This window comes from Phlebotomus papatasi, chromosome 1 (genome assembly GCF_024763615.1).
Source record: "Phlebotomus papatasi isolate M1 chromosome 1, Ppap_2.1, whole genome shotgun sequence".
NCBI classification, from domain to species: domain Eukaryota; kingdom Metazoa; phylum Arthropoda; class Insecta; order Diptera; family Psychodidae; genus Phlebotomus; species Phlebotomus papatasi.
Window position 1 is genome coordinate 61,072,895 of NC_077222.1, and position 576,716 is coordinate 61,649,610.

General features: G+C 33.4%; 15 protein-coding genes across 29 annotated transcripts; 11 read left to right on the plus strand and 4 right to left on the minus strand.

Moving 5' to 3' along the window:
- The first annotated feature begins 15,852 nt into the window (after positions 1–15,852).
- On the plus strand, positions 15,853–18,247 carry LOC129809578 (paired box protein Pax-3). The gene is made up of 4 exons (XM_055859518.1): positions 15,853–16,734; positions 17,196–17,331; positions 17,392–17,801; positions 17,874–18,247. The coding sequence occupies exons 1-4, from the start codon at positions 16,079–16,081 to the stop codon at positions 18,106–18,108; spliced, it is 1,437 nt and encodes a 478-aa protein (XP_055715493.1). The 5' UTR covers positions 15,853–16,078; the 3' UTR covers positions 18,109–18,247.
- A 4,777-nt stretch (positions 18,248–23,024) lies between these two features.
- LOC129809579 (uncharacterized) lies at positions 23,025–56,993 on the minus strand. 7 transcript variants are annotated; one of them, XM_055859521.1, is made up of 9 exons: positions 56,593–56,993; positions 56,377–56,527; positions 55,834–56,294; positions 46,420–47,365; positions 39,672–40,444; positions 32,677–32,762; positions 24,728–24,876; positions 23,317–23,689; positions 23,025–23,243 (listed from the first exon to the last, which is right to left on the minus strand). In XM_055859521.1, coding segments are annotated over exons 1-9 (3,087 nt in total). In that variant the 5' UTR covers positions 56,740–56,993; the 3' UTR covers positions 23,025–23,242. The 7 variants fall into 7 exon arrangements, with proteins under 7 accessions (XP_055715496.1, XP_055715497.1, XP_055715495.1 ...); XM_055859522.1 differs by having other exon boundaries at positions 24,728–24,870; positions 56,593–56,938; XM_055859520.1 differs by having other exon boundaries at positions 24,728–24,870; positions 39,672–40,468; positions 56,593–56,938.
- Positions 56,987–58,011, plus strand: LOC129809582 (DNA repair protein complementing XP-A cells homolog). Its single transcript, XM_055859527.1, has 2 exons — positions 56,987–57,208; positions 57,270–58,011. The coding sequence occupies exons 1-2, from the start codon at positions 57,087–57,089 to the stop codon at positions 57,961–57,963; spliced, it is 816 nt and encodes a 271-aa protein (XP_055715502.1). The 5' UTR covers positions 56,987–57,086; the 3' UTR covers positions 57,964–58,011.
- A 146-nt stretch (positions 58,012–58,157) lies between these two features.
- LOC129809580 (organic cation transporter protein) lies at positions 58,158–73,200 on the plus strand. The gene is made up of 14 exons (XM_055859526.1): positions 58,158–58,440; positions 68,562–68,725; positions 68,799–69,060; positions 69,158–69,199; positions 69,273–69,337; positions 69,401–69,474; positions 69,573–69,653; positions 69,729–69,897; positions 71,446–71,584; positions 71,653–71,901; positions 71,965–72,058; positions 72,248–72,348; positions 72,416–72,496; positions 72,573–73,200. Exons 2-14 carry the CDS (start codon positions 68,583–68,585, stop codon positions 72,756–72,758), a joined length of 1,686 nt encoding a protein of 561 aa, XP_055715501.1. The 5' UTR covers positions 58,158–58,440; positions 68,562–68,582; the 3' UTR covers positions 72,759–73,200.
- A 16,958-nt stretch (positions 73,201–90,158) lies between these two features.
- LOC129809584 (aquaporin-11) lies at positions 90,159–98,825 on the plus strand. 2 transcript variants are annotated; one of them, XM_055859530.1, is made up of 6 exons: positions 90,159–90,801; positions 91,111–91,328; positions 91,397–91,599; positions 91,660–91,731; positions 98,247–98,385; positions 98,462–98,825. In XM_055859530.1, the coding sequence occupies exons 2-6, from the start codon at positions 91,154–91,156 to the stop codon at positions 98,659–98,661; spliced, it is 789 nt and encodes a 262-aa protein (XP_055715505.1). In that variant the 5' UTR covers positions 90,159–90,801; positions 91,111–91,153; the 3' UTR covers positions 98,662–98,825. The 2 variants fall into 2 exon arrangements, with proteins under 2 accessions (XP_055715505.1, XP_055715504.1); XM_055859529.1 differs by having other exon boundaries at positions 90,175–90,801; positions 98,444–98,825.
- Positions 98,826–98,875: 50 nt separating this feature from the next.
- LOC129809583 (medium-chain specific acyl-CoA dehydrogenase, mitochondrial-like) lies at positions 98,876–104,745 on the plus strand. The gene is made up of 4 exons (XM_055859528.1): positions 98,876–99,424; positions 99,650–100,003; positions 100,066–100,189; positions 103,911–104,745. Exons 1-4 carry the CDS (start codon positions 99,407–99,409, stop codon positions 104,675–104,677), a joined length of 1,263 nt encoding a protein of 420 aa, XP_055715503.1. The 5' UTR covers positions 98,876–99,406; the 3' UTR covers positions 104,678–104,745.
- Positions 104,746–110,184: 5,439 nt separating this feature from the next.
- LOC129809585 (protein Son) lies at positions 110,185–119,745 on the minus strand. Of its 3 annotated transcripts, XM_055859532.1 has the most exons (9): positions 119,051–119,744; positions 118,589–118,992; positions 118,141–118,522; positions 111,945–112,241; positions 111,774–111,887; positions 111,575–111,688; positions 110,696–110,863; positions 110,448–110,627; positions 110,185–110,332 (listed from the first exon to the last, which is right to left on the minus strand). In XM_055859532.1, exons 1-9 carry the CDS (start codon positions 119,588–119,590, stop codon positions 110,222–110,224), a joined length of 2,310 nt encoding a protein of 769 aa, XP_055715507.1. In that variant the 5' UTR covers positions 119,591–119,744; the 3' UTR covers positions 110,185–110,221. The 3 variants fall into 3 exon arrangements, with proteins under 3 accessions (XP_055715507.1, XP_055715509.1, XP_055715508.1); XM_055859534.1 differs by lacking the exons at positions 110,185–110,332; positions 110,448–110,627 and adding an exon at positions 111,056–111,137 and having other exon boundaries at positions 110,800–110,863; positions 119,051–119,745; XM_055859533.1 differs by lacking the exons at positions 110,185–110,332; positions 110,448–110,627; positions 110,696–110,863 and adding an exon at positions 111,070–111,324 and having other exon boundaries at positions 119,051–119,745.
- Positions 119,746–125,750: 6,005 nt separating this feature from the next.
- LOC129809586 (mitogen-activated protein kinase kinase kinase 11-like) lies at positions 125,751–170,173 on the plus strand. The gene is made up of 9 exons (XM_055859535.1): positions 125,751–126,758; positions 139,301–139,463; positions 139,548–139,714; positions 145,212–145,387; positions 145,961–146,158; positions 146,256–146,406; positions 154,107–154,304; positions 159,393–159,732; positions 164,969–170,173. Exons 1-9 carry the CDS (start codon positions 125,999–126,001, stop codon positions 166,014–166,016), a joined length of 3,201 nt encoding a protein of 1,066 aa, XP_055715510.1. The 5' UTR covers positions 125,751–125,998; the 3' UTR covers positions 166,017–170,173.
- Positions 170,174–182,207: 12,034 nt separating this feature from the next.
- Positions 182,208–183,294, plus strand: LOC129809587 (breast cancer metastasis-suppressor 1-like protein). The gene is made up of 3 exons (XM_055859536.1): positions 182,208–182,545; positions 182,612–182,856; positions 182,922–183,294. The coding sequence occupies exons 1-3, from the start codon at positions 182,338–182,340 to the stop codon at positions 183,186–183,188; spliced, it is 720 nt and encodes a 239-aa protein (XP_055715511.1). The 5' UTR covers positions 182,208–182,337; the 3' UTR covers positions 183,189–183,294.
- A 12,035-nt stretch (positions 183,295–195,329) lies between these two features.
- LOC129809589 (probable 39S ribosomal protein L49, mitochondrial) lies at positions 195,330–196,502 on the minus strand. The gene is made up of 2 exons (XM_055859539.1): positions 196,360–196,502; positions 195,330–195,895 (listed from the first exon to the last, which is right to left on the minus strand). The coding sequence occupies exons 1-2, from the start codon at positions 196,468–196,470 to the stop codon at positions 195,416–195,418; spliced, it is 591 nt and encodes a 196-aa protein (XP_055715514.1). The 5' UTR covers positions 196,471–196,502; the 3' UTR covers positions 195,330–195,415.
- On the plus strand, positions 195,828–239,338 carry LOC129809588 (uncharacterized). 4 transcript variants are annotated; one of them, XR_008752653.1, is made up of 7 exons: positions 197,035–197,320; positions 221,030–223,762; positions 223,840–223,912; positions 224,194–224,406; positions 228,701–229,125; positions 229,211–231,446; positions 238,113–239,338. XR_008752653.1 is itself a non-coding variant. In XM_055859537.1 (6 exons), the coding sequence occupies exons 2-6, from the start codon at positions 221,168–221,170 to the stop codon at positions 231,356–231,358; spliced, it is 5,454 nt and encodes a 1,817-aa protein (XP_055715512.1). In that variant the 5' UTR covers positions 195,828–196,118; positions 221,030–221,167; the 3' UTR covers positions 231,359–231,648. The 4 variants fall into 4 exon arrangements, 2 of the variants coding, with proteins under 2 accessions (XP_055715512.1, XP_055715513.1); XR_008752654.1 differs by having other exon boundaries at positions 229,220–231,446; XM_055859537.1 differs by lacking the exons at positions 197,035–197,320; positions 238,113–239,338 and adding an exon at positions 195,828–196,118 and having other exon boundaries at positions 229,211–231,648.
- A 3,021-nt stretch (positions 239,339–242,359) lies between these two features.
- LOC129809590 (ATP-binding cassette sub-family B member 10, mitochondrial) lies at positions 242,360–249,519 on the plus strand. The gene is made up of 4 exons (XM_055859540.1): positions 242,360–242,875; positions 242,938–243,141; positions 243,203–244,131; positions 248,874–249,519. Exons 1-4 carry the CDS (start codon positions 242,614–242,616, stop codon positions 249,438–249,440), a joined length of 1,962 nt encoding a protein of 653 aa, XP_055715515.1. The 5' UTR covers positions 242,360–242,613; the 3' UTR covers positions 249,441–249,519.
- A 5,510-nt stretch (positions 249,520–255,029) lies between these two features.
- On the minus strand, positions 255,030–285,071 carry LOC129809591 (uncharacterized). 3 transcript variants are annotated; one of them, XM_055859542.1, is made up of 5 exons: positions 284,759–285,071; positions 275,154–275,578; positions 272,885–273,092; positions 261,977–262,534; positions 255,030–256,155 (listed from the first exon to the last, which is right to left on the minus strand). In XM_055859542.1, the coding sequence occupies exons 2-5, from the start codon at positions 275,403–275,405 to the stop codon at positions 255,398–255,400; spliced, it is 1,776 nt and encodes a 591-aa protein (XP_055715517.1). In that variant the 5' UTR covers positions 275,406–275,578; positions 284,759–285,071; the 3' UTR covers positions 255,030–255,397. The 3 variants fall into 3 exon arrangements, with proteins under 3 accessions (XP_055715517.1, XP_055715516.1, XP_055715518.1); XM_055859541.1 differs by lacking the exon at positions 284,759–285,071 and adding an exon at positions 279,890–280,227; XM_055859543.1 differs by lacking the exon at positions 284,759–285,071 and adding an exon at positions 275,649–275,738.
- An 11,619-nt stretch (positions 285,072–296,690) lies between these two features.
- Positions 296,691–395,844, plus strand: LOC129809592 (potassium voltage-gated channel protein eag). The gene is made up of 16 exons (XM_055859544.1): positions 296,691–296,977; positions 327,491–327,611; positions 338,854–338,966; positions 356,528–356,766; positions 356,852–356,995; positions 360,044–360,140; positions 369,143–369,297; positions 372,537–372,728; positions 372,887–373,045; positions 375,961–376,033; positions 380,023–380,222; positions 380,303–380,453; positions 385,564–385,873; positions 385,960–386,161; positions 386,225–386,503; positions 393,931–395,844. The coding sequence occupies exons 1-16, from the start codon at positions 296,899–296,901 to the stop codon at positions 394,726–394,728; spliced, it is 3,312 nt and encodes a 1,103-aa protein (XP_055715519.1). The 5' UTR covers positions 296,691–296,898; the 3' UTR covers positions 394,729–395,844.
- Positions 395,845–464,649: 68,805 nt separating this feature from the next.
- Positions 464,650–465,636, plus strand: LOC129809593 (farnesol dehydrogenase-like). Its single transcript, XM_055859545.1, has 2 exons — positions 464,650–464,783; positions 464,847–465,636. Exons 1-2 carry the CDS (start codon positions 464,735–464,737, stop codon positions 465,548–465,550), a joined length of 753 nt encoding a protein of 250 aa, XP_055715520.1. The 5' UTR covers positions 464,650–464,734; the 3' UTR covers positions 465,551–465,636.
- Positions 465,637–576,716: the final 111,080 nt, after the last annotated feature.

Consider the following 576,716-nt stretch of genomic DNA (forward strand, 5'->3'; position numbering starts at 1 on the left):
TAGGCCCATCTATTTACATTGGTTGTGAGAACTAAAAGGAATTAGTGACCAATATTAGTTGGGATAATGATTTCATTTAATTAACACAAGCAAATATAATTGTATGAAAGCATTATGAAATAATTGCCGCAACTTATCCACGTAAATATTGTCTTATATTCTCACTACTAATAAATTTATTATGAGTATAATGTTTTAAGAATATAAGAACTATTTTAAATAGATTTGATAATAATCGCCCGAACAACTAATTTTCATTAGTAATCACGTCTAAACTTTTCTAAGAGTGCACCTTCATTCTCATAGTTCCTTACCCTTCGGGAATTTTTCCAATATCTTTTTCACGTTATCTCGTTTGTCGAACCTACATTTTTTGTTATTCTTTTGCATTGTATAATCTCTAGAGTACGTAAAATCTAAAAGTTCATGGAAATTCGAGGAATAAAAAAGGTGGCCGAAATTGCAAGCTGGCCGGAATTTGACACACTTACCCTATTCCACCCCTCTGATTTTTCCTCAAAAGAATTTTTTCAGCATGCTTTTTAAGAAAAGAATTTCATAATAATTTCGGTTTTGGCGATAGGATGAATAAATGATGAGTAATCATGTTATATTTGCTATAATTTATCGACAAATATTCCAAATCCTCTCATTTTTTTGGTTACTTGCACTAATTCAAGTATTTTTTTATGATGCCGACTAGTAATAAAATAAGAATTCTTCACATTTTTATTTGCCAAAGATGCATTTATGTATTTTAGAGGTAACCTGAAGGTACAGTCAAGGTGGCAAATTCAAATCAAGATAAGAGCTTTTTCAGTCAAATAAAAAAAATACAGCAAAAAAAAAACAAGGAATTTCAATTCAAACTTTTGTGGCTTTATAAATAGTTCAAGAACAAATGAAGGTATGAAAAACATATTTAAAACTACCATTAGAATCTAACCCTTATTTAACTATCGAGCTAATTTCACTTTCTGTTGCATCTTAAATAGCGAAATTATTTAAAGTTCTATTTCAAAATATTTCAAGAAAAAGTTTAATTTTCATATCGTAAGAACTTTTTGCAAAATGGAAAATTTATGTAATTTTAAAGTTTAATTTAAAGGCATATACCTACACAGTATATCGTGAAGATCCGAGCATCAGATGTAATCATTTCGCATTAGGGGGGATCCCGAGTACAGGAAAAACCAAAAAATGTGTGGTCTACCGTATTATAAAGCGGGAACTGTGTGTATCAACGCACACAGATCACTGTGATATAAAGCAGGTTTACCCGCCTTGGGGTTAAGCCAGCTTCAGACCTAAGACTTAACATATAACTTAACTGCTCTAATTTCTTATCAATCACGATTATTGATAAAATTTTACTTAGAATGGGATTATCAAGGATGAAAAACCTATTAAAAAGCGTTAAAATTTCTCGCTATTTAAGATTTTGAGACCTTCGGGAACTGGGCTAAACCGCTAGTCTGAAGACCACTTTAAGATAGAACAGAAGAATTGGGGAGTGCATAATGGGCCCAAATAAGTGGCCTGGGTGCAGCGGTTCCGAAAGGAATATAACCAACCCATAGACAAATCTTAATCTTAATCAGTCGATTAAGATCTCTATCCCTATCGATCTCAATAGCTTTGCCAATATTCTTTTTTCTCAATACCTCAATTGTACCTACAAGTTTTACAGGGACATGAGTCCACAAATAAATCAATAAATAAAAATGTTAATAAGAAGAATTATTAAAAAAAAGTCATAAAGGAAATAAATGCAATCAATTTCGATTTCAAACCACGACAAAAAAAACCTTCAAAATGTTATAAAATTTGAATATTCCAAATGAATGTTAATTTGATTTTTCGAGAAGTATAAAAACTGCATATTTTGCAAAATCTAAGCTAATTAACTAAAATTTAAAGACAAGAGCATGTGACATCTTTATTATATATATTATTTTTGAATTTACATTGCAATTTGTCTTTGACTTATCATATACCACAAAAATTTATAAAACTCATGGTAAAAGTACTAAAATGCCAAAATTCATCTGAATAAACTTATTCCGGAGAAAAATAAAGTTAGGGGAGAGCGGGGAGGTTTGGGACACTTTTCGTGTTTTGACTTTCAGACACTATTCCAAAAAACCACGATAGTGTATTACAATTTTATGCGGTCTATAGGATACTTATGGGTATTGACTTTATAAAAAGTACTCGATAGAACTTGGAAAACAACTGAGTTTTCTTGGAAGAGATAAAACATTTTACTTGACGCTTTGTCCCAAACCTCCCCGATGTGGGGCAGTATGGGACGCAAAAGGGGATGTTTGGGACGCGTTTTTTCTCGCATAATTTGTATTACTGGAACACGTTAATTAATTTAAAATATCAGATTAAAAATATTTCTGATAGAAATAAAAATGTTTTTTATTTACACTAAGAAATTAATATCAATTTTATTTGTACAGTAGAGTCATTTATTGTCAATCAATTTTTAAAGTATTTTCTTCTTATTTTTCATCTACCTTTCTTTTCTTTTTTTATTCCAAATATTGCAATCATGATTATCAAATTCCTCAGGCGAGCAGATTTTCTTGCAACTCTTAGTTTTGAACTCATTGATGGATTCCTGTCTGATTTTACGACAACTGCATTGTACCTGTTTTCTCATTATTTCTCTGAATTAGCTCTTGCCTTTTCTGGAGAATTTGCTCGAGAAATTTTCGAAAAAAATAGTTTTTAACTAGATTGGGCAGAGATCGAATATCCTCTGAGAAGGAATTATTGATTCCCAAGACAATGATGGTTTAATTGTCCCTGTAGGTAGAGAAATCTGCTTGACTGATGAACTTTGCACATGAGGGAGATTTTCAGTAGAAACTGGGCATTACTCTTCATTTTGACAATAAACAATTGCATACCACCTACAATCTTGTCGAAAATCAACTTCCCATTCATCCCCTTTCAGGTGTCCCAAACATCCCCACGTGTAGTTTTGGTATTTAAAACCTTTATGTAAAAAACAAGAGCGTATAATCTATGAAACTTTTATAAAAATATGTTCCCATATTACACTGCTACCTGATCAAATAATTAAGTTTTGATTATATATCGCTGATATAAAATACAAAGAGGAAAACTGAGACGTCAAAATATACGATTTTTATCAATTTTTTAAAAAAATGTTCAAAGAATTAAAACAATAAAACTGAGGATATTTATTCTTTTAGTCAAGATACATCTTAATATTGCTTACGATAGAGTAGTGATTAAATCCCATTTATTTCAAAATTTAATGAAAAAATCGCCTTGTCCCACACTACCCCTGTCCCAAACCTCCCCGGTCTCCCCTATTCATCATTGATAAAATATTGTTAATTTTCAAAGTATTCCAAAATTCTGCAATAAAACAAAATTGAGACAGGTTACATTCAAATTTCAAATCAAAAAATCTCAAATTATTCTGTGCCTTTTTATAACGTATATTTATTAATATTTATCTTTGAAAAATAATCTACAAATTAATATCCAATAGTAAAATAAGTATAAATTTTTAGATTTTCTAATTAAAAAAATTGCATAAATAAGGTATTTATGAGTAGTCCAAATGGATGTACAGTGCAATTGTAATTATGCATAAATTCTGCAATAAATATGCATAAATTTGAATGTCTGATCGGAAAATGTATTAATTACAACGACTGTTCGGTTGAAATACTTTCTCATCTCATTTATTTATAAAGAAGCAGATGAAAATACTTGAATCCTGTAGGCCCATTCCATTGAACTGCTTTGTGAATATTGGTAAAATAAGTTTATGATCGTCTTTTTTTTGCATCACTTCCGTCACAGATTTCCGCCGATCGTGTGCAAATGTGGATAGATCAAATAAAATGCTGTTTGAAATATTTTTTTGACCATCTTTCTGCAATTTGGAACATTTTTCTGAATAATGAATAAAAAAAATGTGTTCTAATAAAAATAAAATTTCTTATCCCTCCAGAAAAATATCTTTAGTGATTTATCATCGTGGCAAATGTTGTGGACAAAGAGTCAAAAAGTTCGTCAATAGGAATTGTCCATTTGTGTATTTTTTTTCACAGTCTCTCCAACGCTCATTTTTCATAATGTCTCATATAATGCGAGATATTACCAGATATTTAGAATTGAAAGCAAATACAACACTGTACATATTTATTAAATATGTACTGTCTGTTCTATGTATCATACAGCGTTTGTATGTAAAATTTTTCCATTCAAGCAGTGATCCTTAATTGACTTCAATTGGGTTTAATTGTTTAATAGCCCCTCTGCGGGCTGAGGCATTGCTTGTTTGGTGACTTTCTGGTGTACGCCGTGGCATATTTTGTCCATGTTGCTCTCGTCATACTCAATCCCCCGTTTCACCATCAGCACCATCCCAGATCGAGTGGCGAGAGAGAGCACCTCATTGTCAAGTGAATAAAATTCACATCCCAAGATGATCGCAACGCACTCAAAACACTCACAGTACATAACAACAAATTCACACAGCCCACGGGTATAATTCTGTGTTAGCCCCTCTTTTGAGGGGACCAGGAGGGTTGCCTGGAGGATGGAATCTCTCACTCTGTGTCTCCCTTGAAGCACATGACAGAGTTTCTCTGATGCTGATCTCTCTGGTGAAGAAGTCCCAGTACAAGGCGAAGAGTATCAAGGGGGAGATGGGGGAGTGAAATGATGGCAGCAAAAGTTCACAGAAGCACCAAACAGTCGCCTCTTCGGTGCGACTTTCAATTTAAATATGCGCAAGCATACACTGAATTAGATGAATGGTCACACAGCATAATAAATAATTTGATTACAATTTAAATGGAGAAATGAAAAAAATGGAAAGCTTTTTTGTTGACACACAATATTCTCCGTCATTATCTCGCTGGAATTAATTTTATTACGATGTTATCTACCAACATCCGAAATTTTTAAAATTTCCCTGACAACTTATTTTGGTTTAGCAAGATGTCCTTATTAGCAGTGTAAAATATACAAAAATAATATTATGCAATTTAATATAAAATTCTTTCCTTGTTTTAACGATTGAATTAATTAAATAGTACGTTGGTTTAGATATTTTTAGAAATTTAGAATCTGATAACAGTTAAACAATTTAATATAATAAATTATGAATTAAACTTCTTGAATTGCATTTCTAGTGTATAGATAATTAGAAAAATAAATTATTTGTATTTTTATAAATTCTTAACAAATTTTTAAAAATAGTTTTTCTTTATTATCAGACTTTTATTTTATTTTTAGAAAGTTATTCAAAATGTGCTCGGATCTCGTGGTGTAATTTGTAAGATCGTTAAGAGGAAGTGCGACAATTTTGAATATTGACTGAGCCATAACATAATGTAATTTAACTTCTCAATCTGTTTGTGTAGCTGAATTATATCACGATAATGCTCAATTTTATTTAAAATTAGGTGAATACTCCCAATTTCAAAACTGCCCCTCATTCAAAGGTGACCCTCTTCCACCTAATCTTCAAATAGACTCAGATCGATCCTGGAGAATATTTAGCTTGTAAAATAAAGCGATAAGCAATCAGCACAATAGGTATATAACACGCAGAAAATTTTGGATAGGAGTAAGTGGGGCACCTTTGAAAGTGGGATACTTTTGAAATTGAGATTTTTCTCCTAGTTTAAATCGAATTGAGCCATATCATATTGTAATTTAGCTTCTGAATTTGTGTGTGCAACTAAATTATATCACGATGAGCCTCAATTTTACTTTAAAATAGGTGAAAAATCCCAATTTCAAAGGTACCCCACTTTCAAAGGTGCCCCACTTCCCCCTAATGGTTTAGATATTCTTTTCATAAATTTCTCTTACCTAATCCTTTTCTGCTAAATTTTAAAGTTAAATATTCTTGAGGATCATCCTGAGTCCATTAGGGCTTTTAACTTTCGGGCAGACAGCTCCATGACTTAACTCTCGTATATTAGTTGTGAGTTCGTACACTAAGAGGAATCCGAAAAAGTCAAAATAACATTCCAGAAAAGTTAATTTTACCCTGCAGTATTGATCCTAAATCGGTGTAAATATTACCCTTTTTAGGTGTATTATGGGATAAAGTTACCCCTTTTCATGTTAATCTTATCCTTAAAAAGGTGTAAAATTAACATTAAAAAATGTTGATATATTTTTACACCTAAAAAGTGTTAAAGTTACGAGGAAAAAAAGTTAATCGCACCCTCTTTTTTTCTCAGTGTAGTTCTGCCCGATACAAAGAACTGAGTGACTTGTGGAAGGGAATGTTTTAGCATGTTATTAAATTTTAATTCAAAAACATAGGTATCTCTTATGATTAATATTAACCTTAAATTTGGATTATGAGAATAAACTTCAAGGAAATATTTTCCCAATCGAATAGAGAAATTTGCAATTAATAAAAAAATAAAAGAGGCAGGTTTCATTCATGGTGTGTAATTAAGTTATTAATATTTTCATTTTTATTTTTTACTGAACAACAGGAAATAAGGTGGTCTATTGATAATGAGGAAAAGAGTCACCAGAAATTTTTCTTTGGTTAATAAGATCTAATAATATGATTATATCACTGTATAAGAACAGTTTTCGATATATTTGCCACAAAGAATATTCTGAAATTTCAGAGCTCAATTACGGGGAAGTGGGGCACCTTTGAAAGTGGGGCACCTGAAACTGAGCTATATCATAATGTAAATTAGTTTCTCAATCTGTTCGTGCAGCTAAATTATATCATGATAAGGCTCAATTTTATTTAAAAATAGGTGAAAAATCCCAATTTTAAAGGTGCCCCACTTTCAAAGGTGCCCCACTACCCCCTATTGCGAAACCTTTTTCACCTGAGAAGCTATAAAAAGTTTATGTTAGATTAGGTGGTGCAAGCACCGATGTTTAAAAAATCTTTTATACATAATTTAATTGAAAGATTCAAAATATGCACCATAATATTATATTCTTTTCGGTATAGGGGCGACCGGGGTAGAATTAGCCCGGGTAGAATTGAATTAATTTTTCTCGTTTACCTTAAAATGTACATTGAGCAAAGTTTTTTTTTTAAATGAAAGTGGGAACGCATCTCTATTTCCTAAATATTTATAAGTCTGATCCTCTGATCCTACAATTTAGAAACATTTTTATAAAGTGGGTATAAAATTGTAATTTTAATGTACAGTTTTTGGCCCTGCATTTAGTTTTCTGAATTTTTAGTCAAGATATCATAGTTTTACCTCATTTCTAGTTTAATAAAGTTAATAAAGAGATATTTTTCACTTCGATAAAAATTATCTACTTTTTCATATAATATGATAAACACTGAAACAGCGGCAGATGTAGCGGCTCTTCCGTGGCAGGATGGATGTCATTTGGATTTGGATGATCATTTGGATGTGTGTTACTGACATAAGTGTTACTGACATATTTAGCATTAGGGGAAAGTGCCCTGCCCATGCTTGATACCATTGGAAGCTTCGTAATGACTAAATTTTTCCTATGTTTTTTTAATAAACGTGACTCCGCAATATATTTTAAAAACTGGCCACTTTCCCATAGTTTTTAAAATATGGTTGCGATGAGTCACATATATATTGTGAAACATAGAAAATTTAGTCATTACGAAGCTTCCAATGGTATCAAGCATGGGCACTTTCCCCTTGTGGGCATCAATGTATCAAGTGAAACAATACTTGTTTTACCCAGTTTAAAATTTCGACTGGAAAACTGGTGGCAATAGTAAACCCAAAAATAGCTATATCTATCCTGGCCGGGGTACTTGTAGGCAATGTATCATAATTTTCATTATCCTTTCATGAAAAAAGTCAAGGATTTTAGAACTTTGATCTACACGGTTTTATACCGCTATTATCCTAATGCTACTTGTGAACACACAAAAACATTAGACAACACTTATCATTTTTTTCACAAATTATGTGCGAAGAAAAAGCTTCTTTTGCTGGCTAAATCTACCCCAGTCTCCCCTACATCGTATTTCATTTTTGTACCTTGTTATTTATTTACTTACGTAATTAATTATTATATTATTCATTTTGCATGAGTCTTTAATTCTTTCGTCTCTTTTGGGACTCTGAGTACCCAAAGCGGCATATGAATATTCTGTGAAAAACAATCACTCAAAAAAATCCACGGTTAAATGGGTATGTAAAACAGGGTTTGTCTATCAAACTGATGCCAAACCCTGTTTCAACCTAAACGTGGCAAGGTTTGATGTACTAGTATTTTTTAAACCCTGTTTCAACCAAACCCTGAAAAGGTAGAAAGTCAAATCCTGTTATGGATATTGATTAACCTTGCCGTCAGTAAACCTTGGCAGGAATGAAGACCAATCCTCGACACGATTATATTTTAAACCCTGTTTTCGTCAAACCCTGGCAAGAGTAAACCATAATCCTTGTCAGGGGTATATTTTAAAACCTTTTTCTCAGTAAACCTTGGCAAGAATGAAGACCAATCCTCGGCATGTTTATACCTTAAACCCTGTTCCGTCAAACCCTGGAAGGAGTATGGCTTAACCCGTAACACGGGTTACACTCAATCCTTGTTTCCATCAACCCCTGGCAAGCGGAAAAACAACCCTTGTCATGAGTTTATTCAAATCTCGTCTCTTTCAACCCCTGGATGACTATTTTCAACCCTTGTTAAGATTAAAATCAAATTTGCTTGGAAAATAATTAAATAAAACTAGAAATTCTTATTATAATATTTTGCATCACTAAGGAAATAAAAAGTAACGGCTAGAATAAAAAGTTTATACTTTAGTCGTTATTTTCTTATTTTCTCAGTGAAGAAAAATATTATAAAATGAATTTCTAAGCCTTATTTAATTGTTTTACATGTAAATTTGACTTAAATTCTAACAAAGATTGAAAAATGATTTCCAAGAAGTTTACTTAAGTGAGATTTGAATATCTCATATACATACATCAGTGTAGAAGTATAAAAAAAATTATAATTAGGTTAAGTAAACATTTAGAATTTATTATAATAAAATGGTACTTGTTTCTCTAACAATATATCATTATAATTCCTTATTTTACTATTAAATAATTACAATTTAACACAAATATAAGAATTTATAACTCCTATAGTTATTTCATTACTTTAAACTTTATTATATTATTATTTTTTAAGGTATCGTAAAAATATCTGTTATTTAAAGCTTTTTTAAACAATGTTGGCAAAAACTAGGGAGTAAATTTTACAACAGCATGAGAAAAGTGTTTTTCAAAATAATTAAGCCAAAACTTTAAAAAAAAATCCATCAAGAAAAATTGACAGTATTTGTTTACCTATATTCTTTTTCAATATTTAATCTTATCTCAATGAATAATAAATAAATATATCTAGATTACCTTAACAGCTTTATGGCGTCTACACACTAGTAGAATTTTTTTTAAATGCCTTTTTAAAAAAATTCTGACGTTTCTACCTATAAAGATATGGGAAATTTGCTTTAAAAAGGCATTTTTAAAAATTTTTTTTTGCAGTATTGCAACTTTAAATAAAATATATACAGTAGAGTCTCGCTATAAGCCATCGCTCTATAGTCCACAATTTATCGACCGTTGATTTCAAAACACTGATTTTAAGTTAGGTTATGTTTTTTAGTATGCAACATGCATAATTATTTTAATATTTTTGGCAAACTTTATTAAGTAGTTGTGATAATTGTGATCCACAATGAAGAGAGCAAGGACAAGTACCACAATCGCAAAGAAAGTGGAAGCCGTCGAGCAATTTCAATACTAAAAATCGTTGATAATTTTAAAAAATTACATGGACTATAGTGCGACCCAAGTGTCAAATTTGAACCAAATATGGACTATAGCGAGACTCTACTGTACATATTCTTTGATAACAAAGTACAACATGTGAAGAATATTTTCTCATCTCAAAGCTTGAAGCCAGTGAGAAACTTTAGGATAGAGCCTTTACAAATTTATTTAAAGCCAATTGAGAAGCATCAACTTTAAAGCTCTTTTAAAAATCTCAATTTGTGAGATTTATATGCAAAATTTTTCGAAAACTAATGCATCAATTTCATCGAAAATTTGCATACTTCTAGAGTTGATTGTTTAAAACTTAAACAAGGATTTGTTTTTTTTCCTTGGTCATACCTTATTTTGCACGGCGAAATGTAGTGTAAAATACGCCATTTTTTTCTTGTAAAAAATGCTATTGAAAACAAATTTCATCTTTTTAAACTTTCGTTGAAATATAAGTTTTACTCAACTGCTAACAGCAAATATTTAGTTTTCTGACTTCAGAGAAAAATTATGTGAGTTATGTCTCCGAAAATCATTTTAAAAGATCAGCCTCTTAAAATTTGTAAATGAAAATTTTAGAAAAAATTGTTCTAATGTTGTACTTTTATGTTTCAGAGTTGGATTTGAAGAAATATTCTTTATTATATTTAAAAAAAAAATTAAAGAGGGCATATTTTATGGTTTCTGAAACCTACGTAATTCCTTAAGCTTAAATTAATCAATCCTGCTTCAGCCTGCATCACTTCAAAAGATGTGTAAGGTTAGGACGGTGGCAATTATTTTATTTTGCACTTTCCACTGCTCCCTGGTGTGCTTCTGCTCTCTTCTCTTGAACTTTTTAGAATTTCCGTGTTTCAGTATGATCCTCTCGTTCGAACTTCTGCAAATCTGGAGTTCCGACATCTAAGAAAAAATGGTAACATAAACTAAAATTACAAAATTTATCTTAACCGTTTAGACATGTAGATAGATAGATAGATGTTTATTCATTAGCAATAAATGAGGCTAAATACCGTGGAAAATAGAAGACGTATAAAACGGTTAACTCGAGATTTAAAAAAAAAAGTTAAAACGTAATCTTGACACAGTTTAAAATTCAAAAGTCTTTAGAATATTTTGTGGTGAACAGCATTTCACAGTTTTTTCACTAAAATCACGAGAAATTTTATTGATTTTTTTTTGAAAATAAAGATAAAGATAAGAAAATAATAATTTTTAAAAGTTCGTGAAAATCCCGTTAAAAATACAGAAAACGCCGCACTTGAACTTTGGATGCGCACACTTTGCACCAATACTAACCGTGGCAAGGATGAAAATCAACCCTTGAGAGATTAAAACAGGGTCAAGGTTAAAACAGGGGTAAAATCCTAATCTTGACACGGTTTAAAATTTAGGCGTACGGAAAATCCTCAGTGAACAGCATTTTCACGCTTTTTCCACAAACACCTTCAAGAATTTCACCGATATTTTTTATGAAAATTAATTTCTCACTGTTTATTTAGGCATTGATGGTGGAAAATTGGGATAAATTCTGTGAAAACTTGAGGAAACGCCGCACAATGGCTTTAGACGCGCACACATTGAACCAATACTAACCGTGGCAAGGATGAAAATCAACCCTTGAGAGATTAAAACACGGTTAACTCAAGGTTAAAACAGGGGTAAAATCCTAATCTTGACAGGGTTTAAAATTTAGGCGTGCGGACAATCCTCAGTTAACAGCATTTTCACGCTTTTTCCACTAAAATCTTCAAGAATTTCACCGGGATTTTTTTAGAAAATATATTGCTCACCATTTATTTACACATTTACGGTAAAATTGACCCTAAATTCAGTGAAAATCTCATGAAAAAGAGAGAAAACTCCGAACTTTGATTCATGACGCGCACGTTTGGTTACAAACTTGAAAAGAAAATTAAACACCACTTACCACAGATCTTTTCACAATTTACTCTTCTTCTATGTCGCTGATATGTCCCTGGGTGGTCACTGGGGGCTCATATTGAGCCCCAATCCCCGAAATGTCAACGCGAATGCCTCCATTCTTTGAGGCACACTGAACACTAAACACCATTTTTCTCTTACTGATTCCACTTGACAAGTTTACACGAGAAACCCTTAAATGCATTATGAATCTCGCCATGATAGAAATTTAAAACCATTCAAACCTTGCGCAAGATTTAAACCGATGTGCTAAGGTTAATAGTGAAATCCTTCACTAAAAAAAGGAGTTAAAATTGCTGAAACAGGGTTAACTCATGTTTACAGTTTAAAACCTTTTTAAAATTAAACCGTGACTAACCCTGTTTATAGTCGATTTTAAACCTTGCCTCAAATAAGCTCTTTTCTGAGTGATGTTTTTTAATTATTCAGAACTGATAAAAATCCTATTCTTGTGGATAATTACAAACTATAAGAATGTATAAATGTAAGATATTTTTTGTAGGATTTCAATTAATTCCTGAGCTTAGATATTTTTGATTAAAAAAAATTGTAAAATTGGCTTGCAGCATATGCTGCGGTCCGGAAAGGGTTAAGGGGGGAGCTCAAATTAGGAGACTAAAACTTAACTGTTTTTCGCTGTTTTTTTATTTTATTTTATTTATTTTTGTTTTTGAAGAAGAAAACACGCAAGCTTCATGGAATATTTGGTATATAATATATTTATTTTATATATATTTAAGGAGCTTAAATCAGTTTTTTAGAAAAAATATATTGACGGACCGATGAAGTTCATTGGAATTGGAACGCCTCGTTACAGCACTCTCATAATTGACGGATAATCTGCGGCTCGTAAATCTTGTGTGAAAAGGTAATCTAAAAAAATCAACTTCAATAAATGAATAACTTAGTTAAACAAAGGAAGATTGAAGAAAATCGCCAAACCAGATATTCTTTAGTGGTTTAAAGAAATGTATATTTTAGCAAAAAATATTGATTTTTAAGCGGTCTTCAGACTAGAGGTTTAGCCCAGTTCCCTAAGGTCTCAAAATCTTCAATAGCGAGCTATTGCATTAGTTTTTGAGAAACTAATAGGTCCATTTATCTTTAACTATCCAATCCTAAATTAAATTTTTCCAAAGGTCGTGATTGATAAGAAATTAAAGCAGTAAAGCCATATTGCTAAGCCTTAGGTCTGAAGCCCGTATTAGGTTCAACTAGAAGAGAATTTAATTTTGAAGAGAATAATCATTTTAATTGGTCCCTAAGTTTTTCTTTGCTATTTTTCCCGCCAATTCGACAAAAACCGTAAAATTAAAAATTTAGAAATGGAGAAAAAGCTTCTGAAAGTCTGAGTTAGAGCGTTTGCAAATGTGCGCAGCGCTCCTTTACTTACGTATGTATCTTCAAAAATTCTTCGAATTTGCATCTAAAATTTTTAAAGTATATATTCTTTGATACTTTTTCTATCAATTTTTAGAAATAACTAATAAAACGACTTCTTGTGACCTTGTATTTCAAGCATTTTCCTTATTGGTCACAGTCTTTTGCACAATATGACGGATATATCCAAGTCCTTTATAATCTTAATGAGCTTGGGACCTAGAAATGAAGAAGGCATTAACTCTTTCCGGACCGCAGCATATGCTGCAAGCTAGGATGATTAACTAACGGATGGAGCATTTTACTTTAGAAATGGTATATTTTTTCTTGAATTCTTTATAATTTTTAAGTATTAGATCCCACAAAAATAAATATAACACGAAATGGTAGGCACATGTACAGAGAATATATTTTTATTGAATTTATAATGTTACTGGTGTTACAAATAGAAAATTTGTTAGAAAAATTCAAAAAATTGCGAATTTTATGTCTTTTTCATATAGGTTTTAGGAACTGTTATCCTCGTGCAATCATTATAAATTTTGTGCCAGTAACATAACACTAGATACTCTTTCATTTGGTAAAAGTTTTAAAATGATTGCATTTCGTTTTATACTAAAACTAAAAAATCACTTAAGAAAAAATATACCATATTTTTGTACGGAAAATGTATGAGAATACTACGCCCTGGCTGCAAGCCAATTTCATCATTTTTTAATCAAAAATATCTGCGCTCAGGAATTAATTGAGGTCCTACAAAAAATATCATACATCGGATTTTTATCAGTTCTGAATAATTAAAAAACATTGTTTTTCACTGAAAATTCATATGCTGCTTTAGGTACTTAGAGTCCTTAAAGAGACGAAAGAGTTAAAGTAAGGGCAGAATCACATTGACAGTAAAATGCTCACCGTCACCGTCAAAGCCCTCACCGTATTTCGTTGATTTACGCATTTTCATTGCAATTTTTACGCAAATTTTCCATTACCATATTACCTTGTCTCATACTCGGTGGCATTAGGTGAAAATAGTATAAGAAAATTGAATAAATAAAGCGAAAATGCTATAAACGGTAAGCAAAAAAAAATGGAAGGATTTTTTTGCCACAGTTTTTGCGTACAGTTTTTTTTTGCTCACCGTTTATCGCATTTTCGTTTTATTTCTTCAATTTTCTTATACTATTTTCACCTAATGCCACCGAGTATGAGATAATGTAACACAGTAATTGAGAATTTGCGTAAAAATCACAATGAAAATGCGTAAATCAACGAAATACGGTGAGGGCTTTGACGGTGACGGTGAGCATTTTACTGTCAATCCGACTTTTCAGTTTAAAAAAAATTAGACGTATTAAATAGCAATAAAATATTTTGAGGATAATCTTTGAGAGATCAGCCATTCGCAATTGTTATATTTTTTTATGAAACGCATTTAAGAAAAAAATTTTATTAAGAGAACTTTAATATTTTATTTTTATTTGTAGATTTTCAAGAAATTGCAGTTATAATTTTAATCTCACACAGGTACGTTCGAACAAGTGATTGTATTCTTATGCGGTTTTTAATTTAATTTTATTTTCAATGGGGTGATACTTTTACTATTAAAGAATGTTTCCAGGATGATAGAAATGAAATAAAAACATTTAATGATAATAAAAGTAATTTTAATAAAATGAGATAAAGAAACCTAAATTTTCATCAAATAATAAAGATAATTTCAGTATGTTTAAACAACTATCATAAGTATATCATCTCTTAATCCCCTATACAAATACAAGAAAAAACACATTAGGAATAAGAATCGTTCAAACAATATCAAATTCATCCTATAACCGTGAGATATTGCTACCCTTCCATCTTCCAATGTCTCAGTCTCTCTTTGATGTACCTATACTGAGGAAACCCCTGTTGAGTTAATGTTGATCCCTCACCAAGGCTATGACCTTTTTCCCATTAAATTCACCGAGCCTCTGTAGCATTGAAAATAAACACTGCCGGACTATTAAGTCAGGATGCATAACTCACAAATAATTGAGTGCAGTGAATTTCCCGCACATTTTTCAACTCCTCCCGATACTCTAATGAATTTTTACTGGTACCAGAGGAGACTGTAAAATTTCACGCAGATCGAGGAGAAAGATGAGGGTTGAGGTTTCTGTGGCATTGAGGCACTTTCATGGTTTGGCACGCGGGATTCTGGGTGAGACCCCTATGTTGCCAAAAGTGACTTGAACCCTCACGCACTGCACTGCGGTGTTGGGGTGGATTTGTGTTTCTCCTGCGGAGGATTCTCTGACTTTCTCAACTGCATGCCAACACGTGACCCTTATGTGAACTTATGGCGATTTTGGAGTTTTTGGGAATGTCGGGAGGTGAATGGATGGGCCGTGTAGCGTGTCGAGAATGTGGGCCCTTTTCTTCACCCGCTTTTTGTTTTCTGGAATGAAAAAGAAACTAGACTATATAATGCATTTTTGGATGAAACATTTTCCCAACTCCTGTGCAATAGTGGTTCACAGTGTTGATCACTGTGGTGCCTGAGAAAAAAAGCTGTGTATGGCAGGCACATAATGGCTCGGGGTCCAGCAGACTCCGCCTCGTTGCAAACACCAGGGCGACTTCCAGGGCTGATGGCGGGCAAGGAATTGAAACCCTCGCGCCATTGGTTAACAGAGGCGGAGATACAAATTGGCCTTAATTGGGTATAAATACTTTGGATTTTTAGAATGTGCCATCAATAGTGTGGAAGAAGTTTGTGTTCTATGTACCGTGCAGAGTGTCTCCTGCAAGTGACTTGGACAGTACCCCAGCAGTGACAGGGAGTGATTATGAAATTATGTAATTAATAATTGTTAATTCATCAATTGAGTGCTTAGTTGGTTTGATTGTTGTGATTCCCGCGTGATCAATTAGTTGGACAGAAGACGTGATTGTGTGATGAAATGGAAGCCTCAGGATTCGATGAGCATATTTTCAGTGAATTTCCCGATACACTCACACCCATAGGCAAACCCCTTCAGGATCAATCCCAACTCATTCAACCAGCAACAACTTCAGTGCAAGCAATGCTGGGACAATTGGATCCACAAATTCCAGGACATCATACGCCAGAAATGGCAGGACAGCAGCGTCTACCCGAAGTACATAGTTTATTTCCCGGCGGATCCGCCAAAATGGATCACTATAAGAATATTGAGTACTCTAGCACTAAGCTAGGTTCCTACTCGCCCAATGGCAAAAGTACAGACTACACCAATGGCAAAATGGATTCCTATTCTCCAGGCAGTAAGATTGAATTTCTCTCCAACGGCAAAATGAATTATTCCCCAAATTCAGATATGGAATACACCACTAAAATTGACTACGAGATGAACATGTTCCAGCAACCCCAGCCCATAGATTCCACTATGAGGCAACACAATGGATTGCAGTGCATGAAGAGGAAGTCAGAAGAGGGATCAAGTCCCAATTCTACAAGTAGTGCTTCAATTACCGTTCAAGGAGCAGGGAATGGCAATGGGTCTGAACCCTCAGCCACATCTAAAAAGAACGAGAAGAAGAAGTCCGATCCCAATGGGATCAAGAAGAAAAAAACAAGGTAAAGGACCCTTAGAAAAATCTCTTTTGTTCAATATAAGCAATCTAACATAAAATCAGAAGATATTGCTCAATAACCCTAAAATTGGACCCCACTGTGAAAATGACCCTGGATGCTCGAAAGGATTTGGGGCAAAGATTGACGGAATAGTTTGCCATTTTTTTCAGAGATAAAGCTAATTTGAATAGAGATACACATCAATTAAGCATTTCTCTTCAACAATTAACTTTATTTATTGCTAAGACTCTATCTTTCACTGAAATAATTAATGATCCTCCTACGTGCTTCCGTCGTTTTCATGTGGGTTGCCTTACTCGCGAACTTTGCAGACGAATTTAATTTACACTACCTAAAATACTACATAAAACTGCTCTTGAACTGAGAAGACTATGAAACATTGATTATGAAACTATTCTAAGATGTAGAGATCTTCAAAATACAATTTAATTCGTATTTTGCAGGACGACCTTTACGGCGTACCAATTGGAGGAGCTTGAAAGAGCTTTCGAAAGAGCTCCGTATCCCGATGTATTTGCACGGGAAGAACTGGCTTTAAAACTAAACTTAAGTGAATCACGGGTCCAAGTATGGTTTCAGGTAGGTCCTAAATTTAGAGCCTTAACCCTTTCCAAGTCTTAATCGTAGTTCCGTTTCTAGAATCGACGAGCAAAGTGGCGCAAAAGAGAACCGCCAAGAAAGACTGGTTATATAGGTTCTAACAGTCCTTCGGCACCGCTTACCAATCTAGGGGCACCTTTCCCTACATTTGCCCAAACCCCCGCCGCTGTGAATTCACCCGGAAGCGTAGACAGTTGGACAAGCTACCAATCACCGTATGAGCTGAGCTCGCATTTCAACATATTGTCACCAGCTTCGAGTCCCTACGGTTCCTTCTCCGGTCAATATGGCTCCTACGTCCACGACAGTCAACTCTTCCCCGTCCGACAGCATTTTGACTACGGTAGTCCACCCCGGGGTAGCGGCGGAGAACTCGACGACGGCCAACAGAAAAGCAATCACTATGTCACAATAGACGACAAATACGAAACCCATTGTCCTACAAATGGGTAAGTTTGACTGATTATCTCTTGGGAACAAAGGGATTTCTTTCTAACTTGGCTCCCTTATTCTACCAATAGGGTGCCCAATGGAAAGTACATCGAGACGGAAAATAAATTTATCCACACCATGGGAACTCTGGATGAATCCAAGTACAATGTCAATTGCCAAATGGAGGAGAATGAGATGAAGCCCCAGTACTCCAGCAATACAACACTAATTGGTTGCCATCCGGATGACAATGCCACGATCAGCATCAACAAGTCCGAGGACACCATTACTCAGAGCTTTGTCTTGCCATCCTTCCTGCATTAGCACCACACAAAATGCTCCCCCTCATTGTACATTGCAGAAAATTTTTACAAACATGGATACGCATTGCAATACTCTTAGATGAAAATTGTCGTTTTTACATAATATCTCTAAGGATAATTAAATCAATTAGGACCTAAAATAATTTTGGTTTTATCTGTGGAAAGGTTTGAAACAATTCGGCTCTACAACCATTAGGTATCGCATTAATCATAAACTATTGTCTATCTAGGAGAAAGAGTTCTCCCTTCGAACGTTCATGTCTTCGAATAATGTGAATTTCTTGTGTTTTTCGTAATAGATTTACACTAAATTATCAACAATTGATGGTGAGCCAACTAATATTTATTATAAATGTGTAAGTCTCTGAGGAAAATTAAAAGAAAATTCATATTATTCGAAGGCATGAACGCTCGAAAGGAGAGTACTTTCCCCTACCTATCGTACCTACCTATCCAACCATTGATCTGAAACTTTTATCACTTACCATTAAAAGTCCAAAAAAATTTTCAAACAGTATTCCAGGCCATCAAGATAAAACAAAAGATGTGATAACAGGGGATAGTGAAAAGTATTTCAGTTCTAAAGATTCTACAATAGAAAAAGGTAATTCGTTTGCGGTAAAACAAATCTTAAAATACTGCAGATGAAAAAGGTTTTGGAAGAATTGGAAAAGTTCAATAGTTAAGCGATAAAATTGGAATGACGCAAGAGTTGCAGAAGTAAAACCTTAATCTGGTTACCATTACCAAAGAAAAACTGAAGTTTGGAAAGAAAAGATTTATACATTGGACACGAGTGAAAATTCTGTATTGGAAGGATCATGATTTTGCGCATTTACAGGTTTGTTTTTATACGCTTAATTTTCTGGATTAACACTCCGTAGCGGGTTGTATTTTACTGATTGTCTATGGATATCCGGTGAGATAGTTATCAACATAAGTTATCGGTGAGATAGTTAGTTCGGCCCAAAGAATATGAAGCAATTCTGCAACGGGATCCTTGCTTAATTGTTACCGTACATTACATGTTGCACTTGCTATCATCGGTATGCTGACGAACCCATATCTATTTTGTTCTAAACAGATTATGAAAGATCTTTTAAAACACATTTTTTTTATTAAAATATCGCATAAAAGAAATGACTACAATTTAGCTTAGTGTTGTTTTTTAAGTATCTTCAACGGGTCCCGGTCAAAATCCCGAACGCCAAAATCCCGAAAGCCAAAATCCCGAATAGGCCAAAATCCCGAAAGCCAAAATCCCGAATTCTTAAAAGTGTCACAGCTACTCCTACGATAGTACTTGCGCTTGTTGGAGGCAAAGGGAAATCTTCTGTGTCTTGGGAAATTATTCTAAGCATTTTCCTTCATCTAATTTCATCCCTATCAGGATTTTGAAAATTCGGGATTTTGGCTTTCGGGATTTTGGCCTTTTCGGGATTTTGGCGTTCGGGATTTTGGCTTTCGGGATTTTGGCTGCCACCGATCTTCAACACCTTACCGGTTTTGTCAATCGATTTTTGACTATGATTTTCTAAAAAGTAAATTAAATTGTAAAGAATTTGAAATTTTGAAAATTCCATCACTAGTTTTAACTGCTGGAACTCCAAGAGAGAGCAGTTTTCACAATCTTTAATAGTACAAAGCACCTCTTTCGTGCTTTACAGTTTGACTTATCAGAGCTTTAAAAATTTTGTTTTCCCATTTCTGTTTATTTTTTAATAAACTATTTAAAGCAAGGGTGTGCAAAAACCGTTTAAAACCGAATAAACGTCAAAATAAGTTTGCTGAGGTACCGTTTTGACCATTGACGTACAAGTTTCATTTGACGTTTGTTCGATTTCAAACGGTTCTTGCACACTTCTGATTTAAAGTTCTGAAGGCAAAAACCGCAAAAACTGATGAAATGTGTTCAAAACAGTATTAAAAAATCCCTGAGACAATTTTATCTCTTTTCATTGGTCTTTACACAATGAACACAGATAGATAAAGAAAGATAATGCTACTTTCAAACAAGTTTTTTTATCAATGGAAAAAATGGGATAAAAATTATATTTTCGATATTTTTTACGTAAAACATTCAAATACGGTTTTGAAAGACTTCAGGCACATTTCCAAAAAAAAACGTTTAGTTTTTTCTAGAAATTTTCGTTAAAAAAAGCAGTTATAAAATTAATTGGACAATTTTATAGATTTTCAAAAGGCCGTAGATAGATTATCAAAATCTGTTAAAAATTAAATGTTATGACGATTTTTGTCAATCAGACTTTGCAAAAGTTTATCCGAAACAGAATAATATTTATCAAATTTAAATGATTTTGTTTCTCAAAAAAGTTGTCCCTTATTTGTTAGGAAATCTATTAGACTTTTTTTGTTTTTCTATCACTTTATTGTTCTCAGCATTCTCAGTAAAAAAAGTAATTAGGAAGAAGTTCTTCTCAAGTTCTTGCAAGAATGAGTCAGAATTTTTAATCAAATTTAAATGATTATTTCGATCGAAAGGGACACCCTCTTTGCTTCACAAGACCTTTAAGATAATTTTGTAATTTTTGCCATAAATTCCCTATCATCAAAAATACTTGTAAAGTAATGTTATTACGTGTTTTGCTGAAAAACCTTGAAATTCAATCATTTTTTCTGATCGAAAAGGAAGCTTGAAAGAAAGTTGTCTTAATGTGTCCTAGAATTTACTTAGCTTTTTTTAATCTATTCCTCGATCATCAAAATCGGTTAAAAATTGAAAGTGGACCTTTTTACGTAACGCCTCACAAATATTTGAGAAGGGCTCCTCAAGATCTTTTTTATTAAGTTTAGTGATTATTTTAATCCAAACAAGGCTCTCTTCGTGTCAGAAAACTAATTAGGGGAGTTGTCCCAAATTTCAGCATAGTAGCATGCAAGCACCAAAGTCGTAAGTTTGAAATGTAATAAATTAATACAAATTTTAAATCTTTTGTTACTGCTTTTTAACCCTTTAAGGACGAGAGGGTCAAAAATCTGGAGTAAGAAAAAATCACTTTTTCTGACTTTTTTTAGGGCAAAACACAACTTTAGATAACCGTAGGAAAAATTTCATTTTTGGGTCACCGGTGACCCAATCGTCCTTAAAAGGTTAAGGAGAGTTTCTTGGAACTTTGTAGATAGTTTATCGTCCTTGTTTTCTCTAAAATTAATTTATTACGCTAAAAATTAATTAAAAATATAGAGACGAATTTGACTATTATTGTGGACACCTTGCTTGTAATTCTGGACACTTTACTTGTAATTTTGGACATCTTATCCATTGCAGTAAGTTGACCATTCTTGTCCATTTCAAGAGCCCAACTTACCAAGTATTCTTTTTGTTCATGTGAGTAGGATATGCAAGAGGGGTTATCGCGTAACGCCACCTAAGTATAAGTAAGATATCCCAAAAGTCCCGCAAATTTTCCAGTCTTTCTTTATCTTTTTGGAGCTCTTTTAATGCTTTTTGCACTGAATCTTGCAAAAATATCAAAATATCATGCAAATCTCACTCGAGAAGTCTAATGAACAGATCACTATTAATATGAATTAACATAGTATTTAATAAATATTTAAAATTATCACAAAAATATCCAAGAAACATTATTACACTTCACGAAAGCTAAATAAGACTGACGTTAAACACAAAATTCAGTAATTTTTCTCGTAAGGAACTGCTACTTACTTTGGAACTATTGAAAGGATATTTCAACAGAGCAATATTAGTTAAAATCGCATTCAAAAAAATGGACGTATATATTGAATATTAATATCTTCTGAAATTAATAAATGTAGAAATTGAATAAACTATATAATAAATTCGAAGAAAATTCCATAATTTTCATTGATTTATAGTGTCCAATTTTACCCTTAAAATGTCCAAAGTTGTAAGCTGTCCTAAATTTCAACCTCTACTTCTTCACTGAGAGAAATCCGAAAAAGTTAAAATAACATTCCGGAAAAGTTAATTTTACCCTACAGTATTGATCCAAAATCGGTGTAAATATTACCCTTTTTAGGTGTATTGGGGGTTAAAGTAACCCTTAAAAAGGTGTAAAATTAACATAAAAATATGTTGATATATTTTTACACCTAAAAAGTGTTAAAGTTATGAGGAAAAAAGTTAATCGCACCCTCTTTTTTTCTCAGTTTTAAAATGAATAAAAAAAATATAGGCATTGCTTTGAGTAATATTTCGGTCATCTTGATTCTTATAATTTCTTGCCCTTCGGGAACTTATCTGAGGATTTTTGCACATTATCTTGTTCGTACAAACGATATTTCTTGTTTTTTTTTTTGCATTGTACAATTTTTGAGAATGAAAAAAAACTAAAAATTTTTTTGAGGAAGAAAAAGAAGTGGCCGAAATTGCAAGCTGTACGAAATTTCGTACAGGTCCCCTAATTAATTTGATTTGCATTCTAACAAATTCTTAATTCTCAATAAATGTTAAAAATTAGTTTTTAACCGATTTTTAAATATTGCAAATACACTAGACTCTCACTCAATCGGCTCTTTTTCAATCGGGCGACAAATTTTGTTGACAATTTTCACGTTTAATTATGAAGCTAATTCGCTCAAATTCACTGTAGTTCTTCCTATTTTATCGTGATTCTTTATAATTGAGCGCTTTTTGTGGAATTTACAAAGGCTTTGACGCTCAATTCTATCGCTAAACCGGATGACATTTTGCCCCATATTCCAGATTGAGAGAGAGTCTACTGTATGTTTTCTAAATACTTTTTCGGATAATTTCTGTTAAACTTTAATCGTCTGCCTGCGTCAACTTTTAAGTCGATTTTATTAGGAGTCTTAGAATCAGTAACTTTCACTTTTCAGAGAAATAGAAAACGATGGAAAAAGACAAGATGGTTGGAGCAATTCTATCAGGATTGTCGGATCAGTGAAAGAAAATTTGTTCAATAACTTATTGAATTCCTTATTTTTATTCATTTCAATATTATTTTTTTCACTCTATCATTCATAAAACACAACTATTTACAGTAACTTTGAGTATATGAATAGATGAAACTCACAAAATGCCAATATTTCTATTGGATTTTTCTCACAAGAGATACACTATTTCCTGGACATTGCTTCCGTCCACTTGACATCGAAACTTATGTCCTTCCTCTGCAAACAGGTAAATACCAAAAAGAATTTCCCAACGAACAAAAAAAAAGTCAAATGATTTTGAGGTACTCACCATTGACTTCTGAATCTCGGTGGATAGCCCCCATAGTTGCCGGATCTATTGAAAACTCCTGGATGTGGAGGTGGTGGAATCATAGCACCACGCTCCATCATGGGTGCATTGGGATCTTGTCCCATATACCGCCTCATATTTGGCCGAAATTCATTTCTCATCGGCATCTGCGGTGGCCCATAATTCTCATCATTCTTCCCTTGACCTCCACCGCCAAAATCACTATTCTTGTCCATCATATATCTCTGTTGCTGGGCCTGTTGCTGTGACAGATAATTCCCACTGGAATAACCCATCTGCTCAGGTTGTCCTTCAGCATTCATTAGCATCGGCACTTTATTCACCGTTTTGCCATTATCCATTTTGCTCTCATCTATATTCAATGGACGGGAAATCACAAAAGATCAATTAGGGCGTGATTTTATCCCATATAATATATATTTAGACTGAGAGAAAAAAAAACATATGACTACATAATATCCATGAACTGCTTCAATGTCAAAAGGAGTAACTCTGATACATATTTTAAATTGTAAAAAAAAATACATTTAGAATCTTAAAATAGAATATCCGGTGAAATAAGATTCCTTGTTTCTTCAGCTCTGATCTCTGAAAATAAAGATTTTATTTTTCGCATAACCCTTAAAACTAATATAAATTAAGCAAAACATGTGCTCAATAGAGCTGCAATATATTTTTCTTTTTTTTTATTATCATTAGCGGTGATTAAGAAAATTCTGGTGTAAAACCTGAAAGGAAAACATTAAAAAAAAGTCACCTTATTTTAATACTTACATTCATCGGGTGAATGATATATATTTTTATTTTTTTTAGTAACATCATAGCAATAGATTATTCTATTTCCATTTTTTTTTCTAAAATATTGCTATGACTGTAAATATATTTAAATATGTAATTTCTATTCTTGAATAGTAAAAGTTTTTTAATAATATTTATTCTTCAAAAACTGTATTCAAGAAAAGAATTTTCTGATTACTAATTTGAAATTAGGTTTTAAAAACTTTCTTTTTGTTTTTCATTTATTATTTTTATCTATTTTATATGAAAATATACCTGAAAGAAAAGGTATCTCATAAAATAATGTTTGTATGTAATAAGCGATATTTTGTAGGTTTTTAAAAAAAAATAAACAAACAAAAATTAAAACTCCAAAGATTATAATGCAATTTTCTTTTTAAATCATTTATACACCAGATTCCTTTTAAAAATCCCGATGTGCATCAGTCCACCTCATCGCCAGGATCGTCTTTGTCTTTGGATAGTATTCTTTTGCAATATACTTACGTCATCGTTGATCACAATTTTTATTTTTTTTTTGCGATCAATTTCGTATATCATATTACATAGAAAATATTTCACTAAAAATGCGTCCTTATATGATATACGATACCTGTAGCATAAGTTGATGCTGATGCATTTGTTGTGGAAGGTGATCCGGACGTATTATTCGTGCTCCCATTGCCACTTGATGTTGTCGTTTCCGGACACCCTGTTTTTTGTGTTTCTCGAACGTTTACTATAAAATCTCCACAACTATTTCTGATTAGAAGGTATAAACATTTCATTAATTATATTAAAGAGAATTATTTCAATTCATCAAAAATTTAAAAATATAAATATATGATTTTTTTTTAGGATAATTTAATTTTCTTTCTGTTTGCTCTCTTTCTCTCTCTTTTTTTTGCAATAAAATTACGATTGTTTTTTTTTAATACAAAAATTATGTAAGTAAAGAAAAAAATAACCAAAAAATAGGCAACTGAAAAAGAATTGATCTGTTAGTAAAATGTATGGTAAAACTTCATTGCACAATAAAATTGTTTCATTTTAGCAGTATAACTATTGTTGGTCTTAATATTAACCTAATGCCTTTCTTTCCCTCTTCCCAATCTTATTATTTACAAATTAATTTAATTTTTTTACTCAATATTTTACGCTCTTTTTTAAAGTACTCTGTCTATCGATTATCTATCATTAATCGGTTTTTCTTTTTCCTTACAAAATTAATCCTTATCAACACAGAGAAATCCGGAAAAGTTAAAATAACATTCCGGAAAAGTTAATTTTACCCTGCAGTATTGATCCAAAATCGGTGTAAATATTACCCTTTTTAGGTGTATTAGAGGTTAAATTTGGCAAAAAACAAACGAGCAGTAAAAAATTCAAAATGAGCAGTAGAATATCTAATTATGGTCAGTAAAAAACTTAAATCTTTACAAAAATGGGTCTAATTTATATATTTAACATTTAAAATTGTTGCAGATAGAATGAAAATCTCTTTATTTTCCCTTTGCCAAAATTTGAACGATAATATCATTCTTTCAAGTTTTTTTGTTACTGTTTAATTTTAACTTTTTACTGTTCATTTATACAATGCCGTTAAAGTTACCCTTTTCATGTTCATTTTACCCTTAGAAAGGTGTAAAATTAACATTAAAAAATGTTGATATATTTTTACACTTAAGAAGTGTTAAAGTTCTGAGGAAAAAAAGTTAATCGCACCCTCTTTTTTTCTCAGTGAAGATTCTTATGTACGTATACGATTTTTTGATTTTTTTATTCTAAGTATTTTTTTAAAAATATAATAGAATTTTGTTTTTTAGGGTGGAAATAAGTATAATTCCACTCAATAATTTGAGCGCTAGGGTATTTATTTTTGACCAAATTTAGGTTAGTATCTTTTAATAATTTCATTTTTAACTATAATTAGTAAATTAAGTTCCATTTTCTAAAGTTTTGCATAAATTTTTACCGAATTATCGAAGGAAAAATGTTTGACAAACAAAAATAAGAGAAAAATTAAAGTCTTACTGGGGATGGATCTTACACTGAGAGAAATCCGAAAAAGTTAAAATAACATTCCGAAAATGTTAATTTTACCCTGCAGTATTGATCCGAAATCGGTGTAAATAATACCCTTTTTAGGTGTATTAAGGGTTAAAGTTATCTTTTTTTCATGTTAATTTTACCCATTTTACCCTTAAAAAGGTGTAAAATTAACATTAAAAAATGTTGATATATTTTTACACCTAAAAAGTGTTAATGTTATGAGGAAAAAATGTTAATCGCACCCTCTTTTTTTTCTCAGTGTAGGAACTAAGAAAAATGACTAGGTTCTATCAGAAAATTGTCAAATTTGTCAATATATCCACCATACATGCTTCTTAATGTACCCCAAGGCTCAAAACTTTCAGTTGTTAGAGGCCAAAAGAGCTTTTTGCCTCTAACAGCGTTGCTTTTCAGTAGAAAAAAGAACTTTTCCACCGAAATTTGATTGTAAAATTATGCTTGCTGTTTAGTCTGGTTATGTCCTGATGCTTTTGTCTCAAAATAGCATTAGTAAGAGACCTTGGGTCATCGTCGCATAAAAACTAAAAATTAATTCAAAAAAGGCTTTTAACAGTTTAATCAACATGACATGTTTTACGCTATTTTAAAGCTTCAAAGTTATTTTTTTTTGCACAAAAATGAATGATCGATCTTGTTTTCATTGATTGAAATATCGATTTTTTTATGTTGGCATGAAAGGACGTTATGGTCCACGTACGAATTTTTTTCGACATTTCTTTTTTTTTTGTTGAGTTTCTTTAAGGATTAATGGGTGGAATTATACTTATTTCCACCACTGTATGTTACACAAATATCAACGGTTCTATTTTATACTATTTTATTATTATTTTTTTTAATGACAACACTTCAGGAGAGTTTTTTAATGATTAGGAATTTGCATGGTGTTTAAGTATTCACTTTATTTTTTTTTCTTTTTCACAAAAATACCTCATTTACCTGAATTTCTAACGACTATCAAATTTAGAGTAACTTTACCAAATTTCGGCCAGCTTACAATTTCGGACACTTCTTTTATTCCTCAAAATTCCATGAATTTTTAGTTTTTGCATACTCTAGAGATTATACAATGCAAAAAAAATAAAAATGTCACTTCAACGAACGAGATGATGTGAAAAAGACTGGAAAAATTCTAGAAAAGCAAGGAATACTATGAGAAGCAAGTTGGCCGAAATATTACCCAAAACTATGTATATATTTTTATTCATTTTAAAATGTATTGAGAATGATTTTAGAGCAAACAAAGACGATAAATAATCTACAAGGTTCCAAGCAGCATTTCTTAAAAAAAGTAACAAAAAAAATCAATTTGTATTAAAAATATTACATTTCAAACTTAAGACTTTGGCGCTTGCATGCAACTATGCCGAAATTTGATAGAGGTACGCTACATAAGTTTAGTTAGAATCAACTTTCCAGCACCCGAATTTTTCTGGAATTACAAATATTCAAATCTAGAAAACTAGAAAACTCACTTTTCTAGTTCCTATTACCTCCTTCGTGAAGTGTTGTGCTGTTCTGTTACTGTTATTTTATTACTATTATGATTATTATACATCTCAAGAATATAGAATATCTTATAAAACCACACTGAATGAATTAAGAATAGTATAAAATAGAGCCGTCGAAGTGTTTATCTCAATCTATGGGATTTTTTAATAAACAAATTAATCATTATTCCATCAATCCTGAGATAAAAAAATCCTGAAATGTCCTCATAATTAGATTTAAAAAATAAAGCTTAAAAAAAAATTTAAAAGCTCAATTTTGGGACAGTTATTATAAGATTATTAAGTTTTATTGTAAAATCCTGAAAGTTCTAAAATATATGACAGAATTAAACAAAAATATCGATTCTTTCATACAAATTTATCTTTAAAAACGGCTATTTAAAATTTTATTTCAGAATTAATGTGAATTTTCTATAACCCACTTTCTATTCACTAAAGAAATTCATTAAATCACAAAGGAGAGAGCGGGGATATATGGGACAAGATAGCTGTATTTTGGACCATAGCGAATTTTTCAATAAAAATATAAAAAAAAATAAAATTATACCATCAAGTATTTATAGTCGTCATTGCTATATTTCTTAGCTAGAACGACTAGAACACTGCATAGGGTAAGTGCTCATAATTTGGGACAGCTTGTAATTTTGGACACTTGGAGGGTAAAGTTAAAATTAAAATTGATTTATTAATACTTCAGTGAGAGATATTCTATACGAGCAATGGTAATGACAGAAGAAGCAAAGAAAAGCATTACCTCTACGAACGAAATGCTGTACAAAAAGCCTTTAAAAAAATCCGGAAGAGCAAGAGAATACGGGAATATGCGCAAATTTTAATATAAAACTCAGCTCTCTTCAATAAATTTTTTGGAAGCTTCTTTAACTCCGTGAGACTCTTCTTAAGATTCTTGCTTAAGACATTCCATTCCATAGATCCTTCTCGAAAACAGGAGGAGAACTTGGTAAATTGGGTTTTTGATTACCTGTCCAAAACTAAAGCAGTGTCCGGAATTACATGCACGATCTTCAAAATTGCACTCAAATCAATGTGTATATTTTTATTCATTTTTAAAGTATTAATTTTAGAGGAAAAAAGACGATTTTAAAGGTTCCAAACAACACTCCTGATAAATATTGTACCTCAAACTTTGCACATTTGTGTTTAGACAAAGCAATCCCAAATATTGAGCATTTATCTTAACCTCCGATTTATTTTTTAGATTTTACAAATCATTTTTGTAAAATTGACAAAAATAATGAGTTTTTAATTCCTCGGTTTGCTTTTTTTCATTATTAACCATAAAGAATTAGTATTTTGCTATTTTAGTAACTTAGTGAGTACTTTGGAAAATATTTTCATAAAATTTGCAAATTTGATAGTTTCTTGATTCTCTGGAACAATGCATCGAACTCCAAAATTGTTTAAAGTATCCTTAAAACCCCGCTCTCCCCTAACCATAGTCATATTAATATTGTGTTTCAATTAAACCTTCTAAAGCTTTTTTTTATTTAAGCAAACTCAATAATTAAGTTTAATTATTTATTAAATTCTTATGCGTAATTTAATAAATTAACCTTTTGTCATAATATTTACTTAAATATTTATTTGTATTATCCGTTCCTATAAGCTTGCAAAAAGGTTACGTTCATAAATAAAGTTCAACTATTTTGCTGATATCTTATTGTTTTGAGTATGATCTGCAGTTGTAAATGGCAAACAATAACTTTTGTTTTATAAACATGTTTTTGATAATATTTCTGTGAGAAGACGATGATTATGACTAGATTTCATTCACTCCTCGCCGATAATATTAAACACAATATTTATTAAACAAAAGTTATTGTGCGTTCCTTTTTAACTTCCATGCACTATCTTAACTATTCCAAATATTTTCATTTATTTATATTTTTTACTCATATGTCTAAATTGTCACTGTCATTTTTAAATTTGTATGCTAAGTTGGATAAATAAAATAATAAGGTTAAATCCGCGTACGTAACCTTCTTCATTTCAGCGATTGTCTGGTTATAAGCATAAATTTAGACACTTTAAATTAAACAGACAATTTATACAGTTATTAAGTAGTATTTTGTCTGATTACGTTTGTGAAATCGCCTTTTGGTTAAAGAATAGGGGGAGGATAGGGCAGTATTACGCACCTGAAGTACTTTCCCAAGTACTTCAATCCCAGTCACTTTCTCTTGAGTATTGCAAATTTGAATATATATAGCACATACGTCAGATTAAATGCTCGAACTCCATGAGAAAGCAGATTCCACAATCCAATTTTTTACAACTCCTCACCGTTTTGGTTTCCAAAGAGAACGGTAAGAAATATCGATTTCCGGTCTTTGGTGACCCCTCCACGAGTCAACATTCTCTAACGAACTAACTTATCCAAAGTACACCCTACCCCTCCAAAACCGTGATCCACTCCCCAAAACCGTGATTTTTTGACTTTGAAAATTGGTCTAGACAATTTCGTTCATTTTTGAATATGTTTTGGATGTAGTCCAGTTGAACATTTGTCCGTAATAATTATTCAAGATGGCGATCAAGGTCTTTCAAGGTTAAAGGTCAACCACTGAACTTGGTCAATTTCAGATTTTTTTGAAAGGTTATGAAATTTCAAACCCCCCTACAACGGTCACAATTGGAAATTAAACGTGAAAGTAAGAAATCAAAATAAAATTCAAATAGTAAGAGATATTGACTTCCCATCTTCGAGGACCCTCCTAAAATTACATAGCGAAATTAATCACTTTCTTCCCACTCCGCCTTCATTCTTTGCTATACTTCTAAAAAAAATACGTTAAAATCAGGTTTTTCTAACTTTTCTCAAAATTGGCTCAAACCTTTCAATGATTTTCGAAAATATGATTTTAGAAAAATCTAGAGAAAATTTTAGAAATACGATTTGGTCAATTAAGGTAAAATGAGGTATTTTGAAACCATTTACAATTTAGGACATTTGAGATTTACTCATTATTTTAGAGATTGAAAAGGAAAAAAAATGCTGTTCCTGTTCTTCTTAATCGTCTTTTTCTTCTATTTAGCGGTCTTTGTTTTCTCTTTGCTCATCTGAAACAATGAGAAAATCTCAAATGTCCCAAATTGTAAATGGTTCCAAATTACATCATTTTACCCTAATTAATTTAAATATTATTGATTTTTTTTTTAAATATCCTCTTCTTGAACAGTTTTCAACTTCAAGATGGTTTAATGGTGATTTATAGATAAATATAAATCGACATTAATCTTATATGCATATAAAAACCTTGCGAAAAAAAAATATAAGGTAGAGCTCCTTCTCGGGAGTTCGAGCAGCTCGCAAAACCTCGGACACTTTGCCACCCCTTTATCCCAAAATTTTATAGTTTTGAAAGTCTTGCATACGCGAACTGCCCCATCATCCCCTAGTGCATCATTTTGTAATTTTAATTGTTCACTAGTTTTTTCCCTGTCTTGTTCATTAAATCAAATTTAAAATTTAGGCCTACAATCCGCATTAAGTTAGACTTTATCAATAATCGAGAAACTTAAAAATTTCACATTAAACAATTATTATTTTGACTTAACTTGCCAAACTCTTTTGTAGGTTTTTTTACTGTTAAGCATTAAAAGTAGTAGTATCAAGTATCAGTGTTAGTATCTTATTTTCTTCTAAGAATTTCAATTGTTCAGCAGAAAATCTTTATTGTATTTGATTTTTTTTTAATTATTGTACTTTATGAATGTTCTCCTTTAAAAAAAAACTAATACTTCAATTTTTTTTCTAATAATAAATCTAAAGTACATAATAATCAGTGAATTATTTAGCCTATCGTGAGAAAATGTTTGTCAGTTTTCCAATAGAAAAAATCTAATTTATAAAATAAAAATTGCTGATATGATTAAAAATATTTTCCTAATTTATTTCATCAAATTTCCCTTTATGCATTAGTTTATTTTGTTTATTTTTCTAGTTCCTTTGCATAACAAGTTTTCGTGGCTTATAGTAATAAAATGCCAAATGACCCATTAAATATTCTAAAAAGACCATGAAAGTTCGCGGTCTACTCATAATCATGGCTCAAGGCAACAATAACATTGCTTTTTCACTCCATTTTTGCACATTCAACAAGAAGACAACACTTTAAAACAAAAATTGTACTGTATCCACAAATATTATCATTTTGTCACATTAAAAAAAAAGAAAAGATTCACAATGTCTCTCCATCAACAGAAAGAAAAGAAGAAACATAATAAAAGAAAAATCTCAAAATTAGTATCACAGCAAACATTCAAAGACAACATTCACCCTTTGCATACTTTAGTTCATTTATACTCTCTTCTGCAACGATGAATTTTACCCATTTTTTTTCTTTTACAGAAATTCATTTTGCTGGAAAAATTTGTATTATCGATTATATTTATTTTAGTTTGCTTCCTTTTTCACTTTCACCCCACCATTTACTCCAAAAATTGAGGACACAGAAATTGGTCTTTCTGCCTTAAGCGCACCATATTGAGAACATATAATTTTTTTCCTCATTTTCTCTTTTGCAAATAGCACTTCTCATTAATCATTCACTCATTCGGGCACAAAGGAAATTTTGTATGAAGAAAAATTCTCACTTTTTTTCTTGGAAGGTTCTAAATTCTCACCAAACTCATTTCTTTTTTTTTAATATTTAATTCTTTAAAAAAATAATCTTTTTTATTATTTTTCCTTTTTTTTGTTGAAACTATGCCTTAATATCTAATAAATTATTAGAAAATTATCTCTCTTTTTTTTGAGACTTTTTATCACACAGAACTTTTAAAATCTCATTATTTTTCACATTGTCATTCATAAAAGCCCACTCAACAGGACGTTTTTCACACATTTTCTTTTGTGTTATCATCATTATGCAATTCACATAAATGAAAAAAATGGTCAACACATTTTTTTTTAATTATAAGAAAATTGGCTTGAGAAAGGAACAACTAAATCACATACCCCATTCCAATTCTTGGTGAAGTTGAAACACTTCCAGGCTCATCTTCATGTTTTCGCTTCATGCCAATTCTTGGCATTTGTCCCATCTGCAAAGAGAAACGTACTCTCATTAAAACTAATTTGTTTACAGAGCTATTTTGTTGTACATTTCTATGTTTTTTTTTTCGTGTCCTAATAATATGGGATTGTTCCCCTTTCCAATCAATCTGCCTCTAAAGACAAGATGTTCAATAGTGCTCCAATAAATTTTTTTTACATCTATTTTTATCGCAATTGTAGGATTTCTAAATAAATCACACGAATCAACATTCAATTGAAAATAATCTAAATTTTGTCATTTTTGAAAATTAAGTTCAGTGAGGCAAAAGAACTCTGCTGCTCTGCATTTTCACACACTCTTAATGCAAAATTGTACAATGTGATTATTTTTGTCCTAAAAATAGACAAGTTAAGTAATGGGAAAATATGACTGCTCAATGTAGAAAATTCAAGCAGCTGTGCTATTTAGAAAGGGGAGTGCAAAAAGCCGGTAAGTGTATTCTTTACAATAAATAATCACAATGTTCATGGATTATTTATTAAAAAAGAACGGTAAGTATTGATTAATAAATTATAGAAAATATATTTCCTATAATTTATGCATTTAGTGGTAGTTGCTAGAATAATTTCCATGAGCTAAACACAATTGCGTTGTCCGTTTTAAGATATTCCAAAGAGTCCTACTTTAAAATGGAACTAGGCCTTAGCATGATATAATTTAGCTCCACAAACCAATTTTAAAACTAAATTGAAGTTTGATGACGCTCACTCTCATTGAAAAATACGAGAAAAAAGTCGAAAAAAAACCCCAATTCAAAGGAATCGCACTTTCCCCTAGCATTAATGATAATTCGGGATTAAAAGAAACAGAAGGCACGGAGTAAGTATGTACTTGGCAGATATGTCTCTAGTTCTCCTTTTATGCATTTTCTATGGCAGCTAAAATTCTTTTTCTTGCTAAAATTAAAAACAGCTTTTGGAAAACGGCTTAACCCTTTAAGAACGATTGGCTTACCGGTGACTCAAAAATGAACTTTTTCCTACGGACATCTAAAGTTGTGTCTTGCACTCAAAAGTCAGAAAAAATAATTTTTTTCCGACCCCCATTTTTTGACCCTCTCGTCCTTAAAGGGTTAGAAAGCACATTTTTCATTGAGTTAGAGAAAAATGATCTGCTATAAAGTTACTACGAAAGCCCGTAATTTTCCCATTCACAAAAATTAGAGTTTGATTTTTCGATAGTGTCTTGGCTAAAAGTTAAATGGAACTCTATTTCGAATTTTCAAACAAAACTTTTTAACGAAATTGGGAAATTTATGAAATTATCATGCTAAAAAGCTTCTGAAAATTCATTCGGTGATTTCAATGGGAGTTACAATGGGCCATGAATATTATAATCCTAATTGCTTTATTTTTTCCTACAACAAAATCAAGACTAACAAATTCTGACACTCGAGACACTTCAAAATTCGAACAGGAAGTACCTACTTAAGTCACTATGCGGATGAAACAATAAGTATTTTTTTGACTTTCGAAACCGATCTTTGAATGTCTTTCCTCTTAGGTAAACTTCAGCTGTGACTGCTTAGAATTTAGTGCTCACAGCCACTGTTTGATGCTTTAGACGTGTCTCTGTTAAAAGTTAAATAGCACTTTATTTGTATAAACGTCGTGAATTCGAAGAATTCAAACTGAATTTTTACACTAAGTTAAGGAAAAATTATGAAGTATTACACTAAGAATAAGAAGCTATCAAAGGAGCTGACTCAGTGATTATAATGTCCAGCGCACAATAACTTTTGTTTGTAAACATGTTTTCAAAATTTCTTATGATAATAAGCGAGATGACTAGATCTAGATCTCACTCACTCTCATTGAAATGTCAAAAACATGTTTACTAAACAAAAGTTATTGTGCGTTGGACATAAAGAGATTTAATAATATGACAGTAATAATATTTATAAGCGTCGCTACCGTCGCTACATTGATTATCTTCACAACGCTCACAACAAAGCGAAATCTGACACATGTATTTCCGCCGTTTGGGTTTGGAAGGTGATCACCAATTCTGAGACGGCGGCGATCGATCGACTTGGTTGGTTATTGTAAAGACACTTAATGGGAAATAAAAACAAGAAATTTAATTAATGTTGACACTCGCGAGGCACTTCGATATTCGAACAGGAAAAAAATCAACCCTCACTCAGATGAAACGAGAAGTAAAAATGCCGGTACTTTGATTTTCGAAACCGATCTTCGAATTTCTTTTCTCCTTTGGAAAGTCCGGCCGGCTGTTAGTGCTCGAAATAACCAAAAAGTGCTGCAAATTACTTAAGTTTGACAAAGTCGACTTTCAGAATGTGATTTGAATCAAAAATCATATTTCCCTTCGAGATAGGAAAAATATATTTGACAAAGTTATAGAACAGTAAATTTCTACAAGAACGTGATATTTAGCAATCTCTTGAGTATTTAATGAGCTTGTAAAAAATAAAATACACGTTATGTCAGAATTCACTTTAGGGTTTCATATTTATTTCGACTTCTTATCTCATAAAGAATCATATTTTGGTAAATTTTGGAATTTATAGAAACTTCAAAAAGGATTATTTCTGAAGGACGTGGTGTAAAATATGTCAATATAGTATTTTTTTGGAAATTTTTTTTGGTCTTTTTAACCCACGTAACCCCACCCCTTAAATTAAATGTCAAAACAGCGACACTTTCAAAGGTTTCCCAGTGACACTCTCATTTTTATCAGTGTCAACTTTAATTTTTATTAAAATAAATAATTATTTTGAAAAGAAATATTGTATCTAAGCGCGCGCCAGCCTCAACTGCGACTATTAATATTTTTAGCCACGCCCCTGTAATAGCAGTACCCAACTTATTTTTTGTTCTGTTGTTATTTTTTCGATTTAATCGGGATCCTACAAAATACCTACATTAGGACATCTTTATGGTTCGTTATCATCCATTATATGATTTTTATCGATTTTACATAATTAAAAAAATGTTATTCTCTAAATAGGGTAAGTGTGCCAAATTTCGGCATAGTTGCATGCAAGCGTCAAAGTCTCGAGTTTGAAATGTAATATTGTAAATACAAATTGATTTTTTTATTCTTTTTTTTCTGAAAGAGTGTTGCTGGGAACCTTGTAAAGAGTTTATCGTCTTTATTTACTCTAGAATTATTCTTAATACATTTTAAAATAAATAAAAATATAGAGATAGCTTTGGTGCCCTATTTCGGCCACCTTCATTCTCATAGTTCCTTGCCCTTCGGGAATTATTCCAATGTCTTTTTCACGTCATCTTGTTTGTCGAAGCTACATTTTTTGTTATTCTTTTGCATTGTATAATCTCTAGAGTACGTAAAATCTAAAAGTTCATGGAAATTCGAGGAACAAAAAAGGTGGCCGAAATTGCAAGCTGGCCGGAATTTGGCACACTTACCCTATCCATATTTTGCTTTCACAGAATAAAATATTTTGTAAAAATGTTCGTAAATGTTTGTGAATTCCTATGGGGGAGTTACAAAATGCTCGTGAATCGTATAACCCACAAACATGTTCGTGAAAGTTTGTACTTTTTTCCCAAACATTGTTCGTAACATGATCACCTGACGAACATTTTTTGTACTTTTACAAACATTTGTTCGTAAATGTTCGTAAACACACAAAAAATGTTCGTGAAATTTTGTCATTTGTTTGTAAATGTTTGTTTTCCTGTCGAACATTTTACGAACATTTACGAACAAATGACAAAATTTTACGAACATTTTTTGTGTGTTTACAAACATTTACGAACAAATGTTTGTAAAAGTACAAAAAATGTTCGTCAAATGATCATGTTACGAACAATGTTTGTGAAAAATGTACAAACTTTTACGAACTTGTTTTTAGGTTATACGATTCACGAGCATTTCGTAACTCCCCCATAGGAATTCATAAACATTTACGAACATTTTTACAAAATATTTTTTTCTGTGTTGGATAATCAGAGTCCTAAAAGCCGAAAAAGTTAACGAATAGAATCATATAAGTCCTGGGTACATCCAGAATTGAGATTTGAAATTTTTGACGTTATGAAAGACAAACAATCTTTTTGAAAATAAAGTATCTGAATTAGCTAAAAAGCGCCTGCTGTGGTTAATCCACGAACTTGCAATGTTACGAAAAGTCTTAAAAGAATTTAAAAAAAAAACTTGTCCAAATGTTCGCATTTGCCCAAATCAGTCAATAAATCTGATTTATTCTACAATTTCAGAAAACAGACAAAAACTGTTTAATTCATTGGCTTGGAATTCCCATAAATGTACATGCATTAAGATTACAGACAGGATATAAAAGCGTTGGATGGACGGTTTGTTCATTACATTATCCTCTCTAAAACATTAAATAGAGACAAGAAACGGTTCGATCTTAGTTTTTTTATGTATGTATTATTATTTATCATTATTAAACTTTCAAGGCTTTGTTAATATCGCCTTTGGTTTTGAGTGCTTAATGAATTTTGTGTATTTTTTAAGACTTAAGTGTGTATGTAGAATTTTGATTATTTTTATGTATTTTTTAAATACCAAAATATAATTTTCACTCATTCAGGCTATAAGAAACTGCTTGAATGTCCTGGTAAAAAGTATGGAAGCACTAAACATTCAAAGTTATTCTTGATAATTTTCAAAAGAAAAATATAAAAAATACAATCTACAGTGGGTGTCAAAAGTTTGTTACGGCTTGTATTTTCAGGAAACCAAGTGGAAAAAAAGATAGAAAAAAATACTTTTTAAAATTTTTCCTTTTGCAAATTAGTTGCCTGTCATCCGTAGATCTTGTATATGTATTTTATAAATTATTATAAATCTTATTTCATATGAAAAATAATTGTTTGCCAAATGTTGATTATTTTTTTGCGTCAAAAGTTTGTTACGTCAATTGGAAAAGTACCTCAAAAAGATGAAATGCGTGCGACTAACATCTTTTAATCCAGTTATATTTTAAAGTTATGTCATTTAATAAGAAAATAGTACATTCACACATTTTTAAAATTTTCAATGGTCAATATATGCATATAAACAAAATGATAAATAATAAGAAATAAAATGTTTTTTTGTTAATTTAAAATTTAGGCCAAAATAGCAAGTTACAAAAACTTAAAAGAAGATAAATTGTTCAGAAACACTCCCGGAATGAATCTGCGTCATAAATTTTCGGTATGGATGGAAAATCTCTACAGGATGCACATAAAATAGCCAAAATTCATTGTGATAAAATATAAGTACATGTGGAAAATGCTACTGGCCAGACCCAGGGTTTGACTCAGAAGGTTTATAACTGCATTGTAAGTATCTCTGATAGTGACCCCATGATATCTGTTCCAAAAATTCAGAGTCAGTTGGTTATCGAAGGCATACAGGTCGCTACTGTTACAAAAGTCAATATGAAATTCCAAAAGATCGTGAGAATGTTTGACTGGTCCTTAAAATTTCACGGGTAGGCAAGACTAATGTGGTTAAAATGTTGCAAATTAACTTTTTAACGTGTTTTAAGTAGAAATACAACTTTTTAGTCATATTGGACTTGCTTACCCATGAAATCCCGTAAGTCAGTCAACCATTCTCGACATTTTTTTCAATTTCATCTTGATTTTTGTAATAGTAGCGACCTGTATGCCTTCGGTAATCAACTGACTCTGAATTTATGGAACAGATATCATGGGGTCACTATCAGAGATACTTACAATACAGTTATAAACCATCTGAATCAAACCCTGGGTCTGGCCAGTAGTGTTTTCCACATATACTTATATTTTATCAACATAAATTTTAACGATTTTATGTACATCCTGTAGGGATTTTCTATCCATACCGAAAATTTATGACGCAGATTCATTCCGGGAGTGTTTCTGAACAATTTCTCTTCTTTTAAATTTTTGTAACTTGCTATTTTGGCCTAAATTTTAAATTAAGAAAAAAACATTTTATTTCTTATTATTTATCATTTTGTTTATATGCATATATTGACCATTGAAAATTTTAAAAATGTGTGAATGTACTATTTTCTTATCAAATGACATAACTTTAAAATATAACTGCATTAAAAGAAGTTAGTTGCACGCATTTCATCTTTTTGAGGTACTTTTCCAATTGACGTAACAAACTTTTGACGCAAAAAAAATAATCAACATTTGGTAAACAATTATTTTTCATATGAAATAAGATTTATAATAATTTATAAAATACATATATAAGATCTACGGATGACAGGCAACTAATTTGCAAAAGGAAAAATTTTAAAAAGTATTTTTTTCTGTCTTTTTTTCCACCTGGTTTCCCAAACATACAAGCCGTAACAAACTTTTGACACCCACTGTATAAAATCAATAAACCATTTTTTTCAGATATAAAACGCTACTTTATCCTTTAGACCTTTTTTAAAAATTGTAGAATTATTTATCATTTTTTCAAGCATTTGCATAATTTTTTTTATTTGCTTTTCCAACCCCTAACAATAATGCTTTAATTATAAAATTAATTATTCAACCTTTATTGATCCAAGGTTTAATTTATTAAGAATATTAAAGCAAACTTACTTAGAAAATGACCTAGAATTTTTTATAATTTATTTTCAGCAAAAAATAAAGAAGAGATTCCCTGTTATAAAACTATCGGTAGTATAGTTTAATTTATGGTTACTTTAAAAAAAATAAAAACTTTGTAAAGAGAAAGAACTGTAATCTGGTTTCCACATCTCTTGCTAAAATAAATATTTCAAACTTTCACAAAATTCCCAACAATTTTTCCCCACCTCCAGCGAACCCTCCCAGCAAATGTGCCAAGAGGAAGCAACTCGAAAACGTGAGCAATATATACATGTGTGTGACGTATTTAGCATAAAAAATCAATTATCATGAAATGGAGTGACGACAAATGGGAAAATGAAACGCTCAATTACCTGTTTCTGTGCATTTTCCGGTGAAAAGCAAGCATTCTGCGGGGAATTATTCTTCCCACCGCCGCCGGCCCCACCTTTAGGTCCCTTCTCCATTGGCGGGCAGTCAAATGGCCCCTGATGCATCACACTAACCCTCTGCTGAAGGCTATTGGGTATCGTGTGCACTTCACCAAATTGCGGTGGTGGTCCACTTTCTGGCATCGGTTGCTGCTGCTGCTGCGGCTGCGGCTGAGGCTGCGGTGGCGGCTGAAACTGAACTTGCATCCCTGGAGCTGGAGGAAGTGTCGTGATGATGGAATTATGCTGGGAGGCCACTTCTGTATTTGGTGCACTGATAATCTGATTGCCCACAATGATCTCACTGGCGGGATTTCGAATCTGATGCGAAATCTGTACATTCTGCAACTGATTAGCCTGGGTGATGTGATGAATCTGACTTGGAGGTGGCTGCCACGAATGATTGAGCACAACATGATGCTGCGTGGGAGCCGTAACAGTGGGCACATGGATTGACTGCTGTGGCGGTGGCTGAATCTGATGTATAGACACCGGAGTGGCATTGTAATTCTCCTGCTGAGACGGTGCCGTAGTCAAATATGTATTGCCAATGATCTGATGAATTCCCGGTGGTGGAATTGACATTATTGGTGGTGGTGCCTGAATTATGGGAATTGATGTCATAGCCACAGTATTCTGCTGAACAGGTGGCCTCCCACAGAAAGAATTTATTGTTACCGGAGGTCCATCAACACCATTCTTGTTGATTGCATTGTCTGTGAAGAAAGTAAATGTCGTCGCTTCACCGTAAAAATCAGTAATAAATCGAATTTATATTTATAGCACTTGACATTAATTTAGGGTAAATGTCCTAATTCAAAACTATTTCCAGACGCTTTAACTTTGACAGAAGATTCAACACATTAAGTTCATATTTTTTCTGAAGAGAATTACATAAATTTGCTCCTTGACTCTTCTAGAATGTTACTGCTTAATGAAAATTCTTTAGGTATAATTTAAAAACTTCTTAAATACAAGAAAAATACACGAGTGTAAAATGCTTCAATTGGAAACATATTAATCCAAATGGAGACAACGGAAGGTTTCTAATTGGAGACAGACAGTGTAAGTGCAACCGCGACGAAAGGCTTCCAAAACCTTGTTAAGTTGCTCCTGAGTGCAGGATTTGTTCTTATTCCTGGTCTTTTCTCCTTTCTCATCTAAAACAATAAGAAAATCTCTACAAAAATTTATTTCCGGAGTTTCCTATTGAAGTATTTGCAGACACTTCAGAAAAACCTTTTTTTGTTCACGAAATAGATAATTATTTCATTTGAAAACTTCACGTACCGTTAACAATAAAGATTAGCACTTAATTTAACTAAAATTAGCCAGAAATATGACATAAATGTTAAACAAAACGAATAAACAACAGTCACTTTATTGTGTTTTTCATTGGAAAACATGGTCGATCTATGAAAAATTCAATGGTAAAAAGGTACACTTTTAATTTTTCTGAGAAATTAACAAATTAAAATTTGTGAATATGAATGGATTTTTGCTTTATTTGGAGCAAAATTAACTAAATAATGAAACTGTGGTATAGAAAATATATAAAAATAGTAATTTAGTACTGTATTTACCATGAAAACTGTGATGTTTCCATTTGGAGTAGCGAAAAATTTCCATTTGAAGAAGGTTTTGAATTAGTTTAATTTACCCTAAATGAAAATGTTTATGACTTTTAAGTCTGATGTGATAAAAAGAGTTGATTTTTAACTGTTTTACTACTTATTTAACGATATTACGGGCAGTCAGATAAAAATTTGGATTAATTTACAGTTTCGAAGTGAGACCTAAAACTGGGACAGAAAAAAAAAAACAAAATAAGAACCAAGACACATACCGAATAGTGGCACATATATCTCTTAACACTGCAATGCAATGTAATTATGACTTTCTAATTCCGTTTATAATGAAATTACCTCATTTTATTCTGTTTTTTGCACTATCGTTTGAGATTAAAAAAACCGACTGAGACCGATTTTTTGCCATATTTTCGCGAATAAAACTATATCACTATTTCAAAATGACGTCTGGGTCAATTAAAGCCATTCGAAGCTAGACACCAAACGGTTAGAGATATCAACTTGGGGTCTTCAAAGGACCCTCTGTAACTCGACATCTACTTTATTACCACGACCTCTTTTTCCCCGTGCCTTACCTTCCTTTCCTCTTAAAAACATATTTAACAAAATTGGTAAAAGAAAACAAAAGGGTTGATTGGTTCTATTCCTTACACTCAGTAATAACCTTTCGGATATGAGAGCTCTCTCTGGTTGATGTTTATACTTCTACTTGAACTTATTCGAAAGTATATTAGAGAGAACCTGAGAGAGAACTTATTGGAAAATCCGTTCCAAATTCGAAATTGATAGAAGTGTCAAAAAAGAATACCGAAGATTTGAAATGGAAGCAATGGAAGAATAGACACCGCTTAAACGGCGAATATGTGAACTTGTATATTTGTCTTCCGGTCGATTTTCGAATATAGACTTGGCTTAACTTTGTCTCTTCGAAAGGTTATTACTGAAAAGAGCCATTGGCTCAGTAATAACCTATTAGTGCTTCAGTAAATAACCTTTCGAAGAGCCAAGTTACTCCAAATCTAAGCTAAACCTATTCTAACTTCACAAGTCTAAAATGGAAGTTCACATATTCGTCGCTTTAGGTCTGGCAGTTCTTCAAATTCGAATTTTTGAAAGCCTACTTTTGAGTGGAGGATGGTAGAAGGAGCACCAATTTCACTAAAGTAAATGTCTTTTCCTTTAAATTTTCGAACTTCAACCGAGGAGAGCTCTCTAAACGAAAAGGTTATTACTTAACGTAAGGATTCAGGTCTCATCAAGTTCTTATTCTGCTCAAAAAAAAACTGATTTGTTTGCATCTTTCTCTTCAACTTTTCAACCTTTGCTAAAAATTTCGCAGATGCGTAAAAAGAAATAAGATAAAAAAAATTGTTGAAAAACTTGGTAGGAGAGACCGGGGTTCTTTTAGCCAACGAATGAGGCTTTTTTTTCGCGCATGATTTGGGAAAAAATGATAAGGGTTGTCTAATGTTTTTGTGTTTCATAGCATTAGGATATTGGCTATGAAACCGTGTTGTCCACAGCTCTAAAATCCTTGACTTTTTCTAGAGAGGATAATGCAAAAAGTATGACACATTGGCTACACGTGCCCCGGCCTGGGCAGATATAGCCGCTTTCGGGGTACTAATTGCCACCAGTTTTCCAGACGAAATTTTAAACTGGAGATACCAAATATTGTTTCGTTTGATACACTGAAGCCCACTAATGCTAAATATGTCACTATCACTTATAGAGGAAAAGGCTTTAGCCAACTTTTTTATGAAATTTTTGTAATTGAGGCAAAATTAATGCAAACATTCTGAAAAAATCTATTTCTCAAGTTCCTCATACAAATGGCAATATTGCTTGGAATATAAATAGTACTTTTTCATCTAACAATTATCCATGTATTAGTGAAAAATCATTAATAGTTTTATCCCGCCACGGAAGAGTGGCTACATCTTCCCCGAGGGTTGTTTCAGTGTTTATCATCTTATAAGGTAAAGTATCCTCTATTCGACCGCCTCTCTATTCGACCACCCTAGGTTCCTCAGGTCGACCAGACGAAATATTTGTTCAAATTATTTACATTTGCAATAATATTTGGCAAATAGTTTAACATCATAGGATCAGTTATTTCATAATTAATACAAATCAGTGAAAATATCACAGAAATTGACCATAGAACACTGAAAAAAGCACTTTTACGAAGTGTTAAAAGTATTTCTTAAATAAAAATTCGCAATTTTTCATCAATTTATATAGCATTCTTATTGATATTCTTGTTTTCTTAAGGAATTATTTCAATTATTATTCTTATAGATTACTTGAGAATTCAAATTTTGAGTCTAATCGCAAGTTGAGGACTTTATCTTTATTCTGTGCAAAAATTTTAGTTCTACGATTAAGTTAAACATTAAATTTAAGGTCTTAAAATTGAAAGTGCATTTCAAATATAATGTTCCTCAATTCGACCTGTCGACGAATCATAGGAAGTGGAGCTTTTTCAGTTAAATGTTTTACTACTTCTGAATAAATTCATAAAACTGAGTTTTCCTATTTTATATTAATGATTGACTTAATTTTAAGCGTTATTCATGAAGTGTTAGAAAGCCAAAGTTAAATGCATGACTTTATAGTTTTGTGTTTTATTTAATTTCTTAGAAAAAATGGGTGGTCGAGTAGAGGAACCCCAGGCGGTCGAGTAAAGGCACTCTGATATCAGAGTGGTCGAGTAGAGGAACACATCGCATTTATAAAACAGTTTAATTTTTTTGTAATTTAAAATTATATTATGTCTAAATGAAGTTCACCATAAGATAGATAAGGATCTATTCTATAGTTTTAGATAAAAACCCTATCTAAAAAGACAAATTATAACTGTTTTTTCATAAGTTTTTCACAAAACACCTCCTTAAGTGGTCGACATAGGGTCCTTTACCTTATAAAAAAGGAGATAATTATTATCCAAGTGATAAATATCTCTTAATTAACTTTATTAGACCAGAAACAACAGTAAAACAGTAAAACAGAGAAAAATCCACTGTCTATTTCTACCCCTGGCTAATTGTACCCCGGTCTCCCCTAGTCTGATTTTATGGAAATTGTCTGGGCCGTTTGGGCTCATCTAGCAAGTTTTAATATCAAGTACTACAAATTTTTAATAAAAAAAACCTATCTTTCGTGTAACAAAATGAGAGCTATTATATATTGTTCACTTTCTAGCGCATCATTTATTTTTACTTTTTTGGTCATGGTTAACTTATTTTAACGATTTAAAATTGCATGCAGAATATTTGCAATATATAATATTCTTCAAGTTTTTTGTAGGGGAGACTGGGGCAAAAGTCACAAAACGAATATTTTACTTTTTTTTACAAGCTACTCGAGCGCTTCAAAAATTTCTAATTAGCGAAGTTTTATAGGAAATTTACCGCTCTACAACTTTGTAAAAGTAATTTTGTGACTATTCTCAAAAATGCTGGGGCAAAAAGTACCACACATTGGGTATTATCATATTTTGATTCGCTTCATTACAGGCTTCCGTAAATTTCAAAAAATACCGAGAGGACATATATTTTCCTAGAAAATTTATTCATCTACACCTTTGTAAAACACCGTTTTCTCTGCGAGAAAAGTGAGAAAACGAGAAAAGCGCTTTTCAAGCTATTTTAGAAAAAAAAAAACACACAAAAGACTGCAAATCGTTTGACCAATGCAAATGACGTTTCTTTTCGCCGTGAGACATCAGAAATTGCTTCGCTTTTTGTTACATTTTGCTCTATACCTTTTGTTACTTTTTACCCCAAGTGGCCATTTTTTTATAAAAGGATCTGTGGAGAAAAGAACCTTTGTGAAATTCTAAAATAGATAGCAGATTCGTATTCAAAGAATCCAAATTATTTAGAAAATATTCACCAGTGCAACAATTTTGGAAAATAAGTAGGTAATAATTGTTATCTTCTGCAAGGAAATATTTCAAAAATAGCGCTAAAAATTTCGATATTTTTTTTATTTTCTAAATTCTTTGTTCGAATTCTAAGAAACTTACGACATTGAAGAAGGTCTATGGAGGCTAACTATAGAAAAAAATTTGAGCCGCTATCTTTTTTTACCTTAGAAGATATTGAATTTCGAATTTTTCGATTTGTGACTTTTTGCTCCAGTCTCTCCTACTTTCTTTTATATACTTATAACTTTACATATAAAAAATATTTTGTATTTTTAAAATAAATAGAGAAGTTTTTTTTTCAAGTCATCAAAAAACCTGCAACCCCTTATGCCCAGCGCACAATAACTTTTGTTTGTAAACATGTTTTCAACATTTCTAATGAGAATGAGCGAGATGACTAGATCTAGATCTCATTCACTCTCACAGAAATGTCAAAAACATGTTTACTAAACAAAAGTTATTGTGCGTTGAGCATTATGCCCAACGCACAATAACTTTTGTTGGTAAACATGTTTTTGACATTTCAGTGAGAGGGAGTGAGATCTAAATCTAGTCATCTCGCTCACTCTTATAGGCAGTTCCGAAAACATGTTTACAAAACAAATGTTATTGTGCGTTGGACATTATGCCCAACGTACAATAACTTTTATTTAGTAAACATGTTTTTGACATTTCAATGAGTGAGTGAGTTCTAGATGTAGCCATGTCGCTCATTCTCATGGGAAATTCTAAAAACATGTTTACAAACAAAAGTTATTGTGCGCTGGTCATTAAACTTAATGACTAGCGCACAATAGCTTTTGTTTGTAAACATGTTTTCAAAATTTCCTATGAGAGAGAGAGCGAGATGACTAGATCTAGATCTCATTCACTCTCATCGAAATGTCAAAAACATGTTTACTGAACAAAAGTTATTGTGCGTTGGGCATAACACGTGATATTTTTTTCTTGAAAAACAATTCATTTTGATTATTTTTTAAAAATTAAAATTCCACCCTTACGAAGCTTATGTTAAACTACAAATATGTAAATATTTATTAGATTATTGTTTGTCTCAAGGGGCATATTTCACTATGCAATGCACCATGAATTATTCAAATAAGGACATGAGTTATTGAAATACAAAATGTAGTCAATGAAAATATGAATGAATTAGCATAAATTGACTCACCATTAATTGCCCTATCTAGTTTATTTTGGTCGTATTCAGGACTTTTCGATTCAAATTTCCTCTCCTCCATGGGCATCCCTCCAATCCCACTTGTTTCTGGGGGCTTGGCATTCGGACCAGCGAACCCAGCAATCTCCTGATGCGTCTGCGGCGGCGGCAATTGCGTAGAAAACACCACATTTGGTTGATTGGGTGCCGGCTGTGTCGTTCCGGCTTGCTGAACAATATTCGGGGGTGGTACAACATACGCCGTGTTCCCCTGCAGTGTAATGTACTGCTGACTTGGCCGTATCTGCTGAAATTGCTCAATGGGCTGTGGTGTAGGATTCTGATGGATAATCCTCTGAATCTGTGGCTGTATCTGCGGCTGTGGCTGATAGATATGCTGAATGGTGACATGACCCTGTTGCTGTGTCGTCTCATTCTGCTGCAGTTGCGTCTGCAACTGTGGCTGCTGCTGAATGTACTGGTACTGATAGTTATTGGGAGGCGCCTGATTGAGAATTATTTGCGATGGCGGCGGTTGCTGCTGCAATTGAATATTGGGCGGCGGCTGTGAGAACACCGGCATCGGTGGTGCTGCTTGTACTTGCACCAGAGAGCCCGATTTAAGTGGGATATGCACTCCCGGCGGTGGCAGATTGATGCTGGTCAGTGTGGGTGGATTTGTCTGCACCTGCTGCTGAATCATCACATTCCCATTGGGATGCAGCTGAATGGGCACAGAGTGTTGGATGATGGAGTGCTGGGGGGTTGATTGAATAGTGGGAGTTGGTGCTGGATTTTGAGGTGCTTGGTACTGTGGCGGCGGAACAATTTGTGACGCCGGCTGTGCCAAACTTTGCTGCTGAAGCACCGTAGGCCCCTGAATCACAGGCGGTGGCACGGCAATTATGGGCGGCGGAATGCCCATTTGAACAATCTGTTGCGGAGTGTAGATTTGTTGCTGAAAGCAAATACCCTAATTTATCAATTCCTATCTCGAAAGGATCTTTGTAGGGTAAATGTCCTAATTCAAAACAATTTTCAGACGCTTTAACTTTGACAGAAGATTCAACATATTAAGTTCATATTTTTTCTGAAGGGAATTACGTAAATTTACTCCTTGACTCTTGTAGAATGTTACTGTTTAGTGAAAATTCTTTATATATAATTTGAAATTTTCTTAAATACAAGAAAAATACGCGAGTGTAAAATGCTTCTATTCGAAACATATTAATCCAAATGGAGACAAGGGAAAGTGTCTAATTGGAGACAAACAGTGTAAGTGAAACCGCGACGAAAGGCTTCCAAAACCTTGTTGAGTTGCTCTTGAGTGGAGGATTTATTCTTATTCCTGGCCTTTTCTCCTTTCCCATCTAAAACAATAGGTAAATCTCTAAAAAAAAGAAAATCATATTTCCAGAGTTTCCTATTGAAGCATTTGCAGACACTTCACGACATAGGTAATTATTTCATTTGAAAACTTTACGTACCGTTAGCAATAAAGGTTAGCACTTAATTTAACTAAATTTATCCAGAAATATGACATCAAATGTTAACCAAAACGAATAAACAACAATCACCTCATTGTGTTTTTCATTGGAAAACATGGTCGATCAATGAAAAATTCGATGGAGAAAAGGTACACTTTTAATTTTTTCTGAGAAATTAACACATTAAAATTTGTGAATGTGAATGGATTTTCGCTTTATTTCGAGCAAAATTAACTAAATCATAAAACTGTGGTATAGAAAATATATAAAAATAGTAATTTAGTACTGTATTTACCATGAAAACTGTGATGTTTCCATTTGGAGTAGCGAAAAATTTCCATTTGGAGCAGGTTTTGAATTAGCTTAATTTACCCTAAATGGGAAAAAACGAAGAAAAGAATGTGCCAAAATAAAAAAAAAGTTTTTCATTAAAAAAATAAATAATTTCCCAATCGCTCCAGACTATTCTAGGCAGAAACTAAAAGGAATATTTTCTTTGCACTTTTGTGAATTCAACCCTTTCGTGGGACATCCCAAAAGAATCATAACACTATGCAACACGATTTTTAGCACACGGATCGCACATGGTACGTTTGATAGGGTCGAGTCTCCTGATCAAGAATCTGTTTTTGGTTTTGTTCCTAGACGTCTCAATTTTTGTTAATTATTTTTTTATATTTTCTCTGCTTTGCCTTATATTATCCGTTATATCGCGAGTTCTAGTAAACATAAATTAATAAGTTTAGGTCCGTTAAAAAGGTAATTAGTTGTGCTTCAACTTTGTAATGTACTTGATTTTTGTAGAAAAATTCCTTGGGTGCGAAAAAATCAAGTCTATCTAAAAATTCTCAAAAAAAAACACCTTAGAGGAGCATTTTAAAAAATCATATAAATTAAACTAAACTAAATATCAATGTACTCTCTTCAGCACACAATAGATACCACTTAGGACTACATTTCGTTAATAGATGACATCCTGATCCGATTCCTCTAAATACCTAATTTTTTTATTTTAGCCATTTTTTAAAAATACGACATCTCTAGCTTAGTGCAAATTTTTCCAAAAAATATTATTTTCTGGACATATGGATGATGATATCGACTTCAAATGTTCTCACTATCCTCCGTAAGTTGATCTAAGGACTCCAAATGACACTAAAATTTCCTCTACATGAATTTTCTTATCCTCCAGAAACCATTCTTTTGGGAATATCTGAAGAACTAAACAATCGATGACTTTCAGTTTAGGATATGTTTTAGAGACCGTCCTATCGGACTTTTCACCCATACATCTCACACACTCCCTAAACTCCCTAAAACATATCCTAAACTGAAAGTCATCGATTGTTTAGTTCTTCAGATATTCCCAAAAGAATGGTTTCTGGAGGATAAGAAAATTCATGAAAAGGAAATTTTAGTGTCATTTGGAGTCCTTAGATCAACTTACGGAGGATAGTGAGAACATTTGAAGTCGATATCATCATCCATATGTCCAGAAAATAATATTTTTTGGAAAAATTTGCACTAAGCTAGAGATGTCGTATTTTTAAAAAATGGCTAAAATAAAAAAATTAGGTATTTAGAGAAATCGGATCAGGATGTCATCTATTAACGAAATGTAGTCCTAAGTGGTATCTATTGTGTGCTGAAGAGAGTAGGGGAGACCGGGGAGGTTTGGGACAGGGGTAGTGTGGGACAAGGCGATTTTTTCAATTAATTTTTGAAATAAATGGGATTTAACTATTACTGTATCGTAGGCAATATTAAGATGTATCTTGACTAAAAGAATGGATATCCTCAGTTTTATTGTTTTAATTCTATAAACATTTTTTAAAAAAATGATAAAAATCGTATATTTTGACGTCTCGGTTTTCCTCTTTGTATTTTATATCAGGGATATATAATCAAAACTTTTTTATCTCATTAGGTAGCAGTGTAATCTGGGAACATATTTTTATAAAAGTTTCAGAGATTATACGCTCTTGTTTTTTACATAAAGGTTTTAAATACCAAAACTACACGTGGGGATGTTTGGGACACCTGAAAGGGGATGAATGGGACATTAATTTTCGACAAGATTGTAGGTGGTATGCAATTGTTTATTGTCAAAATGAAGAGTAATGTCCAGTTTCTACTGGAAATCTCCCTCTTGTGCAAAGTTTATCATTGCAGCAGATTTCTCTAACTACAGGGACAATTAAACCATCATTGCCTTGGGAATCAATAATTCCTTCTCAGAGGATATTCGATCTTTGCCCAATCTAGTTAAAAACTATTTTTTTCGAAAATTTCTCGAACAAGTTCTCCAGAAAAGGCAAGGCGAGAGATAATTCAGAGAAATAATGAGAAAACAGGTACAATGCAGTTGTCGTAAAATCAAACAGGAATCCATCAATGAGTTCAAAACTAAGAGTGCAAGAAAATCTATTCGCGTGAGAAATTTGATAATCGTGAATGCAATATTTAGAATAAAAAAAGAAAAGAAAGGTAGATGGAAAATAAGAAGAAAATACTTTAAATAATTGATTGACAATAAATGACTCTACTGTACAAATTAAATTGATATTAATTTCTAAGTGTAAATAAAAGATGAAACATTTTTATTTCTATCAGAAATATTTTTAATCTGGTATTTAAAATTAATTAACGTGTTCCAGTGATACAAATTATGCGAGAAAAAACGCGTCCCAAACATCACCTTTTGCGTCCCATACTGCCCCACATCGGGGAGGTTTGGGACAAAGCGTCAAGTAAAATGTTTTATCTTCTCCAAGAAAACTCAGTTGTTTTCCAAGTTCTATCGAGTACTTTTTATAAAGTCAATACCCATAAGTATCCTATAGACCGCATAAAATTGTAATACACTATCGTGGTTTTTTGGAATAGTATCTCAAAGTCAAAACATGAAAAAGTGTCCCAAACCTCCCCGGTCTCCCCTACATTGATATTTAGTTTAGTTTAATTTATATGATTTTTTAAAATGCTCCTCTATAAGGTATTTTTTTTGAGAATTTTTAGATAGACTTGATTTTTTCGCACCCAAGGAATTTTTCTACAAAAATCAAGTATACATTACAAAGTTGAAGCACAACTAATTACCTTTCCAACGGACCTAAACTTATTAATTTATATTCACTAGAACTCGCGATATAACGGATAATATAAGGCAAAGCAGAGAAAATATAAAAAAAAATAATTAACAAAAATTGAGACGTCTAGGAACAAAACCAAAAACAGATTCTTGATCAGGAGACTCGACCCTATCAAACGTACCATGTGCGATCCGTGTGCCAAAAAAAAGTTGTCAATTTGTTACATAGTGTAATGATCCTAATCTAACTTTTTTTATGCTGGTATTGATTATTGAATTCTCGTCTAATAATGAAAGCGTGTATCATTGAATTAAGGGGATTCCCCTAATAGCAAGGACAAAAAAATCGATATACTTTTTATTCCTTCTTAACCCTTTAAGGACGACTGGAACACCGGTGTCCCAAAAAAAATCCCTACAACCTTTTAAAGTTGTGTTTTCCTGTAAAAAGTCAGAAAGTGAGTTTTATAACCCTCAATTTTTGACCCTCTCATTCTTAACACTAAACCTGCCAAGCCCGGTCAAATTGACCTTTTGGACATATTTCAAATACTCCCTCCGTTTCAAAATAAGTCGTACGTTTGGGAAAAATTCTTGTTCCAAAATAAGTCATACGTTTGGGAAAAATTGGGATTAAGGGAAAGTTTGTTGGTAAATGTTTTGTGTATCAACAATTATCTCTTGTAAATAACTATTGCTAATGTCCAGTACTAAAATTGGGGTCCAGTCTTGATGGTATGTTGAGGAACGAATGTCTTAAAAAAGTATTATTTTTGGCGTTGTATTTTCAATGTAAAATGGGTGCAGAATGGTGAGAGATACAGACTTGGGACCTTCTGGGGACCCCCCCATAAGTTGATCATGGGACCATTAATATGACCTTTATTTTGTGCCCACCCTCCCCTTCCCCTCCAAAATCATGTTTTTTGGGATTGCTCGAAAACACGTCGTGCGATTTCTTTTTTCCAATTCTGGATATGTTTTAGAGAAACATATAAATGGTCCCAGGGTCAATTTATGGGGGGTCCGCTGAACGTCCCAATTCCCTATCTCTCACCATTTTGCACCCAGATATTCGAACACATAAAAAAGGATGTTCTTTTTATTGCTTATTATTCAAAATTTGAGCAATAAAAAATATCATATCGGTAATAACAGTTGATTTCTACTTATGCATACTAAAAATTTAAAACAAATTCTAGCCTGTAATGTTAATCACAGTCCATCTTGTAGTGATTAACTATCTACCGGAGCTCTTTAAAAAAAAACGCGAAAAATGGGCAAATTCAACATATCGATTCCTCAACTTACCATCGTGATAAGATCTCCATATTATCCCTGAACATGGAGGATAGTTCATACACAAAATATTTGCAAATAACAAAAACATTCTATGAAACCATTCCTTAATCCCTAATTTTTCGCCAAACGTACGACTTATTTCGGAACGGAGGGAGTATTTACGTAGACTTAAACGTTCAATTGGCACTGCCTAAGTGCATGACTTTTCTTAATATGTCCCATGTGATATATTTTTGAGTATTTGTTTTTTATTTTGTTTTGTCTTTTTCGAGAAACTTTTTTCATGTGCTCTACCTACCTACCGCGACCGGTCAATTTGACCGATTTGACATAGGTAATCACAGACTATATACTATAACCTACTTTCAGTCTTGGATATTTTAGAGAGGCCACTAGAGTCCATTTCATCCATTTACATCAAAGACAACCAACCCCCCTTTCCCCCAGATAATAAAAAATCGGGCAGAAGAATAGAATTTCTTCTGATTTATATTTTGACCGAAGTAATAGAGCTAGCCATTTAGAATATTCTAACAACCTCCCCCCTCCCCCCGAAAGTTAATGCAAGGAATCTAAATACTAAATACCATATATATTTTCTTCTCATCCCACTCCTTCACCTCCAGAAACTACTCTGTTGGAAATATCTCAAAAACTAATTCATCGATTCCTTTCATTTTTGGAAATGTTTTAGAGGTAGTCACGGCGGACATTTCGTCCTTAGGCACCAATTCTCTCCGAAAATTCCTTCAGAGTTTTTTCAAGGTCAGTGGTCAAGTAGTACTTAGGAATCAAATCAATGCTTAGGAAATTGGATTTTCGACGGATTTCGACAATATTTCATTCATTTTGAGAGATCTAGAAATTTTGTATAAGCCTAAAGCACTTTTCTTCACTTTTAGAATGTTATAGAGATAGAACAACTAAAATAGTTTAAAAGTACTGACCTTGAAAACTGCAAGAAAGAATTTTTGGGTAGTATTGGTGCCTAAGGACGAAATGTCCGCCTTGACTACCTCTAAAACATTTCCAAAAATGAAAGGAATCGATGAATTAGTTTTTGAAATATTTCCAAAACAGTAGTTTCTGGAGGTGAAGGAGTAAGATGAGAAGAAAATATAGGTATATGGTATTTGGATTCCTTACATTAACTTTTAGGGGGGTTGTCAGAACATTTTAAGTGGCTAGTTTTAGGTCAAAAAATAAATTAGAAGAAATTCTACCATTCTGCCCGATTTTTTACCATCTGGGGGAAGGAGGGGTTGGTTGTCTTTGCTGTAAATGGATGAAATGGACTCTAGGAGCCTCTGTAAAACATCCAAGACTGAAAGGAGGTTATAGTATTGTCTCTGATAACATTTATCAGTACCGGTCAATTTGACCGGGTATGGTAGGACTAGGTGTAGGGGAAATGCTCATAATTTTGTCCAGTTTCTTATTTTGGACACTTTGAGGATAACATTGGACACTAAAAATAAATTGATTAAAATGATGGATTTTTATTCCAATATTTGATGAATAATGAATTCTATTTAAATATTTGTTCTTTTTGGAAGATTTTAACACTAAATACGTTAAAATTTGAATATGATTTGAGTTGAAATTGTTTTGTTGAAAATTCAGTGTGAGCAATTGCTTACGAGAAATATGACAGAACTTCGTGGCTTACTTCAGTCTTATTTAGTTTTGGTGAAGTACTAACAAAGTTTGTTCGCTGTTTTTGAGTGATATTATTGAATATTCATTGAATATTGTGTTGATTCACGTTACTGATGATTTGTACATTTGACCTGAAGTGAGATTTGCCTTGTGAATTATATTTTTCGTGTGAAAAATGGGAAATTTTTTAAGACATTCACCAGTGAGGTGATGATTCTTATTTTGGACAGGTGTTTTTCTCACGAAATTTCGTGAAGTTTTAGCTTTTGTGATGACTAGGTTGGACAAATGCCTGGAGAAACAAAGGAGCATCATCTCTACGAAAGAGATGTAGCGAGAAATGCCTTGAAAGGCTCCCGGAAAGGGCAGGGAATGAGCGAATCCGCACGTACTTGGAGTACCGAAGTCAACTCACTTTAATGAATGATATGGAAAGTTTCCGGGCTTCTTGTGACATTCTACGTTTCCCTTACATGAACAGGAAGAGGACTTGGTAAGATTGGTTCATCAAATGAAGAACAATGGGCATCCTATTGAGGCAGATTAGCTGTCCAAATTTACAGCCAAGTTGGACAAATTAATAAACAAGATGTCCAAAATAAGAGCCAAGGTCACCTCTACTTATCAATTCATTTTTAAACGTATTAAAACTAATTTTAATAAAAATAAGACGATAAATAGCTTGCTAAGTTTCTAAACAACCCTTCTGAAAAGAGAGTAACAAGAAATGTCAATTAGTATTGAAAATATCGCACTTCAAACTTGGAACTTCGATGCTTATAAGCAGACTGTCCAAAATTATAAGCACTTCCCCTATAAAAATCTCGGTAGATTTAGTGTTAAATAAGGTCTTTGTCCAAGTGTATAAATTAAGTCCTTAATAAGTACTTATTGAATACTTGATTGAGGAATTTTTGAGTGTTAGTAGTTCATACGGCGATAAAAAATGAAAACTGGGATAGAGAATGCGATCTCGCTACAAATTGACATAAATTTTATGACAATGAAATGAGTTCGTGATTTTAATAATACAAATATTATAAAAAAAAAGTTTTTAACTAAAAATGTTTAGTCAAGTCTTTAATTAGATACTTAGTGATTTTTTTGTCCTTAATACAAATTACTTAATTAAGGACTTTTACAAAGGCCTTAATCAAATACTTAGTATTAAGGCTGGGTCATTTTATTTTATTTTCGTATTCGTCACAAAGCACAGACGCTTGTCTCATTTTCATACAATTTTTAAGTGGTTAGAGATGTTCTAAAAAGCACTCCAAAATTAAGACATTCGGTTAAGAACCTATTAAATACTTAATTAATAAGTACTGACTGTGTCAGGCGGGATGTCCATAATTTTCGCTACAGATTTTCCTTTCAATTTTATCGAGCCAATTTTGCAAAATATCTTCCGAAAGAATTTGTTTTATTTATTTTTTAAATAAAATATATTTCTGGTTTTTTTCGGGTTTTTTTTCAGATTGGAATTAGTTAAAAAAAAAATAAAATATCAAAAAATAGTCATCAATCACTGAGAGAAATCCGAAAAAGTTAAAATAACATTCCGGAAATGTTAATTTTACTCTGCATTATTGATTCAAAATCGGTGAAAACATTACCCTTTTTAGGTGTATTAGAGGTTAAAGTTACCCTTTTCGTGTTCATTTTACCCTTAGAAAGGTGTAAAATTACCATTAAAAATGTTGATATATTTTTACACCTAAAAAGTGTTAAAGTTCTGAGGAAAAAAAGTTAATCGCACCCCCTTTTTTTCTCAGTGATCTAATTCGTATCTAATTGATTTCAATGGGGCGCTGAACAGTCTGAGTTCGCTACTCATAAAAAAGACAGGAATGGTCAGAGGGATCAGAGAGTGAAGAAGGAACTTACCTCTGAAGACTGTGTCACTGTGGATTGCGCATGGTACTGAATATTTGTCGCTGGAGGATTCATCTGTTGGAATTGAATCAGTTCCTGCTGCAGGGTCTCAATCAGATTCTTGGCCAGCTGTCGAGCTGCCTGAAGTCCCTCCGGACGTAAATGCTCGATGTACAAATGCAGAGGCTCTGGTGACTCCTGGCCAAACTGTGGATCCAGAAACATCGAGCCCCTGCCCCTCAGAGTGGCCATAGCACCCGTCTCATTGCGGATATAGTGCAAATTTGCACCACCCACCCCAATCAGCCGGCCACGGAGATCAAAGGCCGGCGGAGCGTGCTCCAGGCCAATCATAATCTTTTCCACGCACGTATTTGACGGAGGCATGGGCTGATTGCCAGCCCCAAATTTGGGCATTCGCTGATGGTGTGGCCCCTCCATCTGGATGATCTGTGAAATCTTCTGCACAGCCACTGGAAGAATGGGGAAGGAAACACAGGACAAAATTGCAGAGAGCACTTCCGGAAGTGATTTCAGGGACAAATTTTGACTCACAGTCTAATGAATGTTTCGAGTGGGCTTGAATATAGAGATATAGTGGTCGCTCATGAATTTTACCACTGTTCTTCTCAGCCGGAGCAATGTATCGGCCACGGGTGGAGATTGACGCGCCCGAATTCTGTGATATCTCGTCCTGCGTCTGTCCCTGCAAGCGACGATTTTTTTTTGTGACGACCCTGTGCCCCACCTCCAAATGCCAAACCCACTCACCTTGGTCAGAAGATTCCTCGCCACTACTGGGGCATCATTGATCACGATCTCCTTGGTGACGAGATCTTTACATGATTTGGGGTAGGGGGTGACTGTTGGGGCCAGGACATTGCGATTTCTGTTCACACCTTGAAGCCTCTGCGGCATGGAATACCCGCGTCCGAACACCTCCACTTCACCGTCACGCACTTCCACACCACTTTAGTACACACTGGGCGTCCAATTGAAGCCCTCAGAATTGATATTTTTCGCGAAAATTGCAATTTTTTGCAGCGCCTGTGAATTTTTTTAACAAAAATTTTGACAAACGAAACGCCAAAATGGTGTTTTTTCCCACAAGGGTTGCCAGGTGCCAGGACATTGTGGAGACTCTCCAAAAACCTCACATCGGGTACACCCAAATATTACTTTCCAAAACCTTCCAGTGTGACTGAAACTCTCGTGTTGTGCAAAATTTTGCAATTTCCCCCCAAAAATTTGTATCTTTTATTGAAATGTCGCAAGAATCTAGTAATAGTGATGGTCTTACCGATGCACAGAAAGCAAGAATAGATCGAAATCGTCAGAAGGCACTGTATCTTAAGAATGCAAAGCTCGTAGCTCATCCCTATGCAAAGTAGGAAAAATACCGGGACTTTTTTTTATGATTGCTATAAGTTTTTATTAATTAATTTTAGGTCTGTCGAGGAAGGGGAGAAGAGCATTATCAAGATTCAGGGAAGTCGCTTCGTGGACAGTGGCGGTGGCTTCTTGATAGAGGAGGAAATTGCTAAGCCTGGAGAGAAATCAAATGCTCAAGGAACATCGGAGGAGATTATTGATGATGCCATTGATCTCCCAATAACCTACGATGAATGCATGGAATGTGCAGATAAATTTGCAGAATCCTACCTTATGAATCACTTCAACTATCCTGTGTGTGATAATTGCCGGGATAGCGATGATAAACATTCCCTGATCACAAAAACGGACGCAAAGAAGGAATATCTGCTGCAGGATTGTGATCTGGAGAAGCGAGAACCACCACTGAAGTACATCGTGCGGAAAAATCCCCACAATGTCCGCTGGGGCGAGATGAAGCTCTATCTGCATGTGCAGATTGAGAAGAGAGCTCTGGAAGTATGGGGCAGTGAAGAAAGACTCAGGGAGGAGCATGAATTGCGAGATGAAAAGCGTGAAAAGTCCAAGATCAAAAAATACAATAAACAGATGAAGCAACTGAGAATGGACATGAGGAGTAGTCTCTATGATAAGACTTCTGCAGCTTCCCATACTCACAACTTTGGTCCGGAAACCTACAATGAGGATGATGATACTTACACTCACACCTGTCTCACCTGCAAATACACGGAAACCTTCGAGAAGATGTAACTCCTGAAAAGATTTTTTTTTATGCTAAGCATGCTTTTGGCGCAAAAATTGTTTCATTTTTTTCATAATTTTTCTCAATAAAAATCTGATTTGAAAAAATTGGCGGTTTTGGAGACTGGAAGTTCTTGCCATTATATTGGAATTGGATGTATCTGTTGGAAGTTGAGACATTTCCTTGGGAAATCCATTTGGAAAGCCAAGTAATGTAGTTGCTGGTGCACATCCAGTCAGCTGCGTGCAAATGAAATTTTTGTACGTAGAAAAAGTGAGGTGATGCTTTTCTTGTGTTTATCTCTACATTTATGTACGCGAGAGTCGCGGCAGAGACGAGATACTCTTCCTAATCAGTGGACCTATAGACAGCAACAACTTCTGCCACAATTCAGTGTACTGGAGGAGTGTCTCGCGTGAGGGGATTTATTGGATTTATCGCGGGTTTATCAGCTCTCCGGATTGGCCAAAAATCGTTCGATTCGGGTAAGTGTTTTTTTTTCACTCTTTTGGATTTTTTTTGCCGGATGACCCAAAAAATGAAATGTTCTAATCTTCGATCAGTGGACTCTTAAATTTCCCGCAGTTAAAAATATCACACTTCCCTGTGGAGACACAGCCACACGCTCGCGTGATGTTGGAAAATTGCATAATTAATCCTGGCGTGTGCTATTCATTTATTGTTAATGAGATGCAATTGATTCCTGCGATGCACGACTTTGTAAATCACTGTAGATCAATAGATAATACCATCTGCAGCAAGGCATACGTTGCATTGTGCTTACGCAGATGCCGCAGATGCATAATATTGCATTTCCCATTTCCCGCCAAAGCGTCGAGGTCACAATGAAAATGATCCGGAAAAAATCATAAGCGCGGGAATGACTCAATTTTCATTCTTCTCCCCAGAACCACGAGTATGCCTTTTCATTGTGTCATTAGGTGATAATGATTTTTCTGCCTGTTGACAAATATCATCCCATAAACTGATTCTCAATGCTACTTCTCTGTGGCTAAGTGCTAAATTGTGGATTTATTCTTGATTACTTTCTCTGGTCTTTTGTGGTTTTGCAAATCTCACACATTCCACAGAAATTTTCAAGGGGGCTAATTAGTCAAGTCAACTCTGCTTTCTCACTCAGAGAAACATTTTCTTTGAGAACGGGTTTTCTTGCTTCAATGACTTCTTCCTGCACTTCCTGGTCACAACGACAACCCTTAATATAAAATTAAATTGGCCGATAGATAAGGGGCCCGATGACTTAAACGCTCATTTTAATGCTCGAACTCAAAGACAAATCATTCAATCTCCTCTTTTTCAACTTGTCACTGCGGTTTAGAACTTTAAAACATTAATAGATATTAACTTCCGATTTTCGCCGACCCCCCATAAAAATGTAATCTTTAATTGTTGGAGCCAATTTTAAGAAAAATTAGAGAAATCTCATTTTTAACATATTATAGGGAGATAGCAAGTCGGAAGGATTCAAACGGAAGTCGATATGTCCTACCATTTATCACCGATTGTGACCGATGCAGTCGGGTTCAGAATTAAAAGATCTTTCAAAAAAATCCAAATTTGACGAAATCGTTGAAAAAACGTCCTCCAAGTTGGTATTGGTAGACCTTTAATCTTGAGTAATCCAAGATGGCGAATTAACGGGTGTTAGGTGTTTAACCCTTTAAGGACGATTGGAACACCGGTGTCCCATAAAGAAAATTATTTTTCCTGACTTACCTAAAGTTATTTTTTCCTTATGTTTGTACGTAATTGCAAAGTAGAAGGTTGAAGGAATTTAGGATATTTTTTGCAAGTCTCTAGCTATTTGCTATACAGTAAATTTTTAAGCTAAAAAATGATGAATTTTTAAATTCTCATTTTGAAAATTAATTTTAGTTATTTTTTATACTTCCAATTTTTTTAAGCAAAACCCTCTTGGAAAAAGAAACTACAATACTCAAATGTAATATTTTTCATTAGAGTGAAAATTATCATTCATTGGTATTGTCAGAAAAATTACTTAAATTTTTAGGCTATTTTTGTCCCTATCGTTTATAGAGGTAAAAAATACACCGAATCAGACTCTGTTACACTTTCCGAAGTTAGATGTAAGACTTATCATTGATTGTATTTCTCAGTTTAATTTTTAAAAGCTTTGTAAAAAATACACCGAATCAGACTCTGTTGGATTTTCTAAGGCTAGATGTAAGGCTTTTTACTGATTTAGTCTATCGGTTTTATTTTTATTGCGTATTTTCGATCCGCAGAAACTGTCTCGTCGTTAAAGGGTTAAGGACGAAATGTTCAGCTGAACTAACTACAAAACATACCCGAAATCGCTAGGGTCAATTTTGAGATAGGGTAAATGTCCTAATTCAAAACCATTTTCAGACGCTTTAACTTTGACAGAAGATTCAACACATTAAGTTCATATTTTTTTCTGAAAAAAAAAGTTGTTGGGCAAAGGCAATGCATATTTATTACGTTATATTACAGTAAAAATGTATTTTTCTAAACATTCAGTTGTTTGCACCGGACGGGACTCGAACTCACATCTTTGAGAGTCGAGTCAGAGATCTTATTCGCCCAAAATTAACGGTCTTGCGTCTTGCCTAATGCGCCTATTTTGCATTGGAATAGCACCATAATTCAATAACACAAATCAGACATTTAAACGCATATCAGCGACAATTAAATTGTATGTTTTAGACATCACCCAGGCGGACATTTCGCCCTTATACGACAATACCGTTGAATCATTCCCAATGACGGTTTTTCAAGGTCAAAAGTTAAAAAGAAACTACAGAGCCCATTTACCAAGCGAATTTGGTCATGCTTGGACTCATTGGAAAGGTCTTGGAATTTCCTATAAAACTGAACCAGTTCCAATCGGTTTTGAACCGGTAATAAACCAGTTCGTAGCCGATAACTATAATTTTTATCCGAAACTCAATTCTATTTACTTTTAACCCATTCAGTCAATGTACCAGAACTACTTGAGATAGAATGTTCATATTTTGGGATTAGTTTCCTACAGATTAGTAGATGAATTTTTAGAAAAGAAAAAAATTTTATCTCATATGGGGGCGCGGGGGGAGCCTCTGTCAAACACACGTCTTAACGGTCACTGAATTTAAATTCTGTGCATTAATTCATTACAAACTCTATTGCTTTAGATAGAGTGGCTATCCAAGAACACCAATTGACAACCAGCATTCAAATCAGGAAATAGGAAAGAGGCCAATTTTAACAAATTCGACGAGATGTAGCATTTCCCGTCCGCCATTTTGAGCAAAAATTTTGCATGACCTTCCATGAAGCAAGAAAATAATAACAAAATGTATTTTCATCTCTGTCGGACTATTTTTCCCAAGTAATTGAATAACTAACGTTACTAAAAATCCATTCCCGACAGCAATTCGGATAAAAATTGCCCAGAAATAAATCATCAAAAATCACTCAATTTGCGTATGATGTATAATACCATGGTAAGGAATGGGTTAAAATAATTTTGGAGGATCTTTTGAATGATTTATGAATCGGTTCAAATCTGTTAAGAACAGGTGAATGATAATGCGAAAGTACTTTTGAGGTATAACATGTCAAGAGTTCGAGCATTTCGCAAAGCCTGGGACGCTTTGTCACCCCTTTTTTTTTCGAGAAAACATGGAAAAATCAAATTAAATCGAATGGACATCTTTTGACCTTTAATTTTCTACAGTCCTTCGTTCACTTGAAATTTGAAATAGTCTGATATCGTCGGTTCCGAAGAAGACTATTGTAAGTCCAAAATGTAAACTTTACAGGAAAGAGGTTTAAAGTTTGACAGCTAAAATTTATTTTCATTAATTTCACTGCAATTAGTATACTTTCAGCTTTTAAAACTATTTCATCATACTTACGCATTGAATATCTTCAAGTTAACACTACTTTTAAATTAATTATAGCAAAATTGTGGGCAAAAAACTCAATAATAGGGCACGCTGATTTTAAGTTTTTTTCTTGTAACTTTTGCAAGAATATCTTAATCAACATAAAATTTTGTGGGGATATAGATCTAAGGTTTCTGCATCTAATGATACCATCTTTTTTTTTTTAGTAGACTTACAATAGTCTTCTTCGGAACCGACGATATAGAGTCGTCGGTATGTGCTAATTTCTTTCCTACTAGTCTGCATTTATTCTTACCACTTCTGGTATTTTCTTAGTGTAATAGTATGTAATTAATGTTACGAAGGTTGATTTTATATATTTCTGTATTACTAATTATTTTTAAAGTTGCTAAACGAATTGTTTTGATTACAAAATTCTATCGAAGTTTATTAGTAGGATCGTAAATGCAATTTTAATAGAGTTGGTTCTACGGCTTTCGGTGACTTCATGGAAAACAAATTTACTACTTGAATTCAATATCATGGTTGAGAATCATTTTTCAATGTAATCATTTATTGCCTATCTGTAATCCCTGGTAACTCAAAAAGCCGAGGATTTCATTTTAAAATACACATAAGAAATGCTCCAGAAAATAAGGTTAATAATATTATTTATTTAAAATTAAATAGAAAATGTTTATGCCTAATATTAAAACTTGTGGTAGTCTTCAAAGCCTAATAATAAATTAATTCTTAAATTATTTTATAATGATTTTGAGAACATTTTTTTAAATTTTATCACATTTATTATAAAACTTTTTTTTATATATAAACTCAAAATTTTTTAACAGCATATTAATATAAATCACTGGTTTTTTAGGGAAAACTTTAATCACAGGAACAGACATCTTCATTATTTCGTTCCTAATTTTTCGCAGGTTATAATAAAAATATTCCTAGAATTTTGAATAAAAATTCCGTTTTTGAATTACGAAAAGATTCTCTGTTTCAAAATAATTCAAGTGTCTCTCCGACATAAAAAGAAATATCAAAATCTCACTAATCTTCAAGTGGATTAAAGATTTTGGATATTGTAAATCTTCTAAAATTCAACAATGTCGTGATAAGCAACTCTCAGAGCAATGTTCTCAGGTGATCCAAGATTAAAAAGTACCAAGTGCGTTATCAGGAAATCTTGAAATTTTGATAGGCTAGGACTAGAGCCTCGGAGTGGTGGAGGAGAGAGTTAGTCGATCATACGATCCCATTGAATATGGTCTGATTCAGGAGGGGTAGTGATTAATCAATATTCCCTAGAAAGCCATTTCATTGGTTGAAGTTTTAAGTGAATCACGAAAGAGAGAAGACGTGGTAAAAGACGTTTGCAAAGGTCTGCAAATTACTGCAGTTGGATCGTTAAGTAGGACTATTCCCCAATTTAAGGAAAAAAATCTTGAGTTTACTACCTCATTTTTGCTATTTAAAAAAAAAATAAAGAAAAATTAAAATAATTGGATTTTCTAATAAAAACTTTTTCCTTGGTATGGTATTACCATTATGTAATTGACAATAATATTTTTATGCAAATATTGCTATTTAATTACTTGTACAACGCTATTGTTTTAAGTGATTTTATTATCTTGATATGTTTGAATGGCATTTTGAAGATGAAAAAATGTTTTGAATAAGCTATCTACTTATGGGGTTGGTTTGTGCGTTTGAGACGGGTTGATTTTGTAGAGTGTTGTATGTTAAGTTAATCCCTCTGTTTATGGCCTAAGAACAGTTGCAAAGCGTTCTTTTGCCATTTGATAAGTGAAAATGAAGTTTTTGGTAAAATATGTAATTCAATCTTTTAATTATTTTACGTGTTAATTTAATTTGAGTTTATACTTTTTTGTAATAATTTTTGTAATCTAATAATTCTACTGTAGGGGAAAGTACTCTCCCTTCAAACGTTCATGCCTTCGAATAATATGAATTTTCTTTTAGTTTTCCTAAGACACTTACACATTTCTATTAAATATTAGTTGCCTTATCATCAATTGTTGATAATTCCGTGATAATTTAATGTAAATCTATTACGAAAAACAAAAGAAATTCGCATTATTCGAAGGCATGAATGTTCGAAGGGAGAGCTCTTCCCCCTATGTTTTTCTCTTATTTCCCAAAGCAAAAATTCTATTTTGTTGTATTGACTACAGTTTAAAGTACAGGGTTTTTGTTTTGGAAAATAAGAGAAAAATTGAAATATTCAAAGGCTGTAGCATTCAAAGGCAAGCCACTTTCCAGTACAATTTTTTTAAAGTTCTTATAAAATTTATTATGTGAGATCATCCTAGATTGTCAAACATCGAAATTAGGCAGAGAGTAAATAAATACATCTGCAGTAAAAGAAGAGATTTCCCAGACGAACATTTCGTCCATATACGAAAATACCGTTAAATCGGTTAAATGGGTTAAATTATTCTTAATAACGGTTTTTCAAGATCAGAAATTAAAAAGGCCCTATAGAGCGCATTTCTCAACCGAATGCTATCATATTTCGGCTCGTTGAAAAGGTCTTGAATTTTCTGACAAGCATGAGCTAATTTCAAGTTTTATCCGATAATCAATTATATTACTCCTAAGGTATTTAAGGAAATGTTTTCAGTAATTTATAAATCGGTTCAAATCGGTTGTGAACCGGTTATTAACCAATAAGTAATTTTTGTCCGAAAATCAATTTTATTACTTTTAAATTTTTTTTGTGGGATTTTTTTTGAGTAATTTGTGATTCGGCTCAAATCGGTTTAGAATAGTTAATCAGTATATGGTTAGGATGGTTTGCCATCACTTTTTACCTCTGTCGCGCTATTTTTATTTCACGTTTTTAAAGAATTGAAAGAAATAACAATCCTTTGCAGAAAACAACATTTTCCGAAATCGTCTAATTTGCTTATATGTATATGTCATAGAATGGTCACAAAAGGGTTAATGAATAAACTCCTGACTTTGCATACTATTACATTAACTGCTCAAAGTTCTAAAGAATAAAAATGTTATAAAGGCAAAATTTTACAATGTTGAGGAACACTTAAACTTAATTTTCAGTTGCAAAAATTTAATATGTTGACATATAAATATGAAATTCTATTAATTAAATGTTTATTTAATTCTTCAAAGACAAACATCGGATTCACTTCCTACTGATTTTTCGTCAAATACATATTTGTGGCCACGAAAAGATTATATACCACATATTATTTTCTCAATGTACCTTTTGCTAACAACAATATATCGTTATTTTATTGCTCGATAAAATCCATATTTAACACTTAATAATTGATATTTTATTGATAATTTTTATCAATTTTCTGCCTAATATGAAGAAATGCTGAAGCCTCTATATGTATTGTGAAATAATCTCATTCGTCATTGAAACTGGATTATTTCATTTTCAGATTTGAGGAAAAACATTATAAACATTTTGGAAAATAACATTAAAATACTTTTCACATTTGTGAGGATTTTATTCAAAATTTTGGCATATTTAAGTAAACCGCTTTCGTTTCACCGATGATCAGCCGACGATTTACTTCAAAATGATAAATTTTGACGACAAAGTTTTACATTTTGATGATTTTGAATAAAATCGCTCTCAATTCTTCAATGATCAGCCGACGGACGGTTTACTTCAAAATGCAAAACCTTGCAAAAATCGTAACAACCGCATTCGGCTCACCGATGATTGACATTGAACTACGATTTTCTTACAAATAACAAATTTTAGCGAGAACTTTGACGACAAAAATTTAGCATTTTGAATTGGATCGCTTTTGCCTCTCCGATCAGGTCATGTTAAGCTGACGCTTTACTTCAAAATGCGACATTTTGACAAAGATTTTTATGTCAAATTTGGCATTTAGAATTAAATCGCTTTGATTCATCGATAATCAACCGGAAATTATCTTCAGAGTCAGTACTTTTGGTCCCCCTTATGCTTTTATGGCCTTGTAAAGTGTGATTTTTCTCAAATTTGAATGAATTGTTATATAAAGATACTTTGAAGCAATATTTATTTATATATTCCGGATACAATTCGAAAATTTTAGTGAATCACATTGAAAAAATTGCATTTCCCCTAATTATGCTTGTTTCAGCGCTTTTGGCCACTTGTTTTAAAATTAATTTTAATTAATTAAAAGATGTAATAGTTCGTTAGAATATTAGAATAGAACTATGCTGCCAAAAGTGTTTACATGGCCATAGGGCAGACTCTACCATTGATCGCTTTCGATACACCGATGATTAACATACGCTTAGTTCATAATGGTGTCTACACACTAGAAGCAATTTACGTCAAAAATTAGCTTTTTTAAAAAGTTTTGACGTTTCTTAACATAATTAGAGGGGAAATTTTCATTAATGGTGTCTACACATTAGAAGCAATTTTCGTAAAAAATTACCTTTTTAAAAAAAAAAATCTGACGTTTCTGCCTACAATGATAGGGAAAATTTTCTTTAAAAAGGCATTTTTTAAATAAATTGCTCCTAGTGTGTAGAGGCCTTAAAAAAGCAGTTTTTTTTTAATTGTTTCTAGTGTGTAGACGTCTTAATACTAAATTTGAGCAAGGATATTGACGCTAAAATTCGGCATTTTGAATTAAATCCCTTTCAATTTACCGAAGATTAGTCGACGTTGTACTTCAAAATGCAAAATAAAGGCCTCTACACATTGGAAGGAATTTAAGTCAAAAATTGCATTTTTGAAGGAAATTGTCTGTACAGGTAGGTGAAAACGTCAAAATTCTGTCAAAAATGCAATTTTTGACGAAAATTATTCCCAATGTATAGAGGTCTTAATGTGAATTTTGTTGTCAAAATTTGGAATTTTGAGTTTAATCATTTTTGATTTAGCTTGCATTTTACTTCAAAATGCTAAATGTGACGTAATTTATATCTGAATAGGGTAAATGTCCTAATTCAAAACCATTTCCAGGTGCTTTAACTTTGACAGAAGATTCAACACATTAAGAGCAGAATCACATTGACAGTAAAATGCTCACCGTCACCGTCAAATCCCTCACCGTATTTCGTTGATTTACGCATTTTCATTGCAATTCTTACGCAAATTTTCCATTACGATATTACCTTGTCTCATACTCGGTGGCACTAGGTGAAAATAATATAAGAAAATTGAATAAATTAAAGCGAAAATGCGATAAACGGTAAGCAAAAAAAACTGTTGGATTTTTTTGCTACAGTTTCTCGTACAGTTTTTTTGCTCACCGTTTATCGCATTTTCGTTTTATTTCTTCAATTTTCTTATATTATTTTCACCTAGTGCCACCGAGTATGAGATAATGTAACACGGTAATTGAGAATTTGCTTAAAAATTACAATGAAAATGCGTAAATCAACGAAATACGGTGAGGGCTTTGACGGTGACGGTGAGCATTTTACTGTCAATGTGATTCTGCCCTAAGTTCATATTTTTTTTTGAAGAGAATTAAATAAATTTGCTCCTTGACTCTTCTACAATGTTACTGTTTCGTGAAAATTCTTTAGATATAATTTGAAAACTTCTTAAATACAAGAAAAATACGCGAGTGTAAAATGCTTCTACTGGAAATAAATTAATCCAAATGGAGACACGGAAAATATTATAATTGGAGACAAACAGTGCAAGTGAAACCGTGACGAACGGCTTCCAAAACCTTGTTGAGTTGCTCCTGAGTGCAGGATTTGGAAAATCTCTCCAAAAAATCATATTTCCGGGCTTTCCTATTGAAGCATTTGCAGACACTTCAGAAAAACCCTATTTGTTCACGAAATATGTAATTATTTCATTTTAAAACTTCACGTACCGTTATAGCCTCTACACATTGAGAGCAGTTTTCGTCAAATATTGCTTTTTTGAAAGAGATTCTCTGCATTGCTGTAGGTGGAAATGTCAAAATTCTGTCAAAAATACAATTTTTGACAAAAATTGTTCCCAATGTGTAGAGGTCTTTAACAATAAAGATTAGCACTTAATTTACCTAAAATTAGCCAGAAATATGACATAAATGTTAAACAAAACGAATAAACAACAATCACCTCATTGTGTTTTTCATTGGAAAACATGGTCAATAAATGAAAAATTCGATGGTGAAAAGGTACACTTTTAATTTTTCTGAGAAATCAACAAATTAAAATTTGTGAATGTGAATGGATTTTCGCTTTATTTGGAGCAAAATTAACTAAATAATGAAACTGAGGTATAGAAAATATATAAAAATAGGAATTTAGTTCTGTATTTATCATGAAAACAATGACGTTTCCATTTGGAGTAGCGAAAAATTTCCATTTGAAGCAGGTTTTGAATTAGCTTAATTTACCCAATGTAAAAACTATAATATTTAAGAATTATTAGATTTATGAAGAATATTCAAGTCTAATTAATCGGAATGAATACTTTTAATTGAACCATCGTGCTAATACTAAAATAACTCAAATTAGTGGAAGCAAAAGAAAATATACCTATTTGTCTTTCAAAATTGATATCTCGTGCAATTATCTACTGATTGAGAAATGTGGGTTCCTATTATTATTATCTGTTATCACTGCAATAGGAAAAAAAAACAGATAATTTCTGGCGGACTTTATTCTTTTTTTAGATTGTAATTTCTCACTCAAAATTTTATTACAATGATGACTAGCACTTTACTTCACCCATATTTTTTTTTTGTTTGTTTATATCATCACTAAAGATACTTCCCTAAGACTCCAAGATGGATTTTGATCGAGTTTTGGATGAAATTGGGGAATTTGGCAAATTTCAACTGACCAATTACCTGTTGATTTGTCTTCCTGTCTTTTTTGGTGCTGCCAACAGTTTATCATATGTATTTACAGCCGGTGTTCCCAATTACAGGTAAATTGGAGCTATAGAACTTTTTTTTTGTTTGGAAAGCGGTAATATTTCACTGGGTGTTTATTTTGCTCAGGTGCTTTGTGCCCAATTGTGATGATCCGCATCAGCCAAATTACGATGAATCTTGGATGCATTATGCTGTGCCAGGAAAAACGGATTCAAATGGAATTTTTACACCTGAACAGTGCAAAATTTTTATTCAGAACAATATGACTATGAGTAGGGGATATTCTGTACCGACTTTTGAGGAATGTTCTCCTGAGATGTTCACGAGTAAAGAGGATGAGTGCAGTAGATGGGTTTTTGACAAATCGGAAAAGACAATAGTAGAAGAAGTAAGTACGAAAATGACTCATCTTTAGATAATCTTTCAGAAATTCTAACAATTTATGCCTTTTCATTACTTTGTCGATTATCTGATGGTGATACCAGTGGTCTATCACATGTATGTCAAATCATTGGAAATTAAGTCTGGTGAGATATTTTCTTCCGTAATTGTGACGTGATAAACATGTGCCAATTTTTTTGTTGATATTTTTACTTTTAGGTCGGTACAATGCACTTCCTGGGAATTGTATCAGGCTCATTTATCTTTGGCGTTTTAGCTGATAGGTATTTTAGTTTTAAATAAATAAAATTCTATCAAATTCCCTCTAAAATTCTTGTTTTTTCCAGATACGGACGCAAAATTGTGCTTATTCTCAGTATTTTATTCATGTCTATCACGGGAATTGGTCAGGCATTATCAGGTTAGATATCAAGAAATCTTTCAATTGAACTAAATTGTGGAATTTTTTATATCTTGTAAATTCTAAAGACATCCAGTAATTCTTCTATTGTTGAATAGGTGATTACATTACATTTATCGTGTTTGCCTACCTCAATGCTGTTGGGACTTCGGGTGTCTATCCACTGGCATTCATTCTTGGTGGGTAAATTGAATTATTCATACTTTAATTTGCAGCACGCTTCTGAATTTGATACAATCATCCTGTTTGTTTAGGCGTCGAGATGGTCGGTAGGAGTAAGCGAGAGATGTCAGGGAATGTCCTAAATTATTTCTATGCATTGGGAGAGGCTGCTGTAGGACTTGTGGCCTGGTTGAGTGGGAATTGGGTAACAGTTCAATTGGCTGTTTCAGCACCACCACTCCTCTTTGCTCTCTACTACTGGTAAGTATGCAAAAATGATTATTTGTTTATTTAGAAAATCCGACTGCTAAAAGACAAATAGGGTTGAAGCACCACATCATGCCATTGCTTTTATGAAAATAGTAAATTTTGAATAGTAAATCAGTTAATTTAATAATAATAATAATAAATAATCAGTTTATTCCATTTTAGTCAGAAAATCTCACAATTTTTAATGGGAACTATTTTTATTCACACTGAATTGAACAATCTGATTCATATTTTAGTATTTTTAAGCATGAAACATTTATTATTTAAATTTTTATTATCTATTTACAATGTTTAAATTTTACTGATTTGTTTATTCCAAAAAACTACACTCTTCCGAAGCCATAAAAGATGTTACAGATCAAGATAGATGTTTTTTTATTATATAATTTTCTCTTATTATGTTTACGGCTGCTGCCGACTTACTATGCAACTGGGCCCTTGAGGAAAAAGCATAGAATTTGGTTTGTTAAAATAGCAATCCGTGAGAGATATAATAGACCAGACCAGACTATAAAGATCTCTAAGCTATCCCAGAATTTAATCTTTTGCCTAATCTACTACCCCATGACCGATTGTGACTATTTCGTAAGTTTTGGAAAGGTCGTTGCTAAACCTAACAAATTGGTCCAAATCGACAAGGTATTCTTTGATATGTTTCTGCACTTTAATGTGGAAAGACCAATTGATATATAAATACAAATGAATATTTAATATAATATTTGAGAAGTACGACTTTTATACACAATCCCAACCATATCATACTTGAGCTGTGCGTATTTTCAGCACAATTTTAATTTAATATTTTGAAGTATGTTTTTATTTCAACTCGAAATTTTGAAAGAATATAAGGGCAAAATGCGTTTTAGGAGCCAAGAGGAGCGCCAAGAAAGCTGTGCAAGAAATTAGGCGCCCCCAAAAAGCACCTGAAGGAATTTAAAGTGTCGTTTTTTATTTCAACACGAAATCTTGCAAAAATATAAGGGCAAAATGCTTTTTGAGAGCTTTATGGGCGCTAAGAAAGCCTTTAGAACAATTGGAGACCCCAGGAAGTCAGGGAATTAAAAAAGCTTTTTCTTTGCTTTAACGCGAAATTTTGATAGATAAGGACAAAATGCATTTTAAACTAGGATCACAAAACTAGAGGAGCGCCCTAGAAAGTCTCGTGAAGAAATTAAAAGTTTTTTTTTATTTATTTCAACGCGAAATTTTGCAGAATTATAAGGACAAAAGGCATTGTAAGAACTAGAGTGGTACTCCAGAAAGACTCCGGAGTCTATTTTATTAAAATCTCGCGCCCTCGGCGTACCGCCCCTCCCGCACCCCCTTAGGTACGCTACTTCTCTTATGACAAAGTCAATACTTTATCTAATTAAATTTTAGAATATGCAGACTTCTTTTTTCACTAACAAATATAAAATTTGCAATAAAAGAAAAGCGACAAATTGTAGGTGCAAACACGTAACCCTTTGTCAGTCGGATAAAGAGAAAATACATGATTGTTATCATCACGCACTTTTAATTAATAATACTGCCTAATAGGATTGTTCCGGAGTCGGTGAGATGGCTCCTTGCCAAGAAGCACACGCACAAAGCGGGTAGAATCATCAAGAGAGCGGCGAAAGTCAATGGAGTGGTTCTTTCAGACTCAATTCTTGCCACTTTTGTGGACAATGAAGATGTATGAGAGGTCTAATGGGGTGCTAAAATGATCAATTTCAACTTAAAGATTCTGTACTTTTGTTAAAGGGAATGAGTGATTCGAAAGAGGGCATGGTAGGACAGTCGGAAAAACCTCCATCTCAAATTGCAGTGATGAAGGAGGCATTAAAGTCAAAGACCCTCATGATAAGATTTGTCATTCTCATTTACAATTGGATCACCAATGCTTTTGTCTACTACGGATTGTCACTGAACTCCACGAGTCTCAGTGGGAACAAATATTTGAATTATGCCCTCGTCTGCCTCATCGAAATCCCCGGATATACTCTTGCTTGGGTAAATGATCGTTTTTGGAAAGAAAGATGGTGGATATTCTTTAATTGATTTATTTCACTGCAGATTGCAATGAATAAGATTGGTAGAAGATGGTCACTGGGACTTTCCCTGCTACTCTGTGCAGTGACGTGCTGTACTGGGGCATTTATCGATGCAGGTAAATAATATTTTATCTGTTGAACTCTCTCTCTCTGATCTTTAAAAATGCTTAATTAACTTATTTTGCTTCACTAACACTTACGCTCTTAAGTTGATGGGGAAGGTAATTAAAAATAAAATATTGTTTTTTGTGTTTAAAATTTCCGGGTATTTTGCGTCAATATACTAACATTAGTCTTTTTCACAGATCTCATATGGGCTGTTGTGTCACTATTCCTTGTTGGAAAACTAGGAATAACAATATCCTTTTCAGTTCTCTACACTTACAGTGCAGAAATGATTCCTACGGTAAAAAAAAACGTTTCAAAGAGTTTTGTGTCCATGTTTTCTTAATTTCTAATCAATTTCCCCTTAGGTTATTCGAAGTGCAGGAGTTGGCGCTTTGTCTACAATGGCAAGATTTGGCGCTATGATGGCTCCTTTCGTTCCTCTTCTTGTGAGTCTTTTTTCTCATGAAAAAATTCAATTGCTATCCTATTTTACTTACATCCAATTTTTTTCTTTAATCAAAGGGTCTCTATGTCAAACCACTACCCTTAATACTCTTCGGGATTCTTTCATTATTCGGAGGAATCACGGCGTTCTTATTCCCAGAAACCCTGAAGAAAAAGCTACCGGATACCGTGGAAGAAGCAGAAAATTTAGGTAAGACAGACAATGATATTGAGCTACAATCGTCATCTTTTAAGGAGAGTTGATTTTTTAAAATCGAGTAGATTTTTTTAAAGGTCAATTGATAAGACATATCAATGGTATATTTTTATATAACATTATTTTTTTGTTGAGAAATTTATAGCTATATCATGAGCTAAAGATTTGTGAGACTTTGAATTATAATGACGGATTTTTAATTTGGCTAATTTTTTTACACTAAAACTTGTTCATGCTAATATAAATGATTTTGCTATCTCGCAAACATTAATTTGATATTAAAAGGCAAACAAACAAATAATGGAGTTTGTTTGCATTCTCAAGACCTAATATTTATATAGAAGCAATTGTTTGAAAAATCCAAATAATATTTATTGCAAATTGTGTAAATATTTAGAGAGAAATGAAAAATATACCCTTCAATGTATATTCAGTTAATATTCCACCAAGACAGACCAAATAAAAGCCGAATTTATCTACTCAGCAAAACTATAGAGATGTATTATAACTAATAAGAACAATTTCAATTATTGCCATAATTTTAGAAGATAGATTTTTTTTACTACATTTTCAGTTTGTAGATCAAATTTTTTTTAACTAATAGAATTAAGTACCTGTCCTGTAAGGATTACTCACAATGTGGTGACCCCAATTGAGGCCACCTTGTTGCCTCTGGATCCAGTTGATGTTGTTTCACAAATACACTATTTTTTTGAGTTGAAACACTTTTATTAAGGAAGATTATTACACTGCCCAATGGCATGGGCCACGTTTACACAGTGACTGAACCAACCTCTTGAATCTAGCTACCCTTTTTATACTAAAATCCTCCACTCTTACCCTAATTCTATTCGACATTATTTCCCGTGGGAAGGTGTCCAATTAGTGATTCAGGACGAACCTCTAGATAACGATCGTCTGGAGACGATCGTTAAGTGCCTTCCAATTATCCACTTTCGCTATCTCTAGAGTTTTCTCCAACACTTTCTATATCCTTAAGAAAGGGGATGCTTAATTGAGATGACCGAGGACCACACACCTTTTCGATCTTTGTTATCTTTGTCCCTATTTCTTTTCGGGCTGTTATGGCTTTCTTGGCGCGAGCTCTTATTTTACGACCGTCTCGAAGAGAAAGTAATCTTAAGAACTTGTCACCATAGATCACCTATTTTACGAGCTCTTCAGGAATAGAGGGTGCCTTTGTCTGCCTAATAAGCCAACAAATGCACCCCTTTTTTTCTTCTTGGTCCTCATATCTTGCCCATCGTGATTTTATGACCTTTTTGAGATCACCTGCCTTTTCTCTAATGAGCGTGATGTGTTTATTACCCTGAAGGGGTACTAATGAATTCAAGGGGTTATTTTATCTCTGGGCTACAAATTCCTTGAGGACCAATTTCCCAGAGAACTTTCTCATGATACTGAACATGATCTATCATGTCTCTTCTTGAACGAGCGTGCATGATCTCGCGTAAATACGGGACAATGGTTGTGATGCAGAAATGAGTCACAACATTCCTTTCCCCTGAGAAAAAGGAAGCTTATGGGGGTGATAGGAAATAATGTCGATTACATAATGGTAATGTGATATTCTTAAAACTAACAATGTTTTTTGAAAAGAAGATTAGCTTACAATTTTTAGTATCATTTGTTTTTTTTCTGGAATATCCTTTTTTTTTAATTCTGTTTTTATGTTAAGATATATTTCAAGTTACATTATTTATTTTTGAAAATGCAAGAATTAATCAACTTTTGCAAGACATATTGATAGACTGCGTGAACATTAGAGGTTGGGTATATGTTTTACATGAATTTATTCTTAAACTAATTTGGCTGATTATATTTAACCTGTTTTAAATTTTTTGAATTCACTATTGAATTATTAAATTCTATAAGGCTGGAGTTGAGATTGTTGGACAAAACTAAGAGGGCTACTCTAAAGAGCCTCGCTGTGGGATTAACTGCTAACTCAATTATGAAATCTAAAATATATCTCTGTTGGATATAATTTCTATCAAATAGTTTTTTGAATAAGGTTGTAAAGATCAATATTGTTTTTATCGTAATGATTTTGATGATGCTGATATTAATAAATATATTAAGTTTTCATTACAATATGTTAGGGTCCCAGAGGACCTCCTTCCCCCTTATGGAAGAATGATCCTCATTCTTAAATATATACTATTAAAGTATACATCGTTTTATTGTAATTTTTTTTTATGTAAAACTTTTTTTTTATATTATTATTGTTTTTATTTATGTCTTTTAAAATATTTTAAAATATATATTTGATTTATTTTATTTTTTTCTATGGTAATTCATTTTCAGTTTCGAGGTTTTCGTAGTGTAGTTATTATTTTCCTTTCTTATTTGTCTTGTGCGTATTGTATCTGAGTTAGAGCAATGTGATTTCACCTTTTAGTAATGTCTTCTTTAAGTATGTAGTGGATTCTTAATGATAAAAAACAAATAATAATAATAATAATGCTAACGCAATATTCCATAAAGGAACTATACACAGTAAAATTTTTTACCCTTTTTACCATGACTTTCATTGCAAATTTTACATTAAATATGTAATCATGTCTACTGAAACACATTTACGTAATTTGAACACATTTGACTGAAAACTGTGTAATTTGTACACATATTGACCGAAAACTGTGTAATTTTCAGATTACGCATTTTACTGAAATACATATTCGAGTAACTCTACAAGAACAATCGTAGTAAAGAAAAAACAAACTAACGATTATCGTTGTAATCTGTTTCTGATTTTACTGTGCAGACTTTTGCGCAAAAGCATTTTGAAAATAAGCAATAATGTTCTTTTCTTATGTGGGGTTGCCAATCCCATACCCTATAGAATCAAGTACAGTAGAGTTCACTGAATGTAATACGAGCTTCAGACCTAAGGCTTAGATATATGGCTTAGCTGTTTAATTTCTTATTACTCACGACTTTTTGGAAAAATGTAACTGAGGATTGGACTAATAAAGATAAGTTACCTATTAGGTTTTCAAACACCAATACAATTGTACGTTATTTAGGTCCTGAGACTTTTGGGAATTGGGCTAAACCTCTAGTCTGAAGACCGCTTAATTCGAATACCTTTAACGCCAGAGAATTCTTGGTGACGTAATCGACATCCGAATTCGGACACTTTCATTATAGAGCTAGAAGCCCTATTACTTGATTCATTGAGTGTCCTGTGAATTCTTATTTTCTAATTCAGAATTTCATTATAAAAATTATGAATGTTTCCTGTCATCATCTGTCAATTTCCCACTTTTTTTTTGTATACTGTTATCTGAGGGATATTTGTATTCTCACAGAAAACTCTGGAAAAACGTAATACGAGACTTAAAGTGTCATATATCACGTTTTGTCCTCCTTAGTTTTTTTTTTAAAGGCATATATATGCATATATTTATGTTCATAAATATCTATTACATATATATAAAATGAGGGCCTGAATGTCCTTTGACCTCCATGGTAGCCCTCGGGCAACACGATACTATACTATCTCGCCACCTCACACACTGACTAAAAGTCAAATGGCGGTGCCCTATATTATCCCGTCACTTCACACTGACTAAAAGTCAAATGACGGGGCCTTTTAACACGCCATTTCTCACACTGACTTAATCGTCAAATGGCGGTTTCTTACATTATCATGCCGACTGAAACTGACTGTTATCAGTTCGCATCGTCCAGGAGAATGTACTCACCCAGCGAGCACCAAATGCTAAGCTTTTTCAAATCAGCTGAAAACATATATTTTTTCAGCTGAGCTCTGCTGACCTCGAAGTTACACTAGCGATCGCAGTGGCAATTAGTCAAAGTTATTCTTTTTCCCCAATCGAGTGAGAGACTTTAATGCACTTGGTTTTTGTCTTTGCTGAGTTGAGTAGAAGCTAAGGTTAACCTTTTCCATTATTACAATTTTATGATTCTTACAATAACCACATTTGATATTAAAAAATAAAGCAAAAAATTTAAAATTCACAAAAATTTTAAAAAATCATATTTATAATATATTTTGAATAATATGTATTCTTAAACCTTTTCCGACCAATAAATTTAATTTTTTTATCTAATTTTATCAAAAAAATATTGTGAATTCATTTATAAAAAAATATACTACACCTAAATTAAAATTGCATTGCCAAGAATTCTTGTCCGCTGTGATTTTAGAAAATTAATAACCCAAGAAATTCTTGGGAATTCTCAAGATATTTTGATATTTAATGAATTCTAAATTCGAGAAATATTGAAAAAACTTCGGAACCTCATGGAAATACCAAGAAGATCAAGAACATATAGAATTTAGAGCCTCTATCATTTTTATTTATTGGTATACATAGTCTACTCAAAATTATTTGAAATGATTTCCAACGAATTAGCATATTTTTCTGTCTTTAAAGGTATTTAAAAACTCTCTTCTAAAAAATATAAATGCATATCATTTTAATTTAAAAAATGAATCATCAAATTGAATATTTTTTTCATTTAAAAAAGAATACGTACAGTATTAAAAAAACGACAATTCTTGGTTTGTTATTTTACCACGATAATAAAAGTAGTTTTTTGCGTAAAAATGCGCTTTAGAAAATTTATAATCGAAAATTTATAAATAGAAAAATGCAGCATATACATTATGCATATGCATCGTGCACGGATCATACATTTATTTCACTTGTAAAATATAAAACATTTTATAACATAAAAAAATATATATTTTCCGCATTTGCCGCAACAAACAAAAGCGCTTTTATGTAAATTTTTCAACTTAAATTGTGATAAAACAATTATATTTTATTTTGTAGTATCCATAGAAATTTTTTTGTAGTATTTTTAAAAGGCATTATTGAACTCATTAACTCTTTCCGGACCGCAGCATATACTGTAAGCCAATTTCACTTTTTTTTTAAATCAAAAATATCTTTTCTCAGAAATTAATGGAGGTCCTACAAAAAAATATTTTACATTTAGACATCCTTATAGTTTGTAATCATTCACAAGAATAGGATTTTTATCAGTTCTGAATAATTAAAAAAAAAAAACATTGTTTTCCACAAAGTATTCATATGCTGCTTTGTGTACTCAGAGTCCCAAAAGAGGCGAAAGAGTTAAGTGGGGGAGTCACAACTTTTAAATGGATTTTTTTAAATGCATCTGCAACTTTATTTACCATAAAAAAGTTAAAAAAGTAGAAAAATCCTGTTTCAAGATCAATTACAATAGTTGTGACCGACTGTGAGCATAATACATCAATGGCTGTTCCAGGAAAGATGCCCATATTTAATTGCGAAAATTGAGGAAAATATGCTTTTTGCAAAAGAAAAAACATATTTTTCATAAATAATGAATAATTTTATAACCCCCGACTGAATATTTGCTCAGAAAAAAATATTTTTTTTCTCGGGAAAATAATGACGCAATTCCCTAAAAAGTGCAACATTTTTGGTCGGGAGTATGTTTAATACTCTTATTTGACCATTCTCTATAGGCAGCATACCGCAGCATAATTCCTATAATAATATAAGTAATAAAAATCGTGATTATAATATCCCCCAAGTTGATAAATAATTTCAGGGGAAATTCCAAGTCCATTTTGACATTTTGAGAGAAAAAGAAAAAAAATGAAAGAGAAAATTTGCTGCTAAATGCTTTCTGGCGCCATCTACCGGCAGTATTTAGTTCTGCCATCATCCACTGCGAGCGCTAAACAGTGCCATTTTTATGTATTTGCTTAGCACTTTTTGTTCGAGAGCTGCTGATTGGCCAGCAGACCGATTCAGCAAAAAAATGCTGAAAATCCTATTTTATTCTGCTAACTGTGCTCGCTGGGCAGCAGGAATATTTGACTTCGAATTTTGACAGGAAAGTCTTTTGACATTCTTATCAAGTAATTTCAAGATTTCCTCAAGTTTTCTTTAGATTTATAGCCTCAATTCATTTCGTAATTTTGCATTTTTTTTTTTTTTAATTTCTTCTTGAAAATTCCTCTACTATTACTTGCTAGGAAATTTCTTCTCATAGTTTCAATTTTTTGATAATTCAGTTTCTTTATATGTTATTTTTTGAAAAATAATTGAGTTTTAAAGTGTAATAAGTATGTGAAATGTTATAAGTTGGTAATATTCTGTTACCAAAAATACGAAGCAATTAAAATTATATTGTAAATTTTCCAATTTTATTTTCTTTTTACCAATTTAATATTTTTTGTCGTTCTTGTTTCTAAAATCTTTTAATGAACGAGGTACATTAAATATATCCTTGAATTTTCAATATGATAGTTGAAGTGGTGGGAGATTTTCTCGAAATATACCATTGGTATTTGATCTATTTGTTGAATTGGATAGTTATTTAAAAATTGAGTTTTAAATGGATCAGTTATTAAATCTCTCTGAAATAATAATTCGTTTTAAATTTAAAATCGTTTTCAATATTTTGCGTATTTCCATTTATTGGGTTTTAGATAACCCTGCTAATAATAATATCAGAATCCTTTTTGAATAAAGATAAGAATAAAACTAAATTTTTTTTTGTTGAATATATATTTTTTTAAATCCTTTGACGTTAATCATTTAATAGCAATATTGACTTTAGATTGAACTAAATAATTTTATTTTCTGGCACAGCTAAAGCAATAGAGGGAAGAAAATGATAAGAAACGAATATGTAGTTTGGTCGCTAATGGATTATTCTGCGCATCTTACGCAGTGTGTAATACACACTCTTCCAAATTAAAATGGCAGTGTATACGCACTAATTTATAATAAACTTAAATACGCAAATAGTTTGGAAGAACAATAAATTTTAGAGATTGAATTGTATAAAAAAAGTTGATATAATTATGTCCTTAGCGAAAGACATTCTCAGAAAATTTGTTTTGTTATAAGATTTCATAAATTATCTTTTAGAATACCTTAACTGATTCCTTCGTTCAGAATTTTTAATTAAATCATTAGGAGTTTTATCCATAGTATTATTTTCTTTGCGTCGAAATTACCGTTTACGAATTTCAAAATTGTTTTTCAAATTAATTTTTTTTTGTAGGTGATGGAGACTTCTTTCTGTATTTGTTTGAGAATGTGTGTGTGTTTATCAAACGGTTTTTGTAGAAAGGAAGTATTTTCAAAATTAAACTAAATTTCCTTCAGCTTATCAATTACCCATGTAACTAAAATTTTATAAGATTTTATTAATTTGAAATAGTTTGTCGTTTAATTGAAATTTTCGATTGATTTAAAATATTTTTTTAATTTGTTTTTATCAAATTTGAATGTAATTGCTTCTTAGTTAGTTTTGTTCCTCTAAAAGGTTCTTATCAAATGTATTTGTAAAAGTATTCAATTCATTAGGATATGTTTCTGAATATTAGAAACAATTATTTTCAATTCACCATTAATCTTCTTTTTTTTTATATAATATATTTATTTTTGTGATATTTTAGGAATACACTTTTATGTGTTTGCTTTTCTCATTTCCTAAAAATATTTGATAAGATTCTTTTATGAGTTTCAAGAGTTTGAATTAATTTAACGGATTTTTTTTTTTATTTTATTTTATTTATTTAAGTATTGATTTATTTACCTTTTTTAAGAGAAATTGTTGGTCGTACACGGATACAATTGCTATTAGTTGAAATAAACTATAATGTCCCGTTTTACTATCATAATATAACTAATATCCAATTAGTAAAATATGCTCATTTCTATAAAAATAATTGAATGATCATTAACACCATTAACACGTATTAAATAATCTTTTTTTTTAGTGGAAATGTTCTTGTACTTTTATTTAGAGAATTTGCTTTTAATACGGATGGACAAATAAGATTCATATAGAATTTAATAAATTTGCAGCTAATTCGTTATATGTATCCGTGTAATAAAAATTGATAAGACTAGTGCCATTTCCACATTTTTTTATTAAATTTATGAATGTTTTTTTTTTAATTGTTTTTTTTTTTAATAAAGTTTTTGAGTCGTTCTTTTACTCTTTAATATTAATAATATGTTCCCAGCTGACAAGGGCACATATTTAAAGGAATATTTTTATTAATTTGATTTAATGATGAATGAAAATAATCGTCTTCAAAAATTACTGGTGATTTTGTCCACAACCAGGTTTTCCCGCACGGGTTTTCATATTTCATATAGGCATCTCCTATTTTTATGGCAGAGTTATTGTCATTAAGATTAGATGGTTGTTGAAAGAAATTTCTCTGAGTGTTTTTTCGAGACATTTTGTTAGAGTTTGATAGGAGATATGGTTGATTATTGCAAGAAGGGTTTGGAGAAAAGATTGAATAATTCTGATTGTTCTGGTTGTTTCTAACATTTGAATGAAAATTATATTGATTGGGATTCCCAAATATATTCGGAGTAAAATTACGATCGTTATCAATATTATTTAGAATTTTAAGATGGGAATGGGATTCATTAATTTCAATATTTTCTGTATTATGCGCGAAAAATCTTTGATATGGAATATTATTTATTTCGTTTCCATTTACCACATAACCCGCTCTTCTGAGACGATTTTCAGTTAAAATGATTACGTTCTCCAAATTTTCATGTTTTTCGGCGCGAATTAATACTCTTATTTCTGGATCTGGTATCGCACGGGTGAATGATTCAATTGCTATAGTAATCAGAGATTGTTTAATATTTTCGGGGACAAGATATTGCCCGAACTCAGATTCATACGCTTTTGTTGCTAAATCAAGACATTCCTGAATTCTTTTTCCAAATTCTTTAAAACTCTCTTTTGTCTCTTTTTGACAAGTATAAAGATTTTCCCTAGCTTCGTCCACACCAATAATATTTTTGTGCACTTCACTCATTACATATTGTTTAAAATTTTTATAATTTGACAATGCATCAGAGTTACAGATCCTTTCAAAAATTTCAACACTTATTTTGCTCAAAAGGAGTGAAGTAAAATATTCATCTAATTTAGGATCATTCTTAATTTTATATAAATTGTAAATTAAATCTGCGACGGTAAAAAATAATTTGATGCACTTACAAGTTAATTCAGGAAGTGAGGCTACTCTCTGGTCCAAGCTGATAAAGTGGGGTTTTTGAGGGGTAGTTACCATTTCGTTCTCCATCTTCATTATGAAATCTGGTGGGTGTAGAATAGAACTTATCTTCTGTGGAATATCTTGTTGATCTCTCTCAGTTTCTTCCCCAGAACTTTGGAGTGCGTTTAGGATATCTTCTTCTTCCGGCGAAGATGATTCAGATCGATGATTATTGTTGTCTGCTGTATCAATTTTCGTAATGTAAGGTTTGATTGGAGTGCGAAACATTGTTTTTTTTTTTATCTCCTCAGCGGGGAATGTTGGAGAGTATTTCTCTCTGGCTGCCTCTTGACAATAGGGAAGTGAAGTACCGACGGTCTCTCCTCCTCTGGAGTTTCTTGGCACGATTTCTCGTTTTTTCTCTCAATTGACGCGTTCTCACACACAACCTCCCGGTTTCGTAGTTCCAGGATTCGAGATTCATTGGACATCTATCTGCCCGCGAATTCCGACCTCAGGTTGTTTTCCTGGTGATGGTTATTGGCTTCAGACAATGACTGGTCAAACTTCTGGATCCTCTGCTGAATTTCTGCGTTGATTTGATTCACTCCAGGATTAATTTTCGTTCCCGGGCGAAAACACCAAATGTGGTGACCCCAATTGAGGCCACCTTGTTGCCTCTGGATCCAGTTGATGTTGTTTCACAAATACACTATTTTTTTGAGTTGAAACACTTTTATTAAGGAAGATTATTACACTGCCCAATGGCATGGGCCACGTTTACACAGTGACTGAACCAACCTCTTGAATCTAGCTACCCTTTTTATACTAAAATCCTCCACTCTTACCCTAATTCTATTCGACATTATTTCCCGTGGGAAGGTGTCCAATTAGTGATTCAGGACGAACCTCTAGATAACGATCGTCTGGAGACGATCGTTAAGTGCCTTCCAATTATCCACTTTCGCTATCTCTAGAGTTTTCTCCAACACTTTCTATATCCTTAAGAAAGGGGATGCTTAATTGAGATGACCGAGGACCACACACCTTTTCGATCTTTGTTATCTTTGTCCCTATTTCTTTTCGGGCTGTTATGGCTTTCTTGGCGCGAGCTCTTATTTTACGACCGTCTCGAAGAGAAAGTAATCTTAAGAACTTGTCACCATAGATCACCTATTTTACGAGCTCTTCAGGAATAGAGGGTGCCTTTGTCTGCCTAATAAGCCAACAAATGCACCCCTTTTTTTCTTCTTGGTCCTCATATCTTGCCCATCGTGATTTTATGACCTTTTTGAGATCACCTGCCTTTTCTCTAATGAGCGTGATGTGTTTATTACCCTGAAGGGGTACTAATGAATTCAAGGGGTTATTTTATCTCTGGGCTACAAATTCCTTGAGGACCAATTTCCCAGAGAACTTTCTCATGATACTGAACATGATCTATCATGTCTCTTCTTGAACGAGCGTGCATGATCTCGCGTAAATACGGGACAATGGTTGTGATGCAGAAATGAGTCACAACAACAAAGCAAGAAACTGTTATGAGTGCAATTTTTTCTCGATGTGAACAAATTGAAAATATAAATATGGAAATTAAATGTGATTAACACGAGATATTTCTTTTGTTGATTTTGAACATTTACTTCTGCTGGAAGAGCTTCGATTTAAAGGAAGGGCAATTATATATTTTTCCCAGATGTTTCTTCTTCACTGAGAGAAATTCGAAAAAGTTAAAATAACTTATTGTTGGATAATGAGCTGGCGTGATGGATATTCTGCGGGGACACTTCCGGTAATCGCCAGTGGAAATTTATTTCACCTCAAGAAGAAAAACAAATTTTCTGTCTTGCCCAGAGCTTTCGGTCCGGATGTGGACCTTCTTCAGTGGTCGACTAGACTATGTTTTTTGATTTCCTGAAGTTAATGTGATTTGATTATGCGCTTTTTCTGACTGCTGTAGTCAGAAAAAGCGCCTAATCAAATCACATCAAAGCCGCAATTGCAAAAAGAAAATTTAGAAAAGTAGCAAGAAAACTAATTATCTATTAGTAAAAACCTTCCCAAGTGATTACTGCTGGTGATGATTCTCTATTTTTCTAAAAATAACGAACTTCAGGAAATCAAAAAAAAAAGTCTAGTCGACCACTGCAGAAGGTCCACATCCGGACCGAAAGCTCTGGGCAAGACAAAATTTGTTTTCCTTCTTGAGGTAAAATAAATTTCCACTGGCGATTACCGGAAGTGTACCCACAGAGTTAAAATAACATTCCGGAAATGTTTATTTTACCCTGCAGTATTGATCTGAAATCGGTGTAAATATTATGCTTTTTAGGTGTATTAGGGGTTAAAGTTACCCTTTTTCATATTATTTTTACCCTTAAAAAAAGTGTAAAATTAACATTAAAAAATGTTGATATATTTTAACACCTAAAAATGTTAAAGTTACGAGGAAAGAAAAATTTTATTGCACCCCCATTTTTTTCTCAGTGTTTAGTATTCGTCGTATTCGCAAATAGGGTAAAATCCCCCAGGAAATTTGATTTTGAATTTGATCATTTCAAACCATGCCCCTTATGTTCACCTTCTAAAAGGAGAATGGTCAAAACTATATGGGCGCTGGTCCCGGAATCGCCACAAACGAGAGTAGGCGCATTTTGTAGGTACTGATATAAGATTGAAAAATTGCCGGGATCCAGGACGATAAACGCTGGGAGTCCTTGTAAAAATGCCTTTATCCTTTCGTTAAATCGCTGTTTTGACAACGAATTACGCAAGAACGGCTAAAGTGATCTTGATGAAATTCGGTATAGAGTCACTGTATGACTTAAAGTTTTTATCCATGCACATCACCCCCTCCCCCCATCCTCCATTCTGATAGCCCCCATACAAAATGGGGCTACTTTACCTTATAACTCCTTTCTAAGAGCAGGTAGAAAGCTGAAATTCGACAAGGGAACAAAGCTTAGGGAAGACTTTTAAACCATGCATAATATCTCCCTCCTCTGTCCCCCTTTCTGGTAGCCCTCATACAAAATGAGAGCATTTCACCTTATAACTCCTTTCTGAGAAAAGATAGAAAGTTGAAATACAGCATGGGAACAAGGCTTAAAGAAGACTTTTTAACCATACTGACCAAACTCTTCGTCCATCACCCCTTCTGGTAGCCCCCATACAAAATAAAACTATTTTACCTTATAACTCATTTCTAAGAGGAGGCAGAAAGCTGTAATTTGACTAGATGTCTATAAATGCATATAATATCTAGAGAATTATTGATAACGTTATTAGTTATTCATTTTTTTTTTCATCTTTTATAAACCAACTACTTCTTCACAGAAAGGAGGTCAAAATGTTCTCATTTTGTATGGGATTACTAGAAGGGGTGGTGGAGGAGCGGGTTAACATACATAGTTGAAAAGTCTTCCATAAGTTTTGTTCCCTTGTTGAATATCAGCTTTCTACATCGTCTTAGAAAGGAGTTATAAGGTAAAGTGCCCCCATTTTGTATGAGCGCTACCAGAACGGAGGGTGGAGGGAGGGGGTGGTATGCATAAATAAAAAGTTTAAAACATACACTGACCCTATACCGAATTTCATCAAGATCGCTTTAGCAGTTCTTGTGAAATTCGTAGTCAAAACAACGATTTTTCGGAAGGATAAAGGCCTTTTTTACAAGGACTTCCAGTGTTTATCGTCCTGGGTCCCGGCATTTTTCTCAACTTTATATCAATATCTTCAAAATACGTATACTCTAATCTTTGTATGAAGATGAACCAGCGCCCATATACTTTTGATCATTCTTCATCATTGTAAAACATAGTTTTTATGCTCTAGAACTGTTCCTCCATGGTTTAGAACATTGATCCCAGAACAAAAGTTGTTACCTATATTAATGTCTATCCAATGACATAGGTCCCGTTCGTGGCGATTCCGGGACCGGATTTGACCATTCTCCTTTGATATTTTTGAATTGAAAATGCTTAAAAAGTAAAAGCAATAACGTCGTAAAAGTAAACACGTTGATAAGCCTAGAAAACTTTATAGGTGTAGATCCCAAATAATCTCAAGCTAATCCTCGAGCATACTTATCCCATAAGTTTTAGCGGAAATGAATAATCCCAAATTATTATACACTGAAAATTTAGGATCAGAAATTAAAGATGCTTTGCATAAGGGCACAATCACATTGACAGTAAAATGCTCACCGTATTTCGTTAATTTACGCATTTTCATTGCAATTCTTACGCAAATTCTCAATTACCATATTACCTTATCTCATACTCGGTGGCACTAGGTGAAAATAATATAAGAAAATTGAAGAAATAAAACGAAAATTCGATAAACGGTGAGAAAAAAAACTGCAAGAGAAATTAATCGTACAGCTTTTTTGCTCACCGTTTATCGAATTTCCGTTTTATTTCTTCAATTTTCTTATATTATTTTCACCTAGTTCCACCGAGTATGAGATAAGGTAATACGGTAATTAAGCATTTGCGTAAGAATTCCAATGAAAATGCGTAAATTAACGGAATACGGTGAGACTTTCTCGGTGACGGTGAGCATTTTACTGTCAATGTGATTCTGCCTTAAATTTCCATTATCTCTTCCTACCGCCAAATTTCACAAGTTAACCCTTTAAGGATGAAAATGTGTAAAATTGGGGGCTAGAAAAAATCATTTTTTCTGGCTCTGTAGAATAAAACGTAATTCTACATTACTGCTGAAAAAATTTGTTTTTGGGTTGCCGGGGACCCAATCGTTTTTAAAGCACTGATCTTATTCACCAGGATCAACCTTCTTCTATCATACGGGTTTCAAACTATAGTTAGCCCAGTTTCCGAAGGTTCTAAAATCCTAAATAATTAAACAGTTTAATTGGTTTTGCAAAATATAGTGGATCAATTGCCCTTAAATCTTAAGTAATTTTTTTTCAAAGATTTTACCTGAAAAAAGTAGAAAAGTTAAGCCATATGCCTAAGCTTTAGATCTGAAGCCTGTATTACGACCTTTATGCTAGTTGAACTTCTAATTCTGAATTAGTGAATTAAATTGTCACTGCCTTTTTGGTTTTTTTTTCTGCAAAAGATTTCATTCCATGTTGGAGACCTTTAACACTTTCAATCTTTTAAAACCAGTGATGAAATTTGGTTTCCGGAAACTTCTACATTTCTTATTTTACATGTTTGTATTGCACATTTCGTATTGCGTAAGCTTCGTATTCCAGTACTTTTCGTATTTTACAATTTCGTATTTTATATTTCGTCTTACGTACATTTTGTACAAAAATTGAACATTTCGTTTGCCACACATTTTACACAAGTATATCAACCAATAAAATAATAGAATTGCAGTTTTATGGGGTTAAGGACGCTATGCGCCTCGGGGACCTCGGGTCTGAGTTTAAAGTCGAACTTCAAGCTTTAATTATCAGTATTGCCTATTTGGGGCTATGGAAAATTTTCTGTGTTCTTGGAAGATATCAGTATCGCCTGTTGCGGCAAAGGAACATTTTCTGTGCTTATGGCGTCTACACACTACTAGAATTTTTTTTTAAAAAATCCTTTTTAAAAAATTCTGACGTTTCTGCCTACAAGGATGGGGGAAATTTTCTTTAAAAAGGCTTTTTAAAAAAAATTCTACTAATGTGTAGACGCCATTTAGGGAAGATATCAGTTGCGCCTGTTGGAGCAAAGGGAAATTTTTTGTGCTTTGGAAAGTTATCAATAGCATCTGTTCAATTTTTGTACAAAATTTATGAAAGACGAAATGTGAAATACGAAATGTAATAGAATACAAAGTTTCCGGAATACGAAATGTGCAATACGAACATGTAAAATATGAAATGTAAAATACGAAGTTTCCATATCCCTAAAATTCAGTTCACAGTGATAAAATTCAATTCGCGGTTTTAGAATTGGACATTTAGATTGAGAATTACAGTATTTTAATTCTAATTTCTAAGGTTGTATTTGTAGTTCGAATATAGCTAAAAGAAATTCAATTTAAGATTGTAATCTAAATATTAACGGTTTTCCAAAAAACTCAAATCGATAAATAGTTCAAAATGATTAACAAAATGCTCAATTTTAGTCAATAACACTGTGCAACGATGATTTTGTCCCTGGGTTCTCATGCTATTTTTTCTATTGCTAGGGTCAAATGATTTACGAAAATACTTATCATTTTGATTTCATTTGGATTTTGCGCCTGGAATCTAGGCAAAACCGTTCTTGCCGTTTTTTGATACTTGGGTGCCTATATCTCCGATTCTGATAAACTGATTAATTTCTTACTTTGAAACAATTTGTTGTCCATTACATGCCCGATAAATCCTCTGAACAGATGAAGTTCGTACAACTGACACCAGGGGCGCTGTAGTCGTATAAATGTCAGAAAACATGGGAAAATCGAACTTTTTAGCAACTTTGATCAAAAATATCTCGAAAACTAGGACTGTTCGTTTGAACCTCAATATCGAGGTTAAAAAAAATCTGAGAGAAAAGTTGTGCATGGACGAAAATGTAGCTGATTAAATTCTCTATCAAACCCACAAAACAGATTGTTAGGGACAGTCCTAGTTTTCGAGATATTTTTGATCAAAGTTGCTAAAAAGTTCGATTTTCCCATGTTTTCTGACATTTATAAGACTACAGCGCCCCTGGTGTCAGTTGTACGAACTTCATCTGTTCAGAGGATTTATCGGGCATGTAATGGACAACAAATTTTTTTCAAAGTAAGAAATTAATCAGTTTATCAGAATCGGAGATATAGGCCCCCAAGTATCAAAAAACAGCAAAAACGGTTTTGCCTAGATTCCAGGCGCAAAATCCAAATGAAATCAAAATGATAAGTATTTTCGTAAATCATTTGACCCTAGCAATAGAAAAAATAGCATGAGAACCCAGGGACAAAAAAAAAGTTCAAAATTGTTGCACAGTGTAATTAAATCTATCTTGCCCAGAATGGCTCGGGCTGAACATTTAGATAAAGAAAATTCCGTAAAATAAAATACACATCCCTTAACCATTTAAGGACATGTAGGACATGGGTGTCTCAAAAACAAAAACATTTTTCTTATAAAAAATTACTTTGTCCTCTAAATAGTCAGAAAAAAATTATTTTCGTTTTTAGAACACCGATTTTTAGAACGACGAGACACTTTTTACGGACTAAAAAATCAACAATAAAAATTAAACTGGGAAACATAATCAATGATAAGTCTTACATCTAACCATGGAAAGTCCAACAGGGTCTGATTCGGTGTATTTTGTGCTTCTATGAACGATAGGGACAAAAATAGCCCAAAAATTTAAGTAATTTTTCTGACAATACCAATGAATAATATTTTTTGCTTTAATGAAAAATATTACGTATGAGAATTGTAGTTTTTATTGCCAATAAAAAAATTACAATTGACAATAAAATAAAAAATTGGAAGTGTAAAAAATAAATAAAATCAATTATGAATTTGAGAATTTAAAAATTCGCCATTTTTGAGCTTAAATATTTACTACATAGCAAATAGCTAGAGACTTGCGAAAAATATTCTAGATTCCCTCAACTTTCTACTTTACAATTGTGTACAGAAATAAGAAAAAAATAACTTTAGGTAGTCAGGAAAAATTATTTTCTTTATGGGACACGGGTGTTCCAATCGTATTGCATTTGTTTATTTGACTAACACACAAATCTAAATTTAATTTATTGTGAATTTCGCGAGAAAAATAAAGCGCATAGCGGGATAGTTACACTGAGAGAAATCCGAAAAAGTCAAAATAACATTCCGGAAATGTTAATTTTACCCTGCAGTATTGATCCGCGGTGTAAATATTACCCTTTTTAGGTGTATTGTGGGTTAAAGTTGTCCTTCTTTCATGTTGATTTTACCCTTAAAAGGTGTTAAATTAACATTAAAAAATGTTGATATATTTTTACACCCAAAAAGTGTTAAAGTTATGACGAAGAAAAGTTAATCACAGCCTCTTTTTTTCTCAGTGTATGCAATATATTTGAGAAAAAGATGTAAATTTCGATTTCATTAAATTTCTTGATCTGAAAGGTATAAGGAAAAATTGGAAAATGATCAAATTATTTTAAATCAAACAAAATCAATCAAAATTCTAAAAATAATAATATTTTTGAGTTTTCCATTTTACTCTCCCCCTTAGTTTGCTATAATCATTTGTATGATGCATATGCTCTTTTGTTCAAGTCTTAGATCAGTACAGGGTTCAACATTAAATTGAAATTTTCTTCAGGGAAATCTTTTTATGGTGAGCATTTTCTAAATCAACATTGCATTGTTTGAATTGATGTTGTTGAAAATTCTTAAGAATTGTTTTAAGCTATTTATGGACTGTATACAATCCGCCCATACCCAATTGGCATGGCTTTTAATTAAACTTTCCGTGGCCGTGCATCGTTCTGTTGTATTTGTGAATGAAGAGTTGCCTCTTGCATTTGGAAGAGATCAGTCTGATACTCTGGATTACTACAGAATTGAGCAGTTTTTTTTTTATTATTGGATAGATTAGACAGAGATAGTAGTTCTCGGAGAGTGTGTGGCTTTTGTGATTCTTTCTCCTAAGCACAATATTTTGCAAACAAATCTCTTCAACAAGTACTTCTCGCAGCAGCACAGAGAGCGAGAAGGTGATCTAAATATAATTTTCATGAGATCAACCATGTCAGTCTGCTTGGCTAACGTGAGGTGCAAGCCAGCTGATGAATTTCCTCCTGCGAAAGTGCAATTTGCCAGACTGGTGACAAAAAAAAATTATCAAGTCAAATAGTGAAGCAAATATGATAAAATGTGATTAATGATTTATGTGAATTTAGGTGGAAGAAATTTTTTGTCGTGCATCTGTGTGTCTGTTTGTTAAGTGTGTTACGCAACGAAGTGGATGTGAAAGAATTTATTTAAAAATCAACTCAGAAGAGGCCCACAAGGTGTATTTTAATCAGTGACAACATTAGCATAATATCCAGTTAGACCAAGACAAGGCAGCGGCTATTGTTAATTTTTTTATAATTTACGTTTAAAATTTTCGGTAAGTTGAATTTAATTTAAATTTTGAATTAAAGATGGAAAAGAATACAATAAACCTGGCAAGAAAACAAATTTCTTCAAGGCTGATTGGCTGTCCAAAAAATGATTTAAATATCTTACTAACAACTTGTTGCTCAAATTGGAATACAAACTTAGTTTTTTTTTTGGTAAAAATGACTGAAGCACAAAAAATGCGAAGAAAAAATTCATCAAAAATTGCGATGTCTCGAGAGCTTGGGAATAAGTATCTCAAGCCCAGATTTCTGTTGAACTTGGACGTGGTCCAATTAATGCTTCCACTAATCGGCAGTTGCGCGACTGTGTGACGCTGCCCGAATTGATTGAGCCGGAGCATGTCTCTGTCATCACTTCTGGTCAGCACGGGGTACATGGGCTTATCCTGTGCCCTGGCACAGACAGCCCGCAAACTCTCCGGACGGGTGGTCAAGGAGGGTCTGGTACAGGAGTTATTCTTGGAAGCAATTGCAGCTGCTGAACTCTGTGCATGTTGTTTCGAATTAATTATTGGTGAGTTCCTGACCAGAAGCTTGGGAAGCTTCTTTTAAATCAAGCTTGAATTTCTGCCCTTTTTTTAGTTGCCGACAATTTCGGAGTGGCCACATATGCCATTTTCCTGTTCCTCCTGACAATCTGGTGGGCACAAGTTTGGGGTGATGCCACAGCATGTCCCTATACTCATATGGAAGACATGGTGGAGGGAAAGACGTCACCGAGAAATGTAGCTCTCAAGACGTGGGCTCAACTTATGGGAGGATGCTGTGTATTTCGTTTCGTGCAAGTAATAAGAGCCGTTGGCTATTAATTACATTTATTCGCAGTCATCTTATTAAATTCTTAGGTTCTCTGGTGGCTGGAACTGGCGTCCACTCATGAGGGAAGAGCTTTTGCTGAATGCACAGCAGATCTTCAGGTAAGTTCTATAATTTACGCATTATTTAAAATCTATAACCTTGAGGGAAATCCGAAAAAATTAAAATAACATTCCGGAAATGTTAATTTTACCCTGCAGTATTGATCCGAAATCGATGTAAATAGTATGCTTTTTAGGTGTATTAGGGGTTAAAGTTACCCTTTTTCATGTTAATTTTACCCTTAAAAAGGTGTAAAATCAACATTAAGAAATGTTGATATATTTTTACACCTAAAAAGTGTTAAAGTTGTGAGGACAAACAGTTAATCGCATCCCCATTTTTTTCTCAGTGAAGTAATGCCTAAAAATATTTTAAACATTATAATATTTGTACCATAATCAAAACCGTAAATTTGATTAGTAGGTAATTAAATGGCAATAATATTTCAAGAGCCAGTCTTAAGTCACACATTTCCTGAAAAAATAGGTTTGATTCATTAAAAGATTATGGAAAAAAATATTAAGTGTTCGAACCCAAAGTATGTGCGATGCCTGAAAGCCTTCCCCTTTCCTAAAATGTTCAGCATTTAAATAAAACTTTTTTCTAGTAAAGGAAATTCAAGTTTTTATCAGTAAAACTAAAAAAAAATAATAAACCTAAGAAATTCTGTAGAACAGAGAGTTAACGAGATTGTCCTACTTGAAACATAAAAAAAATTAATTAGTGTAATTAGACTTTACTTTTCAACATTTTTTCGGTTGTACTTAAAACTGAGCCAATGTATTTTGCATTGAATCAGTCGAATGAAATATGTTAAAATATCAATAATTTAAAATATTTCTGATACTTTTTATGCCAAAAAATGTATAATAGCGTTTGGTGGACAATTCAGATAATAAAATTTATTTAAAGCAATTTTATTTTGTGTATATTGTTCTTAAAATCTCAGATTATGAAAGTTTAGGTCAAATATTACACAAAAATCTTCTGAAATATCCCCTAGTAAAGTATTGAAATTCCTTTTGCTAATTATTTATAAGAATATGCAGACCAACGCGATTTTTTCCATTGAACTTCATCTCTATCGGTAGTGTACGTACAAAGACGAAAGGACGGACGGTGCCCGAAAGGTGAATATTCGGTCAATGTTCTAACAAAAATATTTTTTTAATCTTTTTTTAATTAGTCTTTTTATACCCAATGCTGAACATTTTATGCATTTCAATAAATCAACGCTTAGTATTGTACGGTATTAAAGTGGCAAACACTTGATATTATTGTGCCAAGTTTTTCTCATCGGGCTCTTTTCAAGTTACAAGGAAGTTTTGTGTATTTTTGTACAGCGTTTCATTCAATTTGCGTGTGACCAAATGCATCAATTTAATACTGATAACTGAAATCAACATTGAAGAAGACAATATTTCAAGTATAAGTTGTTAGTTTCTTTATTAATTGATCTTAACAGTTGAAAGACTGAAGCTGAATTTTTCGTCAATTTTCTTTTTACTGCTTGAACTGCACAGAGAGAGTATAAATCTGATAAATTTTCGTAGTAAATTATGTAGCAGGATAACATTAAAGTCCAGTTAGCATCGAATAGCTATTGCAAGGAGTTCTGTGAAGCTCTTAGTAACCAGTAAGAATACGATTTTCAATTAACTTTTCCGAATTTACCACATAAAAAAATCTTAAACTTGTCATATGACATTGTCATACTATTACAGAATTCCCCCACTGAAACCACTTTTCTCAATATCATGATATCTCAATACTCTGTTTGTCCGTCTGACCATCAGGCTGTTGTTGACAGCTGTGGAGGCTAAACGGTTACAGATAGGGACATTGAACCTTCGGGAAATTCTCATAAATCCACTCAAAGACCGTTAACTTGCCTCTCATTTTTCTTTTATCCCTCGTCATCCCTTACAATACCATTTTTTATATTTTAGAGGTTGCCTAGCCTAGGGAAACATTTTGTCCATAGACGAAAACATCCTTGGATCGTTTGTAATACCAATTTTTCAAGGTCAAAGTTGACGAGGCTCAAGATAGCGTATTTATCATTTAAATGTGGCCATATTTGAGTTTATTTGACAGGCCTTAGAAATTCTAATAAGTATGAATCGGTTCCAGTTGGTTACAAACCGGTAATAAACTGGTTATGCACCTATATCTATTTTTTTTTAATTTTTCTATATCTTTTAAGTTTTCCTGAGCAACTTTTTGAATAAATAAATCTATCAAGCATTTTGCAAAACCTGGGACTTTATACATTTATTGAAAAAAAAAACTTTGAATGTTTGAATATAAACAATAACAAATTCGATTATACTTACGTGAAGAGAATTTTCTTGGCTTTAATTTTCTATTAAAAGAAGACAAAATAGTTTTCATTTAATTCTTATTAAAAAAAACTAAAACACGAATATTGAGACGAGCACAAACTTTTAAAAACTATTTTTAAAAAAAAATCGTCTTAAAAAGCCGGAGATACTAAGGAAATTTAGAAAATTGAGTCCTTATTAGGCTTATTAGGTACAAAAAAAGGTCTTAATTGAAGGCGTTACTATTTTATTTACAATTTTTTTAAACTGTATTCATAGCCGATTTAAATGAAATTTTATTAATAAATAAAATGAATAAAATGTATATATTTTTATGGTATATCGTACAAAGATTTAAAACATGAATTTCTCATCCAAAAACAGTTTTGACAGTTTAAAAAGAAATTTGAAAAAAAATCATAGAAAAATTGTTTCCGATTTTAAAAAACTAAATTAAAAATTAATGGCAGAAAGCGCACAAATACTTTATTATATCCTAAAATTCAAAATAGGAGATTAAGGCTTTTTGCGAAAATACTTTTGTTTTGTAAAATGTTATAGTAAAAACTTTATCTAAGTCTAAGAGAAACAATTTTCGAAAAAAACCCAGCCTTGCAATATTGACTGTTTCTCTTTTCTTTTCAAAAACGAAAATTCTGTTCTAATAAATTTTAAGGACAAAAGACACCTAATTACAAATTATATTTAATATTCAAGATTTTTTTCTAAGGAATCAAAAAAAGCACAAGCTCGCGTGGGGGTGAGGAAATTTAGAAACTTATTGCTTAGAGGCCTAGGCCCTAGACACACTTCGAATTAAGCCTAGAGACGCCCTAAGGTAATTATAATCAATGATTACATTTCCATAAATTTCTGACTAATCCGTCTCTCGACTTAAGCTCGGAAATGGTTTAATTAGTAGAAAACTGATAAAAATTTAGTCAAATTTTTACTTTGATTATTATTACTACGTGAAACTGTCTCACGGCTTTAGTTGTAAGTGTGTCTAGGGTATTACTTTTCCGTAATTATATTTAGTTAAAAATTATTTATAAATTTCTACAGTTTGTAATATATACGTAATTTATCTCTTTTCTCTTTCCAAATTTAATTTATATGCTTATTACACTGTTTTATTTTCGTTTCGAACACTGATTTTATCATAATTCATTTAAGATTTAAGGCGTAAGGAAACACTGAATTGACAAAATATAATTTTTTTAAAGAAGATTTGAAATCACAAGCAATTAATTTATTTTCTGATAGAGAGAAACACTGAGATGTGCTCAGAAAAATATATTTCGTAAATGTTTGTGAATTCCTACTGGGGACTTACGAGATGCTCGTAAATCGTATAACTCACGAAAAAGTTCGTAAAAGTTTGTACTTTTTCACAAACATTGTTCCTAAGACCATTAGGGGGAGGTGGGGCTACTTTGAGGTGTGAGGGTACATTGATTATACGATTTTCTCAAATATTTCTAAAGGGAACTGGGCTTTAGCGTAATATAAGTTTAATAGGCTAAACAATCGTAGATATAAATAAAATAATTGTAAGGACCAGCTTCCTTCAAAAATATGCGAAAAAAATCGTATATTAATATAATCCCACAGCTCAAAATAGCCCCACTTCCCCCTACTTGACGAGCATTTTATAGTCTTTTACAAACAATTTCTCGTTCGTAAAATTTTGCCAGATAAACAAAAATGTACGACCAAGTGATTATGTTACGAACAATGTTTGTGAAAAAGTTCAATACTTTACGAACTTCTTAGGTTTAGTAATAAGCGAAAAAATCTTAGGGGGAAGTGGGGAACCTTTGAAAGTCGGTCACTTTAAAATTGGGATTTTTCTCTTATGTTTTAGTGGAACTGAGCCATATCATAATGTAATTTAGCTTCTCAATCTGTTTGTGCCCTGAATTATATCACGATAAGGCTCAATTTTGTTTAAAAATAGGCGACAATCCCAAATTCAAATCTGCCCCATTTTCAAAGGTGCCCCACTTCCCTCTACATCAATTTAGCTTTAAAATTACGTCTTCTTTTGAGCACGTGTGATTATAAAAAGAATCACACATAAAAAGGAATATTAAAATATTATCTCATGTAATAAGTATTCTAATTTTAGAAAATATTTCTATTTTTGGTAATTTAAATAAACTTTTTTTCAGAGTTCTATAAAACTTTTATTGCTTAATACTTCGTTTAACTGTGTTATCACATTTGCACATTAAAATTTTAATATGATTCACATTAATTGTCGCTGGTGAGAGTCCAAATGTGTAATTTGTGTGTTTGAATCATTTTATATTCAAAATTTGATCTATTTGTTGATAAAAAGGTAGACTTGACCCGCAAAATTTGATATAAATTGATTTAAAGCATTAATGCGAAAAATTAATGCGATTTTCTCTTTAATTTTTTAATGTGAAAAATATTTATGCTTTTGATAAATTTAAACTTATTTTTGCAGGCCAAGTCCATTTCTTTATCAATAAATAGAAAAACCCCAAATATTAAGTGACTCAAAGACACAAATAACATACAGTGCCGGACAAAATTGTACCAATGTTTCAAAATTCTCTATAAAGGATTTAATATCTCAAGATCTAATTTATATTTTGACTGAAACTTCTTTTTCTTAGATTGTTCTATTATAAAGCTACAAATTGTGCCTTATTAGAATTTTTTAGGAGACGGACTAATATTTTTGTAAAGCCTTTTAAAAAAAGGATGCATTGGTACAATTTTGTCACTTGTACCTAAACTCTACTTTTTGTTCTAAAATTTTATTTTATGAACTATTTACGTAAAAAGGAATTTAATATAATCACTTCCGGCTGTTTTTAATGCATTTTGCATGAACACTTCCGGATTTTTTTTTTACTTACAAACTAAGTAATGGTAAAGTAAAGTGTGTCAATAACAGATTTTTGTCCAACAAAATGGCTGCAAAACATGACGTAGGCCATATCACAGAGATTAGACTACGTATCTAGACGTGATCCAGTGGTAGAACTATCAAATCCGGAATAAAGTCACGGTTTTTTTTTACCATTTATTATAGTGTTTGGGCGAAAAAACGCGTTCGGCGAGGTCTAAACTGTTAGCTAGCCTTTCAAACTAATCAAAATCGATATCCTAAGCAACATCAGCTTCAGGGCATGATAACTAAGCCATGAATTACCCGGCTGAATAGCCTATATACCCTGTATAGGCAAAAAGCAGCGAAATTATTTATAAAGATTTTACGAACTGATGTAGTGTCATAAAGTTTAATACCAAAATCAGACTATAGGGCTGTAAGACCATTGAAATATTTAATATAGTGCGAAAATATGTAAAATAACCACCTGGGATCGAAAAGATATTGAAAAATCTTAAGAAATGTCGGTTTAATTGACGAATTGTAAAAGTAGTTGAAAACTGTTTTAGTTTCTTTTACATTTCGTTCTCTTTCTCTGCTTTACCGGTCATTCAGCCAAGTATTTTATGATTCATTTATCATGCCCTAAAGCTGATGTTCCTTAGGATATCGATTTTGATTAGTTTGAAAGGCTAGTCAACAGCTTAGACCTTGCCCAATGCGATTTTTTCGCCCAAATACTATAATAAATGGTAATAAACTGTGATTGGAGTCCGGATTTGATAGTCCTACCACTAGATCACGCCTTAATACGTAGTCTGATCTCTCTGATAAGGCCTACGTCACGTTTTGCAGCCATTTTGTTGGACAAAAATCCGTTATTGACACACTTTTTCATATAAGAGCGTATTTTACTCAAATAATACCATTACTTAGTTTGTAAGTAAAAAAAAATCCGGAAGTGTTCAAGCAAAATGCATTAATAACAGCCGGAAGTGATTATATTAAATTCCTTTTTACGTAAATAGTTCATAAAATAAAATTTTAGAACAAAAATAGCGTTTAGGTACAAGTGACAAAATTGTACCAATGCATCCTTTTTTTAAAGGGCTCTACAAAAATATTAGCCCTTCTCCTAAAAATTCTAATAAGGCACGATTTGTAGCTTTGCAATAATGCTCTCTAAGACAAAAAAATTTCAGTTAAAATATAAATTAGATCTTGAGATATTAAATCCTTTATAGAGAATTTTGAAACATTGGTACAATTTTGTCCGGCACTGTATTTGGATGCTCACAAGCGACAATTAATGTGAATCACATTAAAATTTTAATGTGCAAGTGTGATAACGCCGTAAAGTCTGGCTAATTTTTTTCTTCAGGTCAATCCATACCTTGGAGCTATAATTGAGGGTATTGCAACTCTTCTCTGTCGTCTGGCATCCAAGTCCCTGAGTGAGCTGGGCCCCAAACATGCTCCATTGATTGATTCCTTCATCGGAACGAGCCTCGTTGTGGCCGGTAATGAAAGTGTTTGCCTCCGGACATTAACCGTTCAGTCTTGACGGGAGCTCAAAAGTTGTTTCTAAAATTTTAGCATTCAACTTCTCCGGAGGATACTTCAATCCCGTCCTGGCTACGGCACTCAAATGGGGCTGTTCTGGACACACCAACATTGAGCACATAATTGTGTATTGGATTGGATCCTGTGGAGGAGCACTGATGTCTGTGCCAGTATTCAAACTACCCACTGTACGCAATCTCCTGGTGGGAGACACCAAAGCCAAAGAAGAGTAACCAAGGAATACCCAAAATGCCTTAAAAAAAAATTCTTGGGAAGATCCAGAAAAGAATACTCGAAAATTTTTATGAATTTTTATTACATGTTCCCGGAGACAATAAATTTCTCATTGTAATTGCAGCAATAATTTTAAATAAAAATTAAATTATTTTCACTGTTACAGAGTTGTTGGGATTTCTGGATGTCGCGCCAGTGATCGAGCAGTGAGATTGGGTTGTTGTAGAAAAATCCATGGTTGGACTTTGTATTGTTACGTTATTTCCCCTCCGATCGCAATTTTCTCTCTCTTTCGACTTGTTTTGGCTCGATATGTACACTGGCTGTTGAGCTTATTGAATCTCATTGGGTTCTTCTATTGTCCAACAAGTTCTTGCGCGTAAAATAATTCTTATCAAAATGTTTGTAGAATTTGATTGATAAGAAAGTTGAATTAAAATCCTCAATTGGACAGACAAATTGTAAATCAGCGAGGTTTTTGTCTTGAGAGATAAAAGCACCAATATATACGGCACTACCGATAAATATCGCGCATACGGCCGAACCATTGCCCCGCAATCAACAGTTGCGTTTGCGCCGTTCTCTCTTGTTCCCAATATCTTTCGTGCAATAAAATTCAGTCTGTCATTCCAACTCAGTGAAAGAAGCCCGTAATTTTCTGTATTTCTTGTTTTAATTTTGTGAATTATTTTAATCAAATATTTTTTCCTTAATTCAATTGTGCTCAGTAGTTACCTGAAAACTATGGCCCTCCTATCACAGGTGAATATATCGTCAAAATTTAAGTAATTTATGATAAGATTTATCGCCAATCAGCATTAACAGTTAATCCAGGAAAATCCACCTTGATTTTCAAATTGATCTTGGATTTATTGATGTCTGGGATCTCCGGGAATGATTTATTGATTTTGCGATCAATTTTATTTAGAAAAAGATTGAGACGAGGCTCGATCAAAGTTCTATAATTCTTTTTTTTTTAATGTCTAGCTTTCTCGCCAATTAAATCGTGTGGGAAGGAGGACCTTTGTACCCTCGGTCAGTGCAAGATGGGCATCCGGTGGATTCTCCATGGCTCTCACAGATGAGCAGAGAGAGATGCAGGAACTTGCTCGAAAGTTCTCACGAGAAGAAATTATGCCCAAAGCTGCCCATCATGATAGAACTGGCGAATTTCCCTGGGAAATTGTCAAAAAAGCCCACTCCCTGGGTCTCATGAATCCCCACATCCCTCAAGAGGTTGGTGGTCTGGAACTACCACTCTACGATAGTTGTTTGGTAACCGAAGAATTCTCCTACGGTTGCTCAGGCATCGGCTTGGCACTGGAAGGAACGGGTTTGGGAGTAAGTTTACCAGAATTTCCAACCAGCTTGCCCTCGAGACTAAAACAAGGCTTTCTTCACAGCAAATGCCAGTGATCACTTTTGGCAGCACAGAGCAGAAAAAGAAATACTTGGGACGCCTTGTGGAGGAACCTCTTCTTGCAGCATACTGCGTGACTGAGCCATCTGCTGGATCCGACGTCAATGGTAATTATACCAAATGAAATCTTAAAACTTCTCCTGATCTCCCTAATCTTTGAAGTCTCTGGCAGAATAGTCATAATACGATTGGAAGTTTTGAAACGCTTCTCGATATCAAATTTAAAATTTTCCGCGATTGATTAATTTTTACTGAATTCTTGTTGATAAACAAAGCATCGCGCAGAGGGTGTTCCAGAATCTTCATTAGACTTTGTGTTCGCTGAACTGTAGAAAATATCTTAGAAGTTTAAATCATTGAACAACCTTGAAGAGAACACTCTTCATTAACCCTTCCTTACAGACATTCATTGAACAATTTAAACAGATTAGTTCCTAATTAAAAACACAAACTATTAAAAATTGCAATAAAACTATTTTTAAAATTAATGGGACAATAATAGAAAATTTATTTTATATGAAAATTGTTTTGAAGCCAGTGATAAGCTTTGATAAGTTTAGTAAGGCAGCCTAGTGAGTTCTTGTAACTTAAAGTTAATTCAATTTTAGAAGTTAGAAGAGCATAAATCAAGGTTATACATTTAGTTTAATACGATTTTAACGATTCTACTGCTCGAACTCAGAAAAGAGTAGGGTAAGTGTGCCAAATTCCGGCCAGCTTGCAATTCCGGCCACGGTTTTTATTCCTCGAATTTCCATGAATTTTTAGTTTTTATATAATCTAGAGATTATGCAATGCAAAAGAAAAATAGAAAATGAAATTTCGACAAACGAGATGACATGAGGGCAAAAATCTATGAGAATGAAGGTGGCCGAAATAGGCCACCAATGCAATGCTCTGTCTACATTTTTATTCATTTTAAAATGTATTAAGAATGATTTTAGAGAAAATAAAGACGATAAATTGTCAACAAGTTTCCAAGCAATACTCCTTAAGAAAAACGAATAAAAAAATCAGTGTGTATTAAAAATATTACATTTCAAGTTTCAGACTTTTGCGCTTGCATGCAACTATGCCGAAATTTGACACACTTACCCTATATGAATATGAACGATCTGCCTTTTTTAACTTATCACTAGAGCTTAAATCCCTTAAACCGTAAAGGACATCGACTTTCGGTCTCCAGTAAAAGGTCAAGCTTGGCCTAAGCTTTCTCAATTATTTTCGTATGTTTTGTAGGTAGCCCAAATCTACATTTCGTATATTCCAAACATACTCATAACCGGAAAATTGTCCATTTTGAATTATTTAAGAGATCAATATATTCAATCACTCTGGAGGGATTATTTTTTAACCGATTTGTTTAAATTTGGATTCTATTGAAAGGTCCTGAAATTTCCAACTCGGCTGAATCGGTTCCAAGTCCCAATCAGTAATATTTCGGTAAAGTATCAGTAATTGATCTTTATCTTAAATGTTTTTTTTAACTTTACTAAATTCATGTTCTTTTTTATTTATTTTGGAAAATGTCTACTCTGAAAAATAGATTTTATTGAGACTTATAACCCTTATAACTAAGTTTTTTCTTAAATTTTCTAGGACCTCTTCTGTTTCAAGGTTTTCAATTTTTTTGAATTTCAAAAATATCTAATTAAATCTTATCTGAGCCAATGCACTCCATAGGGTTATGCTCTAGATACACTTACGACTTAAGCCGAAGGACGGCTTAATGTAATTATAATCGAAATAATGGTTTGACTAAATTCCTATCAGATTACCACTAAATAAGCCGTTTCTCGGCTTAAGCCTAGAGACGGATTACTCAAACTAATGGAAATGTAATCTGATCATTATTTTGATTATAATTACACAGAAACAAATATTTTGTAAAAATGTTCGTAAATGTTTGTGAATTCCAATGGGGGAGTTACGAAATGCTCGTAAAACGTAAACCCACAAACATGTTCGTATAAGTTTGTACTTTTTCACAAACATTGTTCATGACACACACAAAAAATGTTCGTAAAATTTTGTCATTTGTTCGTAAATGTTTGTTTTCCTGTCGAACATTTTACGAACATTTACGAACAAGTGACAACATTTTTTGTGTGTTTACGAACATTTACGAACAAATGTTTGTATAAGTGCAAAAAATGTTTACAAAAGTGCAAAAAATACAAACTTTTACGAACTTGTTTGTGGGTTATACGATTCACGAGCATTTTGTAACTCCCCCATACGCAGAAAAAAATATTTTGTAAAAATGATAATACATAATATAAACATAAATAATAATAATAATAATCTTGAAAAAACATCTTTTTAGCAAAGTTTTCTTGTTAAAGTAACAAAACTGTTTTGTCAGAGTAGTCGAGAATTGCGTCCATCCATAGTTGTCAATAACCACTATTCATTCCTTTTTCCGATTTTTAAAAATCAAACACTTTTGTCTATTTTTAAGGCGAAAATGATTAATTTTGCTTTGCTTCATCGTAAAAAGTGGAAGTACCAAATTACACTTTTTTTTTTAAAGAATTTTCAACTTTGTGATGGGGTACTGGTGGAATATGAACAAGTTTAATCGATACACTGAGAAAAAAAAGGGGGTGCGATTAACTTTTTTTCCTCGTAACTTTAACACTTTTTAGGTGTAAAAATATATCAACATTTTTTAATGTTAATTTTACACCTTTTTAAGGGTAAAATTCACATGAAAAAGGGTAACTTTAACCCCTAATATACCTAAAAGGGTAATATTTACACCGATATTGGATCAATATTGCAGGGTAAAATTAGCATTTCCGGAATGTTATTTTAACTTTTTCGGATTTCTCTCAGTGTAGTAATCGCGGTACGTATTCAAAAACTTAATGCGAAGAAAAATTCACATGGAGATCTATCTCGTGAGTTGCGATATATCCCGCAAAATTAGAACGTTTTGCTATCTTTTTTGTACATAAAGTGGAGCTAAAACTCAAGTTTATTCAATTTGAATTAAAATTATTCCAAGGTAGTTTGGAATGAGTTCATACAAGCTTATCACTGTAGATGTAGATTATAGTAAATAGCTTGAATACAGATAGAGGTAGATGGTCTTCCTCAAAGTTATAAAGCTGTAAATTTTAATACGTTCTTGCGTTTTTATAACAATTTATCGTGAAGTAATATGGGACATACCAAATGTTTTATTTGAGCTCCCATACAACCTCTGAGAGACTTCTAATCAGTCCATTTTTATATAAAATTTACCGTTTTACAACTTTACCGAATATTATTTTTCTCTATCTCGACTGGAAATGTACTGTTCAAGCTATTTTATTAAAGTTGATTATGTGGAAGCTTTGAAAAGTACCTGGGCAAATATTGCCATCATAGGGTATTTTGCAATAATTTGATTCGCTTTATTACCTGCTTTTATGAATGGAAAAAATATCCAATTGTCATACATTGATAGGAAATTTACTCCTTTACAACTTTATTGAACATAAGTTTTCTTTATCTCATCGATAAATGAGCTTTTCGAAATATTTTCCAAGATCTCTTTTTGTCTAAGAAAGTTTATTCGCGGGTTAATAAAAAGTAAAAAAGAAAGGCGAAGTGGAGCCCAGTTACGTCTTTTTCGCTTTTCCACTCTCGTCCTTTAAATGTTAAGTCGAGAAACGGCTTAGTGAAAAACTAATGGAAATTTAGTCAAACCATTAGTTTGATTATAATTACGGTAAGCCGTCTCTCGGCTTAAATCGTAAGTGTGTCTAGGGCATTAAGACGCTCGCCACTATTTTCAAATAATGATTTTGCATGGTCCTTGATAGTTTCCCTCTTTTGCAGGTATTAAAACGAAAGCTGAGAAAAAGGGCGATGAGTACATTATCAATGGTCAAAAGATGTGGATCACGAATGGTGGAGTAGCAAATTGGTATTTTGTCCTTGCCAGATCGGATCCAAACCCTAAAACGCCTGCTGGCAAAGCCTTTACAGCTTTCATTGTGGATCGAGATACTCCTGGAGTAACTCCTGGCCGCAAAGAACTCAACATGGGTCAGAGATGTTCTGACACTCGTGGAGTCACATTTGAGGATGTTCGAGTGCCAAAAGAGAACGTCCTGATTGGCGAAGGAGCAGGATTCAAAGTTGCAATGGGCACTTTTGATGCTACCCGACCAATAGTAGCAGCAGGAGCAGTTGGATTGGCCCAGAGAGCCCTCGATGAGGCCACAAAGTATTCCCTGGAAAGGAAGACTTTTGGTGTTCCTATTGCCTTCCACCAGGCTGTGGCCTTTATGCTTGCAGACATGGCAATTGGCGTGGAAACTGGACGACAAGCCTGGATGAGAGCAGCGTATGAAGTAGACATTAAGAGTCCCAAAAAATCCTTCTACGCATCAATTGCCAAGTGCTACGCATCCGATATGGCCAATCGCGTGGCAACAGATGCTGTTCAGATTTTCGGCGGGAATGGCTTCAATACTGAATATCCAGTGGAAAAACTTATGAGGGATGCCAAGATCTATCAGATTTACGAAGGAACGTCACAAATTCAGAGACTGGTCATCTCCAGGGAGATGCTCGAAGCCGCAAAGCGAATGAATAAGTAATGCAATTGTATAAGTTTTTTTTATAATGTATTAAATAATTTTGTGAGTGGGTTGAACGTCCTGTGAAATGTGTCTTTTTTTATCCCTTACCTCCCGAGGTGTTACCACATTTTCGCCAATTAAAATGTGTACACAATTTACATTGATTGGAAAGTTAAACTTGGCACCCTTGGCCCGCAAAATTTGGCATGTTTTCTTATTTCAAAAAATAAGAATCGTATCAATTTTTCGCATGAACGACCGTTTTTTTATCAATTCAGTAACGAATTACTGAACTTTGTAAGATTATATTTCAAAGAGATACATGTAGATGATTGTTATCCGTTCCAGGCGCTCCAGGTCTAGAGACTAAACGGTAAGAGATATCGGCTTTAGATTTTCGTTAACCCCTCCTAGACATAGAAACGTTTAGTTTTATCCGATTCTTGAACTGATTTCAAATATTAGAAAATAAATTTCGAGTTCAAAGATGGTTTCGATATTAAGCAAACAGGTTTTATTATTACTATTATTTTTTGTTTATAAGGGTTTCATCTATAAAATTATTATCCCGCTACAGTAATTGCATATTTTGAGTATCTTAGAAAAAAAAACCTTTAATTTGGGCCGGTTGACACCTGAGAAGTTGAATAATCATGAATAAAAGTAGCGTTTACAACAAAAGTATCGTAATGATAAGATCGTAATGTTCTAAATAGACTAACGTCTTAAGCCAAGAAACGGTTTAGTCAGAAGCTGATGGAAATGTCTAATCATTATTTTGATTTTAATTACGTTCAGCTGCCTTTGAGCTTAATGGCCTCTACACACTAGGAAAAATTTCTTTAAAAAGTGCATTTTTAAAGAAAATTTCCCCTATCTTGTAGGTGTAGGTAGAAACGTCAGATTTTCTTTTAAAAGGCAATTTTTGACGGAAATTGTTTCTAGTGTGTAGACACCATAAGTCGTAGGTGTGACATTCAAGGATCTCAAATTGGCTAAATCATTTCATGGTGGTCTAGTCTAGATTTTTTTTTTCAAAAATGCATTTTATGCAATGGGGAGATATTAGAGTCGGAAGTAGTGTACAGCTGAAAATGAAGTGCTTGGAAGTCTTCGGAAGTGGGAGTACTCAAATATAAAGTCTTTTCTGTCTAATTCCGTATTCTTCAAACTACGTTATTTTTAATTCAAGCGACAGTATAATTTGGAAAGGTTTGTTGAAATTTTCAAGTTCGGTTATGACAATGAAATTTATTATAGCTTGATTTGTGTCGTAATTTTTCCGAGAAAATATTCAGTTGAATAATGATTTTCCTGAATTTTTACAGGAATTTCAAATTCATATAGTTGCTAACCAAATGACATAGCTATGCAATTGACTGTGAATCAATTTGATATAATTTTTATTTCTAATTTATCGTAAATATGTATGTATTAGGTGATTGTATAAATTCGTGGGACTTTTTCGCGAATATCGTTAAGGGGTATCCCATAGGTTAACTCCACCAATTTTTGTTTACCTTTTCGCAAATACTGGAAAGCTTTTAGTGTTTTCAATCTCTTCAATGCCAAAAATATTCGTCAAAAAGTTCGATTTGTGGTTTTGAGGGTTTTTATAAAATGTGGAACAAAAGGTGCATTTGTAATATTTAATTTTAAACTAATTTTGGAAAGATCTATCTGATGGACTTCCATTAAAAAAAAACATTTTGGAGGTTTATTTAAATCGTGTCCTTGCTCTCTAAAGTCTATCTCGATCTATCCTTCGAAATATCAATTCCATTTTAAACAGTCTCTAATATTAATGGCAATATTGTGAGTATCCTAGTGAATGAAAATTTGTGGATAACAATTAAAGAGCTTGTTAAGATGTTGGAAAACAATACTTAGACCGTATTTTGCTATTTAGAAAAGCCTGGATATGTTTAGAAGCTCGACATAAATGGGTGCCACATTCTTTCACTGAAAGGAATAAGGGGAAATTATAAAAAGTGAAGATACGTCTGAAGTGCTGAATTAATTGTTGCACTCGTACTTTTAGACTCTTGTAGACTTTACAGCACAGTTTCAATAATTACATGTGACAATACATTTTTTTAGATACTCTATTTTCCAAAAGTAGCTTCACTGGTATCTTAGGAAAATTCAACATATGTTGATACCCCTTCGTAAAACTAAGATAATATTAAAAAATGCAAGAATATCTGGCGCTAGAAATTCAAAATACTTGGAAAATGGTAAAAATGTGTTTCGTTAATTTTTTTTTAAGTTTTACTAACTAATTAGGGTAAATGTCCTAATTCAAAACCTTTTCCGGACGCTTTAACATTGACAGAAGAATCAACACATTAAGTTCATATTTTTTCTGAAGAGAATTACATAAATTTGCTCCTTGACTCTTCTACTCTAGAATGTTACTGTTTAGTAAACATTTTTTTAGATATAATTTGAAAACTTCTTAAATACAAGAATAATACGCGAGTGTAAAATGTTTCTATTGGAAACAAATTAATCCAAATAGAGACAAGGGAAAATTTCTAATTGGAGACAAACAGTGTAAGTGAAACCGCGACGAAAGGCTTCCAAAACCTTTTTGAGTTGCTTTTGAGGGCTGAATTTGTTCTTATTCTTGGTTATTTTCTCTTTTCCCATCTAAAACAGTAACAAAATCTCTCCAAAAAAAATCATATTTCCGGGGTTTCCTATTGAAGCATTTGCAGACATTTCAGAAAAACCCTTTTTGTTGACGAAATAGGTAATTATTTCATTTTAAAACTTCACGTGCCGTTAGCAATAAAGATTAGCACTTAATTTAACTAAAACTATCCAGAAATATGATATAAATGTTAAACAAAACGAATAAACAACAGTCACTTTATTGTGTTTTTCATTGGAAAACTCGATCGATCTATGAAAAATTCAATGGTGAAAAGGTACACTTTTAATTTTTCTGAAAAATTAACAAATAAAAACTTTGTGAATATGAATGGATTTTCGCTTTATTTGGAGCAAAATTAACTAAATAATGAAACTGAGGTATAGAAAATATATAAATATAGTAATTTAGTACTGTATTTATCATGAAAATAGTGACGTTTCCATTTGGAGTAGCGAAAAATTTCCATTTCAAGCAGGTTTTGAATTAACTGTATTTACCCTAGATTTTTCATCATATTAAATAAATTACACTGTGCAACAATTTTGAACTTTTTTTTTGTCCCTGGGTTCTAATGCTATTTTTTCTATTGCTAGGGTCAAATGATTTACGAAAATACTTATCATTTTGATTTAATTTGGATTTTGCGCCTGGAATCTAGGCAAAACCGTTTTTGCCTTTTTTTGATACTTGGGGGCCTATATCTCCGATTCTGCTGAACCAATTTATTTCTTACTTTGGAACAATTTGTTGTCCTTTTTTACATGCCCGATAAATCCTCTGAACAAATGAAGTTCGTACAACTGACACCAGGGGCGCTGTAGTCTCAAATATGTCAGAAAACATGGAAAAATCGAACTTTTTAGCAATTTTGATCAAAAATATCTCGAAAACTAGGACTTTCCCAAACAATCTGTTTTGTGGGTTTGATAGAGAATTTAATCAGCTACATTTTCGTCCATGTACAACTTTTTTCTCAGATTGTTTTTTAACCTCGATATTGAGGTTCAAACGAAAAACGAGCATTCAGCCAGCTAAAGAAAAACTTAACTATTTCGCACATTTTGACTTTTTCTTTTCAAGTTTAGATAACCCAGAGTATTATTTTCACTTTTCTTACAGTTGTAGGACTTTATTAATACTTATTGCATTATAAAATGTGTTTAGATATAATACAAGGTAATAACTCAAACAATATCTTCAGTAAGATTTTGGTGTTATTTCAATCTCAAAAGACTATTACAAAAAAGACATATTAACTGCATATTGCAAAATTTTAAATATTTCAAAGAATATTTCTTGTTAAATATACGTTTTAGAATCAATAAGTATCTATTTTACCTTTTACATACCAGTTACATATGTAAAACTTTGCAAAAAATCCTTTTTCTAAATTCATTTCTTTTTATAATTCTTTAAAAAATTTTCCTACATTTATCTACAATCCTACAATCTTAACCTCATAATTACGTGATTTTCGTCGAAATAAATCTAAAACTAGTTTTTGAACTTGTAATTGTTACTTTATGTATATCACATACGTTAAAGTTTTATACAAGTTTCCAAGTAATAAAATAATATTTAAAAATTTAAAATGTCATATAAAAATCACCATAATATCGATATTTAAGTATTAAATAATATAATAAAAGCTTGTTACTGCCTAATTGCGAGGAAAAAAACAATAACACTCGAAATTGGTAAGGTTTTATTTAGTTGGCTGAATGCTCATTTTTCGTTTGAACCTCAATATCGAGGTTAAAAAATAATCTGAGAGAAAAGTTGTACATGGACGAAAATGTAGCTGATTAAATTATCTATCAAACCCACAAAACATATTGTTAGGGACAGTCCTAGTTTTCGAGATATTTTTGATCAAAGTTGCTAAAAAGTTCGATTTTCCCATGTTTTCTGACATTTATGAGACTACAGCGCCCCTGGTGTCAGTTGTAAGAACTTCATCTGTTCAGAGGATTTATCGGGTATGTAATGGACAACAAATTGTTTCAAAGTAAGAAATTAATCAGTTCATCAGAATCGGAGATATAGGCCCCCAAGTATCAAAAAACGGCAAAAACGGTTTTGCCTAGATTCCAGGCGCAAAATCCAAATGATAAGTATTTTCGTAAATCATTTGACCCTAGCAATAGAAAAAATAGCATGAGAACCCAGGGACAAAATCATCGTTGCACAGTGTTATTGATTTCTAAGTATGAGAAGTACATGAAGTGCAGGAAGTACTGGAAGTATTGCAACATTTTCGAGAGTGTTGCGAAATTTTGTAAGTGTGAAGGCCTTTACAATACAAATTATGGAAGTGCCTGGAAGTGGTGTACACATTTTCACCCAAATATATCCCCCTTGGGAAATTTATACAATCTCTAATCGATGATCCTAAGCCCTCAGTGTATGATAGTTTGGGACAAATACTACAAAATTTTACAGGCTAAATATCCTCGAGGATCAGCCCGACTCTATTTGGGCTCTTTGGGTTTGTGACCTTTAGGCCTTGGTCCCCGTGGTCACATCTCTAAATTTTGTAACATTCTGGTGGGTTGTGATCTCCCATCATTTCTCCGTCTGAGAGCGGTGTCATTCCTTTTCCGTTTGATCATTTCTAGGACGCTACAATACTTAGCTTTACCCCTGATTCCCGGAGCCTTTGCCAGGTTCCGCGAACCCTTGGTTCCTAGAGCGAACTCGAATCAGCTGACCTGTACACTATCCGTTGAAAAAACAGTAGGATACTTCCAGGTTTCTTCTTAAAGATGTCTATCATAGATCATTGAATTCTAACGAACCATTCGTTCTGTCCCTCTACACTCAGTTTTTACTTGTTTTAAATTTTCCCACCTAAAGAAAGACTTCATTTCACACGAGAAAAAATTATCTTTATTCTCAAAATTTTATGGTAGGATTCCCATTTGTTGAAGACAAGAACGAGCAGCATTTGCCTTGGCTTCCTTCTTGTTATTGCTAGGAGCCTGGGGAGTGTAGGAAACCCCATTAAGAGTGACCTGAAAGTGAATCAAATGGCAAGCTAAATATAAACTGTATTTTCGTTATTTCCGATGTGCTCAGTAAAAACCCCAAATAAGATTTTTACATCAGTTGACTTCCGAACAATATTACCCTAAAGAGAAAATTCTTATGATGCCCAGGTCCACTTTCCATTACAACTTCATAGATTGGCGACAACCACTTGCGTTTGGAAGCTATCTCTCCAAGAAGAGACACTGGATGCTTCTGCTCCATGGCTTCTTTTGTGAGGGCAGCATTCATTCTCTTCTTCTTGTTGACATTTTGAGGATTCTAGCCAAAAGAAAACCGCGTTCTTTGAGAAGCTGTTTGGGATGGAATTAGAACCTTATAAGCATTACCTCTTCATTAGCAGCCAAACCCCTTTTGTCGAGTTTAATCTCCAACAAAAGTGGCTGCAGAGAACCAGATTTATCTTTCCCAAGAGCCTCTCCTGGCCTCCAACCCATTTTCTGCAGCAAGTGCATGCCCATGCCACCAGAAACAGGTGCTGTGCAAATCAGTTGATCCTGGACAATCGCACAGAGTAATCAGCCAAAATAGAAACGTAACAGTTCACACAATTTGAGAAAAAGCTCCTTTTTGAGCTTCCCAAAAATTGAATAATGATTGAGAAAACAATATTTTTACATAATAAAATTATTTAAAAGATTACATAAAAATTGTAAATGATTATTTTTTCAATGCAGCAACATACTTACCAATTTTGCAAAGGGACGAATTCATATAATAAACTTAAGAGTGATTCACATATCGGAACACAGCGATGCTAATCATAAATGTCTGAAATAAATTTTCAGGATACCTAGCTGCTCTACATCGGCATATCATCCCCAATCTCTCCGGATGGGGTTGATATACAAATGTACAGGAAAAAAGATCATTGTCCTTGTGTTTTCATTAAATTCTTGTAATCGTTCTAGTAGTTAATCTTCAAATTTATTTTCTGCCAAGGCAGCTGAGGTAATGCCTGAAAATTTATTAGGATCTTTCTCTTTCAGAACATCAATGTAGATCATCTAACAAGTTGATTCATCGTATTCAGAAATTCCTCAATTTTTTTTTATAAAATTATTTTCAAAAGAGGAAAAACTGAATACGATCGCAACTTGATCAGATGATCTACATTTCTTCGTGTATTTTTTTTTTTCTTAAAAATTGCCAAGAAACGGAGTAAGAGGAAAATCTGTGAGAATCCAAATACAACCATTGGCACTTACTCTTTTCGCCCATGCTTGGAAGCCTGATTGCAATTCTTTTGCACTCAAGATATTAGCTCCTGTACTACCGAGAAATTTCCCAGGAGTGAATTTTGACGTAGCCCAATTAGACATCTACAACAAAAAAAAAATACCAATAAAAAGAAGCATTCACTAAAGCAAATCCACTTTAAAATCAATAAATTTCAGAAAGACTTACATCTTTCTGAGTATTTTGCATCAATTCCTGTGCCTCACGATCTTGTGGATTTTCCTGAAGTTTCCTCATAGCATTGAGCCTCTGAGTGATGATACTCGACACATCTAATCCCTTCTACAAAGCAAACCAATGAGAATTTCCACGAAAAAAATTATTTTCCCAAAGACTTACCACCGTTTTGACAACTTCCGGAAACACAGTATCCGGCTCTGCTGGAGGTTGAGCTGGAGTTGGTGGTGGTAATTCTTCAGTGGGTATCGTATAGAAAGCCTGACTGAGTTGCTTAGCTGGTATTGGAGCGGATTTTTTGACCTCTTTCGGAGGTGGAGCAGGAGGATCAGGTTTTTTAGGTGACACCGGTACCCATTCAGATTCAGTGGCACGATGATGCTGCCCCGAAGATACAGGGAATTGCATCAGCAGTGCCTTTGTCTGTTCAGCAGTTTTTGGTGGGATGGGCACCGAATTCTACCAAAAATCAAATAGGAAAAAACCAAAAACTCAATATCGTTTTAAAAAACTTCACAAAGACGCCAACTCCTTAAATAAAATAATTTAAAAAATGCGGAAAAACTAAAAAATTAGTAGGGGAGGGCAAAAAGTCACAAATCGAAAAATTCAGTATCTTCCAAGCTAAAAAAGATAGCGGCTCAAATTTTTTCTATAGATATCCTCCAATGTCGTAAGTTTCTTAGAATTCGAACAAGGAATTTAGAAAATAAAAATATCAAAATTTTAGCCCTATTTTCAAAATATTTTCCTTGCAGAAGAAAACAATTATTACCTACCGTCGTTGCGGGTGACTTTGCACGTTTTTTCGCTGTTTTTCAACTTTACCCTCTAAAAGTGGACAGTTAAAGTGAAGGAAGGGGGTGAATGGGTAAAATTATTTGTATTCAGTTGTTAATGAATGGATTTTGTGCCACTAGCATTAATTTTATAAAATTTTACTATGTTTAAAAAAATCAAGAAAAAAGGCTTGCACTGGGGTTAAGGTGCGGGTGACTTTGCACTTTTTAATAAATACTAAAAAATCAACAATTTCTGATAATAAACGACAATGAAGATCTTCATATCTAAGGGTAAGATGCACGAGATCTACAAGTTGACGTGGTCGCCATCTTGATTTGACGTTTCTGTCCGCCATTTTGAATAACTGTCAAACCCTAAAACTGGTCCGATTGGGTTGAAATTTTAGTATGTTGTAGCTGATGTCAATACCTTTTCAAAACGTATCTATGTTCCAGTCGACGTCATGTATTTACCTAGATACAGAGGCTCAAAGTTTAAAATTTTGTAATACTCATGTTTTGGCGGTCTTTATTTTTTAATCTTAAATATTTGAAACCTAAAGGAAATGCCTCAGTAACCATTAAAAATGGTTGAGGCTTTAATTTTATATATTTATTTACTCTAACATAATTTAAAAAATAAATAAATAAACGAAAAGTGCATTTAATTATTTTTTTTTTATTTTTCATCTTTGCAACAGCAGTTTTTAAGATTATTAAATAATGCGCTGTTATAAACAAAAACATTACTTTTTTTGTTTGTTTGATCTCACCGCCTAACGATAGCGCTGTCTTTTTCGTGATAGTTTTGATAAAAGAAGCTCCCTATAGTTCTGTATTCATGAAAATGTCAAAATTTTGAACTTGGAGCCCCTATATCCAGACAAAAACTTGACCTAGGTCTGATTTTATATATGTTCTGAAAAGGCCTTGGCATCAGCTAGAACATACTAAAATTTCAGCTCAATCGGACGAGATTTTTGTTTTGACAGTTATTCAAAATGGCGGACAGAAACGTCAAATCAAGATGGCGACCATGCTATCTTGTAAATCTCGGCTATTTTATCTTAAGTTCCCACAAAATTGGATAATTTTTAGCCAAATACTTCTATAAAAGCTTTAGAAAGGCCATTATATGCAATTTTATAACATAAATCATGTGTTCTTAGGAAGATAATAGGGGAAAAAAATATTTTAATAAAAATAATCAACAAAATCGAAGTGGATTATTCTAGCCAGATAAATTTAGATTGAATCTGGGCAATTTACTGCTCTGAAATCGATTTTGGAATTGCACCTTCAGATAACTTTTTCACGGAGGCGTTTTTTGACAAAATACCTATACCTGGCATTTCATTGACTATTACTGAAACTATAAGAATCCTTTTGGGGATCATTGTACCTTACTTGGTACATAACATATCCCTATATACTTTGACATGGTAGACCGGATCGGCGAAGACCATCAATAAGTGCTAGAATTTATGAAAGTCTTACGGACAGCAGAGTGCAAAGTCACCCCCCCCCCCCCCGAGTGCAAAGTCACCCGCAACGACGGTACTTATTTTCCCAAAATTGATGCACTGGTGAATATTTTCTAAATAATTTAGATATTTTGAATACGAATCCGCTATCTATTTTTGAATTTCACAAAAGTTCTTTTCTCCAGAAATCCTTTTATTAAAAATGGTCACTTGGGGTAAAAAGTAACAAAAGGTATAGAGCAAAAAGTAACAAAAAAGCGAAGTAATTCCTGATGTCTCACGGCGAAAAGAAATGTCATTATCATGTCTCGCCGCTTGTTGTTTGCATTGGTCAAACGATTTGCAGTCTTTTGTGTGTGTGTTTTTTCTAAAATAGTTTGAAAAGCACTTTTCTCGCAGAGAAAACGGTGTTTTACAAAGGTACATGAATAAATTTTCTATGAAAATATGTCCTCTAGGTATTTTTTGAAATTTACGGAAGCCCGTAATGAAGCGAATCAAAATATGATAATACCCAATGTCTGGTACTATTTGCCCCAGCATTTTTGAGAATAGACACAAAATTACCTTTTAGAAATTTGCTCGATAAACGTATTTCCTTACAAAATAGAGGAAAATTACTTTCACAAAGTTGTAGAGCGATAAATTTCCTATAAAACTGCGCTAATTAGAAATTTTTGAAGCGTTCGAGTAGCTTTGTAAAAAAATAAAATATCCGTTTTGTGACTTTTTGCCCTAGTCTCCCCTACCTTCATTTTTATATGTTTTATAGTGTCATAGCGGATATTCCGACCTTAGACACTTGTGACTGAAAAAATATGAATGAATCATACAATGTCAAAATTTAATCACTCTGGAGTGTCTATTTCTCAACCGATATGGTCAAATTTTGAATTTTTTGAAAGGTCTTGAAATTTCTAACCTGTATACATAGGTCCCAATCGATTATAAATTTATAAAGTAGCAATAATTGATGTGTTTTGCTTGAATCATGTTTTTTTGGCAAATTATCAAAACCGTCAAGACAGTCCAATGTGCTCAATGTGTTTTTTTTTTTTAATTTAATTTATATAAATAAATTTAGGTTCTTCTATGAACACTTCTTCAGTATCCATTCATACATTTAGGTCTCATCCTTTGGACACTTACAACTAATAGAAAATCACAATGTTTGCGGCTTCCTCTTATAAATAAAATACATAATAAACAAAAAAAAATCTTTTTCAGATTGGGTTATAGAAATATTTTAAGATTAAAATTCGACAGCCATACTCTTCAATTAATTTGCAAAAGCAATTAAATATAAGACGTTTGTAACATTCTAAGAACTCAATTCTATAGCTATTATGAAATTAAAAAGAAAGTAATAGGGGAAAGTGGTCTGCCTTTGAATGCGGCAGCCTTTGAATACCGTAATTTTTTCAGTTTTCTTTAAAGCATAAATTTTTTTCTATTAACTATTAGATAGCTATTCATAATCCTCACAAGTCATCAAAAAATGCAGACCCTAGCTCTTATTTTCTAGGTGCTAGGGCAAAAAAAACGAAACTGAGCTCTAAACTGTAATTTTGATGTTCCACAATTCATGTGTTTTTTCATAATCAAAATAATTTTTCGAACAAATCTTCTATTGTGAGTCATAGAAGGTTATTCTTGGATGGTATTTCTCCAAATACATTTTGATTCAGACGAGGCAAATTTTGTGGATGATAAAAGTTTACAAATATTGCTCTGCGGCAGCCTTTGAATCTTAATTATGTGTGCCTTTGAATCCTCTCTTTACATACATTGAAACGTCTGACAGCTTCCTGTCCGGGAGCAGAATAGAACTCCTACTTTGGTCCGACGAATGTCATACAAATACTTATAACATGCTATCTTGCTCCGGCCGGGATGTTTCAAACTGACAATTGGCAACTTCAATGGCGTTTTATTACAAATTTTCAAGTGAAAAACAGAGCTTCAGAAAAATGTAAAAAATGTTGTTGTAAATGACTTTTGACTACAGTGGTGGTTTTATTGAGTGCATTAGGGTTCATGCTAATCAATTATGGGCCACTTAATGTTACAGCCCTAATATTCTCAGTGAAAAATTAAGATTCAAAGGCTGCCTCAACCACATTCAAAGGCAGACCATGCAGGCTGCCTTTGAATATATCGACATCACATTTTCAAGTTCCTCACCAGGAAAAACTGAGGACTTGCGAGTCCTGAATGGGGTAAGCATAGAAGCTTAATGAACAAGAGAATTTTTTGGTGTAGTGCAAAGTAAAACTCATGTTGTAGTTTACTGTGAAAAAATCTCAAATTTTGAACATCATTTTTCGTTCAAAGGCAGACCACTTTCCCCTATATAAAACTGAATAATATTATCTTAATAAAATAAAATTGTTAAAAAGTGTGTTTTCCTTCTGCATTACAAGTGTGGACGTGGAGCTGTTATATAAAACTTGATTTATCACAAATAACGGTGTTTGTGTCGTTTTAATGCCAAAAGACAATTTTTAGAGGAAAACTTAAGGTCCATTTTTTTTTAGAATAAATAGTATCCCTATCGCATCATTTATCCGGTAATGTTCCAATTTTATCTCTAAAAAAGCGAACTGTCTAGAATTCCAATAACTTGATAGGGTAAGTGTGCCAAATTCCGGCCAGCTTGCAATTCCGGCCACTTTTTGTTCCTTGAATTTCCATCAATTTTTAGTTTTTACATACTCTAAAGATTATACAATGCAAAAAAATAACAAAAAATGTAGGTGCGACAAACGAGATGACGTGAAAAAGACATTGGAAGAATTTCCGAAGGGCAAGGAACTATGAGAATGAAGAATGAGAATGAAGACCAAAGCTATGTCTATATTTTTATTCATTTTAAAATGTATTAAGAATTATTTTAGAGTAAATAAAGACGATAAACGATAAACTGTCTACAAGGTTGCAAGCAAAACTCCTTTAGAAGAAGGAAGAAAAAATTGAATTTTATAAAAAAAATATTACATTTCAAACGTGAGACTTTGACGCTTGCATACAACTATGCCGAAAGTTGGCACACTTACCCTAATTACCATAGTTTTGTCTAAATTGAAAAAGAAATTTATTTTGTATCGGTGAAAAAGTTATATTTTTGATATTTGTCACATTTTTATCATAATATAAAATTAAGCAATCGGGTGAATCTTGTTCCAAGGAGCCAGTCCTAAAAACGCAATGAAATCGAATTTTCATTTTTTAATTGTTCTTCAAAGTGGAAAGTAAGTTGATATCAGAAGTTCTTCACGCCAGGAAGGACTTTCTGTGATAAGAAGCAATACAAATGGTAAGTGGAAAAATAATGGCTTGCTGTCCGGAAAGAGTTAACTCTTTCGTCTCTTTTGGGACTGTAGTACCCAAAGAAGCATATGCATATTCTATGAAAAACAATGTTTTTTAATTATTCAGAACTGATAAAAATCCGATTCTTGTGGATGATTACAAACTATAAGAATGTCCAAATGTAAGATATTTTTTGTAGGACCTCAATTAATTCCTGAGCTTAGATATTTTTGATTAAAAATTGTGAAATTAGCTTGCAGCATATGCTGCGGTCCGGAAAGAGTTAAGGCTAAATTTTATTTAAAAATATGTAAAAAAAAAAACACCCAATTTCAAAGGTGCCCCATTTCCCCCTAATTCCACCTAACCACGTAGGTTTTTAAGCAAAATATTAATTTAACTCTTTCGTCTCTTTTGGGACTCTGAGTACCCAAAGCAGCATATGAATGTTCTGTGAAAAACAATGTTTTTTAATTATTTAGAACTGATAAAAATCATACTTTTGTAGATGATTACAAACTATAAGGATGTCCAAATGTAAGATATTTTTTGTAAGACCTCAATTAATTCCTGAGCTTAGATATTTTTGATTAAAAAATGGTGAACTTGGCTTGCAGCATATGCTGCGGTCCGGAAAGAGTTAAAAAAATAAATAAAACGATAGTACATTTATGCAGCATATGCAGTATATGCAGTATCTTAGAATCGAAAGTCACATGAAGCATATGCTCGATATAAGCGACCTGAAGGATTTGATTTCTTAAAAAAAATATCTCTTACCTTGATATTCATGACAATCGGTCCTCGATCCTTTACTATAAACGGATGATTGAATGGCCTGGCGTTTCCATCCCTGTCGTGATCACTGTCCTCAGCTGCTGAAGACACGCTGGAGAGATCATTGAGGGTCTCTCCGTTGGACAGCTTCTTGCAGTATTCAGTGAGTTCTTCAATGGATTTCCCGCCGTGAGTCATCTTTGCTAGGGCTATCTCCTTGTCAGCCGGAGCTAGATTCTGACATCCAGGCAGAGTTCCATTCTTTAGCATCGTAATTGCATTCTTTCTCGCAATTTCCAGCAGTTTTTTCTTATCAATTTTTTCACTAGATTTCTGTGATCGGGATCTCGACCGAGATCTCGAGCGGGATCTACCATTCCTGTCCCTGGAAAAAAATTTAAAAAAAAGTAATAGGATCCCACTTCTGATGAAGATATATCCGGAATCACACCTTCTTCGGCTGCCCCAGAATCGATCCCTTGCACTTCTGTCACTGCGGTAGCTGCTCCTGAAGCCATCATCATGTCTTGACCGGCGAGTTGTTCTGTCCCTTCGACGCCTCTCCAGACTGTCGTGATTGTCCCCTCGACTCCGAAGTGGAGAATAATCCCTGTGCAGATATTCCTCTTCATCCGAGATGCTAAAATCAGAAAGCGAAATGCCCTTTTCTTTCTTCCGCCTTTTATCCTCCGATTCTTCTCTAGGTCTTTTCCTAGAATTTCCTTCTCGGCTATGACGATCCCTTGGCTTCTCTTTCTCCACCTTTGAGGCCACGGATAAAATTGTACTATTCTTCAAGTCCTTGATGACGATTTTGTTGGATTTTCCTTCGTTCTCCTTCTGCTTTGAACTCTCCTAAAAACATTTTTAAGCTTAAGGAAGACCTTCCTAAAAAGGATACGATTTACCCTACCTTCTCGGCTTGCTTTTTCGTTGAGGATGAGCTCTTCGAAGTCTCCTCAGTTCTCTCCAGAATCTCCGTTTTTACTGTCTTTTCCGGCGATTTCTTCCTACTTTTCTTACTCTTTTTCCTCATCTCTCCATTCTCTTCCACCTTCACCTTCGCCTTGATCTTACTCTCAGCAGAAGATTGTTCAGTATCAGAGCTACTATCACTTTCATTATCATCCTCCTTCTTCTTCTTTTTGGACTTTTTCTTGTGCTTCTTGTGCTTTTTCTTCTTTGACTTGTCCGTCTTTGTGAGAATTTTCTTCGGTGGAGCTGCATTGAACACCCCAAATAGTTCCGTAAGAATCTCATCTGAGCTCTTCAGTGGCTCCACGGACTTCTTATCTTCCTGGTCAGTGGACGTCTCGATGCCCAGAAGAGTGTCCAAAAAGGAAGTAAAATCACTTTTTTGGGCTTTTCTTTCCTCGCGTGGAGGTGACACTTTTTCACGCTTGATACGCGACGGAGAAACGGGAAAAACTGCACTTTTGCTATCACTATCCATTCTTTGATATTTAATCTTCTATTTTGTAAGATAATTTAATTAATTTTGTCCTATTTTCAAGGTGATTTTCCTTGTTTTCACATCACTAGAATCCTATTTTCTTTTTCTTCAAGCACACGGTGATTGACATTTCCAAAAATTCAAAATGGTTTGAGTCTGAGATCAACACTGGATGTGGGAATTGGAATATTTCCAGTGGAAAATGCGACGTCCACCCAATAACCGAAGTTTGTGGAAAGGCGTGCGAACTTTCGGGTTACATGTCCTCCTTCATGTTAGACGAAGTCTTATAAAAAAAATTATAAAAATTATTATAAAAAAAACTTCGTCTTTCCCAAAACTTTAATATCTGATTTGAGAGGCCGCTACTGGTCGAAGCCTCTGGAACCGAGAATTTTTCGTTGCTGGGAAGTTTATCTTTTAGTTAGAATTAATAACAAAAATGTGGACTATTTAATTTTTTAAACAATTCGTAATAATAAATCAGGTAAGAAAAGAAAAATTATAAATTATTATAAATTAAAAAATAAAAATTATAAATTATCATAAATTATAAAATAAAAATTATACCTATATTTATTTATAATTTTTCTTTTTCTTACCTGATTTATTATTACGAGTTGTTTAAAAAATTAAATAGTCTACATTTTTGTTATTGATTCTAACTAAAAGATAAACTTCCCAGCAACGGAAGAATTCTCGGTTCCAGAGACAGTGACCAGTAGCGAATTTTGTTTATATTTCAACTCAATTCAGTAATTTTTCTGACAATACCCATAATAGATAATTATCATTCTTATGAAAAAAAATGTATAGTTAGGATAGTTAGTTATTATACTTTCTATTGTAAAGAGGCTTTTGCTTAAATAAATTTGGATATATATTAGATGAGATCATATATTCTGTCACTAGAAGAGGTTGAAAGTTTGGAGTGGTATATCTCAGCTCCTGATGAACATAATTGGATGAGTTATTGAATCTGTCTTTTTGTAAAATCATAAAAATGTTGTGCCTAAAGTTGACAGATTTTTTTCTATCTGTTTTGTTGTTACTATTTTTTTTTAAATAGATTTCCATGATTAGTAATTCTAGCAAGAAAAAAATTTGAGGAAAATCGATAAAATTTATGTGGATTGTAATCGAAAAATGTTAAGGAAAAAAGTCTGGCGCGCCTAGCTGAGCCGCAGCCGATTGCTTCAGCTGGCGCGCCGGCGCGCAGCCAGCCGCCGACAATTTTTAAATGTTAGCCGCCGCCGCCGAAATCATCTCGGCGCACATCTTTACCCCTAAATCAGATATTAAAATTTTGGGAATTCATAGTATGGAACGGTTCTCATAGCGAGAACGATGACAAAATATCTCGGAGAAGCAAGACCAGGGTACAGTTGTGTGTTGTTAGAGTTAGAATCAATTTACAGTAGAGTCTCCTAAATTCGAACGCTCTGAGTGTATTTTTGACATTTCTCACCTCTCAAATTCAAACGATTTTTTTTAAAACTAACGAAATTTATGTGAGATTAAATTGTACTTTGAATTAAATTCCCGTACTTTCTCACAAGTCTTAGTGGTAACATACTTCCTTTTTACTTTATACGATCATAATGTATGTAAACATTCAGGAAAAAGCACATAAGTATGATTTTCAGTCATCCAGACAGAATACGAATTTTTTGACATAACCACACTATTGACATTTTGAATCCAAACGTTGTTCGAATTTGAGGGATTCAGATTTTAGAGACTCTACTGTAAGTTGAAATTATAATATATTGATAGCTTAGTTTGTATATATCTTCTTATTTTGAAAAGTAAACACATTTTAAAACCCGTGCAAAATCGATTCTTAGCATACCGATAGTAACTAGGCAAAATTTTGCATGGTTATTTTCATAAATTGCCGTTCAAGACAAAAAAATCTCTCCACAATTTTCAGTAATAGTCCAGAAAATCTAAAGCACATTGCTCAGGCTCTAACTGTATTATCACACTTGCACATTAAAATTTTAATATGATTCACATTGATTGTCGCTGGTGAGAGTCCAAATGTGTAATTTGTGTGTTTGAATCATTTTATATTCAAAATTTGATCTATTTGTTGATAAAAAGGTAGACTTGACCCGCAAAATTTGATATAAATTGATTTATAGCATTAATGCGAAAAATTAATGCGATTTTCTCTTTAATTTTTTAATGTGAAAAATATTTATGCCTTAGGTAAATTTAAACTTATTTTTACAGGCCAATTCAACTTCTTTATCAATAAATTGAAAAACCCCAAATATTAAGTAACTCAAAGACACAAATAACATATTTGAACGCTCACAAGCGACAATTAATGTGAATCACTTTAAAATTCTAATGTGCAATTGTGATAACGCCGTAAAACTTGTTCAGATTATTTTTCTCTTCTTCCTATTTTTTATACAAATTATATAGACAAAAATAATAAAAAAAAATTACCTGAAGTGAGAGATTTAAGGCATTAAGTTGAGCGGTGATATCACTGAAAACGCGACTTTTCCCAAAAATCTTCATCAGCTGCCGATTTCTTTAATTCTTTACTGACCTGTGAAAAATTTGGGTATATTAAAACCGCATTGTGTAGAATGGGCAATTTCAGTCCTGAATTGCAAATGGAAAATTCTTAAAATTTTCATTTTTTAGAATGTTTTTCGTTTTTCAACAAAATTACGAAAAAATAAACTGGGGTGGGCCCAGACTGCACGCGAGGAGCTATCCCTAAATGCGTCTGCACGTGCAGAAGAGAAGAGAGTTCTCCCTTTCTCTACTTGCATGCCTATTCGTCACTAATAGTCCTACAATATACTTGTTTGACAGTCATCTTCACCACCCTCAGAGGTTCTGATCTCGAAAGAGCGGGGATTTTGCCAAAGCAGAGCCTTTGTTGCTTATGGCGGGTTTTATTGCTTCTACACTATGATTTTTGTTGACTTGGGGTTAGGTACAGCTTTAGTGATAAAGTTTTATCCCACTCCTTTTAAAGAATAAGAAAAAAATGCAAAAATTGAAACTGCCCTCTACTGAAACACCAAAAACTGCGAGAATTACTTTAATATCACTACGCCGAATAAACAACATGACTTGTACCCTCAAATCACAGGATAACCATCATACATCCGTATGCATCAGAAGGTCTTTATGTTGGCATTGCATTCTTTCAAATATCTCTTTAATGTCCTGTGGGTCAAAGAATTATGTCTTCCTCTGAGGGCATTATAATTGTGTGGATGGCTGTTTTGATGGGAAGTAGATCCGATAAAAACCCGTCAAATCATTATTCTACCTGCCGATTTTACTCTGAGGTTTTTTGAATTTTAACGGTATATTCCAGTGTATTCAGAGAAAATCTGTAGATTTTCTGCTGAATTTCTGCCGAGAAAATCGGCATAGTGTCCATTACTTCACAAAAATATTGTTGATTTATGTAGAAACTGTAGGAGTTATAAAGAAAATGGTATGCTCTGCTTAACAAGCATTACCGATTAAACATTTTAAATAAGTAAAAAGATGCGAGCAAAAATACTAATTTTTTAAAAATCGCCCATGGAATGATACAAAAACACGAAATTTAGGTCGATACTCTGCTTAAAGTTTTCACTTCACTTTTCTCTACTTGTAACACGGCGTCGCAGAATTCTTTATTTTATATAAACACCGTGATATCACAAAAAATAACTCTATTGAATTCTGCAAACTTCAGTGAAAAATTTTTCCATCTCTTCTGACACATCTTGTCTGGAAAGTCTGGAATGTAGAAAAAATCGGCAGAATATCTACAGAAATTCGTCAGAGATTCGTCAGAAAATCTGCCGAAATATTCTGACGAATTTTGTCCCAAGCCCAAATAAAATTCGTAAGAATATCTACAGAATTTATCTGCAGATATTCTGTAGAGGTGTAGATTTTCTCTACAGAAATCTTAAAGATATCTGCAGATATTATTTGACGGGAACTTTCCACATAGTTCGGCTTTGTGAAGGAGGCAATGAAAATGTCTTATGGCCTCTACACACTAGAAACATTTATGTCCATATTGAAGAGTTTCTCTTGCACAAGCGTAGGGAATTTGCTTCAATATGGACATAAATTTCTCTAGTGTGTAGAGGCCGTTAGTCCACGCATAATTTCAAGCGTGCGACTATAATATAATACGTTAATATGTCCACTCAGTGAAGGTTCACCATCAGTAGTGATATTGAACAGCCTGTCAGTTATGCCGAATTCTTCCAAAGTGGCCCACAACTCTAAAAGTGTCTAAACCTTTGGTTCTTATTGCGAGGTTTTGTAACTGCAACATATCTTCAAATGTCTCTCCACTAGGAAGGACATCACGAACAAATATCAAAAGTTGACTCTCATCCGTGATGTCAGTGGATTCATCTAGACCAGAGAGGTGTGCAAAAACCGTTGAAACCGAATTAACGTCAAAATAAGTTTGTTATATAGCGTTTTGACCATTAACTTACATGTTTCATTTGACGTTTATTCGGTTTCAACGGTTCTTGCACGCCTCTGATCTAGACAAATAGAAACAGATTCACAGCTATCAAGCTTTTGCTGTAATTTGTCTCGGACATTATTTGAAATTCTGCAGATAATCCTTGTCAATGTCAGTCTTGAACACGGAACTTTTTTTAAGTAACTGCGCTGCTTCAGTTTGATCCATCTTTTCTAACATCATCTGAATCCAGTATTACTAGAAAAGTTTGTGCTGAAAATTTTCAAAACCTTGGTTTAGTGTATAAATGGGATTTTCAAGATTTTCTTGGAAATTTTAGAAAAACAGTGACATTTTTGCATCTTAAAACACAAGAAAAATGTAAAGAATCTCAGCTAAAAAACAAAATTTTCTCTACTCACAGCGCATCACAATGCCACACACCTTACATCGTGAAAATTTCTCATTTAAGGGTTCACAGTAATAATTATTTTTGATAGCTTTCTTCATGCTCTCCATGTTTGCATTTTCCAAATCACGTTTTGTGAGGTTACGGATGATCCTAGATGACACTATGAAGTATTTTACAAGGCAAAGGTAACAGAGGACCAATTTTTGAAACTCTCACTCGCACCCGCGAGCTCTTTAGTGGCCGAGAGAAATTGACTCGCACATCCCGGAAATTCTTGAGTACGTGCAACGAGTACTTTATGTTATGAAGAAATCGTTATAGAATGATTTGAATCTACGGGGTGTGCGAGTGGATTTCTCTCGGCCACTAAAGAGCTCGCGGGTGCAAGTGAGAGTTTCAAAAATTGGGCCTCAGGAATGTAGAAGAAGATCTGCACAAAGCTAGAAATTTCGAATGCCCAATCTTTTTGTCCGATTTGACCCCTGGGGGGGGGGGGGGGTGGATTATGTAAGTGAACCCGGTGAATGATTCACTTGACAGATAAAAGTGAATATTTCGCTATTGAACCGCAAAAATGCGATTATGAAGGCCAGTGAACGATTCACTTCAATCAGTATTTTGAGGTTAGATTTTTCATCATCATTTGATGGAGTGAAACTGAAAGGGAATGCAATTTTTAGGACGAAAAATACATTGCAGAACCGGAAGTAAGGCTTTTTCACATAACTAGTATATAATGTGACTCGAAATCATTGAGTTTATAAAGCATTTTACGCAAAAAAATTGCCAAAATATAATTTATCGAAACACTGTTTTCATAGCACGTATAGAATAATTCACTTCCGGACAAATCGAAAAGATTGACAAAATTTCTCACTCACGTTAACAGACGCTTCTCTCGGGTTTGTACACATTTTGTATTATTTTAACACCAATTTCACTCCATTTTTACTAAAATATCGCGGAAAACTTAGAAAATTTGTGAAAAACTACATGATCATTGAACAAAAACCATGAATTTTGACGTCTTCGAATTCACTCTAGCAGTTTTTCACCGCAACTGATTCACTCACTCATTCATAATAACTTTTCTAGCAGTTGTGAACGCGAACGGTGAATCGTTCACTTGTGAACATTTCACCAAGTGAACGTTCACGATTTTTACATAATCCACCCCCTGGTGTACATCAATAAGTAAAACTAAAAACTTCGATGTGTCTGTAGACACATCGAATTCGTACAGACAAAATCTACATCTTTCGCAGCGATATTTGCAGACGCGAATTTTGATGGGTACACGACAAAAAAAAGGGAAGTAAAATTGTAAAGGTGGCGCTGGCTGCAAAATATTCGCAAAAATGTTGAGAAAATGAGTGCCGTAATTGTAGCTTTATTTTGTGTTTTTTCCGTGATTTTTCTGTGTTACTGTGCTCTCCAGTAAGTGCCGCAGTGGATGGAAGTAGTTGCTGGTGCGTGAGATTGTTGTGTGGTGTGAGAAAATGCGGGGATTGTTTTGACCATCTTGCTGGGCATTCGAATGCCGCCTCTGATTTTGACGTCGGAAGCGAAGCTGGGCCCCCATCAAGCACCACCTGTCCCGGAGCAACAGAGTGCGCCCGCGACAACGACAATGGCGGCCGAAATGGGGCCACCCATGAATTCAGTACTGTGGACGGCCGTTTTTGACTACGAGGCTCAGGGTGAGGATGAATTGTCACTGCGTCGTGGCCAGATTGTCTATGTGCTGTCCAAGGACAGCAACATATCCGGGGATGAGGGCTGGTGGACGGGCAAAATAGGCGACAAAGTAGGAATCTTCCCGTCAAACTTCGTCACTGATTGCGATCCCTTGTTGCCCAGTGTCATGATTGGCAATATCCAGCCCGAGGAGATTGACTACCATGAGCTGGAGCTTAAGGAGGTGATCGGGGTGGGGGGCTTTGGGAAGGTTCACCGAGCCTACTGGGGTCACGAAGAAGTGGCCGTAAAAGCTGCCCGTCGCGGTCCTGACGAGGACATTGAAGTCACGCGAAAGAATGTCCTCCAAGAGGCCAAACTCTTCTGGTCACTGAAGCACGAGAACATTGTCGCCCTCAAAGGAGTATGCCTCAAAGAGCCAAAGCTCTGTCTTGTGATGGAGTTTGCCCGTGGGGGTTCACTCAATCGCATCCTCGCTGGCAGGAAAATTCCTCCGGATGTTCTCGTAGACTGGGCCATTCAGATTGCACGGGGCATGAATTACCTGCATAATATGGCTGAAATCTCTGTTATCCATCGTGATCTCAAGAGCTCAAATGGTAAGTGAACATTGCATTCTTCCTCAAAACACTATAACAGGGATATTCAGAATTCTTGGTTGACTTATCAATGTTAATATAGAAGGGATTGGGATATACTTTGCTATCGTACTATCATTTTATTCTTAGCGGAATAATTACAAGGGTTGGAGATACGAGGTTTAATCATGTTTCTGAAGATCTAAAATTTAAAAATAGAAATCAATTTCAGTGATTTTCAAAAATTCAATAAATCAAATTGAACTTAATTATTACGATTATGAGTTCAAATTTACTCAAAAAATAATCGAAAAAAACATTAGAGTAAGTTAAGAAATAGGGCAAAACCGGTTTGAAGACCGCCCTAGGGCTTAGTTGAATGGATAGTCGGAAACTTTGAAATTTTCTTATCTGGAAAGTCATGACGCGCTCAGAGCAAAAAATGGTTATTTTAATAAGGAAATGCATATACGATAAACTGTTTTTATTAACAACACTGTCATATCGAATTGGTTTCTTATTGCACAAAACAAATAAGAATAATCATTGATTGAAATTCAGAAAAACCAGAATACTAATTATCTTCGTAATGCCGTAGACACACTTACGTCTTCAGCCGAGAGACGGCTTAACGTAATTAAATCAAAATAAAGATTAGACTAAATTTCCATCAGTTTGGTACTAACTAAGCCGTTTCTCGGTTTAAGCCAAGAGACGGCCTAATCAGAAACTGATGGAAATGTAATCTGAGATCATTATTTTGATTACAAGTACGTTAACCCTTTAACGACGAAACACTTTTTACAAACTCAAAATCAACAATAAAAATTAAGCTGAGAAACATAATCAATGATAAGTCTCACATCTAACCTTGGAAAGTCCAACAGAGTATGATTCGGTGTATTTTGTGCTTCTATGAACAATAGGGACAAAAATAGCCCAAAAATTTAAGTAATATTTCTGACAATACCAATGAATAATATTTTTCGCTTTAATAAAAAATATAACGTTTGAGTATTGTAGTTTTTATTACCAAAGAGGATTTGCTTAAAAAAAACTGGAAGTATAAAAACTAAATAAAATCAATTATAAATTTGAGAATATAAAAATTCACGATTTTTGAGCTTAAATATTTACTACATAGCAAGTAGCTAGAGACTTGCAAAAAATATTCTAGATTCCTTCGACCTTCTACTTTACAATTATGTACAGACATAAGAAAAAAATAACTTTAGGTAGTTAGGAAAAATTATTTTCTTTATCGGACACCGGTGTTCCAATCGTCCTTAAAAAGTTAAGCTGTCTGTCGGCTTAGAAGAAGAAGTGTGTCTAGGGCATTACAGCTGAAACCGAGAGGAGGCTTAGTCAGTGTGAAACTGAAGGGAATGTAGTCTAATCATTATTTTGATTTAATTAATTAATTTTAGTCGACTACCGGCTTTAGCCGTAGGTCTGTCTAGTATATTAGGATTGCAATGTGAGTCAAAAAATAAACTGTGCTAGGAATAATTTATTTGGCTTATTTTTTTTAGATTGTTTAGATTTAAAAATTCCCTTTTAAATAATTTTATAATGCATTTATATTATTTATTTTTTATTATGATTTTATAATTCAAAACCATTTCCAGACGTTTTAACTTTAACAGAAGTTTGAGCACATAAGTTCATTTTTTTCTGAAAAAATTACATCAATTTGCTCCTTAACTCTTCTACAATGTTACTGTTTAATGAAAATTCTTTAAATGGAATTTGAAAAATTTTTAAATAGAAGAAAAATACACGAGTGCAAAATACTTCTATTGGAAACAAATTAATGCAAATGGAAACAAGGGAAATTTTCTAATTGGAGACAAACAGTGTAAGTGAAACCGCGACGAAAGGCATCCAAAACCTTGTTGATTTGCTCTTGAGTGTAGGATTTGTTCTTATTCCTAGTCTTTTCTCCTTTCCCATTGGATACAATAAGAAAATCTCTTTAAAAAAAAATATATTTCCGGTGTTTCTAATTGAACCATTTGCAGACACTTCAGAAAAACCCTTTTTGTTCACGAAATATGTAATTATTTCATTTGTAAACTTCACCTACTGTTAACAATAAAGATTAACACATAATTTCACATAATTTTTCCAGAAATATTACATAATTTAAAAAAAAAAGCGAATAAAGAACAATCAGCTTTTTTGTTTTTCATTAGAAAACATGGTTGATTGATGAAAAACTCGATGGTGAAAAGGCATACTTTTAATTTTGCTAAGAAATTAACAAATTAAAATTTGTGAATATCTATGGGTTTTCGCTTTATTTGGAGCAAAATTAACGAAATAATGAAACTGAGGCGTAGAAAATATATATATAAAAATGTAATATTGTATTTATCATGGAAAAAATTATGTTTCCATTTGGAGTAGCGAAAAGTCTCTATTTGGAACAGGTTTTGAATTAGCTTAATTTACCCTAGATGTTTTTAGATTGCTCTTTTCATAATTTATTACATATCACTTTTTACTGAGATTATCGAATTTGGATTTGACTGGAGAAACGGTTAGCAAAATAAAATTTGAGATTTCAGAGTTGCTCATTTTTAATAAATTTTCTGCTCTAAATGATTAAATATTTAAAACAATTGTAATTTTAATAATGTAAAAACAAAATATTGAGAATTGTTTTTTTTTCAAAATAATTTACACAGAATAAAATATTACGTAAAATTGTTCGTAAATGTTTGTGAATTCCTACTGGGGTGGGGACTTACGAAATGCTCGTAAAGAGCGTAACCCACTGAAAAGTTTGTACTTTTTCACAAATTTTGTACGTAAGATGATTACATGAACAAAGTGTTTTGTTCTTTTACAAACATTTGTTCGGATATTTTTGTGTGCTAAGCAAACCTTTACGAACAAATGACAAAATTTTACGAATATTTTTTTTTGTGTTTACGAATTCTTATAAAAGAATGTTTGTAGAAAATAAAAGTGTTCGTCAAGTGATCATCTTACGAACAATGTTTGTGGAAAAAATACGAACTTTTACGAATTTGCTTGTGGATTACACGATTTACGAGCATTTCGTAATATCCTAGACACAATTAAAACTTAGGCGGAGAGACGGCTTAATGTAATTTAATCAAAATAATGATTTGACTAAATTTCCATCAGTTTCCCACTACGCCGTTTCTGGGTTTAGACCAGGAGATAGATAACTCAGAAATTGATGGAAATTTAATCTGATTATTATTTTGATTATAAGTATGCTAAGCCGTCTCTCAGCTAATCCTCAGATCTGTCAACGACCTAAGGCTCCTGCAGGAATTTACGAATAATTTTACGAAATATTTTATTCTGTGTAAATTGAGCTTTAAAATTACAGCCAGGATATTTAGTAAATTTTTCCATTATGAAATTTTGGCATAGATTTTGAGAATCTTTATAAAAATTAAAGAGTTTCAAAATGACTTGAAAAGCACATTTTCTAAAAAGAAAATGAACTTTGGCAAAGTTTTAGGACCATAAATTTCCTATAAAAATGTACAAATTTAGACATTTTATTAGATCTGAGATCTAAGTAATAAAATGAATTGTGCATTTTTCACATTTTGCCTCAAATTTCACCAGTTTTATATCTGTGGAAATAAGTTGCAGAGTATTGGCATTCTAAAGAAAATTCACAAAGAAAAATTAATAATCGATGAAGAAATGAATTTTCGCGTTGTATATTTATCTCTTTGCAACTAAAATTTGGTAATGAAAACACGGAATGAAGAATTAACATTCCAAAAATTAAGGTGATAATGGATTTATAGTGAATTTTAAAATTGAAAATTTCAAAGGAAAATTGAAAATACTTTTGATTCCCTTTCCTTCAATAATATTTCCTTTTTGAAAAACCCATGAAAAAGTTTATCAATTCAAGTAAGATCTCAAGCCTTTTTGCAAATTTAAACGTAATATGCTGGACACACGGACACGACTTAACCCTTTAATGATAATTGGTTCACCGGTGACCCAAAAAAATGTTCCTACGTTCATATATGGTTTTGTTTCGCTATAAAATCTCGGAAAGAAATATTTTTTTCTTTCCCCCTATTAGGTGTGATTCCTTCTAATCACACCTATTTTTGATCCTCTCGTCCTAAAAGAATTAAGCCTAGAGACGGCTTAACGTAATTATTAAAATAATGATCAGATAGATTACATTACCATCAGTTTCTGACTAATCCGCCACTCGACTTAAGTCGAGAAACTGCTCAGTTAGTGGGAAAATAATGAGAATTTAGTCTAACTATTATTTTGATTATAATTACGTTGAGCCGGCTCTTGGGTTAAGTCGTAAGTGTGTCCAGCACATAATTTCCTCAAAGAAAAGCTTTTCAGATCAATACAGAAATACTTCTAAGAACAGTTCTTAAGTGGATTGTTTTTCCAAAATGTCTAAAATTAAGGTCCTAATAAATATTTTATTGATTTTTTAATTAGTTCAAATTCATAAACAATATAAATTCAAATTATTTTTTCTGGTATTATTTTGGAACAATTCTTTATATTCATGATCGAAAAACGTTTCGTTGGGAGTCCATTCTAAAATATTCTCCAATTTACATCATTTCATATTTGGCCACCCTTACTAAAATCCTGGCTACGTCCTTAGTCACCATTCAGAAATTCGTCCTTAAAGGGTTCAGTGATTTTTTGTCATTTAGTAAATTTAAAGCTTTCATATTCATTCATTCATTTTAAGGTCGAGAGCGGCCTTAAAATAATTTAAATAAATTAAAAAGTTATATCTTAAAAATTTTGTTTCGATTTGTAAATTTCAATAGTAACACCTTAAACAAATAAATTTAAATAAAACAACCATTAGTTTGAATACATGGATTTTCTTCAAAAGAAAATAATTGAAATAAAACAAAACCCTCGTTGAAATTATTTTCTTTTATGAAAGAATTAGGAAATGCGTTAAAAACTCTCCAGGAACCCCAAGCTTTTGCTATTAATGGTAGAGACGAAAATATTTCACCAAAAACTCTTTAAAAGTTTAAAACATTTCCAAATCACTTTCCAATTTCCAAAATTTTAATGAAAAATGCTCTTTTGAGTCTCTCTCAAAGGCTTCTTTTTCAAAAATTCAGAAAAAAGTCAGTGCTAAATCAATTTTGGTAAAATCGACTGGTAAAGTACTCGCACTATGATGCAAGTGTCTCGGGCTTGAGTCCACTGAGGAACTTTTCTGGCGTTAAAGGTGTTCGGATTGCATCCAGTGAGCTTCACTGCATTTGATTCCATGGGACATGGGACTGACAATCTAATCCCGTAAAAGAAAAATAATAATACGTATCTCCCCTTGCAGGAAGACCTACTTACTTCTTGGTATGTTGTACCAGCATTTTTATTATTATTATTATTATTAAAGACAAATGTGAAAAGCTTGAAAAGTTCCCTAAAAAATGCTCATCTTAGATAACATAGTATAAGTAGGTGTCTTTGAGAAAAATTGATCAAAAACGTCCTCAAAATCATGAAAATCCAATTCGAACGTTTTTAAAATTGTAGTAGTGCATTTTTAATCCAATTTCAATGATTTTTAGTATTCAAGAAAGCTCATAAAAATTAACAAATATATTTTGGGCTAGACAAGGCACTTGGTATTCTTGAATTATTTTTAGTTTTATGTTTTTTCTTTAATTTATTGAATATCGCGTAGGAAAGGCAACAGCCCCTCTTTGCTTCTTCCTAGCTATGCTTATGACAGTGACCTAAAGAATAAAAATATTTTTTTTCTGCCTATTTAGAGAAAAACATAATTTTAGATAGTTGAATATTTTTTTTTTGGGTCACGGGTGACTCACGACGTCTTTAGAATAGAATAGAGAAGAATAGAATAGAACTTATTGATTAATGCACAGGTTACAATAGAGGACTACAAAATCTTATTTTTTTAGGGTTAGGGTAACTGTATCAAATTTCGGCATAGCTGCAAGAAAGCGTCAAAGTCTTAAGTTTGAAATGTAATATTTTTTTTATTATAAATTGATTTTTTGTTACTTTTCGTTTTAAAGAATGTTGCTTAGAAACTTTTAGATAGTTTATCGTGATTGTTCAATTTAAAGTTATTATTAATACATTTTAAAATGAATAAATGAATAAAAATATGTACATAGCTTTGGGTAATACAGTAGAGTCTCCTAAATTCGAACGCTGGGGGGTTTTTTGACATTTCTCACCTCCCAAATTCGAACGATTTTTTCAAAACTAACGAAATTTGTGTGAGATTAAATTGTGCTTTGAATCAAATTCCTGTATTTTCTCACAAGACTTAGTGGTAATATATGTACTTCCTTTTCATTTTATACGATAATAATGTATGTAAACATTGAGGAAGAAGCACATATATATGATTTTCATTCACCTAGAATACGAACTTTGTAACATAACCTCACAATTGACATTTTGAATCTCGGCGTTCGAATTTAAGAGATTCAGATTTGAGAGACTCTACTGTACTTCGGTCACCTTGATTCACAATTCACATGATTCCTTGTTCTTCTGGAATTCTTCCAAAGTCTTTTTCACATCATATCGTTCATACTTTACAAAAACAGTCTTGTCAAAGTAACAAAACAAGTTTGTCATAAAGATGGATCTTCTAGAATATAGAAAATTTTTGTCAAAGCGGCGGCCAACTAAATCTTGTTAAAAGTTTGTCAGTAGGTGGTTTTTCCATGTAAAATGTGAGAAAATTTTTTGTCGAATTAATAAATAACATCCTTTTGACAAAATTTGAACAAAGCCCATTTGTTGGTTTAACAAGACTTTTTTCAGAGTAGAGGCGAAATTTTTTCTTATTGTTTTTCAATTGTATAATCTCAAGAGAATGTAAAAACTAAAAATTCATGGAAATTTAAGGATCAAAAGAAATGGCCGAAATTGCAAGCTGGCCGAAATTAGGTACAGTTACACTTGGATTTTTTTTCAGTATTTTCAGTACATCAATCACAATTTCTTCAGAGTTGATGCAGAGTTAGTTTTTTTTTTTAAATTATTGTAAGATTAGAACTATAGTATTCTAAAGAAAAAACAAGTTTTATTAAGCGGACAAGTGGTTTTGTTAAAATTTTGTGAAAAGGATTTTGCTAACTATTTTGGAGAAACTTTTTCTTACTTTTCATATGGCAAGAAATCGTTTTAGAAAATTTTCTTGTTAATATGACAATATTTTTTCAGAATAGTCATAACTAGAATTATTTCAGAATTGCAGTCTGAATTGCGGTTCCCTATTGATTAAATTTATTTTATTCTGCTCGATAATATAGTGCTAATTTTAAATCATGTTAAATAATTTTGAATATTTTGATTATTAGTAAATTAAACGATATATAGGGTTCCTTAGTACCCCTGTATCAAGATTTTGCACCCTATTAAGTTAAAATTGCTATAGCGCCACTCTCATTCTATCGCGCGTTCGCGAGTCATTTGGGTACACAACAAAGGCTCCGTCGCGAGTTCTTTCTCTTGCGGGAATCTCAACACACAGACACACCATGTGAATGTCGCAACAATTAATTAATGATGAAAGTGGATATTGCCATCGTTCAAAGTTCTGGTGAACACGTGTCGAGAGTATTACATCTCACTCTGGAGACTCTTTCTCTAATATGAATATAAAACCGAAAAACCACATGAAATGAATCCATTTGAAATCTGTTTTTCTCTTCAGAAGAGTTTGTCACAATTTGACAAAAAAAACCTACTCTTTACATTCTTTTAGTGTACCGTATCTATTGATAAGGCGCGAGAAGAAATGGGCAATTGTACACCTAATTAAAATTCTCTGTTTATCATTTATGCTCTATATATGAGATTTTTTCTTGTTGGATTTGCAAAATCAAATACAATTTCTTCATGATGATAAGAAAAAAAGGTATCAAAAAATGTTTAGTAGTCAATAGGGATTTGACAAACAGCAATTCTCATTATTAATACTTTTACTTAAAACATGAAAAATATTAATGAAAATTCATTATAAGGCAGATAATGTTTGGTATGTTCTTTGTAGTATTTCTATACTAATAATTGTTTTAAAGGTCAGATATATTCCGGATTTTTGACAATGATTTTGTAGATAACATTAAAAATAGCAAGGACGCTACCCGATATACTTTTCTTATCAGTCTTTTATTGTTCATACTATCAACCATGTTTCAAACAACAATTTCTCCTGAGAGACTGTTAAAAGCTCTACTAACAGCATGATGAAAGTCTATTTTTCGGTATATCTTTATGGTAGTTCACACAGTTGACGTAATTATTAATTTTCGAAATGAAGTCATATCAAAAAGATTCTCAAAATATTTTATTATCAAAATATAATTCCATGAGGGGGAAGAACAACTTTAAAAGTCGAATGGTCTCGTAGTTTGCACAATAATATATTTTTTTAATTAAACAAAGCAATTAAAATTAGGTATTTGTCTTATCTCTCCTGTAGTAGTTGTGAGCCGAATGAAAAGATGATTTTATTTTTTTCAAAGCAGAAGCGTTTTTAATGAGCATTTCTGACAATCGCACTAAATATTTGTTTTTCATTAAAAATGATATAAGATGACTTACTTTGGATGTATTACAGTATTCCGTTGAATACTGTAATTTTGTTGAAACATGATTTTTTGATTTATCTCACAATTGTCCCTAGTGATTTCATCAATGATTTTTGTATATATATGTTTTATAGTTAGTCTAGCTGAAAATTTCGTTCTTAGACACCTTTACCGGTTAATTCGACATCTTGGATTATTCAAGGTCAAAGGTCAACCACCCTGGAGGGCTTATTTTTCAATGGATTTAGACAAATTTGGACTTTTTTGAAAACTCTTTTAATTCCGAACAAGACCGCATCAGTCACAATTATTGATGAATCGGTAAAGTAACTTTAGTAGTCCTGTTTTAAAAATACTGTTTTCGCATTTTTCAGTCTTTTGACCCATATAAAATTCAAACGGTAAGAAATATCGACTTTCGGTCTTCGATGAACCCTACTTAAATGACATTATCTTGAAACTAATCTCTTTGTTTTTCCCCCCTCCCCCTTCATGCGTTCTCTATCCTCCTAAAATACGTCATAAATGAGGTTTTTCTAACATTACGAAAAATTGGCCCTAGCGATTTCAATGATTTTCGGATATGTTTTGTAGTTAGTCCAGCAGAACATTTCATTCTTAGACACCTTTCACCGTAAAAATCTCCATCATGGATTATTCAAGGTCAAAGGCCCAATTTTCACACGATTTGATCAAATAATTAATAAAAAGGTTAATGATTTTTTGAAACCCTCTTCTTGAACAATTTTCAACTTCAAGATGGTTTTGTGGCGATTTATAGAAAAAAAATAATTCGACAATAATTTTATATGCACTAGAAAAATTTGCGAAAAGGAATATGAGGCTGAGCTTCTTCTCGGGCGTTCGAGCAGCTCGCAATGCCATTTTTTTGTATGATTATACTATATCATGTCATGAAAATGACAATTTTGGGGAAATTAGGCTACACATGAAAAAATATTTTGTAAAATTACTCGCAAATGTTTGTGAAGTTCTACTGGAGACTTCAGAAATGCTCGTAAGTAAGTTTAACCAACTAAAAAGTTCGTAAAAGTTAGTAATTTTAACAAACATTGTTCGTAACATGATCAATTGACAAGCATTGTTTGTTTGTTGACAAACATTTGTTCGTGTTTTTGCTTGACAAAAATTTACGAACAAATGACAAAATTTTGCGAACATTTCTTGTGTGTTTACGAATTTTTACCTACAACTGTTTATGTAAAAGAACAAAAAAGGCTCGTTAAGTGTTCATTAGGGTGTTTCAACGAGGAAAAAAAATTTTTGGCACTATTCTCACGGTGCTGTATTTGATGAGACTAGAAAGTTTTTCTTCGACGACCATATGATCACCCGCCGTTTAAAGGTGGCTGAACGACCCTCTCTGTAGTGTAAAATCAGAAAAATGTTCTATTAATTACTAATCTGTATATGATTAATTCGAGGAGAGATGGAACAGTGGGAGAGATGGACCACTTCTCCTTCTGCCTATGCCCTACGCTCAATCTCCACTTAATTTGGTCTATTTATGCCTGTCAACATTCTAATGAAAAACCCCAAGTTATAGCTTTCTGTCTTTAAAATTGTGCGAGAAAATAGAAACCGAATTTTTGGGTTGTCTGAAAAATGCCCAAAAATTTTATTTCTCCATAAGAATACGTGTATTTGGAGGTTAAGGAGAGATGGAACACAATAGTTTTGACAACACTTCCGGGATAAATTTTGGTCACTGTTCTTCAAAATCTTTTCAAGTAAATCTCAGATATTATTTTCCCTAATTTCTGGTAAGACTGACTTGATACACTCAGCGGAATTGTCATATAAGTAGATAAGCCACATTTTTCATAAAATAAATTATTTATACTGAAAAATTAATATAAATTTCAATATATTTAATTAAAAACGATTCCCTTCTATTCTAAATTAATAAAATAAAATAAAAATGGTTTGCTAAAATTAGGGGTGTTCCATCTCACCCTCACTTTTTTTGAATGCTTCAAAATGCAACTTTTTTTAAATACTATTTTTCGAAGTGACTATTTTCATCTAGGCATTTCTAATATTGATATCTTAAATTTAGAGTCTTCAAATGACAAACCAGTGAGATTCGTCTTTGTCTCACGTCAAAAGCATGTCCGCAATATTGAATACAAAAAGGTGTTCCATCTCTCCTCAAATGACTATATTCGTTTCATGGTAGAATGCGATCTATACGTCTCACAAATCATTTGTTTTGTGCATATGACGCGGATTTCGTTCCAATTCTTCATTTTAAGGATGTTGATCCAGGAAAGAATTGGAAGCAGACCTTTATCTGAAACATTTAAAAGTGCTTTTACTATTCCTGTAAGTTATGTTTAAAAAAACGATAAGTTTAATTATAGATAGATAGATAGATTTATTTCCTCTTAGACCATTTGCGGCTGCCGCCGACTTCACAACCGACCTCAAAGGGCAAGACGGCAGGAAATACCTAATCACTGGTCGTATAGACCATTGTTACTTTGACAATTGAGGAGCTCAGAGCAAAAAAAAACGCTATTTTAATAGGGAAATGCATACGACTTAGAGTTTTTTTTGCTCTGAGCGCCTCAATTCATGATTAGTGTTTTGAGAAGCTTTGCAGTTATATTCAGGCATCAGGTCTTGAAGAGTTCTAACGATAGCGGGCTTTCCAACTTTTTAGCAAAATATATCTATATCAAATTGTTACGTTTGCGTTCCTACCGATAAAAATAATTTCACGAAATATTTTGGAAAATGCTTTTGTAAGCTTTTAAAACCAATTATCCAAAATATTATAAGAACCTGCTGTCACCAAGGTTTAAAAGCTAAGCGCTCTGAATCGTGTTGCAATTCTTTTCAGCCACCCTGTAAATGTTCAGCTTGTTAAATCTAATTGAAAAGTTTATTAATATGACGCCCAAAGGTGCGTTAATTATATTCACTCAAATATGTGAAACTTATTCTTTTGAAAAAAAAAAGGTTAAAAACAGTTTAGTTCTTTATCCATTTCCTTATTTTAGATACATACATATGAGTATATAATATTGCGGAGAACGTATATGCCCTTCTATATGCTAAAATTATCTAAATTGTCTTCTCAAGCCAATAAAATTCTACTAATATTTATTGTTTTAGAATAATGTTTGAGGTAATTACATTTAAATAGTTACCAAAATGTTTTTACTATATTATGTGCAGATGTATGGTTATAATGAATTTATTATTTCTATAACCTTCTCTATCTTTTATCTAATTTACGATGTGTAAATTATTTTTGCAACTTTTTTATCATGTTTTATTACTCGGGCTCACAGAGAGTCATATATTCCCTTGAATATTTTAGGTGTGAGTCTTTTTAAAGAAAACTGAATAATTGTTCCAATTTAAGCATTCATTAGTTAATATAAGCCGTGAATTATGGGAAGTGTTTTGATGTGAAAAAAGCTTCGTAGAATTCGGAAATTTGAAAGCTCGATCTTCGGCGTGATGCTTCTTTTATTAAATAGTGTTTGAAAAAAAAACGCACAATAATGTTCGGAAATACTTTCTATTAATATTCATTTAAATTCGTGAGACTCAAAACAGGAACCTTAAGTGTTAAGTTAAGAATATTGAGGATGCTCTCTGATTGTTTTTTGCAAAACGTATTTGGACAAATTCTTTTGCAGTCCTTATCTCAAGATATGTAGCATTAAACGTAAAAAATCGTGCATCTCGCCAAGTATTTTATTACTTTGCCACTATTTTGAATATCAAAAGCTTCTGTTAATGGGTTATTTTATTTTATTCTCTGGGAAACCCAATGCGGTATTAGAAAAAAAACTTTGGTGTCTCTATGTGACTGTATACTAAATAGGGTTATTCTATGTAATGATGGTGCAAATGCTAGGAAAACAGTGAATTTCATTCATAAATACTATATTATTTAACATTCATTATGTTCTGTGCATCTATCCCAACATACAGTACTCATTAGCGAGGCAATTGAAGGCGATAATCTCCACAACAAAACACTAAAAATCACAGACTTTGGACTCGCCCGTGAAGTTTACAAGACAACAAGAATGTCTGCAGCTGGAACTTATGCTTGGATGCCACCTGAAGTTATTAAATGCGGTACATATTCAAAGTGAGTGAATATATTTTGCTTTTAAAAGAATAATAATCATTTTGCAGGCTTTCACACAAACTGACATGAATTATTGATTTTCAGATCTTCGGATGTTTGGAGTTATGGTGTACTCCTGTGGGAATTACTCACAGGGGAGACACCCTACAAAGGATTTGATTCCCTGTCGGTCGCTTATGGTGTTGCTGTTAACACACTTGCGTTACCGATTCCGAAAACATGTCCAGAGGCTTGGGGAAAACTCATGAAAAGTAAGTATCTTTCTCATTTTATTTAAATGTTCTTCTTATAACTGTTATGAATATTTGTTATGTTCTTGATACGTAGTAAGGGTTTTAGTGCAATGAATTTTAGTCCATGACTTTAAGAAATTTGATAAAACATTACATTTGCTACATTACAATTTGTTTTCAATAATAAAACTGAATTATTTTGAATTAAAAACAGTAAATTCTTCATTAAATATCCTAGAATCTCCTATATACTTTACTATTAGTCCAATTTAGACGGAACTAAAAAATTATTTAGCAGAAAATGTTAGTAAGTGAGGTGAGGATACACTTTTGTTTCAACTAAAATCAGAGTCAATGTTATTTAAACGCTCCTTTCATCTTACATTCTCTATCTCCTCCATACATTTTATGTATACGGTAGAACTCTATTTTGGCACTCACAATATCTCCTTTCTTATGCATTCTTAGCCGATTTTAGTTTTATTTAAATAGACTTTAGAAAAAAGATGGAAAATATGCGATCAAAGTTATTATCTCTTAATACCGGTAAATTTTTTGCTACACTGAGAAAAAATGGGGGTGCAATAAAATTTGTCTTTCCTCGTAACTTTAACACTTTTTAGGTGTAAAAATATATCAACATTTTTTAATGTTAATTTTACACTTATTTAAGTGTATAATTATTTACACTTATAATTAATTACACTTATAATTATAATTAATTACACTTATTTAAGTGTAAAATTAACATGAAAAAGGGTAACTTTAACCCCTAATACACCTAAAAAGCATAATATTTACACCGACTTCGGATCAATACTGCAGGGTAAAATAAACATTTCCGGAATGTTATTTTAACTTTTTCGGATTACTCTCAGTGTGTACTTATAATTACATTTTTTTTCTTTTCACTACACGAATATTTAGTAGAGAAACTACTTCAAGAAAATATAACTAACCAAGTCCTGAATATCTTTGCAAGTTTCTACAGCAAGTTAAAAGTCTGAGAGCTGTGAAAATGTTTGTCAGGAAAAAATTATATGATGTCCAAATTATTTAATTATATAATTTCCTCAATTTTAAAATAGAGATAGCTTAAGGATTTAGGTTATATTACTTAGTGTATCCAGTGAAAATTTGTATTTTAATTTAAGAGCTAATGTTACGTGATGTAGCTCGAGTTCTATGAAATTTTCGGTATTGAAAGGTCCTACTAGACCCTTGGTCCAATAAAATAAAAGAAGTTAGAATTTTCATTTTAAATTAATAAAGGTCGTAGATATAACACTGAAAAATTAGATATCATTATCAGAGAATTTGAATTACCTTTTAGAAGTCAATTTATCTCTTTGCGTACCGTAAGGCATCCAGCAAGCCAATTTAATTCAGCTGTACTTTCTGCGAAGGTTTAGTAAAAACGGATTTAGTAAATTACTCAGATGATCGTGTCCTGAAAATGATGTTGCTCAGGATATCGATTTTGTTTAGTTTTATTGGATAGTCAATAGTTTAGGCCCCGGTGAAAGTGAACTTTTGGACGTAATATATGTAAGAAACTTTGGTTGGCGTCCGGATTTTTCAATTTTATCACTGGATTAAGCACGAATAGGGTGGAATCACCACTTCTCGCCAGTGCCCCACTTTTCGCCGCTTATATTGAAATCGCTATTTTTCGCGATTTATGAAATAAATGATCCGCAAAGTTACTTGTATTTTCACTACTGCTATGTATAGAGTCGAAAAATAGTAATTATTCGTTTTGAATTTACGATTTTTAACATTTTTTATAGGAATATTTTAAGCAAGTGCATTGAATGAAATATTTCTTACCCAATATACTAAGTGTCACCAAATTTTCATCAACAAAATGTACCTTTTTGGATAAATAATTTCCCTATTGAATATTTAATTACACTTGTGCAATAGATAAAATTTGTATTTAGTTAATTAATATTTTATTTTATATTATATTTATATAAAAATGAGGCATGGCGAAAAGTGGTAATATTTTCGAATGATTTTACCACCTGTCGCCATCTCTTTTCAATAGGCGACACTAACTTCACTTCGTAAATGCTCAGTTGTCAAATCCGGATTGTTTACTTTATGCAATAGTACTATAGTTTGTTTTCTCAAATAAAAGTGAAGAAAAATAATTTAAAGAGTGTAATAACAGGCTGATCATGAGGAAAGAGAAATACTGAATATATTCTTTGCATAATATTGGCCAAAATAATTGAGTTTAAACCTTTCCAAGTGGGTGGCGAGAAGTGGTTACTGAACTGGCGAAAACTGGTAAAAAGTGGTGACGAAGTGGTTATTTTCGCATTGTTAATAAAAATCAGTTTTTAAGTAGTCCAGGATTATATTGGAGGACTATTGTTTTCACGAATATGCAGCCAATACATTTAAGTAACTTTGTTTAAAATTTGAGTTATCTTGTAATAAGGGTTCAAAAGTTATAATAAAATTAATTCCCGGTTTTCTTAAACATGGCGATAAGTGGTTACTCTTCCCTATGTAGTCTGACCACTGCTATATGGTCTCCACAATGTTTTGTATCCAGTTTGTTGGACCAAAATTCATTATTGATATATTTTTTCTTTATGGGAGCGTTCTTTTTTAATTAAATTAACCATTATTTAAAATCTAATGTGAAAAATACCGGAAGTGATAATGATAAATGCGTTTATAACAGTCGGATGCCATTATATAGCACTCCTATTTTCGTAAATAAGCCTTAAAATTAAATTATAGACCAAAAACTGACGTTTCAGAACAAGGAACAAAATTATACCACTGTATCCTTTCGTTAAAAGGCTCTAAAAACATGTTAGTCTTTTTGCGAAAAAAAAATTATCAGTCACATTCTGTGGCTTTAAATGGGGCTCTCAAAGAAATAAAAGTTTGAAACAAAATGTAAATTAGATCCTGAAATATTTTTTTTTAATAGAAAACTGTGAATCGTTGATACAATTTTGACTCGTACTGTATATGTTTAATTCTTTTGCTTCCTGACGGAATCGATAAAAATCTGATTCTTGTCGATGAGTACAAACTATCAGGGTGTTCAAATCTAAGATATTTTATCGGGAATCCAATTAATTTTTGAACTAAGACAATTACATTCAGGATTTTGAAGAGCCCTAATGACAGTTGCTTTCGCATTTTCAACAAAAAAAGCGACATTAAATTGTCACGTTTGAGTTTCATTACGGTTTAAAAAAGTTTTACAAAATATTATCAGAATGCACTCTATGCAAAATATGAAACCGCTGTCACCAGCGATTTGACAGCTATGCGCTATGAAAGTTGTTAAATTTTTTTTCAGCCACCCTGTATTTTGTATAATACAAACCTATCCAACAACACTTTAGGGTAACCCTCGTGCCCCTCGTGCATTTGCGTTCGTGCATGCACGCCAGCCAAAATATTAAATTTTTCAGTGATTTAGAGCAAAAGTGAAATAAGAATGATGCCAATTTTTTACATAAATATGAAGAAAATCTTATCAATGAGAATGATTTCAATACATTGTATTTAATCCCTTATTTTGTATAACAGAAATAAATTTCTTAGGCATAGAGGAAAGTTCTCTCTCTTCGAACGTTCATGCCTTCGAATAATGTGAATTTTCTTTTAGTTTTTCTAAGAGACTTACACATTTCTATTAAATATTAGTTGGATTCTTATCAAGTATTGATTATTACAAGACAATTATGTCGCTCCTTGGAAATTACAAGGGGCCAACTCACTTTTTGGCGATTTTGAAATTTTAATGCACTCAGACAGAGAATTTAATAAAATTTCAGATGATATGAATCATTAAATTTCGTAATTACAAAAGTTTTTCAAAATTCTACTCTTTGATTGCTTGCGCGGTTTGGTTTGAAGTCAAGGGGCACAAAATAGATTTATCGTTCAATTTTTTGTGAAACAAGGGACTAACTCAAGCAAGTTGATCCCGTGTCATTCTAATTTCATGAAAATTTGCGCATCATTTAGAATGACAAAGAGCTAACTCATAAAAAAAACATATTTTGAAAGGTAAAAATATGTATGTTTCGATGTTTATAATAATGCTCATACAAATAGAAAAGAACTAAATTGTTTTTATTAACATACTTAATTGAGATAATTATTCATACAAAGTTCAATCTTTGATGCTGTCTCCTGAAAAATGGCTTAGATTGAGTTGGCCCCTTCTAATTTCCAAGGAGCGATGTGTAAGTCTCTTAGGAAAAATATTTAAAAGAAATTCACATTATTCGAACACTGAGAAAAAAACGGGGGTGCGATTAACTTTTTTTCCTCGTAACTTTAACACTTTTTAGGTGTAAAAATATATCAACATTTTTTAATGTCAATTTTACACCTTTTTAAGCGTAGAATTAACATGAAATACACCTAAAAAGCGTAATATTTACACCGATTTCGGATTAATACTGCAGGGTAAGATAAACATTTCCGGAAGGTTATTTTAACTTTTTCGGATTTCTCTCAGTGAAGGCATAAACGTTCGAAGGGAGAGTAGTACTTTGCCCTACTTAAGACCAATTCATGAAGAGTTTTTAGCTCAATCCGCTTCCGCACGCATCTGATAATAATATTCAGCTCATCTACGGTCCTTACAGTCTGATACTGCTGAACTCCTGCTTTAATTTCTCTTACTAAGATGTCTCACAGATTTTCATTGGGGTTTAGGCAAGAAGAAATTGCTGGCTAATCCTAAATTTGCAATTCTTCTTTCAAGCCTTTTTTTTGTGAATTGCCAACATTGTCACATTAATTCACAGGAAAATGGCATTATCACTGGGTTGGTTTTTGGAAAATGGTAATCCTTCTCCTCCCAAACCATGTTTTTGGGAACTGTTGTGCGATTTTTTTTTCATTTTTGGATATGCTTTAGAGATTTTCCAGGCGGACATTTCGTCCAGCTCGTTTGGTTAAGCTTGAGCTTGTTGGAAAGGCCCCAAAATTTCTGATAATTAAGAAACAGTTCAACTCTGTTACGAAACGGTAAACGGTAATTTATGCGAAAGTATTATTGAGATATAGACATCGGAGTTACGTGATCGATCGAGCATTTTGCCAGCCTTTTTGTTATCGTCTTGGCGGATTCCTTAGCAAGTGAACCATCTGCAAGAATTGTTCTCTCTGAAAATGTTTTCAATTTTTAGATTTCTACAAGTTTACCAAAAGGACGCAATTAGCTGGATTTTTTCTTGTATTCGTTATGAATTTTACTAAACTTCTTGATTCTTATTCAAGATAATTTCAGTTAGTTTTTCTCGGTTATTGGCAATTTGAAAATATACAAAACTCCAAAAACTTTCCCACTGTCCCCTATGGGAATTTTTCTCTGAAATATTTATCCTCTCTGTTCTGTATTTATTTTGGATTGAAGGTATTTCCGTATTTGATTTGAAACATTCAAATATATAGGTAAAAGCCTCATTAGAAAATCTATCTTTGGAATTATTGGATCAATAGAGATTTGTTGTATCTTTTGCAGGTTGTTGGGAATGTGATCCTCACAGTCGACCGTCTTTCAAGGAGATTCTCCGGGAATTGGATGTAATAGTGCGCTCTGGCTTCACTCAGACTCCTCATGAATCTTTTCATACAATGCAAGATGGGTGGAAGAAGGAAATTGCTGAAGTACTTCAGGAATTGCGCAAAAAAGAGAAGGTAAGACAATTTTATTTCATAGTAGTGAAGTTGTTAAAAAAAAAAACTATAACGAGCATAAATATTTAAGTTATATCTAAAGATTTTAATTATGAGGGGGAGCTTTATTGATTGAAGGGATTTAGTTATTTTTTTCTTCATCTCCCCAATTTAATATGTCATAAAGAAATAAATTTTATTTTTTGCTGCAATTTTGTGCCGTCAGGCGTTTAAAAGTTTTGAAGAGGTAAGATGGCAATAGGAAAGTCTTGAGTTTACTTTTATATATTGTGTTTCACCATTTTCTTTTCGTTTCCATTCTATTTTATTTATTTATTTTTTTTATGTGTGATAAGTTTGGGATTTTTTGTAACTACACAATATAAAAATAATAAAAGTATGATAGTGGATTTATATAAAAAGAAAATTGACACTTGAAGTTCGTTTTTTTAATGCTTTGTTTGCCAGAGAGAGAGAGAGAGTTTGATACATTTCAATAAGACAGAAATAAATATCAAAAGTATCATGGGGATATTACGAAAGATTACAATTGACGTTGTTTGGTATTTTTTTTGTGTATATTGAAAAATGCAGGAATTGCGATGCAAGGAGGAAGAACTTACACGAGTTCAACTTCAGCAGAGGATTCAAGAGGAGAATCTGCAGAAACGTGAACAAGAGTTACAAGCACGTGAGTTGGAATTACTCGAGAGAGAGATAAATGTCATGATATCACAAAATACACCAACTCCGAAGAAAAGACGAGGAAAATTCAGTAAAAGTCGATTGAAGGTAAGCTTTTGTAGAAATTGGTATTTTCTTCTACTGAAGCATCACAGTAGAAACTTTTATCTAAATACTTATAGTGATTTATTACTTCAATTGTTAGTTGCTTAAACGTGAACCAGGACAAATATCCTTTCCACTGGATTTTCGACATACAATCACTGTCCAGCATACAACGCTTAGGGAAGAGGGTCGCCTGAGGACAGATACACCACCTGGTTCACCATCAATACCGAGACTGAGAGCCATAGCACGTAAGTTTATCTAAAACAAAAAAATTCCATATGATAACTTCATAAAAAAATCATCAATTTATCAAACAGAAGCACGCATTTTATTTTAGCTTTTTTTTGTTGATATTGCAAACACAAAAGTTATTTTGTCATTGAGAATCATACTTTTGTGGGTGTATCAATGGTGAAGAAAGAGAAAAATTTCAGACAAAGACAGAGTGAATGTTATTGTAATGTTGATTTCCAAGGAAATCCATCGAGAAAGACGATTTGTTAAATTGAGAATTGTAGATGTAATCCATTCATCCTTTGAAAGTGACCTGGTCGCTCTTTTATCAAAGTTTTATTAATAATAACCCTCAATTGTCGTTCAATAAACTCCAAGAAATATTTATTTTTTCATTGAAAAAATAATTTTATGTTTATTTACTCTTTTGTTAATTTTGGAAATGAAAAAAATTACTGATATAATTGGGTAAAGAAGTTTAATCAGCGCATTCTTGTAGTATATTTATCGTTCTACACCTTTACCAAAGACCATTTTTCTCTATGTCAAAGAAAAATGCACACTTTGGTCTATTTTCTACAAGAGACCTGTGTCCAATTTCGGACACGTTGCATATAACTTCTTAATTTGAAATGCAGTATTTTTAATACCAAAAAAAAAAACACAGGAAAAGTAATTTATCATATTTCTTTCATGGTAAAATTATTTTTAATACTCTTAAAATTGAATAAAAATATATTTTTCTTTGTTTTCAATATTGGACATTAAATTTTTCGCAGTCTCTTATCCTACCTTATTAGACTGTCCGGAATTCTCCCAAAGAATTGTGTATATCATTTTGTTTGTAGAGACGACATTCTCTTGTTTCTTTGGCACTGCACTCCCTTTAATATTGAGATGTGTCCGAAGTTTGGTTTAGTTCCTCGAAAATTGATTTGTGGAACTTCTCTAATTATAAGTCTAAGAATTATAAGTCTATTCTTAACGGACAAGGAAAGATAGGATAATTTGGGTTCATGTCTAATTTGGAACTTTGAGATTTCCTATCAGTTTTAGATGATAAACGGATAAAACAACGAAGTAGTATTCTAGAATGTAAAGTCTTGTACTTCATAGTGGTTTTCTTTTTTTTCTTTGACCAACTGAAACAATGAGAAAATTTCTAAATTCCAAAAGAAACATCATTCTGAATTACCCCATCTTACTCTAATGGGGTAATTTGTGACAATTTCATTTGCTTAACAATTTGTCGTAAATGATAGAATTATCATTAAAGGGTAACATAACCTTTGAAAAAAAAAATGTTTTTCAAAGGTTTTTTTTTTGTTTTTAAATAGAAAAAAATGTTTTCTCTATGGGTCACCAGTGACCCAATCGTCCTTACCGGGTTAAAATATATCGCCATAGATATAAGTCAAATTCTAAATTCAAATTATAGGAAAAAGTTTTCAACATGGGCATAAATTTATCTAGTGTAAAGAATCCATAAGATTAATCGGTTCAGCAGCTTAGTCCCTGCCGTTATTTTGAATCCATAAAGACTGATTGGGTACACAGTACACAATGTTTCTTGTCCGTAGGGCTAATCCTTAAATATTAATACACCCTTAACAAGAGTGATTTTTGTTGGGCTGCTACCACTAGTAGGCTCCTCAGTCTCGTCTTCGAAGACCTTAGTTATTTTATTCTTGTTTTAATATTGTGTGTTATCTATAATCCTTGCTTCAATCCGGTTTGTATTTGACACGCAAAAAAATTAATAATGTTTATCATAAAATATAGGGGTAAAATGAGGTAATTTGGAGCCATTTACAATTTGGGATATTTGAGATTTTCTCATTGTTTTAGAGATTCAAAAGGAAGAAATCTCTTCCTGTTCTTCTTAATCATCTTTTTCTTCTATTTTGCAGTCTTAGTTTTCTCATTGCTCATCTGAAACAGTCAGTGAGAAAATATGAAGTGTTCCAAATTGTAAATGGTTCCAAATTACCTCATTTACCCTAAATCAACTTTAGCGCACAAATTTTTAAAGTTTGAAAGCCAAAACCTAAAAAATTATCACAGAAACAAATTGGAATAATCCTTATACGGTATTCACTATTTTCTAAAATAAAAGAGACTGAGGCTTGAAATTTTTATTATAGATAGCCTTCATGAAGCTTCTTAAAAAGTTTCAAGGGATTCAAGGAAGGATTATGTAAAATAAAAAATAATGAAATTTTGAGCCCTATTTTGGGATATTTAACTTACTGAAAATATCAATACTGATTAGATGAATTTAAGCACATTTCTCGTTAAGATAGAGAAAAATTATCTTCGACAATGTTGTAGAAGAATAAATTTGTTATAAAAATATGTCTATTTGATATTTTTAACGTTTGCGAGAGTAAAACGTCACAAATTATCCGAAGACTGACAAAATTTGCCACAGCAATTTTGAGAATCTCCATAAAATCGACTTTTAGAAAATGATTCGAAAATAACATTTCATTCGAGATAGAGGAAAATAGTCTTCTGCAATGTTGTAGAGCAGTAAATTTCCTATAAGAATATGCTCATTATAAAACGTTTAAGTTTTCTCAGAGCTCGTGAAAGAATTAAATATGCGTTTTGACCCTTTTGACAAGTTTTGCCCCAGTCTCCCCTACTTTGATGCTACGAAATAGTCACAATAGATATGGATTATGAGTAATTTATTAGATTTAATTCGTTTATTAAAGAAAATGTCTGATTTTACCCAAAAGAAAAGGCAAAATCTTCCGCTACATCGACGTTAAGCCGTACGCGTCTTCAGAACATAGGCTGCCAAAATTACAAAAGTAGCATTAGATTTACAGCACCCAAAATATAGAGTATTATTATAGATAATTGGAAGGCAATCGTGAGGAATAATTAAGACCATATCCTTGATTAAATAACTTAATTTAACCTTTTAATTTAAGGACGAGAAGATCAAAAATCGAGGGTCAGAAAAAACCCTCAATCTAATCTCAATCTAACCCTCAATCAAAAACCCTTAATCTATTTTTGCTTAAAATAAATAATATTATATTTTAATAAAGTGTGACAAGAAAAAATCATTTTATTATCAGTTTTTTTTTCAGACTACGTCCATCAATAAAATGAAATGATCAAATATGTTTATATTTATAATTATAATTATATTTTGATATTGACAACAAAAATTTCTATTTTATATGTTCCACAAAAAGTGTCTTTTTTGTGACATTGAAGTTCTTGATGATACTTAACATTCTTTTTAAAGTATCATAAACGACAATTGAGGGTTAAACATTGAATATTTGTTTGGAAAATATTCAAAAATTTATAGCAAATTTTTAATAGTGACTTGAAAAACAAGCAACTACAAAAAAAACTCTAATATTATTCAATGCAATATTTCTCCTTTCTATGCTTTGCATCATATTTCAGCGTAACAATTATAAAATAAAAACGACAGAATATTATCAAAGCACAATTGGAGATAGTGTAATTTAATCATTTTTAATAGCAATTTGAGGCGACACAGTGCGAGAAAATGAAAAATTTCTTAAGAATGCCTCTGGAAATTTTTACGATAGAGTGAAAGCTCGGAATATTAATCAGGCGAAAATGAGACGTTGCACACACTAGGTCAAGACTTAGAGTGGAATGTTTCTCTGATGTGCAAATTTTGTGTGAGTGTGAAATTTTGCATGATTCGCGTGGATGAGAGTGATTTTTTTTTCAGAAAAATGAGATAATTCATATTTCATTTTCATTCTATTTTTTCCACACATTTTGTCTTACACGTGTCTTGGATTTCAATTAGATGCTTATCCATTATGATTTTTTTTTAATTTTCAATCACGAGGAATTTTCTTTGTTATCATGAATCTTACATATGTTCTCTTATTTGTTTTTCTTTTATTCATATTTCTTTTTTTTATAATCATAACATGTAGGATAGAACAGTAAAAAATTTCTAAATAAAGCAAATTGTAAACTATACTTTCTTGAGGTTTTTATCGTTTTTAAATTGACCATGACCATTACTCAAATTTTGGTCAAATATCGACGAAAATTAAAACTTATGTTATACAAGAACTCCATTAAAACAGAGAGAAATTTCTTTCAAAATGTAGCATATGGAGGAAATTGTTTGGTGTTATTGGCTAGTTAAATTGTATTATTTCATATTTTATTGCATTTGTAGTGCGCTAGGAGTACAAAAGTTCTCACGATATTGATGTTGTTAGTAAAAGTTTCTAAGTTTAGCAATTTCCTGCAATTTTCACAAAATATATCAATAGATAGAAGTACGAGCTCAAAAGTTTGTGGGAAAACTCTTGCAATTCTCATCACAAATTATTTAGAAATTCTACAGCAAAATGGAACATTAAATAATAAAATTTGTCATTGAATAATGAATATATTTATTTCCGTATTAATATTAAAAGAGAATAAATAAAAACTTAGGTCAGTTATATATACAGACATTTATCTCGTGAGACAAATATGAAGCAATTTTTATCTCTTCGCTCTCACGACAGGATAATTTTTCAATCGAGTACAGGTCCATGCACGAAATGTTATCGCTTTCAATATATTTTTGTAAAGTTAAGGGATGTTACTATCCTTAATATTCTTAATGTTGTACAATTTATTTAAATATTTTGATCATTGTAAATATTCAAAAACGTTTTTTTTTTTGGAAATAATGTTGTAGTTTTAAATATTCAATGATTTTTTTAATTTTTTTTTTGTTTTAATATAATTTCATAACAGGCAAAAATACGCCAACGGTCGGCATTGTGTACATTTTTTCTGTAAAGTATGACACCAAAATGTTTAGTTATTTGAAAATCTTGCAGATATAAAAGTCTGGGAAACAATAAAATGATCATAATATTTAGATTACTTGAACTATTAAAAACTTAAAATAGGGTCATATAGTAAGGTGGGGTAAATGGATCGTATTCCGAAGAGTGCTACTTAAACGCTTGTTTTTGGACTGATCAAATTCTTTTTTACTTCTTCTAAATCGATAGAATTATTCACTGTTTCATTCAGAAACATAGTATTAAAAAAAATTATCAAAAATATTAAAGAAAATTTATTAAATAATGATAATACTGAAATAAGTTTACATGCACTAACTGGGTCGCCTTTTCGATAATTCACTTTTAATTAAACCTTTGGATTTAAAATACTTTTTTTCACAAGGAAAAAAAAAACAATAAATGTTTTCAATCAACCAGCTGTCATTAGCGAAAATATCACTGCTAGAAAATTTTTAGTAAAGAACCCAGCTGGCACAAGATTGAAATGAGTCGATTACACTTCCTTATTTAATGGATAAAAATATTATTTTTGGTTTTTCTCATACTTGAATAGTTATATTATGTTACTGTAGTGACTATATTACGGAAATAAAAATAAAAATATTATTTTAAGTGGATTAGTCATAAACGATCCAGATAGCGAAGCGCCCGGATTAGCACACTTGACTGTACTTTCAAAATGGTTTTTTTTGTGATATTCGTTTTTCTATAATTAATAAAATATAACAGAACTAAAAATATTATATTATCCTCTCAATTCTAGGATAAATAAAGTTTAAAGATTTCCGTTAAATATTTAGTGAAAAACATAAAGATTAAATTAATTAGTTGAGTTTAAGAATAATAACGCTTCAGTTAATTCAAACAAGTAATTATTATTATTATTATTATTATTAAGGACAGAATTACATTGACAGTCAAATGCTCACAGTTTTTCTTTAATTTATGCATTTTCATTGCAAGTCTCACGCAAATTCTTAATTACCGAATTACTTTATCTTATATACTGTGATACTAAGTGAAAATAATATAAAAAAAATGAAGAAATAAAACGAAAATGTGATTAACAGTGAGCAAAAAAGACAATACAGTTGAACTCAGTCCCGACATTAAGTACTTCGGGATTATGTACTTGACGGAATTATGCAAATTTGCCTACCATTGGGAGTCAATTTATGAAATCATTTTTGTAGTACGCCTGAATGTATATTAACTTGCGACACGGGAATTTTGAAAACATTTTGCTACTTTTTCACAATAAAACTTTATTTTATTAAGATAAATTTCTTAAATATTCTAACCATATGTATATTGAAGAACTCTGGCCAAAAAGTACTGTTTGTTATTGCATTTCTATTAAACAGTTGAATTTTTTTTGTTTTGACTACTTTTACTCCGCGCGAAATTCGTTCTACGGAAAGATTTATTCAAAAGAAAGCCCCTGCGGGTATGCAAATTTTCTCGATGCGTAATGCCATTTCGCGTGTTTTTTTTTCAATCCAGAAAATGTGCATAATACCAGGATTGACTGTGATAATCACTCTTACGGTAAATAAAAAGAAGAAGGTAGATTTAACCAAGTTTCAAACCAACTCAGAGTTATTTATTGCAATGTTTTTTTTTTAATTAATGTCCAGCGCACAATAATTTTTGTTTGTAAATATGTTTTCAAAATTTTCTATGAGTGTGAGCGAGATGACCAGATTTACATCTCACTCTCTCTCATTGAAATGCAAAAAACATGTTTACAAAACAAAAGTTATTGTGCATTGGGCAAATTTTGAAAGAAATTAAATTATCGTTATTTGCTCGTGGAATAAACGTTTCTGAAGTCCGAAGTAAAGACTGTTGATCAATAAATTCTAAACTCTTTTAAAGGCGTCTACACATTGGGAGCAATTTTTGTCAAAAATTGCGTTTTTGACAGAAATTTGACGTTTCCCCCTACAACGCTGCAGGGAATTTCCTTCAATAAAGCAATTTTTAACAAAAATTGCTCCCAATGTGTAGAGGCCATAAGATGCATTTGTCAGTCTGTATTATCACACCAATTATAATTTTGTTGACAAGCGCATTATGCCGATTATGCCCAACGCACAATAACTATTGTTTAGTAAACATGTTTTTGACATTTCAATGTGAGTGAGTGAGATATTAGATCTAGTCCTCTCACTCATTCTCATGGGAAATTTTGAAAACATGTTTACAAACAAAAGTTATTGTGCGCCGGTCATTATGCCCAACGCACAATAACTTTTGTTTAGTAAATATGTTTTTGCTTTTTCAATAAGAGTGAATGAGATCTAAATCTAGTCATCTCGCTCATTCGAATGGGAAATTTTGAAAACATGTTTACAAACAAAAGTTATTGTGCGCTGGTCATTATATTTAGTGCACGTGCCGTTATAAAATAAATATTTTTTTTATACAGAATTAAAGATGCGATAACGTTCAGAGCATAAATCTGTAAATAATATTAGAGATTGGGGTTGTTGTAGGACACTGTGAATTTTTCTTAAAGAGCAAAACCTAATGTATAACTTTTGCTTACAAGTTAAATCCACGCGAAGATAAAGTGCAGAACTTTCGCAAGAAGTGTATATATATCACCAAAATAAAATAAATAAGAGGAAAAGCTCCATTTGGAGATTGAGGACAAAAGAGAGAACATTGTAAGAATTGTATAAATAAAATAGAGATGCTACCATAAATCCAAAATACGTGTCGATGGTGTATATACTTAGTATAGAGAGAAAGAGAGGGAGAGTAAGTGAGAAAGAGAGATGGGAAAGGAGGGAGTGATTATAAAGAGAAAGTTAAGAGAAAAACAAAGTAAAAAAAAAAGTAAGTGTATGGGGGATTAATGTTGTTCGTGTTATATACTTTTAAAGACCCAGCTGATGTGATCAAGGGAAAAACCTGGGGTCCATCGACCCTCCATCAGCGTGAACGAGGCCATTTGCCAGCTCTACGTCCCACGGCGTGGACACCGGCACAATTCAGTAAGAGTGCCCCAAATTTGGATAAATCCCGCTTGGCGATGACATCGCTGGCTGTTGCACAGACCCCATCGCGGAATGATATTTTAGGTAAAAGTCATGATGAAGGTTTAAATACAATTAGTTGTAGAAAGTACAGTGGTAGAGTACGAAGAGATGATGCTCATGGGCTACATGATAGTTATGAGATGAATGAGGATGATGAGGACAATGAATTCTCTAAATCGGGCTGTTTTGGATTTATACGTAGCGATGAGAGCTATTCAAGAGGCAATAGCACATCATCAGCTCGTGTTATCAATCACAAAAAGTACAGTTTAGACAGTAAAATGCCTGAGACTAATGCTAAGGGTAATGTTGATGATGTACCATACGATCGGGTATTCTATCGGACTATTCAGAAGAGTCTCGATGAACTCTTTGTTCGGGACTGTGGGGAATTTGGGGCGCAATCAGTTGATCGAGGGGCATACGGTCGGGAGCATAGAATTGGTTCACGATCGAGTGGTGATCTATCAGTGTATGGGGAGGAAGAGGAGAGTGTCTACAATAATCGTTTTCAACGATATGGATCAGATTCAAAGTTTCCACGTGAGTGTTTCTTCACCAAGAAACCAACATCCAAGTCTATTGATCTTACGGAAATGGATAATGATCGTGATGTTGGGGAAGATGATCGATTTCCTTTTTTTCCCAATACAAATATCCGAGATCAGGGATCTTTCGGGGAAGAACGCACTAATTCTTTCTGTAGTGATCACTCCTCCACGGATACCTCAACACCATCGCGAAAGAGTTCGGTTACTTTTAGGCGGGATGTTGAGGTGACCAATCATGATTCTTCCGAGACATCCTCCTACAGTCTCCCATCGTATCATAGCGATGAGCATTCCGGACGAGAAAGTCGTCCTGTAACAATGTATCCGCCACTTAAGAGTGAGGTATCTCCGAGAAAATTCGAAAAGATCACCACTCCCAATTCCGATAAAAATCCCCTGTATTCCGGTGACTTTAAACAAAGTAAATCCACAAGTTCTTCATATCTCAAACGTATCATTCAATTGGCCAAGCCATCGAAGCAAAGGAAGAAGTATGATGGTTCATCAAACAGCGGCAAAGGTGAAATGAGTGAAAGACTTTTGACCGAAAGCAATACAGAATCTACCTATGATACAGTTTATACGCCAAATTTTGTTATTGCGCGCCAAAATGAGAAATAATTTTGAGCTATGAGATGAGCTTAATCATTCAATTCCAATAATATCATGCAATGGTGATTATGAATATGGATTCTCCTAATAAGAGATTTTTTTATTATTTGCGTTCAATAATTTACAAGAACGATTATTATTTTATTACGAATTTGCTTTAGCACCTGTTAGCCAGGCTAAAATTATTTGACAACAGAAAACAATATTTTGTAATATTCGCTCCTTGGAAATTACAAGAGGGCAACTAATTTTCGACCATTTTTCAGGAGAGAGCATGAAAGATTCAACTTTGTGTAAATAAGTATCTCAATTTAATGACTGAACAAAAGCAATTTATTTTTTTTCTATTTGTATGAGCAATGAGCACTAATATAAACATCGAAACTTTTATATTTTTACCTTTCAAAATATGTTTTTTTAAAGAGTTAGCTCCTTGTCGTTCTAAATGATGTGCAAATTTTGCTGAAATTAGAATGACAAGGGATCAACTTGCTTGAGTTAGTCCCCTGTTTGACACAAATTTGAACACTGAGAGAAATCCGAAAAAGTTAAAATAACATTGCGGAAATGTTTATTTTACCCTGCAGTATTGATCCGAAATCTGTGTAAATATTATGCTTTTTAGGTGTATTAGGGGTTAAAGTTATCCTTTTTCATGTTAATTTTACCCTTAACAGGGCGTAAAATTAACATTAAAAAATGTTGATATATTTTTACTCCTAAAAAGTGTTAAAGTTATGAGGAAAAAAAGTTAATTGCATCTCCATTTTTTCTCAGTGAACGATGAATATATGTATTTTGTGCCCTTTTACTTCAAACAAATTATGCAAATAATCAAAAAGATTAAAATTTTGAAAAACTTTTCTAATAACGAAATTTAATGACTTATATCATCTGAAAATTTATTAAATTTTCTTTCTAAGTGCATTAGAATCTCAAAATCGCAAAAAAAGTGTGTTCACCCCTTGTAATTCCCAAGGAGCGAATTGTTCGTAAATGTTTGTGAGTTCCTACAGGGGGCTTACGAAATGCTCGTAAAGAGTGTAACATACAAACAAGTTTGTAAAAGTTTGTTTGACGAGCATTTTCTTTATCCTTTTGCAAACATTTCTTCGTAAATGTTTGTAAACACAGAAATGAATATTTGTAAAATTTTGTCATTTGTTCGTAAAGTTCTGACAGACATACAAAAATGTACGAACAAATGTTTGTAAAGGCAAGAGAAAGGCTCGTCAAATGCCCAAGTTATGAATAATGTTTGAGAAAATGTACAAACTTTTACAAACTATTTTGTGGGTTATGTGATTTACGAGCATTTCGTAAATCCCTTATAGGAATTCACAGACATTTATGATCAATTTTACGATATTTTTTTTCCGTGTACGATTTTTTCGTACTCAAGTGATCATAGATTTTGTTCTGCAAGTTCAAATTTATTCTTAATAAGGGAAAATTAAAGGTCTTTGAATAGTTAAAATTAAAAACTTTATTGATTAGTGAACTTTGTGAAACCAACTAAGAGCAGAATCACATTGACAATAAAATGCTCGCCGTAGCCTAACCGTATTTCGTTAATTTACGCATTTTCATTGCAATTCTTACGCAAATTCTCGATTACCGTATTACCTTATCTCATACTCGGTGGCACTAGGTGAAAATAATGTAAGAAAATTGAAGACATAAAACGAAAATGCGATAAACGATGAGCAAAAAAACTGTATAAGATTAATTTCTCTTACAGTTTTTTTTTACTCACCGTTTATCGGATTTTCGTTTTATTTCTTCAATTTTCTTATATTATTTTCACCTAGTGCCACCGAGTATGAGATAAGGTAATACGGTAACCGAGAATTTGCGTAAGAATTGCAATGAAAATGCGTAAATTAACGAAATACGGTGAACATTTTACTTTCAATGTGATTCTGTCCTAAGGAAAAATTGCTATTTTTGGTATAGATTTTACAAAGTGCGATATTCTTTTTACTTAAAGATACTTATTTTGGCTTTACACAGATTAAAAGCACACTAATAGAATCAAAAAGCGTAAAAAATATATTTCGTCTGGATTACAGGTGTAAAATCAAACTTTAAGCACAATAACAAATCTTTTTACTAAATCGTTGGACGAATAAGTAAAAAAAAAATATAACCAGGAATCCAAACACAAAACAAATTCAAACTGTTGCATGGTGTTATAGTTTATTTTTAATAAATTTAGGGGATTAAGAAGAATATAAAAGTGGAAGAGAAAATAAAACTACCAAGTAGAATTTTAGCTGAAAGAATTAAGATTAAAAACAAAATACTACTTTTTAGAATCTTAAAAAGAACGATTACTAGTTTATAAGTTTTACGTCTTCTCCTTTTCTTTGTTAAGAATTATATTTTTAAGAAAATTATATAAAAATAGTTTATCTTTCAATCTTAAATTTGCAATTTCTTTTATGTTATGAACATTATTTTCAGATTTATTTTATAAAAAAAAGAGAATCATGATAAATAGTTATATTTTAACGATATACCTGTTGATTCAAAAAATTCTTTTTTTCCCTTTAACTTATAAGTGAGATGTGAAGCACAATAAATTTAGTTTTCTTTAATTTATTTAGTTGATTATCTTTTTTTTTATTACAATTTTAAAATTGCTGCATGAAATTATGTAGAGAAAAGCCAAGCTTTTGTAGAATTTTCGAATTTTTAATTTTGTATTTTGTTGCCGAAAGGACAAGAATTCACTACCTTGATATTTTTTGCTCAAAAGAATTTATTAGACTGTCACCATTTAGTTTTTTTGTGTTATCTTATAATTTGAGCATTTTTGTACTGTTTTAGGTTACTTTAAGATTTTGGAGTATTGTAAAATATACAGTGATAAGTCAAAGTTATTTGGACGATACATAAGAATTATACAAAAAAAAAATCTATGTGGTAAAAAAAAGACAATTTTATGCCATTTAAAAATCTAGTCAATCACAATTACTTGGCCATTATATATATTTTTTTTAATAAAATGAAATGATTATATTTAAAAATCAAGATACTGATGATGATTGTAAAATTCTGATTGTCTCAATTTGCCCTAAAATATGTTTTCAATAAAGCCACATTAAGATATTTGTCAGATATTTCAAGTCCAAATAATTATGGAAATCATTGTATATTTAAATTTTTTAATTTTGTTGTAAACTTAAAATTTTCATAACGATTTTTTACAGTGATACAACATTATGTATATAAATTTGGTAAACGGTTTATTTTCCTTTTTTTTATTTCTAAATATTTAATTTTTCTAAACACTAAAATAACGTTATATATTTTCTTATTTAATTCTTTATTTATTTAAAAAAAAATAAAAAAAAAAACAAAATGCAATCTTACTCAAGCAATAACTTTCACTAATAAATCGCTTTATGAAAATTTTAAGTTTCTAATAGGTATTAGTGGTGCAAAAGAAATGCCATGAGAATGTACTAAGGATGACTACAAAAAAGATAATGTTAAAAAAAATGAATATCTATGTGGTGATGGTTATGCATTGATGAGAGATTAATTTTCTATAAAAAGAAAAAGTCTATTTTAAATCCTTTCTTTTGGCATTGCTGGAAAAAAAAACCACTCAGGTGTTTTTTCCTTTTTTTGTTTAATTGCTGTAGATGTGAAAATTTGTGCTGTATCTTTTTAATTTTTTTTTGTATATTGTTTTATGTAATTTTGGCAAATAAATCCTTTTAATTTTAATGTATTAAAAATGGTTGAGGTTTTTTTTTTGTTCGTTTATTTTCGCGAGCTTTTCGCTTGTCTTTTTTTTCTCTTTAAAAGTAGTCCTTCTGCAAGTTTGGTGTCGGCAAAAGTGATGGTACAATAATGTTTGATAAAACTGTGAGAATTAGTGCAAGAAAAAAAACAGAAAATTAAGGGTTTGCTGTGTCAAATTTTGCTTGGTAAGAATAATAAACTTTCTCTCTAGATTTCGGCCAGGACGAATGGGTGGGTAGATCTGACAGTCCAATCCACCATGGACGTCTTGGTATCCCCATGCCAACACTCTACAATACAACGGAAGGGGTACGGAAGCCTAAGTTGAGTATTGTAGAGATCATGATGTACAATATGGCATCAATGCTGGCGGGTGTTGCAGCGGGATATGATGTTAGAATGTCCAATGTATCTCCGCTGCATCCTCGGCTGCAACAGCAGTTGATACCGAGTGATCAGGAGGAGTCACAGTGTCCCACAGAGAGTGAATTTATCACTCCCGATCGGGGATATGCTCACAATACCTACCACGGACCTGCCAAGCACTTGAGGTAAGTCCCCACGGAAGTTCGATAATGACACCTGCTTTGTACTAAACTACCTGATTGAGATCTGTCCAAAATAATTTTAAAATACCCCTGGTTTAATTTATTTACAAAAGAAAAAAAACTTCATTAAAATCGTTTGACAATTTAACCGGAGTCAGAGTCATTTCAGGATTCAATTTTTTGATATTTTTGAAACTCGGATCAGGAGAATTGAGGGGCTTAAGTTTTGTTTTTAATCGAAAGCTCTTAGACCCAGTTATAACATTCTAAAATTTGAGCCCGATCCATGCCATAGGGGCTGAGTTATCGAAAAAACAAAATTTGGGAGTTCTTCAAAATGGCGGGGATGGATCTGATATCACCCCATCTGATGTCGTTTCCGCTCTCACTTCAGAAGTGTTCGTACACTACGTAAAAAGATAAGATTTTAAAGAACCTCAGCTACAGTTATATGGCTATTCCTGAAAAACAATTTTTTTGGTTTATTTAGAACCGATAAAAATATAATTCTAGTGTATGATTACAAAGTATGAGAATGACCAATTCTAGAATGTAGGTATTTAATAATTTCTCGGTAAGATTTAATTGATCAAGAAATTGTGAAATTGGTTTGTTGCATACATATCTTACAATCTGGAAAGAGTTATTAAAATATTCTTTTTCCTTGATCAAATATCCCTTTCCGCAACAATCTTAGAAGGATTCAACTTACAGTATGTGTCAAAAGTTTGTTGCCTCATGTATGATCGGGAAACCAGGTGCAAAAAATGATAGAAAAAATTATTTTTTTGAATTTTTCTTTTTGCAAATTAGTTGCCTGTAATCCGTAGATATTATTTAATATATTTCGAGAAAAATAATTAATTTTATTTCATACAAAAATTATTGTTTTCCGAAAGTTGATCATTTTTGATTCGTTAAAAGTTTGTTGCCTCACTCAAAAAACTAATTCAAAATGGTCAAAACATGCACAACCAACTTTATGTAAACCGGTTACATTTTGAGTTTATGTCATTTGAGAGGCAAATGGTGGGTTTGTATGTTTCTAAAGTTATCAATGGAAAATATATGTATATAAAAGTATTGATAAATAACAAGAAATAATCTGTTTTTTGATAATTTATAATTTAGGTTAAAAATTGGAAATTACAAAAAGTTAAAAGAAGCGAAATTGTCCAGATATACTACCGGAATAAATCTTCGTCGTGAATTGTTTAATTTTATAGAAAATCTCTATAAAATATACATAAAATCGCCTAAATATATGGTGATAAGGCACGACCACATCTAAAAAACGTTACTGGCAGACCTAAGGTTTCGACTCAGAAGGTCGATAACAGCATTATAAGTATCACTGATAGTGACTTTATGATGTTTGCTTCAAAAATTCACAGTCAGTTGGTTACTGAAAGGACACAGGTCCCTACTTTTATAAAAATCAACTGAAAATAGTCAGAATATTTGGGAGACAAGCAATATTCCCAATATTCCATTGGTTAGCTAGTCTAGTCTGGATAAATGGTTGTAGTTTTACTTGTTTAACATGTTTCAAGTAAATCTAAATACAACCTTTTATTCAGATTTATGTTGTTTACTAATGAAATAATGCGAGCCACCCAAACATTCTTAGCATTTTCTTTCAATATGGGCTTGTTTTTGTATCAGTAAGAATCTGTGTCCCTTCAGTAACCAACTGTCTTTCAATTTATGAAGCTGACATCATTGGGTCACTATCAGAGATACTTACAATGCTGTTATCAACCCTCTGAGTCGATACCCTAGGTCTGCCAGTAACGTTTTTCAGATGTACTCATACCTCATTATTACTATAATATTTGAATATTTTATGTATAACCTTTCGTGATTTTCCATAAAATTTGGCAATAAACGACGCAGATTCATTCCGGCAGTATATCTGGACGATTTCCCACCTTTCAACTCCTTCTAACATGCCATTTTAACATATCAAAACAGATTATTTCTTTTTATTTATCATCACTCTTATAGACATGTATTTTACCACATACAACTTTCGAAATGTCCACATCCACCATTGGCCTCTCAAATGACATAAGCTCAAAATATAGCCGATTTATTTTAAGTTAGTTGCATATTTTTGACCATTTTGAGTAACTTTTCAAATGAGGCAACAAACTTTTGACGCACGAATAATGAACAAATTTGGGAAAATAATTATTTTTTATATGAAATAAAATTTTTTTTTTTTTCGAAATACGTAAATAAGATGTACGGATTACTAATTCGCAAAAAGAAAAATATTAAAAAGTACTTTTCTATATCGTTTTTTTGCATCTGATTTCCCGAACAAACATGAGGCAACAAACTTTTGACACCTACTGTATATGGCTATTCCGGAAAAACATTTTTTTTTGGTTTATTTAGAACCGATAAAAATATAATACTAGTGTATGATTACAAACTATAAGAATGACCAAATCTGGGATGTAGATTCAATAATTTCTCGGTAAGATTTAATCGATCAAAAAAATTGTGAAATTGGTTTGTTGCATACATAACTTACAATCTGGAAAAATAAAATAGTCCTTGATCAAATATCCCTTTCCGCAACAATCTTAGAAGGATTTAACTTATGTACATGAGATTCTTAGTTAAACTGCTAATACGGAATGCATGCAAAGTTTATTTTAAGCGAAAATTAGAAGAGATAAAATACAGGAATTTTAAATAAACTTTTTGATTAAAAGTAATTGTCGTATTTAAATCAAAGTACCTGGATCGAAAGAGACTAACAGTAAAATTCGGATAAAATGCAGCCCAAAATAATCTTTATAATTTTCTGCCAAAAACTTACCTTTATTGGTTACTCAGAAATATCCTTTTCGATTTTTGCACCCTTAACACCCCTAATATTGATCTGATGAATTTGAAACTTTCAGAGGAACTAAAATATTTCAGTGGACGAATATAAAAGGTCATAATCAACATCTGCGTGCTTTCATGGCTTTTTTTATAGGTAAATTTTGTTCTAAATTGGCAAATCTAACAAAATTGATCTGATCAAAGAATAATGTATGAACCGTATGCACGAAATATAATTTCCCTATATATAGGACAACTGGATCTAATCCACAACTAGCAATAATTTGGCATTAGCTTTGAAAAATGCGACCATTTTTAGAGTATTTTTTTCCTTCCTTTCGTACACATTTCGTCTAATTAATTCCAAACACTAAGATTGTTAAAAAATATCCTACTTATTGGGATTTTTGTTTAATTAAATTGACTTGTATTTTTTATTGCTTTTTTTGTATATTCGCCATATAATAATTAAAATCAGTTAATAAATTCAAAAAGGTTTTCTTACACATTTAATGTTAAAAATATTTCGTAATCTTTTAAACCGTTAAATATTTATATATTTATCTATCAATAAATTATTTGTAAATGTTTGTGAATTCCTACTGGGGACTTACGAAATGCTCGTAAATAGTATAATAATAATAATAATAATGCTCGCACAACATTCCATGAAGAACCAAGGCTTTCCCGCAAGAGGATTTCTAGACATGCATTATTACTTTTATTGTACGGGATGAGGTTGTCAGTCCCATGCCCGTGGAATCAAATGCAGTGAAGCTCACTGAATGCAATTCGAACCCCTTTAACGCCAGAAAGATTCCTGGTGACCTAAAGGAGGATTCGAACCCGGGACAATTGCATCATAGAGCGAGTGCTCTACCACTCCATTGAGTGCTCTTGTAAATAGTATAACCCACAATAAATTTTGTAAAACTTTGTATTTTTCCACAAACATTGTTCGTTGCATGATTACTTGGCGAGCACTTTTTGTTTTTGTACTTTACAAACATTTTTTCGTACATTTTTGCTTATCTGACAAAATTTTACGAACAAATGACAAAATTTTACGAACACTTTGTGTGTTTACGAACATTTACGAACAAATATTTATAAAAATACAAAAAATGCTCTTGAAGTGATGATATTAAGAACAATTTTTGTGAAAAAAATACAAACTTTTACGAACTTTTTAGTGGGTTATAGCATTTCGTAAGTCCCCAGTAGAAATTCACATTGTAAATTGAAATTTTACGAACAATTTTACAAAATATTTTTTTTGTTGGCTGAGAAAATAAATTGAAGAACAGAAAAACAGACCGAACTGCCGCCTTGACTTGCCTTAACATAGTAGTTTCACGAATTTATGATGTTTGGAGAAGAAATGGCCTTTCTGTTAAAGTTATAAACGAATTTATGATCATATTAAGATTGTTTTTAACTATTTTAAACTTTCAGATCTGAAATGGGAAGTTCAGGGTTCAAAATCGAAAGATTTAAGGCCCAACATATTAAAATTTGAATTTGTTCCATGCCATGAGAGCGTAATGTATTAAGGATATTGCAGTTCAATGCGCTATATAATGACTTTTGGCAAAAACCGCAAGTCGATATTCATATTGTTTATGGAGTTATTAAACTTGAAATTTTGTAAAAATGTGCGATCGAAAGGGATGCTAAAGTTTACGTAAAATCATGGACCTTGGCTTTTACATCAGCATTATTTAGCTGATCTTTTCTTACATTTTTAAAATAGTCGATCTTTTTAGTTAGTTTGCAATTTTCAATTTTATTTTATAAGTCCAACGACAAAAAAATCAAAATCCACTCTTTCTTACATTAAAAAGTTCTAAAAATATCAAAGTAACTTTGAAAAATTGAAGAATCACGGATTCGCTTTTGGTCATTAATTTAATTTGTATTGGTATCCTTTTAATTCCTTTTAATCTTTTTAATTTAATTACAATCTATATGGCCCCAGCACACCTTTTAGATCAGAAAAATTTCATAAAGTCGAAATTCGAAACCCTTTCTTTCTCACATGTTTTACATATGACTATCTCATTTTTTCGCATACCAAATTCGATTGAGCTAAATTGAATTTGGAGTGATGTTTAAGAGAAGAAGAAGAATGCAGGAGAATGAGATAGACATTATGCAAAACATGTGAGAAAGAAAGGGATCCGAAATTCGACTTCATGAAATTTTCTTGATCTAAAAGGTGTGCCCGAGCCAATAGGACTGAAATTGGGTCGTATTTAAAATTATTTTTGGATTGAACAAAATCAGGAGTATCAAAACAACTTTCCTAGAAATTTATGAGTTAATAGGATCAAGGCAATATTTAGTAGTCCCAAAGTCCTTAATCGGTCACGATAAGCCCAATGGTTTCCCTTTGTAGGCCAAATCTGTCGAGCCTTGCAATGCCAGATGACAAGCCTATGAGATTCACAGACACTTCTCAGCATTATTTGGGTTCGACGATGTCCACAACAAGTGGATTGGGGTCAAATTACACGACAAATACGTCGGGATTGAGTTCTTCAATAAGTGGAAGCACTGTACCGCCCACGCCATCGCCAAGAAGAAAATGTAGTACTTCCTCGTTTACAGAGTGCACAGAACTCCAGGAGGAACGAGACAATAGGGCACCCATTTACATTCCAGGTGACTACTATCCAGCATCCCAGGTGAATTTTACAGGTGAGGGTAGTGCCTATTTTGGTTCTAATTACTCGCCCTTTCGTCCGGAAATTAATTTGGCTTACGAGAGAGATTACAAAGCCAATTATGGGTATACAGATATGCCCATTTATGATTCGGCGTCGTATCATGATTTTGCTTATGAGGCCGCAAGAGCACCGAGAGTTCCTCAAATGGGAATTACAGCTGCTGCTGGTCATCGGAGGACACTCTCGAATATTTCTTCTGGCTCTTCCAGCAATGTCAATCCGGGTTTTCGGTTGGAAAATGATGAGATTACCTCGTTGTACAATTTGGGCAATTTAACTGTTTCTACGACGCCCAATCATACTCGTGGACGGGAATATGAAAATGTGCCATCGTATGCCATGAGGCATCCACAAACTATGCCATCACCTGAAATCTCTGTCACTCGACCCAATAGTTTGGGCTTCGAACATGGCAGTCAGACAAAGTTGCGATCGAGCCTGAAAAAGTATGGGCCGGGTGGACAGAAAGCGGGTGGATCGGGTGCTGGAACACCTACAAATCCTACCCCACCAGATAGTCTCACGAGCGATGATAGCTCCTATTTGAGTGCCAAGGACGGTGGCTCGTCGTCAATATCGTCACAGAGCCGAGTGCGCTTTAGTCCGGAAATTTCACTGGATATGCCGACGCAGGGTCAGTCTCTGGATGGGACTGTACCGCTTCAGGCCACAAGGCGCTCCCAGAGACGCTATAACATGAGTGACTCGGCATCCTAGCAGTGGTGACAAGAGTACACGTGGATGCCGAGACGACGAGCCAAATCGGCTCAACTTAAATACTGATTCTCCCCTCATGACCATCTTAATTAGAAAACACTCATATTTTGTCCCTATCTACCATAAAAAAAACCTGTACATTTAACACTCCAATTTTACAGGGGATTGTTTTAAATAGCGGATGGGCATTAGTTTTGCAATTTTCAAGTGTAATTATTTGGACGGGAAAGTTATACTTTCTACTAATATTAAAGCGTGAATACAAAATCATGGAGTATTCAAATGGAGTATCAGATTCCAATCCCTTTCATAGTAATAATGCATATTTGGAATTGTTGTTTGCAAGAAGGCCTAGTTCTTCTATGAGAAACGCTCAGAGCAAAAGTGGACCGTTTTAATAGGGAAATTCATACAAAGGAGACCACTCTTGCTCTGAGCGTTTTATGAGATGTTCTGCCAGCATTATTATTGTTATAATGCCCAACGCACAATAATTTTTGTTTGTAAACATGTTTTCAAAATTGCCTATGAGAGTGAGCGAGATGAGTAGATCTAGGTTTTTTTGCACTCACTTTATTAAAATGTCAAAAACATGTTTAAAAAAGTTATTGTGCGCTAGGCATTATATACAAAAACATTTGTTTTGTAAGCATATTTTGAACATTGCAATAAGAGTGAGTGAGGTCTAGCTGTTTAAAGATGATTACCTGCAGACAAGTAATTGTATCTATAAATAGCCAATATATCCGGCTTGGAGCACCCGGTACAATATTGTCTTCGATGAATGTCCTCTTGTTATATTTATCACTTGAAAGACACCTTTTTACAATTAAGTTACAATTTATTCTCAATTTGAACTTGTCTTTTTCACTGCTCCTTACTTACTACTTTTTATAATATTTTTTTTTTATTTTCTGAAGTTACTATTTTAATCACTAAACTGCAACACTAGCTTTAATGATCTCACTTACTCTCATATACAGTTTCGAATATAATGTTTACAAACCTTTTGTACACTGAGAAAAAAAACTGGGGTGCGATTAAAATTTTTTCCTCATAACTTTAACACTTGTGTAAAAATATATCAACATTTTTATTGTTAATTTTACACCATTTTAAGGGTAAAAGTAACATGAAAAGTGTAACTTTAACCCCTAATACACCTAATACACCCCTAATACACCTAAAAAGCATAATATTTACACCGATTTCGGATCAATACTGCAGGGTAAAATAAACATTTCCGGAATTCTCTCAGAACTATTCTTCATAATTGGTCATCATATTAGGGTCCTGCTGCGATGGTAAGTTGAGGAACGAATGTGTTAATTTTTTTTTTATGGGAAACAATTGCCCATTACGAACAGCCCCATTGTTAAAGTGGTTAAAGTTATCCTTTTTCTGTGTTTTTTACAGCTCCAGTAGATACACTTTATTAATGAGAGAGGTAGAGCAATTAACGTTGTAAACTAACATTTCTTTCAAAATATTAATGTGCTAAAGGGCAACTCAAAAATTATATTTACTTTATCATATTTTAATGCCAGTTTGAAAAATCTTGAAGAGCATATCCTCCCCAATTGGCCGTTGATAATTTCCAATTGCTGGCCATCTCAGAACAACAAGAACTTGAGTTACTTTTGGAGTTCAGTTTGATCAGCAACTGGACTAATTGCATTTCCTTATATCTCTTAGCGGGGGCCATCCGGTCGTCCCTTTTTCGATTCAAAGGTGCCAAGTAACGTGCGTCTGCGTGTCAAGAATCTCGAGATGACTTCGCCTCAGGAATCTCTGCCATTTCCATGATATGCTGAATCATTATGGTCTTCAACGATTACTGATTATACTATAAGTCATCTGCCTCTATTTTCTCTTTCCGCAATGTACTAAACCCCGAGACTTTCTGATGCGACATTTTTTGACCTTGTCCTTTAGAATCAATCCCAGGGACCAATTTATTATTCTCATTTCCGTAAAAAATGGGCAGTTGTAGTGAAATTTTTAGGATCCCATCATTCAGCACCAAAAAGCAAAGACGGTCCCCTCTTTGTTAAGGACAAAATAGAATTGATTTCAATCAGTTGGCATTGGCAGAGCTATCGAAAAATTACTTCCTTTCGGCTTCAAAAATTTTCAATGTATTTTTTTTCACAAATTGCTATGATTTTTCAAAAGCATTTTTAACACTCTTGTAGACCAAACTCTTGAGATTTTGATATTTTACTGTCATGCAGGACTCTGATATATTTACCGTTTAGTCGTTTTTATCAGATTATTTCGTGAATTACAGCTTTGATCACAATTAAGAACATAACACACTGTCTTATGATCACAACAATCACCGAAAAAAAGGGGGTGCGATTAAGCTTTTTTCCTCATAAACTTAACACTTTTTAGGTGTAAAAATATATCAACAACATATTTTAATGTTAATTTTACACCTTTTTTAAGGGAAAAAATAACATGAAAAAAGGGTAACTTTAACCCCTAATGCACTTAAAAAGCATAATATTTACACCGATTTCGGATCAATACTGCAGGGTAAAATTAACATTTCCTGAATGTTATTTTAACTTTTTCGGATTTCTCTCAGTGGTGAAATCCTCGTGAACTTATACCATTGAAAGTAGTTTCATAGCCTTGGAGCCTTGGAGTTGATGTAACTTTATATTTGGGAGTTATTAAGCTTAAAAGATCGGACGAATGGCCGGGAAAGTTTTTGACCTAGCTCGTGATCAGAGAATGGTGAGAAACTTTTTATCGCAAAATTTAAGATTGATCGAAGGTCATGACATTATGTGAGCGTTTTTGATAATGTCAATGGGTGACTCATACGGAGAAACTCTTGTCAATTGCTTGAAAAACCCAATGAATGTTTTTACGAAACCCGTGAAATAATTGTATCCGATTAGAGGGACACGGGAACACCCAATGAATTGAATCAAAAGACTATAAGTGTAGTAAGTATTGTAGTTTTCTTCTTGAAACCTATTTTACATTCTTATTGCATTTAAGCTTTTCATAAAACAATTATCTTTTCTGTTTTTTTTTACTTAAAAATATTATAAAACGGCAACATTTATGACTTTCAAAAACAAATGTTATTCTATTTATTTCTTCATAAAGGAATCGTTGGGGACGTAAGCAATTACGGTCAAACCGTAAAATAGGCTAACAAGACACTGTATAGGTAATTGTTTTGCAGAACTTCGATAAATTAATATTGTTCTTAAATTACATAAAATTCAACAACTTCCAACAAAGTTCTCGTTTGTCTATTCTTTTTTGTATGACTTTTGGATTTTATTTGTAAATTTTATATTTCGTTTTTAAGACAATTTTTTTTAAAGAACTATACGACCCCTTTCGCTTAATATTCAATAAAATCCAATGCAAATAAATCAAGTGAATTGTGTTTAAAATCATTGCAAATAATGTAATTTGAATAATTCAACGAAATGGAGCATACATGCATTCTCGATAAAGAATAACGTATTGTGAAAATCACACAATTAAATTATTTGTTTAGTTCATTATAATTTACATAGTTTCATTGTGTTAGACAAAACCAGAATGTTGATCTAACTAATGAGTAACTTTATTTGGATTTAGTCACATGTTAATTGTAAGAATAATGCCCATCCCTCTACGTTCAACCCCTGTAAAAAAAACATTTTCACCTGAAACATTCCTCTTTCACTGTGCAATTTTCTTCTTAATTTTAATAATTTATTTATACTCTCATGATCCACTTATTAGGTGCTATATAAATACAAACGCAAATACACACAACACTATACTCGTTGCAATTAATCAAAATGAAGTGAAAAGAGTTGAATTGTATTATCATCAACCAAATACATCAATGCGAAGGGAAATATACCATAATGTGTATAGAGAAAGCACAATTGTAAATATTTTCACTAAAAATTCTTTTGCTTTTGCAACAAAATCAAGAGAGAGAAAAATCTTTGCAGCAATTGAGTAACATCACTTAAAAAAAAAAAAAAAACATTTCAATATTAATGTAGGACAAAGTAAAAGTATTGAGATGACCAAGTAAACAAGAATTGAACAGTATGATAGTTATGACTTTGATTAAAAGAAAAGGAAATAAATAAATTACAAAATAAAAACTTGCTAATACCAGACGTAAATAGTTGCAGCATTTAACAATTAGAATGATGAAAAATTAACTCACTCTAGTCGATAAGGAGGAAAAGAAATACAAAAAAAAGTTTTATTAGATTCTATAAATAATAAGAGAAGGCATATAAAAAGTATGATATTATTTATAATTTAAACGCGTGTCTTGTAAAATGCCGAATGTAGAAATTTTAGATTTTTATATACCTTAGTAAAAAAAAATAAATAAAGAAGAAAAAGAATATTTCGCTAAGTCATTTGACTTAAAAACTATTAGGATGAAGCTTTTACTAAATTATTCTCTGTGTATTTTATGTAATTTCTGCATTCCACTAATTTTATTCTAATGTCAAATATATTTTATGAGCTTTTCTTATGCTCCCTGAAACGTATTGTAAAATAAAATTCATTGACTTTTGTTTGTTGGAGAAAATGAAAATATTAAATCAGTGTCAACTATTGCAATTTTACTTCAATATTTCTGATTTTTTTCTAGGGTGTATTTACTGATAAATGTTTATATCTTTTTCAGCAATTTTAATCAATTTAATGCTTTAAAAATAATGATCTAAAAATATATTTAAAAAATATGTATATTTTATTTATTTTTTCTATGATTTGACAATTTTTTTAAAAGTATTATTGATTAACTTATTAATAATATTTGCTGAAATATAGAATTTCACATTTACTACGATTCATTTAAACATCTTCAGTGCAAAAAGTGAAGTTTTCAAGTCTTATTGGTTCTTATGGACCCATATGTATTTGAGGAGGTATATCTTATTAACTCAATCTCAAGAAACTTTGGTTTTTAATACAAGGGGTGACTTAAGTGGAAAACTTTATCAAATCAATTGCCCGAGAAACTCTAAAATTTTAAATCTAAAACCTCAAGCATTTGTCAGTAAAGGAAAAGGAGTGGCAAAGCGTCCCAGTCTTTGCAAAATGCTGAAACTCGTAACATAGATCCTATACTTCAAAAGTATTTTCGCATGATTTACCGTTTATCGGTTCTCATCCATTTTGAAGCGATTCAGAAATGAATTTAGAGATCGCTCAAAATAACCTGATTTTCGGATAAAAATAATACAAGTTCAGACTTGTCAAAAATTCCAAGACCTTTCAAACGAGCCGAAATATGATACTATTCCTGTGTTATCACACTTGCACATTAAAATTTTAATATGATTCACATTAATTGTCGCTGGTGAGAGTCCAAATGTGTAATTTGTGTGTTTAAATCATTTTATATTCAAAATTTGATCTATTTGTTGATAAAAAGGCAGACTTGGCCCGCAAAATTTGATATAAATTGATTTATAGCATTAATGCGAAAAATTAATACGATTTTCTCTTTAATTTTTTAATGTGAAAAATATTTATGCTTTATGTAAATTTAAACTTATTTTTGCAGGCCAAGTCCATTTCTTTATCAATAAATTGAAAAACCCCAAATATTAAGTGACTCAAAGACACTAATAACATATTTGGACGCTCACAAGCGACAATTAATGTGAATCACATTAAAATTTTAATGTGCAAGTGTGATAACGCCGTTCGCTTGACAAATATGCTCTTTAGAGCCTTTAAAACCTTTGATCTTGAAAAATTATTATTACGAAATATTGAACGATATTTTCGCATAAAAGAAAGTTCGCTTGGATAATCTCTAAAACATATTTTATTATTTATTATTATTATTATTTATTAATTTCTCAAACAAATAGGGTTCGCCCCTCTTACAATGTTACAATAATAATTAAATAAATCGCACGACATGTGTGCCTTCGAGCAATCATAAAAAAGAGCTTTCCATGTAGATATCGAGCAGTAAAATGTGACTAACTACCCCTTTGTCTTCAAAGTTAGAAAAGACAAAGACGTTTCTTTAAAAACGGCACTATACACCTGAAATAAGTTTCATTGATATCTCGAAAATTATTTTCCGTGATTTTATTCTCTTACCTGAACCGCCTAAATCGATAAAGCTGACTTGGAAAAATATGATAATGCTAAATTAAATTTTTCAAATGTGTTTTAAAGAGTCTGGATATTGCTTTACATTATAAAGTCAAAGAAGACAATGAAAAGCTTTTATAAGTTTAGATCTCCCATATTAAACTATGGTGTTATCAAATTTTTCACAAAATAGTCATGAATATTCCATTTTTCGAAGACGATTTATTTAAAATTTCAATTATAGGTATGTTTTAGAAAGGTCTCAAGTAGATCTACAATATATCCAAATATAAAGAAAATTTATAAAGAAGTTTCGTAAATAGCTTTAAAAGAAAGTGAAAAAACAATTTCATATAGTTTCATCGGAATTTCGTTAAGAGCTTTACAATTAAATTGAGTCTTTTTCAGTCCGAGATATGTTACATTTCGCTCCTTGAAAATAACAAGGAGCCAACTCACTTTTTGGCGATTTTGAAATTTTAATGTACTCAGACAGAGAATTTAATAAAATTTCAGATGATATGAGTCAATAAATTTTGTTATTAGAAAAGTTTTTCAAAATTTTACTCTTTATGATTGCTTGCGCGGTTTTGTTTGAAGTCAAGGGGCACAAAATAGATTTATCGCTCAAATTTTTGTGAAACAAGGGACTAACTCAAGCAAGTTGATCCCGTGTCATTCTAATTTCATGAATATTAGCGCATCATTTAGAATGACCAAGAGCTTTGAAGACGTATCAATAAGGCCATTTACACTGTCGCATTGGATTGATATTTTGAATTATTAAAAATTCGGATTTTAAGACAATTCGATCTCAATCCAATCCAACGATGTAAATAATGGCCTCTATGTTTTTTTTTTAATTAATCCTGTGTTTTAGAACGATCTTTAATGGAAAATGATAAGTAAATATCTGATATGTTTTAAAATAAAATTAATAAATTGTCGGTTTAAAAGGGTTTTTCTTTTGAAAAATTTGCATTGAAGCACAATTATCTCAAAATAACTAATAAAATTGTAACAGATTTAAAAATGAGATTATAAAGAATATCAAATAAAAACAGTTAACATTATCGTCGTTTTGATTATTAGCAACCTGGGATAACTTCATTTCCTTTGCATCTATGTTTATTGCAAACAATTGCAGCGATGCGTCATTTGCAACGAAACAGATAAAATGCAAATGGAGTTAGTACAGTTGCTGATCTCAAGTGATTTATATTTGTTCAAGACCGAGTTCAGCAGGTATGGATAACTGAGCTTATTCTGATGTAGTTTTAAAATGAGATTTTTCAGAAATCGTTTTCATAATTTTCTGTTTTCAGTTTTTAAATTGTTTCATAAAATTTCATTATATTTGTATGTTAGAAGCTATCTTGATACCTTTCTAAACTTTCTAAAACATAATTGAAAATTAATTTAAGTGTTCTAGATATAAAAGAATTAAAGCTTTAGTTACGATAAATTGTGGCTTAAATTGTGAAAATCTGCCTCCAAAACGTTTATGAGAGAGTAAAGTGAAAGTATGTAAAAGATCATAACCGTGTAAATTTTTTTTTTTCAAAATGTTTATGTCTTCATTTGGCTCGAGCGAACTTTCCTTTTTAATGAGAAAAATGCTTAATATGTACATTCTTAAAAAAATGTTTTCTTTTTATTTTTTTACTACAATATATTTACAAACAAACTTTACATTAAAACAAGGTATCCTTGGAAGTATTTTCCTGTGATTTAGAAAATCCTGAAAATTTTCTTAAAACCTAAATAGATTAGGCTGCCCATCGAGAATATTTGGCCTGTAATATTTGGCAGTAAAGGATTAAAGGAAATTTATAGAAAGGACCTCTAATGGATGATCCCAAGCTCACAGTGTTGTAACACTTTTGGATAAATCTTCATTGCCAAATTTTACAGGCTTAATATTCACGAGAATCAGCCCGAGTCTATTTGGGTGTTTATGTACGGTTTTTTTTTTTTCAGATTTGAGGTAGTTTCATTCATGCAGATCTCTCATCCTAAGTGACAAGAATTAGCACTGAATTCTTGAAATCTATAAAATGAATTACTCTAATTCAACCATCATAAATCAGAATTTCCTTAAAAAATCGTCTATTTGGAAATTTATACCTTTGGGCTGAAATCCATACGTATGGAGAAGACGTTTATAGAACAATTTTAAGGACAAAGTGAAGCGATGTCAAAAACAAGTTTCGTCAATGGATATGTTTTTTTTTTAATTGTTCTTGAAACTAAAAATAAAGTCTTGTGATCAGTTGTTAAGGCCAGGATGAGCTTTTTGGCCAAGAACTAGAGTAGATTAGTGTTAAGTAAACGTGCTGTGAGTGTTAAAATAAATTTTCATAATCAGTGAAAAGCACAAATTTGAGACTTTCTTTCAGTGAGTACATCTTCAACTTTCTTTATTGATGTCTAACTGATTATTTTCGATGTCCAACTTTTATAAAAGTCATCTTAGAAGAAAGAAAATATCTTGATATCTTTCCCGATTTTTTGGTGGATCTCATGCAAATGAACAGTAATTTGATACGAGTTGGAAATTAAAAAAGGCATGAAGTGATTTAATTTGTTATAAAAGTGTGTGCATTGCCTGAGAAACCAGCATCGCGTCAATTATTGTCATCTTTTTCAATTTGAGGAAATTATTTTATTATTATTTTCATAGTTTACATGAGATCTGATTTATCAATTTGATATCTCATTCTTATGCCCGCCGAAACCTAAAGACCTAACCCACGGAGTTCAAGAGGTATTCAATAGTGAGAAAAGTCACCGATTTTGAACGACTTTACTCATGAGACAGAAAATTATTTTCTCAGGCACAATTTTAATGTGCTGCTATCCCTATTTGTCCGGGAGGATAATTACAAATTGGGGGATTAAAAGAGACGGTTTAGTACGCTTAATAGAATTATAATGAAAATGAGGTTAAATCATTATTTTGATTATTATTCATTTAAGCTATTTCTTCAGTTCATCTTCAGGTCTGTTTTTTTTTCATATTATTGCAGAGCTACTTGAGTATGCCAAGTTAAAAATCGTTCCCCGATTTGACAATCGTCTTTTGAAAAACTTGAAATTTTTAATCGCTATTCACTTTATATTTTCGGTTGGAAAACTGATACTTTATGATTTTTTTCTCCTGTGGGTATCAATCGGTTTTAAAACAGTTTTTTATCTTGATTTTTTTATTTTTTAAACCAATATACAGGTTTTCAATGTATTGTAAATTAAAACCCGTAATCAAAGGCTTACCTGGGTCATAACTAAAACATTTAATTTTACCATTTTTTTTTCAGCACAATATTTTTAATTTAAATTATTAAATTTATAAAATTATAATATTTGAGCAATTTTTTTTGTGAAAATTTCATTAAGAATTTTCAAAAACCATTAGAGGACGTGATTTTCAGAACCTCTTTTGAAAAATTTATTATATGCTTTCAAGAGCACAAGCTCAAAAGCATTATTATGGAAATAAATAAAAAATAACAATAAAATAAAAAACAATCCATGGGGTAGTCACGATTACTCAATAAGAAATTTCAAATGAAAACGAAATATTCATTAATTGTATCACTAAAATATTCACCATTAAGAAATATTTTCTTATTTGAGACCCTCAGAGCAGAAGTGAACTGTTTTAATAGGGAAATGCATGCAAAGGAGACCACTTCTGCTCTGAGCGTCTCATTTAAGAAGATGCATAGAATTATATTACGATACTTATGATACTTTTTTAATATGATTGGATAAATTACCCTTTTCTAGTATACAAAATCATTTGAAAACCTTGGTGCCATAAAGCCTTCTATTTTCTGGTTGTATGGCCGAACAGAAATGTCTAAAAACCTCAGAGTAGTACTACGGAGAGGACGTTAGAATAAAAATCTGTGCCAGTGTTCATGTAAAATAATTTTCCTGAAATTGAATAAAATTAGTGTAACCGGCATTGAGTTCTCTGGCGATGCACGCACTTTTATAATAAGCACTTCATAAGTCTATCTGAAAATCAGAAAAGATATTCTCTTCCTTTTGTGAAAGAACATTTTTTTATAGCGGCCTTCGGTGGTTGAACATCTAAAAAGAAAGATGTTACTCACTAAATGAAACTCTCACAATCAAGCTTTTACTGATTATGGAAATTTATTTTTAACTCCCTAGCACTGTACTTCATCACTTAAACACTATCCACTACAATTCTTGGCCAAAAAGGTCATCCTGACCAGTGGCCTATCAAGCCTAATAAAAAGTGAAGATATTTTTCAATTTTTCTTGTAAAAATTTTGCAGCTATTACACCGCGACTTAAACAAATTTGCTCGTAGTTCTTAGGGTAAATTAAGTTAATTCAAAACCTACTCCAAATGGAATTTTTTCTCTATTCCAAATGGAAACGTCAGTGTTTTCATTTTAAATACAGTACTAAATTACTATTATTTATATAATTTTCTAAACGATAGTTTCATTATTTAGTTAATTTTGCTCCAAATAAAACGAAAATCCATTCATATTCACAAATTTTGATTTGTTAATTTCTCAGAAAAATTAAAAGTGTACCTTTTCACCATTGAATTTTTCATCGATCGACCATGTTTTCCAATGAAAAGCATAATGAGGTGATTGTTGTTGATTCGTTTTGTTTAACATTTATGTCATATTTCTGGTTAATTTTAGTTAAATTAAGTGCTAATCTTTATTGTTTACCGTAAGTGAAGTTTTCAAATAAAATAATTACCTGTTTCGTGAACAAAAAGGGTTTTTCCGAAGTGTCTGAAAATGCTTCAATAGGAAACCCCGGAATTATGATTTTTTTGGAGAGATTTTCTTATTATTTTAGATGGGAAATGAGAAAAGACCAGGAATAAGAACAAATCCTGCACTCGGGAGCAACTCAGCAAGGTTTTGGAAGCCTTTCGTTGCGGTTTCACTTACACTGTTTGTCTCCACTTAGAAACTTTCCCTTGTCTCCATTTGGATTAATATGTTTCCAATAGAAGCATTTTACGCTCGCGTATTAGGTGAGATTCTTAACAATCTCACCTACTATAATCCTAACAAAATTTCATGTCGTCCGATCGACCTCAAATTTGGCCAAAATGTGTTTCAGCACTTCCTGATCACGAATATATATGTGGCTAATTTACGTTCCCGGCCGGCCGGCCGCTCTTTGGAGCTTAATAGCTCCTAAACTAAAAAAGATATCGACTTGCGGTTTTCGGCAAAGGTTATATATCGGGTGAAAATTGCAACTTGGTGCATAGACCCCCCACCCCCCACCCCTCCTTCCGCCATTTTGAAGACCCCCCTTTTTTTGTTTTCTCAATAGCTCCGCCCCTATGGCATTCAGCGGACTCAAATTTTAGTATGTTATAGGTGGGCCTTAGAGCTTTCCATCAATACCAAACTTAAGGTCCCCCGACCCCCCTGACCCGAGCTATAAGGGTCCAAAAAAAATTTCTTAAAATGGCCATAACTCCGGTTCTAATTGTCAGAATTTAAAAAGTGAGGGCTTTTTGGAAAGCTCTCGTGAAATGCCACTTCCCCTTCTAACATCGCAAGTTCATAAAACCACCGCTAGGGGCGCTTTTTTTAAAAAGAAAATTTTTAAATCTTATAAGTTAAATAACTCAAAAATTCCATTGTGCATCGGGCTGAAAATTTAGTATGTTGTAGCCGTTGATTATACCTATCAAACAAAAAAAACCTTAAGTCGATCCATAACCCCTGACCCGAGCTATAAGGGGTCAAAGTTCGAACATTGACCGGCCTCTATCTCCGGTTCTAATTAACATAGCGACCTAAATTTTACCTTTTTGGTTTCGTCTCGATGAGCACTTTCAGATGGAAGTTCAAAAAGTCACCACAGGTGGCGCTGTGATAGCGTCAAAATTCATCGAAATTCAAAGTCACTTTTCTCAAAAACGGCATTGTGCAAGTTAATGAAATTTTAGTATGTTGTAGTCCAGTCTAGGACGTTTCCAAAATGGTACGTATGCGCGCTGTGGTTTCAATAGAACCGGAGATATGAGGGGTCAAAGTTCACGAAATTCAAAAAATCATATCTCCGGTTCTATGTGACCGATTTTGATGAATGAGGGCTTAAACGAAAGATCTCACCAAATGCTACAACTTTCTAGAATGTTTGAACTTCGTGGGACCAACACCAGGGGCGCCACAGTCGAAAAACCAATTTCAATATCACATAACCTCAATTATCTCGACTGTCGCTGAACCGATTTTGATGATTACTTCAGCATAATTGTAGAGAACATTTGTCTCTACATTTCGTCCATACATCATTTTCCACTCAGACTACGCTATCACTTCGATTTTGCCGTTTAAGTGTGAAAAAATTGATTTTTCCAATAATAACGCTTTGAAATCACTCAGATGCCAATTTGACTGCCTCTACTCCACCAAGACACTTAAAATAGGGGTTTAAATGGAAAGTCCCGCAAAATACAACAATTCTTTCATTTAGTTGAAGTTCAACAAATGAACACTTGGGGCACTCTGGATGAAAAAACGAGTTAAGAAACAAAAAACCTCGCTTATCTTGGCTTCTGAGTAATCGATGAGTTCAAGTTCTACGGCAAAATTATAGAGAACATTCTGGTCTACATTTCACCCATATAACACTTTTCTGTCAGTTCATCCAAATCCTTGACATTTTGGTTCAAATACAAAACTTGTATAATTTCACGAATTTGGTTCAAGATAACTGAATGGCGTCTCCCTACTTCAGCGTCAAATCGAATTTGCATGCACTCCGAGTTAGCTCACGTTAAGAATCTCACCTACATAAGCCGGTTAGGATTATCTGTCCCTTTTTCTTATATTTAAGAAGTTTTCAAAATATATCTAAAGAATTTTCGCTAAACAGTAACATTCTAGAAGAGTCAATGAGCAAATTTATGTAATTCTCTTCAGAAAAAATATGAACTTAATGTGTTAAATCTTCTGTCAAAGTTAAAGCGTCTGGAAATGGTATTGAATTAGGACATTTACCCTATATAATTTTGGCGAACATTATGAAATATGTAGATAGCTTTTAATGCATGATTTCGAAATATATCGGACTGATAAGTCAATTCTCTTTAGGAAAAAAATTACCAATAGTCTTCAGTACTTCTATGCAAAATCGTATGGAAAAATGAAATGACGAGAGGCCTCTGTCCTGGCCTTATGAATATGAACTGTTTACCAAATTTTATTTACACTCTGGAGACCAAATAAAAACACATGCATGAAACTTGATAACATTTCAATTTTTGAAGTCGTTTCACTTTCTTCTTAAAAATGTTCTAGCGTGTCCTCTCCGTAGTATTACTCTGAGATTGTATTTTTATATATAAATATCGTCTTCTATTAATTCTTATTTGTAATGAAAGAAAAAGAATCTTGGTTCCCATAAAGCTAAGCTCTTTCAGGATTCTCACTTACTAGCTAATCCAGCGAAAAATGCTATTTTTGTCCTTGCCCATTGCGTATAGTTTACTCCGAGCAGATGTCTGTCTTTGCATTTGTATTGAACGATTTTGGCGTCAAATATTGAAAACGATATCATGGAAAATATTTGAGACATTTGTTACCATTGTAATCCTTCAACTTGTTTTTTTGTGGATTAGAAAGTATAGCAGGCATTAAAATTATTCATTATGGCAGTACACAGTCTGCCTGCAACATTATTATTTGCATAATTTATTATTATTATTATTTCCAGTAATACCCGAATATAAAGATTAATAAATAATAATAATTTATTACTGTTATTGAGATAAAAATTTCAAAAAATATGCAAAAAGCAATATTATTTAATTTTCGAGAGATTGAGCATAATGTCCAACGCACAATAAGTTTTGTTTGTAAACATGTTTTCAAAATTTCCCATGAGAGCGAGCGAGATGACTCGATCTAGATCTCACTCACTGTCATTTAAATGTCAAAAACATGTTTAAAAAACAAAATTTATTGTGCGTTGGGCATAATAAAGAAGAAAAAGATAAACAAAAACAAAATATTTGAGAAAGAAATAGTAAATACACACTAGAAAAAATAGAGAAATATTTTGAAGAAATTTACATTTTGCCTTCCAATTAATTGTTCAATATTGCGAAATAATTTATTTCTTTATTTGAAAAAGTAATATTCAAATGAAACATCTTCACTGAAACATTCCATTCCTGTGAATCATTCTTCTATTTTACCATTTCTCAGATTAATTCTACAAGTAACTAATTCTAGAATTTTACATACGTTCTTTAAACACAACCATACCAGTGAACTTTTATAATTTATTATGTCATGATAAAGGAGAATTAAAAGAAAACTTTTTTCAATGCAAATTTTGCCTCTTGATTTTTTGATGAATGGGATGAATCGGATGAATGAATATTTCTCTGCGTGTGTGTAGGGTAGAGTCAGTACTTTTTCGCCAGTAAGCACTTTTTCGCCACCTACAAATAAAATCACTTTTTCAGGGAATTATAAGCTCATGGAACTACGAAATGACTATTACTTCGTAACCTCTAGTCCAACGGATCAGAAAACCATAACTGGTGGTCCACCGACTAGATTATTTGCAAGTTAATTGAAGAAATTGTCGACAAGGTGAACAGTCACCAAAAAAATATGGAGTTCTTAATAAACTTGCCAACGCTCAGACAAATTGTCTTGCAATATTTTATGTTTTTGCAGTACAGTATTTGATATTTTTTCACTGAAAGTCACTTTGTTATTAACTAAGCTTCGCTCTAATATAATTATTTAATAATGTTTTCCAAAAAAATAAAGAAATACGGATGTGGTGAAATAGGGCTTACTTTTTTCGGTTGTGTAAGTACTTATCGCCACTCATTTTTCCAAGCATTTTACAAGTGGCGCACCTCGCGGAATTTAGTTGAAACAGACGTAATTGTCAATTGATTTTTGTCGCAAACAAAAAATGTGCAAAAAATCATTCGAAATACTCTAATAATTGTCTAATATAGGTGTTAAATAAGAAAAGTACTGTGCAATGTACTTTTGCGGGTTTTCGAAAGCTGCTATTTCTTAAAAATCAATTAAAAACAAGTGGCGAAAAAGTGCTTACACAGTGGCGAAAAAGTGTTTACAAGGTGCCCGTCAAATCATTGCTCTACCTGCCGATTTTACTCGGAGGTTTTTTGAATTTTAACGGTATATTCTAGTACATTCAGAGAAAATCTGCAGATTCTCGGCAGAATTTCTCCCTAGAAAATTTGCATAACCTCCATTACTTCACAAAAATATTGTTGATTTATGAAGAAACTGTAGAAGTTATAAAGAAAATTGTATGCTCTGCTTAACAAGCATTACCGAGTACACATTTTAGATACGTAAAAAAACTGCGAGCAAAAATACTAATTTCTTAAAAATCGCCAATCGAATGATACAAAAACACGAAATTTTGGTCGACACTCTGTTTAAAGTTTTCACTTCACTTTTCTCTACTTGTAACACGGCGTCGCAGAATTCTTTATTTTATATAAACACCGTGATATCACTAAGAATAACTCTATAGAATTTTGCAAACTTCAGTGAAAAATTTTTCCATCTCTTCTGACACATCTTGTCTGGAAAGTCTGGAATGTAGAAAAAATCTACAGAATATCTACAGAAATTCGTCCAGAGATTCGTCAGAAAATCTGCCGAAATATTCTGACGAATTTTGTCCCAAGCCCAAATAAAATTCGTAAGAATATCTACAGAATTTATCTGCAGATATTCTGTAGAGGTGTAGATTTTCTCTACAGAAATCTTAAAGATATCTGCAGATATTATTTGACGGGTGGCGAAAAGTACTGAAACATGCATTGTTGCAGAAAATGTATTTTTTCAACTAGATGCCCAAAAATTCCCGGAAAGTCTCCTGGTTCATTAGAGAGACAATGCTTCAAAGCACTTGTACAGAAAATTTCTTTTTATTTCGACAAAAATTGTAAGAATTACATGGGTACAAAACCTTAAGGTGGCGAAAAGGGCTTACTCTACCCTAGTTAGAAAGCTCAACACCGATTGCGCGTGGCGGCGCTGGAATCGCGCGTCTTGTCAGTTTTGTTTTGGTTTCTGTATGGTTAAGAGGGACTCCTGCTAAAATCCCAGTTTATCGAGATTCTGTGGAGTTTTAAGTGATTTTGAGGTGTTTAGGGTGTGTGGGAGGAGTTGCTGGACTAATGGTAAAGATGCCATCGATAAAGAATGAAGGAGAGAGTGATGGTGATGGAGATATGTCCGGAGCGGAATCTGAACATTCTGGCTCAAGCCGCGCCCCTGATAGGGACTCCAGTGCCGAGGAAGCTGATGAGCCAGACTCAGATGACTCCTCCGAGATGGACGAGAGTGAATGTGAGCGCAGGCGAACGGATTGCATTGATAATTTAGGTAAGAATCTCTTAAAGTGATATCAGGATGTTTGGGAAGGTATTCTTATGCCGGGGGCTCTTTTAGCCAATCTCGAGCGTCAATTTGCCATTCTGAGAGATCAACTCTATCGAGAAAAGATCCAGCAAGTCGATATGCAATTGTCTGAACTGCGCGGGGGACGATCCCAGGAGTACCTGCTACCTCTCCAGAGACTCAATGAGAACATGAGGATCCGGACCGAGGTGGCTGGTATTCTGAAGCAGTATCGTTTGGAAAATATAAGGAATAAATTTGTTTCTGAGGAACAAGCTGCCAGGCAGCACTACGAGGTATTTATCTTAACAAATTCCCAACCAATGCTCAAGAGATAACGAGAGTTCTTTCTTTCCTGAAGAGTGAAAAGCATTTGGCCACGGATGCCATTTATGAGGAATTGATGGAGAAAATCCGGAGGCTCGAGGAGGATAGGCACAATGTCGATATATCATGGGCGGATTGGGGTACAAGTCAGAGAACGAGCAAGGTAAGAGGACCTGGGAGGAAAAAGGCAATAACAGTTTCCGGGCCCTATATCGTCTACATGCTGACCGATGAGGACATCATGGAGGATTGGACTGCAATTAGAAAAGCCATCAAGAGATCATCTGCAGCTGCCACCTGATATTTCTAGCACAAACCCTAAAGTTGCCGAATAAATCTATCGAATTACTGTAAAAAGATTACTATTTTCTATAGGGTTACAGAAATAAAATTTTAATGAAGAAAAATTTACAAGGATCTTTCAATGTTCAATCGTATTTCAACTAGGGTAGAATAGCCTAATTTAGAACCTGCTTCAAATGGGAATTTTTCACAGAATACAGAAGTTTTCCTTAATAGATGCTGTAGAGGAGACCAGGGTGGATTAGGGGTAGAATTACCCAGTTGAGCAAATTACTATTTATTCGGAGTAATTAACTCTAATTTATCAAGCAAAGAAAAATTTAACTTGCTTGGTAATTCTGCCCTATAGTCTCCTTTAGGGGGAAGTTGGGCACCTTTGAATTGGCATTGGGGCAGCTTTGAAATTGGGTTCTATTCTCATACTTTTAAATGCAATTGAGCTTTATCATAATGTAATTTAACTTTGTAATTGGTTTGTTGGAGTAAATTGTATCATTAATAAGGCCCAGTTTCATTTAAAAATTTAAAAAAAAAAGTCCAATTTCAAAGCTGCAACAATTCAGAGGGGGCTCACTTCCCCCTATTATTTATTTCTTTATATACACAGTAAAAAAATTAACACTATTATATTATTAGTTGAAAGTTGTTGAATTTCAAGATGTTGAATTTGGAATTGTTGAATTTAAAAATTGTTAAATTTTTATGTGTAAATTCAAAAATTGTTGAATTCTGTTTATTGTTGATTTTTCTTTTCATTTAGAAGATTTTGATTTTTTTTCCTTTTTACACATTTTTATTGTTTTTTCCTGTACTCAGGATCCCCCCTAATGCGAAATGATTACATTTGATGCTCGGATCTTCACGATATACTTATTATGCATATAAATATTTGATGTTCTATATGACTTTTTCCCAATGAAAAGCATCTCGACTGAAGTATAAGTCTTAATTGGAAATTCAACAATTTTTACACAACTTTTGTTTAAAAATTCAACAACTTTTGTTTAAAAAATCAACAAATTTGGTTGAAATACACATGGCTTCACACTATAATAGTGTTAATTTTTGATCATGTGACAAAAAATACCATAAAGTTGTGTATTTTTTCACACTATAATAATGTGAAAAACTGTAATTATACTATATTGTGGTAATTATTAGAATTTTTCAACAGTTTTAAATTTCAGAACATTGTTGAAAAATTTTTATGATTATAACAGTGAAAAATTTTACACAGATCGTAATTAAATAATTAATTTATCCGATTTCACACTATTATAGTGTTAAAATTTTACACATTTTCAAATTAAACAACATTGTTGAAAATTTTTGGTAATTTTCAATCACGTGATAATAAATTACCAAAATGTGCATTTTTTAAACTTTTTTAAATTAAACAACTAAAATGGTCGATTTTGCACTATTATATGAGACGCTCAGAGCAGAAGTGGTCTAATTCGTATGTATTTCCCTATTAAAAGAGTCCACTTCTGCTCTGAGCGTCTCATATAATAGTAGTAGAATTTTACACATTTTTTTACTGTGTAGGGTGTCCCATAAATTACGCAAGATTTAAATTAAATAAAAAACACATTTCTCAATATTTTTTTTTATAAATAGAAAAATAAAGTACATAAGATAGGGTTTATGTATTAAATATCGCATCCAGTAATTAATCTCCATAGCTCTGCTGGCATATGAATCCTTTCGTCGAAGGTTTCCCTGACATTTTTGGACAAATGTTAACTTTCGGTGATGCAGTGGTAAAACTTCTCTTTTAATGCACAGAGGTGGATGTAGGCATGTTGGCTTAGGCTTGTGACTTCGAATAACCGAATAAAAAAAATGTAATGGTCTAAAATTACATGATCTAAATAGACTAATTCTAATCACGAATAGAGAAAATCACAATCAGGAAAAATGCCTTTGCAGGAATTGCATTATTTTACAGGCTATATGACATGCCACACTATCCTCCTAAAGCCACATGTCCTCAATATTAATGAATTCATAATTAATTAATTTATTAATGAACAAATCCTCCAATTTAGGTTTCATAAACTCGGTCATCATGTCGCGATATCGAACGCCAGTAACAGTAACGTTTTATCAGCTTTATTTTCAGATAATACACTGCTTCAGTATTATTAATCATTTTAAGGGCTTGTTCTTGGATGGCAAGTGCATTTAACCTCCCCAATTGATTGAGTTCTGTGAATTTTTGAATTAGACTTTTCATAGTTGACAAAGTTAAATCGATTTCCTGACCAACTCTCAAACCGAATTATTTAATTATTTTTTAAATATTTTTTTAAAAACAAAAACGATGGATGATGGATTTTTTAAAAACCCTAATCTATAAACATAAACTGTCACGTAATATTTTTATTTTTCGTTGGGGACCTTTATTTCAGAAATGCCGCTCAATTTAAATCTTGCGTGATTTTTGGAACACCCTATTTATTTTACATATCACGATCTTATTATTTGATTATTTGCGTTCCAGTTATATTAAAAATCCATTCAGAACAGGTTTTGAATTAGGCTAATTTAATAATACTCTTTATTCTGAATTTACGTCCAAATTTAAGAAAGGTTGTAATTAGACAGAGAGCCACCATTATCATTTACTAGCAACATAAAAAAAAATAAAAAATGCATACTTTTAACATGTTGAAAAATATTAACAATGTATTCCAACTTTTTGGAATGCTCTTCTAACCGCTCTAACCATATTGTGATAGAACAGTCCGTTAATTTTCTTTGTGGCACTTTTTAGTTGGACAGCTGTACTGATAGAATAAACAATTTTATTTATTAATGGCTCCGGCACACCTTTTAGATCAGGAAAATTTCATAAAATCGAAATTCACATCCCTTTCTTTCTTAAAAGTTTATCATATATGTCTATCCTACTTTCTCGCACTCATCTGCTTTTGAGCATCACACTAAATTAAATTTAGTCCAGTAAAATTTGGAGTCTGAAAGAGTATGATAGACTTATGCAAATCTTTTGAGGATGAAAAGAGAGGCGAATTTTGATTTTATGAAATTTCACTGATCTAAAAGATGTGCCGGAGACATAAATAGACAAATTTATAAGTAAAAATCAAATTAGTCAGCAGGCAATAATTCAAAATGGTTAGCAAGAAAATCATTTTGATCAGTAAGAAACTAAAATGTGGTCATAAATCCTCTGAAATAAAACCGAAAATGCCGAGATGGTTCATTTAGCTTTCGACATACCTTTTAGATCAGGGAAATTGAATGTATTCAAAATTCATATCCCTTTGTTTCTCAAACGTTTTGCATATATCTATTTCACCATCTCGCATTAAAATTTCAATTTACCTTAAATGAATTTGTTATGACGTTCCAAAGAAGAAGAGTTCAAATGAGTGGGATAGGCGAATGCAAAACGTTACAAAAAGAAAGGGATGTGAATTTGGATTGCATGAAATTTTCCTGATCTAAATGGTATGCTAAAGCCATGACGATTTAATAATTTTCTTATTGCAAAGAATATTTTCAATATTTTTCTACATTTGGATATAAACAATTTATAATCCATAACTATGTATTAAATTGGTTTATAAATCATCAAAAAATCAACCCAAAATGGTAATTGGTAAGAATGTATGTATTTTAGAATTCTTTGATTTTGATCTTTCAATTTAAAGCAGTCTTGGAAGGGGGAGCAAGGCTACTTTGAGCTGGCTGGGTTACATTGAAATTGAAATACGTTTTTTCTCATATTTCTGATGGAAACTGGGATTTAACGCAATGTAATTTAGATAGACAAAATAATACTGGATCTAAATTCAATTATGGTAGGACCCAGTCGTCTTTTAAAATATACAAAAAATCGTATTTCAATATAGCCCCATAGCTCAAAGTAGCCCCGCTTACTTGTATTATAAAAGTATTTTAGAGAACTTTAATGTTTTGAAAATCATTAAAAGGAATGAAATGAAATATAAAAGTACGGACAAAATGTTTGTATACATAGTAGTTTCTGCTGTGAAAAGCCCTCGTGCAAAAATTACCAACGATAGTGGTTGTAAATTTTTTTACTGTGAACAACCCCCAGGTACGTTGGCCTTTTTATATGGAGCTATTTGAAACCAATTCCCAAATTGATCTCGGACTCAGCTCACAGTGCTCCGAGGAAAAAAAAATTATTTAAACAAAAATTTAGTATCTTTATCCTTCCATACGGAAAGGTATCTTATAATATGGAAAAACTTCTCACTTTTTAAATATTTAGCATAACTGTAGCGAGTGCAAAAAAATCCTATATAAATTTAAATCGAAGTATGAGAAAGTGACTTCAAATTTCAGGCAACTTGCCAGGGGGTTGGTATACAATAATCCAAGGATCATTAAAAAATATTGTTTCCTGAATGACCACAATATCATTGTTTTCAGTGAGAGGGAAGGTGTAGTTAGTGTGAAATAGAATAGACCAGAGATAAATATATAATATTTGTACTAGTTTGTCCTTTAAGTCGATCACGAAAAGTACTGTCGTCAAAAACTCTAAAATCCAAATTTTAAGGTTTTGTCTTAGTCTGAGCCTTTGCATTGTAAGGGTTCAAATAGACTGAGGCTGATTCCAGAGAATATTTAACCTGTAAAATTTGTCTGTGAAGGATTGTGTAGAGGAAACTTATGCAAAGGACCTGTAGCCAATTATTCTAAACTCTCAGTGTATGACAGTTTGTGGTAAATATTTACTGCCAAATTTTCCAATCTAAATATTCACGAGGATGAACCTGAGCAGAGGTGTGCAAGAAACCGTTGAAACCGAATTAACGTCAAAATAAGTTTGTTATAGTAGCGTTTTGACCATTGACGTACATGTTTCATTTGACGTTAATTCGGTTTCAACGGTTTCTTGCACACCTCTGAACCTGAGTATATTAGGGTGCTAAGAAATTTAAATATATATAAACAAGAAATCGATGGATAACTTATATTGTGGTCTTTATATTCGAGCAATGAATTTATTAGGACTTTCTAAAAGCTTTTTAAAAAAAATAATTTTATAAAGTGAAATATTTGGAGCAATAAAATAGGAATATTTTGAATGTTGCTCTTAATGTTTTTTTTAAGTTAATTTAATTTGAAGTCACTCAAATCAACAAGAATGAAAGACAACTGACTTTTTTCAAGTTATATCTGGATTAATATTGCCGCCTCAAATGATGAAAAAGATATTGCGGAGAGATTGAGCTTTCTGTAGCATCAGAAAAAGGGGTTAATTTAGATTTAAACGTAGGGTAAAATACTCTCCCTTTGAACGTTTATGCCTTCAAATAATGTGAATTTTCTTTTAATTTTCCTAAGAGACTTACACATTTCTTTAAAATATTAGTAAGCTTATGATCAATTATCAATAATTATGTGTAAGTCTCAAAATAACAAAGGAAATTCACATTGTTCTAAGTAAAGCATGAACGTTCGAAGGGAGGTAACTTTGCCCTAGTTATCCTACTACAAGTGATAAAAAATCGTAGTCGTATATTTCACAATTTTCTCAATTATGAGAACGATAAGAAGGACTAACTTGTAGTCTTGGTACCTATTACCTATCAATATAATGTTAAATTTACTTTAAGATATTTCTTTTATTGCAATAAATAAATCTATAAGCCATTAGATTTCATACCAGGAAAGTTTCAACCCCAATGGCAAGCATGAGTTTTAACATATTTACTGGTAAGTTTATAACTTTTGAATTTCATGATTAATTATGTGTTTTATGCGTTCTGTAATTTTAACGAAAGATTTCAAGAGTGATTATGTTTAACTGGTATCAGAATAAGTATTACTAATTTATTTCAAAAAGAATAAGGTTGAACACCATCGCGGTTTTTGATCGGTGTTAGTGAAGTAGTACAAAATTGATAATCATATTGGTTTGTAAAAATATACTCTAAATTTTATCAACAATTAATATTGTATTGGTCAGTCAAGAATGTAAATCTTATATTAATACGACGTCTATTGAATTTAAGACATCAAAAAGGAAGAAAATAACGATTTTACAACTTCACAAGTTTTAAAATTTGTAATTTGTACCGTAAATGAAGGTGAGTGCCCTCCAGGGGTGACTTTACCTTCCTACTTTTTGTAAAGTTTTCCTTAACTCTAGGACTCAAGGATAGCCTTCACCGATCCAATCAAACATGTCCGATCAGTAAAAACCATCCTTAAAACTGCTAGATTTAATAAAAGCTTACAAACAAGGTGGAAAAGTTACCCAACAATACTCAATTTATTCAATTTTCTGTGTCTCTGTTTAATTGATGTAATATTCAGTTATACAAAATTTATGATTTTGAAGAATTCTAGAAAAATTTCCCACTGCTTCTAAATTACCTCTATCGAAATTAATTATTACCTCTATCGAATTTTTTATTTTTGCCTATTGATCATATCTGGTGTTCTAGTGATGAAAATTTGATCACCTGGGAAAGCTAAAAAGTGTTGCCTCAGCTTTAGGGAATAATATGAATTTTATAAAACCACCCTTTGAGGGTGAAAAAATAAATTTTGCTGCAAAATAATAAAAAATTTGTCATTGAGGGGTTTAAGAAAATATAGGGGGAAGTGGGGCTCATTTGAATTGGGGAAGCTTTGAAAATTGACTTTTTTCTCCTATTTTTAAAAGGAATTAGGGCTTATCATAATCTAAGTTTAGCTTCACAAGTGATTTTTGGAGCTAAATTACCTAAATCGTCGTTAAATCTAGTTCCATATTTAAATTGAAGAAAAAGCCTAATTTTACAACTGCCCCATATCCCGCCTATAGCAAACTAAATAGATATTTAAATGCTTTCTTTTAGGCAAAGCTTTATGGTACCTAGAATTCATCCATAGAAGACACTTCGCTCCGATTTCTCTAATTAAATGCCTCAATTATTCATTTTACGGTCACAACCAATATTAAAAGGATTTACTAAGAATTTCCTTCAATGTCCTAAGCCCAAAAAAAGTTTTTTATTAGGTGATTACTTGCTCTTTGTAAAGAATTTTTGAAAATTGACTTTAAATCACACGCTTTTTGTCATATTAATACACTTTTTTTTGTTATTCTAAATACTTAATTACTTAGGTGATTTCAGGAAGCATAGGTTTCCTTCAGTTCTGGCAACTCTGCATTCTTGTAAGAAGATTGTCCGTTACTTCTTTCCATCATCGTTCGTCATCTCATTCTTATCGCTTGAGGCTCAATGGGCTCAATGTTTAGTAACTTTCTCAGCGTCGTAGCTGGAATTTTGTGAAATCTGTCCCGCCTAGCTAATTTGACGTGTTCTTATGGTGGCCGAATCAGCTAATAACAAATATTTTTAAGAAAACAAAATTTGACAATACGAATTCTAAAGAAGTTTTAATATAAAGCCAGTGGCATTATGGATGAAATGTCCGTTTTTTTCGTATCTGTAAGACATTAAAGATTGAAGTATATTTCTTAAGAAGTTTTTCAATCACAAAAATAAATCAATGAAGCAGTACAGATGACAGGACTGTAAATGGGGATCATGTTAATGAAGCTTGAATCGACTTAATAAGTTCCACGAAAACTCCCGGTGCTTAAATAACCATAACACATGCGAAATGAAAAGATAATTCATATAAGACATTTCAGCAAATATGTACTTTAATTTAGACTAAAGCCAATAAATGAAGCATTTAATAAGATCAGAGCGAAGTGTCTTCTGTGAACAAAATGTATAGTTCTGTCCTGTGCCATCCATTGTTTGCTGTTGGTTGAATGTATTGGTTCTTATTTAGCTTAGTTTATATGTTTTTTAATACACTTTTAAGGTTTTTAAGGAATTTTAGTAAAAAGAATTTTTGGCCCTAATTTTTTTTTATAAACTGAACAAAGTTGGATCACAACATCTCACTCATCCAACTGATTAACTGATACTCATTTTATTAATTTTGTTAACTAGATTGAGCCTAAAGCTATCTTCAGACAAGAGATTTAGCCCAGTTTCCGAAAGTCTCAAAAACCTAAATAGCAATCAGTTTTGTTGATTTTTCAGAATATAAATAGCTGACTTTTAAAACTTGTGTAAACCATTATAAATTAAGGATTTGGTTTTTAGAAGAAAAAAAAAACACGAGTGATAAGCTTTAGAGATCAACTTATTCCAGCTGAAGTTCTCCACGTGAGAAAATTCGGATTGCATGCAAATTCGATTTGGAGCTAGAGCTGAAGTTGTGAGATGTTAATTTTAATTTTTTGGTAAAATATTACAAATAAAATAATATTAAAATATACTGGCAGAAATAAGATATGAGTGACATGTAGACCTGCATGTCCTCTATAATTTTGCCGATGAATTTGATCGTATCATTTACGCTTGAGCCGAGGTAGTTCAATTTAATTTGCATTTCAGCTCTTTTTTGGCCAAAGCGCCCCTTCTGCCCATGTGACGAAGTGCAACTATGTCGGAGAATTGTTAAATATTGTGAAATCTTAACCCTAATCTTAACCCTAAAATGAAATGTTTCTTACGACCATCTCAAGAAATTTTTTGCTCTAAAAAGAAAAAAAAATTGGTGACCTAAAATTATTCTTGAACCTCTCGTACTTTAATTAAACCTAAATTAAAGGGTTAAACCTAATTTTAAGTCATGTGGTCGAGTAAAAGCGGTCGTATTAGTGCTTTTGTACTTTATAACAATTTTTAATTCAATTTATTTTACAATAAAAACGACATAATCTGACAGATATCATACTCTGAGCAAAAAAATGTTATATGGAGAAATGTAAATATATAAATGTTCTCTTCAATTATGCCAAAATAATTATTAAAATCGGTTAAGCGGGAGTCGAGATGATAGATCGTATTATGGCAATTTATTTTTTTTAGAGTATCGCTTTAAACATTGATCATACGAAGTTTAATTGTTTTAAAAAGTTGTGTTATTTTGTGAGAGCTTCCTTTCGTGCCTTTATGGCCTCTAACACACTATAGAAATTTTTGTCTATTTTTAACAGTTTTTTCTGCACTAGCGTAGGCAATTTGCTTCAATATGCACATAAATCTTTTCAGTGTATAGAGGCCATTACTCATTAAATTTGGTTAAAGAAAAACAGAGATAAGGAGATCTAAAATTCTGGAAACTCTAATCTCTCATATCTCTGGTTCTATTGTATGCATAGGGAACCCCTACCACACTTTGTTAACTTCATAACCTACAGCACAATACTGTAAAATTTGATCAAGTTTTATGATGGAATTTTTAAGAAAAATTTCTAACCCTTTAACGACGAGACAGTTTTCGTTGGACGAAAATCAGTAATAAAAATGAAACCGATAAACGAAACTTGTGAAAGGTCTTATATCTAACCTCAAAAGAACCAAAAGAGCCTGATTTGGTGTTGTCTCTATGAATGATAGGGACAAAAATAGCCCAAAAATTTAAGTAATTTTTCTGACAATATCAATGATTGATAATTTTTACTTTAACGAAAAATATTATGTTTGAGTATTGTAGTTTCTTTTTCAAAAACAGTTTTGCTTAAAAAAAACTGGAAGTATAAAAAATAATTAAAACCAATTTTCAATATGAGAATTTAAAAATTCGTCATTTTTGAACTTAACAATTTACTATATAACAAATAGCTGGAGACTTGCAAAAAATATACTAGATTCCTTTAACCTTCTAATTTACAATTAGGTACAAACATAAGAAAAAAAAACTTTAGGTAGTCAAGGAAAAATATTTTCTTTATGGGACACCGGTCAAGAAGAAATATTTTCAGACAAGTCAAGAAAAAATATTTTCTTTATGGGACACTGGTGTTCCAATCGTCCTTAAAAGGTTAAATTTTTATGCTATGGCAGAGCCACTAGTTGTGAATTATTCAAATTCCATGTGACACTCCTTATCGCGACGCATAAATAAAATATAATGTATAAAAATATAATGTGCAACAATGGATTCTATTCAACATACTTAAATTTCAGCCTGATCTATGCCATAGGGCCTAAGCTAATTAATTGAGAAAATTTCTAATTGCGCTCCTAGCGATAGTTCTATGAACTTCGGATGTTAGAAGGAGATGTGGCATTTCATGAGAGATTTCCAAAACGCCCTTATTGATCAAATTCTAACAATTAGAATTAGAGCTAGAGATATTTTATGAAAAAAAAAGATTCCTTCTTACCTCGGGGTTTTATGAGACCTTGACTTTATTTTATTAAAAGCTCCGAGGCCTAGCAAAACTAAAATTTGAGCTCGATCCATACCATAGGGACTGAGTTTCAGAAAAAAAATTGGTAGAGTTCCACCGGTTCCAACAGGATGGAAGGGGAGGGTGGTATTTGAATTCACCAGCTTCTAGCCACCTATCGACATTTAACCTTTGCTAAAAACCGTTTGTTGATATCTTGTTAAGCCCTTTAACCCTTTAAGAACGATTAGAACACCGACCGGTGTACCATAAAGAAAATATTTCTTCCTGACTACCTAAAGTTATTTTTTTTCTTATGTCTGTACATAATTGTGAAATAGAAGGTTGAAGGAATCTAGAATATTTTTTGCAAGTCACTAGCTAATGCTATAGTAAATATTTAAGCTCAAAAATGGAGAATTTTTAAATTCTCCAATTCATAACTGATTTTATTTATTTTTTATATTCCAATTTTTTTCTTAAGCAAAACCCTTTTGGCAATAAAAACTACAATACTCATACGTAATATTTTTCATTAAAGCGAAAAATATTATTCATTGGTATTGTCAAAAAATTACTTAAATTTTTGGGCTATTTTTGTCCTTATCGTTCATAGAAGCACAAAATACACCGAATCAGACTCTGTAGGACTTTCCAAGGTTAGATGTAAGATTTATCAGTCATTATGTTTCACAGTTTAATTTTTATTGTTGATTTTCAGTCTTTTTACGGACACTTTTTACGAACTGAAAATCAACAATAAAAATTAAACTGAGTAACATAATCAATGATAAGTCTTACATCTAACCTTGGAAAGTCCAACAGAGTCTGATTCGGTATGTTTTTTGCTTCTATGAAAGATAGGAACGAAAATGGCCTAAAAATTTAAGTAATTTTTTTGACAATACCAATCAATAATATTTTTCGCTTTAATGAAAAATATTACTTATGAGTATTGTAGTTTTTATTGCCAAATGGGTTTTGCTTAAAAAAAAATGGAATATAAAAAATAAATAAAATCAGTTATGAATTTGAGAATTTAAAAATTCGCCATTTTTGAGCTTAAATATTTACTACATAGCAAGTAGCTAGAGACTTGCAAAAAATATTCTAGATTCCTTCAACCTTCTACTTTACAATTATGTACAGACCAGGGCGGAGCATTTTGATACATCTCTGTACATGTGCCTACCATTTCGTGTCATATTTATTTTTGTGGGATCTAAGACTTACAAATTCTAAAGAATTTAAGAAAAATGTACCACTTCTGAATTAAAATGCTCCATCCGTTAGTTAATCATCCAAGGTACAGACATAAGAAAAAAATAACTTGAAGTAGTCAGGAAAAATTATTTTCTTTATGGGACACCGGTGTTTCAATCGTCCTTAAAGGGTTAAGCACAAGAGGGTCAAAATTTTGGGCTCAGAATAAATCACTTTTTCCGACTTCTTTGAGCAAAACATAGAAGGCTGTAGGATTTTTTTTAGGGCACCGGTGTCCCTACGCCCTTATCGGGTTAGTTTGGGGGTTATTAAGCTCCAAAGAGCGGTCGGACGGACAGGGAAGTATTTTTTAGTAATCCCTTGTGATCAGGAAGTGGTGATACGCATTTTGGTAAATTTCAAGTACGATCAAAGGTTCAATTCTATTAAATCTGAATATCGGATTCTGAAACACAAAATTTAAATTTACGAATATATTAGTATTTATTTCAATTTATTTACCATTTAAAACTCCGTTTTGGACTTAGGCTTGAATACTAAAATGATATTTTTTACATATTTGCAGTTCATGAAAAAATTGAACCAAAAAATACTCAATGTAAATTTTAGAATCACAACTACCATAGGCCGTTAAAGCTTATCGATGATATATACCACGCAAGTGGAGGCGCCGAGCTTTATAAAAGAACTAAAATTTTAGAATGAGAAAAACAAATATTTTCTAGGACAATTTTCTTTATTTTTTGCAAAAACATTTTTCTATTCTGTAAAAATTATTGGAGAAAAAAAAAGGATAGTGATATTTAGTATCCTTTGTCCTGAAGATAATTTTTTATTAAATTGACATAAGCTCCTGTGAATTCAATTTGTCCGCTCATTTCATTAACTCGCGAAAGGACTTTCTTTCCAGCAGCTTTTTCCACCACATGCCTCAATTCCTCTTCCAACTTCCAAATATCGCCTTGGATTTTCCTCACCTTTGTTACCTTCTTCGAGCCACGGAACTTTTCCGTCATATATACAGGGAGCATGTGATTTCTCGTGCGAGCGATAAAGTAATCGCGATTTTGGGCATCTGGCTGCTGTGGTTGCCAGCCGGAAGGGTAATTTGGGCGGATACTGGGCGCTGGCACTGTAACTGGACCCAACAATCGCTCCACGAATTTCCATTCGGGTGGATTCTTTGCAATTTCCACCGGTGGATGATCGTCAATTTGGCCGAACTGTGGCGACGATCTGAAACTCGAATGGCGCACTTGACTTCCGGCAAGCTGACCAATCATCTGCAAGAGCGGAAATTGCGTTTAATAGACAAAATGCAGTGGAAAGGGAAACTTCAAGGAATCCACCAATCACGGGGTATCCTGCGGTAGTATGGGTGACGCGAAAATACAAACACCAATATACAACTGCATCCGGTATACAAAGTGAAATTATTTTGTCTCGTCGTGGTGATTCCTCATATATTTTTACCACCAAATAACTTCTACAGCCATCAGGAATTGCGTGAGTACAACTATTTGCTATTGTAGTTCATTTTTGGGGGATGAAAATGCCACCCATTCCAACATCAAATGCCCAATTTTCACCTTTTTCACTCCTCTTTGACACTTCACGTAGTCGGTTCTATTGAAATTCTCGGAACCCCTCCGTAGGTTTCACTACCCAGACGTCACTTGCCCCTTTTAATGGTGTTTTATGCTTAAACTACCCCCTGTTGGATGAATTTTTCACATCAAACACTTACCCCGTGGCACTTCAGATGCCCCAGCATCATTTCCGCACCTCCAGAACCTTTCCATGTGGCAGAAAATCCAGATAAAATTCTCAATTTGTTTAAGCACACAATATTCGCCATTTTTGATACTGCTTCAAATGACAGAGCGGAGGTATACCAACCAACACACATACGCGGGCCACATTATGTTGTGTGTGAAAGAGAAACACAGTGATGAAAAGTTGGCAAAATACAGGGAGGTATTCAGGTGATATGTGCACTAAGCACTCAAGGGGTGCAAAAATAGGGGATGATTCGCAACTTCTGTATCTGTCGCGCGAAAATATTCGCCTTTTTCACATACAGTGGATACCACTGGACCGTTTTGAAGGTGTTTAGAAGGGAAATGCTTAAGATTTTCCACTAAAATACCTACATTTTGCCCAGTTTTGAGAAACATAATTTTCAATGTTGGAGAGATGTATTTATGGGAATTTTGCAACAAATTAAATATATTGTTGTACAATTTATCAATATTTTCAAAAAAATCTTGCGAAAAAGTCATATCAACCCCCAAAAACAGCAATAATTGGTAGGATTTGCTGTCCAAAAGCACAAATCGACCCTGGATAAACCTCCGCGTCGTGTTGGTGTTGAATGCATTTGGTTGTATGCGTACACCACAGTCGCTGGCTGTGCTGCTGTTTCGAAAACGAAGGAAAAGAGAAGAGAATCACTTGTGGACTTGTGCATAAAGTACAATATTAAGTGTATTTTCATTTCAACTTTCCCCCCACAAAATGCCCCATTTTTGCTAGTTTTTCGAGTGAATATCGCAGTGCTAAGTGCCCCAAACGCAATTCATGTGTCTTTTATGTGGAATTCAACGGGAATTTGGGGAAAATTGAGGAAAAAATAAACCCCTTTTGACAGACGGGAAATGGTAGCTTTTTACGGGCGACGACGCAGTGAATAGGTGGCGTTGTTGACGGTAGGTTTTTTTTTTCATTTAGCATTTTATCATAAAATGTACATAATTCTCGTGTGTGGTTGGTTGGGATTTTGTGATTATTGGCGTAGAGAGCACTTTTTTATTTGAAAGTGTTGGGCAGCCAAAAGGAGAGAAGGCGCCGATGCCTTATTGCGAGAGTAGATTTTCATCCCGCACTTTTGTGGTGCGTCATCAAGTTTTGTGTAGTCACTCTCGGCCAACTACATTTGCATTATGGCTTTTTGGAGTTGAAAAAGTGGGAAAAATATAAGTATTCCCGTGAGGAGTGCTTTATTATTTTTTTTTTTGTTTTCAGTCCATAGCGACTTAGCGATATGGTAATATTCTTACAGCATTTTTCCTTTGCGTTTCACCATCTCGCTCTCACTCACTCTTGCTGAATTTTCAATTGGAAGCTTTTATTTTATAATTTTACATTTGTAGCTGTGAAAAATTTTTCCATTGTTTCTCCACTCGGGTTACCTACATTTCGGGCCACTTATCATGGGTAATTTACACCCATTTTTGAGGCTCATCTACACGATTGAGAATAAATGCTTAACATGTTTTCGATAGAGGGGTTAATATTGGTATTTAATTAACCCCTAGGAGGGGGTTGTAGCCAAAGCGCGTGGGTGAAGGGTGCATTTTGAATGAGGACACCTCCGTGACCCTACCCAAGAAAAGCTACATCCACGCCAAATTGCTGTAGTCTCTTCCACCCCCCCAAAAAAACAGTTTCCAAGGGGATTTTCCGTGTGTGCGCAGAAACAGATGGTGAAAAAAGTCACCCCCGGTTAATCGCAACATAAACACAATTGAGGGTGAACCCATGGCTTGGGGGAGACTTTGTGTGAGCTTTTCCTCTATCTCTCTGCCAATTCAACAAGATCTCCGTTGGCGTCTCCGAGGAGCCCACACAATTATCCCATTTTACGAGCAAATTCGTGGCAGTGGCAACAGTTCTGTCGCCCTGGCACTACTCTTGTCTCACTCTGTCTTCTGGTCTTTTTTCATCGCATGGGATGGCCAGGGCACATATACAGTCATATACCCATGATCGGAAGGGACACCGTGAAGCCTATGAAAGATGTGCAAATGAAAGAGCACAAGAGGAGCCCCCAAAATACAAAAATATATGGAAAAACCTACCTGAAAATCGACTGAATACCCCTATGTTAAAGTCTCATACCATTTTCAGCATGAGTCTCTGACAATGTTTTATAATTCTTACCCTTACTGCCCCTAAGTAAGGTTTGGAAGGAAAAATTCCGGGTTTCAAAACCTACTCCTACCCCTACCCTTACCCCTATTTTCCCAATAAGGAAAATTAAGAAAATTTGCCCAAAAGCTTTTTCGACCCCTATGTTTTTTTTAATGATTTTCCATTTGAAAATAAATTGGGACTTTTATCAGACCGCCCACTTTATTGTAGCTTCATGTCAAGGTAATTTAGAAAGAGAGCTAAAAATAAATTCATCAAATGATATGATACACATTAGGATTACGTAATTACCATCTCTAAAGCTCTATATTGAAAGGTGATAGATTTTTTGATTTTCCTTCTAACAAGGATTTGTTCACATATATTGAACAATTTCAGTGATAAGTTTCTAATAAATAAAACCTCTTTTGTCACTTCATATCATCATTCAATTGATTTTTAATTGGATATTAATTGAACATTATAGATATTGTTTTGGGCGTGTGATATCTTGGCAAAAATGATCTTGCAAAGAGAAAAAGGAATAATACTGAATCTAACTCTTCTCGAATGCTATACTTTACGTCGTAAAGTTATGTTAAACAGGGGAGGATTTTTCATGTAAAATACTAATGTTGAAGTTATTGCTCTTGAGCCATTCTATCCTAATTAAGACAAGACAACTGAAACAGAGCATAATTATATGCATATCTCTTTTTTCACTATATATTCTTTTACCATTATCAATATCATTAAAAATGTATACAATTTCATATGTGAGATATATAATGTATTCGATGTATATATGCATACATATTACATAGAATGATATACATACATATAGCATAGCAACATTATAAAAGTATGATGATGATGAGAAGGCAACGAAGCGCAAGCTAACAAAATATAAGACTCTCCACACAATTCTGAATGTGAAAGATAAAATAATGCTGAGTATTGAGGAAAAATATTCAGGCTGTGCTTTGTGAGTCTGGCAAAACTTTCTGGTGACTATTTTTTTTTGCTCTCTCACCACTACCTCTATTGTTTATAATTAATGATTGTGAAATGGAATCTAATGTAGGCTCAATGGTAAAATTGAGTTAAAACAACCCACGTCAGCAGATTACATGCGTTGGGAGAGATAGAGCTTTTTCAACCCCCTTTTTAGTTTAACTTCCATACGATACTATGCGATTAGAGTTTTGATAACATTGGGGAAAATAGATAGGAAAGTTTTTTGCCTTAAATTCATTCATTGGCGGTTAGTTGTCACAAGCAAAAAAAGAAATGTTTTGACATTTGAATTTTATAAATAAAACTAGTTTAGAGAAATATATACAGCAATAGATACAATCATGTGCATATATCTTTCAGAAGAACATAAGATTGTTTTTATTTGCTTCTTGTCAACAATTCAATGATTTTTGTGTCGTAAACTGTTTGAGAATAAATTTTAATCCTTGGTAATGAAGAAATATCTGAGTATGAAATCTCATGCTTTTTGCGACAATTTCATATTAATCTCACATAGTCTTCAGGGTATGCCTCAACATAAAGCATATTTTCATTAATTTTTCAACATTAAAAATTAAAAGATTAACCCTTTAAGGACGATTGGAACACCGGTGTCCCATAAAGAAAATAATTTTTCCTGACTACCTGAAGCTATTTTTTTCTTATGTCTGTACATAATTGTAAAGTAGAAGGTTGAAGGAATCTAGAATAGTTTTTGCAAGTCTCTAGCTATTTGCTATGTAGTAAATATTTAAGCTCAAAAATGGCGAATTTTTAAATTCTCAAATTCACAACTGATTTTATTTATTTTTTATACTTCCAATTTTTTTTAAGCAAAAGCCTTTTGGCAATAAAAACTACAATACTCATACGTAATATTTTTCATTAAAGCCAAAAATATTATTCATTGGTATTGTCAGAAAAATTACTTAAATTTTTGGGCTATTTTTGTCCCTATCGTTCATAGAAGCACAAAATACACCGAATGAGACTCTGTTGGACTTTCCAAGGTTAGATGAAAGACATATCATTGATTATGTTTCCAAGTTTAATTTTTATTGTTGATTTTCAGTCCGTAAAATGTGTCTCGTCGTTAAAGGGTTAAACATTAGAAAGATCTATATATTGGTGAAAAGCTAAAATAAAGTAAATCACCAAGGGAGAATCCTTCCAAATTAGGTTCTAAAGCCCAAATAATGCTTTTATCAAACAACTTAAAAATAAGCATTTTTCTTTAAAGAGATGTATATAATTGCGAAATTAATTAAAAAATCTCTGGGAAAAGGAATAGGGGAAATCTTTCAAGCTTCGCACACACTCTGGATTCAAAAAAATCATAATTTTCCCATATTTTTGTAACGAATCTGACCTAATTTTTCTCAAGATATGTGTGGCTCTAAACAGGTATTAAAATATATTACCACTAGGTCAGATTGGTCAGATTCATTAAAGGAATACGGGAAAAATATAAAGTGTTCAAAGGCAGAGTATGTGCGAAGCCTGAAAGAATTCCCCTATTGCTTAGTCTACAACATTTTTTGAGGAAGAAAATCCAGTTCGTTCCCGGAAATCTTCTGTAAGACCGTCTTCAGACTAGAGGGTTTAGCCTAGTTTCCGAAGGTCGCAAAATCCTAAATAGCAACCAAATTAATTTGTTTTTCTGATTCAAAAAGATTAATTCCCCCTAATTGTCCATTTCTGAGGCAAAATTTTCCAAATATGTTCGACTCATAAAAAATTAGAGAAGTTAAACCTTACAGATAAGCCTTAGATCCTCGACACACTTGAGACTTAAACCAAGAGACGGGTTAGTGAAAAATGATAGAAATGCGGTTTAACCATTATTTCGAATATAATTACGCGAAGAATCCGTCTCTCGGCTAATCCTCAAGTGTGTCAAGGCCCTTATGCCGAAAATAGACACAGGCTGATCCTGGAGAATACTCAGCTCGAAAAATTTCGCGGTAAAGGATCAGCAAAAACTATCAACACTGAGGGTTTAGGATCAAGGATTAGCGTTTTCAGCGTAAATTTCTATTAAATCTCCACACTTTGATTGCTGAAACACTTCTTAAGTGCAATATCAATTGATTTTTCGTACAGAAAGATGCACGCTCACCCCTCTGACCTTCCCATTACTCCAATTTTAACGCATTTTAAGATTTTGCGATATTGCATACCATTACTCTCCATGTTTTTTCACCCAATTGACATTTCAAAAAGCACCCAAAAACATTTTTTTTATTTTTAGCACTGGCGCTGATGTCGCCTAATCCCTTTAATTTCACTAGAACTCAGGAATTTAGAAGATCAGCCTCCAAATTTTGGGTTGATCCCTAAGTGTATCTACACCAATCCTCATTTTTCGGGTTGATCCCTAAGTCGATCCCTGTGTCTATTTTGGGCTTTAGGTCTGAAGCCCGTATAGGAGTAAAGATCCTTAGAGAGGAATAAAACATCAAAGAACATTTAAAGTTTTTAAATAATTTTGCTGTGAAGATAATCTTATAAAGTTCAATTTATATTTATATCAGGCAAATCTGCATCAAGTGCCATTGAGCAAACCAAGATTAGGCGTGCAGTAAAGATTCAGAAATTTTTGAAACCCTAATCGATTCTAGTTCTTAAACATAAAAGTGCAATATTTAAAGTAAATTTTCCAAAAATTTGTTTTCAAAAATTTAAATATTCAACAATTTTAATACGATTTTAGGAAACATTTGAAAAAAAATAACTTACTTTCCGGTGGTCAAGATTACTTAGAGAAGGGGAGAGCGCCCATGCTTTGCACGGTCCCAAGCTTCATAATGACTAAATTTTTCCTATAACTCAGAATAAATGTGACTCCGCAATATATTTGGAAAACAGGACACTTTCTCTTGGTTTTTAAAATTTGGACGTGATGAGTCACATTTATTGAAAAATATAAGAAAAAATTAGTCATATGAAGCTTGGGGTTGGGACCGTGCAAAACCTGGGCACTTTCCCTTACATTTATTTGAAAATAAAAACAAATAGGGTGAGAAGGAGCTACATTGAGCTGGGGCTTCACTGAAAACATTATTTTTCGCATATATCTAATTGAAGCTTGACATAATCATAAATTAATTTAGATCCACGATTGTCTTGTCTATTAAATTACATTACGCTAAAGTCCAGCTTCCTTTAGAAATATGAAAAAAATAGTGTTTTCAATGTGGCCCCATTTCCCCTTATTCACTGTTAGCAGAAGAGTTAAACTTTTATTCGAACAAAGAATTTTTGAAAACATAAAATTTGTATTTTTGGGTGAATTTTGTATTAAAAAAATTATCATTTTAGGAATTTTTGGCGCACTTTATACCACATTTTGTCCTATAAAATAAGTTGTGATCAAGGAAACATAAATTCTTTCCTTGAAATTAGAGTTTAATCATTCTGTTAACAGGAAGATTATTAGGTCCCGACGACTGAATTATAATTTTTAAAAAGATTTCAGGAAATATAGATTAAATGTACTTTTAAATGCTTAAAAGCTTGAATTAATATAACGTATTTACAATTTTTGGGCCCGTGATCCCAGGGTTAAGCGGTTGAAATTGAGAATGGTGATGAATTATTGACCCACACATCCTTTAAAAGTATCACTTTTAGGTATGAAAAAGTTTCTCAAATTTTTTTATCACTGCTATATAACAGACTCTGGCTCTGGCTCTACAAGTATAAATACTGCAAATGCCGTATTTTTGAAGATTGAATAAATTGAATATAATTGAATTATATAACAGTTAACAACTTACCGAAATAAATAAGCCTTTCGGAAAGGTGGATCTCACGAGATTTTTTATTTCCGAGAGGGACGCGAAAGATTCAAAATGATACTATTATTTTTTACTAAAATCATAAGATCTTTACACATTAAACTTCATTAGAGAAATTTTGAAATTTAGAAAAGTGTTTTGAGCTAATTAAAAATTAGGATGAAAATGTTACTGCATTTAGGTACAAATCTGTCTATAGGGCAATTTCATGTAACATTTTCCAGTACAAAAGCATTGTTTTATAACAAGCAAGAAATGAGCTTTCGCATTTTAAGTTAACACAATTAGCTACTTTGGACGAACTGCTTTTTGAGGATGATGACGAATTTGATGGAATGATTAAGCAAATACTAAGTATAATGACTTTTGTGTTTAGAATCAAATCATTTTACCTAAAAAGAATACTGCACTCTCTCTCTCGACTATGAGAAACACTAATGGAACTTTTAAATTCTTTTTTTAAATTCTTATTACACATTTTATTTTTAAAATGTGAAGTCGGTTTTTACATTTTAAAATTATAATAATTGTACATAAACAAAAAACTCCCTCAAAGATGAAGCCCCCATCACAAACGATAGAGAATTTTTACTTTTTACCTGTACACTAAAAGAGTGGAAGGAAGTTTAATATTCGTAAAATATTAAATTGAAATATTTGTGAAAGAATCAATATCCATAACATTTGGAAGGTTAACCCTTGAAAAATTAAAGTTCCACAACTTTTCAAAACTGTACATGCTTTAACTGTCAGAATAGAATCAGCATTTTGTAGAACATTTAAAGGATCTCAGAATGATTTTTTTTGTTTTTTTTTTAATTATGAACTGTTGCAATACAATTCAGGATTCGTCAGCATTTCTTTAATACTTTTGCAGTTCATCGTTAGATGATTTATTTATGCGTAACACAAATTGAGCTTTATTTCTGTCTTCATTTCTTTATAAATTTATGTGAAAGATTTCTGTAAAGACTGATGAAAAAAGTTTAAAGAATAGAACAAAAGTTTAAAAATAAAGTTTTTGCTCTCGGAAAATATTTATTTATTCCCCTGTAACTTTTGTTAAATGATAGCTTCGGGAAGGAAAGGAAAAATTAAGAAATAAGTAATTAAATTTTAATGACAAAATGCATAATTCTATGAAGATAAAATTTGTTGAGTCGATATATATAATTTTTGGTGCTTTGAATTACAATCTTATTAAGTGTATAAAAACATCAAAGATTTAATTTTTTAATTAAAAAAATATAAATTTCTAAATGTTGATGAAACTAATCAAAATCTTTCAATCAAGAGTATCAAATTACAAAAGACTTTCTTTGGTAGTCGTTCCCCTTAATTCTGACATACATTTTTAAGCGGTAAATTTTTAAAACCATCTTCAAAGCTGATTTCTATTCTTCTATACAGATCTTTTATATTGAAGTGCACATCCTAAAAACGAATGTCGTATAAAGTTGATATAATAACATGTCATATTTTCTATAAAAGTTCACGATCTTGTGTTAAGTATTATCACTGTCTTGTTTTAAATGCTTTTAAGTATAACTTTAAATTTGAAATAAATCGCTCTTTGAAAATTACAGGAGATCAATTCAGTTTAAGAATTCAATTAAGAAACATCAATTATTCAATTTGTTGTAAATAATTATTTTACGCAAATATCTTAATAAAAACTCTTTATTATTTTCTATTTCGTAGAATATTTTATCATAAACATCTAAACTCTAAACTTTCATGTTTTTAGGTTATTAAATATATTTTTATTTTTTTCGTAAATATAAGAATTAGCGGTTTGTAATTCAAAATAATTGACAAACCTTTTTGGAATAAGAATGACAGAAAATCAACCTGCTTGAGTTAGTCCTCTGTATTACAAAAATACCAACAGCGAGTCAGTGTTGTGCCCCATTACTTTAAATTCATTGCATAAGCTCATCTAAAAAATGTCTTGTCAAATTAACAAGAAAAGTTTGTGAAAAGGATGTTCTTTCATACAAAATATGGAAAAGTTTTGTCAACTCGGCGGTCAACTGTATTTTGTTTAAAGTTCGTCAAAAACATGTTTTTCCGTATAAAATGTAAGGAAAAGTTTTATTAAACTGGAAAACAAAATCTTTTTGATAAAATTTGAAAAAGAACCATTTTTCCGTTTAACAGGACATTTTCTTCAGAGTTGCGAAAGTAAAAAATATATAGATATATATTTTCAAAAAAGTATTTTAGTGATTTATATAATGGACAAATTTACTTCAAATATTGTAAATCGATCGGAGTTTTCCAACTAGGGGAGGGTGGGGCAGATTCACTCCTAAATTGCAAAATGGAGTTTGGGACCATTTTGCAAAAAGATGATAAACAGAAGTAAAACTTTGTATATTCTGTGAATTGCAGTTGGGTTTAAGGTTAATAAAAATAATAACAATAACCCTTTAATTTCATTATTCTATTGTGGAGAAATTCATTTCACTTGAAAGGCAGAATGTGTGAAAGTCCCCCATTGCGGGGCAATTTTTGAGAGAGATATTATAGGAAACTTGCGATACCAGAATTGATTAAAATTACCATTTTGAAGTCTTATAAGACTCAACAACCTAAAAATATAATCGAACAAGAACTTTATAATAGAATTTGAAAACTAATTGATCATATAGAGAAAATAAAATATCGCCAAAGATTTCCAAGCCTATTTCTCATTAATTGAGCAATTTTATTTGAATTTTTATAACGAAAGAAATGTCTTTTGTAGTGCTAAGCTAATTGTGTACATTGTTGGATCATTCTATCGCCTTAGAACATGTCCTTTTTAGTATAACTGTTTTATAATCGTATTTTAAAGTCTTGAATTTTTATTATAGTAAAAAAAATTTACAATATCTTGCTGAAAACATTCTGAAAATATATTATAAGCACTTAAAAAACACTGAAAGATCATTTTTAAATTTTTTTTGAATGAACTTTTAGGAAATACTACTTTCCATAATTTCGAACTTATTCAACAACAAACAGCTACAAAACGTTTTCAATGATTATTTTAAGTTAATTTTGATTAAAAAAGTAAATTGTTGGGCACTGGAACCTTCTCCGTGTGCTTACATGAATCTGTCCCTCACGAACTTTCGGAACTCAAATGAAAATTGTCAGAACCGTCTTATATAATATTTCGTTCAATGCTAAATGCCTTATAATAATCATAAAACCACTGGTAATTTAATACAATTATGTTACGTCAATCAGGGCCCCATCAAGCCTAATAAAAAGTGAAGCTATTTTTCACTTTTCCTTGTAAAAATATTGCTGCTATTGCACCGCGAATTTAACAAATTTGCTCGTAGTTCTTGTATTTTTTTGGCGAACATTATGAAATATGTATTTTTAGATAGCTTTAAATGCACGATTTCGAAATATATCAGAGTGATAAGTCAATTCTTTTTAGGAAAAAACTTGCCAATAGTCTTCAATACCTCTATGCAAAAACGTATGGAAAAATGAAATGTCGAGAGGCCCCTGCTTCAATAGATAAGTGCAATAGTTCAGAAATTGTTGAAAATAAAACATTACAAAACGTTGCATTTTGATGCAGTTTTATAAAATCAATTACAGTATTTAAACTAGAAGCGTCACGAATTTAATTATTTTTATGAACATGGGTCTCAGTTATCTCTTCAATAACATAGTGGATTTATCCTATTCCTTTCAAAGGAATAAGAAGAATATGCAAAAATTGAAACTGCCCCGTCGTTAAACTGCCCCACCCTCCCCTAATGTTCTTTTGCAAAGAAAAAATTTAAATCAGAAAGATCTTTAAGCTTTTATATCTAAAAAGAGAAGAAGGAAATTATCGTGTTTTTAATTGGAAAAATATGTAGGATACCTATGGCATATAATTCAATCGATGAAGATTAATTAAATTTCTTCCAAAATGCTAGAATGAATAGTGATGAATTTCAAGCATAATGTTGTTGGTTTCACAAATATGTAGAAATGGCGTCATGAGAGACAAATTTTCTTTCTCTTTCACCAACTTTGCTATGTATATTTGCTTTTACATCGCTGAAACAGCGACCGTGAATGTTACGAAAGTGAAGAGCTTTTGCGTTCGTCATTTCGTGGATATAGCGTTGCAAATAAAACATTCTTCAATATATTAAAGAATAATAGCATTCTATTAGTCTAACATAAGGTTTAAGTGATGCACCAAAAGTGATGAATTGACTACAAAGTTATTTAATTTTCCGACTTGGTATTTTCCAATATTTGATCAAAATGAAGTTTTGCTTCAATGTAAGTTTCTATTTCTAATGATGAGTGTATTTGTGTGCTTATTTTCTCACTTAACTCCAATATAACTGTATTTTTGCCATTTAAAAGCTCACCGGCTCTTAAACCTTGAGAAATAGTAGTATATATAGTGTGACTGAAAAAGTGTCGATGTGAATGATAGACTGTGAATGGAAAAAAAAAATTGAAAAATCGAACGAGACTACATTATTTATATGTGAAAAGTAAGGTTCTGGGGGGAAATGTATATAATATAGATATATATATATATATATATATATATGTGTGATACAACAAATTTCTATGTATTTCCACTTACTCTGGATAAAGCTTTGGAGGAGCTTTTGTGCTACATTATTAATTTTTCGATTTTGAGGTCATGCTTGTCCTCGTTCTCAATTTCTCACTAAATGTCCTTTCATGCTTCCTCCAGCAATTTCCAATGTAAATTGAGATGGAAATGGAGCTGTTTCACCCTTAAAAATTTTACACAAGGGGTTCTCTATGGCAATTTGTCAATTGCTTTACATTGTGATGAAAAGTATAATGGACAATTTTCATCCCTTATACAACATAACAATTTTGTAAGGCATATGAAATTAATCAATAATAATCAGGAAAATTCAGGACTTAAATTGTCATCTACTTTTTTAAACATCACATAAGAGGGTTCCGCATATCCTTATGCACCCCAAGTTAAAATTTTCTTTTTAGTCAAGCGATAAACTGGTGATACAGATATTGGTTAGATATTCTGCAAGGTTATTTAATTAAATATCGTTTTATGGTAACTGGACATTATGCTATACTTTTAAAGTAAAACGTGGGATTGAACTGAAATTGTTCTCCATAATGGAATATATTAAATAAAAATTAGAAGTATTCTAATAAATTTACTAATAGAATTCTAATAAAATAAATTAAAACATGTCAGATTTGTTGCTATTCATATTTCTTGTTTTTATTGATTTTGCATTTCATTCTCTTCTCGAGATCATTTCCTTCAGTTAGTTATGGGCAATAAAAGTTCTTGTATGTATATGCGAACATTACCAGGAAAAAGTTATGTAGCGTTTTATTTTAACAATTTTCCCCTCTAAGGCCGTTGAGGTACTTTTAGTAATAGTTTAACTTTAAAACTTTTATTTCAATTGAATCAAATATATTTTTTAATTTACAAATGGTTCTATTTAGGATTTTATATGCAAATAAGTTAACATACATAACACTTTATAGGAAGACTAAACTCAAAGTGGTATTTTATTCAGTTTTTCTACGGGACAGGTTCAGACATAAATTGGGCACCTTTGAGACATTCATTAAAAAATTGTTGTATTTTTATCCTGGATTTGATTTTTTTTTTACTTTAAAGATGAGAATATCAATACGTATACTTTATTTTCGGAGCTATATATGGAGGGCATGTGTAGAAATAGAAAGTTTTAAAATATCAAATAAAACAAAATTATAATATCTTCATTTTTGTTATGACAAGCGATGTCTTTGACATTTCTTTGTAGTTAGAATGGATTTCTTTCTGTCCGATTTCAATTGTTTGTAGTTTTACAGAGCAGGATTGCGAGATTACTTATGATCTGTCGAAACGATTTTAAAGAACCATAAAATTAAGATTGACATTCTATTATAGCATATAGCTAACTTATAAAGTAATCTTAATTTCTTATTTTTATTCGAAAGATTTTCGGCAATAAAGGAGGTGGGGCTACTTTGAGCTGTACGACTACATTTATATACGATTTTTTTGCATACTTATGAAAGAAGCTGAACCATATATTTAAGAAAACTTTTTTTCATTCTTTTTGTGTCCGGCACAACTCTTATTTAGATCATGAAAATTTCACAAAATCAAATTTTACATTCCTTTCTTTTCTGAAACATTTTGCATGTTTCTATCTTAAACCTTGGTCATATTGAATTGAACTAAATTGAATATTTTTATGATGTCCGAATGAAGAAAAAGAGTACCAAATTGTGGGATAGCTATCTTCAAAACACTTGGGAAAGAAGGGGGTGTGGATTTTGATTTCATGAAATTTTCCTTATCTGAAAAGTGTGCCAAAACTATTACATATTTCTTAAAACCATTAACATGAAAATTAAACTGTTTTGTTTTTTTACTCCCACAATAATTGTTTACAGTAAACAGATTAAATATTTCGTAGCGAATTTTTTTTGTGAAACACTCCGAAATTTTGGCTGGATACTCTTCGAATTATTAAACCATCTAACGTTTATAATTATGGTAAAACACGTGACATATTTGTTCTTTAACCCTTTAAGAACGAATTACCGAACGAATGACTCCAAAAAAAAGTTTTCCTACGACCATCTAAAATTATATTTTCCTATAAAATATAGTCAGAAAAATGATTTCACAGACCCTCTATTTTTAACCTTCTCATCCTTTAAGGGTTAATAGGTTGAGTCTCTTCTAGACTAATGGTGTATTCGTAGTATTAGTCCATAACATTTTAGATTTTCTTGAAGTAGCACCAAAAAATACTGATATGATTTTTGGATTTCAACATATATAACTCAGAAAAACAGAAAATAATAGGATATTATGAAGTTCATTTTTTTCATGTAGGGGCAGGTGGGGTATATTGAGCAGTGGGGCTACATTGATATACGAATTTTTCTCATATTTATAAAGGAAGCTGGGGTTTAATGTAATGTAATGTAATTTAGATCTACAAAACAATTGTTGAACTATAATGATTCGTCTAATTCATTGCTCTATTTATAAACGTTAACTCTTGTCTTATTTTCTAATTATTAAACAACAACAAAATATTAAGTGATGAAATTTGTATTCAACACAATCAAAGGAATAATTTCCCAAAAATGTTTGTTGCGAAATTAAAGAACTTGAACGACATTGATTTCTATCCAAATGTAATTAAATATTTAATCTCACAAAATATTTGTTTCATCGTGTTCACTGATTAGTCAAAACTAGAGCTTAAGAAAGCCTTCAAAGCTTCGGTCAATCACAATAATTAATTATATTTATGTGGATAATGCTTAAACCTCAGGGTTTCGGATGCCACTAAGTCTTGAGTATGCTTAATTGTTTATTACTAAACGAGTTAATTATTTGTTTTCCCTAAATAAATATACACTGAGAGAAATCCGAAAAAATTAAAACAACATTTTGGAAATGTTTATCTTACCCTGCAGTATTGATCCGAAATCGGTGTAAATATTACACACAGAGAAATTTTAGTGGAATGACAACTCCAATTGGTGTTGCCGGACACACCAACCTCAACCCCAAAATCAACTAACCCCAATTCGGTGTTCAGAATACACCAATTGGTGCCAAAAAAGCTACCAACACCGGTTTTGGGTTTCCGATTACACCAATTTCACACCAATTATTAACACCAAATTTAGGGTTGTTGGAACACCATTGTGGATTTTGTTTCACACCATCTCAATAAAATATGGGTGTTCTTTTTACACCAATAAAAGTGTGAATTTTCCACCACTTTTTTTTTTTTAATATAACGAATTTTGAAAATGCTCCCATATCGAAATCCATATCCGTATCGACATAAAATAAATAAAACACAATTTTTGTATCCATGCTAAAACCTTTAATTCTAAAAATTTTTAAATCAGAATTTACAACATTAATATAAAATTAATTTTCTTTCATTTAATTATATTCTAATTAAGAAAGTTTAAGAAAGAAGTTTTTAGTATATGAAAACCTACTTGTTTTTATAATGTACCTGGGTTGGTGGGGTTGTATTCTTCTTTGGAAATTTTCAACTGGGAAATTCTATATATTGAGCAATCTTTTCCCAATTCACGAGAGGCTTGCAATCAGCATAGAACTCCTCAAAATCAAAATTAATCTAGAAATAAAGAGAATACAAAATAATGTCAAATAATTAATAGATATATGGATAGGTATTTATACATATTTCTCAATATAAATAATTATGTTTACGGTACACCTTTTAGCTCAGTATAATTTCAAGAAATCAAAATCCGCGTTTCTTTCTCTCTCACAAGATATACATAAGTCCTATCCCACTCTTTCTTTTCCAAAATTGAACTAAATTAAATTTGGTGTGATGTTCAAAAAAAAGAAGAAGAGTTCGAAAGTGTAAGATAGACATATGCTAAGCTTTTGAGAAAGAAAGGGATGTGAATTTTGATTTTATGACATTTTCCTGATATAAAAAATTTACGTTATTAAAAAAGAAATTAGTAGAGTGCTGTCTCTCTATATGCACAGTTTCGGTACGTTTTTTGAAAGTTCCCTCTCCGAATAAGCACAACTTTTTTTTTGAAATTTCCAACAGTTTTTTTCTTTCTTTTAATAAATTATCATTTTTTTTATTTTTCTAGAATTTTCCGTGTTATTTTAACTATAATATGAGACAGAAAAAATGAAATAATTAAAGTTAAAAACGAGAAAAATTAGTTACCAAGAAAATAATTTCCTTTGTTACTTTGTCAAAATGTAAACAAATTGATTTTGAATGCAACCGACACAAAAGCTGTGCATACTGTAGAACTATAAGTTTTGTTTAAAATTATATAAATTACCTACCTCGGTAAAATTCTCCACGACCTCAAAGGGATAAACGGTTGAAAATTATGATGATGATCATAATTCTAAAAATCTCGTACTTTTTCAATTTCGTTGATCATAATACTTCCACATTTTCCGTACTGCCCTTTTTAGACTCTTGGATTATTCGCCCAATTTTGACTGAAATTTTTCAAAAAAATGTCAGTAAAAATGCATAACCACAATATTAAATAAATAATTGGGATTTTGGAGATCTACTGTACTGAGGGGAAATTTTCTGATAAAAATGATTGATCAAAAGGCACACTCACCAGGGAATCTCTGCGCAATTTTCACTGGAAAACCCAAATTGGCACAAAAGAAAAAACACTTCTGTCACGGAAATATTATCTAAATTTTCAGTAAATAAAATACTTTCCGAAAATTAACACAATAAACAAATGATATAAAGCGCAGAATGATTTCCGCTCTCTTCGCTGGCCAATTTGTTACTGATGCAGTGGGGAGCAAAGAGAGCGCACGAAGGATAGTGAAGAACACCGCTTGGCGTTTCGACAGCACCTTTATAGAGAATTGATGGTGTTACTATTATACCATTTTAGACATTTCTGTGGTGGAGTTAATACAACACCTCCAAAGCAGTTCATACAACACCATTGATTTAAAACTTGGTGTTAATTTGGTGTGAATGGTACATACGTTTGGTGTTCAATCAACTCCAACACCAAAATCAACTGAGTTTTGGAAATATTGCCTTAAAGTCAAAACATAGAAATAGTGTCTCAAACATGCCGTCTCTCTCTTATAATTCAAGGAAAACTTGAGTTAAGTCCTGTCCTGACCAACTTTTAAAACTGAATATAATATCTATAATACCTGTTTAAAGTCTGAAAATAGGTAATTTTTTTTAACAGTTTATGTATTTCTGCAAATGCTAGAAAAACTTTAATATTTGACTTTCTATTTAAAGTAAATTCATTACTTAAAATCAATTGCATTAAAAGTATTAAAATGTATTATAACGTGATAAGGTTAAACTTCTTTAGGGGTACTTTAGCTATGAAAAAGATATTTTTGTATCAGTCAAATTTGTCGAACAGGTTTTAGATTTAAGACTTAACTACATGGCTTAACTACTCTGAAACAAAAATGTCTTATCAAATTAACAGGAAAAAATTGTGAAAAGGACGTTCTTCCATACAGACGATGAAAAAGTTTTATTTAATCAGCGGCCAATTGAATCTTGTTTAAAGTTTGTTAAAAGTATGTCTTTTCTACATTAAATATGAGAAAAAGTTTTTTTCAAACAGGTATACAACATCCCATTGACAAAATTTGGACAAGATACATTAGTCTGTTTAAAAAGATATTTTTTCAGAGTACTTTAATAGCATAGAATTTACGGAATTCAGACTTTCAAACTGAAGTTTAAACTCCATTTCCTAAAGCAGTCTTCAAACCAAGGGTTTGGCCTAGTTACCGATGATCTTAAATTTTTAAACAGCAAATAATTGCCGATTTTTTTTCTAAATCAACTGTCTTTAAATGTAAAAGCGACAATCCTAAGTCAATATTCTCCAATAATCTTAGCTATTTTACAACAAACAGTGTCTTGTGATTTTTTTTTTTTTTTACTAATTTTTGTATATTTATAACAACAGACTTAATATATTTTGAAATCTCAGTATATTGTTTGTTGTTCAGAAAATCCAGTCCTTGTGGAAACTGTACTACCTTGTGGAAACCTCTTCTGAAGACCGCTTTAGCCGCTTTAGTCATATGGCTTTACTTCTCTAATCTCCTATTGTCATTAAAATGTTAGGAAAAAATTTGACTTATAATTGGATATTAAGAGTAGGGGGAAGTGAGTCACTTTTAAATTGTGGCAGTTTTAAAATTGTATTTTTTTTGTCCTACTTTTAAATAAAACTGACCCTTATTATTATACAATTCAGCTTCACAATTGGTTTACGGAGCCAAATTATATCATGATACGGTCTAGTTCCATTCAAAAATAGGAGAAAAAGACTCAATTTCAAAGGTGCCTTAATTTAAGGGTGCTCCACTTCCTCCTCTATCAATAATCAGTTAAGGGTAAATGGTCCATTTAGATTTTAATATCATCATCATCATTTTCAATCGGTTATCCTTATTGGGTTCGCTGGTCCATGACATCAAGGTTAACAGCTCACGCTTCTCGATCTTTTGCCACTTTAGGAAGATGTTCGCGAATCCTAAGGCACTTTAAGGCAAGATTCCGAATTTAATTCAGCCACCTTGTCCTAAATTTGCACCGAGGTCGAAGCCTCCTCACAATGACTTGCATAGGTTTTCTGGAGAATCTTTCTGTATGGTTGGGATACCCTTGGGCGCGTCCCAGGTGGCGGATAGAAAATGGCTGTAATTGGTTCTAGAACTGTTAGGATCCTTGCGTCTACGAGATGGCCTTACTGAATACTACAACGCGAATCACGATAAACCTAGGGGCCTCTCGACATTTCATTTTTCCATACGTTTTTGCATAGAGGCACTGAAGGCTATTGGCAAGTTTTTTCCTAAAGAGAATTGACTTATCAGTCTGATATATTTCGATATCGTACATTGAAAGCTGTCTAAATATGCATATTTCATAATGTTCGCCGAAATAATACAAGAACTACTAGCAAATTTGTTTAAGACGCGGTGCAATATCTGCAAGATTTTTACAAGGAAAAGTGAAAAATAGCTCCACTTTTTATTAGGCTTGATGGACCCCTGTCTTCTGGGTAAGGAGTCCTGTTGTTTCAGGCTTCCACCCTGTTGCGCAGTTTTCTGCTCGAAATTCTAGTCCTAAACTGAAGACCGGTTTAAAGCCCAAAATAGACTCAGACTGATCTTCGAGAATATTTACCTTGTAAAATTTGGCAGTAAAGATTTATCCCAGAGTGTCAACCACTTGCATAAATTTCCTTTATCTAATCTACTATTGTAAAATTTAGCATTCTAAATTTTCTTGAGGATTAGTCTTATAGTCTAGTCTAATTGGGCCCTTAGTTCGTTAAAAAAATCATATCGGTTAGTAATTAACGCAAAATTTATCAGATATCACTTTAATCTTTAAGTTGTCAGGATGGTTCATGAAGTCTTAATTTTGTCTTTGTCAAGAATTATTTCACTATTTTTACGCACTAAAATTTTACTAAAATTACTACGCAATTTTACTAAAATTACTGGTCAATATACTGCAATTATGATTTTCAACAACTGGCCTAAAAGAGCTTTGTCCCTAAAGGGGTTCAGACTTCCGAATTAGCTAATATTTATTGTTAATGTTAATGTTTATTTTGTTTATATACGATATATTTTGCCTTAGTTTTTTTTAGATAGATATTTGTAAGGTCTATTGAGCCAGAAAATTTTATTGATGAGCTTCAGGATGAATGAAACATTTTGGGTGATATAAAAAAAGGAACCCTTAATTCACTCTTGATTTTGTGTTTAGTGCGTAGAGGGAGGAAATCCACCCCAATCAAGTGTCGAGTTCAAAGAGTGAACTGTACATTGGAAATCCCTTTGGGATTTTCTCGCCTCCCTTCTGGTATTCATCATGATAAATAGCATATACATTATGTACATGTACCATGATACCTTTATCTCTGCAATGACAATTTTTCTTCTCTCTGACGTGCGCATTCTTGTGAGTAACTGCTGTTGGATATCTTTCATTGTGTTTAGTGTATTAGATTTTGTAAAAGACTTGCTGCAAAATGGTTGAGAGAAACTCAGTGATATATATATTGTTGTTGGAATTTTCATAAGTTTTCAATTTCCTTCGTTCTTTGGTGATTTAATACAAAGCGATTGAAGAAAAGTGTTTGGTAGCAGAGCGATATACTATAGCCAAAGCAGAGCTTCTTTGTTTGCTTTCTAAACATACCCCCTTTTATTAGTATTTTTGCGTGGAAATTTCATCCATTTGTTGAACATATTGTGTGGGGCTTAGTATATGTATGTAGTACCAGATCTGCACAATTGGTATTTCGGAAGCTACAGCCATAGAGCGAAAATGTTGGGCAAAGAGAATGAGAAAAGCAAAGCTAAAGCATTCAATGAAGTTGGGAAGGTGTATTGAAGTAGTTTTCACAGTAACGGCGAGCTCTATTTTCGTTGACTGAAAACAACGATCAAGCACATTTTTGCACACATAGCATTAAGGCAGCACTATGTATAGTACAGAAATGCTAGAGGAGAGTGAGAGAATTGCTGCAAATATTGTAAAATATATCCCACATATACAGTGGAAAGAAGGAGATGAGTCTTACATATTTGTTTGGACTGCTTTGTGCCTTGGTAGCTCTCATCGCCAATATCATCCAACACAACAATTGGCATATATGTAGTGTAAAAAGTTAGGGGGCTCTCTGATATTCAAGCATCACTCATTTTTCATCGTGATGCTACCCAAGGTTTGTTTGCTACAATTGTTACTGCCGATGGATGGCTAAATTGTCCCGTCATTCTCTTGTGGTCTTGGCTTTTACTAACTTTGCGAGTGTAACAAAAGGCGGGAGCTAATTCATAAATATTCATTTTGCTCTTTTACACCATATAGCAGCGCAGTTATTACGGCCTGTGGTATTGAAATTTTCCTCCAATATGAACCACAAACACCATACATACTTCAATTATCCTCTCAATGAAAAGTCTTACAATTTTATCAACAAGTAACTACCATATAAGAAATGTCGTTTGTCATGCCTTTTATTAATTATCATCTCGATACTCTCTCTCTTAAAAGTCAACTCACATATGAGCCAAATAGGTTCGTTGCTGTGGTAAAAGATGCCGAAAAAGAAAATTCTAAAATAGAATTCTCTTCTTCACATGATGGAACACGCATTGAATTTTCCCATGCTGCTTGCTGCAAATACTTTTTCTCGTGTATTTCACTTTTTTTTGTGTGTACAACAATTGCATTGCCACAATAATCTGTTTAATATGGCATTAAAATAAAGAGCATAATTATAGAATCACCTTCTGTAATACTATTGAAAATTAAACAATATACGCAAGATTCAAAAAGGAGAAAATCCACCTAATTAATATTGTGCAAACTTAGGGGAAAGTGTCCATGCTTCGTACGATCTCAACCTTGGTAATGACTAAATTTAGTGGACATTGCTCAGTTTTTAAAATAGGGTAGAGTCAGTACTTTTCGCCACAATTAAGCTTTAGGGGCCTCGTAAGGTGTGATATTTTTGTCAGACTAAAATGAATTTTTGTATAAAGATACTTTGAAGCAATATCTATATATCTAGGATACGTCTCGAGAATTTTAAAGAATCTCATTAAAAAATATGCATTTTCCCCAATTATGCTTATTTCAGTACTTTTCGCCACCTGTTTTAAAGCGAATTTCAATTAATTAAGAGACATAATAACGTATTGGGTTATTGGAACAGAACATATTATGAGTGTTGAAATGCTACTTATTCTTAAATGCCTTAAATTAGTTGTTTTATATTAGGTGGCGAAAAAGTGCTTACATGGCGAAAAGGGCTGACTCTACCCTATACAGCGAAGTCACATTTATTCAGAATCATAGGAAAAATTTAGACATTACGAAGTATGGGATCGTACGTAGCATAGGCACTTTCCCCTACGTGACTTTATATTTATTTATTAAGAAAAAAATTATAATTTACTTGGCTAATTTTGAATTTATTTTGTCAGTGAAATTTTAGTTCTAAGTCGTGATAATTCATCATAGGTAGAATACGAAAAAGAATTAGACAAAAAACCTGTGTAAAGCAATTAAATACAAAGTAAGCTTATTGGTTAATGCTATTAATACGTTCGTACATTCATACAATTTTATTTCATGCAATTTTGTTTTATGTCTAGAAAAGTATCAATAGTTCTCGGTTCTTTATATTTTCGAATTAACTTGAGCAGTAGAACAAATCTCCTGGATTCCGAAAGTTGATTTTGAAAGCTAAAAGAAGGATAAATCACTTACACAAGTTTTAAAAGAAGATGAAGTAGGGTAAGTGTGCCAAATCCCGGCCAGCTTGCAATTTCGGCCACCTTTTTTGTTCCTCGAATTTCCATAAACTTTTAGATTTTACGTACTCTAGAGATTATACAATGCAGAAGAATAACAAAAAATGTGGCTTCGACAAACGAGATGACCTGAAAAAGATATTGGAAGAATTCCCGTAGGGCAAAAATCTATGAGAATGAAGGTGGCCGAAATAGGGCACGAAAGCTATATCTATATTTTTATTAATTTTAAAATGTATTAAGAATGATTTTAGAGTAAATCAAGACGGTAAACTCTTTACAAGGTTCCAAGCAACACTCTTTCAGAAAGAAGAATAAGAAAAATCAATTTGTATTTAAAATATTACATTTCAAACTTGAGACTTCGACGCTTACATGCAACTATGCCGAAATTTGGCACACTTACCCTATGTCATCCAAAATTTTAAGTTTATTCTTCTAATAATATCGACCTAATGATTCGTTTAATGATATAAAATCGAGGTAACACAAAGACTTATTTTCGATAGTATCGACTGTCTATTAGATATTTCTCAAAGGCCACATTCTTTAAGGAGTATTTAACAATAAATGGTCCAACAATGCGTAAAAATCGATAAGTGCTTAATCTAGCAGTTGTAGATTTATCGATACGATAGATTCGATAGTATCGTTATCATTTCCTTTCAGACTGAAATCATTTAAAAAGTGTAAAACAGACTTAAAAGTTAAGCATTACTATAAATTATTTCTATTAGGTTCTAAAGATAAGGGAATTGTGCCAAACTTCAAACAGATTGCATAATATCGAATAATTCTTTTATTTCTTAAAATTCCATTTATTTTATAAGTCAAATCGGTACCGCGGCTGAAGTCCCTCATTTATTATGAATCACCATACAGTAATTAGGTGCATAATGTGCCTTGTCCCTAGGGTTATCTCTCTGAGTGTGAGGGGAAGAGTGCGTATTTTCAAAGTCCAATAGTGATCATGCCTTCCGTTGTGCATTCAGACTTTTGACAGAAAGGTTATACAGTAGAGCCCCGCTATAGTCCATTGCTCTAGTCCACAATTTATCGACCGTTGATTTCAAAACACTGATTTCAAGTTAGGCTATGTTTTTTAGTAAGCGACATGCAATGTTGTCATAATTATTTTAATATTTTTGGCAAACTTTATTGAGTAGTTGTGATAATTGTGATCCATAATGAAGAGAGCGAGGACAAGTACCACACTCGCAAAGAAAGTGGAAGCCGTCGAGCTATTTCAATACTAAAAGTCGTTGATAATTTTAAAAAATGACATGGACTATAGTGCGACTCAAGTGTCAAATCTGGAACCAAATGGCCTATAGCGGGGTTCTACTGTACTCTCTACAATGGTGAGCTCTCAGCAGACCGTTAGTTGATCCTGAGCTGTAAATACGTCAATACGCCCTCTTACTTACCAAGAACAATCTTGTAGGGTGACCACCACCCTTCGTGCAACTGTGTCCGTTTTTGCAAGTTCTCGGTTATTTTGGTCTTACAATTTTAAGTTATTTTATTGTTAATTTCTTAGAGAAATGTACAATATCAGAGAAATTAAAGTTCGTCACGAAAAAGATACTGCACTGTATTATACAAAAATTCTCGGAGAAGTTCCGAAAGGGCAAGGGACTTCGTGGTACTAGGTGTCCGATATTGCAAACAAAGGAATGTTAATTTCTTTCATTAAGTGTATGAATAATATTTTTGGAGATAAAAAACATAATAAACTACTTGTTGTGGTTCCAAACAACACTCCAGGAAAGGAAGTGTTAATAAATTCAATTTGTATTAAAAGTATTTTGAAATTTTATCTTTGAGGTTATATGAAACATATCCGGAATTTGGTACAGGTCTCTTTAGTTATTTTGATAATTAAATGTAAAGGGCTTTCTAAGAGACTAGAAACATTGCAAAATTTTTATTTTGTGTGTCGTTTCCATCAAGAAATTCATACACAATGTGTTGCAAATTATAAGTTATATTTTTCTATGAGTATATTCTATGATTATAATTAAATTTTTCTATTGAGCAATATTTCGTTAAAAATTAAATTTGATTAGTTTATAAATAAACGGAGGTAATAAATTGTAAAAGTCCAAAATTATTTAATAAATTGGAATATTATGAATCATCTTGTCATTTTCGGTTTAGTTTTATGGGATTTATGATTACTTGTTAGTTTTTTACTGATTAATCTGCTAATTTGCTGACCAAAAATAGTTAGGGGAAAGTACTCTCCCTTCGAACGTTCATGCCTTAGAATAATGTAAATTTATTTAACTTTTTCTAAGAGACTTGCACATAATTATCAATAATTGATAATAAACTAAGTAATATTTAATAAAAATGTGTAAGTCTCTTAAGAAAACCAAAAGAAAATTCACATTAATCGAAGGCATGAACGTTCGAAGGGAGAGTACTTTTCCCTATTCTTATTTATTATCTCTCAATACTCAGCAGTGGAAAGTTCAATTTTTCAGAATTTGTTTTTATTTGTCTTTTTAAAAAAACACTTCAATAAAAATTACTTTATCTCAGAGTAGCAGCATTAAGTAGAAAGTTAAATACCAGAGATGCTCACCAATTTGTTTTTAATTGGATTTATTTATTGACAATTTTCAAATCATGGTGATTTCTCTTTTAAAACGTGACTGAGTCCTTTTAAGGCTTAAACGGATAAATATTTTCTCTTTGCAATTTTTCACTTCTACTAATATTTGTAAATTTTTATATTTTTCGCACTACGCATTTTTTCAATATTATTTCTTTTTTTGTTTTATTTCCAGTATCAGCAATTTGTGGGGTTCTGAGGAGGAATACGGTGTGTGATAGTGATATTTTTTTTTATAAAGTGAAATCTCTTGCTTTAGGAAAAACAAATTAAAATAAATTATATGAACTGATGAGAATAATAGTGGTGGAGTATGGCAACCCGAGAAAGAAAAGCCAAATTGAGTGCAGAATCACCCACTCCGAGTGCTGGGAATGAATCTACGCCAACAACTCCGACAAATGCCAGTGCCGGAGGTGGAAAGGGTGGGCGTAAGGTGTCAAGTGGTGGAGCATCTGTTGGCACAACAACGGGAAGGGTGAGGTCAACACGTGGAACAAATGCGCAACAGGTGGCTGAAGAAGGGGAGCTCGAGAAGGAGAAGGAAAAGACGGAGGAGAATGCTGAGGTGGTGAGTGAGCCAGTGGCAGTTAAAACGCCACGAACACCACGTGCAAGTAGGGCAACAACGACTGTAGCCCAGAAAGCGGCTGAAGCAAAAGCAGCAGAAGCAAAAGCAGCCGAAGCAAAAGCAGCCGAAGCAAAAGCAGCCGAAGCAAAAGCAGCCGAAGCAAAAGCAGCCGAAGCAAAAGCAGCAGAAGCAAAAGCAGCAGAAGCGAAGGCAGCAGAAGCAAAAGCAGCAGAAGCAAAAGTAGAAGAGACAAAGGAAGCTTCAGAAGAAAAAGGGGACGATGCATCAGTTGAAGTGAAAAATAATGAGGAGGCTGCAGGTGATGCTGCCGATGAGGAATCACAGAAGACTACCACTTCTAGTCCAAGGACACTTAGGAAGTCTGCAACACCCACAGCAAAAGGCAGTGGAGGAAAACGACGGAGACGTGTTAAGCGTGATGGTGTAGTACGTCCAAGGGCTATAATGAAGAGAAAAACTATGCCAGCAATTCCTAGTCGTTCTGCTTCAGCTGCTGCAATGGTAACAAGGCGCAATAGTATTGCCAAGATTGAAGCCATCGCTAAGGCTATCAAAGAGGAGACCGTTGCTGTTCGGAAGTCCACAAGAACTCGTCGTAAGACAAAGATTGCGGATGAAGAGCCTGTGAAGCGGAAGCGAAAGCGAATGATGTCAGAGCAGGAAAAAGTAGAAGAGCCACCGAAGGAAGATGCAGAAATGAAACAGCCAGAAAAGGTGACTAAGAGTGAAGTTCTGTCGGATACGGAATTAATAAGGAGGCGTTCCGATTCTGTGTCAAAGTACTCAGACACAACGGATAACTCAAGCTTCTACGATGCTGCAACATTTAAGAGTGGACCAGAGGAATGGGGTCGTGATAGCAATGCAACACCCAAAGTTGATGCTGAAAATGAGGAAGTTAAGGTGGAAAATGTTGAAATGGAGGAAGAATCAACTGCTGCTGAGGCCAAACCGGCAGCGGTAAAAGAAGAAACAAAAGTAGAGGAGACTGAAACAGTCCGGGTGAAGAAGAAAAGGCAGACAATTCTAGTGAGACGAAGTCGACGAGCTCGAAAGAGTACGCAAAAAGAGAGTGAAGTGGAAGTAGCAGCAGTTGTTGCAAAGACAGCTAAAGTGGCTGAGAATAAGACTGATGGATCAGAGTCTGTGATGAATTCCGTGGAGGACACAGATGTCAACACTGCAAAAGGTGCTCCGCTGCATGTTGAGACGGTCGTGAAGGAATCAACAGCAGTGGATGATGAGGCAAAAGAAGGCAACGAAGAGGTTGACGTGAAGAAGACTAAAGCGTCATCCTTGAGTCCGGAACTTGTGAGTGAAGGTGTATCACCCATAAGTGTTCAGCAATTTTATGGGCAACCGGCATTTCTGGAGAATAATTTGGGTATTGAGGAAGATCCCAAACTTCGTGAGATTGTTCAAGTCAAAGAGAAAATTAAGCAAGTAGAAAGTACGGAGACTCAGGAGGATGCAAAGGAAGAAATGAAGATGGAGGAAAAAGTGGAGAAGGTTGAGGAAAAAGAGGAAGAAAGTGAGATCAAGGAAATTGTAAATGGAACAACCGAGGATGAAATTAAAGATGATTTGAAAACTGAGGAAGACAACAAGCCTGAGGAGAAGGAAATTGTCATGGATACGGAGGAGAAGAAGGAAGAAGCTGTTGAAGAGGAAGTGCCGAAAGTTGAGGAAGTGGAAGAAGAAAACAAAAATACCGAAGATATCACGGAGACCATTGCTGAAAATCTAGATTCAAATGAAGCCACAGAAGATCAAAGTAAGACAAATGACAAGGAGAATGTTGTGTCAAATGGAGAAGCTCCGCAACAAATGGAAAAAGATGACAAACTCACAATGGTTGATGATACCTCCAAGTCACCACTTTTAGAATCTCCAGAGACTCGTCTGAAGAAGGAGTGTCACCTGAAATCCCTAGGACTTTTGACGCATGAAGCTGCTGTGGAGGCAAAAATTGAGAAAGCACGTCGTCGTGAATTTTTCAAAAGTACAGCCAACAATTCTTCCCTATCCTCGGCATCGTCAACATCATCGGGTTCTTCAGTGTCTTCACAGCAATCGAATGGTACGAGAAATGGGAAGAGTGGACGTGGACATGGTGGTGGACAAGAATATACAGGTACCCTGAAGACTGTGATAAAGCTCCATCGACCGCAATCGCAGGAGAAGCGCAAGACCAGAATGCCACTTAAGATGACATTCCAGAAGGGTAGAGTTAAATCGGCAAACAGTGGCAATGATAAGGATCAAGTTAATCTCTCCAATTCTGACGATGACACCTACTACACAATACAGAATGAGGTGAGGAGATTGATGATAGAATCTTCAGTATCAATCATCAATATCAATCATATAACCATTCGATTATTACTTTGCAGACGGATGGACCGAATGCTGATACAGTTCATGGTGGGATAAGTCGAAAAACTCATTACCGCTCTCACACTGGTGGTGTGTTTTCTATCTATCTCCTTCTTCTAATAAGTAGTTTTGATTAATTTTTTTTTAATTCAATAATCGTAGCAATCGAATTTTCCCTACTAAAATTTGTTCAACTGAAAATAGGGTTAAAGAAGAAACTTTAAATTTAAGCAAAATAATGCTATTAACCATCTCTCTAATGAGGATTAATAGGATTATGGCTTTAGATTTTAGATAAGATAGCTAAAAGAAACTTTTATCCTTCGATTTGTGTGATAGGCCATTTGACTCTAATTTCTTCTCCTTCACAGATTCAGCTGCAAATACAAGTGTTTCAGCTGAACCATCCAAAGAGGTGCAAAAGGCTCTGGTGATACCAGAGAAAGCATCTTCGTTTAGTATTCATCCAGGACGGCTGTGTCAGGATCAATGTTTCTACTGTGGTGGGAAGTTTGGTCTTTTCGATACTCCCTGCCATGTAGCACAAATTAAATCTCTGGAGCGTCAGAAGAAGATTCTAGACAGTGAGTACCTTATTTCTTTCATATGGGGATCATTTGGCTCTTGGGTCGATGAAAAAAAAATTGGATACTTTAGCTGAAATTTTTTGCAATCTGAGCTGCAAATGTACAGTACACATTTTGACGCTTAGGGGTGGAATGATAACTTTTCGACACTATCGAATCGATAATATCGATAAATCTATATCTGCTAGATTAAGTGAATATCGACTTTTTACGCATTGTTGCACACAGAAAAATTTTGACTCTAAATTTAAGAATATACATATAAGATCCTGGAAACTTAAATTGGACGTGAATCCCTGAGGCGTTTAATTTTAGAATTACTGAGCGAAAGAAATGGGCTAGAATCCCTAGCTCTTTCAAGCTAAGAGATCGGGAACTTAAGTTCAGCATTAGCTGGAAAATGAAAAATATCTACTGATTTGCAAATTGCAACTAAAACTAAATGATCAAGGATTTAGAATTAGGGCATTGGCATTCATTCGATGGGATTCGAAATTAAATTCCTGGGTATTTCTGTTTAAGAATTTTCCATTTTTCTGTGTGTGGTGACAGCGGTTTCATATTTTGCATAGTAGTAGTTCATTTTATTGGCTAAAAGGCTAAAAGCCTACAAAAGCATTTTCGATAATATTTTGTAAAACTTTTTCAAACCGTAATGGAGGAAATGCGAAAGGAGCTATCGTTAGGGCTCTTCAAAACCCTGAATGTAATTAAACTTTCCATTTTTCGAAACATAACTTGGTACAGGGATACTAGTTTTTTTTAGAATTTTAAAATGCTTTAGTGGAGGTCTAAAAAAATTGCTTCTTCGCTAGTCATCGTTCTTAAAATGAAGAAGCAAATTAAACAAAATCTGCGTCACATCTGCAGACAAACGATCTCTAATGGCCTCTACACACCAGAGAAATTTATGTCCATATTGAAGCAAATTCCCTAATGGCCTCTACACATTACAGAAAAATATGTCCATATTTTAGAGTTTTTGTTGCATAAGCATAGGAAATTTGCTTCAATATGGACATAAATTTCTCTAGTGTGTAGAGGTCATAAGACGCATAGATCGCAAATAACCATGAAATAAATATTGTTAAATGGCCTAAATATGAAGCCCTAAAATCCTGGAAAGGACGGGATTCCATCGATGCTTAAAAAAAAGTTATGCTCGATCGACGAAGTAGTGAATTCGCTTGCACGTTCATAGTCAGTTCCAAAATTTCATCTTTTTGATAAGAAGAATTTTCAATTTAGCAATTGATGTGCAAACAAAATAATTGTGTCTATCTGAAGGAATGATCTTACAATAATTTAGATTAGACGTTCTAATGGCCACCGGAAGTCGAGTACCACCTATTTGAAGGTCTCTGGATCTGGACTTCTTTGAAGACAAATTATCGCTTTCCACTAGGGTTTTTAGTTTGTACCGTCAAAACGATTGTCAATATGTTTCTGGAAATTGTCCTGGAAGGACTGTTGGAGCCGTGGACAAACAAAAATTTTAGTAAGAAGTAATGGAAGTGCGAACAAGACTCGACAACGTCGCAGATATCACGCTCCGAACAAGATTTGGCTTAAAAAAAATGTTTCGCACTTCACTTTGGGAAAACAATGACCTCCACAATTCTTGGATGCAAAATCGTTTGACTTCTCAAAAAGAGGCATTTTGTTGGTCAAGGTTAGGACTAAAAAGTAGCAAAGTATCAATGAGCTGAAGGTAGCCCTTCTTCGTGAATAGCGGGATATTCAGAAGGCTGACATTCGTGCAAACTGCGATGGCATTTCCGACAGACTTAAGACCATAATTAAGTCAAAATAAGATCGTATTGAACAAAATCGATAATATTCTAAAATTTTGATGTAATTACTACATTTTTTTCTTTATTTCAAAAAAGTCGAACAAAAAATGAGGACAATATAGCGCTTTAGTTTGTTGCATTTTTTTTCAGCCACCCTATATACATATGTGTTTGTTCGTTTGTCTGTTCGTCTGACTGTTACCACTCCTAGAGATCGAAAGGTGTTAGAGATAGAGATTTGGGATCTTAGAGGGATTCACTAAGCTCCGCATAAGTCGCCCATGACACGTAAGGGTATATCCCTCATTTTCCCCCTATCTCACCACTTCATTACCAAAACCATGTTTTTTGGGACAACTCGGAAATGCTTTGTGCTATTTTTTTTAAATTTCTAGATATGTTTTAAAGATTACTTAGGCGGAAGTTTCGTCCTTAAGCTGGATATACACTAGACAAAATTTATTGCAATATTTCTTTTTAATATCCAATATTGACAAGGATTGCTTCCACATTACAGAGATTTATTGACATAAAAGTTTCAATATTGAAAAAAATTGTCCAGTGTGTAGGCAATTATTGCAGTATTTGTTTCAATATCGAGCATTTTTTCAATATTTTATTTCATTATTTTGAATGACTACACATTCGGCCAAATAATGTCAATAAAAGTTTTCAAAGTAACATTGAAATAAAATTTCAAAGAAATTCTAAATATCAAATTAAATTGATATTTCCTTCAATATTTTTTAATGGTCAGAAATCTACTCCATTCATAACATCACAAAACTGCTAGAATTTTCTTGTTCATGAATGAAAACACATCCAAGATTAAAATCCAAGTTAGAACACATCTCTTTCTGTTTCCTCCAGAAAATCGCAGATTCTTGGAGTTTCGCTGTACATTTCGTCAAATCTTCCCAAGAACCTAGCTCTGGAGTTTTGTTGTGCACTTGGTCGAATACACCCAGAATACTCATGTTGGTCAGAAGATTTATCTAACTTCTTCCAGGAAATCACAGATCTTCTGGGATATTCTTCTGTATTTTATCAAGAACACCCGAGATACCCCAGTTGGTCAGAAGATTTCTCCTGGTTTCTCTAGAAAATCACAGATCTTCTGGTATTTTCCTATATTTTTTGTCAATTACGTCCGGATTACTCTAAGTTGCTCAGAAGATTTCTCTTGGTTCCGTAGATCCCAGAAGATTTATGATTTCCTTGAGAAACCAGGAAAAATCTTTTGACCAACTTGGGTATTTTTGGTGTTCTTGACAAAATACAGAAGAAAATCCCAGAAGATGTGATTTTCTGGACGAACCAGGAGAAATTTTCTGACCAACATGAATATTCCGGGGGCACTTGACAAAAGATACAATAAAATCCCAGAATTCTGGAGAAAGTAGGAGAGAAGTCCTGACAAAGATAGGTTTCTGGGAAGAATTGAGCAGGATATACAGCAGAATCTGTGGTCCTGTCTACGATGATATTCTGAGATGTCTTCCTGTTCATAAAAATGCTAACTCCAAGAGTTTTTCGATGTTTGAAAGAAACTAAATCTCTGATTAGAATGGTATTTTAGTGAGTTGTATTATTGAAGTTTTAATATTGAAGTCAATTTGTTCAGTGTGTAGGCGAATATTGAAATATTGATTTCAATATTCTCTTCAATATTGAAGTTTCATTTCAATGTCACATTTAAATGTTATTATTGCAATAATTTGTCTAGTGTGTAGAAAACTATACGAAAACCCCGTTGAATCATTAATAATAACGGGTTTTCAAGGTCAAACAAGGCTCTACTAGTGAGCGTATTTCTCATCCGAACGGTACCATGTTTTAGCTTGTAGGAAATGTCTTGAAATTTCTGGTGAGCTTGAACCGGTTCCAAACGGGTTTGAACCAGTAATGAACCGGTTATAAACCGATAAGTAATTTTGTCCGAAAATAAATTGTCTTTCATGGCATTCAATGGATAAAGTTGTAGAGCACTCGCTCTATGATGCAAGTGTTGCATCCAAAGCTTCACCGCACTTGATTTCACGGAGCACGGGACTGGCAATTCCATCTCTGTATAAGAAAAAATAATAATGGATGGTCCGAACTCCCTTTGCGGGAAGGCCTAAGTTCCTTTATGGAACGTTGTGCCACTAATAAATTAATTTAGGCTATCTTTCGAATGATTTATAAATCGGTTCAAATCGATTATGAACCGGTTAAATGGTAAATGATACGGAAGTACTTTTGTGGTATATAGCATCTAACTCACGAGTTCGAGCACTTCGCAAAGCATGGAATGGTTTGCCACCCCTTTTCAATAAAGGAGACAAATGTGCCGTATACGAAACTTTCCCATATTTCTTAATTCATAATATTCTACTTTATGTATCACAGCAGAACTTGTGACTAATTTGTGAAATCTTGAGCAACAATTTGAGCATATTTTACATTATTTCGAGCGATTATTGAGTATGTTCACGTCACAAATTGATGTCTTGCAGATGAGGAGAAATTGACCGTTGATAATTGCTTATGCGATGCATGCTACCGTCATGTTGATCGTCGTGCCAATTGTCCATCGTATAGGAATAAGAGGCAATCTGCTGCACTTGCAACATCTGACTACAATAAAGAAGAAACTGCTGCTGATTCAATTCAACATGAACCAGAAGAAGTTAGATCATCTGCACTGTGTCTTGTGACTGGATGCGGTGAGGCATCGTCACATTTGTTGCGCAGAAAATGGTTCTCAAAGATGCGAAAGCCCATCAATAAGTTGATTAGGTTGAATGTTGATGTCTCAAATGCTCATGGATTGGGCCAAGTGCCAATTTGTCATAAACACTATGATATCATAAGTCACCTAATGGTGTGTGTCTTATGCAAGAGAAAACTGCCAAGAAATCATATTTTCTACATTAATCAGGTAATAAGTGTACCTGTTTTTTAGGATGGTGATAATTAGTCAGGGTTTTGTTCTAAGAAATTCCTGTAAATTGTTTTTTTTGCAGGAAATAAAGCGCTTGGAGCAATTAATTAGGAAACAGGGTATCCCTGTGATTCTAGGAACTAATGCTGTTGTATGCAAATTGTGCAGATATTATACAAATCTTTTGTTAAAGCCACCAGATCGTAAGACACAGAGAGCACAGTTTGTCAGGAGTTACCGACGTCGTTTGCTATCTTTTCACAATGTTGAGATGTTGGAGGCATCTGATGACAAGGAGGGTGGTGATCAGAGGACACAGCCGGCCAAAAGGCGTGGTAGGAAGTCACCGGATGAGGAACAGGAGAATGATCAAGAGTTGTCTGATCAGAATGATTCGTCACAAAATACCTCAGGGCAGATAGTCTTGGATAATGATGTGATGGTAGATTATGATGTTCCAGTTTTGGATGGTGGTGCATTTGCAGTGGGACAAAAGGGGAAGCAGCAGCAGCAGAAGATGCAGAGTTTACTGTTGCCGCGGAATCAGCAATTGCGTGAGAAGCAACAGAGATTGCAGGCGATACAGAAGGAAAATGAGATTTCGCGAATGCTGAGGACAAATCCGAATATTTCGATGAGGGAGTTGTTTCCGGGTGAGGATGAAATGGGTTTACAGGTGTATTTGCCATTTGGTCAAGGTGGTCATAGGACACCGGAAGGATGGACAAGAGCTACAAGTATCCTGCAGTATGATGATGCAACGAAAATGTTGTGGGAAGAACTGCAGAAGCCCTATGGCAATCAATCGAGTTTCATAAGGCATTTGGTGTTACTGGAGAAATATTTCCGGAATGGTGATCTTATTCTATCGCCAGCAGCTAGTAGCAATGCCGTAACGTACTCAGAATCTGTGCAGAATCGTCTGAAGTCCTTTGATAATGTCACATCGGATAGTTTGAGTATTTTTCATCAACTCAGCAATGCTCCAATCACAATAACACCTGCCAATCCAAAAGGGAGAACTAGCTCGGGTGCTAGGTATAGCGATGGTGCATCGGGATCATCAACGAGTCTCCTCAAGTCCAATAATACCCGGAAGGAGGATGGATTTGGAAGTCCGGATAAGGGATACAGTAAGAGTCAGGAGGGAGCTGCTAGTGGTGGTGTTAGTATTATTAAGAAGTCATCTGCTGGAGGTATTCCGCCGGATTTGATTAGTATCACAACAACGCCGTCTAATAAGTCCTCAGCAGCGGGAATTGATACAATTACCGTAACAGCCACGGGAGGTCAGAAGGGAACTTCTCCTCCCGTTGCTGGTGCTACTCCTTCGCCCCCGCCTAATACTGTGCCGCCTCATGTCAATCCCAAGGATGTCATAGTGAAATTGCCAGAATCACTGAGTCCGGCTGAGAGGCGACTGGTCAATGGTAAAGCCTGGAGGCCAACTTTGATGCCAATTGCACCACTTGAGCGTGATTCCAGCCGGGATGGTGTCAATACACTGTATCAGACTGCCGACGGACGTCTCCTGCCGAGTCGGGTGCAAGTGATGTCCGGCGGAAAGCCCTATCACATATCAATCTATGATTACAATAGAATGTGCATACTGCGTCGAGAGAAGATTCTGCAGAAGGCCATGGCGGCACAGCAGGGAAAACCTGAAAATGGTCAGAAGGCAGGAGGATCCGGAGGAGGAGAAAGATCTCCACCGTCGCAACAGCCAACAGCATCGACATCTAAGGGAAAAGTTAGCATACCAAATAAGATTTTGGAGCAGAATTCGGTGTTGCCAATTGGCTCAAAGTCCAGTGGGACAACATCATCGTCAGAGTTGCAGTCGTTGATAAAGGTGCGAAAGCCCAATCCGACATCATTGCTCAAGAATCAGATTCCAATAGCTCCGAAGCCACCAGTTCAGCAGCAACCATCTGCCATTTCGGCTATTGTGTCCCTATCTACGACAACTACTATGCCAAATGCCAATCCTATGATGTCAATTATTGATCTGATGAAGACTACAACCTCATCACCGTCTGCCGCCACATCCATGTGGTTGCTCAATGAACCACTCAATGGACCAGCAACTGGTGCAGGGGCCATTGTAACGGACACCTCGGCAGCATCACTTCTGTCCAAGATACCAAAATCACTCACAGTGATTCCGCAGCAGAAGGGAAGTCGATCGGGATCGAGGGTATCCTCCGGCGAGGACCAAAGTAGTGCCTAACAAAAGTGTTTCAATTTCCTCAATCAAATGGGAAAGGAAATCATTTTATCTCAGTAGCGGCCTCGCTCTTGCATCCATACAAAAACACGTGAGTTCAATCTGTTTTTTTTTCTTTGTGTATTTATTTATTTGCGCAGAGATAATAACAACAACAAAATAGTGTATATATTAAAATTTTCAAGGATATAACAAGTAAAAAGTATATATATATATTTTAGTAATGAGAGTTGAAATATTTAGTATATATAAACATTTATAATCCTTCAACATTAAAAAACAAAAAAACAAAAGAGAAAGAATACGATAAATTATTATATTATTGAAGAAGATTTAAATTTATACGAGTACCTTCAAAAGTGAATTTAACAAAAAAAAGTGAATAAGAATAAAAATTTGAAAAATGAAAGAAAAAAAAGAAATCTGGCAATACTTCATTTTGCTGAAACTTTATGGTTGCAGAGAAGTAGGGTGGAATAAGTAATTTTGGCCATGTAAGCACATAGTAAAAAAAATACTACGATTATCCTTTGAAATTAGGTGACACTGTATGATTTAATTTAAAATAGGACAATCTGTCTTCTATACGAAAAGAAAAAAAAAAGAAGCTAATGTAGAACACGAGGAATGCGTGGTATCCATCGTATCCATAAATCTAAGGATAAGCTTCCACTTCCGCTCGCAAGGCAAATTAATCCAAAGAAAGAAGAGAATGCGACAACCTGAACTGGGCACACGGATTCACGAAGCCCTAGTGGACGATCTAGCCACCACAAGTTCTACTAGTTACCGTTTAGCCTTCGAATGGGAATAATACGATTGTTGCAATTATAATTCTAATCATAATCATGACAAAAAGTACATTTATCAAACGAAAATCGAGTTTTACACACTGAGAAAAAAAAACGGGGGTGCGATTAACTTTTTTTCCTCATAACTTTAATTTTACACCTTTTTAAGGGTAAAATTAACATGAAAAAGGGTAATTATTTACCCCTAATACATTAAAAAAGCATAATATTTACACCGATTTCGGATCAATACTGCACGGTAAAATTAACATTTCCGAAATGTTATTTTAACTTTTTCGGATTTCTCTCAAAATGCAATGATTATTATCATTTTAAATTACCCTGTAGCCGATCGGCCGCAAAGTTTCACAGTAACAGAAAATTCCCTGGAATTTGTCTTCTATTTTTCCGTGAGAGTTTCCGTGGAAATAAACGCTAATATTCCGCTTGTAATTCTGCGGAGTTATCAGCTTTTTTTTCGCGTGGATTTCCTGGAAAAAAAAGTCCGAGGAATTTTCTTCCAACATTATCTGAGAGCATTCCCTGGAAATTGATTCAAAATTTCCTTTGAATATTCCGAGTATATTTTCTGATATCTTTCCGATCAAGACTCCATGGAAGTAAGCGCGAAAATTCTGCAATTATTTTTCACCCTAACGCTATAATTCTTGCGAGCTAGACATACTCAAATGAACGATATGGTAGCAATATTTTCAGTTCAAAAATAAAACAATTGAGTGTTCGTCTGATAGATGAACACTCTCCAAGTTCTAAGCTGCCAATTGGCACTGATCGTCTATATTAGGTGAGATTCTTAACAAAATCTCACCTACTATAATCCTAACAAAATTTCATGTCGTCCGATCGACCTCAAATTTGGCCAAAATGTGTTTCGCCACTTCCTGATTCCGAATATATATGTGGCTAAGTTACGTTCCCGGCCGGCCGGCCGGCCGGCCGCTCTTTGGAGCTTAATAGCTCCTAAACTAAAAAAGATATCGACTTGCGGTTTTCGGCAAAGGTTATATATCGAGTGAAAATTGCAACTTGGTGCATAGACCCCCCACCCCCCACCCCTCTTTCCGCCATTTTGAAGACCCCCCTTTTTTTGTTTTCTCAATAGCTCCGCCCCTATGGCATTCAGCGGACTCAAATTTTAGTATGTTATAGCTGGGCCTTATGGCTTTCCATAAATACCAAACTTAAGGTCCCCCGACCCCCCTGACCCGAGCTATAAGGGTCCAAAAAAAATTTCTTAAAATGGCCATAACTCCGGTTCTAATTGTCAGAATTTAAAAAGTGAGGGCTTTTTGGAAAGCTCTCGTGAAATGCCACTTCCTCTTCTAACATCGCAAGTTCATAAAACCACCGCTAGGGGCGCTTTTTTTAAAAAGAAAATTTTTAAATCTTAAAAGTTAAATAACTCAAAAATTCCATTATGCATCGGGCTGAAAATTTAGTATGTTGTAGCCGTTGATTATACCTATCAAACAAAAAAAACCTTAAGTCGATCTAAAACCCCTGACCCGAGCTATAAGGGGTCAAAGTTCGAACATTGACCGGCCTCTATCTCCGGTTCTAATTAACATAGCGACCTAAATTTTACCTTTTTGGTTTCGTCTCGATGAGCACTTTCAGATGGAAGTTCAAAAAGTCACCACAGGTGGCGCTGTGATAGCGTCAAAATTCATCGAAATTCAAAGTCACTTTTCTCAAAAACGGCATTGTGCAAGTTAATGAAATTTTAGTATGTTGTAGTCCAGTCTAGGACGTTTCCAAAATGGTGCGTATGCGCGCTGTGGTTAAAACAGAACCGGAGATATGAGGGGTCAAAGTTCACGAAATTCAAAAAATCATATCTCCGGTTCTATGTGACCGATTTTGATGAATGAGGGCTTAAACGAAAGATCTCACCAAATGCTACAACTTTCTAGAATATTTGAACTTCGTGGGACCAACACCAGGGGCGCCACAGTCGAAAAACCAATTTCAATATCACATAACCTCAATTATCTCGACTGTCGCTAAACCGATTTTGATGATTACTTCGACATAATTGTAGAGGACATTTGTCTCTACATTTCGTCCATACATCATTTTCCGCTCAGACTACGCTATCACTCCGATTTTGCCGTTTAAGTGTGAAAAAAATGATTTTTCCCATAAAAACGCTTTGAAATCACTCAGATGCCAATTTGACTGCCTCTACTCCACCAAGACACTTAAAATAGGGTTTTAAATGGAAAGTCCCGCAAAATACAACAATTCTTTGATATAGTTGAAGTTCAACAAATGACTACTTGGGGAACTCTGGATGAAAAAACGAGTTAAGAAACAAAAAACCTCGCTTATCTTGGCTTCTGAGTAATCGATGAGTTCAAGTTCTACGGCAAAATTATAGAGAACATTCTGGTCTACATTTCACCCATATAACACTTTTCTGTAAGTTCATCCAAATCCTTGACATTTTGGTTCAAATACAAAATTTGTATAATTTCACGAATTTGATTCAAGATAACTGAATGGCGTCTCCCAACTTCAGCTCTAAATCGAATTTGCATGCACTCCGAGTTAGCTCACGTTAAGAATCTCACCTACATAAGCCGGTTAGGATTATCTGTCCCTTTGTGGATGTTTTTTTCTGGAAATTCTCTATGAAAGTGCCACGAAATTTTTAATCAATTTTTAGAATTATTTTGGAGAAAAATATATTTAAAAGATCCAGTGGAAAAGTCGTGGAATTCCGTAATATTAAACCACGGAACCCTCTAAGGCCGTTGCATGGAAATTTTCACAGAGAATTTCGTGGAAATAAAGAGGATTTTTCCAAATTTTTAAAGGGTTGACTGCCGATTATACGCTGATAATCCATAGAAAAAGCCATGGAAATATTCGTCGGAGAAAAGTCCATGGAAACTCGCGGTCATTTCTTATTACAAGACGGTCCTATACAGAGTTCCGCAAACGTCCATGGAACGCTAGGAAGAAATTTAGCGTCAAATTCCATCTCGGAAGCTTCGCGGATTTTGAGCGGAAAAATCCAGGGAATTCCACTCGGATTTTTAGCGGTAAAATCAGCAGACATGGCAGAAAAGGCTGCTGGAAATCCAGTGGAATCGCTGCGGCCGTTGGCTATAGGGTAGCTGACACTGTGAAAATTAGGTGAAATTTCCTGCACTATGAAAACAAATTACTACGATTATCCTGTTTAATGAGAGCAGTATAACCACGATAATCAAACGATTATCGTGGCGAAGAAAACATTTTTCAAAGTCGAATTTTACAATGATTTATCGTTTGAATTTAATTGCAGTGTTAAAAATGAATTTTAAATTTCCTACACTTCAAAAACAAAGTACTATGATTATCCCCTGTAGTGGAAGTGACGTGATATAACAATGATGATGATTATTGCTGTAGTAATTAAAATCATTTTCGTGGTAAAAAGTACATTTATCAAATGAAAGTTGAATTTTACAACGATTATCGTTTCAAATCAGCCGACACTATAAAATGAGTTGAAATTTTCTGCACTCTGAAAATAAATTACTACGATGACTACGATTATCCTGTATAAAGAGAGCAGTATGATTATTGTAGTAAATTTTCAACGATTATCGTGGCGAAAAGAATATTTTTCAGACGGTAGTTGAATTTTACAACGATTATCATTTAAAATTCGCTGCCACTCTAAAACTGAATTTAAATTTCCTACACAAAACATAATACACAAACATCCTACATAAAACAAATTGCTATGATTATCATTCGTAATGAAAATACAGATAACAGGATTATCGTAGTAATATTGCCAACGATTATCGTAGCAGAATACATTTTTCAAACAGAAGCCTAATTTTACAATGATTATTGTTTGAATTTAGTTGACAATGCAAATTACGTTTAAATGTCCTACACAATAAAAACAGATTACCACGATTATCCTTTGCAATGGAAGCAATACGATTATAATAACGTTTATCTCAGCAAACAAAGCTGCAAAGCAAAGCAAGTTGAGTTTCCCTGATTGAATTCCTACAAGTTTGTCTGTCATTACATTACGTTAAAGAAAAAGAATTGCGTTCTACCGAAAATAGTTGAAAAGATAATGTTTCGCTATGATGATCGTTGTAAATACTACTATGGATAATGGTATTGATTTTTACTCTTGATAATCATAATAATTTGTTTTACAGTTGAAGATTACTGCAATTATCTTTTTAATTTTTGAAATTCAACTAAAGAAATTTCAATTTGTCTTTACTGTTCAGTCTTGCCCACTTTAAATAAAATCGCCAAGTTAGTACAATTACGAATTCGTGGAATTAAGAAATGTCTATTATTTCCTAGGAAGTGTTCAGAGAAAGGGATATTTCTCCAAAGTATCTTTAATGTTTCAATTTATATTGACAAGAATTTCAAAATTTACAAAGTTATCAAAGCTTTAAATGGCCAAAAGTGCTTCCCACCATAATATTTTGTCTTCTGAATAAGTTCCGCCTATAAATAATTTTAGGTTCTTTTACCTTGAGACATCGCTGATTATATCAGAATTAAGGGTAATATAAAATTTTCGGAGATCCCTCCTTCCATTACAGCCTGAAAATTTTCTTGTAGTGTTACTTCCGTGGAAAACTAAACCACGCCTCTCTTAAAACCATATTCCAGCGAAAGTGCTGTACATTTTTTTTTATAATTTCCACTTTAAATAATTTTTTTTGATGAATTTCAAGTTTGAAATTCAGTTTGAATTTTTCGAACATGAACTACCTTTTTATCAAATGAAGCTCCATTTACCTTTCTAGTCGAGACACTTTTAGAGAAAGAAAAGAGAAATGAAACTAAGGGCTATGAGAACAGGTGGTACCATAGAGAGAACAGTTAGCTGAAAAATGCTGCGTGTTCAGCATATTTTGCTGAATCCATCAGCAAAAATATACTGACCTGTTAGCAGTTGCCGAACAAAAAATGCTAATCAAATAGGGGAAAGTGCTCTCCCTTTGAACGTTCATGCCTTCGAATAATGTGAATTTTGTGTTAGTTTTTCTAAGAAACTTACACATTTCTATTGAATATTAATTGGCTTATCATGAATTGTTGATAATTCCGTGATAATTTAGTGTAAATCTTTTACGAAAAACAAAAGAAATTCACATTATTCGAAGGCATGAACGTTCGAAGGGAGAGCACTTTCCCCTATATGGAAATGGTACTGCCCCGCGAATTTTCGTTTAGGATTAGCATGTATTCAGCTGAGGATTTAAATGTTTTCAGCTCAATTAAAATCGGTTTGCGAATTTGAAATTTAACTTTTAGTTGATCAGCAAAAGATTTATTCTAAAATAGTGTCTTGGCTAAAATGTATATATCATTCTTTTTGCACGAAATGTCGTTGATGTTCGAAGAAGTCAAACTTCATTTGGAATTTTTAAACTAATTTATTTAGAAAGTTGTAAAAATTTATGAAATACATAAAAAAAACTGATGATTGCTTTTCATTTTACTACAAAGTAAAAATTGACAGTTCTTGTCACTTCGAAATTCGAATAGGAGATATTTCAGACACCACGTGGCCGAAATGAGAACTAAAAATGCGTTTTTCTTGGTTTTGAAACCGATCTTCGAATATAATTTCTCTTGGGAAAACCCCAGCTGTGAGCGCTGGGAATTCATGAAAGGGGCGTGGCCTAAATTTATTTTTGATCGAAACCCATTCAGAAGATTAAATATTACTCTTATGCAAAAGAAAGCCTTCTAGTGGAGTAAAGACAAGTCCCAAAAATCTTTGTGAAATAATAATGTTCCGAGATTTATTTTTCTATTTCAAAAAAAAAAAAAAATTAAGGAGGATAAAAAAGAAACTAATATTGAGGAAAAGAAAAGCAACCTATCGAAGATAAAACGAATAAATATATAAAGTTATTGTGAAAGAGTGTTGAAAATTGAAAAATAATGTATTTTTGCAGGATAAATTGTGGCTGAAAAAGGATAAAATTTTATCATATATAGATTTTGATTAGGGAATGAAATCGATAAAAGACAATTCCATATTTTTCTATGGACAACCTTGAATTAAAGTAAAAAAGAAATATATAAGAAAGAAGAAAAAATATGCTTGATAAACAGAGAAAAATGTTAAGCAATAAAGTGTATTTAACTGATGTGACTTTGATTGAAGGTAAAAGATGCATAAAAAAGTTAGCGATGAGGAATTTTTTCAAGCAATACCGATTGTTTATTTTATTGCTTTCACTGGGAAAAATTATTGAGCAAAAGATATTTTTAAGCACCCAGATGAAAGGGAATAATGATAATCTTATTTGAGACATAAGAGAATATTTTTTTATCACAAATTTCACTGACTTATTGTAACAAATAAATTAAATATTAGTGATATGGATGATCACCCAAGAAATATATTAATGTAAATATTAAAGAAAAAAAAAACACAATTTTTGCATGTAGACTAATAAGAAAACAGGAAAGTTGCGCGAGAGTGAAAAATACGAGATAGAAGACAGCAACAAAATTAGGTTTAAATGTGGCCTTTGGAGTAATAAATTTCGCGGGAGAATATATATTGTAAAAAAAAACAAAAAATAAAAGGATATTTTATTGCCACTTTTACTAACAAAGCATAATCACGTGTTATCACACCACAAAATTTTTTTGGGAAAGAAGTTTGTGCGGTAGACAATATAGTGGATTTTTTTTTTTTAATTTGCCTCGTGTTAAGATCATAATTTGTTTTTCTAGATAGTTTTATAATGTATCACACCTTCCTTTATTGCCCCACAAACACTAAAAAAAAATCATTGAAAAAATTTACATTAGTTTTTTCTTCTCTTTCCATATTTACAAATTATTGAATGTAGTATTTTCAATAAAATTAGTGGTTTACGATTGAAGAAAAATTATATAGGTTTTTTTCCGAATATCATTTGTACTTTCTCTTGTATTTTGAATCGAGTTTCTCTTGATTCTAGCAACTATCCAAAACATTGTATCAATATTTATAGTATGTATTTTTTGAGCATATTAGTTTGAGATGGAAAAAAATATATATATTGACAACAAATGAAAACTGTTCCACATTCAATAAAATATAAATATTATATATATTTAATAGGGATATTTATACATAATGTCCAATTTTCGAATTGAGCATACAATAAAAATTGATCACTCAAAATCTTTCTTTTGCTTTCTCCTGCATTCGCTGTTGGTTCTTGAATTTCTTTGACAAGGTTTTGTCTACAAACAATTAAATATTTACTCCCATAAAATATTTTAGTTGTATCCTCTTTTCGTGGCTAAAGCTTGTAAAAACTTTCAAGCTCTGGCCAATCAGAAACTATGATGACATTGAAATAATTGATGGTGTTAAATTTTTGATTAATATGTTAATAGTCTCTGGAGTGGTTTTATTTTGAGAATGCTGAGTGCTTCCATCTCAGACTTAAATATCAATTTACGAAGATATGTTGTAGCTTCATCCTAGTGACCAGTGGCGGAAATAAAGGTAAGTAAAGAGGCTATTCTAAGCAAGAGGTATCTCGAGCCAATCTAACCAAGGATTTCATGGAACCTCGGGAAATCCAGGGAATCCATAAATATTTCGGGGAACCCATATATTTTTTTAGAGAACAGGAGGAACCCACACATTTTCCAGGGAACTAATACATTTTTTCGGTGACCGGGAACTCGGGTTAGGGGAAAGTGCTCTCCCTTCGAACGTTCATGCCTTCGAATAATGTGAATTTTTTTTTTGTTTTTCGTAAGAGATTTCCGCTAAATTATCACAGAATTATTAACAATTGATGATAAGCCAACTAATATTTAATAGAAATATGTAAGTCTCTTAGGAAAACTAAAAGTAAATTCGCATTATTCGAAGGTATGAACGTTCGAAGGGAGAGTACTTCCCCCTACTCTTATTGCTTATCAGTTATCTATCCGTTAACATAAATCCTAAATATCACCATCCGTTAGTTTTACTTTTTTTCTCAATTTAGCTATATTATAAGAAGAGGGGTGGCAAAGCGTTCCGGGATCTACGACAGGGGTGTGCAAGAACCGTTGAAACTGAATAAACATCAAAATAAGTTTGTTCTCTCTCTCTCTCTCCTTTTTATATTTTTGGCTGTCAGACTCAATCAGGTCCATATAGCCATTTCGCTCACTCTTATTTACTCATCTCTCCTTATCATTTTTCTTTTTGCTCCATCACAAATCCTTTTTTTGCTCCCTTATCTTTTATCATACTTCCTTCTTGATATTTTTGCGTTCAGTTTGTAGCTTTTTTTTAAGGACGGTGAAAAACTGTTTTCCAATTATTCACCGGACGCGCTTCGATCAAGGATCGAACCGAGGGCCTCTGCGTCACAAAGCCAACACTTTGCCCATTGAGCTACCGAGACCCCTATAAGTTTGTTCAGGTAGCGTTTTGACGATTGACGTACAAGTTTCTTTTGACGTTTGTTCGGTTTCAAACGGTTCTTGCACACCTCTGCTTTACGAAATGCTCGACTTCATTTCAATGAATCATTTACTGTTTACTGGTTTTCAACCGATTCATAAATCACTCATAAGATCCTCCAAAAGTTTTAAGAGTAATAAAATTGATTTTCGGACAAAAATTACTTATCGGTTTATAACAGGAACACAACCGATTTATGAATCACTCAAAACATGCCCAAAAAGTAGTGGCAAAGCGTCTTAAGCTTTGTGAAATGTTCGAACTCGTGACTTAGATGCTGTACCGCAAAAGTACTTTCGCATCATTTACTGTTTACCGGTTCTCAACCGATTTGAACCGATCCATAAATCTCTCAAAAGATCCCCCAAAATAGTTTTAAAAGTAATAGAATTAATTTTCGCATAAAAATTAGTTATTGGTTATGAACCGGTCCATTACTGATTCAAAACCGATTGGAACGGGTTCCGTTTTATAGGAAATTCCAAGACCTTTCCAACGAGCCCAAACACGATCCCATTCGCTTCATAAATGCGCTCTCTAGTGTCTTTTTAACTTTTGACCTTGAAAAACCGTTATTAGGAATGATTCAGCGGTATTTTCGTCTAAGGACGAAATGTCCGCCTGGGTAATCTCTAAAACATATCCAAAAATGAAAAAAACTCGCACAACGCGTTTTCGAGAAATCCCAAAAAACATAATTTTTAAAGGGGAGGGGAGGGTGGGGGAAAAATGAGGGGTATGTTAACGATCCTTGGGTCGATTTTGGGGGGGGGGTCCTCCGAAGGTGCCAAGTCGCTATCTCTTACCGTTTGGCCTATAGAGCTGGCGATAGTCAGACGGACAGATGGACAGACGGACAAACAGCGTGACGACATTTCTCAGAAATCGTCTGAAACCTGAAGATTTGTTGAGAAAAGTGGTCTCCGGGAGGTGGAAGGTGGAAATTTTGGGGGGTGAAAAAATCGATGAATTATAATTATATAATACTGTTCTCTCCGTAGATTTCGAGTAGTAAAATACATTTCGGTTAGGTTGAAATTGATCCTTCAAAACATTCACTGCAGTGATCCAAGTATAAGGGAAACTCATATTCCGGCTTCGCCGGCTTCAGACCAGAGGTTTAGTCCAGTTTCAGAAGGATTGAAAATTCTAAATAGCAACCAATTTTATTATGGTTTTTCATAGTTATGGATCATTTGTCCATAATATTCAATCCTAATGGACTCTACTCTACACACTAGAGAAATTTATGTCCACATTGAAGCAAATTCTCTACGCTTGAGTAGGAAAAATTCTTCAATATTATGGACATACATTTTTCTAATGTGTAGAGGCCATAAGTCATAATTTCCCAAAAAATCTTGACTGAGAAGAAATTACAGAAGATAAGCCATATGGCTTAGCCTTAGATCTAAAGCCTGTAATACGCTGATCTAATAAAAGTTTTCTTGAATGGATTTTTTTAAAGGGTCGACATTTTGCAAGATTTTCAAAAATGAGAAAGATTTTTAATAGTTTCTCTAGTTGTCTAGTTCTAAACTCTAGGAACGCTCATGCACACTGATGTGGAAAGGTATTTTGTGACTATCTTTTTATTCTATAGAAATTTACGTAAATAAAACTCATTAAAATTAAAATAAAGAGAAGGATGCAATTAAATCTATCAAATGGTTCAATTAACTTAATTGCCGATTTTTTAAGCAGATCAAAGTATTATTCCTGAATATTGTTTTTGTTAATTAAAACTTTTTTTATTCTGATTTTTTTTAATCACTTAAAATTAAATCATCGTTGCGATATTTAAATTTTAAAAACCGGAAATTAGAAGCTTTTTCGAATATCTCATTTTGCGCTCCGGCGGATTTTTTTGGCGCTTTTTTTGTTTCGAAGAACTTTCGCACTGTCACCGCGGAAGGGATGGAGGTTATGTTCAAAATCGGTCCAAGGATTTGTGTTTTGCTTACAATTTAGAATAAATAGTGCAAAAGATGCTTTTACCATCAATAAATGTGCTCAAACTAACTCGAATAGTCATAACGAATCACTGCAAAAGAAATTCCACCTTCAACTTGCTGTGTCATCGATGTTCTGCCACATTTCCACTTCTATCCCGGATCCGGCCTGGCCAGTGTTCATCCCTGATTGCGAGACAATGTTCAACAAAGGCATCTGGGAAGAGGGTGAAGTTCAAAAAGTCAGATTTGATAAGGCTCTTTCAGCTGGCGTCAAAGGAAAAATGGGCTATATTTGGTAAGTACTTCCTGGACTGCTGAAGATTTTTGGAATTGGGTAGATTGTCCAGGGAATTTTAGGTGGGATTGGATGCCTGGTGGTATCGTCGAGCATCACAATGGCTGTTCCCTATGGACTAGGGAAGATTCTGGACACAATTTATTCAGATGAGTCGAACGAAGTTGCCAAGGAGCGGCTGAAGAAGTTCTGCCTGATCTTGGCGGGGATTTTTATAATCGGTGGTGTTTCGAATTTTGGAAGAGTGTACCTGTTCAACAGTGCCTGTGAGTTGGGAAGGGAGTCCATGAAGTGGGCCAATAAATGTAATTGCTTGACTTCTTGCAGCTCTTAGAATTGTTCAGGATATCCGGTCGCGGCTTTATAGATCGATGCTGGGCCAGGAAGCCGGATGGTTTGATCAGAAGGGAACCGGGGAACTTGTCAATCGCCTCTCGCAAGATGCGTACTTAGTGGGGAATTCCCTGAGTCAGAATCTCTCCGATGGGCTGAGATCTACTGTGATGGTAACTGCTGGAGTTGGAATGATGATAAACACTTCTCCCCATCTGGCTTTAGTGGGAATGTGCGTGGTGCCAGCTGTGGCAGGAATGGCAGTTGTGTACGGGAGATACGTGAGAAATATCACAAGACGCCTTCTGGATCAGTATGCTGGCATCATGAAAACCGGGGAAGAGCGTTTGGGGAACATCAAGACGGTGAAGATGTTCTGTCGCGAGGAACAAGAAAGTCAACTATTCCTCAGTCAACTCTACGATGCTCTCCAGCTAGGCTACAAAGAAGTTCAAGCCAGGGCAATCTTCTACGGATTAACTGGTCTCTCCGGGAACATCTTGATCATGTCTGTGCTGTTCTACGGAGGGAATATGGTGGCCAATGAGGAGCTAACAGTTGGAGCTCTTACTTCATTCATCCTCTACGCGGGCTATTCGGCAATATCCATCAACGGGCTTAGCAATTTCTACACAGAACTGAACAAGGGACTAGGAGCTGCTCAGAGGATCTGGGAGATCTTTGACCGGAAACCTCTGATCCCTGTGGCAGAAGACGGGGGAAAAATTTTACCGTCTCTTGGCCCAATTGTTTTCAGGAATGTTGGATTTCATTATCCGTCCCGGCCTGGAAATGAAGTTCTCGAGGATTTGAGTTTGACCATTGAGCCAGGAATGACAACAGCGGTGGTGGGAAAAAGTGGATCCGGGAAGTCTACTATTGGCATTCTTCTGCTTCGCCTCTACGATCCTACGCGTGGTCAGGTACGTCAAGAATTTTGATTTTTAAATGTGATTTAATTATTGCCCACATGTACTTAAAATTTTAATAATTTTAATACCAAATAATTTTGTCCCAGCGCGTTTTCTGATTGGCTAAAGCTTTGAGAACTTTTAGGTTTAAGCTCTAAAGTGCTTTGGATTTGTTGCCATAGATAGCTTTCAGGTGTAATTGTTTCATGATCACAGCTATTGTAATGCTGCGGTTTGGTGAAACACGTCCGATCAGTCTCATATTTACAGGGTATAATAATTTGAACTTCCCTGATTCTCCACAAATAACCAGCTAAAAATATCGGATGCGACCTGTCCTCTAAACGTCCTTAGAATGCAATTTCTCTGGTTTGGAAAGAGATATTACAGTGGCGGCCAATAAAATAGAATCACTCCTTGAAACTTGATTTTTTTAACTTTTGATAACTTTTTTCTAATTATGTTTAAAAAATTTTAATTTAGAAATGTTAAAGTAATTGCCTTACGTCGAAAAAGTACAGTACTGCTCGTAAAAGGTCTGTATTTTTACTCAGAATGGGTCAAAAGTGATGTTCTGCTGGGACAAAAAAATAGAATCACTTTTAGTTATAGTCCTTATAGTCATAATCTGAAATTCATTTCGAGTATTTCAAAAACAACAAAATTTTAGTGTAATGTCAGCAATTATTTAGTGTCTTGACAATTTATTTTCTAGGTTTGGATAAATGAAAGTATGAGAAATTGGAGAAAATGTAGAACTTTCTCGTTAGATGCTCTATTAGACTTTTGAGGTTACGAAAGCATGGAATGATCGGGAATATCATAGCTAGCTGACTACATTAAATTACGAAAATCAATAATCCATTGTATAGTCCTACATGTTACTTTCTGTATCCTGGGCATGAACCAATAAACTTATTATTATTATTATTATTATTATAACACGATATAGTGTTTACTTGAACATAATGCCCAGCGCACAATAACTTTTGTTTTTGACATTTCAATGAGAGTGAGTGAGATCTAGATCTAGTCATCTTGTTCCCTCTCATGGGAAATTTTGAAAACATGTTTACAAACAAAATTTATTGTGCGCTGGTCATAAGACTAGAAATTTTGGCTGCTATCGGTTCCACGGGTCAATCGTATTAAGAAAACAACAACAATTCAGTATTTTCGAATTGCTCAATGTGGTCAAATCAATCTAGCATTTCATCGCAAACCGCAAATTTCATGGGACAAATAAAGTTGAAAGGGAAAAAACGCTTTTAAAATTTTTTTCGTGGTCGTTTTTTGATATGTTGGAAAATAAAATTTGAAATATCGTGTAATACTTAATTCCAGACAAACCAATTTAGAATTCAGACAAATAAATCTTTTAAAACTTAAAAAAAAATTAAGTAATAGGGGAAAGTGCGCTTTCAATGGACCAAATTCTCTAAAAACGTTTAAAAAAATGAATTGTTCGAAGGTAGAGTGCTTTCCCCTACTTAAAATAACTCTTTATTGTTAGGAATTCCAAAACCAAGAAAAAAAGAGGTGGAAAAGTGTCCGAAACTGTACGAGCTGTTCGAACTTCCGATAAAAAGCTCTGTCGTGTATAATTTTTCGAATTTTTTATGGACGCAGCTAAGATTTATTGATTTAAATATATTTAAGGTGAGGTATCCTCGAGTCGACCGCCCTGGGTCCCTCAAGTCGACCGGTTAAAATATTTATTCAATTTATTTACATTTGCAATAATATTTAGCGAATGGTTTAACATTATAGGGTCAATTATTTCATAATTAATTCAAATCAGTGAAAATATCATTGAAATTGACCATAAAACACTGAAAAATCATAAAAAGACGGAGTGTTAAGGTGTTTCTTAAATAAAAATTCGCAATTTTTATTTAAATTATGGCATACTTTTTCATATTCTTGACTTTCTTCTTAAGGAATTATTTCAATTATTACCCTCAGAGATTAACTTGAGAATTCAAATTTCGAGTCTAATCGCAAGTTGAGGACTTAATCTTTATTACTTGTGCAAAAATTGTAGTACCATGACTAAGTTAAAGATTAATTTTATGTATTCAAATTGAAAGTGCATTTCAAATAAATTGTTCCTTAGTTCGACCGGTCGACGAATCATAGCAAGTGAAGCTTTTTTCAATTAAATGTTGTTCTATACTTCTGAATGAATTAATAAAAGTGAGTTTCCCTATTTATTTTAATTTTAAACTAAATTTTAAGTGCTATTCATGATGTGTTAAACAAGCCAAAGTTGAATCCGTGACTTTTTAGTTTTGTGATTTGTTTAATTTTAAGAAAAAATGGGTGGTCGAGTAGAGGAGCCTCAGGCGGTCGAGTAGAGGTACACTGATATTGAAGTGGTCGAGTAGAGGAACACTTCGCATTTTCGAAACATTTTAATTTTTTTATAATTTAAAATTATATTATGACTAAATGAAGTTCACAATTAGATAGATAAAGATCTATTCTCCAGTTTTCGGTAAAACCTATCAAAAAACACAAATTATAACTGTTTTATCATAGGTTTTTCACAAAATCTATCCTTAAGGTGTCGACATTGGATACTTTACCTTATAAATAAATCATGAAATTTTTTTTGAAGTTGAAAATTTTTCGAGAAAAAGTTTATTTTAAAAATATTATTGGCAATTTAATTAATTAATTGACCAAATCCGGTTAAGATTTGGCTCTTTGACCTTAAATAAAATTCAAGATGACGATTTAATCGTTGAAAGCTACAAAACATATCCGAAAATATTTGAAAAACCTTGGGCTAATTTTGAGAAAAGTTAGAAAACCTCATTTTAACGTATTTTAGAGGGATAGCAAATGAATGAATGGGGAGGGAGAAAACAGAAATAGATGATCGTAGAGATTGTCATTTTAGAAAAGTCATCGAAGTCCGAAGGTCGAAATCACTTACTGTTTCAATTTTATATGGGTAACAAGTCAGAAGACCGAAAAAAACGTAAAAAATAGTATTTTAAAAATAGAGCTTACGGTGCTATCACACTAGGATTTTTCACGTTTTAATTTTAAATTCAATTGAGCCAATTGAGCATTAAGATTTCTAGAATTTACTAGATTGATGCTTGCTAGCATAGCGATCGGCAGTGTTCCTCGGATCGTCAGGTTAATACCGTATAACTCCAAATAAAATGAATTTTTAAAAATGATTAGCTACTTTTTACCATTTAACTCTTACAAGAATTCATTGCATTAGCTCAGATTTAATTTATAAAACCAATTTTCTGTGAGGCACCTGATTCAATTCGTGACGATCCGAGGTACAGAGTGCAAGTTTTCATTAACACCTATTTTTTATTACTTGATTGTAAATATTTAAAAATGAAATGCACAGATATAATTGAATGGATAATTAATAGACTAATTAACAAAAACAAAGATATCAAATAGTGTTTTGGGGCTTATATTTTCAACTAAATATGGAGCATACCTGTAAACATTCCGATCCGCGCCCGTCAAATAATTTCGTCATTTATCTTTAAGATTTCTGCAGAAAATATCTACACCTCTGCAGAAAATCTGCCGAGAAATCTGTAGATATTCCTACGAATTTTATTTGGGCTTGGGACAAAATTCTTCAGAAATTTTTGCAGATTTTCTGATGAATTCTGGTGCATACTCTGACGAATTTCTGTAGATATTTTGCAGATTTTCTGTAGATTTTTCTACATTCCAGACTTTCCAGACAGCTGTGTCTGAAAAGATGGAATATTTTTCACTGAAGTTTGTAAAATTCTATAGAGTTATTCTTAGTGATATCACAGTGTTTATATAAAATAAAGAATTCTGCGACGCCGTGTTCTAAGTAGAGAATAGTAAAGTGAACTTTAAACAGAGTGTCGACCAAAATTTCGTGTTTTTGTATCATTCGATTGGTGATTTTTAAGAAATTAGTATTTTTGCTCGCATTTTTTTTACTTATCTAAAATGTGTACTCGGTAATGCTTGTTAATCAGAGCATACCATTTTCTTTATAACTTCTACAGTTTCTTCATAAATCAACAATATTTTTGTGAACTAATGGAGGTTATGCAGATTTTCTAGGGAGAAATTCTGCCGAGAATCTGCAGATTTTCGGCAGAATTTCTGCCGAAAATCTACAGATATTATACGCAGAAATTCTGCCGAAAATCTACAGATTTTCTCTGAATGTACTAGAATATACCGTTAAAATTCAAAAAACCTGTGAGTAAAATCGGCAGGTAGAGCAATGATTTGACAGGCGGTACTCTTCCTTTAATTTGTAAAAAACAAGTTTGAATCAAACGCATTATTATTTCAATGAATAGAAAGAATGTGAAATGCGTTCTGAATAAATAGTAGTTAACGGAATATTTTTAAGTAAAATTAATGTACCACCGTCTAAGTTTGCCCCTGGCTAATCTGCCCCGGTCTCCCCTAATGGAATGTTAGGCTCCTAACAGGACAAAAGCCAGACATATTCACGAAAATTCTGCGAAAAAGTTAAAAAAAAGCTTCTGGATCTAGGGGAAAGTACTCTCCCTTTGAACGTTCATGCCTTCAAATAATGTGAATTTCTTTTGTTTTTCGTAAAAGATTTACACTAAATTATCACGGAATTATCAACAATTGATGATAAGCCAACTAATATTTAATAGAAATGTGTAAGTTTCTTATGAACGTTCGAACGGATAGTACTTTCCCCTAGTGGACGAATGCATGAAAGTCCATTTCATAATGCTTTTCAGGTGACCCTCAATGGAGTCGATATCCGGGAACTCGATCCACGATGGCTGCGATCAAATATTGGTGCTGTCAACCAGGAGCCAATTCTGTTCAGTGGCACAATTCGGGAGAATATTCTCTACGGTGTCAATGAGGGAAACTCAATTTCTGAAGAGGATTTCCAGCGAATCGTTCAGGAAGCTCATGTAGATGAATTTGTACGGAGTCTTCCCCAGGGATTAGAGACAGTTGTGGGCCAACGTGGAATGATGCTGAGTGGAGGGCAGAAACAGAGAGTAGCCATTGCGAGAGCTTTGATCAAAAATCCAGCAATTTTGCTTCTCGATGAAGCCACAAGTGCTCTCGATGCTGGATCCGAGGAGCACGTCCAAGTTGCTCTGGAATCCTTGACAAAAGGACGTACTGTTCTGACGATAGCACATCGACTCAGTACAATTCGAAATGCCCAGAAGATTGTTGTACTGGACAATGGAAGGATAGCCGAAGAGGGAAGCTACGAGGAGCTTTCAATGCGTGAGGAAGGACTTTTCCGGGAGTTGGTGAAGAGGCAGACATTTCAGCTGCACTGAAGACACTTTATAGGGATCAATTAGGTATGTATTTAATTTGTGTAATTTATTTTTCAATAAATAGATTTTTTGTAGATAATTTCAGACGTCTTCCTTGAGTTGTACAAATTGAAATGCACAAATCAGTTGCATTTTAATTATTCAGTTAATTAGATATTCAGTTGAAGCGTTGTGTGTACTCTGCTAATGAATATTGAATAGGATTCTATTTATAAGTGCAATGAGAACTTTTCAATTTTGTTCCATTTGTGAAATAATGTTGTACATTTTTTCTCTAAGGAATTATCCCAATTTTCAGATACATTTTCAATTATCAAACTTTCACAAGTAGCAAAATGAAGTCTCTGCATAAAGTTATTTTTATCGTGTGGTTTTAATAATTATTTGTGCATCCGCATGTTAAATTTTCGACGTAGAGAAGAACTTTAATGTTTCTATGAAATAATTAAAAATTACCATATACTAAGCTTAGTTTTATTTAATTATTCTTATTTTTTCATTAACTGGTAGCGTTATAATTGCAATTTCACGCAAGAAGTTTTCTTCCTTTATTGTTATTTAACTCAAAGAAAGCTTCGTTACAAAAATAAATCATTTTCAGAGGTAAAAATTTTAAAATCCTCTTATCTATTCACAAAATTTTATTCACCGTTTCATATGTTTATATAAGTACAAAACATAGGGTATGTGTGCCAAATTTCGGCATAGTTGCATGCAAGCGCCAAAGTCTCAAGTTTGAAATGTAATAGCTTTAATAAAAATTGATTTTTTTTATTCCTTCTACTTAACTCTTTCGTCTCTTTTGGGACTGTAGTACCCAAAGAAGCATATGCATATTCTATGAAAAACAATGTTTTTTTAATTATTCAGAACTGATATAAATCCGATTCTTGTGGATGATTACATACTATAAGGATGTCCAAATGTAAGATATTTTTTGTAGGACCTCAATTAATTCCTGAGCTTAGATATTTTTGATTAAAAATTGTGAAATTGGCTTGCAGTATATGCTGCGGTCTGGAAAGAGTTAAGGAGTGTTTCTTAGCACATTGTAGACAGTTTATCGCCTTTATTTACTTTAAAATTATTCTTAATACATTTTAAAATGAATAAAAATGTAGACATAGCTTTGGTGCCCTATTTCGGCCACCTTCATTCTCATAGTTCCTTTCCCTTCGGGAATTCTTCCAATATCTATTTCACGTCATCTCGTTTGTCGAAGCTACATTTTTTTGTTATTCTTTTGCATTGTATAATCTCTAGAGAATGTAAAAATTTCATGGAAATTCGAGGAACAAAAAAGGTAGCCGAAATTGCAAGCTGGCTGGAATTTGGTACACTTACCCTATCTAAAAATAATTACATATAAACATTAAGGATATTTATTTAAATTCAGTGAAAAAATTGGTTATGCTTAGCGCACAATAACTTTTATTTTGTAAGCATGTTTTCGGCATTTCAGTGAGAGTGAAAGCGATGCAAATCTAGTCATCTCGCTTATTCTCATAGACAGTATTGAAAAAAAAATTACAATACAAAAGTTATTGTGCGTTAGGCATTATGTGATTTTACAAAGTTACGTTTTAGTGACGTGAATCTTACTCTAAGAAAATTACGTAAGTTCTAAGTGGGATCTCCAGTTGCAGTTCTCTCAGTTAAATTTTCGAAAGATCAAAATTATTTGTTAATTTCATATGTATAAATATTTACAAAATATTTTAGAAAATAAAAAATATCAAAATTTTTAGCTCTATTTTTAAAATATTTTCCTTGAAGAATATATCAATTATTACTTATTTATTTTATTCAAAATTTATGCACTGATGATTATTTCCAAAATGACTTGGATTCTTTGAATACGAAGCCGCTATCTATTTTAGAATTTTACAAAGATTCTTCTCTCAAGAAATCTTTTTATTAACCCATTCCTTACCATGGTATTATACATCATACGCAAATTGAGTGATTTTTGATGATTTATTTCTGGGCAATTTTTATTCGAATTGCTGTCGGGAATGGATTTTTAGTAACGTTAGTTATTCAGTTACTTGAGAAAAATAGTCCGACAGAGATGAAAATACATTTTGTTATTATTTTCTTGCTTCGCGGAAGGTCATGCAATATCTTTTTGAAATATCTTTCTTGCAAAAGATAACAATTATTACCTACTTATTTTCCAAAATTGATGCACTGGTGAATATTTTCTAAATAATTTGAATTTTTTGAATACGAATCCGCTATCTATTTTAGAATTTCACAAAAGTTCTTTTCTCCAGAAATCCTTTTATTAAAAATGGTCACTTGGGGTAAAAAGTAACAAAAGGTATAAAGCAAAAAGTAACAAAAAAGCGATGCAATTTATGATGTCTCACGGCGAAAAGAAACGTCATTATCATGTCTCGCCGCTTGATGTTTGCATTGATCAAACGATTTGCAGTCTTTTGTGTATGTTTTTTCTAAAATACCTTGAAAAGCGCTTTTCTCGTTTTCTCACTTTTCTCACAGAGAAAACGATGTTTTACAAAGGTGTAGATGAACAAATTTTCTATGAAAATATGTCCTCTAGGGTAAATTAAGCTAATTCAAAACCTGCTCCAAATGGAAATTTTTCATTACTCCAATTGGAAACATCATTGTTTTCATGTTAAATACAGTACTAAATTATTATATTTATATATTTCCTGTACCACAGTTTCATTATTTAGTTAATGTTGCTCCAAATAAAGCGAAAATCCATCCATATTCACAAATTTTAATCTGTTAATTTCTCAGAAAAATTTAAAGTGTACCTTTTCACCATTGAAATTAGGTGAGATTCTTAACAATCTCACCTACTATAATCCTAACAAAATTTCATGTCGTCCGATCGACCTCAAACTTGGCCAAAACGTGTTTCAGCACTTCCTGATCACGAATATATATGTGGCTAATTTACGTTCCCGGCCGGCCGCTCTTTGGAGCTTAATAGCTTCTAAACTAAAAAAGATATCGACTTGCGGTTTTCGGCAAAGGTTATATATCGGGTGAAAATTGCAACTTGGTGCATTGACCCCCCACCCCCCACCCCTCCTTCCGCCATTTTGAAGACCCCCCTTTTTTTGTTTTCTCAATAGCTCCGCCCCTATGGCATCGAGCGGGCTCAAATTCTAGTGTGTTATAGCTGGGCCTTAGAGCTTTCCATCAATACCAAACTTAAGGTCCCCCGACCCCCCTGACCCGAGCTATAAGGGTCCAAAAAAAATTTCTTAAAATGGCCATAACTCCGGTTCTAATTGTCAGAATTTAAAAAGTGAGGGCTTTTTGGAAAGCTCTCATGAAATGCCACTTCCCCTTCTAACATCGCAAGTTCATAAAACCACCGCTAGGGGCGCTATTATTAAAAAGAAAATTTTTAAATCTTATAAGTTGAATAACTCAAAAATTCCATTGTGCATCGGGCTGAAATTTTAGTATGTTGTAGTCGTTGATTATACCTATCAAACAAAAAAAACCTTAAGTCGATCTAAAACCCCTGACCCGAGCTATAAGGGGTCAAAGTTCGAACATTGACCGGCCTCTATCTCCGGTTCTAATTAACATAGCGACCTAAATTTTACCTTTTTGGTTTCGTCTCGATGAGCACTTTCAGATGGAAGTTCAAAAATTCACCACAGGTGGCGCTGCGATAGCGTCAAAATTCATCGAAATTCAAAGTCACTTTTCTCAAAAAACGGCATTGTGCAAGTTAATGAAATTTTAGTATGTTGTAGTCCAGTCTAGGACGTTTCCAAAATGGTGCGTAAGTGCGCTGTGGTTAAAACAGAACCGGAGATATGAGGGGTCAAAGTTCACGAAATTCAAAAAATCATATCTCCGGTTCTATGTGACCGATTTTGATGAATGAGGGCTTAAACGAAAGATCTCACCAAATGCTACAACTTTCTAGAATATTTGAACTTTGTGGGACCAACACCAGGGGCGCCACAGTCGAAAAACCAATTTCAATATCACATAACCTCAATTATCTCGACTGTCGCTGAACCGATTTTGATGATTACTTCGACATAATTGTAGAGGACATTTGTCTCTGCATTTCGTCCATACATCATTTTCCACTCAGACTACGCTATCACTCCGATTTTGCCGTTTAAGTGTGAAAAAATTGATTTTTCCCATAATAACGCTTTTAAATCCCTAAGATGCCAATTTGACTGCCTCTACTCCACAAAGACACTTAAAATATGGTTTTAAATGGAAAGTCCCACAAAATACAACAATTCTTTGATATAGTTGAAGTTCAACAAATGACTACTTGGGGCACTCTGGATGAAAAAACAAGTTAAGAAACAAAAAACCTCGCTTATCTTGGCTTCTGAGTAATCGATGAGATCATGTTCTATAGGAAAATTATAGAGTACATTCTGGTCTACATTTCACCCATATATCACTTTTGTGCCAGTTCATCCAAATCCTTGATATTTTGATTTAAATACAAAATTTGTATAATTTCACGAATTTGATTCAAGATAACTGAATGGCGACTCACAATTTCAGCTCTAAATCGAATTTTCATGCACTCCGAGTTAGCTCACGTTAAGAATCTCACCTACATAAGCCGGTTAGGATTATCTGTCCCTTTTCATTGATTGACCATGTTTTCCAATGAAAAACACAATAAAGTGACTGTTGTTTATTCGTTTTGTTTAACATTTATGTCTCATTTCTGGCTAATTTTAGTTAAATTAAGTGTTAATATTTATTGTTTACCATACGTGAAGTTTTCAAATAAAATAATTACCTGTTTCGTGAACAAAAAGGGTTTTTCTGAAGTGTCTGCAAATCCTTCAATAGGAAACCCCGGAAATATGATTTTTTGGAGAGATTTTCTTATTGTTTTAGATGGAAAAGGAGACAAGACCAGAAATAAGAACAAATCCTGCACTCGGGAGAAACTCAACAAGGTTTTGGAAGCCGTTCGTCGCGGTTTCACTTGCACTGTTTGTCTCCAATTAGACACTTTCCCTTGTCTCCATTTGGATTAATTTGTTTCCAATAGAAGCATTTTACGCTGGCGTATTTTTCTTGTATTTAAGAAGTCTTCAAATTATATTTAAAGAATTTTCACTAAACAGTAACATTCTAGAAGAGTCAAGGAGCAAATTTATGTAATTCTCTTCAGAAAAAAATATGAACTTAATGTGTTGAATCTTCTGTCAAAGTTAAAGCGTCTGGAAATGGTTTTGAATTAGGGCATTTAGGTATTTTTTCAAATTTACGGAAGCCTGTAATGAAGCGAATTAAAGTATGATAATACCCAATATCTGGTACTTTTTGCCCCATCATTTTTGAGAATTTTCACAAAATTACCTATTAGAAATTGGCTCGATAAACGTATTTCCTTAAAAAATAGAGGAAAATTACTCTCACAAAGTTGTAGAGAGGTAAATTTCCTATAAAACTGCGCTAATTAGAAATTTTTGAAGCGATCGAGTAGCTTGTAAAAAAATAAAATATCCGTTTTGTGTTTTTTTACCCCAGTCTCCTCTATAATCTGCAGAAAGTCCTCCTCAAAAAAATTGAAATCCCATGATTAAAATGAAAAAAAAGACATTTTTTCTATTTCTAAATTCAGTTACATTTATTTGATACGTTTTCTTCATCATTACATTTATTTAATTAATTATATACATTAAAAAACACAGACAAATTTCACCTCTTCATAATTGCTATTTTGTTTAAGATACTTAAAAAATAAAAAAGACATCTTGTGACCATGTGATGACAACTATCATGATGATCACTTTAATGGGGGATCTCATGAAGTTGCTGAATTGAGAAATATAAAATAATATCTCTATCATATTTTAATTATTGCGTCAAGTTTATGGGTTAAAAAATATAAGAAAAACAAAATTATGCTAGACCACACGTGGAATTATTCCGAATATCTGGGTTTTTTTTTTGATGGCAATAGAATCTTATGAGCAGTATTTCACCTTCAGTTCGCGTCGCAAAATTTTCCCTGTAGCACTCTTGGGGATGGCATCCGTGAACTCAACACCGCCATCTAGGCGTTTGTATGAGGCTACTTTGCCAGCCACAAATTCCTGGAGTTCCTTTTCAGTCACTGGTGTCCCATTTTTGGCCACAACGAAGGCTCTGGGCACTTCTCCGTTTACAGGATGTGGGATTCCAATTACAGCGGCATCTGCCACTTTGGGATGATCACGGAGGAGTTCTTCGAGTTCAGCCGGTGGCACTTGGAATCCTTTGACCTTGATGAGTTCCTTGAGGCGGTCTGTGATGTAGAAGTGATTGTTCTCGTCATAGTACGCCATATCTCCCGTTCTCAGCCAACCATCCTCCAGCAGCATCTCCTCTGTGGCTTCCTTACGATTGTGATAGCCACGCATAATCTGTGGACCACGGACGAGGAGTTCACCAACTTTATTTGGCCCCAGGCCTGTTCGTGTGGGATCACTGAGATCCACAACTTTTGCTTGTGTATTGGGCATTGGTTCTCCCACTGAAGCATAATTCTTGCTGCCCACTGAGCTCATCAGGACTACGGGGGACGTTTCAGTCAATCCGTAGCCCTGTACGAACTCCACTCCGGGAGCGCGAGCGGTAAATCGCTCAGCATCTGGAGTGCCCATGGGAGCAGCACCGGACATTACAACGCGGATGCTTTCTGTGTGACGAGACTGCAATTTATCGTGGTGACCCAAAATGATTACTGCAAAGAGAAGATAAGAAAATTAATTGTGATGACTAACAAGAGAAATGCATCGTTTCATATTTTAATTGCTCTAAAAATATGCAATATCATTTTTTTTTCTTAAATCTGGGAAACATCAATAACTATTTTTATGCCAGGGTCGTGAAAAAGTTTTATGTCCCTTAATAAAATAGTGATGATCTACAAGTTTACGCTATTTTTATTTATTTTTTTAAAATTGTTTTTGCTTTTTAAAGTATTTTGCTTGACGTCATTAGATACCTAAATAGCTTTTAAATATTTTTTGCTTGATTTTACTTTAGATTTAGATCCCTATAAAAGCTTAAGGAGGGGCCTTCAGGCTTTGCACAGTCTCTGGATTTGAATACTTCATATTTTTCCCGTATTCCTTTAATGGATCTGACTTATCAGAAATTGATCAGATCCATTAAAGGAATATGGAAAAAATATGAAATGTTCGAAGCCAGGCTATGTGCGAAGCCTGAAAATCTCTTTTACTTATTTTTAGATTTTACTGTTTTGACTCGAGAAAGCTTTTTTAAGTGTTTTAAGCAGTAGAATAAAACCTAAATTAATTAACCTAAATTAAGCATATTTGAGGAGAAATACATTGAATTAAATTATAGTCTTTGGTTTAGAAAAGCAAACACGTACAGGCTAAGTCGTATTCAATCCGTTGGTCTATGTAGTAGATTAAGAATATTCACTGAAAATCGATTTTCGTTACTAACAATTTCCCTACACAGAAAAAATACTTCGTAAAATTGTTCGTAAATGTTTGTGAGTTAGGGTAAGTGCGCCAAATTCCGACCAGCTTGCAATTCCGGCCACCTTTTTTGTTCCTCGAATTTCCATGAATTTTTAGTTTTTACATACTCTAGCTAGAGATTATACAATGCAAAAGAATAACAAAAAATGTAGCTTCGGCAAACGAGATGACGTGAAAAAGACATTGAAAGAATTCCCTAAGGGCAAAGAACTATGAGAATGAAGGTGGCCGAAATAGGGCACCAAAGCTATGTCTACATTTTTATTCATTTTAAAATTTATTAAAAATGATTTTAGAGTAAATAAAGAAGATAAACGGTTTACAAGTTTCCAAGCAACACTCCTTAAGAAGAAGGAATAAAAAAATCAATTTTTATTAAAAATATTACATTTCAAACTTGAGACTTTGGCGCTTGCATGCAACTATGCCGAAATTTGGCACACTTACCCTATTACTGGGGACTTAGATAGATAGATTGCAAATAGAGTTAATTGAGTCAGCGGGTGATCAGACACCTAGGCTCTTTTGAGCTCCTTAGTCTACCCATCCAACTAAACTCCAAAAAAAAAGTTAAAAAAAACCAATAATCATTTAAAATGAAAAGATCTCCAAACTTTGCTTCTCTGAGATCTTTCTTAATACTTGCATTTATAAAATATTGTCTTTAAACAGAACCAATGGCATAAATATTGAAAGAAATTACATAAGTGTTATGTTTTCCATTTCTTCCAAAAAAAGAAAATACCACCAGCATTAAACATTCAATTATACCTTTGGTTTTGAAACCAATGGCAAGGTAATCAAACGATTAGTTTTTTGCAGAGTAGATTTATTTTATAATTTTGATGATTCAAAATTTTTATTTAAAAATTTAATAATAATAATAAGGAAATAAAGTGTTCAATATTGATCGCTTTTTTAATCCTGAATATCAAATCATAAACTTTAAAAGAAATCTCGCATTACTGGGGACTTACAAAATGTTAGTAAATCGTATAGCTCACTAAAGAGTTCGTAAAAGTTTGTATTTATTCACAAACATATGGTCATATTTTGATGAGTTAGCAATAAATCATGATATTGATTTTCCAGATATTTGAGTCGACAGAAGATTAAAAAAAAATTTATATTAATTTGACTGGGAATGTTTATCTATATATATAGATCACTTGAAAAAAGATCATCATTTATCGCATATGAAATGTACATATATATTACTTTAGTCAAGAATGTTTATTTTGCGAAATGATTATCAACATAAAATCATAAATTCTCGAAATAGATGTCCGATAAAAGACAAAGAAGATTAATGGGAGAGCAATCATATAAAAATCATATACCAATAGAAAGAAAGACAGAATAAGGTGGACGTCGAAAGCAGAAACACGTCTTCTTTATTTTCAACCACTGATTTCTTTCTGGAAATTATTACTTAACGTTAACAAAAGAGATTTTAATTTTTAACAGCATTGAAAGTGTCGAATTTCACATCAAAATATAGCATTTGCGGGAAAAGCTTTGCTTTTCAACTTGAAAAGCGGCTGCAGCTCGTTTTCTTATCAAATCGAATACATACCATCGAAAATTACTCATAAAAAATGGTCTAAATGCTTCAAAATTGGCTATCGCGATACTGAGGGCAGAAAGACCAAAAAAATTGAAGACGCCGATCTGCAAGTGTTATGATTGGGTGAAATCGGGAGAAACTATAGGCATCGCTACTGACATCAATTAATCAATTTAATTTTAAAACATACTTTGCCGAAAATCGATTTTAGAAATGACAATTTCGATTATCTAAGAGAACCTGCAATTTCGAAGAAATTTTAGTATGTTGTAGGGTTGTAGCCAACTGTGAGACTTTTCCAACGATCTGTCACATACATCCTTGGTCCTTGAACCAAGCAACAAGCGTAAATGCCTTGACCTTACAATATTTTCTTGCGTTTCTCAACTCTTTCGGATCTCTTGTGATTCTGATTACCCAAAGGAAAACATAAGTATACTAGAAATTACCCATTTTTTAAGTTATTTAGAACCGATAAAGGTTCAGTTTTTGTGAATAAATACAAACTACAAAGATATTCTAAACGTTTTTTTTGTAGGATTTAAATTCATAAGCCGTGATATTTTTGATCAAAAAATTGGCTTGCTGCATAAGGTGCAGTCAAAAGACTCAATATCTATTAGCTTTTTATTATTCTTCTGCTTTTCATAAAATTAAAATTATTTAAAATAGACAAGCTTTGAAGTGCTTCCAAATCGAAATGCGTATGAAATCAATTGTGAAATAAATTTTGGGGTAATGGCTCAAGTTCACCTCTTAGATCAGTAAAATTTATTGAATTCAAAATTTACATCCCTTTCTCAGACGTTTTGCATAAGTCCAATCCACTCTTTCGTACTTTCCTTCTTCTTCTTTTAAACCTCATAACCTTGCTCATAACAAATTCAATGTAGATCAATTCAATTTGAGTGCTAATGGATCCGGCACTCCTTTTAGATCAGGAAAATTTCATAAAATCAAAATTGACATCCCTGACTTTTTCAAAAGTTTGGCACATGTTTATCCTACTCTTTAGCACTCTTCTTTTTTTGAACATCACCCAAAATTATATTCAGTTTAGGCCAATTTTGACTCCGACAGAGTGGGGTAGACTTATGCAAATCTTTTGAGTAAGAAAGGGATGCGAATTTCGATTTCATGAAATTTTACCGATCTAAAAGGTGTGCCGAAGGTATAAATAAGACTGAAATAAACATACCTACAACGTTTGAGAAAGAAAGCAATGTGAATTTTGATTTCATGAAATATTCCTGGTCGAAAAGGTGTATTAGAGATGTAAAAACAATCGTCAAGAGGGAAACAATTCGCAAATCTACAAGATTATGACAATATCGCGAATATTGTCACATTTTCCTGAATATTGCGAATATTTTCTGAATATTTTGAATATTTATCACAAAATGACAATATTTTCCTTACACCTTCCGTGATTTTTTCAATTGTTATTTTTTTACGAGACTTGTAAGAAGTCTCTGGTTAAACTAATTTTAATTTTTGTCAAATTGCAAAGATTGCCTCTGAAATCAGGAACGTATACTTCTCTGCACAAAAAAAAATATATTTCGTGAAATTGTTCGTAAATTTTTTGTGAATTCCTATTGGGATTTACGAATGGCTCGTAAATCGTAAAACTCACAAATAAGGTCGTATAAGTTTGTACTTTTTCACAAACATTGTTTGTAAGATCATCACTTGTAAAAGCATTTGTTGTAATTTTACGAACAAATCTTTGTAAATGTTCGTAAACACACAAAAACATGCTCGTAAAATTTGGTCATTTGTTCGTAAATGTTTGTCAGACAAACAAATGTTTTCAAAAGAACATAAAATGCTCGTCAAGTGCTCAATCGACAATGCCTGTTACGAACAAAGTTTGAGAAGAAGTACAAACTTTTACGATCTTTTTTGTGAGTTATACGATTCACGAGCATTTCGTAAGTCCCCAGTAGAAATTTACAAACAATTTTACGAAATATTTTTTTTTCAATGTGTGCATTTATCTAAAGTTCAACCCATTCAGTTAATGTACCAGAAATGCTTGAGATAGAATGTTCATATTTTGGGAGTAGTTTCCTACAGATTAATAGATGAAATTTATTAAAAGAATTTTTTTTAAATCTATTATGGGGGCGCGGGGAGCCCCTGTCAAACACACGTCTTAACGGTCACTGAATTTGAATTCTGTACATAAATAATTCATTACAAACTCTATTGCTTTAGTGCTTTAGATAGAGTAACTATCCAAGAAAACAAATTGGTAACTAGAATTCAAATCAGGAAAGAGGAGAGGGGTCAATTTTAACAAATTCGACGGGATGTCAAATTTTCCGTTCGCCATTTTGAGAAAAAAATTGCATGACTTTCCGCGATGCAAGAAAATAATAACAAAATGTGTTCCCATCTCTGCCGGACTATTTTTCCCAAGAAATTGATGAACTAAAGTAACTAAAAATCCATTCCCGACAGAAATTCGGATAATAATTGCCCAGGAATAAATCATCTAAAATCAATAAATTTACGTATGATATATAATACCATGGTAAGGAATGGGTTAAAGTTGTAAAAGAATAGCGTTTTTCTGATAATGTTTTTAATAAAATTTCATTTAGTAAAAAAATCGATTTTTTTAAGAGTTTCATGTGTTAGAATTTGAAAGGTTAGAGGTTATTAGAAAATAGTAAAAAGCCGGAAATTAACACGGTTTAGAAAGCAGTTTAGGGAATGTCGTTTCGTTTTGAAGGTTGCCATTGATGCTAAGACGGCGATAGACACGGAGAGATGTTAAACAAAGAAATGATGAGCAAATGTAAATTCTAAATCAAATAGATAAATATTTCAGTTGTTTAAAGTCACATTTACCAATAAATAATTTCACTAATCTTTATAGAACAAAGATATGGAACGGAGAATATAGATTTATTAAGTTAGAGTCATATGATGTTTTATGTTCTTTTTATTGTTCTAACTCGAAAGGAATTTATATTTATATCCCGAAAGAGACAACATTAATTTTACAAGCTCAAATAAAATTAGTATTTCTCTTGTGTGGCATCTTAAGCAGTAATTTTTTTTTTATAAATTGCAATAAGACGGATAATTGGATTTTGAAAGAAAGTACTGATAAACTCGGTTAAAAATATTTTTATCATCCATGATCCATCTAGTTTCAAGAATCCTAAATTTATAATGGGTATCAAATAACTCTGTGAATTGAAAATTCATTTTGTGGAAATTAAGCTTTATCGTGCAATTTGTCTTGGTATTACACACATTACACATTTTGTAATATCATAAATTATAAGTAAAAAAACTGACTTTGAGTGATGTTGCGGAGATAAGTATATTCGTTGTTTGCTTAATATTATTAATTTTTTTTTCTCTCGCATCTTACAAAACATCCTCAAAAAAAATATTGCATTAAATTCAGGCTAGATATAGTAAACTTGAGGTCAAGTTTAGGGTCAATTAAAGGCAAAACTTACTAATTGGCGGAACAAGATGAAGTACGGTCCCTTTGTGCTTGGCCATGACGTTGAGGAAACTATCAGGATGGAATCTCGGAAGCGTAACAATCTTGCATCCAAATTGCAACTTGGACAGCAACGTCACTGTAAGTCCGTAGATATGGAAGAAGGGTAGAACGCAGGGGAGAACATCCTGGAAATTATCAGTTGTAGGTTCAACGATGCAAACATCGCCAGATTTGGCTTTGAGCATCTCGCAGTTAGATGTGATGTTTCGGTGAGTGAGTTGGACACCTTTGGGGAGGCCTGTAGTGCCGGATGAGTATGGTAGGAAGGCGATGTCCTCGATGGAGACATTTGGGCGCCGTAGGGCTGAGAAGTCCACACCATGTGGATTAACCAATTCAGCAAAATCTATAGCACCTTCAGGGAGGGCTTCTGTGGCTTTGTGACGGACTGTGGCGATCCGGATGGATCTCTTGGTCAGAGCACAGGCTTCTTTGAGAGCATCAAAACGATCTACAGTTGTGACTACAAATTGGGCATCGGCGTCCACTAATTGACGACAAATTTCATCTGCAAGTAAAGACAAGATATCGTTAAGAAAAAGTGTCCAGCAATTCCGGCTATTTTATAACTCTTTCGTGAGTAAAGCTCATTAGTCTTGAATATGCCCAGAAAAGTATATATCCTCCTATTAAGAAGGAAGTATTTTATATCATTGTTCCAAATGACAGGCTCAGTGGAAGGTGAATTTGTATTTTATTTTCTAAATTATGTCTAGTCACGTCTATTGCGCGGCAAAAACATCTAATTTTAGTAATCGAATACCTTGCATTTTGCTCTTTGATTCTCAAGATCTCAACACCGTGATTAAGCCTCGGAGTAGACTCCTATCGTTTGTTATGTACTCATATAAAATTTATATTATCACTCGATACGCTATTGAAATAATTTCATTGCTTAGATAGCACGTTACTCCACATTATCAGACTATTTTTTTTGCCGGCAGCGTGAGTTTTACAATACATCATGATCATGTCTTTAATTTGTTGTTATCAGACAGAAACTTTTTAACTGTCTATGCACGAAGGCGAGACAGATTTGAGTATAAATACTCATATTAAGAACTTAATTCGACGGCTTAGTTTCGTTGAAATAGAGAAAAAACTACTACAATTCTAGCTTTTCTCAGACTATAGCCAAAATATTGTCGCAATGATTAGATAAGAAAACGGTGTTGAAAAAGTGGGAAAATTACTATTCTGCGTAACGAGTTTTTCTTAAAGCTTATCACAATTGTTTTTTTGAAGCTGGAACTCAAAGAGAGAACAATGATATGAAAGCCCTCTGTATTTGTAAATTTACATAAGGCTGCCACCTAGGGGGTCAAATTTTGGCACAATTTTACGAATATGATGACTTGAGTTAAGTAATGGAAGAATTCTTGTCTGTACGTTGGATATATAGGCCAATAAGTAACAGATAGCGCTTTGGAGACTCTAGAGCACCCCTTGAAAAACTTATCGTGCAACCGTTAATGTATTCTCTATATTTTTTTTGCTTTCAATATTCCGAAAAAACTTTGTACAATTTGAAAGGGACAGATAATCCTAACCGGCTTATGTAGGTGAGATTCTTAACGTGAGCTAACTCGGAGTGCATGCAAATTCGATTTAGAGCTGAAATTGTGAGTCGCCATTCAGTTATTTTGAATCAAATTCGTGAAATTATACAAATTTTGTATTTAAACCAAAATATCAAGGATTTGGATGAACTGACAGAAAAGTATTATATGGGTGAAATGTAGACCAGAATGTTCTCTATAATTTTGCCATGGAACATGATCTCATCGATTACTCAGAAGCCAAGATAAGCGAGGTTTTTTGTTTCTTAACTCGTTTTTTCATCCAGAGTGCCCCAAGTAGTCATTTGTTGAACTTCAACTATATCAAAGAATTGTTGTATTTTGTGGGACTTTCCATTTAAAACCATATCTTAAGTGTCTTTGTGGAGTAGAGGCAGTCAAATTGGCATCTGAGTGATTTCAAAGCGTTATTATGGGAAAAATCAATTTTTTCACACTTAAACGGCAAAATCGGAGTGATAGCGTAGTCTGAGTGGAAAATGATGTATGGACGAAATGTAGAGACAAATGTGCTCTACAATTATGTTGAAGTAATCATCAAAATCGGTTCAGCGACAGTCGAGATAATTGAGGTTATGTGATATTGAAATTGGTTTTTCGACTGTGGCGCCCCTGGTGTTGGTCCCACGAAGTTCAAATATTCTAGAAAGTTGTAGCATTTGGTGAGATCTTTCGTTTAAGCCCTCATTCATCAAAATCGGTCACATAGAACCGGAGATATGATTTTTTGAATTCCGTGAACTTTGACCCCTCATATCTCCGGTTCTATTGAAACCATAGCGCACATACGCACCATTTTGGAAACGTCCTAGACTGGACTACAACATACTAAAATTTCATTAACTTGCACAATGCCGTTTTTGAGAAAAGTGACTTTGAATTTCGATGAATTTTGACGCTATCACAGCGCCACCTGTGGTGACTTTTTGAACTTCCATCTGAAAGTGCTCATTGAGACGAAACCAAAAAGGTAAAATTTAGGTCGCTATGTTAGTTAGAACCGGAGATAGAGGCCGGTCAATGTTCGAACTTTGACCCCTTATAGCTCGGGTCAGGGGTTTTAGATCGACTTAAGGTTTTTTTTTGTTTGATAGGTATAATCAACGGCTACAACATACTAAAATTTCAGCCCGATGCACAATGGAATTTTTGAGTTATTTAACTTATAAGATTTAAAAATTTTCTTTTTAATAATAGCGCCCCTAGCGGTGGTTTTATGAACTTGCGATGTTAGAAGGGGAAGTGGAATTTCATGAGAGCTTTCCAAAAAGCCCTCACTTTTTAAATTCTGACAATTAGAACCGGAGTTATGGCCATTTTAAGAAATTTTTTTTGGACCTTTATAGCTCGGGTCAGGGGGGTCGGGGGACCTTAAGTTTGGTATTGATGGAAAGCTCTAAGGCCCAGCTATAACATACTAAAATTTGAGCCCGCTCGATGCCATAGGGGCGGAGCTATTTAGAAAACAAAAAAAGGGGGGTCTTCAAAATGGCGGAAGGAGGGGTGGGGGGTCAATGCACCAAGTTGCAATTTTCACCCGATATATAACCTTTGCCGAAAACCGCAAGTCGATATCTCTTTTAGTTTAGGAGCTATTAAGCTCCAAAGAGCGGCCGGCCGGCCGGCCGGGAACGTAAATTAACCACATATATATTCGTGATCAGGAAGTGACGAAACACATTTTGGCCAAGTTTGAGGTCGATCGGACGACATGAAATTTTGTTAGGATTATAGTAGGTGAGATTGTTAAGAATCTCACCTAATATGCTTTGTAGGTTGACCATTGAACATTTCGCATATGGGGGCACTTCAACTTCATATCACGTTGATTTTTCGAAAGGAATAAAAATTGTATTTCATTTAAATTAAATCCAGATTACATCTCTTGAGTATTAGCTGTTTTAAAATATTTACAGTCAACTCTTCGATATTCGGATCTGCGATCCGGTCAAATACTAGGCCATCAACTATTTTTGCGGCTTTCACACGTAATATATAACGCAACTCAACTTTTTTTTTGTAATAACGAAGAAGTTAAATTTTGAACTGAAAAAGATGCATTTACAGGAAGTAACTTTACCCTTTTGACTTGAGAAAAAAATTAAATGAATTACATTCTTTGCTTGATGAGGTCTACAGCAAGCAGCAGTAAAAATTGGTTTATTCAAAAATGGCAATTTTAACTTACAGGACAGAAAGACCAAAAACAATTGGCGGTGTCTATCTGCAAGCATTACTAGTTGAAGGTGGTATGATTAACTGCAAGACTAGTCAAGGTATATTTAAGCATTTATATGTATTAAAAAAATCGCACTGAAGGAAAATAGGTGCCGCATGAGTTGACTGAAAAAACGAATAAAAAATTTTAAAAAAATCAAAAATTGCAATAATTAAAAAAAATGATAGAATGATATTGCAAGACAACAATATTCCGATCTATTGCATTTCTTGCCCCTTTCGGTTATCACTTGTTCCGATCAATGGCATTTGACATAGCTGAGCTACAATTAGCAAATTACGAAAAAATCGAAAATTGGGTTAATTCGAAATAATTTTGGCTCAAAAAACGCCTCGTTTTAAAGTTGCGCTATCCGTGTATTGACAACTTAAATGGCAAAAATGTTTAGCTTTTGAGAAACGCTTAATTTTCTTAGAAGATTCCATCTTTCATTGTTTAAAAAACAATAAAAAACAGAAAAATATTCTATTTAAGTCAGTAAAAAAGTAAAATTTATCAGAAGTACCTAATATAGACGGTTCATGACTTCTAATTTTTCTTTTAAAAATATTTAACTAATGCACTGAAAATGAATTATTATGCGGCTACGGCACACCTTTTAGATTGGGAAAATTTCATAAAATCAAATTTCCCAATCCCTTTCTTTCTTAAAAGATTTGTATATGTCTACCCTACTCTTCCACACTCTTCTTATTCTTTTGAACATCACACCAAATTGAATTTAGTTCAGTTCAATTTTGAGACCGAAAGAGTAAGATAGACTTACGTAAAACTTTTGAGAAAAGAAAGAGACACGAATTTTGATTTCATGAAACTATACCGAGCTAAAAGGTGTGCCGAAGGCATTAGCATTTGAAAATTGATATTTGCCTCCGGCATTCAAATTTGATCGAATTAAATTGAATTTGTTGTGATGTTCAAAAGAAGAAGAAGAATGCGAAAGTGTAGGATAGACTTATGCGGAATTCTTGAAAATAATGTCAATGTGAGGTTTGGTTTTTTTCTTAGGAGCACCTTTTCCCTACTTTTTTTTTGACTAATTTTCACGAATTTCAGGAAGGAAATTTTGATGTGAATTTTTGGCGTCTGTTACAATAACTCAACATTGACAACCTGATAGTGATGAGTGATATGTACCCCTTAAACTTCACGATCCCTAAGAGTAATTACGAAAACATTATTTAGTCGACCACTGAAGAAGGTCCACATCGGGACCGAAAGCTCTGGGCAAGACGAAAAAAGTGTTTTCATCTTAGGGTGACCTTTTTCACTGGCGAACACCGGAAAGTCCCTCTCGAAATTTCAGACTTTCGGGAAGTGGGCTAAGCTTTCAATCTGAAGAACGCACAAATTGACCAATATACCAACTAGCGTAATTTGTAGTAGTTATCAGGAAGTTAAAATGATTTTTCTAATTTTGTGCATCACAATAAAACGATGCCAAATTTTTTACGTAGAATTTTGTCTAGGAAAGCTGTAAAATTTGCTATTACCGTAGATGCGGGTGCCTTTGCACTTCTCGTTAATTCTAGTGTTTAAAGATGATACGTAGACTATCCTTATGCCCTAGCCACACTTACGACTTAAGCCGAGAAACGGCTTAATGGGAAACTAATGAATATTTAGTCAAATCATTATTTTGATTATAATTACGTTAAGCCATCTCTGTGCTTAAGTCGTAAGTGTGTCTAGGACATAAAGTGCCCTTATGGTCACTAGACTATCCTTAAGTCCTAGAATTAAAGAAAAACTTGTGAAAAACAGGGGTACAAAGTCACTTGCATCTACGGTAATTTCTTTAGTGTTGAAGTAGTTTTATTAGGTGAGATTCTTAACAATCTCACCTACTATAATCCTAACAAAATTTCATGTCGTCCGATCGACCTCAAACTTGGCCAAAATGTGTTTCAGCACTTCCTGATCACGAATATATATGTGGCTATTTTACGTTCCCGGCCGGCCGGCCGGCCGGCCGGCCGGCAACGTAACTTAGCCACATATATATTCGGAATCAGGAAGTGGCGAAACACATTTTGGCCAAATTTGAGGTCGATCGGACGACATGAAATTTTGTTAGGATTATAGTAGGTGAGATTTTGTTAAGAATCTCACCTAATATTGAGTGACAGGTATTATGTTTTATAAATCTGATATCACAAGAAGCATCTCTGGCAAAAAAAATAGAAAGTAAAAAATCTAAATAAAATTAACAAAGTAACTAGTAATAACTATTATTTACTGATTTTTTAGATTTTATATATTTTTTAATATTTGCGTGAGTTGAAATATCGGTATTTGCAGAAGAGTTTGATAATTTATTATATAAATCCGAAATAAGAAATAACTCCTTCATAATTTTGTATTTTTGAAAATTTACAATTATCAAGGAGTTCGCTTGTATATAGTTGCACAAGAAGAAACACTTTTGCTTCTTGTACGAAACATAAAAAGTAAATAAGATATTTCAGTTAAGTTTGTGTTTTGCAAATTGATAAGTGGCAGCAAAAAGCTGAAGTAAACCTACATTGCGGTATAAAACATTAAGCTAGTTCGAGTGCATTGAACTTGAGTAACGCTATTTCAGTAAGAAATTTTAATAAATTAAAGATGTTTACAATGTTTGATTTTTAAATATTTCTATCTTCACCATAGTGTCAACTTAATAAGATTAAGTATCTGCATGTTTACCTTAATGTTCACAAAATTAGATTTATAAGAGAGTTATTTTAGTTTGACAAATTATTGTTTTTATATAGAGTGAGTCAATAAAGCTTAATTATTTTGAATATTTTACAATTAAAAAATTTAATTATTTCTTGAAAACTAGTGATAAAAAATGTAATGATATCATGACGATTATAAACAAAAATCAGTCACTGTATTTTGGGAAAATATTTATGCACCTAAAATAATAAATTTATCACATCAGGGCATTATTTACGCCCCGATAATATCGTTGCATTAGGTCGTTTAAAATACTTAATTGATCCCATAATTTTCCAACTTTAATTGCTGCTATAAACAAAATGTTTTCCATTAATTAAGTCACTGATGGAGTACTGTTCGTTGGACGACTATATTAGAGCAAAGGCTTTGACAAAAATATCTAATAGAGATTTTCTGCCACATTTAGGTCTATCCCAAAATTTAATGAGGTGTATTTATTACCGGATAAGTTGCATAGTTAAAGTATTTACTTAGATGACTTACATTTTTTGGTATTTAAATTAAAAAATATTGCAAAAAGGTAAAAAATTACGCAGTAAAATTCCCCACGTGCTTGAATTCATAAAAGTTGTATCACATCAAATGTTTTTGAGAAGTTATCCTGAGCTTTTTATATAAACAGCGATGTTTTAAACAAGCAGATAATTTTAAACAGGTTTTTGTTAGTTACGGAGAAGGTCGCTCGATTATTAAAATTGTAGCAAAGTCAGACTGAAGTCGGTATACCATTTAAACTCTGGGTCTGCAAAAGCACCTGGACCAAAAAAGAGCGATGTTTCAGGAAAATAAATCAATAACTGGTAATTTACCGATATATCGACACTAAATTGAATTGATAATCTCAAGACTTATCATTTTAATCCACTTTAAACGAAATCCGCTTAGAAACAAACTTTTTTGAAAGATTTAAATTTGGATTTTGGCTTTTCGATATTTCGGCATTTTGGGGATTTTAGCTCATTCAGGATTTTGGCTTTTCGGGGTGTTAGCTTTATGAGGATTTTGACATATTCAGGATCTTATCTCTTCGTTAATTAGGCTTTTCGGGATTTTGGCTTTTGGGATTTTTAGTTTTTGTAATTTTTGCTTTCGAGATTTCGACCTATTCGGGATTTCGTCTCTTTGTGATTTTGGCTTTTCGCGATTTTAGCTTTTTGGAATTTAGAATTCTTAAGCATTTTGACCCATTCAGGATTTTGATTATTCGGGATCTTGTCTTTCCGAAATTTTGGCTTTCGGGATTTCGACTTATTCAGGATTTTATCACTTTGTGAATTTGGCTTTTTGGGATTTCGGCTTTTCGGGATTTTGATTATTCGGGTTTCCGGCTTTCCGAATTTTTTGCTTTTCGGAATATCAATCTATTCGGAATTTTGTCCTTTTTTGATTTTGGATTTTCACGATTTTGTCTTTTGACTTATTGGAGATTTTGGCCCATTCAGGATTTCGTAATATTTGGGATTTTGTTACTTCGTAATTTTGGCTTTCGGGCTTTTATCTGGCGCCGCTTTTATTTATAATGTTCTATCTTTAATAAAAATGTATTCATAATGATTAGAACATTAATACATTAAATTCTTTAAATATCTAAATCTAAAGTATTCAGCTTAAAAATTTTTATTCTGTTAGGGTGAAAGAAACACCTGTTGATACTTTAAGATCTCGTGTCAGGACTTATTGACACCCTAATCTATTCTATACCATTTGGAATACGAAATTTGAACACTTATCCTTATCGAAAGATTAATGAAAAAACGCCATATTACTTACATTTTATTAGATACGTTAAATAAATTTCAACATTTTGATAATAGTGTCAATAGGGATTCCCCGTCGAGAAGGTGTTCATTCGATCCTTCAATGTTTATGAAAAGTATGTTTTACGATTACATTTTGGAAAAGATCGTTGGTGATTAATTAATTATTTAATTATTTTTTTTTCAAAATATTTCTATGACATTCCGTTTTCTGGTTTTAGCGTTGAGGTCCCAACATAAAATCGGTAATTAATGCTTTAAGCGTTTTAAGTAATTTTATAATTGCACAATAACCGACTATTAGGACTACTTCTTATATGATCTCTGAATTAAATATTATGAGAAAGTTAAAGTTACTTAAATTTATTTATAGCATTGCAGAGTATTGTAAAAAATTTGAAAACAGCATAATAGCAAAACGAAAAATTTTATAGCCCTATAAATCAGCATTGGCTCTCACATTTTTATTAGGTCCTTTTTATATGGACGAACAATTTATGTAGATCTAGACATTTTCAAAATATAACCGGAAAAGAAAAAAAATAAATAGAAATTAAAAATAAGCTAAAACCTCGGATTTATAGAAGTTAGAAGAGAACGAAGGGGATAGAAGTTCGAAGAATGGTACAGCTCTTTTTATGCTAAGGTTGTTCTCTGCTTAACTTTGAGTAATAATTTCCAGTAGATCTATAACCCGGTCTTAATGAGTTAAGCTTGTGCATTAAAATATTTAATATCTAATCATGATCAAATTATTCTCTGTAGGATAGAATAGGTTAATTTAGATCGTACTCAAAATCGACTTTTCTTTCAATAAAACTTAACATTTTCATTAAAGCTTAACAATTTGAATATATTGTCGATTCAAATTCGTATCAAATAATAAGATTGTAATATACACTCAGAAAAAAACAAATAAAACTTAATCGAATCGATATTAAATTAACTCTTCTTCGTTATGTGATTTTCAATTAATTTTTAGAGTTGATTTTATTTCTATTTAGGTATAATATAATATATTCAGACGGGTTGTTTCAAGTTTCAACTTTTCTTAAAATAAATCTTACTTCTTTTGTTCTCAAATTTATATGAAAAAAAAGAGCTTAGCATAACTCGTCTTAAGAGGTAAAAAGTACGTTTCAAGAGTTTTAAAATAACTCGTTTTGAGAGTTACAATAATCCTTTTTAAGAGTTAAATTTACTCTTTTTCAAATCGTAAAATGGATATACTCTAATATTTTAAGTTTTACTTTTATTTTTTCATATTCTTTATACTTTTTCCGTGATCTAGAGGTTCCAGTATTGCTAGATACTCGTATATGATATGATGAATTGTAAAAGTCTCCCCGGAACAACATTAGGCTTCTTCTATTTAATGTTTTTTTATGAACTTGACCAAAGGAAAATCATCTTGACTGAAGTATATTTTTTAACCCTTTAACGACGAAACACTTTTTACGGACTGTAAATCAACAATAAAAATTAAACTGAGAAACATAATCAATGATAAGTCTTACATCTAACCTTGGAAAGTCCAACAGAGTCTGATTCGGTGTATTTTGTGCTTCTATGAACGATAGGGACAAAAATAGCCCAAATATTTAAGTAATTTTTCTGACAATACCAATGAATAATATTTTTCGCTTTAATGAAAAATATTACGTATGAGTATTGTAGTTTTTATTGCCAAAAGTGTTTTGCTTAAAAAAATTAGAAGTATAAAAAATAAATAAAATCAATTATGAATTTGAGAATTTAAAAATTCTCCATTTTTGAGCTTAAAATATTTACTACATAGCAAATACCTAGAGACTTGCAAAAAATATTCTAGATTCCTTCAACCTTCTACTTTACAATTACGTATTGACATAAGAAAAAAATAACTTTAGGTAGTCAGGAAAAATTATTTTCTTTATGGGACACCGGTGTTCCAATCGTCCTTAAAGGGTTAAATCGAAAACACTTAAGCGTATACTTCAGTCGAGATGAAATTTTACATCGTAAAATTGTAATAAGTTCATCGATATCAAGTGAATTCAACTTGACGATGGAGTTGTTTCAACTCTAACATTTTTTTAGTGTAGTTAATATTTATAAAGAATAAATTAGCAGGGGGAAATGGGGTACCTTTGAATTTGGGGCAGCTTTGAAATTGTACTTTTTCTTCTGTTTTTAAATGGAATTGAACTTTAATAAAGCTATCCCTATTTAAAAGTGCCCCCATTTCCACCTATTGTAAGTTTTTAAGAAAATTCTGTATTCAGTGAAAATTCCCAATTGGAGGAGTTTCTGAGTTAGGGCTGTTCTACCTTATCATGTGTAAGTTCCAAAAATTGAAGCATAATACCTATCGCTCAAATATCTCGCTTTCGACTAATTTGTTTAGTCTACAAGAGAGTGCTGATATTGGTATGTTCCGGATTGTGCATAATTAGCACTCGTCCACATTGGGAGTATTGAAAGCATTGTTGAGGCATTGCTATAGCAGCCTTTCAAAGTCAATTATACCCATTTGGCTCTGTTGTTGACAAAATTTTTAGAAAAGCCAGACTAACCTGGAGTGTAAATTGGATTTACTGTGGTGACCACGAGACCCGCCTCCAGGGCTCCCAGAGCAGCGATAGGGAATTCTGGAAGGTTTGGCAGGCAAACAGCCAGCGTCTGGCCCTGTTTGTAGCCTAATTTTTGCAGACGCACTGCCAAGGCTGCACAGTTGTCCCGCATCTCTGCATATGTATACTGTCGATCTGTTATTCCGCAGACCTGCCAGGCATTAAAAAAAAAACAATACAATATGAACTTAAACTCGTTTCTTTGGCAGAGATGAAGAGAAAATATACTTTTGCGCAATAAAACCAAAAGTGCTCTTTGCTCGCCAATTCGCAAGTTCAACATCAAGGACAGAGTGCTAAAGCTTTTTTTTTGCGCAAAAGATTCTATTCTCAGGTGCTTTCTTAATTGGATGGAATAAGATTTTGCTTTTTATAATTTATCTTGGCCAAAGGATTTTCTACGAATTTTCTTCTGAAATTTCTCAAATCACATTGTCGAGTAACAAATCACTTCTTTTGGCACGGAAAACTTCATTGAGAAATTCCTAAGAATTTTCTTACAATTCCAAGAATTCTCTGGGTTGATTTTAAGTGGGTGTAAGGTGCAATTATTAGACTGACCACATGCAATTTTGTCTCAATTGATCTCGCTAAATTGACCATCCACATTGCAATAAATTGGACGAATGATGTCCGCGAGATGCGAAGAACGTCCAAAGTCCAAAAGTCCATCGAGTATCATATTTATAAACTAGTTGGTCTCATCTTGGGTCAGTTAAATGACCGGTTTATGGTTTTCTTCCACAGATTCTCAATAGATTGTCTGCCATTTGGGAGGAAGAAGTCAAGAATTTCTCTTTTATTGATTTTGGGTCAAAGAAACTTTTATTCTTGTATTTTATTCAAGTTAAAATTTGTCTTTTCACGTGTTTTGTTATGGCTGGCATTTTTTTTCTTGATGCTGATAAATTTTTCAAGACATTGCCCTAACATATTCTTTATTCTTTTTGATGGACAACGGGAATATTTGCAGGATGAAGTGGGTTTGCTTGGAATAGCCATACGAGGCAGGTGAATAATTGCCTTGTTGATAAGATAAGAGTCGTGAGGGATTTCTTCTGTGATTTAGTGGGAAGTCAGAGACTTGTGAATTAGCGCAATTTTTACTACGATATATTGGTGCCTAAAAATTGCCACCGAGGCGATGAAAATCTCGTTTATTCTGGATTTTGCAGAGTGTTATACACCAAGAGGTGTCCAAAGTCCATTGCGAAATTTGAAAAGGAAATGAAATAGTGTGGGAACGTGGACATCAAAATAATTCTCTTTTATTTTTCTCTTAGTTTTGCTGAATCAAAAATGAGCGTCACTGGGTTATTTATTAGATCGTGTCTCGTAGTATTTTAGGTTTCTGTCGTGCATTGCATAATCACTGGTGGAAAAAATACTCTAGTGTTAGACTCTGACCCAATTCATTATATACGTCGCATAGCTGAATTAATAATTGTATGATGACGGTAGAAAGTTCTTGTAAATATGTTTTCACGCCAATAACACACTCTTTCTTTTTCCATCAATGGCAAGAATATGGGAAGAGGAAGGATAATTGATTGATATTTCCTCTTGAAAAGCATTTCCTCTATCAATAATTCTTTACAATTTTTAAATTGATAAGTCTGTGCGTCTCGCATAAGCTTTTCATAATCATCAATTTTTTTTATTAGGGAGAAAAAAAAAGTTGTTGAGAGCTTGTAACCTTCGTGACAAACTTTGATATCAATCATGAATAAAAATTTTAAAATAAACCGTATAACGCTCATTAATGCTGACTTCCAGTTTTGACCGTGAAACCAGACAAAACTCTGGCAGAAAAAATAAATGATTAGAATTAAGTAGTGCCCATATTTTGTCGTTGTTTGCATAGCACGAAATTATTATTTTGTAAGCTCTAAAATTATGCAAAAGCTCTATTAATGCATATTTTATTTGAATTCTAGAAATTGCATTAAATAACATAAAAAAATAACTTTATTTTTCTACTTAGTTTAGAGTACTTTAGATGAACATTTTGAATGTTAAATTGAATAAAGAAAAGCTTTTCCAGCACGTGACTCATTAAAACGGTTTTAATACCGGCATATAACTATTTTCTCTCAAGTTTTCCTGCCTGTGAGAAACATTATCTGAATAAATTACTCTTACAAAGGCAATTACAATAGAGTTTTGCGAGTATTTATTAGTCCAAAATTGCAAAAAGAATAGTAATACTCACCGTAGCAACTTTATTTTCCCATTCTCGTAGATGACTCCAAACATACTGATCAATGGTACAATTGGGAATATTGATACTTTCGAATGGGGAATTCCTTACGAATCCTGGCTCTGATGGATATGAGTAGAACCGTTCATATTCACATGCTCTTGGCCATTCTTCATTCTGATGCTGTTGTCTGGTACTAAGAAATCTTACACATGATCTTCTGGCCAAGTTAGCAAGACGTGCAGAAACAGGTATGCTCATCATTTTCTCCCCTTTTTTTACTTTGAAATATCACTTGAAAAATCTTTACACTTCCCACTCTCTACAGACACAAAAGGTGTTTACAGTCTCAATCAAAAATTATAAATATTTTTCACAGATATGATGCTGGATTATTTCTGATTCAGAATGAATTTTCTCAGTGTTCCACGCTATGCCTAAAATTACAAGATAAAATAATCACGTGTTAGAAGCCACATGTCCAAGGGATTAGTTTTAATCTTTTACAATTCTTAAAGGGCGAAAATAACACCAATGACCCCGTTGACCTATAAGATTTTCTCTAACCTAATTCCTCGGCTAGTTGTGGAATTTTGTAATAACTGTCCAAGGTCGCAGAAATTTGTTAAAATTATTTATAGAAAAAAAAATATTAGCACCTGCAGTCGATTTCATAATTTTCAGCTCAAAAAAATTGTTGGAAACAATAAAACTATTTCAAATACGTTATTAAAGAGTATTATAAAGCTACTAAAGAGGTAAGTGGTGCCAGGAAATTGTTAAAATTTTGCTTATATAAATGTTTATTTGTGTATTCAGTTTGAGATACTAATACTATTGGATATAGATGGATTTACCCTAATGATAAAGCATCCTAAGCTCTTATGAACGGTTTAAATACAGGACATTAAGAAATAATTGTTTTATTTATCATTATAATCGTTTAAATAATTTACATATTTGGGGAAAAAGGGGGAACCTATGAAAACTCATGGTGGTCAGAAGATTTCTACTGATTCCTCTAGGAAATCACAGATCTTCTGGGATTTTCTTCTGTATTTTGCCAAGAACACCCAAAATACCCAAGTTGGTCAGAAGATATATCCCGATTTCACCAGGAAATCACAGATCTTGTGGGATTTTCTTTCGGATTTTGTCAAGAACACCCAAGATACCTAAATTGGTCAGAAGATTTCTCCTGGTTACTCCAGGAAATCACAGATCTTCTGAGATTTTCTGTGATTTCCTGGAGGAACCAGAACAAATCCTCTGAGTAACTTGGGTATTTTGGGTGTTCTTGAAGAAATACAGAAGAAAATCTCAGAAGATCTGTCACTTCCTGGAGGAACCAGGAGAAATCTTTTGACCAATTTGGGTATTCTGTGTGTTTTCGACCAAGTGCACAACAAAATTCCAGAGGAACTGGTTTTTCCCGGAGTAAGCAGGTGAGAACTGCTAACCAAGCTGGGTTCTTGGGAAGATTTGACAAAATGTACAGCGAAATTACGAGAATCTGGGATTTTCTGGAGGAAGCAGGAAGAGATGTGTCCTGACTTGGATTTTGGTCTTGGATATGTTTTCATTTATGAACAATGAAATCCCAGCGGTTCTGTTATGTTCCGAACACTAAGAAGATTCCTGACCATTAAAAAAATATTGAAGGAAATATCAAATCAATTTGATATTTAGAATTTTTTTGAAATTGTATTGCAATGTGGCTTTGAAAATTTTTATTGACATTATTTGGCCTAGTGTGTAGCCATTCAAAATAATGAAATAAAATATTGAGAAAAAATGCTCCATATTGAAACAAATATTGCAATAATTGCCTACACACTCACTGGACAATTTTCTTCAATATTGAAACTTTTGTGTCAATAAATCTTTGCAATGTGGAGACAATCCTTGTCAATATTGGATATTGAAAAGAAATATTGCAATATATTTTATCTAGTGTATAGCCAGCTTTAGAGATCGATTCTATCACAAGAAGAGTTGAGAAATAGTCAAGGGAAAATACACAGCCAATTTCTGTTCCGCTCTATGAGCTATAAAAATTGCCCAAAATCTAAAAACCGTAAAATATTTTGGCGGGAAATATTTCGTCAAATAAAGGAAAACACAGTTATTATCAAATTATTTATCTTAGTTTGGGAAAACTATAGAGGAAATGGGGCTAAATTGCACTGAGGATACAAAGATATACGATATTTCTTCATATACTTCTAAATGGAACTGGGCTCTAAGATCTTTGAATAATTGAGCTTTTGAGCTTTATAAAACAATTTACGATCTGTGATTTTGAGTTTTTGCCGTTTACCTGATGAGATCGGTCGTGGTAAGTTGGCGACACACATATAGTCTTCCAAATTCGAACGCTTGAGGAGTAAGAATGATATTTCTTATACCTCCGGCACATCTTTTAGATCGGTCAAATTTCATAAAATCAGAATTCACATCCCTTGCTTTCTTAAAAGTTTAGCATATGTCTATCCTACTCTTTCGTACTCTTCTTCTTTTGAACATCACACCAAATTAAATTTGGTTCAGTTCATTTTTGAGACCGAAAGAGTGGGATAGACTAATGCAAATCTTTTAAGAAAGATAGAGAAGTGAATTTGTAGTGAAAAGTACAAAATTTCGGACAGATTGTAAGATCAGACACTTCTTATATTTCTTAAAATTTCGCTTTTTTCAGTATCTATAGTTGATTTAATGCCAAAGATACAAAAGAGAGTCATTGTACGATCAGGATACTTAGAAAAAGTCTTTTGAAGAGTTCCGGTAGGGCTAATGCACTTCGAGAAACCTGTGGGCCTATTCTGCTGTTGAAACGGAGCTTATCACGCCTAAAAATCACGATTTTGCGTGATGCAAATACACATCATACACAGAGCTTTGGCTCTGTGTGCGTGGAGATTTGGCGCTTTCAGCGACATAGCATGTGTAGTAGTGAGGAAAAATCGTGAAAATGTCTGTTATTTTAAAAATCACGCAAATTTTATCTCGCGAGCTCCTGGAGGTCCCGAGATGAAAAATTAAATGCATTTGAGGTGGAAAATTGCTGTTTAACGCAAATAAATAGTTATTAATATTCTTTCTATTAATTTTAAGAAATATATATTTCCCAAGTTTTCCAATTTTCCATATAAGTTCCCTATTAGTAGTTATGTTTCGATTTCAACGTTAATCTATGTTCAAAGAAAAGTCCTAATTTGTGACAATATGTTTTGTAAACAACATTGTTATTTTGTAAATAAAGGAGAAGGAGTCAAAGGTCAAATCCGTGTTCATTTTTTATCTAAAATATAAACTATGAAAATCATGGTTAATTCCACCAAGTTGATAAATAATTTCAAAGACAATAAGCCAAGCTTATTTTGACAGAACAATACCTTGTGGAAAGTGGCGAAAATTTATAATATTGTATTTTCATACAATGCAATGATCGGAACCATCTTAGAGTAAATTCTACAGAATTCAGCAAAATTTTCCGGATGGGTGACTTTGTAATTAACTTTTGCGATAGTGGCGACGGTAGATGCTTCGATCTGACTACTTACTCCGGGAAATCAAATTTTCTTTCACAAAACCTACGAAATTTCAGACCAATCACTCATAAACAATACCCATCAAAACTTCGTTCTACAATTCCGTGTTTTTTCTTCTTTTTTTCCAGAGACATACTTAAGAGCATAAGTTTCAGTGGAAAAATTACTGCTAAATTTATAAATACCAATTCTGACACATCCGTCTAAAATATTTGCGACAATTCATAATTTATATGAATTACTTTCAAAATTTGTACACCATTTCCAACTTAATATTTCCCCCTTGTCTGTGATTTCTCGAGGTTTTACAGAAACACATAGTGAAAACTATAGATGAAAAGAGAAAATCATTGAAAATTTTAATTTTCTTGCTTGGCACAGTAGTTGCAAGAAAACTTATTAAAATTGGCTAAATTTATGAAATAGAATGTCCAACGGTAATTATTTTGAAATTTCATCACGCAGCCAAAGAGCGAATGAGAGAGTGCGAGCGAAAGCAAGAGTGTGCTCAAGATTGACAACTGCAGTGGAGTTAAATGTAGTTGACGGATTTTTCCAGAGTTTATCGCGAATTTTCTTAGTTGGTAAGTCAAAGGACAACAATTTTAGTCTCGTGAAAAGTGTTTGTGTGCTTTACAGTGATTATTTTGTTCACAATTTCATTTAATGTGGGCCGAAGCCAGCCTCACACACACAAGCACTATCACGAAATTAGTGATAAATCTGCGTTTCACAGCAGAATAAGGGCCCTGATGTCCGATATTGTACACAAAGCAAAATTCAAATTTTTATTCAATTAGAAAAGTATTAAGAATAATTTAAAGGAAACAAATTAAATACTGTGATAAAATCATTTTCTATTTTCAATATTTATGAAATGGATTACATTTCAAATTTAGGACTTTTTGGGTCTGATATGCAACATGTCCGAAATTTGGTACACCTCTCCTATAATATTTTTAAATTTAAACCAACTCTGGGTATTCTAGAGGTAGACCACTCGAACAACTTGTCTGGTTACATTGTAACCTAAAGTATCTAATTTTCATTGAAAAGCCCTTGAGCACATAAATTTTCTTCAGTCACTGAATGTTTTAAGGGTCACGCAGATATATCATCACAAGCCAACCCATTATATATTACATATCTTGACTTGACTCGTAGGAAGGCAAATCAATGTAAAGTCTCTGTAATTACCTCAAAACTACTATACTTCCGATATTTTCCCCTTTCACTGACTCTTTTCTCCGTTTCCTGTATTGATTCAATTTCTCACACACTTGCAATACAATATTGATCTTTGAAATTATCAATGTTTGATGAAGATAATTGTACACAAAGTATAGATGGAATGACCGAGAAGACAATATTGCAAAATAAACAAAATTTCCACTTTTAACGAACAAATAACTACATCAAGAGTAATAATGCAGTATATAAAACGGAAAATAAATTAAGATTATGACTTTCACCACGAATGCACTCTCAAAACTCTATTGCTCGACGGTTTCGAGACAACTGAACGTTGACGAGATTTTAGTGAAGTCTAAAGCTGAATATGCGTGGAAGATTATGGTGTGAGTGTGGTAAGAGAGGAAGTATCTATGTAGTGAAGATCAGGGAATGATTGCTGGGCAAGGGGACTGATGATCATGAAGGCAAGATATCTTCCAAGAGAACAAACTTACACAAATTTTATATAATCACTGCTTGAGATCACTCCTTTAAGGCCATTTATCAGCCAAAATCACGAGGAATTTTGCTTTTAAGATTACAGAACAAGGCAGGATTACGGTCATATGATCGTAAGGCTATCAATGGTTTTTTGAATTACCTAAAGGATCTTTAACAAATAAAAACAGTAATTAATTTATATATTGTGTAATATATTATACCGAAATGCGTAATTGCATCTTAAGTTATCTGCATAATGCGGTTATTACATTGAAAAATATTTAATGATGAAAAATCATGTTGTTATTACATTCCATTTCTTTCGTTTAAACGTTTGAACTTCGAACTGTTTAATATATCTGTCTTTGCGGTCTTCTAATCTCTAATCTATCTTGCACTAAAAATATGCCTGATATTTTTTTATATATTTGATTTTTCGTAAGAATTTATGAATTTATTGTAGGGTAATATGTTAAAAGTCGGACAGTGCTGAAAGTCGGACACTCAGAAAGTCGGACTAACAATTCCTGTAAAACCAATAAAATTTTCTAGTTTATTTCTGATTTTGAGACCTTTAAGAACTGAGCTAGACTTCTAGTCTGAAGACCGCTTAAAAATCGTTTCAAGACCCGTTACAATTTATTGTAATAAATTATGTCTCAATGTCGATGACCATTAAAAACCGATAAATATTCAAAAAACAAAAAAAAAAAACAATTCTAGAAAACAATTTTTAACATATTTTTACAAAAATTTGATGCTAAATATTCGGAAATTTCAGTGAAAACTTTAAAATTGAAGTATGAAAATGTGAATGCTTAGCCTTTGCGGCCTACGATGGAGCAATCATATCTTACTGAACTAAGGATATTTAACTAAGAATTTTAAGCAAAATACTTTGCTGCTTTTTAGATAACTATTAGTATCGTTCTTTACTTTTTGCGACACTCAAAATTGTCATTTAAAGGTTACTAATTCTCATGACGAATAGAGGAAGAGTGTATCATTTGTAGAGGAAAGTTTTCCTTTGAAATTTGTCATGTCTGACAGGATTTTAAAAGAAATACTCGTAAAACTAAAAAATGCTTAAAAAGCGCCCCTCGTGATGATTTATTGTGATAAAAGCAAATGTTTTATCTTGCTATTTTTATGGCGAAAAAAATGAGTCTCTAATAAAATTTTCTTATCCACGTTTAGTATTTGTTTTTGTAGACTCTGTGCGCAACGCCTTATTATTAATATTAACAAGAAAATAAACATATTTTCTTTGGTATACTGTGTTATCAGTCGCATAGAGAGTTCAGTGTTATTTACATTACTATAAAGTATGATCTCATCGTTGCATTGCATTGGACTGTGTTAATATTAGATGTTTAGGGTTCTTCAATTACAAATAAAACTCTCGATGTGGAGAACAATTAAACGTGACCAGTTTGATACCAGGCGCTGGCATACTAATCTTAAGGATATTCAACCTGTTCCCCTTTCATTAGCATAACACTTTTTTATTTTGTCTTAGAAAATAAACAAGTATATAGTCCATGTCCTACCTCAACTCATTCATATTGTGCCCATATAGCACACCTACCACTGAATGGAGCTTAAAATATAAATAATACGTCAATTGACGATTTTGTTACAAGGATGTTAAAATCTAATTTAATACTGAATTTGTGAATTTAGTATTGGTGTTCGATTGTCACTGAGAATTTGTGGCACTGCCTCTAGATTTCATTTGCTAAAGTCAACTGCAAAAAATAAGTATTATTTTTTTCTTTTTTTGTTCAAAGTGACACGTCGTCGTGTGATAAATTTTGCAATTTCTATGTAATTCTCGCACACATTGTGCAGTGTTTGTGTTGGTTTTTACGCGTTTGTTGAACTGGCTTTTGCATCGTGCAACAAATATAGCGCGGATATATAGACAGACCAGACGCCTAAACACCATTCTTTTGCAGTCTTACAAGTTTGTGAGACTCCCGCGTGTTTCGAGAAATTTGAGCTCACTAAAAGCCATATAAAATATATATAGGGGACTGTGGGGCAATTTTGCGGAACTAAATTCTTTTATATGTAGAATTCTTTAAAAAAAATCGTAAAATTGTTCGTAAATGTTTGTGAATTCCAACTGGAACTTACGAAATGTTCGTGAAACTTATAATCCACTAAAAAAATTGTCAAAGTTTGTAATTTATTCGCAAACTTTGTTTGTAGCATGATCACTTTACAAGCATTTTTGTTCTCTCATCATCATTCGTTCGTGCATTTTCGTTTGTTTGGCAACACCTTACGAACAAACGACAAAATTGTACGAACATTTTTTATGAACAAATGTTTGTAAAAGAACAAAAAATGCTCGTCAAGTGATTGTGCTACAGACTATGATTGAGACAAAAGTACAAAGTTTTACAATTTTTTTTTTAGTAAGATTATAGTAAGGTGGGGTAATTGGATCGTTTTCCGAAGAGTGCTACTTAAACGCTTGTTTTTGAACTGATGAAATTCTTTTTTACTTCTTCTAAATCCATAAAATTATTCACTGTTTCATTCAGAAACACAATATAAAAAAAATTCAAAAATATTAAAGAACATATATAAAATAATAATAATACTGAAATAAGTCAGCATGCACTAACTGGGTCGCCTTTTCGCTAATTCACTTTTAATTAAACCTTTGAATTTAAAATACTTTTTTTCACAAGGAAAAAACAATAAATGTTATCAATCAACCAGCTGTCATTAGCGATAATATCACTGCTAGAAAATTTTTAGTGAAGAACCCAGCTGGGACAAGATTGAAATGAATCGATTACACTCACTTATTTAATGGATAAAAATATTATTTTTGCTTTTTCTCAAACTTGTATAGTTATATTATGTTACTGTAGTGACTATATTACGGAAATAAAAATATTATTTTAAGTGGATTAGTCATAAACGATCCAGAGAGCGAAGGAAGGAATTGAAATGGGTTAGAGCACATTTGCTTTAATAAAAAACTCCAAAATATAAACAGTACGTAAACAAAGTTTTTAAAACTCAACTGTCGCTCGGATAAACCAGAGCCTACTTTACCATCCTTTGACGCTAAACGTCTAAGTGTAGTACGACTACAATAATGTAAAATGAATTTAAATCACAACCATATTAGCGTTTTTGGGTTCTTTTGAAAACTCACAGTTTTATTTTCCCGAAAGTGCTATACAGGGGGTTTCAGGATTATGCACTTCAGAATTAAGCATCTAACGGGATTACGCATTTACAATTATGCGAATTTGCCTACCATTAGGTTCTAATTTTACCGAAACAATTTTTGAAATACCCATGAATGTATGCAAATATTTTTACATGGTAAATTCGATAATCATGAACACCACCAAAAATTCTCAGAAAAATTGGTAAGAAATCATTTGCGTATAATTTCGAAGTTCTTGTAATTCATGTAATTTCACGCATTTTTTTTGGTCCCGAAACGTTGACATTACCGGGCTTTGCCTTTTATGCATAGAAATTTAAAATGTCCGGTTTGGTTTAAATTTAAATGGTTTCCAAATAATATTGCTGTGTATGAATTGTACAACATGCTATTAAAATCCAAATACATACTTCCAATATGCCTTTAACGATTCATTTGAGAATAGGATATGTGGAAATATAAATTATTTTTTAATTAAATAATAATTGCAAAAAAAAGTTGGACATGCATACCTTATCTGCCTCATTCTCCGCTATATTTTCTAACACTATCCTATCTTCGTGAATGTATTTTGTCTCACTGTTCCGGGGATACATGATATTCTGAGACAAATAGCGCATTCCAATTTAAGTACCTATTCTACCGGGGTAAAAAAAATAATCTGCAAATGTTGTTGTTTGAAATAAATTATTTATTCATTCGCACTCTATCGCTCAAGAGATATACTTCTGAGAATTAACTGCCAATTTAAATATTCAAGAGTGTAAATATTGTGCTTTGGATACTTGTGCGATTTTTTGCAATTTCGTTTTGTTGTTACTGCATTAATTAACTTAGGGTTTATTATTTTGATTTTTTACCGGGCTTAGGTTATTTGTGCAGACCAAGTTTAATGGGAAAAAAAATGCGGAAATGTGGCAAAAGAAGCTTCAAAAATCCAGTATTTCTTTTTATCTTCCTCTTTCAAGGAAAACCTATTTTATCCACATATATATTATATATATAGAAGAGTAAGTGAAGCTATACATAATAAGGTCAACAGGGTGGCGCTTGAATACCAGAAAATTATCCGCATTGCAAGAAATATTCTTAAATTATGTCACGAATGTCACGGAACAAAGTGAAAATGAAGGAATTTCAGGAAGATTGGTCAACATAAAATGGAGTAGAATGTTAGACCATTCATTCTGGTATACCTGATTCTCAACTTATGGGCTCGATTTGTTCAGCGCGCACTGTCAGAAAAGGCAAGGATCTTTTTTTTTTGGGGAAAATAGTAACTTGTATAGAATTTGAACACAATTTCAATGGTGGTATCGTTGAAAATGGCACTTCAGTCGTTGACTCACTCACGCAAACAATTTACAAGAATACACTTTCTCACTGTTTGTGAAAAATAATTGCGTTTTGGCGCACAAGCCGAAAATAGTGTCATGGATTTGGTGAAAGTAGACGCCCGACTAATCGACAGGGGATGATGACGTACACAGAAAGTGGATGATTCCATCCCAGACAACCTTCCACGCATACAAGTACCAGTTATATCCTCTTCCCCTCATGGTCGTCTGGGTGTGTTGGTGTGTTTAGGCGGGTGATTCGGGAAGCAAGGATAGCAAAACCATGAGAAGTGGTTGCTATCGTAGTACAACTACCAGACTATGAGAAATGGGGGTTGATTTACATGATACATAAGTGGGGGTATTTATATTACGTGAGGAGAAACTCGAATGCCAACGTTTGACTGGAGTCATACCCGAATCCTTCCGGGGAAGGCCAACAGGGTGTTTTTTTAAAATGCCAAGTGATGTTATAGCAATGGTAAAATGGTAGAATTCTGCTCAGTGTCATAGCAATTGTTCGTAGCAAAACACATCCGTGATTAATTTTACACATGCATGGTAATAATGAAAAATGGTAGCGTTTAAATTCATTTTGTAAACTGTTTGAAATTTCACCTTCAAAAATAAAATTTTAACCAAACCCTTCTTCTGTTCAAGTACAGAAAGTCAGCCAACAAAATAAAAATAAGTTAATTGAAATCGGTTATTAGAGATAGATTCCGGTAAATTTCGACTGAGTTAGAATTAGACAGTACAATGTTATACATAGTTTTCCTTAGAAAAATATTCAGGTGACTATACTATTTATTCAGAGCATTCAGAGTAAATTCTTTCCCTAGGGGGATGTGGAGCTATATTAAGCCAGAGAAATATTGAAAACGTTACTTTTTTTTTGCATACAGTAGAGTTCCTCAAATTTGAACATTTTGGGGTATAGATGACATTTCTCACTCCTCAAATTTGAACAATATTTTCAAAAACGTAACAGAATTCATGCAAAATTTCTTTTACATAACCTCATATTTTACATTTTGAATGCAACCGTCGTTCAAATTTGAGGAACTCGACTGTGTTTCTAAAAGAATCTGGGATTTATCGTAATATAACTTAGATAAATAAAACACTTGAAGATTTAAATTAAATTATGGTTAGGTTCAACTTCCTTTAGAAATGTGCAAAAAAAGCGTTTTCAATGTAGCCCTAGCTCAGTGTAGCTTCACCTTCCCCTATATTCATTGAAATATTTAACAGTCTGTTGCAATCATATTTTTTTTTAACAATTTTATATGAGAAGATTAAACTGATTTGTTAGATAATCTGCCTCGGTCTCCCCTATACAATTTGGAGAATAATTGTGTGAAAATCGATGTATTTTTACGAGAAAAATATTATAGAAAAGGAGTTCAAATTTTCAATATTTCTTTTATATATTCAATATTCGTTCGTCGGATTCCTTGTAACTGTAGAAGTTTAAGACGGTTCATGAAGACCACAGATATTAAAAGTTTAAAAATTTAAAAGTTGTTCTACATAACAATCTAAAAATCCGAATCAAATCGAATCAAATATCAGAAAACGAAATCAAATGTAACTGCGAATGAGCGATATGATACGTGTAAATAAAAATAGACGAGACACTTTAATCAGCGAGCTACTAATATCGAGTTAAGATGAGTATTGATCATTATCATAATAACATGCAATTATCGCAATTACTCTTATGACAGCATTGTAGTTTGAACATATATCTTTTTAATACGCAATAATTTATACTGTATTTATGATATAAGTAGTTTATATATTGAAAAATATGATACCCGATTATATTATTAGGTTATATTCAATACATTCGATCTTGTTGGGATTAACACTTTTTTCATATGCGGTTGTCTAAGAGGAATAACATTTTTTCTTTAAATTTTAAGATAGTGCACCCTGTGCAAAAACATAGAATAAAATGGGGAAGAAATGCGCCTGTGCAGTTGAGAGTGTACAAATCATCATGTAAGGCTGCTAGTCTATGTTTCGGGCGCTGCCAGTTGTATTTAGAGCTTAGAGCTTTCAGTAGGGAACCCTTTGCGTTGTCTCCAGTGACTAAATGTGGGGTTCTTTTTGAAGAGAACTTCTGGAGAAGAAGGAGTTCAATACAACAAAAGTGCTTTGGTTCCAAAAATTGTACACATTTTATCTTCAAAATCATTAAATTAAAGTATTAGATAAAACCGTATGTGAATTTAAAGGGAATATTTGCAAAGTTTAAGTGAAAAAAAAGTTTCAAAAAGAACAATGTGAAGTGAGAAGTTTTTATATTGGATATTTTTCTTTGTGGTGCCACATATTATTTTCTACTTTTTGAAGTTTTTTTTTCTCTTTCCCCTTTCACTCGTATACTATATATGTGGATTATGTATTAAACCAAGCAAGGACTTTGTGTGTGTATTGACCGGATTTTAATTTATGCAAATACTGTGTAATAATCCAATTCTTAAAATAATTCTTACGTGATTTTTATTCCGTGAACATTGTAGTATATGCATTCGAAGAAGGGCAAAAAATATTACGGTCATTCTGAGGAATTTATATGGATTGAAAGGTGCTTTGTGGGAATATATAAGGCAATTACTAGAACAAATAGTCTTCTCCAGTTAATTACATAATTGATTGAACTTTGAAGAAGGAGATACTTAATTTCCGTAAAAACGATTTTCCATTTGAAGACTTTGGACCCTTGGGACATTTACTTGTCTGCAAAAAGAACGATTGAAATAATTGGGTGAAATTTTGGCTTTGTGCCTATAACTTTTTGAATTTATTTAGTTAAATGGAGACAATAAGATAAACAGAGTCTCAAATAACATTTTATTTGACTGCGATGTTTTCTTATATAGTACATATTGAAATAATATGTAAACACCCATTTTACAGTGATAAAACCAACCCTTATTTTTACACACTTGATAACCCTTTAAGTTTGTATTGCGGAAAAACGAGTAAAGGAATTTATGATTTTTTCTGTCTTTTGTACTTGTGCTTTTTATTCAAGATCAATCCGTCTGGAATGTTTTTAATCAATCTTGAGCTTTTTATTCCAAACCATTGGCATCTTGCAGTTTTGTGGGAGGTGTATGTTGATGTCCTTTCAAGACAGCACACATTAAAAAGGGATTGTGTATTACATAATATATCGTCATTGGTGCTTTTGTGTGTTACCTACATAAATAAAGTGAATAAAGACAGCACACCGATGACGATATTAATGATAATAATGACGGTGGCAGTGTTAGAAATCATAGAAGCATAATATATTATATATAGTATTATGTTACTTTCTCGGGTATTCTCTTTTCTCGTTATATTGTACTTTCTGTTCGTACAAAATTCACACAGACACTTTTTAATCATTCGCTTGAGGGGATGATTTTAACTCGGAAATCCAGGAGAGGGGTACAGAGATATGGGGTGGTGTCAATCATAAAACTCACATTTCAATGATCATTTGTGTTGAAATGTTTCATGAAATTTATAATGAGAAGTTTTTGAATTATGTTTGAGTAAAAAACTTGAGAAATGTGCATATGACGTTATTTGCATAACAATTTTGTTTTCAAACTTATTTATTTTACTTTTTTTAATTGAATAACATTGCTTTTTAATGGTTTTTTGCCCAAAGTACTATTTTGATGTACGTATGTATATATCGTGCTGGCATATTTCCTTTTTACTGCTCGAAATCCACAAAGAGAGGAGCTAGGGGAACTGGGGCAGTAGTAAACATGGGGTAGTTGTAAATACCGCTACATTCTTAATTAGATATTAGACTCAAGAGAACGCAACCTCTATGAATTCGTAGATAATATAGAGATCCTTGTCCAATGAAGAAGTGGTCGATAAACGCTAAGTTGTTCTTTAAAAAAAAACCCGGTTTTTCAAAAAACTAATACCATTGAAATCGTCGTACGTGCAAGTAATGTTAACTTCAATTTCCATCTGGCAATCCTTTGATAAGAATTTGCTAGGCAATAAGTGAATTTGACGTACCAGATGAAAAATTGGAATGTCGACGTCGCGCAACGCAGTGATTAAGTCCTTTGATAAAAAAGGTTTAAATTTAAAATCAATGAGGCAATTTACACCACTCACCGCATTGGATTGAGATTGAATTGTCCCAAAATCGGATTTTGGGACAATTCAGTCTGAATCTAATGCGACAGTCTAAATGGCCTCAATGAAACCGTTTAGATTGCGGCGTTAGATTGAGACTTAATAATCCGAAGTCTGATTTTGGAACGGTTTAATCTCAATCCAATGCGGCGGTGTAAATAGGCTTAATGTCAATCTATTCCAAGATGGTAAATGTATTAGGAGTAACCGCTCTTTAAATTTCAATAGTTTGCAGATGATCATTTGATGTATGTAAGCCTTAACATAAGAATGATTGGCTCAGCGGTGACCCAAAAATGAAATTTTTCTTACGGCCTTTGCTCTAAAAAGTGAGAAAAAGTGTTTTTTTTCAGACCTCCAATTCTTTACCCTTTCGTCCTTAAAGGATTAAAGCTTAAACCATGCAGCGAATATCCAAAAACTTACTAAGCCAGAAATCGGGAGAACAATCTGTGCTATTGTTTCTCCAGAATTAAGAGCAATTACACGTTAAATTGCTTCTCTTATAGGCATCTAAAATTAATGAGTAACGATAAATTTCCTGAAATTATTAAATATACAAAAGGTAATTGAAAAAGTAGTGACGTGCACATACACTATTTCACTATAACTAGCGCTCATAAACTGGGACCAAATTCACGATCGTAACCAGATATGTTTTTGAACGGAGGCAGCTAAAATCCCGAACGTCAAAATTCCGAAAGGCAAAATCCCGAAAGCCAAAATCCCGAATGTTCAAAATCCTGAAAGGGATGAAATTAAATGGAGGAAAATGTGTAGAATAATTTCCTAAGACGCAGAAAATTTCCTTTGTCTCCAGCAAGCGCAGGTGCTATCGTGGGAGTAGCTATGACACTTTTAAGAATTTGGGATTTTGGCTTTTGCGATTTTGGCCAATTTGGGATTTTGCTTTTCGGAATTTTGGCTTTCGGGATTTTGGTTTTCGGGATTTTGATCGGGACCCGTTTTTGAGTGATTATTGGTTATTATATCGATTATATCTAATAAAGATAATTTTGCCTCACTGCTTAAAAGAAGGGAAAGTGTCTCGGATTAATACAAAATGGAGTGTCGTACGAGATAATTGGTTTTGGCTATGGATAAATTTCCGATTGACTAGGCAATTGACAAACGGAATAGACAGTAATCCAGGTTGCGTTCGAGAATATGACTTGTGATTTGCAATTCGATGTACAAATTATTTGATTACCCACCATATTTGACTTTGATGCTCACCTACCTCTAAATTTTCCAAAACGTTTAGAATCTTTCCTTCTAAATCTAAAGTATAAAAAACATACGGGCTAGAGAAGCATATTTTTAGCAGTACTGTCTTCTACAGTAATTAAGAATTTGGAAAATTTTAAGTTTCAAATTTTTTTTTGACGTTACGCTATCTATCTCTCTGTCCGATTTAGGCCATGGGCTATGGCCTGTTACATGGGTTTCAAATTAAAGGACTAAAAGTTTAATCTTACTCTCTCGATTCTCAGTTTCCAAACAGAAAACATGATAACTGAATTGTAAGTCTGAAGAAAATTTAACTATCCTAAAACAGGTTTCAGATCCAAGGCTTAGGCCGTGATCTAACTTTCAGATAATATTTTCGGAAAAAATATATTATAAGAAAATTATAAAATATTATATTAAAAAATTCAATTTAGGGGCTTGGGTAGATGAATAATAATAAGTCTGAGATACATCACTTAAATCTTTGGTGGTCAATATCTATCTACACATATTATAATGTTAGAACGGATAAATAAATCATGGGTAGGTTTGAGTTTTAGGCAACTGATTTTTCTAATCTTTTCAGTTTTATATAAATTTTAGGGAGCTAAATAAATGAAAAAAAAAACAGATTGTGACAGCGAGAAGTGATTTAAATAAAGTGGTAATGCGTAGCTTTTTTTAAATAAATTTATTGATATAATTTTAAAGATGCATAACAAAATATTTTTTTATGTGTCTTTAATAGATTAATATTGAAAAATTCAGTGGCTTTATTTTTGCTCAATTTATTTTATATGGTTTTAGTCGTAAAAACATATTGAATGAATGAAATCGAATAATATGAAACGTTGTGATTTTTTTCTCGTCAAAAAGGATAAAGCTTTTACGATTTTCATGAGTCTACGGCTCAAATGAGTCTATCACCCTTATTTTAACACCACTTTAGGCTGTTTGTGGAAGGTTCGCTTCTCCTTCCGACTGATAGACTGTCTCCCTAAAAATAACTCAGTGTCAACAATACAATAAATTCTTTGAATTTCAAACAGAGAACTGAGTGTGAAAAGTTGGTCAAAGACTCAATTAGCCGTAATTTTTCAAAAACATCAAGATATCCCTACCCTAAGAGTTGTTACGATAAACTTTCAAGTACTTTTCAAATTTTTGTCTTATGTACACAATTTTTCTCGTGGAACGAAAGAGAAAATACTTGTCGAAATTACCTCGCAATTTCCATAATTTCGGTAAAGTTGTTCTGGTGCAGTAGAAAAAGGGAAAAGACTGAACGGTTTGTGTGCAGCAAAAGTGTAAATTTCTCCTTAAACTACTTTTACAAGAAATGAATATGTATTGTGCATGAAGGTCAGTTAGTACAGTAAAAATTCCCACCCATGGAAACTTTTGCAAATTGCTGGACGGAAATGGTGGGTGGGTAGGGTTGGTGAGGGTGATTTTGGGGGTGGTTATAAAAAAAAGGCAGCCGCACAAGAAGAAACTACCACTGAGAGTGTGAAAAAGTGGGTGTTTGGCGATAAAGACGTTTTCCAGCTTGAGTGAAATCGATAAAAAGGTGCAATAAAATTTCAGGGGATAAAATCGATTGTATTTGAGTTTATTATTTGTCGTTTTGCCAGGAAAAAATATCCATCTCACCGGGTTTATTGTACAATTTTGTATTCATGAGATTAAAATTTCTTGCAAATTTACTTCGCGTGCTATTTTCTTACTCCACAAAACAATTTTTCGTCCATTGAGCTCTATTCTTAGCAAATAGTCCAATGATCTTTGTTCTCGCTCGACCTTTCTTTTCAAACTATATTTGGTTATGTGCACGTCAGTAACTAACCTTAAACAAAATTTATATCATTCCGTTCGAATAACAGATATTCAAGACAATCAATATTTTAATTTAATTGAAAAATGAATTTTATTCTCTAAAAGCTTCAATTGATTAATAAATCCCGTTTAATATTTCATTTATACTATATTTGAGTTATATCAAATCGAAAGCATCCACTTTTAGAAGAACCGTTGATAAACATGAAATAGTAAATTTATTACTCCCTATAAAAGAATTACAACTCATAAATAAAGAATTATAGCATTAAAAATTTGACCGTGTTTATTGGTGAATAGGGTTTGGTAAGTGGATAAAACAGAACGGAATGCTAAAACTTGGAAATTAGGGTGTTTTAACCTCCATTTGTCAATTTTAGAAAAAATTATCTTCGTTTGATTCATTAAGTAATATATCTACATAAAATATTTGGTCCCTTGTCTATTTCCATTCTGATTAAATAGAGCTTTTAATGCTTTAAGTGATTTGAATCTCGAGCCAAATAGAGAACGAGATGAAACTACAATATTAATCTTATTAAATAATTTCACAGCATGTAGATAATGCTTATGGTAAAATAATTTAATACTGCAGAAGCTTATACAGAAGTTATAAATTGTGATTATGCAAAATTTATCTCATTATATCAGTTTTGTCACCCACTTCCGTCACCTTTAATGACCTTTCACCACCGATTAAAAACTTTCGAAATACATAATTTCACAAAATAATAAAAGAAGTATATTACTATATGGTACACCTAAATCAATGTTTTATCATTAACTACAACGAAATTATCCAAAATCAATTATTGCACATTTCTCGGGTGTTTTAAAGAGTGTGAAATATGTTAAGCGTTACTAAAACACTTATTACCTACTTTCAAAATAATCCCTTAGTCCAATAAATGTTTTATGAGGCTTTAATTGGCTTAATTGAATTCTAAAAAGTTTTTCAAGATTTCACTTTAATAGACTCTTTACTAATGGCTTAAAATGCAAAATTTGCGACTATTTAAATCTTTATTTTATTTTTCATTAAGGACAGCTCAGAGAAAGTGGGTCACAGACAAAAAGTGGTTAATTTACTCTATATGGTACACCTTACATTGGCTTTGGACTTTAGGTTTATACTATGGCTTAACTGCTCCAATTTTTTATTACTCACGATTTTTTTTGAAAAATTTAACTTTGGATTGGATTATTAAAGATAACCTAGTCCCAGGCGAGGTGTCTTCAAAGTTGAAGCCAATTTCTTACTTTCACATACAAATGCGTATGGGAGTTTTTCTGCGCTCGTGATCGTTATGCTAAATATTTAAAAAGTGAGAAGTTTTTCCGTATTATAAGATACCTTTCCGTATGGAGGGATAAATATACTAAATTTTTGTTTAAATAATTTTTTTCTTTGGAGCACTGTGAGCTGAGTCCGAGATCAATTTAGGAATTGGCTTCCAATAGCTCCATATAAAAAGGCCAACTTGCCAGGCGCTTGTAAGCAACATATTAGGATCTTAAAAAGTAACGATATTGCTCTCTATGATTTTGAGAGCTTCGGAAACTGGGCTAAACTTTTAGTCTGAAGACCACCTTATGTTTAGCCATATGGCTTAAGTTCTCTAATTACTTATTACATCAGTAATGATTTTCTTTTAGCAAATTTCGACTTAGAATTCTATTAGCATTAAATCTACGAAGACCCGGTCAAATTGGCCGGCTTAAAAGCATTTCAAAATTAACATATATTTAAACGGTACAATGTCATTATCAAACTTTATGAATTTCTTAAAATATACAGGCAATATATTTTTCAGTGTTTAAATCTTAATTTTTTTCTCTTTTTCAAGAAAAAAATGTTGAATATCCTATCCTATCGCGGTCTGTTATTTGACCGAGTGCGCTAGGAAAAACGACCAAAAACAGTCGATAGGTTTAGTGTTAAGGGCAAACAATCTGTTAGGTTTTGGAAAACTGGTAAAATTGGTTGCTATTTTGGTTTTTAAAATCTTCGCACAATCGGTTAAACCTCTTCTCTGACTGCTTCAGAATCTGAAATAAACTAAGACCTATCTTCGAGAATATCGATGGGCTCATTTCATGCTATGCTTTCAGATATTTTTATACAGAGAGCTATGGTGTTGTTTCTGAGGCCGAGATCTACAACTGGTTAGAATTTGGTGGTAATCCGACGTCCGCGTGACGAGATATTCAAGTGTTCATGAAAAATGTACACGGGAAGCATAGGAAATCGTCAACAGCAAATGAGTCTCCTGAAAAGTTGTCAATACGACATAACATAGTTTGAAATAGAACCGTCGATATTCCGCTTCTGAAATTCGTGTGAAGATCTTATAAGTTATTATCCATATTCTAAAGCCGTTAGTGTACGTACAATCACACAGAAAATTTTTGACTCTTAATTTAAGAATATGATAAGACCCTCGGGAACTTAAATTGGCCGTGAATCCTCGAGGCCGAATGAAATGGGCTAAAATCGGCTAAGTTCAACATTAGCTGAAAAATAAAACTGTCTTGAGCTTTGCAAATTCCAAATAAAACTAAATAATCAAGAATTCAGAGTTAGGACTTTGGCATTCATCGGATACGATTTGAAATTAGATTCTTGGGTATTTCTGTTTAAGAATTTTCTATTTTTCTGTGTGATATTTTTGGCTGATCCTTTGTTTAGAGCTACATTTTACAGGCTAAATATTCTCGAGGATCATCCTGAGTATATATAAGACTTACGGTTACGATTATATAAACAAGCACAGGGATTAGAAGTTAATTGCATAAATATTGTTACAAATTTTAGATTAAATTGATTTAAGTGTGTTCTCGGTGATCACCCTGAGTTTATTTGCAGCTTTAAGATATAGAATTTAGGTTAAATTAAATACTTTTTATCGGTAGATCACGTTTTCTAAGCTTTCCTGAAAGGAAAATATATTTTAAACTTTACAGTTATAGATTTTGTATTTAAAATCTCTAGTAAAGAGTCTATTAAAGAAAAGTCTTGAAGAAGCGTCAAGAATTAAAGTAAACCAACTAAAGCCTTACAATCCTTTTATTGGACTGAGATATTATTTTGAATCTATTTGGGTTTTAAGGCTCTAGCTAGATACAGCTATGACTTAAGCCAAGAATTTATATAAAATTGCCAGAAATATTGTTTGAAGACCTGGATTACCTCTCACTCTAATAGATATTTTTATTACTTTATTTTATTTTGAAGAAATTAAAAATGATTGACGAATGATTAAAATGTGGTGAAGTGAAATACTAAATGTAATAAATAATACAGCTACAATGATTTAAATTAAAATTTTATAGAAGACACCATTCAGAATTTTCTATATGAAAACGACATATATTTTCCAAAGGTGTTTTCTCTATTTTGACTCTAGGCTAGAGTAGACAAGCTTGAATGTTATTCACAGACGTTACAAAGTGCTTTATACTTATAGTACCTGGTTCAAGAGATTCAAGAACACAATTCACAGGTGGATTCTGTGGATTTTCTTCACAAGATTTATTTAAAAGTTACTTGCTTCGGAAATGTACCTCATTGTGATTCTCATGTAAATTTTTCATTATTACAATGAAAAGTGTCTTCTTAGAAAATTGCACAGTCAATATGATTTATAGTTTCAAGAGTAAGGTTCTTTAAGTAGGAAAAGGTAAAAACGGAAAATCATGAAAATTTATTTCTTAAAAAAATGAGCAAAGGAGAAGCATATGAAACTTATGTTAGAATTTATGATATAAGAAAATTTCCAATTTTTGATGTTCTAAGTAAGATTCATTTAAAGCTTAAAGTCAGAATTTTGTTTGCTTTTTGAAACCATTTAATTAAGTTTTCTGATATTAAGTTTATTACAATAGTAATTCCAATTTTTAATATTATCACTAATATTCAATATTTTTTAGGACCTTAATTTATTATTCAGAAAAATATTCAAGAATTATGCAAGAGGTAATAGTCTAGGCGTGAATTTATTTCCTAACTTTTTCCTGACCTAATTTGTTGATTTTAGAACATTTCTCTTCAAAAAAACACATAATAATTTTTTGCCTTTTATTGACAATTTTTTTTATAACAAAGGCAATAGTACTATTTAGTTAATTCAATTTAATTTAGCTATCATTCGCCATCTGTATTAAAAATTGTAATAAAATTATAAACAATTCTAAATTGTATCATAAAATATCACGGCTTTTATTTTCACTAATATAAAATTTTTGGGAATGTTAAAATATTTTGCAATGAAATAGAATTGAATAAAAATGAATGAAGTACATCTACAATTTATGTGCAATATTTCAATTGCGAATTTTTGATGCGTGAAACACAGAAATTTTATAAATAATAGGAATGATAGGAATGATGGTGTGAACTAAAAGAATATGAAAATTTTAACATTGTTCTCATGGGATGCTTTTTGAGCTTTCTCAGCTGTAATAATGAACTTTCTTCGAATGCCAGTAGCTACAAAAGTGGTGTGTTCATGTACGAATTCCATCTAATATAGAATTGTTGCCATTTTATCTATGTTTATAGGAGAATTGTGTTATGTGATGTTTTTGCACGTGAGAGCAATCCTAGAGAATTTGTAGTGGATATACTGTAAGGATGGGGAGTCTTCTGGAAAATATGTGATTTTTTATCAGTTGTGTTTAAATGTGAAAGTGGTTGTTGAAGGTTAAGAAGGGGGAACCATCCTGAAGGAGTGTGTCGCCTGCGAAGAGTCAACACAAGAAGACGCAAAATGCCAGGCGGAAGAAGAGGATTGGTTGCTCCGCAGAATACATTCTTGGAGAATATCATCAGGAGATCAAATTCCCAACGTAAGTGGGAACAATTTCTTACTTTACGCTTGAAGATGAAAATTGCTTTCATCTTCTTGAGGGTATTTGCACACAATTAATACTTGAATCAAGTGTCTCTTCTTTCTTGAGTCCCCTATTACACCTATATCATACATGCCGGAAACATGTACTTGTTGCTGTTGGGCTAGAATGGCATAAAAGTTCCTCTTAATTGATTTTTGGTACATACATTATTTTGATTTGAAATTGTTTTATTTGCTTTTTGATATTGTTTTCTTGAAAAAAAATGCAGCTTAGGGTAAAATGGGGTAATTCGGAATCATTTCTAATTCGGAATTTTGAGATTTTTCCCTGCTTGAGATGGACAAAGAGAAGAAGACCATAAAAAAGTACAAGCCTAGGTTCAGGCTGATCCTCGAGTATATTAAACATGTAAAATTTGGAAGTGAGGGATTAAGTAAAGGAAATGCAAAGGACCTCTATAATCGATTATCTCAAGCTCTTATATTGTATTGTCCTAGACACACTTACGACTTAAACCGATAGACAGATTAATGTAATTATAATCAAAATAATGATCAGATTACATTTCCATTAGGTTCTGACTAATCCGTCTCTCGGCTTAAAGCGAAAAACGGCTTAGTTAGTGGAAAACTGATGGGAATATAGTCAAATCATTATTTTGATTATAATTACGTTAAGCCGTCTTTTGGATTAAGTCGTAAGGGTGTCTAAGACGGCAGTTTAGCATAAATCTTTACTATCAAAATTTGGGGTCCCGGTCAAAATCCCGAACGCCAAAATCCCGAAAGCCAAAATCCCGAACGCCAAAATCCCGAAAGCCAAATCCCGAATGGCCCACAATCCCGAAAGACAAAATTCCGAATTCTTAAAAGTGTCACAGTTACTCCCACGATTGCACCCGCAATTGCTGGGGGCAAAGGGAAATCTTCTGTGTCTTAGGAAATATTCCAAACATTTTCCTCCGCATAATTTCATCCCTTTCAAGATTTTGAAATTTCGGGATTTTGGCTTTCGGGATTTCGGCTGCCACCGCAAAATTTGGAGGGTATCCCTGAGGATTAGATCGAGTATATTTAGGTTTTTGCAATTAAAAGTACTTCTTCGTGTTTTTTCTTTTCCCCATCCAAAACATTGAGGTAATATCAAAAAGAATTTAATTCAAAATTCTCACTAAACTTAAAATCTATTGCAACATTCAATAAAACACGAATAAACTCTTAAAAATGATGTTTATAATTAAAATAAATTACGCATATTTACATTTTTTTGCTCTCTAAAATCTTGTAAAATTAAACTTTATGTATTTTTTTAACTTACAAAAATAATACCTTAAATTATTAAGTAGTTTAACTTCTAAGCATTAGATTGTTTGGATTTTTTGAATTTTTCGGATAATTATTTGGAGTTATCTATTTTAAATTTAAAAAACTATTCACAAATAATTCAGTATTTAATCCCGTAAAACATTTAACTGCTACAAATGTTTTCTGATTGGCTAAAGCTTGAAAGCTTTCAAAGCATTCCAAATTATAGGCAATTAGTGAACGCGTTGGGACCAAAACATTTTATGGTATTAAATATTTGATTATATGCCGATAAAATATTCTTTAGAAAGAGTAATTAGGAGAATTAATTTTACCATCTGCGTGTTATTTGCTAAAATTTTGCTGTCAGAAAAAATGTTCATATGTACTGTTCTCAGCGACTCTAAAAGCTGGCGTTGTCGCTGGCATTATTGTTGTAAGAAAATTCATTTTTATTTATCATCGATAGCAGAATCGTTTTTTATCGTCTTCAGTTCAACTTAAGACTTTTTTATTAAATTCTGTTGTTGGTTTAAAGTATAATCATACTAAAGAAAATCGCCTTACAGTCCCATATACGTTTTTATTTATTTATTTTTTCTTAGAATATTGGCCATTTCAAAGGTATAATAATTCAATTTATTAATATAAATAAGTCAAGGAGTCATGTAAATTTTGATGTGCAAAACCTCCAAAAAAAACTTTCTTTTCTTTTTATATCTGAAAATGAAACAAGGCAAAATGTTATTGGATAAGGTCAGGGAGACTTTAGAAGTTGAGAAGTTTTGTTATTTAGTGTGTGGAAATATGTATGCTATCTATAGATACATAATACCTTTATTTAAAAACGGCAATATCCAAGTTTTAGGAATTTAGAAATTGCACCAATATTCCCCTGTGCCACTTTTTGAATGAGCATGTGCAATACTCAACTTCATCTACTATACAATATTAGTTACTCCACTATTAACAATATATTCACAAACCATTTACTGTATACAAAAACCATTCCTTTCATTTCAACCTCTATGGAAAGATTTTTTTTTACCTTTCTGTTGCAACTAAACTTTTTATATCAGTTTTTCCCTCAAATTTTGCATCTACTACATTAAATATGAATGTGAACGTGCAAAAATGAAACAAAGTGATAAGAGTAGAGTAGCTTATGATAGGTGGGATTTTGTCAATATTATAAGGGTTAGTATTCCCAGGCACAATTTTCTATATATGAGATGCTCAGAGCAAAAGTGGACCACTTTTTTATAAGAAAATGCGTAAAAAGGAAACCACTCTTGCTCTGAGCATTTCATATCGCAACCCGAATATCGCTTGATTTAAGAATGAACTAAAAATAAGTCACACGTGGTCTCTGGTAAAAAGGGGTAGCAAATCGTCCCATGATGTTTAAAATGCTCGAACTCGTGACGTATGTATAGATGTTACACCTAAAAAATGCTTTTGTGTCATTTAAAATTGACATTGAAAAGGAATAATCCTAACTAATAATCCTAATAAGTGTTTGCAGATGGAAGAAATGTCCTTCTAGGTAACCTACAAAACATATCCAAAAACAAAAACAAAAAATTGCACGGCACATTTTCGAGAAATCGAAAGAAACACTTTGTTTTTCAAAAGAAGTTAACGATCCTTGGGGTGGACTTATTTGGGGATCCACAGAAGGTCCGAAGTTTTTAACTCTAACCGTTTGACCTCTAAGTCTGATGATAGTTGAACGGGTACACGAATAAACAGCGTAACGTCAAAAGACTCAAAACTTTATATTTCCAAAAACTACCAAAGTACGATCCTTTATGAGATAAGGAGTCGATATATGTATATAATTCAAAATCGAAGGATTATACTGCTCTCCTTGTGGAGTTCGACCGTAAAATAAGAATTATATTTTGCCTATTTCGCGGTTTCAAAAATTTCATTTTAAGAAGGTACCAAATTTTGGTACTTTCAAACGGAATGGAATTTTAAAATGGGATCAGTTTTCAAGCCAATTTAATTTATTTTGATTTTTCTACGTTGCTGACTCAATACCAAAACTGTAAAATATTCTGGAAACAAATTATTCTCTAACAGAAGACTTTAGAAAAAAGTCCGATTGCACAAATGAATTTTTCTTACTTAAAAATATTTGAAATTAATTCTAGATTTTTTTTTTAATGTTCAGTAAAACTAAAATTTGGTCAATATTATAAATTAAATAAAAATTATAAATTGAGAAATTTAGGAAATTAAGAAATACTTTAGGCAACGTAAAATGAAGAAGTTATGCATTAATTTGGCACTTGTTTTTAAGAGGTCTCTCTTAAAAACTTTTCCTTTTTGATTGCACTTACCTAAATATTTTTTTCACTGATTATAATTGTATTTAATTACTGTTTATTTAATTCGAAATCTGGCATTAAAAAAATAAAATGGTATTGAGTCTCACAGAGGAAGCTCTTCAAAGTGTTGCCCATATGGCTTTAGAACACTCAGAAAAATAATCGGGTAAAACTTACTCGAATCTATGTTAAATTGACTCTTTTTCGTTGTGATTTTCGATTAACTATATTTTAGAGTTGATTTTACTTCTATTTAGGTGTAATATTCGGAAGAGTTGTTTTAACTTTTCTTTCCTAAAATTTACATGACAAAAGAGTGTGATTAACTCTGTTGGGAAAAATCTTTTATTCCTCCAATTTTTCTCCTACATCCCTTCACTCCGTGTTATTCCTATTTTTCCTCTCTTCTATTCCCTCCGTTCCTTCCTTCCTTCAGGTCCCACGTTCGGGGCAAGGACTATGTCCCACACTCCCCTGTGTTCTCCGGTGAGAACACTCCCACGGAGGTTGAGATGGGAATTTGGGAGAGGTGGATGTGGCAGAGGTTACTCCGGAAAGCTCAGCACTGGGCTTGGTGTTCTTGGGGGCTCCCGGTGGCTTCAGTGGCTTCAATGCTTGGTGGTGATGATGGTGTTGCTGCTGGGGATTGGGCTGGTGGAGATGGGCGAGGTGATTGATGTTGCCTCCTCGGCGGTCAGTGGTGAAAGAGGCCGATTGGCGCTCTTTTACTCATCAGCTGCTGCTGATTTTTCTACCTCCTCTCCTCGTCGCTAGCGCCCTCGTCGCCTCAGCAGGGCAACACACTCCACAGTTTTAAATTTAAATATGTTGCGCTCGCAACACACACCCCGGGGTCACCAAAAAAAAAGAGAAAAAAAAAGATTTCGAACCCCCCAGGGGGCAATAAGCCACAATCTCAAAAAAAAAACAAAATATAACAAATCTCATTAATAACAATAACAATTAATAAGTAGTAGAGCAAAACAAAATGAGTAGTATTAGAGAGTAACAATTTCGAGAGAAAAAAAATAAAATTTAGAATTAATAGTTATAAGTCAAAAATGTTAAGGATTTCGCATCGATAGGCCGACCTAATTATTAGCGCCAGCGAAATAACTTAACTATAAGTTTAAAGTGTGTGTAAATACTTTCAAAAGAATAAGATATTATTACTAAGGACCACCCCATTTCGATCACCAAGGCGGATCATTAATATACATGATCTAATAGGGAATTACTCTACACGAATGGTCACGATTTTATCCCCCCAAATCTCCCGCCTCAGCACCATTATAATCCGATCAGGATTTCAGCTATTCCGCTGAAGAGCATTCCGCGTAAAAATGTAGAAGCGGGAAGGAGAGTCTCAGCCGAATTACAATGTTGGGGAAAGAGAAATCCTGAAGGGCAAAGAGAAAACCCCTTTTTCCACCGACACTGCCCTATTGCCTCGAATATTGAACATGATAAAATTTTACTCGAGAAACTACATCCCGATCAGAAAAATGTGGCTGCCTCTAACTGCAGAGAAATGGGAAACAAATCGCGACCGAATTCAGTGCATCCCAATCGAAAAAAAAAGTAAAATAAAATAGATAATCGAATTAAGGTGTCCGAAATTATATGTGACGTCAAAACTGACGAAGGAGAAAAATAATTAAAGTATTGGCCAATAAAAATTGATTGGTTTTGTCGTCTTGACGAAATACCGAATCAAAATACTAGTGACAGCAAGAAGTGCTACTCACTTTAAATTCCCAAGGGACACTGCTAGCAATGTGTCTTAAAAGGGGATAACAGTTTGATGATTGAAATAGCCGAACATAGTTCGCTTCAGCATAAGGCTGGGCTATATCTGTATCAATCATCTCGATCAAAATGAACACCTAAAGGCGAACGACCATAATTTTAATTTAGGTCTATCCATAATGAACGATGGCCTACTTATGAATTTCTCCGTTCACAAGAAATAGAAATTAAATAAAATTAATAATATGGTCTCTCTACGTTACCCGCTCATACACCCGTACAAAAATCAAGTTACGTTAGATACAAAAGAAAGTTCCAGTGACGATGCCGATATTGTTGCCAAAAAAATAATCCGTCCTGCTGGCAAAAATCCCTTAACCTGGCTTGATGTCCTTACGGTGGAATACTGCCTTGCGATGAGTGTTCAGGTCTTCCAACTCGTAAGTTTGTCCGTGAACGGACAACACCTTGCTCTTCACCCATGGACAAAATTTCGCCTGAATCTTTTTATTGGCATCAGACAACACAAAGGATCGCCTGTAGACCACGTCACCCACGGAAAATCTACCCGGCTTCTTACGTAAATCGTATCGCTTTTTAGACGACTCATGGCATTTCTTCGACCTATCCATGGCCTTCTGTCTGGCCAATTTTAACTCCTTTATCCTCTCTTCGATCGATGGAATCGTATTAGCATCGGAATGCGTATACTCATCCCCATGTGAAATCATATTTTGCCCAAAATTTAAATAATACGGAGAAAATTGTGTAGTGTCGTGTACCGAGGATCGCATAGCCATCCCTATTTCGGCTAAATATTTTGGCCAATTTGTGTGTTTAGACCCTATATACGACCTGATAGCAGTAACAATAGTCCTATTTGCTCTCTCAGTAGGATTGGCTTGTGGGGTATACCCTGAGGTAAACCATTGGGCAACACCGAGATTTCTCAAAAAGGACTGAAGTTGAGCGGATTTGAAACTACTACCATTATCGGTCAGAAGGACACGAGGGACTCCGAACTGTGGGAAGACATTTTGAGACAAAATTTTGATAACAGAGTTTGCAGTAGAATTTCTAAGAGGATATAAAAGGACATACTTGGTCAGCTTGTCGATCAAGACCAAGATAAAGCGATGGCCCATAGTACTAGGTACTAAAGGTCCGATAAAATCGGCTGATAGATGTTCCCAGGGACGTGATGCAACTACATGATTACCCATCGGAGGTGTTAAATCATAATTCGGGGCCTTAGATTTCTTACAAGTTTCGCATTTACGGATATAATTGCGCACGTCTGTGCGAAGGCAAGGCCAATAAAAATATTCCGTAATTCTGCGGAAGGTTTTAAAGAACCCGAAATGTGCCGAAGTGGGATCATCATGGTATTTCTGCAAAATGGCCTGACGTTCACCCTTAGGGACACAGCATCTCCACCTAAAACTATAAGTTCCTAAAGGAGTTTTATAGCGGATATACTTGTAAAGCCGGCCGTCTTCTAATTTATACTCCGGAAGGCTGCTCGGGGATTTCGAGACTTGGTCATATAGGGACGCATACCATTTATCTTCCCGGGTCGAAATGGTATTAACGTTCCGTGAAAGGAAATCAGCTATCACGTTACTTTTACCGGGACGGTGGACTATGTCAAAGTCAAATTGCTGAAATTCCAACAACCATCTTCCTATACGACCACGGGCTTGCTTCTGGGATAAGATCCACTGGAGTGCAGAATGATCTGTCTCCAAAGTGAACTTGGTATGAAGCAAGAACTGCGAAAACCTTCGAAGACAAAATAGACAAGCCAAGGCTTCTTTTTCCGTAGTAGAGTACTTCTGCTCAGCCGCCGTGAACTTTCGCGAAATATAGCAAATAACTCCTTCCTCATTACCTACTCCCTGAACAAGGACTCCCCCCGCCCCAACATCACTAGCGTCAGCACGCACTATGAAGGGTTGAGAATAGTCGGGAAGTTTTAAAATAGGGGCAGATACAAGGAGCTGCTTCAATTCCGAAAAGCCACGGTCGGCCTCCGGAGACCATTCAATCCTTAAAGGATTACCTTTTAAAAGGTCGGTTAAAGGAGCCGAAATACTCGCAAAATTTGGGATGAAACGCCTGAACCATCCTGCCATACCGAGAAACTGACGTAATGCCTTGGGTGTTTTAGGGACAGGAATATTGCAGATGGCTTGGACTTTACCATCGTTTGTACTTAGACCCTGAGTGCTTAAAGTGTACCCCAGATAGTCTAACTCTGACATACAGAATTTAGACTTCTCCAGGTTGATGGAAAGATTGGCTTTTTTCAAACGACCAGCGACCTCATTTAAAATTTTCAAATGGGATTCAAAATCTTGAGTGAGAACAATGATATCGTCCAGAAAACAAAAGACATTGGGCTCTAAGTCGCATCCAATAACTATATCCATCAGTCTCGCCATCGTCATAGGACTATTTACTAAGCCAAAAGGCATTCTTCTGTAGCAGTACATCTTTCGTCCTGGGATAGCGAAACTAGTTTTGATCTGAGATTCTTCATCGAGCGGAATTTGCAAGAATGCGTCACTCAGATCAATGGATGATAGATATTTGGAGCCTTCTATACGATTAATAATGCTTTCAAGATTTGGAATAGCATAAGCATCTCTTATTGTTACTTTATTTAAACCTCGAGCATCAATGCAAATTCTAATTTTGCCCGATTTCTTCATTTGAATATTAGGAGGTGAGTTCCATGGAGAAAAAGAAACCTCCCGAAGTACCCCCATCCTAACCAGTCTCTGAATTTCAATATCCACTGCGGGAAGAAGATGATATGGGACAGGATAAGATGGTTTCCTTACGGGAGGGTTGTCACCAGTATCTATCGTGTGCTTTAAAATATCCGTGCAACCGAAAAAGTCCTCAGTAGTGATTAAAAAGTTTTTGATGGATTTTTCTAACTCCAGTCGTTCTGACTGGGAGAGCAGAATTTGATTATCCTGGGAATCAGGGACTGTTGAAAGTGCATTCAACAAAACTGGTTGTATGCCAAAGGCATGCCAAAAATCCATCCCCAAAGTAAAGGGTATGGAAATTTCAGGGACTAATAGGGTGGGAATCAATTCTGTTCTACCATTGAAAGTTATCATTAAATCGACTACTTTGGTGGATAAATAAGTTGAACCATCGGCTACACGCACAACGATATTCGAAGTTCTTGGGACTAATTTTAGAATTTTTACTAAGTTCATGCAACCACATCCTAATATACTCTGAGACGCTCCACTGTCCAATAAAGCCATAGCCTCCTCAATGTCAAAAATTTTAACTTTAATATAGGGACGATTTTCCCCGTTAGGGTATATAATAAAGGATTCTACCTCTGAGGGAGGGACAGAATCATCAGAAATTAAGAACTCATTGTCTGACTCAAATTGTATTAAATCTCCCACTGTATTTGAATTTACATTAATGGTATCAACAAAAGAAATGAGATCTTGGTCATTGGAATCATCCATAGAGAGGTTTTTTGGAGATTCCGCGACCTCAGACTCTCTGTCTACTACTGGGTCGCATTGGGTTCCCCCTGTTGAGGGTTACAAACTGGACAAAGTCCATAAATAGTGCCGATCTTACCACACTTGAAACAAAGGTATTTGGGTCTTGTTGGGCAACTTCTAACATTATGGGAATTGCTCTTACAATGTATACAAGAATTTTTTCTGAATTGTGAATTGGGGTTGGAATTGGAATTGAGATTGGAATTAGGATTGGAATTAGAAGATTGAGAAGTACCCTCAGCACCATTGGATGAGTTACTCCCCCCACCCTGTCTCTGAATTGAGGAAGAATTGGTGTTTCGCCCCCCATTCCGCCCATTATCACGTGAAGAGGAATTTCTCCCCCCACCCCTTCCAGATTGCCTGGAATTGCCCCAGGATGAGGAATTGTTCCCCCCACTTCGCCCCCTTTGATCAGAAGTCCTGGCCAGGGACTCTGAATTATTTGTGGATGATTCCTGAAAACTCCCGCTCTCATTAAATCGCACATTTCTGGGACGATCGAGAAAAGCATAGGAGCGGTTCCTCTCAATAAGTTTTAATTTTTGGGATAGCTCCGCTAATGTTGGGATTTCATATAGAAGAAGAGCATTAGACAGAGAGTAATGGAGATTCCTACGGATGAGACGAACTTTCTCGACTTCCGAAATTTCTTCATCCAGCTCCTCGAAGAGAGCTAACATGGATGCAAGAAAGACTTCTGCATTCTCCCCCACCCCCTGCTTTCGATCCTCAATTTTCTTCCTAATAGCGAAATCGCTCTCAAGATTGCAAAAAGCACTTAGAAATTTCTCGCGGAACTCCTCCCACGTACAACTTAAAAGATATTCCGAAAAGGAATCATACCACGTTTCAGCCCCATCGAAAAGTAAGAGTCTTATAGACCAAACCACCTCCTGCAGAGAAACGCCCTGGATCATGGCCATTCTCTCAACATCCCGCAAGAAGATTTTGGCCTTTTTCCCCTTGCGGTCACCAGAGAACCTAATTCCCCAGTCCTTTAACTGCAGGGGTTTTAATCTACGTGGAGCTGGTGTAGGAAACGGGTAGTGGCGTGACAAATTTTGGGGTTGAGAATCCCTAAATTCCCCAGAATGGACAGAACTGGATCTGCTGGAGGATCGAGATCTTCTACCAGCACATGAGAGTCTCAATTGCTCCATCGAATCCTGAATATTTTTCAGAATATTCTCAAGACCTTTTATTTGAGCATTCTGAACATTAAATTGCTCAACCGTAACAAATTGGGATTGGGGCCTATCTTGAGGCTGAGACACCGTGGATCCAATATTTGGGATGTCGAAAGTATCCCTACGGTCTTGCGAAAGGTTCAGATGTGGGTGCTTAAGAAATTCTGGGACAAAGGACTCACTGGAGGCAGAAAGTTTAGATGTGGGCTTCTCAAATGGTACCTTCTTCTTCTCCTGGACATAACAGTCCGAAAATAGGGACTTTTTTGGGCTTTTAAGACGTTTAGTCTTTTGGACAGGTGAAGCAGGACGAGGAATAGCACCCCCCACTTTTCCCGAGGCAGCATAATTCTTCAACTGTTCCCTGAACTGTTGCCTAAAATTTGCAAGTTCAGCAAGAGCAGGACCATAAAGGGCATTTTTGGGATCTCGAGGGTCTGATGTGAATTTTAATTTATTTTCGATGTGCTGAAACATTGTGAAAATCTCAGCTTGCTTCGAAAAAAGGACCTCGATATTCCCTACTTGCTCTCTAAATTTTTTAATAACTTGTAAGGTGTCATCCCTAATTTTTTTAGCATCGCCTTCAACGGGAAATAAAGGGTTTCCGCCAGCAATAGCAACCTTTAAAAGATCGCGGGCTTCTTCTAATGAAGCTGGCCATTTAATTCCCCTGGCCTGTAATTCCCAATCCAGTTGTTCTTCTGAGAGAAATTTTGGATTGAAATCCTCCATTTCTAACAAAGAACTCCCCAAAAGAGGGTAAAAATAGCCGAAAAAAGAAAAAAAAATCTCCCAAAAAGGGAAAAAAAGAAAGAAAAATATCCTAATACACTCCCATTCCAGAGAAAATGGATGAAAAATCCAGAAAACTACACCCAATGGAGATATAAATCACGAAAGAAAAAAAAAAAAAAATCTCCAACGGAAAATCACAAAGAATATTATACGGAATAAATTACACGACGACAAGTAACAAATTAACATTCTCTTCCACGCGCCAAATTTTTTATTACCCCACCGTTAAGTCAATCGCATTCACTCCTAATGAGTTGCAAAAATCACCAAAAATGCACTGATAAGAGGTCAATGAACTCTGGGGAACCGGCAAATTAACCATGGGATAAACTTGAAAATCTACTCACGATTTCCTTTTGCGTCGGGCGCCAAAATATTGGGAAAAATCTTTTATTCCTCCAATTTTTCTCCTACATCCCTTCACTCCGTGTTATTCCTATTTTTCCTCTCTTCTATTCCCTCCGTTCCTTCCTTCCTTCAGGTCCCACGTTCGGGGCAAGGACTATGTCCCACACTCCCCTGTGTTCTCCGGTGAGAACACTCCCACGGAGGTTGAGATGGGAATTTGGGAGAGGTGGATGTGGCAGAGGTTACTCCGGAAAGCTCAGCACTGGGCTTGGTGTTCTTGGGGGCTCCCGGTGGCTTCAGTGGCTTCAATGCTTGGTGGTGATGATGGTGTTGCTGCTGGGGATTGGGCTGGTGGAGATGGGCGAGGTGATTGATGTTGCCTCCTCGGCGGTCAGTGGTGAAAGAGGCCGATTGGCGCTCTTTTACTCATCAGCTGCTGCTGATTTTTCTACCTCCTCTCCTCGTCGCTAGCGCCCTCGTCGCCTCAGCAGGGCAACACACTCCACAGTTTTAAATTTAAATATGTTGCGCTCGCAACAACTCTTTTTCAGACTGAAAATAACTCGTTTTAAGAGTTAAAATAACTCGTTTCAAGAGTTAAAAAAAAATCTTTTTTAGGGTTAAAATAACTCTTTCAAATCTCAAAATGGATGGATTTTGCAATTTTATGTTTTTTTTTATTTTATCATTTTCTTTATTAATATTTTCTTGATCTCAAGTTATCTATATTCCGAGCGAAATATCACGTATGATGCACGCACATGTCTTCATGAAACACTATGTTAGGCATATTTCTAGTTGATGTTCCATATGAATTTTGTCACACGAAAATCTTCTTGACTGAAATATATTCTTAAAACGAAAACACTTAAGCATGTACTTCAGTCAAGATGAACTTTTACATCGAAAAAGAGTATTAATTACATTGATATCCGACGAATTAATTCAACTCGCACGAACAGTTGTTTTAACTCTTATTTACTAAATTTTACAACGAAAAAGAGTAACAATTACATCGACATTCGTAGAGTTAATTTAACTCTACCATAGAGTTGTTTTAACTTTTTAGGTTTTTCTTAGTGTGGCATTCTAGTTTATTGCTGGTTTGCCGTCTGGAACGCAAATAGCCTCCCAAGCAGCAATTTTTTCTTAAAATGGTCTTGTAGAATTCCCTAAGTGAGGCACTATAGAACTAAAAATCTTTTTATTTACATATAACGCTCTTGCTTCCATTACTGAGATTACTATAAGTAAAGTGGCGCACTCTTAAGGATCTTAAGAGCTGCTATAGGAATTTCCATAGAAAATTTTCACTTTAAGTCTTTTAAAAGTGCACTAAAAGACTTGTCTAATACTTGGTCCTATAAGGCAGCTATTTTGCTTCTTGGGCTCTCTCTGTTCGAGTATTCTACTTACTTAATTCTCTATGGCTTTCACTCCTTAGATGTTGATTTGATTGAAAGGATTGATTTGGAAAAGCTTTCAAAGTATTATTGCATGAAACCCCTTACTTATATCACTAAGATGCCACTTCAGACAAGAATCATGTTCTTCCAAGTGTTTTGATGACTTTAGACTATGATTCTTTTAAAAGTATTCTTGGTGAATATTTTATTTCAAATTAGGCTTGATAAATTTGAGTTAACATTACTTAATTTGCCATTAATCAAAAAGAAAGTTAAGAAGACCAAATTTCAAGGTTTTAAAAAGTTTCTGATGGCGCAAGATGAGGGAGTTGCTAAAAATATTGTGCCAAAGTTTCAGTCTAATCGAAACAAGTGAAATTTCGTGACACCCACAGAAGTTGAAATTATTGTGAATTTCACTAAAAACGAAATGCTATAATTTTAACAAAGTGCAAAAACACTAGGTTTATTTTTTTTACCTCAAACCGCTGCTGAAGTTTGCAGTAGTTCAACGAACTATTTCTTTCATCACTAAACTCTTCTGAGAATTTTATGTACAGATAAGAGATTTTTTTCTCGGCGCTCAGTTAACATTCAAATATTTACCATAAAGATTTGCACCCTCATTTATATTGTGCCTTTGCCAGCAGAAAATTCTAATTTGTTAAATTGTTTATTCTTTGGTCTTTTATACCAAACGACATAATCAAAATTTGATTATGAGACGTATTTTTTTTAAAACTATATAGAAAATTAAAAAAAAAGATTAAACAAACTTTGCGGACAACGAGCTGCGGTGTTGTGCCAATAACTTGGTGCAAGAATTGAAATCGTAAAGCGCTTTATGGGAGAGCTTTGGTATTTTCAGAAGCGCGACAACATCTGCAATAAAATGAACAGGGGTATTCTTTCCCCATGTTGCTGAATAAAGAATTTTTTTGTCTCTCCAATTTCCTCTTGTAGCTTTCCAAAATAATCTCGCGTGTATGATAATGTTTAATGAAAATAAAAGTGCTTCTTGTCTCCTATTTCCTTCATTTTCGTGATTTTCAACATGAATATATAAACAGTGGAAAATCCCGAAAGAACAGCATAAAAGCTTCCACTTTTCTCAACATCCACTGCAAAGCGCGTGTGAATTTTTATTATTAATATCCTTTGGCCCCGTATCGTAATTTTCAGTGCTTTTTGACAAAGTCACAGTGAAAATTGCTAAAGTTGCCCACCCTTCTGTTCTATCAAGCCACTTTTTTCACACACTTTCTACCCACATACTAGGTGAAAAGTTTGTATTTTTTTTTGCTTGGGAAAGCTTGAAACACTCTGTGTCAATGGGAGAATCATTAGAAAGTCAAGTATCGGAATATACAATGTAGTGCAGAAAATGTAAATTGATACAAAAGTTATGCATGATTTTACAAATGCAATTATATTTAGAAATATAGGAAAATATGATAAATCGAAATAATTTATTTAACTAAGATTTTTAATTAGTAATATATTTTTAATATTTATGTTCTTAACGAATTAGTGACCATGGCATGATATACCATACGTAAAATAGTTGATTTTGAATAATTTATTTCTGCGCAATCGATAAACAAATTGTAGATGGGGAATGAAGTTTAGTTACTTCAATGATGTAGGAAAAATATCTCTACAGAGGTACAAATTCCATTACTTTTCTGTCGCTACGTGAAAAGTTATGCAAAGTTAGTGCAAGAAAAGTTTGACATCACGTCGATTTTGTTAATATTTTTCTTCATTTTCCCACCTGATTTGAATTCAGTGAGACAAAATTTATTCTTACACAGTTACACTATATGAATATATGATCCTTATAATGGTTTACGTAAAGGACTTAAATATAATAACCATTAATCTTTAAGGACGATTGCATCACTGTGACCTAAAATAATTTTTCGTGCTTAGATTTAAATTAGATTTAGAAGAGGGGAGGGGGTAGTCAAATGTGACCGCTGCTCCCAGGCCTCTCTATTGGGCCCCCTATGCACCCCCTAAAATTTACCCAAGTATTTACCCTACCAAGGACAGGGTGTGTGTGTAGTTCGTTCTTCGGATAAACTCTATGAAACATACCGGCTGTATCCCTAATAATTCATTTTGATGCAATACCGCTTTAACCAAGTAGCTTCCGCCTCAAATTGTACAAATTGTGGTAGTCAGACATGGGTGTATGACCGTCTTGTACATCCTCTGTATATTGGATTGCATTGGATGCCAATCTTGTTCAGGTGTCTCTCCTGGTTTTCGCCAGTCTATTTGGCGTCTGCCACTCACAACATAATCCGTCTGTGTTTTTTTCGATTTTGGTAATGAACAGTCTGGATTGGACACTCAACAGTTAGTTGTCGCTGTCCAGTCCGTTTGATGGACCTTTAACATGTCATCTCTTATTTTAGAGTTCCTCATTTGCGAGGAGAGCCGTAATACTGGTTTAGGTCCAATGAAAGCAATCCTAACTCTCGCAACAGCGAGGCGGTCTGCTTCCTCATTGCCTGCAATTCCACTGTATCCAGGTACCTAGTGTAGGCCAACCTTACATATCTGTGAGGTCGATTCTAATAGGGGAGACTGGGGCAAAATTTGTCAAAACGAAATTTTCAATATTCACTATTTTCTAAAATAAAAGAGATTGAGGCTTGAAATTTTTATTATAGATAGCCTTGATGAACCTTCTTAAACTTACAAAGTTTCAAGGGATTCGAAGAAGGATTATGTAAAATAAAAAATAATGAAATTTTGAGCCCTATTTTTGGAATATTTGGCTTACTGAAAATATCAATACTGATTAGCTCAATTTAAGCACATTTCTCGTTAAGATAGCGAAAAATTATCGTCGACAAAGTTGTAGAGGAATAAAATTCTTATAAAAATATGTCTATTTGATATTTTTGACGCTTGCAAGAGTAAAACGTCACAAATTATCCGAAGACTGACAAAATTTGCCCAAACAATTTTGAGAATCTCCACAAAATCGACTTTGAGAAAATGATTCGAAAATCACACTTCTTTCGAGATAGAGGAAAATAGTCTTCTGCAATGTTGTAGAGCAGTAACTTTCCTATAAAAATATACTCATTATAAAACGTTTAAGTTGTTAAGAAACAAGATCAGACCACGTGTTTCAAACTGATATGGAAAGAGTTATCCGAAATGATTTGTAATTTCCTTCCCTCGACGCCGAACTTCAGCGGCCTATGAACTCCAAACACTACTATACTTAAAAAATACGAGAAAATACGTCCTTTAAATTTTTGATACTTTCATCCTTAAAAGGTTAAAGCGGTCTCAGAATAGAGGTTTAGCCCAGTTCTTGAATGTCTAAAAATCATAGATAACAAGCAATTTTACTGCATTTTCAAAATCTAATGGATCAATCTAATCTTATGTAAAAATTTTCTGAAAAATCTTGGCTGATAAAAAAATTAGAGGAGTTAAACGATACGGCTGAGGTTTAGATCTGACTGAAGCACGTATTAAGATACGTGTTTGACAGCGTTAGTTCTTTGTACAATAATAATCATCTATTAATATGTAAGGTACAAATTTAAAATTATGAACATTCTATTTCCAGTTATTTCTGGTACATTATTTTAATTGATTTTGTCCCTTTCAACTAATTTAGTATTCTCCGATAAAAATGTAAAAATATTTAATTTTGAAGCTTTACAAGCTGAGACATTTTGACATCATTTCAATTTGAAAGGTCGTTTTTTTTAAATGCTCTAAAATGTAAATGGGCTTGAAAGACATGAAGAGTTATCAACCTTTCATTTAGAATAAGAAATCTTTAATTCTCTCACAAAATATTTAAGTCAAAACTTTCTTTACAGCAGAATTCAAGGAAAAATCTCACAACCTATCAATATTAAAAAAAAAGAATAAAAGATTCTTTTGCTTCTTTTCTTATATAGAATTTATTCTCGGGCAAGGTAATATTATTAACATAATTGAGACGCTCAGAGCAGAAGTGGTCTCCTTTGTATGCATTTCCCTATTAGAACAGTCTCCTTCTGCTCTGAGCGTCACAATTCTAACTAAACAAATGTGTGTGTGTTTCTTTTTTTTAATAAAATTGCTTCTGGCTAACCACTGTATTTGAGATAAGAAATTTTTTAAGAAAAAAAAACAAATATAACGATAAGAAGTTATAAATTCAGATACATAAGTTTAGACGAATTTTATTCTTGAAAAAGAAAATTTTATCTGATTATTCTGCCTCTTTTAACATTCTCAGTGTTGTTGTACCTCTAAAATGTCACATTATGTAATTTTTTATGCAGTTAAGTTGAATAATTTGACGAGATCTGTTTTGTTTTAATCTTTTTTTAACCTTTGAGTGTTTAAGGTAAAGTGCCCTCGAGTCGACCGATTCCTCGACTCGACCGGTGGTCAATACAGTAGAGTCTCGCTATAGGCCATCGCTCTATAGTCCACAATTTATCGACCGTTGATTTCAAAACACTGATTTTAAGTTAGGTTATGTTTTTTAGTATGCGACATGCATAATTATTTTAATATTTTTGGCAAACTTTATTAAGTGAAGGCAATGAAGAGAGCAAGGACAAGTACCACAATCGAAAAGAAAGTGGAAGCCGTCGAGCAATTTCAATACTAAAAATCGTTGATAATTTTAAAAAATTACATGGACTAGTGCGACCCAAGTGTCAAATTTGAAACCAAATATGGACTATAGCGAGACTCTACTGTATTTGAATGTTTGATGGTGAATTTCTATAAAATTGTCACTGATTCGTATTTATTTATGAAATAATTGACCTATAAATGTTAGATCAAAATATTAGTGCAAATAAATAAATTGAATAAATAACTCTGCCGGTCGAATTAAGAAACCGGTCGACTTGAGGGCACCTTACCTTAAAGCTCGATATTGAACATTTCAAAGCTTTTTCTTGAAAATTATTTTCATTTCGTTCTAAAATAAATAGCGAATGCGTGAATATTCCCATGTGGAAATGTATCAAAACTATATTTAATAGAAGCATTGTTATTTGTTGGTTATTGTCCAGTGCAGTTATATCAGTAAATCTCACAATTCAATTCGAGTTATGTGTATATACTGCTTGGAAACCACAGATTAGCATACATGAATTATTTTCTTTATATATAGAATAGGTCCGTGTCATAAAGCTCGCAATGTGGTATTTTGCAAAAGCTTTTCATGGCATTTTTTTTATTCCTTCACAAATTTGTTATCCTTTTAAAGTTTGCATTAGCTGCTAGGCGCACAGTCAGTGGTAAAATTCGCTATTCCCATCTATGTCCCTTTTCAGTGATGTACTTATATAATATACAGAAAGCCCAACTATTTAGGCTTTCCATTTAAAATGCTCTCAAAGATAGCCTTCAAGCTTACATATAAGCATTATCTTTAAAGTATATATACCTAATGTACATATTTGTATAAAAGCTGTATCCATTTCTATTGCGAGAGGATTTTGAAAATCTGAATTTCTCTTTAAATTCCAAGACGATTTCATCTTATGGTGTCACTGAATTATGTATAGCTTGAAAAAGTTTTTTTTTATTAAATATTGTGAGGAAACGTATTACACGGAGTAGTTTGTGTACTAAATTGTATTAATATTAAATTTAATACTCTCTATAAAGGAGATGTGTCATAAACTTTTCCATCAAGACACTCTCAAAGTTCCGAATGTTGTTATCAGAAGTTCATATCTGCACCGGATGTGACATCGACTTTACCTGTATGTCTATGTGTGAATTTATGTTTTAATAAGAACACCAAATCCTCCTAAGCGATGAGATATATGAGGATAGAATTTGGTAAGGAGTTAATATTGGTTTTAAACTTACGATATATGAAAGCCTTACTTTAAATAGACATCCACTTTCAATGTCTATTGTCTTGCCTCGATTTCCGTTTCTTATATGAAGAATTATAGAATTTTTAACTAGAATCCCATTTAAAAATAGAATTTTTGCTGTATAGGAGTATTCTTAATCTTAGAATAAGTTCAGATATTTAAAAGCAATATTTTTCAAAACATTTCCCTTACGTATTAGATTTTATTTTTGAAACTCAATGATATAGATTCATTTTGACCTAGGTCAATTGATTCATATCACAACAGGGAATGTGGTTTAGCATCTATCTGTAGTAAATGACCGGTGGTATAGAATGTCAGTTGATAATAATTATTATGTAAATTTTAATTATATTTGATATTTAATCTGTGTCACATAACTATACCTTATTACTCTAAAATCTGTTCTGCTTCGCTGGAAGGTATATAACTGGTTCGTGAATAAAAATCTTTTATGTTATAATAAAAAATCGGTTAAACAGTAATTATTTCAGTGGAAAAATGGTTTAACGATAAAGTTCTAAAAAAATACGACAAGTTTGACTTTGCTGCACAGTTCTTTTTGATTATCAATTAATAAAACATTTCAAAAATGCCTAAAGCCGAGTAAAAATCGTAAAAATTCAATCAAATTTCGCATAAAACGTACACAGAGAAAATTTTTCAACTATCCAGATTTAATACCCATGGTATTGATTTTAATCCCACTATTTCAATACCAAAATTATCCCAAATTTTCTTGAAAATAGGTGCAAATTGGATTGATTTTAATTTCTAGAACAAAGTTAAGAAATATTGGGATTACTTTTAGGACATATTGGTATCCAATTTATGAAATTAATTTTTTGAGGAGGAAATGGTATTGTTTCAATCTCAATTTGAGATTGAATATTAGAAATCGTGGGATTAATTTTATCCCATTGCAGCATTGATTTTTGAGAGTCATTATTTATTAGGAAACAGCATAGATTCTATCCCATTTTGGTATTGATTTTATCCCACTCTGGGATTGATTCTATCCCATTGTGGTATTGATTCTATCCCACTCTGGGATTGATTCTTACCCACTTTGGTATTGATTCTATCCCACTTTGGTATTGATTCTATCCCACTCTGGGATTGATTCTATCCAACTCTGGGATTGATTCTATCCCACTCTGGTATTGATTCTATTCCACTCTGGGATTGATTCTGTCCCACTCTAAGATTGATTCTATCCCATTCTGGTATTCATTCTATCCCATTTTGGTATTGATTCTATCCCACTCTGGTATTGATTTTTATCCCACTCTGGGATTGATTATATCCCACTCTGGGATTGATTCTATCCCATTTTGGTATTGGTTCTATCCCACTCTGGGATTGATTCTATCACACTCTGGGATTGATTCTATCCCATTTTGGTATTGACTATCCCATTTTGGTATTTTGGTATTTTGATTGTACACGTACACTGTATCCACTGCAGCCCTTTTGCACTAATAACCATGCAAAAGACATTAATTGATTCTACCCCCAAAATTCAACTCACAATCGAATTTTCACGTATTCCGAGTTGCAAGCACCCCGAGTTGCACGTATTTCGAGATCGCCTGTATCCCAGCTACTATAAGCTTATCTGAGCTTATCACTGGTTTCAGATGTACTCGTGCCTTGTTACTATAAATTTTGACAATTTTATGTAATATGCTTTAGACATTTTCCATAAAATTTAGAAATAAATGACGCAGATTCATTCTTGCAGTACCTCTGGATGAATTCCTTTTTTTTAATTTTCTAAAAAATATGATAAAGGAGAATGGTCAAAACTATACGGGCGCTGGTCCCGGAATCACCACAAACGAGAGTAGGCGCATTTTGTAGGTACTGATATAAGATTGAAAAATTGCCTGGACCCAGGACCATAAACGCTGGGAGTCCTTGTAAAAATGCCTTTATCCTTTCGATAAATCGCTGTTTTGACAACGAATTACGCAAGAACGGCTAAAGTGATCTTGATGAAATTCGGTATAGGGTCACTGTATGACTTAAAGTTTTTATCCATGCATACCACCCCCTCCCCCCACCCTCCATTCTGATAGCCCCCATACAAAATGGGGGCACTTTACCTTATAACTCCTTTCTAAGAGGAGGTAGAAAGCTGAAATTCGACAAGGGAACAAAGCTTAGGGAAGACTTTCAAACCATGTGTAATATTTCCCTCCTCTGTCCCCCTTTCTGGTAGCCCTCATACAAAATGAGAGCATTTCACCTTATAACTCCTTTCTGAGAAAAGATAGAAAGTTGAAATACAGCATGGTAACAAGGCTTAAAGAAGACTTTTTAACCATACTGCCCAAACTCTTCGTCCATCACCCCTTCTGGTAGCCCCCATACAAAATAAGACTATTTTACCTTATAACTCCTTTCTAAGAGGAGGCAGAAAGCTGTAATTCGACTAGATGTCTATAAATGCATATAAAATCTAGAAAATTATTGTTAACGCTATTAGTTATTCATTTTTTTTTCATTCTTTTATAAACAAACTACTTCTTCTCAGAAAAGAGGTCAAAATGTTCTCATTTTGTATAGGATTACTAGAAGGGGTGATGGAGGAGGGGATTAACATGCATGGTTGAAGTGTCTTCCATAAGCTTTGTTCCCTTGTTGAATATCAGCTTTCTACCTCCTCTTAGAAAGGAGTTATAAGGTAAAGTGCCCCTATTTTGTATGAGGGCTACCAGAACGGAGGGTGGAGGGAGGGGGTGGTATGCATAAATAAAAAGTTTAAAACATACACTGACCCTATACCGAATTTCATCAAGATCATTTTAGCGGTTCTTGTATAATTCGTAGTCAAAACAACAATTTTTCGGAAGGATAAAGGCATTTTTTACAAGGACTCCCCGCATTTATCGTCTTGGGTCCCGGCATTTTTCTCAACCTTATATCAATATCTTCAAAATGCGTCTACTCTAATCTTTGTATGAAGATGAACCAGCGCCCATATACTTTTGATCATTCTTAATCATTCTAAAAAATAGTTTTTATGCTCTAGAACTGTTCCTCCATGGTTTAGAACATTGATCCCAGAACAAAAGTTGTTACCTATACTAATGTCTATTCAATGACATAGGTCCCGTTCGTGGCGATTCCGGGACCGGATTTGACCATTCTCCTTTATCATTGCAAACTTTGTAAATAAGCAAATTGACCATTTGCTTCTCAAATAATATAACTTCATAATATAACTGGTAACCGCATGTTAATTGCACATATTAAACCATTTGGAGCCATTTCTTTTAAATTTGTCAAGAAACTTTTGGCCGATGAAAAATGAACAACTATTCGAAAAGAATTATTTTTGATATCAAATAAAATTATTTAATATTTTTGAAATACAGAAATAATATTTATGGATTATAAGCAATCATTTGCAAAAAGAAAATGTTTAAAAGTTAATTTTTTCTATCATATTTTCTGTCTGATTTCTCGAACTTAGCTTTGTCAAGAAACTTATGGCCGATACTGTATTTTGGAACGTGCTTACATTTATCAGAGATTTCAAGATAGTTGAACCAAATCCGAATTTGCCTCAATAGGTTGAGAAATATACTTTCTAGAGTCCTTTTAACCTTTGACTTCGAAACCTGTTACTAGGAATAGTTCAAGGACATTTTTGTATACGTACAAAATGTTCTTGTTGGCTTTTTACAAAAAAACACATAGTTTTGATGGGATAGCGTGCCCGTGGAGAAAAATTAAGGTCATGTAAACGGTACGAATATCGACTTATTATCGATCCCATGAAGGCACCAAGCCCTGTCATTAACTGCTCGGTTTCTACCTAACGACCTCTGTTAAAAGTGAAACGAATGGGTTGTGGGATGGTGTGGAGTGAGGAATTTCATCAGGGTGGTATCCAAAAATTTAGCGTTATTACTCTTTTTTGAAGAGTTTGAGCGAAACAAATTAATGCGAGTTTTAGCACAAAATTTTAATAAAAAGTACAAATTTTCGCTACTTTTCTTGTTTTCATACATGAACGTATGTTTCCTTTCCCCTGAGGATTAACAAAACATATTTTGTTGCTTTTAAAACAACACTGTGGAAATTAAATCATTGTTTTTCCAAATATTTTTTTTTATCATGGACGATCTTATTCCTTTTTTCCCAGTTCTAATCATCTTTCATTTCGAGTCAGCAGAAATGGAAAATAATATAATATAAATCAATATTGAGAAAGCCCCTTCTGTACAAGGATGTATCATGTTGTATGGGAAATTTTGCGTGGAAAATGAACTTAGAAAAAAAAATGAGAAAAAGGCACGCTTCAACGAATAATGAATTATCCTCTTCAATTTGTCATTCATTAATTTTCCTTCTCATAATTATCCCATTTATTGCTGTATGGAAGCATCTTCCATTTTCTAAGTTTATGGGCGGAGGACGTTCTTCCTTGGGTACAATGGAAAACACGCCAATATGAGATTGTTGTTAGTGAACAAGATCTCATGAGCTCTTACCAGAGATTGCGACTTCAAGAGGCGAATAAATTTACCGAGGACAAGAATTGTTCTCTGGGGCGTTGTCTCAATAATACCATGACATTTCTGACTTCTATCTGCTCATCCCCAAGTGCCAATGTTCAATGGGACCCATGTTCTTGAATTATTTGTACATCGCCATAGAAGACTTCAATAGTCTATATTAATTTCTCCATTTCAATTTCACACATTTGCCATACCATTGATACCATTATTTGTCCTGTATGATGCAATTACAGTGGACGTTTTAGCCATGAGTTTTTATTTACTCATACAATGCAAGCTTTTACTATTGATTTTCTTTTATTGATGACTTCGAGGACACTTAACCTTCCTTTTTGCAGTTCACTTATACATAAGATGTTAAATAACCCTTCAGAAAATTGAAGAAAAAGTACGTTCATAAAAAATTACAATACAATTTTTTTTCACGAAACCAAGCGGATGATAAGACAGTTTAAACTTTAAAGAATCTAAATTGTTTTTAAGACTTATTTGCTTATAAGTTTTATAAACTATGTCAAGCTAAGTCCAGCTCGCCCGGCTAGTTTCTTTTCTGCATTGGATATATCCAATATTTGATGAAAATATACAGCACATTAACATATATTGTTTTATTATTCCAATATTTTGTTTTCTAAAAAGTCATCGCAGAAATAGTTAATTATTAATAGTAGATAAAAATACTTAGCAGTATTGTGTTGCAGTTTCATGATATTTATTAAAATAATTGGAAAAAATATTAGTTTTAAAAATATTTATATATAGGTCAGTAAGCTATGAAATCAAGAAAAGACAAGTGTTTTTTTTATAAAAAGTTCATTTTAATACGATTATGGTGAATAATTTTAAAGAAGAGAGAAATCAACCAAGAATAAACTACTCCTACAACACATTATTGGCTCCTATTTTTTTTTCAACTTACCGTGTGCTCTGAACCGAATTAATTTGAAATTAATAATATTATTCTGGATTTTTCTGCAGGTATTTAAGTCATAACATTTTATTTTATTTTTATAATTGTCGAAAATATTAAAGATTTAATTAAAATGCATTAAAATTGCTAGTGGAATATTCAAAATGACCAAGAAGATATTTTTCGACCTTCTCGTGTTTATTAGTAGAGAAGAATTTCACATTTTTTCACTGTTCCATTTTTTTTATTATTTACTGATTTAAAATGGATTTTTATAGATTTCTTAGAACTTGTCCTAAAATAGGATATGTGTGGAAAAATTAAATTTCGGACCAAAATGTATAATCGGTTCTGAATCCAAAATAATACCCATTGAAAATAGATTGGTCGAACTAGTTCAAACTTGTCGAGGATTCCAAGGCCTTAAGCTGTTTAAGGACAACCATCCAAAAAAACCAATGATAAGTCTAGATAAGCTTATGGTAGCTGAGATTCATTACAGGTGACCTCGGAATGCGTGCTACTCGGGGTGCTTGCAATTTGGAATGCGTGAAAATTCAATTGTGAGTTGAATTTTGGGATTAAAGAATCGCGTCGAGTAAATTGTTCTTGTCGGTCGAAATGGATAAAATTGGCTCGACGCGATTCTTTACCCCCAAAATTCAACTCAAAATCGAATTTTCACACATTCCGAGTTGAACGCATTTAGAGGTCGCCTATAAAGAATCTCAGCTACCATAAGCTTATCTTGGCTTATCACTGGTCATTTTCCATTTTAAATTGTTTGAGTAGGCAAGAGCAACAAAAGAAAAAATAGTTCATTGAAATCGGTTAATAAATATAAGTGATAAAGTCCGGTCTATTTGGATATGGTAAGGGTCGGGGTACAGTAGGTTGGAGTAGAGAAGGATGGGATCTACCGTTAGAAAAATCTCAATCTCAGATACAATATACTAAAATTTCGTCGAAATCACTTTATAATCACTGGAAATATGGTCCGGTCAAAAAACATCGTATAGTTTTCGAAATATTCGAAATCGAAATTTCGAAAATCGACAAAACGCCGAAAAACCGCTCTGAAAATTGTATTTTTCGTATGAAATTCTGCCAAAATCCTAATTTCATTAAAAAGAAATGTACCGTTCAAGTACAAGTTTAACTAATTAGCTAACAGAAAATATTTAGTTTTTTTTGCGTCAGATGACAATACTCTGAGAAAATTTGTCTACGGAAAAGTATGTTTTTCGAAAACGGCTGAATTTTTAAGATTTTTATATGAAAATTTCAGAAAATATAGCCAATATCCCGAATGGGCCAAAATCCCGAATTCTTAAAAGTGTCATAGCTACTCTCACGATTGCACCTGCGCTTGCTGGAGGCAAAGGGAAATCTTCTGTGTCTTAGGAAATTATTCTACACATCCTCCATATAATTTCATCCCTTTCAGGATTTTGAACATTCGAGATTTTGTCTTTCGGGATTTTGGCTGCCTCCGGACTACAGTTATCTTTAATGTTATTGACACACATGCTTAATCAGACACCATTATATAATATATGTTTGATAGCAAAAATGATTGATTTGTTGATTAAACAATTTCTTTTATAGTGCATAATTGTTTCCTATGGCAAGTATTCAAAATTGATGTACAATTTGAGAATTGAAGCCTATCACTTACATTGAAATTGGTATGAGAAGGGTGTTCTTCCATCTAACTTCTCACTTTGGGGCGATTTTGTTGGGGAATTGTGTATAATCAAAAGCCCACGGGTCTCATACAGAACCATCATAGTAAATTGAAAGTGTCACAATATCAAATTGTATTTTAGGTGCGAGAAATTGCATTTCGAAGGTTTCACCCTCAATTACGTCCCTCAGGACAGCTTTTGGCATGTTTGCCACCATAATTCAATGCAATCCATGAGGAATGTCAACTAATACTGTAAATTTTGCTAAGAGAATTTGGTGAAATTTCTACCGAATGTTTCCACTCAATCAGCTTAATCCTTTCTTGTGACATACACAGTACTGTTATATTTCCTTGCAAATTCATCAATAAATTGTTTGTACAATTCCTGAAACTCCACAATGGCAATTTGTACACTCTTAGCACATAATTGTGTTTATTATACTATATTATATACAATGGAAACAATTCAAAAGGACAGTGCCTCTAAATCTCTCATATGCTACAATAACTACATTTGTTATAGATATATTTTTTTCTTTATATTAAAAGATGAAGTCACTAGTATAAGAATGATTTAATCTTTGAAGGTTTTTTTTTTAATTTCAATTCTTTTGTATACAAGTATTTTTCTTAACATTTTATTATTATTCACGTATGACTTAGGTGGAGATACTGACAAAAAATTTGGATTATAGGAAAATTCGAAATTTGATAGATTAGTTGGTATTTAAAAATTAAGAAAAAAATCTTTTTATAAATCCAACAGCATAAATCAATTTCGAAATGTATTGGTTTGCTATTATTTTTTTACGTTGTGAAAGTTATTAATTGGAATAGGGTAACTGCACCAAATTTCGGCCAGTTTGCAATTTCGGCCACTTCTTTTCTACCCTAAATTTCCATGAAAGTTCTTGCATATTCTAGAAATACAACTCAAAAAAGAAACAAAAAATGTCGCTTGAATGGACAAGATGATACGAAAAACATTTTGGAAAAAATCTTGAAGGGCAAGGAAGTATACGAGAATTAAGGTGTCTGAAATATTACCCAATGCTATGTTTTTTTTTTTTTTAATTCATTTTAAAATGTATTAAGAATAATTATGGAGAAAACAAGGACGATAAACCCGATAAACTCTCTAGCTTTCAAGCTACTCTCCTTAAAAAGGAGTCACAAAAAATTAATTTGAATTAAAAATATTAATTTCAAACTTAATACTTTGGCGCTTGCATGCAACTATGCCGAAATTTGGTACAATTACCTTACCATATTAACATTTTAGATGAGTAAAGCTAAAGAAAATAGAGTAAAAAAATTAAAAATTCCGTAGGTATTTGCGTATAAAAATATATTTTTTTTGCAATTAAAAGATATCTTAATTGATTTATTAAGTTGAACCTTAAAAACTTGTATTATCACAATAATATTTTTTGCATAATAATGATAAATTACTACAAACTAAATTAATACAAACCGCCTTCAGGAATATTTTTCAAAATATTAAAATACCATTAGACATAGTGAATTATTTTAGTTCTTATTGTGAAAAGTTTTCACATTGTGTGAAACAATGAGAAAAATGAGAATTTTTCAGTGTCTTCATGTATAATTATATGCTAGATTAAGGAGTGAAATGTCAAGCATTTAATTGCACTTTTTTTTTGTAAATTCGGTACATTGTTGTGAAATTGTGAATTGCCCTTGACAGATGCTACAAAGAAAATAAATGGGAGGATTTTAATGCAATTTCCCCACTATTTCACAAATGTGCATCCAAAGTGGGTGGCATAGTGTTGCTGCCTCTTCAGATGAGTTTGTTCGATAAAGGGGTTGCCTCCACCTTGCGCACTACTGAAAATTTTTCTTTCCGTGTCGAAAGTAAAGTGAATTCAACCCTGATTTAATGAGCTTCGTGGGGATTTCGTGCCACAGTCAAATAAAAAACAAGCTGAAAAAAATTATACTCAAAGGAATTTTTCCTGGGAAGAAGAAGAACCGTATGGAAGAAGGGGAAAAATAGCAAGTTGATAATTAAATTGTAGGATTTTATTTAATTTCAACGAATCTTATTTAAATTCTAGTTGAAAGTAAAGAATTTAAAATGATTCCACAAAGTCAAAGAGATTGCTCTTCTAAAATATTTGCGTAAAGCCATAAGGGATAAACAACTTAAGTTTATTTGATTTTAATCTAAAAGAGAGATTTGCTTGAAAGAGATACAAGAATTTCCAGCTGAAATTGGGGTGAAATTCCCGATTGTTAGATCGGATCCAAACTTTTTATGTATATGTTTTGGCACATCAGCCGGCCGGTCGACCGGCCTACTCTATGGAGTCCAAGCGACGTCAGATGATGATGTCAAATCCATCTATCTTATCTACTTCCACCTTTACGATTTTGGAACGTCACCAAATTTTTATTTTCTTCTTAAGTCTGCCCCTACAACATATTCGGGAAGAATCGCATCGAGCTAACAATTCTCGTCGGTCGAAATCGATAATATTGGCTCGATGCGATTTTTGTTCCCAAAATTTAACTCAGAATCGAATTTACACGCATTTCGAATTCTAAACGCTCCAAAGTCGCTCGTAAAGAATCTTAGCTACTTAGCTTAGATTTTACTCCTTCTTGCACCGAATTGGACTTACTTCTTGGAAGTAATTGGAATGTCCTAGACACACTTACGACTTAAGCCGAGAGATGGTTTAACTTATTTATTATCAAAATAATGATCAGATCAGATCGGTGGCACCGAAAATCCCGAAAGCCAAAATCCCAAAAACCCAAAATACCGAACGCCAAAATCCAGAAAAGGCCAAAATCCCGAAAGCCAAAATCCCGAATGTTTAAAATCGTAAAAGGGATGAAATTATATAGAGGAAAATGTTTAGAATAATTTCCCAAGCCATAGAAGATTTTCCTTTGTCTCCAGCAAGTACGGGTGCAATAGTGGGTGTAGCTATGACACTTTTAAGAATTCGAGATTTTGGCTTTCGGGATTTTGGCCCATTCGGGATTTTGGCTTTCGTTTGGCGTTCGGGTTTTTGGCTTTCGGAATTTTGACCGAGCCCCGATCAGATTACATTTCCATCAGTTTCTGACTAAAATCCGTCTCTCGGCTAAAAATGAGAAACGGTTTAGTTAGTCGGAAACTGATGGGAATTTAGTCAAATCATTATTTTGATTATAATTCCGTTAAGCCGTCTCTTGGCTTAAGTTGTAAGTGTGTCTAGGGTATAGGCTTGATAAACGGGCTGATTCTTGACTGCCAGCAATGCAACTGAACTAATTTGCCTTTCGTTCATCAAATTTCGTTATAAGGGCTTTAGGTAAAGTGCAACCTTGATTATTCCCAATTGGGCATCGACCAATCTGGCCCTAAAACATTAGTTTTCGTAATTTTCAGTTTAGACCAGCACCCACCGAATTCCCATTTAAACAGGTATTCATTTATGTATATCATCGAAACCGATTTTTTCAGCCGATTCCTTCTTCAATATGGGTTTCCAATGGCGGGGCCAATTGATGGGAACCCATACCGAGCTACCAGTTTAACTATAGTGTAATAGGTCAGAGAGCACTTTGAAGTCGATCCAGGGGCCGGCGAACCCAAATCAAGTTCTTCCGTACTCCATCATCTCTTCTAGCCCCCGAAAGTTTCAAGCCCGTTACTCAGTCTGGCAATAGTCTCACCATAATACCTCTCTAGACTTCTCAGAATGGCAGTAGTCTCACTACAATACCGGTCTAGGGTAAGGAATGAAGGTCCTTCAATTAAACGGTAACCACCCAGACGACCGTAATGACCTCCCGTTCACCGTCTTTCGAGTTTTACTTATGTTATTATATTATAACATTACATAATTTTATTTCAAAAATATGTAAAAAAAAAAAAATTTACAGAGCATTACTCACCCCTTGGATGGTGTGCTGCTATCAAATTGGTTGAGTAAGAGCTTTTCTGAAGAATAAATAGACATTCATGGCAAATATTTGATTGTCATCAGACTTCACCATTGAAATGTGGCATCTAAAATATCACAAAGTCTCTATACATTGACCCGCATGGTCCTTTTGATTGGGATGCTCCTGGAATATATCCTGACGACCATTCACCACTTGATGGGTTGTTCCTGCGTAAACAATTGAATTGGCCCGAAATCCTGGGACGATTAATGGGTGGAATGGTGGTGAAAATAAACACTTGGGGTCTTTTAGTTTCCAATGGTGGGTGTTGTGTTGACAGTGAAGAACTTTGGCCCACTAGAGGCTTAAAGGTTTTCAATATCATAAGAAAACGCTTAGGAGAAATTGTTGTCATGGCAAAATTAGCTTCTGCAAAAAGGTATTCGTTCAGCTGGTAAATTTTCAGTATGTGGAGATTTATTGTTGTACCAAAAATTAGCCTGACTGAAAGCAATTATAATTTGCTCCTTGCTAAATGGATTTTTGGGTTGGTTGGGGTTTGAGAGAGTGAAAGCAAATCTAATTATCCTTGTCTTCTAATTTTGTTCCGGTGACATTTTCACAATATATTCATAATTATAATTTTCTTGAGTACACACACATCTTAAACTACATTATCGACGCGATAACGACAACAATTTCCTTTTATAATGTCGCAATTGTCTTTCCCACCATCAACAATAGCTCTGTTGATGCGATCCCCGTGTTTATAGCATGAAGCAAACATTTCCCATGTGGCCTTTCGAATCACTCAAGAGATTAAATGGCATAATATATATCAGCATAATACAGTATATGTTTTATAAATTATTATTAACAATATTATTTGATTATATACACTTCATTTGTCTCTTCCACAGCCGACAGCTCCTTCCTCCTGGCAAATGCTCAAATTGTGGATTTTCCAATAGTCTATTGCAATGAGTCATTTTGCAAGATCAGCGGTTACAATCGGGCAGAAGTAATGCAAAAATCCTGCCGGTAAGATTGCTTTTTAAGATTTACCTTTAAATTTGCATTTTGTGCTAGTGTTGTATATGGAAAACACGGGGACAACGGAGAAAAGAGTAATTACACATGTACGTGATTTTTTCTTCGACTTTACAGAAATTGGATGACACGTATTTTTCACTTTTTCACATGAAAAATTGCATTTAGAAATTCATGAATATAAAATGCTGAAATTTTTTTCAATGTTCGCGGAGAATTTAGATTATCTAGAGATGACATAACGACCTCTATACTGCTTATACTGCATTAGTTTTTCTGATTCGGTTCGGATTTTTCTATTAATCCGTTTGTGTATTATGAGACTTACAGATTTTAATACAAAATTTATTTTATTGCAAAGGAGAACAGGCAAAACGGTCCAAGCTTTCGCCACAAAATGAGACCTATACCGTCGCATAGATTGGCATAGATAACAACGTTTATTACGGGATAACCCCCTAAAGTATATTACAAATTACATATTTATTACTCTTAAGCATGTACAATTAACAAAAAAAAGTATGCAGCAATAAGGCATGAATCAGGCGTCCGCCGCCGTCTTAGCGTTGGTGACCAGTCTCCAAAGCCAAACGGCGGAAATGCTTCTTCTCAGGCTGTATAGTCTTTTGTCGTGTATAACGATCTTTTATGTTTTATCAGACAAATAAATTTCAAATTACAAAATAGGCCCTATTGCAGAGATAATCGGAAATATACTCAAGGTAGATATGACAGGAGCAACTAGGCTTGTGGAAAGAAAAGCACTAGAGCACAAAACATACTTAAGAAATAGACAGAATAATTAATTAAACTCTTTTTTAAATAACGGTATATTGTACGGTATTGGTGATTAAAAACAACTTGGGATGGGACAACTCAATGAACATTTTCTTAAAAAATCCTTGTATTTATAAACTTTAAATTCAGGAAATAAATTACATATGGGGTTATGCCTCTAACACAGAAATAGCCTTTTTGACGCTTTTTAACTAGAAACTTTGAATAAATAATTCAGGGCTGAATTAAGTCTTCAATAAGTTAAAATATCGTTTTTATACCGGAGGTTGGAATCAACGCTAAAACGGCGATGGCCGCATGGGAAGGGGAGTAAAAAGATAAAGTGATATGAAAATAAACAGAACTGAACTGAAATATCACTATTTATGTTCAAAATTTTCTGTATAACTGTAGGCATCTGTATAATGGTTTTGTATAACGGAAGGAAGACCGTGAGGTCAAAACCGGACCGCCTATAACAATTTTTTCAAGAATAATATTTCTACATAGGAGTAGGAGGTATATCACCATATCCAATTCATTTTAAAAACTTTAAGGATATACAAACAATTAAGTGAAAAATCTGGAGAATTTAAGAGAAAAATAATGATATGAATATGGTTTTGATTTGGGAAGACCTTCATCGATTCGTCCCCTAAAACAAGGTATTTTTTTTAAAAGATTCCCACTCTTTTACAACTATTACATTTTTTTTATATCAAAATATATAAAAAAGCTGACATTGTAAGACGGGCTTGAGCTAACTTATATAATATTATAATTTATAGAGGAAAAATGGAATGCTATTTACTGAAGTACTTATTTTATACGCTATGAACAACAAGAGCACAATATAACAGTCCTCAGTACCCGTAAGAATGGTAGGTGTCGGGTGTGTCATGGAAATATAGGGTTTGCAAAGGTGGGTTCGGCCGTTGACTGAGTTGGCTTGTTTCGAATAGACCGTAATCTCTACTCTACAACGTGATGAATTATAAGTATATTCGGGTAATATGTTCAAGAAACACAAGGGACTCCGTAAATACGGGGCTCATCACCATTCTTTCAAATGACACTAAAGACTAAAGACTTTGTCATTCAACCTTAGAAGTGTAGTCGAGATTTTCCACCTGATAGCGAAATAGAGCCCGGCTGGTGGATTCCCTTCCCTGTTCGCGGGAAATTCATATTTCCCGCCTCTCGCTCCAAGCAAGGCCTTTTACTGGCGGTATAGTTCTGTTGCCCGCCGTGTGGGGAATTGGCTGACAGGCGACACTGTGAGTCAGTCGGTAACATGGCCTGGAAGAGTACGGATGGGGGCACAGAGCTGGGTCGCTGCCAGGCAATTGGCCGCGATAAGCCTTGGTCTCCCTAAGGAATCTTTCAGGGCAAAAGCCCGGCTACAAGTCAGGAGTGGGATACTGGAACTACTCCCATAGGCATAGTAGTGATAGATAAATAGTAGTGTTGAGTGGAACATCAGGAAATGGCGTCTGCAGTACAGATGAGTATCAAAAAAAAAATTAAATCAGTTCATATTTGGTATTGGAAAATAAAGGAAAATTCTTTAAATATGTTTTAATGATATATTGAGATTCAGACATTGGGAGTGGGCTCAATTTAGAGTCCAAAGATGGTCTGAATAGGTGCATGAGTTCAAGTCCCATATATCCAAGTAGGGGAAATACCATTTTTTTAGCACATGCATTAACCAAGGAGTTGTATAACAGTTTATTAAGTTGAAAATGTAGATGGCGTTGAACAGTCGATTAAAAAAAAAATCAAGTCGATTAAATCACGAAATTTTGACATTTATGGAAATTTCCAGAGGTTATTGGTGTTAAGTTTTATTTCTTGGTTTGGCGCATCAAAAGTTCGAATTACAGTAGAAGGAGGATTGAAAAACGTAAGCAATTACTCAGGGAAAATGTTTTAGTGGGACTTGGTTACGAAAGGGCGGAAAATTTTGCAGAATGTCACTGGAAAGGGGAAGGCCACGCAGAAGGCATGGGGAGTCCATGAGGTTGGAATTAGAAAGATTGCGCAGGGAGAATGAGGAGCTCCGTGGACAGCTGGACACTAGGAGAGAAGTTGAGACACCATGGAAGCCTACTTCGTCAGAATTAAAAGACATGGTGCCCAAATTCCGCCCCGGAGAGTCCGTCCACATGACGGCAGAAAGATGGATAAAAACCTTGGATGATTTGGCATCCATGCATCAGTGGAGGCCAAATCAAACCCTCCACTATGCGTACGTGAGGCTCAGGGGTGCCGCATTGGATTGGTATGAGTCCAAAAGGGCTGAGCTGACGGAGTGGGAAATATTTAAGTCTCGAATTTTGGAAGCTTTTCCGGACACAAATGATTGGACCGAAACTCAACAAAGAATGTTGTCTAGACAAAAGAAAAGCAATGAGTCCATGGAAGAATATGTATATCATATGCAGTTGCTCGGAGAATCTATCAAAATGCCAACTTCAGCCATCAATAAAATGATTGTGAGTGGGCTAACAGATCCAGCAATAAAGTCCCGCATTTCTATGGGGGAATGTGATTCAGTCGCAAAGCTTCTAATAAAATTTAAAGAAGCAGAATCCGTGGTGAAGTTGGAGGACGCCCGGAAACATTTTTTGTCAGGCTCCAAGAAGAAGGAGGATCTGGAAAAGCAAGAGAGACAAAAAAGGGGAAGAAGCTGGGAGCAGCAACAGGGACAAGGAAACAGGAAGAAGTTCCGCCCAAATGTGCAGCAGAAACAGAAGTCCCAGAAATCAGAAATTTCTCGAGATGAGGGTAATTCTTCTGTCAAATCCGAAGGCCACAATAAGGACGTAGTGTGTTTCCGGTGCAGGGAGAAAGGGCATATTGCCCGTAAATGCCCAAAATCTCCGTCGGATTTTCGGCTAAGGGCGGTGAGGCGAGCCACCGCCCTAGCAAATGAATTCAACAAGCTCGCCAGGGTAAAGGGAACTGATGTGGAAGCTTTTATCGACTTGGAAGCAAACTGCTGCACCATTACGAAGTCTGTGGCCTCAAAGTTACAGCTAGCAACTAGTCCATCATTCGTGAAGATTTATGCATATGGAGGGGGTTCTTCTACATCCATAGAAAGTGCCAAAGAAGTAGTATCAGTTGATGGGGTAGAAGGGGAGGTGAAATTACTAGTTGTGCCTGACAATAGTCAAGATGTAGAGATGGTATTGGGTAGAAATTTCTTGACAAGTGCCGGAGTCGAGGCAATTTCAGATGAGAATACGTGTCGGTTGAAACCTATTAAAGACGCATTAGTTTTAGAGTTAGTAGTTCAAGATAATAGGGCCACACCTTCCCTAGTAGATTTGATAAACGTGGCACCTGAGGCAACCTCTGATGAGAAGGATCGATTGAAGCAATTGATAGGAGAATTTAGGGATTGCTTTGCGACCAATTTGCGTGAGTTAGGGTGTACACATATGGATGCAATGAGAATTGATTTGATTTCCGACACGAAAGCTATTCAACACAAACCACGGAGGATATCCTATGGGCAGAAAGGAGAATTAGACAAAATGTTGAACGAGTTACTCGAGAATAAGATAATTCAACCCTCTACATCGGATTTTGCGAGTCCTATTGTTCTAACCGAGAAAACAGACGGAACCTTGAGAATGTGTGTAGACTATAGAGAATTGAATGATATCACAAAGAGACAGATTTTTCCGATGCCTAATATTGAAGAGCAGTTAAATAGTCTTGGGGGTAAAAGCATCTTCTCTGTATTGGATCTCATGTCCGGATTTTATCAAGTAGAAGTTGCTCCAGAGAGTCGATATTTGACTGCTTTTATTGTTCCGAGTGGGCATTTTGAGTTTGTACGAATGCCATTTGGTCTCCGTAACTCACCTGCGGTATTTATGAGAATAATGGCTCGCGTGACAGAGAGTTTGGACAAGGACAAGGTAGTAGTATTCATGGACGATATCCTTATTGCTTCCTCTACAATTGATGAGCATTTCGAAGTCCTCAAGCAGTTTCTGGAGAAATTGAGGGAAGCCAAATTGACTCTCAACACAAAGAAATGTGTCTTCTTCAAGAGATCAGTCACGTATCTGGGGCATCGAATTGACGGAAATGGTGCACATCCAGGTGAAATTAAGACTTCGGCTATAGCCGAGTTTCCCAGACCAACCAAACATGATCATGTTCGACAATTTTTGGGATTGGTGGGCTATTTCCGGAAATTTGTGAAAAACTTTGCCGCTGTGGCTCAACCACTGAATTGGTTGCTGAAACAGAAGGGGCCATTTATTTGGGGTCCAGAGCAGAATAAATCCTTTGAAAAATTGAAGGAAATACTTAAAAGTGATCCAGTCTTGGCGTTATATGACCCTGAATTAGAGCATGAGTTGCACACTGATGCAAGTAGTCATGGTTTGGCAGGAATGTTGCTCCAAGTGGAAAAGGATGGCCGCCGCAGAGCTGTTGCTTATTTCAGCAGGAAAACAACAGCAAGTGAATCTAAATTCGAACCATATGAATTAGAGACATTGGCTGTTGTCGCCAGTTTGGAGCGATTTAAATATTATTTACTCAGTAAACATTTCGTGGTGGTTACGGACAACAAGGCGCTGCAGTTGAGTAAGAAGAAAACGGAGTTGATCCCAAGAATCTCAAGATGGTGGATGAAGATCCAAGCCTATGATTTCGATATCCGTCATAGGGGAGGAAGTCACATGGTTCATGTCGATGCGTTGAGTCGCGCACCACATGAACAACCAGAGGAAATGGAACCAGTTGCTAACAGTATTTTCTACTACGAATTGGAAATGGAGGATTGGGTTTCGACTCTTCAGCTCCAAGATCCGAAATTAAAGGAAATTTGGGAAGTTTTAAATGGAAGATTCGAAGGGCATCCTCAATTTAATCATTTCACAAAGGAGTTTGAGTTGAATGAAGGGAGATTGTATAAGAAAACAGAAAAGGGACTCCGGTTTATGGTACCGAAGGGAGTAATATTCCATGTAGTGCGTAGTGCTCATGATGAGTTGGGACATGGTGGATTGGACCGCACATTAGACCATTTACAGAAAACATACTACTTCCCTCGCATGAGGCAAGTGGTCAAGTCTTGCTTAGATGTTTGCATTCCTTGTCTTTATCATAAGGCGAATCCTGATGAAAGGCGAGTTGAGCTTCATACGGTGGAGAGAGTACCAATTCCATTCCGAACCATCCATATAGACCATTGTGGTCCATTTCCAAAGAGTAAGCAGGGGAATGAGTATCTGGTGGGAATTGTTGATGCATTTACAAAATTTGTGATCATCAGACCTGTAAAACGTCCAACAAGTGCTAGCGTTACTAAGTTACTGGAGGATGTGTCAGATTATTTTGGAATGCCAGAGTTCGTTGTGTCCGATTGCGGGCCAGCATTTAAGTCCAAAGAACTTGCAGCATTCTGTGAGAAACATGCAATTAAACACTCCAAAACTGCAGTATACACACCTCGTGGAAATGGACAGGTGGAACGATATTTCCGTTTCATTAAATCGTCTCTAGCGAAAATGACGGAAGGAGTGGATGGGCGTGTATGGGACAAAAAGGTTCGCGCAGTGCAATGGTCGTTAAATTCTTTGAAGAATCGAATTACTGGAGTGTCGCCTCAAGAGTTGTTGTTTTCGTACACTCCACGTAACAATTTGGGAAACCAGTTGCTGAATAGCCTGTCTGCAGACATCCAAGACTCCCCGAGTGAAATCACTATGGACGAATTCAGACAGAAAGTGGCAGACCGAATGAACCTTCATTACAAAAAAGCAGTACAGAGGCACAATGAAACTCGTGAGCCTCCAAAGCAATATAATGAAGGTGATTTGGTATTGATCAGGGTGGAGCACCCTGCTACGGGTCAATCGAGGAAGTTGTTGGCGAGATATCGGGGTCCTTATGTTGTAAGGAAAGTTTTGGGTGCTGACAGATATGAAATTGGTGACACAAACACCACACAGATTACGCAAATTCCTCATCACTCAGTTCAGGCGGCTGACAGGATGAAGCCATGGCCAACACTTGAGTCATTTGAATTGGCTGAGGGTTGGGATGACGGAGAGGAATTCAATGCAAATGTAGGGAATTCGGAAGATGAGAAGGAAAATAAGACTTAAATAAACTGTTAGATTTAAATGAAGTGTGTGCGATCTGTTAGCAGTTAATGGTATTTCACTCAGGGATTAATAAGATCTGTAGGGACTTGAACTGTAACTCAATATGAACTGAAATATATTTTGAATTATGTTGCAACAGAATGGTGATGCTTATTTCTGTTCCATGTTGGATTTCTATTACCGTTTAAAGTTAATTGGAATTATTCCTTTTGTTAGATGCACTAAAAGCTAAAGTGGGAGTGATGATGGTAAATTCATCTTGTTGGACCTTTGGAAGTATCCAGACCGCGGATGCTCGCTCAGGTTGAGTCCAATTCTAAGTGCATCAATTGCTGTGGATGTGTTTCAAGAATTCGGAATACAGTTATTGGAGTCCGGGTAAACAGTTACGGACAAAGGGGAGCGGATGGACGCAACGGCTGTTGCCGTAGAAACCCCTCTACAGTACTGCCGGTCTGATGACGCTGCAGACAGGTGTACAGTTTGTTGAAGTCCGGGTAAGCGGTTACGGACCAAAAGGGGAGCGGATGGACGCAACGGCCGATGCCGTAGAAACCCCTGTACAATACTGTCGGTCTGGTAGACGTCCTAGACATGTGTGCAGTCTTGCTGAACTCTGTGTAAGCAGTTACGGAGAAAGGGGCGCGGACGGTCGCAATGGCTTATGCCATAGAAGTTCCCCGAACAGTTCTGTCGGTCTGGTAGTCATTCCGGACAGGTGTACAGATCTGTTGGAAAGTGGGTAAGCTGCAATAGAGAGAAACGTGGAAGGTCGTAGCGTCCAATGTAGAAGATATTCCCTAATATAATACTGGTGTGACAATAAGATCAGACATGTAGGATGCATTACACTGATTTGTAAGGAACATGTTGATTGTCGCATCGTTAGAAATCAACCCTACTGACTACTGGAGTCGATTTATAAATGAGTTCCTGAAGCCAGTGGAAGTCATATTAGGGGTAATGGAATTTGGAGGTAGTGCTGAGGCCATGATGCTTATATCCTTTTGGCACCGACTACACCGAGGACGGTGAGTCGTCGGATGGCCGAATTGTAGTCGAGATTTTCCACCTGATAGCGAAATAGAGCCCGGCTGGTGGATTCCCTTCCCTGTTCGCGGGAAATTCATATTTCCCGCCTCTCGCTCCAAGCAAGGCCTTTTACTGGCGGTATAGTTCTGTTGCCCGCCGTGTGGGGAATTGGCTGACAGGCGACACTGTGAGTCAGTCGGTAACATGGCCTGGAAGAGTACGGATGGGGGCACAGAGCTGGGTCGCTGCCAGGCAATTGGCCGCGATAAGCCTTGGTCTCCCTAAGGAATCTTTCAGGGCAAAAGCCCGGCTACAGAAGTAAAATTCAATCTCCTTAAAGTGGTTAGTTTTGTATGAAATATTATTAGAAAATATTACATGTTCAAAAGTGTTTTGATCCATAACAAACTATAATGAAGATAACTCTACTTCACTGTATAGTACTAGGACTAGGTATGTTTGTGCCAGTTCTTAAGTATTCGTCTAAAACGTGGGTCCTCAGCAAACAGAATTGCCAAACTCTTGGCTGCGTTTGAGAAGTGGATTCTACTCCGGATTCATAGCCCCGTATGTTAGAAGAGACAGTTCCTGAGCCTATGTGGAATATGAGTGCTACCGAGAAGTAACTGTCGTCGTCGTCAAGCAAATAAGCCTCAGGTGCTGGTGGGCTAATCATGTGGTTAGCAAGGATGAGGACTACCCAAGCTGGAATGTGTTTAGGGGCAGACTCTAAGCTTCAAGGAAACAAGGCCGACCCAGTCCTTGATAGGCTGATGACGTAGATTAAGACACCAGCTCATTATGTTGTTGTGGGTGAAATCTAGATTTAGGTCAGATATTTACTTTCACTTAAATCGATTAAACCATTCTCGTGAAAAGAAATCAAAGCTGTGAATTTTCAAAAAGATATCGTTAAATTTCCAAAGAGTCAGACCAAAGAGGCAAACTTTAAATCATCTAACCATACCTACAAAATGGGTTTAACCTAATATCTGGCCGGAGATTAGACCAGCTCCTAAACATTTTTACCCATTCTCCTTTGACGTATGGTCGCAAACTATTTTTATTCGTCTTTAGAGGAAATAGTGCTTTTTTAGGTTAGAAATTTTTGGGAACTTTTTTTTTTTGAAAAGAAAGCCTCTCTCTTGGTTTTGAAAAGGTTAACTGGAGACACACACTAAGTGGGTACGGGATCAGTCTTCGGACTTGGTGTAGTTTTTTACCCCAAGTGTTAATTTTTATAAATAAGATTCAATATAATATATAATATAATAAGATTCATATTTAAATATACCCCCTCGTTAACAAAGAAAAATGGAAAATAAGTTCTGAAAATAGCCAACTGCCAATAGGTTATGACACCAGTTCTTAAAGTGTCAGTAGGTGTTCCATCGACTCTAACCCGTTAAAGATTTATTCGGAAGTAGTGGAGTATTTAAATTCTATATTAATCTATAGAGGGAGGTGGGGCTACATTGAGCTATTTTTTCTCATATTTCTTAAGGAAACAGAACCTTAACGTAAATATACTTTAGGGCCAATCCATCTCAAGACGACCATAGGGGTACCCTTCATGGTCTTAGATGTTTCTGAATTTTACATATGTTAAAGTACACGATAAAATAATATACCCCTATTTTTTTTTTCCTCCGAAAAAAATTCCTGGCCGGAGATACATGGCGTCAAAGATGGCGCCTCACGCTTCATTCCTCAATTGCGATTTTTAGCAAATATTTTAAAATGCTCTATTTCGGGAACGGGTTAAGATTTCTTCTTACTCTTTTTTTATTTGAAAGATAATTTTATACTCTTTAAAACGATATACTTGATTTTGCATTATCTGCTTAAGTTTTTTTGTAACGGTATTTTAAAAATTTTTTGAAAAAAATTAAAAATTAATTTTTCTCAAAAACCCCATTCTCAAAAATTTTGATTTTTTTACTGTTGATCAGTAACATTGAGTACTACATTCCCTGAAAAGGCGAGCTTCCACTTTTGCACTTACTTTTTTTTAAAAATATTTGAAAAATTACCATATTTTCAAAATAAAAAATAATCAGCTAAACTCAAAATTTTGAATTCAACTTTTCAGGGAATATAGTACTCCACAATACTTATAAACAGCCAAAAAATCAAAATTTTTCGAAATCAAGTTTTTGAAAAAAAATTTTTTTTTGAGTTTTAGATAAAAATGTCTTTTATTGACAAAAATAAGCCTTTAAATCATATTAAACACATGTACTAATTATGTTTTTTTGTTTTCTTTTAATTTTTCAAAAAAAAAAATTGGAAATTTTTTTGGATTATTTTTGAAAAAATTAAAAAAAAAATTTTTTTGAAATTCCGTTTAAAAAAAAATCTACATATTGACACATGTGTCAAATGTATCTTAAAGTTTGATTTTTGTCAATAAAAGACATTTTTATTTAAAACTCAAAAAAAAATTTTTTTCAGAAACTTGATTTCGAAAAATTTTGATTTTTTGGCTGTTTATAAGTATTGTGGAGTACTATATTCCCTGAAAAGTTGAATTCAAAATTTTGAGTTTAGCTGATTATTTTTTATTTTGAAAATATGGTAATTTTTCAAATATTTTTAAAAAAAAGTAAGTGCAAAAGTGGAAGCTCGCCTTTTCAGGGAATGTAGTACTCAATGTTACTGATCAACAGTAAAAAAATCAAAATTTTTGAGAATGGGGTTTTTGAGAAAAATTAATTTTTAATTTTTTTCAAAAAATTTTTAAAATACCGTTACAAAAAAACTTAAGCAGATAATGCAAAATCAAGTATATCGTTTTAAAGAGTATAAAATTATCTTTCAAATAAAAAAAGAGTAAGAAGAAATCTCAACCCGTTCCCGAAATAGAGCATTTTAAAATATTTGCTAAAAATCGCAATTGAGGAATGAAGCGCGAGGCGCCATCTTTGACGCCATGTATCTCCGGCCAGGAATTTTTTTCGGACGAAAAAAAAATAGGGGTATATTATTTTATCGTGTACTTTAACATATGTAAAATTCAAAAACATCTAAGACCATGACCCCTCGATTTGCGACTTTTTCGGTCGTTTTGAGATGGATTGGCCCTTTAGCTTTATAAAAAAATGTGAATTTTAATTTCATTCTTAGCTTCCTTTAAAAATATGTGAAAAAAATGAGTTTTCAATGTAGACCCACTTCTCTCTACATCTTGAGGATTAAGTTTACTTTGGCTGCTCTTTTGTTTGGAATGTTTCTGTTCGTTATCAGATTGCTAATTTTATATTAATTTTAAATACAATTTTCAGCTGTGGTTTCATGTATGGTGAACTAACGGATAAAGAGACTGTGGCACGACTGGAGTATTCACTGGAGAATCAACAGCACGACCAGTTTGAGGTGTTACTGTATAAGAAAAACAGTGAGTATTATCTTTACTAAATGTTGAGAAAATCTGTGCACAGGACTATCATTAGCTTCAGAGTTATTAATTAAAAGTTCACCAGGGCTGGCATGAATTTCTGATAAATATACACTGTGGCAGGTGCTGAAGTGAACAATTTGTCAAAATAACGATAGTGAATAATTCTACAATTACCTGACGTACAAATTGTAAAACAAGTTATTTATAATGCGATATAGCAACATACTAATATAGAACTGAAGTGACTTTGCAATTATTAATTTATCACTAAATGTGCAACATGGTAGATTGTTTGTCTTACTTGGCTTTGTGCCAAATTGTTATGGCAAATATGGATGAAATCTTTCACCACTTAAATTCCAACAATTTGAATTTTTAAAACACATCAAACACTCATTTAGGCATAGTAAATAATTAAGTTTTGCTTTTACATCAATTCTTAGATAAAGATATATAGGAGACCTAAGTTAAATATGCAGTAGGGGAGACTGGGGTAAAAAGTCACAAATTGAAAATTTGAAAATTCAATATCTTCCAAGACAAAATTTTTTTTCCATAAATGGCCTCTACCTATAGACCTTCTTTAAAGTCGTAAGTTTTGTAGAATTAGAACAAGGAATTCAGAAAAAAAATATTGAAATTTTTAGACCTATTTTTTTTAATGTTTTCCTTACAACAGATATTAATTTTGACCTACTTATTTTCAAAAATTAATGCACTGGTGAATATTTCCTAAATGATTTGGATTCTTTGAATACGATGCCGCTATTCGTTTTAGCATTTCACAAAAAATATTTTCTCCAGAAATCGTTTTATTAAAAGTGACCACTTGGGGTAAAAAGTAACAAAAGGTATGGAGCAAAAAGTAACAAAGACCGAAGCAATTTCTGATGTCTCACGGCGAGAAGAAACGTCATTTCCGCGTCTCGCCGCTTTTTGATTGCATTGGTCAAGCGATTAGCAGTCTCTTGTGTGTGTTTTTTTCTAAAATAGCTTGAAAAGTGCTTTTTTCGTTCAGATAGAGAAAACTGTGTTTTAAAAAGGTGTAGAGGAATAAATTTCTTATGAAAATATGTACCTAGCTATTTTTTTTAATTTATGAAAGTTCGTAATAAAGCAAATCAAAATATGATAATATCTCATACCTGGTACTATTTGCCCCAGCATTTTTGAAAATGGTCACAGTATTACAGCTCGATAAATGTATTTACTTACAAAATAGAGGAAAATTATTTTCACAAAGTTGTAGAGCAGTAAATTTCGTATAAAACTGCACTAATTAGAAATTTCTGGGGCACTAGGGTAGCTTGTAAAAAATAAAATATCCGTTTTGTTACTTTTTGCCCCAGTCTCCCCTATTAAAGCTAAAGACATCGCTACTAATTTTCAAGGTTTAAAAGGGTCTTGTAAATTCCTCCAAAATTAAAACATTTGAAAAAGCATTTTGAATTCAAAATAAATTCAATAATTTAATTTCAATTAATTTCAATAATTTTAATTTTAGAGTAAGTTAGAATCAAAATTTTTAAATTTGATTTAAAGATTGGAAAAATTGGATCCATAAGGTTTATTTTAGAGAGGATTGATTGTCGTTTATGGCAAACGATTTATGGTACCGTTTTCTTAAGAAAATCAAAGATTGACCTCTAAATGCCCCTACACTCTATTAAGCTGCCATTTTGGAAAATGTAAAAGTTTCTCAATTTTTTGGTTCGTGAACTATTATAGGTATTTTTTGATATATTTTTCTGATGAAAAACAGGACATTTTCCTTCCCCTAGCTTTTAAAATATGGCTGCGATGAGTCACATTGAAAAACATAAGAAAAATTTAATTATTATGAAGCTTGGGCTGTGTGTAAAGCATGGGAACTATCCTGGACTAAATAGAAATTGCAAAATTTAAAGTTTATATATTAACGTTCAAAAATGATAGTAGTGAACGGTGAAGCAATTTGACACACTTTAAGTTTTATTAAAGACCTATTTACTAAATGTTTATGAACTATATTCAATATGATCAAGATAATTAAATTAAACTAGTTTTCCTCGGTTACTGACAATATATGAAAATATGCAACACATTTTCCATAGGGTGAACTGGGACTATTTTCAGCTGAGAGGCTACATTGATATACGATTTTTTCGCATACTTTTAAAGAAATTTTGGTCTTTATTTGATTTAGTTCCACAATTGTTTTGTAGAACTTAAAGCCCAGTTTCCTTTAAAAATATGCAAAAAAAAGTATAAATCTAGCTTTAAAGTTGCTTAAAGTAACCCTACAGATCCCTATATCGATTTATTATGCCAAAATTTTATATTTTCGAAAGTCATATTTGCGTGAAACTGCTCCACTCTCCTTTGTGAAATCTCATGTTATTTGGATAGTCCATCTTAAAGAGAAAGACGTCGGGCATGGATCTATTTTCGTAAAAGAATGAACATCATAACCGTTTTCCGTTTCTTTATACCAACACGAAGGAAGAGAGAAAGTAAATTTACTATCTCTAACGTATTCGTGTGTATTGGATTCACGAACATCTCCTACCGCTTATTTTCACTTTTCCCTTTTGATATAGTCTCTTCTTTTCATGTTCATATGGAGTCTCTATCTCTTTTAAGTACAATACCTCCAGGGTTGTTTGGCCATAATAGTATACAAATATTTATGATAGGTTTCAACACTATATTCCCACCCTTGTATACCTTTCAACCTTTGCACATACGTATACGTATAAACTATCATTGGGAGAGACAGGGTTGACAAGTCTGCTCTATGAAATCCCAATATGATGTGCAAACTCTTTTATTGATTTATCCTACCTGTTTTTGTGAATTGGTCTTTCAACAAGTATTGCCATTGAAAGCTTTGATTTCAAATTGTTGCAAAAAATTAATGAGCTTTAGAATAATACAAAAAGTTATCTTATGATAAACGGTACCGGAAGTCGCAATGTCTTACCGATTAGTTTTCTGGACCGGTAACAAGGCCGACGAAAAAATGGACAAAATCTGATCCTTTAACATGTTCCGAGTCTAACACTTCTTGTTTTTGCTTGATGAATTATAAACATTCACATATTTCTTTAGAGACTTCAAGAAAAAAAATGAGAAAATGAGTATGACATACCAAAAGCAATATATGCAAACACCTATATGCTATACATGTATTTATTTATCAAATGTGCTTACCTGTTCTGTCTCCCAATATTATTATTATTCTCGAGTAGACACTTCATCTTCTTAAAATTCAGAAGATGAAACACCACAAAATTATGAGGTTTTGCTAATTTCGGTCGGAGTATTCAAACCCTGATGGCAGTTCATAGAAAATACGTTAGATCTTTCACTAAAACACTTTCTATATAGTAAGCTCACTACATATATGTTTTTCCAATGTGGGTCAAATGTATGGTAGCTAAGAAGGGGTTAAAATGTGAATACCCAAACCCTTAGGATTACTGAAAATTTATATTAATTGTACGATGGTTTCTGCTTAGAATACATTTCGCGCATTGGAAATTACAGGGGACAAATTCAATTTTAGCAAGTTTTTAGGAGACATTATCAAAGATTCACTTTAAAGCTCTTTATTTTTTTCTATTTGGTTAAGCTTTATTCTAAATATTGAAAATTTTATTGGTATACTTTAAAAAAAATGCGTTGATTTTCTGTAAAATACATGAAGATAAGAATAAGATAAGAAAGATAAAGAATTAACTGGTTAAAAAAATAGCAGCTATAGATTGTTTTTAAAACGATTTTGGAATTTTACTGTATTTAGAATGAGAGTTTTATAAATTTTAAGGTAATAGGGGGAAGTATGGCACCTTTGAAAGTGGGGCACCTTTGAAATTGGGATTTTTCACCTATTTTTTTTAAATAAAATTGAGCCTTATCGTTATATAATTTAGGTGCATAAACAGTTTGAGACGCTAAATTACGTTACCATATAGCTCAGTTCCACTTAAACATAGAAGAAGAATCTCAATTTTAAAGGTGCCCCAATTCCCCCTATAAATTAATAAATTTCTTTATTAAAAACATTTTCCAAAATCTGACTGCACTTCGGGGGTGACTTTGTAGACTTGCTTTTTGTAAGCTTTTTTATAATTCAAGCATTTAAGGATAGTAAAGGCCATAAGGGCATTTAAGGATGTGTTGACACGGTGGCAGCCAAAATCCCGAAAGCCAAAATCCCGAAAGCCAAAATCCCGAACGCCAAAATCCCGAAAACGGCCAAAATCCCGAAAGCCAAAATCCCGAATTTTTAAATCCTGAAAGAGATGAAACTATATGAAGGAAAATGTTTAGATTAATTTTCTAAGACACAGAAGATTTCCCTTTGCCTCCTGCAAGCGCGGGTACAATCGTGAGAGTAGCTGTGACACTTTTAAGAATTCGGGATTTTGATCCATTCGGGATTTTGGCTTTCGGGATTTTGGCGTTCGGGATTTTGGCTTACGGGATTTTGGCGTTCGGGATTTTGACCGGGACCCGTGTTGACAACCATCCTTAAGTACTAGAATTAAAGAAAAGTTTATGAAAAGAAGGAGTGCAATATCGTTCCTGTAGCGCAGTCATCCACATCTACAGTACTCTTTTTAATTACGTCTTATATTAGTTCTAAGTAAAGTTCTCTACACTTTGGAAGCAAATTTTGTCAAAAATTGTCTTTTTGATGATTTTTCACATTCCCCGATACTAGGACAGGAAACTTTCTAAAAAAAACAATTTTTGACAAAATTGCTAGGGACCTGTGCTTCGAATTAATAGCGCAAGTTAATATAAAATTTAGTGATTTGTATTATCTGAAAGATTATCAAATATCTTTTCTAAGTACACAAAAAAACGCAAAAAAGAAAATGAGTTAGTTCCCTGTAATTTTCAAAGAACGATTTAAATTAGCGCTTAAAATAGTCACAGAACTATTTATGAAACTCTGAAAATGTCTGTTTGCTACATGCATTATAAAATAATTTTAGCAACATGGACAATTACAGCCTTATTTCCGAGACTTCAGTTTTTAGTAAAATTATTATACCAAGATGTAATAAAATTTAATTGCATTTTGTAATGAATTGATTCAAAAGTAACATTAAAAGATGGATGGGGGTAAAAAGTTATCACTAAATAGTGATCTCTCATTTATTAATTTGCTGAGTCTTCTTCCTATATCTATCCATTATCTCACACCCACAAAGCAATTTATTATGGTTTTCAACCCTTTAACCCCTTGCTGAAATTCCCTTTTGGTAAACGCAAAAGTGTGCAAAGGTCACAAGTCATTCGCAATAACGAATTTCACCTCTAACCCAATTTCCTCAATCTGGCATTGGGTGCTGGAAGATAGGGTTGAAGGAAGCATGAATGAAAATGGGAATTTAAATATTTCCTGCTAATAAAGCCACTATCGAGTAGAACCATCCTCTTCATTCCGAATTCATTAAATTTTGCACATTGACACCAAATATACACTGTTAGCGATGAAAAATACTTCCTTTCTCACTCTAGCCACTGTATATTTATGCCAACACCTGACTCTATAACCCTTTTGTACCTCTTCAACTGCTCCATGCATTGCAAAAAACTCAATTTCCGCCTGGTGAGTTGGCAATTTTGGACGATAACGATTCCATGCACAGTTTTTATTAATCCTTAACCTATCTCTGCATAGAAAAATCTTTGGGAATGTTTACAAGAATTGTTTCAATGCATTTCAAATTGGGCATGTGACCTCCTCAAACTCAACTGTACATAAAATATGAGATTATCTCATTCACATTGAGGCAGTTTTGGTCAATTAAAGATTAACCTTTTCATTGGAACAACAGAGAAACAGAAACCGGCTTTCATGCATAATATAAGAACTTCGCAAGACAATTGAACTGCAGATGACATTTTGTAGGTTCAAAGTACCTTGTTGAATTACTTCCTCTTAACTCATAGCAGATTTATCACCAACTAAGACTAAATGTTTTTTATCAGTAAAAATTAGATTTAGTTTAGGGATGGCAAATAAAATAATTGTAAAAATATTTAATAATTGATGTTTATAATGTTTATTGATGTTTATAATTTTGATATTCATTTTGACTTTTGAGACACAAATCTTTTGAAAGTATAGTGTGGTAGCGTAGGAACGTAAAGAAGCCACAATAATTAATTTATAAATTTAATACTGATTAGATTTGATTTTTTGTTACTCAAAATTATTTATTTATGCGTCTGCCCTCACTTCCCAGATAGAGAAAATTTCATAAAATTAAAATTTTTATACATATCTTCCTTAAATATATTGCTTATTTCTATACCTCCTGATCCTTAAGACAAATTAAATTTGGATTTTGTTTTTAATGGCTCCGGCACACCTTTTAGATCAAGATAATTTCATGAAATCAAAATTCACTATCCCTTTCATACTTAAACGTTTCGCATAAGTTTCTCTTACCCTTTCGCTCTCAAAATTAGATCGAACTAAATTGTCTTTGGTGTGATGCTTAAAAGAAGAAGAAGAGTGCGAAAGATTGGGATGAACTTATGCAAAAAGTTTGGGAATGAAAGGGGACTGAATTCCGATTTTATGAAATTTTCTTGGTCTAATAGGTGTGCTGGAGCCATAATGACATCGGTATAATTTCATGAAATCAAAATTCGTTTCCCTTTCTTTTCAAATTATTTTGATAAGTCTATTCCACTCTTTCAGTCTCAAAATTCGACCGAACTAAATTTAATTTGGTGTTCAAATAAGAAGAAGAGTACGAAAGAGTAGGATAGATATATGTATGTAAATCAAAATAGCCATAATGGGGCTTCGGAACACCTTTTAGATCAGGAAAATTTCATAAAATCGAAATTCACATCTCTCTCTTTCTTAAAAATTTAGTATATGTCTGTCCTACTCTTTTGCACTCTTCTTCTTTTGAAAGAGACGCGAATTTTGATATGGAATTTTACCTATGTGCCAGAGTCATAAAGACTAACAGTGTGATAGAATAGAAAATTTAATTGTAATAATAATTTCTTAAAAAATAGCACTATAAAAATTACGAGTACTTCAAAATTTTATTGAATTGTAATATTTATAAAGGAAATTTGATAATAGTAACAGATTGAGCTTTATTTTACCCTAATTAAGGTCATAATTTTAATAAATTTAAATATTTTGGCAAAAGTGGATATAAGGGATGCCACTACCTTATTTTTGCTTTTCACAAAAGCTAATTAGAATTGTTATCAGCTGTAGTGTGAATAATCGACATGATAAAATGTCTTTCAGTTATGGTTTCGCTGAAATTTACGTGAAATGCATATGACAATAAATTTTATTATAAAATGTGAACTCTTTTATGTCGTATAATGATGCTTGTTTTTATATTAGATTAATTATGGGAAGGTTTATCAACATTTGCATAAAATTAAGGCATAAAATGAACTGTTATCTTTCTAGGCTGACCACTGTTCCAACTTTAATTTTCAATTTGTCCTAAATTTTGCAATTGAAATTAAATTCTAGTGTGGAATGGGTCAACGTCAATAAATCAACATTTGTAATACGTGGTTTCATCTGAGATATTGCCTCATTTGTAGGTTATAATAGAAGCAATAAATAATCATATTTTAAGGAAAATGAAATATGACAGAATCATACTAAAATGGGTCATGTAAGAGTCATTTTTGTATTTTTTTTACGTATGCAACAGTTTTAATTTGATCTGGCAAATAAGTTAACTAAAAAGATATCTCAGTTTTCTAATTGAATTGGCAGACAGATAGAAATTCTTGAAAGTTTTGTTCCAATTTCATTTAGAAAAGCCAATATAACTTAAGTGTCCCTATACACATTTGAGCATATGTCATCAAATAATTTTTTAAAAAAATTTTGAGGAAAAAATTTCAAGTTTTGAGTTTTTTTTGAAGAAATATATATCCTGCTTTTGGGATTGAACTTTTTAAATAAAAATTTGTTGCAATGACCTACTACACTAAAAAGAATACACAAACGAATTAAATTCTGGTAATTTCAAGGGAAGATTTTAGAAAAATTCCTTCAAAACTGATTTGGATTCCATAAAAACAAGATCCTTCTTTCATCGGATATATGTGAAATTTTCCACGAAATTTCACTTAATACTATTCCAGGGAACTTCCACAAATATTTTTTTTTTACTTTTTCAGCAGTTAAACAACAAATTTTTATGAAAAACAATCTCAAATAATGATGATTTCCTTCCAAAAATTCTAGCACAAATGGATTTGATGTTGCTCCAATGTGTACAGGTTAATTTTTGAATTAAGATATTTGAAGCAATATACCTCGAATTGGACAAGATATTTGAAGAAATTGCGCTTTTTGCACTTACATGATAGACATTTTTTTAAGAATACTTTTTGAAGCTAGTTTTTGACAGATTTTTCCCATAATGTGTACCGAGCTTTCAGCGTAAATTTGCTATTTTTCTTGTCACCGAAAGAATCTTATTCTGTCTTATATGCACAACAAATTAACGATATAAAAACAGCATAAGATTAATATCTAGATTCTAAGAAAGCTTTAGTTTTTGTGCCATAAAAATTCACTGAGTTTTTTTGGTATACATGAGACTTGTGCAGAAAAAGACAGAAGAAGATTGTGGAATTAGAATATTAAACCAAGAAGTGAGAAAATAGGACTATGTTTGATGAAGGAAAAAAAAACATATAGAAAAAGTTTACGCATCCTGAAATATACGGAAATTCAATGAACCAAGTCTGAAAATCAATTATGTATGAAAATTGAGATGGAGGGAAACTTCTCCCAGAATTACAGTAATTCATTTCACATATATTCGTACTGAGGGGGAAAGTGACATAATTAGAACGGAATAATTCAATTTTGATATGTCGTATTCATTTATCAAAATCTCTTTGTATCATTTACAAGGTTTCTATACAGAAAAAAAGTAAATATTGTTTTCTGCATAAATTATTCTTATATTGATTTCATTAGTCAAAACCTATAATAATAATTCTTGATTTTACCATATTTTTGCCATTCTGTTAAACATAGTTGGAAAATAGGGGAAACTTGGCACCACCAAACATGGGGTAACACCGAACAGTGATTTTTGTATATAAACTACTTGGACTATGACGACCATTTCTTCAGTGGACAAGCATCCCTATAGGGGAAAGCGCGCTACCTTCGGACGACTGAAGCTTCGCACAATTCATTTTTTTTCAATGTGTTTTAAATTAATTTGGCCCATCACTGAGGAAAAAAGGGGGTGTGACTAATTATTTTTCTTTGTAACTTTAACACTTTTTAGGTGTAAAAATATATCAACATTTTTTAATGTTAATTTTACACATTTTTAAGTCTTAAATTAACATGAAAAAGGGTAACTTTAACCCATAATACACCTAAAAAGCATAATACTTACACCGATTGCTGATCAGTAATGCAGGGTAAAATTAACAATTCCGGAATGTTATTTTAACTTTTTCGGATTTATCTCAGTCAGTGATTGTTATATTATATTTTAATAGCTGATCCAATGCCTTAAATTTCCAGAAAAGAACTGTAAGTAAAATCCATTGAGAACATAGGAAAAAAATGAGTTGTTCGAAGCTTGAGTCGTTCGAAGGTAGCGTGTTTCCCCCACTATCTATGAATTCATACAAATGTCGTCCTATGTAGTTTAATGTCCAATTTAAAAATCGCAGTGTTCGGTGCTACCCCATGTTCAATGATGCCCCAGTTTCCCCTTGAAAGATTATAGATTTTGCATAATGAAGATTGAAATATTTAAAAGCAATTATTTAATATTTATATTACAAAGTGAATTAAATGAAAAATCTTAAATATCAGTTACAATCTAAATTTATAATTTCAATTTCAATTTTGTGAAATGAACATTTTTAAATTTGGTGTACTTGTGCGGAATAATGATCTAATGGCTAGTTTTATAATAGTTCAAATTTTAATAATATCGCACTGTGGATACTTTTGTGGCATTGATGATTTGGGTGCACTTAAATAGAACAATAGAAGCACTCCAAAAATGATCACAAAAAATACAACCTGAGATGAGAAGGGATTTTCCATCGTTTTCATCCCGGAGTAGATTGAAACCGACGCTAAGACGGCGATGGCGGCATGGAGGGTGGGTCAAAAAAGAAATAGAGAGATAATAATAAATAAATAATACATAATAAAAAATTTAATTTTACAGTAGAGTCTCGCTATAGGCCATCGCTCTATAGTCCACAATTTATTGATCGTTGATTTCAAAACACTGATTTTAAGTTAGGTTATGTTTTTTAGTATGCGACATATGCATAATTATTTTAATATTTTTGGCAAACTTTATTAAGTATTTGTGATAATTGTGATCCACAATGAAGAGAGCAAGGACAAGTACGACAATCGCAAAGAAAGTGGAAGCCGTCGAGAAATTTCAATACTAAAAATCGTTGATAATTTTAAAAAATTACATGGACTATAGTGCGACCCAAGTGTCAAATTTGAAACCAAATATGGACTATAGCGAGACTCTACTGTAGTTTTTTGTATATTTAAATATTTAAAACACATATGAAAATAAAATACATATTTACTTACCGTAGATGCGGGTGATTTTGCACTTCTGCTTTTTGTAAGCTTTTCTTTAATTCAAGCATTTCAAAAGGGTCTAAGAACCATAAGGTTACACAGGGATGGTCTAAAAACACTTCTTAAGTCCCAGAATTAAAGAAAACTTTACGAAAAGCAGGGGCGCAAAGTCACTCCCGCCCCAAGTGAAAAGTCACGCACGTATACGGTAAATTATTTATTTATGAAGTGTCAGTAATACACTTATAGTGGGTAAAAAGGTAATATTTTTTAAGACATTTTATCTCACGCTCCACGTTGTTATCCCACTTAAATGTAAATAATTATGTTCTTAAAGTAAAACCGCATTCTTAAAGTAATATAAAATTCTTTATGTTGCTGTTCTCACTTGAAGAGGAATAGAAGTATTTAGTATAATGTCTTATTCCCAGCCGTTGACGGTAGACCGAGTGGATGATAGTGAGACCACACAGAAATGAAATATTATGTTGCTATTATAATGCACTTTATTTTAATTTTTAAGTCCGACACCAATTAGAACAAGAGACTTAGTTTAGGAACGATGCAAGAGAAGGTGTGATTATGCAATACGAAAAGAGTAATTTGACAAGACTACGAAAACATAGACTTAGTTAGGTGCTGCCATCTAATTCTAAATTAATATTTTCTAATAATATAATACTATAATTGTGACAATTACTAAATTAATTAAATAAAATAAAAAAAAATAAAATTATAAATCAATAATACCTAGGGGGAAGTAGGACACCTTTGAAATTGGGATTTTTCAACTATTTTGAAATAAAATTAAGCCTTATCGTGATGTATTCTAGGTGTACAAACAGATTGAGAAGCTAAATTACATCATGATATGGTTCAGTTCCACTTAAACATAGACGAAAAATCCCAATTTTAAAGGTGCTCCACTTCCCCCTGATAATAAATAAAAATAAAAATAATTATTAATAATATTTTTCAATTTTATTAAATTTCAAAATTGAGGAGAAAATCAAAAATTCTCAAAACGCTTTTAAAATAAACACAATGCAATATAACTAAAGAATTTTTGTAACATTAGTTGATCATTTTAAATGTTCAAAATACATAGATAGGTGGAGGGAGGTAGGGTTATTTTGATCTGTGTGACTGCATTGATATATGATTTTTTCCGATATTTCTAAGGGAAACTGGGCCTTATAATTATTTTGTATAGTTCCACAATTGTTATGTAGAACTAAATTAATTTACGTTCAAGCTCAAATTCCTTTAGAAATATGAGAAAAATATATATCAATGTAGTCCTAGGGCTCAAAATAGCTTCACCTCCATTATAATTAAAATAATATACGCGGTAGGTAAATTAGGTCTGAGAACTTAGAGCATAAATGGTATGTTTTTTTAAACTTATTTTTTATTTTTGATGTTGACGTACATTTCCATAAAAGAATCTATTACTTCAAATTTTTTTTAACTAAAATAACGTTGTTGGTTTTATTTTTGATTTTGGTTGACGAAAAAATAAAAAAAGTAAAGGATAGTGATTTAACAGCAATAAGAACATTTTTTTTTGAAAAATCTTCAGCATAATTGCAATGAGTTTCTTTCCAAATTCAAATTATTTGTACCTTTAAAAGGTTCATTCTTCTGGTTTCATCATAATGATTTAAACATAAATCATAAATTCTAAAGATATTGGGAACATTTTTGGGAAATTTTCCAATGAGTTAAATTTAGTAAAAATATTTTAAAATTAATTCCTGTTTATGTTACACAGTTTCAAGCACCAAACATCCAACATCAAAAACCACGATTAATAGTAAGTACACAACTATTGTAATAAAAGGCTGTTGAATTCTTTAGACATCCTTGCTCTTCTATTAGTTGAATTCATGTTCCAAGAATGCGCCTGTTTTTGAAACTTTTAGACCGTATTCTTCATTAAGCTGCCAGTCAAATTTACAATAACTTCTGTATATATATATAAAATATTTTTCTGATGAAAGAATTTCTCAACATTTCTACGTAGTTCATTTAAAATAATTTCATTTATCTCATCATAATTATGAATACCATATGTTGAGTCAAGTAAAATTGTTTTGTAGTTTTGTTAATAATTTTGAGGTATATTATTTCATTTTGTATCTGCTCATTTTGTATTTAAATTAAAGCTCAAATGCGTTTGCTGCTTGAAACTTTTCAAACTATTTTTATCATAACTACAGTTTGAAATTCCTAATTGTAGAATACTTAATTATATTTTCTTTTGACTAGTTTTATTTACAAAATAGATAATAAAATTTTCCCTTGAATAATAATGCAATTAACTATTTTTCTTGTGAAAAGAACATTCTTAAGTACAAACATACTCAAGTGGTAGAGAATTTTTTTCTTATGTTTCTTTAACATTGGATTTATATGGGGGAATTCTTGATTTTTTGAACTTACAAGAGATCTTACAAGTTTTGTGTGTGTTGTGTGCTGAACAATGTGAAACTTAAATATTGCAAGTAAACAATGAAAAGAAAGAGATTGAAAAGAAGATGCATTAGAGGATGAATTTTTCATAAAGAGAATTCCTAAATTGAAGATTGAAAATAATAAGTCTGATATTTCCTTTTTCTTATCAAGAATAGCACAGTACTCAGGCAAAATTTTCTCTTTCATTGAGAACATCCCCTCAATTTAGGCGGGAAAATGGGAAAATAAAGAAAAAAAGGCATCGTAAGAGAAAACATCTAAGTTTTCAGGTTTCGTTGACTCCCCCAAAACAAATGTGAAAGTTTATTCGAGAAGATTGGTTCTAAAGTGGTGCTCGATGCTTTATTAAATATTGATTTGCTAGTCACTTTGAAATAGGGTGGAGGGTTGGTTTCAAATAAAAAAAAATAAAGCGTGTAATACTCAGGATCAAAAATCCACCAGCTGTCTGTCAAATTAGTTTATCACTGTGACTTTTTCGTGAGCTTTCAAATTCTCAAGTCGAGAGTGGTTTGATGTGTCTGTCAGTTGGTGGTGGATTCTTCAACATCAGTTTTTTTTATTGTTTACCTAACTCCGACATAGGTCGTTGAATAATTCTCAAAAACACCTGTTCGTTGCACCAAAATTTCGTTCAAGAAGGTTGGCAATATTTTTTTTCTTTTATTAAAAATAGAATGAAATAATTTAATTTAATGTTATATTGGAAAATTTAAAAAAAATGTTCCGGTAAAACATTAATGGCTCAATTAATAGTACCATAGTTAATTTGTTTAGCATTACTTTTACAATGAATGGTGTAGATTTATTAGTTGATTTGTATTTAGGCATTTTATACTTCAATTTCAAATATCCTTATAAATTATATTACAGCTGGTAATTAGCTAAATCTAGGCAATGAAATTTAATAAATAATTTCGAAAATTTTCAGTTAGTAATGTTCACAAAGACCACAGGAAACCCGTTTTAATCTAATGCCAAAAATATATTTAAGAAATTTAGTTTCAGAAAAAAAATCAAACTTAATTAATAAAATATTAAATTTTTAATTAATATAAAAATTGGACTGATTAAAAAATAGAATTTGAGATAGGTGCAGGAACATAAAATATACTTTTTTATTTTCTTTTGCCGAAACTTGAATCCTATTTCAGTGTTCATAAAGTTTTAGATTGAGCACAGATTAAATTTCACTTTTTGCTGACCGAATTTAATTTATTGCTATTCATATGCACATAGTCTTTATATACTAGGTATCTTCAGTAAAAAAAAAACAAGCAAAGATTGTGTTTGTACAGGTTTTGATTAATTAAACGAACGATATTTGTTCGCGATTTGTTAAACCTATGAAAAAATAACTTATGGAAAATTGAAAATAATTTAAGCTGCATTCGCGGAAGAAAACAGAGCTTTCACACGGAGGGGACAGGTTGACAGTATAAATGAAATCTTTTAAATTCATCATTCAAAGAAATACGTAAAATTTTCATTTCTCCATTGAAATGTAGTCCTACAATTCTATCGAAACAGAACTAGAGAAAATTGGTAGAAAAAAAATGTAAATTAAGAAGATAGTGCATGAAGGTTTTCATTCGTTTTTAGCCAATTAACAATTAGGAATTTGAATTATTGAAATATTGTTGAATTACTGCTCAATCTCCACGGAGAGAGCAGTATATATAATCCCTAGATTTTTTTACCCCCCAAATTTCCACCTTCCACCCCCCGGAGACCACTTTTGTTTGTCAAAAAAATCTTCGCGTTTCAGACGATTTCTGAGAAACGTCGTGACACTGTTTGTCTATCTGTCTGTAAGACTGTCGCCAGCTCTAGAGGCCAAACGGTTAGAGATAGCGACTTAGGACTTTCTTGGGATCCAAAGGATTGTTAACATGCCCCTCATTTTCCCGCTACCCCTCTCCTTCCCCTCCAAAACCATGTTTTTGGGATCGTTGAAAAGGTCTTGGTATTTCCTATAAAACTGAACCGGTTCCAATTGGTTCTGAACCGGTAATGAACCGGTTCATTGCCGATAACTAATTTTTATCCTAAAATTAGTTTTATTTTCTTTTAAAATAATTTTGGAGAGTCATTTAAATGAGTTATGAATCGGTTCAAATCGGTTGAGAACCGGTAAATGATGCGAAAATACTTTATAGCTATAGAATTTAAATCTCGAGTTTGAGCATTTCGCAAAGTCTGGGATGCTTTGCCACCCTTTTTTTTGTAAATATATTATTAAACTCAGTTTATGTCGTTAATGCAGAGGTGAGCAAGAATCGTATGAAATCGAGTAAACGTCAAAATTAGTTTTTCCAGGTAGCGTTTTGACCACTGACGGACAATTTTTATTTGACGTTTGTTTGGTTTCAAACGGTTTTTGCTCACCTCTGCTTTAATGTTTTAATGGCTCTGGTACACCTTTTAGATCAGGAAAATTTCATGAAGTCGAAATTTGGATCCCTTTCTTTCTCACATGTTTTGCATATGTCTTTCTCATTCTTTCGCATTTTTCTTCTTCTTTTAAACATCACTTCAAATTCAATTTAGCTCAATCGAATTTGGTACGCGAAAGAATGAGATAGTCATATGCAAAACATGTGAGAAGGAAAGGATTTCGAATTTCAACTTCATGAAATTTTCCTGATCAAAAAGGTGTGCCGGAGTCATAAGAAATGGTAAGAAAAACTGCTCAGTATATTGTTTAATTGGTTACTAATGGTTCCGGTACACCTCTGAGATCAGGAAAATTTCACGAAGTCGAAATTCGAATCTCTTTCTGTTTCACAAGGTTTGCGTGTATCTATCTCATTCTTTCACACTCTTCATTTTCTCTTTAACAAAGCTCCAAATTCAATTTAGCTCAATCGAATTTGGAGTACGAAGGAATGAGATAGTCATATGCAAATCTTTTAAGAAAGAAAGAAATTCGAATTTCGACTTCATGAAACTTACCTGATCTGAAAGGTCTGCCAAAGCCATAAAAAATTAAATTTGGTCAGTAAAATAATTTTGATAAATAATATTATCAAAAATCAAAAAAAAAAATTTTATAAATTGTTTAACTTTTATTATCAATATAATCATATTTTATTATCATATTATGTTTGTCAAATCCATAATTATTAGAAGGCAGTGGGATATCTTTGAACAAGAGTGGCTTTGTAATAGTGCTCTTTCTCCTAATTTTGAATTTTACTATTATGAATACTAATCATTTGTTTTCTGATATTTATTCAATAAAGTGTATAGAAGAATCTTAGTTCAAATGACCAAAATGAATTTTCCATAACATTTTTCATTTCAAAATATTAATTTCAATTGCATTTATAGATCTATAGATCACTTTAGAGTTTCGTTTCATAATAGTGTTTCTATAATAAATAATATTTAATTGTGTTATTGCATTTGATGACACTTTCAATATATCATTTTTAACTAAATTAGATAAATTTACTAAAATACTTTAGCACAATTTAGATAAAATGCTCATATTTTAAAATTATCTCCGTACAGATTAAAGGATGAGGAGAGCGGGGAGACGATATGAAATACGCGTTTTGACGGTTACTGAATTTAAATTACTTACATTGATTTCTTTTGAATATCACTCACTTTTTATATAGTTACTGTTACTGATTAAGAAAAGGATTTGTCACCCAGAATTCAAATCAGGAAAGGGAATGGGAGAAAGTATTATCAAAGTCGACGTAATGACAGAATTTCCGTATTCAGAATTGCATAACTTGGTGCACAACATTTGCATACTGTTCCGTGAGGCAAATACAAAAATGTGTTTCTAAATAAAATTAACTAAAAATCCTTTATCAAAGTTATCTGCTTAAATAATTACGTTTAGTGCTTTTGAGCTTAGCAAAATACTAGCACTTAACTTATAGTTTTGAATGTGCTGCACTGATAATAAATTAGTATCAATAAATAGATATAAGTGAATGCCATGAATTAGAGATTGCAGAATTTATTAAATTGCGAATTTGCTATGAATTATTGTTATTTGGGTTTAAGAAATTATATCTAAAATCTAAGGAGAGGCTTTACTGTGCCCCTTATGTAGCATCTTCAAGTCAATACCAATTTGTCATGATCAGAAAGTCATGTTGAACAATGTCCTGCATTTTCCTTCGTGGTGGGGCATCCTCATTGATTTGCGACACAAGTTCTTGGGGGTAAATCTCCACACAGATGCTTAGTATATACAATTTTGTGGTGAAAATGAATGGAATAGTTGTATGGTTGTGGTATTCCGCTGGGGTTGCATTCATTTTTATCTACACCCTCTGCTATTTTTAACCATGAAGTTATTCCCTCTGAATTTATGTAGAAGAACTGTAAATAGCTACAGTTGAACTTAATGATAATTTAGGAGTGTTACATTATTGAAGTAAAAGGCAGAGAGAATTGGAAAAAGTACTAATGTAGAAAAAAAAATCTTATATAGCAATGCACCTGGATTTTTCCTTTGCAGAGACACCACTATGGCTCCTACTTCAGATTGCGCCCATAAGGAACGAGAGGGATCTCGTGGTGCTATTTTTGCTCACATTCCGGGATATCACAGCACTGAAGCAGCCCATCGACAGCGAAGATACCAAAGGTGGTCTCTCCAAATTCGCCAAATTGGCACGTTCCGTCACAAGAAGTCGCCAATTTACCGCACATCTTCCAACACTCAAAGACCCCACAAAACAATCACATTTGGCTCATGTTAGTGAAATTTATTTAGTTTTGTTTTTGGCGATTTGGAAATTGTCAATTGAATTTTTTATCAACGAATTTTCTTCACCTGTAGATGATGTCGCTGAGTGCAGATGTGATGCCACAATATCGACAGGAAGCTCCCAAAACACCGCCACATATTCTCCTCCATTATTGTGCATTCAAAGCAATTTGGGATTGGGTGATACTATGTTTAACTTTTTATACTGCGATTATGGTGAGTTCATCTTTTAAATTAAATATTTAATCTCTGATAAGACGATAGAAAAAATAAAAGGATCAACTATGAAATTTATTTATTCCTATCTCTTTTTTATAAATGCCCAGATTTTATAAAATCATTAGAAAAAAAAAACAAAACTATTAATTTCGATCTTCATAAAATATCGTGTTAAGATCAATATGATCCTCTTATTTTTTTGTACTATGTAAGGTTAAGTGCCCTCGAGTCGACCGATTCCTCGACTCGTCCGGTGGTCAATTTTTGATGGTGAATTTCTATAAAATTGTCACTGATTCGTATTTATTTATGGAATAATTGACCTATTAATGTTAGATCATACGCCAAATATTAGTGCAAATATGAATAAATTGAATAAATAACTCTTCCGGTCGAATTGAGGAACCGGACGACTTGAGGGTACTTTACCTTATTGGCTTTTAATACACAGAATCGTAAAAAATGTATGATATTACTAATTAAACATTGAACAAAAATTAAGTAAAAGATTCCAGTTTTATGAAATGCTCATAAATTATATCAGAAAATCATTCTAAAATTCAAAATTGTCTAAGAAGTGGTCAAGTTTTAATTTTCTAATTTGAAACAACCTTAGCATATATATTAAGTGTATAAAATAGTTTAGAAGAATATAAAAAGACAGAAAGAATAAATTGAGTTCATTAGCATATCTGAATGAAATCTTCTCTTAGGTGGTTTTTAAATCATATCTTAAAAAGAGATAGCAAAGCGTCCCAGCTTTGCGGAATACTCTAACTCACGAGATAGAGTTCTCCGTGAATTATTTTTTCGCATGGTCTTTTGGTGCTTACTGATTTACTAATTTTTAAATTGATTCAAAAATCACAAAAGCATTTCAAAATCGATAAGTGATTAAGAAATGATCATTTTAAAACGTTCTGGCATGAGTTTTGCAAGCATAATTAATTGAACTTTGAAGAATTGAAGAATACTTAATTGAACATTGATCTACAAAAATTCAAGAGTGCGATTTTTTTAAGTCTTAAGGCCTCTACACCCTAGGAGAAATTTCTTTAAAAATGCCTGTTTAAAGAAAATTTCCCCTATTCTTGTATGCAGAAATGTCAGAATTTTTTTAAAAGAGACAATTTGAAAAACATATCCAAACATAAAATAAACCGTAGAAGTCGTTTTCGAAATAAAGCAAAAAACATGGTTTTGGTAGGAATGGAGGGAGTGAGAGAAAGAAAAAGAAACGTCTGAAGATATTGTTTTTTTTCTATTGGGGTCACCAAATTCCGGAAATTGATTATTTACATATTTTACCGTTTATGCACCAGGATGGTAAAAGCTTGAAAAAAAAAGATTACACAAGTGTTTTGGTGGAGAGCATGATGAAAGTGAGAAAGGAAGAAAATCCTAAATAATATCGACTTAAAGGAGGTCACCGAAGGCCGAAAGTTGATATCTCCTACCATTTGACCTTTAGCCCTGTATCAGGTTAAAAAAAATCTAATTATTTGATCTTTGTATTATTTTGAACAATTGAAAATTTAAAAGAAATCAATGAGTATTTTTGGGTGTCTCGTCGTCCCGAGACTCTTACGGTCATGCCAAGTGATAAGAACGGTAAGAAAATAAAGAGATAGAAATTACAGTTTGTTCTACAAAAATCATCCCTGAGATCCCGTCTAAAAATAGGTTTTGAACACTAACAGCCTACAAAGTATGGATATTGAGGTTTATAAGACTTTCTTAAATGAATTCAGACTCATATCTCAAGTATTTTCATCTTAACAACACCTCAAAAAGTTTTCGTAGTGACCAAAAGTGTTTTCGTATCATGAAAGTTCTCATTAATTTGCATTCTACCTAAAAGTTTTTACTTTGTTACACTGTGTTATCGGTGCACAAAGTTTTGGAAATATTAATAATTTTCAAAACTTAGAAAACAAATGTTTGTGGGCAGTATTTTACAAAATTAAATCTCCCCTCTATTTGTAGGGGAAGGTGAAGCTACATTGAGCTATGAGGCAAAATTGATATGCAATGTTTTCGCATATTTCTAGAGGAAAGTGTTTTACAAAACAATTGTGGGACTAAAAAAAAATATTGTAAGGATTTTAAGGCCTTGCTTCGATTGGAAATGTACTAAAATTTCGTATATAAATGTTGTCCCACAGCTCAAAAAGCCCCACCTCCCCCTACTTACTAAGAACCAGTACGAATAAATTGAGGTTCTATTTTTCAGTATCCATAGTTTTCGATATGAATAAAATAATATAAGATTTCAATAGATTAGTATGATACTAATACTTTGATAAATCCTATCAGTTAAAAATAAATTTGTTAGTGTGTAATTAAAACGAAAATATGAATTGTAAATAAAAGTATTGGAATAGTATTTTTAGAAAATTAAAAATTAAGAGATTATGAACCTTCTCGATAGTCGGTTTAATTTAAAAGTAATATTTATTGCATTTTAGTTTTCACTGAATAAAACACGATTTTTCCTGACCAATTTGCTATTACCTATTCAAAAATATTTAAATCTTTAAATATCCTTGGTTTCTTCTGCACCACAAAAAAATTAACCATATCATACAGTTTACTATAAACCACTTACTGTGGGAACTTTTTTTTTATCTAACCTAATCCAGTTACGGAATGTTTTCATATCTAGTCGTGATGAAATGTATTTACACGGAAGATGTAGAAAGTATAAATGAAAAATTTTAAGACACTTTGGAGCTAGACGTATTATTATATACTTTCATAAAATTTTATCAAAAAATTTTCTCACAGGTAAAATGTTCAGAACGTCTTCAATGCGGAATTCTTCTGAAATGTTGAAATATTTGTGGTGTTTTAATGCTTCAGGGAATTTCTCAACATTCTCCCTTCTTCTTTTCAGTCTATAAATGACGAATTTAATATCTACCACAATTATTTATTCACTCAGCACGAGGAAAATTATTTTCACAAAATTAATGTGGCAGAAAATGATGGAACAATGTCGACGGTGTATCATCTGATAATTGATTGTGCTTTTTGTTATTTCAGGTACCATATAATGTAGCCTTCAAGAATAAAACCTCAGAGGATGTGTCACTTTTAGTGGTTGACTCTATCGTAGATGTTATATTTTTCATAGATATTGGTAAGTATATACATAATATATTATTGTTGAGTAGAATATTATTTATTTTATTTGATAGCCAAGATAAAGGTGAAGCTATTTTGAGATTTTCTATAGAATCAACAATTCACCAGGATGTCTGTCTTACTTTAAAATCCACGGAAAATTATGTATTTTTTTATGATACTGTTAAAAAAGGACGATTAAATGAGATATATCACATGAATTTATAAAGTATAAACCTACGCACAAAGAAAAAGATAAATTTTGAATAAGAAAGAAGTTGTAAAAGAAAATAATATCAAATAATTTCGTTGAATTAATAAAATATATAATTCCATTATAGCTGATGGCAAGAATGGGAGTAGAAGTTTATTTTTCAGGAAATTGTGGTAGAATGAGGGAAGACAAATTTTTGCATTACATGTATTAACATTGTTTGTTCCCTTCACCGAAATTTCACGTTATTCTTTGTGTACATTTACTCTTGAGCCAGATTATTAAAGGTTTCAAATCCACCTTATTAAATAAGAAAATTGTCTTTGCCCTTACCACGGTGTAATACAGCGCGACGAAACTGACATTAATTTCAAACTTTATACATAAGGCACAGCGAATCTTTACACTCGGAAAAACTGGGGTCGCAATAATAATTATAATAATTATAAAATTATTATAAAATTCTTTATTTCCTGAGTGGATTACTGGATTGGATATCTATTGGTGTGCTATAAGCTTTTTAGTGTGATCTCTGCGATCCCACAGCATGCCATCTTCTCGCACGGCTTGTAGCGGCTGTAATGCAGCAATAACGCCTATCAGGTACCCGGGCGTCCAGTGCTCGGGTTCTTGTCAATGCTGGTTCCATTTTGATTGTGTCGTTCCTGAACTTTCTCCTGAGACCGTCGCTGCTATAAGCCGTGGCGATGCGGACTGGATGTGTTCACGGTGCTCGGCTGGCAAGAGACGATCAACCTCTCTGGGTGGCCCTCGATCTATTGAGGGTCTTGTGAATATGGTAGAAGCAATGACCATAAGGATCTCTTCCCTGGAAAGTACCAGTGCTGAGCTGTGTGAGCGCACTATTCAGCTGGGCTATGCTGAGCTTGCGCACAAACGCACTATTGCTGGATTGCTCGCGGAGAATTCTGCCTTGTCTCATAGAGTAGCTACTCTAGAAGCTGGGCTTCTGCGCCTGGAGGGCTCGGGGTCTTGTCATGGGGAGGACCCTGCGCGGCGACTTGAGGTACTTATTGATAGACACTCTATCAGCAAAATCTCGGGCGATGTGTCATTTCGGGATGCAATGAATTCCTCTGCCCTAAGGGGTACTCCATCTGATGTGCCGGGGCTTCCGGGTACATCCAGGGACACTCGATCGGAAGTACCGAATGATATTGGAAAGCTGTTCGCCGGCCGGTCTGATGGCGGCGTAGTTGATGAGGGCGGAGCCGCTGATGGGGACGTGGCCGTTGGTGGTGTTCCCCGCGATGGAGGCAATGGAAATTCTCGGCAAAACCGTAAACCCTCCAAACACTCTAAACTTACAAACCGTATAGAAAACAGAAAGCGACCTCTTATTGTTGGCACGTCTGGATCGTGCCCACTCGCTGCGGTCCCTAATCGTCAGTTACTCAGACCCGATCAGGCTCAACTATTTGTGACAAGGCTGGCCCTGGATGTCACTGCTGATCGGTTAAAAGAGTATTTGTCGTCTCTTGGTCATGACGCTACGGTTATGCATCTCCGTCCTCCGCGCAATGTTCCTGCAGTTACTTACAACTCATTCAGGGTGACTATCCCGCGTGAGTCGCTGGAGTGTCTGCTGAATTCCGAGTTCTGGCCTCCTGGGGCTGGAGTGAAGGAGTGGCTTTTTCGGGCACCGGCTGTCTCCGGAAACTAATGAATCTACTGCAGTACGCTCATGCTTGTCGCTGACCAACTCTTCGTCTTCGATGCGGCTTTTCACGGATGGTTCTCTACGGTCCGCTCACTCATTTGCTCTTTCTAATGAATCAGTCTATGTAATTGATAACTATACTCTTAACTCTTCCTTTTTTGATCCTGACTTGTCTGGTAGCATCTCTGAGGCTCGGGTTACTGCACCTAAAGCCTTCAGCTTTGATCAAATCTGCAGTAATCCGAAATATTCTTTCTTAGTCGCTCATATTAACGCTCGGAGTGTGAGACGACATATTGACGAATTACGTTTGCTGGTTCGAGAGATTTCTCCGAGTATCCTGTGTGTCTCCGAATCCTGGCTGGACTCTACCGATTCCGATGAGGCCGTGAGTATCTCGGGCTTCCGTTTTTTCCGGCGTGACAGGGATGGCCGTCGCGGTGGTGGGGTGGGAATTTATATCCACCGAAGCCTCGGCGCGGTTCTTTGTTGCTCTGATTGTGATGAATCCTTTGAATTCATTGGGGTCAGAGTCAGTTTGCCCCAAAGTCATTTACTTGTGTTCTGTTGCTATTTCCCGCCACCAGTTTCTAGCTGCAGACCCGTCGAAAGATTTCTGGATCTCGCCACCTCCTACGATAATTTCATTATTCTCGGAGATTTTAATATAAACCTAACTGCTGACTCTCTTCTGAGTAAAAGCTTGCGGGTTGAGCTTGAGTCCCGTTCCCTAACTTACCTTCCACTTAATCCCACCAGACTTCAATCGCTGCTTGACATAATTGTTCTTCCCGTGGATGATTTGTCTAAGTTGCTACGATTTGGCCAAAAAACCTGCCCGCAAATCTCAGATCACGATCTTATATTTGCTTTGTATAATTTTCGACTTCCGCGGCCGAGGAAGGAGACAAAACTTATCCCAGACTTGTCTCGATGCAGTCCGCACCATGCTCAGGAAGCTGCTATGTCAGTCCTATGGTCTGAGGTATCCTTGTTGCCTAATGCGTCTGATCGAGTCGATCTTCTTACTCAAAAAATTAACAATCTCTTCGATGATATTGTCCCTAGGAAGCGCGTGATTGTCAAAAGCATTGCAACCCCGTGGTTGACTTTGCCAATTTTAAAGAAGCTGAAGCGGCGTGATGCTGCCTACAGAAGATGGAAGCGTAGTGGTCTTCATGTGGATCGCTTAACATTCGTTCAACTTCGTAACAGTGTTGTTACTATGATTCGCCGCGCAAAGAAATCCTACTACTTACGGTCCTTGGATGCCAGCCTTCCTTCTAATATTCTCTGGAGTAATATAAGGAGGCTCGGATTACGTCCGTCACTGCGTTCAGCTGACGTGCCCGGCCCTAGTGTTGATGAGCTTAATAAGTTCTTCAGCACATCGGGCACTGCGGCCACCTCTGTGAGCTGTTCACCTATGCCTCTCGGGCCCTGGGATGGCTTTAGCTTCGGAAGTGTGTCGGCTGATGACGTCATTTTCGCCATTGCACGTGTTAAATCTGACGCTCAGGGGGATGATGAGGTCTCCTTAGCGTTTGTTAGAATGATCCTTCCTGTCATACTTCCTGTATTGACTGATACCTTTAATTTTATAATTGCTTCCTCTTCTTTTCCTACCATGTGGAAATCAGCTTTAGTTATACCTATCCCGAAGGTTAGTAACCCAGTTGGTCCCTCGGATTTCAGGCCAATCAGCCTCCTACCCGTACTTTCTAAGGTGCTTGAAGCTCTGCTCCTTGAGCAACTCACGGCATACCTAAACTCTGAGAGACTACTTGTTGATCTTCAGTCAGGATTTCGTAGTGGTCACAGCACTACTAGTGCTCTACTCAGGGTACAGTATGATATTGCATTATCACTTGACAATCGCAAATTTGTTGTGTTACTACTTCTTGATTTTTCCAAGGCTTTTGATAGCATTCCTCATGATATACTCTGCTACAAACTTTATAGACTTTTTAATTTCTCATCTTCTGCTGTTCACTTGATCAAATCATATCTTGAGGGTCGCTCTCAGAGAGTCAAGATTGGCAATAAACTTTCTGAACCTGCAAATCTACGTAGTGGTGTGGCTCAAGGTTCTTTACTTGGCCCACTTCTTTTTTCCCTATTTATAAATGACCTTCCGTCAGTTTTATTTGACTGCTCGTATCACCTCTATGCAGATGATATGCAAATATATACCTCTGGAGACCCTTCCGATGTTCAGGCTGTGTTCTCTCGGGTGAACGACAATTTATTCTGTGTGGGGAATTGGGCTTCATTGAATGGACTGGCTCTAAACCCTAAGAAGTCCCAGGCTATTTTGATATCCAAAAAGCCGTTAGCGGCTCCCCCGGCCCCTCTCACTATCTATGGGCAGCCTATCCCGCTTGTTGAGCGTGCTCGCAATCTGGGTGTTATTTTTAATTCATCGTTCACCTGGTCTGATCACGTGTCTCACATCAACCAGAGGATATATTGCACTCTCCGTACGCTTCGGCGTTTTCGCGAGATTACGCCATTTAATACTCGCTTACTCCTTGTTAGGTCACTCCTCATACCAGTGATAACTTATGGTGCAGAGCTATTCTTTGCAGCCGACTGTGAGACACTAAGACGCTTGACAGTGACCTTCAATAACTGTGTAAGATATGTTTGTGGGCTGCGCGCTCGTGATCATATCTCTAGGCATCGTAATATTTTGGTGGGTTGTGATCTCCCATCACTCCTCCGTCAGAGAGCGGTTTCATTTCTCTTTCGCTTGATTATTTCAGGAGGGCCGCGTTACTTGGCCTCAATTCTGATTCCTGGGGCCTCGGCCAGGGTGCGGGGACTCTTGGTGCCGAGAGCTCACTCTAACCAGCTATCGCGAACAATTTTTGTTGACGGAGTTGTCTTGTTCAACTCCCTTCCCTTGCATGCCAGATCCTCACTGGCTGGCATTGCTAGATTCTACCAGATCGAGTAGGGCTAATCTTGGATTTCTGATTTTTTTTGCCTATTATTTTGCTTCTTTGCTTGTAACTTTCTTTTTATTCCTCTAATCAAACTATGTAAGAGGGGCGGACCCTATCAGCTTTGATTAAAATAAATAATAATAATAATAATAATAATAATCAGGGGTAGCTTTTGTAAAGATGATTGTTACTGAGAGAAATGTTTATACTTACATCCACTTAATTAAAAAATATAAATATATGAAAGAGACACTATTCAATAAAATATTGTTGATTTGTTTTCTTAAAAATTATACGTGTAAATAATTAATTTTTACTGCTCGTATAGAGAGATCAGTATTAAATGTACCAATAATCTTTCGGTTTTATCACCCTCCGAGGATCATTTTTTCGGTTACACTTCTAACGGTAATGCCGGCTTCAGACTGGAGGATTAGCCCAGTTTCCTAAGATCTCAAAAATCTAAATAATAAGCCATTTTATTGATTTTTTAAAATCTAATGGAATATTTGTCATTAATATCTAATCCTAAACAACAATTTCCTAAAAAATCTTGCCTGATAAGGAATTAGAGGACTTAAGCCAGATGACTAAGCCTTAGGTTTGAAGCCCGTATTACAGATAGACTTAGAACCTTTGGAGGACCTTCCACCAATTTATCCGATGAATAATACATATACGACAGTATCGTACAATCATTCCTAATACCGGTTTTTCAAGGTCAAAAATTAAAAAGGCCCTAAAAGCTTATTTTTTAGAGGTTACGTGAGCCATGAAGATCAGGAAAAAAGCTTAATTTCTTTTTCCTTTTCAATACTATAAAAACTTTATTTAATTTGAGCTCTTTTTAGAGTATAAAAGTATACAACATTTTGAACTATATTTTGGACCTGATTTTCGGATTTTCGTCAGAAGTTAAAAAACTGTATATATTTCTTTTTAGTAGATGTGTTACATTTGCATTTGAACAAAGATTTAAAAAAAAAAAATGATATTTGTATTTTTTGGTCAATTTTATACAGATATTATCATTTCATTTCCAACGTATTTTGCATCAAGTTTTGTCTTGTAAAATAAGTTGTGATCGAGAAAACAAAGAATCAATCGTTCAAGTACGAGGTTAAGTATTTTGCTAACGGGAAATATTTTGGTTTTTGACTTCAGATGAATCTAGGGGGAACTGGGGCAGTAGTAAACTGGGGTAGTTGTAACCACTGTGATTTTTTTCATTAATTTTAAGACTCCACAGGATAAAACCCATAATCATTCATAGATACCATGGGGATGTATGTCCACAGATGAATTGGTCGATAAAATCCTAATACTTTAAAAATAAAAATCATTTTTCCCGAAAATGTTGATATTTCGATAATTTTGGTCATTTTGATTTCCACCTGGAAATTAAAAACTGTGTAAAATAATCGAAATGTAGCAATACCAGTTCTTTCCTACATCTTTTAGGATTATATTTATGCATTTACTAGACAAATTGAGATTCTCATTATTTCAAAAGAATTAATAATTGGTCAGAAAACAGCATTTGGGGTAGATGTAATCAGGCAATTTCAATTACACAAAATGAGTAGGTAAAAGAGCGGGAAATTGACCTTCATGCGAAATATCTATAATTCATAGATTACGAAAAAAATTGGTGGCACTGTGTTCAATAAAAAGTCACATGATGTCAAAATATGGGGAAAATCCATTGAAAAATGTCTTTGATATGCATGCTTTTAGTTTTTTTGCTATGTTAATTATTCTTTGTAAAAAATGTCGTGAGTTTTTGAAAAATATACAGTCTTTATATATCTCTTAAGTAATTAAAATAATCGAGAGTGGTGCAAAGTTAATTTCGAGGGTGGGAAAAAAGGTGTTTACATCCTCCCCAGAAAGTGGTTACTTCTACCCCAGGTATTTTGTGAAAAGAGAAAAATGCACGGTGACACAAATTTTATTTTTATGGAAAACTCAATTGTTTTCCAGCATCCGGATTACCCTCGACGAATTGCCTATACCCAAGGGTAAAACATGAGCTAAGAAATATTTTCCAAAAAATTACGGTGTCCTTGGAAAATCAGCTCAAATTCGCATCTATTGAAAATGGTTACATGTGCCCCAGTCTCCCCTACTTTGAGTAATCGAAACTACCGCAAAGTAAGTTTTCTCAAAAAATAAAATTCCGATGGCTGAATTTTTAAAATTATTAACCGAAGATTTTTGAAAATATTCTTTTTTGTAAAAAGTACTTTCATGTACTTAGAAACTTTGACAAAAATATTTAAAGAAAGTGTTGTTTCTTTGGTCTTCGTGAGTCACGTAATTCCTTAACTAAATGAGATCATTTTTGGGCTTGTTGCGTTGGAACGATTTTGAAACATTTAACAAATCTCAGCCGGTTCCAATCGGCTTGAGAACTTATTACGAATCGTTTACGATCTAACAACTAATTTTGAATACGAAATTCACTTGAGTTTCCTAAACTATTTTAGGCGATACATAAATTGATTCCATTCGGTTGTGAACCAGTAAACTTAAAAATATATTGAGCATTAGGAAAACTTTGTGTAATCCTCGAACTCGTGAATACGCCTTTGCCTTATAAGTTAGACCCATTGGACCACTATATAACTAAGATAAATGATGTAAAAGTACTTTTGGGGTACAAAATCTATAAGTCATGAGTTCGAACATTTCACAAAGCATGGTACACTTTCCGATTCCTTTTATTCTTTTACGGACGAGATGTTTTTAACTGATTGAAAATCAACATTAAAATTAAACCGTTAAACAAAATCAGTGAATTCTCTTATACCTAACCTTGGAAAGTCCAACAGAGTCTGATTCAGTGTAATTTTTACTTTTTACCTCTATGAACGATAGGGACCAAAATAGCTCAAGAATTCAAAAAAAATATTCTGACAATACCGAAGAATGGTAATTTTCGTTCTTCTGAAAAGCATTATGTATAGTTATTGTATTTTCCAGTGCCAAGGGGTTTTTGTTTAAAAAATTATAATTATAAGAAAATAATAAAAATCATTCATCAAAGTTAATTTGAAAATTAGTCACTTTTAAGCATAAATATTTACTACTTAGTAAATAGCTAGAGATTTGCAAAAAATATCCTAGATTCCTGAAACCTTCTACTTTGCACTTTGTGATTACGTTCACACATTAGAAAAAAAAAACATTTGAATAGTAAGGGAAAATTATTTTCTCTACGGGTTACGGGTGACCAAATCGTCCTTAAAGGCTTATTGATGAGATTAAATATATTTTAGTTACTTCTTTTTTTATTAATTAAGAAACGCAAGCAAAGGTGTCAATCTCTGCGCAAAAATTATAAAAAGAAAATAGAAAATTGTCTGCATTATTCAGCATTTTTATTATTAAACTATTCAACACATTGTAAGCATTTTTGAAAAGAAAGCATTATAGGAGGGTTCTACTGTGATCTCTCATCTGAAATCATATATAGTTGGTAACGTCCTGATTCTATTATGTTTTTTTTGTTTTTTTTCCAAAATTCAAATATTTGATTTCTATAATTCTTTATAAGAAAGAGGCTTGATTCACAAGCAGTAAGTCTTTAAATTATGTAAATTTTCTCTTTGTTTGCGCAAAGCTAGATTGTAATTATTTTCATCTTATTTCATGAGGCTTCTGATAACATATTTTATGGCTAAGAAATGAGCCAGATCTTTGCAAGCAAAGAGGAAATTCGAATTATTTGACAGCTCTTTCAATGGGGATTGCGAATACATTTTCGTAAAAATCTTCTTAACTTAAAGTTACTGTATTTAATATTATTTCATTTTGTTCCGATCTCAACTTTTTACTTCGTAATCAATTAATGTCAATTAGGTTTTGGAAATAAATACGCATAAGGTTTAAGCTTTTCTGTTTAGAGAAGATGTATCTCTATCTTTTCTATAGGTTCAATGATAGAGATTTAAGTATAGATGATAAATTGGCCAATCGTGCCAAATCGTCCTCTCCTAGAAAAGAGCATGTTCTTTGTTAACATCCAAATGGAAAGACCAATGAGATATTTTTATTGTAAATATTTAAGGCTAGAGATGGCTGTCAAACAGATATTAATATTGACTTTCTATTGTTGTGTATATTTCAGGAGGTTGTAAATTATTTAATGTTGTGAAAAACTTTGATTACAGTATTAAATTTTCACACTACATTCGTGGGGCCCGGGGGTGAGGTGGTGAGCGACCCCAAAGTGATACGTATGAACTACTTAAAGTCGTGGTTCATCATCGATTTGCTCAGTTGCTTGCCTTACGATGTCTTCAATGCATTCGATCATGATGATGATGTAAGTATTATTTTTTTTGTTCCTACATCTTGTCTTCATGTGATAGGAAACTCAACTAAGTATATTATAAGAGACATTCTTATTTGCTGTTGCAAGAAAACCGTTTATGATTCAAGATTTCAACGTGATGAAAAATTCATTGAAAACTCACAGAATGTCACATTGTGTTATGGAAATTCATCCCTTTTACGCAGTTTTGTCTTTGAGAAGATTTTCCATCAATTTCAACGTGACGTGTTTTGCTTCAGGGGTTTATAATTTTATTAAAACAATGTTCTCGACATAACTACAAGAGAGAAATTGAAATATTATAAGTTTTGTAATCACTTGGCGTATAAACTAGTGGTCATATATTGTTAAAATAAATTTTAATGACATACATAAATATGGTTTGTGGAGAGTTCGATGCGACACAAGACCTAATAAAATTGTGGTGGAATGGCCAAGTGAAAAACACTTTGTGAAATGCTTGAACTCGTGATTTTAACTATCATCAGTTGAAGAGAAAAGCACAGAATTCACGAGTACGAACTTTTTTCTAAAAGTTTTCCTTCTCTTTGATTTGGACGATTTACAAATTGAAATTACTGAAAGAATATGTTAAAATATTGAGTAAAAATATAAAAGTTCATTTAAATTTTTAACAAAAAACTTCATTATCACACAGAAAAAAAATATTTTGTAAAATTGCTAGTAAATCTTTGTGAAATCCTATGGAGGACTTACTAAATGCTCGTGAATCATATAACCCACAAACAAATTCGTAAAATTTTGTACTAAACATTGTTGGAAAAATGATCATGAACTGAAATCTATCTATCTATCTATCATTTTGCCAGTAACAGAAATTTACGAACAAATACGAACAAATGACAAAATTGTACGAACATTTTTTGTGTGTTTACGAACATTTACAAACAAATGTACGAACAATTTTACGAACAATGATTGTGAAAAAAGTAAAAAAAAAATTACGAACTTGTTTGTGGGTTATATGATTCACGACCACTTAGTAAGTCCTTCATAGGATTTCACAAACATTTACGAACAATTTTACAAAATATTTTTTTCTCTGCATTATAAACCATCTCGAAACCATTTAAAACCCCTTTATCAAGGATTTTTAAAATAAGTGCAAATTTTTAATAACTTACCTATTTTTTCTAATAAGTCTATCAAAGAGTAAAGGCTAACCCTTAAGAACGTATTGCCTGACCGGTAGAAACAGATCTATTACACCAAGTTTGAACTATTGCAAACCAACAATAATAAACTTGTAATTGATTTTTCATCAAAAATAGAATTGTTGAGCTATTTCCGATACGTTAAACCCATTCGCATCTATTGAATTTAATATCCGAGTACCGGGAAATGATTTTTAGATAATCTAGTTGTTCAATAACATGGGAAAAATTGCTCAACCAAGATATAAATACGTTTTGTTGCATTTTTTCTCAAGTTTCGCACAGAAGAAAATCCATCCGTTCTCCATTATTTCTTTTACTTTAGCATCCGATGAGAAATATAATGCCTTTGAACTCTGTAGTTGACTTTGCATCCCTGCTTTTCATAAGCTTTTCTTTAATTCTACCACTTAAGGATGCTCCTTACTGATCGGATATAATAGACCAGAACGATAAAGACCATCCTTAAGTGATAGAATTAAGGGAAAACCTACAAAAAGCAGGGAAGCAAAGTCACCCGAATTTACGGTATAAAAATTTGAAAGTTTTTTGCTTTGTAAAGTCATACAAGTTTCTTTAAAATTTATCAAATATGATGTAAGATACTTCTCTAAGAAAAAAACTAAATTTACTTGAAATCAAGTTATTTTATCTTGGTATTTTACTTAAATTTGTAAGTACAGTGCCCGCTCTCTAATCCGGATCGCCGTAATCCGGACGAGTTATCGACGGTTTCATTTAAAATCATTTTGAGGTTATTTATGCACGAGCATTCAGCAATGAAAATGAATTATCCTGTGATGTTTTTGTTTAATAAATGAAGTATAATAGCATAGAATTCTCTAAATATGTCTTTTTAAACTTCTTTAAAACTTTTATTCTATTCTATAAAAAAAACTTGTATTATATTTTCGAGACGTTGAACAAATTCAAAAAATTCATCCGGATTACGAAGCGGACATCTGTCATGTCGTCTCCCAATCATCCGGATTACGAAGCGGGTACTGTAATATATGTTATTTTTGAAAGATTATGCTCAGATATGTCCGACAAAACTGACGACAGTAACGAAATGAAGGCTTAAAATATATAAGTTCAATAGTCGTTCAAGTCTTTAGAATTAGAAGAATTTTTAGTAAAACTATGACCGAGCATGCAAAAGTAATTTTGAATTCATAAAAAAAGAATATTTTCGCAGTAAAAGTAATTTTTTTTACGATTTTAGGGCGGTTTTATTCGGATATAGGGTTAACAAGTAAAATAGTAATAACATTGCAATGTTCATAGACTTGTTTACCTATAGAAATTAATCCCCAAATTCTTTTTGCACTGTTGGAATCAAAAAGTGTGCAGTGTAGAAAATAACTTTGTGAGGACACTTATTTATAAACACGGTATTTTGCGTATGAGTAAAAACTTTTTTCGAGTTTGACTATTCCGCGAAGAATTTTCACTTCGTCAATCATTTTTAATGCTTCTGAAACATGTTTATAATTTCAAACATCTTGAAAGTATAATCGTCTGGTATTATTTTCAATTTCATAAGGAAGTGAAAGACTAAATTGGAGAGATGCGCTTAAGTCAAGAAGTTTATTTACGATTTAAGGATATCTTGCTCATTTATATGTTTGTATTCGTCACGTTTTTTGATAGGTAAATGGCCTTTTAATACCATGTTAGTTATCCGAAATTATTTCAAGTTATTACTATAGAACTTTAGTGATTTTTTTTATATTCAAATTAATTTCTTTTCAAGTTCATAATCAGTAAATCTTTGAAGTAAAAGCATTTATTCGCTTTGACGTCTTTGCAATTTTAGTAATAACTCTAAGAGATATGCGCAGCCCCAGTCTCAGACTTAATATCGCAACATCCAATGTAGCACTAAAGTTGGTGTGACGTAGTGTATTCGAGGGTGGATGTTTTATGAAGAAGGTGTTGTAAAATATTTAGAGATTCATCTCATGAAATAATTCTCACGTACTTTTGGCTCCATTGATTTCCATCCTGCACAAAAAAAAGTATAATCTCACCATTGTTTCTCTGCATTCCTAGGGAATCGGTTCTCTATTCAGTGCTCTAAAAGTCGTGCGATTGTTGCGACTGGGACGAGTGGTACGGAAATTGGATAGATATCTCGAATATGGAGCGGCAATGCTGATTCTATTGCTCTGCTTCTACATGCTAGTTGCCCACTGGTTGGCTTGCATTTGGTATTCCATTGGTCGGAGTGATGCAGACAATGGGGTGAGTTAAAACTCATGTCGCCAGCTAGATTCTCTCCCTTAGCCCCCATCCAAATCATTTTATTCTGAAATCAAGCCCTATGGTGGTGTAATACCCTTCTTATGAGCATTATTTACTGTCGCTTTTTAAATGCCTTCTTCATAATATTACATTTTCAGATTCAGTTTAGTTGGTTGTGGAAGTTGGCAAATGTTACCCAAAGTCCCTATTCATATGTCTGGTCCAATGAGACGAATGCACCGGAACTCATCAATGGACCATCGAGGAAGACAATGTATGTCACAGCTCTCTACTTCACAATGACATGCATGACTTCGGTGAGTGATATCTTGCACCATTTCCAACTAATTACAGGGATGTATATGTTGAGGATTGCAGAATAACAATTTTTTCAAAAGCTGCTGTGAAAATCGCCAAATCATGGTGGATTAACCTATAGTACTGAGATTATACTATCTCGTGCTATTTTTACAACCATCCATTCAATTTCAACATGACCATATTTTCTTTAGTAATCTCTGTTTCTACGAAGGATTACATTTTTAAGGATAAATATCACCAACGTTGGTTTGCAATTACCGGAAAAAGAGCTTTTGTGTCCTCAAAAAGTTTTTATGAGAAACACTTGAGTTGAATACCACAGAAATGCTCTCAGTGGCCAGTAAAATTCCTTAAATTGCTAAAGTGTTTACCCAAGCATGATACAGGGCGTTTCTTTGATGTATAAAGGAGTATGATATCCTTATTTTTATTTTTGATTCTTTCAAATTTTTATAAAAAATACTACTCCCTTATTTATTTAAAAAGTAAAGTATGAATAGGGTGATGTCATAGGTTATAGCCAGTATACTGCGTTTGGACGTCTTGCAGAAATTTTCAATATTGAATGCACACGACGAGTTCAAACTCACTTCTGAATTTTCTAACTTAATTTTTACACAAGGTAGAGAGAATTTATGAATTAGGGTAAGTGTACCAAATTTCGGCATAGTTGCATGCAAGCGCCAAAGTCTTATGTTTGAAATGTAATATTTTTAAAACAAGTTGAATTTATTTGTTATGACCAGCGCACAATAACTTTTGTTTGTAAAGATGTTTTCAAAATTTCCCATGAGAATGAGCGAGATGACTAGATCTAGATCTCACTCACTCTTAATGAAATGTCAAAAACATGTTTACTAAACAAAAGTTATTGTGCGCTGGTCATTACTTTTTTATGAGGAGTGTTCCTTGGAACCTTGTAGGCAGTCTATCGTCTTAATTTTCTCTTAATTCACTCTTAATACATTCTAAAATGTATAAAAATGTAGACATTACATTTGTGGCCTATTTCGGCCACCTTCATTTTCACAGTTCCTTGCTCTTCTGGAGTTCTTCCAATGCCTTTTTTAGATCATCTTGTTCGTCGAAGCGACATTTTTTGTTATTTTTTGCATTGTATTATTTCTAGAGTAAGCAAAAACTAAAAAGTCAATGAAATTCCAGGAATAAAAAATGTGGCCGAAATTACAAGCTGGCCGGAATTGGGCCACTTACCCTATAACACTGAAAAGCTCTTATTAGAAAAATTACTCTGTGGTTATAAGAGGAATTTTAATGAAATGAGCTCTTTTACTTTGATTTTCCCCACAACAATGAAAAAAAACACTATTTTGACACTCAAGACACTTTGAAATGTGAACAAAAAGTACTTCAGGTACTATGAGGACCAAGGGGAGGGGGGGAGGTAACTCATTCCAATTTTTTCTGAAAATGGTTTCTGGTTTCGCGGTTTTTACGATGCAATTTTTGGGTTTCTCGGGTTTCGCGGTGCAAAAAGTAGGTTTCTCGGGTTTCGCAAAGCGTTTCTTGGACAATTGACAAGGGTTTCTCAATATGAGTTACCCCTCATTTGAAGAACAGGCTCTCCAAAGTGGCGTAATTTAACCCTCGAATATTTATTTATTTATTTTTAAATGCATTTGACTTTTGAGACACAAATCACTTGAAAGCATAGTGTGGTAGCATAAGAAACAGAAGAGCAGTAACAAGCGTCCACCGCCGGCTTAGCGTTGGTGACCAACCTCCAGAGCAAAACGGTGAAAAAGCTCCTTCGCATGTTGTTTATGCCAGGAGCAACATATTAAGTGTACAGGATACGCGTTACAATAATTACGCATTCAGAGTTAAAAAGTAAGAAATGAAAAATAAAGAGCTCAAGACGCTAAAAAGGTCGAATAAGCCGCTGCTCTTCAATATGTTGAAAATTTTTCGGTCATAGATATATATGCACGAAATGGTTTGTATGTGCTACATCTAAAGCATATTCGGAAGTGAAAGAATTTGTTGAAGCCGTTTTTTGAGGACAAGCCAAAACATGGCTTTGGAGGGAATGGATCGGGTAAGAGGAAAAAGGAAGAAATATACTCTTAGACAATATCGACTTATTGGAGGGGGCACTGAAAACTGGAAGTCTATATCTCTTACCGTTCAATTCTTTAAGGATAAGTGGAACACCACTGTCCCAAAAACAAAAAAGTATTTTCTTGACTATAGAAAGTTACTTCGTCCTTTAAATAGTCCGAAAAATTAGTTTTTATTTTTGGGATATAGGTGTCTCACTCGGCCTTACAGGTTAAATTTCAGAACGGCCACGAGTTAATAAAAAGCTGATTATATTCACTGCTCTTTCCTTGAGTTCCATCAGAGTAAATTGTCTTTTCTTTCACTTTCAAAACCGATCTTCGAATTTTTTAAACTCTAGCTGTGATGAAGCAAATATCTATCAGTGTTCGATGTTTTTTCGAACTTAATCATTTGCCTTTAATATTCAATTTTAAGTCAAAATTTTCTCCAAAAACCTTTCGTGATAAGAAATTGGGGAGATTACTGGCTAAACCTTAGGTACAAGTACAGAATTAGGATCGGATGTTAAGGATAAATTACAATTGTTATTGAAATTGAGCAAAAATCGTTTTTTTTAAGGAAAATCAAAGCTTAATATAGATGTAACCTATGACTACATCCTATTCATTATTTTTAAAAAATTAGACAGAAAAACTGACAATTTTACCAAATGTCAAATTTAAATTTGAATGTGACAGTTGGTACAAATTCGAATTAGTTATATTAGAGAGGTGTGTCTATTGGGTAGAGACATTGATCAATAATCTTTTTTAAAGTTCTCTGTAAATAGTTTTTGAAAGAAATTAGCTACTAAAGATGGACTTTTTGTTCCTTCCACTTTTTGTAGGTGGGTTTCGGAAATGTCGCCGCCGAGACGGACAACGAGAAGGTGTTCACCATCTGCATGATGATAATTGCAGGTGCGGTGTTCTACGTTCCGTTGCCTCGTCTAATTGCAAATTAAAACAAATACCGTAGCCAGTTGATGGTGCCTATATTCGCAATATAAAATCATTCACACAATTTTATTTCACCTTTTACTTTTCCACAATCTTATTCTTCTTTCCTCTGCTGTATCATAATGTAGAGGAAAAGATGACCACATTCTCTATTATTTGATTTAATTCAACACACTATTTTTCTTTGCCTTAAAACACTTTTAAGCTCTGGTACATGAAAAGAAAAGAAAGTGAGATATATACACCAAACATTTTCTTCCACTCTATCACTAAATGCATACACAAAAAAAAGAAGGGTAGTAAATTTTGTACTATCAGCTAGAAGGAATTTTTGCTATTTGTTCTGCTCTTTTCTTTTTTGAAGAGACACTTTGAGTGATATTTTGGTTAGAATGTTTCAATTTTATCACCCATACTTTATCGCTTTCTATCTTAAGCTTAGTTTTACTTCTTTAACAGAAAATTCACTTAGTCCCTAACTTTTCTTATTTCTCTTAACGTCTTCTTTAGATATTACACTCATCTTTGCAAAATTGCTTTCACACTGTGGGAATAATTTGATACAATTATATTCAACTTATATATTCATTTACTACAGCAATAATTTGAATAATATTCTTTTAATGGTTCTTTCGGGGGCGTTTTTCTCGAGAGCCTCATGCGATATTGATACGCTTTTTCGTTCTCCTATTCTGATTTGAAGACTTGACAGAGTTATATTGTAAGTCACATTTATCCCTATTTGAGACATTTGAGATATTACTGTTTGTTGTAAAAACTGATCAATGCGAGGGTTCATTTCGAAGATATATTTTATTTAATATGGATCGACACCAAGATTCCCCAGAAAAGCTATGTAAGCCATTGTTAGGAAACCACGACCTAGGGGCAGACCTATGACAAGGTGGCTGAATAAAATTTAGAATCTTGCGTGGGAGTGCTTCGGAATCGAACCCGAACATCTTCCTGAAGTGGCGGATGATCGACAGGCGTGGGCTGTTGACCCTGATGTCATGGGCCCGCAACCACAATAGGGATAAGCGGTTGAAAATGATAATGATGATGGATCGAGAACTTCGTAGGCGCTTACATTGCTTTGTTTCCAAATGATAATCGGAATAAGCTACGGAATTAGAAAATTATATAATATGTAAATATTTTTATTAGTTGAGACCCGAAACAAAATATGAAAATAGATATTTCTTTACGAGTTATCAGAAAAGCTTGAATTAAACTGAAGACTAAAGATCAACAAATTTGTCCAAGATCATTTTCGAGATTTGGTTCGAAACCTCCATTTCGAAATAAAAGTTCTCCATTAAGCTTAAACGCAGTGAATTTTACCGCATAAAATTTTCCTCTTTGAAATGTACAAATATTTTGATATCAAGGGATTTTAAATCATATTTATTTATTTTTAAGAGATGTGTAGGTCTTTTGTAAATTCTATCTAGATAGTACTTTTAAAATACCCGATTTGACGAAGGCGCAATGTTCCTGTGATTAGAATTCAAGATCTGATAGAGGGAAATGGTACACCTTTGAACTGTGACACCTTTGAAATTGGGCATTTTCCTTCTATTTTTAATTGGAATTGAATCTTGTTGTGATACAATTTAGCTCTACAAATCAATTGTCAAGCTAAATTACTTTATGATAAGCCTCAATTTCTTTTAAAAATAGGGGGGAAACCATATTTCAAAGGTGCTTTTATTCAATAATGCCCCACTTTGCCTTAAAAAATATAATATTGGATAAAAGAGATTTCAATCACTGTATGACAGAAGCTCGAAATATATCGAAATAAATTAGAAAGTCTGTCAAACTTTCTATTTTGGTTAAGACGGGTCCCGGTCAAAATACCGAAAGTCAAAATTCTAAAAACGAAATCTCGAAAGCCAAAATCTCGAATGGGCCAAAATCCCGAAAGCCAAAATCCCGTATTCTTAAAAGTGACATACGTACGATTGCAACCGCGCTTGCTGGAGGCAAAGGGAAATTTTCTATGTCTTGGAAATTTATTCTACACATTATCCTCCATATAATTCTTTCATCCCTTTCAGGATTTTAAACATTCGGGATTTTGGCTTTCGAAATTTTGGTTTCCGGGATTTTGGCTTTCAGGATTTTGGCTTTCGGGATTTTGGCTGCCTCCGAGTTAGGACAAATTGGAGAATGTATATAGCAGATGAACAAAAAATTATTTCAGGAACGAACCACTATAGGAAAGATTTCCCAGTGCAAAGCACAAAAAGGGTGTATTTAGAAATTTTATTTTATTTTTTAATTTGAAATTTATGGAGGTTTTCAAAAATTCTGTGGTAAATTTTGAAAAAAAAACATGCAGCATTTTGCGTTATTTCGATTCATTAAGAACAGGAAGATGCAAACACACTGAAGACAAATGGGCAGAGTAAATGTAATTTTGGTGCAAATTTATGCAGCTTTTTACAACGTACTTCCAGATACCATTTACCCTGGATAAAGTTTGTCGAAATTTGATATCTGCTAAAGTCATTTCTGATCTGTTTTTACTGACCATAATAGAATATATCACTAACCACGAATGTTTTGGTAATTTATAAATTTAACTAATTTACTCTTTTACAAATTATACAAGCGAATTAATGCTACCAGAACCAGACTAATGAATTTTATGGAAATTATGGAAGACAGAGCACTTCTCATACCTTTGCTCAGACGTAAAGCGCAGTGCCGGAAGTGCCAGTTCATATCAATTGATTATCTTAACCTTTAATAAGGTCGTGCATGCGTGAACTTCCTCCTTTAAACATATCTCAAAATTTTATTTTAAAGATTAATTACATTGTTTTAATATAACAAAATACAACTTGCAATTTTTTTCTTATAAAATTCATAGAATTCATGTCCTGCACATAAGTCCTATAAAAATATAATATCAAGTGCTTATTTAGGGAGTTTATTTGAATGAAAATGTATAATCAAAGTAATATCTCAAGTCTCAAGTTGTCTTAAGAGATCCCATTTTAATTTCCTTTTGCTCCCATATAATATTCATTGAGTTAGGGCCAAGAGCACAGTGCTATTAGCTTTAGCTTTCGCCTTTAGTGGTCTTCTCTTTCGCACAGAAGATTACTTTTAGGGGGTGGTACTTCTTAAGTCATTAATTTTTGTCACATCATTTTCTTTTCTTCTTCAGAAAAATAGTATAATTTCCACATCTTCTCTATGTATACCTATTGTATTTTTTCCCACTGCTGTAGTAGTACATTTTAACCACAAAATCCTCACAAAGAACATACTTCAATGATGATTGTTCTCAATTGTCATCATTTGATGAGTGTTTATATACCAGAAGGGCATGTGTATTTCAAAGGAATAATTTCCACTCTGTTGAATCTCAATTAAAGTGGTGTAATGTGAGAAATGAGTAGGATTACATATCCTGAGATTCACATGTTCTTCTTCATAGTAATTATAAGGTCGGTGAACTTCAAAATCCGCTCTCGTATTGAGTAAAGGAATTAGGCTCAAGCGAAAGTTTGCCTGATGCTTAAAAGACATTGGCTCATTCTTAGAATGAGGATTTTGTTTTTCACCTCCAGAACAAAATAGCATTGATTTCTTCAATAGCTCGGGTACTGGCCCATTGTAATTGGCACTCGGCTATTTGATCTACTTTTTTTCGTTCTTTTTTCTTCTTTTCTGTTTTTAATTCTCGTACAATATAAGCAATGGGGATAGAAACCGATCCTCATTATCGCCTTTCCTGCTTCTCACACGCTATGATAGGCACTTTATAACACATTTATGCGCCTAAGTTATAACTGAATTTAGTTTTGAAATATAAGATCAGCAAAATTAATCTGGGGATTGATATCCTCTTTCTGGCATCCCTCTTTTTTCTTCTTTTACTCCTCCTTGTCTTGTGTTGCTTCTTCACGCCGCAATAACCAAAAAAAAAACAGCCCTGCTCTACGCAACAATCTTTGGTCATGTTACCACCATCATTCAGCAAATGACATCAGCTACGGCCAAGTATCATGACATGTTGAACAACGTAAGGGAGTTCATGAAGCTCCATGAAGTCCCCAAGGCGCTGAGTGAGCGTGTCATGGATTACGTGGTCTCAACTTGGGCCATGACGAAGGGCCTCGACACAGAGAAGGTAAGTCCAAAGTGCCGCCCCATGTCTCTAGGTGGGAGCGGCTGGCAATTCGAGCTTTCTTCATATAGATTGACACGCAGGTCCTCAACTACTGCCCCAAAGACATGAAAGCTGACATCTGTGTCCACCTCAATCGGAAGGTCTTCAATGAACATCCGGCCTTTCGCCTTGCTTCCGACGGGTGTCTCCGTGCCCTCGCCATGCACTTCATGATGTCCCATTCAGCACCGGGTAAGGCCAATCTTATTCCACTTTTGCAATTTATTCTTTCTAAATGGAAATTCTACATAAACTTGTATATATATTTAGTCCTACGTCTTCTCTAGTTTGGAATTTCCATCACTTTGACTTTTTATCCCTCTAACTTCTTCCTGCATGCAGTTTCTTGGGTGAAAACTCCTAAAACATCCAACTCTCGTGAGATTACCACAAAGATTTATGATACAGGGAGAGTGAAGCTCATTATAAAGTTAAATTCGATTGCTGAATGATGGTTGGCCTTCTTTTTATAGGTACTCCAAACTTGGTCAATTTGAATCACTACTGGTGATATTAAATTTTGATAGATGATTTGTAATTTCAAAATTGTTTCCTCACAAAAAAATATCGGATAATGAAAAATATATTCTATTCGTCGTATCTTATGGTTTACGATCTTGATGATTTTGTTAAATATTGAAAAGATACAAAACAGGAGCTATAAAATTAAGGAAATTTTTAACCCTTTAAGGACTAATGAGTCTACAGTAATGCAATACAGAAAAAGGTTTGATTTAACTCTTTAAGGGCGAATGGGGTACCGGTATCCCAAAAATAAAACTAATTTTTCGGACTATTTAGTCAAAAAAAAATCGTTTTTCGTATAGTCGGTAGTCGGGCAAATTTAGTGCAGCAAGTTATGCAAGGAAAATTTGACATCGCGTCGATTTTGATTATATTTTTGCACAGTATCTTTTCTAATTTGATTTATGGGTGACAAGTCATTTTCCTAGATATTTACACTATTTAAATAAATGATGTTTGAAAAAAAATAATCTAAAAATTTTAAATTCAGTAACCGTTAAGATGCGTGTTTCAAAGTATCTCCCCTGTGTCAATTAACAGATTTTTCCTTTCATAATAATCATTTATTAATCTGCATAAGACTGATTCCAAAATGTCAACATTATATTTTTAATATTTCTAGTACATTGTCTGCTTCGATTGGGATATTCTTTATGAATATTTGATGAGACTTTAATGAATATTAGTGCTTTATCCGAGTCAAATAAGATTATAAATAACACGAAGTGATTTGTTACATTTTTGAAAAATTCTTTTGATACTGAGGTTTCTATAAATAAATATTGAGTATCATATTTCAAAAGCAATAAATTACCTCAATTACCTCAAAGGGTCCGATATTGCAAACTGTCCGAAATTTGCCACATTTTCTTTATATTCCTGTTACTTTAGAACCGGCAAGTAAAAAAAAACAACTTGGAGTAAACTTCCATATCGAAAAACTACTTCCGAATGTGGGTATATATTTTATAAGATAAAATGTTGATCTCCCGTTCTGAAGCAGATTTCCGCAACGGATTTAGAGAAATTATTTGCTTTAGGGCTTTTTACATTCAGGTGAAACCGCTTACAATGTGGTACAAATCGATAATTTAGTTTCTATTTAAAATGCTATTTGCATCAATTTATGATGATTTTGATCGGCTTTGATGTGGTTCAAGAAATCCATTTGAATTTCTGTTAAAGCATTTTGAAACTTTTAACTATCTATCAACAAAAGCAAAATAATCTATTTGATTGCATTTGATCATTTGGAAAACATCCATCGCCCACAAATTCGCCAAAATATTTTGCGGTTTACTCACAAACAACCGGTATTTTCGATGTCATCTGTATCAATTTTCGTATCAAATTCAGTTGAAATTATTGAAAATATATTCCAATGCAATTTGCATCTATTGCGACAATTTGTGTAAATTTGGCCTACAAAAAAAAGTTTGTCACATTTTGATAAGCTCCCTTATTTGCGTTGGTATATATGTTTCAACAAAGAGGTAATTAATTCATAATGCGAAATATATTCACTGGCATAAAATGCTCCCCTGAAATGGAAATTAATTCAAGCAATATAGCGAATACCGTACCGTAATTAAGGATATATCTGAAAACTTTCATCCTTCCTCTGCCATTTAGTTTGAGAATCAATAGTTTGAGGTTGAATACAAATTATAACTTTTCAGAGGATTTTCTCAAGTGACATCCTTTTCATATTCGTCAAATTCAAGAATACTATATGGCAATTTCTCTTGTGATTATACCATATGTGACTGACAATTTGCAATGTTGCGTCGAAAGGGGTTCAATTAACTCGACACGGTGGCAAGATCGATAATTGCATTTGTGGGAATTTCATAACAGAGATGACGGTGAATTTGAGTGTTGATAGACACGGAAAGAAAAATTTGCTAAAACAGCAAATGTGATTGTGGTAACAGCAAAAAATTATGTAATTAATATTAAAAAAGAAAATTCTAAAACTGTTTGAAAATTGATCAAAAGCTCCTTAGATACTGTTTATTACATAAAGATCTTTCAACTAGTACACTCAAAAAACAAGTGCAAAATTTATACCCCAGGCACATCTACGACTTAAGCCGAGAAACGGCTTAACGTAATTATAATCAAATTAAATTATTTGATTTAATTCCTAATTAAGCCGTCTCTCGGCTTAAGTCGTAAGTATGTCTAGGGCATTACCTAGATCGCTGTAAAACTAACCCTTTGTTGTTGCAAAAACCAATTAAGGTAAAGTACCCTGTAGTCGGCCGGTTTCTCAACTCGGCCAGTGCGACTATTTATTCAATTTACTTAGATTTGTTATAATATGGTCTTACCGATTTAACATTAGAAGGTGTATTATATTATATATAACGTAAATCAGTGAAAATTTCATAGAAATTGACTATAAAACGTTAAAAAATTGGTTAAATAATTCAACTGGCCGAGTTGAGGAACTGGCCGACTAGAGGGTACTTTACCTTAATTCTTCTATTTAAATTCGGTGAAATATTCAGAGAAGTTACTTTAGCTCTTTTCAGAGTAAGACTTATTCTTTTCGCTCTGAAATTTGCATAAAAAAAGGAGTTAAAATTACTGTTATTTTTTGTCGAAACAACATAAATCAAAATGAAAAAATATTATTAGTCTATTCTGTTTATTCTATTTTTCCTTTTTTTAATTTCTTTATTTTTTCACCTTGATTACTTTTTAAACTTCTTAAATTTATTTTAATTTTAATATGAACTCGTGATTCAGATTTGCAAAATACTAGCACATGATGTGTCCTTTGAAATACTCTCAAGTGCAAATTCTATTTGATTATGTAGAGAAAAGTGCCCATGCTTTACACAGTCCTAAGCTTTACAGTGACTAAATTTTTCTTATGTTTCTCAATAAATGTGACTCATCTCTTCTATATTTTGAAAACTAGGGGAAAGTGTCTTGTGTTTAAAATATATTGCAGAATCGTATTTATTCAGAAATATAGGAAAAATTTAGTCATTGTAAAGCTTGGGACCATGCAAAGCATGGGCACTTTCCCTATATGAATTTTGCAATACGAAAATCATCTCGACTGAAGTATATTCTCAAATCGAAAACATTTGAATTTGAGAATACTACTTTAGTCGAGATGAAATTTTTCATCAAATGAGAGATCGTTACATCGATATCTGTCGAGTTTAGGGGCGTAGTGAAGAGAGAACAGGGAGTGGCTATTGCCTCCCTCTTTTTAAACGATATTCAAACAAATAATAAAAAAAACATAACACCCAAAATAATAAAAGATTTACTGAAATTTAGATTACCATCAGGGTATTTTTGCAGAAGAAAAGCACCTCTATTGTCTCTTGAAAAGTTTGTTGTTGAATCTTATCAGCTTTCCAAAAAGCCCGAAATCATTTTATTTGCAGTTTAAGGGCCTCGACAGACCTGAGGATTAGCCGAAAGACGGCTGAGCGTAATTATATTAGAAATAATCGTCAAACTACATTTCTATCATTTTCCACAAAGTCGTCTCTCGGCTTAAGTCGTAAGTGTGTCTAGGGCATAAGTCTTTTTAATCTAAGAACATTTCTTTTGGGATATAAATCTCAAGAAAAACTGAATTTCCTCGGAGAAAAGCTATAAAAATGCTTCTGTATAATTGTCTAAATCTGACAAAATTATCAAAAACGGTGCAAAACTATATGAAAGACAGTATTTACTCCAATTAAAACCGTTTATTATTTTGCAAGTATTTAAGGTCTTAAGATTTTATTGAGTTTTTAATAAGCTCAAATTAATTAAAATTAAACTAAATTTTTTTTGTGCGATTCATCGGGAAAACTTTTCGCGTTAAATAAACGTTTCCCTCCAATTCCTTAAATATCAAATGACTTCATTTCAAATTTGGCTTCCTCTTACTAAAATCCTAGCTATGTTCTTGCTCGAGTTAATAAAATTTATTCGTGAAATGGTTTTTAACTCTTTTGTTATGGATTTAAATTTGTCAAAGTTAGAACATTTTTTTATGTAGAAATAGAATAGAAATTGTTATTGATATACAAAATAAATACATCAAGTTCATTCACTTTGCCTACAATATTCTTAGCTGGTAATTTTTTAGTGGTCATAATCTTTCAGTTGAAACTATTTTCGACTTTGTGTATAATACTTAATAATTTTCCAAAAATTCTTAAAGTTTGTGTGATATTCAGAACTGTGAACTCAAGATGCGAGAATCCGTGTGAGAAAGTTTCACTTGTGGAAGCAGGAATCTTAAGAAGTTAGCAATTTTTTTTTGTAGGATTTGCATATGATTTACGTTCTTATACAAATCCCCACATCTAAAATATTTCTGTAACATGTAAGGAATATTTCTTCTGGTGGGAAAATCGATGGGAAAGACAAATGGAAATGTAAGGTAACTTTTAGCAGTTTCGCAATAAATAAAAGGGAGCCCTGTATGAAGAAAGGCCAAAATGGAAAGTTTATACAAGATACTATGATAATATTGACTCTTTTCCCCGTCCAACAATTATTTTTGACCTTTTCGTTGTTATTTTTTTCACCCAACATTGTTCTGTCTCTGACTATTTGCCAATTTATTGTTTCAAAATTAATTTTCATCTTGATTTTCTTGATATATTTTCTCATCATCGTATAAATGCCCATTTCGCTTACTCATATTGATCCTGTGGTGCTTTTGCCCATGTAATTTTTCCTGAAGAACTTGATTGATTGCCATTTGGGTGGGTATTTCTCCACGTGTCGGCAATAATTCCCATCAATTTCGCAGGAGATCTCCTCTATCACACGGGAGAGAGTATTGATAGTCTCTGCTTCATTGTGACGGGGAGTCTTGAGGTGATTCAAGACGATGAAGTTGTTGCAATATTGGGCAAAGGTGATGTCTTCGGTGATCAATTCTGGAAGGATTCGGCTGTTGGACAAAGTGCTGCCAATGTCAGAGCACTCACTTATTGTGATCTGCATGCCATAAAGCGAGATAAGCTGCTGGAAGTACTGGATTTTTATCAGGCTTTTGCTAATAGCTTCGCAAGAAATTTAGTTTTAACATACAATTTAAGACATCGCCTTATATTTAGGTAAGTCAAAAAAAACTTTCAATGTTAATCCTTTGTGGGGTAAAAGCTTAGGAAGGGTGTCAAAAGAAACTTTGTCGACAATGCAGAAAAGTAGCGGATGTTAAGAGAGAGAAGGAGTTGGCAGAGAGACGTAAGAATGAGCCACAACTTGCCACAAATCAGGATCACTTGGTGCGGAAAATATTCTCAAAGTTTAGGAGAACGCCACAAGCAACATCTGAGTCAAAAGACGGAAATGCAACACAAAGTGATGCTGAGAAGGGCGATGCTGAGACAGACCGAGGAAAGGTGACTCCTCCGCAGCCATCCACACAAAAGTTTGAAGTATTCTCAAGACTCCTTCCATCACAGCTTCCGGCCAAGTTGACCCTCACGGAGGACAGTCGAGTCTTGGGTTCAGTACCGTCGCCATCACCCTCACCGTCGCCTTCATCGGGTCCACCGTCGGCACGTGGAACCAGAGCCAGCAAGTGGGGACGTCTTCTGGGCAGTTCCAGTGTTGATTCTGCTAGTGAAACCAGCACCAAAGTGGCTGTCTCGAGGAGTCTCAGTGCCCGCGAGAGTCTCAGGGAGAGCGCTCAAGGCAGGCAGAGCAGTACGTCCAGTAGTAATGGCGGGCAAGGAAATAAGGTAACAAGAATTATAATTTTTTCTTATTCTCATTCACCTCTAAAAGAGTGTTTTAAAGTCTTAATATTCTCGAAAACTATCTGCAAATTGTTTTATTATCAAACACGTTCAAGAAGTTGTCCCTGCAAAAATCTGCTCCTGTACTCCAATGACCTTTATTCATTCATTCTACACATTCTACAGTTTTATCTTATTTGAACTTTAAAAACTTCTGTTGAAAGTAAATTCTATAAATCTCAAAAGCGTTCTTTTGGGTCATTTGCCAAAAAAGAAGTTGGGCAGATTCAGATAGGTGAAATTTATTTGAGACGAACTATTCAAGCTAACCAAGTCAAGCTAGTACTAAATGCTTTGAATATTAGTTACTTAAAATTATAGAACACAGTTTCGAAAGTCATGCACACCTGAAATTAATCCACCCCATTTCTATCCAAAAGAAAATAGCTGAACTTAGATTTATTGTTATTAAACGTTTGGAAAATGAGTCTTTAAAGTAACTTCAGGTATCTGAACTTACCCCACCGTTCACTATCGAGTTTTGAAGCTTTTCAACAATAGAAATGCATAGAGAGATAGGGTGGTATGGCATATCATCGTGGAAACACGGAATCCAGAAGGACTATTAATACCTTTGGGGACTTGAAATGCATAAAAATACTTTAGTAGATTTAGTTTTATTTTTATATACTAATCCAATTTTCAAAGTCGTTTTTAATCACTTTTATAATTGCTTTGAGTTTCAGAAAGGTCATAAAATGAAAAGACTAGTAACAAGCCTAGAATAGCTTATTGTAGATGAGATTCTTAGAGCCACCTCAAATGCATGCAAATTCAAATGTATAGTAATTTTTAGTCAAAGTCATGAAATAATGCAATTTTTTTTCAAAACCATAAAACCCAGAATTATGATTAATTCTGCATATTTTGTTTAACAAAAATCAGTCAACAATGTACGGTTTCGTTTGGATACTACCAACTCGTAACGTCTAGTAACCTTTCCAAACCCCGAGTATTAGGTGAGATTCTTAACAATCTCACCTACTATAATCCTAACAAAATTTCATGTCGTCCGATCGACCTCAAATTTAGCCAAAATGTGTTTCGCCACTTCCTGATTCCGAATATATATGTGGCTAAGTTACGTTCCCGGCCGGCCGGCCGGCCGGCCGCTCTTTGGAGCTTAATAGCTCCTAAACTAAAAAAGATATCGACTTGCGGTTTTCGGCAAAGGTTATATATCGGGTGAAAATTGCAACTTGGTGCATTGACCCCCCACCCCCCACCCCTCCTTCCGCCATTTTGAAGACCCCCCTTTATTTGTTTTCTCAATAGCTCCGTCCCTATGGCATCGAGCGGGCTCAAATTTTAGTATGTTATAGCTGGGCCTTAGAGCTTTCCATCAATACCAAACTTAAGGTCCCCCGACCCCCCTGACCCGAGCTATAAGGGTCCAAAAAAAATTTCTTAAAATGGCCATAACTCCGGTTCTAATTGTCAGAATTTAAAAAGTGAGGGCTTTTTGGAAAGCTCTCGTGAAATGCCACTTCCCCTTCTAACATCGCAAGTTCATAAAACCACCGCTAGGGGCGCTTTTTTTTAAAAGAAAATTTTTAAATCTTAAAAGTTAAATAACTCAAAAATTCCATTGTGCATCGGGCTGAAAATTTAGTATGTTGTAGCCGTTGATTATACCTATCAAACAAAAAAAACCTTAAGTCGATCCATAACCCCTGACCCGAGCTATAAGGGGTCAAAGTTCGAACATTGACCGGCCTCTATCTCCGGTTCTAATTAACATAGCGGCCTAAATTTTACCTTTTTGGTTTCGTCTCGATGAGCACTTGCAGATGGGAGTTCAAAAATTCACCACAGGTGGCGCTGTGATAGCGTCAAAATTCATCGAAATTCAAAGTCACTTTTCTCAAAAACGGCATTGTGCAAGTTAATGAAATTTTAGTATGTTGTAGTCCAGTCTAGGACGTTTCCAAAATGGTGCGTATGCGCGCTGTGGTTTCAATAGAACCGGAGATATGAGGGGTCAAAGTTCACGAAATTCAAAAAATCATATCTCCGGTTCTATGTGACCAATTTTGATGAATGAGGGCTTAAACGAAAGATCTCACCAAATGCTACAACTTTCTAGAATATTTGAACTTCGTGGGACCAACACCAGGGGCGCCACAGTCGAAAAACCAATTTCAATATCACATAACCTCAATTATCTCGACTGTCGCTGAACCGATTTTGATGATTACTTCAACATAATTGTAGAGGACATTTGTCTCTACATTTCGTCCATACATCATTTTCCGCTCAGACTACGCTATCACTCCGATTTTGTCGTTTAAGTGTGAAAAAAATGATTTTTCCCATAATAACGCTTTGAAATGCCTCAGATGCCAATTTGACTGCCTCTACTCCACCGAGACACTTAAAATAGGGTTTTAAATGGAAAGTCCCACAAAATACAACAATTCCTTGATATAGTTGAAGTTCAACAAATGACTACTTGGGGCACTCTGGATGAAAAAACGAGTTAAGAAACAAAAAACCTCGCTTATCTTGGCTTCTGAGTAATCGATGAGTTCAAGTTCTACGGCAAAATTATAGAGAACATTCTGGTCTACATTTCACCCATATAACACTTTTCTGTCAGTTCATCCAAATCCTTGATATTTTGGTTTAAATACAAAATTTGTATAATTTCACGAATTTGATTCAAGATAACTGAATGGCGTCTCCCTACTTCAGCATCAAATCGAATTTGCATGCACTCCGAGTTAGCTCACGTTAAGAATCTCACCTACATAAGCCGGTTAGGATTATCTGTCCCTTTTTTTCATAATTGATTATTAATAATGATCGCAAGAGTAAATTCTTTCGAGTTTTTTTCAATTTCTTTTTTTTCGGTACGCCAACAAATTAATTTAACTTCACTATGCGACCAATGACGGAATCTTCTCTAGAAATGGTCACTCTTTCCCGAAATTTTCGAGTTTTATTGTGAAATTTGTAAGTTTGGTAATAAAGTTTTATTGCCTTGATGATTTTCTTCCTTGAACAATTCAATTTACGAGCAATTTGTAAGTTGTCATATCCTTTTTCACGTTAAGCCTGTACATGGCACCGAAATGTTTTATTTGTGCTTTTTACGTGCACATAGCTTTAAATCACAAGAGAATAGATCACAAAATTTCAGGAAATTCGTAAAGAATTTAAGAAAATTGTTAATTGTAGATTTGAGTTAAATTTGAACTTTTACTATCAGAAATAATAAAAGTGTGCTATTTAAGTGATCTGCACGAATTGCCACTATACATAGAATGATAAAAACGATAAAAAGATATGATTTTTACAGATATAAATGTCAAATACTTATCCTTTTTATATAACATATAATAGGCAATTAGGCATTATATTTTCTAAAATAAGGACAGCATCAAATAAATTAATATTGAAATGCATAATAAAACATTGTATATGAATTTCAAAAGTGTGCCATTATTATGATAGGTGCTCTAAATGTCGTCTAAAATTATCTGAGAATTTCTCAAAAGTAATCATCAAATCCGGTAACTCTTTAAGGTCGATTTAGTTATAAAAATAATAAATGCCTTTTTTTGACAAATTTACAACTTCAAGATACATTTAACACACGTGTTAAAACGTTGCATTTTTTTTAACCTAGAATTAATTCATTTTTTAATTTTTCAAAAAAATCCAAAAATTTTCAAAAAAAAATTTGTTTTTGAGAAACTTAAAGAAAACAAAAAAAAACATAATTAGTACATTTATTAAATATGATTTAAAGCTTTATTTTTGTCAATAAAAGGCATTTTTATTTGAAAATCAAAAAAAAAATATTTTTTTTCAAAAACGGGAGATCAAAATTTTTTGATTTTTTAACTGTTTATAAGTATTGTGGAATACTGTATTCCCTGAAAAATTGAATTCAAAATTTTGAGTTTAACTGGTATTTTTCCTTTTTTGAAAATGTTGTAAAAATTTGAATATTTTTTTAAAAAAATAAGCACAAAAGTGGAAGCTCGCCTTTTCAGGGAACGTAGTACTCAATGTTACTGATCAACAGTAAAAAAATGAAAATTTTTGAGAATGGGGTTTTTGAGAAAAATTAATTTTTAAATTTAAAAAAAAATTCAAAAAACCGTTACAAAAAAACTTGAGCAGATAATGCGAAAACTCGTATATCGTTTTAAAGAGTATAAAATTATCTTTCAAATAAAAAAAAGAGTAAGAAGAAATCTCAACCCGTTCGCGAGATAGAGCATTTTGAAATATTTGCCAAAAATCTCAATTGACGAATGAAGCGCGAGACGCCATCTTTGGCGCCATGTATTTCCGGCTAGAATTTTTTTTTGGGCGAAAATAAATAACGGTATATTATTTGATCGTGTATTTTAACATATGTAAAATTCAGAAACATCTGAGACCATGAAGGGTACCCCTATGGTCGTCTTGAGATGTATTGGCCCACCTGTACTTTTTTACATCCTGTGCGAGACTTTTCGGTGTGTAACATTGCTGTCCTGGTAATTGTTTGATGTCTCCTTTTACGTATGTTTCATTATCCATCAAGATACACCCACTAAAGTCAGATATCATCTTATCGTGCAGCCTTCGGTGCGATGAGGGGCTGCTTGGGCCATAAAAGTCTTCAGTCCATTCTTCTGTTTGATTTTGTGCGCAAGACTGGGAGAACATTTAAGTTTTTTAGCCATATCACTCACAGATGTCGAAGGATTGTTCTTGTAGCGCATGATCAGCTTTTTCTCCAAATCTCGATCTCAAATACCCCGATTTTTCCACATCCAGGTTTCTGTGCAGTGGTTTTACTGTCGAGGAATCGAAGAATCACCTTCCGGACATTCTAGCGTGAGGTATTTGTGAGTTTTCTAAGGTCCGCATAATTTATTCCAGGATTTTTTAGATAAGTGTACACGATCAGATCCCTTCTCTTTTCCATTATTACAGTGCCCGCTCTCTAATCTGGATCGGCGTAATCCGAACGAGTTATCGACGGTTACATTTAAAATAATTTTGAAGTCATGTATGCATGTGTCTTCTTGTATTAATCTTCTTTAAAACTTTTATTCTAATTCCACAAAAAAAATTTTGTATTATATTTTCGAGACGTTGAACAAATTCAAAAAATCCATCCGAATTACGAAGCGAACATCTGTCAGATTGTCTCCCAATCATCCGGATTACAAAACGGGCACTGTATTTCGTATCTCAGTGAAAGATGAACAGAATTTAATGAGAGTTTTACCAAATAAAAGGTAAAAACACGTGCTACAATGTTTACATACAACGAAAATGCAGAGCTAGTGACAACTGTAATAAAAATATCAAATCATTTGGAACAATCTTGTCGTGCACACGATTTAATCCCAATTCATTACTTTATAACCATTTTTTCAATTTTTTCAATTATCAAATTCCTCTGAAATTGTTTTCAAGAGATAGAATAAGAAGAGACACAAATAACTCACTTGACAAACGTTTGGCGGCGATAAGGTTACAAAAAATCTCTGAAATGCGACAAAATATTTTCTTCTCTATTTTATCCTTATTAGCAGATCGTGTCCCTTCTTGTATTTTGTACTTTTGCATTCCTTATTAATCAAAATAATGTTGTACAAAAGGATTTTTCTCAAACTTATCCTGAATTTTGGGACAGCTCAAAAGAATATGAGTCTTCCAGCTCAAAATTTCATCCCAATGTTTTTGTTGTAATATCGACAATTATTCACAATTAACCCAAATAACTGTATTCAAATAAATGATTAAAAGGATTTTCTTGTGAAAATGACTTAACTCTAAGGAATTAAACGATTTTCACATTAAAAACCTCTTATTTTCTCTATGTGAATTTTCGCGGCATTTCGAAGAATCCCAACTGGCACCACCAAATTCACTTCTTTATTAAGAAATCAAAAATTAAGAACTCGTGTCAGGACTTATTGTCACTCTACTCTGTACTATTTGGTATACGAAATTCGAACACGTATCCTTATCGAAAAACGCAGATTAATGAAAAAATGTTGTATTATTTAGATTTTATTGGATGCATTAAATAAATTTCAACATTTTGACAAAAGTATCAATAGGGGTTTCCTGTCGAAGTGGTGTTCCTTCGACCCTAAGGCCGTCTTCAGACTAGAGGTTTAGCCCAGTTCCAGAAGGTCTCAAAATCTTAAAAACAACCAATTAATTTGGTTCTTTAGAATCCAATAGATTATTTGGGTTTTATAATACAATTCTAAGTCAAAATTTTATGGAAAATCTTGATTGATGAGAAGTTAGAGAAGTTATGCTATGTGGCTAAGTCTTAGGTCTGAAGCCCGTATAATTGTAATCAAGATCGCTTCAAGCTAGAAAGTCAAAGCATCCAAAATCTAAAAATTGTTGCATTTTGATGTATTTTCTGTGACTACTACTCAAAATGATCATGTCTCATTTCGTATTAATTTACGGAAAGCTCATTTTCGTAAGGTCAAGCATTCTGCAGAGCTGACACGCTTCACCATCTCGTATTTCTCCTAAATATTCATTTTCCTTCCTGTCTCATATTTATTGAGAATTTGCATATCGATTACCAGTAGTTTAAATATATATGTATAGCACAAAAAGGTGGCGAAGTGGAAAAATTCTTGGAATAAGTCAAACGTGTGTATTCGATTCAGAAATTCAGAGCTATACGTGAATTGGTTTCGTAAAACGTTTATTTTTTGCACTTCAAGTGAACCGTGCGGAAGGTGAAAGCAACTATCGGGTATTACTACTTTAAAAAACTCACAATCACAAGTTTGTGTATTTTGCAAAAACTTTTCCACTTGGACAAATTCTTTACCGTTTGAAATTCTATTGAGATAATTATTTATATGTATAATTGAAATATTAGAAAAGTTCAATTTTAATTTCAAAGTCGGTGGATTTTGTATGATTCTCGGAATTTCACACAAAGCTGCTACAATAAGTCAATTTAACTTTTGCTTTCGATGGGATTATAATAATTAATTCTCATTGTTTTCTGGACTGGAGTCATTAGCTTTTAAACTTTTGCTATATATGTACACATAGGAAAGAAAGTTTGGTGTTCTTCAAAGAAGAAGAATTGTTTGTGCTCTTGAAATTTCTCAAGAAAGACATATGTAAGGAAATACAAAGCAGCTTCAAAGCTTTATCGTGAGGGATTGAGCTTTTCGTGGAGGGAGAGCCGTTTTATTTTGGTCGTGAGAAATCTCTGCCTAGAGGTTTGAGTTTAGTCCACAAGAGCGTATCCTTATTTTTGGTCGAGGCGGTAATTCTCGCAGAATCCTATTTTGAGACTGAGAGGAGCTTAGCATATTTATAAGTCCCTTGAGAGGTATAAATAAAACAAAGTGTTTGTATATACCTTGCAGGTATTTCCCAAGACGCCAAAACTGTCACCGGGTCCGGCATCGTTGGCTCGTCAGGACACTATTGACGAGGGTGGTGAGGTAGATCCATCACCACCGCGTGATCGGCCACCGCTGCATGTGGAGCGTGAGCAGAGGTCATCACTGGAGCGACAGCCAACGGAGCGAGATCGTCTGCTGGATCCGGCATTGATGGCACAGAAGGAGCGGGAAAGATTGGAGAGGAATCTGTCGTTGGAACGGGAGCGCCAAATCGAAATGGCATGCTCTCGTGCCACGACATCAGATACCTACGATACGGGACTGAGGGAACAACCGCCAACGCTAGCACAGAGAGATCTCATTGCTACGGTGCTGGATATGAAAGTGGATGTACGGCTGGAGATGCAGAGAATGTCACAGCGAATTGGGAAGATTGAGGATTTACTGGCGGAGCTGGTGAAGCGACTATCTGCAGATGCTACGACGTCAGGTGCAAGTTCTCCAGCGAGTGGGATGCCTGAGGATGCTGGTCCCATTCCAGTTATTCCCACCACAATCTCCATGGGAACAATTACGACGTCCGTTGTACCACCACCGAGTACGAGTAGCGGTGCTATGGCCACAGTCGCAAATCCTGCTACAAGCCAAGGGACTGGTTCGGGGGGCAATGGCCTGGGTCCGATCCTGCTCCGAAAGCGTCGCTCCAAGAGCAGGAAGGCCCCAGCGCCCCCAAAACAGAGCCCCGAGCAGGCGCGACTGTTGGACCCAGAACCACCCACCGCGCCCCCAGCCACCACCCGCAAACGCGAGTTTCTCTAGCCCAGGATTTTGGTGCGCCATCAGAGTGACAATAGTGGTGGTGAGCACTAGAGTCATGGATGGCGCCCCAGACACATCCCCTTTTCCCATCTCTCTCTCTCTCTCTCTAGGGCTGTTTGCTCGGTCTTTCCCTCCCAATTTCTTCTTGCGCGACTGAGCAACTCCTCTACCGGCAATATACTTTTAAGATAAATTAGGGAAACTGCATGTGACCAATTTTTGCTCTAGGTACAACTATACCAAGAGATTTCCATTGTATACATGAAGAAAGTGTTACAGTTCACATGATAACGAAAGAACATAGAGTAGATTGGAGTGGTACAACAGGTACAACTTCCAGAAAAAGAATTATAAGTTCATTAAATATAGCATATTTTAAATCAATTAAGAACTTTTATGTTAATGTCAGATTCACATGATGAGAGGAGGACGTTTGCTCCTGGACCAAAAATTGACGTTAATTGACAACGAACTTAATTGTTTTATTTCCAAGAATTGCTTTAGATTTCTTAGGAAATTCAATTTATTTTTTATAGGAAAAAAAGAAACTAATTTTCCTTTCTCTCTTATTTAGAAAGATCCTGGACAAATTTTGTAGATAAAAATATACAGCAAATTATTTAAATTCCGAAGCTATTACGGAAAAGTCCTTGTCCTTTACTTCTCCTTATATTCTAAAAACAAATACTAAGCAATAGATTTAATCGAATTTTAAGATCTAAATTTCATTACAGCAATTTTCAAAATAATCCAAGACTTTATCTTTTAAAACCAGGGTAAGTGTTCATAATTTGGGACAGCTTTTAATTTTGGACACTTTGAGGGTAAAGTTGGACACTACAAATTGATTTAAATTATGGAATTTCCTTCGAAAATTTCATGAATAGTGTATTCCATCTAGTTATTTATTCATTTTAGAAGATATTATCACTGAATTCGTTCAATTTTCAATATAATTTGAATTACAATTACTGCTTTGTTCGCTTTGTTCCTAACTAAAGAACAGTTTCTAACTAGATGTATGATAAATCTTTGTATTAATTCACATTGAAAGTTATATGTTAATTCGACTGGGAGTAAAATTTCTTAAATGAATTACGTCTAAAAAATAGAAAATTTTTCAAAAATTCACCATTGAAGTTATGTTTCTTATTTTGAACAGTTGTTTTGATTCTCAAAAATTCATAAATTTTTAAATTTCTGTGATAAATTAGGTTAGGGTAAGTGTGCCAAATTTCGGCATAGTTGCATATAAGCACCGAAGTTCTAAGTTTGAAATGCAATAATTTTAATTCATATTGATATCTTTTGTTACTTCCTTTTCGGGAGGGTTGTGTGGAACCTTGAAAACTAGTTTGTCATCTTTGTTTTCTTTAAATCACTTCCTAAAATATTGAAAAATTAATAAAACTGTGGATATTGCTTTGGGTAGTATTCCGGCCACTTTGAGTGAAATACCGGCAGCCTTTTTTCTGGCCACCTTTTGTAATGCAACGGATAGAAGATAGAAAATTTCAAAACGTCATACGGAACGAGTTTAATATTTAGTTTAATACGTTTATATGAACCATAAGCCCTAATATCTTCCGTGTAATTTGTCCTGAATACTTGAAGAGTAGCATCTCAAATTTACGCGCAGATTTCCGTAGCAATATGCCTTTCCTGAACTCTTCAAAGGCTTTTCCACATCATCTTTTTCATAGAACGGATGGTTTTTTTCTCTGGACATTGTAGAACTCACAAATTGAAAAAAAAAACATAAAATAAGTAAGAAATTTAAGAAAGTAAAAGATGTTGCCGGAATAGGCAACACTACTTCACCGGAGAGACGCTCATAAAGTATCTACTTTTTTACGCGAAATATAGAATCCAAATGGGAAATTTTACCCGAAATTTAAAGATTGATTCACTATTAACATAAACAGAAACAATCTTTAATGAAAACTAATAAATTTTCATGAAAAACACCGAAGGAAAACCCTCTGAACTTAACCACAAATCACAAGACTGCTAGAAACACAATCGATCTGTCACATTTTTTGTAAGACTCTTTCCACACTGAGTTTTTACAACGCAATTTAAATTCAAATTATACCTAAAATTTAACGGTCTTTGTGTTAATACATTCTAAAATGAATGAATATTTAAAAGCAAAAGAATTTATTGACTATTTGAAGATTACAATTGGCCGAAATTACACTCAAAGTGGCCGAAATTAGAAGGTGGCCGAAATTTGGCACACTTACCCTATATAATGCTTGCACAAAAACGTGCATCACATTTTCGAAATAGATGTGGTGGAAAAGGTATTAGCAAAGTTGCAGAAGAGTAAGGGAATATGGAATAGTGGAAAGTACTGTGCCTTCGAACGTTCATTCCATCGAATAATGTAAATTTTCTTTTATTTTTTCTAAGAGATTTTACACATTTTGACTAAATATTAATTAGCTTTTTATCAATTATTGATAATTATGTCGTAATAATGTGCAAGTCTTTTAGGAAACATTAAAAAAATCACATTATTCAAAGGCATGTACGTTCAAAGGGAAAGTACTTTCCTCTTCGCTTATTTGGAGTTCCAAAGTTAACTTTATTCAATCAATTTTATGCAAAGTATCCAGAATTCTTGGGACATCAAACAAGTTGTTTTCATAAACACTAAAAGAACTTGGTAAGTTGGGTTCTTGAAATAGACGAGAAAGAGTGCCCTATTACAACGGATAAGCTGTCCAAAATTACAAGCAAGGTGTCCAAAATTACAATCAAATTCATGTCTATATTTTTATGCATTTTTTTTACGTAATACAATTAATTTTAGAAAAAGCAAAGACGATATGTTACTTTTCAAGATTTCAGACAAAAGTTCTGAAAATGAATTAACAAAAGAACTTGAATTTATATTGAAAATATTGCATTTTAAATTCAGGACATTGATGCTTATTTTCACCTTGTCCCAAATTATGAGCACTTCCCGTAGTATATTTTTTCACAAATAAATTAACAATTTTCTTGGGTAGATACTTTTTCTTTTCCTTTGGCGCCCTGATATGACTTCCTTGGAAAGACAAGAATTCGTAATTTTTATCCTATAATAAATTTAAAAAATACATCAATTTGGGTGTTCGTTCAAGGTCTCGCAAATCTGCTCGGTGCTCATTTGCTTCTGTCTCTGTATCTTGGAAAATACTTCGAAACGGTTCATGATTTTTTTTGATATGTTCCTAAATTCCTTGATTAGACTTCCTGAGAATGCTCCATCCTAAAAAAAAATTTAAGTCCCGCCCCTTCGTATTAATATATAAAGTTAACCATGTTTCTAAAAAAGACAGTAGCAAGTGAAGATTCATAAAAGAATAGTTCGCCAAGTGCCTAATAAGACAACTCAAATTGAGATCTTTGTGTTGAAAAATCTTCATTTAGGATGTCTTCATACAGATTTTGGAGAAAGAGCTCTCTTTTCTGGCCTTGTGAGGGGGTGGTCCTTCTCAAGTGGTTTATAAGTGACTTAATGGGTTAATTTTCCCCGCAACGAAGCAGAAAAAGATACATTTTTGACGTTGAAGACTCTTTGAAATTCTTCATGCGGACGAAAATAAGAGTAAAAATGTCTTTTCTTTGACTTACTCAACAATAAAGTTTGCGGAAAGTGGGATTAGAACTGCTCTATTTTAAATGGTGAGGATTTAATCTGAATTCAGATTTAATTTGATTTGATCACAGAGAAAAAAAATACCCTAGAATCAATACTTTTTTGGGATACTTTTGGTATTAAAAGGGCTCCAATACCTCGTGGTATTAAATTCTAGGGTATTTTGGGATTAAATTCAAGAAAATCTCTGTCATTGATTTAATACCATAAAATCATTAAATTTCAATCGCAATGAGTATTGATTCTATCCCATTTTGGTATTGATTCTATCCCATTCTGGTATTGATTCTATCCCATTTTGGTATTGATTCTATCCCATTCTGGTATTGATTTTAATCCCATTTTGGGATCGATTCTATCCCACTTTGGGATTGATTCTATCCCACTCTGGGATTGATTCTATCCCATTTTGGGATTGATTCTATCCCATTTTGGGATTGATTCTATCCCACTCTGGGATTGATTCTATCCCACTCTGGGATTGATTCTATCCCATTTTGGGATTGATTCTATCCCATTCTGGGATTGATTTTAGGGTATTTAGGTATTGATTAAAAAAATATTCCTTGGAATCAATACCTCGTTAGTATTGATTTTAGAGTATTGTGGTATTAATTTTATCCCATCTTGGTATTGATTTCAGGGTGTTTTTATCCCATTTTCCGTATTGATTTCAGGATATTTTTATCCCAATTTTCGTACTAATTTTAGGGTATTTTCATCCTATTTTTTGTATTGATTTTCATCCCCATTTGGTATTGATTTTGGAGTACTCCAAGTATTGATTTTTTCATCCCATTTTGGTATTAATTTCATTCCAATGTAGTATTGATTTTCGCAAAGTCCAACCAAGAATCCATTTTTTTGCATCGGCCGAGATTCGATCTCACAACTTTTCAGCAAATCTTCACTTCAGAGTCGACGCCTTAGCCAGTTGCGCCACGGGACTGCTTGAATTTCCTTTATTACAGCACAATGAGTTTCTAATTTCATCCCATTGTGGGATTAATTTAATATAATTTCAGTATTGACTTTAGAGTACTCCAGTATTGATTCTATCCCACTCTGGGATTAATTCTATCCCACTCTGGGATTGATTCTATCCCATTTTGGGATTGATTCTATCCCATTTTGGGATTGATTCTATCCCACTCTGGGATTGATTCTATCCCACTCTGGGATTGATTCTATCCCATTTTGGGATTGATTCTATCCCATTCTGGGATTGATTTTAGGGTATTTAGGTATTGATTAAAAAAATATTCCTTGGAATCAATACCTCGTTAGTATTGATTTTAGAGTATTGTGGTATTAATTTTATCCCATCTTGGTATTGATTTCAGGGTGTTTTTATCCCATTTTCCGTATTGATTTCAGGATATTTTTATCCCAATTTTCGTACTAATTTTAGGGTATTTTCATCCTATTTTTTGTATTGATTTTCATCCCCATTTGGTATTGATTTTGGAGTACTCCAAGTATTGATTTTTTCATCCCATTTTGGTATTAATTTCATTCCAATGTAGTATTGATTTTCGCAAAGTCCAACCAAGAATCCATTTTTTTGCATCGGCCGAGATTCGATCTCACAACTTTTCAGCAAATCTTCACTTCAGAGTCGACGCCTTAGCCAGTTGCGCCACGGGACTGCTTGAATTTCCTTTATTACAGCACAATGAGTTTCTAATTTCATCCCATTGTGGGATTAATTTAATATAATTTCAGTATTGACTTTAGAGTACTCCAGTATTGATTCTATCCCACTCTGGGATTAATTCTATCCCACTCTGGGATTGATTCTATCCCACTTTGGGATTGATTCTATCCCATTCTGGGATTGATTCTATCCCATCTTGGGATTGATTCTATCCCGCTCTGGGATTTATTCTATCCCATTCTGGGATTGATTCTATCCCATTCTGGGATTAATTCTATCCCATTCTGGGATTGATTCTATCCCATTTTGGGATTGATTCTATCCCACTCTGGGATTGATTCTATCCCACTGTGGGATTAATTCTATCCCACTCTGGGATTGATTCTATCCCACTCTGGGATTGATTCTATCCCATTTTGGGATTGATTCTATCCCATTCTGGGATTGATTCTATCCCACTCTGGGATTGATTCTATCCCATTCTGGGATTGATTCTATCCCATTCTGGGATTAATTCTATCCCATTTTGGGATTGATTCTATCCCATTCTGGGATTGATTCTATCCCACTCTGGGATTGATTCTATCCCATTTTGGGATTGATTCTATCCCATTTTGGGATTGATTCTATCCCATTCTGGGATTGATTCTATCCCATTCTGGGATTAATTCTATCCCATTTTGGGATTAATTCTATCCCATTTTGGGATTGATTCTATCCCATTCTGGGATTGATTCTATCCCACTCTGGGATTGATTCTATCCCATTTTGGGATTGATTCTATCCCATTCTGGGATTGATTCTATCCCATTCTGGGATTAATTCTATCCCATTCTGGGATTGATTCTATCCCATTTTGGGATTGATTCTATCCCACTCTGGGATTGATTCTATCCCACTGTGGGATTAATTCTATCCCACTCTGGGATTGATTCTATCCCACTCTGGGATTGATTCTATCCCATTTTGGGATTGATTCTATCCCATTCTGGGATTGATTCTATCCCATTCTGGGATTGATTCTATCCCACTCTGGGATTGATTCTATCCCATTCTGGGATTGATTCTATCCCATTCTGGGATTAATTCTATCCCATTTTGGGATTGATTCTATCCCATTCTGGGATTGATTCTATCCCACTCTGGGATTGATTCTATCCCATTTTGGGATTGATTCTATCCCACTCTGGGATTGATTCTATCCCATTTTGGGATTGATTCTATCCCATTTTGGGATTGATTCTATCCCACTCTGGGATTGATTCTATCCCATTTTGGGATTGATTCTATCCCATTCTGGGATTGATTCTATCCCATTCTGGGATTGATTCTATCCCACTCTGGGATTGATTCTATCCCATTCTGGGATTGATTCTATCCCATTCTGGGATTAATTCTATCCCATTTTGGGATTGATTCTATCCCATTCTGGGATTGATTCTATCCCACTCTGGGATTGATTCTATCCCATTTTGGGATTGATTCTATCCCTGGGATTGATTCTATCCCACTCTGGGATTGATTTTATCCCACTCTGGGATTGATTCTATCCCATTTTGGGATTGATTCTATCCCACTCTGGGATTAATTCTATCCCACTCTGGGATTGATTCTATCCCACTTTGGGATTGATTCTATCCCATTTTGGGATTGATTCTATCCCACTTTGGGATTTATTCTATCCCACTCTGGGATTGATTCTATCCCACTCTGGGATTGATTCTATTCTATCTATCCCACTCTGGGATTGAATCTATCCCACTCTGGGATTGATTCTATCCCATTTTGGGATTGATTCTATACCATTTTGGGATTGATTTTATGCCACTCTGAGATTGATTCAATCCCACTCTGGGATTGATTCTATCCCATCGGGAATGAGAATGATACCTTAATAATATAAAACTGATACCATAGTATCGTAGAATATATACCTCAGTGGGATAAAATCAATACCCTATAGTCCTTTTGGAATCGGTTTGTGAAGGAAGATGGTAATGACGTGTCTTGTGCGAGTGTTTTGTATTTAAAGTGAAGTCTGAGTGTATGCTGTCTTTCGCCTGGTTATTAGTGCAAAAGGGCTGCAGTGGATACAGTGTACACACCAAAATACCAAAATGGGGTAGTCAATACCAAAATGGGATAATCAATCAATCAATCCCATAGAATCAATCCCAGAGTGGGATAGAATCAATCCCAAAATGGGATAGAATCAATCCCAAAATGGGATAGAATCAATCCCAGAGTGGGATAGAATCAATCCCAGAATGGGAAGAATCAATCCCAAAATGGGATCCCAGAATGGGATAGAATCAATCCCAGAGTGATAGAATCAATCCCAGAATGGGATAGATGGGATAGAATCAATCCCAAGTGGGAAGAATCAATCCCAAAATGATAGAATCAATCCCAGAATGGGATAGAATTAATCCCAGAATGGGATAGAATCAATCTAGAATGGGATAGAATCAATCAAAATGGGATAGAATCAATCCCAGAGTGGGATAGAATTAATCCCAGAATGGGATAGAATCAATCCCAGAATGGGATAGAATCAATCCCAGAGCGGGATAGAATCAATCCCAAGATGGGATGAATCAATCCCAGAATGGGATAGAATCAATCCCAAAGTGGGATAGAATCAATCCCAGAGTGGGATAGAATTAATCCCAGAGTGGGATAGAATCAATCCCAAAATGGGATAGAATCATTCCCAAAATGGGATAGAATCAATCCCAGAGTGGGATAGAATCAATCCCAAAATGGGATAGAATCAATCCCAGATGGGATAGAATCAATCCCAGAATCAATCCCATGGGATAGAATCAATCCCAGAATGGGATAGAATCGATACCAAAATGGGATAGAATCAATACCAAAATAGGATAGAATCAATACCAGAATGGGATAGAATTAATACTGTTTCCTAATAAATAATGACTTTCAAAAATCAATGCTGCAATGGGATTAAATTAATCCCACGAATTCTAAAATTCAATCTCAAATTGAGATAGAAACAATACCATTTCCTCCTCAAAAAATTAATTTCATAAATTTAATACCAGTATGTCCTAAAAGTAATCCCAATATTTCTTAACTTTGTTCTAGAAATTAAAATCAATCCCAATATGCACCTATTTTCAAGAAAATTTGGGATAATTTTGGTATTGAAATGGTGGGATTAAAATCAATACCATGGGTATTGAATCTGGATACTTGAAAAATTTTCTCTGTGATTGTCTTCTTATTTACAATTAATTTCTTTTTGGCAAAATATTCAGTTGATAAATCTACCGACCTTCCGTTATATTTCTGAAAGGGTGCTTATATTGAAAATTCTTTAATAAAACGTTTTTTTTTTTAATATAAGATATTAGTTCCAATACTTAAATCATCATAATTATGGGGTTTGCGGGCGCGCGGCGGCCAGGGCCATTTGCAAATACTCAAATTAAAATAATTAATAAATTTAATTTAGTTATTTTGATGTAAAAGTGCCAGGCCATTTAAATCATTTTGAAAATGACGTTTTAATCGTTTATTTCAATCTGTAGCACCGGGCGGGGCGGGACTCGAATTTACAACTGTGACAATCGAGAGATGAGATCTTACCATCTAAGGACCGAACGTATCTAATCGATTTTAAATAAATCAAAATAGAACTTCCAGAACTTGGTATTTCAAAAATTATTTTAAAATCTTTTAACATTTTTAAAAAATTGAAATTTTAAAAGTTTCTGGAAAAAAACCGTTCGTTTTTAAACCGATTTGTTTCTCGATTTTGTAATTACAGATCCTTAATTGCCCTTATTGCTTTTTTTACTTGTCCAAAATTTTATTTCCAGCGTCAAACTGGCTAAACGATAAAAAAAATCGACTAACTAGTCTTCGGTGACACCTTTTCATTGTCTGACAAAATTTTTAACCATTCTCCAAAACCGTATGTTTTGGATTATTTCGAAAACGACTGTAATAGTTTCTTTAACTTTCGCATTTGACTTAAAGGTAGTCCAGGTTCTTTCATCCATACATGAGATCGAAAAATGTGAAGTAATGAGTTTTTTTAGGTCAAAATTTATTTATTTTCTTAATGTAGATTTTAATTTATCGTTTCAACTTTATATTTCACCCATAACAAAAGTTTGATTACTTCAAAACTGGATACGTTTACAAAGTTCACGTAATTTAAGTGCACTAAATGATAATTATATTTATTAAAAAAAATAATTTCGCAATCTTTTTCGCAAGAATCTCTACTTTTCTAAACTGTTTCTATTTCAGTTATCTTTTTAGCTTTGCTGATCTTAAGAATTTTCCTCTTTACTATCTAAAAGTATCATTGTTTCTTGATAAATTTTAAAGTTTTATTTCTTTTATTATACTACACATTAAACATTATTGAGTCTGAGAAAGGGAGCTTCCTTTCTCAGATATCAGAAATGTGCTCGCTTTTGACACATTTTTAAATATTGCATTAATTATGTGAATTTATATTTCTTGCTTAAAACATTCATGCAATGAATAAGTTTATGAGCTTTATGAAATTTTAGCGAGAAATTGAAGCATATTCTTTTCATCAAAGCTTCTTCAAGTGATTCTGCTCAGCTTGACTTTATTGAAGTAAGAATGTTAAGCTTTAATTTTGTTGAACAAAAAAGCTTAAAGAGTTTTATATATTTTAAAGACTTGCTAAAAAGCACTACATGCAAAAACTTGTGAACTTTGCAAGAGTCATTTACAATGCAAACATATCAATAGAGGAATTTGATTTAGTTTTTGATAAAAAAAGAATATTCAGTTTTGTTTTTCATTTCAAATGGAACTGATAACATTTTTAATGCATTCCCAATGAGTTCATTGTCACCCAATCTGCTCTATGTTCAGTGACAAAAAAAAATGAAAAAAGAAATATTAACAGAATATTCCATATCATTTTAATTTTAATTCTGATTGATATTAATTTATTACACAGAATTACCATCGGATAGGACATTTTTGCGTTTCTACTGCTTTGTCTATCGTATTTCAGAAGATAAATTAAAAAAAATATTGCAAAAAAACGCCTCAGTCACTGCAATAGGAGAAATTTTAATGTAAGATAAATCAAAAAAAAAATTATTTTGTTCTAGCAAATGTTGAAACTTCTTTTGTAAATTTTGTGGAAAAAAAAATGTGGAGCCTGCCATTTAAAATAAAACATTCGAAAAGAGATTATAAAACAAAAGAAGAAATGTAAAAAAAAAAAATAAAAACACGAATATTATTATACAATATTGCAGGATGCATGAAGTATCCCAACAAATATACTCCTACATTCTAGCAGAACAATTCTAAATGAAATAGCAAGAAAAGAATAGAAAAGTAGATGGCCTCTTGAATTTATTTGTAATTTAATAATTTAAAAAAAAGGAGTTATAGTAATGATAATTAACAGGAGAATTTAGCGTGTAAATGCATTTACAATTTGCAGAATATAAAATATTCTAAAGGAGACACATCAAATATAAGCCATGTGACGTGGTGTAAAAATGCTTAATTTTCAACTGAAAGCAATTATACTTTTTATCAAAAAAGTGTATCAAATGAAAAGTAAATTAGATAATCGCCTTATTGTCGGCCAATTTGCACTGAAGAACATTTAATAAATTAACTATTGAATAATTAATAATTCTTATTTTTGAATGTCACGCATTTATGAGTTTCTTTTTTCTCTGTCGATTGCGTGGTCAGCAGATTATGTGAAAGATAATACGTGACTAGATAGAAAATTCTTAGGACAGTCTATACAGAAGCTCTCTTGCTTTAATCCTAAAAAAAAAACATACATAAATTATTAAAAATAAATAAATTACTTTGTAAAGTGAAACAATGCGAATATAGAGAACCTAGGATTTATAATGTGAGAGGGATATGTACATTATTTAAAATAAACTATCTGGAAGCTGTGCTACCCACTTTTTAGAGCTTTTTTCAATTTATACATCGCCTATATTATGGTATGATGAGAAAGATATAATTGTAAATAATTCGATAACATGGGTGAAAGTGTGAATTATTGCAGCTTTCTCATAAATAAACATTTCTATTGAATATCTTTTTTGGTTATATTTTAAACACTTTCTATTTCAATTAATCTGTGATAAAAAAAAAAAAACATTTTCAATACATTCCACAGCCTTTTCAAACTTTTCAATTCACAATAAATTTTTCTAGGTCAATAAATCAAATTTAATTAAAATCACATAACTCCAATCATGTAGCTAAAAAAAAGGAAAATTTATCCGCAATGATGAGAAAGTTGCTGTACAATTACTTGTAAATAGAACAATCTAGAATTTAGAATACAAAGATTTGAAGTAAAAAAAAATGTAGAATGGGGACACAATGAATGACCACAGTGAAATGCAATATACCAAAATTTAAGCATAATTATTACCTCTATTTCTAAAAGAAAATCATTCATAAAAAAAATTAGCGAATAAATTGATTAACAATGGCGACATTACAAAAAGAAATCTTTTCAATTTTTTAGGTGATGAAACTTGCAATAGGCACGGGGACATTGTTATAGAAAAATATATCCTTTGAATCTGTAAATAAAACTCTTAAAGTAATTTCCAGAAAAAAAAACAACAAAGAAAAAGCAAATCAATCAGAATGTTTGTGTGTACATAATAGAAACTGCCTAAAAATGGTATTAGTATTACAGAGATTTAAAGAAAAAAAAATCATGGTTTCACATAGAAACAATCACATTTTTCTAAAATCAACAGAAAAATACACAAAATGTCAATGATAAGATGAGGTGATGGATGGGAATAGAAGTTTCATCACCGCATTTGATCGTCTTTGTTTTTTTCTTAGATAGTCATTAAAAAAATATCTTATGTTTATAGTGCTATGAAATATTATTAATAAATTAAATGCGATAACATTGACAAACAAAAATTTAATCATTAAGCCGCAATACAATTACAAATGAAAGGATAACATTGAAAATTCTGAGCAATTACATCGGAAAGACAGAGAGAATAAAAATCTACAAGGTGTTTAGCCTAAAATGCTCACTTTGAATTAATAAAAAGAAAAGAAAAATATTCTATCGGGCGACAAAAAAATGGTAGTGGATATTAATGATAACTTGCACGTTTTGTTAAATAAATTTATTGATCCTGAAAATAAAAATCTTGTTAATAAGAACTTTACCAATGTCTTTTTTCAACTATTGAATGGCTGCTTGCTTAATTCTTTCGCATCTTCTGAGATTCTGAGTATACCCTGAGGAAAATATTAATATTCTGGAAAAAAATGGTTTTTTTTAACTATCAATCCATAAAAATCTGATCCTTGTAGACGATTACACATTATAAGTATAGCTAAATCTAAGATGTCTTTAGCATGAGTCGAATTAATTTCTAAGCTAAGATATTTACGACAAAAAATATCGTGAAATTTTCTCCCTGTAAATTTTACATGCCGTAAGGTTTAACGCCCTAAAATACATATTTAGGGCAAGTAAAAATACTTATGAACCTTTTTAAGCTTAACCCTCTAACGGGTAAGACCGCTTCCAGGCGGTCTTCACAAAAATAGAATTTACAGCGACAATAAAGGTTTTATTTATTTAAAAGTACTATAGTGCTCTCGGTAATAGTCTTATAAACATCTCTTGAAAGTTTGAACGCATTTTGACTCTTCGTTTTGTTGCTCTTCCCAGTTTTGTGTGACAGGTCAAAGAAAAAGCAACAAAAAATATTTGTGGAAAAAAACTCATTTCCAATTTCGATAAAAATACCTATTTAAAGTTATCTGACTAAAATAAATTTATTTTTTACTGAAAGATATGTCATTCTACTTTGTATATTTTATTTAAAAAATTTGAAAGAACTAAAAATGTTTATTATAGAAGCAAAGAGTTTCAAAAAAATTTTATATTTTCTCACCTAGCGCCTAAACTAAAAAAGATAATGAAGAATGGATGGTTTTTTCGACTTTATTGGATTATAATTATCCTAAAAAACATTGTTTTAGAACTTTTTTTTCGCATATTAAAGAAAACACCGTTAGAGGGTTAATATAGAAGACGAAATTAGCCTAATTAGTCATATCCGATTTGGATCAAATAATACGCCGTTATGCTTCTTAACTTTTGTCCGTTTTGAAGGTAATTTCATAATTCCACAATTGAAGAACCCCTGGTCCCTACTGGTGAAAAACTTGACTATCTTATTTTCGATATATTTTTCTTGACGATATATTTTTCTTTTAATATAATTATGTTAACTACTCGAACTCCACGAGAGAGCAGTTTCCACAATAATTTTTTTTTCAACCATTCTAGTTAGGCATTCTATTCCAGTCAGGCTTTCGAAAAGGCCATAGTACTACGACTGCTCTTCTGAGAGTTAGTCATAACATTGCATTGCGCCTTCGATATATCGAAATTGCTTCATGATTCTTGTTCTGCTGGACTTCACTAAGGCCTTTGACAGCAATCATCACTATCTCCTTTGCTATAAGTTATGTTCTCTTTTTTAAGTTTTCTTCCTCTGCAGTGGCCCTTATTCAATCTTACTTCACTGGAAAGTCTCTTATCATGAAGTATTGTGAGAATATTTCCGCACCATCTTTCTTAAATAGATCATTGATCAAGGCTCAATACTTGGCCCACTGCCCTACTCCCTCTTCATCAATGACCTTCAGTATTACAGAATTGCCCTTTTCATCTTTATGCAAATGATCTTCAAATTTATGTTGAGGGTGAGCCCTTCAAATACCTTCAGGCTTTTCGCATTATGAATATCAATCTTTCCAGAATTGAGTATAATGATTTTATTTAGAAGAAAAAATTTATTTATTTAACATTTTATAGAGTGGATATATTTAAGAAAAACTTTTTAATATTAAGAATGAAATTTTAACTTTATAATATCCGAATCCGAAAGTAACCGAGATACGTTAGATTAATCAACAAAGGTGGCAAGGATAGAACACGCAACACAAATCAAGCTCACTGTGCAGGTTGGGAAAAGTCTTCCATTCCCTGGATTAACCAGCCCGGATTCCGGGTATCTTCTCTGATGGCCTTTTTGAGACTCTTCCCGCCTTAAATGCTTGGCTCCCCTCTCCTTTTTCTCGGGGAAGATCAGGAGATGGTGGTGCGGTGCTCCTTCGAAGATATCCCCCTAAGGGGCAGCAGTCCTCCCTCGGTGGCGAAGAACCGTCCCTCCGGAGGGTGATCTCGTTGGGGCCCATCTGTCGGTGGAAATTGCCACTTCCAAGTGAGAAGCACGAGAAGCACAATGGCAATAACGAGGCTCCATTGCAGTCTTCGGGACGAACAGCCGTAGACGGGCATGGCACAGATGTTTAAGAGAACCACAGCCCGATCGTAGCCTTCCTTCGTCGGGATACCCCAATCCATGGGACCCCATGGGCAGATTCTCCCACTGCACTTTCACCAGACAACACAAAAAACACCAGTGCCCCGATCAAAGACTTATCACCAAAAAGCCCTCAGCAGAGGAAGAGTGGGCATTTATCCACTTTCCCCTCCCGAGATTTGCACAAATACCAACACACAAATAGGGGCAATTCCCAAATTCCCCATTCCACAGAGTGACAATTTCGGGCGAATTTTACACTCAAAAAAAAAAACGCATGTTATATGAGCACTGGGCATTATCAAATTGGTTGATTTTGAATCCTAAAAATCTCAAGCTATTTTAATTTCTAAAAAAGGAGTTTCCCTTGATTTTTATTCATTATACCTTTACGGTGAATATTCCTTTTTCTGATCAGGTCAAAAACCGAGCATAATCTTCAATACAACTCTCTCATGGTCTGATCAGGCCATTTCTATTTGACGGAAGATCAACTATTATCTGTATACCCTTAGACGCTTCTGGGACATCATGCCCTATAACACTCGTTTGATCCTCGTGCGAGCGCTTCTTCTTCCTTTTTTTTTTTTAATTTCGGAGCAGAGCTATTTTTTGCGGCGGATAGTGAACCAATTCATCGCCTGACGGTTTCCTTTAATGATTGTGTCAGGTATATTTGCGGCATAAGTCACCGGGATCACATTACTCCATATAGAAACGTTTTCATTGGATGTGATGTAACATCCCTTTTGAAAATGAGAGCTGTACTGTTCTTGTTTCATCTATTGATTTCTGGATGTCCCGAGTACCTGTCGAGTCTTCTGGTTAGGGGGGCTCAGCCAGGGTTCGGGGACTGTTGGTGCCTAAAGTGAATAGCGAAAGTCTTTACAGAACTCTGTTCGTTAAGGGCGTCACTGTTTTTAATAGTGTCCCGAATGACAGGCGCTCTTCTGTCGCTGCCATTCGAATTTTTTTCCAAAACGAATCCTGAGAAGCTCAGGAATTTTTCTTTACTTTTTTTCTTTTAATTTTCCTTTAGAGGAAAGTACTCTCCCTTCGAACGTTCATACCAGGGGGGTGACATTGACTCTGAAAAATGCGACCGGTTTTAGTGTAATTTTTTCCCTATTTTCGTACATATTTCACAAGATATCTCCAAAACTACGTAGGTTGCCAATTTAGGGTTTTCAGTTGCCTCTTCGTTATTAAATTGGCTTTTATTTTGTATTAGTATTTTTTTTACTAATTCATTCTACAATGACAGAAAACAGCTAATAAACTCAAAAGTTCTTTCGGCTCGCTAGAAACATATATGGGAAACATAGGAAATGTCATGCCCCTGGTTCATACCTTCGAATAATGTGAATTTTCTTTGATTTTCCTAAAAGACTTACACATAATTATTAATAATTGATAATAATCTAACTAATATTTCATAAAAATGTTCAAGTCTTTTAGGAAAAGATAAAGAAAATTCACATTGTTCGAAGGCATGTACGTTCGAAGGGAGAGTACTTTCCCTTACTTTTTTTCTTTTCATCCTTACTTAAATTTAAACTCCTGAATTTGTTAACTTTTATTTTTTTTCGTTTTTTCTCTTTTTTTCTTTTACAATTGTAAAAGGGATGACCCTATATTTGTGAATAAAAATATATTATTATTATTATTCTAGTTTCTAAGCGGTAAGACATATTGACTTCCGACATTAATTCGGAGACACCTCCACAAGTCAGCATTTTACAGAGAATTAAGTTACCCAAATTATCCTCCACCACTTCCCCTCCCACCCCCCGAAAAACATGATTTTTTGACTTATCTCAAAATTTTCCCTGGTAATTTTGGTTATTTTTGGATATGTTTTGGAGGTGGTCCAGATAAATATCTCGACGTCTTCATCTTTCATCGAGAAAATTTCCATCTTGAATTATTCAAGGTCAAAGGGCCTAATTGTAACCGGATTTTGTCCGCAAGTAAAATTAATTAAAATGTTACTGCTTTTTTTGAGTACCTTCTTTTTAAACAATTTTTAACTTCAAGATTCAAGATGGTTTTTATAGTAATTTATAAACAAATTAAAATCGACATTAATATTATATGTAGGGGAAACTACTCTGCCTTCGAACGTTCGTGTCTTCGAATAATGTAAATTTCTTTTACTTTTCCTAAGACATTTCCACATGATCGTTACATAATTTTCAATAATTGATAATAAGCTAACTAATATTTAATAGAAATGTTTAAGTATCTTAGATAAACTTAAAGAAAATTCACATTATTCGAAGGTATGAACGTTCGAAGGGAGAGTACTTTCCCCTACACCTAAAATATTAGCAAAAAAGATTATAAGGCAGAGCTCCTTCTCGGAAGTTCGAGCAGCCCGCAAAACCTCGGAGGCTTTGTCACCCATTGTCACCCCTTGCCCCCTTGCTATTTAGCATAATATTCAATAATGTTCCAAAATTGAACGGAATCATTAAATTACATAGGTATTCGGTATCTATTTAGTACAAATTTGTAATCACTGTGTGTATATAAATCATAATTGACCAGCTGGGATGGCTGTTTCGAATGGTAACGGTTGATATTCTCTTCAAATGATGGAAGCTTTCATACAAGTTCCTAGTGTCTCGGCGATAGATGGGGCTACGGGTACTACTTGTAAAATGAAACGAGTGAAACACGATTGCAGTAAAATACGTTTTCAACGTATCATCCACCCCCAATCTACCCACCACTCTTCACCCACTCACCCCTCTTTGTGGGCGTTTATAGGCTACAGAAAACCGACATATTTCCCATTCAAAGGAAAATATTAAATGCGTGAGCGTGTTCTTCCTGTAAATTAAAATTAAATGAAAAACCTCTTGAAAAATGGCTTAAATGACAAATTTGAATTTCCCCTGCAATTGTTCACTAAATACTCCATTAAAGAATAAAAGTATTGAGGAGATTTTGAGATGTGGGGTAGTTCCATTCAGTTTAATCTTTTGCAATCTTATGATTAATTTGCCTATATTAAAAAAGGATTGTAAAAAACAAACTTAATTATTCACTATTTATTTAGCATGGAATATGATATTGTAAAATTACATTGCACTTGATATCAATAAGTAGTGAATATTATGTTCTAGTATTAGGTATACAGTCGAGTTCCTCAAATTTGAACGACAGTTGCATTTAAAATGTAAAATATAAGGTTATGTAAAAGAAATTTTGCACGGAGTCTGAATTAGAACTATTTTTCTCTGGTGTTCCTTCAATATTGTCATATTATATTGATTTTCTCAACAAATTCCACCTAATTAACAACAAATTCAATTGATAAAATTCTCTAAAGGTAGGGGAAGTGTGCCAAATTTTGGCCAGCTTCTAATTTCGGCCACTACGAGTGTAATTTCGACCATGCAAATAAATTAATTAAAATTATGTATGTAATCTTCGAATAGTCAATGAATTCATTTTGGTTTTAAATATTTTTTCATTTTAGGATGTATTAACACAAAGACCGATAAATTTTAGGTATAATTTGAATTTAAATTGCGTTGAAAAAACTCAGTGTGGAAACTCAGTGTCTGTGTTTTCCTTTGGTGTTTTTCATGAAAATTGATTAGCTTTCATTAAAGATTGTTTCTGTTTATGTTAATAGTGAATCAATCTTTAAATTCAGGGTGAAATTTCCCAGCTGGATCCTGTATTTCGCGTAAAAAAATATATACTTTGTGAGCGTCTCTCCGGTGAGGTAGTGTTGCCTATTCCGGCAACATCTTTGGTTTTCCTAAATTTCTTATTAATTTTGTGTCTTTTTTTTCAATTTATGAGTTCTACAATGTCCAGAGAAAAAAACCATCGCTTCTATGAAAAAGATGATATGGAAAAGGCCTTGGAAGAGTTCAGGAAGGGAAAAATGCTACGGGAATCTGCGCGTAAATTTGAGATGCTACTCTTCAGGTCTTCAGGACAAATTACACGCAAGATCTCAGGGCTTGAGGGTCATATAAATGTATTAAACTAAATACTAAACTTGTTCCGTTTGACGTTTTGAAATTTTCTATCCGTTGCGTCACAAAAAGGTGGTCAGAAAAAGGTGGCCGGTATTTCACTCAAAGTGGCCGGAATACTACGCAAAGCAATGCCCAGATTTTTAATCATTTTTCAATATTTTATGAAGTGATTAAAAGAAAACAAAGATGATAAACTAGTTTTCAAAGTTCCACACAACCCTCCCGAAAAGCGAGTAACAAAAAATATAAATATTAATTAAAATTATTGCATTTCAAACTTAGGACTTCGGAGCTTATATGCAACCTATGCAACTATGCCGAAATTTGGCACACTTACCCTATTTTCCTTAGTTTAGGAAAAGTGAATTTTACATGAATTCCGTTACGTTTTTGAAAATATTGTTCAAATTTGAGGAACTCTACTGTATATGTATGGATTGCCCCATACACCCCTGATACATAACGGTCAATTAAAATAATTAAAATATCATACAATCTGTCTAATTGTATAGTTAGTTTGTTTGCAATTATGACACCAGCTTCTTGGTCCTCAAATATTTCAATATTTACCTGAGTCTATTTTAGCATATGTGATAAATTTATAGGTTTATTTATGAAATTTAAATATTTTGCTAACGACTGATTCTCAATACAACCGCATTGGCACAATTGAATGATTTTATTTTATCCATTTTATTATTTTATTCACTCTCAACAACACTTTTATATACTAATTGGTATTTATTTGAAAAAGCTTTTTATACAAATTGTATAAAATTTCACAATGTAATTTTTGTGGCAGATTTTTTTTATCAAATTCAATTGAAACATTTTTATATTTTTGGGTCAAACGACGACATTTTATAATAATGTTTGCATATTGTTTTTAAAACAATTGTAATAGGGAGTTTTAAGCGGTAATAAAATTGAAGAAACTTAATTTAAAAGCTATAAACTCTCACATTTTTATTGTATATACAATAATTTAATTGATATTTTCGGTATTGAAAAGAAATAATTTTTTTTATTATTTATTATGTTATAAATATGTCAAATTTGAAAATTATACAGCAAGAGTACGACTAATTATGCTTTTCTTGGAATTTGCACTATACGTACAATGTGATGATAGGGGAAGTGGGGCACCTTTGAATTGGGGCAGCAGGGGCAGCTTTAAAATTCGACATTTTCTTTCTATTTTTAAATGGAACTGGACTTTGTTATGATATTACTTAGATAAATAAATTAATTCTAAAGCTAAATTTACATTATCGACATTATTTACATTATTATACGCCTCAATTCTTTTTTTTTTTAAATAGAGGAAAAAAGTTCAATTTCAAAGGTACCCCAATTCAAAAGTGCTCCACTTCCCTATATAATGATTAAAAAAAAACAGGACAATACTACCTTAACCATTCTTTAATTTAAATTCACAAGTATAACCAGAATTTTTCATAGTTTACTGTTACTATTTGTATATTAATGAAGCTGACTTCGCTTTTGGAAAAGGGGAAAATGTCTAGGATTATGACAAAATGATGTGCTGCATGAGATAATTGGCATTGTCCTTGGCTAAATTTCTGGTTGTATGCAGATAATCATTTAATTGAATACACAGCAATTTCTATCCGATTTGTCTATCGAATTTTTGTTTATTTGCAATTTTCTCGTCTTATCAGCTGTGAAAACTAAAAAAAAGTACTCCAATTATTCAATAAAAATATTGCAAATGTAAAGTCCCTATCAAAGAAAATTTTCACTCAAAAATTCTTTGCATAGGGTAAGGGCTCATAATTTCGGACAAGGTGCTTATAAGCATCAGTGTTCTAAGTTTGAAGTACGATATTTTCAATACTAATTGATTTTTTTTTAAGAAGAAAGAAACAGAGAAAGTGACAACTACCGTGTGAAGGTTATGAATATCACGCATGCAATACATTTTTTAATTTCTTCTTGCAAGTCATCTTTTGATTGTTTTATAACGACTTTTGCATTTTTAGCTTCTCAAATAATCACAAAATTAGGTTTAATAATATTTTTATCAAAAATTTAAATATTTAATTGATTTATTACCAAGTTTTTAGGGAGATATCCCATATTCCACACTGCTTGGTCAAACTTTTCAAACTGTCTCGCTTTCCAAGTTTTACCCTATACATTGTAAGAAATTTCGGCATATATTTCTTCCAAAACTTAGCTCGTCCACGGACACCACATTTTTTGGCACAATCTTTTGCGAGACTTAAAAATATAATCAATATTAGTAACGAATCTGTTCCAAAACGTAGCTCATCCACAGACACCGAAAATTTTTGGATTCTAGGAGAAACAAAAAGATACCCAATATTAGTAACGAATTTGTTCCAAAAAATAGTTCGTCTAGTATAAAATCGTATCCGTCCTCTTACACTCAGTCACCCGTCACCAAAGTGAGGAGGACGCCAAATCTGTGGCAATTTTCGTGCTACATGGTTTGTCTTTTTTAATTCGAGATTCCCTTCTGATACTAGCACTCGCATATGATTTTGTCATGCACGCGTCTGTATAAAACAGTCTTACTGTGTTATCACACTTGCACATTAAAATTTTAATATGATTTACATTAATTGTCGCTGGTGAGAGCCCAAATGTGTAATTTGTGTGTTTGAATCATTTTATATTCAAAATTTGATCTATTTGTTGATAAAAAGGTAAACTTGGCCTGCAAAATTTGATATAAATTTATTAAAATATTTAATTCTTTAAATTTTTAATGTGAAAAATATTTATGCTTTAGGTAAATTTAAACTTATTTTTGCAGGCCAAGTCCACTTCTTTATCAATAAATAGAAAAATCCCAAATATTAAGTGACTTAAAGACACAAATAACATATTTGGACGCTCACAAGCGACAATTAATGTGAATCACATTAAAATTTTAGTGTGCAAGTGTGATAACGCCGTTAAGTTGATTCTTATTTGATGTTCCTTATGAACATTCGCCACTGAAATCCGTCTCGACTGATGTATTGGCTCTAACTGTAAGACGAAAGATCTTACACGAATTTGTTCCCGACAATGGTAACAAAAAAAACTCCATTATGAGTAACAATTTTGTTCCAAAAATTACCTTGTCCACGCACAGCGAGAATTTTTGGAACAAATATGTTACAGATGTAGGAATAATATTGTTATAAAAAAAATGTACCAATTTATTCCTGACAATGGGAATGAAACAGCTGAGTGCAGCAAATTATATTCCAACTTTCAGGAACAAATTTGTATAAAACGAAATCAACTCAAATTTGTAGACATTCCACCGTATCAAAACGGTTCCAAAAGAAAACTCTAAAAAAATCGTAACAAAACTGTGAAGAAAACATTTTGGAACAAACAAATATCTTCTCTAGGTACAAATTGATTCTAAGAAAAATTGTTCGAAGGAAAACTTGTTCCAATATTTTGGGCAGTGTCCAAAAGTTTTTACCGTGTACCTACTTAAATAGTATAAAAAGAGTAGGAAAGCGTCTCAGATTTGCAAAATAGTTGTACAATTTATACAATATTATGCCCTTCATAACAGCCTAAAACCGATTCATTACTCCAAAAATCGGTTAAAATTGCGTAGGATTAATATATGCAACTGCACTTCGTATAAGAATTAAATCAGTTCATATTTGGTAGATTGCTGTACATTTCAAATATATATAGACACCCAAGTACGTAGAGAAATATGCTCTCTAGAAGCATCTATAACATTTGACCTTGAAAAATATTTATTATGAATGAGTTACATGCAATTTCATGCATGGAAAAAATATTCGCTTATAGACAACTTGCAAAATATTCTAATTAAAGAATTATAAAATATCTACTGAATATTCAGGGGGATCCACTAAAGACTTTAAATTTAGTGAATAAATCAGCAATCTGCTGAACAAAAATCACTTTTCAAGTGAAAATTTTTCTATACGGAAGCATTTTTGAACTGTCCTGATAAAAATCGGAATAATAATGGATAACCAAAATGAAGATACAAAAACTGAAGGACCTCCGATGGATGCCCCTCCAACTCAACCAACGGACGCTCGAAGGAGGAAGAGAAGAGTTTCTAGAACTAGAAAGCGCTCAAGCTCTCGCAGGTCCACAAGATCGACATCCAGGAGGAGGAGACGCTCCCGAAGGAGGATGATGCCTTCTGAGAGAATGTAAAAATCTTCAGAAAACCACAATTCGGTCATTTCCACACGGAAAATTTTGATAATTCATCTAAATTCTATCTGTAATAAATTATTACATAACTAATGGCAAATTACTTTGTTTCATTTGCGGCACCCCCTTTGGATTTCATTGGTTCGAGCGGGTCAACAGTTTAAATGAGAAAAGATTGGACCTTGTGTATGGCTTCGCTTCTCTTCACTAAAGGTATCTTCAAACCGGTAGGTATATTCTTCTAGGTATATTCTACTTTTTGCTGAAGTGGTTAGTGTTTTACTTTTTACATACCCTTAAATTTTAGTATTTGAGGGCGTTCTAATGTCTCTGAATGCCTTTGGATTGACCGTGAACATCTTCATGAAATGTCGGAAAATCGTAAGTGGTGAGCTGCTATTTTGGATGCCCTGGGCTGGGAGCATATTTTGGTAATCGGGAGTTTCTGACGTGAGTACGAAAATCGAGAAATGCACATTATTTTAGAATGGTTGACTGGATTTTTTCTTATTAAACTCAGATCTCGATTTCTGTACTCACGTTAGAAACTCTTCGAATAGTACCGGCTTCAGAATGGAGGTTTAGCCCAGTTCCCGAAAGCTCCAAAAATTTAAATAAGAAACAATTTTGTTAATTTCTCAAAATCTAATGGACAATTTGCCCTTAGTATCAAATCAGGAACAACAATTTCCTCAAAAATCCTGCCTGATAAGGAATTAGAGGATTTAAGCATTATGGCTAAGCCTCAGGTCTGAAGCTCGTATAGCAGAATATGCTCCCTGAGCTCGCGACTCAAATAGGGATAAGCGGATGAAAATGGTAATGATGTGGGCGATCTAATTTTAAGAACACCCCTAATTTTTGAGATGTTTTAATTTGAGACTCAATAATTTTTAAGTTGTTTGCTTATTGGTGTAGGCTCACAGATGGTACAGATGGAGGTGAAAGTGTTCACAATTTTGTGAAAAAGAGATATCATAAATTTTACTTACAGTTTAGAATGAGATAACTCATTACATGGACCTTATAATTTTTGGATACGAAATTCTTATAATATAAAATTTTACATTTTATTAATAAAAAACTAGTGATAACCCTAGATTGGCTTATTGTAAGTGAGATTCTTAACTTGAACAAACTTGGATTGCATGCAAATTTGATTTGGAGCTGAAATTGAGAGATCTTATGCGGCTAATTTTGAAACAAAGTCCTGAAACAAATGCAAAGATTTATTTAAATCAAAATATCTAGTATGACCTGACAGAAGGATGACTTATGGGTGAAATGTAAACCTCCTCTAAAATTTGGCCAAGGTTCTTGGTGTTTACTTTTGAACTCTATTTTTGGCCAGAGTGTTCCTTGTGTCCATTTGACAAATTTCAACTATGTCAGGGAATTGTTGAAGTCTGTGATACCTTTCTTTTAAACTTTAATTTAAATGCTCTGATGACAGTTAAGCGGTCTTTAGACTAGTGCTTTAGCCCAGTTCCCGTAGGTCTAACAATCCTGAATATAGAGCAATTTTATTGCTTTTTTAGAACTTAAGATAAGATAAGATTTTGCCAGGGGTCAGTTCTCCATTTCGGATATTCCGATGCATCCAGGCCACCAATTGGGCCCCTTATGCTACCCCACTCCTATTCTATCTTATCCCCCGATACGGGTAGCCGCTCTATATCACAGCTCTGTGAGCAGTCAGTGCCGTTACTATGTCACAGCATCCCTTCTCGGTGTGTGTTTGGGATCAGTGACACTGAATATTTGTATCGACTGAAGTACCGCTTTCATCTCGAAACTCGTTTTCGTACCAGCCTCTATTGTTTAGGCGGTTCACTTTTTTGCCAATATGAACCATTGACATTACTATTCATTCATTCACTGAACGAATTCAAAGCCGATATGGCATGAGAAATCTTTTTCTGCTGCTGCTCAGCTTTGAACCCGAGACCTCACAGTCATAGAGCTACTACTCTATCCACTGACCCAATCGAGGCTCACTTTTTTCAGAACTTAATAGGTCACTTATCTTTAATAATCCAATTCCAAGTTAAAAAAAATAGGGTAGTTAGGCCATATGGCTAAGTCTTAGGTCTGAAGCCCGTATTACATAAACAGGCATTGTCTAATGAAATTCTATTTTGCAGACTTTAAAAAGAACCCCAAAATGTTATTGCTTAGGAAATGTTTAGTCGAAACAGTATAGTTTTAGAAATTTAGATCGGCATAAACATTTTTGGTGTGATACCGTCAAATCATACAACTTTACTCTTTCAAACCTAAATCAGATATATATGTCTTTCTGTCAATGGAACTTTGATATTGAAATTGAAATTTCATGGCGTTGGCACAACTTTTCAATTGAATAAAATTCAATCAATTGAAATTTTATTTCTTACTCTTTCAAACTAAAATAAGATATATTTGTCTCTTTCTGTTAAATGAAAAATGGAATTTCAATTTCATTTTCAATTTCAATTTCGATTTTAATTTGACAGAAAGGAACAGCTACATCTGATTTCAGTTTGAAAAAGTAAGAGGTAAAATTTCAATTGAAATTCACTCAATTGAAAATTAAACTGAAAATTTCAAGATGGTTCATAACTTTTTTCATTTTTCCTTTGCCAAGTGTATTACACCTTTTTTTGGGCACTTACAATTTATCATTTTCGTTTTATATACTGGACAAATTTCATTTTCATTGACTATTTTTGCTAAAATATTGCCATGTCTTTTACAGTCATTTAGATCTATTAAATATGTATAATTTTTTTAGTTTTTGAGCTTCAAAAATATACTACAAATCTACGTATAACTTTTATTGTAAAGCGTTTAATGTTTATTTTAGTCATTATAGTAATTTTCACAAATGTCACTCCCAATATTGAGTTTTCTATTGTAAACGCTCCTTCTCGCAATAATAAAAAAAAACTATCTCATCGTAAAATAAACAGAGATTAAATATGGGCAAAAAATATTGTTTTTATAAGCAATAAGAAAATATGTGATAACATTTTGTTCCAAAATAGGGTAAAGTGATATAATTTGGAATTAGTGTTACAAGTTGGACAATTCGCCGGTACAAGTTGGACATGGCTTTTTTCTTGATAAATACAGTACAAAATTTGTGTTTAAGCACAAGGAACCAAATTATAAAACTGAAGCATTAAAAATATACAAATAAAAATCAAGTACTAAATTTATCAAGACAAAAAGCCCTGTCCAAATTGTACCATTATTGTTCAACTTGTACCACTTTACCTACAGGTGTAAAACCTTCCACATTTTTTTGTATCAAAGAAATGTTTTTTTTAATATGAAAATTATTCAAAATTAAATTTAAATTTATTATATTGAAATGATTTTTTTAATAATGCTTTATTTATTCAAATATTATTTGTGTGGTTCATTTTTACTCAATTAATTTTCACTTCAAAGTAAGTACCACCCTACCTATTCACTGATATATTTTTCAGCCATATGCATAACAAAGATTTTTTTTACAAATAATGTGCAATGAAAAACTTAATTTCCTGGCTAATTCCACACCGGCCTCCACTATAATAATTAACAATGTAATAATGTAACTAGTGTATTTTGTGTTCATTAATTCATTCAAAACTATAGCATTACACATCATTCGCAAACTAGACAATTTTAAATTCTTTTTTTTTCTGCGCAATTAGGGGGAGGTAGGGCTACTTTGAACTGTGGAGCTGCATTGATACACATTTTTTCGCATATTTCTAATGAAAACTGGGCTTAAACATAATGTAATTTATACAAAACAATTGTGGATTTAAATTAAATTATTGTAAGGTTCAGTTTTTTTTTAAATACGCGAAAAAATCGTATAAGAATGTAGCACAGTCCCATATCTCAAAGTAACCCCACCCTAGGATGATTAACTAACGGATGGAGCATTTTAATTTAGAAATGATATATTTTTCTTAAATTCTTTATAATTTTTAGGTCTTAGATCCCACAAAAATAAATATAACACGAAATGTTAGGCACATGTACAGAGAATATATTTTTATTGAATTTAAAATGTTACTGGTGTTACAAATAGAAAATTTGTCAAAAAAAAAACAAAAAATTGCGAATTTTACGTTTTCTTCAAATGTGTTTTAGGAACTGTTATCCTCGTGTAATCATTATGAATTTTGAAGCAATAACATAACATTAGATACTCTTTCATTTGGTAAAAGTTTTAAAATGATTGCATTTGGTTTTATACTAAAACTAAAAAATCACTTAAGAAAAAATATACCATGCTTTTGTATGGAAAATGTATGAGAATGCTTCGCCCTGGCCCCACCTTTCCCTAATGAGGGAATTGCTTCCGGTAAAGGATTTTATGACCTCTACACAGAAATTTATGTACATATTGAAGAGTTTGTCCTACACAAGCGTGGGGAATTTCCTACAATATGGACATAAATTACTCTGGTGTGTATAGGCCATTACTTTCTCAAGTTCTTCAATAATGTGGACTCGATAATGGCAGAAATACACTTTGTTGCTCTTTTCTCGCTTCGTGGAAAGTTATGCAGTTTGTGCAAGTATATAAGTTACGCATGGAAAGTTTGATATTGCAATAATTTTATAATACTATCCTTTGTTATCTTTCCTGATTTGGATTTTATGCGACAAATTCTTTTATTAAATATTTACAGTATATAAATAAATTATGATTAACAGGATTTAATATAAAAGATTTTAATTCAGTGACCGCTAATTATTTCCACACCGCAGCATATGTTGCAAGTTAATTTTACGATATTTTTATAAAAAAAAGTACCTAAGCCCAGGAATTAATCAGACTTATACAAAAAATAACGTACATTTTGACATTTTTATATTTTTTAATTATCCAGAAGGATTGGATTCTCATCGATTTTAAACAGTCCTAAAAATTGTTCTTCCCAGAATAATCATTTTCTACTTTCATATATCTACTTACAGAGTTCAGAGCGAGGTTCAGAGTCCCAAAAGTGTCGAAAGGTTTAAGTCTTTTTAAAACGAATGAGTCTCCGATGATCCAAAAATAAAATTTTTCCTACGGTCATCCAAAGTCGTATTTCGCTCAAAAAAGTTAGAAAAAAATTATTTTTCTGGCTTTCAATTTTTGACCCTCTTTAATGACCCTCGTCCTTAATGGCCTCTTCAGATTAGATAAATTTATGTCCATACTGAAGCAAATTCTCTATGCTTATATAGGAAAAACTCTTCAATATGGACATAAATTTCTCTAATGTGTAGAGACCATAAAGGCCATAAAGGGAAGATGCGTTTCTGACAGTGTCTCCCCGTGTCGTCTTAATATATACTTTTTCTTTTCATAATAATCATTTATTGACCTGTGAGAAGCTAATTTTCAAAATATGAACATTACATTATTTTCACTATTTCTAGTCCATATTGTCTGAATCGTCTGAATGAAATTTAATTCAATTTCAAAAGATTTCTTTATATTGACCAATAATTTTCTTTTTTTTTTCTAATCAAAAATATTTGGTCTTATTAATCTTATAGGGTAGTGGTAGAAGTTGGACAGTGGTACAAGTTGGACAATGGTACAATTTGAACAAGGCTTTTTGTCTTGATAAATTTAGTACTTCATTTTTATTTGTATATTTTTAATGCTTTAGTTTTATAATTTGGTTTCTTGTGCTTAAAAAAGTTAGTAGTGTATTTATCAAGAAAAAATCCCTGTCCAACTTGTACCGGCGAATTGCCCAACTTGTAACACTAATTCCAAATTATATCACTTTACCCTATTTTAGAATTACTAACAGATGTTTTAGTGTATTAAAGTAAAAATTCATGAAAAATGATAACTTCAACAAAGCCTTTTGGCTTTTCTTTTACCATTTTGCCAACTCAAACCTCTTTGGATGTCACTCAAAAAGCCATTCAAAGTAACTATTTTACCTATTTTACCACTGGGCAGTGCACTAAACAGATTTATGTGCAAGTTCCACCGAATTCCACTTTTTATGTCCCTGGAAGAGCTGTGAGGATACTGCACATACATAATGTAATTCTTGAGTTAATCCTCGGAGAGAGAAACAACTGTTGGTGACTTTGCTATGTGGCAACCTTGGCATTTTTGCTTCAACGCCTGTATACTCCCTTCCAGATATGGTTAATTTTCGAGTCTTCTTTTTTTTCCTTGTTCACTCCTCGATTTTATGAGGAGGTGGTGAAGAGGTAGCATCATTAAAGGTGGAGAAAATAGGCAATGATCCTGATCCCTGTGAATATTGGCCTCGAAGAGAGCAGACGGTGTCGTGCGATCAGAGAAGTCACCTGGCGCACCATAAAGTAAATCCAATTACGCGCGGGATGTTAAACACAGCGACCGCGGGCTTAACGCCAACCTCTGTCGTGCATCTTTACGGAAATCAGAGGGAAAGAAAACTGAGAAGAGGCGTCAGTGTGTGTTACATGGGTGCTGTAGTTGGTGAACAGGTCTGATGGATCTCACAGTATGTCTTCTGGTTCTTTTTCTCATCTGGATCTGCGGCTGCAGGGCTTTACATCTGTCGCTCGAGCACGTGTTCACCCAACTTGGCTCGAGGCGTGTGAACTGAAGATGTGTGTGAGGATTCCTCAATGTTACACTATATTCAACTATACTGGTTCATCCAGCCAGCCTGCCTTCCAGAAGACCAGACAGTGTGACAAAAGAGATCCCAGGACGAAAATATGTAGGGGGTGTTCCTCAGGTAGATGTTCAAATTCAAAATGCTTCCGATCAAGCAGAAAGTATCTTAAAAGCAAGGTGATATTTAATATACCAAACATCGCAAAGCACAATGAATAATGTAAATTGGCAAATGAAAAATAACAGTAGACAAATAAACTATGAGGAAATTACACTTATACCCAACTATATATTTCCAATTCATTTATTCCGCAAACCCCTTGATAGAGCCGGAACAGGGGTTGAAACCTTGACAGATTCTATGGATTGCCTCTTCAACATGTTGTTGCTACTGATTTGAAATTGTTGATTCACGATATCATGAGATTGTTACAGATAACACTAATCTTCTCTATTATTTGTTCTCCCTCTCTCTCTCTGTCTATCTAATTTCGTTTTGTATCTTCGAAAACTCGATGATACTTTGAGATGAGTTTAGAATCTCAAAGCTGGATTTATGCCTTAATCTCTCAATTTCCGAGTTTTCACATTTGCTGGCGGTTTACTCGTATTGTAGTTTTCTCTCTTTTAACCCTCATTCTCATCAACTGTGTATCTTCATCTGAAATCCTGCAGTCCCAAACAAAAAGAATATAGCGTAGCTTCTATCAACAAATGCCAAAAGAGATTGTGATGAATCTCAGCTAATTAAGGGAGAAGCCTGAAAAATACCTAAAATTAAATTTTCCCATGATTTTTTTGGACGAGAAAAAAATGATCAAGCTAAGCTTTTTCAAATTTCTGGTATCCGTTTATTTATACCTATTTAAAATGCTTACTTTTTTTTCGCAAAAAAGACTTACAAAATAGTGGACTAATGAGTAGTTCAATGGAGTGCCTCGTCGTAGTAGTTTTTAACAAAATTAATCTAAAAACAAAAACGGTTTTCAAAAGAATATTTCATAGTTAAACCAAGAAAATCCGGAGATAGTCGGAAAACCAGAACTTTTCTAATAGTTCTTTTTTAATGCATATTTTGGGATAAAATATTGACTTTAACATGTTGTAAAAAATATTAATTTTTTTCAAAGATCATTTTGGTACAACGGGTACAACTATATAAGAAAATTTAATCCTAAAGAGAATGAGCCCTAAATTATTTCATTGGGTTCATAAGGTTGTTTTTTTGTTATCTCCCCCGGTTGTTCTTGCAAATCTAGATAGAGATAGATAGATAGATATTTTATTTCCAATCCGTAACTTGGTTGCGTTTGCCGCCGTCTTACCATTACCGGGCTCACCAGGTAAACGACAGAAACCCTAGATCATAGACCGTATATGCCACTCATACAATCGAGCATCTGTTCGATGCTCCTTTACTTTTGTCTCTGTATCTTCTACTAGAGTACTTTAAATTAACTTCTGAATTTTTCCATGTATTCTTGTATAATTTAACTATCGATTTAGGTATTAAAAAAAAATTTTTTTTTTACTTTGTAAATCAGGCATCCCCCTTAAGAAATATTCCGTTTTTTAATAGTTAAAATTCATAATATTTAATATATATATTATTTTAGTATTAACAATGAAATTTTAATATTTATTGGCAAGGAATGGGATTTTGGCAGAAATAAAATGACATAAACTGAATGAAGTTTTCTTAAGATAAATTTACGAAATACTTACTTCATATTGTTTTAACGTTTTCGTGATTTCCCTCATTCCCAATTAGTTGTAATATACATTTGCTCAACAATATCTTGGTATATTTCTGCGTTTTCATATCATCTTTCAACAGAACAATAAAAAAAGGGTAAAGGAATATTTTTATCGATTAGCAATAAAGAACTTTTTAGGGATGGCAGATAAGGAAAGGAAGAACAAAGTGAGGTCTGTAAAAAATTTTTTAGTTTTATTTCGAAAAAGTCAAATAAGGAATATACATATAAATATCCTGAGAAGTGAAGAAAAACGGTGTTAAAGTTATCATTAAGTATGATTTGATCCAATTAATATCTGACATAAGTTACTAATGTGGCATTAATGTGCAGTTTACGTGAGTAGAGTTACACGCATTACAAGCAATCTTAACAACGTTTTCCTTAATTAATTTTTTAATATGATTGCAAATTATTATTGGAGTAGCAATTCAGATTAAAAAATCGTTTTTTTTTTCTTGAAAAACTATTAAACCTTTTTAATATAAATTTTAATTAATTACATCTTTTAATTGGTATAGGGTAAGTGTACCAAATTCCGTCCAGCTTGAAATTCCGGCCACTTTTTTATACCTCGGATTTCCATAAATTTTTAGTTTTTGCATACTCTAGAGATTATACAATGAAAAAAAATGTTGCTTCAAGAAACAAAAATATGTGAAAAAGATATTGGAAGAATTCCCAAAGGGCAAGAAACTATGAGAATGAAGGTGGCCGAAATAGGGCACTAAAGTTATGTCTGCATTTTTATTCATTTTAAAATGTATTAAGAATGATTTTATAGAAAATGAAGACAATAAACTGTCTACAAGGTTTCAATCAACACTCCTTAAGAAAAAGGAATTAAAAAATCAATTTATATTAAGAATATTACATATCAAATTTGAGACTTTGGCGCTTGCATGCAACTATGCCGAAATTTGGCACACTTACCCTACGAGAAAATAGTAAATTAAAAAGTTTACAATTTAATTGAACGTTCTCAGTTTTGTTATAATTTTGAAATCACCATATCTTAGGTTTGGTTATTAAAATCGGTCCCAGAATACCAAAAAATTGTAGAGCATCGTTTGACGAAATAACAACTCAGTTCAGTGTAACTCGAATAGTGTAAATGTTAATAGCGATATTGAGGCATTATTGGTTTTATACGATTGGATTTATTTCAGTTATTGCATTATTCGTTCGAAATAGATATTGTTAATCTAGTAATTACTGAGTTTAATTTGTATTTATTTATTTACATATAATCCTTTATTTAAACTAGTGGACTGACACGTTTTTAGCAGTATAAATAAAATCCTTTGTTATATATATTTGTTTTTTTTTAATAAATACAAAGTTTGTTTAATCATTTTTTGTAGTTTCCATTTAAAAAGAAAAATAAATAAATTCAATGAGTAGTTTTTTTTTCAATTCAATTTTTAATATGCATCAAATTTAATAAATCAATGAATCAATCGCGATCATTAGCATATATGGAGAAAATAAAAAAAATAATATAGGCATCTGTAAGATAATTAAATAAATATATAACGTTTTTAAAGGGATTGTGGGAGGTCGGGAGGAATTAGGATTATTCTATCTATTGTATAGTCGACTTATTTGGGGGTTTCCTGAAAATACCAAATAGCTATCTAATGCCGTTTAGCTTCTAAACCTTATAACTGCCAGTTTCAGTTACAAAATGTAAGTAAAATTTATATACAAAAAATTATTGTAATTACACTATGCATGACCATTGAAACCGTTATCCATTATCCATAAACCATTATCTCAAAGAAGTTATCACAATGATAATACGATATTTGATGAAGGGTTCGATGGTATGTGGGGATTTTTTTGCACATTTTGCGCCAAAGTGCTCATTTCAAATTCCAGCTAATCTATAGATTACATCAAAGTCCGCCTTTTCGGAAAAAGTTAGAAAACTTGATGGATTGGAGCTCGGAGAGACAACAAAATTAAGTAACAAATGATAAATTGCATGCATTTATGCATAAAAATACATTTACTAAATATGCAAAAATCACACAAAATGTATTCGGAAAACATTTACATAATACATTTTTGTCCACCTTCGGCACTTAATCAGCAATGACAATTATGTATGGTATTTGCATATCAAACAGCTAAAACTATATGGAAAAAATCAATTTTTTTATTTCTATCCGGCATTCAGCTGTATACGGGATTGTAATAAATTGTCGATATGGTGTTGAGACAAATGGGAAGATAATGTGAACATGTAATCATTTGATCTCAATTTTAAACAAGATCATACCGATATAGAAATCTGATTATCTACGCTACATGGCTAGCACGCTTCCAGAGGAGATGGCGAATGTAAGATATTTAGTAGTTGTGTCTTGTGTTCTTTCTACATAATAATATGTGTTTGTTGGATGGATAGAATTTCTGATTAATTCATTGATGTCAAATGGATATCATGAGAATTCAATTGACTGTACTGATATAGATTGAAGAAATGTTATATATTTATTGTAGAATGTCATACACTATGTTAGCGTTTTGACAATATTTGTATTAGCAAATCACATGTTGAAACTTGAATAAATCAATAAAATTATGCTATTCATATTCCTCATAGGGAAAATAAAAATTTATTAATTTCTGATAAGAAATTTCTCATTTAAAGTTTTTTTTAAAGAAAAAAAAACTATATATAATGGTAAGGCTATGATTTTAAATGAGTTAAATTCGTTAAATTGTTATAAAATTTGTTTATTTTCTGTTCTTTTGAACTTTATGATCTTGAATATCTTGGGTAAAAAATTTTTAATATTTAAAAATCCAAATTGGCATTTCGCGCCAAAATTATTTATAGTTTAATACAAAACTCTTTTGAATATGCAACTAATTCGAACTATGTTAAGACAACTTACTTGGCTTTATACTTTAAATCAAAGAACATTAAAAAAAACATTCATGAAATTTTGAAAAAGTTAGAAAACGATTTTTTCATTATTTTCCTCTTAAACATTTCTAACAAAGATTTATTGTGGTCAAGAACATGAAACTCGAGAGATAAAATGTTAATAATCTGGTTCGTAAATTTTAAAACTTTGATCACTTGTAGTTTGATTAAGATAAGTAATGGGTTTCAGAAAAATGTTTAGTCATACGGCTTTATTTTCTAATTTCAGATTAGACAAGATTTTTGAAAAAATAAATTACTTATCCTTAGATATTGAAGCCAAATGACCTATTAGACTTTAAAATATCATATCATTTTTAAATAGTATATTGTTTAGTATTTCGAGACCCTCACAGACTCGGCTAAAGTTCCAGTCTGAAATCCGGTATTATACGAGCTTCAGACCTAAGGCATAGACATATGGCTAAACTTCTCTAATTTTTTATCATGAATGATTTTTGGATTTTTTTTTACTTAGGATCGGATTATTCAAGGCAAATAATCTATTATATTTAGAAAGACCAATAAAATTGGTTAGTATATCTGATCTTGCGACTTTCAGAAACTGGGCTAAACCAAACCTCCCGTCTGAAGTAGACTCCTATCGAAAGGGTAAATATTTCTTTCATTTAAAAGCTGTAAAGCTCGACCAGAAAATAGAAAAAAATATTACAAACCGAGTCATACATATACAGACTGAAATATTTATTTATTTTTTTAACCTAACAATGCCTCTAGCGTAAATTATATAAGCTTTCGATGTTTTAATGGGGTATGGTGTTTCAAGAAATATTTCATTTTATCAATTCAATTTTCGACAATTACATTCGTAATTGTAGAGATCTTAAAATTTATATTGATCCTTAACGGATAAGGTCAAAAATTGCAAGAGTTGCAATTTTTCTGATCGCCTAAATTACGCATTATTAGCTAAGTGGTTAATAAAAATTAGGCGCGAAAAATTAATAAGTAGGTATAGGAGGAAGTGGGACACCTGTGAAATTGGGATTTTTCACCTATTTTTAAATAAAATTTAGCCTTATCGTGATATAATTTATCTGCACAAACTGATTGAGAAGCTAAATTACATTATGATGTGGCTCAATTTTATTTAAAAATAGATCAAAGATTCCAATTTCAAAGGGGCCCCACTTTCAAAAGTGCCCCACTTCCCCCTACTTTATTCGCTCTTTGATAAAACGTCAATTATGTTTTCACTGACAGTTATGAATAAAACTGATTTAACTATTTCCTCGCTATTTACTTGTAATATTAATTATTTTGCAAACCAAATAAAATAATAAAATTGGCCATTCAACAATTCTTTTCAAATTGATTGAATGCTAGTCTAGATATAAAATTTATCTTTTAAATTTCAATTCATGAGTCAGTAAATATTGTAAGTGATACTTTAAATCCATTTAAAATATTATATACAATCTATTGAATTTTCCTGAAAGAGTTTTATGTTTTCTTTCAGTTTTGTGTGCCATTTACTCATTCTCGTCTGATAAACTTTAATTAAATCATCCGCAACATTGATATGGCAAGCAAAGCTGAAAAAGCATAAACATGAAAAATCAATGTTTGATTCATTTTTTTTTACACTTTAATATAAGAAATACTCTAAATACTTCATCATCGAACTGAGATTTATGTAGCATAAACGTGATGAAGATGAGAAGAGTGAAAGTTTAATTCAAAAACACATTCACTGATTTTAAAACTCATTCTTCACTTCTTTTCTCATCCAAAAATTCTCTCATGAATGCACAGTTTCAAGTTTTCTCCAAAGTGGAAACTCTAGCTCTACAGATAGAGATAGATATTTTTTAAAAAAGTTTTTTTTTGTGTGCTGAAAAAAGAGGTAAAATATGAAATGAGGACTTATGAAATACTTTTCCTCTTTCATGGTTTAATTCGTATGTATCAGTACAAAATGGCATTAATGCTTTTATGTAATAATTTTGCAGTTCAAACATTTTTCACCAGCACATTTCTCGATGATGGTATAGTGTGTGGATGGAGACAAATCATCGCATGATTTTGAGACTTTCACACTTTTTGCCTCATGCTTGGTCGTCTCCTATAATAAAATTTTATTGTGAAACTTTAGGAAGTTTGTAATGGGGTATTCAAGTTTTGGAAATACTTGTGGGAATGTAGGTCGTTCTTTTGCTTTGCACGAAAAATAATAAAGACTTGTAGCTCAATCTCAAAAAGCCTTTACGAATTCTACAAGTTACATGGATCAATGTCTTTTTTATGTTTGCAAATTGTTGGTTTATTTTTTATTGCTCGAACAGTAGAGTCAGAGCGAGTACATCACCTTGATTGTGAGAAAAATAAATTCGTTTTACCCTATACACCTTCTTACAATGCAGAGAAAGGCCAAATGATATAGAATAATATCTCAAATTTCAATTTTTGGAAAGATGGTATTACTTAATTTATCAAAATTTACGGTTTAAAGTAAAATCGAATTTCGAAACGGAAAGTAATATCCGTTTTATATTTCATATAAATTGGATTTCTAACTTCTGAAATAATCTTGAAAAACTCATTTTAAGAAATGAAAATTAAAGTAAAATTTAGTATTTACTTAATGAAGCGGTGTGATAGAGATTAACCCTCTAACGGGTTAGACACCTAAAAAGTGTCAAAGTTATGAGGAAAAAAAGTTAAGCCTCTAACGGGTAAGACCGCCTCCAGGCGATCTTCACAAAAATCACATTTACAGCGACAATAAAGGTTTTATTTATTTAAAAGTGCTATAGTGTCCTCGGTAATAGTCTTATAAACATCTCTTGAAAGTTTGAACTCATTTTGACTCTTCATTTTGTTGCTATTCTCAGTTTTGTGTGACAGGTCAGAGAAAAAGCAACAAAAAATATTTGTGCAAAAATCTCATTTCCAATTTCCATAAAAATACCGATTTAAAGTTATCTGACTAAAATAAATTTATTTTTTACTGAAAGATATGTCATTCTACTTTGTATATTTTGTTTAAAAAATTTGAAAAAGGAAAAATATGAGTTTTAGAAACAAAAAGAGTTTCAAAAAAATTTTATATTTTCTCACCTAGTGCCTAAACTAAAAGAGATAATGAAGAATTGACGGTTATGGTTTTTTCGACTTTATTGGATCATAATTATCCTAGAAAATATTGTTTTAGAACTTTTTTCGCATATTAAAGAAAACACCGTTAGAGGGTTAAACAAAATGGGAATACCGGAAAAACTCAGAAGCTTTATACACTCGCGTGCATTGTACCACTCAAAATTTCTATTTATATGTTAGACTCTTAATAATCTCAACTATCTTTAACCTGTATATTTTTGATTAAGAAAAATTCATTAAATACTGAATTTGTTTCAATTATCTTGTTCAAGATGAACCTACTACGTGGTCTACAAATAATTTTCAAATTCGATTTTTTACTCTTTATGATGGAATGAAATTTTATTTTCACTCGTATTAGAATATTTTGGAATATAGATAAATCCTAAGAATATCCGTCATAGTCTTCACGTCCTTAAAAGGATACGAATAAGTTAGCATAAAAGTTGAATAATATTGGTTTCACCGAGACTTCACAAGGGTTTTCATTACTCCTACTTTTTAAGTCAATATAGATATTGACCACTTAAAAAGTAAAAAAAAGTAATGGCCTTAAAAAATTTAAGGACACAACATTATTCTTTGATTATTTTTTCTACTAGTAGCGTCATATCATTTCAATTTATAAACGAATAGTTTAACTAATATACCGATTTTAGTTTTTAGAAAGAAAGGGTTGATAAATCGAAAATCTATTGATATTTGCAACAATATTATCAACTTTTAATTAAAAATGTTCTCATATGGATCAGGTTCTGAATTAGGTTATTCAACCCTATATTCCCTATACTTAGCATTTCTTCTGTAATCGTGCATACTGCAAATTTCTTTTACCATTTATATGTTTTTCGTTTATAAATCGTCAGTTTTGTTTTTAGGTGAATGGCATACTGAAAAGCAATTCAACATGAGACAAATGATAATCTCAATGGTATGCTTTGAACACATAACACTATAAAAGAGAAGACGATAGACGAAATGTAATCTAAAGTTATACTTTCACTCATACACAACAGAAAACGGAAACCACATGATCGTATCTGTCGATAAATGGGGGATAGAAAATGCATTTGTGAGCCCTAAAATCGAGAGCGACAAAAATGGAATTTGTTTGAGGCAGACCATCTCCAAACCATTTAACAACAAAATATTTTTGTGAGAGGGCAAACAATAATTTTGTCTTGCTGCCGACTTTCTGGATCTCTTCTTATATACTTTTCTACTTCTTTTTTTCCATTTTTTTCCCTCTGTTTCTTACCATCGTCTCTTTTTTCTCTCTCGATTTCTTTTCCATTTCCGAACACATTGATGGAAAGCAATCATTTTGCTCCCTCTACAGATGCCAGGCAATACCAGATTAAGCAAAAAAAAAAGAACGAGATTCAATTTATATCTAGTGCTTTATTTAATCACCGAATAAATTCCTGAAAAAAATACTTTTGATACTTAACGTGTACATATAATCTTTGGTATGGTGTTTGTGTTATGGATTGTTCAGAAGATGACTCAAGAATTGAAATAAATATTGTGTGAACTGTCGGAAAATACCACACACACATTCCATCTCTGTTCTGGGATACCTTCGGACTTTTGAAAATATCTCAACATCCAGTTCAACGATCGTCCATCAATTTCTGGTTGTGATCATTGAGTGATCACAATGAACCCGTTGGTCACATTTTTATTTATTTTCCACCAGTTGCTTCTTCATCATGGCAATCGCACTCTTTCTCCTTCATTCTTTTGCTCCCATGATCACCTTCGCGAGCACACTGCAAAACACCTTGCGATCTTACACGCGTGGTAGTTCATGAAATTATCGCTACTTTGTATCAAGAATTTGTAATTTGTACCTGTGCTTGATCATCAGCTGCTCACTCCAAGAGAACCTTTCCCAGGTTGGCACGGGAAGACACATTCCCGGGCGATATAGTGTCAAGCCACACAATCAATGTGCAATTTTACCATCGTATTAAAATCACTTAGAGGAAGCATATTCGGTCTAAAGTACTCAATTTATTCAAACATGTTTTGAGAGGTGGCATGAGATAAACGACAGGTCACAAGCAATCTTCACTTTTATCTAAACATTAGGGGATGAGCGCTGCAGTACAAGTGGAATATTCCCTTTTGCTTCCACATAAACTCATCGGGTAATTAACTCCGATACTCCAATGCAAAGAAACCCATTAAACGGTGCTGCTCAAGCTTAAGTGCATATAAATTAATAATAGTCTGTGTACAATTTTTTAACTCAATTCTATAAATATCTGAGAACATGCAGTTGTATGTGTGTTTTGCAATTTATTTGTGTGTGTTGTGTATAAAAGAGTTTCGGCACAATTGCATTCAAAGTTTCTAATTAGTTAACATTGACCATGAATAAATTTGTATGACAAATAAAGCACAATTTGAATTAAAACAGATGTTAAGCAGTGAAAGTATCAAAATATTTGTATTTATATTTATTCTGTTGATAAGTAATATTAAAGAAATACAGCTATTTTTTTTGTATACATAAATATTTCACAAAAAGTTATTAAATCATTATTTATATCGAGAATTCTACTAAAGTTCAACATTTTTTCAGGAAACAGTTTTTCAACATAAATAATTCTTTTGATTTAAGCTACAAATGAGACATTTTTAAATATAATAATAATTAAAATCAAATAGTATTCTAACTAATTATAGTAAGAGAGTGCGAAAAGTAGTTATTTTTATGAGAAAATTGAAAACTTTTTAAAAGTGACACTGATTACGGGTCCAGAAAGTGAACTAATAATTAGACTACATCAATCATCCCGTATGATACACCATTTCCTCTAAATCCAAGACACTTCCCCTTTTCCTAAACAGAGAGGTAATGATATTACTTACCTTTATGTAAACAGTAACTCTTTAAAATTTTATCTAATCAATACGGTTTAATTTTGAGTTAGAACTGGTAAATATATGTAACTAATTCTTTAGAGTATTAAAATGCAGTCCTCCTTCTTGTAATTTAGAAATTGAAGATCTTTTGGAACGTGGTTAACCCTTTAAGGAAAAGGGGTCAAAAATTGAAGATCAGAAAAAGATATTCTGGCGAATTTATCAAATATTTAGAGAACAACAGAACTTTGAATGAAATTTCTAATATTAAGTATCCAGTTTGGAAAATCAATCCTGCGGCTTCTAGAATATTGATACCAAAAAAATCTAAAATCAATTCGAAAATTTCTACATTTAAGTATTCAATTTCTAAAATCGACCCAGTAAGCTTTCAGAATTGATCAGGCAAAATTTTTCAAAGCAATCAGAAAATTTCTTAAATTAAGTATCCAGTTTCCATATCAACCCTTAGTGTTTATAAACCCATCCTAACTTGTAAATTCAATCCAAAAATTTCAAAAATGAAGTCTTCAATTTCTAAATTCGACCGAGAAGCTTTCAGAATTGGTCACCAAACAATTTCTAAAATCAATCCGAAAATTTCTAAAATTAAGTAGGGTAAGTGTACCAAATTCCGGCCAGCTTGCAATTCCGGCCATATTTTTTGTTCCTCAAATTTCCATGAATTTTTAGTTTTTACATATTCTAAAGATTATACAATACAAAAAAAAAAAAAAATATCGCTTCAACGAGCAAGATGATTTGAAAAGGGCATTGAAAGACTTCCGTAAGGATAAGGAAGTATGAGAATGAAGGTGGCCGGAATAGGCCACCAATGCTATGTCTACATTTTTATTCATTTTAAAATGTATTAAGAATGATTCTAGAGAAAATAGAGATAATCAACTGTTTACAAGATTCCAAGCAACACTCCTTATAAAAAAAGTAACAAAAAATCAATTTGTATTAAAAATATTACATTTTCAAACTTGAATCCTTGGCGCTTTCATGCAACAATGCCGAAATTTGACTCACACCCTATTCAATTTCTAAACTGGATCTAGAAGATATCTTTATTTCACTGCTTGAATTCAGTTCCTGTCTTCGACGACTCCTCATAATTCACTATTATCTAGGACAGCTTTTTTTCTTTTTCCTCCCAGCCTCCTTTTTCCCTTCCAAAACTGTGTGTTTTGGTTTAGTTCGAAAACGGCTCTTACGATATTTTTCATTTTCGTATATGTTTTGGAGGTAGTCAAGGCGAATATTTCGTCCTTGGACACTTATATTCGAAAATAAGTTCGATATTAAATTTTCGAAGATCAAAGTTTAAGCAATTTGGAGGGCTATTTCTAATCGATTTGCTTATCTCTTAAAGGGACGATTGGGTCACCGGTGACCCAAAAACGAAATTCTTCATACGGTCATCTAAAATTATGTTTTGCCCTAAAATGCTGGAAAAATGATTTTTTCTGATCCCCGATTTTTAACCTTGTCGTCCTTAAAGGGTTAAATGTGGATTATTTTGAAAGATCTTAAAATTTCCAACCCGACTGCATCGGACTTAATGGGTCATGAGTCGGTCCGTTATAGTACCCGTAAATGATTTACCTTTACTCGGATTAACTTTTTCTTTTGTTCGAAAGCTCAAGGCTGGGATACTTTGCCATCTCTTTTAATTCATTAAAATAATATTTTGTCATATAAAAAACTATATGTAACTTCGTAAAAATATATTTGCCTAAATCAGAAAGGATATTTTTCATAATTTCTTATTGTTTTGAATGGTAAAACGATAAATTATGATCAGTAAGCACACTCCTCCAGACAGACTATAAATAATATTGATTATAGTCATTGATTGATATCAATAACCCTCTGCTTTTCGTAAGCTTTTCTTTAGTTTTGGTACTTAAAGGATGATTTTCTCAGATCCTATCTAGCGAGTTCGATCGGTAGACTGGGTAGACTATTTTTAAGTACTAGAATTAAAGAAATGATTTCAGAAGAAGGGCAAAGTCAGTTTTTCTGACAAATAAAAGTAGTGCTTTCTATGCTTGAAAACACTACTAAATTTTAATTATTGTCTTAGTCCTTTGATTTTGCTTTTTTATTTTAATATTATGTAAATACAAAAAATAGTTTGAGTTACAGGACACATGACCTCTAAAGTCCTAAATGGCTGGTTTTGGCAAATATATTGCTAAGCCATTTAAGGCTTAGTTTGTAAAATTGGGAAGGATTTTTATGGTGAATTGTTTGCCATAATTTGTTTTTCCCGAAAATCAGAATTCTGATTTTTGATGATGAATATTAATTGAAATTTAATTTAAATTTCATCAGAGTTTGGAATTATTTAAGTGCCAGTGGCAAATGGATTTGACCTGATGCTACCAATTCAGTTAAGAGATAATACGATATCGCCTTATCTTAAAGTGTTCCAATCTATAATGTTATGCTAATTAACTTGAAAGCATATGAATAAAAGTTTATAATTAAGAGGTAGGAGACACTTAAAGTGAAATTAAGTGTATAATTGAAATATTTTCATGATATCAAAACCAAAAGCGATTCTCTCCGAGTTGAGCGGTTAATCCTGAAATTTGTGAAATCATAACAATTTGCAATCAGTATAATTGGTTATTTTGCTGCAGAAGAGCCACAAAATGAATTGAAAACTGAAACTCTTGAGTGAGTTTCACAGTGATAATATTATAAGCATTCAGTTTCGAATGAGAGAAAAGGAAATCAATTGTGTAGATTATTATTTTATGTTTCGAAAAAAAAAAATTCCTAGAATCAGGGTGACAGAGGGCACAGAAGGAGTCATTGAGGGTAGAGAAATGTTTAATTTGTTCCAATTAAAATCCCTTCATCGCCACAATCACCTTTTCCACCCGTCGAAAAATATATTGAGTTATCATATCCATTTGCGTATTAATTCACATTTGTGTAGCGGGTAAATACATATGGTTGATGTACATAGTGTTATTATTGCTATTATGTAAATAGGACTGTCTCTGTGGGGGAAAGTGGATCGTGGGTGGCACGAAGGTGGGAAATGGATGGAAATTCGAATCCTATTATCCTACCATTTGAAAATGCCGCTTCTGGTATATCGTATATGTGAGTTCTGTCGACTCGAAAACTTCCCGTCCTCCCTGGATGTCACCTACTTTGCCACCCTCCTAACTTTTCCTTTGCATGTACTGTATTTCGTCGGGCATATTGTTCCCATGGATCGATCCTCTTTTTTTCTCCTCCTTTGTCCTCAACCCCTCAGTTCTTGGCCCTTTTTCCACGATACCTTTGCCATCTCTTTCAGCCACGAATGTCAGCCGTCTTTGCAAGGGACAGGCAACCTACTACAGGGGTGTTCTTCGCCTTCGTAAGATTTTACACAAACTCTCTTTCAGTAACTCGGAATTAGATTTTCCCATAATCTGAAATTGTCATTTATTTAACTAAACTTCTTTAAAAAATTAAATATATCCATACCACAACATTTTCTTGTCAAATTAGAAACTTAATTTACAAACGTTATTAGGGGACGGGGGGGACGGTGATGCAATCTAACGAAGAGGCAGTTTTAAATTTCCATATTTTTCTTAGCTCTTTGAAGGATTGGAATTGGATTTAAGTTCATCATTTGCTTCTTACAATTTACTAATCGTAAGAATTTACTAGTGTTTTACGATTATATAATAAAGTTTTTAGCACTGAAATATAATACTGAGATGGTTTTGACAATATTTTGCTTTAAGATGTGAATGTTCATGAAGGACAGTTTCATGCAGATTCATGGGGAAGTTTTGTTGAGTTAAAATTACAATTTTAATCAAAAACAATGTAAGAAGTTTATTGAAAAGGCTTTCTTGCTTGTTTTCCTACATTTCAAAAAAATAGATTTCCATGAAAGTATATTAAAAAATTAATTTAAAAAAAAATCCTTTATTATTTTTGATTAAATTTATAATGTTTTTACAAAATGTTTTACACTTTATGTAGTATTATCAGTATATGCTCTTAATTCTTCCGATGTTCGTCAGAAAGATATTCCTCTTTCAAATTAAAAGAATCTGGTTTTTCTCCAAAGCTTATAACCCTTGGTATGGGTCTTCTTCAATGGGTCAATTTAGAAACTTTTGAAAATTTGAAAAAACGTCTAACGTCTGAGTAATATTTACTATGCATCGCCACATTCGCTCTAAATGTGATCTAAATGTGATTGATTTTTGATACATCTTGGTCCTCTCTACGTGTTGAATCTTTCACTGTCGCTTTGTCTACTGACAGACATTTCAAATTTTCAAAAGTTTCCAAATTGACCCACTGAAGAAGACCCATACGAAGGGTCGAAAGCTTTGGAGAAAAACCAGATTCTTTTAATTTAAAAGAGGAATATTCTTCTGACGAACACCGGAAGATTTAAGAGTATAAAGTTTCCCGTCAGACTCCAAAAGAAGGTATTATCAGTATATTCATATCATTGTATTTATTGTATAGTAGGGCGTTTCAACTAGGAAAAAAATTTTTTGGCACTATTCTCACGGTGCTGTATTTGATGAGACGAAAGTTTTTTTCTACGACCATATCGACGGCTCCATTCCATACTATTCTAAGTCGACTTAGAATTATATTACTTCGAGAGATATGCTGTTCCTGGCACCGAGATCTACAACTGGTGAAAATTTGGTGGTCATCCGGCGTTCGGGTAACGAGAAATTCAATTTTTTCGAAAAAAATTTACACGGGCAGCATAGGAAATCGCCAACTTCAAATGGCTCTCCTGAAATGTTGTCATTCTGAGATAGAATAGTATGGAATGGAACCGTCGATATGATCAGACGCCGTTTAGAGGTGGCTAAACGACCCTCTCTGTAGAACAAATTTCTGATTTTACCGGATTTTACACTACAGAGAGGGTCGTTCAGCCACCTCTAAACAGCGTCTGATCATATGGTCGTCGAAGAAAAACTTTCTTGTCTCATAATGTAGAGCAACCTCAGAATAGTGCCAAAAAAATTTTTTCCTAGTTGAAACGCCCTATTGTATAGTCCTACATTTTACTTATTTATCTTGGGCATGAACCAATAAAATTATTAATATTATTATATTAAAATTTTAAAATGCTATTAATGGACTGCTGTTCAAAAAAAAAGCGGCATAATGATTCTTTAGTGTTCAGTAGTAGTTTTCGATGAGATTGATATAAATTTCGAGTAGTCCCTGAGGGACAATGTAACCCTAACACTCTTGTTTCCATATTATGCGTAGTAGTGTAGTAGAGTAGTAGACTATACTCCACAATGCCGTTAGGCAGCAGATGTAACAATTTTTTTTACAAGTTTCTTATGAGAATTCTTATATTGCGAAATGATTATTTCGTTTTTTTCAAAATTTGTTCAAAACTTTTTCTATACTTAAACGCCAAAATAAAAAATAAAAAAGTTTTATAGTGTAGTTTTTCTATTGAATACCCCTATACAATGTTGGCCACACAGAAATGTCTCTTCCCTCTCGGTGCAATTGCCAAAATAAATTATGTCCATTGAGTATTTGGGCGATATCGCACATCTACCATGGTCAGAGAGTTCAGCACACTCTGGCTTGTCATGGCAATTGTCGGTGCAGTGGTCTCGTTCGCCTTTGTGTACAAATTCACCAGTAGTGTGGCGGTATTTTATCTGTCCAACATTTCTGAATTCTGTGCTAAATATGCAGAATTTGACGAAAAATAAGCAAATGCCACGCTCAATCGTTCTTCTCATCCATTCCCTCAAAAATTCTGGTACAAATTGACGCCATGTAGATTGGGCATGGAAGTGAGGAAATGGATGCCCTCGAGGTCTGGATATCGTATACATATCATTTTTCTACCCTTTTGACTCCCGCCCATTTTGTGTTGAAATGATCAAAATTTCAATTAACTATTTAATTCCACAGGAGTCCAATTGGTACAAATTTGTGAAAACACTTCAAGATTGAGTGGCATTATTTCAGTTTCAGCCTTGGTGCTGGATGTTATAAGAAATTCATCAATAGAAAGGTGGAAACAGGTTTTGCCATGGTGGACAAGGCGAACTCACCAAGAGTCACATTGAAAAGAAACAAAGAAGATTCACTTATCATTCCTCGAGGGCATTAAGCTTGGGCTAACATTGTTTTCTTCTTTCTCCCATCATTTATGCTCTGTGAATTTGAACTAAAATATTTGTTCATATCAGTGATGACTCTATAACAGTTTAAATACGACAAGGTAGAATATCAAAGATTCTTCATTGATATTTCCCAGCTAAAATTAGTGGCAATGTGCGGTGCATAATTTTCTTGATTAATTTCATGGTCTCACTATATGATTTTTGCAAATAATACAGTATTTTCTCATCTTTATTTCTCGGCATATGTTTCTTTTTTTTAAGCTAAAGATAAAATGATGAGATATGTGCACATTAGTATTTGCAGTTGAAAACATTTCCAATGAACAAGTTGAAGGACGAAGAGTAACTTTTAAAGCGAATAATGAAAAATTCTTTAACTCTTTATTACCACCTGTATTTAAGAATTTAGAGTTAGTTTAGAATTTAGATCAGACCTGTGCTTATTAAAAGTCGTGTAGTATCGGAAATTTTGTGTTGATAATTTTAATGGAAATTACAGATAATCATACTGGTAACACTAATCCCGCTCATTCACGGTGCCATGATGAATATTTTTGCTCCAAAAAGACATATGGTAAATGTCCCAATTCAAAACCATTTTAAGACGCTTTACCTTTGATAGAAGATTCAACACATTAAGTTAATATTTTTTCTGAAGTGAATTACATAAATTTGCTCCTTGACTCTTCTAGAATGTTACTGTTTAGTGAAAATTCTTTAGATATAATTTGAAAACTTCTTAAATACAAGAAAAATACGCCAGCGTAAAATGCTTTTATTGGAAACAAAATAATCCAAATGGAGACAAGGGAAAGTTTCTAATTGGAGACAAACAATGTAAGTGAAACCGCGACGAAAGGCTTCCAAAACCCAGTTGAGTTGCTCTTGAGTGCAAGATTTGTTCTTTTTTCTGGTCTTTTCTCCTTTCTCATCTAAAACAATAAGAAAATCTCTCCAAAAAAAATCATATTTCCGGGGTTTCCTATTGAAGCATTTGCAGACACTTCAAAAAAACCCTTTTTGTTCACCAAATAGGTAATTATTTCATTTGAAAACTTCACGTACCGTTAACAATAAAAATTAGCACTTAATTTAATTAAAATGCGACAAAATATTTTCTTCTCTATTTTATCCTTATTAACAGGTCGTGTCCCTTCTTGTAATATGTACTTTTGCATTCCTTATTAATCAACATAGTCTTGTACAAAAGGATTTTTCTCAAACTTATCCTGAACTTTGGGACAGCTCAAAAGAATATGAGTCTTCCAGCTCAAAATTTAATCCAAATGTTTTTGTTGTAATATCGACAATTATTCACAATTAACTCAAATAACTGAATTCAAATAAATTAATAATAGTATTTTCTTGTGAAAATTACTTAACTCTAAGGAATTAAACAATTTTCACATTAAAAACCTCTCATTTTCTCTACGTAAATTTTCGCGGCACTTCGAAGAATCTCAACAGGCACCACCCTATTTCCTTCAGCTTTTATTTTAGCTCATGCCTGATTTAGATAGAGCGCTAGCTCAATCATGCTCAATGATGAAAGTGTCCTGGATTCTTATTGTCTTTTCGTCTCAGAAATTTTTTAGTAATAAGCTTCAGTGAGCTTAATCATAGGACCAAAGACCCCATACATATACTTTAATCATATTTGGAAATTTCGCTTAGAAAGAGACCTAGTTCCCCTATGAGAATTTGTATCGTATTATTATTATTATTATTCGTTTATGCTAATTTAATTATTTAATACAGTTTAAATCATCAATTTAAATTCATATGGCCACCAAAAACTTTTCTTTTAAATAAAAAAAATGAGATTTTGATCTGATACTTTTTACTCTTATTAGTCTTTACAACGGAATGTTTTAGAATTGATGGCTTTTACCTGCTAACCTTTTCCTACCGTTGCAGTTCTATAAAAGAAACTAAAAGTCTAAAATTGTAAAGGAGGTTATAAATCTCTACCGGTCTACCGTTATACGGATCTGAGAAAGCATCCATCAAGTTCCGAAACATAATGAGAAAGTAATAAAAGGAAGAGAAATACGAGGTTAATATCTCTGTTTTTTTTTTATTTTTAAATTATTGGTTGAGTTTAAAGAAAAAAATCATCTAACATAATGGAACTATAGTGCCTTATCCACTTGTAATTAAATATTGAACATAGTAAAATATTTAAGTTTCGTCATATTCTTTGATTAACTTTGAATGATTTCGCACCGTGGATATTTTAGTGGCACTTTGAGAATTCGGAAATTTTGAAATAGAAGCATTTGAACATGGAATTTAATTTTTCTTAGAAAAGTGTTTAATATTTTAAGTCAAACTTAAGCAGCTTTAAAATATTCAAATTTTATACAATTTTAATTTTAATTTTTATGCTTATATTTCTAAAGTATTACAAATGCATTTATCACAAATCCTCTTTTTTCATTGTCATTTTTTTGTCTTTTATTTTTTTTAAATTGTTCCCTTTATCATAATTTGTAAAAGGGATAAACGATTAAATAAATATTATTAAAAAATTATTTTCGGTTAAATATTATAGGAAAAGTTCATGTTATAAAGACATTTTTGACTTGCTCTCTACGTCGTTTTTAAAGTTAAATTCATGCAATTATGTTCTATTTGATTTTATAAAACAAAATTTAAAAAACTGAAAAGTATTAAGATAAATAGTCTATAAGCGCAATTTGCGATTATTCCTCTTGAACAAGTGACTAACACTTTTAAAATGTTTTAAAAATTAACACAAATATTTTATAACATTCTACGTAACTTACTCTTAGAATTTCTTTTTATGAAATATTTATAAAAAAAATATTATTTTTTGTTTAATTTTTATTTAATTCTCATTATCAGAGTTATATACATAACATTATGTGAATATGAAACTGTTAAATAATTCAGAACATCTTCAGCACAAACTTCTTAAGTTATACCCGGATCCGTAAAATACTTAAAAATTCTCCAACAATTTATGTAAATTATGGAAAACCGAAAACTTTTGAAACACCACTAAATTTCTCTGACTGAGCGCGATTGATTGCTTTCAGGCTCTAACCACCCTAACCGGTCAGAGGGCACGATGGGATTAAAATATTTTATGGGATCAAAATATGTAACATTAAATTTAATAAATATTGAAAAACTATAAAATCCTGTTGGCGAAATATTTTATTCAGCATAAATATGCACAAAAAAAAAAGAGAAATACGGAATTCCAGTTGCAATTTAGGGGGAAAAACAACAGATGCACAGCTTAAAAGCTAGAGTGTCTTAATTTTGAAAAGGGGACGAAACTATTTCAGAAACTTCTAATCTTACAGATTAGAAAAGAAATTGAAATGAAAAGCTGCAATACAAAGCATAGGAATCTGTTGTTAAAATATTTTAAAAATTGCATTTTTTTTTGTTGAGAAAGTGGAATTTTTCAATTAATATAAATTTGCTATGTTCTAAATGTACATAATCAATTTATATAGAATTAAAGGTAAAATGCAGTAAGGGATAACCCCTATTTGACTTGACCCCGTGTAATCCCAGTTGAAGGTGGTGAAGAGTGTGAAAAGCGATGGGAATGTTGGGATGAGATGTAGAGGTATTTTTCGAGGATTGTCCTGTGTTGTTCCGTTTGTGCACGTGTTAGCAGAGTCACCGGCCTCTCACCGCAATCCCGATGTTCGTCACAGCTGTTTCACAGAGCTCATTCCAGGCTCCCTCCCGGACCTTTATGGATAAGGGGACCTCGGAACAGACAGGGTTTGGGAATGCACATAAAAGAGCATTGGCACGCAAGAGCAAAATGACAGGTAATCGAATATTTTTTACACAATTAAATACTTCATATTCGTCTGAAGCCACACAAGCGTCCATCGTAAGCTGGAAAGACTCAAATTATGAAAACACATGCTCGCTTATACATATGAGAACGCAATCTGTTTCCGTGAACAAAGGAAATATACACTCGGTGGTGCTTTGTTTGGAATTTTGTTCTTGATCAAAAATTCATTGACCGAGAGATGTCTGGTAAATTCTCTAATGGGTCTGATGACGGTGAGAATTTCCATCTTCATCACCTATTTTACGTCAAATAATTCCATGAATTGCTGAACGAAGTCCTATCAGAATGGAATTTCCCACAGAAATGTGGATTAAATAGCCAATATGGATTTGAAAGAATCATTTACTGAAACACTGAACCTAAAATTATTTGATCAATTTATTAATCGGGGTAGTCATAAAAATTGAATGGTAATGTAGTCATTTTACCCGTTATAATAGCATATTTTTAAATTCAAAATTGTAAAGCTAAATTTATGAAAAACAACTAGTCAAGGCATTTGAAATTTCGTTGTACTATTGCAGTAAAACATTTTACATAAAATTATTAGTTAGTTAATTTTATTGTTTAGTGGAGTATATCAAAGGGATATCAATGACAATGTAGTGTAATCGTATATGACCTGTGACTTCAACATTATAGACCAAATCAAAAATTTTCGCTATTGGAATCCGTTATGCTGTTGGAATTCGAAAACGGTTATAAAGTAAAAGTGATATGATACAACACAAAACACTTAGTTTAATTTGGAAACACAATGCAGGTCATGAAGGTCTACAAAAGATTTTTTAACTCTATGTGTAACTCTCAAAGTAATATTGTTAGTTTAACAATAACAGAACCGTTTATTTATTATCCATTAATGTACTTAATGTACCATCGAAAAAGTCGATTTCTGCCCAAAACCTTACGCTTTTAGCCATTACAACATGAGATCACCTAAATAACCATTTGCACTATTAGAGATTTGCCGTACATTAAAAAAAAAATAGAGAAATATTTTGGCAAGGCAATAAATGAGGAATTTAAAGTTAAAAATGGTTAGTAAAGTATTATGTTTTCATCTCTAAAAAACCTCCAACTTTATAAAAAACAATATAAATTTAAAATGAACTTCTAAGACAGTGGAAGAAATTCTTTAAAACCGCTTTATAATCCCTTTGCAAAAATTTCTAAATAAGGGGAAAGTGCCCATGCTGCGTACGATCCCAAGTTTCATAATGACTAAATTTTTCCAATGTTTTTAAAAAAATGTGACTCATCCCACCTCTTTTTGAAAAACTAGGGGAAAGTGTCTAATTTTTAAAATATATTGAGAAGCAAAATTTAATTAGGAGCGTAGAAAAAATTAGTTATTACGAAGCTTGGGATCGTACAAAGCATGGGAACTTTCCCCTACTATTACTGCTTTTAAATTTTTAGATGAAATAAATACTGATCAAATTTAATGTTTTCGCTGATCAAATTTAAGTGTTTACTACGTATTTGTATAGTTTCAAACATTTGAATTATAGTGAATTATTAGATAAATTAATAAAATCAACAATATCAGTAAAAAACTAAAGTAGGGGGAGGTGGGGCTATTTTGAGCTGTGGGGCTAGATTGTTATACGGCTTTTTCACCTATTTCTAAATGAAGGTGGTCCTTACAATTATTTAATTTAGATCCACAATTATTTTGTCTATCCAAATTAATTCATGTTAAAACCCAGTTTCCATTAGAAATGTGCGAAAAAATTGTATAACAATGTAGCCTCACAGCTCGAAGTAGCCCCACCTCCTTCTAGTCAGAAATCCCCTCAAATAAACTGGCAATAATGTCGCGAAGATTCACACATAACCTTTTAAATTTATGACTAGTCTGAATTGAACCCGATTTTGGATATCTTTTGGGATCGAATAATAAATCGGTTGTGAACCGGTAAAAGTTTTGCAAACACGATGTTTTTCCCTATGGGTTGGCTCACTACAAACTATATGAGATGGATTGTACAAAACATACTTTGGAGTCACAGAATTCTGTGTTTGGAGTATAGAATACAAGTCATGGATTCAAGAAATCTGCAAAACTAATACATTTATCTGTGTTTCTTCTTGTTATGAGTTAAACCATTACATGAAACTTTTTTCATCAAATAATTTATGCGCAACTAAATTCTCGTCAATACATCACAAGAATCATGAGTACGACCGTCCAAAAAGCTTAAAAGCTTTATTGCTACATATATTTATCATTACTATTTTATATATCTATTTTAAGCAGGTGTAGTATTTTCTGCATTTAATTAAAGAGCAGAATGGAAATTTTTAAGAAAAGAAATACGCCTTTTATGTAAAACCACAGATATTGCTTTTTTTAACCGATTTACAAGAAGATATTACCTACATAAAAAATAATTCACTGCTTAAATTTACTTTCAAATTCATCTAAAAAAATGTGTGTGATAGGGTCGAAGGAACAGCTCATCGACAGAGAACCCCTATTGATATTTTTGTCAAAATCTAAGTAAGGGTAAGTGGGGCACTACTGAATTGGGATACCTTTTAAATTAGACTTTTTTCTCCTGTTTTTAAAATAAATTTAGGATTATCATAATGTAATTTACATTTACAATTGCTTTATTAAGCTAAATTATATCACGGTAAGGTTCTATTACATTATGAGAAAAATACCCAAATTTAAGGCCGCTCCAGTTCAAAGGTACCCCACTTTCTCCTAATGTGACGTTTTTTCTGTAATATACCTTTTCCTATAAAGAAAGACGTTCAAATTTCATATCCTATATGATACAGAATGGGTATCAATAGGTCTTGATAGGAATTCTTAGAGTATCAATAGGTGTTCCTTTTACCCTAGTGAAGTCTTGCATAATTTTAGGAATAATCTACATTGGTCAGAGACACTTGGAATAATATTTTATCAAACATGATTTTACGTGCGATGTTTAAGTAAAATTTATGATTGTTTATTATTTTGTGTCTGACCACAATAAACATAAACTTGCTAATTACATAGAAATGTAGTCAGAACTATTGCTAACTAAATGATTCTGATGAAAATAATCTGTCGAAAAAAAATATAACAATGCCTGAAGCAATATGAAATCTCTGGTATATGGTAATTACAATTATGTCTACCACATTATGCGAAGGGATGGTTATTAATGGAATAATTAGAATGTGATATACAGTGCATCTGCATATTAATTCTATTTATGCAAGAAGTTTTTTTTGTACCACTACTAACGAAGTTTTGTACAATATTGTTAAGCAAACGTTGCCTTATCATTTTGTTGCTTAAATTTAAAAACAGAGAGCAATAATCCCTTGATTTTAAGTTGATTATAATATAATTACTTTGACTTCTTATTTCCCAGAAAATCAAATTCTTGTAAAATAATGAAAAAACACAAGGTTGTTATGTGCTGGACACACCTACGACTTAACCCGAGACACGACTTAACGTAATTATAATCAAAATGTTGATTGGACTAGGGTAAAGTGGTACAAGTTGGACAGTGGTACAAGTTGAACAATGAATGGTACAATTTGGACAGGGCTTTTTGTCTTGATAAATTTAGTACTTCATTTTTATTTGTATATTTTTAATGCTTTAGTTTTATAATTTGGTTCCTTGTGCTTAAAAATAAATTTTTTACTGTATTTATCAAGAAAAAAGCCATGTCCAACTTGTACCGGCGAATTGTCCAACTTGTAACACTAATTCCGAATTATATCACTTTACCCTACATTTCCATTAGTTTCCTACTAAGCTGTTTCACGACCTAAGCCGTAATAATAACCAATAGTTTGTCTATTATTGATTTATGGTAAAAATGATTAGACATATCAGCTTAGAGATTTCGATGAACATCTATGAGTTCAGAAAATTCCTACCTCCTCCTTGGGTAGAATTTTGTGCAGATACTTGAATAATTGTGCCATTTCCATGCAAAATTAATACATATTTTTTAAGGAATTTATTATTCTCAAGTACTCCTGCATTACCGACTTTTCTTTGAGTTGGTTAATGTCTCGATTGTTTTCCCCAGTCCTCGTCGTGTATCAAAATTACCAAATAATCATGACAAGAACCAACACAAAGGCAAGTCGAATCTGTAGAAACATTTGGGAACAGTAAAGCTCTAATAAAATATGTTGAAAATGGGGAATCTTTCTGATGGAAATTTTTTAGCACATGACTGTTCCCAACTGCTTCTGCATTATCAACTTTTCTTTATATTGAGTTCTGTCTCAACTGTTTTCGCCAGTTGTTGTCGTGCCCCAAAACCACCAGACATCAGGCAGGAATTAATAGAAAGAAGTGTCGATTATGTAGAAGCACTTGAGAACAGTCATGTGCTAAAAAAATTCCATCGGAAAGATTTCCTCTTTTCAACATATTTTATTAGAACTTTACTGTTCTCAATGTGGTTAACATTAAATATTATTTTGAAAGATCTTCAAATGTACATATGTATATAAAATCTGAACTGCTTTTAAGCAGTATAAAATCAATGACGAACCAAAGTATTGCTTTACTGAAAATTGAAAAAATGAAGTCGATTTTTAAGCGGTTATGAAGGAAAATTTGCAAAGCTCCTTTTTTAGTAAAGTCTGGTATACCTCTCGTACTATGAGAAACTTTTTTGCTGATTTCTTTCATACTTTCATTCATAATGGTGAATTGACGCAATATTATTTTAGTGTGCAATGTGCTCCTTGTGTTCTATGATGCAATAGATTGTTAGAAAGCATGAGACAATTCCAATTGGTATAACTTGTTTCTAGATGAGAATTCTCCTGAACATGACACCTACGAAGCAGGTGAAGAAGCATGAGGGAGGAGATTAACAATTGAAAAATGTCGCAGTTTTGTCCCTCCGGCAGTGGCAGCAGGAATATCTGTGGAAAAGGGGTTGAAAATCGTTGATTCTATATTGCCATAAGGCATCACATGAGGAAAAAGTTCGAATGTTCCGCAAGGCGGTACTCTTGCCACAATCCACCTTTGAGCTGGGATATCACGGAAAACAAGCACAAACCACCCTACCAAGTGACCCAGCTATACTATTACATTTTCTACAATATTTTCCGGCAAACTTTTCACATTAGCTCAACAGCTTTCCCACCCTCACAGTCGCGCACAATGAGGCGCATTATATTTCAATGCCATTGTATCGCATCGTCTTTTTCACGCTACATTTTCCCACCCAGTGTGGGTTTTTCCTCTCACAGTGGCGCCTTGACTGCCCTCACACCCTTCCTAGAAAATCATTTTCACGTCCTTCTCATCTTGCTCCAGTTTGAGGACGTCTAGCCCCCAACTTATAGTGCCGACAAGTGTATGTATGTCGTGAAACAAGGGCTTTTTTAAAGCAACTTTTAGAACGTAATAACAAACACATCGAATTAGACCTCAAAGTTTCCCCAAAAATCGACAGAGAAACCATCAAAATGTTCCAAACATTCACTCCTTGGCATCATTTTCCTTATTTTTTTTTTGTTCCTCCACAACCCAACCACCTCCAACCATGCATACGTTGGATTCTACTGCCTTCGCATAGAGTCACCCCTCTTGGCTCAACAGCACACAAGAGAGAATGTAGGGATTCCATATAGTTTTCAACCACCCCCCATCCGAACAAACATAATATTACACTCTCGACGCTCTCATATGCACATTTAGAAACGGTATGAGTATCAAAAACACTCGAAAGTTTGAATGAAAAATAGAAAATCGAAATGTTTTAACCGATTGCCTCAAATCCTTTAAATAGAATGATACCCTTGATGCGGGTGACTTTGACCCTCCCCCTGTTCGTAAGCTTTTCTTTAATTCTAGCACTTAAGGATGGTCTTTACCGATCCGATATACCACGATATACCCAAAATTGCACCCGCACTTTCTGGAGGCAATGAGAAGTCTTCTGTATCTTGGAAAATTATTCTAAACATATTCCCCCATATAATTTCATCCTTTTCAGGATTTTGAACATTCAGGATTTTGGCTTTCAGGATTTTGGCCTTTTCGGGATCTTGGCGATCGGGATTTTGGCAATCGGGATTTTGGCTTTCGGGATTTTGGCTTTCTGGATTTTGGCTGCGCCCGGTCTGATCGATGAAGCCCATTCTTACAAATTTATATTATAGAAAAGTTTACAAATAGTTGGGGGACCAAGTCACTCGCATCTACGGTATATTACCTAATTTCCCCATCCACCTATCTGTTACTTGAACTACAAAAGAAATGGTTAGAGATAGTAATTTACAATTTTCGAGACACCCCATTAATACATAATTTTATTACATAATTACCACTACCAATCGTGGGAGCTGCTATGATATTTTTAAGAATTCGGGATTTTGGCGCTTAGGATTTTGGCGTTCGAGATTTTTGCTTACAGGATTATTGCTTTCAACGATTTTTGACTTTTGGGATTCAGAAGTTCGGGATATTGGCGTTCGAAATTTGGGAATTCGTTAAATTGGTTTCAATATTTTGGCATTTGGAATTTCTGTACTTTCGGGATTTTGGTAATCATGATTATGGTTTACGGGATTTTTACTTTCGAGAGTTTAGCGTTTGGGTTTTGGCGTTTGGGATTTTAGCGCTCGAGATTTTGGATTACGAGATTTTTACTTTCAAAATTTTGTCGTTCGGGATTTTAGCATTCGGAATTTCGGCTATGATGCAAGTGTCCCGGGTTCGAATCCTTTTTAGGTCACCAGGAATTTTTCTGGCGTTAAAGGTGTTCGGATTGCATCCAGTGAGCTTCACTGCACTTGATTCCACGGGCATGGGACTGACAACCTTATCCCGTACAAGAAAAAATAATAATGCATGTCTAGAAATCCTCTTGTGGGAAGGCCTTGTTCCTTCATGGAATGTTATGCCAGCATTATTATTATTATTATTTAATTTCGGCTTTCGATATTTTGGGTTTTACGATTTCTTCCTTTTCAGGCTTTTAGCGTTTAGGATTTCTGCTCTTTCGGGATTTTGGCTTAAATTATTTTGGTTTTCGGTATTTTCACTGGGACCCTAAGTTTCTACGTTTCATTTTTCAATAAAAATACGTAGACTGGCGGGATCATAGTTCTTTGCAGTACAAGCCTTCTAATCTTGGTTTAAAGTTTCTAGGCTTGAATAATTTTAAGAAATTGGTATAGAGTATGACTTTCAACACGGATTTCTAATAAGATATTGTTATCGAACAGTTAATTTAAGGTACATGAAGGAATCCATAACCTTGCAGTAGTTATAACTTATGATTGATGTTTTCTGTAGATATTTAACAATGACACAACGTAAAAAAATAAAATTTTAAAATACCCATATTTAAATTCTCAAAAAGTCAAACTAAAATCCTTTCTCACAGTGTGTTATGCTTCTTTTCTCGGGTGGTAGATGGAGAGTGGGTGGTTAAAGAAATGAGCGGAAAGTTAACCCGAAACTTTTCTCCATGCACAACCCATCCACAATTTATATTGGAAGGAGAAAAAAATTAGAGGAAAATATTGCGTTTCCCAAAGTATTGGGGAAAAAAACTCAATTGGAAATTGTTTCTCAGTCATAACATTAAATAAATTCAGATGTGTATTGGTATCTGTGTGGGTGAGGGAATCTCCGAATTCTCCTAAATTGACGTCAGAAACGCTCACGCAAGCCCTTATACCAGCGAAACTCCCCTTAACACTGATGACGTGATAGAATCCCTCTCTGCATTGGCTCCCATGGATATCACAGACTCCATTGCAGACAATTTTCCATCATCTTCAGGATATTCCATCTCATCCACCCACGTGTTGACCATTGAACTAATTAGTTGCCACAGGGTAGGGGGTGAGTGTGGGAAGTACTCTCAGTGACAGGTGAAATCAATTAAAAAGTCTCCAGTGATAAGGAAAGGTTGCGACGGGGTGACCATGAAAATTGCGCGAAAGGGGGTATGTGTGAGAATGACAAGATTATTTGAGCTGATAACAGCTTGTCGCGTGGGAGACAAGTCTCTGACGACAGCAAAATAGCGCCACAATCGACATTCAGCTGATGATGAAATTAATCGTGAGTGACGTAATGCAAAGCGCTTCTTCTCATGCTCTCACGAGGAAAAAGCCCACAATCACCTAAAAATAATACACCATTGAGACTTATTGCTTCAGCCATTGCAAATTCCACTCGGTAAATAAATTTCACATGTAATTTCTCTATTTGAAACCTCAACGGAACATACTCTGAATGCAAGGAATTTCTGCCTGGAGTCACTTTGGTAACCAGTAAAAAGAACCACTGAAGAGGTCCAAATGGTGTTGTGGAAAAAGATGCTGCCGGATGGTGAAGAGGGTTGAGCATCGAGCCAAATGTGCGAGCAACAATAAAGGAATTACTGTCGTGGTGAACACTAAATAAGCTAAAAGGATGAAACAAAGAGAAAGAAAAGATGAATGCCACATAATAAACTTACATTTGAGATGTTTTTTTTTTATTCAAGTACACCATAAGCTCTCACCTTTTGCCAGACCATTTTGTCTCCATGTGATATTTTGGCTCCTTCCATCCAAAATGTTTTTATGCCAAATTTGATAATTCCACTTGCATTTATATTGCTGAATTATATAAAGCTATATACTCATGGGAGGATTATCCAACTACATTCTCGTGTTGCTCCGTGGATGAAGGGTGAGGAAAATCCACCCTAATTTATATTCCCTTGGTACATTTTAGAAACATTCTATGTGTTGCTTTTAATGGAATTCACTATTTTTCATGAAGCTTAATAAATCGTCAGATTTTCTGAATTAAAATCACTACAACGACTTGCAGGTCGTTTTAAATCATTTATATTACTTTTACTGTGCATGTGTACAAAAGATTCATCATTGAGGAATCTTACGATGTTTTTCTTTTTACTTTTTCTACTTGATTTTTGTAGCCATATTGTCCACTTCATCATAATAGAAGTTGTTGTATGCCTTGTAATTACCCATAAAATTAAATGGATAGATGAACTTAGAGGCACTAACAAAAATAGTTTGGAGAAATGGTTATGTCAAGCTCAAGCTCAAGAACGTTATAGCCTATTCCGGGGTTATATAGGACAATAAGTAAGAAATAATGATTTCTCTTTATGACTTGATGTTGGTTATGATTGAATTGGAAAAACTTTATTAAAAGACAAAATCTTTAAAACTCATAAACCTTTAACAGATAACGAAAACCATTATTTAAATAACATAAGGATAGTTTCTTTCTTATAATAATCATGACAAGATAAATATTATTCTTCATTTAAGCTAATAGAAAATACCATTATTTATATAAGATAATATAAAAAAAATCCTTAAAAATGCTTAATTTATTTTTTATCTGATACAACTGTTAAACAAACATTATTTTTATGTAATATTACGTTATAGCACTTTATCTTCATAGTGTCATAATTATAAATCTCAAACTAAACACACGTAGAAACTAAAATTTTATTTCAAACTTACTTTTAAACCAGAGAGATATTTTACCGATAATTATCTGGATATTTTTCTATAAACAGAATTACAATTCGTCTAAAACTATCGTTAGACAATTCATTGATAAATCATGCCTTTTGGATAAATATTGTTATCTTTATCCAATCAACTTTTAATGAAAAACGATATCATTAAGTTAAGTTGAATAATCTCAAGATAAAAGATGAAGAAACGTTATCTTATAAAAGATTATCAAAAAAAACTTACAACTTCTCTAAAGTAATTAGTACAATGAAACTAAGAAGAAAATGTAGCCCTATCTGTTACAATATTGCAAAAAGTAATCATTAAGCAATCATTTATTTAATCGAGCTTAATGGGTTTTTGTATTTAATTCAATTCGTAATATTTCACTAACAATTTAAGGACGAGAAGATCAAAAATTAGGGGCTACAAAAAGTCATTTTTGTGATTTTTTATACGAAAACATAACTTCAAATGGGCGCAGGATTTTTTTGGATTACCTATGATCCAACCGTCCTTAAAGTGTTATTATTTAACTCAAATTACCTTTGCAAAAGTTCCGTGATTTTGTTTAAGCATTTACGGTATAAGACTAATTTTCCTGCAACAACTGTCTGCAAAGTTAATAATCTGTGAATATGACTTTTTACGATTTTCAGAAAAGGAAGAAGAGACTAAGGATCGACCCTGCAGAATTGAAGAAACTTAAGTTCCATTTTAAATTTCACCGTTTAATTGTTGTAACCTAAGTTTGGGAGTTTGCAAAGTGAGTCGTTTTGCCAAAGTGTTCCTTAATAGTTAAGGGACATTTTTGGGGGCTGCATCCGATTTTCTAAGTCATGCATTCTACTTCTGTGGGAGCTAAGGATGGCTGGGGTCTCTATTCATCAGGAGTGAGGTTCCTGTTCCTATCTGCAGAAAGCCAGATGGTACAGAGCCTCGAAAACCTTAATGCCCAACGCACAATAACTTTTGTTTTGTAAACATGTTTTTCACATTTCAGTGAGAGTAAATGAAATCTAGATCTAGTCATCTCGGTCTCTCTCATAGAAAATGTTGAAGACATGTTTACAAACAAAAATTATTGTGCGTTGGGCATAACAATGGAACGTCGTTGAACAAAACAGAAAGTAACTCGCATAATGCTAAGGGCCTAAGCATGGAGACATTCTCTCCAATTTAAAGCATGTAGGACATTAACTCTTGTAAATTTGACAAAAGATCTGTAAGACGATAAACGGTGCTCATAAGTCATACTCACTACATAAGTCAACTCCCTATCAATGCTTCTGGCTCGATTCTTGATCTTTTTTCCTCCCTCTTTGAAGGTTGTAAAAAGTCCCATTAATAACAATAAGTAAAATTTAAATATTTTCTAAACTAAATCTAACACTTTTTATTTGAAGTATATAATAAATTTATTAAAAAGGCTGTTGAGAGCGTATTTCTAAACCGATTAGGGTCATATGTAGATCAGTTGGAAAGCTCTTGACGGGTATTGAATTCAGGAACCTCTCGACATTTCATTTTTTCATATGTTTTTTTTTTTTAAAAAGGCACTGGAGATGCTGAACACTAATGGCAAGTTTTTTTCCTAAAGAGAATTGACTTATCAATCTGATATATTTCGAAATCGTGCATTAGAAGTTATCAAAAAATACATAGTTTATAAGGGTCCCAGTCAAAATCCTGAAAGCCAAAATCCCGAAAGCCAAAATCTCGAACGCCAAAATCCCGAAAGCCAAAATCCCGAACGCCAAAATCCCGAAAGCCAAAATCTCGAACGCCAAAATCCCGAAAGCCAAAACCCCGAACGCTAAAATCCCGAAAGCCAAAATCCCGAATGAGCCAAAATCCCGAAAGCCAAAATCCCGAATTCTTAAAAGTGTCATAGCTACTCTCACGATTGCACCCGCGCTTTCTGGAGGCAAAGGAAAATTTTGGCTTTCGGGATTTTAGCCTTTTCGGGATTTTGGAGTTCGGGATTTTGGCTTTCGGGATTTTGGCTTTTGGGATTTTGGCTGCCATTGATTCATAATGTTCGTCGCAATATTACAAGAACTACGAACAAATTTGTTTAAGTCGCGGTGCAATATTTGAAAATTTTTTACAAGGAAAACTGAAAAATAGCTTCACTTTTTATTAGGCTTGATGGACCCTTGCTTGAACTGAACCTGTTTTAACCCGTTCTAATTGATAATTAATTTTCTGATAACTAATTTTGGAAGTACGACGCTTTCCATATGAGTTAGAACTGTAAATATTAATAGGTAAACGACGTGAAGCAACTTTTGGGGTACAGCATCTAGGTCACGAGTTCGAGCATTTCACAAGGCCTAGAGAAGAATTCTGTAACAGTAACACATTGTCATATCACAAATTTAATTTTTTTGTGTAGTAAATTCGGAAGAACCAATCGTAAATCCGATTGATATCAGATACTAAAAGCCTCATAGGGCTCCTTGGAATGACCATTCGATGCTCATTGAGTTTTAATATTGTCCTGCTCTTGAGTTTACCACAAAAAGTTATATGACATTGTCATTCTGTTACAGAATACCCCTACTGGACGCTTGCCATCCTTTTGACCTTTTAGATTTTAAAAAAAAACTGTTTTCTGTATGGATTTTTCAGTCTTCTTTACATCGAGTTAGGACGTGAAATTTATTTGAGCAAAATTATAAAATAATAGTGAGTCATTTGCAGAAAATAGCTTGAAGACAGATAAGAGTTCACTTTTGGAAAGTGTGTCAGTCAGCTGAAGAACAATTGCTTTGTCATTGATAAGAGACAAAGATAGTGCATTGTGACTAAGATCATTAGCCTTTCATGTACAAATGCTCTGTAGTAAATAATGTTAATTGCTTGAAGCAGTAACGAGGACCAAATGAATCGATGAAAGGAACTATTGCAACAAGCGACTCACAGAGGCTGGGGTTCCTTGAACGGATGATAGTATTGATTCCCCCTTCTTCAAGTCTTTTAGGCAATCTGCGGAAGCGCCTCAATTTACAGTCCCCCTCGGATTTCCAGTCACCCCGCTCTCGGTGACACTCGGCAATCTCGTCTTCAACTCTGACCGTGCTCCTGCCTCAGTTGGTGAGCCCCTCGAGAGGATTTGTGCCCTTTCCATGGTCGCACTTGCTTTACCGAAATGGCAAGTTTCTCCGTGTTTTTTGTCGTCACAATTTATGTTGGTGCCCCTTGAACAAAACATAAACGAAAAGATGTGCGATAAAAATCTACATACAAACCCATAATCTTCTTCCTTCTCACTCTCACTTTCCATGCCACAAATCCTCTCCCTTTTTCTCATCTACTTGTAGCACCATAAGAGAGAAGTCCAATTCTCCTGCAGAAGTGATGAGCTTTCGTGGCTCCTAATATTCTCCAGACTCGACTCAATGGTTCGCGAGAATTCTCTTCCTTTTTCTTCTTTTCCAAACACACACATACATCTAAAGTAGTGTGTGTGCCGTATAACTATGTTGAAAGTTTGTCATCTCCCTTTCACCAATACGAGTTAGGGTATCCTTGTCTCCGACGCAAGGACTCAAATCTATGCCATTGAGAGTAAACAGAAGGACGAATTTTCAAACATTTTCTACCCCTCACGACATGTCGCACCCTCTCGTAAACTCTTATTTATTCAATAAAATGAGGATAATATGGAAAGGATGACAATCAATTTGAAAAATTATTATGTTGCCAGTCGTTTCGAGATGGTTTTTTCGTCTCCCAAACGCCAGACCACGATGGATGTCAAATTCAAAGACATCAATTCCTTTTACTATACCCTACCATATGCATTTTCTATTTACATGATAATTTTTTTCTCATTCTTGAGTAAAAATGATTCACAGTTTTAGGGAATCGATGAAAATTATCGAGTGAAGACTTAAGAGTACATAATGTAGCGCTGATTATGTTAAAAAAAACCATTTCACAAATTTTGTTTTCTCTGTGATTAAAGTAAAGTTTTTATTTAATAATAATAATAATAATGCTGGCACAACATTCCATGAAGGAACAAGGCCTTCCCGCAAGGGATTTCTAGACACGCATTATTATTTTTTCTTGTACGGGATGAGGTTGTCAGTCCCATGCCCGTGGAATCAAGTGCAGTGAAGCTCACTGGATGCAATCCGAACACCTTTAACGCCAGAAAAATTCCTGGTGACCTAAAGGTGATTCGAACCCGGGACACTTGCATCATAGAGCCAGTGCTCTACCACTTGACCCATTGAGTGCCCTTAAAGTTTTTATTTAGAATACTATAAATTTAGTATGATTTTTTAAATTAAAATATAAAAACTCAAAACTAACCTAATTAACTAATTTAAAAAACCTAAATTTTCCCAAATTTTAATAGGGAGAAGTGGTGCACACTTGGATGGGGGAACTTCTGAAGTAGTATTTATTTTTTCTTTTTTAATTGTAACTAGATCTTATTATGATATAATTTAGCTCTGCAAACTAATTTTTGTTATTAAACATATTGTAATAAGGCTCAGTTCCATTTTAACCCTCTAACGGGTAAGACCGCCTCCAGGCGGTCTTCACAAAGATCACATTTACAGCAACAATAAAGGTTTTATTTATTTAAAAGTGCTATAGTGTCCTCGGTAATAGTCTTATAAACATCTCTTGAAAGTTTCAACTCATTTTGACTCTTCGTTTGGTTGCTATTCCCAGTTTTGTCTGACAGGTCAGAGAAAAAGCAACAAAACATATTTGTGCAAAAAAACTCATTTCCAATTTCGATAAAAATACCGATTTAAAGTTATCTGACTAAAATAAATTTATTTTTTTTACTGAAAGATATGTCATTCTACTTTGTATATTTCATTTAAAAATATTGAAAAAACTAAAAATGTGAATTTTAGAAGCAAAAAGAGTTTCAAAAAAATTTTATATTTTCTCACCTAGCGCCTAAACTAAAAAAGATAATGAAGAATGGACGGTTTTTTCGACTTTATTGGATCATAATTATCCTAGAAAACATTGTTATAGAACTTTTTTTTCGATATTAAAGAAAACACCGTTAGAGGGTTAAAACTGAAGAAAAAACTATTTCAGACGTGTCCGTATTCAAAGACACCCCACTTCCCTTATTTCACTTTAGGTGATTGGTAAGAGCATTATAGATTTTCAGCAAAGAGATCCCTGGTTTGATTCTTTCGGCTGTGAGAACAAGTTTCGCCCGGTGCAAAATGTTCAGACGTTCAGAAGGAGGGGACTTTGAGACATGAAATAAAATTTGAGATCAAATGGATAAAAACGATAAAAACCATAAAAGCTTATACTTGTAAAAGAATAAAATGTACAATACATAATGGCCTAGTAAATAAATAAACAATTTGATCCATGAGTAGTATATTTACTACAACTAACTCACAATGTTACTTAAACTCATTCATAATATCTTTGAAATAATAATCTCATTTACGAACATAAGTTTTCCACTAAATCCTTTTTTTACTGCCTTTATATGCGTACAAGTTCATAAATTATTTTCGAAATGAATAAATAAGGTGATAATATAAAACATTTTTTAACCGATTCATAACCGATTTAAAACGGTTTACAGTCGTTTGGAATACAAATACCATTCCCAAAAAATGTATTTGTGAAATTAATTGTTGAAAAATATGCTTTTTAGGTTTCGAATTTCTTAAAACTACGACTTAAAAACGTCTAAAGGAGGAACAATTTCAATTTAGTACGGTATATTCGAAACATTACAAGGTTAAGTACTTCTGAAAAAAATTGTTGAATATACTTAAACGGGACTCGGTCAAAATCCCGAAAGCCAAAATTCCGAAAGGCAAAATCCCGAATTCTTAAAAGTGTTATAGGTACTCCCACGATTCCACCCGCGCTTGCTGGAGGCAAGCAGAAATTTTACTGTGTCTTAGAAAATTATTCTACACATTATCCTCCATATAATTTCATTCTCTTCAGGATTTTGAACTTTTGGGATTTTGGCTTTCGGGATTTTGATTGCCTCCGACTTAAACATATCAGAAAACGATACTCAATGTTAATTTCTGAAAAGGGCTTAAATTGCAATAAATTATTTTTAGACCATTAAAATTTATAACATGCTGATAGCTAGGCAAACGGAGATATGACCCATTTTGAGTAGCAGTAATTGAAAAATACGTTAAACGGATAAAGCATTATCCAATGGAATTCCTTAACTTTTTTATTTTGATTTTTTGAAATCTGTGAAAGTTTCAGAGAAATAGGCGATATTTTTAATCTTTTGCACCTACTACAAAAATAAAAGTTTGACAAAAATTCAATGTAAATTAATGCTATCTGAATATGAGGACAATATTTTTAAAAGTCTATACACTTAGAGTTTTGATCCAAATAAAGACCTCAAATTTTAGGAAATATTCTTGAAATGTTCTATACTACCATAAAATAAAAAAATTGATTAGTTTTTTAAAAATTAGTTAATAGATTTTTAAAAATTACTGCAATTTCTAAGTGATTCAGACTTAGAAATTAAAGACAAAATTTCTAGTCTGAAGATCGCTTTACAATCTATAAAACTTATTTCTTTATTTATAGGAATGTCAAATATTCTTTGTCATGTTCAGCAATAATTGCCGTAGATGCTTGAAAAGGAAGAGAATTCTAGTCTCAAAAACATGATTGATACATACATTTTCTAGAGAGTTTCCCCATTCTTGAAGGAAGTATAAGAAAAAAAGGATTTTTTTGTGAGACACAATCGTAACAATATAGCAGTACAAATGTCATCGATATTTGTGTGTTTAGTTATTTTAACTTCTCTAAATGTCAATTCTGCTTTTATCCCTTTTCTCTTCCTTCCATCCTAAAGATCTTTTTATTATATACAGACCGTTGTCATCTGCCGTACAGTGGTGATTTGTGTGTTCTCGTACCAATTCACCGAAAAAGATGTGTCCTATCGGAAGGAGATCAATTTCCGGGTTATTATGCTCTCTCGAGACTGGCACAAAGGAAAGTGGTAAACATCATTGAGACAAATTCTCTCAGTGAACGAAGCCCTAGAAAAAAAAAGTCCAAATAGATTGATGTTCGGAAGAGTAATGGGTCTCTTGAAAAATTAGTCACCTTTCACATGGAGATTCACTTTCCAATTGGACTGGATGTTCCATTGTCCGTGTAATTTATTTCAGTGTAAATGGATTGTCTCTGGGGAAGAAAATGAAATGAGTTTTTTTTATTCATCGCTAAACCAGAAAATTATGCCGCATATTGCACTGAAAGTGTCGATTTTAGAATAGCATGTAAATGTGCCTGGTTTAATATTTCTAATCGAATATCAATTGAAATTGAATTTATTTCCATCGATGCCAATGTTGCAATAATAATTGCTAGGTATGACATGAGTTAAGCATAACGATGGGAATTAGAATGCCCACAAAAATGTGGCTCGCCATAGGCTATGAAATTCGAAAATTGTTGAATATTGTAGAAAATCTCACCTATTGATATACAAAATATATCTATTTGTATATTTGCAGTTTAAAAGAAGATAAATGGACTCTCTTTCATTTCTGGCCGTGACCCAAAACGAAAAGAATTTCAAAGCAAAATGAGCGAAAAAGAATATGCAGAATTAATAAGATGAGATATTATATAATTTTAATATCTACCAGTATTTATGATTTTTAGCGTGAAATATAATTAGGGGAGTATTTAATAATATCCACAGATCATGGTATTTATTAAGTGAATTATTAAATTATTCATTGTCAGCAGTACTGGCAGTACTACTTCACAGAGGAGGGTGAAGTATCACCGTTTCACAAAGCTAATGAAGAACATTTTGCGATGGGAGCTGAAAATGTGCTATAGGGTTTATATTGATCGAACCAGCTTAATTGATTTCACACAGCATTGAGGACATGTGAGTATTTTGTACATACAAACAATTTGTAATATTTTTACGCTGTATAGTAATTTTAATACATATACAAACACAAAACCTATATTTAAATTCATTCATTTTCTCAAAATTTTGTATATTTCACTTTTTTATGACGTGCTGTTTGAACTTTTCTGTGACCACCGCCATCTTAGCGTTGGGTATCAACCTTGAGTTTAAAACAGAGTAAAAGATCACTATCAAGTTGCATGTATTCAGACATGTTTTATTATACTAAAATTTACCAATTATTTTCAGAAATCAATTTAGAAGCTTTATAACCTAGATACACTTACGAACTTAAGTCGAGAAACGGTTTTATGTAATTATTATCAAAATAGTGATCAGATTACATTTCCATCAGTTTGTGATTAATTATTCGTATCACGGCTTAAGCCGAGAAATGGCTTAATTAGTAAGAAGCTGATGGGAATTTAGTCAAATCACTATTTTGATTATAATTATGTAAAGCTGTCTCTTGGCTTAATTCGTAAGTGTGTCTAGGACATTAGTTTTTTAAACCGGTCTTAAGGATGACTCGCATGGTCCGACAAAGATCTTTAAATTTAAAGTGTAAGACTATTCGGTCCCGCGGTTAAAGTCCCTTTAGTTATTATGAAACTCCAAAGATTGATTGGGTAAGGTACACCATGTTCATTGTCCTTAGTGTTAGCCTGAATGAGAGGTGAAGGGTGTGAAACTTTAAAGTCTGATAGTTATCATGCATTCAGTCAGTTGATCCTCAGTATTGAATACTTAAACACACCTTTAAGAATAATACTGATTGGGCTATCGCTACCAGTCAGCAAACGACACCCGTTTTCTAAGTCTTTTGTTGAGCTTTTTCGCACAAAAAATTCAATTTTTTTGTCTTTACACGAGCTCTAGACCAAAAGTTTAGCCATATGGTTTAACTCCTCATAATTTTTATTAGTCAAGATTAAAAAAAAAATTAGATTCGGATATTTAAGCCAAATGTTCCAATAAATTAAAAAAAAAGCATCAGAATATTTGTTAATCGAATTTCGAAACTTTTAAAACCTGAGATAAAACTATCCTAAAATCAGTATAAGCTAAAAGTAACAAACTTTACAATAACGGACCTGAAATCGTAATTTCAAATTCCCTTAAGATATATCTCTAATTTCAAAGCTGCTTGGTAAAATCTTGTAAATCTTTAAACCTGGAAAATTCTAAGGCAAGAGATTGATATAGTAGAAGAAGCGTGATTACCTTTTAATTCGAAATCGTAAACTTTTATTTTCAATCCTAAATATTTAACTTAAATCCTTGCGTTTTTTATCTTAGATTGAGGGTAAATGGTGCAATTCCGATGAAAAATTAACATTTTTTTTAACACTTTACTGTTCTGAAATATTCCTACATAATCGACATTTCTTTATGTTGGTTCCTGTCATGATTTTTTTGGTGGTTTTAGAACACAATGAGGACTGCGGTAAACAGTCGAAACAGAAACCAACACAAAAGAAAGACGATAATGTAGAGGCATTTGTAAAGAGTAAAGTGCTAAAATACTTAGAAGAAAGATTTCCGTTTTCGTATTTTATTGAAATAGCACCATAAATCTTTTTATCAAGAAATAAAAGAAAGGCAGCCTATACTCTCCTCTACTCTTTAAACTCGGGGTGCTTGCAACTCGGAATGCGTGAAAATTCGATTGTGAGTTGAATTTTGGGGGTAAAGAATCGCGTCGAGCCAATTTCATCCATTTCGACTGCCGAGAACAGTTTACTCGACGCGATTCTTTATGGCTCCGGCACACCTTTTAGATCAGAAAAATTTCATAAAGTCGAGATTCGAAACCCTTTCTTTCTCACATGTTTTACATATGACTATCTCATTATTTCGCATACCAAATTCGATTGAGCTAAATTTAATTTGGAGTGATGTTTAAGAGAAGAAGAAGAGTGCGAGAGAATGAGACAGACATTATGCAAAACATGTGAGAAAGAAAGGGATCCGAAATTCGACTTCATGAAATTTTCTTGATCTAAAAGGTGTGCCTGAGCCATTACCCCCAAAATTCAACTCACAATCGAATTTTCACGCATTCTGAGTTGCAAGCACCCCAAGTTGCACGCACTTTGAGGTCACCTGTAAAGAATCTCAGCTACCATAAGCTTATCTGGGCTTATCACTGGTCATTTTTTTCTGCTCTGAGCAAAAGTCATTTAAGTTTATCTGTAGCTTTGGTAACTTTAGTGATTACACAATAATATTTGATATCTTGAATACTTATACATTTGCGCCTTCTATACGGCAAAGAAAGAGACAAGTCATGGTCATGACTGGCAAAGACCGGACAGATAAATTCAGTCCAATTTTTAATTTCTGTGAATTAAGACGTTTAACGCATTTAACAGAACATGGAACAGTGGAAAAATAAAATCGCGGTTGTAACAGGTGCTTCAGCCGGTAAAATTTAAAGAACATATTTAATTCAAAAAAGTTAAATCCCAAATACATTATTTGCATTAGGGATTGGTGCTGTTATTGCTGTGGATCTAGTTAAAGCTGGAATGATCACAATCGGATTAGCTCGAAGGGTTGAAAAAGTTGAAAATCTGAAGAAAGGTCTTCCGATAAATCTTCAAGGAAATCTTCATGCTATGAAATGTGACGTGTCCAAGGAAGATGATATCGTGAGAGTTTTTGAATGGATCGAGACTAAATTCAAAGGAATTGATGTCTTGATCAACAATGCTGGAATAATAAGGCAAACTGAGCTTATCAATAAGGACAATTCAACTGCAATTCGCGAGGTGATTAATACAAATGTTCTTGGTCTTGTCTTCTGTACGAGAGAAGCTTACAAGTCAATGGAAAAGCACGGGAGAAATTCTCATGTCGTTCACATAAACAGCATTGCTGGACATAATATCATCCGTAATCTTCAAATGCCTTCAACCAACATATATGCCCCAAGTAAATATGCAGTAACTGCAATTACAGAAATCCATCGTCAAGAATTCATCCGCAGCAAGCATCACATCAAAGTGACTTCTGTAAGTCCAGGTGCTGTTAAAACTGAGATATTTCCAGAAGATTATTTAGAGAATTTTGGTGAATTTCCTTTACTGCAACCTGAAGATGTATCACAAAGTGTCCTCCATGTTCTGGGTACACCTCCCCATGTTCAGATACATGAACTAATCATCAAGCCCGTTGGCGAAGCTTTTTAAATTAAAAAAACAACACCTAATGTAGTGGCTGGTACTATATCTCTATTCTAATAAAAAAAAGATTATGGAATATAGTATTTCCGATATAATTATTTACTTATTTGTCATCATGTTCTTATTCTTATAAGTTTTTAAATAAAAATTGCTTGATTAGTTATTTCTCCAATACAATTTTATTCAAAATTTTAATCATTTTCATCAAAAAAGCAAAAATTGACTATAAATATATGTATAGTAAATGGCTAAATCAAATGCTTATGGAATGTATACATATTTACAACCTTAAGTTGAATTTGTTTACATTTTGAATTGGCCCTCGCTAAAATCTCTCCTATCCTCCTATCGTAGGCTTATTTAACTTTATCCGCTTTAGTAATCGCTAAAGTTTAATTTTTAATATACTTACACATTTGCATTTTTTAAAGCGTGTCCCGAATTTAAATGACAAGTTTTCGACATGAAGTTAGTCACAGTAGGAATTGAGTTTTGCTTTGATTTTTTTTGACGTTTCAAGAGAATTTCGTCAGCTTTTCATTTCTGAAAAAAATATTAAAAAAGGTTGTGTTTTGGCTGAAAAAAGTGATAAAAATGGAGAACCTGCGCAAATTGATCGTGGACACGTACCTAAAGAATCCAAAAGCGAGCTATTCTGAAATCGGAAGGATCACCGGAAAGTGTCCATCCACGGTGCGAAGAGTTATATTACGCTTGAACGAACTCAAGACTGTTGTCCGAAAGCCAGGATGTGGCAGAAAATCTGGAGCCGTAGACAAGAAGATGGAGAAGAGAGTGTTGGCGCTTTTCCAGAAGCAACCTTGCCTTTCAGTCAGAGATGTGGGCAAAACGCTGGGTATCTCCAAGAGACTAGTGCAGAGAATCAAAGAGAATAACGGATTGATAACGTACAAAGCTCAAGCTGCTCCCCATCGCACAGACAAGCAGAGGCAAAGTGCCAAAACGAGGTCGAGAAATCTGAGTGATCGAGTTTTGAAATGCTTTCAAGGATGAATTTTGATGGACGACGAAACTGTCGTAAAGGTGAATTTACTCAGTTGCCCGGCCAACAATTTTACACGGCGAAGACTCGTACGGGTGTAGGCAGCAAGTACAGGTTCAAAGAGTACGACAAGTTCCCGAAGAAATATGTGGTTTGGATGGCAATCTTCTATTGTGGACGTCGCAGCGAAGAATTTTTCATGACAGGGACGATGAACGCGGATATCTACATTAAAGTGTGCCTCTAAAAACGACTTTTGCCACTGTATCAAAGCCACGACATCCCTCCTCTATTTTGGCTTGATTTGGCATCATGTCATTACGCGAAAGCCACCCTGGAATGGTTTGTCAACAACAATGTCAAATATGTAGATAAGAAGGTCAACCCGTCCTGCACTGAGAAATACTGGGGAATTTTGAAAGGAGACTTGAAGAAGAAGGCTAATCCAGCCAAAGATTAGCAGAACTTCGCATGAAGGTGGAAAAAAGTCGTCAGAGATTGTGGGGACGATCTTGTCCAGAGCCAAAGAGTAGGGAGTAATGAAGATGGTGCGAAGATTTCGCGGAGAAACCGCTTGAATAAAAAAACCATAAAGTGGATTTGAATCACATTGAAATACCCTTTCAAGAAATATAAATAGTATTTTTATATGTACTATAGTTTTTTAATGAGAGTCATTTGTCTCTTGGAATTTAAATCTGGGACACGCTTTATAGTGCGGCTGATCATAATTGGCAAATTGCTAAAGATATCGTTTCTGAGGATAGAATACTTTGGGCTTTTCAAAGTTTTAAACCGTTTAAGTCAGTGGGAATAGATGGCATCTTTCCTGCCTTATTTCAAAGAATTACGTATAGTAAAAAACTTTTACTGGAGCTGTTAAGGGATATTTATACAGCTTATCTTGCTTTAGGCTACAATCCTAGTTTATGGCAAGAGGCCAAAGTTGTGTTTATTCCCAAGCCTGGCAAAACTGATTATAGTGAAGTTAAATCATATAGACCTATAAGTCTCACGTCCTTTCTGCTTAAAACCTTAGAAAGGATCTGTGAGAGATATCTTAAGGTTAATATTTTAAAAACTAATCCACTACATCCTAGCCAACACGCGTACAGATCAGGCAGATCCGTAGAAACCGCGTTATATAGTGTAGTGGGTAGAATCGAAAAGGCCTTGTCCTATGGTGAACTATCATTAGGAGCATTCTTAGATATTGAGGGTGCTTTCGACAGAGTAGGTCACATTATAAATAATGCAGCTGAAAGAAAGGGTATACCCGAAACAGTTAGAAGATGGTTATCTGCTCTTCTAACTAATAGGAAAATAAGCGTTACAGTTGAAGATCAAACGGTAAATGCATGCTTCTATTCATAGAGGCTGTCCACAGGGAGGGGTATTATCATCCCTTTTATGGAGTTTAGCCGTTGAAGATCTCCTTGAAACGCTTAATGATAATTATTTTTTCACAGTTGGATACGCTGATGATATCACAATTGTTTTGTGCGGTATCGATTACGAAACAATTTGTGGTAGAATGCAAGCAGCGTTCCGACATGTTGAAGAATGATGTCAAGGCACTGGTTTAAGTGTCAACCCAAAGAAAACCAATTTGGTACTTTTCACGCGTAAAAGGAAAGTTAAAATAACTAAAAAACCTATCTTATTTAATAATGAAATCGATCTCAAGGATGAAGTCAAGTATTTAGGCTTGATTCTTGACAAAAAGCTTATTTGGAATAAAGTTTTGGATGAAAAAATTGATAAGGCATTTCGCAGTTTTTGGCAGTGCAGATCAATTATACGAAAAACCTGGGGTCTATCACCAAGAATGGTGTATTTTATATATACCGTGATGATCAGGCCTATTGTGACGTATGGAGCTGTAATTTGGTGGCCTAGGGTAAATTTGCAATGCGTCAAAGACACTCTAACCAGATTTCAGAGACATATTTGCATCGCAATCACGGGTGCTATTAGATCGACTCCAACAGTTGCTTTAGAGATACTATTAGGTTTACCGCCTCTTCCACTTTTCATTGAAATGGAAGCTGCAAAGGGGGCTTTAAGATTACGCGATCTCGATTTGTGGACACTAAAAGGTAGTCTTGTGGGGCACTGTTTGGCCTTGAAAGAGATATCTAACAGATATCCTTTTCTAGGAATGCCTAGTGACTCTACATCCCCAGAGTGTTTCGCTGAGATCCCAAACTGTACTTTACTTTTAAATACAGAAAACTCCTTTTTCTTTCGTGCATTGTCATCAGTAGCAAGTGAGGAGGACATTAAAATTTTCACTGACGGGTCAGTGCAGGAGGAGAGAGCTGGAGGAGGTTTATTTCGATTAGATACAGGTGATGAATTTTATTTCTCTGGGAAGGTTCACAACAGTTTTCTTGGCAGAAGTCGGAGCTATTCTGATTGCAACGAACATGTTATTGAACGAAAATCCCAGAGGAAAAAATATTTATTTTATTTCTGATAGCAAAAAAGCACTTTCTTCGCCATATCAGGGTATTATAACATCTAAAATTGTTAAGGAGATCAGGACTAATCTTTGTAGATTAGCAGAGAATAATAATATTATTCTTCTGTGGTGTCCTGGTCATAACGATATTTTAGAAAATGAAATAGCAGATAAACTCACGAAGATTGGTGTATATCAGGACTTTATAGGCCCTGAACCAGTCTTGGGAGTTGAAAAAGAATTATGGAAAGATTACTTCCAATATATTACAGGAATAGAGCATACAGCACTTTGGAATAATGCAAAAGGCTGTAGTTTCGCGAAATCCGTAATAGATGGATTAGATTTAAATAGATCTCAACTCCTGTTAAATCTTAACAAGGGGAACTTGAGGGTTATTATAGGAATTTACACAGGACACTGGCTAAATTCACATCTTGCAAAGTTGAGTGTAGACGTTACCTCAACTTGTGGGGGTTGTGGAGAGAGTCTGGAAACAGTAGAACACATTTTATGTTATTGTTCCAAATTCTCAAGCCAGAGAATTAAAACCTTTAAGAAAGAAGTGCTGACACTGGAGGATATCAAAAGAGCGACAGCACGGGATGTTCTGCAGTTCAGCCAGGTTTTAAAAGAATTGGAGTAAGGTTTGTAGGAGTAGACATAAGGGGCTCAAATAGAGCCTAGGTGTCTGCAGCCCACAGATCGTGCCATGCTCCCTATACAATCTATCTAAATTGTACCATAAGCTTATCTGGGCTTATCACTGGTTTTCATGTTTTATCGCTAAATAAATTTATAATTCTTTAGACAAAGAGTGCGTAACTATAACTTTTAGGATACAACAACAACGAAATCTTGAGTTCAAGCATTTCGCGAAGTTTGAATGCTATGTCATCGCTTTTTCTTCATGCCTAATTTTTAACATAGAAATTAATATAACGGCAGATGAAGCTGACACTTGATTTTTTTTATTCTCTCAAATTTTGCATTTAATAAAGTTCACATTAGTCATTTGACGGTGTGAAAGAATGTTAAGAAATTGATTTTTGATTTTTCACTTATTTGATAATCCCAGCATTTATTGGATGGATTTTTCGAGATGAAACGGCTTTATTAAATTTAAGGGATGAATTTCTCATGGTACATAAACTCACACAGAAAAGTCCAACAAATCTGTATATAGTGGAATACGAAAGTGTATTTAAAAAATCATTGCCCGTGGTTGGTATACAAACTTTAAATACTCTGGGATAAGCCACAATGTTAACATGTATTTGACGGGTGATAAAATGCTGTTTTTTGCTGACATAACTATGTCGTGGAGTATATTTAATATGCCAACGAGTGAATGAGAGAGACAATGGACCACTGAGTAATGTGATATTTTAAAATAAAATTCTATATTTATTATATTTATACAAAATTTTATCTTTCTCACTCACACTCACGCACATGGGATGACAATAAAATAATGCTGAATGTAAATTGCGGGACAAACACACGCAAATTGTTGGTTTTGTAGGGTTTAAACAGGGGGGTGGTAAGTGGGTGGATGTCACATTGAGTAGAAGAGGATGATTTTGAAATAATGTCCATTTGTATATTGGAATTATTCTATATTACCTATTGCTTAGTCAAATAGTGCACATTATTCAAACTAGACGAGAATTGAATTTCAAATTTTATTGCAATGCTTCCCCTTCATTAAATGCTGCTAAACAAATTAATGAAATCATTGTGATATAGCATGATGTTTGACAAAATTGATATTAGAAAATATAATATTATTCTCGCTATTGTGACAAAATGATAGAAAAGAATAGAAATTTATCCTGTGTACACATATAAATATATTTAAAAAGACTCAAAATACAAATCCGGCAACTTTTTTTTCATCCCTTACTTACAAAATGAACCCCTCAATGTTTCTGCAGAAATGGTATATTTCGTTTGCAGTTTGTGAGAGGGGTGTTACAATATCGGTGGCAACTAAAAATCGTCTCTATTTCTTTTGTATTTTTCTCAATATAGAAACACGGCACGTATGCATTTACACTTCGTAGGAAAAATATCACGTCATTTGATCCTTATTAAAAAAAATATCCTTAATTTTGTCTCTATGTTGTCTGCATCAATGTTCCAAGTTTGAAGTGCGATATTTTCGATACGAATTGACTTTTTTTTGTTACTCTCTTTTCAGAAGGGTTGCTTAGAAACTTAGCAAGCTATTTATCGTCTTATTTTTACTAAAATTAGTTTTAATACGTTTAAAAATGAATTGATATGTAGAGGTCTTCTTCTTTCGTATGACAAAACAAAACAACAAATACATTTATAATATAAGACAAATTACAAAACGGAAACAATAAGCCTTCCTAAGTTGCCATAGACCTAAATCTAGATATGTAGAGGTGAATTTCATTCTTATGTTGGACAACTTGGTTATTAATTTGGACAACTTGGCTGTAAATTTGGACAGCTAATCCACCTCAACAGGATGCCCATTGTTCTTCATTTCATGAACCAATCTTACCAAGTCCTCTTCCTGTTCATATAAAGGAAACGTAGAATGTCACAAGAAGCCCGGAATCTTTCCATATCATTTATTAAAATGAGTTGACTTCGGTACTCCAAGTACGTGCGGATTTGTGCATTCCCTGGCCTTTCCGGGAGCCTTTCAAGGCATTTCTCGCTATATCTCTTTCATAGAGATGATGCTCCTTTGTTTCTCCAGGCATTTGTCCAACCTAGTCATCACAAAAGCTAAAACTTCACGAAATTTCGTGAGAAAAACACCTGTCCAACCAAAATAAGGAGTATCACCTCGCTGGTGAATGCCTCAAAAAATTTCCTATTTTTCACACAAAAAATCTAATTCACAAGGCAAATCTCACTTCAGGTCAAATGTACAAATCATCAGTAACGTGAATCAACACAATATTCAATGAATATTCAATAATATCACTCAAAAAAAGCGAAGAAACATTGTTAGTACTTCATCACAGCTAAATAAGACTGAAGTAAACACGAAGTTCTGTCATATTTCTCGTAAGCAATTGCTCACACTGAATTTTCAACAAAACAATTTTAATTCAAATCATATTCTAAATTTAACGTATTTAGTGTCAAAATCTTCCAAAAAGAACAAATATTTAGATAGATATCATCATTCATCAAATATTGGAATAAAAATCCATAATTTTAATCAATTTATTTTTAGTGTCCAATTTTATTCTAAAATTGTCTAAAATAAGAAACTGGACAAAATTATGAGCCTTTCCCCTGGGTCATATTTGGGGTCATTGAAAAGGTCTTCGAATTTCTGACAATTTTGAATTGGTTCCAATCGGTTAGGAACCGGTAATTTACTAATTTACTAATTTTTATAAGAAATTGAATTTCATTACTCCATTGGTAAAAATAATAGGGTAGTTTTGGGATCTTTCTCAAAAGAGTGGATTATATTTGATTCTTTGAAAGGTTCACTGTCTCTTTAAATGTTGTGTGTAGGTTTATCACGATAGACTATGTTTTATCGTAAACTCTTATTTTCTCCTACGAGCAGAGAGATGACTACTTCAATATTTTTATTAGTTTACTCTGTAGTCCAAGAGTCCAAAAATCGACACTTTCAAGAGACCTTCGGAGACTCTTTTATTTTTACCAGTGCCTTAAGTTATTTCATGAGTAATTTAATAATCGGTTCAAATTCGCTACGAACCGGTAAACGGTAAATGATATTAAAGTCCTATAAAATCTATAGGGCTATCGTCTAAGTCACGAATATGAGCATTTCGCAAAGTATAGGACGCTTTGTCTCCCTTTTAACTTTTGCACATCACATAGAATATACTTAATAATTGCTGAATAATAGTTAGTACATATCTTCGTCATTAAATCCTTCAGCCATACCCTTTCATTAATATTTTAATAAATGTTGTTAATTTTTTGTTCTTGACTGTAATTCAATAATACGACGATGGTGCAGATGCCGAAGACAGAGTTTATGGAATACCGAAACGAAAGAACGAATGAATAGAGGAAAAGAGGTGGATAAACTTGGATCAGACTGAAGAACATCGAGGTTATAGTACTTTTTGGAGGGAAGAAGCAGAAAAAAATTCTCAATAGCAAGAGTCATGGAGGGTAGGGAGTCTTTAAGAGAAGTCCGTAGTTCTAATCCCTCTGGAATTCATTATATTATATCTACATATAAACCTTGAGTGTTTAAAGAAACCACAAAGATTACATACATAATTATTATTAATTTTATGAACCATAATTTTATATGATTGCTTTTGCCACACAAACAATTAGAAGAGAAAGATATTGTGATAATTAGAGGTATTTATTTATGCATTAAGCAATATTAAGTAGTACAATATATGTACGTATATGTATATTTTTTTAAATGCTTAATTATTTTACAAGAATAATGCTATAATAAAAAATAAAATATTAGAATTAAGTTTGAAAAGCTAACGTAGAATTTTGTATGAAAATTCAAATTTAAAAAAAAACTAATTTTAAAAGACATTAAATGAATGTGTAAAATTAAATTTCAGAAAGTTTATATTAAGGTAAAGCCAATAACTTTAATAAAGGCAAATAAACTATAGATTAGAAACACGCGCCGATTTTATTAATATTTTAAATTCATTTGCATGAGTCAAGAATTATATTCTTTTCTGTATTTCTTAAAAGTATTCCATGTTTAAGTAATCACAAAAGAAAACGCCCAGTCTTCAATAAGGACTATCCTCGACACATTTATAAACGATATAAAAATTCATCATTTCTCTTTACCATCGTGAACAATAGTCCGTGAGTGAAGGCTTCCAAGAATGGTTCTTAAAAATACTCACAAGAAGCTGAAAAAGTCTATTCTTTTCTACTTTTCTGCATGTGCTATGCAGTTTATTCCTGAAACAAATTTTTCAATAATAGACAAAGCAAAAGTTTTAATATACCCAATATTATTAGGAATGTCCGTATTTTTCACGGGCAACCATTTATTATTTCAATTAACATCTTTGGAAAAAATTGTGGATTTTGTCTTTAACTTCAATTTAACAATTGTGGGAATTCAAACAAGCATAACTTTTATAACAGTTAATATTATCTTTAAAAGAAAATTCTTCACTGTGTTAAACTTCTTTGATGATATAGTAAATTCTTATGTGAGTTTTCTTACAAATGCTCGAATGGACCATTTGGAAAGTAGCATATCAATTGCATGGAGACTAGTGAGGTAAGAAAAATAATTTTTCCTTTTATTGAAGTAGGAGGAGATGGGGCTACTTTGAGCTATGGGGCTAGATTGTTATACGACTTTTCCGCCTATTTCTAAATGAAGCTGGTCATTCACTGAGAAAAAAAGAGGGCACGATTAACTTATTTTCGTCATAACTTTAACACTTTTTAGGTGTAAAAATATATCAACATTTTTTAATGTTAATTTTACACCTTTTGAGGGTAAAATCATCATGAAAAGGGTAAATTTAACCCATAATATACCCAAAAAGGGTAATATTTACACCGATTTCGGATCAATACTGCAGGGTAAAATTAACATTTCCGGAATGTTATTTTGACTTTTTCGGATTTCTCTCAGTGTTACAATTATTTTATTTAGATCCGCAATTAATTTGTGTATCTAAATTACAACATGTTAAAACTCAATATAGACTAGAAATATATGAAAAAATCGTATAACAATGTAGCCCCACAGCTCAAAGTAGTCCCACCTAACCCTATTTATTGAATGTTTTTGGACTTTTATTGTGCATATTGAAATTCAAAATTAAGGCAAATTGAGTAACTTTTCGTTTTAGAAAAAGATATAAATGCATAATTGGTTTAAAGTGTGAGATACAAACAATTTTAAAATACATTAAATAAAAAATCTTTGATATAATTCTATTGGTGTTGAATCAGTTATTTTTTAATTAATAAATGAATGTGCACCTTTTTTATGTAAAACTTCAATTACCCTATAAAGCGATTAACTTTGTTTTTTTTTTATGAAAACAATAAATCATGAGATACAATTTTATTTATTTATTTGTTTTACTTTTTCGCTTATTGTTTCATAAAACCTATTAAATTATCAGACAAATGTGTTGCATTTACCGCTAAAACGTATATTCCCAATTATATTTTAATTTTTTAATTCATTTTTAAATTTAATTAATTTAATTAAAATAAATGAGCGAAGTGGGGCATCATTAAAAAAGGATTTTTCCTCAAATTTTTGAATGGAACTGGACCTTACCATGATTTAATTTAGCTCAGTTCAGACAATTTCAAAATTGTACCACTTCAAAGGTGCCCCACTTCCCCCTACAAAATAAATTGAAAGTCTTAATAAATTGATTAATTTTATCGTAAAAAGTGTGGGTAATATTTTTTAGATCTTTTTAGATTTTATTCTAAAGCTGATGCAGATTTATGTGAACTATAAAAGAAAAACATTGTAAAAATGAGTAGTAAAAAGTTAAAATTTAACAGTAAAAAAAAAATTGAAACAGTCATATTATCGTCCAAATTTTGGCAATGAAAAAATAAAGGGCTTTTCGTTCTATCTGCAACAGTTTTAAATGTTAAATATATAAATTAGGCCCATTTTTGTAAAGATTTAAGTTTTTTACTGACCATAATTAGATAATTTCATTTTTAATTTTTTACTGACCATTTTGATTTTTTTACTGCTCGTTTGCTTTTTGCCTAAAAGAAAGAATAAAATCAATTTAAGAATGTCATTTTCAAAAGATCATTTAAATTTTTTAGGGCTAGTCATTTAATATTCAACACAAATATTCAATTTAATATTAAACATTTTAAATATTAAATTTTTTCAGTAAATAACATGACCAGAAGTCACTTTGAAAAATGCTTAAATAATTCTATAATGCTTAATAATTCTATAAATAAGAAAAATTGGAACGACACGATGAATGCCAAGCCCTTATTCTGAATCCTTGATCCCTTAGTTTTGGGTAGAATCTGCAAATCTAAAGACATTTTTCATTTTTCAGCTAATGCTGAACTTAAGTTTCCGATATCTTAGCGTGAATGAGGTAGGGATTCTAGCCCATTTCATTCGCTCACAGTTTCTAAATTTAAACGCCTCGGGGATTCACGTCCAATTAAAGTTCCTGAAAATCCTATATATTTTTAAATTTTGAATCAAAATTTTTCTGTGTGTAGCAATACACATCATACGCAAATTAGCGATTTTGGATAATTTACATCTGCACAATCGATATCCAAATTAGTGCTAGAAATGGATTTTTAGTTGTTTTAATCCTTGAATTACTTAAAAAAAAATAACCTGATGGAGATACGAATGAGTTTTAATAGTTTGTGATCAATTAATTAACGTAAAGAATTTGAATTCAGTGACCGTTAATACGTGAGTTTTATAGGGCTCCCCGCACCTTCTAAAATATTACTATATTATTTTTCCTTTTTAGGGCAGAATCACATTGACAATAAAATGCTCGTCGTAGCCTCACCGTATTTTGTTAATTTACGCAGTTTCATTGCAATTCTTACGCAAATTCTCGATTACCGTATTACCTTATCTCATACTCGGTGGCACTAGGTGAAAATAATATAAGAAAATTGAAGAAAGAAAACGAAAATTTGATAAACGGTGAGCAAAAAAAACTGCACGATTAATTTCTCTTACAGTTTTTTTGTGCTCACCGTTTATCGCATTTTCGTTTTATTTCTTCAATTTTCTTATATTATTTTCACCTAGTGCCACCGAGTATGAGATAAGGTAATATGGTAATCGAGAATTTGCGTAAGAATTGCAATGAAAATGCAAAAAATAACGAAATACGGTAGGCATTTTACTGTCAATCTTATTCTGCCCTTACAATATCGCACATTTCATTTATTTATTATTATTTTTTTTATAAATTTCAACTTTTAAAATAATTGGAATTCTTTTGTAGTTTGTATTTCGTGGGAGCTTCAGCGATTTGTGCACCTTTAATATTCGTTGGACTTTCTCAAACAAACTACGTTTCTCCAATGTTCTACACAATTCCTGGGATACCACCAGACAGTATCTTTTACTACCCACTGAATATTTTTGGGCAAATTCTACTTTACTGTGTTATCGTGGAGAGTATTGTGAGCATGGATTGTCTCTTTATCATATACTTGTTCTACTTCCGGGGAGAGCTTTATGCCATCAGTTCCGTTGCTGAAAACTTACATGATAAAGATATTTTGGATAAACAATGCTATAGAATTTTGATGATAATTCACAAAGCTCATATAAATGTTTTGAATAAGTTTGAGGTTATATCTAATGTCATATGGCACTTTTATTTTCAAAAATTTTTCATAGTATCTCTTTATCTATGTGTTAGTTTTTTCTTCTTTATGAAAGTCAGCAATACTGGCCTTGTTGGGGTAGTATTGTTCTCATTTATACTTTCACAGTTAGTTTTGCTCTGTGTACCGGGGCAGCTTATTGTGGAGTCCTCAGAAACTCTAAGCAAGACGCTTTATATGATCCTCTGGCAAGATATGAATCTAGATGATCAAAGAAATATTTTGATGCTGTTGATTGGAACTCACAGAACTATTCAACTTGAAACTTTTGCCATTGGACAAATCTCCATTTACACTTATGTTCAGGTTTTAAAACTTATTGCTATGTAATTTAACTGTTATCTTGAGGTAATAATTACTTTTTTTTCAGATTGTTAAGGCTGCATTCTCCTACGCAGCCTTCGCATATGCTGTCATCCAGTAGTTTGAAATAGAATTTTAAAATTTGAAATTATACGAAAAAAATTTTTCATGAAACTTTTAATGTCTATTCTATAAAAAATAACCGTTGTAAGAACCGTTAAAGAAATAAAGAGAAAAATATAATTGTCGATGTGTTTCTTTTTCCTCAACAGTGTTCTTTGTTTTTTTTGAAGGGTAAAATCATGCTTTCTCAGGGTAAATGACCATAGGGCGATTATGGGAAAGCGTGTTATCTTCGGACGACTAAAGTTTTATATATTTTTTTCAATCTTTCCTTTATTTCCTTTATCTTTTTTTGTGTTATTGAATAAAAGAGTTTTGATATTAGAAGTAAGATGAACTTAACCATTTATAGATATTTTAAAATAGATATATTTAAATTAAGGGCTCATTCACATGATGAAAAAGTGCGTAAGAAAAAATACGTAAACCAAAATGGAGCAATCTGATTGGCTGAGGCTTATGCATTTTTACATAGAAATTTTTCATAAAGATGATTTTAATTCTCAATTTAATTCCCAACTGTTCTCAATTGCGTTTGAATCAAGTGTGCGCGAAAAATCAGCTGTCAAATCAAGTGTGCGGTGCTTGAGAGGCTTGAGACAATTTTGTTTGTTTACTGCGTAAGAATCCACAGAGGAGCGAAAAATTTAGAACATTGGCCAGAAGAAATACACCAAGTGTGCCCTCCAAGTGATACCTGAGTGAAAAATATGTGTGCACTGCAGAAAGACGATTTGAGATGTGTCATGATTTGACCATCAGTGTAGTCCGGGATGGGAATCAGGAGCAGCAGCAAAATGCGATAAGAGAACCTCACCAGCAATAGGAATGTTCTGGATGTCCTCAGGAAGACAACTATTCGAGTATAATGGCGTATCAAGAGAAGATCTTCAAGGGACAAGCGAGCTTGCTATCTCAGCATCTCATCCGGAAGAATGTACCTGTGCCGCTGAACATTAGGAAGATCGCTTCCCAATTGTGACAACAGGTAAGAAATTAGGATCATTGCTAAGTTAATCGCGAAAATGGGAAATAATAGTTCAAGGGTATAATGACAAAATCTTCATTTTGAGCTTCCAAAAGTTAAGGGGCTACTCAATCAGAAAAAGTAGTGTCACTTTTCTGTAAAAAAAAAGTCAAATATTCTAGAAAACTCATTTCTGTATTTAGAAAAAAACCTGAATGAATTTGGGGGGGAAGGGGTTGCTAATAAAAAAAATCAAATATATAAAGGATAATGTTTTGGTGAAAATTAAATAATATATTAATTAGAAAAAATTAATCCTTTAGTATTGTCAACATTTTTTCGGGGTATACGATTTTATAATCCGATATTTGATCATGATTCTTTCTACCAAACAGTCTCTAAAAATGAACTTATTAAAAGGTTTTTTTTTCTTTTCTTTTTTCGTACAGAATAGCAGACTCCAAAATACCCGGACTACAAATACCTGATTTTTGGAGACTTGAAGAAGAAACTTACTTTTCAGAGGACAAGATTACTTAAAGTACTTTCATCTCACGTTAAAAACTAAATTATAATTACGAGATGAATTCAATTCGCGCTTTAACACTTTTAAACAAAGAAAATTTCATTTGTACTTTTGTTAAAATTATATTACGTTTCGTGTATTTTTTTTTAATTGAAATACATTACCAGTCTTTAAAAATATGTTTTTTTTATTCTCTACTGGGGCAAGAAAATAAATTGCTGAGCAGCACATTTTACCGCAGTTGAATTCTACTAGTTAAAATAAACTAATTGAAATTTTATATAATAATTACTCCAAATTTCAACTTACAACTGGAAGGAATCCAATTAAATAACATAATTTATAAGACACAGCTTTTGGTTATGGCTCAAAGGGCTCAAGTGATATAAATAATAGTAAAAAATTATTAAAATTCTAATAAAGTCAAACAAACCTATGGTTTACTTTTAAAAGACAAACTCTTTCCACTTACTGACTGAATATTGAAAAAGTGTTAAAGCAATGAGGAAAAAAAGTTAATCGCACCCTCTTTCTTCTCAGTGTACGATTTAGCTTCACAAATGGTTTGTGGAGCTAAATTATGTATCGATATGGTTAAGTTTTATTTAAAAATAGTAGAAAAATCCATATTTTTTAAAGGTGCACTGTTGAATTACATATTTCCAAAGTTGTCGCAAAAAATACATCCTAAGGTTAAAAGTCTGTATAAAAAAAATAGAAATTATTAATATCTTTCTTCGAGTTTGGGTAATAAAACGCTTCGTGATGAGAAGATACCAGACACGAAGTGACTTGATATAATGTATATTTAATTTTAATAACCATAACTTTACAGAAGATTATTTGAGGTTGTATGGAAGCCTATAAAATCCGATAATGGCATTTTGACATACTCTTCCGACAGGTCCATACAAGGGTTGGGGTTGCTAAAAGTGTCAAAAACAAAGTGTTTGTGTCGCGAAGTAGCTCATTGTAGCACACAAATTGCGAAAGATGCCATAAATTTGCCTCAAGTTGCCGGTACCCCATCCATAGCCCCATTAAATATTCAATTACGTAATATGTGGCTACTCAAATGGGATTGATCTTAACAGAAAATCAGAAATGCCATTATGGGAGCTTTTATGTGTGCTCACTCATTCTCTCATATATGGATATGGCAAAAGGGCTCCTCCATGCTAAGATGTATGAAAGGCAGAAGCATCATTCTTGTTGACGGGAAAAAGGCATAAGAAGCATACAAATACATCCATTTCCTCAACATTGAACCTCAACACTAAGTCCTTGTGTCCCATCCACCCTCAATATCTCAATATCTAAGCATTTTCTCTCATCTTATTTTTCTATCTATCTCCATTGGCCAAAATGCCCTGGTAATTTCTAGGGTTGTTTTCATCCTTTACCACACCAATCCTCACAATCATCTTCATCTTCATCCCCTTCCTTTAATACAACACTGACGTCGAATGTGGTTGAATTGAGTGAGAGTACAGAGATTAGATTGTATATAATACTTCAAGTTTAACTTACAATACGGTTTTGCTTTCAATAAATTACATCTTTTCAGCTCTTCAGGTGCTTGTAGTTATTACTTATTCACTTTTTGTTCTACAATTCTCAACCCCTGTATGTTTAAGTGAAGTAAAAAATAGTCAAGGGGTGGAAAAGTGTAGTCAACAGTACGCAATGATGATCGTCCAATACCGGAAAAAACCCTCAAGACCCTCTAATAAAGTTGCCACTATTGAATGGTGATTTATTTTTAACTAGAACAATAAAGGGGGAGGACTTTCATCTATGTTAGTTATCTATTCTTCTATTTATGGGTGCCGAAAGTAATTTTCCACTTTGTCCATGAAGCAATATTTGCTCTGTATTGCTTAATTCTTAACTAACGAAAAGAGGTACTCGTGTTTGACCCTTTCAGAATTGCTGTTGATCTATAGAGAAAATATTTTTTTTAGACTAGGGGGAAGTGGGGTACATTTGAAAGTGGGCCACTTTTGAAATCGGGATTTTACACCTGTGTTTAAGTGGAACTGCGCCAATTTAGCTTCTCAATCTGTTTGTGCATCTAAATTATATCGCGATAGGGCTCAATTTTATTTAAAAATAGGTGAAAAATCCCAATTTTAAAGGTACCCCATTTTCAAAGTTGCCCCACTTCCCCCTATCAAGAGTTGTTTTGTCTCGTCTTCAAATGGTTAATCAATTCCTCAGGTAAGAAATATTTTATAAAGTAATATTTAAGCGAAATAGGGTAACTGTACCAAATTTCGACTAGCTTGTAATTTCGACCACTTCTTTTGTTCCTCAAATATCCTTGTTTAGTTTTAGTTTTTTTCATACTCTAGGGATTATATATTGCAAAAATAACAAAAAAATGAGCTTAGATGAACGAGATGACGTGAAAAAGACTGGGAGAATTCTGGAAGGACAAGGAACTATGAGAATCAAGGTGGCCGAAATATTACCCAAAGCTATATTTATATTTTATTCATTTTATAATATATTAAGAATAATTTTAGAGAAAACAAAGAGATGACCTAATTACAAGGTACCAAGCAATACTTCTTAAAAATAAGTATACAAAAAAATCAGTTTGTTAATGTTACATTTCGTACTTTGGACGAAGACTTTGGAGCTTACATCAACTATGCCGAAATTTAGTATAGTTACCTTATTTTTAGGACCAAATAGCTGTTTTAGAATTTAACCAGAAAAATTGGTTTGGGATTGGAAAAAGGGGGCTCGAAGGAATAAGAAAACGTGCCTCCAGAAAATTTTCAATGGATCATCAAACCTTACTAGCAGTTTGGATTAATACGTAGATTGGGAATTTCATCAGTTTTAACTTGCTCTTTAACTACATTCAAGCTTGAATAAATCCATTCAGATATAGAACCTTAAGAGCTATTTAATTTTTACTTTAGAATTCCAAAATGGATAATTTATGGTCAAGTTTTTATGTGCGAAATGTCTACCTTCTAAATTAAAGAAAACTCAGAATTAAAAAAAAAACTTAGAGTAATTTGCAAAACAAATAAAAGTATGGCTTTCGGGGGTAAGAGTGTAAGGGAATAATAAAAAAAAATCTAGGTCGTATCGATTTGGGGTCACTGAAAACCAGAAGACGATATCCTTTACCGTTTAGCTTATAGACAGACCGGTGTACAACTGAGATCTGAGACGCAATGTCGTTCAAGCACGGTTTTAGGTCTTCATAGCAGGAAGTATTTGAACGTCAGATGACTAATAGTTCCCACTAAAAAGTAAAGTTTCTCAAAAAAAAAAGTCCCGGAAAATTAGATCTCAACGGCTGAATTTTTTAAAATTTTTATATGAAAATCCCATCTGACCAGATAAGCGTGGATTATAGCCTGAATAAACCCCTATCTTTCATACCTAATTTTTAAGAAGGTCCCGTACAAAATACCCCTTACCAAATATACGTGAAGGACACTGTTTAGCGTTCATGGTGGTGAGCAGCGGAACTAAGAAAATTATGTTGCCGGCCGAGTTGCTCAGCTGTCAGTGACAAGATGGAATATTTTCCAAAAGATTTTATTTGTTTTTAAATTTTGCACAAAGATTGTGAGTGATTTTAGTGCTTTTATTAATAATAATAAATATGCGGCGGTGAGATTCGTGTAGAGAAGAATATAGTGATTACAATAAACAAGTTTTCAATCGTGGAATACGTGTTTTTTTCCTTTTCGTGAGTATTTATTAGGAGACAATTTTTTTACAAAATTGTTTTTACTTTTATAAAGTGTTAAATCGTTCATACTGGTTAATTAAAATATATCACTATCTTTGTAGCTTCTATAGTTTGTAAAAAATTCGAAAGTGAAATCAGGATGTGCAATTGACAGTTTCATTCCACTACCATTGATGTACGTAGGAAAATCAAGTCCTTAATTTAGGCCTACCACTCGGATCATGCCGATGAGGGTTAAAATAGTTCCTAAAGCTGGGTGTTAATTAATGGCTCAACGCTGGGCCCACTTACCCTGTGTCAGACGGGATTTCAGAAAAAATAGTTTATATGTTGCAGTTTCATATGCTTAAGAGCTTGAGTTCAATAAATTTTTATCCTGCTGAAAAAAGAAAACGTATGCTGCTTTTTTTAAAATTTTCCTGATACCATGAAATCTCTTAAGAATAATTAGTTCAAAAATAGAAAATAGAAAATAGGAAATTTTAGAGTTTTTTTTAACAATTCGAAATTAGTAAATTTTAGGCTTGTGGAGTCGCAATGTAATTCATTTTTTCACTTTTTTTCTAAATGTGATTTCAAATTACGCATTGCATTAGTGCCCTAATACATAGCATTGAAGTGTGACCGTTTGTTCGTCAAGTGCAGCAGTGTCAATGTCGCAAATAAAAACCATCTTTTCTCTGCTACACCACAAAATCTAGTAATATTGACATGAAATTTAGCATAACTCGGTCAACGGCGTGTCTTTCGAAGAAAAACAAACGTAAGAAAAAAGTCTTCTATATGCAGACACAAGAAAAGAATAGCATAACTGTCGCCTGAATCGTGCGCATATTGAGTAATTCGTGTACATGAGATATTTACTTCATAGCCTGTTGAAAGTTAATTTACATGTAAAATCTCTCGTGTATGCCTTTTTTTCTGCTGTCTCCATCGTCTATTCCACAAGGTATCATGGTGATGGGAAGCACTTGAAAGAAGACGCAAGAGATACAAAAGTCGGTTAAAATCTGAGATTTAGATTACCGTTTTCATTTCAGCGATTTTTATACATTTTCTTATTGAATTGAATAATAAATGTGCGAGAAGCAGAGAAATGTGATGTAGAATTGGTCGAAATGAATATATAGCCATACATGATATCCAGTATACAGCAAAAAAGAAGTGAGAAAAAGAAAAACAAGTTCGAATTTCATGAAACTCGCCAAGAGATATAAGGAAAGTAAATGAATCAATCAAAATTGACCTTGTCATTTGGCTACAAAGAAACGACGACACAACATTACGGCGGAGAGCAATCAAGGTTCCGTCACTGTTTCAACATTTTTATAACCTTTTGTTATTTGAATGGTCGGATGAGGTGAGGATTAACAAAAAAATACAGATCTACCAGCTTGAAAATTCTTCAGAGAATAAATTATATTAGCATATGGATGGTGTTAGTATAAAATGGGAACAGAAAACAATTACGGGATTTTGGCGAGACTCCAGAGCAATGTTGTAAAATTCCAGCATGAATAATGTAGCATGGGGGAGTGGAAGACTTGAGCATTGACTCTCTTAATCTCAAATATTAATTACACTTGAAGATTCATTGTGAATGTCTGTCCTCCTCTGTCACATATTCCAAATACTCCAGTTAACATGTCAGCGCTTACCTCATATTGGGTTCCGAACTCACCGCTTGAACCCGTTCATGACGAGACATCAAAAAAGGACACCACCGATACGATGTCTTTGTTTGTTGGGGATGGGTGTGTAGATTGTGTGAGGACGTTGTTTCGCCCATTCACCTCCATCCAAAATCACTTTCTCACCACCCAACTCATTCACCACACCCCAACCATTATCCTGAGCTTCGAAAAGCTCCACACATAACAAACCAAAGTTAACGCTCCTTCTCCATACATGAATCTCCAAGCTAGATGTATCTATCTCTCCAAAATACAACTTCCAATATATACCAGACCGTAGCTTCTGCCACCGTCGCTGCTGTTGCTCCCAAAACTCAAACCACTGCGCCAGATTCAAATCCACCCACAATCCCCCAAAAACCCCAAGTCTTCGACTACCCCATCCACAGTTAACATCCAAATGCCATAAGTTTTCATACATTTTATTGAAGCACAACCGACAGAGAGAGGAAATAGCAATTTGTTTAATGTGCCAAAGTGAGATGGCCACACCGCTCTTCTTGAACACATACATCCCTACAGGGACAGGCCTGTATTGGTACGAAGACCTATGCTTGGTTTAGTGCACCACGCAAGTGTAAGCAAGAGGGTGAATGCAATAAGAAACGTGAGCAAAATAGAGAATTGTTTGCTATACAATCTCATCGGATGGTGAGGGTAGGAAAAAGGACGAGAAGAGGCTAGAGATGGAAAAAAAAGAAGCCACAAAGCTGGATGGATGTATCCTCACTTCCTAATATCTCCATTATATCGACGGTGACTCGGAAGTTGAAGTGGTGAAAGTTTAAACTGTTGTCTTCTCCGAAATACCTTAAGGGTTTTGCACTAACTTTACCAAAATGTAGTGCATATGTACAACAAGTCCTTCTTCTTCTTTTTCTGCAAAGACAAATCAATTGGAAAGCGTGCTAAAGAGTTACAACGTCATTTTCAATAGACCACCAACAAGGACAAAACATTTATAAAATTGTCTCTTGATTTGAATTTTAAGCCAAGTAATTTAAATTCCGGAGGTAAGACCACATTGAGCTAGGGCTATTGAGAACATTATTTTTCGCATATTTCTAAAGAAAGCTGGGCTTTAACATAATGTAATTTTGTAATACAAATCAATTGTAGAGATTAATTAAATCACAGTTAGGCGCAGGTTCGAATATGCGAAAAAACAACATTTTCAATGTAACCCCAGCTCAACATAGTCCCACCTCTCCCTAGTCCTCATTTAATTTTATTTGTAAACCCGAAAATAGGGTGAAAGCATGACTCTTAGCCCAATTAAACATATATTTCGTATTGTTCCATTTTTTTTTTGACTGAAATAAAATTTTGTTGGGCAGAGTCAATGGAGCTCTTTAAAAACCAAAAGGTTTGAGAATTCCAAGAAAGGAAAAGATATAGGGTTTTGAAAGTTTTGAAGGTTCGTATTAAAAAAGGAGTCCAAGATTTAAGATTTTTTTACTGAATTCCATACAGATCGAATCAATTATATCACTATATTAAAAAAAATCTCTTACTTATTGGGTTCATAATTCTGCCTCACAAAATTCCTGTAAGTCCTTGGATTTTCCTCTACAGGAAAATGAAAATGTACCGGCATTTTTTACGAAGGTGCCCTGGTTAACCCAGTTTCGTACCACTTTTTCCCACCTCTGTAGGCCCCATTTTCTCCGAAAAAATTACACCGGACACAAAAATTTGGACATCACTACTTAGATGGAACTTTCATCTACTTGTCTTCACCATTTGTAGAAGGTATCACGCATTAAAAATCAATTTTAAGCTATTTTTCTAACACATGTTTTTTGACACTCGGAAAACCATTTTTTCCCTGCATTCTGACAGTGGCATTTTCACGGTAAATATTAACCCTAATAAACCCTCTATAACTTGGAATAGTTGTTTTTTCGAAAAGACACTTGAAGTGTTCAAAAATGCATAAAATATTACACATCAGAATTACGATTTTAGGCCCATTTTTTATTTTTGCCTTTTGGACCCAGTAAAAAAGGCCTAGGCTTCCAAGTTTGTCAGGAAATGTGAGGTGTAGGACTATCTTTTAGATTATATGTCCATGGATGAAATTCATTTAGTAACTTGGAAAAAAATCAACTTTTACGAAGCTGCAACATTACGAAGGTGCAAAAGCTTACAGACACAGAAAAAGTATCAATTTTGATAACTTTTTTTTTTTAGTAAAATGAATTCATTAAGTGAGGGTTTATAAAGTAATTTAGAACCACTGTTATTTGTTTTATTACTTTTCGAAGGGTTTTCCGTAGAGAAGTTCTTTTATTAAAAGTGATCGCTCGAAGTAAAAACAAACTGGGTGACTGATACTCAGCACCTTGGTACTGTCTCCAGCTCGCCATTTCTGCTTTTTGTACACCAAAAAATAATTTTAAAAGCAGATTTTTATTTTGGAAAAGAAAAATATTCAACAACTGAATTGCAGGGAATAAATTTGCTATCAAAATACGTGATTGAGAGTCAGTAAAGACCCTTGCACATTGATAGCAATTTTTGTCGAAATGGAACATTGATGAAATTTTCTCACAATTTGTTTGAAGGGAAAATAGGTCAATTTGGGAACATTTGTATTGAAATTTTTTCTCCCATTTTTAATACTAAATTTTCCTACCGTTTTTTTGTCGTTTTTCCTAGCGCGTTCGATCAAATGACAAACTGAGGTAGGTAGGGTACTCAACATTTTTTTCTTGCAAGATCGGAAAAACTTGTAATTAACTTTGAAAAATATATTACAGACATTTTAAGAAATTCATTAAGTTTGATATCGACATTACTACACTTTGATCTTAACCGTTAGGCCGAGAAGCGATAAGATATCGACATTGTACCGTTTAAATATGTGTTAATTTAGAAAGAAAGTTTTTAAAACTTTTAAACGGGTCAATTTAACCAATCTTGATAGGTTTAGTGTTAAATAAGTCTAGTCCTTACCATGATCTGAATTAGCTCCACAAATCAACTATGAAGCTGTATTACATTATTATAGGACTCAGTTCCATTTAAAAAAGGATAAAAACACTTTATTTCACATTTGTATTAAAATTCTGTTCTATATTAAAAAACTGTTTTATTCATTGACTGTGTTATGAAAATTATATTATTTTTAAAAGAAAATCATAAAAAAGGTGAGTCTAATGGTGTCTGCACACTAGAAGCAATTTTCGTCAAAAATTGTCTAGAAATTTTCTTTAAAAAGGCATTTATAGGCATTTAGTCACATTTAGTTTACAGTTGGGGCCATAAATACTTATCATTCAAATATTAAGAAAAAAAAAACTGATTCCTAAAGGGAAATGTGGGAAAATGAGAATTTTTCACACTAAATTTTAGTATGTAAAGTAAATTTCTGAATAAATCATTCGCATTAATATAGCATCCTCATTGTTTTTGTAATTCAAAATCGCTCGGTTCTAGCTTTAAAATGTCTGTGACCATAGCATGCAAATTACTGTTAATTTTTTAGTTGTTTGAAATAATTTTTCAAAACCATTGTAACAAGTTTATGTCTACGGGAACGAGTTGTTCTAGAACCTTGCGTATGTCTTTCAGGAAGCACCTATCTTTTCTTGTGTTCATATGTCCCAAAGTAAAACCATTAGGATTTATCCAAGTTAATCCAACTCATAGGTAAATATCGAAATGTATAAGTAACTTGAAGATTTCTCCAACAGAATAAACGCCAGTTAGTTCTTTCAAATAAAGGATTAAATACTACGTTACAGATCTTTCAATCTTTTTGAGAATTAATTTTTTCGAAAGGAGACCGTTCGGTTTCTCCTATTGCATGTTTAAAAATATTTAGTAATATCTTATAGGTTGTCAATACATAGTGTAACATTTTAACATCATGCATACCTTAAACTTTCCTGCCTTTCCGATCATACACGTGTATACGACAATTAGGATTAATTTATTTATAAATTTATGACTAGAAATTTATTGATAAAAGTTAAAATTGAATCACAAAATTTTTTTAGATGACTTCAATGTCGTTTACATCGCTGTTATGTTCTTTGGCAATGGTGGAAAAACACGCAGGGATCCCCAAATGATGGGTAAAATGGAATTTCCTTTGGAGGGAATAACTGTGGATACAGAGGACTCAATGGTATATCATGGCAAAAGGACGCTTTCATCCTCAGATGGATACACGTATATAAGTAAAATACCTAGAGACCTACATAGCATCATATACTGAGTCACAGGAAGACAAAGATAGCGATATTTCCCCACATTTTCTCCTACCCATGTCACTTTATCCTTATGCTTATGTGCCACATAAAACATGAAGAACCAGGAACTCTTGGCTTCGCTTTTATAGATTGTTATACTGAAACTGTGAACTCACACCACGCAGATATAATCTGTACAAGCTATCATATAAATGTACATATATATGCACAGTGCAAAAGGACTCTGTGACAAAGAAGTAGACGACATGCGAAGGACATAGATATCGAGCATATGTGAATTGAGGGGTTGGCTATAAGGGAAAGGGCCTAGACATTTTATTGCAAAGCTGGAAAACTAAAAGGAAAGCAAGAGAGGAAGAAACAAACTACTTATCAATAAATACAAACATTCACGGGTATGATACTTATCTGTATGTCGCGGAAAAGACCACTATTGTATTTAATTACAATTGTATACATGCCGAGAATGTTCTACTTGTGCTGTATGAATTGTAATTGCCATCGGAATTGTTGAGCATTTTTCCCCATTTCCTCCTTCACGGTGGCAAAATAACACGTCTTTCACACAAACAAATACCGCAGTTGAAGGGAAATTAAAGGACTTTATGTACATGGTATACTCCAGTATATAACGGCATATAGTAAAAAAGAACGATGTGAGGAATTGGTTAATTGCTCTACAATCATATTAATGCCTTTTCAATATTCACCCAAATTGAGGGAGTAATGATCTTCATAATCTATTAAGCATACGGTGCGAATGGAGCAAGCGTTTGATTATATTGATTTATTGTATAGTGCATGATCTTGCAGATGGACAATTGATATAATGTTTTCAGTAATTCATTTGGGACTAATTGAATATATATATATTTTTTCTGGTCATTTTCTATTTTGAATAGTTTTAGTACAGACTGCCAACAGAAGAAAGAAACATTTATTAAAATCGGTTAGAGATACGGATTAAGTCCGGTCAATTTCGGAACAGTAGAATAGATTGGGAAAGGTACGACCTGAAGGAAAGGCCTCAACCTTCGATACAGCATAATAAAATTTTACTGAAATTCGTTAATAAACACCGAAGATATAGTCCAATCAAGGTATTATTTTTTATAGCTCGATCATTGTAGAGTAGAAGGAGGGAAAGGTGTGATCCGTCGTTAAAAAGGTTTCGATCTCAGCTACAACATATCAAAATTACACCGAAGTCGAAAATGAAAATTCCAAGATATTAGCCATCGAACGTTTGAAAATCGATTTTTCGATTTAAGTACCCCTAAGAAGTTATACGAAATTGGTATGCTCGGAATAGTTCAGTATTAAAAGAGACCTTATAAAAAATAACTATTCAAAATCGAATTTTAGCAATAAGAACCGGAACTAGAGCAAAAAATCAATTAAACTATTTTTGGGGGATCTTTTTGAGTGATTTATGAATCGGTTCAAATCGGTTAAGAACCGGTAAAAAGTAAATGATGTGAAAATACTTTTGAAGTATAGCATCTAAGTTACGAGTTCGAGCATTTCGCAAAGCCTGAGACGCTTTGCCACCTCTTTTTTTAATTGAAACTGCTTAGGTCCAGCTATTACATACTAAAATCTAAAACCGATCCATGTCACAGGGGCTGAATTATCAAGAAAACAAATTATAGGGGTGTGCCTCAGATAAAATTAAAAAACAAAAGGAAGACTAAATTCCACGACTTTTGGAAAAGGCTTAAGGAGGTGACAGTGTGCAAAAACAGTAATACAAGATTTGTAGAATTTATCAAAATAACACAAAAATTCTAAAACACTAATTTTATTTTTTTTAACTTAGTTTCAAAAATTTGATTTTGAGCAAACAAATACATATGATTTGTTAATATATTATAAAGATATATATATTTAAGTGAGACTGTAAAGAATTTTATCTGAAACAAAGGATATTACATACAACCATAAAAAAGGTTATTAAAAATTTTATATTAAAAAAGGCTTTTGAAATTCTCAGATTTAGCACCGATTTGAAAACATCTACACATAGATATAAATACGCGGTTATATGGAATAATTAAAAAAAAAACAATTTTTTAAATGTTTTCCAGACCTATTCGTAATTTTGAATGTTGTAGGTTACCAGAAAGGTTGCACAGAACATTTACCCTAAAAGGTACGTCGGAGATGGTTGACTGAACCACAATTTCACAGCTTAAGAATAATGCCATCGGGAATTGTTGACTTATAAAGGGTTAAGTTAAGACATGAATGAAATCTATTTTATCAAATTTATCTATCTAAATATAATCTATTTTATTATACTAGGATATGACCACACTGTCCTATGGGAGGTGCGATTAGAAATACGGAAATTCTCTCTCAAAATTTGTCCAATGAAAATTAGTTTTTTCGAAATTGTCAAAAATATTCTGGGTTATTACTAAATTGACTAATTTTCGTCTGATGTTTTGGTACTAATATGTGGCATTTCTAGAGATAACCAAATAACCAACATTGAGGCGGATAACCAAATCGAGAGCATTAAATGTTCTGGATGATTAGATGAATATAATTCGACACTACACAATTTCCACCATGAAAATCCTCACTCTGGCAAACCTTTATGACATCCATAACTAATCATCGAGTTGTAATTCAGCCAACCCAACTCTGTTAAATATATTATTGTGCCCCATCCGTCCCTTCTTTCGCCCTAATACACACTCTTATACGTTCTCTTTCGCACTCACATTTAATAATGACTGCCAAAGCCATATCGTTGCTTCCATCCCACCAGACCATTAACATTACAACCCCTACCAACCCTCTTCGGAACACCCCGAAAACACTTCTCGGGCACAACATCCAACACACTATAGAATGTGCTGAACACAGGGCGAGCAATTTGTGGTGTTCATTCCATATTGTTCAGCTTACAGCAAAATCGGTTGGCATACACAACAGGGTAAACAGCAAGTTTGGTCCTATTGTATTGTCTTCTTTTGGGCTCAGCAACACCTCCTGTTTTCATTCATTTGTCCTCTACATGATGGTTAATTTGGATTTTAGAAATTTAAGTAAAAGATATAAATAAAGATGATATTCGATTATTTTGCCTAATAAATGAGTATTTAGTGTCTTACAAAATTGATCCACTAGTATGTGTTAAGTAACAGTAGGGCAAGAAGCCAAAATCTGAAATCTCAATTATGTGTATTTATGTAAAATGTTATGATGGCCAACTACATGATCTGGTAGTCACAAAGTTCCTTTATTCACTCCTTCTCAGCAACATCTTTTCATCCCTAGAATTGCACCACAAAAGCCGGGTAGTTTAGTTAGAATTCTGAACCGAGTCCAAATTGGGGTACAATTGTGTAAGACTCTGGGCAGAGTGGGTGGGGTAGTGAAAAACAATGATATTAGATTGAGTTTAATGGAGGATCTTCCCTCTTCTTTGAACCCAGTTTGAACAATACGGCAGGAAGATGAGGAGGAAAAACGCCATCATATACAACCCCACACCATACGGTCAAGTGACACTTGGTCGTGTGTTATCCCTATATAGAAGCTCAATAGGCAGAAACTATATCGGAATATTGAATTTTTATCCAATATGTGAAGGGTGAAAAAATAATATTCAGCACGGATTAAACGAGTGAGAGAAGAATTCACACTCTCAACCTATTTTTTTTAGGTAGGGGATTGACGCTTGATTACAGACTAAATGGACACGAGCTTGAGCACATAACATAGGGCAGAGGAGGGCAAAATTGGCCCTTGAACTACAATACATTGAACTTTATAGCGATTTTTATGGAACAAAACTGACAAGACTAAACCACTAACATAATCAAACGTCTAACAAAATTGCACGAAATAATAGTACGGGAGACTGGGGCAAAAAGTCACAAATTGAAAAATTCAAAATTCAATATCTTCCAAGATAAAAGAGATAGGAGCTTAAAATTTTCTCCATAGATGGTCTCCATAGACCTTCTTCAAAGTCGTAAGTTTCTTAGAATTCGAACAAGGATTTTAGAAAATAAAAAATATTGAAATTTTTAACCCTATTTTTAAAATGTTTTCCTTACAGCAGATATCAATTTTGACCTACTTATTCTCCAAAATTTATGCACTCGTAAATATTTCCTAAATGATTTGGATTCTTTGAATACGAAACCACTAACTATTTTAGATTTTTACAAAGATTCTTTTCTCCAGAAATCCTTTTATTAAAAATGACCACTTGGGGTAAAAAGTAACAAAAGGTATGGAGCAACAAGAAACAAAGACCAAAGAAATTTCTGATATCTCACCGCGAGAAGAAACGTCATTTCCATGTTTCGCCGCTTTTTGTTTGCATTGGTCAAACGATTAGCAGTCTCTTATGTGTTTTTTTCTAAAATAGCTTGAAAAGCACTTTTCCCGATCAGATAGAGAAAACTGTGTTTTCAAAAGGTGTAGAGGAATAAATTTTCTATAAAAATATGTCACCTAGCTATTTTTTTAAATTTACGAAAACCCGTAATAAAGCAATTCAAAATATGATAATATTCCATACCTGGTACTATTTGCCACAGCATTTTTGAGAATGGTCACAAAATGACCTTTTAGAAAACAGCTCGATAAATGTATTCCTTACACAATAGACGAAAATGACTTTGACAAAGTTGTAGAGCAGTAAATTTCCTATAAAACTCCACTAATTAGAAATTTCTAGGGCACTAGGGTAGCTTGTAAAAAAATAAAATATCCGTTTTGTGACTTTTTGCCCCAGTCTCCCTATATTTTGTGATTATAATGTTTGATCCATGAAAAATTATCGAATCATAAACAAGAAATCGTACAAAAGAGTTTATGGGATTTCGAGAAAACGAGGATGAAGAGTCTTGTAACAGGCCAAGCAATTGTTACGGGTGCATTATAGGGCCATGGTTTGAGAGAGAAAAGTAAAAAAAAGAAACGGAAAAACTTGAATTCCCGTAATTATTTGCTACGGCTGTAGAAGATCCTCTCAAATTGGGCAAAGAGTTAGTTGTTGGATGGATACTGAGTGTGCTGTGTCATCGTGAGTGGTGTTCTTCGGAGTTTTTTTTTATTATCAATGTAAAATCTGTCTACGGAAATTCTGGTAAGAGGGAAAATATCAAGTGATCGCAAGGAGCTACGTAAGATTTTTTTCTCCTCTTCTCCTTGGGAGAATCAGTTGGAGTACTGATTAAAAAAAATACGTTAGTTATCTAAGGGTTTTAAATATTAGTTAAAAACGGTATTGAAAATAAAATTTTGAGGAAAGAATACCCTTATTCTGAAGAAACTTAATTGAGAATACATACAGTGGTGGTCAAAATAATAGGACCATTTTGTAAAGCTTATTTTTGTTTCAACTTTTGTATCTTTTCCCAACTTGTTGCCACAACTTTGATGTAGAAATCTTCAAATTATTAATATCATATCGTAGAATAAAAGTTGTTTTGTTCGCTAAAGATCTCTATATTGCACAGAATGCATCAATAATGAAATTCAATTCAGACAATAAAATAGATAAATTGTTATTTATAGTGTGTTGTCGGGCTTTTGCCCTGAAAGATTCCTCTGAGAGACCAAGGCTTATCGCGGCCAATTGCCCGGCAGCGACCCAGCTCTGTGCCCCCATCTGAACACTTCCAGGCCATATTACCGACTGACTGACAGTGTCGCCTGTCAGCCAATCCCCCATACGGCGGGCAACAGAACTATACCACCAGGAAAAGGCCTTGCTTGGAGCGAGAGGCGGGAAATATAAATTTCCCGCGAACAGGGAAGGGAATCCACCAGCCGGGCTCTATTTCGCTATCAGGTGGAAAATCTCGACTACAATTCGGCCATCCGACGACTCACCGTCCTCGGTGCAGTCAGTACTAAAAGGGATATAAGCATCATGGCCTCATCACTATACTTTCAAATCCAATTCCCCTTAAGATGACTTCCACTGGCCTTAGGAACTCATTTATAAATCGACTCCAGTAGTCGTTAGAGTCGATTTCTAACCATGCGACAATCAACGTGCTCCTTAAGTATCAGTGTAATCTATTCCAACAACTCTTACCGCGGTTCTAGGAATGATTACTTCATGAATAAGCAACGGTTGACATGTCTGATCTAAATATCACACCATCATTATATTGGAGAATATCTTCTGGATAAGACACTGCGACTTCCCACGTTCCTATTTATTGCAGCTTACTCACACTCCAACAGATCTGTACACCTGTCTGGAATACCCACCATACCAACAGAACTGTTCGGGGGGACTTCTATGACATAAGTCATTGCGACCGTCCGCGCCCCTTTATCCGTAACTGCTTACCCGGAGTTCAGTAATACTGCACACCTGTCCAGAACGTCTACCAGACCGACAGTATTGTATAGGGGTTTCTACGGCATCGGCCGTTGCGTTCACCCGCTTCCCCGTTGTCCGTAACTGCTTACCCGGACTTCAACAAAACTGTACATATATCCGGAACGTTTATTAGACCGGCAGTACTATATAGGGGTTTCTACGGCATCAACCGTTGCGTCCATCCGCTCCCCTCCCTTTGTCCGTAACTGCTTATTCGGACTTCAGCAGAACTGTGCACCAGTCCGGAACGTCTACCAGACCGACAGTACTGTTTATCCGTAACTGCTTACCCGGAATTGAGCAGAACTGCGCACCTGTCCGGAACGCTTCCAGACCGACAGAACTGTTTTGGGGCTTCTACGGCATCTGCCGTTGCGTCCATCCGCGCCCTTTTATCTGCTACTAGTTATCAGGATCCATCAAAACTGTACTCTCGCTGGAATCCTTCCTTTGATTTGGTTTGAATATAGATCAGATCCAAACCTCCTCCATTATATTACCTCGATATAATGCGCCAGAGATTCGGACCCCTGGGTTGATTCCAAATCCTCACCCTTCCAGAGTATCCACCCTTAATATTTCTAAATAAGACAAGAAGTACATAATTAGAAATCGATTAGGAAATCAGCATAAATTTAAAATAATATCATAACAGTTATTCAATATAACTCGGAATATCTCAAAGTCATATTCCACTCTGTTATGACTCCAAATACCATATCTCACAGCACATTACTTTATTCAAAGTACCCTGGATTAACTTCAACCATTAACCAACCCACACATTTTGGATTGGTATCGTCTGAGTCAAATATTAAAAATTGAAACCTTAAATTATTCCAGAAATGATTATTTCTCAACAAGACTCAATGATTTCCAATCACTACGTCTTTAAACAGTCCACCATCTTCCGAGCCAGCGTTCTTCAGTTATTAGGGTGACTAAATAAAATTTCAGCCCAATATAGTCAAAATAATTCAGTTGCGGAACTGGTGGTCAATTTCTCTTTGGTCAAATCTGGATATGAGATCCAATTACAAATTGAACTCTTGTCACCCATAAGGTTAGCATTCTTCTCAATCCGTTAAAGACCTTCCAGATTTCCACCATACCCAGAAGGACCTCCTCTTTGGCTAACACCCCGTCCAATCCTTACTTCTCCAGAGAAGTTAGACCCGATTGAACTCCACCAACAGTAACAACAGTGGCTGGACTCATCAATTGACTCAATTACTCCTGTTCACCCGCTGCTGTCCTCTTAGCAATTCCTCATAGATCTCAAGAACTCATCAACTTGCTTCCAAAACTCTATGTCAACTCCCTTCCACAAACAGAACCATATAATTTATTCACTCGAACGATAATTTCGTTCATCATCCTTAGCAGAAGATACGGAACGATTATATCCGCACAGTCAATGTGCTCTCTCTCTACATTTGAACATCCAACAATTCTGCTAACGCTGATACCTCTTCCTTGATACAAAATTGCCTTCTTATCTACAAATCCCCAATGTCCATGAATGCATTTCTTCTTCAATATTTGTTGAAGCAGTGCGTTATTTCATTATTTTTTTTTAACATATTTCCACTGCCTGCTCAATTCTCCAATTCTACAACTCTCCATCACAACACCCCGCACATTCGTGAATATTTTCCATGGTTTCTCCCGCCTTAGAACCGAATCCACTTTCGAGTCCAAAGGTCCGGCAGCAAACCACTCTCTCTTAATCACTACTGCTCTCTGCTAGATCTTCCACGAAAACTTTTCTATTTTGCCTCCCCTATGACAGCACAATCAACCCAAAACCGCAACATTCACCACAACATTGGAACTGCATCCTGAAACAATAAATATCCGATACTGCTCCCATATACCCGACAAGATCTGACCAGAATCTAGTCGAAAATTCCTCTCCATCTCGTCCCTCCTGAGCTTCAATTCATCAAGATGACTCACACTCCTTATAAGACTTCTTTTTTTTTTACGAAGAGTAGATCTGCAACTATGTCCGATTAAAGACCCTGTGCATATACTATAGTCCATTCAAATCACTTTGTTAGAAATTTGCAGGCTTATAATCCCCAATTCAACAGCACTTCATTCCTTGAGTCATCCCGAGTTGATTCCATCGGTAAATTTAACCATATTTTGGTTAAATTGACTTTTGGTTAAATTGAAATGGTCTTGGGTCGCAGACTCAAGATATCCACTTCAGCAGCCACGCCTGTCGATCCTCAGCCACTTCAAGAAGATATCCGCGCTCGACCCCAAAGCGCTCTGAAGCAAGACTCCGAACTTGATCCAGCCATCCCGTCCCAGATCTGACTGGAGGCCAACGACTCCCCACAATGTCCCGCACAACCCTCCGGGGAATATCCTCCATTCATGCGCCGAACATGTCCACACCATCGAAGCTGTGAGCTCTCAAACCGAAGAAGCAAATGCTCGACTCCCAGTTCCCCATGAATGGCCACACCCCTCACTCAATCTCGACGAGTCAAGAAGCACCTCATCTCAACTGCCTACATTCGCGATTTCATCTTTCTGTCATCACCCAATCTCGTGACAATAAATGGGAACAGGAATAACACAGCACTAAAAACAGAAAATTCAGCCAAATGACCAAGCTCGGCCCTCCTCATCACGCTTCCGCAATCTCCCTCATTACTGCAGAAGCCCGACCGATTCGCGACGATAGTTCGGTGTCCATATCACTCTCACTCGTGAACAACACCCCGATACACTAGGATTTCTCCACCCTTTCCCATGGGTCTCCACTGACATCCAGAGTGCATTGTACAGACTGTCGGAAAATCACCATTTCCTCCGACTTATCCATGTTCACCCACCTCTAAAGCTGTTTCGGCACAAAATTTTATATGTACAAATTCGTCAAGTGCGCGCTGATGCTTCTCCTCGGAAGATCGAAAAACTAAATCATCTGCAACTCAGCATAAACTAAGTAGTTAAGAAGCAATTTGCTATTTGCCAAAAATCTGGATATACACTCTACTCTCCAACCTCCAGAATTGATCTCACCACTCAATCTGAGGCAAATATTCCTTCTCTGACGACACAGAAATCCTCTCATTACCCAGCTCCTCACAGCGCCTTCGGAACACCCCTCACTTTGTCACAGCAACACCGGCAAGTGAACAAACAAGAGCAGATGTCTGAATGTCAGATCCTCTGGCACGACACCCGCAGTTATGCCCAGTTATTCTCCCTGAAACAGGAAACTCCATTGCGATCTGCACCTCATGGCTCAATGGTACAGAATCAAACAACCTCCTTCATCTCCAGGAGAGTGCAATTCTACTTAACTGCGTCATCTCACAGCAACCACTGGAACCCTCAATTAAATGAATCACTCTTCCTGCAAATTTGTAACTGCTTCCTGTACAAATTTTTCAAATAGAGAGGGAAAAGATAGGCTAAACCAATAAAGCCTGAAAAACTAATTTAATTGTGCCAATTCTCAAAACATATCTCGGATAAACTTTGCCATTCATTTATATATCTCAGCTTCCTAAATAATTAGAAATTCATCTTATTGTCAAATTAAATCCCCACATCAGCCTTCTTTGAATTGGTGAGGTTATAAAATTCACTTGTACGAGCTGTGGATCGAATCATCGCCCCCAACCGTTAATCCGATTTTATTTTGGCATTTCTGGAGAATATAACCCCTCTCCCCGCACCAGCCAAAACCCATTCTTTTCTCCCACGGCTCCCAGCTCTTTCCGCTGTCCTATCTCACTTGTTCTCGGCTCCTCCCCTTTCCCGGAGCCTAACAAATGCTACCGAGCGTCCTCCAGCTTTAGCATAAACTCTGCCTCCCCGAGCTTCACCAGCAGCAGCTTCAAAACTGCGTTGTATTTCCCCATATCAATGTGAAACTTGACCCTCGATTCCACAGATCACCCACCATCGCTCCATAGAGGAAGAAGTCGACACCTTTATATATAAATTCTTCAAGCAGCCTTACGTAATACACACAATCTTCTTCTATCGCCTCTCTGTCCAATCGATTGTATTAGGGAAAGCCTTCAAGATTCGATGCTCAAGCACCTACCAATGCATCAATTCAGCTCTCTTAAGATTATTCCCATTCGACGCGCCACCTTTGAACCTCACGATCCAAAGTGAAGGTCCGATCCAGCCTCCACCGTGCATGGATGCCAATTTGTCCAGAATTTGGACCCATTTCTCTGCTGTCGTGGACAACTCTCCACGACAAAACTTAGGGTCCACCTTTTCAGCTCCAAAATAAGTCGGCCTCCATTCTATTCCCTGACCAACCTCTCCTCTGTGATTTAATCGCCCTCGAAATTCCTCGCTTTCCCAGCACAGGTGCTCAGCTCATAATCCACCCTCATCGAATCCCCATGCCTCCTGCGTAGTCCTCCACTTTTCTGCAAAATTCTGCAAAAATCACCACTCTTTTGCAATCACTTCACACCAGAAGATCTTCCCCGCACAGTTGCTTACTTCTTTTAGTTCTTTTCTGGTTGCAACTCACACTTTTATGGGAAAAATCAAGAAAATCAACAATAACAAAACAAAACAATCTCGGGGATTTTCACAAACGTCAAAAATTTCCGAAATTTCATCGACTCGATTTTAATCGATATTGCTGCCGAACGCCATCTGTCTACTCAACTCAATAAGCTTTCGCGAGATAGAGGCAATTCCCCTCTAATTTCCCCTACTTTTAGGGAATTCCCCCACATGTCTCAACAAGTTTTTTTCCAGTCTAAAAATTATGGAGCCCCCCAAATTATTAAGCCCCCCAATATCCAGAGATTCTTCCGTGCCTTCTCTGGCATCTCAAAACCAACGCCATTTATTCTTTTAGAAATATAAAGCCAAAATTGTACTTATCTAAGCTGGTCTGACGCCATCCGTTGTCCTCCCGATTGGAAAATCACCAAATTTTCACTACTACACCTGTGGGAGGATACTTGTCCCACTTCTGACTTGTTGTCGGGCTTTTGCCCTGAAAGATTCCTCTGAGAGACCAAGGCTTATCGCGGCCAATTGCCCGGCAGCGACCCAGCTCTGTGCCCCCATCTGAACACTTCCAGGCCATATTACCGACTGACTGACAGTGTCGCCTGTCAGCCAATCCCCCATACGGCGGGCAACAGAACTATACCACCAGGAAAAGGCCTTGCTTGGAGCGAGAGGCGGGAAATATAAATTTCCCGCGAACAGGGAAGGGAATCCACCAGCCGGGCTCTATTTCGCTATCAGGTGGAAAATCTCGACTACAAGTGTCTAAATATAACTTTAGTTTCACTTATTCGATTTATAGATCACATTCATTTATTTAAATGTAAGTGATCCTATTGCGTTGTTCATACAGAATTTCACTATTGACATATTATGTGAAAAATAGAGACCTCTTGAGGCCAAAACAATATGTATTCGGCGTAAGGTAATTATTTGAACATTTCTACATCAAAATTATTTGAACGAATTGGAACAAAAAATACAAAATATAAAAAAAAGATTTTTGCAGGGGTGGTCCTATTATTTTGGCCACCACTGTATATAGAGTAAGGACACAACTATAAACTTAAATTGATCCTAGCCTGCAAAATTTGGTAGTGAAGATTTATCCCAAACTGTAATACATTCAGCGGCTTAGGATCATCGATTAAAGGTCCTTTACGTAAATTTCTTTTACTAAATTCTTTACTGCCATATTTTACAATGCAATATCCGCTTGGACATAAAATTCTGGTTATTCTGCGATACAATCTTCCCTTCTCTAGACTCTAACCCCTTTAGATGATTCTAGGGAAAAGGACGACCATAAGCATCTGCGCCATCCATAGTAGGGTACATACTGGAACTCTTTCATTTCTGTGGTTACTGTATAACTTCTTTGAGAAATTGTACCAGCACTGATATAAGACGTAACTTGAGAATCAATGAGATAAACTCCCTCCGGGTGCGTCAGGGGTGGTTATCCTTTTAAGACAGAAAGACACGAATATTTTTGCCAAGGCTTTCGACGCTACAACGCGCCTTGTTGATTGAGGCCGATACTGTTGGCCTCAATCCGATGACCAGGGAAGTATTCCACCAGCAAAATCTCAAGTTTTCCCAGTGCATCCTCATTAGGAGTAGAGCAATTGAAAGACAAATTTCAAAAACATTTCACGATTTTCACTACTGAGAAAGGCACGTTGTAGGGTCGAAAGCTTTGGCAAAAATTTTCGTGTTTTCCTGTCCAGAAAGGATAACCACCCCTGACACATCCGGGGGGAGTTTATCTCCCTCAAAATGACTAACTCCTTTATCATTCTGTCCAATCATCTTTAAATTTCGCAATATTTTAGTTCAATTCATAGTTTAAATGCCTCACTTAAACTATTCTATAAGAATACTCATGGATATTTTATTTCCTAATTTATTTTCATGTTCTAATGTGCATTAAAAGCTGTTTAGAATGCTTACCTAGGACTCTTCAAAAATTTCAAGTCCCCAAAAGAATAGTTAAAGCTGCCATATAGTCTGAATAATGAGATACCATCGACTTATACCAATATCCATCTAATATATGCGAAATAAAAGAAAATGATAAAGTTTAAAATGACCAATATAGCCCTGCTTTCTCCTACAGAATGTTTCATATATTCATGGGTCGTTTACATGGTCTCTTGTTGGCAAAATGGGGTGACACGGTGGGTGACTCTTGGTTTGGTATATAAAATGAACAAATATGAGTAAAATTTCACACGCGCTATTAATTATGTACATTATCCACCACTCTTTTTTTTCCTTTCTGAATTTTTGTTATTGTGTCTGATTAAACCATACGGTTTTTGGTAGGCATCATACCCAGAAATGGCTCATCATAATACCCTTATTCTCATCCCAATTAATGTACAGTAATGCATGCGTGTTTGCCTACCCTTAAATCAACAATTCACTTCATAGAGGAGATTGTGCAGTGGCGAAAGATGCAAGTTGAATGGAGTAGAGATTGTAAACTCACATTGGCAGTACCACCCAAAACATGGAGATTATCCTGTTAGTTCAAACTACCCTAAAGTCCCTACGAAATTGCTCGTACTCAACCCAATTAAGTTGACGCCCTAATGATGTGTTTAATTTCACCGAATTTCAACTTGTCGTTCGGTTATACGATGGACTTTATTAATATGATTTTAGTAATATTGATGAAAAATTATCAATTAACTTAAGCGAGATACATATCGAGATTGTTTTCAAAGATTATACGTATAATTTTGATGTATAAACTCGGCCAGATATTACTTTTTCCACAACGTTGCAAAATACGATGTTCGACATCAATCAATAAATTGATATGAATCTATATTAATGGGATTTTATTGAGGGGTTAGTAAACCGCAAGAATATTGATTTTTTTGACTTGATTATACTGAAAGCAAAAAAATAATTATTACACTATGTAAAAGTCTTTCTTCACTTATTACTTGTTTTCCATTCTAACTCACTTACAAGCTGGTTTAATTCACAGAAGACACACTGTATAATATAGTGAGATGCTGAGATGGTTGTTGAGAGATTACATAGTTTTTTTTTCGAAATGAAATAAATGGGACATGCAATGCGTTAGAGACCGAAGCACTAATTCGAGTATCAATCAATTTCTCGAATTTTTTTGTCATTGTTTAAGGCTGTTTAGAACACACTATGAACTGTACTGATTTATATAACCAAATTAAAATCAGCTTATGAATTTCAAAACATAAAAAAGGGTAGAAAAGCGTCCCAGGCTTTGCGAAGTGCTTGAACTCGTGACTTAGTCGCTATACCCCAAAGGTACTTTCGAATCATTTACCGTTCACCGGTTTCCAACCGATTTAAACCAATTCATAAATCACTCAAAAATATTCCACAAAATTTAAAGTATTTTAATAGGGTAATAAAATTGATTTTCGAACAAAAATTACTTATTGGTTTACAACCGGACCGCTCCATAACTGATTTGAATCGATTTATAAATCACTCAAAACGTTTAGAAAAATACCTTAAGAGTAATACAATTAAATTTAGAATAAAAACTAGTTATCGGAAAAGAACCGCTGCATTAGCGATTCGAAACTTTAAATTAAATTAAATTAATTTATTTTAAAATAAATATTTTTTAAATATTTATTATTTTTAAATAAAATCAAATTTATTTAAAAATAAAAAAAAAATATTAAAAAGATTAGAAATTAGCATAAAATCTTGGAGGGTATGTTACTTAATCTCGGTTCAAGCGTGTTTTCAAAAATTATACATAGGGGAAGTGCTCATAATTTTGGACAGTCTGCATATAAGCATCGAAGTTCCAAGTTTGAAGTGCGATATTTTCTATACTAATTGACATTTCTTGTTACTCTCTTTTCAGAAGGGTTGTTTAGAAACTTAGCAAGCTATTTATCGTCTTATTTTTATTAAAATTAGTTTTAATACGTTTAAAAATGAATTAATAAGTAGAGGTGACCTTGGCTCTTATTTTGGACAACTTGTTTATTAATTTGGCCAACTTGGCTGTAAATTTGGACAGCTAATCCGCCTCAATAGGATGGCCATTGTTCTTCATTTCATGAACCAATCTTACCAAGTCCTCTTCCTGTTCATGTAAGGGAAACGTAGAATGTCACAGAAGCCCGGAAACTTTCCACATCATTCATTAAAGTGAGTTGACTTCGATACTCCAAGTACGTGCGGATTCGCTCATTCCCTGACCTTTCCGGGAGCCTTTCAAGGCATTTCTCGCTACATATCTTTCGTAGAGATGATGCTCCTTTGTTTCTCCAGGCATTTGTCCAACCTAATCATCACAAAAGCTAAAACTTCACGAAATTTCGTGAGAAAAACACCTGTCCAAAATAAGGAGTATCACCTCGCTGGTGAATGTCTTAAAAAATTTCCCATTTTTCACACGAAAAATATAATTCATAAGGCAAATCTCACTTCAGGTCAAATGTACAAATCATCAGTAACGTGAATCAACACAATATTCAATGAATATTCAATAATATCACTCAAAAACAGCGAACAAACTTTGTTAGTACTTCACCAAAACTAAATAAGACTGAAGTAAGCCACGAAGTTCTGTCATATTTCTCGTAAGCAATTGCTCACACTGAATTTTCAACAAAGCAATTTCAACTCAAATCATATTCAAATTTTAACGTATTTAGTGTTAAAATCTTCCAAAAAGAACAAATATTTAGATAGAATTCATTATTCATTAAATATTGGAATAAAAATCCATCATTTTAATCAATTTATTTTTAGTGTCCAATGTTATCCTCAAAGTGTCCAAAATAAGAAACTGGACAAAATTATGAGCATTTCCCCTAAATGTGATACATTTAATTTGCTAATTGCTAATAAACTTTTATTCAGATTTTCCAATTAAGGTAAAGTACCCTCTAGTCGGCCGGTTTCTCAACTCGGCCAGTTGAATTATTTAACCAATTTTTTAACGTTTTATAGTCAACTTCTATGAAATTTTCACTGATTTACGAAATATATAATATAATACACCTCATAATGTTAAATCGGTAAGATCATATTTTAACAAATCTAAATAAATTGAATAAATAATCGCACTGGCCGAGTTGAGAAACCGACCAACTAGAGGGTATTTTACCTTACATAAAAGATGAAGTTTTGAAGAAATTTTTATTGGAGAGTCAATATGCTCATAATACTTGGAATATTTCGGGAAATGGATTGAACAATTATTCCCTTTCCGTGCAATGCAAAGTATAAAAACCCTAGGAAACTTAAAGACATAAACGAAAAATACATTTTCCTGAAATGTTAGATATATGAAAACAAATATTCTATGTAATAAATATTCTTGAAAATCATCTTCTTTTTTGGGTCATCACAATGATTTCATCCCTTAAGGAAAAAAAGCGTAAATAAGGTAAATGAATGACCTAACTTTTTTCCCCTTAAATCAAACAATAAAAAAAGTTACTTTTATAGTTTTCCAACATACCTCACTATTCACATCAACAGAGAAATTGAAATTTTCTCATCATATCGTCGAGATATTTTCAAACAAAACTTTCTCGTTTCGTTCACAATATTATAACTATCACCGAGCTCACACTTACGGACATACATATACTTTCACAGAATTATTCCCGTGCTGACTTAAGTAGATGGTAGAAATGGTACTATGTATGAGGGAAAATGTACAAAACTTTAGACATTGAATACAAATCAGTTTTCCACTTTAATCATCCCTAGACTTATTCACTATTCAAGGGGTTTGAGATTTTGTGTTTGTTTATAAATAACATTCATGTTTCATTAATTTCATATTCCTTTTTTTTCCTAGCTATTACTCGAGCCTCTCAAGTTGATATCTGTATTTATGGAAGTCCTTTTTTTTTCCTCAAGCTTCTCCTGTCGTTCTATCTTTTCAATTTCAACAACCCCTTTGATATATCATCAGCACAAAGAGCCACCTCACCCACCCATTTCAGCCTCTAAATCCAGAATATTGCGGATGGCGTGGAATAAATACCGCAAATAGCATCGCATATAAACTGATGAGAAAGTCCTGGAAATGGGGGATCAGTGTGTAGGTATGCTTGTCCATGTGTTTGTTAGGAGACTGACGTTGGAGATGCCGATGGGTAAATGTGGGAGCGCCTTGTGAAAATTCTGGTAGTTTGGGGTTACTGTTCGAAAGTTTTCCATTTTATCTACACAACGGAGAGAAAATGTATTTTCTGACTCCAAATGAAAATCTCCCCTTTTTAGTGCTCCACATCCTACCCAACATTCCCAATGATTTTCCTTCCATGGCACAAATGTGTGTTTGTGAGAGTTTTCTCCACCAGTATAAATTCAGTTTTTCCTACCATTCCCTCTACTCCCTCTCCCCCTTTTGTATGCCCATTAAGTTTCTCCTAGAACTGCATTTGCACATTGGCTTTTCCTCACACGACACTCGAGAGGGATGCACGAGTTGGCGGAAATTATTCGCCCGAGAGAAATTTAATGAGAAATTTTATCGTAGCACACAGTCGCACATTATTTTCACCCAGAACATAACTTTTAACAATAATGTAAGAAGGCTCGCAATGGTACAACCTACAACTGCAACGGCCAAGTGAACACTTGCCAAGAGATAGATATCGCATAAAGAATGAGAACGCTTTCTTATGTAGAGGAAGTTGACAAGTGACGTGATGGGAAACGACAAAATTAAAAAGAACATTTAAACTAATCTGGAGATTTTTTTATGAACCTGATTTCAATTATATTTCAATTATCTAATTGACTTTTCTATTCATCAAAGCATTTTATCAAAAATACAGGAGGAGATACAGGAAGCTTCCATATAGCGGAACATTTAATCTCTAAATTGGTCTTTAAAGGATGATTCTCATGCAGCTTTAGGATATTCAATTTTAAAGTGTCAAATTTCCTGTCATCTTAATTCCCATGATGCGAAATTGCATCTCCAGAAATTCTACAGGATATCCAATATTCAAGCTTTACCCAAACAAAATAAGAATTTTGATGAAAAATATTTTGAAATAGATTTACAATGCGGAATCAAAGAAAATACAATTTTTTAATTCTTACCGATCATAAAAATTTCACTTAACGGGTTCTGCGGGCTACGAAAACTTAAAAACAACATATGTTTACTAAATTTCTTTTAAACACAATAAAAAAAGGGATGGCAAAGCAAATCAGGCTTTGCGAAATGCTCGAACTCGTGACTTAGATGCTATACCTCAAAAGTACTTCCGCCTAATTTACCGTTTACCGGTACTCAACCTATTTGAATCGATTCATAAATCATTCAATAGATTCCACAAAATAGTTTAAAGAGTAATAAAAATTATATTCGAACAAAAATTACTTATCGGTAAATAACCGGTTCATTACCGGTTCACAACTGATTTAAACCGACTTATAAATCACTCAAAATATTTCCCAAAATACACCTCAGGAGTAATTTAATTGAATTTCGTATAAAAATTATTTAGCGGTTATGAACCGGTTCATTACCGATTCAAAACCGATTGGAACCGGTTCAGTTTTGTCAAAAATTTCAAGACCTTTCCAACGAGCCCAATGCGCTCTCTAGTGTCTTTTTAACCTTTGACCTTGAAAACCTGTTATTAGGAATGATTCAACGGTATTTTCGTCTAAGGGCGAAATGTCCGCCTGGGTCATCTCTAAAACATAGCCAAAAGTCAAAGATGAAAAAAAATCGCACGGCGCGTTTTCGAGCAATCCCAAAAAACATGGCTTTGGAGGGGAAGAGGAAGGGTGGGGGAAAATAAGGGACATGTTAACGAACCTTGGGTCGACTTATGGGGGGTCCCCCTTAGGTCCCAAATCGCTATCTCTAACCGTTTGACCTCTAGAACTGATGACAGCCGGACGGACAGACGGACAAACAGCGTGACGCCAAAAAAACTCGAAACTTCAGATTTCCAAAATTCTACCAAAATACGACTCCTTGGGGGGTAAGGAGTCGATATATATATATATATATATATATATATATATATATATATATATATATATAACTCAAAATCGAGGGATTATAATACAGCTCTCTCTGTGGAGTTCGAGCAGTAATTAATTTACTTACAGCTCTTAGGCATATAATAGTACAACATTTAAACTATATTTTGCGACATATTATTTTAAAAGTTCGATCCTAATTAGAGAAAAAAATGAGTCAAAAATCGAAAATATCCTCTTAGCATGAATTAAACTCGTACTTGAACGAAGGACTTTTTATCTCCTTGATAACAACTTATTTGATAATACGAAACGTGGCGTAACATATGCCGAAAATGCAATATTTTTGTAAATATTAAATTCTCTCAAACATACAAATTATTTATTTTTCAAAATCCTTAGATCAGGAACTAGATTGACTCATTTGTTTACAGGAAATATTTTGTTTTTTGACTTCAAATGAATCTATTTTAAGTAATCATAATCACCGGAAAGTAAGTTTTTTTTTTTCAAAAAGGGTCTCAAAAAATCAGGATCTCACAGCTGAATTTTTGAATGAAAATTTCAGAAAATATTGTTTAAGTTCTGTAATTTCATGTGCTTAATAGTTTGAATTAAAAAGTATTTTTTTTACAATATTGAAAACAAAAATTGTGAAGAGTTCTTTAGTCTTCGTAATCCACATAAGTTTTTTTTATTTATTTTTTCCATTTTATCACTGCTCCAGCCGCTCCAGCTACAAACTAAATCTTGTAGTCGATGATTCAAGAAAACTGCCAGAAATAAGAAACACAATTGCATCGATTAAAGATACAATCTCCTTCTTTGGAGAATCATCATCCCTTAAGAATTTGGCATCGAATCTATCAAGACTCTGTGAAACTAGGTGGTCTGACAAATACAAGAGCATTAGAAAATTTTCAGAAAACTTCCATAAAATCATCAACGCACTAGAACATCTTTCGGTGAATGGAAACTATGCTAAGAAAATTCGCCTATATCAGTTGCAGTCGGCAGAGTACCTAAACCAATTTTCATCATAAGTTTAGTCATGAATGCTAAATATTCTGCGATTTTGGAAACTGTCGACAACGTTCTCCAAGATAGGAGTATGGATTTTATAATGGCGAGAAAGAACATCGGGGATATTCTGGAGGTCATTACAAAGGATCATCAACAAAGTGAGCATGTATCTGCTGAAATTCTTGATAAATAGCATGACATTGCAGAGAAAGTCTGGATAGAGTTAGTCAAAACTTCGATGCGAAGCCCAATGGGACGAATGGGACAGGAGAGACTATCGGGATTCTGTCTGATAAGTGTTCATCGCAATTTCTTCAAAGAAAAGCGGGACTTGTTAGCAGCTAAAATTCTGAAAAAAAATGCAGCATACCCCAGAAAACTGTTAGTAATATAACCTATCTATATGCAATATCTATATGTTAAAATAAAAAGAATATATGAATGATTTTCGAACAACCCTTTAATGAACTATAGTTTTCTAAGACACAAACATCTCTTTCTATCTACATTAATATCAAACAATTACTTTTAGGGTAAGGGCTCATAATTTTGACCAGCCTGCTTATAAGCATCGAAGTTCCAAGTTTGAAGTGCGATATTTTCAATACTAATTTACTTTCTGTTACTCACTTTTCAGAAGGGTTGCATAGACACTTGGCAAGGGTTTATTGTCTTTGTTTTTACTAAAATTAGTTTTAATACATTCAAAAATGAATTGATATGTAGAGGTGAATTTGACTCTTATTTTGGACAACTTGGTTATTAATTTGGACAACTTGGTTGTAAATATGGACAGCTAATCCGCCTCAACAGGATGTCCATTGTTCTTCATTTCATGAACCAATCTTACTTAGTCCTCTTCCTGTTCATATAAAGGAAACATAGAATGTCACAAGGAGCCCGGAAACTTTCCATATCATTCATTAAAGTGAGTTGACTTCGGTACTCCAAAGTACGTGCGGATTCGTTCATTCCCTGGCCTTTCCGGGAGCCTTTCAAGGCATTTATCGCTACATCTCTTTCGTAGAGATGATGCTTCTTTGTTTCTCCAGGCATTTGTGTGGAATAAAAATTCGTCATTTTAATCAATTTAGTTTTAGTATCCAATTTTATCCTCAAAGTGTCCAAAATAAGAACCGGGTCAAAATTATAAGCCTTTTCCCTATATTATTAACATTTACAATCCTTTCGCAAGTGGTGTATAGCCAAGGCCCACACTTCTGAGATGAAGTAAACTTAAAATTTAAGGTAAGTGTCCAATGTCAAAATTAAAAAAATCCTTTTCTAAATTATTGTACTTAAAGGTTCAAAATTCCTCGTAACTAAGATTAAAATTTATTGGGATTGGGAGACAATATGACAGATGTCCGCTTCGTAATCCTAGTGGATTTTTTGAATTTGTTCTACGTCTCGAAAATATAATACAAGATTTTTTTCTAGAATTAGAATAAAAGTTTCAAAGAAGCTTAAAAAGACATAATTAGAGAATTCTATGCTATTATATTTTATTTATTAAAAAAAAACATCACAGGATAATTCATTTGCATTGCTGAACACACATGCATTCATTACCTCAAAATTATTTTAAATGTAACCGTCGATGACTCGTCCGGATTACGCCGATCCGGATTAGAGAGCGGGCACTGTTTTTAAAAATTGAGGAGATATTTCAAAAAGTAATTCTGCGATATATCAGCGAGAGTAGTTTGGTTAACAATACGTAAGAGCCCAAATAAACTCAGACTGATCCTTGTTAGTATTTAAGCCTGTAAAATTTATCAGTAAAGATTTATCGTAAACTGCCATACACTGAGGGTTTAGGATCATAGATTAGAGGTCGTTTGCATAAATTTTCTTTACCTAACCTGCTATTGTCAAATTTTATAGGCAAGATATTCTCAAAGATCACCATCATCATCATATTGGCACTACAGTCCATTTAGGACCTTGGCCTCACTCACGACTCGCCTCCACTCTGTTCGGTCTCCCGTCAGCTTCTTCCAGCCTTTTACTTTCAATTTATTAAAGTCTCCCTCCACCTGGCTGATCTACCTAGTCTTCGGTCGCCCAACAATTCTTTTTCCAGCCGAGGATGGATGGTTAGTCCATCGCCCAACCCCCTTCGGGAGGGCCTTACCAGAGCCCCTTTAGCCGGCGAACCGTTACCAGGTTCCACGACGAGGACACGAGGTTGGATTTTGGAAGCCATTCTCAAAGATCAGACTAAGTCTATTTATGCTCTAATATTGTTTACTTGTTCATAGACCTAAATACTAATCGAAAAAAAATTTATGATTTTTGTATCGATGCTTTTGTCACCTATACAAGATCCAAATGCCTAGGAATAGAGATATTAAATATTGGAGAAACCTATCTCCACAAGTTGATCTACCTTCTGTGTCCCGTGCCCTGCAACAATATGTTTTTTTTAGTTGATCAGGAAAACGCATCAAATAATTTGTCTTGTAATATTTGGACATGTTTAAGGCTTGCCTAGGCTGTTTTTTCGTCCATATGCGGTAGTAGTCTTAAACTCTCTTACCTTTACCCCATAACAAGGTTTTCAGGATAAAAAAATGAAGCAAATTTAATGACCTCTACACACTTGTCAATTTTCCTATACAAGTGTAGGCAATATACTTTAGTATAGACATAATTTTTATTTTTATTTAAAGTTTGAAAAATTTTACGGAAAGATCAACTTTATTTCATAAAAAAATTAGGGGGAAGCGGCTACCTTTGAAATGGGATTTTTTCCTATTTTTATATGGAGACCTTACCGTAATATAATTTCGCTCGACTAACTAATCGTGTAGCTAAATTACATTATGATAAACTTCAGTTCCAGGAAATTAATTTTTATGGTGAAAAATCGTACTCATAAGTTCGAGCATCCTACTAAGCTGAATTGCTTTCTACGGTTTAACTTATTTTAGCATCTTTGTCGTTCAAATATTAATTGCTTTGGAGCTCGGTGTCGAGTGTAATATCTTTGGGATATTAGTTTTCAAGAGATAGTCTAATTGATATACACTATCTCAGATACTTTTTATTAAAATCACAATTTAACCATTTCATGCATAGCCTGAAACTGCTGCGCTAGCACACTTAAAGTACAATTTAGTGATTGAAATTTACATTAACATTCGTTTCAGTGGTTAAATCATCTCTTATGATCTCATGCGTGTAAAAATATATATTATTTGTGTAATAAAATCACTTCTCAATTATGTTTCTCTGGCAAGTCTGTTCAGCAACATTGCCATCATCAATTCATATTCCAGCTATAAATGTGTTTTAGTTGCAAAAACAGCCAAAGATGATGGTGTATTTCGTAGAAAAATATAGATTGAAAATGGAATGAAGGAAAGAGAAGGATGAAAAAACATTCTCTTCTTATAGAAATTTATCTACTATATCACTTCTATGTATCGCATTATTGTACGAAAGCAAGGAGGAAAGCAAAATATATTAACGTATATATGGGTAATATATCTGTAAGAGAGTGAAAAGATTGTATAGAAATAGAGGGTGACTTTCGCTCAGCCTCTACCCCTCTTTTCGGGATGTGGCCCCAAACCCCAAAATGAAAAAGTATGTTTCATTCCACCCTCAGTTAGAGGGATGCCTTTGCTGTTGTCGTCGACAAAGGCACAAACTCAACGGCGAATATTCTGTGAGAGAAAAGTTTTGGAACGCAAAAGAGACGTCCAAATGTTATAATATGCTATGGTGAATTTTGGGGTGTGGGGGGGTAAGCGAAGAAAAAACAAAAAGAGTTCAACAAGTTTTGTTGCTCCCTTTTCCAACATCTTCTTCGCAAATTCCACCATATACGAATATCTATATAGCAAAAGTCCTCTAGTAACATTGCATAAATATATACTTAAGGTCTCCACCATAAAGACTTTTCCGAGAAATAAATAGTTTTCCCTTGAAATATTTAATTGAACAAATAAAATATTACATTTTCCATTGTTTCCTTCTGCTTCATGTACACTATTTCTTCTGTTTATTTATTTCTGATTTTCAGCACTTTCTTTACAGTTTCACGGTGCAGTAAGCAAATATGGAATTCATTGATATTAGATAATAATGCAGAGAAATTAATTTTCAAAACGAAATAGCAGCAAGATTTTTTTTTTTACTAGAATTTAGAAGGTAATCGGAACATAGGTGAATTTTATGAATTTTGAGATAATACAAAATTATTAAATATTGTAACAAATGTCATGCAAACTTTAAAAGTTATCAAACTAAAAGCTAGTGCTTTCAATGAGATTAAAAGCTTAAATAGGATATTTGTTTGCTAGTTTTACCGCTTAAGTCAATTAATTTATTATTCTCTCTCTCTCTAACTACTATTCTTTTGAATCAAAATGTAAAGCAATTCAAGAATTCTAGGTGGAAAAATTTCGTCACAAACGATAAGAGAAAAGTGAATGAATGTTGTATAAAGCGCTTAAATCTCATATAAACAATCTAAACATGAAAAGCATAATGCGCCATAGAGAATGTGCTTCTATTCTGAATTTATTTTGTGTTCTCTGCATGATATTTTGTTTAAGATGCATCTCATTCCTTTTGGATGAAGTCCAAAGCAGATACATTGTGAATAGAATCAATGGAAATTCCAAATTTAGTTTACTGGATGAAATTCGATCGATGTTAAAAACTATAAAAATTCTCTATATCTAATTAATTCAACTTTATTGGGTGAATTCACTTTGGTTGAGTTTTATGTTTACACACAAAAGTGATGATTCGGTGTAAAAGCAAACACCGAGAACATAGAGATAATATAAAAGAGATTGCGAAATAGAGAAGCATTATAATCAAAGAGACGGCTTTAAAATCTCCTCTGTGGTTGACAAAAAAGTCTTATGCTTAACTTCAGGCAATTTTCCATCAAGAAGGAAAAGAAATAGAGGAGCAGTGAATCGCTTCCATGTATCATGCTTTATTATTATAGAAACTCGCTTAAATGTTGAAACAAAGCATAATTATACATTTATTTTAAAATCATTATAAATATAAGTCAAACAATACTTTAGAAATAAATGAATTAAAAATACTACTTGAAGAAAGGAAAGTTTAAAAAAGCTTCAGACATGCTAAGAAAAATTTTTACAATGTATGTGGGTTGATCGCAGTCGAAAAGCAAGAGAGAACGTTAATAACGCACTTCTATATGGCCCGTATAATAATTAGAAAAGGTTTTTAGAATTAGAATTAGAAAAGAAAGAATGAGAAAAAAAAGATGACGACTAGGTGTCTTCGAGAAACCCTCCTATAACCATAACCTATACTATTTTCATCATTATCGTGTCAAAGGTTAAAATTGATTCGAAGACCGCATTTCTTAACCGCTTAAGGAATTTAAGATTAGCACGAAAGATCTTTTAATCCCTTGAAAAATAATTAAGAAACGGTGATAAAATCAGTCAATTTCTGCAATTTATTGAAAGTTTTCGTTGTTCATAACTTTATATTGTTAACATAACTTATAAATTTAGAAAATTTAATGATTCAAATGAATTTAAAGTAATTATAAAATTACCCCTACCAATTTATATTTGTTCAAACAGGACTGGAAAAACATGATTTGCTAATATTTTACAAACATGTCAAAGTCCTCAAAGTGTACCAAACTTTTCGTATCTGGCTAACCTATTTAGAAAAAAAAGCCAAAAAAAACCTGTAGAGAAAAATTGTTACACTAAAACTCTATTTAATTTTTTTTTATTTTCAACACAGCTTATGCCATCCACAACGGTACATGTTTTTTTTGATATGTTGCATTATATATTTGAACTGGTCAAACCATTTAGTCATTAGAATGAAAAATACATTAAAAAATATTATTCATATAAATATTTACATGTAGACCCAAACACAAAATCCCTCGTCAGGTAGAAAGTTAAATTATTTATTCACGTAAAATGCGGAAATTGGCCAATATGATTTCCTGGAATTCTCAAGCATAGTATACGGCACATAATTCATTGAAAACATACTTTTAGTTGAGTTTTTAAGTCCCAAAATATTTTTTTCCATCTTTAATATTTTGTAGACATAACAGAATTCGAACAAAAATGAATAATAGCAAATCTTGTTAAATTTGATTAAGATTCACATGGGAAAATCTTTTTGAGTTGCAATTAAAGTTAAGGGTGTATTAAGCCTGATAAAAAGTGAAGTTATATCTTTCTTTACCCTGTTAATATTTTGCAGATTTTACGTATTTTGAATCAAACAAATAAATTCGTTATTATCGTTGTTATTAGACGAAGATTATGAATTATGCATTTTGAGATAGCTTTAAAACTATGAAAAATACGAATCCTTTATACCCCCTGTATATCGTAGCTTTCATTGATCATAATTTTATTATTTTTTTCGATTTTCTAGTTTTATTGATTTTTAAATTTATTCAGTGTGTTTCACTCAGATGGGTTTTGATTTCATTTTTTTTTTAATTCCGAATCGTAAACCTCAAAAATCGTATGCAGATACTATATTGATGGTAACGACTATAACTTCATTTTGAATTTCATTAAAACTGTAATATTATTTTTATACTTTATTAAATTATTCCTTTATAATAATTTATGTCTTTTTTAAACAATCAATATTTATTAGAAACATGAATTATAAAGAAAATCCAGGTGAGAAAGGGATGACAAAGCAACCCAGCTTTGCGGAATGCTTGAACTCACAAGAAAGAGCTCTCCTTGAATAATCTTTTCGAATAGGTTTTGGGTCCATACCAGTTTACTATTGATTACATTTATTCTTGGATTATAAAAGCATTCCTAAATCGAAAATTGGTTAAGAAATGGACATTTCAGAATGTTCTAATATGAGTAATAGAGTAAGTGTGCCAAATTCCTGCCAGCTTGCAATTTCGGCCACCTTTTTTGTTCCTCGAATTTCCATGAACGTATAGATTTTACGTACTCTAGAGATTACACAATACAAAAGAATAACAAAAAATGTAGCTTCGACAAACGAGATGACGTGAAAAAAATATTGGAAGAATTCCCGAAGGGCAAGGAACTATGAGAGTGAAGGTGGCCGAAATAGGGCACCAAAGCTATGTCTATATTTTTATTCATTTTAAAATGTATTAAGAATGATTTTAGAGTAAATAAAGACTTTAAACTCTTTACAAGGTTCCAAGCAACACTCTTTCAGATGAAAGAATAAAAAAAAATCAATTTGTATTTAAAATATTACATTTCAAACTTGAGACTTTGACGCTTGCATGCAACTATGCCGAAATTTGGCACACTTACTCTAAGCATGTGAAATATTTATAGGTCCCTTACCGATGCAACCAGTTTGGAAATTTAAGACCTTTACAAAAAATCCAAATTTAAACAGTTACTTTGAAAATGCAATCCTCTAGCTAGAGTGATTGACCTTCGAGAATTTTCCAGTTATATAACCATATGGATGAAACGTTCACCTGACCTAGTTATACATCATATCCAAAAATGAATAAAATCACTAGAGCCAATTTTAATGTGCATTAAAAATTATGATTTTGATAGGAACGGTGCGGAAACAAGAGAAAATGTAAAAATTTCAGTTCGAGGCAATGCTCACGGTAGGGTTATCTAAGACCGCATCGATATCTATCACTGTTTGGCTTCCAGATGTGAGAAATCGTAAAGTCAAATAAAAAACAATATTTAAATAAAATACACCGCCAAAATTTCCCCAATATTATCAAATATAGACGTAGATTTCTCTGTCTGTTAAGAAATTTATCAATCACATTTAACGTGGTTATATTTTTTAGAATAATTCTTATTTATTTGTTGCAGTGTGTGCACTATTCTCTTAAACGATCTTAAGAAACCCTTCAGACCTGAGGTTTGTCCATTATTATTTAATTATTATTTAATTATATTACATGCAAAAATTAAAAAAAAATTAAGATTGTATATTTAGTGGTAATTGATGCATGATCGTTAGAAAATTTTGAGAAATCCCTACAAAAAATTACTGTTAAAGATCGCTTTAAAATTTCAGTATCACTAGCTGAAATTCTTTATACTTTCTGGTATTGTGATTGTGGTATAAGATCGAGCAATCGGCGACTCTTTCATTCCTTCTATATTCTCTTTGTGTTAATTCTCTTGCCGTTTTGTGCGCTATTCATAATGATCTCGCCCAGGTAGGAGTACCCCAGAGCTGATCTACCAGATGTGTAGTGAAGCATGGTGGAATTCTGGCTAAACTCGCTGGCGGTTTGATAGTTTTGTTAGGCCAACAAAGTTATCGATATGAGAGACGAAGTTCTAATGACTCCGCTTGTCTTCTGCCACAGAACATTGTCGTTAAACATTGTCTCCCATGTAGAAGAGACTCATCATCTGCGTATGTTGAGTATCTGATGGGAAGGTTGGTCGATGAAGAGCGACAGAGTGCTTTTACACGACGGGGAGTCACATTTCACAGAGACAGAGTCAGCAACCGGAGGGTGTAAAGGAGGCAAAAGCCGCAACGACTAAATTGCGTATCAGAGCTTTTCCCGCCCATCGCTCCCGCCCGCGAACTTTCTCCAAATTTGTTCCATGTCTCCCCCTTATCTATTTATGACAATTGAATTTATATGATTTTAGTATCTCTTTCTGCCAAATACACAATCTTTACGACAATGTGTTGTCTGAACGTTATTCATGAGCTTCTGAGAAGACTCAATGGTATATTTATGACCAAATATGGTGGAGATTTATCTGTGATTCAATTGAGATTTTATATGAAAACAAATTGAGCAGTATTAAATTATGTTTTAGAACAATTTCCCATGATTACTGCTTAATTTGGGAAAATGGTCATGAAAAATTGGTCAACACGAAAGACATGTACTTTGCTACAGCTCTGAAATGGTAACATAATAAAAATGCAATTCAATCCATTAATTACATTAATTAAATTGCTCGGCTTAGTGATCAAAGTGGTTTTTGTGTTTGGTTAGTTAAAGTGTGTTACAGAAGAAGAAAAATGTCAAAGGTTACAAAATTCCTCAACCAACATCAAGGGAAAAGACCTCTAACATTATTTAGCATCAATTTAGGCCAAGAGCTTTTCGCAATTTCTGCACGCACACAAATTTATCAGGGAGGGCAATTTCTTTGTTGGAGGATGGGTGAGTGTCTGGCAAAGTTTATTGGCAGCTAAGTTCTCTGACCTGGCCGTGACATGAGAAAAAACCCTTCGGTTCATTCTCTCTTGTCACCCTATTTTAGATTTTCGCACGCAGTATCACGAAGAGCGTTATCTCTTTCGTCATTTCCATCCTAATCAGCACCTTCAGGGTGTTTTTTTGAGGCCCTTTTTCGGCGCCTGAGTTTAGCATTTGGGCGAAGACAAAAATCTCCTTCTCCTGAACCTTGTCATCCATCTCTTGGAATCTTTGAGTGTGAGAAAATTATGGAGCAAACCATGCGGTATTGGCGACCGCCAACCAGTCACCCGGCAGTCCTTAATTTTCTCAAACTGATGCCGTGCATTGTACAGTCCAAGTTCAACGCTCTTCTTCGTCTTCGGCCTTCTAGACACACTCTCATGATGGTCACTGGTAAAAAACCCCGCACAAATAGTCGCTGTTGACTGATTCTCTCTGGCGGGCTCTTTTCGATATGTGTAGCATCCTCACTTTGTGGGATCCGCTATTCGCAAAGGTGAAACTTTACCGTCAAATATGTACACCTCAATTTCGGCAATCATTTGGAACGATTTATTCAACATTAATAAATACAGTATTTATAAATTTACACAAAAATACACGAATTTATTACTTTTTATGCTATGCTCTAAAAATAATTTCAAGACTAATGCCCAACGCACAATAACTTTTGTTTAGTAAACATGTTTTTGACATTTCAATGAGAGTGATTGAAACATAGATCTAGTCATCTCGCTCATTCTCTTGGGAAATTTGGAAAACATGTTTACAAACAAAAGTTATTGTACGCTGGTCATAAGGTGACCTGGGGCAAAAAAAAAGATGACTTTCTTAATAATCTCCACGGTCTCCACCTATTTTATTTTTTTTAAAGTCCTAGAAGATTTGTGAGATTTTAAAACAGCAGCATATTCTAAGCCTCAAACTATAGTTCTCTACATATTGGGAAGATTTTTTTTTTGAAAAAAAAATGCTTTTTTAAAGGAAATATCCCCCATCCCTCTACACGGAACTGTCATTCTTTTTTTTTTTTTTTTTGAAAAAGCAATTTTTGGCGAAAAACTTCAAATGTATAGTGGCCATTAAAGGTGAATAATTTTTTATATACACAAAATAACGTTGATATTCAAAAAATTCAAACTTAATTTCGAAGTTTTCAAACGAAATTTTCGAGTAAAGTCAAGAAATAAAAAACCAAAATACGAAGATGTTATGTGGGGAATAATAATGAGATAGAAATATTACAATCTTTGTTGCTTTCATGTAGCATGTAGAGGAAACTCGGGCACACCGCTCAAGGGGTAGCACCGAACACTGCAATTTTTTAATTAGATATCAGACTTCACAGGACGAGACCCGTATGAATTCATAGATACTATAGGGATGCTTGTTCCCTGAAAAAATGTTCGTCATAGTCCAAGTAGTGATAAATAAAAATCACTGTTCGGTGTTACCCCATGTTCCCATTCCAAATTTCCCCTAACCTAAAAAAATATGGTTTTGGAAAGCAAGATTTTCGAAAACAAAAACAAGAAATAATTTACATAATGTCCACTTATCGGTGGGGGCTTATCAAAGGCCAGGAGTCGATATCTCTCACAGTTTGGCCTGTATTCCAGTAAAAAATTTTCGAGTAAAATAAAGCATGTTAAAAGTATCGAGCGTATATATGTTGCCCTGGGACTTGGAATCAGTAAATTATGTACTTTATAAGACCTAGGACACAAAGTCCGATATCTTCTCTGCCTCGCTCTTATTAAAACTTTAGGGTAAGTGTGCCAAATTTCGGCATAGTTGCATGCAAGCGCCAAAGTCTCAAGTTTGAAATGTAATATCTTTAATAGAAATTGATTTTTTTTATTACTTCTACTTAAGGAATGTTGCTTAGAACCTTGTAGGCAGTTTATAGTCTTTATTTACTCTAAAATCATTCTTAATACATTTTAAAATGAATAAAAATGTAAACATAGCTTTGGTGCCCTATTTCGGCCACCTACATTCTCATAGTTCCTTGCCCTTCAGGAATTCTTCCAATGCCTTTTTCACGTTATCTCGTTTGTCGAAGCTACATTTTTTGCTATTCTTTTGCAAACAAATCGACCTATAAATGTGAATGAGTGGTGTTAGTGATCCCAGGTTCATCTTATAGACAACTGCACTCACAATACCTATATCAAGAATACTAGAATGATTAAAATTTACCTTTACATGGATAGTAAATCCTAATAGAAGGACGGTTAATTTTTATACTAATATTCTTTAGGTTTTACCTCTAATCGCTATTGGATTCTATAATAGGTGGGTTATAAATTTTACTAGACGGATATTAGAATGTACAATCTTGAGACTTTTTTTTTCTAGGGAAGAACGGGGAACAATTAGCCATCAAATGAAATTTTTCTTTACTTATAATTTGTTTAATACATGTTTAAATCAGGCACATAAATATTTCAACGAATAAGAGAGAAATTAGTTAGTCTGAATAAATAGTTCAATATTCTTTCTAAGGAAAACTATAACACCAAACTGACTAATTCTGCCACTGCATTAATTCTGTCCCGGTCACCCCTATTTGTATTAAATTGGATTATTTTTGGAGCCCTGTGTACTTTCGTTCAAGTTAAATTCTAATATCTCTTTATTTAATTATAGCATTTGTTTTCTTTTTGAAATCTGAAAGTTCAAAATAGAAGATCCTAGAGGAGAATGGAAATGGTAGAGCAAGTTGGGCATAAATTTTCTGTTTGCCTATTTGAAAAAGTCATAAAATCTTAAAATTCAGTTTTTGTCCAAAATTATCCTATTGTGCCCTACATATGACTACTATTAAGTTATATCCTGTTTACAGGTAAATGACTACATTTAGTGATTTTCTTTTTATTGCGCAACACAGAATCTTTGCATATGAAAATGTTAAAACTTTGTTTTATTCCATAAGACATTGAGTAAAATTTCTTACAATTTATTCGTGAAAAGTTTTGAAATGAAAAAAGTTATATCAAAAATTAAAAAAAATAACAAAAACAAATAAGTTAAATTATACCAAAATAAGCTGCATCTAAGCTTTTACGTGCTATAAACTATTTACTAGAAAGAAATGGCTTAATTCCGGAAAAGATCTGTAGATACAAACATAAAAAGGAGAAAAAAGGAATCTTTGGCATCAGGATGAAGTATTTGCACAAAACATCCACTCAATTTGTACACTACTTCCAAGCTCATTTCCGCCCCTTGGCTTCCTGCAAATCCCTCCTCGCAGAAGCAAGTGCAAGGCAGAGAGACAGTTTGTGGTGTGTGTTGTTGAGTGGTTGGAATTGACGGTGCTGGAAGTGTGTGCAAATTCCCGGTAAATCGTTGATTTGTCTTTATTGTTGTCTACCCACCTGAAAACAGTTCAGCTACACAGTCTTCCACGCGATATTCTCAACCCATAGTCAAATAAGACAACCACGGCGGTCTTCGGCATTAATTGTAAGTTGATCAACTGACAGGGGAACTTTTAAGATTACTTTATGATTTTCTTTCTTTTTATTGCTCTTTTAGAGCATCTCATAAATTTCATTCCATTTGAATAGCCATTTTATAACTTTTCTATTTGATGACAAATAATCAACACAAAATATCACACATGAAGCCCATAGATTTGACATAAAAACCCACGGATAGGATGGAGTATTTTTTTTTTCTTTTTTGAAGATAGGGGGATATTGTTCCATTTTTGCGCAAAATGCTGTTCAATCTTCAAAATTACCTCTTCAAAGACGGAACTGGTATAACTTTTATACCCTCCAATCTCTCTGGTGCTCTCACACGGCGCAATCAACGGATGAATCTGCGCACTCAATTTTCAGCATGGAAAATCCCATGGAAATTCCGATAGTGGCCCCACAATGAATAATATCCTTGAGAGACACAAAAAGACTAGATTAATCTCTATGACATGAAATTCAATTGAAGAGACTCCCTCCATGGGCATCATACTATCGTCTATATAGTGCTTTTCACGCCATCCAAAGAATGATGTCCATACACACGAATTTACGACGTACTAAGCGAAGCGTCCAAACGCACGCTATAAAATCTGGTAAATGAGCTAATTAATCGTATGTAGAGAGACTCCCTCTCTCATTTGCTCCTTCATATTGTTCCAAAATAGAGGCCTGAAAAGAAAAACTGCCAACAAGTCCATTGTGGTTATCCCAAAACCAGTCAACCTATGCTAAAAACATTTCTATAGGTTTGCACCCTATGCCGAAAACTCTTGAGAATTCATTTCAACATTTCAGCACTTCTTCGCAGTTTTTCATTATGACATCCACATAATTTTGAATTTAATTATTGTAAAGGTATGTTCTAATTAACAGGTGTATACAAATTTACAGATCTTATTTTTTAGAATAATAAATAAAAAAGTGTCCTTATTTTATTCTTTTTTACTTTGAAAAACTTCTAGGATAAATGTAAGTCATTAGAATTTCAACTTCTCCAAAATATATTTTAAAGCATAAAAAACCATTACACACCACCTTTTAGATATGAGGGAGATTGGGGCAGTTTCACAAAATTCATTAAGTTTTCACAGTTTTTTGCCAAATAAATACACACAGTTTACCAACTAATTGGTGTCGTATTAGCCTACAAATATTTTTTAATGAATTTAATAAATTTTCAGATAATTTATGCATTTCAATTACTTTTTTAAAAGTATTTTTCTATATTTTACTCTTTTTACATAAGCAATAATTTTGAAGTACATGGTCACGAGATTTATTCACTTTTGCTTTTTTTGTGAAATAAGGAAACAAGTCATGCGAGTTATTACTTTTTCACTTTTATTTCAGAAAAATATTGTAGGTTTCATCGACCGTTATTGTATCTACATTTTTCTTCGTATCAGCGATTGATGTAAAAGACGATGAATGTATCATTGTTTGCATCAAATGCTAATCCAAAAGATATATGCAGATGCAATAACGTTCGATCAACCATCTCGACGATATGTCTAAATGAGCAGTCTTAGTGCAGATTTTAACATTATTACGAATTAACTCAACTGAAAAACTGATCCAGAATGGGTTAGTCCCCTGTAAGTTCGAAAGAGTGGACGTTACTTAAGTTTTCAATTTAAATAACAGAAAATGATGTTTTCTCATTTTTCTAAAATCCTATTCATGACCTTTTCAACCCTTTAAGGACGATTGGAACACCGGTGTCCCATAAAGAAAATAATTTTTCCTGACTACCTAAAGTTATTTTTTTCTTACGTTTGTACGTAATTGCAAAGTAGAAGGTTGAAGGAATATAGGATATTTTTTGCAAGTCTCCAGTTGTTTGTTATATAGTAAATATTTAAGCTTAAAATGACGAATTTTTAAATTCTCATACATATATTGAAAAATTATTTTAATTATTTGTAATACTTTCATTTTTTTTAAGCAAAACCGTTTTGGAAAAAGAAACTACGATACTCATGCATAATATATTTCATTAGACTGAAAATTATTATTCATTGGTATAGTCAGAAAAATTAATTTAATTTTTAGGCTATTTTTGTCTCTATTTCTCGTAGAGGTGAAAAATGCACAGAATCAGACTCTGTTGGATTTTTCAAAGCCAGATATAATACGTTTTATTGATTTTGTTTATCGGTTAAATTTTTATTGTTGATTTTCGGTCCGTAAAGAGTGTTTCGTCGTTAAAGGGTTAAGACTACAAATGAAACGATTGTTTGAATTTAAATGGAATTATAAGCTTTTCGATAAAGGTGCTTGATAACCAGGGGTGACCTGACAACTTATTTTTGATGCTATCGATTATCGATTCTGAAAAATTTAAACGATGGCTGCACTTCTGTATCTAATATAGATGTTTATCAGCAATCTCACTCAGTCTATTAAGAATGTCACAATATGGCCCAGTAATGCGTAAAGGATCGACATTCATCTAACAGATTTATCGATTCGATAGTGTTGAAAAGTTTTCCGTTTTTTTAAATTGTTTTTAAATTTCCTCACAAACATGTTCTTTTAAAATTTTCACTAATTGAAAATAAATTAAGGAAAATCATAGAAAAAACTTGTTTATATATTTGTTTCAAAGTTACTTAAAATAGAGGATTATAGCACATCGATTTCGTTAAAATTGAGTTTTAAAAGTTGAATGTATCTGTTAATCTTTTTATGTACTGTTCTTTAACTTCCAAGATGAGTGATGCTTCAAAATTTTACCTTTCGAAATTAATCAACATAATTTCCTAATTATCTTATCTTTCTTAAATCTAAACCACAACATAGATATTTTATACGCTTTTTGTAATTTCATAAATACAAATTCGTGCATAGTAGAATTACCCAAAAGGATTTTATTGTCCATTGGCTATAGATCAGTATGAATACCATTATTTTGTAAGCGGTGAAGAGTTTTCGATTATAAAGTGTTTGGAAAAGCATATTGATAACTTATGCTTTAATTTAGTGCTCTGCCACAGAAAGCGAGAGATAAGCGACCAACAAGGCAGTGCTGTATTGACTGGTTGATAAGCGCGAATGCCGCGAAGGCAGCTCTCTCCATTCTCCACTACAACACTGGGAATAAATTTGTTATAATAATATGGTAATAGAGCGACAAAACTGATGGCAAATTCTATGGGGCGCCAATAAAGGCGCCTTTTAACGTGATTTTATGAGCGTAGTTTGGAGAAGAGAAATGAGCAAAAGAGTGAAAAAAGAAGAGTCCCAGTGTGACGTAAATTGAAGGTTTAAGCATCTTTCACACTCTTCTCATCCAATATCTTTACTTAATATCACACCGTATAGCATAAAGATGGATTGAATATAAATCCTCTCCGGAAACTCTTTATTGTTTTGTAGCCTTAGCTTAACAAAATTGTTGGCGAAGGAACCGTTTCACATTTTATGATCTTATGCAGTTAAACATCACGAGGAATGTTGTTTCAACAACTTACTAATTATGATTTTACTTCACTCATATTGTAGATTCACATAAATGAATGCACTGGTTCATCAAATAGGGGCTGGTCACTAATACCTTTTGCAAATACTAGGATGAATCTAAAATGAAATACTTTTTCTTTTGAATCTATTTAAAGAATAATTTACAATAATGGGCAAGCAATAAATTTTAGAGAATAAAAATAATAATAAATTTTCTGATTTAAAATAATTCTACTTTCATCCCATTTTTATTTATATTTTTATTAAATTTTAATTATTTTTATATTTCTCTTTTAGTTTCATTGCCACAAATTAGTATTTTTTTGTTGTTGCAGAGTATAGTGAAATAAATAATTACGTAATAATTATGTTTATGGTACTCCTTACATTTTATTAAAATAAATAAAACAAGAAACATTGTATTTTATGTTGTTACTTCGAAAACATTCTTAACAAAACCATAATTATAGCTCATGCAGCAATGTGGCTTTATGGAATACACAAAACGATTTTTGTTTTTAATATATGTGTTTAAACTGTGTATAAAAGGGGAAGAAATGATTATATTGAACTCATTAACCAGCTCGTCCCCTTACCCTCAAAGCGATTGTATTTTAACAGAAACGGTGTGTCGATTGGGTTACTTCACATCTGTAGCCTAAACGCTTAGAGATAACGTTTTAGAATCTTTGAGGAACTCCCCCATAAGTGGACTCTAGGATCACTGCCCCACCATTCCTACCTTCCTTGTCCACAACTATGTTTTAATTATGAGACTTGGAAAACACATGGTGCAATTTCGTTCTTTTTTTAATATGTTATAGAGGTTTTTTAGGCGGAAATATCGTCCATATAGGAAGATAAGTCTTGAATTCAGGAATGCTTTTGGGAAATTCCTTTTAAAGACCCATCAAAGTGAAAAGTTAAACAGGTTTAAATCCTTGTAATCATTGAGCACATGAACACGTAATTGCTTTGGTTATACATCAGATGATTCCAACCTACATATAAATACCAATAAATAATTATTATTAAAGACAAAACCATATTCAGCTGGATGACTTTGAACGATAAATAATTTTGAAATGAAATTTTAAGTAGATGAATCGGTTTTGGGAGTTTTTAACTCGTAATCATAAAAAAATTACACAATGAATAAGAACTTTACGTAGATTTTGAATTTTTAAATACACTTCTTTTCCCATGAAATAGACAGTTACTGTCAGGCCATGTAACTGCGACGATTGCAAAACTCAGGTGCCGCTACCGATTCAACTCCGATAAATCCACTTAAAATATAATTTATATTTCTATTTCCATAATTAATCACTGCAGTAACATAATATGACTATTCTACTTTAAGAAAAACCAAGAATTATATTTTTATTGGTTTAATAAGAGGGTGAAACAAATATTTTTCAAACTCGTTTCAGCTGGGTTGTGTACTAAAAATTTCATTTCCGAGAAAATTTTGCTGTTGGCAGCTCGCCGTTGGAAAGCGTTTAGTGGTATTTCTTTATTATGAAATATTATTTTCAATCAAAATTATTAATAAAAGTGAAACTTAGTTAATGATCTCTAAGGTGAGTAAGAGTATAATAATGATATATTAATAATTCATATAGAAATAAGTGAATTTGTGAATTTTTACATTTCGACCCAAGTCGGATGCTGTGAATATCAATGTTTTGGTTCAAAAATTGCATTCTTCAGGACTTTTTTCTCTGTTTCAGATGCCTAAGGGAACAAAAGAAAAGACCCATAAGGACAAGCCCAACTCTAAGGAAGGTCTTAGGAATGCCTTGCAATGTGTACGAGATGGTTCTACTATTATAGTAGAACCATCTATAATACTATAGCATACACATCCAAAACACTAAATGTCCCAAGAACAACACTGCACAACAAATTGACCGGCAAATACCCGGTAGAGTGCCCCATGGCAAATGAATCCTGGGATGTGCGGATGGCTGGCATCCCATCGGGAAGAAAAAAGTTCTGGACAGCGTCAAACTCATCTGTGAGATCTACAAAATTCCAAACTATTTTACAGATGGAAGACCCGAAGACATTTGGTTCAGGAATTTTCTGCAGCGTCATCCGGAGCTCAGCAAGTGCGAACCAAATTCCTTCTCATAGGAAAGAGCTACTGTTACTGCTGAAGACCTCAGGGAATGATTTCAGAATTATTTTGAATATTTCACAAAACACAACTGCATTAAACTTTTCTTTAAAATGAGCATCCGAGTTTGATTGAATTCAACGGAGTTAGAAAAAAGCATCCCAGTAAAGTTCTTGCACTGCACATATATTAATATTATCGTAATTTTATTAATTTTCTTCAATATTATGCTAAAATGATTCTAAATGAAATAAAGAATAATTTTATTGATTTTTAATGGGGAAAAAATATTTCATCAGTCCAAAAACAAGCGTTAAAGTCGCACTCTATGAAAAGCATCGGGATTACCTCTCTTTAATATAATTCATAATTTTCTTTGTCGAAAGAATTCAAAAGCATAATTCCGAACATTCCACAACGCTGGAGCGCATTGTCATCCCTTAGTTGTATAAATAGGGTACAAATAGGGAAATTTTGTAAAGAATCTAATTTTGAATTTTGAGATTTCTTTATTGTTTTAATCGGGCAAAGAGAAAAAGAAGACCACGAAAAAGAAGAAACAAGAGTGTAAAGAAAAAGAGATGAGTGCTTCTTCGTGGGCATTTCTTTTACCTATATCTAAAATAGTGAGGAAAATCCAAATTCAAATTTAGATTCTGTTTAAAATTACCATATATTATACCCTATCATAGCAAATGTGTTTACTGAATAAAAAAATGTTTAAGATCATGTACATGAACTTTACAGTTTCAAAATTAATTAAAAAAGCGAAATTTTCAATATTTAACGTTTCTCGTTATTTCGATTGTCGATATGTTGTTCAATTTAAGAAATTAAGAAATAAATGTTCACTATATTGATTATTGTAATTCCTAAGAAATCATTCTAATTCCTAAGAATCAAATGTCTTAAGAGTAAGCAAATCCATGCACTGGACTGCCCTTAGGATTCAGCTACAGATGTGCTATTTGTTAGAAGATTTTTTGTGTTCCCTTGCAACCTTCTCCGCAGAAGACTGAAAATCCATTCCTGTGGAATTTACTGATGAGTAGGAAAGAACTGGACAAAGACTATCAATGAAGTATAGGGACAAAAAGTTGAGTTGAGTGTTGAAAATTCTCAATGGAATTTAGAATAATTTCTCATTCCATCCCAAGAACATCAATAGGCAGAAAGAATTGCCGTTACAAGAAGCAAGGGAATCTATAACCAAATTTTCTCACGACTTCCACCGTGGATGAGGCAAACAGTCCAAGAGAGATGGAGTGTTAAATGGCTAGTGCTCTTGCTGGGTCGTCTCGTCGGTGGAGATGGTGTGAGGTGGTGATGCAAAGTGCCGAATGTCTCGTAATCTCACATAAACCTTCGACTCGGAACGCATCATTGCCAGAAGAAGCAGCAGCCGAACGACCGAAACCAAACAATCATTATTGGGATTTGTAGAGCGCTGCTCTCTGTTGCTGCTCCGGAGATCAAATCTCAATTCAATCTTGTGGTTTGCATCGTACACACCAACTGAGAATGATTCCTTATGCCTCAATGCTGGTCCCAAGATGTAGTTGTATACAACTCATGGGGTTTTCTCCGTAACTTCTGTGGTATTTGTTAAAATTCCATCAATGTATACTCAAATTGGAATCATCACCCATACTCTCTAAGCACCTTGTCGCTATATACTTAATGTCCGCAGAAGAGTCCCCAGTCACTACCACACAATGTGAGTATGCTCGGTGTATCCACTGTTAATGTAGCAATAATAAATGGTTGGAAAAAAGGCGAAACAGCGCTACCAAAGCAAATAAATAGCAAAGCAAAGTAATTTACCGCTGTCTTTTAACTCTGTGTCGCAACTCAACCCAAAAAAAGCCATCTTCAGAGTCAAAACACAATGCTCACGCTTTTCGGTCAGCAATCGAGAGAGTTTCATGAAATTGTACACTTTTTTTCGGCAAAGAACTGTGTCTTGCATTCTAATTTTCTCAACCGCCTCCGGTCGCTCCAACACTCATTGGCAGGAGTTGGAGTGAGATATACTTCCTCTTCAGAAGCTCAAACTGATCCAAGTATATACTATTTGAATTTAAAATTAACTATTTAGGCATAAAAAAAATTTGTGTACAATTATCTCTGCAATTTAATGTTTGGTATTGGTAGACTTTGAGCCCGTATTTGTTACAGTCGAAATGTGGTTAATGAAACAATCAGGAAGCGGAAGTCTTGCTCTTCATGGAATTCTTTTATCAAAAATCTACCATACACAAATACTTCCAACTCTTTCAAATAGGCAGTACACAATGATTTTTGGAAATTATTACAAAACGGTAATTTAACTCCTAATTAAATTATATTAAATAAATTAAAATTAGAAAAATTAAGAAAGATACCATTAGCTTTTATTCACTTGATAAGACGATACGATAGCTTAAAATGTCTAAATGTCTTAAAAATTATTTCTGCTCTGGGAAAGACGGAAAATTAGGGTTTTGTGACTGGATTTTATGACGAATTCAAAAACCGACAATCAATTAAATTTAGATTTCATCGATGCTATGGTAAGTATTTTTTACTGACTTAACAAATCAAATAATCTTGTTTTGTAGAACAAAATAAATTTCTCTCAAAAAAAAAGAAAGCTGGAGATTAAATTGTTTGATTTTTGGAATTCTTTTAAGTTGTAAAAAGTTTGTATAAGCAAAATCAAAAGAAAAGACAGTCTTGTCGTCTGTCTCATAAATTTCTCGTGATTTTCAAGTTTGAAACTTCGTGGTATTTAAACGGTTTCAAATAGATCTTTACCATACCAAAAGCCAAAAAAATTTCAGACAGGAAGTGTGATTAAGATTACCACTCATTGTTAATTCAAATCGCAATTTGAAATCACATAAATCACATTATTTTCTTTAGCAAGTGCACCAGATTGAAAATAGCGATATTCTTTCACAGAAATCAGAATGTTTTATCCATTTAACATTAAAATTATATATTTCCATTATATGGCGTTACTACATATCTATATCTACCACTTTTCTAATGCTAATGGCTCCGGCACACCCTTTAGATCGGGAAAAATTTATGAAGTCGAAATTCACATCCTTTTGTTTCTTTAAAGCATCACATATGTCTATCCCACTTTATCGCACTCTTCTTCTTCTTTTGAATATCAGACCAAATTAAATTTAATTCAGTCGAATTTCAGATCGACTCTTTCACTCTTCCGATCTGAAATTCGACTGAACTAAATTAAATTTGGTGTGATTTTCGAAATACGAAGAGCGCGAAAGAGTAGGACATATGCAAAACTTTAGAGAAAGAGAGGGATGTGAATTTCAACTTCATGAATTTTTCCCAATCTAAAAGGTGTGCCGAAGCCATAAAGATTAATTTTTGTAACACTTGTTGTTAATTTAAGCTGCTACTCGTATGTCAATTTCAATGCAAAAGGGATGGTAAAGTGCTCCATGTTTTGCGAAATGCTTGAACTCGCGACTTAGACACTTAGGGGCTTAGGATAAGTGTGCCAAATTCCGGCCAAAACTTGCAATATCGGCCACCTTTTTTGTTCCTGGAATTTCCATGAACTTTTAGATTTTACGTACTCTAGAGATTATACGATGCAAAAGAATAACAAAAAATGTAATTTCGACAAATGAGATGACGTGAAAAAGATATTGGAAGAATTCGCGAAGGGCAAGGAACTATGAGAATGAAGATAGCCGAAATAGGGCACCAAAGCTGTGTCTACATTTTTATTCATTTTAAAATGTATTAAGAATAATTTTAGACTAAATAAAGACGGTAAACACTTTACAAGGTTCCAAGCAACGCTCTTACAAAAAAAAAGAATAAAAAAAATCAATTTGTATTTAAAATATTATATTTCAAACTTGAGACTTTGACGCTTGCATGCAACTATGCCGAAATTTGCCACACTTACCCTATTAGCCTCAAAAGTACTCTCGCATCACATACTCGCATCATTTACCGATTTATAACTAATTAAAACCCATTTATAAAACAATCAAAGATCACCCAAAATAACTTCAAAGAGATAATTGATTTTCGGATAAAAAATGAGAAAAAATAGTCATCGGTTCATAAAAAGTTCATTATTGGTTCATAACCGATCGGAACTGGTTTAGCCCTTTAAGGACGAATGGAACACCGGTGTTCCAAAACCAAAAACTTATTTTTTGACTATGGAAAGATATTTTGTCCTTTAAATAGTCCGAAAAGACAGTTTTTATTTTTGGACACCGGTATTCGTCCTTAGGGCAGAATCACATTGACAGTAAAATGCTCACCGTCACCGTCAAAGCCCTCACCGTATTTCGTTGATTTACGCATTTTCATTGTAATTTTTACGCAAATTCTCAATTACCGTATTACCTTATCTCATACTCGGTGGCACTAGGTGAAAATAATATAAGAAAATTGAAGAAATAAAACATAAATGTGATAAACGGTGAGCAAAAAAACTGTACGAAAAACTGTAGCAAAAAAATCCTACAGTTTTTCTTATTTCTTATCGTTTATCGCATTTTCGCTTTATTTATTCAATTTTCTTATACTATTTTCACCTAGTGCCACCGAGTATGAGACAAGGTAATGGAAAATTTGCGTAAGAATTGCAATAAAAATGCGTAAATCAACGAAATACGGTGAGGGCTTTGACGGTGACGGTGAGCATTTTACTGTCAATGTGATTCTGCCCTTAAAAGGTTAGGATCTGTCCGGAATTTCAAAACCTTTCGAACGAGCAATATGATAAATGTTTTTAACTTAACTTTTATTAAGAATAATTTGAAGGCTTTGACGAATAATTTGACGATTTATGGCGAGGGGGGGGGGTAACCCCCAACCCTTCGCAACCACCCTCGATGGACTTACGACCGAAGTTCGGTTTTATTTACAGTAGAGTCTCACTATAGTCCATATTTGGTTCCAGATTTGACACTTGTGTCGCACTATAGTCCATGTCATTTTTTAAAATTATCAACGACTTTTAGTATCGAAATTGCTCGGCGGCTTCCACTTTCTTTGCGATTGTGGTACTTGTCCTCGCTCTCTTCATTTTGGATCACAATTATCACAACTACTCAATAAAGTTCGCAAAAAATATTAAAATAATTATGACAACATTTCATGTCACGTACATAACCTACCTTAAAATCAGTTTTTTGAAATCAACGGTTGATAAATTGTGGACTATAGAGCGATGGTCTATAGCGAGGCTCTACTGTATTTAAAATTCGTAACAGTATATTCATCAGTCCTAGGGTCCATTTATAGAGGACCACCGAAGGTCCCAGTTTCTGTTTCTAACCGTTAAGCCTCTAGGCGTGGTAACGGCTGGTCGGATCAAACGGTCATGCGGTGTGATATAATTTTTCAGAAATCGTCTGAAACGTTGTTGTTCAGAAACGCAGAAATGTGTGAAGAAAGGGGTGAAAAAATCAAGAGATTATAGGGTAAGTGTGCCAAATTTCGGTATAGTTGCAAATAAGCACCAAAGTCCCAAGTTTGAAATGCTATATTTTAATACGTATTGAAATTTCTTGTTACTTTCTTTTCGGGAGTGTTGTATAGAACCTTGAAAACTAGTTAATGATCTTTGTTTTCTTTAAATCAGTTTCTAAAATATTGAAAAATTAATTAAATGAGTAAATATATAAAAGAAAAGTAAATTCATTGACTTATTCGAAGATTAAATCCATAATTCTAATTCATTTAATTGCTTGGCCGAAATTATACTCAAAGTGGCCGAAATTTGACACACTTACCCTACTGCTCTCTCTGTGGATTTCGATTACTAAAATTATTTACATATTTTAGATTAACAAAGCCTAATCTTCTCTGGTTCATATGATTATTTCCTATGCTACTGAAAATACTTCAAATAACTGCTTGGCTTGTACATTTTGTAATTAGTTTTTGGTGTAGTACTTTACTATAATTCACAGCAAGAAAATATATTTTTCCGTGTGTCATCACCTAACTATACTCTTGAGAAAAGTTAATACATCTTTGCATTTGCAAAGTTCACAGTAACTTCAAACTCTTGTCCACTTTCTTTTTCTCTCCTCGCGACAGAGTGTCATTTAGTCGCGGAATGTGTTTAACATCAACTGCAAATGCCTCACGGAATATTCTTCATACTCATGCTGACTTCTACCCATGTCCGAAATACCTTTTTTTATACAGCTAAATATCATCACTGTAAAATGAAACAGCATATCTGCTGGAGCTTTGTATCTACTTGGGAGTATTAATTGAAAAGTAAAAGTTGGTTTCCTTGAGTGAATTTGTTAAAGACATTTTGAATGTACCTTACGTATTTCACCGAAATTTATTAACATAGTCCAAAGAAGTAAGAAAAGACCTCCAAGTCTAATCTTTGGGTAATTTATTAGACACTGTCCTGAAATTTCTTCATGGTGCTTTGTTTGGTGAAATGGTCCATTGATCGCACCAACCTGAAGCATGATACTTTATGGGGACGCGTCAAAAGTGCCAAAATTCAACCAATATAAACCTCATTGCGTCGCGTTCTTTTTTTTCTGCGTCACTGTGGGTGATGAAAAATTGAAGATGACAGCGGGAAGTGGGAAGTAATTTAATAAGCTTTAGAAAAATTTGTCCATAAATATAGAAAATTGACCTCTATATTGCATTAAGTGTATTGGCGGTGTTCGAAGTGACACTTCCATTTACAATGCATAACACGTGAATTTATTACACATGGTAGTATGTGACACAGATTTAATAGATTTCACAAAAGACTGCTACCGTGTCTTGGCATAAGAGAATTGTCTCAATATTTTTCTCATTCCTTTCAATATTTTCCTTTATGTCAGACTTTTTCCTCCTGACGTCCCTTCCATTGTAAATACCAATGAGAGGATGAAAAAGTTGAAAAAGTGATTTTCCAACAGCACAAGAAAAAGCCAGTGTATACCATGTCAGCATTTGCAATTGTTTTCTGTCAAAAGGTATTAAAGGTGCTCGGAGACTCTGATTGTCATCAATTCATACCCTGGACTACATGAATTGCACGTCAATTAACAATTTATTTATTTCAGATACATGTGACACGAATATGACAAAGATGAGGAAAAAATTTACCCATTTTCTTCTGATATTACATCGTATATATTCAGTTTTTGTGTTCGTACACAAACATCACACTATTGGCACACGATCTCGAAACAATCTCTGCTTTGAGTTTCATCTTCAAGGAAATCACATCAATCGTGACTCTTTCACTCGAGAAGTATGATGGAATATTGAGAGATTTCGCAATGTTCATGACAATGGGAGGTGATTTTGAGGGAAAACTGCTCGAAATGGTGCTCCATTCGAAGAAACTATCGCGATAAAATCAATTAGGTTCTGAAATATCGCATATGCAAGTTGAACACATCGTTATTTTTGCAGAACTATCGCAATTATTAATTTTGCAGAAAATACAACACTATTCGATATCATGTGAATTTTATAAAATTATATACATTTTAACTTTTAACTAAAGACAGATGCAAATTTAAATGAGTAAAATTTATTATGAATTTAAATACCTTTCGAATTTGGAATGAATTAAATTTTGACCAAAATAAGTCGAAAAGTACTACTCTCTTTAATTAGATTTAAGCTTTGCTTTGTTTGTGTTTTGTTATGGGTATCATCATGTATTATTACTGGTAATTTAAACATTATTGAGTCTGAGTCGAAGTCTTTGGAAACCCCGATTTTTTATTAGCTACGTCTTCCTCCAACGGCACTTACCGAATCTGACAAAGCTTACGGCGTTATCACACTTGCACATTAAAATTTTAATGTGATTCACATTAATTGTCGCTTGTAAGCGTCCAAATATGTTATTGGTGTCTTTGAGTCACTTAATATTTGGGGTTTTTCTATTTATTGATAAAGAAGTGGACTTGGCCTGCAAAAATAAGTTTAAATTTACCTAAAGCATAAATATTTTTCACATTAAAAAATTAAAGGGAAAATCGCATTAATTTTTCGCATTAATGCTATAAATCAATTTATATCAAATTTTGCGGGCCAAGTCTACTTTTTTATCAACAAATAGATCAAATTTTGAATATAAAATGATTCAAACACACCTAATACACATTTGGACTCTCACCAGCGACAATTAATGTGAATCATATTAAAATTTTAATGCGCAAGTGTGATAACACAGTTAAGCTTTCCCTCTTTAACGACAATTAGATCAGAAAAATTTCGAAAAGTCAAAATTTCATTATTATTATTTTCTACATTTTAGGTGAAGTAAAAAGATCTAAGCCCCTCCCGCCAGATATTTTTAGTGAGCACTACTTCAGGATACAGTAGACTCTCTCTCAATCGGCTCTTTTACAATCGGACGAAAAATTTTGTTGACAATTTTCACGTTTAATTATGAAGCAAATTTGCTCAAATTCATTTTAGTCCCTCTTGTTTTATAATGATTCTTTTTAATTGAGCGTTTTTTGTGGAATTTATAATGACTTTGACGACTGAATCTCTCGATAATTTGAATGACATTTTGCCCTATATTCCCGATTGAGAGAGAGTTTACTGTATATAAATCAGATCGGGTCATACTAAACGATCTTTTCAAGGTGGCAACACTCTTGAAAAAAATCTTTGACAGTTTATTGTTTGGTGAAGTCATAAAAGTAGACTCTAAATTAAAAATTATACATTGTTCTAAGACCGAAAGTCCGAACTATCTTTAATTTTCCTAATTCTAGCTTTGAAAGTCATTTATTAGAAAAATTAAAAAATCAAGTGTTAAAGCGATATCTATTTTTTAATTTCAGATAAGTTTTAACAGTTTGAAAAACCCTTTCATTTTAATAAATATAAAGATTATTGAAATGGAAAAATTATCGAAAATCTTACAACAAAATTTTATGTTTTCTGACTTATAAACAGAAATAAATTTCTGTAATAAAATCCTCGATCAATTAGGGTTTTTAGTTTTGAAAAATCTGAAAAATACCTAATGTATAATTTAATTCTATTTCAATATTTCAAGTTTCAAATAAAAAATTCGAATCTCTCTCAAAAATCTTTTATATTAGAGGCAACTGGAATAGTAGTAAACATGGGATAGTTGTAAAAACTGCGATTTTTAAAATTAAATATTAGACTTCACAAGACGAGACCTATATGAATTTATAATTACTATACGGATCCTTGTCCAGTGAAGAAATCTGATAAGTTCAAGCAGTATAGAAATAAAAATCAGTGTTTATAACTACCCAATGTTTACTACAGCCCCTGTGTTCCTCAAATATCTTTTTCTTATTGTTTTCCTAAAATTCCTAATAGGAGAAAGTGTGGCATCATTGAGTTGGGGCAGCTTTGAAAATGAGTCTTTTTTTCTATTTTAAAATAAAATTAGACTTCTTCATGATATAATTTATCTCCACAAACCAATTGTAAATCTTAATTTTCATTATTAGGGTAAGTGTGCCAAATTCCGGCCAGCTTGCAATTTCGGCCATATTTTTTGTTTCTTGAATTTCCATGAATTTTTAGTTTTTGGATACTCTTGAAACTGTACAATGCAAAAATTATCAAAAAATGTCACTTCGATGAGCAAGATGATCTGAAAAAGATATTTAAAGAATTCTAGAAGGGCAAGGAACTATGAGAAGGTGGCCGAAATAGGCCACCAATGCTATGTCTACATTTTTATTCATTTTAAAATGTATTAAGAATGATTTTAGAGACAATAAAGATGATAAATTGTTTGCAAGGTTCCAAGCAACATTCCTTATAAAAGAGTAACAAAAATATTCAATTTTTAATAAAAATATTACATTTCAAACTTGAGATTTTGTCGCTTGCATGCAACTATGTCGAAATTTGGCACACTTACCCTATAAGGTTCTATTCCATTTAAAAATAGAAGAAAAGCACTATTTCAAATTTACCTTAATTTCAAAGATGTTCTACTTCCCCGTATAGTATTATAATTATTGTTATACGTATAATCGGTTAAAACTAGTTTCTAGTTTTCCGGAATTTCAAAATTATTCAAAAATTCTAAGAAGAATGATTGAACGCAATTTCGTATATAAACCAGTGAGAAGGAAGAGATCTATATCATGTGTCTTTCGAAGATCCTAAGTTCCTATGTCTAAAAGTCGCTTAAGCTCTGTTTACGGGTGGACGGACAGTCTTTCAAGTAGCCTGACGTCATTTTTTTCCAAAAAAAAATGCAATTTTTAATAGTCAAAAATTGGTTCGATCACTGAGAGAAACCGGAAAAAGTTAAAATAACATTCCGGAAATGTTTATTTTACCCTGCAGTATTAATCCGAAATTGGTGTAAATTTTATGTTTTTTATGTGTATTAGGGGTTAAAATTACCCTTTTTCATGTTAATTGTACCCTTGAAAAGGTGTAAAATTAACATTAAATAATGTTGATATATTTTTACACATAAAAAGTGTTGAAGTTACGAGGAAAAACAGTTAATCGCACCCCCTTTTTTTCTCAGTGAGAAATAGATATTTCGAGGTATTCAAAAATCAAGTGATTTAATACATTTCTCTATTGTTGGCTCTATTTATAGATTTTGTGCAATGAAAAAATAATAATAACTCAGATTAATTTCAAGTTAAATCTCTTCTACCATATTTCCAATCGTATTATAATCAGGTTCTCAATTATATTTTCAACGTCAAATTCGTTAACTTTATATTATTATTTTGCTTCTTTGTCTTTGGAACATTAAGATTTCGGAAACGATTTTATTTATATAACAACTTCATTATATACGTGATGTATATTTTGAAGTTTATGAGGCGTAATCAGTTCCAGATAAGAATGCCCAAGTTTCTGTTGCTGAACTTGATTATTTCAATTAGTCTCCTCGTATATAGTGACAAAAGTTAATTATTTTGCTAAAATACTAAATAACTTCCTGAATATGAACAAAAAAAAACCCTTACTTTTCTAGATGATTTACGGTAGAACATGACGTTTACATTAATTTTATGCTTATAACATGGAGAAAAATCAATTTTTGGTGATTTCTCACAAATTAAACAATTTCAGAATTCCGCTCTTATCTTAATAGCCCCATATACTGAAAGTGATTTGCCGTCACTATATAAGGCAGTCGACTTCTCAGCACTTCTTATATATCGCACTTACTTAGAGTACCCCCAAGCGGCGTTTAATTGCACGAAGGTGTGTTAGAGTGCAGCACTGTTGCGTACACTTGTATACATATAACCGTTAAGCAAATATTAGTGCTTGGAAGAATGATATACATATGTATGCATATATAAATAATATGTTGAAAAATCTGCGTGCACAGAGCGGAACAGCAAGGCCGATTCAATCGGCGCGGACAATCCGTGATCGCCTAGATTTACGATAAAACTGTCTCCTAGAATGTTTACACAGCTTTTTTGTCTCGCTGTCGCTGCTGGCACTTTGGGGCACGCGTACCGACACCCGAACAGGTTTCTAGTTGCATTTCTCCCACCTAGGGACACCACACTGTGGAGGCGTCTATGTCCAAGAAGATTCTGATGATCTCTCGAAGGCCACAAGTAAACCCAAATTGAGTTAAAAAACCACGATCACGAAAAGTGGAAAGTTAGGAAAAATATTTGAAATTCATGAAGAAAATCAGTGTCATTTTCAGCCTAATTCAAGAGGATTTCCACCTCTACAGGGGTTTGGGCGAATAATCCTTAAATTGAGTCGAGTCACGACTGGCGAAGAGGAGGTACATCTACTCAGCAATTAATTAAAGTGAAATGAAGGGGCGGGAAATTTAATCGATTAAATACGGAGAAATTCATCAAAGACTCACCAAGATTGTTCCATATGTGTTGTGCTGTTTTGTGATAGATTATACTAAATTACTTTGCATACACTTCACTGTATTAATGTGTTAATAACCACTGAAGGTCGTAAATAACTCTATCATTAAGACTGCCGTCTCAATCGACCCAAAAGCTCAGTGCATAGTCCATGCACTTTTTATCTCTATCTTCGATGCAATGCATTTCGTCTTTATTGCCTATCTCAGGTCTTTTTGTGGCTTTTGATACGGAATAGAGATGGTGCAGTCTTGGGTTCTTTTTTTATGAGCTTCGTTTTGAAACAAAGAAATTAAGTGACTTCGAATCCGTGACCTGAAAATATATTTTCAAGGTATCAAAACAAAATACACACTCTCTCTCGACGTAGAATCAAATTGCAAATTTTGTTTATTCTTTTTTTATGTTTTACATTAAAAGTGTTCTTGCTAAATACTTGGTCGCTCTAAAAATTCGGTCGCCGTTATAAAATATTATATTTAAGAAAAACACTCAATCGATACCTAGAGTATTTCCATGTTTGCATTAACTATTATCATTCAAACATAAATATTTATGCATTAAGCATGATAGAGCTTAGATCTCGATGGGGTTTTAACTAGTTTGAGCTTTTTAGTATTTATGCCATTCTTTGTTATCAGTATTACGTGATTACTTTTTTACATAAGTGGCATAATAAGTTATGGCACGACTTCCATACCTTTACTGTAATCCCAACAGCCGACTCCCAGACCATCGTTCTAGTTTAATAAATTAATTCCTGAACCATCCATTAAAAGTTTAAAAATAAATTACCATATGGAATACCGAAAGGGTTCTGAAAACTTAGTTTCGCTCCCACCCAGGAAGCGATAATTTCTATCCGAATCTGACTTACCGTAATGCTCTAGACCAGAGGTGTGCAAGAAACAGTTGAAACCGAATTAACGTCAAATGAAACATGTACGTCAATGGTCAAAACGCTACTATAACAAACTTATTTTGACGTTAATTCGGTTTCAACGGTTTCTTGCACACCTCTGCTCTAGACACACTTACGACTTAAGCTGAGAAATGGCTTAACGTAATTGTAATCAAAATTTCCATCAGTTTTTGACTAATTCGACGGCTCCATTTCATACTCTGCTAACTCAACTTAGCCTTAGCCTTATATTACTCCTAAAGATATGTTATTCCTGGGAGCGAGATCTGCAACTCGTGAAAATTTGATGGTGATCCGACGTCATGACCACCAAATCAAGTCATGACGTCACGAGATATTTTTTTTTTCAAAAAAAATTACACGAGCAGCATACTTTGAAAAAAATGTTTTGTCAAATTAACAAGGCAAGTTTGTAAAAAGGATGTTCTTCTAGAATATGGAAAAGTTTTGTCAAATCGACGGCCAACTGCATCTTGTTAAAAGTTTGTCAAAAGGGTGTTTTTCCATATAAAATGCAAGAAAAAGTTTTGTCAAAGTGGTAAATAACATCCTTTTGACAAAATTTCAACAAAATCCATTTATTCGTTTAACAAGACATTTTTTCAGAGTAGGAAATCGCTAACTTCAAATGACTCTCCTGAGAAGTTGTCATTCTGAGATAACATGGTATGGAATGGATGGGTTTTGGTTTTTCTAAACTTTTGTTTACTGTATTAGTGATCTAAGGTTATGCAAAAAAAAAACCATAAAAATGAATAATTTATCAAAAAAATCATCAATTATTAAAACAATCCATATCTAACAATAACTCTTAACCGTAGATTAGTACCAGGCGTCCTTACGGAGAATCACTACAGAAACGTATATTCCTCTTCGTGGAAACAAATGGGACTTTTCGTAGCGACTTGTAAAAAAAAACCTAACTTAATTTACATGGGCCAACAACGTGGAATGGGACAATAATCTAAGGATGAGAAACTTGATAAGAGGCTCGTAACAGGCTTGAATAGCGTCGAATTCAAGTCAAGCCAAGATAACGGATAACTCAATCCTGGGATGTTGAGTCAATCCAGCAGAGAAACTTACGGAAGACTTGGGGAACCCATATGAACCTGGGAAACCCACATATTATTTTGGTAAACATAGAACTCGAACCAGATGATTGTTTATGAGTTACCGCCGGTACCACTTTAACCAAAACCGCAGAATTTGAATTTATTGCCTAGTAAATAAACAGTAATTTAAAAATGAAAAGCAAGCAGCAAAAAACCTTGTAAAATGGACAATCTCGTTAGTCGGATGCTGTTCTAGTGAAAATGAATTGAATTATTAGGTGAGATTCTTAACAATCTCACCTACTATAATCCTAACAAAATTTCATGTCGTCCGATCGACCTCAAATTTGGCCAAAACGTGTTTCAGCACTTCCTGATCACGAATATATATGTGGCTAATTTACGTTCCCGGCCGGCCGGCCGGCCGGCCGCTCTTTGGAGCTTAATAGCTCCTAAACTAAAAAAGATATCGACTTGCGGTTTTCGGCAAAGGTTATATATCGGGTGAAAATTGCAACTTGGTGCATAGACCCCCCACCCCCCACCCCTCCTTCCGCCATTTTGAAGACCCCCCTTTTTTTGTTTTCTCAATAGCTCCGCCCCTATGGCATCGAGCGGGCTCAAATTTTAGTATGTTATAGCTGGGCCTTAGAGCTTTCCATCAATACCAAACTTAAGGTCCCCCGACCCCCCTGACCCGAGCTATAAGGGTCCAAAAAAAATTTCTTAAAATGGCCATAACTCCGGTTCTAATTGTCAGAATTTAAAAAGTGAGGGCTTTTTGGAAAGCTCTCGTGAAATGCCACTTCCTCTTCTAACATCGCAAGTTCATAAAACCACCGCTAGGGGCGCTATTATTAAAAAGAAAATTTTTAAATCTTAAAAGTTAAATAACTCAAAAATTCCATTGTGCATCGGGCTGAAATTTTAGTATGTTTTAGCCGTTGATTATACCTATCAAACAAAAAAAACCTTAAGTTGATCCATAACCCCTGACCCGAGCTATAAGGGGTCAAAGTTCGAACATTGACCGGCCTCTATCTCCGGTTCTAATTAACATAGCGACCTAAATTTTACCTTTTTGGTTTCGTCTCGATGAGCACTTTCAGATGGAAGTTCAAAAAGTCACCACAGGTGGCGCTGTGATAGCGTCAAAATTCATCGAAATTCAAAGTCACTTTTCTCAAAAACGGCATTGTGCAAGTTCATGAAATTTTAGTATGTTGTAGTCCAGTCTAGGACGTTTCCAAAATGGTGCGTATGCGCGCTGTGGTTTCAATAGAACCGGAGATATGAGGGGTCAAAGTTCACGAAATTCAAAAAATCATATCTCCGGTTCTATGTGACCGATTTTGATGAATGAGGGCTTAAACGAAAGATCTCACCAAATGCTACAACTTTCTAGAATGTTTGAACTTCGTGGGACCAACACCAGGGGCGCCACAGTCGAAAAACCAATTTCAATATCACATAACCTCAATTATCTCGACTGTCGCTGAACCGATTTTGATGATTACTTCGACATAATTGTAGAGCACATTTGTCTCTACATTTCGTCCATACATCATTTTCCGCTCAGACTACGCTATCACTTCGATTTTGCCGTTTAAGTGTGAAAAAATTGATTTTTCCCATAATAACGCTTTGAAATCACTCAGATGCCAATTTGACTGCCTCTACTCCACCAAGACACTTAAAATAGGGTTTTAAATAGAAAGTCCCACAAAATACAACAATTCCTTGATATAGTTGAAGTTCAACAAATGACTACTTGGGGCGCTCTGGATGAAAAAACGAGTTAAGAAACAAAAAACCTCGCTTATCTTGGCTTCTGAGTAATCGATGAGATCATGTTCTATAGGAAAATTATAGAGTACATTCTGGTCTACATTTCACCCATATATCACTTTTCTGTCACTCCATCCAAATCTTTGATATTTTGGTTTAAATACAAAATTTGTATAATTTCACGAATTTGATTCAAGATAACTGAATGGCGTCTCCCAACTTCAGCTCTAAATCGAATTTGCATGCACTCCGAGCTAGCTCACGTTAAGAATCTCACCTACATAAGCCGGTTAGGATTATCTGTCCCTTTTCATTTCATTCCTGATTTTTTTTCCACCCTCCATGCATCCACCACCGTCTCAACGTTGATTCCAACCTCAAGGACAAAAACGGTTGAAATGACCCTTTTTTGGCTCTATCTGTTTAGACTTACAATTATATATTGCATTTCATAAGGGCTAGGCCGGTTAAATAAGAGACAGAAAGATTGCCAAACTAATCTAATCAGTTGTTCGGCAATTTAATTTTAACCTACGTACTTAATTTCTCATAAATCGGTCTTTAGACTAGAGGTTTAGCCCAGTTTCTGGAAGTCTCAAAATCCTGAATAGCGAACAATTTTATTGCTTTTTGAGAGCCTAATAAGTCACTTATCTTTCATAATCAAATCCTAAGTTATATATTTCCAAAAAATCGTGATTGATAAATAAATTGGAGCAGATAAGCCATATCGCTAAGCTTTAGGTCTGAAGCCCGTATAAGCACCGTCCAATAAGAAGCATTTTTAGTGATTTTTCTTTATAATGAATAATTTGATTTTAATATCCAGTCATCCTGAAAAATCTCGCTTCATTGAAAACTGGAAGAGTTAGGTCACATGGCTTAACCTTACCGTACCAGAGGGATTTCATTAGATGAAGAAGCTAAGCTATCTTACATGTGAGCTTTCAGCAGAACAATTTGTAGTTAGTAAATTCCTGAATGAATATCTCGTAACATAGACATCAGACAGGGGCATCTCGACATTGCATTTTTCCATACGTTTTTGCATAGAGGCACTGAAGACTATTGGCAAGTTCTTTCCTAAAGCGAATTGACTTATCAGTCTGATATATTTCGAAATTGTGAATTATAAGCTATCTAAAAATACATATTTCATAATGCTCGCCGAAATAATACAAGAACTGTGAGGAAATTTGTTTAAGTCACGGTGCAATATCTGCAACATTTTCACAAGGAAAAATGGAAAATATTTTTTTATTAGGCTTGATGGGCCCCTGCAGCCCTGCATCAGATGACCAGCAAATTTTCGCCAGTTGTAGAATTCGAACTAGGCCGAGTAATTTTTAAATTAGGCGATGATTTCTTTTTACCCAAGGATAGGCTTGTTAGTCCCAAGTTGTCTGCATATAAGCTTACAAATGCTCATTGGCCTCATTGGCATTCAATCTGAATTTCGAGAGCCTTGTATTATAGAAAAAAATCTTATGGCTTGAAGAGGATTCGAACCTGGCACACTTGCATCATTATAACGGGCGCTGTACCACTAGGGTAAAATTTAGAAAGTCGGACACTTAAGAGTTCATATTTCCGTGCATTTGTATGCTAAATCCGTTTTTCACAGTCCGATTGATGTGTACTGTGTCCAACTTTCCGCACTGTCCGACTTTTTAGAAAATTACCCTAAAGCTCTGTTCGCAATACTCAGAATAAATTCTATTTGGTGTAGTATACTACTGAAAAGATGTGTGATTAACTAGATGGTCTTTCTAATGAATTGACTTGAAGACTGAGATAGGCTTATAAAAAAAGAATAGACTATAGAATTTTTAGTACAACCTAACAATTACAACCACGGCTGAAGAATCCTTCAGTGCTTTTCTTTCTCTTTTTGCTCACTTTTCCACACAGCACATACATCCAAAGTAGTGGATCCCACGTAGTTTGTCACAATGGAAATGAAGTGCAGAGGAAATGAGGAAAATGAAACCACAAAGTAAATTGTACATAAAATGTGTAAAAATAAATTCAGTGTGTGGCGAAAGAGAGTGAGAGAGAAAGAAAATGAAAGAGAGAGAGATGTGGAAAAAAAGCGTCCCGCCAAAAGAGAGGGTAAGAAAGAAATAAACAAGCTCTTGATGGGGTAAATGCTCTCAATTCATCTTTTCGACGCATTTATTCACTAAATAAGTGTACCCGTACTCCATCCACTCACTGTGCCTTTTTCCGAGTGTAACCAAAAAGAAGCCACGGGAAGGGGGATGAATTTTCATTGTATTCTTTAACTATGCATTTCATGGGATGTGGGGTGCATTCATCGATGAATAGGACTCTTTTTCCCTCTTTTTTTTCATATTCCATTTCGCTGTTATTCCTCAAGTTGCTCAATGTGGATTTTCTTCTTGTCCGCATGTAATGTCAAGGAGAACCCTCCGGGGACTTTAATTGAAGTTTTGTTTGTGGGACGAGAGTGGAAGCATTGTAATAATTTCATTTTTCTTTTTTTTTTGCCTGTCCAATTGCAGAGATTTTTTCTCATGATAATTGTTTTACATGCAACACTGTGGGATATCGTCACTAGAGAAGCCCATTAATTGAATAAAGTGAGCAAGAAAATTGAGCTATTTCTGTCCGTTTCATTCCAATTGCATTCAACTCGGAATTTAATGATTGGTAAATATTGATGGAATATAAAATTTTGAATTTAAGCCAATGTTGAGTCCACAAAGAAAATCAACACACATTCACTTCTGTGTGCTTTGATGAGATTTTTTTTATCGTAAACGATAGTGTACTCTCTCACACATGTGTAAATTTACACAATTCTGTGTAGTTGTGCAAAGAGGGGAAATTTCCCCTCAAATGAGAGAGAACGGAGAGAGTGATTTTTCTCTCCGAGCGTCTGCGTGTGTGTGAAATGTGAACTCTCTGTGGTTGCGGTTAGTTAATAGAATACTAAATTCTATGCTCGCATACATAAAACATAATGTTATGGATTATGTGAAGCAATCAACTCATAATATCGCTTCTTCAGAGATTTCAGCTATTTCCTCCTTCGATGTTTCTCTCCCTGTTCGCTCTTCTACGTTTTTTTTTTTGGTCATGTCATGGATGAATTTGATTTTTACGCGAGCCCAGAAATTAATCATTTCGTCCCTCATCGCGTTCTCCATGAACTTCTACCGCCCCCCACTAAGATCAGTGTTACCCGATAAGATAGTGCGATAACTAGAAAATTATACGTCAATGTTATTACAAGAATGTGCCCACAAGACGCCCAAATGCCACAAGAGGTGGGAAACAGAAGGCTGAACGTAAATCCAAATAAAAGGCAATTGTGGAATTTTGGATACAATAAGCACACGATCATGTCTGATGTTGGATGGAGGGAACACTATAGTTAAATACGCCAAAAGATAGGGAGTTAATTGAATGCTCTTGGGAGATAAGACTGCCTTATCTCCTAGATATTTTCTTAAACCACATTTACCACACGAGCAAAATTTGCGTGAAATTGTTTTCCAACTATGATGATTTTCACTGATTTCCCCACTCACCGCGGTTGCGATAATACAAAGATTAACTGAAAACTGTCAATAGTTTTATAATAAAATTGTGCCCAGGGGAAAGTGTCCATGCTTCGTACGATCGCAAGATTCATAATGACTAACTAAATTTTTCCTATGTTTTTCAATAAATGTGACTCATCGAACCAATATTTTAAAAACTAGGGGAATTTGCCCAGTTTTTAAATTTATTGTAGAGACATATTTATTCTAAAACATAGAAAAAATTTGTTCATTACGAGGCTTGGGATCGTACGAAGCATGGGCACTTTCCCTTCCATCAAAAATTCTAAGAACACTTATCGGGCACTTTTGAAGTAGGAGTGCTAGAAGTACGGTAAAAAATTTCGGCACATATTTGTTCCAAAAATTAGCTCGTTCACAGACACCATAATTTTTGGCACAATCTTGTTCAATTTACGAGATACAAAAAGATTATCAATATTAGTAACGAATTTGTCCCAAAAAGTAGCTCGTCCACGGACACCGAAAATTTTTGGAATAAATTTATACCTTCTAGGAAAAACAAAAAGATACCCAATATTAGTAACGAATTTGTTCACTGAGAAAAAAAGGGGGTGCGATTAACTTTTTTCCTCGCAACTTCAACACTTTTTAAGTGTAAAAATATATCAACATTTTTTATGTTAATTTTACACCTTTTTAAGGGTAAAATTAATATGAAAAAGGGTTAATTTAACCCCTAATACACCTAAAAAGGGTAATATTTACACCGATATCGGATCAATAATGCAGGGTAAAATTAATATTTCCGAAATGTTATTTTAACTTTTTCGGATTTCTCTCAGTGTTCCAAAAAAAAAATAGCTCGTATAGTATAATTCGAGATTTTAATTCAAAATTCCCTTCCCCTCCTGCTGCCAGCATTCGCATATTATTTCGTCATGCACGCGTCTGTATAAAACACTGTTAAGTGGATTTTTATTTGATGTTCCTTATAAACTTTTGCCACCGAAATCCATCTCCACTGAAGTATAGGCCTGAACAATATAACGAAAGATTTTACACGAATTTGTTCCCGATAATGGGAACAAAAAGATTCCCCATATGAGTAACAATTTCCTTCCAAAAATTACCTCGTCCATGGACACTGAAAATTTTTGGAACAAATATGTTACAGATGTAGTAATAATAATGTTATAAAAAATATGTACTAATTTCATCCTGACAGTAGGAACAAGACAGCCGAGTGCAACAAATTATATTCTAACTTTCAGGAATAAATTTGTATACAACGTAATCAACTCAAATTTGTAGACATTCCACCGTATCAAAACGGTTCCAAAAGAAAACTCTAACAGAATTTGTAACTATATATATTTCGTAATAAAACTGTAAAGAATTTTTTTTGGAACAAACAAATATCTTCTCTAGGTACATATTGATTCCAAAAAAAATTCTTCCAGGGAAAATTTGTTCCAATATTTTGGTCAGTGTCCAAAAATTTTTACCGTGTATGCACAACTTGTTTTTTACAATCTTAACTTAAAGAAATCACATTTTAATAGTTTTTCATTAGAATGTTATAATACCAAAAAGAAAACTAAAATATAAATAAAAGTAATTCTGGGCTTTTATCATGAATAGATAGATGTTTTCAGACTTCGCACATACTCTGGTTTCGATCACTTAATTTTTTTCTCTATATTTCTGCAAATAGTTTGACCTATCTAAAGCAATATAAATATTTTAGTGACAAGTTTTAGATTAATTAACACTAAACCTACCAAGTCCGGTTTGAACCCTTTTTAAAATTAACACATATTTAAACGGTACAATATCGCTATCAAACTTTATGTTTCTTAAAATATGTATGTAAGTAATATATTAATTAGTGATTAAATTCTAATTTTCCCTCTTTTCCAAAAAAATATTTGTTGGAGTATCCTGCCTACCACGGTCTGTCATTTGATCAAGCCGATCAAGCGTGCTAGGATGAACAACCAAAAACGGTCGGTATCGGTAAGTTTACTGTTAAAGGAACAGTGGGAAAAATATAAAATGTTTGTAGTCAGAATAAGTGCGTAACTTCAAAGCCTTAATTTTAACGACTAGGGGAAAACGAGTTTATTCCGATGATTTTCTCATTTTTATTGCTCAAACTTAAAGGAAGTTAACGTCGAAATAGATTCAGATTGATCCACGAGAATATTTTAGCCCTTTTAGCCCGTAAAATTTGCCGATAAGGGATCAGGTAAAACAAAATTGATGCAATTAAAACTTGTAATCCTTGATCCTAAACTCTCCGTGTATGATCATTTTGGGCTTACTTACCAATTTGAATTTTTTATACACCAAATTTACTAATTTACGTAGCAAAAATGTTTTTTCATGCCTAATTTAGATTTTCTTTATTCGAATATTGAAATTTATTTTTCGTATTTTTGTTCCGTAAACCAGATGACAAGCAGTAGGGGAAAGTGCCCATGCTTGATACCATTGGAAGCTTCGTAATGATTAAATTTTCAGTGTTTCACAATATATATGTGACTCATCGAAACCATATTTCAAAAACCATGGGAAAGTGACAAGTTTTTTAAATATATTGCAGAGTCAAGTTTATTGAGAACCATAGGAAAAATTTAGTCATTACGAAGCTTCCAATGGTATCAAGCATGGTCACTTTCCCCTAAGACATACCGATTTGGGTTTTCCAGTAACTTTCCAATGAGAAAAAAATTCTTGTCAATGTAATTTTAGACACATCTCCTTTTCCAAAACTAAGTTATTTTGGTTTACTTATAAAATATTTTTATTATTTGTTTTTTTTATCATTTTCATTTTCGAAAATCATTTCTGTGGACGAAAATGTATTTCGTTCGTATATGCCAATAACTTCTTCTTATTTTTGGTAGCTGACCTGTGCTTTTTGTGACTTTTTACCCCGAATAATCTTTTTTGATAAAAGAACTTCTTAAGGCAAGAATTTTAGAAGGAAAATTGAAAGATCTCAAAGTATTCCTTGTATGAATCCAATAAAACTTTAGTTCATGTTGCAAGGGTAGGACACTTACTTTACTATGCTTTCCAAATCTTTCTAAAAAGCAATTCAAGTTCTGAGTTTAATTACAGTTTTCAGTTTGAATAGTATGAATTAGTGAAATATTCTAAACGAAACTAAAAACTAAGATAGTAATGATTAGTTTACGAGAAAATTTTATCACAATATGGAAATAGTTTTAAAGGCATTAGGACACGTTTAAAGTCAGAGAAAAAGGGGTGGCAAAGAGTTCCAGGCTTTGCGAACTGCTCGAACTTATGATAACAAACTCTGTGAATATTCATTAGTATTTTTTGGATAATTTGTTCAATTTGTTTTAATAATTGGAAAAACCTCATTTTTTCGAAGTTGAGGGGAATAGGTAAAGAATGATAGAGAAGAGAGAGTAAAGAAAGAGATTAGTTTCGTGATAGAGGGATGCGGGGCGCTTTTGAAATAGGGTTTTTTCTTCGATTTTTAAATGGAATTGAGTCTTATCATAACGTGATTGAACTTCGCAATTCGTTCGTGGAGCTAAATTATATCATGACATGGTCAAGCTCCATTTAAAATTAGGAGAATAATACCCAATCATAATGGTGCCCAAATTCAAAGATGCCACACTTCCCCCTAACGTTAAATTAGCAGGGGTCATCGAAAATCGGAAATCGAATAGGAAAGTTTAGGATTTTGAAATTTTTGACAAGTCCCATTTTTTAGGTTTACGCGTTCTTTGAAGATTTGTTAATGATTTGATTCTTTATTTTTTTTTAAATGGATCACGGTCAAAATCCCGAAATCATAATCCCGAGTTGGAAACCTTTGCTAGAGGCAAATGGAAATTATTCCACACATTATTCTCCTTATAATTTCGACTATTTCAGGATTTCGAACTTTTAGGATTTTGGCTTTCGGGATTTTGACTGCCACAGGAGGCAGGACCTTGACAAAATTTTGATTTCGTAGAATGCGGTTTTCAAATATTGATCCATATCTATTTTAAAACACAATTGCACATTGTTCTATTGAATATTTCAATTCACTATTATTGTTTTTTTATGTGACTTTAGTAAGCAAATGGCTATAGGAGTTAAAGTACTTTCAAATAAATCTCTATTCAATTGAATTTAATTGAATTTATGTTCATCCCATTCTTGATCTTCCTCATCCTGCATGCGTCCACCACCGTCTCAGCATTGATTCCAATCTCTAAAACCAAATGGTGGTAATATCCTTTCGCTGGCTATGTTTCGATTTTACAATTTGTTTTAAATTTCATTTGGGCTAGGGGGGCTAGGCCAATCAAAAAGGACAGCCAAGATTGTCAAGTTGATCTAATCAGCTGTTTGACAATTTTATTGTAACCTCTTACGTTCTTAACTTCTAATCAGAACCACCATTTTCATAGATCAATGGAGGATTTTAAACTGGTTGACAAATATTTTTGAATCATTTACACTCAAAATGTCTTAATAGCAGAGTTTTCTCATGTCATGTAATTATTCACTAAAGGGATTAGTAAAAGTTTTTAACAACATTATGGCTTTTCCTACAGTATGAATATGTAGCAAGTTGCTATATGAAAACTCCAGCAGTCCCTACAAACACTATTAACCAACATTGGAGTGTAATCCATATTCCTTTGAGGAATAATGTGGATTACCTGCTGAGATTTGGATTTGTAAGCTACCACTGTTTATTGAATTCGAAAATTTCTTTGAACTGGAAAATTGCTTTCGTTTGAGTAAAGGCTGTCAACCAATATTAAAAATTGGTCTTAAATTACACAGATTTTTTAAGCACTGTTTGTGTTTCTTTTTTTTTCAAAAACAATCACGCAAAATTGTTTTCTTTAAGTTAAGCAGATCTTATTCTATAATGCAGATAAAAATTTCAGAACATTATCTTCTTAGCTTTTATGCTCTAAATCTGTTTATTTGAATAGAATTTTTATCTTCGAGGATAGCATATATTGTGTGGTAACTTGCGGAGATACAGAGTGTATATTAAAGAGCGTTGCTGTATATTATAAATAATTGATAAGAATATTATTCAAGAACAATATTCTTGAATTTCCTCTTGTTGTTATTGACGAAAAAAAATTTGTAGCAAAAATAGAACAGTCTAATGGTGTGAGAGGTGGAAAGTGGGAAAACAAAGAAGAGTAGAGAAGTAAAAGAACGAAGGCATTGTTTTTGTAACACATTTCCTCGAGAGATATTTATAAAGCACGTGAGTGCATTTTAATATTGGATTGAGCGGTGCTTTCGAGAGACAAGTAGTTGATGTTGAGTTTGAAGATGGATTTCTCGCTGGTAGATACGTAGAGAATTCCAGATAGCGATATTTACCTGCAAAATTACACACATTGTCGGAACATTGGAAACCTGTGCGTTAACAGCAATTTCCCCCTCAACACTACATTTCAAGCATGCAAACAACCATGTTGCCTCATAGGGGATGAGTGCCTCATTCACCTTTTGTGCCCCCCTCAGGAAAGCCGAGAGGTATTGTATTTTTAGGGTGACTATCGTCCTGCACTCTAGGGTTTCACACAACTTTGATGGAATTTTCAAAAACCATAAAATATTGCTGCATGCCTGCCCTTCATGACGTCTCACCAAAATGCTGTACTCAGTTGATCTGGAAATCTAACAGAACCATTATCTTTATTGACTAGAATTTAGACAGGATTTACGTAAATGACCCGAAAGTCTCATCTATTAATTGCTTATCTTTCCAATGTTAGTTTCAATGTAGTTACTAGAAATTGTCCGATAACGAATTAACTGCTACCATATTTACCAATAACTTACCTTCAAAGAATCACTTAATGTCCTTGTATGAAATAAATTACTTTACTGCGACTTTGTATAGCGCTATACCCAAGTGCCCTTTTGCAAATATTAAGATTTTACACAATAAATATGTTACTCGAAGAGCCCCTAAAGGCCACAAACTTGGACAAATTGTCACGCAATGAGAGTTTACCAAGTTTTCAGACTCAATTTACAATATTTAAAGTAATTTAATTAGGTTTTCCGTGGTGAAAATTAAAAAAAAAATAATAGAATTTCCTAATTACATACACTATATACTTTCTAAGTATCTTAAAGTAGGGGAGATTTATGCAGATTCAGGCAGCTGAAGTTTTTTAAAAACTCATTTTGTCAAAGTGTAATAACTAGGACAAGGTGGGGTTACTTTGAACCAGAGGTGTGCAAGAACCGCTTGAAACCGTATAAACGTCAAAATAAGTTTGTTCAGGTAGAATTTTAACCATTGACGTATAAGTTTCATTTGACGTTTGTTCGGTTTCAAACCGTTCTTGCACACCTCTGCTTTGACCTGTGGGGCTACATTGAAATACGATTTTTTCGCATATTTCTAAGGGAAAATGATCTTAAACGGCTTGAACATAATGTAATTTAGATAGAACAAACAATTTTATGAATTCACTGAGAGAAATCCGAAAAAGTTAAAATAACATTCCGGAAATGTTAATTTTAATCTGCAGTATTAATCCATAATCTGTGTAAATATTACCATTTTTATGTGTATTGGGTGTTAAAGTTACCCTTTTTCATGTTAATTTTACCTTCAAAAGGCGTAAAATGAACATTAAAAAATGTTAATATATTTTTACACCTAAATAGTGTTAAAGTTATAAGGGAAAAAAGTTAATCGCACCCTATTTTTTTCTCAGTGTTTAAATTTAATTATGGCAAGACCTAGATTTCCTCAGAAATATGCGAAAAAATCATATTTCAATGTAGCACTACGGCTCAAAATAGCCCCATCTTCCCCTATATTGAAATTGTCTAGCCCCTTATATCTGAAATGTATCTTTAAGCGTTAAATAGGTATTATTAATCGTATTGAGATATTGTACTACAAGTTAATCATTTTTTACAATGTCAATTCTCGTATTGGTCCGTATTCGTCCATTGTAAACCGCCCAGGAGCACTTTCTCGTGGTGTGGATGCTTCTTCCCAACTTCCGGAGTTGTTGGGCGAAGGCGGTGAATTATATAATTATTATGTTATTATTGCATGTGAAAATTATCTAAATTAGACATTCAGATCTTTGCACCGGGCGGGAGTAGAAATCACAACAACTGCGAGTCAACCTGGGACCGGGGATCGATCCGCCCAAGATCTTACCTATTGCGCCATTGAGATCCCCGTTTAATCGGTTAAATCTTAAATCTACCTTTTCAAGACTGATCCATACCGTTTCAACGATAATGATTTTTAATTTTAAAACCGTAACATTTCCTTAAGAGGGTTTCTTGAATTAGGAGGTTAAATTTTTTTTTCCAAAAAAATATTATATTACAAAATGAAGGCCTAATCCTAATGAGTAAGAGCGCCTTGTTGCAGTACTTCCTAATTTGTAGGAAATACGCTTCTTGTAATTCTTAATTGATTAAAAAAAAATCTCAAAAGGATTTCAATTTGCATTTGTGTATTTCATAGCTAAACTAATAAAACATGAAGGAAATCGTAAAATTGAAATTTTTTTCAGTTTTTTTTTAAATGTATTTTCTGAACAAAATTTTGACTTTAGCATATTCTAAAAAAATAAAAAAAAGGTTTTTAACAATTGTTTTAGTTCAACTAGAAGAGTATTTAATTCTAAAGAGAATAAACCTTTATTCGTTTCATTCGATCAAAAAGTTTTTTTTATCCATCCTGCCCATTCGGCAAAATTGTAAAAACAAAAATTGGAAAAATGCCCTTTAAAGTTTTCAAATAAAGTTTTTAAAGTTTTGAAATACATAAAATTTGTATGTAGTTAATTAATATTTCATTTTATATTATTTTTATATAAAAATGAGACATGGCGAAAAGTGGTTATCTTCTGGAATTGATTTTACCACCTGTCGCCATCTATTTTTAATAGGCGACGCTAACTTCACTTCGTGGATTCTCAGTTGTCAAATCTGCATTGTTTACTTTCTGCAATAGACCTATAATTTGATTTCTCAAATAAAAGTGAAGAAAAATCGTTTAAAGTGAGTAATAATAAGGTGATCACGAGGAAAAAGAAATGCTGAATGTATTCTTTTTATAACATTGCCTAAAATAATCGAGTTTTGACCTTTTCAAGTGGGTGGCGAGAAGTGGTTACAAAACTGGCGAAAAGTGGTGAAAAGTGCGACGAAGTGATTATTTTTGCATTGTTAATAAAAATCAGTTCTTTAAGTAACCCAGCGTTAAATTTTAGGACTATTGTTTTTACAAATCTAGAGACAATACATATCAGTAACTTTGTGTGAAATTTGAGTTATCTTGTAATAAGAGTTCAAAAGTTATAGTAAAATTAAATTAAATTTTTCCTAATCATGGCAATAAGTGGTTACTCCACCCTACACATTGGATGCAGTTTTCGTCAAAAATTGCCTTTTCAAGGAAATCACCTGCAGTGCAGTAGATGAAAACGTCAAAATTCTGTCAAAAATGAAATTTTTGACAAATGTGTAGATGTATATAAATAAATAAATTAAATAATCAAATTTTCAAGACTATCAAATTTATAGCCCCATAGGGATTAACAAATTTACAAAGTGACAAATATTAAATAGTTTGGAGTTTTGCAGGATTTGTAGGCTAAATTTTAATATAATATATGGCCGCTAGTTTGAAAATTGAAATCTTGTGATCCATACTTTAAACCTTGTACTTGTAGGTCTTCATCTTAAGGGGATGATCCCATCAGGTGAAGATGAGGAAGTTTTTTGGATAAATAATTTGATTCAGGGAAAAGTTACAGGGACAGCATACGATGAGTCGATTGAGTTGGTCTCCATCGTAGATATACCATGACCATCTCCGCCATTGTCTCGTTCTTTTACCATTCCCATCGGCCACAAACTAAGCAAATTCCATGCAAGTACATCGTGATATGGGGTTGTGGTGCAAAGGGGTGCCATGGGACTTGGCCAAATATTCCATGGCACTGGTTCTGCCATATTCCAAAATGCCAGTAAATGTGGGGTAGTGGAAAATTTCAATGGGTGGTTCACTTGGTGGGTGATAAAAAATTCATAGCTCACACACATAAAGTTCCGCTTCAGCTAGTTTAGCAGTGTGGTAGCACAAGAAGTAGAGAGAACCCTGAGCAAATTTGCATATTAACCGCTTCTCGAAACTTTTGCATGTGTACGTTCCGAAGTCTTGTCCTCTCGTCGGTGGATTATAATACAGTCAGCAGAAGAGACGCCTTAAGAGAAGTCAAGTGAAAGGATAAAAGTGTCCCTCAGGATGTGGTAAAGATGCCACACGATTGAAGGAAATCTCCTGCTAAAGAGATAAGAATACTAAATGCCTTCGACATGAGATCATTTCATGTATCCCTACTGGCTGCCTCAGGAAACCTTCCAGGGAGCCACGACACATTCTGTTCCATTCATAAAATCACGTTGAAAATAGATTTTACGATAATTAGAGTTTAACGTTGCTACTTCAAAACTACGCTGAATACTTTAAAATATTCTATCCCAACTAAAATCTCTTAGATAAGCAAATATGCGTGTGAATAATTATTTTAATGACTTTCACACAATCAAGGAATACTTTCAATATTCATTGAGAGGTAGAGAGGCTGATAGAGGCCTTTAACTTAATTTACAAACTTATCAAGCAATATTTTGAGCCAAAAACTTTCAACAGAACATTAACCCAAATATTCAACCCTAAAATTATTTTACCAAAAACCAGGTCAGTCATTCAAATACGATTAAGAGGTTCTAAATATTTTCTGACATAATTTTCAATCAATATGATGTGGTAGAATTGCATGGTTTTATAGTTACATACACGAACATGAAAGCTTTTTAACTCGATAAATTTAAATAACTCATACATGTCTTCAAATGACAAAAAGTTTTAAATATAATAAATGAATCAGATACTGTATTTATTATTTAAAGGAATTCTTAATGAACATAAATTGTTTTATCTATTCTCTTTCAAGCAATATTTATATATTTTTAATGTATATCCTCGAATTATGAATAAAATAATAATAGTGCACGGTCATAGGTTTGTTCTTTAGATCGATTTTGAATTTTTCTGTTACAAATAATAAACCTATTCACTTAAATTGACTAAAGACCTCTACACATTCGGAGCAATTTTCATCAAAAATTGCATTTTTGACAGAATTTGACGTTTGTGCCTACAACACTGCAGCCAATTTCCTTCAGAAAAGCAATTTTTGACAAAAATTGTTCTCAATGTGTAGACACCTTAAAAAACCAAGGCATAAATAATTGCTTTTGAATTTGAGCTTTATCATACTTAACAAGAACAATTGAGAACATTTGTTGATGATTAGAAGGAAAACGGGTGTACCATTAAATACAGACGGGTCCTGGTCAAAATCCCGAACGCCAAAATTCGAACGCCAAAATCCCGAATGCCAAAATCCTGAATTCCTCAAAGTATCATAGCTACACTCCCACGATTGTACCCGTGCTTGCTGGAGGCAAAGGGAAACCCTCTGTGTCTAAAAATTTATTATATTCTAAAATTTTCCTCCGTATAATTTCATCCCTTTCAGTATTTTGAAAATTCGGAATTTCGTCTTTCGGGATTTTGGCTTTCGGGATTTTAACCTTTTCGGGATTTTAGCGTTCGGGATTTTGGCTTTCGTGATTTTGGCTGCCACCGATACAGACATCATTGAAAAACGGTATTTGCCCCTTATTTTTTAACGGAACTGGACCTTAGCATGATAAATAATTTAGCTCTTCAAACCAATTGTGAACGAAATTTCATTTTGATAAATGATAAAGCTTAGATTTCATTTAAAAATAAGAGAAAAAACGCTGTAAGGAGCCCCAATTCAAAGATATCCCGCTTCCCCTTACAGCATTTGTAATTTCAAATGATTAAACTCTTATAGAGTAAGGGGCCGACGTAGCAATTTATTAACAACAAAATTCCGGTGATTGTCGGATGGAAAAGTTCAGCCCGGAATAAAAAACTTTTTTCCCAGAACTTTCGGTGCCCTATGCACCTTCTTCAGTGGTCGAAAATGTCAGGTTTCCGGGGCTTTGTCTTTCTTGGGGGCCAAAGGAATGTCTTCATTGGGTACATGGATTCTGAATCACACACTTCACGAACCATTTTTCAGGGATATTTTACTTTTGCAAATAAGTTACTACAACAAAAATACGCGAGATTAAATTAAAAAAAGAAGAATATCGCTATAGTTTAAAATAAATATGGGAATTGGAATAAACGATTAGTCTGAAGTATGAAGACTATTTAACACTGGAAGTACTAGAGTTATTAAAATCTGTTTTCACAGACATAATCTCAAATATTTATCTCAGCTTCTAATAGACCGATTTTGGGTTTCGAGATAAAGAATTGTATTTTTGTATCTTTATGATTTTGAGGAAAAAAATTCTAGTTGTAGTTTCGAGCACTTCAACTTCAAATCTCACCTATTATAATTTGAAATAAGCTTATCAGTGGTTTTACTACACTTCCCAACACGTCTGTTTTTAGTAAAATTTGAAAAATAGCATGTATGAAATTTGAAATATACTCAGTTTTTTCTATCATTATCGCAAACAGCTTTGTGTTATCGGAAAGCAATTGTTACTATCTCTCCATCGTAAGTGGGGTATACGATGTACTTGGAAGCTAAAGTGATTGGTTCCTGAACTTAATTAAGTTTAACACAATTATCATAAATTATATTGTAAGATGTGTGAAAGAGTGCAGTGAAAGGAGCAACAGGAGAAAAGCCCTGGAGACTGTGATGGCGGTAGAAGATGCGCTCCTCTGGGTGCTATGTGGTCAATATGATAGTGCAGTTGGAATTGTTCCTGTCGTCGGCACAAGATAGCAAACTGGTGACTCTTGAGCCGTGCGACATGGATGGGAATCTGTTCATGTTCTTCCCCCGTTTTTCTCAACCCATCATCCCATGTTCTTGTACGATACTCTCCAACAATATCGATGCCATCGAGCTATATCTGTAGTTTTCCTGGTGTTGTGCCATAGAGTTCAATGCACCAGCCTTTGCATTTATTTTATACTATTTTGTATTCTATGCTACGATCTGTGGTGTATTTTGTTTGAATGCCCCATATGTATGTGCAACTACATAATCCGGCAGCGGCTGAGAAACACTAAATACATATGTATGCATATATGCATGTAACTTTGAGCTATTCTGAACTGAGGCAATCCACAAGAAAAACTCCCCTACAGACGAGAGCGAGGGAACTGCTTTCTGTTGAACGTATGCATTTAGGGTTGGGAGGGTGAGCCTTGGAAAGCACTGTATGGGGAAAAGTGGTCTCAAACACATCATTCCATGCCATATTCTCCAACTCCTCGGTGCTTCTGTCGACATCGAAGACGAAAGGACCACTGCCTCAGCTCACGGTAACACGATAGCATAGGGGTATGTAGTTCTTTGAGTCAGAGATATATATTCAGAAGTCTGGGGGAAATCCAAAAGGACGAAAATCAAATCACCCTCCAGTAAATTCTGCTACAGTACATCAAAGAATATGAGTAAAGAGCAGGAGTGAATTGAATAAAAACAAATTAGTGGCTCAATCGTCCTCATGTTTTTCTGCCATCATCTGATGGTCATGTCCGTTTTTTATCGCATCATCTCGTTTGGTGATTGTCAAAATGGCCAATATTGTAAAAAATTCAATGTACTATAAAATAAACTAAATCCTTTTTTTCAAATTTTACTTTAATATCTTCTTGTATTAAAAACAAATAAACAATTTTTAATACAATAATGCTCAGCGCACAATAACATTTGTTTATAAACATGTTTTCAAAATTTCCTGTGAGATAGAGCGAGATGACTAGATCTAAATCTCACTCACTCTCATTGAAATGTCAAAAACATGTTTACTAAACAAAAGTTATTGTGCGTTGGGCATAATACGTTTCTTATAATTATTGTAATACTTCACAAGAAAAATTATTATAGTGTACATTAAATTTTATTAAGAAATCATCTAATAAAATTGAAATATGAAATGAACCAATATAGTCATAGTGATACATAAGTTTTGACCATCTACTAAGTCTTATTTCTTCAACCCTTAAACGATATATTAAAGAATATCTGTGACTTGAAAATATTTATTAAATGCAATTAAAATGACTTATTGAATTACCCAAGTAACTGTAAAGTCATTTTTAAATAATAATCGATTATGATACAAGATTAATTTATTCTAAAATAACATTGGTTTTACTTCTTTGAAAAAAGATTTAATATGTTAAATTGTGCTATAGTTCTCCGGAATTAAGGTGGAAGAAATGATTATTGACACTTGCGTGACTTTGCTTAAAATTTTCAACAAAAAAATGCAAGAAAATATTTTTTTTTTTTGGGATCATAAGTAAATTACGTACCCATATTAGCAGTTTCAGTACTATTTGGGCTATAAAATTTGAACACTCCTCTTTAAAGGAAAATAGTAAATTAAAGGAAAGCATGTAGTTAGTTTATTAGACAAATAAAATAAATTCCATTAATTTTACGAGACGGCCAATAAAGATTCCTTGTCCAGAAATGTTCCTTATACCATACCATTTTTACTGATCAAACTCTACAAAAAGAGCAATAATGTTGTGAATAGAATCAAATAATTTAAGTTTTAAGTATGAATATGAAAGTATTAGTTCCCAAAATTTTGAAAACACATTCGTTATAATATATAATCGGATAACACCATTGCATTGTAATGCTGGCTTCAGACTGGAGGTTTAGCCCAGTTCCCGAAGGTCTCAAAAATCTAAATAACATGCAATTTTATTGATTTTTCAAAATCTAATGGAACATTTGCCATTAATATCTAAACAACAATTTCCTAAAAAATCGTGCCTGATAAGGAATTAGAGGACTTAAACCAGATGGCTAAGCCTTAGGTCTGAATCCTGTATAAGGGCCTGCTTGATATTAGATGAACGTGCCTTGTTTCTCTTCTCCTATCCAGGAAATTTAAAGAACTGCTCGTAAGCATTTTTGAAAATATCAAACTTACCTCGATTTTTAAATTTCTGAATGTTCAACACAAACATTTCTATCAATTGTTTTTACATTTTTACTTTGTCATCTCTTTTTTAAGTTAAATAATTCGAAATTGTATGAGAAACGTCTTGGTGTCTTATCTTTTATACCGGAGAGGGCTTGAACTTACAATAGAATGAATTGAAACAGGGAGCTCTTCGGCGAAGGTCTGAAGCTCTTACCAATTACCCTACGAAACCCCTTTGTTCTTTAAAAAAATGTAATCAACACCAAAGTAATACAAATTGCAAAATCAAAATAATTGATTATTATTTTGTAATACACTTAAAATATCGTATAATAATTCATGACAAATGTGATTTTGTGTGTGACATTAAAAATAGCAAATGAAGCATTAAATAAAGTGGTTGTACTATCCTATTTTGTCCTATAGATACCTCTAAAATTTCCCTTTCCTGTTTTGCAAATTTTTAAATAGATTTGACGGATTTGACTATTATTTATTAATCATATCGAGATATGCTAAATATTTTTACTATGTCAATTCTCGTATTGGAAGATCTGCTAAGCCAGTTTTAGAACACCCAGGTGCGCCTTCCCGTAGTGTGGATGCTTCTTCTATACTCCCGGAGTTGTTGGGCGAAGGCGGTACATTATTACGTTATTAATGTGAAAATTGACTAAATTCAGATCTTTGCACCGGGCGGGACTCGAACTCACAACAAGTGTGAATCAAGCCAGGGATCGATCCGTCCAAGACTCAAAGGTCTTGCCTATTGTGCCACTGAGATCCCCAATTTGACTATGAAATTAATTTGTTTTTCATTTTGTGGATATGTAAAATTTGTTAAATTGTAATTATATTTGTTTTAAATACTTGTTTCTTCTGGCCTATACAAAATACAGAGGAAGGCACTCAGGCTTCGCACACGTTGTGGCTTCAAACGCTTTATATTTTCCCATATTTCTTTAGTATTTGACCTACACAGAAAAAAATATTTTGTAAAATTGTTCGTAAATGTTAGTGAAATCCTATGCAGTACTTACGAAATGCTCGTGAATCATATAACCCACAAACAAGTTAGTAAAATTTTTTACTTTTTTCACAAACATTGTTCGTAAAATGATCATTTGACGAATACTTTTTTGTATTTTTGCAAATATTTTGTTCGTAAATGTTCGTAAACACACAAAAAATGTTCGTAAAATTTTGTCGTTTGTTCGTATTTGTTCGTAAATTTTTTCCAGACAAACAAAAATTTACGAATAAATACGAACAAATGACAAAAAATTTACGAACATTTGTTTGTGTGTTTACGAACATTTACGAACAAATGTTTGTAAAAGTACAAAAAATGTTCGTCAAATGATCATTTTACGAACAATGTTTGTGAAAAGAGTACAAAATTTTACGAGCTTGTTTGTGGGTTATATGATTCATGAGCATTTCGTAAGTCTGCCATAGGATTTCACAAACATTTACGAACAATTTTACAAAATACTTTTTTCTGTGTAGTGACAGATTAATATAACAGTTAGTATTAAGTCACACATTTCCAGAAAAACTTATATCAAATCCATTAAAAGAATATGAGAAAAATATGAAGTGTTCGAAACCAGAGTGTATCCGAATCCTAAAAGTACTCTTTCCCTAAGAAATTTTAATCAATATTTGGAATAATTAAGCAAATTGCTTACGCTAGGAAAAATTGACAATTTTTCAATATTGCCAAAATGGACATACATTTCTCTAATGTACCTAATGAACCCGATCACAAGTAGATTTTGATTCTCCAATAGTGTCTTGGATGAAAGGTAAATGGAACTTTGCACAAAAAGTCGTTGAAGTTCGAAGAATTCAAATTCAATTTCGAATTTTCATACTAAATTTTCGAACAAGGTGGGGAAAATGTATCAAATATCACACTAAAAAGCTCGCAAAAGAGTTACTCAGTGATTATGGAGTGATTAAATACGGGGGCGAGAACAGTAAACGTCGTTGTTCAGTTTTTTTCCTCACAATAATGTGAAGGCCGTCACATTTTGACACTTGAGCACTTCGAAATTCGAACAGGATGTAACTTCCGCCACCTTGCGAAAGTATTAAGAAGTAAGAAAGTCTCTTTTTTGGATCTTCAAATAGATTTTCGAATTTTTCAAGATCTACTTCTGTACGGAAAGAATGTATCCCTAAAACATCTCATTTTTGATATATTTATAAATGCAGTTTTCAAATTTAAAACTTAATTTAGTTTCTGAAGGTTTTGAATTTTCAGACAATCTATCAATCGTAATTTTTCAAAGATCACTTGCCTTGAAATATTTGTTCCCATATTCCCAATAATTCGCATGTTAAGAAATTAGAACAGTTGAACCATACTAGATAAATCTTAGATCTAAAGCCTGTATAATTAGGGAAAACTGGGGCATCACCGAACATGGAATAGCACCGAGCACTGATTTTTACTTCTTTTAGCTACTTGGACTACGACTTAACAAGCATCCCACTGAGATTTCTTATAGGTCTTGTCCTCTGAAGTGTAATATTTATTTAAAAAATCGCAGTGTTCGGAGGTGCCCCAATTTCCTCTATTTTATTGGTGGAAAACCGATGAACCCTGTAAATCTATCCTCCCTCTCCGAACAATTTTCAATGTACTAAACAGATTTATCGACATGGAGTACTCTACCGTCCAAACATGCTCGAAGGCATACACTACATCCCCTTTCAAAACTTTAATGCGAATTTTCCTAATGTGGTTCACATCACCGCTGGCAGTCCCTTATAAATTATTCTTACAAATTTTGACTTACAAACGACAAATAAAAAGTAGCATTCGACAAAGTCCTGCAACATTATCTCATATTTCTTTGTCTTCTCAAAGTATAGTTCATTTCACTATTTTCTACCACTTCTTTATTTCCTTCCTGTTAAATAAAGAAAAAAATATAACACGAAACAATTTCAGACGTCTTGTCAGATTTTTTTCCTCAATCTACCGTCTCTTCATTAGTTTCTTTTCTCCTACCAAAAGTGCCCCGAAAACAAAGCCACTTGAACATGAGTGTGGAGAAAATACCATCAGTGCAACATGTTTCGATAACACCTGGCCATACAGTTGAGGGCTCCTTGTGGTATTCCCAAATCGATCCTGGGGTTGCTCTCCATTCGTTCGGAATATCACCCAAGTCGGTACATTGGGCTCCATAAATAAAAATGCATTATTCCGTGATGTATTTTATTCATTATTTATTTATAAATTGTTTTTACCTCTACCCATCATCGCCCTGTCCTTCACTTTTGCCATTTCCATCGCACAATTGAGTGCTCCTCCATGTAGAGAAAAGAGACTCTTTTTTGTTGCCCTCTCCTCGGAACTCACACATAACTACGGGGCACACGCAAATACATTTATGAAAGTCATACTATGTAGTTTATTTATACCATTCCTACATGCATGCCCAGCTAAACATATAAGAATTGTATATTTCTTTTCGCTCCAGCATTATATTGATTTGTGGGAAAACCGCTAGACGAAATTGTGTACTCCATTCACAAAATTGATGTACGAAATCCCAAGAAGGGGTTCAATTTGATGATGTGTGATTTGATGTATGATACGGGAAGCATTGTCAAGGGGAAAGCAACTGTGCTGCAGCATGAGCAAACATTTCCAGTAGCCTTGAAATATTGACTTATTTTCTCACCAATTTCACTCCTCATGAGAGATAATCATCCCACTTATGGCGATGTTTTGTTGTTATTCTCCATCAAGTACTTTACAATGTGATTCTACTTCTTCCTTCGAGCTTTTCTGTTACCATGCATCGAAATTGTTTTATTATTTTTTTATCACATTATCTATAAATTATTTAAAAATATATTTCATAACTTTATTTTGTATAATTAATTGGATGTCCTATTTTAAATACAATCTTTTAATTTTGTTTTCCGTTTCTTTTGTCACCGACTCTTGGTATTTCAAGGTTTCTAACACCATAAATTGAAATTATTTTAATTACATTGATGTAGATAGAAAAGGTAACCAATTAGATTAGATTCAATAAATACAGTGCAACTTCAGCATTGTAAAAAAATTCAAATTATTTACAATACCAGAATCCAAAAAAGTATCGATTTTATCACATTACTCTTCAATATAATATCTCTAGTTTAATTAAAAAAGAATTATTTACTATTGACCTTAAAAAAAAATAAACAAAAACACGTAGTTTGATTAGACTCTTACACTATTGGGGTATTTACACTGCTGGCGTTGCATATCATAATTCTCAGATTAAAAAGGTATTTTTAAATGTTTCACGGCATTTCACTACACATTTCATGTTTTACTTTTAATCCTTCAAGGACGAGTGTATCATTATATGATGCGATTGACAACTTCAGGATCAATCCAACCAATTCCTGACCAGCTGTGAAAATTACTAAATAAGGGAAGTTGGAGTAGATCTGTACAGAAGCCATTAGCAACACTCCGATTTTTTCAAGCTTGGGCTTTGAGTCTACCTTGACAACTTCGGCCAGCTTGTAATTTCGCCCACTTCATTTATTTCTCAAAACTCTATATATTTTAGATTTTTTGTACTCTAGAAATTGTAAAAAGGAATAAACCAAAAAAGTAACGCCTCTACAAATAAAATGATCTGACAAAGACTTTAGAAGAGAGGAAGACTAGAACGTAAAGGACGAGAATCAGGATGGCCGATATTTTATTCAATGCAATGTCCATATTTTTATTCTCTTTATTATGTATTAAGAATAATTTTAGAGAAAATAAAAACGATTAACTCTCTACAATATTCTAAATAACACTCCCGAAAATGAAGTAGGGCACAGTGGGGCAGTTTTGAAATTGGGCATTTTTTCTATTATTTTCAACACGAATTAAGGCTTATCACAATTCAATTTAGCTTCACAATTAGTTTTTCGAGCAAAATTGTATCATGGTAAAGTTTAGTTCCTTTTAAAAATAGAAAAAGCTCTATTTCAAAGCTCTAATTTAAATTTGCCCCACTTTCCCCTAACAAAACATTTCAATGCGAATTAAAAAAATCTTATTTCAAAATTAAAAAAAAAAACTTTGGTGCTTACAAGCAAAACTATGCCGAAATTTGGTACAGTTCCCCAATATCTCTCAATCCTAATTAATTATTATTATTAATTAGATTTATTATTAATCGTATAAAACATTTGCATTACAAAGTATAGTCATTTTTACAATACCATGTCTCGTAGGGTAATGTGCTGGACAGACCTACGGATTAAGCTAAAGGACGACCCAAATTATTCATTTATTTATTTATTCACTCTCCAAAAAAATATCTACAATGCACAGTATTGCGTCCACCGCCGTCTTAATATAATCAATTTTATATTATTATAATTATTACTCTTATTATAATCAAAATAATGATTAAACTGCATTTCCATCAGTTTCTCACTAAAATTCGTCACTCGGCTTAAGCTGTAAGTCAGTCTAGGGAAATCTTCTCAGTTTATTATTGTGGATTACAAAGAACGCATCCCCTGCATATTCCCAACGTCGAACCTTCTTCCATACTTCTGCATCTTATGCTTATGATCTTGAAATAACTTAGCGAATTACTCCCGTTATTGGTGTTTCACTATCTAACAGGTTAGTCACTAATTTATTATATAATGTTTTGTACACGAATTATTATTATTAATAACGATTGTAAATATGTTTAATGATAAGAACTTGGTTCAAAACACTACTTATCTTTAGGAAAATTAAATTTCCGAGCAATTTTTTGATTTTAATTTTTTCAATTCTAATTTTTTTGAGTTAAAGGCCTCTACACATTATTGTCAACGGCAAAAAATGTATTTTTGACAGAATTTTGACATTTCTATCTACATCAGTGTAGCCAATTTTCTTCAAAAAGCAATTTTTGACGAAATTGGCTTCCAATATGTAGAAGCCATTAGAAGTAATCACATTTATGTTTTTTTTAGCATATTTAAACGTATTTTTTCTGTATCAAGAAGATCAAGAATTATATTTTATCAATAAATTAGTGAAAATTTATCAATTCAATGAAATACTACTCGAACTCAAAGAGAGACAGTTATAATAATCTGATTTTTTCAAATTGTCACTGTCCTGGAGCTTAAACGGTAAGAGATATCAACTGCTGGTCTTCGGTGACCCCAGTAAAAAAAAACAATAGCTTAAGACTATTTTTCTGAACAGCCCCCACACTTAACCAATCCCTCCAAAACCATGTTTTTTTGGTTTAGTTTTAACACAGAATTACGCTTATGAACGCTTTTCAATCTGAATTCGAAAAATCCTAGTGTGACCTCAAGTTTAGAAAATACCTCAGTGTTACGTCAGAGAGCATACTCTGAATGAATGTTTGGTATGGATTTTGTGAGTCATTTTTCAAGGTATAAAAATCTTCTTCAAATAATAAATTTTCCCATAGCATTGCATTAGTCATAAATGTTAAGAAAATTCATATTGAAAATTCCAGTTAAACCCGATATTTCTTTGCTAATTTTGTTGTGGTTTGAACAAGAAGAAATTAACGCTAAAGTTAATTACATACACCACAAAATTCAGTGTCAATTAGAGCTATGGAAAGTTAGAACGCTCAATATTAATTTTCATATCATTAACTTAAGTTTTTCTTTTTTAATTTACAGGTACTAAAGGTTTAATTTTTTCAATACATGTGAAAGAGTCAATTGTTTTCTTAATATTATGCTTAAAACATTGCTATTAGATAATAATACTTCAATAAGTTTCTCTATATCTATCAAATTGCTAGTCAGGTGTTACTTATTGAAATTAATTCCTCTTTTATTTTTCTTCCTAAATTTAATATTTTTACTATGTAATAATGCTTTAATTGTGGAACGATTATAGTTGATAGTGACCTTTTTGATGCGTACAATATTGCTCCGAGGAGGCATTATACGGGTGTATTCTTTCAATTTAACGTGGTTTCGGATTTCATGTTATTACTGGATTTATTCTAGGTATTAATATGGAATTATATAGTGATACCCAATGTTCAGAATACAAATATTATATATAGTTTAGTATATTGGTGTGTGCTGTAAGTTTGAAGAGTGTAGAAGGCACCACACAGCAGCATTGTTAACGCTGAATGGATTTATTAAAATTCCGTTATGCTGTTTTATACCTGTGCTCACTTCTGCCGTAATTTATTTCATTTTCTTTGCGTTAAATTACGAACGTGCGGTAGAGACTCCACCACTTTGCTCTTGCGATCTTGCTATTCCACCAGTGAATGTCGTGTTTGCCGGTGTCGGAGGTGCGGAATGGGGAGTGCATCGGAGAATAAATGTTTTAACTTTTATACTCACGTATATACCATTTGTACCTGTACATAACCATGGGTCATACAACTCTCTGAGACTTCCTTATGTTACCAGTTGAAGGGGGTGGATGGATGCTGAGCACCCGGTGCACCCACATTTTTCCACACTCAAATATAAACCTCGTCAAGGGGTTGAAACTGAAAAATGCTTAATGAGATTCCAGTTTCGTTTTCACATGTAAATTTTCATTTGGCTGAGAATTTCTCTTGTTTACAAGAAGATAAGGTCTGCAACAGACGAAATCTTCATCAATCAGTGAGGGTTCCCGAAGGAGGTTGAGTGATTAGATGGCCACAAATAGACACATAATGGGTCGAAAATTAGCCAAATGCCGCAATACACCTCTATCCCACATTTTGTCCGATCTCTTCTTGGCCCGTTGGCGTCGAATCCTTGGCAAGGAAGAGGATTCACATTCCACTGTTGGCGGTGTCTCCCGTAATTACAGGGCCACTTGAGATTGATTTTCTCTTTCGCTGCTGAATCCAAATTCGCCAAATAATAACAATGGTCTCGATGAACGGAAAAAGACGATCTCGTTTTAGGGGCTGCTCATTCTCAGATTAACTAAGGTTTTGTAAATAAAATACAATAAGCTTTAAATACAATAAAATACAACCAATTAAGCCACGTAGGGGAAAGTACTCTACCTTTGAACGTTTAATTTTTCCTAAGAGACTTATGTATAATTATCATATAATTATCAAATTGATATTAAATCTAACTAATTCTTAATAGAAAATATGTAAGTCTCTTAGAAAAAATAAGAGAAATTCTCATTATTCGAAGGCATGAACGTTCGAAGGAGGAGTATTCTCTCGTATATTTTAAAATCTTAAAGCCCATATAGACAATATTTTTTAATTTATTAGGAAGAGTTGGACGACTTACCAAATAACTCTATAAAAACTGATATACAAAAATTCAAATTAGCGCATATATTTTTTAACCACCCAATTATTGTTATTTTTGATCTATTAGGTATTTCGATTATTTGTTTTTCTTACTCATCCTTTTTAAATTTGTTGTAAGTAAAAATTTGTTGTTTGTGTAAGTATATTTCCGTCTAAGTTCTACCGTGGTAAAGATTAATTATTCGCTTAATCTAAAGTGGAAAATTGAAAATCACGTTTATAGTTTTTTTTCACATGGTTTTTAGATTAAAAGTTTAAACTCATTCTGGAATTTCTAAACAACAAGCAGAACCACTGAATCTAAGACCATCTTCAGACTAAAGGTTTAGCCCAGTTCCCGAGGGTCTCAAAACCGTAAACAACAACCGGTTTTATTGATTTTTCAAAATGTAATAGATCATTTGCCCTTAATAAACCAATCCTAAGTCAAAGTATTCCAAAAAATCTTGACTGATAAGATATTAGAGAAGTTAAGCCATATGGCTAAGCCTTAGGTCTGAAGCCCGTATAAGGACCCAAGTAGACTCTCAGGCTGATCCAAAAGAATACATTTAGCCTGTGAAATTTAGCAGTTAAGTACTAGGTAAGGGAAATTTATACAGAAGGCTAATCAATAAATCTTCACAAAAAAAATTAAAGTTATCATTTAAGGATCTTTGATGCTTTTCGAAAATATGGATCATATTTAGTATTAGGTGAGATTCTTAATAATCTCACCTACTATTTTAATGATTATGATAATGAAATATAACAAACAAATCAAAATGCCACCAAGTTAGTTTTTTGATATATTTAACAGCAATATTAATGTAATATTAAATCTTTTGTTGATCTCCGCCCCAGATATTAAAAAAAAATGGAAAATACAAAATGATATAATTTTATATTTTCCAAGAAATCTGACTTATTTTCCTGCATCCTGATTAGCATCGATGTATAACTTATATCCAAGGATAAAGCATGAGTTATGTAATATTTTCCAAAAATTCACCAACGGAAAATCGCCTCAAATTTGCAACCATTAAAAAGTTTACAACTGCCGCAGATTTTCCTAAAGATATTTTAATAATCTACATAATGGGCTTTAATTCCAACTTTTAGCCATTAGTTTCAATTTTCTAATTTCTTATCAGGCTAGATTTTGCGAATAATTTCGACTCAGGATTGAATACTAAGGGTAGAATCACATTGACAGTAAAATGCTCGCCGTAGCCTCACCGTATTTCGTTAATTTACGCATTTTCATTGAAATTCCTACGAAAATTCTCGATTACCGTATTACCTTATCTCATACTCGGTGGCACTAGGTGAAAATAATATAAGAAAATTGAAGAAATAAAACGAAAATTCGATAAACGATGAGCAAAAAACCTGTAAGAGAAATTAATCGTAGAGTTTTTTTGCTTACCGTTTATCGCATTTTCGTTTTATTTCCTCAATTTTCTTATTTTATTTTCATCTAGTGCCGCCAAATATGAGATAAGGTAATACGGTAATCAATAATTTACGTAAGAATTGTAATGAAAATGCGTAAATTAACGAAATACGGTGAGCATTTTACTGTAAATGTGATTCTGCTCTAAAGGCAAATGATTGGTTATATTTTGAAAAATCACTGAAATTGGTTGTTATTTACGATTTTGAAATTTTAATCTAGGCCAAACTTCCAGTCTAAAACCCGAGATAGGATCATACTATTCATTTAAAAAAAAAAAAGCAGAATGAATTTTTTGGAAACATCAAACTCATTTTTTGTTGAAATAGGAGCAAACACGCTTTGTGGAATTGAGATAACGTCTCTTCCATCAGTTAGTGCCGAAAGGAAATTTTTGCAAGTTTCTCAGAAGAAGCTTGAGTTTCAAAGGTTTTCATCTATGACCTAAATAGTGAGTATAACTTTCGGTTATCGGTGAGTCAGCGGCCCTTTAAGGGTTAAGCCTAGAATTACTTATACTATTTAATTTGAGAAATATTTGAAAAGGGTCTATTACAAAAATACTAATGTCAAGCTTATCAAGTAATGCCCGATATAATTTTCGTATTAGTCACTATTCATAAGACACCGCAATTGCAATGTGTGGAAATATTGCCACTTAGGCCAAAGCGTAACACCTGGTTATTAGATAAAGAATTTATCTTTTATTTTTGAAGTTTTGAATATATTTTTATAGTTCAACATCGTCTAGGGTAAGTGTGCCAAATCCGGGCCAGCTTGCAATTTCGGCCACATTTTTTGTTCCTGGAATATCCATGAACTTTTATATTTTACGTACTCTAGAGATTATACAATGCAAAAGAATAACAAAAAATGTAGCTTCGACAAACGAGATGACATAAAAAAGATACTGGAAGAATTCCCGAATGGCAAGGAACTATGAGAATGAAGATGGCCGAAATAGGGCGCCAAAGCTATGTCTACATTTTTATTCATTTTAAAATGTATTAAGAATGATTTTAGAGTAAATAAAGACAGTAAACTCTTGACAAGGTTCCCAGCAACACTCTTTCAGAAGAAAGAATAAAAAAAATCAATATGTATTTAAAATATTACATTTCAAACTTGAGACTTTGACGCTTGCATGCAACTATGCCGCAATTTGGCACACTTACCCTAAATGGATATCTTTATTTATTAAATATTTTGTAAATTAAATTTGACATCACTGTTTACCAGTCTACCCTATACTTGGGTTGGAAATTTCAAGAATCTTCAATTACCAGCCCCTGGGTCATTCTCTGTGTAGATCACTGTCCGCGTGAATTTGTTGAGCGAATGTGGAGGCAAAAAGCGCCACTTGGGCACTAAAACACATACTCTGTGAGTGGTATAAATTTTAATGTTTTACCAGGCATTTCCAATTCTTCTCATTTACCGTGGAAATATAATTGAAAGACCCAGAGATGTCAAGAAATGTGAGAAAGAATTAACATAACTAAATTTCCTCACATGATATTTTGTGAAAAATCACTTCCATTTTGGAGACGACATTGGGGATTTAAGAGGCGAATGGTCTTTTTTTCACACCATGTCTCATATCTCAGTTAGTGGTCATTCCCTGGAGTCATTTTGGACATGAAAAACGTTACTCGTGGCCTTGCCGTCAGCTCAAATCACTCTGAGTACATTGAATCTTTGAAGTGTGCACATTGCTTAAAAGCATTGTCTGACTTAACGTATGCGTACTGAAAAGTTGACAAAGTTTCATAGCAGAAGAGGAAAACACTGATTTCTTTCCAGTCAATGCTTAAATTAAAAAAAAATAACCAATGTGTTAATTATATTTTATTGTTTGTAAAATTTTAGGAAACAAATGATTTTGGCTTAAGGGCAGAATCACATTGGACAGTAAAATGCTCACCGTATTTCGTTAATTTTCGCATTTTCAGGCCAATTTTTACACAAATTCTTGATTACTTTATTACCTTATCTCATACTCGGTGGCACTAGGTGAAAATAATATAAGAAAATTGAAGAAATAAAACGAAAATAAGATGAACGGCGAGCAAAAAAAATTGTACGAATAATTTCTCTTACAGTTTTTTTTTGCTCAGCGTTTATTGAATTTTCGCCTTATTTCTTCAATTTTCTTATATTATTTTCACGTAGTGCCACCGAGTATGAGATAAGGTAATACCGTATTCGAAAATTTGCGTAAGAATTCCAATTAAAATGCGTAAATTAACGAAATACGATGAGGTGAGACTACAGCGAGCAATTTATTGTCAATGTGATTCTGCCCTAAATCTATAACCCTTAATACCAGCTTCAGACTAAAGGTTTAGCCCAGTTTCCGAAGGTGTCTAAAATCTAAATAACAAGCAATTTTATTGATTTTTCAAAATCTAGTGGATCATTTGCCCTTAATATCCAATCCTAAACAAAAATTTTCTTAAAAAATCGTGCCCGATAAGGAATTAGAGGAGTTAAGCCAGATGGCTAAGCCTTAGGTCTGAAGCCCGTATAAGGCACCATTACAGGTTTTATATATAAAAGTCTGCAACATCAACTCTTAACCTCATCTCGTGAGCTTACGAGCCTAAATAGACTGAGGGTGATGCTTGAGAATATTTAGCCTGTAAAATTTGGCAGTAAAGGATTAGGTATAGAAAATTTATGCAAAGGACTTCTAATCCTAAGACCTCAGTACATAACACTTTGCGATAAATCTTTACTGTCAAATTTACACACAAAATATTTTTTAAGTTCAGCCTTAGTCTATTTGGCCCCTAACTTTTTCAATTTCTTATCAAGGAAGATTTTTTTTAATTTAACTTAGGATTGAATATTGATGGCACATAGGGCACACCTACCCCAGTCTCCCCTATGTGTGAAGTTTTAATAAAAAGAAACATTTCTTAAAACGTTAAAAAAAATATAGAAAACGATACTGAGTCTCAGTAAAATACAAGTATTTTTGTTGTTACTTATTTTTTATTCATAAACCTATTTTTATTTATTAAATTATCTGTTTATTTGTACTATAAATGTGTTTTGTTTAGGCGGTTTATTGCCAAGTGCACAAGAATGGAAGTGTTCTGGACCTAGATGTCCTAGACTAGGTTGGGACCTTGGAGTGGAAATGGAATAAAAGCTTTTTCCAGCCTTTAATAGTCCAAATAGTAGGGTAAAGTTATACAAGTTGGACATAGTGTTACAAGTTGGACCATTCGCCGGTACAAGTTGGACATGGTTTTTATCTTGATAAATGCAGTACTAAATTTTTTTTAAAGCACAAGGAACCAAATTATAAAAATAAAACATTAAAAATATACAAATAAAAATTAAGTACTAAATTTATCAAGAAAAAAATCCCTGTCCAACTTGTACCATTGATTGTCCAAATTGTACCATGGTCCAACTTGTACCACTTTACCCTACATTTTAATCTAAACAAAAAAAATTCAAAAAATTAATTGTGTCTATTTTTCAGTCCGCATACTTTACTATTAACAAAAGAACCACAATTGCCCAGTAACTGTCGATATTTAGACAAGAATTTGATCACGTCCTCAACTTTTAACAATTTTTTGTCTATGTCACACTCTGATTTTGCTTCCTGTGCAACTTCCGACCAAATGACTCGAACGATCTTGAAACTCACTCACCACAATCTGGAACCGGAGATGGATAAGGAAAAGAGTATTTTTATTTCAACTATTACCAGACAGGCAATCCAAATGCAGAAGTGACTTCTACAGAGTTATTTGAGGCTAAAGGAGTTGGTAAATAGTTTTCTTTAATGAATTTTCCATCTCGTACTTGTATGTTCCAGTCTAAATTGGTGTTCTTACTTTTGCCATTTATGCTGAAATCGTCACAAATGATTCATTTCCAGTTTCAAGTTGACTGGCCCACAATGGTGATACCATCCCTCCCACAGAATTCCTTCCAATGCATCCCAGTACTCAAGCCACTGTTGCCCATACTAAAGGTAAATTCTACAAGAAGTGTAATTACTCTGTTTAATAACTATTATCTTCAAGTTATACAAATAATCACGTATGTGTAACTATGCTGCTATTTGTGCTCTCTGGCTCCTATACTATGTGAAATGATATCTTCACTATTTGAAGTATTTTTGCTACTTTTTTTTCTATCATCGCCACAATGAGTCTCCCAAGGAGGTTGAGTGAGAGGCAAATAGAAGACATGGATGAATAAGAGACGGTTTTTTATTCATCTCCAAAGAGACGCTGCCACAGGGAAATATACGTCGAGCTACACACAAAGAAATAAAAATGTATAACTCTGCTATACATTTTCACTTTACTCTTATAATGTACTCTTGGATGGTATCCTCAGACCCAAATCGGCAGATTTCTCCAAGTGCAATCCACAAAGATCCACTATAATGTTCACAGAGTTGCAATTGCAGGATGATTGAAGGTGTATCCTTGCATGAGAAATGATTTTTGTCACTAAAATGATCGTTTGGGAATTTTCATCAATTTCTCGGCAATGGCATTCCCTTGCAGATTAATTGAATGTAATATCTGAAAATTTACCCATCCAACTCCGGGTCCTTCCACATTAAAGCCACCGATGAATCCGAACGAAGAGCCACATTAGTTGGGTATGTCGGGGCGAGTGCATTGAAAGATGTGGATGGAGAGAAAGAAATATAATGGAACGACCAGAAAATGATGACACAATGTGAGGAGAAGTGGATGAAGAAGACGATAACATGGCAACAATAAAGCAAAATAGAATAAAATACCGTAGATTTTACAAAGGCGAGCACTAACATACAAAATGTGGTAATCACATTCAACCATGAGAGGTCGAATGAAGAAGAGAGAACTAACACGAAGAGAAGTGCTTCTTCGGTTTGATAAAAGGGCACGAGGGAGATGGTGAGAAATGTTAAGAGAGATGTACATCGTCATCAATACTTAATAGGATTGCAAGAAAACTTCGATTTTTTTTTCTACGAAAATTGATAAAAATTTGAAAAAGAATCAGTGAAAAACAACTTTCAATTGCTAAATTGTAATTTGTTTCTGATAACCTTGATTAGATAAGTCTGAAGTAGCTTCTTATTTGGAATTCGATAAGAAAGATTTTTGCCAAAGCCTTACGACATTATCTAATACAACTTGAGCATTGCTTCTTATTTTTTTGGACAATTTAGGGAACGTGTTTAGTGCCCAAAATGAGTAGTTCATAAAAAAGTACAAAATCTGATTTAATCTTTTATCTCTAGGATTTTAAAGTTCATCATTATTCTATTCATGACTTCTTCGTTGAATGTGTTTATTTGGAACATTACGTTTTAATTCAAATTGCAAAAAAATATTCACAAACTCCAGTATCAAATTTCTCTCTATCGCCCTTACTTCCGATTATTTATCACCAAATTATTTTAAATTTTAAACTAATCAAAAGTTATCAAGAACATTTTACTTTACTAGTTAATTGGTTTAATACCGTTAAGGAGGATTGGTGAAAATGATTTGGCAATACGTTCGTTTGCAGATTTTTATCTTCAATAAATTGAAAAATTTCACTGATAAAACGAATTTCACTGACATACATACTCTTATAATGGGTTTGATCGCAAGAATGAAAATCATGACTATGATTCTGCCTGATACATAGGTCCTCAGCAAACAAAATTTCGTACTATTGAACGGTTTTGGACCTTGAACGCACCTAGAGTAGAGTCTTTACACGTAGAGTCTCTACAACTAGAGGGCTAGACATCTGGTTCGCAAGGATCAAGATGATGCAACCTGAGAAAGTCTTTATGAATATACTCTATGCTTCGAGGTGACGAAACTGACCTAGTCTCTAATGGACCTTGCCTATTTACATTCCTCATCCGTTAGAGGTAAGGAATTGGTAAACAATAACCGCAATACACTCGAGTGGCAACGGCTCGTAAGGCGGTCCTCAGAGAAGTGTAGCCCAGTTCCCGAAAGTGTCGAAATCCTAAATAGCAACCAATTTTATTGGTTTTTCCACTTATTGGAAAAAATACGGGGGTGCGATTAACTTTTTTTCGTCATAACACTTTTCGGGTGTAAAAATATATCAACATTTTTTAATGTTAATTTTCCACCTTTTGGGGGTAAAATCAACATGAAAAAAGGGTAACTTTAATCCATAATACACCTACAAAGGGTAATATTTACACTGATTTCGGATCAATATTGCAGGGTAAAATAAACATTTCCGGAAGGTTATTTTAACTTTTTCGGATTTCTCTCATTAATAAATCGTATGCCCTTAATAATTCAACCATAAGTTAAATATTTACAAAAAAAATTGACTGATAAGACATTATAGAAATGAAGCCATATGGCTAAGCCTTGATCTAAAAACCGTAAGACAGGCGGAGACCAGTAATTGGTTGTAGCGCCGCGTAAGTTCGAACACATAACGCATCACTCAATAAATTTATAGTCCACATAATAAAAATACAAGATTACTATTAAAACTATCGCTTATTAACAATATTGCTAATAAAAAACAATTGGTGTATCTACGACTACGTTTAGAGTCAGTAAAACAAGGCACTACGAACGATCACTTTTATACAGAAGTGTCCGGATAATATTTCAAATCAAGCGGATTGATAAATTTTATCAAGCCAAGA

Excerpts from the sequence above, each read along its gene's own strand:
- LOC129809591 (XM_055859542.1), bottom strand. The coding sequence starts at position 275,405 with ATGATGAGCATACCTGTTTCTGCACGTCTTGCTAACTTGGCCAGAAGA. Across the intron at positions 262,535-272,884 it reads AAATCCAATTTACACTCCAG|ATGAAATTTGTCGTCAATTA; the intron begins GTTAGTCTGGCT and ends CTTTACTTGCAG. Across the intron at positions 256,156-261,976 it reads TCATCTTGTTCCGCCAATTA|TAATCATTTTGGGTCACCAC; the intron begins GTAAGTTTTGCC and ends TTCTCTTTGCAG.
- LOC129809590 (XM_055859540.1), top strand. The coding sequence starts at position 242,614 with ATGCTTTTACCATCAATAAATGTGCTCAAACTAACTCGAATAGTCATA. Across the intron at positions 242,876-242,937 it reads GGAAAAATGGGCTATATTTG|GTGGGATTGGATGCCTGGTG; the intron begins GTAAGTACTTCC and ends AGGGAATTTTAG. Across the intron at positions 244,132-248,873 it reads ACGATCCTACGCGTGGTCAG|GTGACCCTCAATGGAGTCGA; the intron begins GTACGTCAAGAA and ends AATGCTTTTCAG.
- LOC129809586 (XM_055859535.1), top strand. The coding sequence starts at position 125,999 with ATGCCGCCTCTGATTTTGACGTCGGAAGCGAAGCTGGGCCCCCATCAA. Across the intron at positions 139,464-139,547 it reads AAATGCGGTACATATTCAAA|ATCTTCGGATGTTTGGAGTT; the intron begins GTGAGTGAATAT and ends ATTGATTTTCAG. Across the intron at positions 159,733-164,968 it reads GGACCTGCCAAGCACTTGAG|GCCAAATCTGTCGAGCCTTG; the intron begins GTAAGTCCCCAC and ends TTCCCTTTGTAG.
- LOC129809588 (XM_055859537.1), top strand. The coding sequence starts at position 221,168 with ATGGCAACCCGAGAAAGAAAAGCCAAATTGAGTGCAGAATCACCCACT. Across the intron at positions 223,913-224,193 it reads TTACCGCTCTCACACTGGTG|ATTCAGCTGCAAATACAAGT; the intron begins GTGTGTTTTCTA and ends TCTCCTTCACAG. Across the intron at positions 224,407-228,700 it reads TCAGAAGAAGATTCTAGACA|ATGAGGAGAAATTGACCGTT; the intron begins GTGAGTACCTTA and ends GATGTCTTGCAG.
- LOC129809579 (XM_055859519.1), bottom strand. The coding sequence starts at position 56,739 with ATGCCGCAGAGGCTTCAAGGTGTGAACAGAAATCGCAATGTCCTGGCC. Across the intron at positions 56,528-56,592 it reads CGAGGAATCTTCTGACCAAG|GGACAGACGCAGGACGAGAT; the intron begins GTGAGTGGGTTT and ends CGTCGCTTGCAG. Across the intron at positions 32,763-39,671 it reads CGGAAAATGCACAGAAACAG|ATGGGACAAATGCCAAGAAT; the intron begins GTAATTGAGCGT and ends TTCTCTTTGCAG.
- LOC129809592 (XM_055859544.1), top strand. The coding sequence starts at position 296,899 with ATGCCAGGCGGAAGAAGAGGATTGGTTGCTCCGCAGAATACATTCTTG. Across the intron at positions 380,454-385,563 it reads GATGTCCCATTCAGCACCGG|GAGATCTCCTCTATCACACG; the intron begins GTAAGGCCAATC and ends TCAATTTCGCAG. Across the intron at positions 386,162-386,224 it reads CTGAGACAGACCGAGGAAAG|CTTCCGGCCAAGTTGACCCT; the intron begins GTGACTCCTCCG and ends CTTCCATCACAG.
- LOC129809580 (XM_055859526.1), top strand. The coding sequence starts at position 68,583 with ATGGATTTTGATCGAGTTTTGGATGAAATTGGGGAATTTGGCAAATTT. Across the intron at positions 69,654-69,728 it reads TCCACTGGCATTCATTCTTG|GCGTCGAGATGGTCGGTAGG; the intron begins GTGGGTAAATTG and ends CTGTTTGTTTAG. Across the intron at positions 71,902-71,964 it reads CCGGATATACTCTTGCTTGG|ATTGCAATGAATAAGATTGG; the intron begins GTAAATGATCGT and ends ATTTCACTGCAG.
- LOC129809593 (XM_055859545.1), top strand. The coding sequence starts at position 464,735 with ATGGAACAGTGGAAAAATAAAATCGCGGTTGTAACAGGTGCTTCAGCC. Across the intron at positions 464,784-464,846 it reads TGTAACAGGTGCTTCAGCCG|GGATTGGTGCTGTTATTGCT; the intron begins GTAAAATTTAAA and ends TATTTGCATTAG.
- LOC129809582 (XM_055859527.1), top strand. The coding sequence starts at position 57,087 with ATGTCGCAAGAATCTAGTAATAGTGATGGTCTTACCGATGCACAGAAA. Across the intron at positions 57,209-57,269 it reads GTAGCTCATCCCTATGCAAA|GTCTGTCGAGGAAGGGGAGA; the intron begins GTAGGAAAAATA and ends AATTAATTTTAG.
- LOC129809585 (XM_055859532.1), bottom strand. The coding sequence starts at position 119,590 with ATGGATAGTGATAGCAAAAGTGCAGTTTTTCCCGTTTCTCCGTCGCGT. Across the intron at positions 118,993-119,050 it reads CGAAAAAGCAAGCCGAGAAG|GAGAGTTCAAAGCAGAAGGA; the intron begins GTAGGGTAAATC and ends AAATGTTTTTAG. Across the intron at positions 110,864-111,574 it reads TCCAAGCATGGGCGAAAAGA|GATCAACTGATTTGCACAGC; the intron begins GTAAGTGCCAAT and ends GCGATTGTCCAG.
- LOC129809589 (XM_055859539.1), bottom strand. The coding sequence starts at position 196,470 with ATGGCGAATATTGTGTGCTTAAACAAATTGAGAATTTTATCTGGATTT. Across the intron at positions 195,896-196,359 it reads GGCATCTGAAGTGCCACGGG|ATGATTGGTCAGCTTGCCGG; the intron begins GTAAGTGTTTGA and ends CCGCTCTTGCAG.
- LOC129809584 (XM_055859529.1), top strand. The coding sequence starts at position 91,154 with ATGTCTCTGTCATCACTTCTGGTCAGCACGGGGTACATGGGCTTATCC. Across the intron at positions 91,732-98,246 it reads AATGCACAGCAGATCTTCAG|GTCAATCCATACCTTGGAGC; the intron begins GTAAGTTCTATA and ends TTTTTTCTTCAG. Across the intron at positions 98,386-98,443 it reads AACGAGCCTCGTTGTGGCCG|TTGTTTCTAAAATTTTAGCA; the intron begins GTAATGAAAGTG and ends GGAGCTCAAAAG.
- LOC129809583 (XM_055859528.1), top strand. Across the intron at positions 100,004-100,065 it reads TGGAAGGAACGGGTTTGGGA|CAAATGCCAGTGATCACTTT; the intron begins GTAAGTTTACCA and ends CTTTCTTCACAG. Across the intron at positions 100,190-103,910 it reads TGCTGGATCCGACGTCAATG|GTATTAAAACGAAAGCTGAG; the intron begins GTAATTATACCA and ends CCTCTTTTGCAG.
- LOC129809587 (XM_055859536.1), top strand. The coding sequence starts at position 182,338 with ATGGTAAAGATGCCATCGATAAAGAATGAAGGAGAGAGTGATGGTGAT. Across the intron at positions 182,546-182,611 it reads GGATTGCATTGATAATTTAG|CCAATCTCGAGCGTCAATTT; the intron begins GTAAGAATCTCT and ends GGGCTCTTTTAG. Across the intron at positions 182,857-182,921 it reads CTGCCAGGCAGCACTACGAG|AGTGAAAAGCATTTGGCCAC; the intron begins GTATTTATCTTA and ends TCTTTCCTGAAG.
- LOC129809578 (XM_055859518.1), top strand. The coding sequence starts at position 16,079 with ATGGAAGCCTCAGGATTCGATGAGCATATTTTCAGTGAATTTCCCGAT. Across the intron at positions 16,735-17,195 it reads ATCAAGAAGAAAAAAACAAG|GACGACCTTTACGGCGTACC; the intron begins GTAAAGGACCCT and ends CGTATTTTGCAG. Across the intron at positions 17,802-17,873 it reads ACCCATTGTCCTACAAATGG|GGTGCCCAATGGAAAGTACA; the intron begins GTAAGTTTGACT and ends TTCTACCAATAG.